Source organism: Macrosteles quadrilineatus, unplaced genomic scaffold (assembly GCF_028750875.1).
Source record: "Macrosteles quadrilineatus isolate MER2022 unplaced genomic scaffold, UCM_ALF_1.0 Scaffold_17__1_contigs__length_3442018, whole genome shotgun sequence".
NCBI classification, from domain to species: domain Eukaryota; kingdom Metazoa; phylum Arthropoda; class Insecta; order Hemiptera; family Cicadellidae; genus Macrosteles; species Macrosteles quadrilineatus.
Window position 1 is genome coordinate 2,390,132 of NW_026542610.1, and position 576,716 is coordinate 2,966,847.

The 576,716-nt window shown below is 31.1% G+C and overlaps 2 protein-coding genes across 3 annotated transcripts; both read left to right on the forward strand.

Moving 5' to 3' along the window:
* The first annotated feature begins 109,828 nt into the window (after positions 1-109,828).
* LOC129005182 (lachesin-like) lies at positions 109,829-411,946 on the forward strand. Of its 2 annotated transcripts, none has more exons than XM_054434010.1 (8): positions 109,829-109,987; positions 395,296-395,402; positions 398,565-398,772; positions 399,214-399,375; positions 399,962-400,102; positions 401,757-402,041; positions 403,780-403,842; positions 410,583-411,946. In XM_054434010.1, exons 1-8 carry the CDS (start codon positions 109,900-109,902, stop codon positions 410,663-410,665), a joined length of 1,137 nt encoding a protein of 378 aa, XP_054289985.1. In that variant the 5' UTR covers positions 109,829-109,899; the 3' UTR covers positions 410,666-411,946. The 2 variants fall into 2 exon arrangements, with proteins under 2 accessions (XP_054289985.1, XP_054289986.1); XM_054434011.1 differs by lacking the exon at positions 109,829-109,987 and adding an exon at positions 158,236-158,337.
* Positions 411,947-424,290: 12,344 nt separating this feature from the next.
* Positions 424,291-464,625, forward strand: LOC129005187 (regucalcin-like). The gene is made up of 7 exons (XM_054434018.1): positions 424,291-424,355; positions 425,937-425,972; positions 426,928-427,111; positions 429,354-429,572; positions 461,044-461,265; positions 462,086-462,225; positions 464,309-464,625. The coding sequence occupies exons 1-7, from the start codon at positions 424,326-424,328 to the stop codon at positions 464,600-464,602; spliced, it is 1,125 nt and encodes a 374-aa protein (XP_054289993.1). The 5' UTR covers positions 424,291-424,325; the 3' UTR covers positions 464,603-464,625.
* The last annotated feature ends 112,091 nt before the right edge of the window (positions 464,626-576,716 follow it).

Sequence of the window (576,716 nt, forward strand, 5' to 3'; positions counted from 1 at the left end):
AAACAAGTTTACAACTGTTTTATTCTTAAAAAAAGCAGTATGGGAAATTTCAATTAACTGTAAAATAATAAAAAATGTCATGCTTAAAGAGCTTAGGGAATGATGGAAACAGATCTACGACGTTGAGGAAGTGAAGGGAAGTTGCAAAGGCAAAGGGTCCGGAGTGTGGGAAATGTCAAGTGACAATGGAATAATATGGGAAAAACTTGTATTAAAGCAATTGAAAAACTTGTTTTAAAACTTGTATTAAAACAATTGAAAAACTTGTTTTTAAACTTGTATTAAAACAATTGAAAAACTCGTTTAAAAACAAGTTTTTTAACAGTTTTAAAACAAGTTTACAACTGTTTTGAAACAAGTTTACAAATGTTTTATTCTTAAAAAAAGGATTAGGGAATGATGGAAACAGGTCCACGACGTTGAGGAAGTGAAGGGAAGTTGCAAAGGTCTGGAGTGTGGGAAATGTCAAGTGACTATGGAATAATACAACGCCATGCTTGTAAACGATTAGGGAATGATGGAAAGAGGTCCACGACGTAGAGGAAGTGGAGGCAAGCTGCAAAGGCAAAGGGTCTGGAGTATGGGAAATGTCAATTTACTGTAGAATAATACAAAGTCATGCTTAAAGAGGCTTAGGGAATGATGGAAACAGGTCCACGACGTTGAGGAAGTGGAGGGAAGTTGCAAAGGCAAACGGTCTGGAGTATGGGAAATGTCAAGTAACTATAGAATAATACAAAGTTATGCTTAGAAAGGTTTAGGGATTGATGAAAACAGGTCCACGACACAGATTAAGTAGAGGGAAGATGCAAAGGTAAAGGGTCTGGAGTATGGGAAATGTCAAGTAACTATAGAATAATACAACGCAATGCTTAAAAAGGCTAGGGGAGTGATTGTAACAGGTCCGCGACGTAGAGGAAGTAAAGGGAAGTTGCAAAGGCAAACAGTCTGGAGCGTGGGAAATGTCAAGTAACTAGAGAATAATACATGGCCATGGTTAAAAAGGCTAAGGGACATTGTAAAAAATGCTTACAACTTCATTTATTATTTATTTAAATTTATAAGAAAACCATGAAAATTACAACAAAAACTAAGTTTTATTCAATGTTCACTAGAAATACCGGGATTTATCTTATATTTATATCTTCCGGACATTTTATAAAATGTCTAAGGGATATAGAGGAATGTCTAAGTGACATCACGACGTTGAGGAAGTGAAGGGAAGTTGGAAAGGTCTGGAGTGTGGGAAATGTCAAGTGACTATGGAATAATACAACGCCATGCTTGAAAACGATTAGGGAATGATGGAAAGAGGTCCACGACGTAGAGGAAGTGGAGGCAAGCTGCAAAGGCAAAGGGTCTGGAGTATGGGAAATGTCAATTAACTGTAGAATAATACAAAGTCATGCTTAAAGAGGCTTAGGGAATGATGGAAACAGGTCCACGACGTTGAGGAAGTGAAGGGAAGTTGCAAAGGCAAAGGGTCCGGAGTGTGGGAAATGTCAAGTGACAATGGAATAATATGGGAAAAACTTGTATTAAAACAATTGAAAAACTTGTTTTAAAACTTGTATTAAAACAATTGAAAAACTTGTTTTAAAACAAGTTTTTTTACAGTTTTAAAACAAGTTTACAACTGTTATGAAACAAGTTTACAAATGTTTTATTCTTAAAAAAACGATTAGGGAATGATGGAAACAGGTCCACGACGTAGAGGAAGTGGAGGCAAGCTGCAAAGGCAAAGGGTCTGGAGTATGGGAAATGTCAATTTACTGTAGAATAATACAAAGTCATGCTTAAAGAGGCTTAGGGAATAATGGAAACAGGTCCACGACGTAGAGGAAGTGGAGGGAAGTTGCAAAGGCAAACTGTCTGGAGTATGGGAAATTTCAAGTAACTATAGAATAATACAATGCAATGCTTAAAAAGGCTAGGGGAGTGATTGAAACAGGTCCGCGACGTAGAGGAATAAAGGGAAGTTGCAAATGGCAAACAGTCTTTAGCGTGGGAAATGTCAAGTAACTAGAGAATAATACATGGCCATGGTTAAAAAGGCTAAGGGACATTGTAAAAAATGCTTACAACTTCATTTATTATTTACTTAAATTTATAAGAAAACCATGAAAATTACAACAAAAACTAAGTTTTATTCAATGTTCACTAGAAATACCGGGATTTATCTTATATTTATATCTTTTGGACATTTTATAAAAACGCCCTAGCCTTCTCGGCTATCTGTGCTTGAAGACTGAGGAGTCAAAAACCGGTATTTAGGCTGAGGCCACCAATTGCGAACAGATAGCGCTGCAGATGGTTGTTCAATGCGTTACTAGGTAGCAGCACCATTTAGTCACGGACTATTTAGATAAAATCTTTTAGTTTAAACACAACAGTGATCATAAATGTGTTCCCGAGACTTTACTGAAAAACATTAGTTTCCCTAAAATTGCTATATTACGATAACCTCGTCTAACTAAATCAAGGTTAAATTCAATATTACATTGTAAACTATATGTCTATTGATTTTATGAGATTTCGGTTTCAAATAATGCTATCAGAACATAAAAATTTATAGGAAAACCAGACAAATTACAACAAAAACTAAGTTTCATTTAATGTTTACTACAAATACCGGGATTTATCTTTCTCTTATATTTTCTTATTGTGTTATTATTCAAAATAACCTAATTAATAAAGGGTTAAACCTGTTAAGGCAAAGCGTTGTATAATTCCATAGTCACTTGACATTTACCACACTCCACACCTTTTGCCTTTGCAACTTCCCTCCATTTCCTATACGTCGTAAACCTGTTTCCATCATTCCCTAAGCCTTATTAAGCATAAAACAGTTAAAAAACTTGTTTTAAAACAATTGAAAAACTTGTTTTAAAACTTGTATTAAAACAATTGAAAAACTTGTATTAAAACAATTTAAAAACTTGTTTTAAAACTTGTATTAAAACAATTGAAAAACTTGTTTTAAAACTTGTATTAAAACAATTGAAAAACTTGTTTTAAAACAAGTTTTATTAACCGTTTTAAAACAAGTTTACAACTGTTTTATTCTTAAAAAAAGCAGTATGGGAAATTTCAATTAACTGTAAAATAATAAAAAATGTCATGCTTAAAGAGCTTAGGGAATGATGGAAACAGATCTACGACGTTGAGGAAGTGAAGGGAAGTTGCAAAGGCAAAGGGTCCGGAGTGTGGGAAATGTCAAGTGACAATGGAATAATATGGGAAAAACTTGTATTAAAGCAATTGAAAAACTTGTTTTAAAACTTGTATTAAAACAATTGAAAAACTTGTTTTTAAACTTGTATTAAAACAATTGAAAAACTCGTTTAAAAACAAGTTTTTTAACAGTTTTAAAACAAGTTTACAACTGTTTTGAAACAAGTTTACAAATGTTTTATTCTTAAAAAAAGGATTAGGGAATGATGGAAACAGGTCCACGACGTTGAGGAAGTGAAGGGAAGTTGCAAAGGTCTGGAGTGTGGGAAATGTCAAGTGACTATGGAATAATACAACGCCATGCTTGTAAACGATTAGGGAATGATGGAAAGAGGTCCACGACGTAGAGGAAGTGGAGGCAAGCTGCAAAGGCAAAGGGTCTGGAGTATGGGAAATGTCAATTTACTGTAGAATAATACAAAGTCATGCTTAAAGAGGCTTAGGGAATGATGGAAACAGGTCCACGACGTTGAGGAAGTGGAGGGAAGTTGCAAAGGCAAACGGTCTGGAGTATGGGAAATGTCAAGTAACTATAGAATAATACAAAGTTATGCTTAGAAAGGTTTAGGGATTGATGAAAACAGGTCCACGACACAGATTAAGTAGAGGGAAGATGCAAAGGTAAAGGGTCTGGAGTATGGGAAATGTCAAGTAACTATAGAATAATACAACGCAATGCTTAAAAAGGCTAGGGGAGTGATTGTAACAGGTCCGCGACGTAGAGGAAGTAAAGGGAAGTTGCAAAGGCAAACAGTCTGGAGCGTGGCAAATGTCAAGTAACTAGAGAATAATACATGGCCATGGTTAAAAAGGCTAAGGGACATTGTAAAAAATGCTTACAACTTCATTTATTATTTATTTAAATTTATAAGAAAACCATGAAAATTACAACAAAAACTAAGTTTTATTCAATGTTCACTAGAAATACCGGGATTTATCTTATATTTATATCTTCCGGACATTTTATAAAATGTCTAAGGGATATAGAGGAATGTCTAAGTGACATCACGACGTTGAGGAAGTGAAGGGAAGTTGGAAAGGTCTGGAGTGTGGGAAATGTCAAGTGACTATGGAATAATACAACGCCATGCTTGAAAACGATTAGGGAATGATGGAAAGAGGTCCACGACGTAGAGGAAGTGGAGGCAAGCTGCAAAGGCAAAGGGTCTGGAGTATGGGAAATGTCAATTAACTGTAGAATAATACAAAGTCATGCTTAAAGAGGCTTAGGGAATGATGGAAACAGGTCCACGACGTTGAGGAAGTGAAGGGAAGTTGCAAAGGCAAAGGGTCCGGAGTGTGGGAAATGTCAAGTGACAATGGAATAATATGGGAAAAACTTGTATTAAAACAATTGAAAAACTTGTTTTAAAACTTGTATTAAAACAATTGAAAAACTTGTTTTAAAACAAGTTTTTTTACAGTTTTAAAACAAGTTTACAACTGTTATGAAACAAGTTTACAAATGTTTTATTCTTAAAAAAAGGATTAGAGAATGATTGAAACAGGTCCACGACGTTGAGGAAGTGAAGGGAAGTTGCAAAGGTCTGGAGTGTGGGAAATGTCAAGTGACTATGGAATAATACAACGCCATGCTTAAAAACGATTAGGGAATGATGGAAACAGGTCCACGACGTAGAGGAAGTGGAGGCAAGCTGCAAAGGCAAAGGGTCTGGAGTATGGGAAATGTCAATTTACTGTAGAATAATACAAAGTCATGCTTAAAGAGGCTTAGGGAATAATGGAAACAGGTCCACGACGTAGAGGAAGTGGAGGGAAGTTGCAAAGGCAAACTGTCTGGAGTATGGGAAATTTCAAGTAACTATAGAATAATACAATGCAATGCTTAAAAAGGCTAGGGGAGTGATTGAAACAGGTCCGCGACGTAGAGGAATAAAGGGAAGTTGCAAATGGCAAACAGTCTTTAGCGTGGGAAATGTCAAGTAACTAGAGAATAATACATGGCCATGGTTAAAAAGGCTAAGGGACATTGTAAAAAATGCTTACAACTTCATTTATTATTTACTTAAATTTATAAGAAAACCATGAAAATTACAACAAAAACTAAGTTTTATTCAATGTTCACTAGAAATACCGGGATTTATCTTATATTTATAACTTTTGGACATTTTATAAAAACGCCCTAGCCTTCTCGGCTATCTGTGCTTGAAGACTGAGGAGTCAAAAACCGGTATTTAGGCTGAGGCCACCAATTGCGAACAGATAGCGCTGCAGATGGTTGTTCAATGCGTTACTAGGTAGCAGCACCATTTAGTCACGGACTATTTAGATAAAATCTTTTAGTTTAAACACAACAGTGATCATAAATGTGTTCCCGAGACTTTACTGAAAAACATTAGTTTCCCTAAAATTGCTATATTACGATAACCTCGTCTAACTAAATCAAGGTTAAATTCAATATTACATTGTAAACTATATGTCTATTGATTTTATGAGATTTCGGTTTCAAATAATGCTATCAGAACATAAAAATTTATAGGAAAACCAGACAAATTACAACAAAAACTAAGTTTCATTTAATGTTTACTACAAATACCGGGATTTATCTTTCTCTTATATTTTCTTATTGTGTTATTATTCAAAATAACCTAATTAATAAAGGGTTAAACCTGTTAAGGCAAAGCGTTGTATAATTCCATAGTCACTTGACATTTACCACACTCCACACCTTTTGCCTTTGCAACTTCCCTCCATTTCCTATACGTCGTAAACCTGTTTCCATCATTCCCTAAGCCTTATTAAGCATAAAACAGTTAAAAAACTTGTTTTAAAACAATTGAAAAACTTGTTTTAAAACTTGTATTAAAACAATTGAAAAACTTGTATTAAAACAATTTAAAAACTTGTTTTAAAACTTGTATTAAAACAATTGAAAAACTTGTTTTAAAACTTGTATTAAAACAATTGAAAAACTTGTTTTAAAACAAGTTTTATTAACCGTTTTAAAACAAGTTTACAACTGTTTTATTCTTAAAAAAAGCAGTATGGGAAATTTCAATTAACTGTAAAATAATAAAAAATGTCATGCTTAAAGAGCTTAGGGAATGATGGAAATAGATCTACGACGTTGAGGAAGTGAAGGGAAGTTGCAAAGGCAAAGGGTCCGGAGTGTGGGAAATGTCAAGTGACAATGGAATAATATGGGAAAAACTTGTATTAAAGCAATTGAAAAACTTGTTTTAAAACTTGTATTAAAACAATTGAAAAACTTGTTTTAAAACTTGTATTAAAACAATTAAAAAACTTGTTTTAAAACAAGTTTACAACTGTTTTGAAACAAGTTTACATATGTTTTATTCTTAAAAAAAGGATTAGGGAATGATTGAAACAGGTCCACGACGTTGAGGAAGTGAAGGGAAGTTGCAAAGGTCTGGAGTGTGGGAAATGTCAAGTGACTATGGAATAATACAACGCCATGCTTAAAAACGATTAGGGAATGATGGAAACAGGTCCACGACGTAGAGGAAGTGGAGGCAAGCTGCAAAGGCAAAGGTTCTGGAGTATGGGAAATGTCAATTTACTGTAGAACAATACAAAGTCATGCTTAAAGAGGCTTAGGGAATGATGGAAACAGGTCCACGACGTAGAGGAAGTGGAGGGAAGTTGCAAAGGCAAACGGTCTGGAGTATGGGAAATTTCAAGTAACTATAGAATAATACAATGCAATGCTTAAAAAGGCTAGGGGAGTGATTGAAACAGGTCCGCGACGTAGAGGAATAAAGGGAAGTTGCAAATGGCAAACAGTCTTTAGCGTGGGAAATGTCAAGTAACTAGAGAATAATACATGGCCATGGTTAAAAAGGCTAAGGGACATTGTAAAAAATGCTTACAATTTCATTTATTATTTACTTAAATTTATAAGAAAACCATGAAAATTACAACAAAAACTAAGTTTTATTCAATGTTCACTAGAAATACCGGGACTTATCTTATATTTATATCTTTTGGACATTTTATAAAAACGCCCTAGCCTTCTCGGCTATCTGTGCTTGAAGACTGAGGAGTCAAAAACCAGTATTTAGGCTGAGGCCACCAATTGCGAACAGATAGCGCTGCAGATGGTTGTTCAATGCGTTACTAGGTAGCAGCACCAGTTAGTCACGGACTATTTAGATAAAATCTTTTAGTTTAAACACAACAGTGATCATAAATGTGTTCCCGAGACTTTACTGAAAAAAATTAGTTTCCCTAAAATTGCTATATTACGATAACCTCGTCTAACTAAATCAAGGTTAAATTCAATATTACATTGTAAACTATATGTCTATTGATTTTATGAGATTTCGGTTTCAAATAATGCTATCAGAACATAAAAATTTATAGGAAAACCAGACAAATTACAACAAAAACTAAGTTTCATTTAATGTTTACTACAAATACCGGGATTTATCTTTCTCTTATATTTTCTTATTGTGTTATTATTCAAAATAACCTAATTAATAAAGGGTTAAACCTGTTAAGGCAAAGCGTTGTATAATTCCATAGTCACTTGACATTTACCACACTCCACACCTTTTGCCTTTGCAACTTCCCTCCATTTCCTATACGTCGTAAACCTGTTTCCATCATTCCCTAAGCCTTATTAAGCATAAAACAGTTAAAAAACTTGTTTTAAAACAATTGAAAAACTTGTTTTAAAACTTGTATTAAAACAATTGAAAAACTTGTATTAAAACAATTGAAAAACTTGTATTAAAACAATTGAAAAACTTGTTTTAAAACTTGTATTAAAACAATTGAAAAACTTGTTTTAAAACTTGTATTAAAACAATTGAAAAACTTGTTTTAAAACAAGTTTTATTAACCGTTTTAAAACAAGTTTACAACTGTTTTATTCTTAAAAAAAGGAGTATGGGAAATTTCTATTAACTGTAGAATAATAAAAAATGTCATGCTTAAAGAGCTTAGGGAATGATGGAAACAGATCTACGACGTTGAGGAAGTGAAGGGAAGTTGCAAAGGCAAAGGGTCCGGAGTGTGGGAAATGTCAAGTGACAATGGAATAATATGGGAAAAACTTGTATTAAAGCAATTGAAAAACTTGTTTTAAAACTTGTATTAAAACAATTGAAAAACTTGTTTAAAACTTGTATTAAAACAATTAAAAAACTTGTTTTAAAACAAGTTTTTTTTAGTTTTAAAACAAGTTTACAACTGTTTTGAAACAAGTTTACAAATGTTTTATTCTTAAAAAAAGGATTAGGGAATGATTGAAACAGGTCCACGACGTTGAGGAAGTGAAGGGAAGTTGCAAAGGTCTGGAGTGTGGGAAATGTCAAGTGACTATGGAATAATACAACGCCAAGCTTATAAACGATTAGGGAATGATGGAAACAGGTCCACGACGTAGAGGAAGTGGAGGCAAGCTGCAAAGGCAAAGGATCTGGAGTATGGGAAATGTCAATTTACTGTAGAATAATACAAAGTCATGCTTAAAGAGGCTTAGGGAATGATGGAAACAGGTCCACGACGTAGAGGAAGTGGAGGGAAGTTGCAAAGGCAAACGGTCTGGAGTATAGGAAATGTCAAGTAACTATAGAATAATACAACGCAATGCTTAAAAAGGCTAGGGGAGTGATTGAAACAGGTCCTCGACGTAGAGGAAGTAAAGGGAAGTTGCAAAGGCAAACAGTCTGGAGCGTGGGAAATGTCAAGTAACTAGAGAATAATACATGGCCATGGTTAAAAAGGCTAAGGGACATTGTAAAAAATGCTTACAACTTCATTTATTATTTACTTAAATTTATAAGAAAACCATGAAAATTACAACAAAAACTAAGTTTTATTCAATGTTCACTAGAAATACCGGGATTTATCTTATATTTATATCTTTTGGACATTTTATAAAAACGCCCTAGCCTTCTCGGCTATCTGTGCTTGAAGACTGAGGAGTCAAAAACCGGTATTTAGGCTGAGGCCACCAATTGCGAAAAGATAGCGCTGCAGATGGTTGTTCAATGCATTACTAGGTAGCAGCACCAGTTAGTCACGGACTATTTAGATAAAATCTTTTAGTTTAAACACAACAGTGATCATAAATGTGTTCCCGAGACTTTACTGCAAAACATTAGTTTCCCTAAAATGGCTATATTACGATAACCTCGTCTAACTAAATCAAGGTTAAATTCAATATTACATTGTAAACTATATGTCTATTGATTTTATGAGATTTCGGTTTCAAATAATGCTATCAGAACATAAAAATTTATAGGAAAACCAGACAAATTACAACAAAAACTAAGTTTTATTTAATGTTTACTACAAATACCGGGATTTATCTTTCTCTTATATTTTCTTATTGTGTTATTATTCAAAATAAAATAATTAATAAAGGGTTAAACCTGTTAAGGCAAAACGTTGTATAATTCCATAGTCACTTGACATTTACCACACTCCACACCTTTTGCCTTTGCAACTTCCCTCCATTTCCTTTACGTCGTAGACCTGTTTCCATCAATCCCCAAGCCTTATTAAGCATAAAACAGTTAAAAAAACTTGTTTTAAAACAATTGAAAAACTTGTTTTAAAACTTGTATTAAAACAATTGAAAAACTTGTATTAAAACAATTGAAAAACTTGTTTTAAAACTTGTATTAAAACAATTGAAAAACTTGTTTTAAAACAAGTTTTTTTAACCGTTTTAAAACAAGTTTACAACTGTTTTATTTTTAAAAAAAAGGAGTACGGGAAATTTCAATTAACTGTAGAATAGTAAAAAATGTCATGCTTAAAGAGCTTAGGGAATGATGGAAACAGGTCCACGACGTTGAGGAAGTGAAGGGAAGTTGCAAAGGCAAAGGGTCCGGAGTGTGGGAAATGTCAAGTGACAATGGAATAATATGGGAAAAACTTGTATTAAAACAATTGAAAAACTTGTTTTAAAACTTGTATCAAAACAATTGAAAAACTTGTTTTAAAACTTGTATTAAAACAATTGAAAAACTTGTTTTAAAACAAGTTTTTTTTACAGTTTTAAAACAAGTTTACAACTGTTTTGAAACAAGTTTACAAATGTTTTATTCTTAAAAAAATGATTAGGGAATGATGGAAACAGGTCCACGACGTTGAGGAAGTGAAGTCAAGTTGCAAAGGTCTGGAGTGTGGGAAATTTCAAGTGACTATGGAATAATAGAACGCCATGCTTAAAAACGATTAGGGAATGATGGAAACAGGTCCACGACGTAGAGGAAGTGGAGGCAAGCTGCAAAGGCAAAGGATCTGGAGTATGGGAAATGTCAATTTACTGTAGAATAATACAAAGTCATGCTTAAAGAGGCTTAGGGAATGATGGAAACAGGTCCACGACGTTGAGGAAGTGGAGGGAAGTTGCAAAGGCAAACGGTCTGGAGTATGGGAAATGTCAAGTAACTATAGAATAATACAAAGTTATGCTTAGAAAGGTTTAGGGATTGATGAAAACAGGTCCACGACACAGATGAAGTAGAGGGAAGTTGCAAAGGCAAAGGGTCTGGAGTATGGGAAATGTCAAGTAACTATGGTATTATACAACGCAATGCTTAAAAAGGCTAGGGGAGTGATTGTAACAGGTCCGCGACGTAGAGGAAGTAAAGGGAAGTTGCAAAGGCAAACAGTCTGGAGCGTGGGAAATGTCAAGTAACTAGAGAATAATACATGGCCATGGTTAAAAAGGCTAAGGGACATTGTAAAAAATGCTTACAACTTCATTTATTATTTATTTAAATTTATAAGAAAACCATGAAAATTACAACAAAAACTAAGTTTTATTCAATGTTCACTAGAAATACCGGGATTTATCTTATATTTATATCTTTTGGACATTTTATAAAATGTCTAAGGGATATAGAGGAATGTCTAAGTTACATCACGACGTTGAGGAAGTGAAGGGAAGTTGCAAAGGTCTGGAGTGTGGGAAATGTCAAGTGACTATGGAATAATACAACGCCATGCTTGGAAACGATTAGGGAATGATGGAAAGAGGTAAACGACGTAGAGGAAGTGGAGGCAAGCTGCAAAGGCAAAGGGTCTGGAGTATGGGAAATGTCAATTAACTGTAGAATAATACAAAGTCATGCTTAAAGAGGCTTAGGGAATGATGGAAACAGGTCCACTACGTAAAGGAAATGGAGGGAAGTTGCAAAGGCAAAGGGTCTGGAGTTTGGGAAATGTCAAGTGACATAGGAATAATACAACGCCATGCTTAAAAACGATTAGGGAATGATGGAAACAGGTCCACGACGTAGAGGAAGTGGAGGTAAGTTGCAAAGGCAAAGGGTCTGCAGTATGGGAAATGTCAATTTACTGTAGAATAATACAAAGTCATGCTTAAAGAGGCTTAGGGAATGATGGAAACAGGTCCACGATGTTGAGGAAGTGGAGGGAAGTTGCAAAGGCAAACTGTCTGGAGTATGGGAAATGTCAAGTAACTATAGAATAATACAAAGTTATGCTTAGAAAGGTTTAGGGATTGATGAAAACAGGTCCACGACACAGATGAAGTGGAGGGAAGTTACAAAGGCAAAAGGTCTGGAGTGTTGGAAATGTGTAGTGACTATAAAATAAAACAACGCCATGCTTAAATAGGCTTAGGGACTGATGGAAACAGGTCCACGACACAGATGAAGTAGAGGGAAGTTGCAAAGGCAAAGGGTCTGGAGTGTGGGAAATGTCAAGTTACTATGGAATTATACTACGCCATGCTTAAAAAGTCTTAGGGAATGATGGAAACAGGTCCACGACGTAGAGGAAGTGGAATTAAGTTGCAAAGGCAAACGGTCTGGAGTATGGGAAATGTCAATAAACTATAGAATAATACAAAGTTATGCTTAGAAAGGTTTAGGGATTGATGAAAACAGATTCACGACACAGATGAAGTGGAGGGAAGTTACAAAGGCAAAAGGTCTGGAGCGTGGGAAATGTCAAGTAACTAGAGAATAATACATGGATAATACATGGCAATGGTTAAAAAGGCTAAGGGACATTGTAAAAAATGCTTACAACTTAATTTATTATTTATTTAAATTTATGAGAAAACCATGAAAATTACAACAAAAACTAAGTTTTATTCAATGTTCACTAGAAATACCGGGATTTATCTTATATTTATATCTTTTGGACATTTTATAAAAACGCCCTAGCCTTCTCGGCTATCTGTGCTTGAAGACTGAGGAGTCAAAAACCGGTATTTAGGCTGAGGCCACCAATTGCGAACAGATAGCGCTGCAGATGGTTGTTCAATGCGTTACTAGGTAGCAGCACTAGTTAGCCACGGACTATTTAGATAAAATCTTTTAGTTTAAACACAACAGTGATCATAAATGTGTTCCCGAGACTTTACTGCAAAACATTAGTTTCCCTAAAATGGCTATATTACGATAACCTCGTCTAACTAAATCAAGGTTAAATTCAATATTACATTGTAAACTATATGTCTATTGATTTTATGAGATTTCGGTTTCAAATAATGCTATCAGAACATAAAAATTTATAGGAAAACCAGACAAATTACAACAAAAACTAAGTTTTATTTAATGTTTACTACAAATACCGGGATTTATCTTTCTCTTATATTTTCTTATTGTGTTATTATTCAAAATAACCTAATTAATAAAGGGTTAAACCTGTTAAGGCAAAGCGTTGTATAATTCCATAGTCACTTGACATTTACCACACTCCACACCTTTTGCCTTTGCAACTTCCCTCCATTTCCTATACGTCGTAGACCTGTTTCCATAATTCCCTAAGCCTTATTGGGCATAAAAGAGCTGTAAACTTGTTTTAAAACGGTTAAAAAACTTGTTTTAAAACACTTAAAATACTTGTTTTAAAACAATTGGAAAACTTGTATTAAAACAATTGAAAAACTTGTTTTAAAACTTGTATTAAAACAATTGAAAAACTTGTTTTAAAACAAGTTTTTTTAACCAGTTTAAAACAAGTTTACAACTGTTTTATTCTTTAAAAAAAGTAGTATGGGAAAATTCAATTAACTGTAGAATAATAAAAAATGTCATGCTTAAAGAGCTTAGGGAATGATGGAAACAGGTCCACGACGTTGAGGAAGTGAAGGGAAGTTGCAAAGGCAAAGGGTCCGGAGTGTGGGAAATGTCAAGTGACAATGGAATAATATGGGAAAAACTTGTATTAAAGCAATTGAAAAACTTGTTTTAAAACTTGTATTAAAACAATTGAAAAACTTGTTTTGAAACAAGTTTTTTAACAGTTTTAAAACAAGTTTACAACTGTTTTGAAACAAGCTTACAAATGTTTTATTCTTAAAAAAAGGATTAGGGAATGATGGAAACAGGTCCTCGACGTTGAGGAAGTGAAGGGAAGTTGCAAAGGTCTGGAGTGTGGGAAATGTCAAGTGACTATGGAATAATACAACGCCATGCTTAAAAACGATTAGGGAATGATGGAAACAGGTCCACGACGTAGAGGAAGTGGAGGCAAGCTGCAAAGGCAAAGGGTCTGGAGTATGGGAAATGTCAATTTACTGTAGAATAATACAAAGTCATGCTTAAAGAGGCTTAGGGAATGATGGAAACAGGTCCACGACGTAGAGGAAGTGGAGGGAAGTTGCAAAGGCAAACGGTCTGGAGTATGGGAAATGTCAAGTAACTATAGAATAATACAACGCAATGCTAAAAAAGGCTAGGGGAGTTTTTGAAACAGGTCCATGACGTAGAGGAAGTAAAGGGAATTTGCAAAGGCAAACAGTCTGGAGCGTGGGAAATGTCAAGTAACTAGAGAATAATACATGGGCATGGTTAAAAAGGCTAAGGGACATTGTAAAAAATGCTTACAACTTCATTTTTTATTTATTTAAATTTATAAGAAAACCAGGAAAATTACAACAAAAACTAAGTTTATTCAATGTTTTATTCACTAGAAATACCGGGATTTATCTTTTATTTATATCCCTTGGACATTTTATAAAATGTCTAAGGGGTATAATAACACTCTAAGGGATATATCTAAGGGGGGGTTAGATATATATCCTAATATATCTAAGGGATATAGAGAGGAAGGTTATTTAAAAAAAATAGCAAAACGGCCATTGTCGACCTGTATGTTCATAGGATACACTATCAACTACTTAGCTAAAAGATTCGTCCAATCCGATGATTTCGAGGTGTATGTCTAAACCAAGGATTATGAACACCTCACTATGCCCCAGTGGTTGTAGTATATCGCTACAAACACACAGGTCACCAATTATTTGCCACACAGGACGGGATTCAAACCCGAGCAGACGAATGCCACTGGCCAAGTGACACACGCCCTAGCCTTCTCGGCTATCTGTGCTTGAAGACTGAGTAGTCAAAAACCGGTATTTAGGCTGAGGCCACCAATTTCGAACAGATAGCGCTGCAGATGGTTGTTCAATGCGTTACTAGGTAGCAGCACCAGTTAGTCACGGACTATTTAGATAAAATCTATTAGTTTAAACACAACAGTGATCATAAATGTGTTCCCGAGACTTTACTGCAAAACATTAGTTTCCCTAAAATGGCTATATTACGATAACCTCGTCTAACTAAATCAAGGTTAAATTCAATATTACATTGTAAACTATATGTCTATTGATTTTATGAGATTTCGGTTTCAAATAATGCTATCAGAACATAAAAATTTATAGGAAAACCAGACAAATTACAACAAAAACTAAGTTTTATTTAATGTTTACTACAAATACCGGGATTTATCTTTCTCATATATTTTCTTATTGTGTTATTATTCAAAATAACCTAATTAATAAAGGGTTAAACCTGTTAAGGCAAAGCGTTGTATAATTCCATAGTCACTTGACATTTACCACACTCCACACCTTTTGCCTTTGCAACTTCCCTCCATTTCCTATACGTCGTAGACCTGTTTCCATCATTCCCTAAGCCTTAATGAGCATAAAAGAGCTGTAAACTTGTTTTAAAACGGTTAAAAAACTTGTTTTAAAACTGTTAAAATACTCGTTTTAAAACAATTGGAAAACTTGTATTAAAACAATTGAAAAACTTGTTTTAAAACTTGTATTAAAACAATTGAAAAACTTGTTTTAAAACAAGTTTTTTAACAGTTTTAAAACAAGTTTACAACGTTTTTGAAACAAGCTTACAAATGTTTGATTCTTAAAAAAAGGATTAGGGAATGATGGAAACAGGTCCTCGACGTTGAGGAAGTGAAGGGAAGTTGCAAAGGTCTGGAGTGTGGGAAATGTCAAGTGACTATGGTATAATACAACGCCATGCTTAAAAACGATTAGGGAATGATGGAAACAGGTCCACGACGTAGAGGAAATGGAGGCAAGCTGCAAAGGCAAAGGGTCTGGAGTATGGGAAATGTCAATTTACTGTAGAATAATACAAAGTCATGCTTAAAGAGGCTTAGGGAATGATGGAAACAGGTCCACGACACAGATGAAGTAGCGGGAAGCTGCAAAGGCAAAGGGTCTGGAGTGTGGGAAATGTCAAGAAACTATAGAATAATACAACGCAATGCTTAAAAAAGCTAGGGGAGTGATTGAAACAGGTCCGTGACGTAGAGTAAGTAAAGGGAAGTTGCAAAGGCAAACAGTCTGGAGCGTGGGAAATGTCAAGTAACTAGAGAATAATACATGGCCATGGTTAAAAAGGCTAAGGGACATTGTAAACAATGCTTACAACTTCATTTATTATTTATTTAAATTTATAAGAAAACCATGAAAATTACAACAAAAACTAAGTTTTATTCAATGTTCACTAGAAATACCGGGAATTATCTTATATTTATATCTTTTGGACATTTGATAAAAACGCCCTAGCCTTCTCGGCTATCTGTGCTTAAAGACTGAGGAGTCAAAACCCGGTATTTAGGCTGAGGCCTACAATTGCGAACAGATAGCGCTGCAGATGGTTGTTCAATGCGTTACTAGGTAGCAGCACCAGTTAGTCACGGACTATTTAGATAAAATCTTTTAGTTTAAACACAACAGTGAACATAAATGTGTTCCCGAGACTTTACTGCAAAACATTAGTTACCCTAAAATGGCTATATTACGATAACCTCGTCTATCTAAATCAAGGTTAAATTCAATATTACATTGTAAACTATATGTCTATTGATTTTACGAGATTTCGGTTTCAAATAATGCTGTCAGAACATAAAAATTTATAGGAAAACCAGACAAATTACAACAAAAACTAAGTTTTATTTAATGTTTACTACAAATACCGGGATTTATCTTTCTCTTATATTTTCTTATTGTGTTATTATTCAAAATAACCTAATTAATAAAGGGTTAAACCTGTTAAGGCAAAGCGTTGTATAATTCCATAGTCACTTGACATTTACCACACTCCACACCTTTTGCCTTTGCAACTTCCCTCCATTTCCTATACGTCGTAGACCTGTTTCCATCATTCCCTAAGCCTTATTAAGCATAAAACAGTTAAAAAACTTGTTTTAAAACTTGTATTAAAACAATTGAAAAACTTGTTTTAAAACTTGTATTAAAACAATTGAAAAACTTGTTTTAAAACTTTTATTAAAACAATTGAAAAACTTGTTTTAAAACAATTTTTTTTACCGTTTTAAAACAAGTTTACAACTGTTTTATTCTAAAAAAAAAGGAGTATGGGAAATTTCAATTAACTATAGAATAATAAAAAATGTCATGCTTAAAGAGCTTAGGGAATGATGGAAACTGGTCCACAACGTTGAGGAAGTGAAGGGAAGTTGCAAAGACAAAGGGTCCGGAGTGTGGGAAATGTCAAGTGACAATGGAATAATATGCGAAAAACTTGTATTAAAACAATTGAAAAACTTGTTTTAAAACTTGTACTAAAACAATTGAAAAACTTGTTTTAAAACTTGTATTAAAACAATTGAAAAACTTGTTTTAAAACTTGTATTAAAACAATTGAAAAACTTGTTTTAAAACAAGTTTTTTTACAGTTTTAAAACAAGTTTACAACTGTTTTGAAACAAGTTTACAAATGTTTTATTCTTAAAAAAAGGATTAGGGAATGATGGAAACAGGTCCACGACGTTGAGGAAGTGAAGGGAAGTTGCAAAGGTCTGGAGTGTGGGAAATGTCAAGTGACTATGGAATAATACAACGCAATGCTTAAAAACGATTAGGGAATGATGGAAACAGGTCCACGACGTAGAGGAAGTGGAGGCAAGCTGCAAAGGCAAAGGGTCTGGAGTATGGGAAATGTCAATTTACTGTAGAATAATACAAAGTCATGCTTAAAGAGGCTTAGGGAATGATGGAAACAGGTCCACGACGTTGAGGAAGTGGAGGGAAGTTGCAAAGGCAAACGGTCTGGAGTATGGGAAATGTCAAGTAACTATAGAATAATACAAAGTTATGCTTAGAAAGGTTTAGAAATTTATGAAAACAGGTCCACGACACAGATGAAGTGGAGGGAAGTTACAAAGGCAAAAGGTCTGGAGTGTTGGAAATGTGTAGTGACTATAAAATAAAACAACGCCATGCTTAAATAGGCTTAGGGACTGATGGAAACAGGTCCACGACACAGATGAAGTAGAGGGAAGTTGCAAAGGCAAAGGGTCTGGAGTGTGGGAAATGTCAAGTGACTATGGTATTATACTACGCCATGCTTAAAAAGTCTTAGGGAATTATGGAAACAGGTCCACGACGTAGAGGAAGTGGAGGGAAGTTGCAAAGGCAAACGGTCTGGAGTATGGGAAATGTAAAAAAACTATAGAATAATACAACGCAATGCTTAAAACGGCTAGGGGAGTGATTGAAACAGGTCCGCGACGTAGAGGAAGTAAAGGGAAGTTGCAAAGGCAAACAGTCTGGAGCGTGGGAAATGTCAAGTAACTAGAGAATAATACATGGCCATGGTTAAAAAGGCTAAGGGACATTGTAAAAAATGCTTACAACTTAATTTATTATTTATTTAAATTTATAAGAAAACCATGAAAATTACAACAAAAACTAAGTTTTATTCAATTTTCACTAGAAATACCGGGATTTATCTTATATTTATATCTTTTGGACATTTTATAAAATGTCTAAGGGATATAGAGGAATGTCTAAGATACATCACGACGTTGAGGAAGTGAAGGGAAGTTGCAAAGGTCTGGAGTGTGGGAAATGTCAAGTGACTATGGAATAATACAACGCCATGCTTGAAAACGATTAGGGAATGATGGAAAGAGGTAAACGACGTAGAGGAAGTGGAGGCAAGCTGCAAAGGCAAAGGGTCTGGAGTATGGGAAATGTCAATTAACTGTAGAATAATACAAAGTCATGCTTGAAAACGATTAGGGAATGATGGAAACAGGTCCACGACGTAGAGGAAGTGGAATGAAGTTGCAAAGGCAAACGGTCTGGAGTATGGGAAATGTCAAGTAACTATAGAATTATAAAAAGTTATGCTTAGAAAGGTTTAGGGATTGATGGAAACAGGTCCACGACACAGATGAAGTGGAGGGAAGTTGCAAATGCAAAAGTTCTGGAGTGTTGGAAATGTCAAGTGACTATGAAATAATACAACGCCATGCTTAAATAGGTTTAGGGACTGATGGAAACAGGTCCACGACGTGGAGGAAGTAGATGGAAGTTGCAAAGGCAAACGGTCTGGAGTATGGGAAATGTCAAGTAACTATAGAATAATACAACGCAATGCTTAAAAATGCTAGGAGAGTTTTTGAAACAGGTCCACGACGTAGAGGAAGTAAAGGGAAGTTGCAAAGGCAAACAGTCTGGAGCGTGGGAAATGTCAAGTAACTAGAGAATAATACATGGCCATGGTTAAAAAGGCTAAGGGACATTGTAAAAAATGCTTACAACTTCATTTATTATTTATTTAAATTTATAGGAAAACCAGGAAAATTACAACAAAAACTAAGTTTTATTCAATGTTCACTAGAAATACCGGGATTTATCTTATATTTATATCCCTTGGACATTTTATAAAATGTCTAAGGGATATAATAACACTCTAAGGGATATAGAGAGGAAGGTTATTTAAAAAATAGCAAAACGGCCATTGGTGACCTGTATGTTCATAGGATACACTATCAACCACTTAGCTAAAAGATTCGCCCAATCCGATGATTTCGAGGTGTATGTCTAAACCAAGGATTATGAACACCTCACTATGCCCCAGTGGTTGTAGTATATCGCTACAAACAAACAGGTCACCAATTATTTGCCACACAGGACGGGATTCAAACCCGAGCAGACGAATGCCACTGGCCAATTGACACACGCCCTAGCCTTCTCGGCTATCTGTGCTTGAAGACTGAGGAGTCAAAAACCGGTATTTAGGCTGAGGCCACCAATTGCGAACAGATAGCGCTGCAGATGGTTGTCCAATGCGTTACTAGGTAACAGCACCAGTTAGTCACGGACTATTTAGATAAAATCTTTTAGTTTAAACACAACAGTGATCATAAATGTGTTCCCGAGACTTTACTGCAAAACATTAGTTTCCCTAAAATGGCTATATTACGATAACCTCGTCTAACTAAATCAAGGTTAAATTCAATATTACATTGTAAACTATATGTCTATTGATTTTACGAGATTTCGGTTTCAAATAATGCTATCAGAACATAAAAATTTATAGGAAAACCAGACAAATTACAACAAAAACTAAGTTTTATTTAATGTTTACTACAAATACCGGAATTTATCTTTCTCTTATATTTTCTTATTGTGTTATCATTCAAAATAACCTAATTAATAAAGGGTTAAACCTGTTAAGGCAAAGCGTTGTATAATTCCATAGTCACTTGACATTTACCACACTCCACACCTTTTGCCTTTGCAACTTCCCTCCATTTCCTATACGTCGTAGACCTGTTTCCATCATTCCCTAAGCCTTATTGAGCATAAAAGAGATGTAAACTTGTTTTAAAACGGTTAAAAAACTTGTTTTAAAACAGTTAAAATACTTGTTTTAAAACAATTGGAAAACTTGTATTAAAACAATTGAAAAACTTGTTTTAAAACTTGTATTAAAACAATTGAAAAACTTGTTTTAAAACAAGTTTTTTAACAGTTTTAAAACAAGTGTACAACTGTTTTGAAACAAGCTTACAAATGTTTTATTCTTAAAAAAAGGATAAGGGAATGTTGGAAACAGGTCCACGACGTTGAGGAAGTGAAGGGAAGTTGCAAAGGTCTGGAGTGTGGGAAATGTCAAGTGACTATGGAATAATACAACGCCGTGCTTAAAAACGATTAGGGAATGATGGAAACAGGTCCACGACGTAGAGGAAATGGAGGCAAGCTGCAAAGGCAAAGGGTCTGGAGTATGGAAAATGTCAATTAACTGTAGAATAATACAAATTCATGCTTAAAGAGGCTTAGGGAATGATGGAAACAGGTTCACGACGTTGAGGAAGTGAAGGGAAGTTGCAAAGGCAAAGGGTGCGGAGTGTGGGAAATGTCACGTGACTATGGAATAATACAACGCCATGCTTAAAAACGATTAGGGAATGATGGAAACAGGTCCACGACGTAGAGGAAGTGGAGGCAAGCTGCAAAGGCAAAGGGTCTGGAGTATGGGAAATGTCAATTAATTGTAGAATAATACAAATTCATGCTTAAAGAGGCTTAGGGAATGATGGAAACAGGTTCACGACGTTGAGGAAGTGAAGGGAAGTTGCAAAGGCAAAGGGTCCGGAGTGTGGGAAATGTCACGTGACTATGGAATAATACAACGTGATGCTTAAAAACGATTAGGGAATGATGGAAACAGGTCCACGACGTAGAGGAAGTGGAGGTAAGCTGCAAAGGCAAAGGGTTAAGGGTGTGGAAAATGTCAAGTTACTATGGAATTATACTACGCCATGCTTAAAAAGTCTTAGGGAATGATGGAAACAGATCCACGACGTAGAGGAAGTGGAGGGAAGTTGCAAAGGCAAACGGTCTGAATCATGGGAAATGTCAAGTTTAAAAATCGTTTGTGCTTTCAGGTAATTTAATTACACGTACGATGCTGATAACAAAGTTATTTCGTACATATATGACGGATATGATTTAGTAGTAGGCTAAACCACTTGAGTTCTCGAAGGTGTATTGCTGACCTGGTTTTCCTGAGGAAGATTTTCAATGCAGAATTTGACTCTCCTGAGCTGCTGAGCAGAATCAACTTTCGCTGCTCCTGGCCATCCTGATCTTAGGACCTATTTGAGAAGGGACACCATTCTACAGTGTAAGCCTACTACAACACATTACCAAGATTACATCGTTTGGGAAACAGTATTCCTCCAAATCTCGACTTTTTCCCTTCAAGTTTAATTACTTTTAAGAAAGAGCTGCTTGCTTGTTTTTTTAATAATCCTTGGTGCATTATACAGTTGTTCTATGATCTAGTTTGTAATCGCATTTCTTGTTTACTTTTATATTAATTAAAATGTTGTTGCATGTTTATTGTATTTTATTTTTATTTTCCACAGCAATGCCATTTACAATAATACCATTCAGTTAAGATTAATAAATAACATTATATAAACTTCAAGACTGGCTTAGGAAAATTCAGTACAACAAATAAACTTTTCATCAACAATTACATCAATACAATCAAGTCCAAGGCTGTTACAATTTGTTTTTTACTTATTCTGTATTCCTCGCCTAAGCCCATTTGTATTCATTGACTTTATCTTCTGTTTCTTAAGTAAGGTGTCACAGAGGGATGAGATTCAGAAGGGAAGTTTTCTGAACTTTCCAAGACAAAGATGGGAGAAACAGACTTTGTACTGTCAAGTAGGAAGGACTTTAGACTGCCTTTTGGTTTCAGTTTATTCAAATTAAGATTAGTTTGCATTACGAACTGAGAGATAAAGTCAAGATTGAAGTGATTAATTTCTTATCGGTGAAAAGTTGTTGATTGCTATTTGTAGGTCGTAGAATTCTTAGTTAAATTTTCACTCAACATCAACGTATAAACTATAGGATTTTTATTATAAATTATAAAGTCTATAGATTGTAGTTTACCTCTTAAAATAACGCTCAAAATATTAATAAACGCTGGCAAATTTAGTGTAAATAATAAAATGAACGTAAATAAAGTTCCTTGTTCGGAACTATTCATCACAGTGATGTTGTTATGGATTTTACCGAAAAGTTTTTCGGGTCGTAATTTAATCGTTGATGGGCATTATAATTTTAAAGAAAAAAACTGTACACCTGGCAGAATTCAGTTGATATATACCATACAGGTGAAACTGATATTATCGAATTATATTGAACAATTTAACAATATAGTTAAGAGTCCATTTAAAAAAGTTTTGTTATTCCAGCCATCACACACTTGTTTTGTCGGTGATTGTTAATACATTTTGGTACCAGCTATCTAACGTGAAGCATTGTAATAGGGTGGCGCTATTGCCTAATTCAATGTCTTTAAAAAAGTAATGTCTCTAGTCCAATGTCCAGGCATACATCTAATAAGCACACAACAGTCAATAAAAATGTTTCAAAAAACCAAAACAGGTATAGCTTTGCAATATGAAGAAACAACTAGTTATAAGAAAATTTTAGCTTTTACAAAATATGTAGATATATTGCATACATATTCATCAGTGCTTAAAAGGGGATTTAGCAATACGTCCAGCAGATTCAAATCAAGTATCATGGATAGTATTAGTTATCTTAGCACGTAAATATTTTACTATTTACTCATACCAACAAAGATAGGATTTCATGGACTGATTTGATGTTAAATTTGAGAATGTGTCTTAGAGCCCGAAACTAGTTATTCACAAACTACTATTTATTGGAGTGATGGCGGAAAATGATACGTAAAATTTACGAGATTCGTATAATTAGTCTATTGACAAAAATATTAGATGCGAATGCATCGAAATCTACTGTTTCAGGCGATCGTTCAAAATAACTGGTTTGTTTGCCTCTTCTGCAGCGATTTATGTCACCAGTGGGATAATAAGACCTAACTCATAAATTCACCCAGTGCCAATAATTTAATTCTTCAAAAAAGTCATGTATTTCAACAGTTAATTCATAAAATTATGTTCATATAACCTTAAATTATTAGTTACTTTCTTATCTACTCTTTCCAAACCAATGCGACAGAAGTGACTTGTTGAAAAGTTTTCCTAAGCTACACAAATGAAAAACGAAGACAATGTTGCATATCAAGCTTAAAAGAAGATAAACAATTTGGGTATTCAACTTCATCAAACTTATGGTATGACTTTACCAACCTTTTCACAATATTTTACTTTGCGATGTGGATTGTGTGTGTAAAATTCTGGATCGAGAATTCACATTTAAAATTACTTACATACTCTATCATACATAAGAATTTATATTAATAACGTAAGATTAATACGTTCTTCAATCATAGTTATTAATTTTAACTTACCTTTACACTATATATTTTATTAGTAACAACAAATAATAATTTTTCTTATCTAAATATATCTAAAATTCATTGAAATATCCCTATTATATTAACACTTGTTTCAATAGAATTTATTTACAATGAATGTGCACTTTATGTCTACTATTTACCAAAATTGCCTTCTTAATTTCTCATTTGTGTAAAAATTTTAAAAAGAGGCCTTATTCGTGTTTCTGGATCCTATCCGTTGAAGCAAAAATGTTAGCCAGACCTTTTGATAACTTTTTGCGGACAACAAAACACTATCCCATCACTGCACTGAGATAATTCGTAGTCCTTTGTGGTACTAAAGGAGCCAGATACTTACAAACACATGAATAATAATTATTGATCATACGTATAACTGTTTTTGATAATGTAATCTATTAATTTACAATCGACAAGTAATTTATAGTTGAACTACCAATGTCCAAATATTTTGATGTGCATCCAAATTATAACTAAAGAAGTATTTTGTTAAATCGTAATACAGTATAATGGAACCGGAGAATGGCTTGTCCGGTAAAAGGAATGAAAACGTTGGATTCTATTTAAATGCCAGCAAACCTCCAGACATCTCTTAAATTAAATGACACCAAGGAAATTCACTTTGCCTCTGTTACTTCTTTACTTAGAGTTTGATGAACAGTTTTCACTTCATTGGTTAACCGTTGCTTTTTTAACAGGTACAAATATTAATTTAGTATCAATTAAACATCCATTACTATAGATAGCCTATACACCACGTAAGTATGCACTTTGGATGCGATACTCCCTGGTGTGGATTAACGTCCGCACGGGTGAGTACTACGACTATCCTGTAGTACTATCCTGATAATTAGATCAATTCTTATATACCAAAGGCAAAAAGTGGTTCGGATTCCTTTATAAGCTGTAGGTCCCTTAGTTGCCATTAGCTGTATGGGCTATTAATTAACAGCAGTGTCTAAGGAATATGTCGGCCTTAGTCACTAACAAGACTACAGGATCGCGCCACTCATCCTACAATTATCTACATTCATACTTGGCTTAAACTATCTACTTTGTATGGTCACCATTTAATAAGAAAGTAATTAAGTAACGACGTGCATCGATATGAAATTACTTTGTAGTTTATTACGATTTACAAACGGCTAGTGAAATTTCATCGTAAGCCCCTAAAAAAGAGTTTGTTTGTCTATAAATTAGAGTATAAATTATTATGTTTATATTATTTATTTTTTTAAGACAACGCTTCATATTATCATATTATCTTAGTTTTCTACCAGCCATGTCAGCTGAGTGTTAAGACTGAAATGTCACCAAAGCCAGTAATGACATTGCAATTACATTGTAAAGCTTTCTCTAGATCTAAGTTCATTGGAGCTCAACCGTATTACAACGCGTGTAAATTACCATTCTACCGTACTTCTTATCTTAATAAACATGTATTTGTTTTGATATAATTAATTAATTTAATATGATATAATCTGCAGAAACGCGATCATAGGGTGTCCCGGAACTCTCTACCAATATTTAAGGGTAAGAAACATAACTAAATATTATATTTAAACTGTCCGGAGGTCCTTAGTTACTCACACAGCCACCATTTTGTTTTTTTCAGTTATTATTTTTTTTCTAAAGAATGGTTAAACATACGAAATGAAAAAATGGCGGCTATTTAAAATTTCTGTAAAATTAATGGTTTTTGAGTTATTTAAGAAAGAAAGTTTTAAATGGCTGCCATTTTGTTTTATGAGTTTGAAAAATCTTCATAATTTTGTTGTTGTTTTGTCTACTTGTCATAAATGTTTGTGCAAAGTTTCCATTTCGTATGTTTAACCATTCTTAAAAAGAAAATAACGGAAAAAAAACAAAATGGTGGCTGTGTGAGTAACTAAGGACTTCCGGACAATTTAAATATTATATTTAGGTACGTTTATTACCCAGGATCAATGCCCTAAAATATTGGTAGAGAGTTCCGGGACACCCTGTATATCTGAATTTGAAAAAAAAAACTGCCAGTCTTTTGCCCTCAGCAGACGTATGCAGGATTCAAACCTGCACTCTGGTCCATCGGGTATTAGTAAAAAAAGAACCAGCTTTACCTGATGGAAAGACTGGTCTCTCGCGATCGGGTGTCTCGGTGCAATACTCGACAGGACAAGCAGTTTCACTTCCCGAGAGTGAGGCTGGAAAATGGCAGGAGAGGGTTTTCATACTTTGGACCCAAGTTGTATACCGCTCTTCCCTGTCATCAAAAGTTGCTGGGTGTTCTAGCTTTTTGAAATAAACTAAAAGAAATGTATATACAGCTGTGGATGAAGGACCTAAAATACTCTCTGATTAGATTGTACTTTCTGTTATTAGTTTTATTTAGTATTAGAAATTGTCAAGAGTTATCCTGTAAAGCAGTATGCACTGAGGAACGCTTGCTAAATCAAAGCATTTTTATTTATTTATTTAATTATTTAACAATAAATAAATTAAAATATATGGTTTTGTATTTCGTATGTTTATTTTTCTAGAAAAATGGCATCTTAATAAATTAACTTGAACATTTATAAAGTTTAGCTTTTGCCTAAAATTTCGTTATGTGTAATCGGCTATCATACAAAATGTGTGTATTTTGACTAGTCTTATCAGGTATAGATTTGCAGCCTTGTTTCGAATTTTACGTTTAATTAATTTTTCTAAATGTTAATAAATAAAAAATTATTTAATGTACTGTATGTTATTATGTAATGTATGTTGTTTGAATTTAAAAGTACCCAGTATTTACAGTTTTTTTTTTATATTTTATTGAATTTCTTTATTAAATAGGGGCCTATCCCATTTTGGTTGAGGAAGAATATTTTGTTAATCCATTAAGCAATCCCTATGCTCTATCTACTATCCAAAAAATATTCGAATTGATATGATAATGTATTTTACGCACTGTAAGTATGATTATGTTGTTTTTATTTTTAAATATAATACAACATTAACAACCATAAGAATATAGATGTGATATAATATTTACTCAACATTGTATACCAATTTTATAAGATGAGGAAATGTAGCAAGGCAAAATGTATTATATATTTGTCGTTGAAAGTGATAGAACCACAACAACAATTACCCCTAGCTACAACTTAAAGCACCAGCAGGGGTGAAGTACGGTCAGGTAAAGAATTAACTAAAACATCAACAAAGTCACTTTTATCACTACACATTTAACGGATTGCTTCACCGGTATTGTCCAAAGAACAGTGTACGTTCAAAGGACAAACTAAATAGAACTACGCTTTACCTTAAAACTAAAATAAACTACATTCTAGTTAGATGGATTTCCATTTATGGCCCAAGAGTACCTGACCTTAAAGTGAACTTGAAAAAATTACTGCCCTATTTATTTGTTAACAACGTGTGTAGAAAAAGTAGGTTCAAATTGTAGATTTTTTAACTTTTTCCAGAAAAGGTTTATTCTGTACAAGAAATAGTGTGTTTACAACACAATAGACATGATGGATGACTGACTGTACCAAGGTTATGACGTCATCATTCATATATGACGGCGTTATCAACTCATGTATTGTGAGCCTATCTAATAAACATGAATCATGTGTTTGGCCTTTGGTTAGGAAAGGTAAAGAACTATAATATGGGATTTCAGTTCAAGAGTTTGAAACAAATACAGTTACGGCAAAATATGTATGATACGATAACGTACGTTTCAACGTTTAGATAATTATACAGACTGTCCCAAAAGTCCCGGACCGGTTTAATATTTTCTAAACGACTACAGATAAATCAATAAGATTTTGCACATCAACACTACACTTAAAAATCTACTTTTTTAAGGAACTATCAATTTTCTGTCATATCATGGGAACGTCCCACGAGGAGTCAGAAGGAAATCTTAAATAGGAGCATAGGTCAATATGCACATCTATTTAAAGGGCTTAGCTAGCAGAGTTCAATGCCGGAAACCGCGCCTCGAAAGGATCACCCGTTACAAAATGGCGGCCGTTCAAAGATTTCTTGAACCTGCTATTTTGAATCTTTGAACGACTGCCATTTTTTACTCAGGCGTTCTTTTGAGCTTGAATTTACGGCATTGTAATCTACTAGTGAAGACCTTTAATTTGATGTGCATATCGACCTATGCTTACGTTAAACATTTTTTTCCGATTCCTAGAGCTGTGCCCCCAAATGCAAATTAAATGAATCTTTGAACCACTGTCATTCTTGACTTGGTTGTCCGTTTGAGTTCAAATTTGCAGCATTATATTCTGCTAGTAAAGACCTTTAATTTGATGTACATGTCAACCTATGCTTCTATTTAAGATTTCCTTTTGACTCCTTGCGGGACGTCCCCATGATGTGACAGAAAATTTATATTTCCATAAAAAAGTAGATTTTTAGGTGTGGTGTTGATGTACCAAATCTTATTGATTTATCTGTTGTCGTTTAGAAAATATTAAGCCGGTCCGGGACTTTTGGGACAGTACAATAATTTTACCTACGGTAATTATTACCGCAACAATTGACTTACAAAAAGCTGAAAAACATTAATTGAGAATTAATGTGATGTATATTCTTCGTTAATTATTATTTTGTTTCTAAGCTAGGTTTTGAAAACTATTTTGTTTTAAATTGTGTGAATTATCTATAATACAATATGGTTTTAACCATTATATGTAATAATATACTTTAATATTAATATTTAAGATTGTAAACAATAAACATATCTTTGTAAAATTTAACATAGTCAATAGACACTATTAATTCCTAAATTTAAATTAATATAAAACTTTACTTAGTATGCCATTTAAGTATAAACATGTTCTTTTTGTTTTCTCATCCTTAAGCTTCGATAAAATTTGTTATATAACCGATACAATTATACATTTTCCATTTTACTGGTTCCGAAACCTAATTGAAAATTAACCAAATATTTCAAATAGACTAGACAAAATGTACATTAAGCTATATTGAAAGCAATGGATCTAATAATATCATATTGTTAAGATCTATTTGAAAAGAGTTACAGCACATGGTACACCAAGCAGGTTTACCTTCAGGTCAGGTAATCTCGGGGTCATAAATGCTAATCAGTGTTACCAGGGTATTGCTGTCGTTAGTCTCAGTGTATAGGAAACATATTGTTTTATATTTAGCATATACCATTTTTTGTCCTTTTAGATGACTGAAAACCCCAAAACCTTTATTTTGGTACTTTAAATAATATTGTGGCAGAATACAATTTTATATGATTTTCAATGGTTTCAATATGATGTTCTTTTGGTCAAACGAACTCACCTAAAAACGGTAAATGGTATTTGGGTAGTTTATTAAATTAAAGTTGACTGCGTAGGATTGCTAGCCAATATGATACACATTTAGATTTTAGTACACTTATAAACTTAACACATTTTGGGCCTCAAAATGTGAATTGTCAGTAATGCCTTCTTCACCTCAGATAATCTTCCTTGCATACCAAATATGATGCTCGTACATTATTCCAACCTAAAGTTTTGGATTAACGTGTTTGAGAAAATGCCAGTTTTACTAATACAAAAATTAGTTTCGATTCATAACTGTACTTCATGACTAAGATTTTCATTGATTTTATGCTAAAGTGCATAATATCACTTTTAATTTGTGATACAGTGTATTTTATTTTTTGTTTTATCTTTAAAGGATCAGCGCCACTATTGCAGTAACAAAGTATTTAACAAAATTTTAATTAGTTTTTGACGAGTAAAGTATATGATATTAATAAATATGCACAAATAAAATAATTAAAATAATTAAATAAATTCAATTTTGGTCCAAAATAGAGTACGTATTGTTTTTATTTGAAATTCAAGCAACAAATCATTCAGATAATTGTAATGCATTTCAATGCCAACAAACCAATTGACAGCTCTTAAGTTGAAACGTCACCATGAAAATTCACTTTGTCTCTGTTACTTCTGCATTCATAATCTTATAAAACTTTCTCTATTTTGACAACAGAAACGGTATATATTATACTGTTAATCTTCCGTTTACCTTAACAAATTAAAATTTAAACAACAGGTGTGAAAAAATGGCCCAGTGAATTGGTGCAATGTTTTATGATTTACCAAACCTGGTGTGACTTTCGAAGTCATACCAGGTATATATGTAAAAAATAAATAGCTGTTAATGGGAATCATATATTTATTTGCGGACCATTTTCATGAGATCAACTTTATCAATACCATTGTAATTTTCAATCCACAGACTAAACTCGTTGTTCAAACTATCTCATCTTTCAATGTATAAGTATATTTTATACCATGCAATATGAAAACTTTACATATTCTAAATATTGTATTTTAACTACTGATCAACAGAATCATTTATTTGATACACACAAAAAATGACGGGAAATCTTAGGAATTGAAATATCTGCTCTGTGTCCACGAAAAATACATAATATTATATGATTAAAGGACAAACTCTTAAGGGGAAAAAACGTTTAACCCGTAAAACTCAAAATATACGCTTAAGAATCTACACGCAATAAGTAAATCCATTGCACACTGCTTTAGAACTATTTTACATTTGGTAGTAATTATGTGGGGGTTCAGTTGATATCTTGACAGACTAACGATGTAAGGTTGTAAATTCCGGTAGGCAATGCCTTATAAGTAGTACAGTTAAACTAATTATTTAATGGCTCATCCCCTTGCTTTGCCATATAAGTTCCACGGATATGCCCTAGACACATGTGGACGAGCAAATCTTACGTTTAAGTATATCCCTATTTTCTAACAAATAAAACAAAACAAAAGAAGGGTTTTTTAACAATTGCCATTAAATATAATTAGTCCAAATGGTTTTGTAATTGCATAACTGTTTATACTCGATGAACTAATACTGCGAAAGTCTTCCCTTTTGCAACATTTTCTCTAAATTTTCATGTGGTTATAGTAATAGTTACATAACCTATGAATCCAACAATAATATGATAATTTTGATCAGTTATGTTTTTTACTTTTTTACTCTACAAAAAACATTGAGGACAGAATATGAGAAAAACTTCTAATGGTATTCATAACTGCTTAAACAGGTTTCTGATGCTTTGGGTCTTTTATAATAAAAATCTGGATTTAATTGGTGAATAAAATTTATCTTTCCATGCGTAACAGTGAATTGTTTTAAAGGTTTTTTGTGAGATAAGGTAAATGCACTGTGCTAGCCTGGGCGTTGAAAGGCCTAAAAGGTTTCGCTTGGTAAAGTGCAGAGCCAATTAAGGTTTCGGTCACTCTACAAGAGTATATTATAGTATGTACAGTTTACGAATTGTAAATTGTATATACGCTATGTACAATATTGGCCCAATTATAAACTTGGAATTACTAAAAATAATTACATCATGAACAAACACTGTAATATATCCAAATTTCAAAAGATTATTTTCTAATATTAATTTTGATATATTTTTCCAAATATTCTTTACAACATTTGTTTTAACTTTGTTTAAAATTAATTTATTTTTAAGTAAATATTTACTTTTTGTACCAGTGTACTAGTGCCTGAAGATGGAAACCTAGTTTCTGAAAGTGCTCGTGAATAAAATAAAATAATTATATATTGGCCTTGTTGAACTTGTAAATTTAATTATACATTTCATTATTGGTCACAATGTTTAATTTTCTCAAAAACATAGCAATAATTGTTTACAATAATATCGATTTTGACAAAGGAACTGCAGATAATAACTAGCAATTACAGTTAAATAAACACTTTTGAGATTTATAAAAGGTTTAAGATGTAATTTTTTAAGAATAAATATATATATTATGTCTAAATATTAATATGTTGTTATTTCCTCGGTTTCCAAATTAATCACTTTTAAAAAAAATTTTTGATCTTAAAATGATTTTATCTTTTTTATACGTAGTATAATTATGTTAAAGTGTTGTTTTCGTCAAAATTACGAGTTTATGTATTGATAGATGTATCCATTTAAGGTCCTTTTGAACCCAAAAAAATGGGTTTTGATTTGGTGCAAATACTTTTGTGGAGAGAGTACTGGTTGTGGAGAGAGCTACATAATAACACATATGGCCCGATATTTGATTAAATTTCGTATGTGGATAATCTATAGTATCTAAATTTTTATTTTTTTTTTATTTGGTATTTACTAGTAATTTATCCATAAAACCCACACAACTTAAAATTATATTTTTACAAAAATGGTCACCATTATTATGTTTTAAATTTAGTATTATAGTCTTTTTGACTCCAAAGGAAAATGGTACAGATCCCATCACTGTTAAAATTACGGCACTAAAATGATTGCAGCTTTGAGGATTTCCTCTATTTTACATCATGATAACTCCTACCGCTTATTTAAGGTTGTTTACAAGCTGGAAGTCCAAATTTACAAAAATTGTAAAATATTGGCTCGAAACGAATCCTTCTTAATCTGTTGAATTTTATGATGCTCTGAAGGCCGGTCATTGTTTTAATTTGTTGTTTGATTTATTTACCCAGGTATGTCACTATTTCATTTTCTTTTGTTTGTTTTTGCCATAACAGCAAGGTTTGCCGCTTTGTTTGCTGTGTGGTATTAACCAATTTTAGCATGGTTTGTAATGGTGAACATTTCATTTATTTATATAAATTGGTTTGACTTATTTTTTTCGTAGTTTTGACGTTACCTATTGTATTTATAACTGAATGGTACAATAAATCTCTTGACGCTAAATGGTAGTAAGTATGTGCCAGATTACTGATAAAGTTTATTTGTTTATCTATTTATTTTTACGTATAGACAGTTCTTTATTCAGTCATCAAGCTGACCTTCAACCCACTTTGCCTTTGGGTTATTATTTTATAATTTTTATTATATGGAATTTAAACTCACAATTTTAAGAAAGAAATCTGGCAAACTTACAATCGGACACAATTAAAACTAAGTTAAAACTAACTTTTTATTTTTATAAAAAAAATCTTCAATATCATATTCCCTACTAAGCCTAATATTTTCTGCTACAATAGACATGATGGATGACTGACTGTACCAAGGTTATGACGTCATCATTCATACATGACGGTGTTATCACCTCATGTATTGTGAGCATATCTAATAAACATGAATAATGTGTTTGACGTGTGGATTGGACAGGATCAACTTGAAATGACGAGAAATGTTGGAGTAATTTTAATTGTATAAAATATAAATAAAACTGTTTATGTAAATAGTAGACTAAACTCTCCTTTATGGAAGTGTCTAGAATTGACCCTGAAGTAGATTATAAAATTTAAAATGGGTAAATGAATTTTTGTAAAATAAATATATGTTGACGTTTTGATATAAATGCATGTTATGCTTGTTTTTATTTTGTAATTTAAATTAGGTCCTTTATATGGATGTAACGACGTATTTTAATTGGACTAACCTTTAAAATTACCCTTTTAGGAATTGTTCATAGGTTTATTTTAAAATTTTTTAATCCCAAGTTTTTTTTGTAGGTTATTTATTAAATGTGGAGTTGTATGGTTAAACTATTTTTTTTTTTTTTTGGAAATGTTGGACTAAACGCCATGATTAGAGCCAAAACATATTAACTATCATATATATAAACCTAGATTCTTCATGTATATGCCTTATCCACTACACAGAGTAAAATTGTAGATAGAAATAAATTACTTTTGTAATCAGCAAATATTATATTATTATTAAGGATTATAAATTAGCTTACTATGCCTTAGGGACAAGGATAACGTTGTTTATTAGAATGATAGTGTAACAATAGTGTTCACAATCAAGAGTTTGAAAGTGATCAATGGTGTTCCAAGCAGGTTTACCTTCAGGTCAGGTAATCTTAGGGTCATAAATAGAATAAGCGTTACCAGGCTATTGCCGTCGTTAGTCTCAATTTCTAGGTAGCGCGTGGAAGTTTTAAACAGCTTATCCTTTTTATAAAACAATAACTTATTAAATAAAACAGATAATATTCATTCCCAACCAACTGGATAATTAGGCTTACACTAAAAAAGTATATATTTTACAACAACAAAAAATCTATTTTGTTTACAATGATTTACAAAAAACTCTCTTTTAAGGGTTAATGTATGCAAAAATATGTTGTTAAAAAAGGATGATAAATTGATAATTTGAAAAGATTCAGAGAGGTACAGAAACACTGTTTAATTTCAACTTTATTTAGGCCTTTATTAAAAAAATACCATTGGACTTCTTAACAAATGCATTTAAAAAATGTCTCTTTAATTTTCAAAGTCTACTCTTTTTAGCAACAGGAATTTTGTATTTTTCATTGTTTGCCATTAATTTTTTGATTTGTTTTTAAGTTTTTTTACGGCGAATTGGCAAGTAAAACCTTTGAAATGTGTTCGGTATTCATATTTTTAGAGTATTTAGAAATTAATCATTATGTTAATTAAGTCACTGGTTAATTAATCATGCTAATGTGTATATAAATCACCACATTTATTGTAATATTATTTAGTCTCAGTAACAATTTATTGTAAATAGACTCCCGCTTTCAATATTCAAATGAGATTGCTAAGCCTGCTCGAATTTCCCGCCACAGTAAGGCCTATTTTCCTGTACTACATACCCATGAATCACCTGACGCCGTGTTTGCTTCAATCGCATTTCCTATTGGCCATCGAATTCCTAGACCCCCTCTAAACCGCAATTGCATTTTTCAAAGTGTGAAGCCGGCGATCGGCGTCTGTCTGTCCACGGTCGGCGTCCATAACTCACGGTGTATTCCGTTTCTCGTATCTCGGGACATTAATTGCCCATTTTACCTCTCTTAAACGTATTTTTAGGCTATAGATTAATTATATCTGGCCTCCCTCTCCTCTATAGTACATTTAACTATATATACATTTTAATTTCCCCCTTTTGTTTGTGATTAAATTACTTAAATTGTGATCTAGTGCTTTCAGACTCTTCAAACCTCAAGACAGTGTGTGCGCGTCCGTGTATTACTTCTAGACTTTCCGTACGTTTTCACCGCGACTTCCGCGTATTAGTGAGCTCTTTGTGATTATGAACTTGGGTGCGTTGCGTTCTCCAAAATTCTACAAAACAGAAGCACTCGGTCTAAGGACTCCGCCATCCGCCATCGCTCCACCATAGACGACGCCGCTGCCATACTCTCGACCTTTGGATAATTGGACTCAAGGTACAACCTTAAAGTTTTGTGTGTGTTTTAATTAGACTCTAAAACTAATCTCATTTGCCCCTCACAAGACATTTTATTCCATCTCGGGACCTCAGTGCCCTTCAAATTGCAGATTCGCCATTTTCTCTAATTTAATTATTTTTCTCTTGAACTATTAATTAGTTCTGGTCCTTCGAGTTATTAATTATTTTCATTTTCACCCATTACGCCCCCAACATTTGGTCCTTCGAGCCGGATTCATTGTCTAAAGTCCTGTGGTGATTAATTTCAGCCAATTTTCATCATCAGCCATATTTTTAGCGATCTGCAATTTTCAATTTTCGCCATATTGGTAAAATATCGGCTCGCGTTCGTTCCGTTCGTGGGCGTGGTTTAGCAATCTCTCTCCACTCGCGCGTCTGCGCAGGTCACAATCATGTACAATTTGCTGTTCTCTCTAGTAGTAGACAATTTTTCCCTACTTGGCTTTTTATCCCGAAAACGGGATTTAGTTTTAGTTGCGGGATTTAGTCGCGTGCAGACGGCCGACACTAGTATCAGACGCATATCTCAACTGTCACTCACTGTACAGCGTTTGTTGTTGTTTACATTTTCTCATTTAAGGTGTATTGTGTAATAAGGTTGATTGATATTATTAATAACCAACTATTAGGTTATTATTAGGTATTTACTATTATTCTTTGAATCAATATTGCTCTTTTGAATATCATACTAAATAAACAATAATTTGTCATTGTTATTTAACATTGTTTATGCTTTCTGAATTTTGATTTTAAATGAAGTAAAGTTAAATTAGTTCATCTCTGTAATTTTGGTTGACAAACGTGCGATATTATATTTAAGGTAATTTTATCTTGTCAATTAACATTTTAATAAATAGTTCAAAATAACCGTTTTTACTGGTTCTTATTACTAGTGTTGTACATATAAACAAAACTGTTAGCTAGCGTATTTGTATTGTGATTCATATTTCATTGATGGTTATAATTTTATGTTCCTTTCTCATTTATTAGGGTAATAACTTACTCTTTATGTTGCAATTCTTGTTTACTAAGGATTATTCTACACTGTTTCATTAATGAGGCCTACTCTCATTAAACTTATTTAGATCCATTTATTATTTTTGTAAATAACGGTGAACTTTCATGTGACTCATTCATTTGTTCTATCATATCTCTTGTTTTATTGTGCATTATTATTACCGTACTTGAATACTTTCAACTAAGCTCAATTGTTGATTTATAGTTTGAAAATCGAATTAAACCTGCCACACTCATTTAAAAATATTTTATTGCTATTTAACGTGTTGATAACTTAGTGTTTTTCACTATTTGCCTCAATTAAGCTACAAAGTAGGTGGATATATGTTTTAGATATTTATAATATTTTATCTCTATATTATTCAGCGGACAATTAATTACTACATTGTTAAGCTAATACCATTCATAGGCCTAGCTACAAGCCTTTTGTGTACCCACAACTTCCATTTTCGTGTGAATACTTTCAAGTGAACACTTCACAATGCCTCCTAAAGCATCTGATTTTAAGTCCGCAATCTACACCCGTTCTACGGCGCTGATTAAATCACGTTTTGAAAAACTTAAGGCTACAGTAGATGAATTATCAACTCAAATCGACCCTCTAACACCATTACAACTTAAGAAATTATCCGCTTACGCGTTGGAAATAAAAAAGAAACGCAGTGAATTTGAAAATAACCTTCAACGTGCCTTCGTTCTGGAAGATGAAGGGATCGATGATAAGACTCTTTCCAATGATCAAGATGCTATTGAAGACATGTTCTCTCACATTCAAGCTACGATTGAAACCCTGGTTCCCTCAGAACCACCAAAAACCCCTTCCGCGTTCAGTGAATCGTTTTCTGTTTCAGAAACTCATCCAAGCTCACAAGTACGATTACCTAAACTGGACTTACAAAAATTCTCTGGCGATCCATTAACGTGGACAAGTTTTATCAATCTTTTTGACACTGCAATCCACCGTAATGCTTCATTATCCTCTGTTATGAAATTCCAGTACTTACTCTCTGTCTTAAATGGAGAGCCTCTCAATTTAATAAGGAGTTTAAATCTCACCGCTCCTAATTATCTAGTCGCCTATGAATTGTTACGTGACAGATATCACAACAATCGAAGATTGCAATCATTGCATCTTAACCAATTGTTGGACCTGCCAAACATTACGGCAACTTCACTCAAAGGTTTGCGCCAATTTGTAAACCTGTTTACGGAACACACACAAGCTCTTAAGGCATTAAATTGTGACGTTAGTGACAACAACCCCCTATTGTCCGCACTCCTTCTGCGTAAAATGGACCAGGAACTACGTAAAAAACTTGAATCGTTCCGTTCCAGTCAAACCGAAGATCCAGTTACTCATTCATTACCAGAAATTGGTGAAATAATAAAATTTCTTAACCAAGAATGTTCGCAGACAGAAGATGCTAACATACATAACATGTCATCGGCCCACAGAAGCGTTCAACCTTCACCTCACAAAACCATACCAAAAAAGGTGCATTTCCGGTCTGACGTAGGCCTAGCCATGGTAGCTACTTCGAGATCTAATGCTCCCCCCTCTCATAGCTCTCAGACTAAAAATAGTCCTGTCTATAACAAATGTTTTGTTTGTAACAAAAATGATCACAAAGCTTACACTTGTGACGTATTTCAAAATAAATCTCCTCGAGAGCGACACGCCATTGTTAAAAAACATAATCGTTGTTTTTCTTGCTTGGGTGAACATAGCTCCAAAGAATGCCGCTCTCAGTTCACTTGTCGCACATGTAAACAGCGACACCACTCTCTCTTACACCTTGGTGATAATAATCAAACCTCTCAGATGTCTTTTCGACCTCAAGGTCAAAGAACTTCCCCGACCACTTCAGGTCCATCTCACACTCAGACTGGTGATGTTAATTCACAAGCCTCTATCTCCGCCACTGTCGCGGATGTAAGCAATTATTCTGCCCAAAATAACTCATGTACGACTTCGGGTAATTATACTGTATTACTCGGCACCGCCTTGGTCAAGTTGACTTCCCCTCAGGGTATCTCTCATGTGTTTCGTGCTCTACTAGATACTGGCAGTATGTGTGATCTGCTCTCAGAACGCGCTGCGAATCTCCTGAATATAAAACGCCAGTCTTCTCAACTCAAAATATCTGGTCTTTCTCAAATGGCTTCCTGTACTAAAGGGTCAACTTACTTGAATCTTGAAACTCTCTCAGGTCGAGTAATAGCCACTGACCATCAATTCCATATTCTTGATAAGATTTCCGTCGACTTACCTCGCTCCCCTATATCACCGGAAGTGCTAACAAAAATCAAGCCCTATGTTCTAGCTGATCCTACTTTTCACTTGCCTGGTGGCATTGACGTGCTTATAGGTAGTTCTCTGCTACCCCTCCTCTGGACTCATGAAAGTTACTCCCTCGGCACGCACATGCCTCATGTGATAGGTACTCATCTTGGCTTTATTCTGATGGGTAAAGCTCCCTGTGCAACTAACTCGGAACCCGTGTCAGGTTTTGCGATCTCTCTTCTCTCTGTTAGTGATAATTCACTACACTCTTCCCTTCAACGTTTCTGGCAACAGGAGGAACCCCCTCACTTCCAGGTTAAGTCACAGGAAGAGCTTCTTTGTGATGAATACTATAAAAAATCACACTCTCGTGATCAATCAGGTCGTTATGTTGTGCGACTTCCGTTCAAGACGGACCCCTCCATTCTAGGCCAATCTAGGCCCATTGCTGAAAAGCGCTTGTTGTCTATTGAGCAGAAATTTAAAGCTCAACCACATTTTTCACACTTGTATAAGACGTTCATGTCTGAATATCAAACTCTCGGCCATATGACAAAACTAGATTTTGTTGAAGATATACACCCACACTACTTCCTACCTCATCATGGGGTACTGAAGGACTCTAGCACGACCAATTTAAGGACAGTGTTTGACGCCAGTAGCAAAACCAGTTCCGGTCACTCCTTAAACGATATTCTTTTGACAGGACGTAAATTACAAACTGACATTTGTGACGTAATTTTGAACTTCCGCTCTCATAAAATTGTGTTTTCATGTGACATTCGGCAAATGTACCGCCAAATACAAGTGCACCCTGACGATCAAAAGTTTCAACTGATTCTGTGGCGTGACGACCCTTCAAAGGAAATCTCTACGTTTCAACTTACTACCGTCACCTACGGCATGAACAGCTCCCCCTACCTTGCTATTAAAACTTTAATGCAGTTAGCGGAAGACGAAGGTGATGCCTTCCCTCAGGCTTCTCACTCTCTACGTCATCACACCTACGTGGACGACATTATCACGGGTGCTGACTCCGTTGAGGCTGCTCTTGAACTACAGGACCAACTTATCCAACTGTTTGGTTTGATATATATTTATTATTATACAATATAAGTTGTCTATTTTTTGTTATTATTTTCGTTCAAATATTTCAGTAGTTTTTGTTTTAAGCATTAAGTAAAAAAAATCTTTATTAAATGGGACCGATAAAACAATGCAATATCAGTATTGATTTTCAACATGCTCATAGTATTCAATAAAAACTATACTACACTTTCTTTTGATGAATAGGTAGGATAGTGTACATAGTTCATCTATGTTTCGTACTGCGAAACGGAAAAGAACTATTGAAATTAAATTTCTGGATCCATATTGTTTCATATTTATTGGAATTTAATATATTCAAGGTTTGTCGTTGATTCATTAAAATTTTTTATGCAAATTCTTAAAATTTCTTCTGCTACTTTATTAGTATATGATACAAATTGTTTGAGATTTAGTTTACACGTTGTTTTTGGTTCTTACACCTAGGTGTTCAGTCTTCTCGGTAAAACTGTAAGCAAAGAAAGCCTGGTCAAGAGACAGACCGTTACATAAGGCAATTCGTCTTTAGAGCTCAGGTGTGCTCGTGAGAGTAGATTTAGTCTTTGTTACTTCCGCCTCTGCCTCACAGTACTTTTATTATCTACAGGTTTGTTAAAGTCCGAAGAAGATTTATTCTAAAATAAGCCAGAAGTAATTAAAACTGCATTTTTGTATAGCTGATAAATTACCAAAAACATTATAAGGCAGTTTTTAGAGTCAAATAGGGTTACATATTTGTAACAATTAATAATTTCCTTCTTTAATATAATTAGATTAAACTACGAACGATTTTAGACATTACTCCAGTGTATGAACAAAGGGCAATGGCACTACCACATAGCAAAATCTATGTCCCCAATGTACAATATATGTTTGCTTTAGTTTTTAATTAATCATGGCTTTTATTATTTATTACGAATTGTTTTATTTTATTATTATTATTATTTATTACGAAGCTAAGAAGCCATGAAAACTTGAAGACTGTTTGGTATTCATGAACTACAATTTAAAGTTTGATTGTACTGAATTTGCTTGCTTATCCATATCTGTATTTTTATTAAGTGTATAGTGTGTATAACTGTGTTTCTGTGTTAAGATTACTATTCTAATCTAAAAACTAGTCCATCATTCCTGGTGTTTGTAGTGATATTGAAGTTAATAATAAAGGAAGGACATTTCAGTCTAGCTAAACGAAAGATATTATAGAATCAACACGCATAGTGGTCGTGATCAGAAAGTATGGTTAATGTTGTTTTTACGTTCCAAGCTTAACGCTGAGCTGTGGGATCAGCAGTTTTATGTTTACTATTGATTAATAAAGCATAAAATACGTTTGGTATACCATGTATTTTTTGAAAGTCAGTTTTAATATATTAAATAAAATGCACTTGTGTTTTCACTAGGTTTGTAAGCAAAGATCCCGAGAGGCAAAGATCCTGAAAATTACAACAAATGTTTTAACGTTTACAAGAATGTTTACAACTACTAAGGTTGCAAAAATAAATTATATAGAAATTATTGAACTTACGCTATACAAAAGAGTCGTCATATAAAACGTGCTATAAGATTTAGATAAAACCATGTTTCAGAATACATAAAAAATAATACTCGTTTAGTAGTTTTGAATTCAGGCCCCAAACCTGTGTAATATTCAATGACTAAGCGAGAACATGTAATTTTTGGATGAATGTTCAATAACTTTCATACAAATTAACTAAATAACGTTCACCATAATTAACCATCAACAAGATTTTATAGACATTTCTTTTAGTAGTATTTTATATACTATTACGAATCACTTGAGTAAAAATAATTATTATGAGTTAAATGTTAGTTAAGATTCATCAAAAAGAGTTACTATTTGCAATCTCAAGGATTAAGTAAAAACATTCAGTGCAAGTAAAATAAAAACCCTTTCTACATTAATCTTGTTTTTTGTGATTTCAATTAAAGCCCAAGCATTCAAAAGTTTTCAGAGGCTATGCCTGGTTAAGAGTTAGTGTCATGTTTTATAATATAAGGTGTTTGGTTGTCTGTGTTCTTAGCCTGTTTCTATAACAAATCTTAAAATATTTTAGGGTTTCAAAAACTTATGTAGTAATTGATAAAACTATTACTCACAAAATAAATCATGTGAAATTGAATATAAATGCAAAATTTAATATTGGAAATGTTCTAATTTTATAGTTTCCTTTCATACACCATATACCATATTTGGATGTACTATTTTGTACTTCAGGATAATTTTAATTTAGTTTCAAATTATTTTAGGTCTCATATTTTAGGAAATTTATCGAAGATACAGCTTGGTAGTCAGTTATTCTAAATTAAGTAGTCATATTTAAGATCTGCAAGAATTATTTGTTTTGTTTATTAGGGGAGGCTTAGTGTAATAGTTTTTGCATCTATTGTAGATCATGATTAGGATTTAAATCCAAAATAATAGGTCCTATCGACTTTTTTATTCTTACTCAAAACGTCAAAACCATGAAAATTGTGTTTTCTTCATCAATTTTGATATTATAAAGGTATATGAACGTGGTGTTCGTAAAACACGCGTAATTTAGCCTATAGAACGTAGAAAATTGTGTTATTGTATATAGATTTATCGTAATATTAATTTACATCCACACACATAATACATTTAGTTTTCCTTCAGGATTTTAGTTACACCTGGTTGTTTCTTATTATGCCTAGGTCATATGTTAATTGTATTCAGCGAATGTCCAAGCAGAGAAAGTCTGGTCAATGACCACGGCCGTTCAAGGCAATTCGTCTTCAGAGCTCAGGTGTGTTTGTGATAGTCTTTGTTACCATCTCTACTTTATAGTACTTCAATTCTTGGCAGGACCCGTTAATTGATATAGAACTCAAGGGCTTAAACTGGGCTTTGTAAAACAAAATATTTTGATGAATTACAAGAATGGTCTTGTATTGAGGTCTTATATATTCATGGGAATAAATAAGTCCACTGAATAGAATTTTTCTTTAATTATTTGTCGTTTCCCTTTCATTATCATCGGGTTGAACTCTAATACTTGGCTAATACCATTAACGATACCCTTAATCGTTGCTCAGGACATTAGTAACAAAAATACCGCTTACCACTAAACTAGCTTTCCCTTTAAATCTCTACATCTTAAAAGAAGTTAAATGGAAGTCTATAAATTTAGAATTTCTATTCAGATAGCCTAAAGTTAAAATTGACAGGGCTAATACACCTAGCTATACATTCTCCTATTTTCTATTTATTGTATTGCATGTATAACTTGGCGAGATTTTTTTCACTATGCCACTGGATTCAAAATAAAAAATCATTGAGGAATGGATGGTAATGGAAACAAATTGCTGCTCTTGAGGCCCAAAGTAATGAAAATCTGCATCACAAGAATATTTTAGTGTCATTATTGATGATGCTTTGATGTTTTTTTCTGTAGTTAATCAAAATGGAACTATTGATTTTTTCAAGCATTACAAAAAGATCTTAGTTGTAAACTTCGTATAGGATAATTTGGGATATAATAAGATAATCCTGGTGGGGGTTGGCAACCAGAGAAAATAATAATTAAAAAACCGACACTTGTTTAAAACCTTGAATAATCTTCGATTTAATAATTTGTACTTTCACAATAGAGTCATTAAACACTAAAGCACAGACTATATAGTAAAGGACTAAAGTAATAACTATAATTCCATCAGTGGTTTGCTATACCTTTAAGATCAATACTAAATGAAAAAGTGGATCCTTGAAAATCTAGGAAAACTTACAAGTAGTTACATAAAAATGAAACAATTGCATTTTAAATTTAAACACTAGCGTAAAACTTAGTTATATATCTTAATTAATGAAGAACTAACTGTCCTTGTATCTAATTTTAAATTAATATGACGAGCATATCTGGAATATCAAGGTTTAAGCATTATTACATTAATTCACTACAAATGATATCTATATAGATATAAAAGTGTAACTATATTAGTTATTTATTAAGCTAACAATTCATATGTTTACAATCAGTAATATGTTATTACTTACATCTGTTAATAAACAATTACTCGATAACACTATCGTTAACGTGTTAATCTTTAATACTCTATATCTTAAAATTTGCTTTGCTGTGTTAGGTAAAAGGCAACAGTTATAATGTACAATATTGTGTGTGTTGTAAGTAAATGCAAATACTTTTGCGATTCTTAATATTGCTTTAATTATAGTGTATTTAAGTTTTGTAGAATTACGTTAATACTGCATTTTGCACCTAGTGAAGTTAACCAATGGGATAATGCAAAAGACATTTTAAACTGAAGTAATAATTATTTATCAGTCGTTTCAAATAAATAAACTTAATATGAAACTAATGTAAAGGAGGCACAATTGACATTTACAAGCACATCTGAGCTCTACTGACGAACTAACTTGTGCAATGGCGTTGTCCCTTAGCCAGAAAAAATGAAAAACCAAAATAAATCTCAAATAACATTTTATTTAACTAAATGAGACCTGGTTGGTGAATTATATATATAATTCATCCATTAAAATTTTAAAAAGTAAATAAATGCTTAAAAGGTAACATGGTTTCAAAATGCATTTTCTTTCGCATCACTGATTGTTATGAAGCATTAGTATAAATCAATCAAAATATTTATCGTATGTACAATAAATTTTTCAACTATACAAAACACATTATTTCTTTAGTTTTTCAATCTAAGTTTCAAATAGTAGTTTTTTTTTTTTTTTTTATCATAGCTTATATCGAAAGCATGATGTGTTTGCAGTAACAATCTGTCTATTTAATAAATTTATGAACTTGGGCTTTCAATGTTTTCTTAAGCTCTGTTTAAGCTGGATAACAAAATGTGTGCTGCACGTTCCTAAAATATGGCAGCTGGTCTTAGGTTACCACCAGAATAATACATGGCTTGGAATGAAGATAAATGTTTTATTTGAAAACGATGACATACATTTAACAGAGCAGATTTGTACTTTGTTTTCATGTAAATTGTGCATTTTAACATTAGCTACAGAATTATGCTCTTTTCAAATTCGTCCTTACCACTTTATAAAAATCATCGACCTAATTACTTAAGAATAAAAAAAAGGTCACTTAATCTCACACTATCACATTAAACAATTTAAATAATAAATTCAATTTTCTAGAGGTTTAATATTTAATTTTTAAGGTTTTTTGTACAAAGAGAGATTTGTTTGTGTATCATACGTAGGTCATCATCATACCAATTATTTAAAAGCTATACAAGAATTAAGTATGCCAAAATGAGTGCTTTAAATCAAGTACATCATATTTTGTTTATCTTTTGAAGCAAAATTGTTATAGTCAGGAATGGAAAAAAAATCTAATTGAATGGGATAATTATGGTTTTCGATGAAAACAGGTAATTAATATACTTAACTGTAATGATCGAATTATGAATGTCACATTCCAATTAAATAAATACCTACCAGCGTTATTATTACAATACAATAATTTCGTAGTCATATACTTAGAATGCAATCATACCTAAACGGAAATATTCATGGTGTTATTTGAAATTAATTGTAGGCCTAAATTGAACTTTGAAAACGCATTAATAGTTATTGGTTTGGAATATGTGAAATACTGTTTAGTTATTAATACAACTCAAATAAATTGAAGTAAATTAATATATTTGAATGAAATACATAAATTACTTTACATATGCACTGTGGTGTATGCTGATGCACTTAAAGGTGTGATTAATTGATAGTTTATAATCTTTTAATTTTGGATAACCAACTTTGGTTTTGTACCAAAAAGGCAAAATGGGTCATTAAATTAACCAAATGAACTTGCAAACGCAAGGTACTAGTGGTGTAATAGGACTAAAAATATAGCATAATGTTCGACTTAATGCTCTAACGTAAAGTGGTAAGATTAAATACCGTTCAACACTTGGCACCTTAGTTCTACACCGCAAAACCTACCAGCTCTACTTTATGTTGAGGTCTGTGTTAGATAGATTTAAGTCTAAAGCTTTGTGAAATAGGTAGTGTATTTCTAAATGAAAATAGTCCTAGATATATAGTTTGTTATATAGAAATCAAACTTGTTTAATTATATTAATGTGCATCTGGTTTTTAATTACGTGTGTTATATTCCTGGTGATCTTCTTGGTTAACTATACTTTTTACAAATTATAATGATGTACAGTTTTCTTGACTACCACATTTATAATATTTTATTTTGGATATTCTTTGGCCCTCAAAGAATTGCCTACTCACTGTGATGATGATTGGAGTGTCTAAGTAGAATTGACCACCACTGTGCTCAATATATATGCTCAATATGTCTTTATATGTATTTATTTACCATCTTGTGATAAACAGTATAAGTGTTAATATATTATTACAAGTGTTATTTTACGTATTATTGTACTTTCAGATAATTCAATAACACGTACGATGTTGATAAAAATGTTATTTCCTCAATGTATGTATCTATTTCAATATTGCTTTTATATTTCTCAGCCTGTAGAGCAATTAATTATGAACTTTTCATGTATAACATTAAGCTATTAAATATTATTAGCAAGGTAAATGTTTAAATTACGTAAGGTTAGGCTCGGCTTCAATAAAACTAATACAATTGTTTTCATGAAATATAACAAATCGATTCCTTATATGGTAGTAAAATAAGCCATGAGATAGCATATTACTTTTTAAAAGTAGACTCCAGATACGTCATTTATGCAAATTAATATCATAAAATTAAAATTGTCATAAATAAGAACCAGTTCTATTTGAAGCTATAAGAACTATTTAATTGTAAAGATTTTCTCCCAACCTTTTTAGCGAATTTCCCTATAGGGAAGTAGCTATTACCGTAGGTCTCATGGTAAGACTTAGGCCCGGGACCGATTTACTTTTTCATTTTAATGTCCCCAGAGGCCAAAAACACCATTCGTTCAAATTTTTATATATGTATATATATATATATAGGTATATATATATATATATATATAGATTTATATATATATATATGTGTCCGTGAACACGATAACTTGAGTAATTTTTATCCGATTTTGATGAAATTTGGTTTGAAGGTGTAAGGCGGAATAAACTTGAATGAGTTCGCGATCCAGCATGATCGGACCATGGGAACAGGGTTTTATGGGGGGTTTTATGGGATAAAAATTGGTTTTTCTCACTTTTTACCCTCAAAACACAAAATTTCCAAATTTTTCTCTAAACCTTCTTAAAGAGCTTAAAAAAACAAACAATTCAGTATATCAAAGTGTTTTTGTACGGTTATTGGTTACGGATAAAACTAAAAAAATTGTAAATTTAAAATTCCCATGTTATTCTTATGGAGAATATTGTAAAATGTTGTAGTTTGCTTGTTTATGGATATATTTTGATCAAACTTGGCAAATTTATTTATTTTATAGTAAGCTATCAATATTTTACTAAAAACACACTACTTTATTAGTTTCCTTGTAGCAGCAAACCTAGGTACTCGTTAAACCTAATGTTATTTAAATAGATCAATTGAAAATCAATTCGGCCAAATGGAAATTCGCTTAGACGGCAGGTTTGCTGCGGCGGGGGTATTTTATTATATACTTGCACATTTTTGTTGAGGTACTTTCTTGAGACAGTAGAAATTAAACTATTTATTAGTGAAGCTATATGCAAACCGACTGTTTTTTGACACACTAAGTACTGCACATTGATCTAACTTAAAATCTTACATAGCCTTAAAGCCGAATCTTTCATTAACTTCCGTTTAAAAAACGTAATCTTTGGACGGTTTTTATTACTTTAGAACTTATTCTTTAGATGGAATGAGTCCTTTTTGTGGAATTTTTGTAACTAAGATCATACGATTTTCTACCCAGCCCAGTCCAAGACTTGTTAATTGTTACTGAAACAATCTCATTTATAAGGAAGGCTTCAGTAATTTTTATAAAGGAATCTTTCCATGGAACATTAGAGTAGCCTAACTTTTCCAGGTCATTCAGTGATTAATATCTGATACTTAGTAATATAAAAAAAAAGTTATTTAACTACGCAAATCGGGATTTTAATTTATGTAACTTAGTAATCATCCCAGATTTATGACTGCATATAAGATACTTGCAACTCTTTAAGTTAAATCTCATCATTATTTGTATTCCTTTCTTCCCTATTTTAACCCGTTTGTTGGTTCACAATACTTGACATTAATCATTTTCATCGTTATTACAGTGACGTTAAGTAAAAAAAACAGAATTTATCAGTCTTAGATTTACTGTATTAATTACTATCTGTATCAGTAAATTATTTATGACAACGAAGAACAACATGCACACAAAAAATTAACGTAATTAAAGCATCTAGTGTCTGAACCAATGTGTCTCCATTATCTCCTTTAGCGTTGATAACTAAAGAGTAATTACATTGTAAGAGGTTTCTCTAGTTGGAAGCTAATTGGGATCCAAGCTTAAGATAATTCCAGTAAATTACAACGTAACTAAGTTCATCTAATGGTTCGTTCAACACTGCTTTTTGGATTGAACGTTTATACATTTATACGTTAAATAAATGTCTAAATATACATTGCATTTATATATTTTAGCTTACAATGTTTGCATTATGTCACAATAAAATTTAATTGCATTTGATCTAAAATGCGCGTTCCTATCTATCATGAAAAAGCACGCATCAGTAATACAAAGTTGAAACAAGAAATAACGATATTGACTTAATTGAGGCTAAGCCATTGATACTCTATGGAGAAAAAATACTTTGCATTTAAAGTAACGTAGAACATTAACCCAATCACTATTATAATTTTGTTTATTTTATAAAAAGTTTAACATGTCATAAACAATTCCCCTATTGATTATAAGTAATAAATAAAACAAAATAGCGTTTTGGTTATTATAAGAAAAATGAAACAGAAAGTATATTGTAAATTTATTGTGTTTTTGTAAATAAAAATTATGAAGTTACCAATGGCGTTTATAATGGATAGTTTTTTTTTATTTTTTTTATTAAATTAAAGTTACGAATAGTTTACTTTGATTATGAAACGCGAACCTGGGGAGTCATCAAAGCTAAAGTTAAAGGTTAACTGTTTAATATTCATGAAGAGTATACGCTGAAGTTTGATGGTATAACCTTACTTACTTTAGTCATATGTATAAGCCACATTTGGAGATATTGAAAAACTAGTTTTTCAGCCGTAAATAAGAATTGTTATAGATTATTTCTGTTTATTAGATACAATTTTATTTTTACTATAAGAAAATTCACATTTCTATAAAGTAATGAAATTGATTATTTTCTTTAGTTGCAATTTGTTTTTAATTTCTTCTGAATAATAAGATGAACATTACTCTACTACAAAAAATATTCAAAGAAAAGAGCATTTTCCCTTTCGATTATTATAATTTATCCATGTACTATTATTATTTCGTTTATGGAAAGATTATTATACAGTTAATAATTGAGAGGAATTGAGAGGAAGGTTATTAAAAAAAAATAGCAAAACGGCCATTTGTGACCTGTATGTTCATAGGATACACTATCAACCACTTAGCTAAAAGATTCGCCCAATCCGATGATTTCGAGGTGTATGTCTAAACCAAGGATTATGAACACCTCACTATGCCCCAGTGGTTGTAGTATATCGCTACAAACACACAGGTCACCAATTATTTGCCACACAGGACGGGATTCAAACCCGAGCAGACGAATGCCACTGGCCAAGTGACACACGCCCTAGCCTTCTCGGCTATCTGTGCTTGAATAGAAGACTGAGGAGTCAAAAACCGGTATTTAAGCTGACGCCACCGATTGCGAACAGATATCGCTACAGATGGTTGTTCAATGCGTTACTAGGTAGCAGTACCAGTTAGTCACGGACTATTTAGATAAAATCTTTTAGTTTAAACACAACAGTGATCATAAATGTGTTCCCGAGACTTTACTGCAAAACATTAGTTTCCCTAAAATGGCTATATTACGATAACCTCGTCTAACTAAATCAAGGTTAAATTCAATATTACATTGTAAACTATATGTCTATTGATTTTATGAGATTTCGGTTTCAAATAATGCTATCAGAACATAAAAATTTATAGGAAAACCAGACAAATTACAACAAAAACTAAGTTTTATTTAATGTTTACTACAAATACCTGGATTTATCTTTCTCTCATATTTTCTTATTGTGTTATTATTCAAAATAACCTAATTAATAAAGGATTAAACCTGTTAAGGCAAAGCGTTGTATAATTCCATAGTCACTTGACATTTACCACACTCCACACCTTTTGCCTTTGCAACTTCCCTCCATTTCCTATACGTCGTAGACCTGTTTCCATCATTTCCTAAGCCTTATTGAGCATAAAAGAGCTGTAAACTTGTTTTAAAACGGTTGAAAAACTTGTTTTAAAACAGTTAAAATACTTGTTTTAAAACAATTGGAAAACTTGTATTAAAACAATTGAAAAACTTGTTTTAAAACTTGTATTAAAACAATTGAAAAACTTGTTTTAAAACTTGTATTAAAACAATTGAAAAACTTGTTTTAAAACAAGTTTTTTAACATTTTTAAAACAAGTTTACAACTGTTTTGAAACAAGCGTACAAATGTTTTATTCTAAAAAAAAGGATTAGGGAATGATGGAAACAGGTCCACGACGTAGAGGAAGTGGAGGCAAGCTGCAAAGGCAAAGGGTCTGGAGTATGGAAAATGTCAATTAACTGTAGAATAATACAAATTCATGCTTAAAGAGGCTTAGGGAAAGATGGAAAAAGGTCCACGACGTAGAGGAAGTGGAGGCAAGCTGCGAAGGCAAAGTTTCTGGAGTATGGAAAATGTCAATTAACTGTAGAATAATACAAATTCATGCTTAAAGAGGCTTAGGGAATGATGGAAAAAGGTCCACGACGTAGAGGAAGTGGAGGGAAGTTGCAAAGGCAAAGGGTCTGGAGTGTGGGAAATGTCAAGTAACTATGGAATAATACAACGCCATGCTTAAAAACGATTAGGGAATGATGGAAACAGGTCCACGACGTAGAGGAAGTGGAGGTAAGTTGCAAAGGCAAAGGGTTAAGGGTGTGGAAAATGTCAATTTACTATGGAATTATACTACGCCATGCTTAAAAAGTCTTAAGGAATGATGGAAACAGGTCCACGACGTAGAGGAAGTGGAGGGAAGTTGCAAAGGCAAACGGTCTGGAGTATGGGAAATGTCAAGTTTAAAAATTGTTTGTGCTTTCAGGTAATTTAATTACACGTACGATGCTGATAACAAAGTTATTTAGTACATATATGACAGATATGATTTAGTAGTAGGCTAAACCACTTGAGTTCTCGAAGGTGTATTGCTGACCTGGTTTTACTCAGGAAGATTCTCAATGCAGAATTTGACTCTTCTGAGCTGCTGAGCAGAATCAACTTTCGCTGCTCCTGGCCATTCTGATCTTAGGACCTATTTGATAAGGGACACCATTCTACAGTGTAAGCCTACTACAACACAATACCAAGATTACATCGTTTGGGAAACAGTATTCCTCAAAATCTCGACTTTTTCCCTTCAAGTTTAATTACTTTTAAGAAAGAGCTGCTTGCTTGTTTTTTTTATAATCCTTGGTGCATTATACAGTTGTCCTATGATCTAGTTTGTAATTGCATTTCTTGTTTACTTTTATATTAATTAAAATGTTGTTGCATGTTTATTGTATTTTATTTTTATTTTCCACAGCAATGCCATTTACAATAATACCATTCAGTTAAGATTAATAAATAACATTATATAAACTTCAAGACTGGCTTAGGAAAATTCAGTACAACAAATAAACATTTCATTAACAATTACATCAATACAATCAAACAACAATTATAGCTATAATACAATAACACATCAATAACAATAACAATGCAGAGTGATTTTGAATAACAATAACAATGATAATAACATGTATATATGAATCGTTTAGTGTAGAATGTATGACTGTATTTATATGTTTAAATTGTATTTGAGTGTAAATTAATTAACCATGTAGGAATGGAAGCTAGAGTGTCACTGTAGAGGTTGAGAATTTGCTTTCCAGTCGTTGGAGTCGGATATTCGGACTATTACCCAGGTAGTTAGTCCTGTACTGCGTCCTGAAGAAAACTTCTGCAGGCCTGGTGCTGCCTGGAACTCGAAAAAACAGCTTTTCCAACAGCTGAGGAGAGTCAATCTTGCCATTGATCAATTTATACAAGAACATGTTGAAAGAACTTATAAGTGTTATCACTTTAAACCGATCAATTTATGGAATTCTAGATGTATTTAAATTTATTTATTTATTTGCATTTTTGCTCTAAACGTGCTCGTATAGCTCCATGATGCACATTGTACACCGCAAGTGATTTTTCCTTAGCTGTAACACGCTGTAACGCCTAAACGAGTAGCGTTAAAGAAAAATGTCTAGAATAACAACGTTTGTAAATTGAATTTTCTTTCTAAAACAATCATAAGATATAGGGTCTTCCATAAGGGAATTAAAGTTGGCGGCCATATTGGAAATATGGTCGCAAAAATATTTTTTTCAACTTGATTAAATTTTTTTTTAATAAGGAATCCAAGGCTGTTACAATTTGTTTTTTACTTTCTCTGTATTCCTCGCCTAAGCCCATTTGTATTCATTGACTTTATCTTCTGTTTCTTAAGTAAGGTGTCACAGAGGGATGAGATTCAGAAGGGAAGTTTTCTGAACTTTCCAAGACAAAGAGGGGAGAAACAGACTTTGTACTGTCAAGTAGGAAGGACTTTAGACTGCCTTTTGGTTTCAGTTTATTCAAATTAAGATTAGTTTGCATTACGAACTGAGAGATAAAGTCAAGATTAAAGTGATTAATTTCTTATCGGTAAAATTTGTCGATTTCTATTTGTAGGTCGTAGAATTCTTAATCGGATTTTCACTCAACATTAACGTATAAATTATAAGATTTTTATTATAAATTATAAAGTCTATAGATTGTAGTTTACCTCTTAAAAAAACGCTCAAAATATTAATAAACGCTGGTAAATTTAGTGCAAATAATAAAATGAACGTAAATAAAGTTCCTTGTTCAGAACTATTCATCGCAGTGATGTTGTTATGGATTTTGCCGAAAAGTTTTTCGGGTCAAAATTTAATCGTTGATGGGCATTATAATTTTAAAGAAAAAAAACTGTGCACCTGGCAGAATTCGGTTGATGTATACCATACAAGTGAAACTGATATTATCGAATTATATTGAAAAATTTTTTTAATATAGTTAAGAGTCCATTTAAACAAGTTTTGTTAGTCCAGCCATCACACACTTGTTTTGTCGGTGATTGTAAATACATTTTGATACCAGCTGTCCAACATGATGCATTATAATACGGTGGTGCTATCACCTAATTTAATGTCTTTAAAAAAGTTATGTCTCTAGTCCAATGTCAAGGCACACAATCTAATAAGCACACAACAGTCAATAAAAAAAAAAAAAAAAAAAAACAGGTATAGCTTTGCAATATGAATAAACCACTAGTTATAAGAAAATTTTATCTTTTACAAAATATGTAGATATATTGCATACATATTCATCAGTGCTTAAAAGGGGGATTTACCATTGCGTCCAGCAGATTTAATTCAAGTATCAAGGATAGTATTAGTTTTCTTAGCACGTAAATATTTTGCTATTTACTCATACCAACAAAGATAGGATTTCATGGACTGGTTTAATGTTAAATTTGAGAATGTGTCTTAGAGCCCAAAACTAGTTATTCCCAGACTACTATTTATTGGAGTGATGGCGGAAAAAGATACGTAAAATATACGAGATTCGTATAATTAGTCTTATTGGCAAAAATATTAGATACTAATGCATTGAAATCTACTGTTTCAGGCGATCGTCCGAAATGGTCGGTTCATTTGCCTTTTTGCAGCGATTTCCATCAATACATTTACCCAGTGCCAAGAATTGTATTATTCAATGTCATGTCTTTCAACAATTAATTCATAATATTACGTTCATATAACCTCAAATGATAAGTTACTTTCTTATCTACTCTTTCCAAACCAATGCGATAGAAGTGACTTGTTCAAAAGTTTTCCTAAGCTACCTACACAAATGAAAAACGAAGACAATTTTGCATGTCAAGCTTAAAAGAAGATAAACAATTTGGGTATTCAACTTCATCAAACACATGGTATGACTTCACCATCCTTTTCACAATATTTTACTTTGCAATGTGTGTTATGTGCGTAAAATTTTACTTACTTACTTTATCATACATAAGAGTGTAAATTGATTAATACGTTATTCAATCATAGTTAATAATTTTTTTTCACTTATATTTATCTTCAATTAAATTGCAACATAAATTTATAGAATTAACAATTAAAAACTCACCTTTACACTAATATTTTATTAGTAACAACAAATAATTATTTTTCTTATCTATATACATTCAAAATGCATTGAAATATCCGTATTATATTATGGTCACCCAACATCGACGTGTAAAGATTTTTTCTTTCCAAAGATATAGCTTAATCGTTGGTGCAGCACTAAACACTTGGTTTACCACTAGTTTCAACAGAATTTCCTTACAGTGAATGCTCACTTTATGTCTACTATTTACCAAAATTGCCTTCTTAATTTTTCATTTGTGTACAAATTTGAAAAGAGGCCTTATTCCTGTTTGTGGATCCTATCCGTTGAAGCAAATATGTGAGCCAGACTGATAACTTTTTGCGGATATAAGAACACTATCCCATCACTGCACTGACATAATTCGTAGTCCTTTGTGGTACTAACAGAGCCATATACTTACAAACACATGAATAATAATAATTGATCATTAGTATTACTGATTTTGATACGTCATTTATTAACTCATAATCGACAAGTAATTTATAGTTGAACTACCAATGTCCAAACATTTTGATGTGTACCCAAATTATAACTGAAGAAGTATTTTGTTAAATCGCAATACAGTATAATGGAACCGGAGAAAATTGGCTTGTCCAGTAAAAGGAATGAAAATGTTGGATTCTATTTAAATGCCAGCAAACCTTCAGACAGCTCTTAAATTAAATGACACCAAGGAAATTCACTTTGCCTCTGTTACTTCTTTACTTAGAGTTTGATGAACAGTTTTCACTTCATTGGTTAAGCGTTGCTTTTTTAGCAGGTACAAATATTAAGTTGGTATTAATTAAACAACCATTCCTATAGCTACCTATAAACCACATAAGTATGCACTTTGGATGTGACACTCCCTGGTGTGGATTAACGTCCGCACGGGTGAGTACTACGACTATCTGCAGTACTATCCTGATAATTAGACCAATTCTTATTTACCAAAGGCAAAACTGTGGTTCAGATTACACTAAAAACTGTAGGTCCCTTACTTGCCATTAGCTGTATGGGCTATTAATTAACAGCTGTGTCTAAGGAATATGTCGGCCTTAGTCACTAACAAGACTACAGGATCGCGCCACTCATCCTACAATCATCTACATTCATACTTGGCTTAAACTATCTACTTTGTATGGTCACCATTTAATAAGAAAGTAATAAAGTAAAGACGTTAATCGATGTTAAATTACCATGTAGTTTATTACGATTTACAAACGGCTAGTGTAACTTTCATCATAATCTAAACCCCTAAAAAAGAGTTTGTTTGTATATAAATTAGATTATAAATTATTATATTTATATTATTAATTTTTATGACAAGACTTTATATTATCATATTATCTTTGTTTTCTACCAGCCATTTGAGCTGAGTGTTAAGAATGAAATGTCACCAAAGCCAGTAATGACATTGTAATTACATTGTAAAGCTTTCTCTAGATCTAAGTTCATTAGAGCTCAACCGTATTATAACGCTTGTAAATTACCACCCTACCGTACTTCTTATCTTAATAAACATGTATCTCTTTTGATATAATTAATTAATTTAATATAATATAATCTGCAGAAACGCGATTATGTATCTGAATAAAAAAAATAAAAAAAAACTGCCAGTCTTTTGCCCTCTGCAGCCGTATGCAGGATTCAAACCTGCACTCTGGTCCATCGGGTATTAGTAAAAAAAGAACCAGCTTTACCTGATGGAAAGACTGGTCTCTCGCGATCGGGTGTCTCGGTGCAATACTCGACAGGACAAGCAGTTTCACTTCCCGAGAGTGAGGCTGGAAAATGGCAGGAGAGGGTTTTCATACTTTGGACCCAAGTTGTATACCGCTCTTCCCTGTCATCAAAAGTTGCTGGGTGTTCTAGCTTTTTGAAATAAACTAAAAGAAATGTATATACAGCTGTGGATGAAGGACCTAAAATACTCTCTGATTAGATTGTACTTTCTGTTATTAGTTTTATTTAGTATTAGAAATTGTCAAGAGTTATCCTGTAAAGCAGTATGCACTGAGGAACGCTTGCTAAATCAAAGCATTTTTATTTATTTATTTAATTATTTAACAATAAATAAATTAAAATATATGGTTTTGTATTTCGTATGTTTATTTTTCTAGAAAAATGGCATCTTAATAAATTAACTTGAACATTTATAAAGTTTAGCTTTTGCCTAAAATTTCGTTATGTGTAATCGGCTATCATACAAAATGTGTGTATTTTGACTAGTCTTATCAGGTATAGATTTGCAGCCTTGTTTCGAATTTTACGTTTAATTAATTTTTCTAAATTTTAATAAATAAAAAATTATTTAATGTACATTGTAATGTATGTTGTTTGAATTTAAAAGTACCCAGTATTTACAGTTTTTTTTTTATATTTGATTGAATTTCTTTATTAAATAGGGGCCTATCCAAAAAATATTCGAATTGATATGATAATGTACTTTACGCACTGTAAGTATGATTATGTTGTTTTTATTTTAAAATATAATACAACATTAACAACCATGAGAATATAGATGTGATATAATATTTACTCAACATTGTATACCAATTTTATAAGATGAGGAAATGTAGCAAGGAAAAATGTATTAAATATTTGTCGTTGAAAGTGATAGAACCACAACAACAATTACCCCTAGCTACAACTTAAAGCACCAGCAGGGGTGAAGTACGGTCAGGTAAAAAATTAACTAAAACATCAACAAAGTCACTTTTAGCACTACACATTTAACGGATTGCTTCACCGGTATTGTCCAAAGAACAGTGTACGTTCAAAGGACAAACTAAATAGAACTACGCTTTACCTTAAAACTAAAATAAACTACATTCTAGTTAGATGGATTTCCATTTATGGCCCAAGAGTACCTGACCTTAAAGTAAACTTGTAAAAAATGACTGCCCTATTTATTTGTTAAAAACGTGTGTAGAAAAAGTAGGTTCAAATTGTAGATTTTTTAACTTTTTCCAGAAAAGGTTTATTCTGTACAAGAAATAGTGTGTTTACAACACAATAGACATGATGGATGACTGACTGTACCAAGGTTATGACGTCATCATTCATATATGACGGCGTTATCAACTCATGTATTGTGAGCCTATCTAATAAACATGAATCATGTGTTTGGCCTTTGGTTAGGAAAGGTAAAGTACTATAATATGGGATTTCAGTTCAAGAGTTTGAAACAAATACAATTACGGCAAAATATGTATGATACGATAACGTACGTTTCAAAGTTTAGATAATTATACAGACTGTCCCAAAAGTCCCGGACCGGTTTAATATTTTCTAAACGACAACAGATAAATCAATAAGATTTTGCACATCAACACTACACTTAAAAATCTACTTTTTAAAGGAACTATCCATTTTCTGTCATATCATGGGGACGTCCCACGAGGAGTCAGAAGGAAATCTTAAATAGGAGCATAGGTCAATATGCACATCAGTTTAAAGGGCTTAGCTAGCAGAGTTCATTGCCGGAAACCGCGCCTCGAAAAGATCACCCGTTACAAAATGGCGGCCGTTCAAAGATTTCTTGAACCTGCCATTTTGAATCTTTGAACGACTGCCATTTTTTACTCAGGCGTTCTTTTGAGCTTGAATTTACGGCATTGTAATCTACTAGTGAAGACCTTTAATTTGATGTGCATATCGACCTATGCTTACGTTAAAAATTTTTTTTCCGATTCCTAGGGCTGTGCCCCCAAATGCAAATTAAATGAATCTTTGAACCACTGTCATTCTTGACTTGGTTGTCCGTTTGAGTTCAAATTTGCAGCATTATATTCTGCTAGTAAAGACATTTAATGTGATGTACATGTCAACCTATGCTTCTATTTAAGATTTCCTTCTGACTCCTTGCGGGACGTCCCCATGATGTGACAGAAAATTTATATTTCCATAAAAAAAGTAGATTTTTAGGTGTGGTGTTGATGTACCAAATCTTATTGATTTATCTGTTGTCGTTTAGAAAATATTAAGCCGGTCCGGGACTTTTGGGACAGTACAATAATTGTACCTACGGTAATTATTACCGCAACAATTGACTTACAAAAAGCTGAAAACATTAATTGAGAATTAATGTGATGTATATTCTTCATTAATTATTATTTTGTTTCTAAGCTAGGTTTTGAAAACTATTTTGTTTTAAATTGTGTGAATTATCTATAATACAATATGATTTTAACCATTATATGTAATAATATACTTTAATATTAATATTTAAGATTGTAAACAATAAACATATCTTTGTAAAATTTAACATAGTCAATAGACACTATTAATTCCAAAATTTAAATTAATATGAAACTTTACTTAGTATGCCATTTAAGTATAAACATGTTCTTTTTGTTTTCTCATCCTTAAGCTTCGATAAAATTTGTTATATAACCGATACAATTATACATTTTCCATTTTACTGGTTCCGAAACCTAATTGAAAATTAACCAAATATTTCAAATAGACTAGACAAAATGTACATTAAGCTATATTGAAAGCAATGGATCTAATAATATCATATTGTTAAGATCTATTTGAAAAGAGTTACAGCACATGGTACACCAAGCAGGTTTACCTTCAGGTCAGGTAATCTCGGGCCATAAATGCTAATCAGTGTTACCAGGGTATTGCTGTCGTTAGTCTCAGTGTATAGGAAACATATTGTTTTATATTTAGCGTATACAATTTTTTTGTCCTTTTAGATGACTGAAAACCCCAAAACCTTAATTTTGGTACTTTAAATAATATTGTGGCAGAATACAATTTTATATGATTTTCAATGGTTTCAATATGATGTTCTTTTGGTCAAACGAACTCACCTAAAAACGGTAAATGGTATTTGGGTAGGTTATTAAATTAAAGTTGACTGCGTAGGATTGCTAGCCAATATGATACACATTTAGATTTTAGTACACTGATATAAACTTAACACATTTTGGGCCTCAAAATGTGAATTGTGAGTAATGCCTTCTTCACCTCAGATAATCTTCCTTGCATACCAAATATGATGCTCGTACATTATTCCAACCTAAAGTTTTGGATTAACGTGTTTGAGAAAATGCCAGTTTTACTAATACAAAAATTAGTTTCGATTCATAACTGTACTTCATGACTAAGATTTTCATTGATTTTATGCTAAAGTACATAATATCACTTTTAATTTGTGATACAGTGTATTTTATTTTTTGTTTTTGTCTTTAAAGGATCAGCGCCACTATTGCAGTAACAAAGTATTTAACAAAATTTTAATTAGTTTTTGACGAGTAAAGTATATGATATTAATAAATATGCACAAATAAAATAAATAAAATAATTAAATAAATTCAATTTTGGTCCAAAATAGAGTACGTATTGTTTTTATTTGAAATTCAAGCAACAAATCATTCAGATAATTGTAATGCATTTCAATGCCAACAAACCTCTTGACAGCTCTTAAGTTGAAACGTCACCATGAAAATTCACTTTGTCTCTGTTACTTCTGCATTCATAATCTTATAAAACTTTCTCTATTTTGACAACAGAAACGGTATATATTATACTGTTAATCTTCCGTTTACCTTAACAAATTAAAATTTAAACAACAGGTGTGAAAAAATGGCCCAGTGAATTGGTGCAATGTTTTATGATTTACCAAACCTGGTGTGACTTTCGAAGTCAAACCAGGTATATATGTAAAAAATAAATAGCTGTTAATGGGAATCATATATTTATTTGCGGACCATTTTCATGAGATCAACTTTATCAATACCATTGTAATTTTCAATCCACAGACTAAACTCGTTGTTCAAACTATCTCATCTTTCAATGTATAAGTATATTTTATACCATGCAATATGAAAACTTTACATATTCTAAATATTGTATTTTAACTACTGATCAACAGAATCATTTATTTGATATACACAAAAAATGACGGGAAATCTTAAGAATTGAAATATCTGCTCTGTGTCCACGAAAAATACATAATATTATATGATTAAAGGACAAACTCTTAAGGGGAAAAAACGTTTAACCCGTAAAACTCAAAATATAGGCTTAAGAATCTACACGCAATAAGTAAATCCATTGCACACTGCTTTAGAACTATTTTACATTTGGTAGTAATTATGTGGGGGCTCAGTTGATATCTTGACAGACTAACGATGTAAGGTTGTAAATTCCGGTAGGCAATGCCTTATAAGTAGTACAGTTAAACTAATTATTTAATGGCTCATCCCCTTGCTTTGCCATATAAGTTCCACGGATATGCCCTAGACACATGTGGACGTGCAAATCTTACGTTTAAGTACATCCCTATTTTCTAACAAATAAAACAAAACAAAAGAAGGGTTTTTTAACAATTGCCATTAAATATAATTAGTCCAAATGGTTTTTGTAATTGCATAACTGTTTATACTCGATGAACTAATACTGCGAAAGTCTTCCCTTTTGCAACATTTTCTCCAAATTTTCATGTGGTTATAGTAATAGTTACATAACCTATGAATCCAACAATAATATGATAATTTTGATCAGTTATGTTTTTTACTTTTTTACTCTACAAAAAACCTTGAGGACAGAATATGAGAAAAACTTCTAATGGTATTCATAACTGCTTAAACAGGTTTCTGATACTTTGGGTCTTTTATAATAAAAATCTGGATTTAATTGGTGAATAAAATTTATCTTTCCATGCGTAACAGTGAATTGTTTTAAAGGTTTTTCGTGAGATAAGGTAAATGCACTGTGCTAGCCTGGGCGTTGAAAGGCCTAAAAGGTTTCGCTTGGTAAAGTGCAGAGCCAATTAAGGTTTCGGTCACTCTACAAGAGTATATTATAGTATGTACAGTTTACGAATTGTAAATTGTATATACGCTATGGACAATATTGGCCCAATTATAAACTTGGAATTACTAAAAATAATTACATCATGAACAAACACTGTAATATATCCAAATTTCAAAATATTATTTTCTAATATTAATTTTTATATATTTTTCCAAATATTCTTTACAACATTTGTTTTAACTTTGTTTAAAATTAATTTTTTTTAAGTAAATATTTACTTTTTGTACCAGTGTACTAGTGCCTGAAGATGGAAACCTAGTTTCTGAAAGTGCTCGTGAATAAAATAAAATAATTATATATTGGCCTTGTTGAACTTGTAAATTTAATTATACATTTCATTATTGGTCACAATGTTTAATTTTCTCAAAAACATAGCAATAATTGTTTACAATAATATCGATTTTGACAAAGGAACTGCAGATAATAACTAGCAATTACAGTTAAATAAACACTTTTAAGATTTATAAAAGGTGTAAGATGTAATTTTTTAAGAATAAATATATATATTATGTCTAAATATTAATATGTTGTTATTTCCTCGGTTTCCAAATTAATCACTTTTTTTTAAAAATTGTTGATCTTAAAATGATTTTATCTTTTTTATACGTAGTATAATTATGTTAAAGTGTTGTTTTCGTCAAAATTACGAGTTTATGTATTGATAGATGTATCCATTTAAGGTCCTTTTGAACCCAAAAAAATGGGTTTTGATTTGGTGCAAATACTTTTGTGGAGAGAGTACTGGTTGTGGAGAGAGCTACATAATAACACATATGGCCCGATATTTGATTAAATTTCGTATGTGGATAATCGATAGTATCTAAATTTTTATTTTTTTTATTTTATTTTGTATTTACTAGTAATTTATCCATAAAACCCACACAACTTAAAATTATATTTTTACAAAAATGGTCACCATTATTATGTTTTAAATTTAGTATTATATTCTTTTTGACTCCAAGGAAAATGGTACAGATCCCATCACTGTTAAAATTACGGCATTAAAATGATTGCAGCTTTGAGGATTTCCTCTATTTTACATCATGATAACTCCTACCGCTTATTTAAGGTTGTTTACAAGCTGGAAGTCCAAATTTACAAAAATTGTAAAATATTGGCTCGAAACGAATCCTCCTTAATCTGTTGAATTTTATGATGCTCTGAAGGCCGGTCATTGTTTTAATTTGTAGTTTGATTTATTTACCCAGGTATGTCACTATTTCATTTTCTTTTGTTTGTTTTTGCCATAACTGCAAGGTTTGCCGCTTTGTTTGCTGTGTGGTATTAACCAATTTTAGCATGGTTTGTAATGGTGAACATTTCTTTTATTTATATAAATTGGTTTGACTTATTTTTTTCATAGTTTTGACGTTACCTATTGTATTACTGAATCGTACAATAAATCTCTTGACGCTAAATGGTAGTAAGAATTTGCCAGATTACTGATAAAGTTTATTTGTTTATCTACATATTTATTTTTATGCATAGACAGTTCTTTATTCAGTGCTCAAGCTGACCTTCAACCCACTTTGCCTTTGGGTTATTATTTTATAATTTTAATTATATGGAATTTAAACTCACAATTTTAAGAAAGAAATCTGGCAAACTTACAATCAGACACAATTAAAACTAAGTTAAAACTAACTTTTTATTTTTATAAAAAAATCTTCAATATCATATTCCCCACTATGCCTAATATTTTCTGCTACAATAGACATGATGGATGACTGACTGTACCAATGTTATGACGTCATCATTCATACATGACGGTGTTATCACCTCATGTATTGTGAGCATATCTAATAAACATGAATAATGTGTTTGACGTGTGGATTGGACAGGATCAACTTGAAATGACGAGAAATGTTGGAGTAATTTTAATTGTATAAAATATAAATAAAACTGTTTATGTAAATAGTAGACTAAACTCTCCTTTATGGAAGTGTCTAGAATTGACCCTGAAGTAGATTATAAAATTTAAAATGGGTAAATGAATTTTTGTAAAATAAATATATGTTGACGTTTTGATATAAATGCATGTTATGCTTGTTTTAATTTTGTAATTTAAATTAGGTCCTTTATATGGATGTAACGACGTATTTTAATTGGACTAACCTTTAAAATTACCCTTTTAGGAATTGTTCATAGATTTATTTTAAAATTGTTTAATCCCAAGTTTTTTTGTAGGTTATTTATTAAATGTAGAGTTGTATGGTTAAAATTTTTTTTTAAGTGGAAATGTTGGACTGAACGCCATGATTAGAGCCAAAACATATTAACTATCATATATATAAACCTAGATTCTTCATGTATATGCCTTATCCACTACACAGAGTAAAATTGTAGATTGAAATAAATTACTTTTGTAATCAGCAAATATTATATTATTATTAAGGATTATAAATTAGCTTACTATGCCTTAGGTACAAGGATAACGTTGTTTATTAGAATGATAGTGTAACAATAGTGTTCACAATCAACAGTTTGAAAGTGATCAATGGTGTTCAAAGCAGGTTTACCTTCAGGTCAGGTAATCTTAGGGTCATAAATGTGAATAAGCGTTACCAGGCTATTGCTGTCGTTAGTCTCAATTTCTAGGTAGCGCGTGGAAGTTTTAAACAGCGTATCCTTTTCATGAAACAATTACTTAATTCAAAAATAGATAAGGTTCTGTCCCAACCAACTGGATAATTAGGCTTACATTCTTAAAGTATATATAAAAAAAAGAAATTTGATTTTGTTTAGGCTACTGTGATTTAAAAAAAATCTCTCTTTTAAGGGCGAATGTATGAAAAAAATACGTTGTTAAAATAAGGACGATAAAATGATAAATGATAAAGTTTCTGTATTTAAGAGACATACAGAATACTGTTTAATTTAAACTTTAATAAAGCCTTTAAAACATATCATTGGACTTCATAACAAATGCATTTCAACACTTTCTTTTTAATTTTAAAAGTCTACTCTTTTAGCAACAGGACTTGTTAATTATAAACAAAAACATTTAGACCTATCTCCTATGTTTGAATTGTTTGCCATTATTGTTTTGATTTGTTTTAAAGTGTTTTATGGCGAATTGGCAAAAAACCCTTTGAAATGTAAGGTTTGATATATATTTATTATTTTACTTAATAATGAAGTTAGTTGGGTACTTTTTGTTAGTGTTTTTATTCAAATATTATAGTAGTTTTTGTTTTAGGCATTAATATAAGAACAATTAAAATTAAAAAGGGACTGATAAACAAACCAATGCAATTTCAGTGTTATTGGTATTCAATAGAAACTATACAATACTTTCTTTTGATGGTTGGGTAGGATAGTGTACATAGTTCCTCCATGTTTTCTTACTGGGAAACGGAAAAGAACTATTGAAATAAAAGTTCAGGATCCATGTTGTTTCATATTTGTTGGAATTTAATATATTCAAGGTTTGTCGTTGATTCATTTAATTTTTTTATGCTAATGCTTAAAATTTCCTCTGCTACTTTATTAGTATATAATACAAACTATTTATGCTTTGTACGTTGCTTTGATCCATACGCCTAGGTAAAATGTTCTTTCTTTTTGGTAAACCTGTAAGCAAAGAAAGCCTGGTCAAGAGACAGACCGTTACATAAGGCAATTCGTCTTTAGAGCTCAGGTGTGCTCGTGAGGGTAGATTCAGTCTTTGTTACTTCTGCCTCTGCCTCCCTGTACTTTTATTATCTGCAGGGTTTGTTAAAGTCTGAAGAAGGTTTATTCTAAAATAAGCCAGAAGTGATTAAAACTGCATTTTTGTATAGCTGATAAATTACAAAAAACATTATAAGGCAGTTTTTAGAGTTAAATGGGATTAAATATTTGTATAAGTTAATAATTTCATTCTATAGTATCATTAGATTAAACTACGAACGATTTTATACATAACTACAGTATTAAAATGGTATATTATTACTTGTTTCTGTCTGTGAACCTATATTTGTTGTATAGAGCAACCGGTTTTAAGGTTATAACCTCATCTTCAGGCTCTTGTTGTCACTCTTGCGAGATCGTCGATTTTTATAAACACACAAAAACACTAACATTGAAATAAATAAACACGAGACATTGACAGACGAAGACGATTAACATAAATTCGGGAACTAGTTCCACACACGACGCGGCACGGGCAAACGTTTTGTCATGACTGTTTTTGTGTGTTTATAAAACTTGACGATCTCGCAAGAGTGACAACAAGAGCCTGAAGATGAGGTTATAACCTTGAAACCGGTTGCTCTATACAACAAATATAGAATCACAGACGGAAACAGGTAATATTATACCATTTTAATATTCAAGAAGTGATCCTGGACCAAATAACATCAATATAACTCCAGTGTATGAACAAAGGGCAATGGCATTACCACAATGAAAAAAACGATATCCTTAATGTACAATTTATGTTTATTTTAGTTTTTAATTAATCGTGGTAATTATGGTTTATAACGAATTATTTTATTTTATTATTGTTATATATTACGAAGCTAAACAGCAAAAAAACTTGAAGGCTGACTGCTTAGTATTCATGAACTATAATCTAAACTTTGATTGTACTGCTTTGATTGCATATCTGTATTTTTATTAAGTGTATAGTGTGTATAACTATGTTTCTGTGTTATGATTACTATTCTAATCTAAAAACTAGTCCATCATTCCCTGTGTTTGTAGTGATATTGAAGTTAATAATAAAGGAAAGAAATTTCAGTCTAGCTAAACGAAAGATATTATAGAATCAACACGCATAGTGGTCGTGATCAGAAAGTATGGTTAAGTTTGTTTTTACGTTCCAAGCTTAACGCTGAGCTGTGGGATCAGCAGTTTTATGTTTACTATTGATTAATAAAGCATAAAATACGTTTATTTTACAATGTAATTTTTGAATTCAGTTTTAATATGAAAAAAATGCACTTGTGTTTTCATTGGGTTTGAAGCAAAGATTCTGAAAGACAAAGGTCCTGAAAATTACAACGAGCCTACTTAGTTAAGCAGTTAAAGTGTAAATCTAGGAAACGCAATTATTTTAACTAGAAAATTTAACAATAATAATATTTAAAATAATTCGTATTCCCAATGTTTTGGCGGTACAGACATTTTACCTGGAATCCCTCAAGCTTTAATTTGATTTTTTTGTGATTTGTAAGGTTTGATAGCCTATAAGAAGCGATAAAGTACAGATATTTGATACTTGACATATACTGACATATACTGATATTTGGTATTTGATACTTGATATATTGATATTTGATATTTGAACGCCTAAACTTGAATTTGTAGCATATTTAAAGACATTGTATATTATTTTATTCGTAATTGTCTTGGTTTCTTGAGTAGCCTACATCATTATTTTCATTAAAATCAGAATGGCAAGCCTTTCGTGAAAAATCATTCTTTCTTACATTTACGTAAGTTTTACACTGTCGACTTTAAACAGCCCCACCCAATACAGGGTTTAAACGAAAACTATAATTTAATTTTCAAGAGTTGGTAGCCTCCGGATTACGTTTACTTTTTTATATAGGTTTAAATACCTGCATTCAGTAATCCAAAATATTGCTTGTGGCAACTATAGTTTCAATTCACAGGGAATCATCTTCAGGCCGTACAAGGCGTCGTTATTCATCTCCGTATATGAAGGTCGTGATTTAATAAATAAGTACATAGACGCACGTGAATTTTAATGTTAAATGTCCGTCTATCAGTGTGTGTTTTCGCGTGTGTTCGTATTCTATGTACTTATTTATTAAATGACGACCTCCATATACGGAGATGAATAACGACGCCTTGTACGGCCTGAAGATGATTCCCTGTGAATTGAAACTATAGATGCCGCAAGCAACGTTTAGGATTACTGAATGCAGGTATTTAAACCATTATAAATGTGAAAACTATAAGTTTCATTTGTTCCTCCGCCCCTTCATTTAGTCTGGATGTGACATAACTGTAAACTACGGTTACAAATTCTATATTTTTAATAGCTTCAGAATAACAAACCTCCAAAGAAAACCATTCGAGTTAAAATTAACGCAGTTTTGCAATGTAAACGTTTAAATTAACTTTATCAACAATGCTTGTCAAAACGTCATTTAACAGTTTAAATGGATGCGTCAACACTTTTACCGTAGGGTTTTGTTTTCTTTGAAATTTTCGTATCTTAATTTATTATTGAATGACAGTTTAATCTTATACCCTAAGACTATAAAGGACTTTCTTCCAAGATTACCTAAAACGGTTTATGCCAATTATATTGCTAAATATGGCTATGTATTTTTTAGGTCAAACTATTTATTTATGTTTTTTTTTTTTGTAAACTACTTTACCTACGACAGGGTTTTAAAATTTAAAAATCACTACTCATAACTTCTAAGAGAGGTTATGATTTCTTTGATACCCTCTCATCGCTAATGGCAGTGATTCGACGAAACATTGTACCAAAACACTAAAGACATACCTGAAACAAAACGACCCTGGGCCATTTCGTGCCGCGCAGGTTTAAAGGGTACGGCTGTTCTACTAAGTGATACACTGTTAATGTGTTACTAAAAATTATTCAGTCAAGTAAAACATTTGGCGGGTAAAAAGATGTCAAAAAGGTAAACTAGTTACAATAAATATTATTTTACATGTTATATAGATAAATATGTTAACTTGCAAGGTGCAAAAAGTGATAAAGCTGCTCAACTAGAATGTTTAAAGTGTGCTGCACGTTTCTAAAATATGGCGACTGGTCGTAATCTACCACCAGAATAATACATGGCAGTGGAGAAAAATGTTTAATTTAGGATGAGGTCTGACAGTGGTGCATTTCCAAAGAGCGCATTTTCACTTTGTTGCCACGTAAAACGTGCATTTTCACATTAGCTACGTCCTATTTCGTATTTATGTACTGATAAAATTATGGACAATTTTGTATTTAATTTGTTAACCAGATTTTGCTGTGCAACACAAAGCGTGTTCTTTACCTATCGTAAGTTAATTACTATCGATACTGGTCTGTAAAATATGAAAACAATATCAAATACGTTTAAATAGGTACGGTCAACTGGGGCTATTCTGATATTTAAAGTCACACTCTTATATTTCACTGATAAAGGGCACATATGAGTGTTTTATTTATTTATTTTATTTTATTTATCAATCAATAAATCCTGTAGGGGTACCTAAGAGAATAAAATATAAGAATTATGTCTTATGAAAATGACTAATATATTACAGGCATGGGACTTTTGTGATACAGAATGATATTTAATTTTCTGCTAGGTGGATGGACTCAAAGTTTTTACACTTATACAAAAATATAAGAAATACAGTATATAGGAAAATGTATGCTCATATTATTTGTGTTTCCATAATGTAACAATTGAAGATATGTATTATGTTTTTGAAGCCCGAGAGTAACAGCAAAGTATTGTTGTTATGTTAGTATTCCCAGGATATTTATACTTTTCTTACCTATTTTGACATCTGTAGAAGCTCTTGGTATTTAGCAATGATTATTTATATGTTATTTCAATTTGTTTTGATATCGTTTGATTTTAGATTGCATCATTATTTGGAAAACTTCTATCTTTAAACAATACATTTATCTTCCTGTTAAAGATTTTTAATTCATTTCTGTGATGAAGAACTTGTACTACAATATTAAATCATATTGTAGCATCGGGTTAAAAACTCTATTAGTGGACACAACGTATGAGTAATTGAATTGTAAGAGGTTTATCTAACAAAAATCGAGACAACGAGAATGTTAACGTGTGCTGCACGTTCCTAAAATATGGCGGCTGGCTGTAAGCTACCACCAGAATAACTGCAGCAGCAAACCTAAGTACTCTTTAAAATTAATGTTATTAAAATAGGAAATAAATGTGGCAATTTTAAGGGAATATTTTAGAGGAATTCCAGCCCGGTAAATAGCAATTCGCTTAGTCTGCAGGTTTTCTGCGACGGGGGTATTTAAATTACCCAGTTTATCTATATAACCCAATACTTTATCAGGTAATTATGTATCTAAGCGACTGATTTGTTTCACGACCCTTAAGTGTATCCGCATACGCAAAACAAGCATCTCATATCAATATCCCAGATTATATCATTTCATTTTATTAAATGGATATACACAGGTAGGTTGTAATAGTAGCTGTACATATTACTATTATATTTGTGATGATGAGCAATAGTACCTTAATTGCAATAGTATTGAAACAATTAAATACAATTTCCAATAACGTAACATTCACTATAATTATTCCAAAAATAGTTTTCAATTAAAGCACAATACCTGTATATCACACATATTACATATTACATGCATATTTAATGCAATATTTATAATCCCTGCTTATTGTAATTCCTGGTAAAATTGATTGCGTTAAAATGCATTATTTTATTTTAATGTGGACCTTTGTGTAATTCATTAAATTACTGGATAAAAGGTTGAAATACCAAAACGTTTGTCATTGCTAAAAATATATTTTTAGAATAAAAAAAAATATTTCAACAAAAAAAGTAGGACATTTGTAACGAGTTATTTTTCCTAGGGGGGTAAATATTTGCTATTTGGCCGCGCACCGATTGTTGAGGTAGGCAAGCGGCGGTGGCGAACCTGGCTAGCGCCCTTTGACCCGGCTTATCAGTGCCGATAAGCCTGGGATATCCTAGTTTGAGTAGTATTTGCGCCGAGTAGTATTTGCGCCGCGTAGCACCAGCGCCGCGCCAGCTAATTAAATGAGGGTTAGCAGTTTTGACAGGTTAACAAAGGCGGAACCAATCAACTGCACTAATATGATTATTGATGACGTAGTTCCTACCACATTTTACTTTCAGCGTAAAGTGGTTGCATGCAGTCACCTCGTGACCCGTGCTAATGGTTACACATACATAATTTTAAATCTAATAACTGCAAAATTTATGCCACCACAAATATCTGCAAATATTGTTCACTGGTTGACAACAATACACAGTATACTCCGCCGTTTCAGTATAAAGGCTACCTAAAACCAATTAATTACCAATAACTCAAAAGAGAGGAAATTACGAAAAAAATTAGTTTGTTTCTGTATCAGGTTTGGCAGTTCTGTATACATCGCGGTTCGTGAAGCCTGGGAGTTGAGACAGGCCTTATATCAATTTAAGTTTATCTTAAGTCTAGAAATACTGTACAAAATAACTCTCTAAAACGTGTAGTGGCAATATACCTCACTTTAGGCGTATTTCCCCATAAGAATAACATGGAGATAATTTTTTGCCACTAATTCCAAAAATCCTGATATTTGCCTACATATCCCTACATATAATCCTCATATACTATATTCGGAATCAAGCTAAAAAGCTAATTCTTTCATTTACTGACCCATTAAATATAAAGTACAGTAGGTATAATATAACCTCACTTTAGGCACTTTTTCTCCATAAGAATAACATGGGTGAGTTTTTTTAGCCATTTTCTAATGACCCTGCTTTCGGCCTATACAAGCCCATGCAAATGTTCAATACTATTATACAACTCAATAAACATTACAAATCCCCATCCATTTCCCACGAATATTTTAAAAATCATCATCTTGACAGTGCGAGGTTTGCACGTGAACTCGGGCGTGCTCCCGGCCTATGCTTATCGCTTCTCGTACGATTTTGATTAAATTTGGCATGAATGTGTAAGGTTGAATCACCTGGATTAAGTTTACGAACCACCGATATTGGAATGAAACCTGTTGCTATTTGCCTACACATATAGGTATAATATAAATAAATTAACGATACTAACGTCTTCTGTACCATAATGTTAAATTCGCAAAAAATTGATGTTATTACCGTAGGTGGCACCGTAAGACCTAGGCCTGTGACCAATTTACTTTTTCATTTTGTATAGATTTATATACGTCCGTGAACGCGATAACTTGAGTAATTTTAGTTTGCTTGTTTATGGATATATTTTGATCAAACTTTGCAAATTTATTTATTTTATACTAAGCTATTCATGTTTTACTAAAACTCCACTTTAATAGTTTCCTTGTAGCAGCTAACCTAGGTACTCGTTAAACCTAATTTTATTTACATACATTCAATTGAAAATCAATTCAGACAAATGGAAATTCACTTAGTCGACAGGTTTGCTGTGGCGGGGGTATTGTCTGTTTAGTTAAGTGTTATCACACAATGAAACTGTGAACCTGATACCATAAGGTTTTTTTTGTGAAATAACTTTTAACCCGTTTTGATTAACCAATGTTTTCGATGTAGGTGTCCTTGTACATCTTATGATATAGCAGAGGAACGAATGGTAGCTAAAAGTGTCAATTTGGGCTTGCCCCCCCCCCCTCAAAGTTATTGATTTATTTACATGGTTAACTTTTTTAGAACCTGTAATTATGACAAACCTTTTTATAATGGGGTTTTATGTATGAACCCGTGATCCTTCACTTCGATGTATAACCTTTAGATAGCAAACAAAAGACGAAACCATATGGGTCTAAACTATATAACGTTTTTAATCACCAGTTGTAAAAAGCCTTTTTAGTCCCTAGGGAGTACAAGTCAACTGTTGTGAACAGTTGTAAATGTCGATTGTAAGTAATTGCATGGTTCGACATTATTTATCGATTCATTTATTCGGTTAGAGGTTCCAGAAAGGTTTTATTGTAGCTTATTGTTGCATTCTTATCAATTGTGCGACATATCGATGATATAATGTAGGCTACAGAATTGTAGTAGACGAAATGATTGAAAACTGAGCCCTTCTTTGTGGATTCTACGATGTTCATTTTGCTAAATTCTACTCAAAACTGACAATGACAACACCATTGAGTGACCAAAGGTAACATTAGGGAGTGGGTTACTACGAAAGGTATGGGGATATATACCCCTAGCAAATCCCCCTAATACCAATATGACGAGCTGTTGGCATTCCACATAGTACCGCAGACTATCCTGGTGCAACTATTTTCTAAAAATTTCATAGGAAAACAAAAGTCCCCCTTTCTCCTAAATTAGTAATGTGATAAGTAGAAAATATCTACTGGTCATAATAATTATAGCTCAGGAAAAATATCTATACTAACTCAATACTGCATGTGGTGGTATACAAGTGTTTCATCATTTTTTTTGTGCAACAGTGCACTACTAGTACAAGTTAATTAGGAGTATGGAAAACGACACTATTTACAAGCAACTCAGTCAAGTAATGTGTAAGTAATTATGACCCTCGTCACTTCTGCATCATTGAACTAATCAAACTCCGCGGCGCTGGAAGCACGGTTTAATCCGCGGCGCAAATGCTACTCGGCGCAACTGCTACTACACGTCTCAGGATAGCCTAGGACAGACATTCTAGTGGTGGATCTCGGACAGTCAAGTAGTGAGTGTTGGTGTCCTGTGCCTGTGGAGACGGCTGGCGTACGTTGGTGGTACATGGGAGTGTGGTGATACCGGTGAACAGTGTTGGTGTTAAGTTGGGTGTTAAGACCCACTGCTGGTGAGTGGACGACGTTCTTTGATTTTGGTTAAAAGCTGATATTATTAGTTTGAATATATTAATATCTGATTTTATTGCGAGAGTTAGAGTGGTAACCGTGCTGGTCAAAGCCTGACGGTAGTTAGGATTTATATTAGTCAGGAATAATATTAAAGTGTATTCCTGACGGTTCTGGGCAGGTGCTAGAACGCAAATAATATAATTTATTGACTGTAGTAGTTATTATTTTGCGTTGTACCAAGAGTTAGTTATATTACTAATAACTCTGAGGCCCGACAAACCTAGGCTGCACGATTTAGCGTGCGTAGTTGGAAGCACGAGGCCAGTAGGCTAGTAGCTAATATTATTAGCCGATTAACAGAAGCCCAGCTAAGTAACATAAAGTTGGTAGTAGCAGTAGCAGTAGTAGGGTTGTTATTGTTTAATCATTTTTAATTATTTTAATTTAACCTGAACAGCTTGCTTAGTAGTCCAACACGTTAGCTTGGTAGCTTGGGTAGCGGAGTACCGGCTATCAGATAATATATTTATCTAGTGTTTGGAACGTATTTAATATTTATTTATCTGCTACTAAGTAGCTCAATATTTTAATAGTGCAATAGCCATTTAGTTTTGCTTGTTTGGCTTGGTATTTATTGAGACCAGCTACTAGTGGTGTAGTCACTCTACCTATAGTGTACTTGTATATTATTATGTGGTACGATTATTGAGTGAACTGTTTGATTCTTAGCTTGGGCATTAGAGTTGTGTATTGGATTATAGTGGCCTAGTAGACCCCGCCTGGTGATAACACGCGTTGTGGTTTTTATTGGCAAGTCGTCGTGTAACTCACCGTGTTTTAGGCACTCTGGGCTTAACTATTGGATAGTTAGGACGAAGCCCGAGTTGCGTAGTCAGCAACGACCCCCTAGGAGTGTGGAGAATCGGCGTAGGCCTGGTAGTGATTATTGCACGTTTGTTGTGGTGACTTGTTTTTGACTTGTTCACAGTGCCCGTGTATGAGCCAGTCCTATACCGGTTAGACCCGGCTTTTGGCCTAGTGGTTTCCCTGACCTTATCGCAGACCCTGGAATTTTACCCAGCCATTGTAGGCTGAGCTATCCCGGCAAACGGTGACGACTGCACTTTTAATATTTTTTTTCCCAGTGCAGAAAATCTCGTCGCACATTGTAATCAAAAATTGGAATAGCTTAAAAATAACTATTGAATTTTGCAATTATTGGTCCACTATTATATGGGTTTATTATCTCTGTACAACTGTGTACTTGCATAGACTAAGCAACACAAGTATCAAAAATCATACTACACAATCGACAGTTAAAGAGCCTTCTGGTGTTCCAAGCAGGTTTACCTTCAGGTCAGGTAATCTCGGGGTCGTAAATGCGAATAAGCGTTACCAAGGTATTGCTCGTTAGTCTCAATTTGTAGGAAGCGTGTAGACATTTTAAACAGCTTATCCTTTAAACAAACATCTAACCTACACTAAAAGATGGAAATTTCATAAATTACAAGAAACACATGTTCATTCACATGAGCGTAAAGAAAAGGTTTTTTTTAAATAAATTCCATAAGGTCCCACCCTTATGCACATAAAGACACGTGTGATTTGTGTGTCTGTGATTTTGTTTTTTATAGTTCATTTGTAATGAATAATTATTATTTATAATCATAATTAATTAGTAAGAAAAGAACAACAGTTTGAGCCGTGACTAATTCCACCGGCGAATGTCACGACTCATAATCAATGGTCAAGGTGTTTTTTTTATAGTAGGCTAGTTTAGTGTTTCGATTTGTTACTTCCCACGACCCTCAACAAGGCTGTGGGTCATGTTATTCTTGTTCCCACCGCCAAGTGTCAGAGGTTCCGAGACGTCGTAATAGTAAACTTCACTGAAGATTTTTATCCATTTCAATCTTCTATTTTTGGATAATTATGTGCCATTTAGTTCTTTATTTTTGGCTGTTTGTGTGAACTTTTCATCGATGGAGTAAATTAAACGCGCCCTGCGCGCCTTTTGGGTGAGTTTTGCACATTTTTTTCTGAAACTTAGGTAAAGCACATGTTGCACTAGGTTTGGAACCTAGTTTCGGGGTCGTGGGACCCTTTTTGGTAGTTAGTTCCCCTTTTCTCTGTTGTTTTTATAGAATTCAGGGCTTCCCCCGAGATGCTAGGCCTAGAATTTGACTAAGAAATGTTTGTTGGAAGGCGGCTATTTGGGAGAAACTGCCAAGTCGTTTTTTGTTCTTCTGACTGTTTGTGGTAGGCCTAGGCCTACAATTTTGCTCAGTAAATGTAAATGTCTTAGGCTACTACTTCTGGTAGTCTTTTGTTCTGTGTCCCGTAAAAAAATTTAGTGTTGTTTTGTCTTGTAAAATGTTCAGTTTGTGTTACCCAGATTGGTAACTAAATTATTTAAAGTCTATTTGAGAGTTTCATGTATTATTGTTGATGTTTTGTTGTTGTTGTTTATTTAAATAGTCAATTATAGCTCGTTACTCTCAAATGGCGTGTTGTTCTTGAACCTCCATCCATGGTTCTCATTTTGTTAAGTAAAGTTTTCTGAGCCGCTCCTCGGGCCTGCGCATGGATCACGCTTCCATTTCGTTAGTCTGGGTGCAGGCACGAGGGCATGGTTTACATAGGGCGGAGGGCATGGGCATAGTTTACTACTTATCTTATCCCACGTGACTAAAAGTTTTATGCTTAAGAGTACCATGATCCTGTGGGAGAAAAACTTAATGTATGGAAAAGCCAGGACATAAAATAATATAGACCCAATAAAATCCTAAAAAAAATTGACGTACATTTGTACATTTGACGTACATTTGTAGGCAGCAATGTCGTGGGTTTGGATCCTGGTCACTGCTACAAACTTTTATCAGTACAGTTCACCTTTGTACTTTACCTGCTCATCCCTTGCTTTGCTGGATACGTTCCACGCACAGATCTGTAATGTAGACGGGCAAATGCAAGGTTAAAGAGGCCACCAACCTCTTAAAAAAATGGTTATCTATATAAGTATAAGTATATATATATACAGTATAAGTATATAAGTGAATGTATATCTACTTTAAACAAATCAAAACAAAACCACAAAATAGGCCTACGCATGATGAATGAGGGGCTAAGGCTATGACGTCATTATTCACGCAGAACAGCCATATCGCCTAATCTATTGTGAGTGTATAGCTAATAATCATAAATTATGAATGCGGCGAATAGTTAGGACAGGGTGAATACACTTTGATTATACGCGTCATTTAAAATGTTTTAACGTGTACAAGAATGTTTACAACTAAGGTTGCAAAAATAAATTATATAAAAATTATTGAACTTACGCAAAATAAAAAAGTTGTCATATAAAACTTGTTATAAGATTTAGATAAAACCATGGATCAGAATACATAAAAAATAATACTCGTTTAGTATTTTTGTTGTTTGTTGTTTTTTTATTTAGTAGTTTTGAATTCAGGTCCCAAACCTGTGTTATATTCAATGACTAAGCTAGCATATGTAATTTTAGGATGAATGTTCAATAACTTTCATACAAAATAACTAAATAACGTTCACCATAATTAACCATCAACAAAATTTTCTAGACATTTCTTTTAGTAGTATTTTATATACTATTACGAATCATTTGAGTAAAAATCACTATTATGTGTTAAATGTTAGTTAAGATTCTTCAAAAAGAGTTACTATTTTCAATCTCAAGGATTAAGTTAAAAAAATTATGTTCAAGTAAAATAAAAACCCTCTCTACTTATCTTAGCTTAACACATTTTTTTGTAATTTCAATTATAGCCCAAGCATTCAAAAGTATTCAGAGGCTATGCCTGGTTAAGAGGTAGTGCCATGTTTTATAATATAAGGTGTTTGGTTGTCTGTGTTCTTTGCCTGTTTCTATAACAAATCTTAAAATATTTTAGGTTTTCAAAAACTTATGTAGTATTATATGATATAACTATTACCTCAAAAAATAAATCATGTGAAATTGAATATAAATGCAATATTTAATTTTAGAAATGTTCTAATTTTATAGTTTCCTTTCATACACCATATACCATATTTGGATGTACTATTTTGTACTTCAGGATAATTTTAATTTAGTTTCAAATTATTTTAGGTCTCGTCTTTTAGGAAATTTATCGAAGATACAGCTTGGTAGTCAGTTATATTCTAAATTAAGTAGTCATATTTAAGGTCTGCAAGAATTATTTGTTTTGTTTATTAGGGGAAGCTTAGTGTAATAGTTTTTGCATCTATTGTAGATCATGATTAGGATTTAAATCCAAAATAATAGGTCTTATCGACTTTTTTATTCTTACTCAAAAAGTGAAAACCATGAAAAAAGTGTTTTCTTCATCAATTTTGATATTAAAAAGTTATATAAATGTGGTGTTCGTAAAACACGCGTATTTAGCCTACAGAACGTAGAAAATTGTGTTACTGTATATAGATTTATCGTAATATTATTTTACATACACACACATAATACATTCAGTTTTCCTTCAGGATTTTAGTTACACCTGGTTGTTTCTTATTATGCCTAGGTCATATGTTAATTGTATTAACTCTACAAAGCAGAGAAAGTCTGGTCAGTGACCACGGCCGTTCAAGGCAATTCGTCTTCAGAGCTCAGGTGTGCTTGTGATAGTCTTTGTTACCATCTCTACTTTAAAGTACTTCAATTCTTGGCAGGACCCGTTAATTGATATAGAACTCAAGGGCTTAAACTGGGCTTTGTAAAACAAAACATTTTGATGAATTACAAGAATGGTCTTGTATTAAGGTCTTATATATTCATGGGAATAAATAAGTCCACTGAATAGAATTTTTCTTAAATTATTTGTCGTTTCCCTTTCATTATCATCGGTTGAACTCTACTACTTGGCTAATACCATTAACAATACCCTTAATCGTAGCTCAGGACATTAGTAACCAAAATACCGCTTACCACTAAAGTAGCTTTCCCTTTAAATCTCTACATCTTAAAAGAAGTTAAATGGAAGTCTATAAATTTAGCATTTCTATTCAGATAACCTAAAGTTAAAATTGACAGGGCTAATACACCTAGCTATACATTCTCCTATTTTCTATTTATTGTATTGCATGTATAACTTGGCGAAATTTTTCTCACTATGCCACTGGATTCAAAATAAAAAATCATTGAGGAATGGATGGTAATGGAAACAAATTGCTGCTCTTGAGGCCCAAAGTAATGAAAATCTGCATCACAAGAATAATTTAGTGTCATTATTGCTGATGCTTTGATGTTTTTTTATGTAGTTAATCAAAATGGAACTATTGATTTTTTCAAGCATTTCAAAAAGATCTTAGTTGTAAACTTCGTATAGGATAATCTTATAATTTGGGATATAATAAGATAATCTTGGTGGGGGTTGGCAACCAGAGAAAATAATAATTAATAAACCGACACTTGTTTAAAACCTTGAATAATCGTCGATTTAATAATTTGTACTTCCATAATAGAGTCATTAAACACTAAAGCACAGACTCTATAATATGTGACTAAAGTAATAACTATAATACCATCATTGGTTTGCTATACCTTTTAAGATCAATACTAAATGAAAAAGTGGATCATTGAAAATCTAGTAAAACTTACAAGTAGTTACATAAAAATAAAACAATTGCATTTTAAATTTAAACACTAGCGTAAAACTTGGTTATATTTCTTAATTAATGAACTAACTGTCCTTGTATCTAATTTTAAATTAATATGACGAGCATACCTGGAATATCAAGGTTTAAGCATTAATTACATTAATTCACTACATATGATATCTATATATATATAAAAGTGTAACTATAGTAGTTATTTATTAAGCTAACAATTCATATGTTTACAATCAGTAATATGATATGCTGCATTGACTTAGTCAAATTTAATAGCCTAAAACTGGTACTAAAATTGCTTTTAGTGAATAAGAACTCCAAATTTTGAAAATGATTAAATCTTTAATGGAAATATTAAAAATCATATGTATAATAACTATTTTAACTACATTAGCAGGTGTGAAATATAATTCAAATAAAAAAAGGAAGTTTTCTGAGCTTAAATATCAAAATGCTATTCTTGGGAAATAACTAAAGACTTGAGACGTAATGACAGTGACATTTACTTTGCTTTATTTTCCGATACGAACAAACCACTTAATTCAACTTGCATAACTAAGTTCCTTATCTATAACCTAACCACAATATTTACGGTGCGGCAAACAAAGTTTTTTAAATCGTATTATTACTTACATCTGTTAATAAACAATTACTCGATAACACTATCCTTAATGTATTAATCTTTAATACTCTATATCTAAAAATTTGCTTTGCTGTGTTAGGTAAAAGGCAACAGTTATAATGTACAATATTGTGTGTGTTGTAAGTAAATGCAAATACTTTGGCGATTCTTACTATTGCTTTTATTATAGTGTATATTATTTTAGTAGAATTATGTTAATACTACATTTTGCACCTAGAGAAGTTAACCAATGGGATATTAAATATTCAAAAGACATTTTAAACTGAAGTCATAATTATTTATCAGTCGTTTCAAATAAATAAACTTAATGTGAAACTGATGTAAAGGAGGCGCAATTGACATTTACAAGCACATCTGAGCTCTACAGAGAACTGCCTTGTGCAATGGTGTTGTCCCTTAGCCAGAAAAAATGAAAAACCAAAATAAATTTAAAATAACATTTCATTTAACTAAATGAGACCTGGTTGGTGAATTATATATATATAATTCATCTATTACAATTTTTAAAAGTAAATAAATGCTTAAAAGGTAACATGTTTTCAAAATGCGTTTTCTTTCGCATTACTGATTGTTATGAAGCATTAGTATAAATCGATAAAAATATTTATCGTTTGTACAATAAATAACCATACAAAACACATTATTTCTTTAGTATTTCAATCTAAGTTTCAAATAGAATTTTTTTTTATCATAACTTATATCGAAAGCATGATTTGTTCGCAGTAACAATCTGTCTATTTAATAAATTTATGAACTTGGGCTTTCAATGTTTTCTTAAGCTCTGTTTAAGCTGGATAACAAAATGTGTGCTGCACGTTCCTAAAATATGGCAGCTGGTCTTAGGTTACCACCTGAATAATACATGGCATGGAATAAAGATAAATGTTTTATTTGAAGACGATGACATACAGTAGAGCATTTAACAGAGCAGATTTGTACTTTGTTTTCATGTAAATTGTGCATTTTAACATTAGCTACAGAATTATGCTCTTTTGCAAATTCGTCCTTACCATTTTATAAAAATCATGGACCTAACAATAAAAAAGGTCACTTAATCTCACACTATCAAATTAAACAATTTAAATAATGAGTTCAATTTTCTAGAGGTTTAATATTTAATTTTTAAGGTTTTAGGTACAAAGAGAGATTTGTTTGTGTATCATACGTAGGTCATCATCATAACAATTATTTATAAGCTATACAAGAATTAAGTAGGCCAAAATGAGTGCTTTAAATCATTTACATCATATTTTGTTTATCTTTTGAAGGACAATTTTTATAGTCAGGAATGAAAAAAATCTAATTGAATGGGATAATTATGGTTTTCGATGAAAACAGGTAATTAATATACTTAACTGTAATGGTCAAATTATAAATGTCACATTCCAATTAAATAAATACCTACCAGCGTTATTATTACAATACAATAATTTCGTAGTCATATACTTAGAATGCAATCATACCTAAACGGAAATATGCATGGTGTTATTTGAAATTAATTTTAGGCCTAAATTGAACTTTGAAAATGCATTAATAGTTATTGGTTTGGAATATGAGAAATACTGTTTAGTTACTAATACAACTCAAATAAATTGAAGTAAATTAATATATTTGAATGAAATACATAAAATACTTTACATATGCACTGTGGTGTATGCTGATGCACTTAAAGGTGTGATTAATTGATAGTTTATAACCTTTTAATTTTGGATAACCAACTTTGGTTTTGTACCAAAAAGGCAAAATGGGTAATTAAATTAACCAAATATACTTGCAAACGCAAGGTACTAGTGGTGTAATAGGACTAAAAATATAGCATAATGTTCGACTTAGTGCTCTAACGTAAAGTGGTAAGATTAAATACCGTTCAACACTTGGCACCTTAGTTCTACACCGCAAAACCTACCAGCCCTACTTTATGTTGAGGTCTGTGTTAGATAGATTTAAGTCTAAAGCTTTGTGAAATAGTGTATTTCTAAATGAAAATTGTCCTAGATATATAGTTTGTTATATAGAAATCAAACTTGTTAAATTATATTAATGTGCATCTGGTTTTTAACTACGTGTGTTATATTCATGGTAATCTTCTTAGTTAACCCTACTTTTTACAAATTATAATGATGTACAGTTTTCTTGACTATCACATTTATAATATTTTATTTTGGATATTCTTTGGCCCTCAAAGAATCGCCTACTCACTGTGATGATGATTGGAGTGTCTAAGTAAAATTTACCACCACTTAACAGCCTTTATATGTATTTATTTACCATCTTGTGATAAACAGTATAAGTGTTAATATATTATTACAAGTGTTATTTTACGTATTATTGTACTTTCAGATAATTCAATAACACGCACGATGTTGATAAAAAAGTTATTTCCACAATGTACTCATCTATTTCGATAATACTTTTATATTTCTCGGCCTGTAGAGCAATTAATTATGAACTTTTCATGTATAACATTAAGCTATTAAATATTATTAACAAGGTAAATGTTTAAATTACGTTTATTTTAGGCTCGGCTTCAATAAAACTAATACAATTGTTTTTATGAAATATAACAAATCAATTTCCTATATAGTAGTAAAATAAGCCATGAGAAATCATATTACTTTTTAAAAGTACATCAATATTAGTACTCCAGATACGCCATTTATGCAAATTAATATCATAAAATTAAAATTTTCATAAATAAAAACCAGTTTTACTTGAAGCTATAAGAAATATTTAATTGTCAGAAATATTTGTTAATGTTTAATTTTCTCCCAACCTTTTTTATTATATACTTGCACATTTTTGTTGAGGTACTTTCTTGAGACAGTAGAAATTAAACTATTTATTAGTGAAGCTATATGCAAACCGATTGTTTTTTTACACACTAAGTACTGCACATTGATCTAACTTAAAATCTTACATAACCTTAAGGCCTAATATTTTATTAAATTCCGTTTATAAACGTAATCTTTGGACGGTTTTTATTACTTTAGAGTTTATTCTTTAGGTGGAATGAGTCCTTTTGTGGAATTTTTGTAACTAAGATCATACGATTTTCTACCCAGCCCAGACCAAGACTTGTTAATTGTTACTGAAACAATCTCATTTATAAGGAAGGCTTCAGTAATTTTTGTAAAGGAATCTTTCCATGGATCATTAGAGTAGCCTAACTTTTCCAGGTCATTCAGTGATTAATATCTGATACTTAGTAATATCCAAAATAATAAAGTTATTTAACCCAGCAAATCGGGATTTTAATTTATGTAACTTAGTAATCATCCATGATTGCTGATGGCTTATGAGATACTTGCGACTCTTTTTAGTTAAATTGTATCATTATTTGTATTCCTTTCTTCCCTATTTTAACCCGTTTGTTGGTTCACAATACTTGACGTTAATCATTTTCATCGTACTATGACAGTGAAGTTAATAAAAAAAAAAAAAAAAAACAGAATTTATCAGTCTTAGATTTACTGTATTAATTCCTATCTGTATCAGTAAATTATTTATGACAACGAAGAGCAACATGCACACACAAAAATTAACGTAATTTAAGCATCTAGTGTCTGAACCAATGTGTCTCCATTATCTCCTTTAGCGTTGATAACTAAAGAGTAATTACATTGTAAGAGGTTTCTCTAGTTGGAAGCTAATTGGGATTCAAGCTTAAGATAATTTCAGTCAATTACAACGTAACTCAGTTCATCTAATTGTTCGTTCAACACTGCTTTTTAGATTGAACGTTTATACATTTATACGTTAAATCAATGTCTAAATATACATTGCATTTATATATTTTAGCTTAAAATTTTTTTCTAGTTTGCATTATGTCACGTAAAATTTAATTGCATTTGATCTAAAATTCCCGTTCCTAACTATCATGAACAAAGCACGCATCAGTAATATAAAGTTGAAACAAGAAATAACGATATTGACTTAATTGAGGCTAAGCCATTGATACTCTATGGAGAAATAATACTTTAAATTTAAAGTAACGTAGAACATTAACCCAATCACTATTATAATTTTGTTTATTTTATAAAAAAATTACATGTCATAAACAATTCTCCTATTGATTATAAGTAATAAATAAAACAAAATAGCGTTTTAATTATTATAAGAAAAATGGAACAGAAAGTATATTGTAAATTGATTGTGTTTTTATAAATAAAAATTATCAAGGTACCAATGGCGTTTATAATGGATAGTTTATTTTTATTTTTTTTATTAAATTAAAGTTACGAATAGTTTACTTTGATTATGAAACGCGAACCTGGGGAGTCATCAAAGCTAAAGTTAAAGGTTAACTGTTTAATATTCATGAAGAGTATACACTGAAGTTTGATGCTTATAACCTTACTTGCTTTAGTCACATGTATAAGCCACATTTGTAGATATTGAAAAAATAATTTTTCAGTCGTAATCAAGAATTGTTATAGATTATTTCTGTTTATTAGATTAAATTTTATTTTTACTATAAGAAAATTAACTTTTCTATAAAATAATGACATTGGTTATTCGCTTTAGTTGATTTTTTTTTTCGTTCCTTCTGAATAATAAGATGAACTTTACTCTACTACAAAATATATTCAAAGAAAAGAGCATTTTCCCTTTTGTTTATTTAATTTATCCATGTATTATTACTATTTCGTTTACTATGGCAAGATTATTATACAGTTACCTTAATAGTACCACGGCTAAAAAGGGTCTTTATACTTATTATTAAAGATCTTTTTCCAATATAACACAACCTTAATAATACAAATTTAATTTGGTTATTGACGAGGAAATACAGAGTGTTTCGAAACTCTCTCTCTCGAAACTCCGTGGTCATTTTCCTTAAGTCAAAACAAACAAAAAATATCACATTAACATATGCCCTATATCGCTTCATTTTTCATCTGTCAGTGTGTATGTTTTTTTTTTTACATAACTTTGGAACCACCTGAAGTACCAAATTCAAACCAGGTCCGAGTATGACGACTAATATAAAATATTATTTTACAAAGCTTTACGTTTCCAGTTTGTATAATAGAAAAATGGCGGCCGTTTTAATTTTTCAAAGCTTAATAACTCAAAAACCATAGGATTTATAAAAAAGTTTAATGCAAAAACAAGGATGTAAATTTAATTCACTTTACAGAAATGTACAATTTGTAAAGGGCCATAACACAAGTAAGGGAGAAAAACTAAATTTTCTGATGTTAAAACCCATTTGGGCAAATTCAATAGATTAGCCGATATTACCTTTATACAAATTCATTTTTACCCGTTATTTGGCTTATGACCCTATACAAATTGTACATTTACCTAAAAGAAATTAAATTTCTATCCTTTTGGTCTTTTTGTAACTTTTTTTTTAAATCCTATTATGTTTTGAGTTATTAAGCTTTGAAAAATTGAAACGGCCACCATATTTAAATTATACAAAGTAGAAACTTGATGAATTGTGAAAGAATAGTTCCTATTAGTCATCATACACGTGCCAAATTTGAAGTTGGCACCTTAAGTCACTACTATTATTACTATTTCGTTTACTATGGCAAGATTATTATACAGTTACCTTAATAGTACCACGGCTAAAAAGGGTCTTTATACTTATTATTAAAGATCTTTTTCCAATATAACACAACCTTAATAATACAAATTTAATTTGGTTATTGACGAGGAAATACAGAGTGTTTCGAAACTCTCTCTCTCGAAACTCCGTGGTCATTTTCCTTAAGTCAAAACAAACAAAAAATATCACATTAACATATGCCCTATATCGCTTCATTTTTCATCTGTCAGTGTGTATGTTTTTTTTTTTTACATAACTTTGGAACCACCTGAAGTACCAAATTCAAACCAGGTCCGAGTATGACGACTAATATAAAATATTATTTTACAAAGCTTTACGTTTCCAGTTTGTATAATAGAAAAATGGCGGCCGTTTTAATTTTTCAAAGCTTAATAACTCAAAAACCATAGGATTTATAAAAAAGTTTAATGCAAAAACAAGGATGTAAATTTAATTCACTTTACAGAAATAATTTACCTAAAAGAAATTAAATTTCAATCCTTTTGGTCTTTTTGTAACTTTTTTTTTAAATCCTATTATGTTTTGAGTTATTAAGCTTTGAAAAATTGAAACGGCCACCATATTTAAATTATACAAAGTAGAAACTTGATGAATTGTGAAAGAATAGTTCCTATTAGTCATCATACACGTGCCAAATTTGAAGTTGGCACCTTAAGTCGTTTCAAAGTTATGGAAAGTAAAAAATACTTACACACTGACAGACAGGAAACGAAGCGAGATATGGCATATGTTTAAATATTTTTGTTGTTGTTTTGACCCAAGGAGTTTCGGGAGTGAGTTTTGAAACACCCTGTATACTGTAAAATAAACAAATCATAATAATTATAGGTCTCTTTGTAACATAGTAAATGATTATTGTATTATTGAACTATGAGAAATGTTCTTACTGAGTTTTTGTTAAAATTATTTAGTTATAAAAAGAGATACTGTACTGTGAATTATAATTATACCTCCATATAAATAGCCACTGATTCATTACAAACTCTAAGGAAACATTTTAAGTTCTATGAATTATTTGTAATTTTCACTGCCAACATTTAAATTAACAACCCAGCTTCTCACAACGTCATTTAACTATTAAAATGGATCTGTCAACACTTCCAGCGTTTCCATTTATTCTCGTTCAAATGTTTCTTAAACTGGCTTTAAAATTCATATGCTGCATTATTTTCAAATATATCTTCAAAATACCACATGGTATACAATGTTCTATGTATTAAATTGTTTATCTGGTTACTGAAAGTGAAATTAATTTTTTTTATTACAAATGTATTAATTTTTAATGTTTTTTTATGCATATAAACCCATATAAATGCATATGATGGTTCATTAAAAAAACATAGTAAAAACAAATTATTAAGAACTGTTTGTTTAGTTATTGTATTTTCGATGTATTAATAATTATTATATATAATAAATAAGATACTATTAATATACTGTTATTGTCATATTAGTTTGGTGAAAAATTTTAAATTTTCTTTACTAGCTTTTTGAAGTAATATAAATGAGGTAATGCATCATTTTAATTATTTAATTTCATAACACAAGCAGCTCCACGTGATTTTATTACAAAATATCCAACTATACTCCGTCCAATTCCAATACATTATGTCCATTCAAAATTGGCAATGTTCAATGACAATAAAACACTGGTTTCGGAATGAGAAAGCATTCAGGAGTTGATGGTAATGGAAACAAATTGCTGCTCTTAAGGCCCAAAGTAATGAAAATCTGCATCACAAGAATACTTTAGTGCTACTATTGCTTATGCTTTGATGTATTCTGTAGTGGATCTGAATAGAAGCACCACACATTTTCAAAATATATCAAATGGAATCTGTAAAGTAAACATAGTAAGTAATTATTCATACGAAAGAGATTAAATACCACATACTTAGCTATATTAATAAAAGCAAGGTCTGAAAAAAAACATCTGTTATTTTCAAAATAATATTTAATCCCAGTGGTATAATAGAGTTTGTTATTTTTATTCTTGCACGATTTGTTCATAAAGTAAAACAACCTGTAAAATTAGAAGATATTCCACCAAACTTTAGGTATGTAATTTAACATTTGTTTGGATTAAAGAAAAGTAGTTAAACGAATAATTAATAATTCTTGTGTTCTTGTGTATCGTCGAATGTGATTCATCCTGTGGGTCAGAGCCCTTTGAAAATTCGTGCGTATCAATACTTTTCGGCAAATCTACACACTCTTAGCTTCATTTTGATGTGCCATATGCCTATATTTTTATTTGGTAAATGACCTTAACCGTTTACATAAAATTTGATTGTATCACTTTAATAATATAATAATATCATATGTCTTTGTAAACGTCTATTTAAAAGTTGTGTTAATTATTACTCAAATTTTTGTCAGTTTTTTTACATAAATCCTCATGACTAAAATGACCGAAATTCAAAAACACACATAGTGAATCTTTTGATCAAAATTTTAGTTAAATAAACTATTCATTTGAATAACTAAATAGGTTGAATGTATTGACCTATAAAAACATTTTAATATATTTATTACATTTTTTACGTAACCCCCTACTTATAAAATTTCCTCTTTTTGTCATTACGAATGGGACAACAATGCATGGATGAGTTTAAATACATCTTAATTTTTTATGATTAAAGGATGGTACCAATTTCATAGTTTAATTGATATTTGAGATACGTAGTATTTAATTCTACCTTGGTAAAAGTTAGTCTTTGAAAATAATTAAACTCTTGTCAACGTTAAGACGGTGACAGTTTACTTCGTTTAACTTTTCCGATCCGAACAAACCACTTCATTAAACTTGCAAAACTAAGTTTCTCATTTATAACCTGACCACAGTTTTACAGTATATCACTGTGAAGATAAAAGAACCAAAAATGGCATTTAAAAGCAAAACTTTGCCGCTGTATGACTTCTAGTGATAACGAGTCTAAGTAGTAATGTGATTTTTTTAGTTAGTACCATGTCTAAGTATCTTTTCCTCTTAATAAGAGAGTATTTAACTAAAAACAAATACATAAATTACTACAAAACAATGTTGTACTTAAAACATGGATAACGGTCATACTTTTAAATTTAATATTATTATAGGTTTAATCTTTGAAAACCTAAAATGTTTAACCGACTTTTTAAAAATAATATGACACGTTTTAAACATATATATTGTGTTCTTATCAATATCCTGAAAAAAGAACTACCATTACATTTTATTTGATCATTTCTCATAACAAAAATTGCTTTAATATATGCAAATTGAACCAAGTTTTTCTTCGTTGTTTATTTCATCACGTAAATTTAAACCAAAAGTTTTAAACTAATCTTAAGCCAAAAACTAGTAGGCCTAAAATACACTTAGTAATAATCGTATTTCATCTTTAATTTCTTGAGGCAAAATAAAGTAGTGGGAAGTAGAAGTGGACGTAATGGAGACACAATTGACTCCTACAGCACACCTGAGCTCTGAAGACGAATTACCAAGTGTAATGGTCTTGTCCCTTGACCGGACTTTATCTGTAAAGGCTAAAAATAGGGCGAAAATGTAATACATGAGATTCAAATACGGCAATAACAGTAGTTTTAATACATGAGACGATATTATGATTCCGTTTCATAAAGTGTAAATGTACTCAAATCAATAAAGTCGATAGATTCATTAATTATAATTAACCATATTTTATTAAAATCCATACTAATGTATGTTTTGAAAAATAGTCAGACACTTTGACGAAAAAAAAATCAATTGTAATGAAACCCTTGATAATTCAAAATGGGTTCAATATTTAAAGGACCAAAAGTAATTCAATAATTTCCAAGTGTTAATATCATTATTAAGAAGAAACATCTAAAATCCTTCTCTTGGCTTTCCAAAAATCTCACTATTATTGAATACAAATACAAAATGGTTATAAGGTACTATAAGTGGTATGATGCTATATTTCTATTTTTAATTATTTTATCAGGGCAACAACGGCAACACGATAAATACAAAAGTAAAATCATTCAAGATTTAAAACCAAAGCTTAAAACAATGCAACACATTTTGGTCAATGGGTCGTTTTTACAATTAATTTAATTATTTAGTTGTAAACTGTATGATTTTGACATAAATAAATTGTAATATTTCTACTGTTCCATTGACCCAACAATGGAAGTGAGCAACTATTTAATTTTAAGGCATACGGCCTTATCAGAAACTTTCAAAGTTAACATTACTATAATAGCAGATATTTGTGTATCAAATGTATAAATAATGCTGTAAAATATTGTCAACGTCAATTTTTTACTTATTCTGTGCGTTTATTAAATCTTGTATTTAGTTGTAAGTTACCGTTGGAATCATAAACGAAACTAGGATGATATCATGATTAATTTGATGCCATGCGTCCAAGTATGTTCACCAAACAATATTGCAATACTTCGTTAAAATGATAGGGCACGTTTGCTATTTATCTTTAAGTATTAATAGTATATTACATCACTAGGGCCTGGAGTGACTCTTTTCGACCCGAGCTCAAGTTTTTTTTTTAGCTCAAGTCGAAAAATTGCGAGGTTTGAAAAGACACTTTTTTCCTTTGTGATTAACTATTTTTTGTCTTATAACACCATGATATTTGTACAAACTATTTTACAATGCTAAAATAGTTTTCATTTAAATATAAACTCTCAAAAATATTAACTTCTAACTAGTTTTCAAATTAGTTTGAAAATGGTAACAAGCAGCTGTTTAGTATTTTATTCAATAATTTCGCCTATAACGATTGTGTTGGTGTACATTATACTATCAAAATGTCAAACTATTTACGATAAGGCAACAATTAACAACAATTTATACATAGATTCGATATATGTAATTTTGTTTACAATAAGATTTTACAACTGAGTTGACAACAGCTGATTAATAATTTATTTTATAAATCGAATAATTATTACAACGGAATAAATAATAACAAGGGGGTGAAACATGATACCTTACTTTTAATACTTTTATGTAATTCTTGTTAATACGTACTTCGCACAGAGCTCTGATTGGTGCTTAAAACACTCTTAATGCACTCTTGAAGCATAGAAGTGGTTGTAAAAACGGTTTCATGCAGAAATCCTCCCCTTCCCTGTGCTTATTATTCAATTATCGCCGTTTTATGGAGCGGTCTTCCGCTGTGGTTTGACTAGCATGTAATGGCTTACGTCAAAGGTGTTTTTGATTCTTTTCCCATATGTCACTCCAAGATAACATTATGTAGTAGAGCCTGGAATTCGAAAATGAAATTTATCGATCCAAGCAAGATTAAGGATTATAATATTTGTGCTTAGCACTACAGCTGTATTCATGATCAGGTACCAAAATAATTAAAATCTAATCATGTTTCATTGTTTCAAATAACCAAATTCTTTCAGAAAATCCCATTTTCAACATAATTTTAAATCTATACTTTTAAAAGTCAAATACCAATTACTCACTGATCACTATATCTCAAAAACTACAAGATAGAACAACTCAGGAAGTGGCATGGAGGTTCCAATCAACCTCTAGGTGTGCAATATGAAGCGTTTTCAAGAAATTTACTCTGGGCTCTGTCCCAGTGGCTATTAAAGCTCCCATGTTATCCTTATGGAGAAAAAATTTGTTTACATTTAAACACATGAATACTTTTGAATCTGTACTATTTATTTAGGGACCAGCTGGCTATATCTTATTACATAAAATGAAAGCATTTACATTATTTTTGTAGCTTGAAAAAGTGTTTTACTGCATAACACATTTTTAATAGTTAAATGAATAAAAAATAAACCTTACAATACAACACAACTTTACTTTACAACAAGTATGGGCCCTACTCAGGTTGAAGATCTAATTTTTTTACATACCATATTACCGTATTACATAATTTATAGTAAACACATGTCTAAATCATGATCCATAATAAATAATGATTGTTAAAATCTAATTATTTATACATCAAACCAATGGTAAAATAGATATTCCGTATTTATTTTTAAATTTGATAATAAAGGAGGTTCCGCAACATGTAACTTCAAGAAAATATATTAAAATCAGGGGAAACAGTTTCTCTCAATCTATAAACTTAATTAAAACACATGTAGCATATTATTTTTTTGTGTATTGTCAGTTAGAACTAAGTCAGCCGGTTCAAAAAACTATCTAAACTGTTTTATTGTAAGTGATTTTTGAATAAACAGAGATCGACATGTATAAGTAAAATTTAAGTTCAGTAAATTATCACCAAAACCAGCCTAGTAGGTGCTGCTACACGCGGCCATTGTTGAAACTAACGGTTTGCAAAACGTCCGACTGAGTGCGCGAGTATCCGGAAACTGTAGGTTTTCGAAGCTCAATATGTTGTATATAAATTATTGTTAAAATTAATATATATACGTTATATTGGTAATTATGAATAGTTCTTTTGGAGGTTGGTTTCCATTTAAAATTACCAAATGGTCGATCCCTTAATAGCACTACATTACGAATGGAATACAAGCGTAAACTTAGTTTAATATTTCCCTCAAGGTTTTATCCATGAATAGTTTTCTTCTTTTATTAGATGAAGGAAGGCAAAAGTAAAAATAATTAAATTAGTTAAATAATTAACATAGAATTGAGTCATTGTTTTAACTAATTTTAAAATCTATGACGACAAGAGTCTTGGATGAATAAAATATCAGTAAGTGAATATTAAAACATTGTCTTTTAATGTTCTCTACAAAATTACTATTGCAAAACACTACTATGGTTAGAGAAATATTTGAACTGCAGTACTAATTACATAATTTTTAGAGATAAACCCATTTTTCTTAGTTTATATGAAAGTACTATGTGGTGTACAGTACATTTTAAACTTACAATAATAGTAAATACGTTATTTATTTAAGCATAAGCAATTTTATCAGCATAGCGATTTGGGAAAAAGAATACTAGGGACTATCTATACTGAACCAATACATGTTATTAATAGTTAAAATTCCAACAGTACATGACATAAACGATTAGTTTTGCTTTAATTTTTTACACGTAGTTTTGAAGTACCTTTATATAAATGAATTATAAAATGAAACTTTTTTAAACTAACCTAACCTAACCAAACTTGCTGTATTATTTCAAAATTCCGTTTTATTTTAAAGCTAATAATAATTAAACTTACATAGCAATCTAAAACACAACGGAGAACTGGATATCTCAGATTAATATAAGAAATTATTGAGGCATGTGGGGAAGGCAGGCCGAAGAGCAAACTTATTTCAAATGATCATTTCGTTTTAAGTCATGAATCGGCGTAAAGTCGGACCTGCCTTCCCCACACGCGTTTTCTGGCATAAAAACGGAATTTCGTAGTGTTACAGAAAGTTTGGTTAAGTTAGGTTAGTTTAGAGCAGTTTCATTTTATAATTAATTACTTATATCTTAGTTTTGCAAGAGGTATACAAGTAGCATGCTTAAAAGCTACATGGTGAAAACTAAAGCCAAACTAACCATGTATGGCATGGACTACTGGAACTGGATATCCACATTTATCATGGCCACCATTTAGTTGTTGTTAAGTCTTGGATACTTACTTGGATACTTGGATAATTCCCACTGGTATCGCATCAGCGACGTGGTCGTAAGGTTTTTATACATTTCTTGATATTAATTTATATAGATGGATTCATTTCCTCTTCAGGGATGTACATGGCCTAGACATATATTTCATCAACACTGTAGTAGGCCGCTTGACTTAAGAATGTTTTAGCAGGTTCTTGAATTTGTTGATAGAGGGCTCTTGCGTGATGCAATGAGGCAATTTATTGTAAATTTGTATACTATTGAAGTAAGGGCTCTTGCTTGCAAGGGTGGAATTTACTTGAGGTACATGTGGATTTGTTGCTCTTCTTGTATTGTAATTGTGGACCTTGCTGTTAGTTTCAAAAATATTGGGATTCTTCTTAACAAGCAATGCGGATTCCAATATAAAGAGGGATGGAAGTTTGAAAATGTTCAGTTCTTGGAACAAAGGTTTGTCTGTTTTCTTGTTTCTGGATCTATTAATAATTTAAGGCATAATTGATCTATAACATTTTAGTGTCAATTTAAATTTAATATTCTCTCCAAATAACTTAGGATTAACTGATATTGATAACTATTTTATGTTTTTAGTAAGGAAACATGGTATCAAATATTAAGTAGATTTACAAAAGTTAACAACACTTTGAATTGCCATAGTTCAGTAGGTGAGTAAGGAAAATGTTCGCCCTGTACGTTTTCAGCTAAAATCTATTTATTACTGATAAATCACTATAGTTTCCCATGGTCACGTTAATTGTAAATATCCAATTTTCAACCCTATAACCTATTTTTTCAACGGTTGGTAAGAAACAGTAGCCTATGGTAACAATAAAAATATTTACATGGGTAGAACATGGGTAGAATTAAGAGTTAAGTTATAAATGAAAAATGTGTCCTCAATTAATATTTCCCTAATTCCATTACAAGTGAAAAGAATGTGCCAGGAGTTATATTTGTATAATCATCAAGACGTGGTTCATGTTAAGTTGGGCTGAATTATTGGTATTTAGCTAAGATCGCACCATACCATGGGTTCAAAGCTCAGTTGTAACTTGTATTCTGGCATTGAAGACCAATAATTAATACCTTATTTTCACTTGTCCATATTTAATGTCATTTTGTTTACCTACAATTGTTAACCTAATCCATTGATTTAATCTCAAATTACATATGGATGAATTATGTATCGGTAGGGTATATTAAAATGCGTATCTACAAAGTTGAATCCGTATCAAAATGTTTAAAATGTATAAATAAAATTCGTTAACATTAATCCTAAATATAATATACTTACATTTCAATCAACTGGTAAAAGGGTTTCCAGGAACTCAGGAATATTAAAATTAGTTTAAGTTCCGCAAAATGAAATGTAACCTTTTAGAGGCAGATCCTTTTAGCAAGATTCAATAAAAGTGTAAAAAGTAAAGTGGTTTATCTAATCTTCTTGCTCTTAGCATGCTTTTATACCAAATAATAATAACGTAAATTTATTTTACCTACCGATATATAACAAAATTTTTACAATAATACCTGTACAATATTTTAAAAATATGTTTACAATAGTAATACGTTTGGTATTTTCAGTTCCTTATTCGATGTGCGGCATGTTCTTGATTTTTGTTATAAACAGTTTTACACACATGTCTTGAGTTGTTCTACATACATGTACAAGTGAATAAGTATAGGTAAACATTATTATTTTCAGAGCTTAATCCAAAAAATAAACATAGAAGTACCCCCGAAGCAGCAAATCTGCAGAATAGGTGCATTTCCTATTGCCTGTTTGGAATATTATTAAAACATTTTTATAAAAATGTTTCAGCCAATGTTTCAAATGACATTAGGTTGAATAAGTACTAAGGGTTCCTGCTACAAGAAAAGTAATCTAGATAGTTTTAATTTTTTTTTTTTATAGAAATATGCAATGATCAATTTTCCTAATAAAGAGCCATTTACGAACTACAACAGTTAAGTTATTATCTTGAAAATAACTTGGATGTCCTAAACTGACAGTTTTTTATATTACAATTACAGCTCATTCACTAAAATATATTTCTATAATAGAGGAGATGTGCATTATAATTACTCCGAAAACAATAATAAGATTGTTTCCACTTTGTTAATCATGCGTTAACATTTTACATCCTAAGATGTATAGGTTCTAAAAATATCAAACAAAAAATATCCAGACTTATCTTATCGAAAAGTTTGACATGAAATTGGATATTTTTTCTTTGGATTGCATGATGCTTATTTGCCTGATTATACGCCCAAAAAACAAAAATATTTTCTTAAAGAAAAGTAGAAAAAATGTTAGTTGAAAAGTTAAGTACCAATTTACCAAATTGTACTAACATTTTCAAAGCTGTCCATTTATATACTCAGATAAATTATTTCAAAGGTTTTGGTTGTCAGTTAAACAAGCGTTGTTGATTACATTAATTAAATCAAGAATGCATAAAAATCCGTTGTCAGAGAGAACAAAAGACCTCCGGCTTCAAGAGGCGTTGGAACGATGTTTCCTTTATGTAGTCATTCCATTTTGACACCTGCCTCGGCGTTAATATTGCAGAAATATAAGCGTCTCTTTAAAAAAGTATTCAAATTTAGTTTTCCTCATTATAATTTTTCTTGTATATTTGTTTGTACTTAAGAGTCATATTTGGACAATAATATATTTATATTGAATAATAATGACCTTTCACTGGACTTTTTAAAATCATGTAATAACATCATACTCATAATAGCGCTTAGCACCGAAAAAATACTATAGTGTAAAACGTACACTATTTATTCTCATAAATTATGACCAACTTGGGTAGCGTATAATAAATAATAACCAACGACAACTTATTAACGTTTTAGTGAAAATATTGAACGTGTTTTGTTATCTTAGTGCTGTATCAGCTCATTATTCACCAACGTTGATAATTGTTTTTAAGAAAAGGAAAAAGTTTTTTTTTTCTAGGACGCTAGGCACGAGACTGGGATTGTTTTTCACATTACTTAAGGCTAGACCTAGGGGTTGCAGCATTATCACTTCGATAAAATCCATTGGTGACTTGGCGGGGATTGAACCCGGGACCTCAAGGACTGAAGTCCCGCGCTTTAACCACTACGCCAGCTCGCTCTGCCAAAAAAGACGAACGAATTCGATGACTTAAAAGAAAAAGAGGGAGTAGGAATATGGATTGTAAAAATTCCAGGGTGTTGGAAAAAACGTTTTTACAACTACGTAATATTATTCATTATACAAAAAAGGAGTTTTTGTGAAGGTATGTCAGAAAATGCATGCTTACATAAATTTCACTATTTTCTTTATCATGCATAAACAGTATTTTATGTTTTCCATCCAATCTTAATGTAATTTGTATGTACTTTTAAGTTGAAGATAACTATGCCTAAAAATAAGTTTATCAAATTTGAAAGTTCTAAATTTTGGTCATTTGAAGCGTGATAACTTAAGGGTGCGCTCTACCTCAGCTTGGAAATCTCAGTTGTTGTTATGTTGCACCATTGGACAGTGCCACGAGAAGTGCTTGCAGAGGTTTCCAAGATTACTATTTCCGAATTAAAAAATTATGATAGCTACGCACTCTAAACGGCTTATAGTAGTGCAAATACCAATCTATAGTTCTGCGTTTTTCAAATGTTCAAATAACGTTTTATCAATAAGTTAGGGCTAGTTGAAAATACCTTCTTTCTTGTCCTACAAATAAAGTTTATAAGGTTTGTATTAAAAATAAATGAAATAATAAAACGCAGAAGTATAGAAAATTTCATCCTCTTTAATATGATACTATAACTTTGATTCTACCTTCTATGTAGCAAGTGAAATCAGTGATCCTGCAAACCCTTGCATTCGGTTGCGCGTCAGGGGTAGAGCACGCCCTTAAATCCCCTCCAACCAAAATGTAAAATTTTATGAAACAAATTTGAATTACAGTAACTTATACTTATTATCGAAAATTACTTACTGAAAAACACAGAATTCAAAATGATTTATTAACACATTCTATTAAAATATCACATTTTTAGCTGTAAATAAGGTACAATTGACGCATCCTGACTAAACTAGTTTTTTTGTGGGGAGGAACTAAAATGAGTTTACGTACCTTGAGAGCCTCAATGTCCTCTCAGTAGTGTCTAACTCCTGCGGGTTCAATGTCCCCTGAGTAGTCCCACTGGCCAAAAATATCTCTCATCTCCTTCGACCAATCCCTGAGCAGCCTTAGAAGTGATAGAGACCCAATGGTGAACTTCGATTGTGTCGGAAAGCCAGACACGGTTCAAGGGGTGTATTTAATCATTCAAAGGGGGTAAGGAGGAGCGCAGAGGGGGGGCAGTTTGCGCCCCAGCAGCATGTCGGCTTAGTTGAACGTCAAGATAGTGGTAAGGAGAACCAATGGGTGCGACCAGTGGTTGTGGTGCTCCGCAATCCACACTGCCTCAACTACCTCCTGAATTGCATCAATGTTCGAAACCGTGCTGATCGCCTCGGTCAGTCTGACATGAATTAGTTTCCCCATGACTTTGCCAGTTGAGTCGATCATACACATGGCGTGTTAGAAAGATGGTTCTCCGGTGCACTCTTTGCCTAGAGGTTCAAGACAAAGAGTTTAGGAAAACGTATATTAGTGGTCTAAGGAATGCGTTAAAATTCGTAGATATTTACCCAACGGAGGCAGAATCAGATGTTATTAACTTAATATAAATACGAATTATCGTAGTATATTTATATATTAATGATGTTATAATGATTAAAAAACTCATTTCTCCAAAAGTATTAAATAAGCATTTATTTCCTGTTATAGTGAGCAGGCCTACATATTTATTAAGGATTAACAAGCCTCAGGCTAAAGCATTTTTACTCAACAGCCCTCCTATTGTGTAAAATTAAATTAGCTCTTGAACAATAAACATGAACACAAAGAACTTTACTGCCACCAGCTTTTGTTGTTTCCACTTGGTAGAAAAACAACAACGTAATTATTCTTTTAATTAAAATGTACTTTATTCTAAAATGTTTTCGGGTGTAGCAGTTACACCACTCGACATTTTAATAAACACTTTCTTCAAATATTTATGACACATTTATACATGATAACTTAAATGATTTATAAATGATTATTTATAAATGATAAATCTTTAATATTTATAATTAAATTTTAATTTAATTTTATAACTGTAATTACATTTACAGTTTACAATGTTTGTATCGCAGAACCAATTTGGTGCCTACGGTCGTTTTTATTTCGGAATTTGAAAATCAAATTTTTACCATAATTTACATTTGTAAGATTCAAAGTCAGGAAAAAAATAACTTTGCATATTTTCAACTTACATTTCGTATAAGAGTTCATGATTATTTATGGTTATTGGTGCACAGTCCTGTGAACCAAGTGTCATGCCAGCGTTTATTTGTAGGGAAGAGGTGCAAGGTCTGGACTAACCTAAGATGGTTCAGTGCTGTCTAGTTTTTTCTTATTAAAAAAAAAAATTAACTGTAACCTTAAAACATGCCATATGTGTGTATTCTATATTTAATTTGTACAAACAGACGATATAATGTGGCACGTTGATGATCCTCTACACTGAAGATGCGTGCCATGCACTTGTAGTGTGTGGGCCGATATATCTCAGGTTTCTAATAACAAATTCTATAGTATAAATTGTTTAATTTAATATGAACATAAATAAAAAATATTAAATATGTATTTTCAACAGACGACAGAAAGGCTCCACTGTCCTTTTCATATGCTAATACCATTATGTTTTTACACAAAGGAACTACGACAATACGCCACTTCCAGATTGTAATGGTTTGTCAAGAATAGTATATCTAATTGTTTTTCCTCACGTATTTCTATTGTTTTTATTATACTAACTTATTTGCACATTCTAAATCATATGTGTCAAGCAAACTATGAGCTTCCACACGGATCATAACATGCTATATATATTTAACTTTGATATTTAATTTATGTGTATGAAACTCAAATTCATGTTCATCCTCAAGCTTGCATGCTGTTTTAGAATAAATGGGTGTTCGAAATTGAATCAAAGAATACATTTTAGTATCAATTATGTACCTTCGTTGATTCATGTAAATGGAAATCTATATGTGAAAGCTACAATTACTAACTGAATATGCATACTAATGTATATTCCTACAGTATAGCCATATATTGTCTTATGATACATTTTATGTCGCAACGTGCTTAGAACCACACTACAGTTTTTCTAATAAACACATATCCGACTTTCCCTACCATTTTCAATGAATCAACGTATATAATAAATCTCTTGTTTGCAAGTATGACGTAATAGCCCTCAATAGAGCTATTCCCTACAATTGCTGTGTGTGACTGGCAATAGTAGATGACTAAGCATGTACTATACCAAATGTACTCTTGGGAGTCTGATTAAAGACTAACCCTAAAAGTAAATTTCCTACGAAAATTCAGGACCTACATTTTTATTACTAAATACCTAATACTACTTAAAGTGGTGTTTGATAATGTCAAAACGAACTCGTAAGTCGACCCAATAGTTAGGATTATTACATTAACATTTCTACGTTATTTTATATTTCATAAAATATAGCTTGAGTTTAATATTTACGTAAAAAAAACACATGATATTAAATCATGACCATCAAATTACAAAATTAAACTTTAAATTCCAACGTCTGCGTATTTTAGGGTTAAAAGGTTTAAATTTCTGGTTAACCTGGCGCTTTTAGTGCCCACTTACAAATACGAAGGTCTTTGATTGGTTTCACAACTGATTGATTCGGAACCCGGGTGCAATTTTCATTGTGCTAAAAGTAATAATACTCTTTAGCATAAAGTAACCATAAAAACACCTTTTCTCACACTATTTCCTTACTAGAAACAATTTACAAAAGATAAATGTGGTTAAAACACAATTTAAAAACAAATATGTTTTTAATCCACAGTCATCAAAAAGTACCCTCTGAGGAAATAACAATTGCTCAAACTCTGACTTTTCCACTAACATTGTTTTAGGTTTAGATTGTGCCAGTGTTTTTAAAAGACATAAACCTAACAGTGCCCAATGGTACAGCAGATGTATAACACAGATTTGTTGTTCGTAGCTCTCTTTATTACCCCCCAAAGTGCGATAACAACAAGCGTTCTGAGCAGTCTTTCAATCACTGTTCTCTCCTTTGTATCATCAAACTTTCATCCTCGTTCTCGTAGTTTGGATGTATTTTACACGTGAACTATCCTAGAGGTCTCTAAGGATAATAAATGCTACGCATAATTGATGTGGAACAGTTGATAACTATTATTATTTTTAGGTTTTAAATTATGTTCTAGGAGGATAAAGCTATAAATTACACTTAATACGACATCATTAGATTTGTTAGAATAGTATATTTTGGACCTAGGGCCAAAAATGAGAATTTGCCAGCTCAAGATTGTTTTCGGTAGACTTCGTCTCATACACGATCGTGACCTGCAAAACAATTTTTTCCCATGGTACGAACGCTATTTTTCTCGACAGCATACCCTATTACCAAATATTCTGCAGAATAATAATGAACAAGAGTCAAAACAACTACAGCTTAAATATTATGCTAAAAAATATTTTTAGGAATCAGCTAAAATAAAAATAAAAAATTGCTAGGCTGCTGAGACAGTAAAACAAGAAAAATTGACTAAGTTAAGACTGAAGACGGAATAAGGTACGTAACCTATTATATTATAGTAAAACAAGTCTAATTAAGGATACTGATTGTGTATTTAATATTCATTAACGTTTAAAGAAAATAAGCGTAAAGCTGATTTTTGACCCTACGGATGTAAACACCTACTCGGCCGCCAAATTACGAACACAATTGGCATATACAGCAATACGTAGCTTTCAGCCTCCATTTAAGTTTTGTAAAATGACTAAAAGAATCGTAGTGTAGTAAATAGTTTTTTTTCTACCTTGGGCCTGTAAAACTATGAATCAAATCTATTAAAATTTTTATGTTAGTCAATGTATATCGTTCAGGATAGTAAAAGCTCTTAAGAAAAATGAAGTTGGCTAGAATTTCTTGCGGTTTTTATCACTAGCATGTTATTATTATAATTTATGTTTTTAACATATGTTTATATAAATAGTAAAACACGATTCCTCAATGAGAGTACTAGATAAAATTACCAAACGAAATTTATCTAAACATCGTATCAACTGATGAAAAATTGTATTAAGTAGCTCGTAAGTCCAAGATAAGTGAATGTATGGAAGTCTCATTGTATAAAACATATATTATAAGCCATATATGATATCATTAGTATAGTATAAGCCTAAAGGCATTAGCATATTTAAAAAAATCTTTTAAACGTTTTAAGTTCAAAACATCCTACTATTAAGTACAGTTTAAAAAATAATATCTATGTATCAAAACTTTTATATATCAATTAATATGGTAATGCCTATTTATATCCCTTCTAACTGTATGACTTACCCGTACTTAAATAACCACTTAAACAATGCACAATATGGGATTGAATATATATTGAATATATACTTTGAATTAATTGAAGAGGTCAATTAAGAAAATAAAGAAGAAAGCATAAATAATAATACGCATAACTTAAAAAAAAACTTATTAAATATTTAGGCAAAACATTTTATTTTTTATTTAAATGTTTAGAGTAAAACTTTGTAATTGAGGATTTAGAATTCGCTAATGTTTGAATCGATAATACAATATGGCAATATTTTCTTCAAACCCCACTTAGGCCTACCTCTCTGCTGCGTTGAAATTAATTAACTTTAACAATAAACACGCCTACACAATGTGATGAACGTCGAGTTTCTTTGTTATCCTCTCTCAACAAAACGTGATAATATTCTACCCAAACATATTTTTAATTATCTTTAAATTTTTGGGATGGTCCTTAATTAAAACTCGCAAAGCAAAAGTGTGTGTAACATATTTGTCCATAAGCAGTACCTTTGGCAACATATTTTATAAACATTTGTTAGTTGCTTTTAATTCTAAAAAAAAAAAAAACTGTAGAAGCCTTATAACACTATTTTCGCAAAAATAAAATAATAGCCCATGCTATAAAGGTCTTAAGGCTATAAAAAATATTTTAATAACTTAAAACTAGTAAATAGAAATAATTTACCCACAAGATAAATTTTATTAAAGAGGGAATAGTTGCATATTTCTATACATTATTTTGTAATACTTATTATCTGTTTTTAGAAGCTATTTTCATCCCTGAGAAATTACAATGGTACATTTTACGTTACTATTGTATAGTATAAAGATCATAAGGGTTTTATTGTATTTTATCTTTGTCACCTTTCTGCAACTTTTGGACGACTTACGATTATTGACTTTGAGATTAATAGGCCTATTGAACCGGCGATTAAATTGGAAGCAGTTACGTCTGAAAAAAATATATACAATATGGTCACATTGTTTTTCCTATTTTTATAAGCGGAACACTTTCGAACGATTATTTTGAATTAAAGGCTACAATATAATTTTACACTAAATTACAAACCCAAAGTTTACACTGTAGAAGTCACTAATTGGGATTAATTTGGCATTGATTCAGTTGCCGTAGGATGCGTGAACCTGATTGGTTAAGACATACTCCGATTAAGTAATGATTGGACACCTTCACTTGACACTCCCTGAGGTGTATATCTCTAAGTGGATTAACTTGTAGAATTGATGGACAAGGAACCATGTAACCATTTGGTCAGTCACACCATACAGTAATCCTGTCCACTCCTCTATACTCCTGGACCTTAGGCCTAGTGTCTAGTGGTTGGTTGTTCTATTTTTTGTTTGTCCTAGGACGCTAGGCACGAGCCTGGGATTGTTTTTTACATTAATTCAGGCTAGACCTAGGGGTTGCGGCATTATCACTTAGAATAAAATAATTCATTGGTGACTTGGCGGGGATCGAACCCGGGACCTCAGGGACTGCAGTCCTGAGCTCTAACGGCTACGCCAGCTCGCTCCCCCCTGGCTGTTCTACCTTGTGACTATTTAGTTAAATATCATAGACGGTATACTAGCTGACAAATTACGATAATTTTTCTGTATTATTCTTTAGGATGCTAAAAGTAGCTTATTGATTATTTAAAAAAAAATCAATTATATATGTTTTTGGATAGCGAAGATCATATAGTGATCCCCAGATCATGAAGACATCTGGTTAAATCCATATTACGGTCCGCTTTGAACTTCTTTGTTATTTTTAATTTCGACTGTCAAACAACGATCGATACCCAAAATTGACTATGGGTGAGTAAATTCATCTTGGTGTTATACCAATCATAGAATTAATTTGTGAAAATGTATTACTGAACACACAAAATATATGAACCAAAAAATATGTCCCCTACCAAATTATATATGGTACACACTTATATCTAATGTGGTATAGGTTATACACAACAAAAAGATGTTCAAAGACCATTAGTATTTAATTGTTTGGTAAAAAGGAATATATTCATCGCTAGTCCACGAAAGATTACACAGTAAAATGAAAACACAAACAGTACTATATTGTATTCATATACCGCATAACCTGCAACTACCCATATTGAAAACATAGAAATATTTTTATAAGCAATAGATTTGCTGTATTTATGATACAATTATAATTGTTTTGTTTCGTTTTACAGCAACACATCTTTACAACTAAAAATGTATTTATTTCCAAATATTTAAAGGTTTTTGATAACAAGATTGATAAGGCACATTATATACAGTATCTCTTTTTCCCTTCTTTTCTAGACGTCTGACGCCATTCGCACTCTTACACAATGAAAGAGCATGTGTTTTACATTTAAAAAGACTGAATAATACAGTAACAGTCTTGTTTGGAGCAAAAGCGTATACAATATTCAGAGTCAGATTGCCAAAATCACTACAATAAGCAATTTTTATAAAGACTTTTGGTTAAATAAAACACAGATGAATAAAAAATATTGTTAACGATACTTACAAAATAATTTCAATGCATACTTATTTTTATAAAATACTTTCATTTCCATAACTACATTTATTTATTTTTTTTAGGAATAAATTATGAATATTAGAGTTAACTTGAATGTGGATGACAATATATATTAGGGAGGAGTATTATGTTTTTATTTAACGTTTTGAAGCATGAGTTCAAGATCACATCTGAAACAGTTACACATACAGTCATATTACATGTTACAGTTACATATTAGTGATATCATAGTTATAAGTAATTAATTGTACCTCCTTGAAATGTATACCGTAATTATTTAGGTCTGTAATTATTTCGGCCTTTACAGTAATATAACACGTAAAACTTAAACAACATTTTTAGAATAACTAGTTTTTTTGTACAAAATGTTTTCCGCCTGTTTAAAAATGTAACTCTGTTTATTTTTTAGCCAATGAATATATATTCACATTTCAACTTCAAGTATAGATTATTTAACCTAGTTATTAACTAGTTTGAAAATTTTTACTTCGTTCTACTTGTTAAATAAATTACTAGTAATGAAGTGATGCAAGTGCTATAGACAATAATCGTAAGTAAAGGATTTACAATTAAAAGAAATCAATTGCTTTAATTCTCACTATACTTCATGCCGTTTTCAGACTTATATTATAAAACAGGAATGATTTCCCAATCTTAAAAATAAAAATTGGCAGTCAACACCTTTGCTCTGATTGATAATCAGTAACTAAGTGACTAATGCGCTAATCCAGTTTTGTATAGTATAAAATGAAGAAACGTTTGCACTGAATACAGATATACACACCATAGTACATTATTAATATTTTATTAGTTTTGAATTTAAAAAAATATAGTTTTAATTATAAATCCATTCATATCAACCCTAATGATTCGTTTTCCTTTGTATATCCTCGAAGGAATATCAAATGCTGATTGTCTCTCTCGCTCCTTATCTCCATATCCTAAACACCTGAAAGCGGCGCACATCAATGCCCAGTCTTTGTGTGCTCACATTGATGAGGTTAGAGAAATCTTTTATCCTGGAAACTTTGATTTGATTAGCATTTCTGAATCCTGGCTTAAGCCGAGTATTCATTCAAATGAGGTGTCTCTCCCTGGATATGTGCTGCAGCGAAATGATAGGATTGGTAAACAGGGCGGTGGCGTTGCGGTGTATATCAGGGAGGATTTAAAGTTTAAAACAGTCTTTTCTTCACCATCGGAGTACTCGGCTGGGCCAGAATTCCTATTTATTGAGATCAGTTTGCCTGGAGCAGATGCGCTGTTACTAGGAGTGTGCTACCGCCCACCAAGATCAGGGCATCTTCTTGATTTTGAAAATGCTTTGCTTAACGAGATGTTCAAATACAGTCATGTTTTGATCATGGGTGATTTTAACACTGACTTAATATCATTGACTCATAACTTTGAACACAGACAGCTGACTACCATGTTTGAATCGTGCAACTTAACTGTACTACCACTCGATCCCACACATCATGTTGCCAATTCTGACACCCTCTTAGATTTAATAGTTGTGTCCAATGACCACGATATCATTCATCATGGGCAGCTTCCAATCCCTGCAATATCTAAACATGACCTCATTTTCTGTGTGTACTCAATCAAATCTCCCAAGCCCAAAGCAAAGTTTATTAAATATCGGGATTTTAAAAATATGAATGTCGCTCAGTTCATGTTAGATGTTCAACAAACTCCGTGGCACTTCATTGAAAATTTAAATTCTGTCGATGAAATGGTTCATGAGCTAAATTCATCCATATTGAATCTCTTTGACAAGCATGCTCCCATCGTTTCAAAACGTGTGACAAAACGAAGACCTGTTCCGTGGATGACCCCTGAAATTAAAAGTCTGATGGCTCAACGTGATAGCTTATTTAGAAAGGCTAGACGCTCCAGCAATTTAGAACTAAAACAACAATATCGGAATCATCGTAATCGAGTTAAACAGCTTCTACGAAATTCAAAACTCAGATACATTCAGAAACTTTTTGAAAATCAAAAGCAACCATCAAATGTTTTATGGCGCAAGGTTAAAAGTCTTGGGCTAGGGAAACAATTTGATTCTCAACCGGTACACATTCCTCTAAATGAATTAAACGTTTACTTTTCTTCTTGCAGTCAAAATACCAACCAGCATCAAGTTGACAGTTACTTAAATGAACTAGTCAACTCTCCAACCCCACACCTGGGATATCCTGAGTTTAATTTTAAACCAGTTATTCAGTCCGATGTTTTGATGGCTATCCGCAGAATCCGAAGCAATGCTGTCGGTTCTGATGGTATCCCTATTCGTTTCATCAAAGACATCCTCTATGCCATCCTTCCAACTATCACGTTCATTTTTAATGCATCTTTAAGGCACCATTCTTTCCCTTCTTCTTGGAAGTCTGCCATTATCCGTCCCCTAAAAAAGATCTCAGCCCCAACCTTGGTTGGGGATTTCAGGCCGATAAGTATTTTGCCCGCTCTATCTAAAGGCCTAGAAAGAATCGTTCACTGTCAAATCACTGAATTCATCACAGAAAACAACATTTTATCTGACTATCAATCTGGTTTTAGGACAGCACACAGTACAGAGACAGCACTCCTTCGAGTGACTGAAGACATAAAACTTGCTATGGAGCGTCGACAAGGAACGATTCTAACTCTATTTGATTTTTCTAAAGCATTTGACTGTGTTAATCATGACCTGCTGGTTCAGAAATTACGGGCCATAGGGTTTTCCCAGAATTCTCTTAAATGGCTGAGATCTTATCTGTCAGATAGGCAGCAATGTGTGGAGATTGGTGACACGAGATCAGACTGGGTGACTGTTACATGCGGTGTGCCTCAAGGGTCAATCCTTGGGCCTCTGCTCTTCGTACTGTACGTCAATGACATAAACTTGACCTTGGTCAACTGTAAACACCACATGTACGCTGACGACTTACAAATCTATGACCATTTTACTGCAAACAACGAAAACGACTGTGTCAGAAGGATCAATGAAGATGTCAACCGAATTGTTACTTGGACTGAGAATCATGGACTGAGACTAAATCACGAAAAGACGAAACCGATTGTCATTAGCCATTCTCGACTTCGACCTTCAATTGACTTAGACTCCATAAACCCAATCACAGTTAATGGCAAAGCACTTCCATACTACGACAATGTCAAGAATCTTGGTATATCTTTCAACTCTTCACTTACTTGGGACATAGCAGTTACGGACACACGAAAAAAGGTTTTTGCCTCCATACATTCATTGAAAAGATTACAGAATTTTTTACCACAACACACTAAACTACATTTGATCAAATCACTTGTACTACCCCACTTCAGTTACTGCAACTCATTGATCAATGACTTGACTGCGACTCAGGCGGGTATGCTCCAGCGGTCACAGAATTATTGTTTGAGATTTGTCTATGGTCTGCGACGTATGGAGCATATCACGCCATACTACCTTGAGGCACACATCCTGAAATTAAATGATCAAAGATTCATTAAAATTTTGTCATTGGTTTTTTCAATTTTGAAAACAGGCTCCCCAAAATATTTCAAATCCGATTTTAAATTTGTGTCTCAGGGTAGTTCACGAATGTCTCGTTATTCTTCGATTACATTGCGTATACCTCATCATGTGACCACAGCTTATGGCAGGGCTTTTGTTGTTACCGCTTGTCGTCTGTGGAACGGCCTACCCCTACACATTAAGACCCTTGAAAAACGTACCCAGTTTGTGGCGGCACTGAAAAAGCTCTATTTTGAGAAGATGGTCTCGGCTGGCGTGTCCTAGGGCTACTGTTACCTTGCGCGTTTGCTGATGCGTGTATGCGAGAGTGTGTGAATGTGTTTTTCTATTTGTTAAATTTTTATGTTTTTTTTAGATATGTAGGTACTTGAATTGTTAAATATTTTATGTTTAATTAGATTAAGTTATCCCTATGTTACATTATTTATGTTATATTTTTAATGTCAGGTTAAGTGTAAGAAAGGGCCATGTGGCCCTAACTTTGCCTGAAAAAATAAAGGATTTTTCATTTCATTTCATTTCATTTCATTTCATTTCATTTCAAATGAGATTTCGTAATAATAAATATAAACATTGGTGTTAAACAAGTTTCAACAGCTCCCGTGAGTGTTGTTTACGAAATGTGTTTTCTGACAGAAGTTTTCGATCACTGTTTACTCCCAGTAAAGATTTTACAAGTACAGTTTACAAGTTATTTATTTCTCCCAGGATTATTTTATAACGAAGAAGAAGGAAATATCTTTGATCGTACTTAAATGACTAGGTGAATAAACTGTCAATTAAGTGCTACTCAACGCTTCTTTATATATATTTCCCTCTTCTTCGTCATAAGATAACTATGGGAGAAATAAATAACTTGTAAACTGTACTTGTAAAATCTGTACTTGTTAAAATAAATATAAATGTATTATTTCTAAGGTGAATTTCAACTAATTTCCTTTTGAGAGATCATCAAAATATACATTATTAAATTAAAACGCAGTAGTAGTTATATTATGTTTTATATACAAGGACAATCTTTGCCTGATTATTAGCAATTCAATTTGTCAAACTAATTAATTATTTGTGACAATTTCTAGTAAAAATTTGAATGTATCGCCACATATAAGAATATGTATTGCTAAACTTAACTGATTGTACATATCAGATTCAAACATAAGATTTCTCTACGTTTAATTGATCTTGACATCGATTATATAATTTTACAGTGCATAATGTTAAAATTAAAAATACTAGGTATATTAATTATTTGTATCGTACAAAAACAAGCTGCTATTCTACATTTCATAGTTTTGAACAATTTTTACGAAGATAACAGTTGTACAGTTGGCTTGTATTTTTTCTGGCAAATAAACAAAGACAAACTAAACATTTTTAGCACAACGTTCTTTACGAGAAGTAATTAAAATTTGATCTAATAAAAGTCGAAATCGATTATAATACACTTGCACTTTTCACACTCAAGGTCGGGAAATTGGCCTATAGATAAACGATGATAAGTGATGATTAATTTTGATTGGATAGCCCAATCCTCATCAGATGCGATAGGTGAACGTACATTTTTTCACTGATTTGTTACATGTCTAAACTAAATTCATCGTTGTAGCCCCAGAACTGTAATATATACCAATTGGTTTTACATGACCTTTTATCGGTTCTAAATAGTAACCTTCATCAAATTGAAACATGTTTCGGCGAGCTGCCATTGTCAAACACTTCAATCTAGGAATATGCATTATTTCCGCTTAAATTGCTTAGTTTTCAATGCAAGACAAAAACATTTAACGCACGGCACGCAAGACATATAAATAAATACTTTTAGTTTGGTGTCCTATCACTGGTAAGAAACATTGCGCTACAGAACGAGAACAGCACTAAAACTTCTTATAACTATAAATAGAACTAAACGTTTATCCATATGTCGTTCGTGTCGTGTATTAAATGTATATGACATGTATTGAAAACGAACCTATCCAATCGGAGTTCATGTATATTCATGTAAAGAAGTGTTTGGCAATGGCAACTTGCCAATATATGTAACACTTTGACCAAGGTTATTATTTGGAACTGATAAAAGGTGATGTAAAACCACTTAGTTTAAATTACGGGTTTTCAGGCTAATGACTAAATAAATCGTGTAATTGACAAAAGATGCAGTTTATGTAGACGTGTACCACACTTGTCTTCTTGGGTGAACAAATAGCCGTCTATTTATTTCCTGGCCAATTTTGGCTGTCGCGTTACAACGCCAAACTAGTATTAATGGTACAGAAGCTTAAGCAGGATCTACGTTAGGGCATTAACCAACGGCTATTGCACTGCCCAATTTGCTGTATTAGGACATAAAAAAGGGTTTAAACCAAGGCCTATAAACTAATAAAAAGACGTATTTGACCATCTACAGCATAGAGTTAATTTTTTTTTTTTTACCGCATACTTCAAGCAGTCTTGTAGTGCAAATATAGAACCCCTACAGCACTGCATATCATTTTATATTTTAAAACAATGTGTATAGAGATTATTTGTCCTACTATAAAATAAATATCACAATAATCGACTATATAATCAAATACTACTTTCGTATCAAAACCATTCTACTACCATTCTGAAATAGTGCAACCGTATAACTATTTAAAATTTTAGTAGAGTTAATGTATTTTTAGGGTTGTTTATCTATATTTATAAAAAGGAAGTTTGTATATTTGAACGTTATGGACTCTGAAACTACTCTACAGATTGTAATTAAACTTTCAGGCATTATTAAGCATTATTCAAGGATGGTTTGTGTGAGGTTTGGTGCAGATTCATCAAAAGGGCTCCGCCCCAGTGGCTCTGGAGTTTTCCATGTCAACCTAATGAGTACTCGTATTTAAATTGAATTAAATAATCTTAACAGCTGTTTCAACTAAACAATTTGATTCTGTGATGATCAATAGCATTAAAATGTTACAAAATGTACCAACAGTGCTTAGCACTATTAATTGTCTAAATTTATGACAACAGTTGCGAATTTCAACCAAGCAGCTGTGATACAAAATTAGAACTGTCAAAGTAGGATTGTTTACAGTTATGTTTATGTTTTTAATTTGATAAATAATTTTTGATAGTGTGTGAATAAGGAGTGAAATTTAGAATCCATCCAACCGTTATTTAGTAATTTGATTTTTAAAATTCCAAAAAAGTGGCTTTTCATTAGCTCACTCACTTCAACTTGGAGGCAAGTGAGCGTAGCGAAAGAGCTAAATCTAAAGGTAAGTGAGCAAAGTAAACGAGCTCCAACGAGAAGGTGAATGAGCGTAGCGAACGAACTTCATCCAGGACGTGATTGAGTGATACGAACGAGCTCATCTTGAATATGAACGAGCATTTGAAATAAATCCACATTAGGACAGGACTACGTCGGTCGGGCCGGCTAGTATAGATCTAAAAGCTTTCAACTGTTAATCAGGGAAGGTATTTACTAGCTTACTACACATAAAATGTTTTTTAGATAAAATTATGACTTAATAAACAATCCTCTGTTGTATCGATAAGTTATAAACAATATACTCTATCGTAATTTAATTTAATGTAGGTGTTCTCCAAATACAATGGTGAGTAAATTATATCCTTGGTATAAGAAAAGCTAGTAATTTTTTTTAATAAAAACGAAGTACAATTAGAATATGTTGAACTAGAAAAACCAAATAAATTGTGGGGGGGGGGGTATACAAAACGTTCGATTTGCAATATAATTAACATGGTTGTAATAGTCGAAACTATTTGCAGGGATTAAGATATTTTGTTGTAAATAATTAATTACACGTAGGACTCTAAAAAGTTTTTCACTCGGAGACCACAATCAAAGTGTATCATGATCCTGCGCTCAGGTGGGAATCTAGGGAAATTTGTTTTTTGGAATGATTTACGTTGGCAGCACTGACATGACAGTACAGGCTTGCTTTGGCCAGTATTGCGCCGTGCGCCGTAGTGTTGACATCGAACACAGTTAACTTTTTTCCGTTTTAAAACACGTGTTTTACTGTAGGTTTTATGTGAAAGTGAGTGTATCATGTCTTCTCTAATCTTCATAAATATGACTAGTTCTACAATCTACTTGCTACTAGCGTTGCTTCATATAGTCTCCGTAATGTGTCAAGGTATTTTATAAATTTGAAGCATATAAATTATATATTATTCTGCAGAAAAGCTAACAGAATATCATTAAATAAAATTTTTTATGATACGAATATAATAGATAAAGTGCTGAGTTCTTGTGTATGTTTTCATTTAAAGTTGTCCATAACTTCGAAGTTCTTCATACATTTTATTTGTATAGAAATTTAAATATTCTAATATTATTTTTTATTGCTATTCCGTTTATTCACTACTACAATTTTGTCATAATCAGCAAGTATGGTTAGTTAAGTTAGTTTAGAATAGATTATTTTTTTAATTGATATATTCACACACTAGGCTTACTATTAAAAATATCACAATTTCAATTAGAGAAATAATGGTAGTGAATTAACGGAACAAACTGAAAAACATAGTATTTTGCTTCGTTTGATACGTATTTGATCTATTTAGTTAAGACTTGCAAACTTTTTTTATAGGTATCGTACATTCATAAATAGAGTTTAATAAAATATTATAAATACATTTAAGACCGATCAATATCAAGTGTGATAATTAGACATCTTAAGTTTACGTTATTTGTTAATAGAGATGTCCATTTATTAAATAATTTGAAATAAATTATTTTACTAAATACTTTAAAATTATTGGTAACGAAAAAACTTTACAGCAGAAAAAACACAAATATAAAAATGTAAGTGTTGTTGATACAATAAAACTATATACATATAAATAATTATAAAATTGTTTGTGTTGCACTAACAAATTTTTGTAAAAATCGCTTGTTTTGATCATTTTATTTAACTACAATTATAACTAACTTATATTAAATATTTTCTTGCGTTTAACATTACGATTTAACATGTAAACAAATACACATTAACTAAATAAGTTAACTGCAAACTGTATTTTGTAATTACTTGATACTTTGTTTACAAATAAAAGTGAGGTTTTTAAAACAAACATATCTTTTAAACTCGAATGGTCTTATAATGAGTGCTCATCACCTATAAAATATGGACTCATGTATAAATATGTACATAACTATGTGTATAACTATAACTATGTATAATTAAACTACTATGTATAATGTCCAGTACATGAGCACGGTGTGTGTTCATAGTTAGCTAACGTCAAAGTCTTCACAATCGTTTTAGATCATCGGTTAATTCGCTTTAGCCATGAAAACCAAGCATTAGTTAAACATAGATCGTTTATAGATAGTCCAAACATGTCAATAAAATCCATAATGACCACCGTTCTTAACTCGTTCTCCACGTAAATCGATATTTATATGTTTAATAAAAATATAAAAAAAACAGCATTTTAAACAGTTTATGAAAGAACCAACTGTTATATGGATAGTAATCCTATAAGTTTCCTAATATTCCTGTGAAGAATTTCACAAGGATTCCAAAATCTAAATCGAAAAATCTAAGAAGGAGTTGGTTTTTGTATAAAATTTTAAGATTATTAATTGATTAAGTTTCAATACTATTTGACGCTCTCTATTCTCCAGAGTAGCATAGAAAAACTCCTATTAACTAAAAAAAACTAAATTAAAAAATCCTTCGTGCAAGTTAATGCTGTTTTCTCAAATCACAAATTCAAACTATTGTACAATCAGGGCTTATACAAATGTTTGATTTCAATTAGCCTACTTTGTACTATTATTATTGGACATAATAATAAAGTTAATTAATAAAGTTGATAATAATAAAGTTGATTAGAGGACTCTGAAAATGGCAATGGCGTTGAAATAAAAGCTAATTTCAGTGCACTTATGGTCCTTTTAACCAAGCAAATACTGAGAAGATCTTATTTTGTTTTTAACTGCCTACATGTGAGAGTATGGAAAATTGAATTGCTGCCATTTAGCCTAGAACACTTAATAGTTTAAACACATAAAAATGATTAACACTAACTTCGTTCCACCCTGTATATCTAGTTTGTTTGTCGAGAGAACTTTCCTTCGTCATGTACAGGCCTTAGCTTACAGTTTGCCTTAACTATAAACACAAGTAATTATTTTATCATATCGCTATCATTGTAAATAAACAGTGATAAAACTGTCATAAAGAGTTGTGCTTTTAAGTCCCATTTAACGAAGGTTTGTATGGTTTTATATGTGCCAAATATATACAAGCAAAACATCAAATTACTGTAGTAACTGAAGGGAGTGTTTAGTAATTCATGTTTTACCTTGTATTTTGTAATTTTTTTTGTAATTCATTTGCTAAATCTTCTACATTACGTTATTATTCCACCAATAATAAATTATACAACAAATTAGTTTTTATACTCACTCTACAGCCCAGATTCCTAGAACAAGAGATTGCTCGGGACTCAACCAATCGGATATCAATAATTAATACTTATGTGTATTTAATAAATATTGTAAATACATATTCAATTGATAAATGTAAGCCGCAAATCGGATATGTGTCTGTATTTTATTCACAATTAACGAGCTACGTTATTTAGGCCTATAGGACAATATAAAATCATAAATGGCGGTGGTAAAGCAGCTGACATTACTTTTTATGTCGATCGATCTGTGTTGTGAAAATTCGTTTCCAAAACATGATTGTAACAGAAAAAGTATTTATTTATTTATTTTTATTTATCAACGGTACCACACCAATTTATATGAAGATATTAGTTTGGCAGCTAACAGCAGTAATTAGTTATGTGTTTTATGGCTATTAGAAAATACTTTAATATTGTATACATAATGTTTACCTAAGGTAGATTTAGAATTGAATTATAGTTTAAAGTCAGACTATAGTTGAATAACAGTTAGAATATGCTTGCTTTTGGTATCACACAATCGACCTAAGCATTTTGACCGTCCACATAGACTAACCGCCCGTGCATGGAACGTTTACAGCAAAGCAAGGAGTGAGCCGGTACAGTACGAAGGTGAACTGTACTGATAAATTTTAGTGTCAGTGACCAGGATCCGAACCCACGACATCGCTGCCTTTGGGCCCGAAGTCCACGACGCTACCGACTCACTAAAAACTCAGTTAAAACTGTATTCAAAATTAAAAACATAGTTGAAATATTATGCAAGGGTTTTTCACAAAATATATATATCAAAAGTTTTTTTACCTGTTGTTTATTTGGAAGATTATTTACACACTGGTCATAAGTAGCCATTACCTTCAATTGCATACACTTGCCTTTTTTACCTATGTGGCACCTGAAACCTTAAGAGGGTTTAGCCTCACCAATAGTTCGCCTCCATTCTCTTCTATCACCTGCCTATTACATATTAAACCTCAGTCTGGAGATGCTTTCATGTTTTGATCTTTCCATCTTCTTAATATCTCGATCCCATGCAAATTATTTTGTCCAATTCACGGACTTTTATCCGGATCAGAACAAAAGTACAGCATATTCCACAATCACTCGTAAAATGATAGAAAAATCACAAAAACAGATTTTTTGAACGTTTCCTGTTTTATTTCCAAATTAGTTGGTCATTTTAATAGACGTCCTCACTAATCCAGTGGATACAAAAAAAAAGTTTAAATCTTGGTCAGTACTCTAGTTTTCTCTGCGTATACAGCGTTATCTTACATTTTGGTGACACAGACACAATTAAAGACATACATACGGACAGAAATTTGAGATAATTCTCGTTTTTGTATTTTTATTGTCATTTGATTTATATAAGTGGTGTAATGATCTAAACGCTAGGCCACTATTTGCAGCATTTTCATTAATTATATTTATTTATCATGATGAAGTATATTCTTGATTTCATCAGCTGATTGAATTACAATACTATTACTATTACTATTACAATACTATTTTACTAACTCAATAATATTATTTGTTTTAGAGTTTTATAAAGTTTTTTTTTAATACCAGTTTACTAAGAAAGGAATACACATTTTTCAAACAGACCATAGGGTATTAGTACTTAGATAATTTAAGCTCCACTTTTTAGAAACTTTTTTGAGAAAATATATCACATGATATTTTATTTGGTTGGACAAAATACGACCTAATGATATCACTTTTTGATGTAAAATAAAGGATAAAGAATAAATATAAGTTCTAAGCTTAGTGTTAAGCATAGGCCTAATTCATTTTGGGAGAACGGATGAATACGTACAAATTGATTGATTGATTAATGATTGGTTGATTGATACGATGATTAATTTAGTGTGGTAACACAATTACGTTTATTTGTTATATTTGTATGAAAAGAAACTGTTTGTCCTAGAAGCAAACAATAGCACTCATTACGTTAAAATAAGTTAACCAACCGTTAATTAAATGTAAATTTAATTTTGAAATCTTTGAAAAGGAATTAACCTATTTGCTGAAACTTTGCTTCGTCAACATTTTCACTGCCATTTCCTATGATTGGGTATTATAAGATTATAAGTGAATGCAATAAAAAACATAGCATGTTTTGATTCTTTATCCATCTAGAAAACATGCCAAATAAGTTTATATGAAAAAGCCCAACCTCAAATATAAAAGACTGCCTTTACGTGACAAACACTTGACATATTTCTAGGGAAAGAAACTCATATTTATGCACCACGAGCTGTATTGTTATTGCTCATGTTTACATAAAAGGCCGCAAAGGTCGCAGTCGTTTTTCAAACCACTTTGCCACCGAGCGTGATTTAAATATAAACTCAGCAAATATTTGAACCCCTCTCTTCACTGGCTGTAGTAAACTAAGCAACATTTTTATCATGAAAATTGTTCATTAGATTAAAGAAATTATACAATAAGATATGCCCTATAAAAATACAACAATAAATAAAAATTTTATTTCCCTTTCGTAATAAAAGACGTATAAAACATCTATTTTTTCTTGTACTGCGTCCATCAAATACAGTTTAATAGAACGTAATGGCTTATAAAAATTAAAATAAACTAATAACTCCACTACTAATGTAAGTGGTTTGGATGCATTTATTACATATTATTAGTTTATTTTGTCGAATTCTTATTTGTTTATATGTTTCAAACGTCTTTAACTTAAAATATTTGCATCAATTGAAATCATAGGAAATAGTACGCGTCTTTATTTTAAACACATCCACACAAGTCTATGGAAGCAAATTGAGTTAAAACATCAAGGATTGTCCATAAAATGTTGCTTTGTAAATCTAACGGTGGATCAACGCTTCTAAAAATTATCAAATTCTGATAATCATTGTACTTACATATTAATTTCAAACATTTTATTTAGGAATTAAAATATATATATATAGTTTCCATTTAACAGAACAATGCATTCAAATGTTTATGTGTAAATATTTATTTTACTAAGCCTAGCTGTGTGATGAAAGTAAAAAACATTCAAAAGATCTTTGACAATGTTTTCTCTAAAAACTCGTATTCATCAGATTATTATAAAACTTTTTAACAGTTTTCATATTTCACGTCAAAGTTGAAGCCTCTTATAAGAGTTTCATGGGCTTATTCTTACACCAATTTCACGGTCTTCCGCCCAAGCGGTGGTGCCTTGCATTTATAACTTTTCTCCTTTAAAATATACTTCAACTTTACTTCCAACTTTCTCCTACATTATGTGGAGGTATAAAACTAGAGTTTTATAGTCTCGTTAGCAAATGTTACGTTTATGGCACGTAAGTATGTACAAAAAAAAAATGATTTTGCAAATTTAATAATTAACTTTCAAAGGTGGGCAGCAAGGATGGTTTTTGTATTTTAAGATGTAGTTGTTTGATTTTAGTTCACATTAATAACTTTATTTGTGTATATTCTCTAGCTTACCTATTAAGTTTTCTAGTTTGAAAGGCAAGTTTTCTCTCGCCTTGATACTAAAGATACTTATTACTAAAGAACATTTGGGATAATAAGAAAAATATAGTCTGTTTTTCCAGTCTGTGTCAAAAACAAAATAAATTCCTTAAATTCTTTAAACGTAGTTATCTGTTGTTCAAAACATAATCTACAACAAGCTATACTGTAGTACAAGTTTATAAGAACAATTACGTGTTCCATTGGTTATCTATATTTTCACCCTAATATTTGTTATGTTATACTGCAGCAAAAGTTATGTTTTATACGTTGTAATTAAAGATATGTTTAGGCGAAGAAATCAACTGGAGTCAAGGACAAGAGCTTTATATTTTTCAGATCTTAAAAATCTTCTTCTGGTTTCGATGCAGATGATACTTCCAATATAAAAACTTCATAAAGTAAAATTCTCATTGTTATAATTATTAATCTAAGGTAAGATGATCAAGAAGATAATTACATATCATTTATCACACGGGCCATAGCAACCCAGCCTAGCACATTTCAACTCATTTAATAATAATTACAAGATTAGATTAGAATAAGATGATTTGAGTAGATTTATTAATATTAATCAACTGGTTCGTCCGCGGAAATCATTAATTGGAAATGTTCAATACAATTTAAGTCCGGTCTTGAAAATGATTTCATAGCTCGAAATCATTTAACATAGTTGTATTGCTGTAAAAGCATACACGTAAATCTAACATCAATCAAAACGCTATGCATTCAATGGTTGATCTTCACGAATTAAGGTAAATATTTCTGCTATCACTGCCAAATGAGATAGTTCAAATCCAAGACCTGCCTCGCATTCCTTGTCCATACTCTCTTAATTCATCCACATAAACAATTATTGTCGCCATAGAATTCAAAAATGCTGAGAATAGACTGTCTTGCAGGTAAAATGAGAGGTCCTTCAATCAATTTTATGTTGGATTTTATATCATTACAATTATAGATTTATTAAAGCAATTTATTGTACATCAAAAGTTTTATATAGTTTATTATTCTATACAAGGAATGGGTTGTGCCCTGACATTTTGTAATTATTACTAGGTTTTAATTAAACCAATCTACAGTCAACCCAAGGCAGCAATTAGACAACCAAAGGCCGCTTCTGCTGTTGAATTATTAAGTTAGTTATTGGTTCGTAAAAGGAATATTTAATATATCCTTTGTGTTTGAAAACATGTTTAGCCCCAGACCTCTTGCTCTATAAATACATTTAATGCATGGTATTAATGATATGAAATCTAATAGTCTATAGTAACTTAGTAATAAATTATTTAATTATATTCTTACTTTTAGACTCGCATGAAAGAACCTAATTTAGAATAATCTCAATGATGGGGTTTTGTGTCTGAGTTACCTTTAACGTTGTACCAACGTAACAGTTTGAATCCGTGGCTCAGTTTGTATCGCCACGGGAATCGGTCCCGAAGCAGTGATACGTTGGTTCGAATTCTGGTACCTGTCACTACTTTTATTGGTACTTTTATTAGTGCCATATTTTTTTCTTGTACTGTATCAGCTCAGCAAACCTGCAGAATAAGTGAATTCCTATTTACCTTATTGTATTTTCAATAAATTATTTATTTAGGCCTAAACACGTCAGGTTTAGTTAGGTGTGTTAGGAGATAGATTTTAAGATGTTGTAATATTTGCACTCATCGGGTAACCAACAATTAAAAGTGGCTTATTATTTTACCAACTTGCAGTAATATAAAATGACCAGAGTATGGCACACTGTATCTTAAAATTGATTTATCTCCCATTTGTATGAACCGATTTTCTTAAATTTGGTCAGCATTTTAAGAACATTGTCTAAATAATACATTACTATGGTAGTTTTGTTCTCAACGTAATGTTATTTTGTTTTTATTTGTATCTATACTAATTGAAAATTGTACAAAACAAATAAAAACAAGATTTTATGTACTGTGTACCAGTAATTTGGGAGTATTGGGAGTTACTCTGGTTAATGTGATATTTTAGTTTTTTGTTGTCAAAGTCTAAGAACGATAACTTAAAAGGTCGGTAGAACTTTTATAAAGTAATTCCACTGAAAGAAAAAACATACCAATTGCAAGCTAATTAACGCAACAATTACAGATAATCTTAGCCGATTAAATCGCTATTGACCCAATTATATATGACAAACAATTATTTAGGCATTTCTAAAACCGTTAATTATACAATCATAATTACAATTATTGGCTTATTACTACGAATCGTAATATCCAATTAAAACTTCAGGATTAATTAATTCATTATAATGTTAAGAGAGCTGTAACTGTAAATATTTTGTCTTAAATTTTGTTTAAAATGCGTAAAAGCCTATATAACACGAAAAAAGATTTTTTTATAAACGTAACGTCTGTAAAAAAATTAAAAATTTTAAAATGACAACCCTCAATTGTTAAGTAAAATACTTAGCACGGTTGGAAGGAGTTCGTAAGGATTAAACGTAAACCAAATAAGTCTAATTGGAAGGCCAATATTTCATTAAAAAATGTTCTATAGTAGTAGCAAGTATATATTTTTATTCTTGTTACGTATCGTTATTTTGGTTAAATTTACAAGGGGTAAATGATACTGGTTTAATATACGTACGTAACATTAGATAGGTACTTCAAGTTTTTTTTGTATTGCTAAAATTCATTTTTAGAAATATTGTAAGCATTTGAAGTTATTGATGTAAAATGAAATATATCATTGTGTATGCCAAATTCTTCCATCTTGAATTTTATGCAATAGTTTTTGTCATTTTTTTTAAAACGTTAAAGTAAATCTTAAATAATAAACTGGGCCCAAGCACAAAAACAGTTTTTTAAATAGTCTTATTATGTTGTGTTTTGTGAATGTTTCATAAAGCGATTAAAGACTATAACCTAGTATTTGTTTTTTTATATTAATGAAAAGGATCTCTTACAATTACACCACCCAACTAACCTGATATTGGAAATAAATAACTTTTAATATTTGAGATGAAAGGAAGCAGATACAAAAGTATTCGTATTACTAACACCGTGAGCAGTAAACATTTGTTGAAGTCGAGACATAAATGTGACAGTTTCTTACAGATATGCATTACCAAAGGCCGATAAGAAGTCTGTAAATGTAGGCAATATCGGAGAGAAGGTCTTTTAGATAACAGCAGTCGCTTCTTCACCCCTTTATTGTAGTCGTTTTGCTTCAAGCTGCAACTTAACGCAGCTACAAATATTACGTACACAAAGTGTCTTTGTGACTGTAGTATGATAAAAACTGCTATATACAGGTTGTTTCCAAATTGTCTGGACATTTGTCTGGAAATTGCATTGAGACTCACCTAATACTTTTATTTTTAAATTTTCTAATGAAATTTCAACTGTGTCTTCATGTAAACGATTCAAGACCTAAAATCATAAATAATGAAAAAACTTATGTGTCTTAAGACATACGGTAGATAGGTATAGTATTAACAGGGTGTTTCCAAATTGACTGGACATATTTTGTGGAATTGTTCCTTGGGCCAAGGCAAACATAAAATGCCTAGGTTTTTGTTTGTCGGCCTGTTTGTGATTTTTAAGAATTATTTTATACCTTAGACATTTTCCAAAATAGAATTGTTTTAATTGAAATCAAGCCGTTTAAATATGGCGTTCGTTTTATATCTTTAATGCCAAATTTAATAAAACCCGTAGATATAAAGAAAATTTTGTTTCGTATCAAAAAGATAGAAGACTTTACTCCAAATCAAATGGGACCTTGTTTGTTGAAATCGGATGGCAAACAACCGAGTTATCAGTTTTTTTCTACATTCGGTTATGCAATTTGATAGGTCTACCATACTACTCTGTAAAATAGCAATACTAAACCTAACATACGAGCAGTATGGTAGTCCTATTAAATTCCCAAAACTTATAACTAGGTTGTTTGTCATCCGGTTTTTTTTAAAACCAGGTCCCATTTAATTAGGAATTTAACTATACATCTTTTTGATCTTAAAACAATATTTACGGGTATTAAAGATGTTAAATGGCTGCCATATTGAAACGGCTTGAAATATTATAACGACATTTTTGGCTATTTTTATCTTATACACATGTAGACCAGTTTTGAACATTCTATATTTAAAAATGCCCACGATATAAAATCATCCTTAAAAATCACAAACAGACCGTCAAACAGAAATCCAGGCATTTTAGACCCTAACTAATATGGCATTTCTGTTTGTCTTAGGCCAAGGAACAAGTCCACAAAATATGTCCAGTCAATTTGGAAACACCCTGTTAATACGATACCTATCTACCGTATGTCTTAAGACACATAAGTTTTTTCATTATTTCTGATTTTAGGTCTTGAATCGTTTACATGAAGACACAGTTGAAATTTCATTAGAAAATTTAAAAATAAAAGTATTCGGTGAGTCTCAATGCAATTTCCAAATAATTTATTTTGGGTGCTAAACACATCTGAAGATTGCAATCGATATTTTGTTCCCAAAAATAAGTGACGGGATATAATATTCATTTTCATATAACCTTGGCACAATTTGTCTTAAAGTCAATTATATTACTTGTTTCTGCACTCCATATCATTTTTGTTTGAACTTGATGTAGTTACATAAGTATTTATACATGTATTTATACCAAAGATCGTGTGGTAGAGCTATGCAAATTGACATATTAAACTATAGACAAACGATAAATTACTCAAGGATAAGTTTAATTGAGGTTATACCAACTAATCTAAACTTCACAATACATTGTTGAACACTTCGATCTGGTGACTTCCTAATATCGATTGTATATTTAGCAGTTGATGATTTTTAGTCACAGGTCCGATTTCCAATGCTTTGGGAATTACGGTTCCAAAGTCATTGTAACTTATGTTGTTTTCCCATAAAAAATCCATATTATAACGGAAAATTGGATTTTTGAAAAAGCCTGTTTTGATTAAAATTAGTATGTTGTGGTTTTTATTACTCTAAACAATATTTAGCGACCCCGATTTCTGTAAAAATCCCAGTTCAAAAGTTATTGCAACACTTATTCCCTATAAAGTATCATATTTACTCCCACCTCATACTCATGATAGGCTAATAGTTGTTAACAAGCGAATGGGAGAAAGTATGTGTCAGATTGCTGTTCCATTTATTTATCAATGAAGATCCAACTAACTGTTTGTCTGGAATCAGTTGTGAAATCCTTACGAGAGTCACCCTGTATAGTATACAACATATATGTAACTATTTTAGTAACAAATTTCAACACAAGACAGAAAAATATTATTAACTAAAGTTATAATAATATGGGAATAGCTGTTACGATTATTTTTTTATTGTAAGGAACAATTTAATTTCACAAAAGTAAGGCATCAATCTGTTCAAAATATTAAAACGGTTACAGGTTAGACTATTATAAATAATTAATCTTTTTATAACAAATAGTGGCATAAGGTTTACTTTTTTCATTTCAATGTTTTCATTTTGTACATATGTGTTCTTTTCCTTAACCCTCAGTTTAAAAAATTGAAGAAAAAAGCCAAACCTCAAGCTCATTGTGAGTTTCATCATAAACACCTCCAATAACACTAATGGATGTCAGCTTAAGTTCTGAAGCGTAAGCTGGAAAAATACAACGAGAAAGGTAAAAGTCACAATGTAAGTAGCTCTCATTTGCAAGATTGCCTGAGTTTTTTCGAATTAATCTTTGCCTCCAAGTACATTTGTACTCCAGTCCTACACGTTTTCAATTGAATTGATGTCTACCGTTCTTTACATTTTTAAAGTTGGTATATATTTATTAAATGTTTTGAACTTCAATAAACATTACATTAACATACATTAATCGTACATATGGTCCTAATGATCTGATTAGAAATGCACTATTTAGTTCGATTTATGACTCTTAAACTCAGTTATTATCTTTCCAATTGTACTTAAAATAACTACCTTTGAAATTCCATTCCAAAATTGGTCACACTTGATTAAAGTGGGCTAAAGTTTAATTGGTATCCTGAGGTTCAGTATCGAATAAGGAAACTTCTTTGCGGAGTTTTACCTGACTTATATTTAAATTCAGTATTAACATATTTTTTTCATTTACTAATAAAAAAATTCATTATTTTAACAACTATCTTCCTATGAATATTGTAATCTGTTTTCTTTACAAAGTAGTTCAACAGTTTGGTTTCTTAACAGATAAAATTAAATTTATATCTATTGTCTAGATAATAGATAGATTACATTTATATCTATCTATTATCTATCTAAATATATTGGTAACATATTTGTTGGTAATATATTGGTTTTAATATATTATACATGCATGGCGTCATCGTTTAGGTACGCGAACCGATTTTTGAGCCCATATCCAGGGGTTCGTAATCGAAATTAATCAGGGAATAAAACAAATTTTTCGTCAAACGTGCTATTTATTATTTTATACTCTTTCAGATCCCTAAAATTATAATGAATAACACAAAACTTCTTGGATGATTATTTTACGTATTGGCTAACCACTTGCCAATAATGGTAATATAAATGATTCCCAGAAATAGATGTATTCTTTCTTAACATGTTGCAAAATGTACTAGCATAATACTAAACCAAACGAATCAATGCTACTAGAGATTAATGTATACTTTACAAACACACTAAATCTATAAAGCAATTAGGCCTAGATACAATTTTATGGAATCTAAAATGGGTGTGGGTTTTTGTTTAATCACATTTATAACCTTTACTTACTTTTAGACTACTATTATTTCAAAAATGACATTTATTTTAAGTTAAAACTGCATATATATGTATATATATTTTAATATCAATATTTTGCTGATAGAATAAATACGCTTTAAAGGATTTTAAAATATATATTTACACATATAAAGATTTCAGAAAACGGTTAACACGTATAAACAGATAGTGCAATTATTGAAACAATTTTTCTTAGTCGCTCAAACCACCACCAGACCCGATAGGCGATTAAGTAGGGAGATATTAGTATTTTGGAGACTTGTAAATGGCACGCAATTGACAGTTAATTTAAATGTCACATAGTATATTGATGGGGAAATGCATATTTTTAAACCTCCATCAGTTTAAGCATCACACCAGCTAAAGCCATAGTAATGGGTTTGATGTATACATTTTGCACTCTAGAGCAGTCATCATTTAAAAAATCTAAATTTTTATTTATTTATTTTTATTATAGTCTATTACTTAGACACCATTTTAAACATATGTTTTATTTCACAGCAGTTATTTTTTTATGTACGTCAAATACATAATAGTGATTACAATTCGTATTTTACTACTGAATATTGAGTAGCGAAGGCAAATTTGCACAGAACCAAATCAAATCGAGCATTTATCCATAGATTATTTGGTGACATATTTAAGTAAACGTAATATTGCGACAAAAGCCAATATTGCTCAGACGGTGATACCTGAGTTCTGTGAACTAATAATGAATTAAATGATCTGTTACTAGAATCATCCTTTGATTATTAATTAGTACCTGTAAGCACGCAGGAATACTGTATGCAAAGGTAGAAACATGATTGTTCACTTTAATAACTGATTTTACATTAGGAACATTCCAAAGCTGGTTATGCAGTTACGAGTAGTAAATACAATAAAATACTGTAAACTAAATCAGTAGATCAGTCTTTTATCGTAAGCCTATTACATAAGATTTTGAAAAGTTAGTTTTTGATACAAAAGTTAAACCAAGATCATATGAATAATGATATTAATGTGTTTTAGCAGGCAATCTTTCCAGCGACATATGTTAATTAAAAGTAGATGTCATATAACCAGAGGTACAATCCCCATATGTTTATAAGTTGCTTGGTTGGTTATTTATTAATTAAAAACAATTTCTAATAATTTAAGACCACCCAGTATAACTATTGATAAGGTAGCATGCTCTTTTCCATGGGTTTTTTGGACAGGAAAAGTACAACTAAAGAACACGAACATGAAGTATACATAGTTTTAAGATTAGTGCAATAATACGTAGGCTGTTGATTATTAGTGGAAGTATTATGAAAGAGCAGTCATTTTTGTAAAAGGTAGTAACAAATATATATAACTACAGATTAAAAAAATTTAAAATACTCTTGAGTATTAATTCAATGTCATCCACACTGAACAGTTGCATTGTTGTAGATTGAAATCATACTCACATGTCAAGTTGAATTGAGCTGTGAGTACGAATGGCAACTGAGAGTATCTGAGTATCTCTCTTTATTATATTTACTATATTTGATAAAATACAACAATTTACATTGGTCTATAAAGCGATCCAAAAACACTATCTACTATGAGATACATATTTTATAGTTTTTTTTTGTTTTATTATATATTGGATCCTTTTAGTTAAAAACAGTTTTTTTGCTTGGTAAAAATTTTGATGTTTTATATGTTAGTATTTTTATCCTTGTATTTTTGTAAAAAGAGATGAAACAAAATTAAAGTAAACTATATTAAAGGTTGAAAAAACGCAATTTTATTACTATTTTTTTACATAGGTTGGACATATTTCATTTACAAAACAGAAGTAATTCATGATTATGATTATAGAGTATAATTAACTAAATGGCCTTGTAAAAAGCACTAGTTAAACCTGTTTTTATCCTAATGGGCATGTGTTTATTGCATGGCTCATTGCGAAATAATGGGTTGTACGGTAGCTTATAACAAGGAAATATAAATACCGTTATTATGTGCAATCTTAATGGCATATATACTGTCACGATTGTGACAGAAATTATATTTAATTTCATAGGTAATAAGGAAATAGAATTGAATGCTAGTACAAATCCTGGAAAACTAGAAGAAACCGGTTTTCTTAGTTCAAGTCGATACCAGCATTGATAACTGCAAGCGCGCAGTCTGGTGGCAAGTGTTCGAGACTAGGCTTAGGGTAGCGATGATTCATAATTTGGAGGAGAATCACGTTGTTTCAATCTCATTTTGCGTAGTTGTGGCCGACAGTCAACTTGTTCCCTCGATTTGGAGGTATGTAGTGCAAATAATTAACCAATTTATGTTTTAAGGTTATTCCAGGAAAAATCAGTACAACTTCAATTTGTAAATATATAGCTAAGCCTTTTGTAAACCAATTAATAATTTTACTTAAATTTTGATTGACATGAAGATTGAACACCACGTGTTTTTGGCTCAGGTTTCAACGAGTGTTAAAAAATTGTTTTAGCTTTGTATCTTAAAAGGGATTAAATTTAAATAGCATTGTGTCAATCTAAATTAGTTTTGTAACTATCAATAACTGTTCAGAGAGAATATTTCGATTAAATTTGATTTCTTAAGGTAAAATTAGGTTGGTTTCAAAGTCATGTTCTAGTTGAACCGACAGGATTTTAATATTGTTTTAGTTTGGGGTAGTTATTAAGGATTTGTCTAAACAGTTATTTATTTCGATATGGAAGAAGGATATGTTTAATTTAGGCTATTTGTGTTTAATTAAAATGTCACAGTATACAAATTTAGTAATTCGTTAAAGAATAAAGATGTATAAACACATGTTTGAGACAGCTGATTTAAAATTACTTTGTGGTCAATTTTATTATTATGTAAATTCAGTAAGAGGTAATATGTTTAAATATTTTATACTTTGTACTTACAAATGATTTTATTTAGGGAGTTATTCCAAATGTTTATCAATGAGAACAGAATGAGAATTATTGGTATTCTGTGTTTAAATTTATTGTGGAGAAACTAGGCTTTAGGAACAATTTGGGGAAATTAACTTTGCTGGATAGATGTGTGACTAGACTAAAATAAAGATATTAAAGAAGGGATCCATAGTACGAATTTGGAACATGTCCTAGGGTTCAAGTCCCAGAGTTAAACATCGTCGGAGAGTACAGCATCGCCTATCTGTTGTCTGGAGGAGTCTGGACCAGTATCACCTTCTCGGAGGCCTAACAACCGTCTGTGGACAATCTGTTGGCAAACCATGGACGTCTTCTCACCTGTAGACTGTCTCCGGCTCAGATCATCTCACTGAAGCTCCACCAAGGATTGAATACAGCTTTCGTGAAGTGATGAGTACCCTTCACCATGTTACACATCAATATTTTCAAGTTTTATGATTAGGCCTATGTTTGAGTTGTAAAGTAGGAAAGTATGGACTTTGGAGAGGACAAGAAGTTTTAGGGGGATTTTTATATAAGTTTTGATCGATCAAAGAAAGGGGAGGGCAAAATAAAAGGGGGGGGGGTTATTAATGGTTGTAAAGTTTATTTTGGTTAAGTGGAGAAATAGTTTTTGTTAATTTTCTAAGGTGTTTTATCATGCTGAACAATTGTTAGTTTTAAGAGTTTATTTCATTATATTGGATTTTTACTGGAATAATAAGACTTCTTATTTCAGCATGCCCTTCTTGCCTCCTTTCACAGCACGTTACACTTGATTTTAAATTTAAGACACTTAGGTGTGTCAGATGCGCCACTCTGCTAATCAAGTTCGTGTTTGTGAGAGGTGGAGAGAGAGGAATGATGAAATAGAGATTTTAAAGGTTTTTGAGTCAAGTAAATAAATCATGGGTTTCAATGTTGATCTGCTCCACAAAGATGAGCTGTTGTACGAGTTGCAATGGCGGGGTTTCCCTGTTACTGTAAATAATACTGTAACTATCTTGAGAAAACAACTTAGGAAGGCTTTGAAGGATAATGTACCGACGAAATGGGAAAATTTAACTGTGTTAAGGGTAACAATAGAACTAGACAATTGTCGAGAGAAGGTTGAAGAATTTCGGGAATTACTCGCGAGTGTTGAAGAGATTAAGGAGGCGGTCGGTATTCATAGGTTGAAAGAGCGAGTCAGTCATTTGAGGCGACGTTTGGGTAATTTGCTCGAAAACGGGAATATTCGTTTGCCAGATCAATCGCGAAGCCAGGTTTCAGAATGGGTCAATGAGTCCAATCAGTGGGAAAAGGCACTGTGTAAAGGTTTAGATAGGTTAGACCAGACCGTAGTTGAAGCTAGTTTGAGAAAGTTAAGCGAAACACATGAAGTTGAGGAAAATGGTATCGAGTCGGATAGTATAGATTATAGTAAGGATGTTTTTGAGCCAGAAAATGCGCAAGCGATGGGTAATTTGGATAAGAACCAAACAGAAAACAATGTTTCTGGGTCTAATGTAGAGATAAGCAATTTGGGTATTGATAAGAGGTTGCATACATCTTCTACTTCTGAGTTGTTTACAAAACTAACAAATCCACTTGAAAAAATCATACGTGAAATCCCTTCTAATGTTAATGGCTTGGACCACAATAAGTTATTAGCTTTACTCAATGTAGTGAATAAGTTGAAAAAGTGTGGTAAACTTAATGATTCACAGGTGTTAGAGGTTGTAGCTAGTCATGTAAGCGAACCATTGTTGGGTAGAATAAATACGCACATCCAATGTAGGTCAAATGTAAGCTCTGTGCATAGTGCCTTACTAAGGTACTTCATTCCACAGGGTTTATATGAGAAGCTAAAACGTGACCTTGTACATAGACCCCAGGGTCCAGACGAACCTCTTGCCATGTATGTGTGTGAGGTAAGGAACAACGCGGAGTTGTTAAAATGTGATTACTCAGAACGTGAACTGATTGACGTAATTATCGTAGGAATAAATCCGAGGGACAGAAATAAATTAGTTTTCCAGGAATTTCCTAAAAGTTTACAAGATTTGGAAAAAATGTGTATGGTAATTAAGAATGTTGAGTATAATGACTGGGAAAGGGAACAGATAAGAGGGAGAAGGAATCAGTTTGGCGGTAATAATTCTGGTCGTGGTTATGTAAATAATGTAAATACAACTAATGGAAGAGAAGGCGGGAGTAATCAGATGGAACCACGATTATGTCACTACTGTTCTAAACCCGGTCATTTCATAAGGGATTGTTGGAAACGAGGTAGGGACATTAGGGGAGGTTACACTAGGGGAGGTCACACAAGTGGCGTGTCAAACAGGGAAGACGTTGGGAGTAGGCCTACAGGGACCAACAATCAGGGAAACTAGTGAGAGGGAAGAGTGCCTTCCATAAAACAGGGGACTTTAATAAAAAGAAATTTAAGAAAACATTCAATAACAGTTTATGTAATTTAGATGTTAAGAAACATGTTAAGAATGAGAAAAATCAGGTAAAGAAATTAGAGAGAAAGATTAAGAATAGGCGTTGGTTCAAAACTAAAAGAGGTATTCATAACTTGCCAGTAGTAAATGTACATTTTAGTAACAATATGGTACAGTGTGCATTGTTAGATTCGGGGAGCTCTATAAACATTATAAGTAAGAATGTTTATGATAAGCTGGAATCTAAAAGGCTAGTGATAAGCAGGTCAAACGATAAGGTTAACTGTGTCACCGCTACAAGTGAATCCGTAAACTTATTAGGTAAATGCATTGTGAAAGTAAAAATTCAAAATAAGTCATGGTCCGTGCAGTTTTTTATTGCCGAGAAAATCACCTGGGATGTAATATTAAGAGTTAGGTTCATGGAGAAAACGGGACTAGTATTAAATCTAAGAGAAAATAAAGGTTATTTTTCATTTGATATGGACAATATTTTCAATTTGAATGTAAACGAAAGTAACAAGGTGAAAGCTGTCAGTTGTGGTGGTTTAGAGTTAAAGATTGGGCGGTTAAATCTCAAGGACCGAATTGAAAGTTTAGTAGAACGCAACCCACAGGTTTTTACAAATGAAATAGGAAAGGCTTTAGATTTTGAATGTGAAATAAAGTTAAAGGACACTTCTCCTGTAAAGATAAGACCCTATCCTGTTTCCCCGCCAAACATGAAAATCATGCGAGACATAACAGATTCGTTATTAAAGCAAGGTATTATTGAACAAAGTTTGTCAAACTATTCATCACCTAGTTTCCTAGTTAGTAAAGGGGAGGGGAAAGGTCATAGGTTGGTGACAAATTATAAAGAACTGAATTCAAAGATTGAGCCTATCGTGCACCCTATAGGGGAATTACAAGGGTCATTTAACTATCTTAGCGGAGCTTCAATTTACACTGTGCTAGATTTAAACAATTCGTATTATCAGGTGCCCTTAGATCCTAAAAGTAGGCACCTAACTGCGTTCTCCACTCCTTACTCACTTTACCAATACCGCCGTTGTCCCTATGGACTACACCTGGGATCTGGGTTATTGTCAAGTTATCTAGATAGAGTCTTTGGAGACTTAAAATTCAAGTCTGTAATATCGTTTGTTGACGATATAGTGGTTTTCTCTAAAGATCCAGAGGAACATATGGAACATTTAACGGAAGTTGTAAATAGGTTATCAAGAGCTAATTTGACTGTTAATCCAAGTAAGGTGCTGTTTGCTGCGGAGGAAATAAGTTTCCTAGGACACCGGGTTTCCCACAACACATTGAAAGTTGACCCAGATAGGACAAACGCTATTAGAGAGTATAAGAGTCCAACATCTGTGAAAAACCTAAGCAGGTTTATTGGAATGATAAATTTTTACTCGAGGTTCATTGAAAATTATGCAATATTATGTGCTCCTCTAAATGAGTTACGAAAGAAAAACGCTAAGTTTATATGGACGGCTGAATGTGAAGCTAATTTTCAAAAGTTGAAAGAATTAATCAGTAACCCTCCCGTGTTAAGATTACCAAACTATGACATGCCCTTTATACTGCAAACAGATGCGAGCCAAGTAGGTTTGGCGTCAGTGTTATTGCAAGAGATCGATGGTGTTAGATTTCCTGTACATTATTACTCTAAGAAGTTTACAAAGCAGGAACTAAACCTTACTGTTTACGAAAAGGAAGCATTAGCAGTTGTACTGTCGATTCAAAGGAGTTACCTGGAAGTTATGCCATTCTATTTAGAGACGGACAATCAAAGTTTATCTTGGGTTTTATCACACCACAATAAGTTAGGTAAATTGGGGCGCTGGACAGAGTTAATATTGGGGTTACCTTTCAAAGTTAAACACATTAAAGGTAAGGATAATAAGATTGCGGATTGCTTGTCTAGGATGTTTGAGGGATATCCCAATATTGAAGTGGAAAGTGAGATGTCAGATGATAAGATAAACGAGTTGGTAAATAACTTGAGTTGTGTAATAAATAAGGAAGTCAGCCTTAGTAATGTAATAAATAACTTAACTGATTATCCAGCAGCCTTTACTGACATACGTGAGCACCAACGAAAAGATGAAAGCCTTTCAAAGATAATAGACCAGATACAGAATGGTGATAAGGTGTCACCATACACGATAAGTAAGGGAGTGTTATTATTCAAACCACCGAATAAAGTAAAAGGTCGGATTGTAGTTCCGGAAGCAATGAAAGACATGGTATTACATTATTTTCACAACAGCGTTAGCACAGGGTGTCATTTAGGTATTTCTAAAACAGCGAATAAGATAAAGCATATATTTTTCTGGGAAAGGATGTTGGATGACATAAGAAATTATGTAAGAAAGTGTGAGGAGTGCTCTAGGTCTAAACAATGTCAGCGTACGTATCATGGAGAAATAGTAGATTACCAAGCTTCGAAACCTATGAGTAAGCTGTATATTGACATTGCAGGTAGTTTTCCGAGGAGTAAGATAGGCAATAGTATGTTGTTAGTGGTAGTAGATGATTTCACTAAGTATGTCTGGTTAGTTCCATTAAGAGATGCAAAAACACGCAATATTGTTAAGGCATTGGAAACACAGGTTTTTAAACATGTAGGAACACCTGAGATGATTGTTTGTGATAATAATGCTGCTTACTTTAGAGGAAATGAGTTTAAGAATTTCTGTTTCAAATATGGTGTGAAATTACACAGGATTGTGGCGTATAATGCAAAGTCGAATAAGAGCGAGCGCTACATAAAAACTGTAAAAGGTAGCATGGTAGCTCTACATCACGATTGTCATGACAGCTGGGATAGTAATTTGCATTATGTACAGTTAGCAATTAATACTGCTGTAAATGATGTAACCAAACACACAGCATTTGAACTTATGTACAACTTTGAGCCAAATTGTAGTTTGTCAACATTGTGGAAGGTAAAGGAGTTACTCGGTGATGCAACCGATAAGGGAGGTATAAAGGCCAAGTTTAGTACTGCGATAAGAAATCTAAGGCTTGCTCACGCTAAAACCAAGGAACGGAGGTTAGTAAAAGAAGGAAGTAAACATCCATTTAAGTTGTTTGACGAAGTGTATGTAAGGCTTCACCATATTAGTAACAAGGCAGCCAAGTTCCAAGCAAAACTTGCATACAAATGGTCCGAAAAGTTTAGGATTATCCATTTCTTGACACCTGTAACCGTATTATTGCAAAAGGTATCAGATTTTAAAATCGTTCAAAGAGCGCACCTTGATCAATTAAAGATGGTATGATTAAAGTAGGGCAATGGTGATGACATGAGATAAGAAATGATTATATGTACAATGAACTTATTAGATTTCTGTGAATATTTGTTGTGAAGCCTGAATAATAACGTGGCATTGAACGCCTAAGTGGAAGGTTATCAGCGAAGCCTGAATTAATGACACAATTAATTAATTGATATGGAACGCGAAGCTTGACACTTTAGAGCGAAGCATGACGAGATTATTGTTAGGAACGCAGAATAGACTGAAATCCGATAGTAAACTTTAGCAATCGGTAAAAGTAAAAGAATAAATACATCTAAAATATAAAATGAATGAATTGAATTTTACTACAATACGATTGGAATTTGCTTATCGCTCGGACGCGAGTGAATGAAGCAACAAAGGTCTTATCTCTTCTTCACGCACAGTCTGTAAGAGGGAAGTTACATGGCCAGGTTTCTTTCTTCATAACAGTGTAAAGAAGACCAATATGTGTGTGTAGTATTTAATTATGTAAATTTGGAAAATTATTAGAAAAAGGTAGAATTAAGCGTATGTAATTAAAATTATAACATTTCTTATGCCATGTTGATGTTAGATATTAAACAATGTATATAAAATAGGCGCCTATTTAAAAAAGTTGTGTTTTCAGTGATGTGTTTTAAACAAATGTAATATTTCTTGTATTATATTGTAAATAGATATGTGTTAGTTTATAAGTAATTTTGAGACCTATGAGAAGGAAGTAATGAGTATATTGGTATTTCATCAATTCATGTTATGAGATAGTATGGTTAGCAATGTAATCCAGGCTACTAACATGAAATTTTAAATGAACTGAAATGAAGTTTGACAATTATATCAAATAATTGAGTAAAATGATGAGTAATGAAAGGGGAGGAGATGTAAGCAACCTGAAATAAGCGCGCGGCGGAGGACGCGGCCTTGATAGTGGGGTCAGATGTTTGATAAGAGATAATGCAAGCGGAAAGGTTTGTTTACTTTTCAATGTCTGTGGTTTGAGGTCGTCGAACCGTGTTGTTTAAGGAGCTTAGGGTGTGGATTATGACACCGAGAAAAAAAAAGCAAGAACAAAAAAATGCGTTTTATTTTGATTTGCAAAACAATATTTTTTGTTTGAAAGGGGAGATTTGTCACGATTGTGACAGAAATTATATTTAATTTCATAGGTAATAAGGAAATAGAATTGAATGTTAGTACAAATCCTGGAAAACTAGAAGAAACCGGTTTTCTTAGTTCAAGTCGATACCAGCATTAATAACTGCAAGCGCGCAGTCTGGTGGCAAGTGTTCGAGACTAGGCTTAGGGTAGCGATGATTCATAATTTGGAGGAGAATCACGTTGTTTCAATCTCATTTTGCGTAGTTGTGGCCGACAGTCAACTTGTTCCCTCGATTTGGAGGTATGTAGTGCAAATAATTAACCAATTTATGTTTTAAGGTTATTCCAGGAAAAATCAGTACAACTTCAATTTGTAAATATATAGCTAAGCCTTTTGTAAACCAATTAATAATTTTACTTAAATTTTGATTGACATGAAGATTGAACACCACGTGTTTTTGGCTCAGGTTTCAACGAGTGTTAAAAAATTGTTTTAGCTTTGTATCTTAAAAGGGATTAAATTTAAATAGCATTGTGTCAATCTAAATTAGTTTTGTAACTATCAATAACTGTTCAGAGAGAATATTTCGATTAAAGAATATTTCGAGCATTAGAACCAGAAGAAACCCTACCATTATGACTTTGGATACTGCAAATGGACATCTTATTTATGTGAACCAAATGGACCATTGTCTTAGATACTGCAAGTAGATTTCTCTTTTATGTTAAGCAGATGTACCGTTGATTTAGGATACTGCAAGTAGACAATTCATTTACGTGAACCAGGCCTATAATTGACTTTGAATACTGCAAATAGACATTAAATGAATGTGACATTACATTTATGTGAACCAAATATACCATTGATATTGGATACTAAGAGTATTTAATCTCATTTAAGAGGAATAGAATGAAGCATCGACTTTAGAAAAGTATTGGATTAATATGCTAGCTCCGCTCAATATTGCAAGCAGACAACTGCATTGTACACCTAGTTTTATCCTTATGAATCGTAGCGTAGTGCTAAACGATTTTAATTGTAGCAAATATTTTAACTGTATACGTTTTTTAATAACTGTTCATATTACAAACTATTTTATGAAAATCTTACGATTGTTTATTTGTTATAAATATTGTAAAATCGTGTATATATTGAATTACTGTTATTGTTAATTTTGGTATAGTTTAAACATATTTCTTATGAATGGACATTTTAAGCAGTACTGTATAATGAATCATAACTCTTAAATTCATCTGAAAAGAATTCTTATTTTTTAGAATTCTTCCCAGACCATTAAATAAGTAGGTATTACCATTTTTAAGATTGTAATTATAGTTTAATACTGTATGTGACGAAGCAGACATAGCTTTTAACGTATGAGCAAGGATAATCCTAGTAATTATCAAATCTTTGTTTAATCGTGTGTATGTTTTCATTGTAAATCAATTTATTTAAATAATTTTACGCTTGAAAATTTTAATTGCTAATTAACGCAAAACTGTTCACGCATCTTAAAAAAAAAAAAAAAATATTGTCCAAAAAATATTAGAGTTAATGTTTTTCTCATACTTTTACTGGTCAAAACAAACAACCCGTATTACTTTTTAGCTAGGTAAGTTTTGACGCTAATGCTACTGCGATTGAGCATCAGGGGACTCACATCTGAACATATATTAATGTAAGCAGCTTAGAGAAAGTATCTGACATTTCAGAAACTAAAAGGATGCATTGGGAGTATTATCATTGCTATAAGAGGCTTCACTATTGAAGCAACTGATTCCCTTTTTAAGTATTACTTACAAAGAATAAGTGATTAGTTCTTAATCAAAACAATTTATACGTTCTTAATATTTTATTTCGTCAAACCCCATTGTACATAAAAATTGTATCACAATGTTTCAAATTTTCTTTTACATTACCTTTCAAATTAAATCTAACGCAAGCGATACAGATATGGAGTTTTTATATGTATCTCGGTTATATATTCAGAATCACAGATACGTCGGATAGTAATTATACAATTTGTAAAAATATTAGAGTAAAACTACTAAATAATCGGTCTGCATATAGATAAATTAAATACATTGAACTTTAAAAGCAGTACAGCCTATTGGAGACTATTGAAGACTAGAACTCTAAAGTATCGCAGTACCATAAGCATGTAGTAAATGTATGCTCGTATACTAAACTAACCTACTACTAATATTAATAAGTAGGCCTAAGCTTTTACACAAAAAATTTTTAGAAAAGAACCCTATTGACACACCTAAGTGTCTTAAATTTAAAATCAAGTGTAACGTGCTGTGAAAGGAGGCAAGAAGGGCATGCTGAAATAAGAAGTCTTATTATTCCAGTAAAAATCCAATATAATGAAATAAACTCTTAAAACTAACAATTGTTCAGCATGATAAAACACCTTAGAAAATTAACAAAAACTATTTCTCCACTTAACCAAAATAAACTTTACAACCATTACTAACCCCCCCCCCTTTTTATTTTGCCCTCCCCTTTCTTTGATCGATCAAAACTTATATAAAAATCCCCCTAAAACTTCTTGTCCTCTCCAAAGTCCATACTTTCCTACTTTACAACTCAAACATAGGCCTAATCATAAAACTTGAAAATATTGATGTGTAACATGGTGAAGGGTACTCATCACTTCACGAAAGCTGTATTCAATCCTTGGTGGAGCTTCAGTGAGATGATCTGAGCCGGAGACAGTCTACAGGTGAGAAGACGTCCATGGTTTGCCAACAGATTGTCCACAGACGGTTGTTAGGCCTCCGAGAAGGTGATACTGGTCCAGACTCCTCCAGACAACAGATAGGCGATGCTGTACTCTCCGACGATGTTTAACTCTGGGACTTGAACCCTAGGACATGTTCCAAATTCGTACTATGGATCCCTTCTTTAATATCTTTATTTTAGTCTAGTCACACATCTATCCAGCAAAGTTAATTTCCCCAAATTGTTCCTAAAGCCTAGTTTCTCCACAATAAATTTAAACACAGAATACCAATAATTCTCATTCTGTTCTCATTGATAAACATTTGGAATAACCCCCTAAATAAAATCATTTGTAAGTACAAAGTATAAAATATTTAAACATATTACCTCTTACTGAATTTACATAATAATAAAATTGACCACAAAGTAATTTTAAATCAGCTGTCTCAAACATGCGTTTATACATCTTTATTCTTTAACGAATTACTAAATTTGTATACTGTGACATTTTAATTAAACACAAATAGCCTAAATTAAACATATCCTTCTTCCATATCGAAATAAATAACTGTTTAGACAAATCCTTAATAACTACCCCAAACTAAAACAATATTAAAATCCTGTCGGTTCAACTAGAACATGACTTTGAAACCAACCTAATTTTACCTTAAGAAATCAAATTTAATCGAAATATTCTCTCTGAACAGTTATTGATAGTTACAAAACTAATTTAGATTGACACAATGCTATTTAAATTTAATCCCTTTTAAGATACAAAGCTAAAACAATTTTTTAACACTCGTTGAAACCTGAGCCAAAAACACGTGGTGTTCAATCTTCATGTCAATCAAAATTTAAGTAAAATTATTAATTGGTTTACAAAAGGCTTAGCTATATATTTACAAATTGAAGTTGTACTGATTTTTCCTGGAATAACCTTAAAACATAAATTGGTTAATTATTTGCACTACATACCTCCAAATCGAGGGAACAAGTTGACTGTCGGCCACAACTACGCAAAATGAGATTGAAACAACGTGATTCTCCTCCAAATTATGAATCATCGCTACCCTAAGCCTAGTCTCGAACACTTGCCACCAGACTGCGCGCTTGCAGTTATCAATGCTGGTATCGACTTGAACTAAGAAAACCGGTTTCTTCTAGTTTTCCAGGATTTGTACTAACATTCAATTCTATTTCCTTATTACCTATGAAATTAAATATAATTTCTGTCACAATCGTGACAAATCTCCCCTTTCAAACAAAAAATATTGTTTTGCAAATCAAAATAAAACGCATTTTTTTGTTCTTGCTTTTTTTTTTCTCGGTGTCATAATCCACACCCTAAGCTCCTTAAACAACACGGTTCGACGACCTCAAACCACAGACATTGAAAAGTAAACAAACCTTTCCGCTTGCATTATCTCTTATCAAACATCTGACCCCACTATCAAGGCCGCGTCCTCCGCCGCGCGCTTATTTCAGGTTGCTTACATCTCCTCCCCTTTCATTACTCATCATTTTACTCAATTATTTGATATAATTGTCAAACTTCATTTCAGTTCATTTAAAATTTCATGTTAGTAGCCTGGATTACATTGCTAACCATACTATCTCATAACATGAATTGATGAAATACCAATATACTCATTACTTCCTTCTCATAGGTCTCAAAATTACTTATAAACTAACACATATCTATTTACAATATAATACAAGAAATATTACATTTGTTTAAAACACATCACTGAAAACACAACTTTTTTAAATAGGCGCCTATTTTATATACATTGTTTAATATCTAACATCAACATGGCATAAGAAATGTTATAATTTTAATTACATACGCTTAATTCTACCTTTTTCTAATAATTTTCCAAATTTACATAATTAAATACTACACACACATATTGGTCTTCTTTACACTGTTATGAAGAAAGAAACCTGGCCATGTAACTTCCCTCTTACAGACTGTGCGTGAAGAAGAGATAAGACCTTTGTTGCTTCATTCACTCGCGTCCGAGCGATAAGCAAATTCCAATCGTATTGTAGTAAAATTCAATTCATTCATTTTATATTTTAGATGTATTTATTCTTTTACTTTTACCGATTGCTAAAGTTTACTATCGGATTTCAGTCTATTCTGCGTTCCTAACAATAATCTCGTCATGCTTCGCTCTAAAGTGTCAAGCTTCGCGTTCCATATCAATTAATTAATTGTGTCATTAATTCAGGCTTCGCTGATAACCTTCCACTTAGGCGTTCAATGCCACGTTATTATTCAGGCTTCACAACAAATATTCACAGAAATCTAATAAGTTCATTGTACATATAATCATTTCTTATCTCATGTCATCACCATTGCCCTACTTTAATCATACCATCTTTAATTGATCAAGGTGCGCTCTTTGAACGATTTTAAAATCTGATACCTTTTGCAATAATACGGTTACAGGTGTCAAGAAATGGATAATCCTAAACTTTTCGGACCATTTGTATGCAAGTTTTGCTTGGAACTTGGCTGCCTTGTTACTAATATGGTGAAGCCTTACATACACTTCGTCAAACAACTTAAATGGATGTTTACTTCCTTCTTTTACTAACCTCCGTTCCTTGGTTTTAGCGTGAGCAAGCCTTAGATTTCTTATCGCAGTACTAAACTTGGCCTTTATACCTCCCTTATCGGTTGCATCACCGAGTAACTCCTTTACCTTCCACAATGTTGACAAACTACAATTTGGCTCAAAGTTGTACATAAGTTCAAATGCTGTGTGTTTGGTTACATCATTTACAGCAGTATTAATTGCTAACTGTACATAATGCAAATTACTATCCCAGCTGTCATGACAATCGTGATGTAGAGCTACCATGCTACCTTTTACAGTTTTTATGTAGCGCTCGCTCTTATTCGACTTTGCATTATACGCCACAATCCTGTGTAATTTCACACCATATTTGAAACAGAAATTCTTAAACTCATTTCCTCTAAAGTAAGCAGCATTATTATCACAAACAATCATCTCAGGTGTTCCTACATGTTTAAAAACCTGTGTTTCCAATGCCTTAACAATATTGCGTGTTTTTGCATCTCTTAATGGAACTAACCAGACATACTTAGTGAAATCATCTACTACCACTAACAACATACTATTGCCTATCTTACTCCTCGGAAAACTACCTGCAATGTCAATATACAGCTTACTCATAGGTTTCGAAGCTTGGTAATCTACTATTTCTCCATGATACGTACGCTGACATTGTTTAGACCTAGAGCACTCCTCACACTTTCTTACATAATTTCTTATGTCATCCAACATCCTTTCCCAGAAAAATATATGCTTTATCTTATTCGCTGTTTTAGAAATACCTAAATGACACCCTGTGCTAACGCTGTTGTGAAAATAATGTAATACCATGTCTTTCATTGCTTCCGGAACTACAATCCGACCTTTTACTTTATTCGGTGGTTTGAATAATAACACTCCCTTACTTATCGTGTATGGTGACACCTTATCACCATTCTGTATCTGGTCTATTATCTTTGAAAGGCTTTCATCTTTTCGTTGGTGCTCACGTATGTCAGTAAAGGCTGCTGGATAATCAGTTAAGTTATTTATTACATTACTAAGGCTGACTTCCTTATTTATTACACAACTCAAGTTATTTACCAACTCGTTTATCTTATCATCTGACATCTCACTTTCCACTTCAATATTGGGATATCCCTCAAACATCCTAGACAAGCAATCCGCAATCTTATTATCCTTACCTTTAATGTGTTTAACTTTGAAAGGTAACCCCAATATTAACTCTGTCCAGCGCCCCAATTTACCTAACTTATTGTGGTGTGATAAAACCCAAGATAAACTTTGATTGTCCGTCTCTAAATAGAATGGCATAACTTCCAGGTAACTCCTAAACTTTTGAATCGACAGTACAACTGCTAATGCTTCCTTTTCGTAAACAGTAAGGTTTAGTTCCTGCTTTGTAAACTTCTTAGAGTAATAATGTACAGGAAATCTAACACCATCGATCTCTTGCAATAACACTGACGCCAAACCTACTTGGCTCGCATCTGTTTGCAGTATAAAGGGCATGTCATAGTTTGGTAATCTTAACACGGGAGGGTTACTGATTAATTCTTTCAACTTTTGAAAATTAGCTTCACATTCAGCCGTCCATATAAACTTAGCGTTTTTCTTTCGTAACTCATTTAGAGGAGCACATAATATTGCATAATTTTCAATGAACCTCGAGTAAAAATTTATCATTCCAATAAACCTGCTTAGGTTTTTCACAGATGTTGGACTCTTATACTCTCTAATAGCGTTTGTCCTATCTGGGTCAACTTTCAATGTGTTGTGGGAAACCCGGTGTCCTAGGAAACCTATTTCCTCCGCAGCAAACAGCACCTTACTTGGATTAACAGTCAAATTAGCTCTTGATAACCTATTTACAACTTCCGTTAAATGTTCCATATGTTCCTCTGGATCTTTAGAGAAAACCACTATATCGTCAACAAACGATATTACAGACTTGAATTTTAAGTCTCCAAAGACTCTATCTAGATAACTTGACAATAACCCAGATCCCAGGTGTAGTCCATAGGGACAACGGCGGTATTGGTAAAGTGAGTAAGGAGTGGAGAACGCAGTTAGGTGCCTACTTTTAGGATCTAAGGGCACCTGATAATACGAATTGTTTAAATCTAGCACAGTGTAAATTGAAGCTCCGCTAAGATAGTTAAATGACCCTTGTAATTCCCCTATAGGGTGCACGATAGGCTCAATCTTTGAATTCAGTTCTTTATAATTTGTCACCGACCTATGACCTTTCCCCTCCCCTTTACTAACTAGGAAACTAGGTGATGAATAGTTTGACAAACTTTGTTCAATAATACCTTGCTTTAATAACGAATCTGTTATGTCTCGCATGATTTTCATGTTTGGCGGGGAAACAGGATAGGGTCTTATCTTTACAGGAGAAGTGTCCTTTAACTTTATTTCACATTCAAAATCTAAAGCCTTTCCTATTTCATTTGTAAAAACCTGTGGGTTGCGTTCTACTAAACTTTCAATTCGGTCCTTGAGATTTAACCGCCCAATCTTTAACTCTAAACCACCACAACTGACAGCTTTCACCTTGTTACTTTCGTTTACATTCAAATTGAAAATATTGTCCATATCAAATGAAAAATAACCTTTATTTTCTCTTAGATTTAATACTAGTCCCGTTTTCTCCATGAACCTAACTCTTAATATTACATCCCAGGTGATTTTCTCGGCAATAAAAAACTGCACGGACCATGACTTATTTTGAATTTTTACTTTCACAATGCATTTACCTAATAAGTTTACGGATTCACTTGTAGCGGTGACACAGTTAACCTTATCGTTTGACCTGCTTATCACTAGCCTTTTAGATTCCAGCTTATCATAAACATTCTTACTTATAATGTTTATAGAGCTCCCCGAATCTAACAATGCACACTGTACCATATTGTTACTAAAATGTACATTTACTACTGGCAAGTTATGAATACCTCTTTTAGTTTTGAACCAACGCCTATTCTTAATCTTTCTCTCTAATTTCTTTACCTGATTTTTCTCATTCTTAACATGTTTCTTAACATCTAAATTACATAACCTGTTATTGAATGTTTTCTTAAATTTCTTTTTATTAAAGTCCCCTGTTTTATGGAAGGCACTCTTCCCTCTCACTAGTTTCCCTGATTGTTGGTCCCTGTAGGCCTACTCCCGACGTCTTCCCTGTTTGACACGCCACTTGTGTGACCTCCCCTAGTGTAACCTCCCCTAATGTCCCTACCTCGTTTCCAACAATCCCTTATGAAATGACCGGGTTTAGAACAGTAGTGACATAATCGTGGTTCCATCTGATTACTCCCGCCTTCTCTTCCATTAGTTGTATTTACATTATTTACATAACCACGACCAGAATTATTACCGCCAAACTGATTCCTTCTCCCTCTTATCTGTTCCCTTTCCCAGTCATTATACTCAACATTCTTAATTACCATACACATTTTTTCCAAATCTTGTAAACTTTTAGGAAATTCCTGGAAAACTAATTTATTTCTGTCCCTCGGATTTATTCCTACGATAATTACGTCAATCAGTTCACGTTCTGAGTAATCACATTTTAACAACTCCGCGTTGTTCCTTACCTCACACACATACATGGCAAGAGGTTCGTCTGGACCCTGGGGTCTATGTACAAGGTCACGTTTTAGCTTCTCATATAAACCCTGTGGAATGAAGTACCTTAGTAAGGCACTATGCACAGAGCTTACATTTGACCTACATTGGATGTGCGTATTTATTCTACCCAACAATGGTTCGCTTACATGACTAGCTACAACCTCTAACACCTGTGAATCATTAAGTTTACCACACTTTTTCAACTTATTCACTACATTGAGTAAAGCTAATAACTTATTGTGGTCCAAGCCATTAACATTAGAAGGGATTTCACGTATGATTTTTTCAAGTGGATTTGTTAGTTTTGTAAACAACTCAGAAGTAGAAGATGTATGCAACCTCTTATCAATACCCAAATTGCTTATCTCTACATTAGACCCAGAAACATTGTTTTCTGTTTGGTTCTTATCCAAATTACCCATCGCTTGCGCATTTTCTGGCTCAAAAACATCCTTACTATAATCTATACTATCCGACTCGATACCATTTTCCTCAACTTCATGTGTTTCGCTTAACTTTCTCAAACTAGCTTCAACTACGGTCTGGTCTAACCTATCTAAACCTTTACACAGTGCCTTTTCCCACTGATTGGACTCATTGACCCATTCTGAAACCTGGCTTCGCGATTGATCTGGCAAACGAATATTCCCGTTTTCGAGCAAATTACCCAAACGTCGCCTCAAATGACTGACTCGCTCTTTCAACCTATGAATACCGACCGCCTCCTTAATCTCTTCAACACTCGCGAGTAATTCCCGAAATTCTTCAACCTTCTCTCGACAATTGTCTAGTTCTATTGTTACCCTTAACACAGTTAAATTTTCCCATTTCGTCGGTACATTATCCTTCAAAGCCTTCCTAAGTTGTTTTCTCAAGATAGTTACAGTATTATTTACAGTAACAGGGAAACCCCGCCATTGCAACTCGTACAACAGCTCATCTTTGTGGAGCAGATCAACATTGAAACCCATGATTTATTTACTTGACTCAAAAACCTTTAAAATCTCTATTTCATCATTCCTCTCTCTCCACCTCTCACAAACACGAACTTGATTAGCAGAGTGGCGCATCTGACACACCTAAGTGTCTTAAATTTAAAATCAAGTGTAACGTGCTGTGAAAGGAGGCAAGAAGGGCATGCTGAAATAAGAAGTCTTATTTGTCTCTTACTTATCTTACTATAATTGTGCTGAATTTGATGTGATCGCTTCAGCCGTTTAGGAAGAGTATTTGTAAAACAAAAGCAGGAGTGTAGTAAAGAGCTTCACTCGCTTCGCTTCGCTCCGCTCAATTATTATTACCTCTTGTATGTAGAATTTGCTTTGCTCTATTTTTCTTCAATGTCTTCTTTCTTCATTATTAAAAAAAGAATCATTTGTTGAGAAGACTTATTTGCATTGAACATTCATAAAACTCACCAATTCAATAACCTCAATAACTGTTTACCATCAGTATTATTGTTGTCAGGGGTTGGGGTCAGCTACTGTGATCGTAGAAATAGTTTTAACATACAATACGTTTAAAAGCATTGTTGGTTGCCGCGCAAGTTCCTGGGATTGCGGAACAGAAATATCGTTTTGAACAGCGTTGGTGGTGTAGTGGTTAGAGAGTACCCGCATTACGAACGTGAAGGCCCAGGTTCGAATCTCCTCAGCGGCCTATCTTTTTGCTGCTGATTTGGTTAGAATATGATTTTCTCTTAACTTCACTAAATAGTTTTTTTATTTATCTGAGCCATTTATAATTTTATTTTGGGATAAGAATGCATTTTTTATAAATACATTAACTTTTTGTTTGTAATCATTTCCAAACAGCGGATAATTGAGATATGCTAAGCTAATCGATTCTTAAAATGATCAATTCGTTTAAGTATTAGGCCTATAACTTAGGTCTAGTTTTATTTTACCGGTTAAAAGTAAGAACAATATTGTCGACCACTTTCAAAATTTCCCTTTTGTGCAATAAAATGTAGGCATATCAATACGACTATTAAGTAGACTAAAAAGAATTAGTGAAAACTTTAGGAATTGGTTTACGGTACTAAAAAATGTTTAATAAAACATCAAAATAAGCATTTTGCTTAGTCCTTAACCTTTATTTTTCCTAGTAGCTGGAAAATGTTAAAAAAACTATTTTGTAAGTTAGTATCGCAGAGTAAAGTGAGGCGGTAGAAAATAGACCGAAAATAGAAAGTATACCGGTAGGCCTATTTTGGTTAAACGACGTTGTTACATATCTTCTCATGAATTTGACAGAGGAGCATATAGGCCTAATTTAATTGGTGATTAATTTTTGCCGAAGTGTACACAGCAATATTAGTGTTAATCCTTTGGGATTTTATTGACTAAGTTACACGATTTAGTTTTAAACCTTACCTGTAAACCAAGTGGTTGTGATTTCATTTCGTAAAATGATTTTGTATTTTTAGCTATAGTCTACAGTACATTATTTACAAATTTACTTGCAAATCAAGTGCGGTATGAATTTTGTTGGTATAATTAATTATGTTGTAGTGTTTTTTAATGACCTCGGTTTATCTTCTTCTTCACGCAACATAGGCTTAGGCCTAAGTTGACTATTCATTGTTGTTAAAAAGAACAGAGCGATTATAAAATTAAATATAAACGGCATGAATTTATTCACTCAATATAGAACTGATTGTTAATCAATTCGTATTACATGCAAGAGACTAATATGCTCTTTAGTATTCATCCGATTTTTTTCTTTTGTACTGTATTTATAATGTGGTAGATTTGTTTACTAACATATGTCGAGGCTCTTGTTTACTTTTTAGTGTTGACTCGCAAATAATGTCATGGCGACCAATTAACCCATACGGCCCATGTTAAATTTCTAAAAGTTTGCATTCATGTAGGGATAAGTCGTATGATCCGATTTGTACCATTTCAGATTTATACCTTCCCATGGTTGGTTACTATGACTGTGTTAATTTTCGTGCAGATCGCTTCAGTCGTTTAGGAGGAGTATTTGTAAAACAAAAGCAGGAGTGTAGTATAAGAGCTTCGCTCGCAACGCTCGCTCCGCTCAATAATAAACAAATTTAATAGGCGTTTTTTTTTTTTTAGAAAACTTACATAATCAAAATTTTTAATTCATTTTTGGTTACGTTTTGTTAGCCAAAACACCACTTTCATGAATTCCCGAAAACTATATAGGTCTCAATTATTGTATTGCATTGGTGAAAGTGGACTATTTAAAAGCTCGAAAAAGTTCACTAAATTAAACTAATTGACAAAACCGAATATATTTTTTAATTTTATTTCGTAGCTCCTGAACTGCTTAGTACAGACCTATTACATACCTCGACTTGTGCAATCCTATTATTTCACTAGTTCAAATTCATACAGTGTTTTAAAAATCCACTTTACATGTTTCGCCAAATGTGGCATTTTTAAGGGCCACTACAGAAACATTATGTCCAAATTGGATTTGTCAAATTGTAGAATTTTAAGCTTTAATTTTTCATATGTAGTGGAATTTAAACACTATATTTATACTAAAAGACAAATGTTCTTTACTGACAAAAATTTTTGTAAATTTACTTTAATGAAAATCGGACTAAAACACCTGTAAAACACTAACTTTATGAATGGATTTATTGTATATAAATAATTTATTTAACGGTCCATCAAGAAATCTGTATGTGTTCATAGGTGTGACTCTGTTAAAAAAATTTTATTACAGTACTTTTACCATAAAAATGTTTAATATTTAAACACCAGAACTATTTTAGCTACATATAATTTATAAATTACTTTTTAGCTATTTATATTTATAGCTATATATTCAACGACCATGTATGTGTTTTAGTCACTAACAGACGAGCGCAATACACACTCAATTATCAAATTTTTCTAAGCTGGGGATTAAAATTTGACCAACCAGTCTGAACCGTGCAACCACTTTCAAGCAGTCTTTAAACAAGTATTTATTAATAAACTAAGTAAATTAAGTTATACAAAAGATATTTTTGGTTAAGACTTTATGGTATATTTTACAAAATTATTAGCACTAAAAGCAATTGCAATTATTTTGTTTGAAAAATTATGTAGCCTCACTCAGTAAGCAAATTATTGTAGTAAATCACAGAGCAATAAGTCCGAGCGAGAAGCAATTTAAGGACAATAGTCAGCGTAGAATTTCGTATTGGTTCCGGACACTTGTCAGGGTCTAAGCTCAATCAAGTCTAAGGGACCAAACCAATTATTATACATCTGTCAGACGAATAACTACTGTTGACAGTCAAGAGACAAAGGAAATGGTCAGGTTTGTCTTGAAACTTTGATCAATCCAGACTATTACAGATCGGTATTTATTTGGAGGTGTGTAAATTGTATTCAAAGTCAATTTGCAAGGCTAAGAGATTTTAATAAATTCTTTAAATGTATGTTTTTATACAACGTTTAATTTTTTTCTAAACATGATACGCAGATTTAGAATAAAATCACACGTTATACAGTATACAATAATGTATTAAATATAATTCAATGACAAATCGAGTTGTCTGACGTAATATCAATAATAATACAGTTTATATACAGGACATTATTCAGAGGTGTCACAAACTCCTGGGGCTGATAGTACCAATCAATATGATCAAATCAAAGCATATCAATTTTGTTTCCACAATATATACAAATTTAAAATTTTTCAAAAAATAAAATAAAAACGTCCAAATAAACATAGTTTGAACAAAATTTGTTTTGACCACTAACCACAATTTTGTATTTTTTACATAACAATTTATATCTAAAGAATTATTTAAGCTACAGAAACTAAACTTTGCACATACATTTATTGGGAAAGAGGGAATAAAAAAAGTATTTAATCAGTTTTCTTTTACAATAACAAAATAGCAACCATTTATAACTTTAATCTAAAATATGACTGATTTAAAAACAAAAATGGCAAGAACACATTTATTTAGCATTTTTAATTTACTAGTTTAGTTTCCGTAACTTGAATATTTAAATAATTCTTGAGATATAAATTGTTCTGTAAAAAATACAAAATGGTGGCTAGCGGCTGAACAAAATGTTTTAATATAAACTTTTTTGTTTGGATTGATTAGTAATATCAGCCCCTGAAGTTTGTGACACTTCTTTATGAACACCCTGTATATATTTTTAAATTGAAAACATTTTTACATTGAGAACAGCTGTAAGTAAAATATAATTATTTGAGTCACTGTTAAATATTAGAACACTATTTTATATCCGCTAGATGTACAAAAGTTTGATCTTGTAAGCAGGCTCATTACATATAAAGGTAAGGTGTTGTGCAAGGACTTTATATTACTTAAAGTTTGAGACTATATATTTAGAGCTACAAAAGGTTTTGGGCCAAAATCACTAAGTACGGAATTATCCTAGACAAAAGGAGTTGTAATTAGATCAATTTAAATCCAAGAGTATTGGTTAAAGAAGTAAAAGGCTGAGATAAATGCATTCTACATTCTGAAATAACCCTTCATATAAATGTATAAGTAAAATATTTTCATGACGTTTTGGTTGTATTGCATTAAGAAACATTAGTGATGTTGACGCAAGGTAATCCTCAAGTAAATAACCTTAAACTTTTAAATTGCTTTATTATTCACTATACAGGAACATAACTTAAATGGGCTCGGCTAAACTTGATTGAAGTCAATTTAAGTTCGATTAGGTCGTCAAGTTGCGGTTAGAAACCATCTTTGTTGAAACCCTCAAGTCGACTCAAGATTAAACCTTACCACAATTTCCTTAGTCGTAAATACCATTGGCCATTAAAATGAGTGTATTGCATGCTGTTGATATAAAATTAAATCAGTCGTAGAGTAATAAGAGTGACCTTGCAGTTTCAATTCACTTATGGACCATTTATCAATGTTTATTCTTTACAAAAATATATTGAATTTTCTAAACATTAAGCTGAAAGTACAAATTAATTCAAATAACACTATATATTGAAACTGTTTCCTTACAAGACGGTAATTGCATGTAAAGGTAAGTGGTGATAGATTTTGATTGGACACTAATCATTATCAGACCAAATAGGCGAATGGCAAGAATCTAAATCGCGTCCCTTATATACAAAAGTGAATTGGCTACCTGCCAAACATTAAGCTATTGTACAAGTCTTGTCATCTTTCTTGAAGGCTATCTTTAATTTTGGTTAATGCCCTACTTAACTGGTACTACAAATACTAACATTGGATATCCAAAAGATAAATTATATATATTGTAACATTCCCACGCAAATGTGTACACAAAAGATAAATTAGAATTATGCTAGAGGTGAAATAGTTGAATGACAAATCATTGACCTAATAAAAAGCTGGGAAAGAAAGATAATATTCGGTAAAATTTGTTAAAGTGTACGTTTTGAAAGCCATCATTACCATGTTCACAGTTTTAGGAGTATATGGACGTTCTTTTAAGGAAATATAAACCTAAAACATTTGTAGTGTGGCCTAGCATACACCAAAAAGAGTTTTAAATATTGTTAAAATATATTTCATTCATAGTTCACATCATTCGGTCGCAAAATTACTTTTAAAATTACATCTGTACAAAAGTATTGTATTGGAATATTCTGGCTAATTATGTTGGTGCATTAATAGTAATTTGTTCATAGCGTGGCGCAATGTACATCAGTGGATTGTACAATAGTTTTATTACAAGGGTGTAAATATTTCGTTAATTATGTTCTACCTGATTGGTTAATGTGATACATAAAAACTGTTCGTGTAAAAGCTAATTATATAACTATGGAAGTTATCATGTTGTTTTATAGCTATAGTTATTTTTTTATAATTTTGGACTATGGTCTCTGGTTCTAATAGTTTTTCAAATCTTTAGATAAATTTGATATTTTAAAACACAAATACTTATTTAATATTTTATATCTAATTTTCAAACCCCGACAATCTTTTTCTCTGCATAAAATTGATTTAGACAAATATGATACATCATAATTTTCCTTAATGAATTACGTGAGTTAGAGTAAGTAGATAAGTTATTTAGATTGGAAATAAAAATGCAATACATTTAATTATGCGGCGGTTTGAAACTTTAACTAATATCAATGTTATGTTAAGCTTTTTCAAATATTATTTTTCAAGAATAAATGGTTTAAATTCTTTACATAATAAACCTTATATTCACAAAACGCACATTATATACTATATAATATGTTCTATTAATAACTTTAAATCAATTATCTTTTGCAAAAATTTTAATTATGAAATAGAATTTAACACTGATTATTAGAAAACTCCTGAATATTCCTTAAACAGTGGCAGTATGTTTTTAACTAACTTTTTACCTATGAAACTGAACATAACCCAAAATCTATTTTTAATGTAATTTATAATAGTTTAAACTTATTTTTACTTAACTAGAATAAGAGGTATTTATTAAATACGTAAAATATTAATCGTTTACTTAGATATATATATATGACACACACACACACACTTTGTATTACGCACAATTACTTATCTAAGTTTAAATTAGTTCCTACAGTAGTGAAACCTCTTCAATGCTTATACCATTATTATGATCTTTCAGTTCCTGAAATGCTAGTGACTTTTGTTTAGGCTACTTACATTAATAAATGTTGAGTTGTAACTTCCATGATAGCTTCACAAACTACTCAACTACCAAGTTCTATTTCGCTTATTTCATACATTTAGCTGTTTTAGTCGATTGTTTTTAACCTTTTATGGGAAGGTTTTCCTAACATTAAGTAGCTAAAAGTTGTAAATCTTTTTTAACGAAACAGACACACAATTAATTGTTTTCCTAATGTTATTCAACAAAAACTAATGCATGTATTATAATATAATACAAATAATTTGATATGATGAAGCTAATGGCCTAATACTACTTCTTGTAAAATCTGTAAACTTCCTCAAGTTTGTTAGCAAAAGAGTAGGTTTAGATTAGGCATGAATCAAGTAAACTAATATTTAAAGCAGGCTATTTTTGATATTAACTAATTAATTTGATAGGCCTACTAGCAGTATTGGTTAGTTTTAGGCAAAGAAGAAAGAAGTGTCCACATATTTTTCTAAACCATTGTATATAATAAAGAGGTTATTACAGCTATAGACATATTAAAATAAGGTATAAATATGTCAATTAACATTGTAATAAGCTTACGTTTTCTCGATAGCAAAATATGCATTTCTTCAATTAGGCATTTATTTGAGAACAATATATGTTGATCCAAATCTTTTTAACTAACTTTGTAGTGATTTTCAGTAGTAAAATGTCGCCTTTTAAACATGATTTTGATTGAGTTTCTGCCAAATAATCATATTTAAAAGTAAAAAAAAAACAAAAAAAACATACACATTAATAAAAAAAGGTGAATCTCCTTGCTAAATAAGGGTTTTCAACATTTTTCTACAATTTGACTTAGCCTATGTATAGTTAAAATACTTTAGTAAATATATTCACTTTGTAGATTATAGAAGCTGGACCAGTAAACAACTTGTAAACAGATCAACAAAACACTATGCAAGAGTTTCAGAATAATCCCCTTGGATGTGGATGTCATATTTCGGCTATAAATATGTTAAATTGAAACGCTGGATTGTGTGAAACCGCTGGTCTTCAATTTTTCAAATTGAGTTGAAAAAATTTAAAGATAATGTTTTATATTATAATCTATAAGCTGAATCTCTGTTCCTAATAGTTTAATAAGCTAATTAAGATAAATGTCAATCCAAAATAGCATGAATGTAAGCACAGAGTCTAGACAGATAAAGGTACCCTAATAGGTAACCTTTTTTATAATCAAAGTATCCACACTTAGGTGGACTGGACGATCAGAAGAAGAAAATGAAATGTTTTTATAATGTCAGCATTTAATTTGGTATTTGCTTCAGCCACTTATAGGGACTCAAGCTCGTTAGACAGACAAATTATTATTCATCGATCAAACCAATAGGTTCAGTCGGTCAAGAGACAGAGTGAATTGTACGACTTGATTTGAAACAATGATTCATTAAAGGGAATCCAAGATTATTAGGATTGTTAAGTTTACAAATCATATCCAATATCTATTTGTAGCATTATTAAAAAGTTTTGAAAATTACTAATTTAGCGTTTTGTACATACTTGTATAAAAACCTGTGCACGTCGTATCAGTATACTAAATGTTATACTTCTTCCCTCGCATTGTTTAAAATATATTAATTTAATCAAGATTTAATTATTTTACCCTTCTTCTTTCTTAATAAAAAAACCCTGATTTTCATGCTTTAAGCAAAGAAAAGTTAAAATTTATTATATTAAACAGTTGTATTTAAAAAGTAATAAATGCGTTAATATTAATCATTTTAAAGATTTTTTTTTGCATCCTATCCATGAAATCATAACTTAAAGAGGTGTGTAAAATTTTATTTTTGTGTGTAACTTAATTAAATATGATTAGGCTCGATTATGCCTTCAAGTTGTGGTTAGGTTCAATCTTTGTCAGAACCTCCAAGCCGGCTCGAGATTAAGTTGTTCAGCAAAATAATGTAGATAATGATTGAAACGGTTTCTTCTTTATGGTACAATTTCGTGCAAAAAACCATAATTACAGGATGGCACAGGCTGAAAGCTGTAAATATGTAATTCAGTCCAATTCAAACTAACAAAGGCTATAAATATAAAAATGCTATTGTAAGTGACAACAGAAATCTTACAACAATAATAAACCTAATATTAAATATCTGATTAAGGTCTAAAAAACGTCATAAACACTACCAAAATAGCCTACCTAGTAGTATTTATTTATTTATTAATTTATTTCCTCTCAACGGTTACACCATTTTACAGCGAATATATGGTATGTTACATGTTGTATCTAATAAGCCACAAAATATTGAGCAACAGTAACTATTCTAGTAATAAATATACAATAAATAACAAATAATATAATAATAACAAAAGCATAAAGAGATTTAAACACATTAACAATAATAGTATCAACAATTTTGACTAGATCAAGTAAGTGTAAGTGATTGATGTTACAAACATGGCTGATATTGACAAATAAAACAATGACGAAATGAAAAGAATTAAATTGTAGGACACTTTATTATGTATGAAGCCTGACTACATTGAGAAACAAGAAACAGTTGATGACACAGAGATACAAAACAACAGCAAAACAACAACAACAACAGGTAGATAATAAAATTTGAAGTTATGTAACTAGTGACTAGATGGAATCTAGTATTATAATTCTAACAAAAGTGATGGAATTTAGCCCCGCCCGGAGGTTCAACAGTTAGTAGGACTGCTGTCAGTGGACACGGTGAGGACAAATGGACCTGTATGTCACATTACATCCAGGATATTCTCTGTCCAACAGAGTAGGGTTTTTTTGTGAGTAGTCTGTGATAGATTCAGGAGTCTTACACTACAGGCTGGCTACCTGTGTGCGTAAAAGCATTTCCCTCCTCTGCCTAAAAAAAAAAACAAGAGATGGAATTTGCAGGCACTTTCGTAGTATACTAAGGCCACCCTTTTACAGCGCGCTGTGGCGGATAGGTTCGGCTGGGTTATCGTATTTTTTTGTACAACTCATCTGGTATCGTTCAACGAAACGAGAAAAATCCTACAAACATATTTATGCTAACCCAACCTAACCTAACCGCAACAGAGTGCTGTAAAATAAAAGACCTCCGTATAATACGAAAGTGTACTTTACAGAAAGCAATAACAACAACATTAAATCATAAAATGCCAACGAAATAGACTCTGGTAATTATGATAATAAACCATGGACTTCGTAGAACAACATCAGGCATAAAATAATTTTAATTAATTTAGTAATTAATTGTCAAGTGTAACTACCGTATAAATTAAATTACACTACACTCGGTCTTAGGATTACTTTTAAAATGACCTTTGGAAAAAGATATTGTACCCGTAAACACAAACTACATAAATATACTTTTATATGATTGTATAATGTATTCAATTGCCTATTAAAATAGCCCTAGTTGAACATGTTGGTAGCCTAATGGGTATGTGTTTATTGCGTGGCTCATTGCACAATAATGGGTTGTACAGTCGTTTTTATTACAAGGGTGTAAAAATTGTCAATAGTTCTGTGCATTTATGTTGTTTTGTATGTTACATAAACCTCTTAGTAATGAAAATCTAATTATATTTTCTGTGAAGTATAATCATCACTAGTTATAGACAAGAGGTCATATTTACCTATATTATTCTATAGTTTCGTTGTTTTAAATGCTATATTTATTTGCAAATAGATTACACTGAAATTTGATAAATGTTATTATTATTTGCTGATAATTTATTTGTATGATTATTCTGATTTATTATTACTATTTTCAATAGCCATCTGTTGGTCAGTTAGATTCAACAAATAACAAACTATAAAAATCCCCAGTGATTTAGTTAGAAAATAATAAAAACATATTTTTAAATGTGTTAGCAACAAAAACAATAATATATTTATTGTTGTTAATTCTTTAATACCCTTTTAGCATTTAACGAAATACTTAATATTAAACAATAGAGTTAAATGTAGTTTTGTTTTGGAATTTTCACCCCTTTACAAACTCACCCCTTCAGTTCTAACAGCATTTATAATTTAGTTTTATTACATATTCTTGTGACGGTATTATACAGTTTTTCCCGTGCAAAATAAAGATGATTTTATTTGATTTGATTTGAACTCGTTTGTTATTACAGTGTACTCATAAAAAACCATATTAAGTATTCAACTATTCAAGGATAATCGTAGCAATTATATTTGAAAACAAGAAAGGTCAGAACAAGTTTCGCAATAGAATTCCAATGTTTTTCTCCAACAAAATAATGGTGAATGTTAACAAGAAATGTAAAAATTATTACTATTGGTTTCTTTACACATTATACCAAACAAAATGACAAAACAGTAGTTAAATTAAATAATACATTGAACTTTATAAATTCTATCAGTGTTTAACATGTAAATCGGTAATTCTCTATTTAATTTCAATTATAAGCTTAATATTAAACATAATCGCTCATAAAATATAAAATTAACTACTTTAGTTGTGTTATTCATGCCAGTTATAAATACCTCAAGATAGTATCACCGTTTGAAAGCTGCTTCAATAATTGAATGGCCAGTAGCAACGGTCTGATGTTAAAATAGCGATAAATAATTGAACTGCTTCGCAATCTACTTAGCCAATAAAGTCCTTTGGAGACTTTTTTTGCATTGTGTGTTTTTATTATTATGTTTAAGATGTTGGCAGCCATTTTTAACTGCATTTATCCGTCCACATGTGCTATTGGGCTATTGGCCTGTGCGTGGAACGTATCCAGCAAAGCGACGGGAAAGCTGGTTCAGTGCAAGGGTGAACTGTACTGATAAAAAGTATTTGCAGGTACCATGATTTGAACCCACGACATCTCTGACTTGGGCCCGAAGTCCGTGATGCCACCGACTCACCAAGAAGCTTGTTTCCCATAAGTGATTTTTGTTGTTGTTTTACCTTAATCTTTTTACGTAAATATTATGGTGCTTCTGGAGCTCAAACGGTGTCCCCGCGAACTTCGAATACAAGGCAGTAACGTCGTGGGTTAAAATCCTGGTCACTGCTACTACTTTTTTTTAAGTAAAGTTAACCCTTGTACTGTACCAGCTTACCCCTTGCTTTGCTGAATACGTTCCACGGACAGGCTCTAGTGGCCCATATGGAAGAGCAAATGCAAGGTAAAAAAGATACCAACGTGTTAAAGAACGAAATGCTCTAACAAATCTTGTAAAGAACGAAGTGATCACGTAATTTAGTTCAGCAAATTTATTCAATGATTAGTTTGTACCTTGCACAATCCCTTGGTCTTCTGAGACTTTTCTATATAATTGTACTAGTTTTACAATTCAGTAAACTTAACTGTTGGTACATTGCGTTTGTTGGTATAATAACATAATATACATAATAAAGAAATATGTTTGTAAAGATGAAACTTAACGTTTGCAAATTTGCTTAGTCTGTAAATTTGATATAACGGGGGTATTTTTCTTTTACAATTTTCACCCCGTATTAAATTGGAATACAGTTTAAATAGACAACATTAAACATAAGCGTACTTTTTCTATTACGATTCGACTTTGTAAAAAAAACTTTAGAAACCAAATAAAAATGACTATCTTTTGTATTATCCTTTATAAAATTATAGTTAATCTTTCAACTACAAAAGTGTACGATATTTATGAATCAATTTCAATAAAATTTTTATTATTTAAATATTATGAGTTAATGTTTATACTATTCATTAATATTTTAAGGATAAAAATCGATATAAAATGCATAAACAAAACTATACAATTTGACATTTTATTCTAAAAATTAAACATTTGGCAAATATGTCATTTTAGGTAAGTTTTGTCAGTTACGTCTCCTTCATTTTTATCGAAACAAAAAGATCACCTAAAAGGTACCTACAAGGTAAAAGAGCTTTTATTAATATACCGAAATCGTACAGGTCTTGATTACATTGCAGGGTAAGGACTGTACCAGGAAAAAGCTGGTCACTAGATTAACAAAACACTATTCCAGAGTTTCAGAGAGATTTAATTATACTGGTGTATTATTAACATCAGTTATAACATGATTTAAATAATACCCTAGATTGTATAGCTTTTAATGTTTGATGTTCTGACTATGCAACAATGCATATCTCTGGATCAGTAAGAATGTAAATAAAACAGCGATACTAATATATAAACTTGTAAGTATAAAGCTTGTTACAACTTTAGACAAGTCTTTAAATTGTCAAAAAGTTATACATTTTTAATATATTTTTTAATTTCAATACGTGCAAAAAGATTGTTATCCAAAACTTCACATGGTTACAACATGTATAGTATAACAATCTTTCGCATAAAAAAATGTTCAATCTAATTATATACGGTGTTCAAAGAAGACAAAATCTCATACACTGCTCAAACTGGTACTTTTCAATCTAGGGATTTTTAACTGAGTCATTCGTATTTTCCACCTTCCAAGTTTTAGCCTTATTCATAATTTTGTGGCAGGTTTATTTATCTGAATATATATTGCTACATACACTTTTTTATAAGCAGATGCAATGAACAATAGGTTCGCCAGCATAATGTGTTCCCAGTTTTACAGTTTTCGAACCTTATATTTTAGTTTCAAATGGTAATTAAAGGACAACGTAAAAAAATTATATCAGTTCACCGTTCTGAACTCAATCCAATCTGAAAATTGATAGTATTTTTTTAGGACAACAATTTCCATGCCATTTCTATTTCAATCCATGTGTTGGATTATTTTTTTTACTTTTCATTGTAATCCTAGATAAATTCTTATCTAGTTTTCTCTTAAAATTTAAGCTAGGTGTTTTTGTCTGGTAGGCTATTTTTTACTCACCCTTTAACATTAAACCGTTAGGGGTGATATCAGGAAAACGCGGAATCCAGTATGTTAGCCTTGTGTTCTGTATCTGGTGGTCAAGCATTTCCAAAAATAAGTCTAAATCTATGTATATGAACAAACTGGGTGAAAATAATAGGTTCAAACAAAATTTGAAAACGTGGCCAATACAAATAACAAAAATAGATAAGAATGGTTTTAGTATTACTGTAAATTGTACCAATTGTCTGTCGATACTCAGTATAATTATTGAAAGGGACCGTATTTATATAGCAATTAATTTCAATTCACCAGTTAAGCCTGGCCAAGAAGCAATTTAAGCACAATAGTCAGCGTCAAAATTGGTATTGGCTCCAGACACTTCTAAGGGCTTAAGCTCAATGAAGTCTGGGGACCAAATTAATACATCTGTCAAACTAATAACCTTAGGTGGTCAATAGACAGATTGAATGGCACGACTTGATTTGAAACTGTGATTACTTCCAGACAACCAGAGATCAGTTTGATCTGTTTGTAGGCGTACAAACAGTATTTATTAACAATTGAGGAAACGTCTTCAAAGTTTAAATATTTACTCCATAATTCAAATTTTTCTTGAAATATTCACAATTCTCTTTTGAATGATTTACCAGATTAAAAAACATCATATGTTTCCTGTAATCTTCAAATTTGTTTAAGTCATTAACTTAATAGAATCTCAACCCCCTTTTTCCATTTGTTTTATTGAGCTGCTAACATTATACAATTACGACTTTTGTATATAAATCTAGAATGTTTGACCTTAGATAATTTTACTCAGGATTTGATCATATTTGAAAGAGACAGTAAATTCACTTACTTCAAGTGGTGAAGGTGATCAATTCACCTTCACATGTTATAATTGTAAGTGACTTATAAGAAAGGATAACTGTTATTAAGCTTTAAAGGGTTCATCGTATTTTATTTTATTCTCTTCTGATTAAATCTCAAAGGAAAATACAAGGTGACAAAAAGGAACCGGACGTTTTTAAAACAACTGTTACATTGTTGTCAAACGTGGTAGGAAGATTGAGGTTATGTCATTACCTTCAGTGAGGCTTGCCATTTTTGTTGAAATGGCTCAGTGGACCGTAGACCATCGCGTTTTCGCATACGATACTTTTGTCCAAAATGGCGAATCCGTCGTCAAAACCCATCGGGAACGTCGTCAACATTTTAATATTGAAGGCAATGGAACAGTTAGAAGCCAAAGCACGCTATTAATATGGGTTTCAGGGTTCCGAAAAATTGGAATATAACAAGATAGAAAGCACTATTCCTTTTTATAACTCCACAAACATCGCCAGATTGAGAGCAGCATTGATAAGAAGTTTAAGCAAGTCTGTGCGAAAACATGCTCGAGAGCTGAACATGAACCGCAAATCGTTAAGGAGAATTTTTTGAAAAGATCTTAAGTTTCATCTTTATAAAATACAGGTAGTGCAGAAAATTAAAATTACTGACTATTATAAACGAGTAAACTTTGCATCGCGAATGCAAATATTGCTTAACGACGAGCCGAACATGATATTTTTAATGAATGATGAAGCCCACGTCCACCTTAATGGTTCGGAAAACATACAAAACTTCCGTTACTGGTCCAGTCAGAATCCCCATAACATTCATGAGAAACCTCTACACTCTCCTACGGTTACAGTTTGGTGTGCAGTATCTCATTCCTGTGTTATTGGGCCACATTTTTTCGCTGTGTTCACATGTTGAACATATTCCTCCGTCAAGAACTTTGTACACGTCAAATAAACCGAAGAAGGGTTTATTTTCAACAGGACGGTGCTAAGCCCACACTGCAGACCAATCAATGAGAGTCTTGAGGCAAATGTTTCCTAACAAGGTGATTTCTCGCTTTGGTGACATACCGTGGCCGACAAGGTCACCTGACTTGTCCAGCTGTGATTACTTCCTTTAGGGGTTTCTTAAGGAACGTGTTTATGCTCACAAACCACTTACTCTAGAGGATTTGAAGTTGGAAATCAAAGAAAAGATCAATGGCATTGAATAAGAACTCCTGATCATAGTTTCAGATGATTTTCAGACCAGAATGAACATTTGTAGAGAAGTAAATGGCCACCGTAGCGTGCAGTCATAAAAAATGACTGTTTGGTAACAAATGGCAAATGTTTACCTAACTATGTACAGTATTAAAACCATTCTATTTCTTTTAACTACTGTGAACAAGTTATTTAAAGAAGTCTGGTTTCTTTGCGTTACCCTGTATTAGGATTTTCAGGCATTTAAAATGAAGAATGTAAACCCTGAAGATATTTTTTATATTAATTCATGATATAATATAGCAATGTTGAACAGAAAAAAAGCTTATGAGTATAATTTTCACCAAATTTTGCGTTATTTATAGTTTTGCCTTAAATATGTAGTTTGAAATAATACATATATGCGGAGTTGGTTGATCAAATAGTTCAACTACACCTTATAAACTGGTAATTAATACTATAATACTTCAACCAGTGAATGAATGAAATAAAAATAGCAGTTGAATGAAGCGCCGCCAATGGTGACTTCTGCGCACCGTTCTGCGCAGTCCGCCCCCTCGTGACTTAGTCTACCGCCAGTCGTTGAGTGAGAAGGACGTGTGAACTCCCGCGTTGAGATTCGTCGTGGACATGGCTTGTTGATCAGGATGTCTTGCGTCACTGAATACCAACTTGTCCTTCTGATTCTTCAGATCGGCGTCGTCCTGTGTCAAGGTAATTTGGTATTTAACAAATAGTTAGATTAAAGTGTGCATTTAAGTCCTGGTTTTAAGTCTTAGAAATATGTTTACATGATCATTAAAAATAGTACGTTTAAGAAAAATAATAGATAATTTCACCCAGGTGTTTGTGCGTGGATAAAAAAACACAAACTTACATCATAATTTTTAGTTTCCTGTAAAAATCTAAGTTATAATTTATAAGTAACACGTATTTAGGTCTTTAGTATGTTGAATTATTATTTAAATTTAATCAAAACATCCTTTAAATAAAAATAAATACATTAATCTTCTATTATGGTTAACGGTAGTGTCCTTTTCAGTCAGTGTACTAATGTGTTTGTAGGTAAGCATTTGAATGTGCACTAGGTATAATTTACCAAATATGTGGATTAAACATGACTACCTACCATAGCATTAGTTCCTACCAAAACAACTATTTGTAGTACTAATATAGAAACTACATATTCAACAAAACCAATGTAAATAACAGCTGTATCCTACAAGGTAGTTAGAAAATGTTAAGATTTGATTGTTTACAATTTAAAATTAAATATATATGTTAAACTGAAATTTTTAACTAGTTATGGATGTTTTCTTTTAGTTAAACACCTTAAACATGTGTTTAAGAATATAAACTAGTTTTAATAATATATGAAAGTAGACTATATAGGTACGATTAAGTATGAAATATAAATTGAACATTGGAAAATTATGGTTTCTTAAAGGTCAGTTAAATGGTCATACAACGTTTTTACCAGAAGACATAAAGCCACTTATGAAACAGACTCGTTATTGCATTGCTCATTGCATTCGATTATTATAATAGTTTTACATACTTTCAAGAGCGACGGGTATTCTTCAGCATATTTTTTTTTAAACAGATTATAATGTTGTTGATCACTTTCCTGAAGGTCGAGTGTGAAATATTGTATAAAATTCCACTGACACAATGATGATTATTTCCAACAAAGTTTTGTAGAGACAGTTTTTACTCTCAAACAGTAAACATTTATTCCTACCTGTATTTGTTTATGACGATAGTTTTTATTACATATTTCATAAATACTTTTAAAAATATAATAATCTATTCAACATATTTCATTGTATGGTTCTAGCTGCTGACGGGCTTTCTTAAAAAAATATTAGTTAAGAGTGAATTTATTACGAATTCAATTGTAAATAAAAATATAAGAAAATAATGAATGAATTATTTGCAAGTGCAAATACTATTACTTAAATATTTCGAATTTTCCAAAATAAAAATATAAAATTCAATGCTGGCATATTTCTAGATTTTTCGTACGATGGGTAAGAACTATGATAAATATGTTAGTTTAACACTATCTTACTATTTCAATACTCCCATTGTTATTTTTACAATACTAGAAAATATTTGGTTATAAATATTAAAACGGGTAAAATGATTGTTTAGTATTCATTTTACCTGCAGAGCAATAGTATAAGGTTGAAACAGAAATTCAATTAAAATAAAATGTAAGTAGATAAACAATTCGACAAAATTAACTTACTGCATCGGAAAAATCTACGAATTCTGTAAAATGATTTTGTTTGTTTATTAATTTAATCCCTATCGCATGCGTGGAAAAAACGTTTTGTTAAAATAACAAAAACGAAATTTTTCACTTGCACCGCTTGGTTGGTTGTCAGTGTGGTGTAAAAACAACGGTGACAATTATTTGAGAGTTTGTCTGGAAAAATAAACCATTTGTTACAAAAAGAACATCGTAAAAATATTCAGCTCCACTGATCAAAGTTTATTTTGGTTTAATCAACAGACGAAACAACAGTATCTCGAGGCTGCAAAACTTGAATAAACAAGCCTTGAGTTTACTTTCGTTGCTTACTCGCCATATCAATCTCGTGTTGTTTTATTTGATGTAGTTTTACTTTTTTAACATACGAATATTTCTCTGTGGACTTGTCTTATGAATTATCTATATACAATTTAAATTTAAATTACATTATATTTTTACTTATTGAGACGGGAACGCCTCCCAGGTACACACTTAAACACAAATATGAGTGAAAGATTAGTGTAGAATGACGTTGTGGTGATCCGTTTAGCTTTCTTACAGACTAAGATCGGCTGTTTCATTAGCCAGTAATATTTAATTGAAACCATTTCATCAGGAACATCTTGGTCCCGTTTCGAATACAAAGCAACTGACTTTTCACAGGAACAAACCGACAACCTTTTGTTTGTTTGGCGAGCACTATAACCACTCAGCTACCCAGCCAGTTTCCAGTAATAATGATATAGTAATAATGTGTTTTTTTAAAGATATCGACTGTGTTAGCATTATGTTAACGTAATTTGAAAAGCTTTTTATTCCTTATTTTTGCACTGCAACTTATATATGTCCAAAGTTATAATAAACAACACATATTTAATATATACATATTAAACATATTTAATACAAATTTTGTAAGTTGATTGAGTACTTACATAAAAATTTATATGTTGAATAAATGGATAACCGAAGGAAAATATATTGAATAGTTTGTAACCGCATAGTACTATATTTTGTCTTCACAGCTCAAGAAATACTATGTCATCTTTTAGAAAACCTCTCCCTTCACAGAACTCGATACGCCCATACATTGTCTTTAGTTTATTTCCGTAAAGTATTATAAAATATCTTCTTTTACTCTTAACACCAAATCTTTTGTCATCATTAATATAATCTAAAAAGGTAATGTCAAACAATTTGAGGACGAACGTCTGATTTTTCTGACTACCGTATTTATTAAATAACCAATGCCAGAAAATGTTATCATTCTGTTTTTCCAACTGAAATATAATACTTAAATAAACACTCAACAGCAAATAAAACTAAAGATAAATTCGCATAGCCAGAGGTAGATAATTGGATAGTGTTCTAGGAAAGACCTTGTTTATCTTTAAAATAAAATCACATTCCAGTTAATAAAATATTTGGTTGACTGTAAAAACAAAGTAATGAGCTGAAAATTGAAAACAGTTCTTTTAATATTGAATAGCTTTAAAATAAATATAACATCCGAGAAATAATTAAACTAATGATTTTTTATTTAGTAATACAATATCTTGAGCTTAACTGATTCAATCGATTGATAGCTCAAATTAAAGCCTGTAATTTACTGATTATTTTTAGTCTATAGGACCCGTGCTGCTCTTCAGCGTTAAAACAAATATAATATCCGAGAAATTATCAAATTTATGAGACAAAAAACATACAGAAAACTTTACCAATACTGGGGCTATTAATTTTTAATGGTATAAACACTTTATGAAAAATAATTTTTTTGTTGGTTTTTCACTTTGCGTCTGATTGAAACTCGTGCGATTTGAATAACTAGTAGCTTAGATTAAAGCCAGTATTTCACTGAAGGTTCTTAGACTAAAATATATAGGATTATACAATTATAACTGGTAAAGGTACATCTTAAATTGAAGTAAGAATTAGAAATTAAATCAAATTATGTGTTTTGGTCGAGTAATACAGTAGGTATATGTGTGCCGATGCTTTATGAGAATAACTTGGCATGCATACCTTCAGTTTGAGACCTCAATCATGAAAATCGGTCGGGTAGAAAAGCCAAACGAACTCGGCAAAGAGAAAACAAATTTAACTCCCATAAGAAATACACGTGGATCAAAATCGTTTACGTATAAACCGAGTGATACTATAGATAATTATATGCCGATGCTTGATATCAAGTCTGTGCATATATACCTTCAGTTTGAGACCTCAATCATGAAAATCGGTCGCGTATAAGAGTTAAACGTAGTCGGAAAAGAAAAACAAAGGTTTTTTATATATATGATGAGTTTGGTTTAGGTAGTCCAAAATCCCTTTTCATAATATGGATTCCAATTATTTTTTCATGATAAATTCACTTTAAGTAAATATAAGTAAAAACTCTTTGCTGACGAGAAAGTGTAAAGTTAAAACTATGTCTTGCCCAATATCATAATGGCTAGTCTACAATCTACTGTGAGGTTGTATAATTTTGTTCAAACAAATGTGTTACACATTTGTTGTACCATGTCACATGTATGAATATACATACAGGACGGAAAAAATACAAAGACGGTTAACTATTTCAAAAAGGAATAAAGATAGAGCTTCATAATTTGGTATACAGATGTTACTGGGTATTAAACCCAGTTAAATACATTATTTAAGTAAGTGATACACTACTTCTTTAGTGGGACGGTGCGCTATGAGTCAGAATCTTTTTTTTATGTAACACACGAAATTTTTTATTGTTTATATGCACACAATTAAAATTTGAACTCAAACGAACAACCGAGTAAAAAATTGCAGCCGTTCAAATACTTCTTGAATCTGCCATTTTGAATCATTAAACGACTGCGATTTTTACCCAGCTGTTATTTTGAGCTCAAATTAGTGGCATTCTATTCTACTAATAAAGACATTTAAAGATGTGCATATCGATCTATGCTTACGTTTATGATTTTCTACCAACTTATAGCAGCCGCCCTTTAGTATAGTCTAATAAGCATCGCTAATTTAAAGCATCTTTGGACAATTGCCATTTTTGACTCCATAGTCCGTTTGAGTTCGGTTTTGTGGCATCGTGTTTTGATAACGAAGACCTTTAATGTGATACCAAGCTCAAAACATATAAAGTAATAACAGCTTAAAATAAAACACATATGTGGCTATAATTGATGTAACAAGTTTCATTCATATATCTATAATGGTATAAAATATATTTCAACATTCTGGGACTCAGATTAAATGTTTGAAAAGAACTAATACATGACCTAAGATATAGCACTGTTTTTCAACAGATTCTATATTTAGTATATAAAAAGAAAAAGGAAAGGAAAAAGGAAAGAAAACTTTAAAGAAACCCTACTTACCTTTGCAAAGTTATTCAAGTAATATAGCATCGCAATGCCCTTTTAGGAGCAATGTTAATTAATCTTATGGAATTTCTTCCCCATTGTTTAGCTTCATAATATCACACCGCGCTACAAAAACAATACCCTAAAAGGGATTTCGTGTAAGATAGAAGCTTGAAATGCCGGTCTTCAAAGTTGGAAGCTCTAAAACTCCAGCATAATAGGAGACGAGCCGAGCAGTCTGATTATCCCTTAAATCTTTCTTGTAAGCGCCTCGTTTGCAGATGGATATTTTGAAACTTTCCTTTGCCACCTGAAGGAGTAAAAAGCATTCTTAAACTTTGTTGTCTAGCTCAGCTACAATACCCTCTTAGTTTATGTGGTAAACTTTGGAAATGCCAAAGTGCATGGTAAGTTGAAATTTGTTATGTTGTTATGCTCCAAGTACAAACATAGCTTTTTCCCAATATTGAAAGCTTCTGTACTTCATTCTTTTGCAAACAAAATTGGCTCTTTGTTCATTGATAGGGTATCTAGGCTATAACCAATTACATAAAGTAGGATATAATTATATATAATAAGTAAGACATAATAATGGTTTTTGATAATTACGTGTTATCATGCTTACAATGTAATCATAAGAACTTCGTATCCTATGTTGATTAAGTTTAGTGGGACTGAGTATAGGCCTACATATAATATTTTGTGAGTTGTCTGACTATCAGAAATGAATAAAACACTTTTCTAAACATCTAATTACTTGTTGAATTTGTTTATATTTGTAAAATATCATGGAAATAGTATTTTTATCTTAATAACCTCAATCAACAAAAAGCACTTTTTCCATTGCCTCTCATTTCTTTGGTTTTTATTTATAATTTTACCTCTTAAAATTCCCGAAGGTGCACCCTAAATCATATTTACGCCTGAGTGGCTAATTACTAGTTACATAATACCAATCTATTTCTAGTCCTTTTTATATGTGGTTTCATCGACTTACGATAAAATAGCTTTGAAATCCATGGTTCCAAAATGTAATCAAAGTCCTTCCGCTGGATTTCGAGATATATATTACAGACAGACAGACATACAGACTTAAAAATAGACTTTGCTTGTATTAGAGTATAGTATAACTGTATAAAACTGTATGGTTAAAACTGCTACAAGCAAGTCTGCTGTGGAAAGCGTGCAAGGGCTGCCTTAGTTCGGACTATTAATTGTCATTGATTTCCTATGAGACCACGTTAAAAATAACCTCCTCTGAGTCTTTAGCAGTTCTCTTTAACAGTGATTGCTTTGTTGTGAATGTTAACATTTAAAAAAATTCCCTTTCGAATGTAGGTTTACGAATTTTATTTTAATTATTATAACCATAAATACGGGCTAATTTTTCATATATGGTCAATTAAAATGTGTTAATTTTTTAAATACAATATTATACTTGTACGTCTGTATTGCTAAGGTTCACGTTATAGTTACAAAATGAATATTGTTGTTGGAGATTAGTTTATACACGTAGTTTAGTCATTATAACAACACATTTTATTTTTTGAGGGTATAAATGAAGTGGTGAAAATATTGACGCTAAAAAATAAATAAATAAAAGCTAGGTTTAGTTTTAAGATGGTTTCACCATAAGGCCCTTGTCGCGTTTATAAAAAAAAAACACTTTCGATTAGTTATCAACAGATAACTACCCAAAAGAAACCTTAATACAAAAGATACAGTTACTGTAAAATTCAAAGAAATATGATCGTTTTAGCTACAATTTTACTTATGTTTATCAATTAGAATATGAATTTCCTCAAGAAATCAATGGAGGAAAGACCTTAAGATTCCATTAGTATTTGTTGACCACAGTAATAAAACATGATTGTGGTTTCGTATGCATTATTAGGAGATATTCTATGTGTTATTTAATAAGCGTCCGGTTTTTCTTACCTACTATAAATTTTAATTAGTTTTAAATACGAATTAAAATTAGAAATCCAATTTCTGAGTTTAAAAATATTTAATTGGCTATTTAAGCCGATACTTTTCTATGCAAACAAATTTATATTACCTTTCATATAAAAAAAACAATTGACTTGGCCTGAATCTTTTTCGTTTTCCCGATTTAGCATTATCTAACAAAGAAAACCCTGTACTCTGGTCAACTGCACTTAGATCATTCATATAAAAGTCTGTCCACATGGGCAACATACATGTCAGTCAGCTGACGTAATGTTGAAGTAGATAAATACAGAGTTTATATAAATGTATACAATGTATATCAAAGTTTGTTTTGATATAATCACTGACGCGGCGACAGTTGGCAAAGGGAGCTTTACGTTAAATCAAACATTTGACAACAAGCACTTAAATTTCTAAATGAATCGAATAGGAGTGCAGTATTTGTTAGTTTAACGTTTGTTCATTCAAAAAAATGCGAATTTAATCCGCCACACAACAACAAATAAACCAATAATAATTGTTTGATCATTTAACACATATTAACAACTAATTAAAATATGCATAATTAATTTGGTGTGGGTTTATAACTGACAAAAGACTAACATATTTTATTCGACTACAGTGTCAGCTTAAGATCTTTCGTAAGCATTTTGAGATCAGTGTGACACTGAATATTAAATAGCATCCATTTTTTTTAAGTAGCGTATCAAAGATTTTGTCTATAAATAAAAAATTTAATACGATACTGTAACGTTTCAGAAAAATTTAAAACTCTACTTTTAAGACAGCATTAAATTTAATTTTATAATCACTTTAAATAATGGGATGATAAAAAATATGCATGCATGAATTTGGTAGCATTAGCTAAGTTAAGAAATTATGTTACACTATTTTAAATGGATTTTAGTTTAAATGGATATTACTTAATATTATAACCTAGAGTATTTTCAACATGGAAGTTTTTTATCATTATTCAAAGTGAGTCTACCATGCCTTTTTTTACTCTTATTGACAAATGATTTTTATTTAAATCTTTTTATAAATATTATTATAATGTGTTTAAACGATTAAAAAATCTGCCTTACTTTACTTTCTACAATAAATTATTAAAACAGTTGTATATGTTGGCAGTAGAATAATTTGCAAATAATACACCAAAGAGCCTATAACAAAATGTACATTTTACAACAAAATGTCACCTATTTTATTCCATTCAATCAGGTAACTACTCTATTTCAGCTTGCAAACTCAAATTGAAATTACCTGTACCAATGCATCTTATTGGAAATGTATACTATCTAACAAAGTTTTAACTTGGCCTAATTCAAGTTACAAGTTTTAATAGGACGCGGATGTGAGTTGGCAAATCAGATCAAAGTTGGACGTCGGAACATGAATAATAGACAAGCCGATCAATGTTTCTTTGATAGTTGGACCATTCAATAGTTGGATACTCCATCATTTGACACACACGTCGCTTCATATTGGAATTTTATACTAAATTTTAGTTTTACTCGTATGTAATACATACATTAACGTATCACATTAAAAAGTAATTTACGTCATCATAAATTAATAGGTAATAAGGATGAGGAGAGAAAAACTATTTGCTATTACTGTTAATGCTGTATGACTGTTTAATGTGCTATGAATAATCTCTTACTCGGAGAACAAATGATGTAGTTAATACTGTATTTATATTTATTCAATTTTTTACATACATATTACGAAAATAGTTATATTACATTGTGATTGAAAAGTCCCGGAACGGTTTAATATTTTAAAATATAATGCAGATAGAGCTATAATACTTGGTACAAAGTTACAGGGCATAAAACTCTATTTTAACACATATTCAGTGATCCAATAACTCTTCAGGGGGACGGCCCACAAGGAGTCGGAAGAAAATCTTAAATAGAAGCATAGGTCAATATGCACATCAAATTAAAGGTCTTTTTTAGTAGAATACGATGCCGCAAACCGTACTTCAAAAGGTTGATCCTGCGCAAAATGGCAGATGTTCAAAGATTTCTTGAATCGGCCATTTTGAATCATTGAACGACTGTCATTTTTTACTCATGCATTCTTTTGAGCTTGAATTTACGGCATCGTAATCTACTAGTGAAGACCTTTAATTTGATGTGCATATCGACCTATGCTTACGTTAAAAATTTTCTTCCGATTCCTAGGGCTGTGCCCCCTGAGGAATAAGCGTATAATAGCAATGTAAATTAAATGAATCTTTGAACAACTGTCATTTTGCGCAGGATCAACCTTTTGAAGTGCGGTTTGTGGCATTGTATTCTACTAAAAGAGACCTTTAATTTGATGTGCATATTGACCTATGCTTCTTTTTAAGATTTTCTTCCGACTCCTTGTGGGCCATCCCCCTGAAGAGTTATTGGATCACTGAATATGTGTTAAAATAGAGTTTTATGCCCTGTAACTTTGTACCAAGTATTGTAGCTCTATCTGCATTATATTTTAAAATATTTAACCGTTCCGGGACTTTTCAATCACACTGTATGTGCCCCACAAAAATTTAACCTGTTTCGCTGTACTAAATTAAATTAATAGGAATTGATTTAAGAACAAACCAAACAAAAGTCAACCGCTAAGGGAACTGCAAGATAGCAGTGCTGAAGGTTACTTTAAGCGTGTTTTCATCGGAAATCAATGGCGATTAATAGTCTCCACAACCGTCTGTCAAAGCCCTTGCACGCTTTGTACGACAAACCTTCAATTTTACTAACTACTGGTTATTTCTCAAACACAAATGTTGCAACCCTTTTCTAACTTAATTAGATTTATGGACAACCTGTCAAACTATATAGACATTGTAAAAGTTCTGAACATTTTAGATTTATCGTAAAATATATATATTTTTTTACGATATGAAGATTTAAATAACATAGTATGTGGAATGAGTAGTTTAAAACATTGAACAATTAAACAGTTTTGATTACCAAGTGAGGTGTTCATAAACGTCATCTGAAGGATTTACAAGACGTTTGAGTTTTGAATACTACATGAATATCAATGGTGTGACTAAATGTATTACAACTAGTGTGTAAAAGAATAAAAACTTATGATATACACCTATATTAAACAAAACTTTTTGGAAATTAATAATAAACCAAGTAAAACCCATTAACATAATATTTTAACTAAACTTGATTAAATCTTATAATAATGTTTGAAAACTATGTTTATACGTACCTCATTTCACATGAGCATTATTTAGTAAACTACTTTCCTTGAGACTTGCAACCGTAACTGAACTGCAAAATACCAATATCCTTCTTGGAGATTTATACAGATCTAAAAAAGTTGTAACTTGGCCTAAATCAAGTTACAAGTTATAATGGGAAGAGGCTGTGAGTTGGCAAATCAGACAAAAGTTGGACGTCGAAGAATTAATATAGACAAGTATTCAATGTATCTGTGATGGAATTGAATAATTTAATATATGTAATCGTGCAACACACATATATATTTCTTGTGAAGGGAATTAGTTTAAGGTAGAACATATTCTTTATTTCTTTCTTTCTTTTTCTACGCCAGTGGCATTTCACGAGAGTCACGGGAGAATAAATGTTTAGTGGATGTGCCGGGGATTGAACCCGTCCCTCCCGCACCGAAGTCCGAGACGCTAACCACTATGCTAGCAACACAACCAAAATATTGACTTTAACATACAATGTTTATGTTACTTGTAATATAATATTGTATGTTAATTTTTTTATATTTATAGGTATTGTTTTACAATAATAACATATTTATTTTAATCAACTGTTCATGAATTTCATGAATAAAAAGCGTAAATAGATAGAGCTATTATCTTTGTCCGCTACAATCGTGCGAAAAATAAATTATGATTTTAGAACTAAAATACAGGAAATAGGAGTAACGGATAACTTGGGTTATCTAAGTAGTTAATGATTCACTAGGTAGTTTAGAGATCGACATTTTAAATTAATATACGTGTTTCGTATAAAGCTTTGAAGTTGACAGCTTTTTATACAATTACTTATGATGACAGTAAATTGATCAAATAAATTTACTGATTTCGACTTTAAATGATAATAGCACATTGCCACTAAAATAAATTGAAATTTTACATTTTTTCCCCTACAGTTACCTAACAATGTACATGTTCTCTCTCTGATTTGAGAAAGCAAAGTGGCCAATTCGCTCATCACTTGCTCTAATTACTTTGTCTCACTCCAGATTTGCAACGTGAAGGCACGAAGTAGTGAGCGCGTAACATGCAGGCAACGTCGTATGCGCGCGAAATACGTTGGCAGCACTGGCTGTAAATCAGCTGGTCAGTTGTTGTACTGTTGTTGATCGTGTTGATTATTAAATGTCATATTAAAAGTTCACTTCTGTGTTAATATGTCACGTTTCTTTACTAATTTATTTGTTTTATTGTAACTGTAGGAAAAATATAATGTGCAACTCGGGTGCAAAGTGCAATTGCCTGACTCGAGAAACCATTGATTCCTCGCCATTGCTCACTTTGCTCACTAGTTGCACAAATAACTGTTCATTCAATGAGCGTACCTTTAACCACCAGAAAATGCGATTTAAATAGATGCCGCAGCTAAAAAAACATAACTAATTTTTTATGCTTTTTAATAACTTATATGAGCATTACGTTAGTCTCGGGTTATGGAATCTGTTTCAAGAGACCGCCAAATTGAAGAGCTCTTTAAAGCAGTCGAGCCTTACACTTGAGACAAACTTGTATCTTGATTTTGTGTTTTCCTTTGATAAAAGTTACTAGTTTGAGACTGATGATTGATAACAATGATTTCTTAACTTGAGTTAGCGTTTGTGTAGTTAATTATTAAGCGATAAAATCTTTTATGTATTGTAAAAAACGTTTAGTTTGCAAGTTAACATATATAAACATGTCACAAGGATAAACATCATAATTTGGTATCTTACCAAATTAGTGTAAGAAATGATATTTACCAAAGGATATTTTAGAATTAATTACTTACTAATAAAAGATGGATTCTATCACCTGCTTCAAATAAAAAATGTTCTATAAGAAGTGAATATGAAAACATAGTGCCAACTGGCATGAGGTGTTCAAGGCAGTGTTTAACAGCAAGTGTTTAACTTACAGTGAAATCTATTACCTAGCAAACTGCACTCTAGTAGATTCATATTTAATTTTAATATTTTAAGAAATTGTCTAACTAAGCTGAATGCAAATTTTCAAAACTTAAACGCAGGAAAAACTTTGGGCAATAACATAACACATTTGAATTTTTATAGGAACGAATTTGTAAAATGTTCAAAATACCTACTATATCTCTATAAATGTTATAAAGCTAACTCCACGAACACAACGGCGTCATCAGACATCTTACTACGTCTTCGGTTGTCAATTAACACGTGCACTATTCACACCAAAGGCCTGGATACTTAGCCAACGAGCCGCTACCACTGTTCCCTTACTCATCCCCATTAACACCACATTTTAACTGCTCACACCAACACCATTCCTCCAAAACACCATCCAAAAGGATAAAACTATATAAAACCTGGAATGGTGTCCTATTCCAATGGTGTGATCTTGCACGTACTCCACGTTGGATAAAGGTTAGTAGTAGTAGACATACTCACGACAAATCTTAACTGTTAAACTCAGCATCCCAAATATCTAAATGGATCCATCTAATTAATCGCAGAATAAACTAATTAGGTGAATCCCGCCATCTAATGGATGACTTAATGAATTACGACGAAAGTTCAGTGGCCAGTGTGCAATCGCGTATTCAGGGACGTAAGTGACGTGTAACTAGCCGGTGTGTTGACAGCGACGTATCTTTTTTCGCTAACTTATAAATGCACCGTTGTGAATACCTACTCTCATTTGAATAACTTTAAGAGCTACGTCAGCGCCATCCTCCGAAAACGTGGTAAGACGGTTGCTGACGCCGGTTTGAATAGGCCTTAAAGTTTTCACAATTTATTTTTAAAACATTTTTTTCAGTCGTCTAAAGTTATATTTTAAATATGTCACTACATTAATTGGCAGGTTTTATAAAGTCAAATGTTTTATAATCCCTTCGTGTAACACCCAGGACAAAGATGAATGTTTTTGCAGGAATTATTGAATCCGATTTTTGATATATCAGTGCATTGAATAATGAATATAACATGAGAATTGATCGTGACCTGATTTCACACAACTTACCACTTAGTGGCATTTGGAAAGCCGTTTTCATTGTTTGGCAAAAAATACAGGCTGGACTGACAAGAAGTGATTTACAAAAGGCATTATATCTGTGTCATATATTTTAGAGTTAAATTGGAATAACTTGATTCTAAGGAAAATACGGTTATAGTTTAGAAAATACTATACCCCTTTTTTACCTAAGCAAATAGCATTGGTAAAATTTCGTTATACTTGTTAAGTTTTTATCAGGCCGTAAGTCTTCAATAAATCAAATGTTAAGTAAAATTTTCTGTAATATCCATCCCAAATTACAAACAGTATAGACCCTACTGCTGTGCACAGATAATAAAAACCAACAAAAGTGTTACTACCATTGATAATTATATTTAGTTAGCTACGCATACTTACTTTATACAGGGTGTCCCACGAGAGGTGTCTCAAATTGATTACGGGATAACGGCTTAACGTACAAGGATGAAATAAAATTATTTCCAACTAAATCGACCCCAAGGAATAACGTAAAAATATTTTTAACTTTTTTCAAATACAGGGTGTGCCAAAAACTGAGGGTCCCTAGTTCGAATCTCGGAATTTTCAAATGTAAACATACGTCATGTTATACATCATTTTAAAGGTATTTGATAGACAAACATTTTGGCGAAAACCAAAATTAGTTATCTTTTTCCGTTTCAAAATGGCGGCAGTTTTTTTGAAAGAAATCTATATTTTTTTAATACTCTGTATTTCCTATACCAATGCATTTAGCACTTCTCCGGTTGCATTTTCTTACTCGTAATGAAATTAGCTTTACTGTGATATGCAACAAGTAACGGTTTTTTGAAATAAAAAAAATTCCAAAAAAATTTATTTTTGAAAATTTGCAAATGCTCATTGTTCAAAATTTTCAAATAGCAACATATGTCAAGTGGCACATCATTTTATAGGTTTTTCAATTCCCAACAACTTTGTAATTTACACTTACTTCGTATCTCTTTTAGTTTTTGTGTAAATAACAAAAAACCTAATTTTCCTATATCAAATGCATGTTATTTGGGTTTGACACTAAAGGCTTCATTTCATTTAGTGTTGAACCATGTCAAACCCAAATAACATGCATTTGATATAGGAATTAGGTTTTTTGTTATTTACACAAAAACTAAAAGAGATACGAAGTAAGTGTAAATTACAAAGATGTTGGGAATTGAAAAACCTATAAAATGATGTGCCATTTGACATATGTTGCTATTTGAAAATTTTGAACAATGAGCATTTGTAAATTTTCAAAAATAAATTTTTTTGGAATTTTTATTATTTTAAAAAACCGTTACTTGTTGCACATCACAGTAAAGCTAATTTCATTACGAGTAAGAAAATGCAACCGGAGAAGTGCTAAATGCATTGGTATAGGAAATACAGAGTATTAAAAAAATATAGATTTCTTTCAAAAAAACTGCCACCATTTTGAAACGGAAAAAGATAACTAATTTTGGTTTTCGCCAAAATGTTTGTCTATCAAATACCTTTAAAATGATGTATAACATGACATATGTTTATATTTGAAAATTCCGAGATTCGAACTAGGGACCCTCAGTTTTTGGCACACCCTGTATTTGAAAAAAGTTAAAAATATTTTTACGTTATTCCTTGGGGTCGATTTAGTTGGAACTAATTTTATTTCATCCTTGTACGTTAAGCCGTTTTCCAGTAATCGATTTGAGACACCTCTCGAGGGACACCCTGTATAATATATTTAAACTATTTTCAATATATTATATTGATGCACTAAAAACTATGAACTACCACAGAAAATATTTCTTACAAATAAATATTGTAGGTTCCTTACAGTTTATAAATTAAAAATGTAGTACTAAGTACTAATAATAGTGCGAATCATAGCTGTATAAACTTGTATTTGTGTTGGTTTTAGTTATTGTTTCATATGCGTGAATTTCTGTAAACTAGTTTTTTACTAAAAATAGCTCAGTAGTTTTGATTTATTTATTTTAATAAACCTGCTTATGAAACAAATGTTTATAAAATAGTAGTGAGTAAAACTTAAAAAGCTCCTTACTTAAAATCTCTTTCACTCTTGCACCTCTTTTTGTAAATTTAAAAATGATTACCGATATAAGTTATAAATATATTGTCATTATTTTAACATTAAAATAGATAAGTTTAGTTATAGCTATTCATTTCCTTATTTACATTCCTTCTAAATAGAATAGTATCTAAAGAAAATATATTTGCTAAATGGAGGTAGAAGATAAACTTAAGTGTAGAGCTCAACTCGCTTAGAGTGTCTCTCAATTGGTGGTCTCTTGAAACAGTTACTTTATATTTATCGTACAGACATTTAATGTTTAAAACTGATTATTTGCACATCAATAAATTAGCTGTTGGAATTAAAAACATGTTAAAGCAAGGTAATAAATCTAATTCATTTTACAGTCACGAATAATGTTCTTTTGTTTACTAAGTGCATAACTAATAAGTAATATTTGGTAGTATGAATAAGGAAATCGATTGCTCTATTCCATTATGGAAAGTTTGAATGGTATTCAGAGGCACAATATACATATTATCATGTTGCATGTAATAATTTCAAATCTACAAAAGGACATAAAACCACCTTATTTGTTTCATAAAAGGCTATAGGTGTACAGAAAATAGAGTGTTTAATACAATGAATGTAGGTATTTACTTTTTACATATCGTACTTATGGGATAAAAATGGTCTTCCTGTTTTCCTTTCCAAAATGTCTTGTGCAGGTTGAGAACCAAATAATTTTGTTAATGTAATTTATGCTATACGCTTGTCGTGTTATACAGATAATAAAAAAAAAAAAAATAATAATAAAAAATACCATGATATCCTTGTGAAGGGTAAGTAAACTGTGTTGTCTGCTTGGTTATCAATATATTTAGAAGAAATTTGGAAAATCCGTCTATTTTAGGATAAACTAAAAACAATTCTTTAAATAAAGAAAGAGGAACTTACATTTAATTACCTTCTCTGTAGCAGCAGCCCTAAGTACTAATTAGACTTTTGGTGAAAGTTTAATAGGCTAGTGGAAAAGCACAAAGTCCATTGTTTTGTTGTGGTAGTTGTATTATTTATATTAGTTTATTGTGTGTTTATTTCAATTAATAAAATAATAATAAACAAAAACTAAATAATAACATAACGAAAATAATAAATAAACACTGTAAAGAGTAGGAAGCAGAGGTTGCAATAGAATATTGAGAATACAATAGAAGGTTTGTCGTACAAAGCGTGCAAGGGCTATGACAGACGGTTGTGGAGACTATTAATTGCTATTGATTTCCGATGAAAACACGCTTAAAATAACCTTAAGCGCTGCTCTCTTGCAGTAACATCAAACGGTAGTTTTCTTGTGTTAAACGTTTCTTTGTTATTTAATTCTACAATTTATATTTAACATAACTTTATTTCTTTAATATTTATGAAGTTAACGTAGCAGAGAACCTTTTTCGTAATATACAGTATAGGTATATATACTGCAGTACTACTGTGTATGTTCCTACTTGTGCACTGGAAATGTTTTGGGTCCAATATAATAATATCGTTTTACAAATGTCTACACCCATTTTTGTGTGATTCGTGTGATGTACGTAGTTCTACTTTTAAAAACCTCACACTTGCAAATGAATCTATTCACCATAAAATATATATTACCATAAAAACTTATCCATTCAGTTTTAATCTGGTACTCGTAATTTAAAGCCAGTTGAATGGTCTCAGTCTGTGTGAATGGCTAGTCAGTTTTCACTAAGTTACCATTTTCAAAAATTGTTGTTTGAACTTTTATGGAAATACTATTGTAGTATTGCAAATTACAGTAAATCCACTGAGATTCAATCAAAGTAAAGGTATTTTAATATTCAAAAGAAATTAAGAATATTAAAATTTTTTTCATGTATATTATTTTTCGTTTCATGGTATTTTAAATTAGCTATTTCATAATGTGGTATTGTTTTATACAGTATTAGCTTGTAATATTGCTGTCATTTGTAACTGGTTTACTATATTGTTATGTTGTAATATTATTATTTAGTTTGTCACATTATTTATTATCTGGAGCAAATGAATGTATATTATAAACTATTATAAGATGCTTATAACGTAAACAAAATAAATAAATAATTACAAAAAGGTTTTGCCTAAGAGCCATCATCTTGAAACAAACAAGTTCTGCTTACTCCAGAGTAATTGTATTGACAATTGATTTGAAATCTGAATAATATGACATGTTTGAATTCTATGTCACTTGTATCTAAGGACAATTTAAATATTTTTAATGGCAAGTTGTCTAAACCATTCTCATTTAAATACATCTGACACCCTGTAAAACCTCTGGTTCTCTGAACGATAAAGTAAATCAAGCCCGGGGCTCAGTATATATCATGAGGCATGCGGTAAATAGCTTAAACTCTAAAAGGTAAACTCATTTTTAAAGAGGTAACAAATTATAAAAATTATTTTTGTCATCTTTTCGACGGATACTTTGCGTTATTTATATATGCGTTATACCATACCCTTTTGTTAGGGGAAAAAAAAGAAAACGTGTAAAGTCTTGAATGTTATAAATTTTAGCTTTTGTGATAATTCTTAACTTAAATTAGTATTAATAGGAGGCATATTAATCAATAAAACATGATTTTATCCGTCTGAGGAGATTTTTGCGTAAGCACAAAAATAATTCTTTTCCTACAGTTACCTAACAATGTACATGTTCTCTCACTGGTTTGAGAAAGCAAAGTGGCCAATTCGCTCATCAGTGAGACAATGTTAACATTGTCTCACTCTAATTACTTTGTCTCACTCCAGATTTGCAACGTGAAGGCACGAAATAGTGAGCTCGTAACATGCAGGCAACGTCGTATGCGCGCGAAATACGTTGGCAGCACTGGATGTAAATCAGCTGATCAGCTGTTGTACTGTTGTATTTGTCACTTCACGTTAAATGTTATATTAAAAGTTCACTTCTGTGTAAAAATAGGTTATGTTTATTCACCAATTTATTTGTTTTATGGTAACTGTAGGAAAAGTATAATGTGCAACTCGAGTTCAAAGTACAATTGCCTCACTCGAGAAACCATTCCTCACTCGCCTACGGCTCATGAGTAAGGATTTCTCTCGAGTGAGTCAATTGCTCACTTTTCTCACTAGTTGCACAAATAACTATTCTCGACTAGCTTATCATTGTAAGTTTATTTTATATTGTATATATTTACTAATACTTAGCACTTTTCAACAGTCCATTTATTCCTATCCACGGCTTCCAAGTATTACCATTTGGTGAGTTTTATTCAATCACGTAGAATCGATTCTCATGTTATATTCAACGCGCTGATATCTCGAAAATCCAATTCAATAATCCCTGCAACAACATTCTTTTGGGTATATTCCCACTAGGAAAATAGAGAGCTATTATTTGCAGCCGTTTGAAATTATCTAAGATTGCTGCTAGCCACCAAGGGCTCTTATCTTAACTTTGCTATACTTAACTAATTTCTTATTGCAGGTAAGGACTTAAAGGCTGTTCTGAGTAAGTAAAATAAACATGTATGTTACACGTGTATTGTTAATTATCCGTAAACCATGGTCAATTGTGCATGTTCTTAACAAATAACAAGGCTACATGCATTATTTACTCAACTTAGTTTTTAATACTTATTTGATAACAGGCACATTATTTTTTATTGTTATAAACTTGATTTATTATCACACGTTTAAGGTGAGGGATGGAATTCTCATAAAGAAAAGGCCACTTTTTGTCGTGACGGTTGAAAAGTCTAATACCATTTCTTGAGAAAGAGTTTGTTATGAAACTAGTTTGGTTGTGACTTTAGCCCATAAACCATACACTAAAATCATATCAAATAAAGTTCAATTTAGTCAAAAAACCAAACATATTCTATCAAAACACATTCTAAACGCAAGCGCCATATGTGTGTTGTACTATTGGATATCAATTAATTGAATGATTCAACTCCATCAAAGAAACATTGATCTGCTTGTCTATTATTCATGTTCCGACGTCCAACTCTGATCGAATTTGCCAACTCACAGCCGCGTCCTATTAAAACTTGTAACTTGAATTAGGCCAAGTTAAAACTTTGTTAGCTCTGTATACATTTCCAATGAGATGCATTGGTCCAACGAAGTTCAGTTTGAGTTTCAATCCGGAACGGTTAATTTAATTAATTGAAGTTTTTTTTAGCATATTAATCAGATTGAGTAAAAATAATATGGCATTTCTATTATAAAAGCTAGTTTTGTAATTTTATTTGTTTACTCCAAAAGACTTATAATCGTAATAGAAAAGATTTAAAAAATTAAGGAACTAACCACTGTTACATAGCAAAGCATTTTTTTTAACCTATCTTTTTGCATATTATTTTATTAAGAATGTACACAGTGCAATATCAAATCTAGGCAGTTAAAGTATCTTCAGACATTCATTCTTACCATCCTTAGGCCCAGTTTCCCCAACTCATTTAAACTTAGTTTTAAGTTAAACGGCGATGGTTTAGGGATAGCTTTAACTTCAGTTTTATTCATATTTTAATTTATTGTTTTTATTAGGTTCTTTTTTTAGTACATTTGATTTTATTTCAAGTTAGGCTACTGTTACTTAATTGCAGTAACTTATTTACCCCCTCAAACGGAAGAGTTAATAGACACTTCCGAAGAAGTAGAAGATGAAGATTATGACACTTTAGTACCTAGAACAAGAGGGCCTACTAAAATAAGGGACAGAATTGACCATTTCAATAAATGGAATGATTCTGAATTTGACAACAACTTATAATATCTTGTTAACATAACCTTAAACAGTGATGTTATTCTAGCTGCATTCGCACTTTGCTGTCTGTTCTACTGAGTTTTAGCGTAGCGTTGTGGTGGTTGTAGGAAACACTAGCCCAAAGCCCACCGAAGATGCCTTACAAATACACATTCAGGATTGCCAACCGCTCGAATTGCCGTTTATCTTAAACGAAGCCAGTAAAATGTTGGAGAAACCAAACACACATTTTAAACTGAGATTAAAAATAAACTAGTTTATTATAAACGTAGTTTACACCATTTTGGGGAAACCGGGCCTTAATCACAAAAAGGTGCTATAACCATGGTTTGGCATACTGTAATAAAGATGTTTGGATTACGATAACTGTATATGGAATACACGGCCCCCCGTCACTGCACTTCCTCATTTTAAGGTTTACTTTATAAATTAGGATTTCCATAGCTGCAAAAATATCGCCCATCGTCGTATTGGTGAAGTACTTTGCTAAAGCTGTATACGTCTTTTATTATTTTATTTGCGTTTACAACAGATTTAAAGATTGTAATTGTACATCTATCTAACTGAAAACATCGTCTTGAACCACTTTTAAACGTATATAGTTCTCAAGATAATTTATTTCCACCCATGCCAAACAACTAGGTTTCCGTTGAAGTGCAGTAATAAATATGTTGTATATATTTATACAAATATAAAATAATGATAAAACATACAATGGTATTTTATAATCCAATCAAACGTATAAATACCCCCGCCGCAGCAAACCTGCCGTCTTAGCGAATTTCCATTTGGCTGAATTGATTTTCAATTGATCTATTTAAATAACATTAGGTTTAACGAGTACCTAGGTTTGCTGCTACAAGGAAACTAATAAAGTGTGTGTTTTAAGTAAAATAATTATTGCTTAGTATAAAATGAATATATTTGCCAAGTTTGATCAAAAGATATCCATAAACAAGCAAACTACAACATTTTACAGTATTCTCCATAAGAATAACATTGGAATTTTAAATTGACAATTTTTTTAGTTTTCTCCGTAACCAATAACCGTTCAAAAACACTTTGATATACTGAATTGTTTGTTTTTTTAAGCTCTTTAAGAAGGTTTAGAGGAAAATTGGGAAACTTTGTGTTTTGAGGGTCAAAAGTGAGAAAAACCAATTTTTACCCCATAAAACCCCCCATAAGACCCTGTTCCCATGGTCCGATCATGCTGGATCGCGAACTCATTCAAGTTTATCCCGCCTTACACCTTTAAACCAAATTTCATCAAAATCGGATAAAAATCACTCAATTTATCGTGTTCACGGACATATATATATATATATATATATATATATATATATATATATACATACATATATAAAAATTTGAACGAATGGTGTTTTTGGCCTCTGGGGACATCAAAATGAAAAAGTAAATCGGTCCCGGGCCTAAGTGTTACCATGAGACCTACGGTAATAGCTACTTCCCTATAGGGAAATTCGCTAAAATATCATAATATGTTATATATTATATAAACTGATAGATTAAAAAAAGTACGGCTTCATAACTGCAAACTGGCAAAACAGACAATAGTTATGCCAACAGAACGGAGAAAACTTGATATATGTGAGTTTGATTTGCAGCATTCCCGGTCGCTTGACTACAATATAGTGTTTATTTATGTCCCTTTGAGGGCCATGCAATGACATCCATTAAGAGTCCAATATTGTTATGTTGAAAATGACAAATATAACAATATGAAAGGACACTAGATGCAAATAAAGGGGCTTTAAATAACGTGACAAACAACCTAAAGATAAAGTATATATTCATATTCCCACAATTAACAGTTTCATTTTAAATAACTAATATCAAACCTAATGCAATTAGTAATTTTCAATGTACATAAATATACACCCCAATACTCTAAGTATTTATTTGGATGGTGTTTTAGTTAAATGTGATAAAATAAAAGCCGTCCAATATTTTCTTTTACCTGAGAAGCATCGGCTCCCTAAAGATAGGTTTCCTTTAAGCGGGACCCGGATCGTGGAGTGTAGACTCCTCTTGGCCAAGGTCCTTTAAAGGTTAAGTACAGTTTTCCTAGAAGCGGGGCGGAGCGTTATGTTAACACGTTATCCCACACTCCGCACTTCACTCTCCGCGTTCCGCACTTTACCCTCCGCGTTCCACGCTTCGCTTCAGAGCCTAGGAAAATCCGGCGTACGGTTGCTATGTTTATTTATGTAGCGTTTTATTTGTGGATAAATCTATATACTTATTTAATACGCAAGCAGGTTTTTTGTGACAATTACTCCTCCGAAACTACTGAACCGATTGACATGTTTTTGGTGTCATTGGAAAGAGCGTAACGTGAAGTTGTGCAGGAAACTTTGTTTTTAGGGAAATAATTAGAGAATGAGGCCCTGGAGCCCTTTAAAGTTTTGTATTTCTCTATAAGATTAACTTGGGATTAACAAATATTGTTATGAAACTCCAGCTGATGTCAGAAATTAAAAGTGAGAAGAAGAGCATATGTCAATATTGTAAACAGTCAATAAGTCTGCTAATTTCACAGTTTGCTACAAACATTTACTTACTTGGTTGAAATGAAATATTTAATACTGTATTTGAATTTAGGTTGGCGTAATTATTACAATATAAAAAAGCAAAAGAGCCTGGATAAATAGATATACTAAAAAGAAAACTGAATTGACACTGACTGTGCTGCATTTCTTAGTAATCATTGAAAGACCCGATTTGCAAACTATGGAAACATAGGAAAGTCATAGAAACCCACCAACGAGAGGAAATAGAAAAAATGTGTTTTTTTTTATATTTATAATCGTTATTATGGACAACCTAATGCGGCCATGAGATAGGCTATTTGTAGAAAACATTAAAAAACAAGACCAGATTTTGAAATATGATAAAATATTTACAAGAAATGTTGATTATATCGATCTGTTATGTATATCTTGAGTATTTCCATAATCTTTGAGTTGAATCTTTAAAAGTCATCAGAAATTATGAGTGTTATTCATTTTAAAATAACGCCCGTAATACTTAGCAATTGCTCGAATTCGAGCAACAGGTACACTAGTTTGATAAAAAATACCTCCACTGCAGAACATCTGACAAGCGAACTGTTTTTTTTCCAAATAGAATTTTGTACTTATTTTATTTAACTTGTCAAAAATATAATCTTATTTAATCTTATAAATTGGGAAATTTAAATAATATTAGGATTAACAAGTACAGTGAAAATAAAAATAGCATAGAAAATCCTGATAATAGTTTCTATCAAACTAAGTAAAAACTATTATAATAATAATAATAGTAATAATATTGTACAAATAAATAAAGTAAATATTATGACTTAAGAATAAAAATAAGTGCGTATAAAATAGGCATTAATGTAAGGAAGCACGAAAGGTATAAGTTTCTACAATTTACAATTCAATAAAAGAGTAATCCGAAGCGAGTGTGATATATCCAACATATTTAGAACCAACCAGTGGAAAATTCACTTTCAACAGTTCCACCGCCCACTTAGCACACGTATATGGTTGAATAGTTACTACCAGTAGTGCCAGTCCATGCCTTGCTTTATACTGATTCAATCACTGATATATTAGTGGCCCAATCTACATACTTAATGTACAAAACTTTTATACCTGTAAAACAGGAGAATCAAGCATTTTATATCCAATCAAATCAAATCAGTTTTATTTTCACAATATATAAAAAATTTACAATTTTTCAAAACAATAAAATACGAATATATATAGTCTTGAAGCATTATACAGTACATTGTTTACATAAAATAATTCTAGTAAAATTAAATTTATAAAGTTATAATAGTATAAACTTAAATACTAGTTGAATATGTTTGCTCCGGCTAGAATAATAACTAATGTAATAGGTAATGGAAATGAGTCTACATAGACCTCAGTGGTCTGTGCGTAGACTCGAGTTGTTAAAAATTATATATTTTTTTAGGTAATTTGCAATTGAAGAAAAAGTTTAAAATTAAATAAAAATTTACTATGTGCTATGGGAACGTGTAAAGATAAAGATAAGTTTAAAGATTATATAAAAAATTGGAGTAAATATTAATTTAAATGTTTATTAACAGAATTGTTTAACGGGGAAGCCAATAAAAAAATGCAAAAGAATGTTGTTAGTTGCAAGAGTTTGCAGAGGCCCTGTCCGTTCAGAGCTGTCAGACAGTGGCAGGTCTCCTGTTATAAGTAGTGATAAGAGCCTCGGCCTCTTCATCGCTGATATTTAATAACTATCTATTAACTCGATTTTTGAATACACCTAATGTAGGAGAATGAAATAACTGAGTTGCTTTATACATAGTGGAATAATTCCGGAAAAAATATGTGCTATGTAGAAACAATTTGTTTTTGAAAAGGATTTGTGCTGCTGAATAGTGGAAATTCCAATTCTATTTGCATATCTTGTATTATGAGTGTGGGTTATGGAAGTAAAAATTGAATTGAAGTTTTTAAATATAAAAATTAGAAGATCTTTGATAAACAATTTTGCAACGGGAAAAACCAGTTTCATGAAATAGTAAATCCGAGGGGTATCTTTTACACTTTTTGAAACCAGCTTTTATGATAGACTTTTGAACCAGAATCAGACCTGTGACATGTGAACTGTACGCCCCTCCCCAAGCTAATATTCCATAATACAAAACCGACTGTGCATATGCAAAATATGTTGATTTAATTTCTTTAAAACTGATATATTTCTTTCTGAAATGATATATTTCATTAAATGTTTTTCTTTGGCACATATTTCATTTTTATTCTTTAAACTTACTAAGAAAAATAAATAGACCTTTTTTTTTGCTGTTTTAAATAAACAAAGAATAATTGAGTAAAATATTGCAGAGAGGTAATTGAAAAAAGTCATATAAAAATCTCGTTTATTTTAAATTCATTTTTATATTAGGCCTACATATGCTCTGTACAAAAATAGCTACGTGAAGTAGGTAGAAAAATAAAGCAAGGAAGTAGCAAAAAAGGAAAGAGGAATTCAGTTAAAGTAGTCGTAAATCTTTAATGGGCGTCCAATGAGTAGAAAGAGCATTTATCTTCCCATCAGTTGATCGTATGTGTAAAATTGAAGTTACAAAGTAGTAAATAAGTTGTATACACCACTAACGTTTACGGATGACTCTTTTATAAAGAACTATCAGATTTTAAAAATAAATGGTGCTTTTGGGAGAAATAAGAGGGAGCGACATTAATAATATCCACGTGAAACGTATAGTATCACACTTATCTTATTGAGGGTAATAAAATAATATCTTAGGCAGTAAATGATGTCTTTGTTTTTGGTGGACGTTTGTAATATTAGGAATGCGTTTTCATAAGATTAGGAATCATTACAAAATACCTTTTACACATATACTTAGGTTGCTTTTTGATTTTAAGAAATATTTTTTTCAATGCACAGTGATGTAATTTATTACTGTAAAAACATTTTTTTTAACACAACGATGTTTTTAGCCGTTTTAAAACGTTTATTGGAGGCCGAAAGCTACGTATTGCTGTCCATGCCAGCTGTCATAGTCATTTGGGGCCCGAGTAGGCTTTTACATTCCGAGGGCTGAAAGTAATATGTTCGTTTTTTTAACATTAATGCAAATACACAATCAGAATCACTAGCATTGCAATGAACTTGTTTTTACCGCTGCCTAGTAACAATTTAGTATTATTTTTGTTTGTTCCATAAAATATTTCTCCACATAATCTTAAAGCTGCACTTGTGACTGGCTATTAGTTTTTATTATTATTCTGGTAGATAGTTGTAATAAGGGTATAGTCTAGTGAAAAACAGCGTTCGTAATTTGTCTGTTAGGTCTAAATTGATAAAAAAAAATTATCAAACAAAGTTTAAATTTTTCTTTTTCTAAAAAAATATGGTACTAATAATTTTATGGCGGTTTATGGCAGGTAACAACTGTCTATACAGAAAATTGGCAGCAGAATTACAAAATACTAAATATAGGTTGAAAGATTTCTGTATCATCCGTATGACTTATAATATATGCATTGTAAGTCATTTATCCATATATTTTTAAGTAAGGTTTTTCAAAAATTGTAGCCAAAGCTTTTAATTGGGATCGTTATCCGACTGTAGCCTCTGAAACCACATTCATTTGCATTAAAAACTTAAATATTTACCCATCACCTTTTCATGATGTTCATAATATTTTTTAAAAGTGTTATGGTTATATATGTCAATGTTTGAAATGTCAATGTTGGAACAGAATAGTATACGGCATTGAGGAACCTTTTCTCCATTATAACCAGAAAACTACCTGTAAAAAAAAATAATATTTAAAAGTAGATTAACGCACTAGCAAGCGTATTTTACATCTATAAAACCACTTTGGGTACCATAAAAACATCTCAGGCAAATCACCTTGTTCGAAGTAGATCACTTTTCCCAACACCTGTGAGAGTAAGAAGCACTCTTAAAGTTCTTTGCGTGACTTGAGTGTTACAAGATGTCCCAATATCGTCATAAAACATATTTTCCACCTGGGTTATTTAGTTTAATAAAAAAGCTGACTATAAAACTGAAACTAAATTTGATTTATGTTCAAGCCTTACATTCACATACATATGAGAAAGCAATTCTCGGATTACATTTTTATTCTCTGATTTAACTTTTAATTGGAGTTTAATGTAAATACATTTCGTTTGACTAATATTTTTGATAAATTTAATTTAATAATATTTTAAACAAAAAAATCTGCTAGTAAAAGTATTGTATTTAATCCATGTACATTTTCTTGAGATAAAAACAATCAGTACTGAGTAGCCATCAACATTTTTGTTACTTCTCGTAGCTACGCATTTTCCATCACAATATATCATGTTTTAACCCCACATAATCAACCTTATAATTTTAAAATATTGTTTTACAGCATTTTATAATTAATTTACAGTACTTTTAAAAGTAATAGTAATTTTACAATGGATACTGTTTAAATAATCTCTTAGAATGTTTGAACAGAACATCAGTTAAGAATTTTAAAAAAAAACTTAATGAATTGAATGCCTTATCTCTGTTTGTAAAATGTATAATATAGTAAATTGGTTATAGATTGACCTAACTATGAAAATAGCAAACACGTAGGCCTAATGTAACTTGAAACATGTTGATTTTACCATAGCATAGTTTTTTATTCTTATGAAAATATAAATGTATTTCGTAAAGGCATTTAATTGGTACCATTATTGAGACAAGTTAAAGTTCAGACATAAAAATAAATCAAAAGCCAGCTCCACTACTGTTTTAAGTTACGATTTCGAGTAAATACAAAAACATTTCATCATACGAGAAAAATTTTCAAAAAGGATGGCTGATGAATAAAAACAATCGAGGCAAAACTGGCGTAAATAAACGCAAGTGTTGATTTATCCTGTAGCCTCAGGCTTTGGCAGAGCTGCAAATCAAATTGGCATGTATCTTGTTACTGAGTTTGGTTTCATTGTTTTCTCGCGTTTCAATGAAACACTTTTTGAATACTATAAGAGTAAACATTTATATACGTGTAATATTGTTATTTATTTTGTGACTAGTAAAACTGCTAAAACAACCAATCGTGTAAAATATTAAAACGCAGAAAATTATTTTTTACGTCCTTTAACGGATTAAAGAGTTGCCTAATCTTAAAAATAAATTTATCTCGATTGCAATTGTAATATTTTATATTAATATGCAACTTATATTACCAAATATATAATGATCATAAAAGCATATTTACTTTTAAGTAAAGTATATTATAGTTACATGATTTGGAATATATAACTAAACTACAGTTAAAACGTTTAAGTATTTTTATATACTTTAACACACAACATGTAGGATTAAGAATAAAAAAAAAAAAACTAAGGGATGAAATGGAAGATATTCATAATTTTAACAGCGTAATTACTGCTTATATATTTACTACTACTCTCTAACCAGATATTTGTTAATAATAAAAAAATGTGTCTTACCTCTGGCTCTTAAACGTTAAATGTTTTCGTGAAAAAATTGTATGTAATCTTATTTTTTTATGATTTGTCTTTTAGTTATTCTACATTAATTACTAAACACACATTTTGTTAATGGACATATATATATATATATATATATAAGTAGATATATTCATGTCACTTCTGGGCCAAAAAAGGAGCCACTCAAAAATTAAATGAATTTTCCTATTTTTTTATACAATATGTTCTATTTTTTACCCTTTTAGGTCAATTTCTAACATTTTCATATTTTTCTAGAAAAAGTATATAATTTTGATGAAATTTTCATGAATATGTCTATATTTTCCATAAAATTGACTACAAAACAAAATGTTTTTAAAAACAAGTAAAATTTTAAAATTTAATTTTTATACAAATTTAACTAAAACAGTTTCTTTATCTTTGAATGTTTTAATTTCAGTAATAATTAAGTTTAAATCTTTTTTATTTAATTCTTTAATTGTTTTTTCATCAAATATATTAATAAATCTATGAGGCAAATGAACTTTACATTTTTCTAATTCAACAATAACTGTTGGTCCATATTTATCTTTAACTTTTTCAAATTTTTCTATTTTATATTTTGTATTCAATTCTAAACTTTTTATTGGTTTATATTCTTTGAATTTACATTCTCCAATATTATTAATCTCTTCTAATAGATCCATTTATTACAAAAAATAATTATAGAAATTTTAAACAGTTAATAATTGAAATATATGAAAAGAATTTTAAATATCACACAACAGTTTGTTAGAACTGTTGTGTGATATTTAAAATTATATTTTTTTTAATAATATCTGATGTATCACTTATGTTATCAGAAAAACCATTATGTTAATTTATTATGCATGGATCATTTAAAGTTGATAGATGTTTTAAGAATTTTAAAAAAATATTATCAAATTCTGGTTTTATATAAAAATTTAATTCTAAAAGTTTAAAAATCATTGGTAATAGTTTTTTAAATGATATATTTCTTTTTGTAAAACTGAAATATGCATTAAAAATTACTGTAATATTTCTTTTATCTTCAAAATTTAATTCAAAATCAATATTGAATATTTTGTTTAAGAATTGATAGTAAAATATCCAGTTTGTATAATTTCTTTGTTTTAAGAATAATTTTATATTTTTAGGTGTTATTTCAAAACTATTGTCTAAAATACATAACGTATAGATTTCATTGATTAATTGTTGTGTGCGATATGGTTGAAAATGATTAAATTCTCTTAAAATATTTATAAGATGTTTGTTTTTATTTTTTCGTTTATTAATCTTTTTTTCAAAAATAATTGTTTTACATATATTACATCCTATATAATTTTTAGTAATTGTAAAGTTATTAAAATTATGACATCTATAACATATATCCATTTATATATAAAATGTTTATATCTAAATGGAAGAACTTATTCAGTGTCATAAATGTAAGAAGAAAACTAAAAATATTAATCCAGAAATTGTTGAAATGAAGAATGGTTTGTTTAGAATTGCTACTAAATGTTCAATTTGTAAAACAAATAAAAGTAAAATAATTAAAAAGGAAATTAAACCAATAATAAAAAAAGAATTAAATAAAAAAGATCAAATAATTGAAGCTAAAGAAATTCATGCTCTAATAAGAAAAAAATTTCGAAAAAGAAAAATAGTTACATTAGGTATTGATGATTTATGGGCAGCTGATTTAATCATTATGAAAAATTATGAAAAAGAAAATGATGGTTATAAATACATGTTGAATGTTATTGATACATTTTCTAAATATGTTTGGTCAAAACCATTGAAGAAAAAAGATGGAAAACATGTATCTATAGCATTTGAACAAATAATTAAAGATTCAATAAAAATTGGCCATAAACCACCAAACTTATTACATACAGACAAAGGATTAGAATTTGTAAATAAAGAATTTAATGGAATTTTAAAGAAATATAATATTAAAATGTATCATACAGAAAATGAAGAAAAATCAAGTATTATTGAAAGATATAATAGGACTCAAAATGAAAAAATGAAAGTTTTATTTGAAATTAATAAAAATTTTAGATGGATTGATATTCTTAAAGAAATAGTTAAAGAATATAATAATTCATATCATTCAACAATTAAAATGAAACCAATTGAGGTAAATAAAGAAAATGAAAATGATTTATTAAATACAGCTTTTAAATATATCCCACCAAAAATAATTACAAAATCTAAATTTAAAATAAATGATAGAGTTAGAATAGGAAACAAAAAATCAACTTTTTCAAATAAATATAAAAACAATTGGTCAAGAGAAATATTTGTTGTTTCCAGAATTAATAATACAAATCCTGTTACATATAGTATTAAAGACTTGAATGATGAAGATATACTTGGTAGTTTTTATGATTACGAATTGAAGAAAACTAATTTGTAAAATTTTATACTATATAAATGGAGAAGGAATGTTCAAAGTGTAAACAATTAAAAAATATTAATAATTTTTATAAAAATAAAAAATATAAAGATGGATTACTTTCATATTGTAAAGAATGTGATTTAATTTATAGAAAAAAGTTATATGATAATATTATAGTAGAAGAAAAAAGTGAAAAAGTATGTTTGAATTGTAAGGAAACAAAAGATATGGAAAATTTTCATAAACATTATTATAGTAAAGATAAAAAATTTGCAATTTGTATTGAATGTGTTAGAAAAATGATGAGAGTCACAACCCATTGTGAATGTGGTAGAGATTTAAAATGGCTTAGTTATCTTCAAAAACATTTACAAACTAAAATTCATAATAAAAACATAAATAAATTAGAAAATTCATAAAAATAATATTAATTTTTGAAAGTATTATTTAAAAAAAATTACTGGTTTTAAAAAAGTTTAAGTTTTATTTAAAATACTTTTATAATTTTTAAATTAACACATAAATATTTATCTTAATATTTATATTTTACAACAATAATTTTTTCAAATAAAATTATTCTTAATAAATCGTGCACATTTTTCTTCTAATAAATGGAGCGTACAAATAAAAATATATTATGCCCTTATTGTAATAAGAATATATTATCTAAAAATTATAATAGACATTATAATTCAAAGAAACATTTTGAAAATAAAACTAAATATGAAACTGAAGTTAATAACTTAAAACTTTGGTGTAAACAAAATAAAATAGTTGATTATCAAAACGAAAATTTAGATCAATTAAAAGAATTAAAGAAGTCATATGATCCAACAAATTATTCACTATTTAACAGTGAAAAATTAAAAGAAATTGCTAACAAATTATCTGTTCGAAATGTTGACAATTTAAATAGAGATGAACTAATTAAAAGATTAAATAATATCAAACAAAATCCTAATAATCTAAAATATAGATCATTACAATTTATTCAAAATCTATCAATTAAAAATGGTATTAAAATAAAAGATAAAACTAGAAAAGAATTGATTGGATTATTAACTGATCATTTAAAAAATAAACCAATTCTAAAGGAAAATGTAATAAATATTCAGGAAGTGTCATCATTAAAAGGTTATTTTCAAGAGTATTATTTAACAAATTCAAATGATGATTTAGATATATCTGAATATTTAGAATCACAAAGAAATGAAATTAAAAAATTGATTGAAAAACAAGAATTTAAAAATAAAAGAGGTCAGTTATCATTATCTTGTGAATATGAAAGACAATTAGTAAATGGTGATAGTCAAAAAACCCAAATGTATTATCCTTTAAGAAGTTCAGATATATTAAACACTGATGAATTTATTGATGATCAATTTAAAAAATTAATATTAAGAGAAAATTTAAATCAACCATCAAAAGGATCTGGTTGGTCATTAAAAAGATGTTTAGATTTAAATTTAAAAATAAGTAAACATAATTCATTAAATGGTGGTTCATATGTTGAATTACCAATTGAAATAAAAAAATAAAAAGTGTTGTATAAATTTCAAAAATAAAGATGAATATTGTTTTATTTATGCAATTAGATGTGCTATTGATAAATATGAAGATAAAAAGTTTGATCATCCACATAGAGTAAAACAATATAAAAATTACTTGAATGATGAAATTTTTAAAGAATTTGATTATCCAATGAGTTTAAAAGATATAAAATTATTTGAAAAAAGATCATTTGATTCTAAATATAATTATCCATCCATGTCAATTAATGTATACAGATTTGATGAAGATAAAAAGATTGTTCCATTACAAATATCTGAAAATTACAATGCGAGATTAGATATTGATCTATTGTATATAAAAAATGATAATAATTCACATTATGTTTTGATAACAGATTTAAGTAAATTTATTTCTACTCAATTAACAAAAAGTAACAGACATAAGAAATTCATTTGTAGAAGATGTTTAACACATTTTTACAAAAACAAAGATTTAAGTGAACATTTAATAATTTGTAAATCTCTTGAACCTTGTCGACCAATTTTGCCATTTCCTGGTGAAACTGTTAAATTTGAAAATTATTGTAAAAAACTTGAACATCCTTTTGTAATTTATATGGATTTTGAAAGCATTCTGAAAAAGATTAATACTTGTGAAAATAATCCAAACAACTCATATACAAATAAAATTCAGAAACATATACCTTATGGATTCACAATTTATTTAGTTTCTAGAGTGACTAATAAAATATATAAACCAATTTGTTATAGAGCAAAAACAGATGAAGAAATGAAAAATGTACCAAATAAATTATTTGAATACTTAGATGAGATTTCAAAGTATATAGCTAAAAAATATAATTCGAAAAACAAAAAGCCTATGAGTTTAACTAAAAATGAAGAAATTGAATATCATAAAGCAAGTGTTTGTCATATTTGTGAAACTAGTGGTTTTGATAATGACACAAGACGAAAGGTAAGAGATCACTGTCATTTAACAGGAAAATTTAGAGGTGCAGCACATTCAAGTTGTAATTTAAATCTAAAATTTCCACAAAATATACCTGTGTTTTGTCATAATAGTTCAAACTATGATACACATTTGTTTATCAAAGAATTAGCTAAAAAATATGGTAAAATTGATTTAATAGCAAATACTGATGAAAAATATATAAATTATTCAGTAAATTCAGGATATGGTTATGAATTTGAAGATGATAAACCTAGAAAATTTGTAAAATTCTCATTTGTAGATACGTTTAGATTTATGGCCTCATCAATTGATAAGTTAGCTAAAAATCTGAAAGAATTTAAACACTTGACTAAATTTATAAAAAACATTGATATAATTGAAAAAGATGATGAAACATTTGAAATATTATCTTCTAAAGGTATATTTCCTTATGAGTTTATAGATGATATTGAAAAATTAAATTATGATAAAATATTAGATAAAGCACAGTTTTATAGTTCTTTAACTGATGAAAATATTAGTGATGATGATTATAAATACTATCTAAAAGTTTGGAATAAATTAAAAGTTAAAACATTAGGAAATTATTCTGATTTATACAATATTCAAGATGTGATGCTATTAGCTGATATATTTGAAAATTTTAGATCAGTTTGTTTAAAGAACTATCAATTAGATCCTGCACATTATTTAACATCACCATCATTAGCATGGGACTCTATGTTAAAATTAACAAAAATAGAATTAGAATTAATAAGTGATTATGATATGTATTTGATGATTGAAAAAGATATAAGAGGTGGAATTTCTCAATGTGTTACAAGGTATTGTAAAGCAAATAACAAATATACCAAAAATTATGATCCTAATAAACCTGAAAATTACATGTTATATGTAGATGCAAACAATTTATATGGATGGGCCTTAAGTCAAAAACTACCATATAAAGATATTAAATGGATGAATCCAAATGTATATACAACTGATGAATGGAAAGAAACTATATTAGAATTAGATGAAAATGCTGATTATGGTTATATTTTAGATGTTGATTTAGAATATCCAAAGGAATTACATGATAATCACAAGGATTTACCATTAGCTCCTGAACATTATAATAATAAGCTTTGTACTACATTATTTAATAAAAAAGACTATGTGGTTCATTCAAGAAACTTAAAATATTACTTAAAAAAAGGATTAAAATTAAAAAGAGTCAATAGAGTGATTGCATTTGATCAAGACAAATATATGAAAAAATATATTCAATTGAATACAAAATTAAGAGCTCAATCAAAGTCAGATTTTGAAAAAGACTTCTTCAAATTAATGAATAATTCCGTATTTGGTAAGACAATGGAAAATGTTAGAAATAGATGTGATATAAAATTAGGTAATGAAGGATATTCATTAAAACTAGCTAAAAAACCAAACTTTAAAACATTTAAGATATTTGATACCGATTGTATTGCTTCTCACATGATTAAAGAAAAAGTAAAATTTGATAAACCAATTTATATAGGATTTTCAGTTTTAGAATTATCAAAGCTATTGATGTATGAATTTTATTATGAAAAATTGAAGAAATTTGATCCAAATATAAAACTATTATATATGGACACTGATAGTTACTTTGTGGAATTAAAGAAAGATCCTTATAAAATTATTAAAGAAAATATAAATGATTTCGATACAAGTGATTATAAGAAAGATCATGAATGTTTTAATGAAAAGAATAAAAAAGTAATTGGAAAATTTAAAGATGAATTAAATGGTGAAATTTTAGAAGAATATTGTGGATTAAGATCAAAGCTATACAGTTATGAGTTTGATAAGAAAAATCCAGTTAAATGTAAAGGAATCAAGAAAAGTGTTGTAAATAAGTCAATTAATATGAATGATTTTAAGAAATGTTTGTTTGATGATGTGGAACAATATAGAGAGATGACATGTATCAGAAGTTTTAAACATGAATTATACACAGTGAGAATTAACAAATTAGCTTTAAGTAATAAAGATAATAAAAGATTTGTATGTGAAAATAGAGTAGATACATTACCTTGGGGACATAAAAATATTACTAAATGAGCGATCAACCACATGCATTAATTATACCAAAAGAAGTTTTAAATATAAATGATAACCAAATAATATATTTATATCCAAATATGACTTATGGTAAAATATTTTTATTTAGATATAAAAATCATAATATATATCAGAATAAAGAAGATAAAAATTTAAAACCATATAGAACTAAAATTAAAGAATTTATTAAAAAATATTTTTAATAAATGGAAATAATAATTATACCAAAAGAATTAATAAATAGTAAAAATGATCAAAAATTATATTTATATAAAACAAAAAATATCAAATAAACATTTAGTTTATCTTTTTAAGTACAACCAATATTATGTTTATCACTTAACATTTAATTTTTGTACTATGCCATTTTTACATATAGTTTTAAAATATGTTAAAGATAGTTTTAAAGAAAATGATCAAAATATAATTAATATGTAATATTTATAGTTGAATTATTACAATTTATAGGTATATTACTTTTTTCCAATTTATTAAATTCTTTCTCTTTTATTAAGTTGTTTTATATCATTTTTAATAGAACTATATAATTTACATTAATCATTTTTATAATTTATTTCTTCAAACTCTATATTATTTAGTTTTAAAACTTTTATAAACTTATATTTTTAATTATTTAAACAAGTCACAATATTAGTGACTTGATTATTTCTTAATAAATTCTATAAAATCTATTAGTTTATTTAATAATTAAACCTTAAATAAACCTTTACAAACTTGTTTTTTTAATCAATTAATCTACTTCAAGATTTTTATGATATAAAAAACTTTAATAATTTTGATAAATTTAATATTTTTTAATAGTTTATTTAATAATTAAACCTTTATAAACTCATTTTTAATCATTTAATAACGCGTCGCGATTTTTGCGACGCGTCAAATATTTAATAAATTCCATAAATTTAATAATTTATTTGATAATTAAACCTTAAATAAACATTTACAAACTTGTTTTTTTAATCAATTAATCTACTTCAAGATTTTTATGATATAAAAAACTTTAATAATTTTGATAAATTTCATATTTTTTAATAGTTTATTTAATAATTAAACCTTTATAAACTCATTTTTAATCATTTATTAACGCGTCGCGATTTTTGCGACGCGTCAAATATTTAATAAATTCCATAAATTTAATAATTTATTTGATAATTAAACCTAAAATAAACCTTTACAAACTTGTTTTTTTAATCAATTAATCTACTTCAAGATTTTTATGATATAAAAAACTTTAATAATTTTGATAAATTTCATATTTTTTAATAGTTTATTTAATAATTAAACCTTTATAAACTCATTTTTAATCATTTATTAACGCGTCGCGATTTTTGCGACGCGTCAAATATTTAATAAATTCCATAAATTTAATAATTTATTTGATAATTAAACCTTAAATAAACCTTTACAAACTTGTTTTTTTAATCAATTAAACTGGTTGCAATTTTAGTGACTTACATCTTAATAAATTCCATAAATTCAATAGTTTATTTGATAATTAAACCTTTATAAACTTATATTTTTAATCATTTAAATCTAATTTTATATAGAAGATTCTTTTTTTAATTTTAAATACACAATCGATCTTACATTTTCATTATTCAATAAATTTCCTTCATTATCTTGAATAGTAATTTTAATATTTTGAATTTTATTTATATTTTTTAAAGGAACATAATTAATTTCATTTGGCTTTTCACTAATCTTTAAACCATATTCAATATTTGGAAAGAAAGAATATAAAATTTCAGATTCTCTATGTAAATGTAAATGATCTTTATGATTTTCAATGCTAGGTTCAACTAAATTACAATGGATTTCAATAACATCAAAAGGTCTTAATTTTGGTAATTTTATTCCTTTTATTAATACATTTGGTTCAATCATTTCATCTTTTAACCCTAATAGATCAATTATGAAAGCTGTGACTATAATTTTAACAGGTGATTTTATTACAATAAAAGGACCATTGTTTTCTAATAAAAATTCATTTTCATTAAATTTATCATATTTATTTTTAAATTCTGTTAACCTTTTTGTAAATAATTTTTTTATGTCTTCTAAGGTGTAATATCCTTTCTTTATATTAAAATATTGATCAATTGTTTTGTTTTGATCAATAATACTAAAACCATATATATTTTTATAATCATTTGGTACATTTAATATAAAATTATCTGAATAAAATCCACAAAGACCAATACTATAATTTCCATCTAAATGAATTGGATGTTCTAATCTTAGTTCAATCTTTGAAGAATTGCCTATAATTTTAAATAATTTCATCTTATTTAAATGGAAAAATTTTTAAAGGAAAAAAATAAGATAAAATTTGATACATATGATGAAAAAATCAAGAATAATCAACCAATTAGATTGTTAATAATAGGATCAAGTGGTTCTGGTAAAACAACATTACTATTAAATTTTATCTATAAAAGATTGATACCATACACAAATTTATATATTTTTAGTAAATCATTAGAGCAGCCTGCATATATAAAACTACAACATAGATTTAAAAATATTGAAATGAACATTAACAAAAAAGTTGCAAATTTCTTTGGTTCATGTGAAGATATAATTTCATTAAATGATTGTAAACCAAATTCATTAATTGTTTTTGATGATTGTATTTTAGAAAATCAAGATAAAATAAAAGAGTATTTTGTAATGGGTAGACATAAAAACATATCATGTATTTATCTTTCACAATGTTATTCAAAAGTTGACATTAAATTAATAAGGAATAATTTAAATATGTTATGTATTTTTAAGCAAAATAATCATTATGTAAAACAAATTTTTGATCATTTTGTAGGTTCTGATATGTCATTTAATGAATTTAAGGATATTTGTAATGATTGTTGGAAAGAAAATTATGGATTTTTTACTATGAATTTGATATTAAAAACAAATGATGGAAAATATATGAATAAGTTTTCTAATATAAAATTTTCTTCTAAATAAATGTGGTGTATGCTTGATTTAATTGTTGATAAAATATTTGTTATAATAATATTTGCCTTAACTTTAGTGTTTATTTTTTTATTAAATTTACATAAAAAAAAAAATGATGTGTTTGTGTTTAATTTAACTTTACTTATTATTTTTGTTTTATTTATATTAATCATTAGTGTAGTGTTGATTGTGCTTAATCGACATAGTTTATGTTTATGTTAACATGGTTTATGTTTATGTTAACATCATTTATGTTTATGTTAACATATTTTTTTCTTTTAATAAATGGATAACATAACTGTCGACAAGGCTAAGAAGTTAGATGAAATTGAAAAAAATTAATAAAAGAATTTAAAAATCAAATTAAAATTGATGAAAATTATGAACAAATTAAACAAAAAGCATATGAACCAATAACATCTGCAATTGGTAAAGTAGAAAATAAAATTGGTGAAGTTTTAAATGAAAATAAAAATTTAATGGATTTAGTACCTATTGTTAATCAATTTGCAAACATGTCAATACCACAATCTGAAGAAGAATTTATGTTACCTTCAAGTACTCCATTTAGACCAATAAGAGAACAAATTATTGAAGAAGAATCAACATTTATAGATCCAAATATTGTTTCACCTCAAATATTAAATAAAATCATTGGTCCAATTGCACAAAAATATTTACCTAGAGCAAAAGATGATAAATTTGGTTTGTATTGGGATAAACATAAAAAATCATTTATGATTGGTGATAAAATAACAGTAATTGATAATGATGATTTACTTGTTAATGGTAAAACATATACTGGCACTCAAGGTTTATGGAGATTATTGACATATAAAGACAAACCAGATGATAATTTATATAGTCAAGATGATTTAAATAATTACTCAAAAATTTTATGGGAAACAGATTCAATTTATAAAAATAATGATCCAAGTACTAGAAAACCAAAATCAAGTAAAGGTAATAAATATATGAATTTGATTAAATTTATTTGGGATTCTAAAGGAAATATTGAAGGATCTGGTATAAGAAAATATTCAGAAAATAAAACTGAATACAGATATATTGATGATTTAAACAAATTAGAAAGTATAATCAATTATATATATGCTCAAGAAAAAGCTGGAAATAATAACTTTATCAATGAAAAAAGGGCTATTAAAGATTTTATTTCAAACAAATTAGATGAATTAATTGAAAAACCTGATGGTATAAAATATTTAAAAAGAATATTACCAACTATAACATCACCAATTATAGGTTCAGGATTATTAAATGATTTTATAAATAATTTACCATTTGAATTGCATGTACCTGGTTTTCAATATCTAGGACCTGGAACTAAGCTACAAAAAAGATTAAAAAGAGGTGATCCTGGAATAAATGATTTAGATAAAGCTGCTAAAGAACATGATATATTTTATAGAGATCATAAAGATACAGAATCTAGAAATGATACTGCTGATAAAATATTACAAGATAAAGCATGGGATATAGCAACATCTAGTGATCATGATATAGGTGAAAGATTAGTTGCTTTACCAACATCAGGTGCTATGTGGTTAAAAAGAAAATTTGGAATGGGATTAGAAATAGGATTAAAATTTTAACCTATATAAATGGAGAAAGTTAAGGTAAATTTAACTGATTATCAAAAATCTAAAATTAAATCTGCTTTTAAGAAAAATAAAAATTTGACTATACAATTTGAAATAGACCAATTTAAAAATGGTAATGATGTATTATTATTAACTAAAAGACAATTGAATAAATTAGAAAAACATAAAAAATTAAATACTGGATTAAGACTTGAATTTTCTTATAATCAACTTAAACAAATAAAAGATGGTGGTTTATTAAATGAAATATTAAATGTTGCTGATTATATTCCTGGCATAAATAGTTTAACACCAAAAGTTAGAAGAGGAGCTAAAGTAGTAAAAGACAATGTTATTCCAAAATTTAGAGAATTTATAAATTGGTTAGATCAAGAATTAGCTAATGTAAAAGGATCTGGATTAGATGAAAAAACATTAAAATATGTTAAGAAAAAAATTTCAACCCATTGACTTTAGCTGATTTAGAAAAATTATGTCAAAATATTAAGAATTTTAGAGGTGTTTTTATGAGAGATATGCTTCCAAAAACTGTTAATAAATTTGAATGTGGTGTAGTCAATTTAGATTCTTTTTCTGGTAATGGAACTCATTGGATATGTTATTATAAAAAAGATAAAATTAAATATTACTTTGATTCTTATGGAAAAATTGTTAATAAACCTTTTAAGGAAATTGTTAAATATTTAGGAAAAGACAATATATTTTTTAATGATTCACAAATTCAAAATTATAATGATCCACCTATATGTGGTCATTTGTGTGTTTTTGTATTAAATGAGTTGAATAAAAATATAAGATTTGATAACATAATCAATAAATTAATTCTTAATAAATATGGATTCATTAAATATATTTGATCTATTTGGTAGACAGAAAAAAGATTTAATTGAAGTAAAAAATGATTATATTAATTCAAAATTAAATTCCATTTTTAATGATATTAATAAGGATTTAAAAAACCATATTAAGAAAACTAATAATTTGGTTAATGCTATTAGTCTATCCAAAAATTATTTAAGTATTAATTCTAGAAGGATTGTTAATGTAAAACCAAGCATTAACGACTATGATGTTGTCATAAAATCTGAGTTAAATGAAGTTTTAAATTCTATTATTAAGGTTGGTAATGATCATTCAAAAACTAAACAGGATTTAAATGAATTGGTTAATTCATTATTTAATCTAAAAATGTATGTTGAAGATTTAGAAAAACAACTTGAAGATAAACTTGCTGAAAAAATAAGATTAGTAACTGCTGGATTAGCACAAATATTAGAAGATAAACTTAATACAGAAAACCAAGAAGATCAATAATTTTTACTATATAAATGGAGTTTATTTACTGTCTTAAATGTAAACAAAAAACCAATTCTAAAGACATTCAAACAATAAAATTAAAAAATAAAAATATGGTTAAAGCAAAATGCTGTATATGTAATTCAAAGAAAAGTAGTTTTACAAAAATTTCCTCCTAATAAATGGCTCTATATAATTCATTTGATTATTTCATTATCAGAAACCAATTTCTATTAACCAATGAAGATTGGGATATTATTTCAGAAAAATATGAATTGAATGATGAGATGATTAGATTGTTTCAAAATAAATTGAATTGGGAAAAAATTGCTAAATATCAAATTTTGAATGAAAAGATTATTACTGAATACATAAATTATCAGTTAAAAGATCATATTGATTTGATTTGTAAATACCAAACATTATCTCAAAACGTTATTGAAGAATACAAATATATGTTGGATTGGGAATTACTTATTGAAAACCAAAACTTATCTGCTAAATTTATTGTTGATAATGTTAAAGAAATTCAATATTTTAAAGATAAAAATGATTATGATACTGTTGATTAAACATTTTTCAGTTGATTAAATAGATTTCAGTTGATTAAAATTCAAAATTAATAAAGTTTTACTTGTTTTAAAAAACCTTTTTCTTTCCATATTTTTTCATAAATTTTTCCATAATAAATGGCTAATACTTATGAAATTGAAAGAGCTGAATACAAAAATTGTTATCCTTTATCTAAACTACATTTGAATGAACCAAACAAAAAAACTGAATTTAATATTGATTTTGGTGATGGATTTTGTTCATCTAAGTTTCAATTTTATATTTCAGGATCATTAAAAAAATCTGATGATAAAGACTATGGCGCTACAGATAATGTAAAGTTGATTAATAATTTTGTACCATTCTTATTTTCAAAAATTGAAATTAGAAAACATAATAAATTAATTGAGGAAATCGAATATCCTGGACAATTGAGTACAATAAAAGGTACTGTTACTTATTCAAAAACAGAAGCAGTATCCAACATTTGTAATGGATTTCAATCAGATTTCAAAAAAACATTTGAAGCTGTGGGTAATCTATCACATTTTGGATTAGGTTTCTTTGAAAATGTTAATGTTCCAATATACAAAGGAGGATTCAATATATGTTTTGTTAGATCTGAAGATAATGATGCTATTTTTAGATGGAAAACTAAAAAAGTTGATGGAACTTTTGATGATACTACATTACCAGGTGTTGGAAAAGTAATTATTGATGACTTTTTCATTAGAGTTCCAATAATTGAGTATAAAACTACAAGTAAAATTCAATATATTAATGAAATAACTAAAAAAGAACAAATACTATTTCACTTTAATCATTGGCAATGTATTGAACAAAAGACAATAACTGGAAAAACAGTTAGTTTTGATATAACAAATATTTATCGAAACATCTATAATCCAAAATTTATAATAATTGGTTTTCAAAAAGGTAGAACTAATGATCAATTATATGACACTTCAAAATTTGATAGTATGTATATTAAAAATATTAGAGTAAAATTAAATGGTCACTATTATCCTGATGAATTAATGAATCTAGATATAAATAATGGAAAATTTAGAATTTTATATCAAATGTATCAAGATTATAAAAAGGTTTATTATAACAATAGTGAAATGTATTATGATCCAACAGAATTCATTGAAAATAGACCATTGTATGTGATTGATACTACAAAAACTACTGTAAATATTTCAGGATCGAAAAATGATATAATAATAAATATGGATTTTGATTATGATATAACTGTTGCTAGTAAAACTAATTGCTATGTAGTTGTTGTATCTGAAAAACTATTAGAGTATAATGTGATTAAAAATGATATTACTGAAATAAAATAAGATTATTATAGAATTGTCATTTATCAACTACTAATAATTTTTTTCAAAGCATTATTATATTTTATGAATAATGAGACTACTATTGTTAATTTAAAATTTGTTTCATTAAAAAATATTAATAAATAAAAATTTTTGATTTTCAAGGTCACAGGATGTGAATATATTTGGTTTCATTATTTAATAAATTTGTACTTATCATATAGATATACCATACCAAATTTCATGTAAATATCTTAAAAAACAAAAAAGTTATTAAGGTTTTTAGTTTAAGGGTAGTTCACCCTAAATTGGAAAATTTTAGTAAAAACATTAATTTTTAACATAATTATTCATAATTTTTAAGTTTCAGAATTTTTTGATAATTTTTTCAGTAAAATAGTTTAATAAAAACATACATTAGTTCACTTTTCTTTGATTTAGTTCAGTAAAAGTGCACATTTTCCAACTAATCAGTAAAACACTTGAACAAAATATGATTCCGATAAAACCACTTTAGATAAAATAGTTCACTTTTAGAGAACATTTTCTTTAAAAGATAAAAAATAGTCCACTTTTAGTGAACTGTTTCTTTAAAAACATTTTGTTTTGTAGTCAATTTTATGGAAAATATAGACATATTCATGAAAATTTCATCAAAATTATATACTTTTTCTAGAAAAATATGAAAATGTTAGAAATTGACCTAAAAGGGTAAAAAATAGAACATATTGTATAAAAAAATAGGAAAATTCATTTAATTTTTGAGTGGCTCCTTTTTTGGCCCAGAAGTGACATGAATATATCTACTTATATATATATATATATATACACATATGAAAAATAGAAAAAAAGGGCTACTATATACTTTATATATATATACTATATATACTTTGAAAATGGCCTTAGAGACGAAACTATAGTCCGTCAATATTTTAATAAATAATTTTACTTGGGTACTAAGTTTATTAATGTTTAATCTTTATTTATATACACACACACATATATATATATATATATATATATATATATATATATATATATATATATATACTTTTGTGCCCACCCGGTTTGGCAGTCAGTGCGCTGGTAATTTACTCGGTGTGGCAGTCACCCGCCCGAAAGCCAGTCAGCTCTCCCATAAGCCAGTCAGGTATGGCTTCCCGTGCACTTTATACGTATGAAAACAGCAAACCGGTGCTGCTGCCTGTGTCGATAAGCGTAACTGCAATACCAATGCGGAGACTGTCTCATCGTGTGTTCTATCGTGGAGTAGTGTAGCCAAGTACGGCACCCTGCCCTACTTTGTAGCGGTAACACCCAGCGGTCTGTAACCTTCGTTTACTCCTTGTTACTATTTGTGTTCGGATAGTGATTAACTACGTGTTAATGGTTATCATGTTCATACTCCAAATAAATATGATGCACCTCTAATAAGGATCGTCGAATATTAATTAATTATAATTGGTTGAATCTTAATCCTACCCGTTCATCATCTCATATTTTAAGTTATTTTAATTTTTGTTTACCTTCAGTTAAAATTTTAGTCAACTACTCCTTCATACAATATTTTATATCCTAGTACAATATTTACAGTGTTTCCACGGACCGGGAACTATACGGATTTTCTTTATCTCTATAAATATACGTGAATCTTGTCCGAGATACGGGAACTGTTTTTTTACGCAATTGCATAACGCGAAGGAGTAATTATTACATATGACAACGATATTATTCTATCTGATAAGAACAACCATGAAACTACACTCGAAAGATAAAAGATTTTTATACTGTAATAATTTTAATTTTACAAACAAACTATTACAGGAATTCTATTTTGGGACGGATGAATGATAAGGAAGCAACAAAAAGTGGTCACGAGTGCAAATGCGGGGTGGGGGAGGGGGGTACAATATAACAAACGCCAGAAACGATTATTTGTTTACTTTTCAGATTCCTTATCAAATCTCTCTCTCTCTCTCTCCCTCTCTCTCTCTCTCTCTCTCTCTCTCTCTCTCTCTCTCTCTCTCTCTCTCTCCCTCTCACTCTCTCTCTCTCTCTCTCTCTCTCTCGCTCTCTAACGATGTACAGATTGTGGACTTAACGATTTAAGTTTTCCTGCAATTATTTCAGTTCAATCCCATACCTATCCTTATGGTTTCCTATCTATTATTTTTCAAAATAAATAGTAAAGCTGGTTAAACTATTTTTTATTTTATTTTCTTGAAACCAAACACTCTTTACCATCCGGTATTCTGCAGAGTCAAATGTTTAACACTGTGTTTATAAAAATTGAATGGCCACACAATTTCGTGTTTTATTTATTTTTAAGTAATAGTAACTGGGATATTTATATATACTAATAAGTGCTGAAAGCTGTAATAAATGCTTCTGATTAATATCAAAATAAGTTATAATTTATTTTGTATAATACATCGGTTATTGATTACAAACCATCATGGATTTTCTATTTGTAACTTTAACTTGCAAATACAGTAGAAAGATGGAAGCAAAACGGAGAAATATCGATCAGTAGCGTCAAGGTCAAGCTATACGCTATGACAATCTTGCACTGACACTTACATACTGACAATCGTCTGCTCCTGTCTGCTGTCACAACACTACAATATTTTGTGGTTGGGTCGTTGGGTGATTAGTAACCATGACAACTTGTGGATGGAGAGAAACCAAAGAAAGAATAGAACAAAGAGAAATAATAAGAGGTGTTTTACATCATTGTTATCTTTATCTTATTTTTATCATTGTTATTATTACCAGAAAGACTTAAGTACAGTACTGTACTATGATTTTATGGTGTTTTATGAGTTATTTAATATTTTTATCCCCATACTTCTGTTCTGAAACATCATGTAGTAGTAGCCTTGGATGACTACGGTATCAGTAGTCTTCTAGTCTACATTTTCTTTTGTTTTGTTCTTTACGTGATTTATTGCTGTACAGTAAGCAAGTTTTGTTTTGTTTGAGTAAGCATACGGTGTAGTTTTTATTAGTGAACCAAGGTTATTGACTTAACATATCACGGTTGCGCAATACCTATTGTATTTTGACTATGTAAAATGCAAATTTATAATCTCGTTAACGTCCATTTATACAGTGTCCCGGAACGGCATTGTTCCTGAGTAAGAAACATATAAATATCATATTTAAATTATCAAAGAAGTCCTTAGTTACTCACACAGGAAAAAAAAGTTTTAGGCCTAAATCATTTGAAACCTGTACATTACATATTTTTGGTCGAGTTTTTGACCACTGGACGACCACTAGTTAAAGTTAATTGTATTACAACAATCTTTATAGTAAGCAATATAAGCTTGAATCGGACTTATCTGCCTTCAGCTAATCCGTCATATGATAGTACGTTAGAGAGTATGCCCATGCTGAAGTTTTACTTATACTTGAAGAATGACTTAATTTAGTACCAAGAAATAAATCACACCCCTTACATACACTGTGCTGTTTTAATGCTGTGTAGTTGATTGCTACTGTATTAACCTGTGATTGCATATTAATTCCTTCATTAGGAATGTATTAAAAAAAATACTTTTATTTTTTAACATTTCTATGATTTTTTTACAATAACAGAAATGTTTAAGATTAAAATAAATTAATGAGTTGCATTGTCGTCCATTTAAAGTTACATCATAGTAAATTAAAGTTCCACTGAAACTTAAACAATAAAAGCCGAAATTAGTTATAAAGAAAACACGAGTTTCCTTTATATATCTTTTACAATCGAAATAAACATACTGAGCCACGGCTCGGTCCCCCGGTACTTTTCATTTTAAATATTCAAATAAAGTCGATTATTTTAAATGTTTTATGAAACGTGACATGGCAAATTTCCACGGAACTTTTTTTGTCGGCTACTACTTTATTTTATTTTTTGGTCAGGTAAGTTTAAAAACAGTGGATTCTGTATACAAAAAGTAAAATGTTCCAAATCATATTTTTTAATTTTTGGCTTATGTACGTAATTTAAATTGTACGAGAGGGGCTTCCCACCGTGCCGGGTTGCGCCGTGCGGGCATATTTTGATCCAGTGGCGGGTGTTTGGTGTTTTGAATAAGAATACTGAATTGCACGTTTCATTACAAATCCTCAGATTTGCTTACACTTACGAGAAATGCATTTTCCATTTGTAAATTTCTCAGGTACAAATTTTATGAAATAACGTACATTATTGCGTTGTTTGACAACAAGTAGCTGGGAACCGAGCTTTGTTCGGGAAACTTTATCACTACACTACACTTTGAGAGTATTCCTTGGTCAATGTAATTCAATCCCAAAAATAATAATTTGCGGTATTTTTTCTTGACACCTATTTAACTTCTACTCAAATAATAATATCATAGTTTACTGAAATGATGAGATAGAAGAGTTTTTAAAAAATTGTTTGGTTCCCCTAAATGGCCCAAACTATTGAAATTACCCAGTATTTTTCACGCTGAATTCAAAGAAGGCTATTAGCAGTAAGAAAATCTTCCCACCTTCCTTCCTTTGAAGGAATTAGAATTAGTATTAGTCACTGCAAGAACTTGGACTCGCTCCAAAACCAGAACCGAAACGTGTAATTTACCCTTATTTTTTAAAATGTAATAAGTTACAATTTTCTGGAAACTCAGGACACTTTCCGACTGAAAACAATTACGGTTGATCCTTGTTGGTGACTACCAAAAAGGAACCTTAGGTATAAACATGGTTGTATATCCAAGTTTGGTTGTCCTTGATATTGCACTATTTCATTGACACTGACAAATTAGGGCTAGGCTGCACTATAAGTTAATTGGGAGTTTATTTGAAATATAGTCCTAAGCTTATAGCCATCTTAAGACAAACATAACCAAAACCTAACCACAGAGATATAAATATAAGTGATATAAATATAAACACTCGTCCTCTGTAGGCCTAAAGCTACCTATTGTTGCGGGCTTAACAGGTTCTTTACAATAAAAACTTGGCGATTTTATTATAACTATTTATTTACACTAATTATTCTATATTTACAGATATTACAGTTACCTAACACCTAACTAACCCTATCTAACCTAGCTAAAGCCTATTCTAATTTACAAAGATTCTACTTACAGCTAACCTTTACAGGATTTATCACTACTCTGTCACTACACTGTCACTAGTGTCACTACACTGTTACTCTCACTGTCACTAGCACTGTCACTAGCACTGTCACTGCCACTAGCACTGGTCACTCACACCGGCGGGCCGTCGCTTCGATGATTCTCGGAAGACGTAACTCAACTCAACTCCGTGTGCCGGAAGACGGTCCCTTATATAACCTTGCCGTAGAACAATCTAGAGTGGAGAGTTCGAGCATCCGTTGTTTACAAACCGGCGTAGAAGTAGAAGGTTCTAGGGCCCCTATTGAGGTAGTCCGTTGACATAGGTCTATTGTCTATCAGTGGTGCGTTCTAAGAAACCCGTGTAAACAAACAACCCTTATGTGACGGCGCCTGGCTATTGTTGCGCAGGGCTCCTGACTTGTAACACTATCTATATTTTTTTGGGTTAGGATTAGTACTTTTTTGAGAGAGTGTCATTATGTACTGAGCACACTTAGATGATGTAGGGTATCAGTGATTTATGAAATTATTTATTTATAAAAAGCAACCTAACCGAGTTACCTTAATGATGCACCCAGTATTTAATGAAATGAAATGAAATGAAAAACGTCTTTATTTAGCCAGCGTTATTCAAAGTACAGTTCTTTGATTTTCAATACAACTGTTGTCAAACTAAACGTAATTGGTCAGCTTATACTAGACTTATTGCAACAATACATTTTAGATCAACTGGCTAATTATTATCGGTATAAAATAAATCTTTCAAACCCCTTTTAAACCTAGAGAGGTTTACTGATTTGAGGTCAGTTGGAAGGGCATTGTAGGCTTGGGGCCCAAAGTAAGAAAAGGCTTTCTTCCCTAATTCCGTTCTGACCCGTGGCAAGTGTAGCAAGCCTTCCTGCCGAGTGAGGCGAACGCTCACCTCAGACCTGAAAACCAGTTTCCTTCTGATGTATTGGGGACACTCCGTTAACAAAGTTGTATGAACAATTAGAACGGTTTGAAGATCACAGCATTGTTTAACCGTTACAAATTTAATACAAGCTTAATATAAGCTTTAATACAAAAATTAAAGCTTATGCCTATGTATATTAGTTTTAAAACGGAGTAGAATAAGGCACGTATAATCTAGATTAGGTATTGATTAGTGTTTATAAACTAAACATGGATGAACCACTAAGTCAAGCTACTAATCCAGTTGTTCAGGCTAGGCTAAACTGAGCTCTGAAAGCATCCATCTCAAAACGGCCACAACTTTAAGAACAGATCCTAGAATTTGATTTATTTTAAACTTTATTTTTCTGAAATAGATAGCTAAACTGTCCAGTGCAATCATCCCACACTGCAAATAGCAACACTCAAACTTAGTTAGGTAAGCTAGTGGTAGGTTACAACTAATTATTATCCCTGTGACCGATTCAGTGTAACATCTGACATCAGTCAGAATCAGACGACATTATTGACAACGACACGACTCGATAACTGACGAAAAGAGTAATTTAGTGATAATAAGTATTATAAAAAGCGTTGGTAGGTTACAACTAATTATTATCCCTGTGACCGATTCAGTGTAACATCTGACATCAGTCAGAATCAGACGACATTATTGACAACGACACGACTCGATAACTGACGAAAAGAGAAATTTAGTGATAATAATTATTATAAAAAGCGTTAAAAATAAAAAAATAAAATGTATCGCTCGTTTATATTGGCAAAAGTATTAAATAAACAGTAATACAGCTGAGGATAATGTAAGAATAGTCTTTTAATGGATTAGAAACTCATTACTCTGGAAAGTTGTATAATGTAATAGGCCTACAAATTCTTATACATCAAACTATTTAATGAAGTGGAGCAAAGTCGAGTCGTCCTCTTTCTCTCTGTCTCTAGTTGACAAAATTGTATGTCAGAAGCTAATACACATCAGAAGTACAACAGTTACCTCGGAAAGTGCTTCAAGAGCTGTCTACGCATGCTCAAGCTGAGGTGCCCGTGGGTACAGAACGCCGAGTTATGTCTTTAAATGTAAACAAATGACAATAATGGCGGAATGTTTTCTCATAATACCCATGTTAAATTTTCAAAAGTTTGTACTCATATTATGGCGAAAATAGATTTTTCCTGGCTATACCACTGGTCTAGAACTTATTTTTGACCCAGAACTTAGTTATTCCGTAAAAATAAACGTTTTTGTTACTGCGGACTTGCATTTGCTATTTTATATTCAGGTCGGATTTATTTAAAACTAAACATAACAAACTCATTCGTGGTCCAAAAATCCCCCTCTTCCAAGTAAGGCTATAACGGCACATTGCAAAACGAGAAAGTTGAAATTCTCAGAAGTCATCTGAATGTTCCTCTACCTCTGCGAGCATCCCTTGCAGTGATTCAATGGTGTCAGATTCAGACCAGCTTGTCGAGCAACTCTGTCGAGTGCTTGAAACTGTGCAAATGTAGTCTTCTTCTATAGAAATAAAATTACAGTTTTGTCTGTCCATTGCGTAGAATCATGCAGTTTTTGATTATTTTTACGTTTCTAGGCTATGAAGGCTCAAACGAGTCTCATCTCAATTTCTGTCTGTCTGTCTTTCTGTCATTCTGTCTGTACCGACAAAATGTAAATTTACGCTGCCTACTCCGAGAAAACTATATTACCGATTATGATTCAAATCTTTTTCCTGCATTCACTGGATTGGTTATAGTGAGTTTGGCTATTAAAATATGGCCTCGCTACTTTGGAAATAAAATAACGAACCATCAAGTTCTGCAGGTTTGCTTCGGCGGTGGTATTTCACTGTTAGTAGGGTAGTGATTAATATTAAAAAAGTATCACATTTTAAAACTTATCTTGCCTGCTATAGTTGGTAGATAATCAAAAATAGGATTTTTCAAGATATGTTTGGCCTACAGGATGTTTTAGCGAATTGTATCACTCAGTATACGTAAACTAAATTTACTCCCTGTGCCTATGGGAGTTTTGGTTTTTCTTTTCCGAGTTCGTTTGGCTCTTCCACCCGACCGATTTTCATGATTGAAGCCTCAAATTGAAGGAATGCACGCAGGGATTTCACATCAAGCATCGGCATATTGATATTTATTTATTCAATAATGGTATTTATTTCAATACTGCGGGGCAGCATAGGTCCTCTACTCTTATATATATGTATTTTAAAAAATTGGTTTTTATTTTCCGAGTTCGTTTGGCTCTTCTACCCGACCGATTTCCATGATTGAGGTCTTATATTTAAGGAATGCTCGCACAGATTTCACATAAAGTATCGGCAATATTTATCTAATGTATTACTCCGCCAAAAATATATATTTGATTTCTTTAAATTTCTACTTCGATTTAAGATGCAGTTCACCAGTTACAATTTTATCTAATCCTATATATTTTGGTCTAAGAACCTTCAGTGAAATACCGGCTTTAATTTAAGCTATTAGTTATTGAAATCGGACGAGTTTCAAGCAAACACAAGATGAATAACCAAAATAAAACTTATTTTTCATAAGGTTTTTCTATGGTTAAAAACAAATAGTTCCATTATTATTTATGTTTTTTATTTATGTTTTAGATTAAAAATAATCCGTGAATTATATTAATTTGAGCTATTAATCTTTGGCTTTAATTTTAACTATTAATCTTTTGAAACAGTTAAGTCCAAGATACTGTATTACTCGATAAAAAATCTTAAATTTGACATAAATCGAAAGCATATCTTTTAGTGGAGACCTTGGTTTCTACGTCAAAACGTTAACGTCAGTCCTGTTGTATCATAAATTTGATTATTTCTAGGATATGCTATGTTATTTTAAAGCTGCGTAGCAGCACGAGTCCTCTAGTTTTGTTTAAATTTCAAATCACACTTAATTTTATATAGTTAACCCTCTATCTAGTATTTGTCCAAAAAAGGACACGAAAAGTTGACGTGTGGGATAGCAATGTCATGTTTTTACATTTCGGACATTGGACAAAACAATTAAATATCGTAACCAGCAAACGGCCTCAAACCGTAAAAAAATCCAACGCTGGAGGACACGTAGGTATTGAGAACATTTGGTTTTTCTTTAATTTACGGTATAATATAGTATAAAACATCTACCATATCCATAATAATGTTCTACCACTGCACCTAAACAGCAGAAAAAAGCAAATCACCAAAGATTCGCACAATATGACAAATTATTTGTAAATCAAAAACAGTATATTTTCTGTGCCAGTAGTTAATGCGTGATTGAACTTCATACAAACAAACAAACACACAAACTTTCACATTTATAATATTAGTAAGATAAGATGTATTAATCATAATATTAATATTAATTACTAGCTGTGTGCCCGTTGTACGCACGGGGATCCTCTAGTGGTCAGTTGAAACCTTCCTAAATAAAGAAAAACTATTGGTTTGCATATTTTCAGATATGCTGGCTTAACTATTATATACAAACAAATACAGTATCTGACAGTTTCAAGTAAAAAAAATGCGTAATAGATCTATGAGGGGTACACTTCCATATCTGTTGGCACAAACAACTAAATGACTAATATTGATTATTCGATTGTTTAATTCGATATATCGTTTGGTTAGTTAGGTTAGGTTAACCTTACCTAACTAACCAAACGATATATTGTTGAAATACTATACCTCAACCTCGCGATTAAACATTCAGGTTGGAAATTTCACTATCAAAGGTGCTCTTGTCCTGCCCGTACGGAACACTGAGTGATATGCGCTACCAACTTATGAATAATTGTTTAAGCCTACGAACCCAAGAGATGGATAATTGGTCTGTTGGACGTATGGTCCAGCGAGCAGCACATAGCGGTGAGAAGACATATTCTAAATACGATTTGAGCATAATCCGTAAACCTCTGTTACAATCACCCACTGCAGTTGTCTCTAAACACTTTACACAACCACCATTGAAGTGCCGTCGACGAGTTGAAACCTTTTATGTAAGCTATTGGTAACACTTATGTAAAAAATGTAAGTTTCCCAGGCATATAGAACACTGAGTCAATGTCTTTTCCCCAGTTATCAACCCAAAACTCAATAGAAATTGTATCCACAAAGAAGCTCTATTTTCATTTACGGTTACCCTACACATTATTGCACTTGCGATTAATTAAATCCGTTATGTAAGGAAAATAGTCCAGGACCTGACTAGGGTTCTGTGTGCATGTCGTGTATAGAGAATTTTGCTTTTGCATTTCAATATAGGTGTCTTAGGAAGTGTTTTCCACTCGGGTGTCAAGTTCCCACCTGGTACGTTTTCAAGCTATGACGTCATCAAAATGGCGGCCATTGATTTTTTTAAATCGTATATTTCGTAAACTATTTGTCGGATCGGAATGAATTTTTTTTTTTTGAAAGATAATTTTAAATGCTACCTGTTTTACATTTACACATTTGTTGTATGTTTAGTACATCCTTCGTAATTATGCAAAAACCTGTATTTTTAAATATTTTTGAGTTATTTTTGTTTGTAACGTTTTATTGATACAATTTATCAAAAACTACCAATGAAAAAAGTTGTAGAACATTTAAAAATCTTTACAAAAATACCAAATTCGATATGTTTTACTCAAAAGATTACGTCAAGAAACTAGATAAATCTCATAAAAACACCAATTTTGGCGCAAAAACGCCTATTAGTCCGGCATCTAGGGCAGTTCGAAAGTCTTATAAAGACAGTTTCACCATTCAATGTTGATGTATATGTCTAAATAAGTGTTTTCAACTCGGGTGTCACGTCTGCACCCACTGCAGTTTCCGGTTATGACGTCATTAAAATGGCGGAAAGGGATATATTAAAAATAACTATATATTACATACCATGTATCGGATCGGAATGAACTTTTTTTTGTTTGAAAGATAAGTTTACATGCTATTTTTCTTACATTTGCACTTTTGTTTTATGTTTAGTACATTTTTCGTAATTTTGCAAAAACCTATATTTTTAAACATTTTTGTGTTATTTTTGTCGATAACGTTTTATTGATACAATATATCAGAAATAACTTAAAGACAAAGTTGTAGCACGTTAAAAGAGCTTTACAAAAATACCAAATTCGATATGCTTTACTCAAAAGATCACGTCAAGAAACTAGAAAATCGTACAAAACAACCTAATTTTGCGCAAAAACGCATATAAATCCGACATCAATGGCTGTGTACGAGTCATATATAGACAGTTTTACCATTCAATGTTGATGTATGTGTCTAAAGAAGTGTTTTTAACTCGGGTGTCACGTCTGGACCCACTGCAGTTTCCGGTTATGATGTCTTTAAAATTGCTACATGTTACGATTTCACCAGCTATTTTACTTAAAATTAGACCATTACCCTCTTTTATGCAAATAAAAGCACAACAAATCAATGTAATTAGTCCATAGGAATGTTTCCACCATATAAATACCCCCGGTGCAGCAATCCTGTCGACTAAGCGAATTTCCATTTGCCTGGATTGATTTTCAATTAATCTATTAAATTAACAACTTAAACAATGTTAATTTAATAGATTAATTGAAAATCAATCCAGGCAAATGGAAATTCGCTTAGTCGACACCCGAGTTAAAAACACTTCTTTAGACACATACATCAACATTGAATGGTAAAACTGTCTATATATGACTCGTACACAGCCATCTATGTCGGATTTATATGTGTTTTTGCACAAAATTAGGTTGTTTTGTAAGATTTTCTAGTTTCTTGACGTGATCTTTTGAGTAAAGCATATCGAATTTGGTATTTTTGTAAATCTCTTTTAACGTGCTACAACTTTGTCCTTAAGTTATTTCAGATATATTGTATCAATAAAACATTCTCGACAAAAATAACACAAACATGTTTAAAAATATAGGTTTTTGCAAAATTAAGAAAAATGTACTAAACATAAACCAAAAGTGTAAATGTAAGAAAAATAGCATGTAAACTTATCTTTCAAACAAAAAAAAGTTCATTCCGATCCGATACATGGTATGTAAAATATCGTTATTTTTAATATAGCCCTTTCCGCCATTTTAATGACGTCATAACCGGAAACTGCAGTGGGTGCAGACGTGACACCCGAGTTGAAAACACTTATTTAGACATATACATCAACATTGAATGGTGAAACTGTCTTTATAAGACTTTCGAACTGCCCTAGATGCCGGACTAATAGGCGTTTTTGCGCCAAAATTGGTGTTTTTATGAGATTTATTTAGTTTCTTGACGTAATCTTTTGAGTAAAACATATCGAATTTGGTATTTTTGTAAAGATTTTTAAATGTTCTACAACTTTTTTCATTGGTGGTTTTTGATAAATTGTATCAATAAAACGTTACAAACAAAAAAACTCAAAAATATTTAAAAATACAGGTTTTTGCAAAATTACGAAGGATGTACTAAACATACAACAAATGTGTAAATGTAAAACAGGTAGCATTTAAAATTATCTTTCAAAAAAAAAAAATTCATTCCGATCCGACAAATAGTTTACGAAATATACGATTTAAAAAAATCTATGGCCGCCATTTTGATGACGTCATAGCTCGAAAACGTACCAGGTGCGAACTTGACACCCGAGTGGAAAACACTTCCTAAGACACCTATATTGAAATGCAAAAGCAAAATTCTCTATACACGACATGCACCCAGAACCCTAGTCAGGTCCTGGACTAAAACCGGTTTTAATCCAACTTGGTTTGGATTTGCTTTTGAAACTTGATCTGAAATGATTGCGGTATTTGTAAACAATATTCAATGTAAACATATCAGTGACAGCTAGAGAAAAATAATATTGATCCGAACAGCTGTTCGCTATTTCATATGATGATTATGTGATAAACATTGTGAGAAAACTTGACAAAAATCGCACAAAATTGGGTTTTAAACGTACGTAAGTTTTTTTACAAAGAAGTGAGGCCATATTTTAATAGTTAAAGACACTTTCGCCAATCCAGTGAATACATTAAAATGATTCGAGGATCTTGATAGGTACTCTCGTTTTTCAGGAGAAGGCCGCGTAAAATGGCCTTTGGACCGTGACAGACGGAAGATAGACAACAACGGAATTGAGATAATAATTGATGATTGAGATAATAACGGAATAATTGAGATGAAACTTGTTTCGTATTCTTGAATGTTTAAAACGTAAAAATAATCTAAAAATTGATGATTCTGAGCAATGTACAGACAAATCTCTAATTTTATTTATATAGATTAGTACCTGTGGTGATTTTTATTAGAAATTTATTGAAGTAAATAAACAGCAAAGTTAAAAACCATCCGACCAGTGTTTTTATTTAAAAAGTACGTAGGCCTATTTGATTGGCTTTGTTTTCTGAACTAAAATATCTACAGTATTTCCTGATCTATTTTTAGTTCCTGGTTTCGAAACATAATTTGGCAAAACTATTATTTATTCATTAAACAACTTGATCGAAAAATAATTTCTAAACATTGGAGGACAATTAAAAAACTTTTGAATTCTAATAAACCTAGCTGCCGTACCTGTGTTTTACATCGGAGAGGATTTTGAAGAGAAAAAGTTTGATACACGTCACATATTTCAAATCCCACTCCAAACACGTCATGTTAATACGTTTACTTCCTTAAATTAAGAAAGTCACAATCTCCAATTAACAGGCCCGTAGCAAAAGTTAAAAGTTTCACAATTCTAATCGTTTCTACCTTTTGGACCGCAAAATCAAAGCACTGCATTGACAGCATTTACAGCTGACTTCGTTAAACATTCTGTTATCTACATTCTTCAAAAATGTAAACATTTGAAACTTTGGAATCCCATGGGGCGTAACTCAAAGAAAACACGTTAAATGTAATCGGTATATTTGTTAACCAGGTACAGGGCTACCTCTTGAATTGATATAGATAATAAATCGAAAAATAAAGAAATATAAGTTGATTGATTATTGGCTCTTACAAAAGGGTAAACAATCAAGGAACATGATTTAATTAAGTAACCACACATCACTGAGTCTATATTTTCAATCTTTCTTGTAAAAATCGCTTTGATTGTGGCTATATAAAATAGGGAAGTAAGATTTCAGGTACAACGAGCTCAAAAAGCTCGAGAACCAGCAATAAGATGGAAATAACCTTCAGAACCTTTAACCATCCACTGGCTCGCTAGTCGCTACCCCAGGTCGGTCGGTAGCCGGGTAGCCCATCAATGGAACCCGTTAGGCCCGCCCCGACCTCTCGCCGCAAGGAGACAAGAATTTTGCCTTGTTCCACGCGCCTTTGATTGTTTGAGGCGGGAAAACTATTTGTGTGCTACGGCCCGCGCAACACAGGATATTGTTTTCGTATTAGTTCGCCTTTTTCCAAGATGACCGTGACCGTTAACTTATTTTATGGACTCCCTTGGAGAATAATTCAAAACTACAAAGAACATTTCTAATCCCACAGTATACTAGCTATTTAAATTATAAACACTTTGGTGTTTGAACAATATTTTTGGACGATAAATTTTGCAGCTATTTGAAATCATCCAAGATGGCCGCTTGCCTCCAAGGACTCAACAATAGGCCTAATTGTGCGACTATAAAGCAATAACTTCCCACCCTGCGCTTGCGAATTAGTTCGGTACATATTTGTATCCACAGTTGCCAGGACGACTATTAAGACGACCAAAGATTACATTGACATTTAGGTATTTAATCTGTAGAATAGTAATTGTTAAGTAATCTGGAAGACAACTAATTAAAATGAAGTACGAAAGATGGGTTACGAGAGTGCTCAATGCCTGAAGCATAATCCGTTTGTTTGAGGTGCGAATTTTCAAGCTTGTAGAACAAATAAATATCACAAAGTAGAAGGGCAGGGGTGAAAGTGACTGAAGTGACAGGATACCCGGTGGATTTTCAGTGACCGGATTCCAGTGGTATGCGGTAAAATATATAGTGACTGGCTTAGCAGCACAAATTTTACGTGACTGGCTTTCCCGTGCAAATGCGGTGGTGACTGCATTAGCATAGCATTTTTTACGTAATTATATTTTAGTATTTTTAAGAAAAAAAGAGATATATACGTTCAGATATGTCTAGGCTTAAGATATTTACCAATATATATTATATATATATCATAGTCTTGAAATATATTGGGGGGTGCAACTGACTGACTTCCAGTGTATATTTTATGTGACTGGCTTCTCGGGCGCGGCCGTGTATATATATATATATATATAAATATTTGTGTATCACTTCAAAAGAATAAATTGTATGAATCCAGTTATTAAAAAAGGCTAATAATTTATGGTTTTTTAGTTTTACTTAGAACAAAACTATTTGAGCAACATTTATTCATTCATTTACTGTAATAGTAAAATGTAGTTTACTTTTGTACACATATCTTGAACTTTATAGCTAACAATAATTTAGATTGGCCATGATATGTTAAAAAAAAAAAAATTATTGACATACAGTATGAAACTCTTCAATCGTTCATAAAAAAGTGTTTGTTACTTGTGTGTAACGTTTTATTTTATTTTATTATTTTATTTATTTTAATATGTACGTAAGTAATGTGACTCGAGCCATGTTTGTTACAGTGTTTTACTGCAATACAAAATATTTCTTTGGATTGCTTTGGTTCCCAAACCTACGAACAATAGTCAAATCTCACTAAACAATTTTTTTACAATAAATGTTTTATAACTGTAAAAGATTTAAATATATCATAAAATCTATTGTATCACTCATTGAATATATAACATGACGTGGACTGGTGGTGACTAGCCAACCATATACATGTGTTAGGTGAGACGTAGAAATGTTGAAAGTGAATTATCCACTGGTTGGTTCTGAAGGTGTTGGACGTATTCCACTTTAATGTACGCTTTAAGAATATGTTTTTCAGTGGAGTGTTACCGTTACCAGTTATTATAATATTAGGTATTTCCTTAATAATTACGTAAATGACTTTTATTACAAAAGTAATAACTGGTAACGTAACACTTCACTGAAAACATAAGTCAATGTATGTTTAGATGTGGTACCAATATAATTATTACTCTGAAAACTGTTAAGACATAAAAAAACAAAAAAAACACAGAACTAGGTGCTTTTATCACAGTTTATTATGAGTATTAAATATAACTTGTACTGTGCACTTTACAAGTCTGCAGTTGAACGCATTTGTACCTTTAGGTGGATTATGCACTAGTTTTAACTTTTAAAATAAAAAAAAATATATAAACAAATTTGTAAGTGTTTGGGGTAAGGAGAAAATACTAAAAGTTTGTTTCTCAAAAATGGCACGTGATAGTCGATATGTACATGTTTACATACGAGAAACATCAGTTAGCACTTTGGTCCATACGTTACAAGCACTACTCAAACAAGCAGTTACGCTGCGATATTCAATTTGTCAAGCTAATCTACAATGACAGCTCATGACCTGGCGGCATTCATCGTTTCTTTTTGAAAAGTCCATTCACACAGAGTCCAAACGTAAATCATGATTTCTATGAATACATGTATCTATGTCCAAAAACAAAAAAAAACAAAAATTGTGAAGTAATGCTGAATAAAATGTTTTGTAGGATCTATATAAGTTTTGTTAGGAAATCTGATATTTTCTAAGCCAGCTGAAATTGTTGGATTCTATTTTCTTTGATTGTCATCAATCTGTTAGGTTTTGTATACTTAGTTTTTGTAATGGGTATGTTCAACTCTAGGCTAATTAGTATTACCCAGCAGCCTTGTATATTTTACCAAATTTTTCAGTGAAATTAAAATTTTTTTTTTCCAAAAATATAGTTACAAGCTAAAGTAAATATTTCATAACGCATAAATTGAGAGAGGTCTCTGTAAAACGTGTAATTTGGAACTTAATGTGTGAACTTAACTAGATTTTATATTGGATCGAATGTAGCCTAACTCTATTATTCATTTTAAAACCTGATTTTTGTTTTACTTTTCCTTTTTGAAATCTATCCTTCAAACATATTCGTATACTCATTGCCAAGATGCTGCACGTGCACGAATTGTAACGTTGAATAAAATAAACGGAGTGTATAAAATATAAACAAATGATAAAAGACCATAATAGTTTTAAGCCGTTATAACAATATTTAATTTATATTTACACACAAAAGTATTTTTATCATTACTTAAAATTGCAGGTCGAAATTGATTTTTCAATTCTTAAATCGATATTTCACTAATGTATTGCACAAAATTTAATGCGTAAAGAATGAATTTATTGCGAGATTTGTAGCGTCGTTTGAATCGTAATACATTGCCTTACTCGTGCATCGTCAGTGTTTATTCCCTATTATCATAAAATGGTCGTGCTGGCTATGTTGTTGTGGCCCTGCACGATGTCAGTGTTATGCAAATGATTACAAACCCATAATGAATTAGGGCTGTATATTGCAGCGAAAAACCAGATTAATATTTTGTTATTTCCCACCAAAAATATAAAAGCATTTAATGTTTAAATTTACTAATGCTTATTATTTTATCTCTACTAAATGCCTAGTATGCAAATAAATACACTAGAAGCTCGAGCTTACCAGTATAGATGATTATATTTAAGATTTTTTTGTTTAATGTATTTGTATCTTAACTTTTACCTTAATTGTAAGGAAAGACTTAGACAATGACATATTTACGATTGTTCAACACTATATTTTACTCTATATTTTGTCAAATATTTAATCAACACGTAAAGTTACATAGTTTTACACTTATTACGACTTAAATAAATATGTTGTCTACAACTTTTAGAATATTGGGTACAGTCTTCGTAAATAGTCTAGATATATATATTTCGTATATAAAAACTGTTCTACGCAAATTAGTACTAATAAAGCCAATTTAATTAAATTGTAAAATAACAAACGTAGTTAATTACACCGAAAATAAATATAAATGTTTTACCTGAGTGTACAAGGGACATTATCGTAGAGGTAAGTAAAGTAAACACCCCCTGAAACAAGGGTTGAACGGTTCTCTTGAGGGCAGTTTCACGATTTACCTTCACTGAAACTAGAACCCCAACGGCCCTTGTTGTTAGAGTATATAAAAACCTTCGCGAGTTACAATTGTAGCGTATTTGAATTGTTAAATAAGCTATTACTAAATTTGAGAACACAAAACTTTTATGTCAATTAATAATAAATATTTAAAATACTTGCTTATAATATTCAAGTCGGGAAAATAATCAAAAATAAACTACATAAAACTAGGAAAAACATCGATTGGTTTATCTGAAATATAAATAATATCCAATTACTTAAATATTTTTACGTTTCGCAGTTTATGGTAATTTATTTTTAAGTAAGTTTCATGTATTTTATGTTCTTTCAGTTATAAAGCTTATAATCACGTTGTTCTATTGCGATAACACAAATTAGTATAGTTCGCTTCAGTATAGTTCTAATAAATTTATTTAACAAAATTATGTTCGCACTTTACAAATGCTTCACATGTTTCACTGAAATTTAGATTTAGATTTAATACCCAAAATAGTCCCATGCGTTGACAGAATATGTTGCTAGAAACATGTTCACTTTAGTATTTACTTCTTCTTTTACTTATATATGTCCTTACTTGCATGGATTCCTATTAATTATTAATTACTCATTACATCGTAGGACTATTAGAGGTCTTGGATATAAGGTCACCAATCGTACCAACTCATCATAAGGGACGATGGCGAATACGACCCAAGCATTATACATCAACTACTACAATGGCCTGTGACTAGCTAAATCGCCCGTTATAGATGTATACAGGGTGAATTTTAATTGTCCCCCCCCCAACTTTTTTCTACATTTTTTCAAATATCAATCCCAGACCACTTCCAAACATTGTTGGGTAGTAAGTACTTCATTTTGACAAGGTGGTCATTTCCGGCCGCCATCTTGGATCCGCCATATTGGATGCAAAATATTTTTTTCAAATGTAAAGGTGGGGTTGTGACCCATTATTTCGAACTAAATTCTTACCCTAATTACAATGCCGCAAACCGTTTTTAAAAATCTTGATTCATTCTAATGTTATGAGGCCTTTTTAAAACTTTATTTTTAGCCCATTTTAACATTGTGCTTGTACAAACTAAGACCATAATCTCAAAATAGTGCTAGATAAAGATAAGTATACACTACCAGTCATTGCCAACCTATTTCCACTTGGTTATGAATGATGTATTTTTTTCGGCCGCCATCTTGGATCCGCCATTTTGAAATGTGATAAATTATTTTAAATATTAAAGGGGTGTTGTGACCCATCATTTCGGATTACTTTTTTAAGCTGAACTCAATTCCATGGTCCATTTTTGATTTTCATATTTTTATTTTGAAATATTAACATTTTTAACAAAAATATTGCAATGTTTCATAAATAAAACTTGATAACAAAAAATGGATTGCGGCATTGAGTTTAGCTTAAAAAAGTAGTTCAAAATGATGGGTCACACTACACCCTTCATATTTAAAATAATTAATCCCATTTCAAAATGGCGGATCCAAGATGGCGGCCGAAAAAAATACTTCAGTCATAAATAAGTGAAAATAGGTTTACAATAACTGGTAGTGTATACTTATCTTTATCTAGCACTATTTTGAGATTATGGTCTTAGTTTGTAAATGCACAATGTTAAAATGGGCTAAAAATACATTTTTAAAAAGGCCTCATAACTTTAGAATGAATCAAGATTTTTAAAAACGGTTTGCGGCATTGTAATCAGGGTAAAAATCTAGTTCGAAATAATGGGTCACAACCCCACCTTTACATTTGAAAAAAATATTTTGCATCCAATATGGCGGATCCAAGATGGCGGCCGGAAATGACCACCTTGTCAAAATGAAGGACTTACTACCCAACAATGTTTGGAAGTGGTCTGGGATTGATATTTGAAAAAATGTGGGAAAAAGTTGGGGGGGGGGACAATTAAAACTCACCCTGTATATGTATATGATGAAATTAAGGTATTAGTGTAAGTTCGAGTCACATCAAAATTTAAATTGAGGTTAGTAGAATCATAGAAGTGTTGAACATATTGAATTGCTTATTATTCATCGCTGTTCGCACCTTATTTGCCACAAAGTGTCTGGTCCCATTTAGAAAAATACATTTTTAAATATTGCTCGAATGAGTCTGCTTGAGTTTATTATTTTTACTGATAACATAATAAGTAAACTTTTTTTCCCAGTAAACACCCGATTCCCAAAAATTAGCACAAAATACTGTTTAACTATAAATTATTTAAATTGTTTTAAAAAGAATAATTGTATGGCAGCCTTTAGTAATTGAATTATATGAACTTAAGAATATTTTCAAATCCATAGATGCTTTTTACGAAAACAGTCAACTATGTTGAAAAACATATTTAACTAGTATTTGTATTTTATTGTGGATGATAAGAGGGTAAACAAACGCATTTGTAATATATTACTTTAATATAACTGATAATATATTAAAGAATATGATATTCTTATTATTTTTCAATTAACGCAATTTATTTTAATGTTTCTTAAGATTTATTTAAATATTTAAGGATAACCAAATTTACCATTAGATTTGCTTTTTTCAGGCCTAATAAAAACCCTAACTCCATAAAGCTAATCATTGTACGTCAATTGTGAATCATGCTAAAGCTTAATCACGGTTAATATGGGAAAACTGGTTATTTTGATGGTGGTCAAAGCAGATATTTTGATAAAGACAAACTATAAACAATGTTAACGATACGGTCGATTGAGGTTTATGGCTAATACTTTGGCATCTACATCAAAGGTCAACGGTTGCATGAAATTAATTTGTCAACATAACATTGCATGCATAACTGAATTTCGTTTAAAGTTTATTTATAGATACAACATGTTATCTACCAGAACGTATTAAGTGTAAAACCAGAATGTTTTTCTCTTGGCCATACAAAGAGTAAGCCTACTGTCAGACGAACCAAATATCAAAATGTGTTACCATTGTATCGTCAATCTCTGTTAATGAGAGATTTGTATTGATCCTAGGGTTTCATAATTTGTAAACAGCTAGCAAATACTACATGCCAAACAATTGATTCAAACCGTATTATTATTTATTTTTTGACAAACGTTGCTTTAAATTTTTTTATGTCCAAGCGAATCAAACCATGCAAAACCCCTGTTTCCCATTAATTCGGCTTATCAATTCATTATCACACTACTTAAATGGTCTATTGAATTGAGAATAAATCCTTTAAAACGTTACTTCCATACAAAACAGTTATATCCAAGGTGTTATTAGCAAATGAATTTACAAATATAAAACCAATTTTTGTTTATGTGTTTCCAAACTCATGAAGATCACAGTATAAACCAAGAAGACCGACATCATGCATATACTTTTGGTGTAACAAAGGAGTAATATCGAATGGAGATCAGTCTTGTGTCTCATACCGAGCCAATATGAGACGATCGATAAGGTAGGGTGACAATATTGGGCATCAATCACTGGAACTTCCTGTAGACTGACGTTATACAAACAATAGCAATTCACCCTCGTAAGAAGAACACCTCTCATATCTAAGGGACTAGGTACAAGAGTTTTACACTGTTGTACGATGTTTATGATAGTATATTTGATTAACTTACTTACATAGAAATAAAATAGCTTGTACAAACACCAATATCCACACAGGCATTGTGCTGACACGTTCTTTTTTTGTATTTGAATGAATGTATAATATTAGTTACATCAAACCTCCCTATTGAGGTTGCAAACGTATTTATTATGGAAGGATTTTAAAATTAAATTGTCCATTCAAACGTCCATATTAAACTTTGAAAGCAACTCAGCTCAACTCATCACAACGCATCCCTTGTCCTAGCAGCTGGAAAGTCACAAAAACAATATTGATCATCGCTGAGCGTGAATGTTTATCTTTCCGTCACAATGTAAAGTGCAGCATGGTTCATGAATACTAGCATTCAACGTTGGTGGCCTAATACTACCATTGTCATCAAAAGTTATTTAGTTTTCAGCGGACAAATCCAGCATATGTTTGAATATGTAACGAAACTTTCCACTTCTTAACGGGAACGAATGAATCATTTTAAACATGTCAAAACACTCCTGGGAGTATTTAAAAATTTTCAACAAAATATGTTATACAGTTAAATGAGGGAATAATGATTATAAAGTCAAAAACATAGTACTGTGAATCAACTGGCGGATTTTAACGGCTGATACCTAGTTTTTAACGGTTTAAAACGACTCACTCGTTACTGTTAAGAAGATAAAAGTATTTTAATAAATATGCAAAGTTTATCCACTAGAAGCAAAATAACTTTTGATGGCAAAGGTAAAACAGAAGTTTCCCGTCTGTACGGGAAACTTCTGTTTACCAATGCTTCAACCCTAAGAAAAAATTAGCAAATGTACATTCCGACTAGAGAATACCAAATCTGTAAAAAAAAATGTTTTTCCAAGAGATATATCCCTAATTCTTCTTTTTATTAAATACATGATTTCAGAATTTTAATTTATAGATAAAATAAAAACATAGGATATTAAAATATTACAATCCACAGAACAAATAGTTTTCAAGATATTATACAGGGTGATTTATATAAGTGTGCCAGCCTTTTTATCCGAAAACTATAAGAGATATCAAAAAAGTTAAATGGTAAGTGCCTTGGATTTTTTATTTAAAAAATTTTATTCAAGTAAAAAAAAATATTTTAGCCGCCATTTTTCCAATATGGCCGCCAACTTTGTTTTTTCTTATGGAGCACGCTGTATTTTATGATGTATTCTGGTAGAAAATGTAATTTTAAGACGATTTTATTCTTGTGATTTTTTCATAAACCTAACCGTTTCAAAGATAATAATGGTTAAAGTTTTGAAATTTCTGCATGAGAAAGAGTTTCGATAAAGGCCTAAGCAAGCATGTTTTATTCGAAACCATTCAAAATTTCACAGCTTAAACCATTATTATTTTTGAAACGGTTAGGTTTATGAAAAAACACACAAGAATAAAATTTTCTTAAAATTACATTTTCTACTAGAGTACATCATAAAATACAGGGTGTTCCATAAGAAAAATCAAAGTTGGCGGCCATATTGGAAAAATAGCGGCTGAAATAATTTTTTCGACTTTACTACAATTTTTTTTAAATGGCACTTACTATTTAACTTTTTTTTATATCTCTTATGGTTTTCGAATAAAACGGCTGGAAACACTTATATCAATCACCCTGTATGTAAAACAGGTAGTTTATAAACAGCCCAAGTTTATTCTCAATAATGTAGTGCTTAACCTTATTTATTTTTTTAATAGTGAGGTACTTTCAAACTATACTTTAGTTATATTTCACCTACCTTTAGACTCTAGTGAGTATATGATAAGTTTATAATAGAATTATGATAGCTAGAAGATCAATGCCAAAAATGTTAAATATTTTTTTATAATGATTTAGAATCGGTAATATCATAACCTTTGTTTTAGTAAATGTCACGGTTGTATATTTTTGTATTAATCAAGGTGTCAAAGGTTATTAGGGAAGAAACTAAGGAAAAAGACTTATTAGTAACTGAAAAGTGTTGCTATCGAAAATGGATGTTTTATGTTATAAGCTAAAATTATGGTATGGATACTCCAAGTGTTTTAAAAATTGCTTTTGTATTAGCCTTGGTAATATTCCAGTACTCTTAACTATTGTATGCCTTTGTATATTTGTACCGTACTTATTTAAATGATTTTTGCAGCGTGCCAAAGACATATGTTCTTCATAATTTCACTTGATACCAACATATAACATTAAAAAAACATTTACATTGAGAAATTTAACAAACAAAGTAATATTTTGACCATTCTTATAATTCAGTCCTTAAGTGTGTTGCACCATTTTTCCTGTTTTATCTCTGTCATCAAGCCAAGTACTGTGACGTGTAGTGTCCAGCCATCAACAACCTATTGTCCAATGTCCAAGACAACATGATGATCGACAAGGCCAATATTGGTCCATCCATCACGTCAAGTACGTCACAGTTACGCAAACTGGGTCCGAACAATGTCGCCTCTGTGGTCAGAGGACGACTTTTCAATATTGGTCATGCTGGACGTTTTAAGGTCACTTGTTTTACTAAAATTATGTTTTGAATCTACAGTGGGCGCAAAATATTAGTGATATGTTACTTTATATGTCTTACTAATTAATTGTCTACTTAAGCGTTATTGCTTAAAAGAGAAAGAAAAATATTTTTGTTGTCAATTACATTATACTTCGAATGTTTGCGATTTGTTCCTGAAGGATCTTAACCACCTGAAATACAAGTGCATAAAAAAGGACATGGTTCCGGCAGGGTGGTTGAACTATAATATCATGCCATGAGAAACTATTTTTGCCCAAATTACAATTTTAGTAAAATCAAGTGAATCAATAAAAAAGTGTAAGGAGCTGTCATAGGAATATACATAATTTAAAACGATACCTTCCTAACACTCTTGGTATTTTATTTTTTATATTTTTAATGGCAAAACAAAATTTTAATTGATAATAAACTTCTTTCTAGATCTGTTATAACGCTACAGATTTCTAGAATACATTTTCCTAACAGAAAGAGGAATCCTTTTGATATTTATCGGAAATCTGAAAAGGAAAACGAGACTCTTCAGATAAGAGATCCTTGGAAAATATCATCCGCTTTACACAAGAAAAATTGACTATCGAAAAGAACAAATTTAGAGTATTCCTTTTTGTGTTTTAATGTTTTAAATTTATTGTCTTTCTGTAATTTAACATAGAAGATTATTTTATAGTATATATTTAAATTACCATGATAAAGTAAGTAGTAATGAAACTTGAACAAGCATCGCTTACTCGTTCTTAAATTTTATATTTTAGTGTAGTGTGGCGTTAAATAATAATTGCTTTTGAATTCATAATATAATTTAAAATTTGTATAGTTCAATCGTGTGATTTTCGTATCATCTATTAAAAAATAATTACATTTTTAAGCATTAAATTAACTGATTAGATGTAAGTTATATTTGCAAGTCTTTTCTTCATCACGTTAAAGTAGGCTTCCTCTCAGACCCTAAATTAGGATAGTAATATGATGAATGCGGTTGAACAGGTAAGTTTTGTTGCAGTGGCGAATGGGTTTGTAAATTTGTAGTACGCTATAGAAGAGATAATTATGAATAATAATTATTCATTATGAATAGGATTAATGGCTAGGCGTAAAATACACTATCACAAATGTATTTTTGTTTAAACCACCAATTTTACCAAACAAGTGTAATATTTCAAACACCAATTACGGTTATTTTAAAATGTATTTAAACAACAATATTGCGAAATAGTTCGTTACTTTTAATTTACTCTAGAGACTATTCCTTTTTATTTTCAATTTGTGTTATGTTGCCTTGCAAAATTTTAATAATTACGGATTTATAATTATTATCAATGTCCTCCTTACTTATTATATTTGCAAACATAGTAGGCCTAATGCCTAATTTACTATGTACGCAATAAAATTACCATAATAATAAAACCATTCCAAAATAACTAACTTATGCTTTGCATCCACATTATCATAAGTTTTAAGTATTGTAATAATAAATTTATAAAATGTACATGCAGAACAGACCAACTTTATAAGAAATGGGTAATGCTACTTCTTTCACCCATAAGAAGTGTTAGCGATTTCTTTAACTTCAAGACTATAAAAGTCAAACAAATTGGTTATACCTTCAATTCCACGTAAATTAATTTTATTATAGGAATAGTCATTTTCTTGCTTGGCTGGCATTGCTACGTACTGTGGGACTTAATCATGAATGCCTTGTGTTTGTGACCCAGTGGAACACTATGTGGTTTTAATACAATGTTATGTAATATGTTGTACTATGTATGTTGTAATATGTATTTGTAGTACGCTATAGAAGAGATAATAATTAATTAACAGTATCATATGGCAGACAACAACTGCTTTTACAGTATCATATTGTTAGAATAATACTTATCATTAGAATTTTTTATGTCATCCAACAAGATGAAAAATACTCATAACAATGTATCTTGCAGATGAGTACATTGACACTAAAATGTGTAGACGGATTCTATTTTATGTTAGGCTTTCCCTGAATATTTAAAACGTAAAACCACTAACTGAAAATGAACAATGACGAACTATTTTTCATTATAAGCCTACATGACATATGACTGTCCCACCTCAGTTGTACGTTCAATCGGCTTCACAATCAATGCTCATGAGTTATTCAACACCTTCATATCTCAAGATTCGTATTCAATAATCCTAACAAAAACTTCCTTTTATCAGCATACATGGAGATAAACATGTTTTTCAATAACATTAAATCTCATTTGTTGTTATTGAATTTATATTTATTGCATAAAGATAGTTTGTGTAAACTAACTGTACCCAGTTGTCAGTAATACAAAATAACTATAAAACCTCTATATTTTTATTCAGATTTTGATTCACCGTTTTTATTACAAATATGCAGCATTATAAATCGTTAAAATTAATAATACCTTTTAATGAAAAGTAAATTTAAGCTGTTAGATATGATTCGAAATTGATTTAAAAGCAAAGGTAGAGTTTGAATCATCTTTGTCCCAGCTGTTAGACCTTTAAATCTTAAGAGGATAAGTCTGGCTGTTGAAGTAAGGAGTTTTCGATATAAATGACAACTGATAGCTACCCTACTTTATTAAAAAAAATATGATATGTCTTCCACTTACAAATAACGTATCCTACTACAAAATTACTCATGTGCGTAACCATCCATTGCAAACCAATTTAAAGTTTCATACCCTTTCCTTAACATTACAGAAAGTTTAACTTCATTTACGCAGTGTAAAGAAGATTCGTTAATACATTTATAGGACTTTAGTTTGAGTATACTATTGACTTAAAAACAAGTGTTGCAATAAATTATCTAAAACTTGATTACACTATCATTTTTTATAAAACAGCAATCAAAGTTTTACAATTCGCTATAAGCTTAATTTTACCAGGAGTAAGTTTTAACATTTAGAGTTTAAGCGTTATTGATATAAATAAAATTAAAACTGCCTTATTTAATGAAAGTTTGAAATATTTTGAATTCATAGCTCTGTTGTTGTCCAATAATATTAGTCAAATCCTCTCGTATGATTCAATTCTGTCACCGATAATGCTCATGTTATATTCAACACTCTGCTACACTATAAAACTGGATAGAACGATTATTAAAAATTTTAATCTGAAAAATCATAAAAAACATTTTTTTCTCTCATCTAATTCTTTGCAAAATTACGTTAATTGAGTTTAGTTTACTTTAAAGTTTTAATACTTTTTAAACTTATGTTAATAATCCTCTAAAGTATTAATTGCCTTATTTTTAGGTATTTTAAGTTTAAAATATCTTGTTTAAGTTGAAAATAAATTATTAGAATACAAATTATTTATTTTCCATAACCAAAAGTTTGTACAACATACATATAAAAATAATAATAAATAAATAAAATAATAAATCTATATAATTAATACTCTACATGAAACTTTGTCGGTTGAACTCCTCCGCCAATTCTTAACCAATTTTATCCATTGACGTCTCTTTGGAAAGAGCGTGTCGCGTAGATTTGCAAACTGGCCTTACATTTTTTGAAAAAGTCCCTTGGGCTCTGCCCAAGTGGTTTTGAAGTTCCCATGTTATCCTTATGGAGAACATAAATGTTTACATTTTGATCAGCTGTGTAATTTAATTGCTGTTATTTATTTTTCAATTTAACACGATTTGCATTTGGTACATTTACTGATTTACTATTTTACTTAACATTCGTACATCAAAGCCTGGGCAGTTTGATATATTTTACCAAATAAGATAAATTAATTGACAGGGTACTGTATTCCTTGAGCAATCATTAAAAGAACCGATTTGTTAACCACGAAAACATAGGAAATGCATAGAACGCCACCAAGTAGAAAAATTGAGATTTTTTAAACAGTCACTATCGTTATCATCCTTTATATCCTATATAATGAAGAATTAACACCAACAATATGAAGATTTCCACAAACAATGAACAAGGATGTTAGCCGAAGTGCTACTATTTTGTAGGAAACATGGACTTCACTTAATTATGATTGGCAAAGGAAATCCCTCTAAGGCTGAATTAAACTTGCACGGCAAGGACATTAAATAGTTTTCATAAAAGTCAAGTGATTTTAAAAGAATATGACTACATCCAAGAAACGATAATAAAACTTTCATTGAAGGATTCGCATTATTCACATTATTATTCTCATTTAAGGGAAACAAAAAACCATCTGAACAACATTAGGCCTTTCAATTCCACATTTTTCAGGTAAATATAACTTACGTTATAGCAATAACTTGCCAAATTAATGCCAATTGAAGAAAATAAAATTGTGACGGTGAGGTTATGCAGAAAATCAGGCAGTTTTTAAGTAATGTAAACAAAATGTCATCGCTATAAAAAATTACTGAAATTTGTAAACATACTGGCGACACTGGGTAGTTATATGCAGACTACATTATCATTGACGAAGATCAACATGGACAACCTAATGCGGCTATGAGTATGAAAGATTTGTAGAACACACAAAAAACTAGATCAGCTTTTAATAAATGAAAAAATATTTACAAGAAATGTTGATTATATGGAACTGTTAGGTAGGCTACGTAATCTACGAGTTGAGTCTTTTAAACTCATCGGAAATTATGACTTTTATTTGTTTTTTAATAACTACTTTACTTCTTTGCAGTTGCTCGATTTCGAGCAACATGTACACTAGTTAATGATTAAAACTATAAATCACACGCAAATTAATAAAACAGAAAAAAAGTTTGTAAGATGTGCTAGATAGGTAACCTCTCCACATGTTAATGATAAATGTATGTCATAAAAAAATATAGGATAATTTCATATGGAGCGTAAGTATTTAGGATACAATAGTATTTAGGATACTATTGTAATTATGCTAATTAATGTATTTTTCCGTAGTGTTTTTTTTTTTTTTTTTTTATACTTGCATATAGCTTTTGTGATGGGCATTATATTCCCCAATATATTTGCTCTGAAGGGAATTGTAATTAGTAAGTGGTTAGGTTTATGAAAAAATTAAATAAAGATTTTGATAATAATAATTTAAAACTGGCGATTGACTTATAAAATTTGTTGAGCGACATTGCAAACGTCACATTTAAACCCTCCCAACACATAACAAATATATCATATTATTACTTCATATATTTTGTTTTTAAGTATACGCCGACGGTAATGTTTAAGGTCTTAACCAATCTTAGAGATTATTCAATTTATAACCTTTTGTAAAACCTTTCTGTTAACATTAAGGCTTTTGAAAGTACGAAATAAGAATTTTAACCATTTTACTTTCGGATATTGTATTAAAGAAGTGTCAAAATGAAACGATACATGTCACTAGGACATGAGTTGTAGATAAGCTTGACAAATTGCATTTCACAGAATGATTGATTGCTTGTTTAACAACTGCTTCCAAAATATTGCCCGAACCACTTGCTGTTTGCTTAGCTGTCAACATGTACTTACTGACTATCACATGTAAATGTAAGAAAGCCCTTTTAAAATATTGCATAGATCCAACTAACGTTGCCATAATAAACGCTGTAATGACAAAAACATAAATATTGTTGAATTTAGTTTACTTCATCCATGAATATGACATAATGTGATATTAAAGGCTAGGCTGTAAGTTTAAAGAGTCGTTTCCAGCTCAAGTGATCTTTGCTTCGATATATCGTTGCATGGTTTTGAAATCAATTAAGATTTTTCACTACAACAATGTAATGTGTTGCAATTAAAACGGTCGAGAGCTGCAAAAGCATTTCGGTCCGTGATACGAACGCTATTTTTCACCACACTATAGCCTATTACCACTAATTCACCACAATAATAATGTACAATGATAGTCAATGCAACTACAACTTAAAAGTTATGGGAAGAAAATAGTTAGAGGAATCAGAAAAAATAATAATAAATAGTTGCTAGGCAGTGGTGACAATAAAACTACTCTATTGCAATGCTATGGATACTTACTGTGTATTTAATATGCATTCATGTTTTAAGAAAGTAAGCGGACAGCTGATTTTGCGGCCCTAGGGATGTAAAAACCTGCTCGGTCCCATATGACGATGGCAGCAGGCATGGCCAGAAAAACGTAACTTTCAGCCACCAATTAACGTATGTAAAAAAGCTAAAAACATCATATTGTGGTGAAAAATTTATTTCAGTACACACATATAATTTTACAGATAATTTTATATCTATCATTATATCTCAACATTAAAAGTATTGAGAGTCTCAACCAAAGTTTAACTTCAATTTATGCTGAAATTAAATTTTTCTCTTCTTTATATAAATGTTTTAATACTTTTTTATGGTCACTATGATTTGTGATATACAGAAAAAATCCTACAAAGTTATAGGTAATTTTCTGTAGTGCTAAATGTGACTCTGTGGAGTTTTAAGATTGATTTAAATCTTTTGATATATTGACTACCTATTTTACATGATTTAAAATTGAAATTTTATAGACAGCAATGCACATTTTGTTGCGTATTTGAATCTAAGCATTCAGTGTGGCTGTTAAATGAATTAATACAATTGTGTAGCTCTTTTACAGCCTAAGACGGATGTTTCTCAACAAGGACCATCTATTAGAAGCCCTAACGATATTTACGTAATTATCTTTTTTAGTTTTGTCTCGTTGTCATAAATGTTTATGCAAAGTTTCAATTTCGTATCTTTAACCACTAAAAAAATCAATATGTGAAAAAAAAAACACTAAATGATGGCCGTGTGATTCCCGGATAATTTAAATATGATATTTATACATGTTTCCTACTCAGGAACAATGCCCTATAATATTGATTGAGAATTCCGGGACAACCTGTATATAACAAATTCCAAAGTCGTACAAAAAGTGTAAAATATCCAACGCATTTAAACTAACCAGCGCATAATACACTTTTCTCAAATTCCACGTCTCACCTGACACATGTATATGGTTGAGTAACCTTGCCAGTCCGCATCGTGTTATATATTCAATCAGTGGCACAATCGATATTCATGTAATATTCAACACTTTTATAGCTGTGTGACAGGAAAATCATGCTTTTGCTCTATTGTGTCATTGAATCAGAACAGGACCAAGCTTGAACCATGTTTACTGTGTATATTAAAATGTAGCCTATAATAAAACATTTATAAGAGTTTTATTGGGTGATTGGATGGTAAAATATAGATACTTTTAGATGGGAATAATATAATGAAAAGTAAAATATCTAATTTTTAAATTTTGTGTTGCTATTATTATTTAGATTTTAACAGCAATGGATTTCATCCGAATTTGTTTTCTTCGATCTGTATTAAGGTCGTATATTGGCATGTATATGAAAATTATAATATGTTTTATTTTTTTAATTTACGTTTTTTTTAGTAATCGTCATGACAACCCATAAGCTAATTGTTAATATCGTGAAGGTTTAGGTTTAGGGTGGTAAACACAGGAATAATTACATTTAAGTTTGTTTCTTTAAAACATTCCTACTGTATCTATGGAACCTAGGTAAGCATGGTTAAAATATGGCAGCTGTTATTATGTTTTCAAAGTTTATATAAGGTCCGAAATCAACAGGGAAAGTAACCAGCGGTTTCAATAGGTGTATTCCATTATGTTGACACTATATGAAAACGAGGAGCTCTAAAGGTGTAAACACATTAAACGTGGACGTTTAGAAACGAACCATTGAAAAGAGCCGTTGAATATGAATGCTGATTTCAAAGGAAATAAATAGGGAGCGGCATTGAAAACATTTGTGAGGAAACTACAGTTATACACTTATCTTGAAAGGACCACCACTGTAAATATTGTGTCTTCAGATGTTTGAAGCTTGTAACGATGTATGTTGCTCAACCTAAAAACGTAATTACCTCTCCGATTTCAATGGCACTTCTATCAGGTATTCCTTTAGGAGGATAGAATGACTTTAATGATACAATGAATTAGCACAACCACCAACTACATTCCTAAATTTTCGTTCGTCTTAATTTTATTTTTACTTGGTGGCTGAAAGTTACGTTTTTCTGGCCATGCCTGCTGCCATCGTCATATGGGACCGAGCAGGTTTTTACATTCCTAGGGCCGCAAAATCAGCTGTCCGCTTACTTTCTTAAAACATGAATGCATATTAAATACACAGTAAAAACACAGTGATGCCACATTCAATGCAATTCATTTCACGATTTAAAAAAATTGTAAGCAAATCGAAACTGATGAGGTAAAACTGGTGTATAACTGGTGTGTAACTGGTGTACAGCAATGTTGATTTATTTTCAAGCCTCAGACTTTGGCAGTGCTGCAAATTAAAATGGCATATCTCTTGTTACTAGGTTGTTTTTTTAATGTCATCTTACATTTTGACGAAACTTTGTATTATTATAATAGTAACTATTTATTTACTACCTCATAGTTATCTTGCATAATTTTACCAGCTGTACAATGCATTCATTTAGCCAAGCTGTAGGTTACAAAAAAAAACAAACATATACAACTATTCAAAACTTAGATTTATAAAAATAAATTTATGAATAATTATTGATATCCTTCGAGGTGGAAAGAATGAGTGGTTACTTTACAGCATTCAAATATGAGTGTTAAAGTCAATGGCAGACCTCATAATAAAGCAGATGTGTGAAAAGTAGTTGAAAGTAAAAATGAAAGTGGAAGTTGTGTCGGTACCACGAGGGCGTGTACATCTAAATTATCAACTGGTTAATAGTTTAGCTTATGTTAAAATTTTTATATTTATGTTGACATGTTTAATTTTGAGGTTGATTTGTGGTTTTAAATGGATAAAGAATGTTTGATTTGTTGTTGTTGATATTTTCAAAGTATAAATTAAATTTAAGTTATAAAATAGCAATGAAAACTGTTATTTTTTACAGCAACAATTATATGTTTGAAGTTTACGAGAACAGAAGTAAAAAGTGGTGTCAAAACTGTATTGCGAGCTGTAAAGTTGACACAAAGTGAGAAAACTTTGAAAAATTGTGATGAAAACCCGTAAATACCAGCAACACCCACCTACACCATTTTATTTATTTAACTATATGTATATTTTTATTTTTCCGGGAGATTTATATGGTGCACAGCCACACTAAATTATCATCACTTTACGTCACTGCAAGAATCTCAACTGAAGAACACTCCAACAGAGATATTTTCCCAAACACTTGCGATAATATCGTTTCTGTTGCAATGGTTTAAGATTTTAAACATAAAACAAAAAACAAATGTAAATACAATTTAGGATGTAAAATAACAATTTAAAAAGTTGATGGCATTTGTAACGTGCCATCGTGATTTGCTATTCACCATAGTGTTGATTTAATTTTCGTTGTGCTGTATTAGAAACTGTTGGTAGAAAATCCTCGTATTTTCACCCCGAAAAATAGTTCTTTCTACCAGATGGAAAACCTTTTATCTTTTAATAGGTTGACAAGCTACAACCTTCAAGGTGGATTTAGGTGGGCTCCGATGCCCTGAATCCTGAAATACCACGCCTCTTTAACATAATTCTGAACGAATATATTAAATAATATTTTTATTTTAACCTAAGATTAAATGTAGATTTTTCTTTATGTATAAAGAAACTATCAAAAAGAATAAAAAATAGTAGTTTTTTTATAAAACAAACTACAAATAGCTTAGCTCACAAAGGCCTCATAAAACAAAAATCACTTACATATTACTAAAGTATTTATTTTAAAATTTATTGAAACCCATAATGCCATACCTCTATGAAGATGATCATACGATTAAATCATAATATTGCGGGGAGTTAAAAAGAGAATATGGCTGTTCCTTCTTTAAACATGTTAGTTTATGATATCATGATATAATACCAAACTAAATCGAGGTTTTACCACTAGGCGACCTCAAGTAACCTTGAAGACATAATTCAAGGTTACTTGAGGTCGCCCAGTGGTAAAACCTAGAACAAGAATATGAATTGTGCAAAATTCTCTATTTTCATCCCACGCTGTAAATAAAACACGTGATTGGAACTTCTTCAATTTGTTTTTATTTTCTGTTTATATTTTGTTGTTGTATCGTCGCTTATATTGAAACTTATAAGGTCAATGTATTTTTTTTTTATTTAAACTGGATTTGTGTGCTTATTTTTTAGCCTTATTTTTTATTTATAGAAGAATTTTGCACACATACAGGCTAATATCTTTTAACAGTATGCCTAGGTTTTCCCTGTGATTGACAACTGCTAAGAAAAGGGGTTTCCAAGAAACATGTGTGCCTATTAATATATGGGATTTCGAGACTTTTATGTAGTAAAAAATACTTTTAAGTATTTCTGGAATATTCTAAGCAAAACTATAAATAATATTTACCAAAATTATATGTACACTTATGCCTTCAAAGTTAAATATTTGGAAAATACGATGTTTATTTAAGCTTCCTATGAATATTTCAATTGTTACTGATCAAATTTACTAATGCGTTTACAAAGTTCTAGCATCTACGGTTGTATAAATAAGGTAACCTGAAATGTATGTGTTCATATGTAACCTAAAACCAAACAATATATTTAATTTGATCCTTTTTATTCTTTATAAAAATAATATTTTCATCAATCTAATAAATCAACAAATATTTATAAATAAATGGAAGCATAGATATCAAGAAAAATAAATTTTAGATTTACAAAATAATAACACAAGCCTGTATAAATAAATATTGTTTTCTCATATAAAACAAATAATCCAACCACATAAGTTGAAAGAAGAAATTCACAGTAATAGAGAGAGGAAGAAAAACAAGTTACTTACTTGGGAAGTAGTCATTTATTCCGACAACTCTCAACTTCAGGAGGTGGACTTATCCTTCTCTGATTTAAAAGTCTATTAACTAGCACTTAAACGCACCTACGTTTGCTACGAATATAAAAGTAAGATATAAAATAAAACACTTCATTCCTTCATTGTAAAAAAATAAATCCTAATAATTTGTCATAAGATTATTGCCGACATACACAAAATTAATGCCAAACAAACATCCCTGCACACGTACCAAAAAATATTTATTAGCGAATTTCCCATATAGGGAATAAGCTATTACCGTAGTACTCGTGGTAAATCCTGGATCCGGGACCAATTTACTTTTTTGTTTTGAGGTCTCTAGAGGCCGTGAACAATATTCGTCCAAATTTATATTTATATAATTATTTAAATATGTGTCCGTTAGCACGATAACTCGAGAAAAAAATATTATATTTTCATGAATTTTGGTATAAACGTGTAAACCAACATGTATTCAAACGAGTATGCGAACCAGCATTATCGGACTATGGGAACGGGGGTTTATGGGGGGTTTTATGGGCTGAAAGTTGGGTTTCCCCATTTTTGAAAAAAAAAATCAAATTTAGCAATTCATTACCAAACAATTTTGTAGAGCTTAAAAACTAACTATTTAGTATATGAAGCGTTATTATGTGCTTAATGGTTACGGACATAAAAACAATGTTAAATATAAAATTCCAATGTTATTCTTATGAAGAATAAATAATTCGTTGTAGTTTGATTCTTTATGAACATATTTTGATCAAATGTTGAAATTGCATTTATTCCAAGTAAACTATTAACATTTTACAAAAATAAATCGCTTTTACCCTCCCTGTTGCAGCAAACCTAAGCACTCGTTAAAATAATAACTCTAATAATAATAATTCTGTTTAAATAGGGAATAAATGTGATATTATTAAGCAAACATTATATTGTAAATCCATTCAGGCAAATAGTAATCCGCTTAGTCTGCAGCTGCGGTGGGGGTATCTTTTCTTTTGTAGTTTAATTTTCTTAATATGTCCATTCCCCAATCCAATATTTACATTAAAACATATTTTTTATTTCACTTATTGATCTGGATTATATAACAATATTAAAAATAAATAATTAATGGTAGAAAAGGATCGATTTTCCTTTGACAACTAGTACCTACAGTAGTTACAAGTGTTCTGATAACACTCAGTGCACGCTCAAAAATAATATTTTGGAATTGTTCCGTGAATTCACTATCACTAGTGGAATGTGGTTAGGTTATGTTTTTCTAAGTTTTCCATATTACCCTCATAACATATTCAAACATAAAACATTAACATTAACATATTCAACATATTAACATATTACATAACATATTAACATATTAACATATTAATTTAACATATTAACATATTCAAAGTTAAATTCAACTCCACTTATATTGCTGATAATCTATTTCTCTATAACTAGTGGTAGTGAATTAACGGCAAATGTCTAATATTTTATTTTGGCGAAACCTATTCAAACTGCTACGAGAATTGTAGTACAGTATTAGGCCGATCCTTCGCAATGAATGCTACTGGTGGTCGATGGTCGATGATGCACTTTACATTGTGATGGGGGGACAAACAATGGCCCTCAGCGATGATCAATATTGTTTCACTCACTTGTCAACTGCTACAACGAGACGGGTGGTTGCATGGTGGACTCTCTAGAAAATTCTATATTCACATTTCGTTATCACGCGTGTTACCAGTTAAGATATATAATGAAATACATCTGAGAAAAATCGCTAGCTTGAAATTGTTTAGGATTTAATCTGAAACATCATACGAATTGGTATTTTGTTATTGAGCTAAATGGTCTGTATTTCTTCCTTACTGTTTCTTATAGGTTTTTGAAGATAATTGTCATAGCTAGTAATGTTCAAAAAATGAAAATATATAACTAAAAGACTGAGTTTTAAGATCAAAGCTGTAGGACTGATTTGGGATCCGTCCCTGATTGGGCTGATTGTCTCTAAATTAAAAAAAAATTATTCAAAGTTAACTATGTTTTGAAAGAACAAAAATATAGTACATCATCACCATAAAAATCTTTTGTAACTAGTTAGCTCTACCCGTGTCCCACTACAGGACATGCGTATGTAAGATAGTTTATTTGTGCTTATGAGTTATCTTCGTCCATAAATAACGTAGCCTATGTTTTATATTACTCAGTCATATAAAATTTTCTTTCGTTCGTTCTAATTATCTGTATTTATAAAAAAATAAAGAAGATACATTTTATTGTTGTAATGCATGTTGCTGATTTTTCTGTTGATATGGTGGGTATTTACTAATGTTTTCTTCTCAAATGTACTTAAAGCCCCATATTGAAATAAATAATTTACTATAAATTAACAACGAGCCTCAGAATAATAATAATGTTAGTTGTTATGTAATATTTTAAGCAAATAACTAGCAACTCACACAAGCAAATTAAAAATAAATATCACAACCTAGTATCCCATCTGTAAGGTAAGTAAAGTATTCCTTTTTGAGGGTGTGTTGTCATTGTTTGTATAAAGTGATTCTACGGGAAGTTCTAGTGATAGATGCCCCAATATTTCTCCTTATTTAATCGATCATCATATGTTGCCTCAATATGAGACCTAAGGTAGATTTTATCATCTTTTAACGACAAATACATGGCAGCTGCTTCACTAGTTCATGCTACTATTCTTATTAGTGTTTGAAAAACACTTAATGATATTAAATCATTAGGTTTGGGTTGCATTTATGGATGGATTTAAGAAACATAATTTCAAGGTTAAAATCATACTTAGCCCTAAATTTTGATATTTTGCTTCATAGTTTACTAGTTTGTAGCTTAAACTATGCAATATACAAACAAAATTAAAAATTTTAAAATGTTTATAAAATAAGACTAGTGCTGATATCAAGAACAAACTAAAATCACAGAAGTAATCATTGCAAATATACATCGTATATAGGTTACTGTGAAGTAATGAAACCGTCTAATGTACTTGTAATAGAGCCTTAAAGTTTTATTTAGCTAAGATTGATCACCCTATTGGTTATACGTGGGTGCCTCGGTAGGTAAGCTAGTTATGTCGAAGGCTATTGTCGTAGCTGATGTCAAAGGCATTGTTTGGGCGGTATTTGTCGTTGTCCCTCAGGATAAGTTAGTGAGATTGATGACCTTCTATCATATACACCCGATCGTTCTCCAATCAATATAGAGTACAATATGATGCAATATGTGACTAGTATTTGAAGGAATTCCACGTAAAGAAATATATAAACACTGCATATAAAATAGCATATAGAACTGTGACGATAACATTGAGATCTCAATCAACCCAACATAACATTATATCCACAACATTTATTTATTTATACACTGTATTACCATTTATACAATAATGGTATAAATGGTGATACAATAAATGTTAATAGGGGTTTGTTTGATGGAACTGATGCTTCAGTGTGTATACATTGCTACAATCTTTATTGGAAACTGTTTGAAAAGAAATGTCAAAACGAAACGATGAATGCCACTGGGAGTTGTCATTATGGAGCTTTACAAATTGCATTTCCCAAAATGATTTATTGATTGTTTGACAACCGCCTTTAATACCATATTGACCGAACTACTCTTTGCTTGGTTGTGTACATGTATTCACTGTTAGGCATGTGTAATTTTGAGAAATCCCTTTCAAACTTGTGCTTAACCTTAGCAAACGTTGCCTTGATAAACCATATACGTTTGAGAACAGAGAATTATTGTTTTTTAACCTTATACATAAATATAAAAAAATTAGTTTTAAATTACTATTTTTTAAGGCAGTTTGCAAAAATTTTGAGCTTTGCAATTAGGTTTACTAGTATTATGATGATGAAGTATTAGCAGCATTGTTAACTTAAGCTTTAGTTTTTTTTTTACGGGTAACGGACCGATGTTCAAGGATTGAGAGAAAAGAAGTAAAATTGAAATGTTTCAAACTTCAACTAATCAGCTGTTCAGGCCAATTTAATTCTGGTTAATTGGTGCAATTAGTGTATGGTATAACGATTCATTGCATCACTATCAGTGGCAATGAGGGGTTATAAAACAAAAACAAAACCTCTAACAGTAGTTATGAGTAGTGATTGTTGGTAATTAAAACACTGTCATAGGTAAATTAGTGTACGCAATTTACCTAAATAGTTTTAACGAAACTCGTAGAAGTTTTTAGGCACTCACCAATGCTCGTACCTAAAAGTTCTACTCGTGTCGGTAACACTATCTTTTCGCGATAACTGCGTAAAATGCTAATACATGTTTTTGTTATTTTTTTTAATGCAGACCAAAATAAATATATTGAGACATTTTTACCTTTTATGACATTATTAAATCCTTGATTGCCGTAAACTAAACAAAAGGATGATAAACTAAACTGGTAAAGCAACTGCAATTAATCGTTAATTCTGAAAGTAAATATTGGCATGTACATATTTGTCTATGATATTAGTAACATATTAATTATATCTCTCATTCTAGTAATTTTAAATTTACAGAAAATCATTTTCTCTCGTTTTTCTTTGCGTATCATTTAAATACTTCTGTATTTTATGAATTATCCAAAATATATAGTTTAAAATTAATATTTTATATAACACTATTACTATTTTAATTATTTTACAAGATTTCATAGAGAAACATAACTCAACTTATAATATTAGCTTATTTAATGTGATCACTTTTAATTCAATACTAACATGTCTGTTTAATTTTAGGTAATGCCCTGATGAACTGAAAGTTGCTGTATTGAGTAAGTAAATTAAATTTTAAGTGCTTGAAAACACATGAATGTGTTATGCTTAGTTATATTTAAGGTTGAAACAATAAAAAAGTATACAAATCAGCTGTCTTATATTATATACCCAATTTTTTTTATAATTATACAGTTTTTTGTACTGTACCATTTTTTTTACTATGTACTACCTTTAAAACGCAAAGCGTTAAAATATCATCCGTATAATCAAAGACATAGTACAATTCTGTTTTAGGTGTAACTTTTCGACAATTTATCGATCATTTAATATATTTACTTTTATGTAATATACTGATCTCGAGAATGATTAAAATGCATCTGACTGAAAGATGTTTAAGTCAATATATCAGATTCATTGAAAATGTGATTGCATTATTAACTGTTTAAATGTTTATCAGTATACTTAATATTTATTGGTAGACCACAGACAAGGAATTTACTCAATGGGTAGACGTATAAATACCTCTCCACGCAAATCATCTCTTTGGAAGCAGATGTTGCTAAAGTTTTCCAACACCTGTGAAAGTAAGAAGCACTTTTAAGTAGTCTTTTGCTTTTATTGAATATTACAAGTTGTTTATCGTAACATAGTTATTCATAAATATTCATAATGAGAGACACTCATAAAACTAAATTACATTTAAAATATTTATTATAATAAAGCTAATAAAACTTCATTTACCTTACAATTGATAAAAAATAAAGAAAATACACTAGTTTAATAAAATAGAATATATGTTTTACTCAGCATCAAGGTGTTTTTAAAAATCTTTCCAACCGAAAAATAATTTTGATTTTTTGCTAGGACGCTGGACAGGAGAGTTTTTTACATTACTTCATGCTAGATCTAGGCGTTGCGGCATTATCCCTTATATAAAATCCATTAGTGATTTGGCGTGATTTGAACCCATCAGGACATGAGTGACCAATGTCCCGCGCTCTATCACTAGACCAGCGACTTCCCACAAATATTAAGAGTGGATACAAACAACTGTCACTTGAGAATTGAAAAAAAAAATAGTTGAAAAAATCAAATCAATCAAGGTAAATCTGGCAAAAATAATGACGAGGGTTGATTTATCCTGTAGTAGCAGTCATTGTTTGTGTAGTTTTTTTTTTTTTTTTACAATTCCACTAATCTTTATTACTATGCATTTTTACGCTTTGTTTTTTTTTTGGGGGGGGGGGATTTACTTTTCATCGCCGGATCAGTGAATTAATAATCACTATTAAAAATGTATTTACGAACTGATACATAGCCTATTATCCCAAAGAAAGGAAATCATAATATTTTTTACCTTATTTACATAATACTTACACAGGCTTCTCGAGAAATAAATTAATTATTTTCAGTACTATCATTCAAGGATATTCAAGAGCCAAATACTTAACTATCAACGAACGTTTACTGTAGAGAGATTGATAAGTAAACTATTTATCAAACCAGTATTGCTTTACGGTCTACGGTCCTGTTACAGGTAATACATTCTTCCTTAATATTTAGTGGTGCCAGTTTCTACCGCTAATTCAATAAAAATTCACACATAAAATCATGACTTAAATTATTTGACTACTAACACTATTGCTTTAATTAATTATTCCTTATTTGAGGTGTATCAGAGTTCTAAAACAAGTAGTATGGATTGAAGTAGTTGATATCATGTGTAACCACACTCAAGCATCATCTCACGCCACTTCAAGGATCTCAATTGAAGACCACTCGAACATACCTTACTTCACAAACACTTGCAACGGCAACGGTTTGTTAAGGGGTTATAAAAAAAACGCACCAGTAAATTTTTAGTATATTTGTAAATTGTCCGCAAGATAATGCTTTTTTAAAGAATTGTGTTATGTCCATAGTTGAGTTTTAGTTAAATCTTATAGTGGAATTTTACATGGCAATTAAATTGTCGTAGTTTTTATCATATGTTAGTTATAAAAAAGGAACAGTATTAAACACGTTTAGTAATTTTTGAATAATATTACATTATATTTGTCTGTAAATATAATTTACGACTCCTTAATAATGATTACTAGTCTCGTTCCCAAATAAGTTAAATAACTGTATCGGTATATTCTCCTCGAGGCCTCATTTTATAAATAGTTATTTAGATTTAGAATTTAAATGAGGTCGACACAGGCAGTCTGATCAATAAAAACCCCAAAAAAATATTTAATATATATTTTTTTTCTTGTTAAAATGTGTGTTTTTAATACGTCTTAGTTAAGCAATGTCTAGTAATTAAATCTCCCGAGAGCTGTTGTAAAACATAACATAATTAATTGCCCATCATAATTGTCAGTAATTTTATTTAGTTTTTTAAAAAAATTAATTGTTGACGTTATTTTGCAGATAATTCTGTGCACAAATAAAGACTTTTTATTTTACAGTGTGAACCGACTTTAGTGAAAAAATATAATGTTGTTGTAAGGATTATTGAATAAGATTTTCGAGTTATCGGAGCGTTGAATATAACATGAGCATTGGTAGTGACTGGATTGAAAATGTAATAAAATATACATCGCAATAAATACACTAGTTCTAGACCCCTACGCCCTGTACTAAAATAATAAAAGAAAACACACACCAGTATAACCTGGACTAAAAACCGATTTAAAAAAAAACATAGTAGTACAAAAATACCCCCGTCGCAGCAAACCTGCATACTAAGCGAATTTCCATTCACCAGGCTCGATTTCTACTAAAATATTCCCTATAAATTTTCAGATTTATTTCCTATTTAAATAACATTAATTTTAGTGAGTAGTTAGGTTTGCTGCTACGGGAAAGATGTTGAGGTGTGTTTTTTCAATTAAAATATTGATAGCTAAGTATGAAATAAGCCAAATTGCCAAATTTGATTAAAATATATCCATAAACAAGCAAACTAGAACAGTTTATTTATTCTCCATAAGAATAACATGGGAATTTTAAATTTACAATTTCTTTAATTTTCTCCGTAGTCAATGAACATTTAAAAAAAACTTCAATATACTAAATTATTTGTTTTTTTAAGCTCTTCAAAATGGTCTAGAGAGAAATTTAAAGTTTTTAGGGTCAAAAATGAGAAAAACCCATTTTTACCCCATAAAACCCCCCATAAACCCCTGATCCCATGGTCCGATTATGCTGGTTTGCGAACTCGTTCGAATAAATGTAGGTTTACACGTTTGTACCAAATTTCATCAAATTCGGATCAATTTTGCTCGAGTTATCGCGCTAACGGACACATATATAAATATATATATATATATATATATATATATATATATGAATTTGAACGGATGGTGTTTTTGGCCTCTGGGGACCTCAAAACTAAAAAGTAAATCGGTCCCGGGTCTAGGTCTTACCATGAGACCTACGGTAATAGCTTATTCCCTATATGGGAAATTCGCTAAAACGTCATAGGCTAATGTTAAAAATTTCTACTTAATTCCTTGATATAGGTACAACACTGTGTGTAAACCAATTAAAATATAAATTATGTCATACTCTTATGAGTATATTCGGTTATAAACATAACAACTATAAAAGTTTTTTAAGAAAAAAAACTAAGCAGTCTAAGCAATTGAAATAATTAAGGATAAAATCATTTCGTAAAACTACTTTGTATAAATGGTTATTTTGCACTTATTAAACCATTATATATGTTCTTTCGCAAACAAATTATTTGAAAACTGTATACAGGCAACAAATATGTTTTAATATGTCGTTATTTTATATCGCCTGCTCATATTCTCAGGCATAAGTTACCAGCAGATCGTTTCCTGTTCTGTAATAAGCCAATTGTTAACCAAGTTAAATGCTCATCAATTAGTTGCGGGACAATGAATACCATTTACCAATATTACCAACGCCGTTGATGGATTTTACTTTAGTTATGTTTAGTCTTTTTGTTTATATACGAGTGTTATTTTTGGCAGTAAAATTATTCTAGTTCTAACGTAACCGTTTTGGCAATAATAAGCATATTACGTTTATAGGCGTGTTGCTAGCCTAGCTTCTCGGACTTCGGGACAGATGGGACGGGTTCAATTACCGGCACATCCACCACATCTTAATGGGTTTGGACCAATTTCCCTTGAACGCATTCATATTTCAGCAATTTTTTGACGTCAATAATTCTGCTGGATAGAAAAAAGCCACAATAAACTATTTCTAGCTAAACGGTGTTACAAATGTGATAGTTCGGTTATGAAAGGATGTAATCATCTACTGTTATATTGATTATTGGAAAACCAGTTATGCGCAAGATGGTCAAAGAAGCTGTAATGTCAAAGTCAACCGATAAACAATGTTAGCCATGCTATGCGGTCAATTGAGGGTCATGTTTAAGTTTGGTGGTAATATAAAAGCAGTGGCTGTGTCAAGTAGACTTTATTAAATTTAAAACTGAAAGGTTATAATTAATGCATTGTACTTATTAAGTTATATTATTTAATACTTAGGTTTCTATTGCATATTAGAGTAGTTTATAAACTATTTTTAATATAGTAATTTGCGATTGAAGTTCCAAAATGTCTACTCTCTTAGTAGAAATCCATCTTGCTTACGTCTTAAAAACGTATACATTTACACACAGAGACAAAAAAACTAATTTAAACTTAAGTAAAATCTAATCTAAGTAATAAAACCTCCACCCAAAGTATGTATAGCAATAGAATTAAAACACAAGATCTTTATATAAATTTAAAATCCTACATTAAAATGTGCATTATTGTAACTGTGCTACTGGCATGAACAATGCTACTAGTATGGTCGATGCTGCAATGATAAACCGTCACCCTCGTTTATGAACGATATTGTTTTTTTTTCACTTGTCAGCAGCTACGATAAGGAATGGGTAGATGTGTGGCGAGTCGTTTCAAAGTTCTTAACTAACACAAATTAGTTAATCTTTTGTCACAGGAAGTAATTATTGTAATTCAGAGCAAAAGACATTACAAAAAAAAAGGATTTTACATTGATTTATCTCTGTAAGATTGAAAGTAACTATTAATATCGTGAATAAATCTTATTTGTTATGCATATTGGCTTTTCCGGTTAAGCCAATTCTATCAAAGGCCATTGTAACAGCTGAATTCACAGGCTTTGTTTGTTCGGTAATTGTAGTTTTCCCTAAGGATAAGTTAGTGAGATTGATGACCTAGTATCCAAGGCACCTGATCGTCCTACAACCAATTGAGATTTTTCTTTAAATAACTCAGTACATTAATTAACACGACAATATTTTGCTCCTATTTGAAAAAAAGAAACATGAGCATTCATTGAGTTTGTACAGAATGCAGAATCGTGGAAGGGTTAGAGTATAAAACTATGCAAAACAAACGGCTAATTTACTACCTGTATAGGTTCGGTAGCTACTAAAGGACTATAAAGTTAATTAAACATGAGTACAAATTATATCTGTCAGTATATTGTCAATTTTAACATATTTTACCTAGCATCAGATCAAATTAGTAATTATAGAATAATATTATTGAAACATAAACAAAATAATAATTAGATAAATTCATCGACTTTAACCTACACAACCATTCAACACCTGAAATTTACTGTAAAACAAACCTAACATAATATTCTAGTATTGTAGGATTTTAAATAAGCATGTAAAAAATGTTTAAACATAATAATTACTAGCCTACATTTAGTGTCATGAATAAATTATCAAATTATTAATACCCTATCTAACTTATATTTGCACAAAACAAATAATTAATACTAAGGAACAAATATTTAACTTATATTGATATACAGAACAGCATTACTATTTCAATTAAATTCTGAAGTTAATTAGCGAGTTAAAATTAGAAAGCATATGGTCGGCAATTTTCAAGTTTTTCCTCTAGACAAGTTTTACTTTGTACGATATTACAACATTGTAAACTCCAATCATAAATAATGACTATGAAAATGTCATATTTATGATTCTTTAAAAAAGGCTAAAATTATATAACTAACAAATTTACAATATATCTCACTTATACAAAAACATATAACTCTGAAATATTCCAAATTCTCAGTTTGCATGTCTGGCCATTAGTTATAAATCAAGAACGAGATAAAATATTAAATTGAAATGTACTTAAATCACAGAATTGATCATTGACTAATCTTACCTCTGCCAAATCAATCCAAAAGGAATGGACACAATGGCTGGTCTTCTATAACTGCAAACTTTTCAAAATGGCAAAAAAGCTATATGACTTAAAACATCCTCACTGCATGGAGTTGCCCTGTAGAAGAGGTCCGATTTGCTCATAGTTGTTGTAACTGTGACATGTCACGTTGCAAACTTCCTGCCTAGCAGGGGGTGGAGAGTAGGAGTGGACAAAGTCCAGCAAGGCACATGCTGTGGCTCATCATGTAAATATTTTAGCTACTGGGATTTATATAGTGCCTTCAAAACCTTCGAAATAAAGCCATGACAGCAAAGTTAATAATGTTGCATTCACATGGGAGGGATCTCATAAATTTACCATTTCATCTAATAATGAACAGGTATTTGTTATCAACAAAACTGGCACAATTGACTTTAGTAAAAAACTTATTGTATTTGTAGTAGCATCAATAAATTATTTTAAAGCATCAGAACTGAAATACAATACGAAATTTTACATTTTTAATGTAAATTTATTTTTCATGTCTTTTAATTACATTATGAATTCCACAAACTTGTATAAGAATGGTGATTTTAAGCCACCAACTGTGCTGAATGCCACATGGTCGATGCTACCCCTTACATTGTGATGGAAGGATAAACATTGGCCTCAGTGATGATCAATATTGTTTTTGACACTTTCCAGCTGCTATATTGAGGGATGGGTATATCTGTGGTGAGTACTTTGCAAAGTTCGGTATGATTTTTTTTTATTAAACATACCCATGCTTTAATAAACAAAACTAAAGAAAATACACCTTTGATTACGTTTATAGTTGGACGAAACATTTATATTTTAAATACAAAACTAATTCTAAAACAAGATTATTTGGAACTAAAGTTTAGATAAAAAACTTTAATATTTTTGGTTTAGCTTTTAGTTGTACGTTAGTTATGGACAAATTAAATGAAAACTTTTAAATTGGGTTATAACAGAATAATAAATTAAATTTGGATTATTACTTATAACCTCCATTTTATCCTTAAATATGTTAAGGAATTAAACTAGGAATAGGGCACTTGGCTAGCAGCGATAACAAAAATATAATGTTTAGTTTTATTGCAAATACTGTACATATAATTAAGTGTTTCATATTAAGTGTTGCGTTTCAGCATGATGGCTGATTGAAAATGGAAAACAAAAATTAATAATAGTAATAAATTATTTACCTTAAAAGGTTGAAGGAAATTTACTGTAGGCTAGTCATGCATTTATTTCAATATGAAAAGAAACCTTCCATAGTTAACGATGCATGTGCGATTTTACAAAAAAAACCTTCTACACATATTCAGCTGAACCATTGCATTGCATAAAGCTTGTCTTAAAAAAATAAACAAACGGGTTAGATGAAAGTGTTTTGGTAATATGAAATTATGATTACATTATTATAACTGTTCAGGTTATAAATTCATTTTAATCGTAGTAAAAACATAGCTATTGTTGTAAATGTCGTAAAACACTGTGAATCTCTTTCAACTAGTTCTATTTTCAATTTTTTTCAACAAACAGGTTGATGTTATCAAAAATTCACAACGTAATATTCAAACTGATATGTACAAGATAAATTTATCTGTAGCCTATTGAACTCATATTGTTTGTATATGAGTTCAAGGAAGTTCTATTGATATATGCCCAATATTTTCACCCTACCTTATCGATTGTCTCTTATTGCCTCGGTATGAGACACAAGACTGGTCTTCCTTCGACATTTCTCCTTTGGTATGCCGAATGATAAATAAACAATAAAAACGTGTTTGAGTTATACCAGTAGTCTCATAGATGTTTAAATCTAAACAAGTTTCTTTATTTGTATCAAAAGTTCTAATTTGTCTACTGATTTGAAATTATATTTTATTTTTTGAAAGGGGACAGTGACATCTTTGGACTTTCTACCATCCAACATCAAAATTGTGTTTATATTTTATCATAATTTATATTTTAGTTTCTTCAAAGTTGTTAGTTATGGTTTAACGAATATAACAAAAACAAAAAATTATACTTGTCATTTAATTTATGTGCAGCCACGAATCGCTTGAACAAAAATAATGTGTTAATTTGCCTTGATTTTATCTAGTGATTCTTATTACCTTTTTTAAGGGGGGATGGTTGTTAATACGCTCCTAAAAAATAAATGAGTGAGTCGGTGGCTCAGTCGGTAGCGTCATGGACTTCGGGCCCAAGGCAGCGATGTCGTGGGTTCGGATCCTGGTCCCTGCTTTTTAACTATGCTCTCGAATATACTAATATTGAAGGGTGAAACCTCTTCTTCCAACAACATGAGCGTTTCTCATATACTGTAAGTGATAGATGACAGCGTCACCTGAATACCCCATCACTCTCTCTGGTTATATTAAACTCAAGAAGCCCAACACTATCCGGCCCCCGTGCATGCAAGAACAAAATTATATTATTTCCTCAAAATACAAAGTACGTCAAATAACACTTGTAATAAATATATTTACACTTATGATGTTTACTCATAATATGGTAAATACATATAAAAGATGCTATGTGAGTCGGTGGCTCAGTCGGTAGCGTCACGGACTTCGGGCCCAATGCAGCAATGTCGTGGGTTCGGAACCTGGTCACTGACGAAAAAAATATATCAGTACAGTTCATCTTTGTACTGTACCGGCTCACCTTGCTTTGCTGGATACGTTCCACGCACGGGCAGTTTGTCTATGTGGACGGGCAAATGCAAGGTTAAAAGAGGCCGCAAAACTCTAAAAAAATTAGTATATAGCAATTAATTTTTAATTTTAATAAATCCAAAAATGGGTCAAATTAATTAATTTTAATATCATCCATCGCTTACGCTTTAATTTAAATGGTACAAAAGTAGCACAGAAATCGTTATTAAATTAAAAGTTGAAACTCTCCAAATTGATAGGTTTTGTGTCCAATAACAGTGGTCGTGCTGTCCTCCATCCACACTTCAATCCAGTCACTGTCAATCCTCATGTTTTATTCAACGCTCTGATATCCCGAAAATCAGATTCAATAATGCTTGTAGCATCATTCTTTTCCCTGCATTCAACGTTGTTGCAATGTAGGCGTATATAAAAAAATAGAATGCCTTTATTTAACTTAGTTATAAATTTATTTAACTTAATTTGTAATATAATTCAAATGTTCTACAAATTGTTTCTATTATTTCTAAGTTTAATGTACTATATTTCATTGAGGTAAGTATATTAAAATGATATTATACAAAAAGTTTTACAAGTTCTGCAAAAAAGCTACACTCTAGTTTTACTATACGTTAGTGATGACGTATTAGGTTTACATTTGGGCAAATATATTTCAAATAGGCCTACACTCTGGGTTTACTATTTTGTGCTTAGTGTATTGAATTTCCCAGTATAATTTTACTAGTTTATATTACTAATATAATCATACATGAAATGGTGCATTAATTTATTACTATTATTGTGGTATACAGAGTGACAGTAAAAGTCTTAGGACTATTGTAAGACAGAAGGAAAAAATTTAGATATCACAGCAAAATTTACCATATCATCACTGGTAATATCCCAGACAGCACACTTTATCCCAGGGACATCCCATAGTAGTCCCATATGTCCTGAGAATGTCTCGGGATGTGTACGCTAGCCTCAGGATACCCCGCAAAATCCCGGGACGAGTACGAAATCCAAAGGATATCCTAAAATATACCGTAATGTCCCGGGATTTGTAAGTTAACCTCAGGATATCCTGTAAAGTCCCGGGATATGTACGAATGCCATAGGATATCCCAGAATGTCCCATGACATCCCGGGACATGTACAAAATCCACTGGATATCCTGTAATGTCCTGTAATGTCCCGGTAACAAACTGAAGAAAAAAAATACTACCACTGATGAAATGTATATCTAAATTTAAATGTTCAACAAGGCCAATATATATAATAATTTGTTTTATTCACTAGCGCTTTCAGAAACTAGGTTTCCATCTTCAGAGTGTTTACACTAGTACAAAAAGTAAATATTTACTTAATAAATTAATTTTAAACAAAGTTAAAACAGATTATTTAAAGGATATAGGAAAAATAAAAAATAATATTGGAAAAATTTATCTTTTGAAATTTGGATATATATTACAGAGTGTTGTTCTTGATGTAATTATTTTCAGTAATTCCGAGTTTATAATTGGGCCGTCTTCATTATTTAACAAATAATTTTTTTTTTTTTTTATAAAGATTCCCACGCATTAAGATGTTGAGGTTTTATAATTTGTTTGAAAAGTTTAAGGTTTCCCAGATTGAAAATATGTCTTGTTAATACTGTGGCTAGCAAGGGCTGACTTTACTTTACTGACATATTACTACCACTGAGTTCAGGAAAACTAGAGTTCAATTATAGTTGTGTGAAATATGAATTTAATTCTAACTTTAAATAAAAAAAAAACAATCAAAAACTAATTTTAATCATATAACAATCAATTATAACAGTGCTAATCTAATGGTAATTAAATAATCTATATTAAAATACCAGTATCTTCTCCAACTACCAGAAAAACAATTCAACTACTTGAGGCATAAACAGATTAACAGAATAATATTATACTGTAGTATCAAAAATATTTTAAGTATTGCAACCATTGCAACTGTCGGCTACTCTTTCACCACTTGAAAACACTCATAATCATCAAGCGCATATAGCTCAGGAGGTAAGGTAAGAGGCTCATAAGGCGAAGGTACCAGGTCCGAGACCCGTCCGGGCCAAAAACTTTTTTCTCGTTTGTTTCTTCAAAATTTGTGTTTATTAACTATTTAATCAATTTACTCAACTGATAATTAAGCTTTTCATACTAAATCTATATTATTTTGTGTTTTTTATGTTCAGACCCAGACCACACTTTATCCCAGGGACATCCCATAGTAGTCCCATATGTCCGTAGGGCATCCCCTTGCGGGGACATTACGCATTCCTGCGGATATCCTGGGATATCCCAGGTTCACCATAGGACTACTATGGGATATCTTGCATATCCTGTCGCAATATCCGTGGGATGTTCTGAGGAGAAAGTGTGCTGTCTGGGATTAAGCTATTTTTTTGTGTACTTGGTGATCGGATGCCACTTATGGAGTAGTAGGCCTATAGGGAGTAATTCGAAAATATATAGGTGAGCATAGATTTATGAACATCAAATTAAAGGTTTTGTTGAACTAAAAAACAATGCCGCAAACTGGACCTCAAATGGAAAATAAATTACAAAATGACAGCTGTTCAAAGATTCTTTAATTTACGTTGCTTTTTACGCTATCCCCTCAGGGGGGTGCCCGCGAGAAGGCGGAAGAAAACCATAAGTGTGTGTATAGGTCGATATGCACATCAAATTAAAAGTTTTGATTATTAAGATACTGTGCTTAAAATTTGAGCTCAAAAGATCAACTGAGTTAAAAATTGCAGTTGTTTCAAGATTTAAAATGGCAGATTCAAGAAATCTTTTATTTCTTATGGGCCAATCACCAATCACCATATACAAAAAGTAGCTGTCCATCATATGGCAAATTTGGTTGTGATATGTCTTTTAGTTTTTGAGTTATAAAGTTGACTTAAACTTAATTGTCACTATGTATATTTCTATTTATTGGTAACTTATACTACATTGCAACCTTCTTTAATAAGCTCAACAGCTGTAACAGTTGTCACAGCCATTTTGTATTTTTCAGACACATTCGATTCTCGGCAGACAGTCACTTCACTTCACACACATCAGTCCAGTAACAGTTCCGTTACACTCCAGTAACAGTCCCGAACAGTCCAGTAACAGTCCCGTAACAGTCCAGTAACAGTCCCGTTATAGTCCAGTAACAGTCCCGTTACAGTCCAGTAACAGCCCCGTCACAGTCCAGTAACAGCCCCGTTACAGTCCAGTAACAGCCCCGTCACAGTCCAGTAACAGCCCCGTTACAGTCCAGTAACAGTCCCGTTACAGTCCAGTAACAGTTCTGTTACAGTCCAGTAACAGTTCCTTCACGGTTCAGTATCAGATGCATCTGTAATTCATCGGTCAACCTGCGTCACTTGGTTTCAATCAGTCTTCCGCCACTATTGTATAACTATTATTTAGATTAAAGTAACCGTCAAGAATGTTTTACAAAAAAATATAGCCTACCTGCTTCGTTAAAGTTATAGTGCCGATATCAGCTGAACTTTGTACTCTTAGATTTGGTTTTTCCGATTAAAACATTTTATTGAATATAGAGTGTCACTTTTGAACTGCAGGTTGTCATTTTAAGTTAAATTGTAAACATTTTTACGGTGTAACCTCTGTAAGTTGGATATTTTTTTGCCTGTCCCACCTATATTCTGCCTTATTGTTTTACACTGTTTGCTTGATAACTGATACGATACTTATGAAAGGAAACACAAAAAACAGGTAATCGAAATGCAACTGTTATGTATCGTTTGCTATTGACAAATGGGACAACTTAGGTCGTAAAACTAAATCATAATTGAAGTGAAGCATGCTAAGGAAGCTATAACTTATGAACGCACCGAACTGCGTATTCTCTCGTTGACTCTGTTACTGTCCATCTAAAAATTGTTCAGAAATAAGCCATTGACTTGAAATATGCATCATGATAACAACTGTTAAATATTGATGTACTTGTAATGTTTTTGTTGCATTTTATTGAAATCATTCAGTTAACAATGCTTGACTTTATACTACGGTTACTTAAAATACGTTAACACTTTTCCTTAACGAGACCAAATTTTTATCACGTAACATAACGTTTTGTTATGTTTAAAGATAACTAATTATTTAGAAATGTGAAAAAAATTTTGCAAATATTAAATAGCAAACGAGATTAAAATATATTTCAATTTCCTTTTATAACGGTAACAGTTCACATTTAACTATACAAAATATAATAACTATTGCTGCATTATTTATATTGTATACATCATAAACAATGTCCTACTAAAAATCAAATAAACCAATTTTCATCTGTCCTAATTTTAAATTTATGCTTGGATAAAAAAATAATGTAATGAATTCTTCTATGACTTTCAAACCTATTCAATACAAAATACCAAATTTCTATAACTTAATAATTGCGTAGGAATGAAAACAAATGATTTCATCCAAGCAAAAACTTACTATTTCGTTATATCTTTTATAATATAAACAAGAAGAACTAATCCACGTCTGTTGTCCTCCAATAGCAGAGGTTGACACATATTGAATACGTGACTTCCAAGGGCATTCCTCCGCTTAACAAAGTCCACAATTCACCCTTAAATATATTTACTATCCACTGCTACCATATCGAAATTAAAATTAGAGTTATACGGTATTGAACGGATAACAAGTTGATTTAATTTTTTAAAGTTTATAATTTTGTAGTTATTTCTGAACATAAAATTCAAAAAGGTTAATTTTTATAGAACATTGTTTACACACCGTGAACTCAAATGAGGCAGAAACAAGATTTTAATTCAACGAAAATTTAACTTGTTAGAGTTTTCTATAGAAATCTGAAACATTTGGGAGCTACGTCCATTCTTTATTGCTTGAATAGCTTTTATAAACTATAATATTCTTTTGACAGTAAACATTGATATAAGTATTATTTGTATAAGTAAAAACTAAATGTTCGAATAATATATAAATAATTTGTATGTTAAGGATGCTATATACTCATAACAACAGTTGAAGATTTAGAAAATACTTCAGATATTTCTTCTAATACTGACTTTTCTTCTTACTTTGCAAGATAACGCTAAAATTAGAACTTTTGGGGTTTTAGTGTTAAGCAAGGTAAGCCGATAAACTACCCTCTAGAGAGGTATTCAGCCCTTGTTTTAGGGGGCGTTTACTTAATTTACCTTAGAAATAATTTCCTTTCTATTTCCAGGTAAACCAGTATTTTTAATGGGCAATAATATTACCGAAACCGAATGCTAATAGTTCGTAATAATTAAGTTGCTAAAAATGTACAACTGGTATATGATATGTGTATTAGATAGCGTGTTTACTATTTTTCAAAAGAGCAAAATTTCCAGAACATCCATATTGGTAATAGGAAAGAATATAATATTACGACAAGAATAGAATTTTAATTTCAAATATACAATACATAATTATTGTTGTAATATTTACTATTGCCAGTAAACTATATTGGTGATTAAGGACTGATACATATTTGCCTTATCAAATGTGTTGTGATTTTTTATATGATACTACATCACATAAAAAAATGGACAAAAATAACCGTGAAGGAAAAATACTTTTAGCATTACACTTACTGCACGGTGATAATTTTTTTAAAATAACGTTTAGGCTCTTTAAAATTTAAAGTTTGTACTACGGTGGTAATAGGAATATGACTGAACTCTTGTATGGCATTATTAGTTATGATACAAATTTACCTATGTAAAATAATAATATTTTAAAGGAGTTGATTAAATATCAAAAGATGAGAGAGCGGATTAATAAGAGGTTAAGATATGTACATGTAAAAATGAAAGTAGGTTTTATGGGAATAATGTAGCTTGACAGTTGCTGATAATGATGAAATAAAATATTTAAACAAATTCAAATGCATTTATTCGTCATATTACATACAAATTGCCTCACCAAGTTTACAAAACTTTTCGGCTAGGATTAATAGATTCAAAAAAAGTTACAAAGTTTACAGATTTCTTTTTTCTTTAGTTGTTTTTTATAAAAACATATTATAACTAGTACTAAAGCGGTTTGTTGCAGAATTCTATTCATTTTATAACAGAGGATATTTGGTCAAGGATTATAGTTACGAAAAAAAAACTGTTCAGTTGATAATGATTAAAATGTTGCCTATTTCCACTTTGTAACCTATATTAGCCTCAAGAGTAACTTACTTTAGTCTTTATGACTGGAATACTTAACTAAGTAATTTTATGTCACAATTCCTTACAGTTTAAACTATAACATAGGTACGATCTTGCACAAATCAATAATACCGGTGGATATAGTGCCATAGTAATCAAGAATATGTAATCCCACAGTGGCCTGTTTAGGTTAATCTGTAAATAATTGATTCGGTAATTACAATTGCATAATAGCATCAGTTTCAAATCTGATTACATGATAATTATTTGTCAATGAACATGCATATGGAATTACATGTAAGCTTAATCATAAACATCACAAAAGCAGATTATGAGAATGTATTTTCTTAGATAAGTCTTATTATAAACAAACACGTAAAACTAGTGAATATATATAAATAAATAAATAAAATATACTGTTATATTAGGATGTATGGAAAACATGTTGCACACAATAAAAGAAATGAATGAAAAGTTACAACGGATAACATAGAAATAAACATGATTGTGAATGACAAGTTTAATACTTTGAAAACACTGAATTACTTATTTTATTGTATGTTATAAATAAAAATAGAGATCTAACGCCGTGTATTTACAACAAAAATTAAGAAAGTTAATTTTTGTACGAACCGTCAAGCTTTCATGCTTTACAATGGTACAGAAATTTACAGAAACGTTTTGAAAATTTTTTGTATATAATTATTTTAAGTTTATATGTTCTCAATGCAGGAAAAAATTTAAGGAAACGATTTTATGATCAAGCTCTACATATTGGGAGTGCAAGGTTTTTCTAATTGAGCCGAAGTAAAATAATTGCATTTACTACTTAATACTTTAGCACATACAGTTGGTTTAAGTGTAAAATGATTTATTAACTGTATAATATTAAATTATTGATAGTGATTTTTTTAAATATAAGCATAGGAATAAATTTAAATACAATCATCACGATATTTGTTTATCGGTTTAAGTAAATCTTCTACTATATTTTCAAAAAATGATAAAACAAATTAAAAAAGAACATATCCATTTCAATAAAAAGATTTTTAAATACGACATTGGTAATCGGGGTCTCTGAGGTAATGGATATATCAAGGAAAGCGTTCTAAAGTGGGGAAAGTCTTCACATAAATATTCCTTTTCCACAAACTGAATAAGAGTTACGTGCAATCCAATATATCTGGATTTACAGCTTTAAAAGTTATAGCGTTTTGTCTTTCTTTGCATCTACTGTGTTCAGCTGTATTATTCTCTACAATACTACAACACATATGGATATAAATTTTTAGAAAAAAAAAAGTATAATCATTTAACAGTTTTTACACTATACGCCTATGTTCATGTTTGTTCTAGGCTGTAAAAGTACTAATTTTAAATAATTCGAAAGTACTAATTTAAAAGAAAATCAATCATTTACTATCGATTTTATTGCAGTTTACATGGATTGGAACCACAGAATTTTTAAATCTTTTATTAAAAATTAATATTTCGAATAAAATATTATTTTGGTTATTTCCTTACTGCGATTGTTGCATTTATTAAAAACTCGTTTTTATTAGCTACTAAAAATACTACTTTTAAATAAGCTATAAAATAGTAATAATTTTGCCAATGGAAGAAAGTAGTAAGTGTGATTTTACGCATGAATAAATACTTCTTTAATACACAAAAAATATCCATATACATTTCGGTTATACAAATAGTATTCAAAAACCTTTCTAATTGTTTTTACAAACTATTCATACATATTTCAAAGAAACATCTATTTGATAGCATTACTAAGGTCATTTTTAAATCATTTACATTTTTGATGGTAACCCCATAATAGACTAATTATTACACAACCAGTGTTGTTTGTCAAATGCTTCTTTAGTAAATATCCTTTTAAGCTAACTCCCCTTACATATAAAACAATAATTGGTTGATACATAAACTGAGGACTGTTTAGTTTTAGCGAATTTCCCTTTAGGGAAGTAGCTATTACCGTAGGTGGCACGGTAAGACCTAGACCCGAGACCGATTTACTTTTTCATTTTGATGTCCCCAGAGGCCAAAAACACCATTCGTTCAAATTTTTATATATATATATATACGTCCGTGAACGTGATAACTTGAGTAATTTTTGTCCGATTTTGATGAAATTTGGTTAAAAGGTGTAAAGCGGGATAAACTTGAATGAGTTCGCGAACCAGCATGATCGGACCATGGGAACAGGGCTTTACGGGAGGTTTTATGGGGTAAAAATTGGTTTTACTCACTTTTGACCCTCAAAACACAAAATTTCCCAATTTCTCTTTAGACCCTTTTAAAGAGCTTAAAAAAAACAAATAATTTAGTATAAAAAAGTATTTTTGTTCAGTTATTAGTAACGGAGAAAATTAAAAAAACTGTAAATTTAAAATTCCCTTGTTATTCTTATGGAGAGTATTGTCAAATGTTGGAGTTTGCTTGTTTATGGATATATTTTGATAAAACTTGGCAAATTTATTTATTTTGTACTAAGCTATCAATATTTTACAAAAAAACACACTTTATTAGTTTCCTTGTAGCAGCAAACCTAGGTACTCGTTAAACCTAATGTTGTTAAAATATATTTAATTGAAAATCAATTCAGACAAATGGAAATTCGCTTAGTCGACAGGTTTGCTGCGGCGGGGGTATTTTTTTATTTCGCTGTCCCTAGATGCAAAAGTTGCAGTTTGTTCAAATTTCAATTACTCATTTGCAGTTAATGGAAAGCATACTGTTCAAAAATAGAAGTTATTAAATAATTACTATAGATTACTGGAACATGCATTAGCTATTTTAACTTTAAAACTACCTAATAAAAATATTTCCCATGTAAGATAAATCACCCTAAGAACAAGTATACAACATTGTTAGCTTATGTGTTCCTGATACAATGGTTGCCTTATCCAGGTGACGTGGACATAAATTGTGTTAGCATGAACAATAGCTTTAGACCCATGAGACTTCAAATTAACCTAAGGACTTAACAGCAGTTTACATGTTCTACCGACCATTATGAAGATAATATTTAAAGTCAATGTCTTTGGTATTCATTTTTGTTTGGATTCATATATGCTGCATTTTGAGTGGATGGACCAGTTGTTACATAACTCAAGTTGTGATGAATCTAATTTATTCAGTGAGCTAGTCATGTAAAACACACACGACACACTGTATACTACACTGTATGCATTATTAACTTAAATATTTTCAACACAGCCCAAAAAATGAATTACAGTTATTGAACAAAAAAATTTAAAAGCAATGCAGAGTAAATGCAATGTTGCTGTTTAACTGGCAGTAATAATTAGAAAAACATGCACTAAATTTAAACTTAATTTAATGCATTGGGTTGACTTGCAAGGAATAAACAGAGGAACATCCTAAGCTAAAATTATATTGGGTTCATAAACATAATGATATATTTTGAATATGTAATCTGGACCGTATTTCAAGAATCTAATGCGACTCCTTAAATTAAAGAACACAACCGCTATCAGTGATACAAGTCGAACGATCCCTTTACTTTTTTTCATACTGTTTACACTTTGTAAATTCAACTTTTTTAGATGAATTAGTATTCAAGTACACTAATATACATAAAACTTAATAAATAACTTACCCTAGTAGCCAATCATATATTTTCAATCAAATATGTTATTTCAAAAAGTGGGAGATAAATTATTGCAAAACTCCTTTTTTCAAAAGAAATCTTTATTGTCCCATGGCTATACAATAAACAGTTTGCTACATTACACAAGGGAGCTTAACATATGCTTGCTTATGTAGCAATGTTCTACTACATTACCATATTGCGGACCTATGTGCTAGGGCAATCTAGTAGATAACACGACTGCAACACACATGGTGTGACAAAGTTAAGATTATACAGAAGTTAGTTTCATAGTTACATTATAATACTTGAATAATTGATCATATTAAACTCCTTATATGGATACTTATTACAATTACACGTCATACATGAAAATTTAAATCAAAGTTAACCTTAGTTGTGTTTAGTTATTGGGTAAATTTGTTCAAGTCGTGTTTTAGTACAAGTGTTATACCATAAAACACTGTAAAACTTTAATTTAATAGAAATGTGCTGTTTTGTTGTATTCTAGCCTCATTTTAGGAAAAATTAAGTTGGTGCTATGCTAAACAGAAAAGTTAGTAGACATACAATACTTTTTATACGATCAAACTACTGTTATATCATAAAAACCAGTCCTTCATTTAAGAAGAACATAGTAATTAGGAAGAAAATAGTAAGCAATGTGACTACGGTGCTATATACTAAAATATGTATAATTTAACTCTCTAAGTATTACATTAATTAAATTTCATATTAGAATGCATGTTGATTTTATACGAAGTTTAATCATATCCATTTTTACAAACCGTATACAATGTGATATAATATGCGATATGATATGCACATATTATATCACATATAATATGTCCCATATTTCATAATATAATATGTAATATTTTGATGTCTATAAAATCTCAGCAAGAAAATATTTACTTTGTTTTTTTCTGGCAGAATTCACAAGACCTGAACTAAAATCATAAGTATATGTCACTGAGTCCTATGACGATACACATAAGTAGGTTAAAATCGAGAAACCTAATATTTTAGACCCAGACTACAAAAGTGAATAAAACGTGGCCAAGCATCTATCTATATATTAATAGGCAAGCATGTTTCTTTAAAACCTTTTTTCTCAGCTTGTGTGCATCGTGGGGTAAATCTGCGCATACCGTTAGAAAGCAATTTTCCTGTAGGTGTGCAGAATCCCTTTATAAATTTAAATAGGCTCAAAGATAAGCACAAAAATTGAGTTTGAAAATTTGAAAAAATTAACATGGATTTTATGCGTTGCCATGCTGGTGACGAAATAACAACGAAATATAAACAGAAAATCAAAACAAATGGAAGAAACACCAATCACATGTTTTATTTACAGTTTGGGGTGAAAATAGAGAAGTTAGTACATTACATATTTTTGGTCGAGTTTCGACCACTGGACGACCTCTCGTCTACTTTATTTTACAGACCCTATAGCTTTATAAAAGAGTTTTGTCTGAAAGCTGAAGACGAAACAATAAGTGTCCTTATCTACGGAATGAATAAAATACGTGATAAGACCGTAGGTGCTGCAGATTACCCTTAGTGGGAACTTCAAGTTCGTCGGCACGCCAAATTACCCTTAGTGGGAACTTCAAGTTCGTCGGCACGCCAAATTACCCTTAGTGGGAACTTCAAGTTCGTCGGCACGCCAAATTACCCTTAGTGGGAACTTCAAGTTCGTCGGCATTCCAGGATGCCCGTAGCGGAAACTTCGAGTTCGTCGGCACGCCAAATTGTCCGTAACGGGAAGGTACCTCGCCCACTGCGGCGAGTCCATGTCAGTTTTACAATACTTGTTCTCAGGAGGTGTTTGTGGTGTTTGTAATTAATTGTATTCAATGCTTTGTTTGTTCGGAGACTTTATTCTTGTTTGTTTCTTAGGTGGGCTAATGTGAAAATTTTTGATCTAGAGAACCAAGTCTTTTGGCTTGCTTAATACTTTTACTCACAACGGTATCTTTTTCAGAACCAACTCATTTGTTAAATCTAAGAGTTTTTCCAATGACCCCGTTGACATACGGTAGAACTAAAATAATAGCAAGGTCAAACCAAATAGCAGTAACATTGTGCGCGTACTATAGGCGACGTTGTATATGCTCTTGTAGTCAGGGTTTTAAATTTGTGTAATGATCGGTAAATGGTGAATATTTTTAATGAAGACTTGATTTTTCTCAAAACTAAGTTTTCAATATGTATCCCTAAAATGTATCAAAGTATATCGTTAAAAATTTTAACCTTGTTTTATTTATTTAACAAAGGTATACATCAAATCAAATATACATCAAGAACTCAAAGTTTAAATTTCCACAATCCGGACATAGTGAACCTAATATATTTTAAATGTAAGGTTTCATTAGTTATCAAACTAGCTACTGTAGCGTTTTGAACACAATAAAATACTAAATCAAATTTTGGATTTTATGGGTTTAACTTCCTCATTGAGGTTGTGTCGTATTTGCCGAAAGGTCCCTTAGTACAGCGTTTTATCAACTAATATTGTTTTTTATGGTTTAATTTTGAACTACGAATTTTTTATTTATTTTTAAGATGAATGATTAACGTGAAATTACATAAACTGAACTAGAAAATGCATTCGTCTTAGGCCGACATAACTTTAAATCTTATGAACTTATACCTAAATAGATCAAAATAAAGAAAACCATTACAGTTGTGTTGCATACACAATTCACAGATGTTTATATCATGAAACCGTTGTGTTCTCTGGAAGTAAATGTGGGATTGTAACCATGTAGTTCTCCCCAGGGTAACATTGGTTCTATAACTTGAACATGCAAATATACAATTTTCGAACTCTGTAACTTAGCCGCCTTATAGCTACTAAGTAAGAAAGTATATTGCAATGTATAATAGGTATATGTATAGATAATGTAAACTAAATCGGTTAATTTCAAATCGGTCAGAGCCAAATAATTTTAAAGAATTAATTTTTGCGCACGAATACACACATTGTAAGAATATCTGATCAATGTATTTTTGTTATTATTCCTCAAAATATAGTTTTAATAATATGTATACAAAGTATTATTACATTCGTTGCTATGGAATAGTGAAATAATAGGCTAATTCTGCTGGTGTCACATGTGCAAAATAATAACTCTAATCTACTTTACGTATACATACCAAACGTATGCATTCAAAATGTATAACTAAACTGTAGGTCCTATGCCAGTTTTTATTTCATTCGTCATCTGTAATACATTGTAAAACTATGTAGCTTAACAATACATGTATGACGCATTAGAGAACTCTTCCACGATACCATTGAGAATTTTTATATAGTTGAGTGATGCTAATGTTAGTGCTTGTGTGTTAGTGTTTGTGCTGTAATTATATTACTGAACAATTAATAAAAAGTGTGTTTCTTAGTTATGTTAAGTTAACGAACGGGTAAAACTTTACGAATATGTTGTTCGTTATTTTCCCTTGCAACAATACGTGTATTGTGTATGAGTCATATCGTTAAATTCCTTCAAATAATTGGTCGTGTAAACACCGTCGTCCATAATAAATGTAAAATTTCAATTCACAATGTAGTTTTACTCATTACTGTTGCACGCTATATCTTACTAATATTATAAATGTGAAAGTTTGTGTGTTTATTTGTTTGTTTGAAGTTTAATCACACATTAACTACTGGACGGATTGGGCTGAAATTTGGCGCGGTGATAGCTTACATTCCCGATTAACATATTATTGTTAACCTTATGAGTTATCATATTTTAAGGGAATTACAGAATTTTGTTAGCTGTTTCAAGTAAAAAAGATGGTTCAATGATATGCAAAAGCATTAAAAGTTATAAGATTTACCATCAGGGTGCAGCACTATTATTTTTTTTGCATTTATGAAAACAGCTAATTTGAACTAAGCAGCAACAAAAAGCTATGATACGCAATGTACTGAAATGAACTGCAATGTACTGTCAATGTAGGATTGTTTAAAGTTGCTTATGTTTTTAATTTAATGAATAATTTGTGATATTTTGCTAATTTTTTATATTTATTTTTTCTCTATTGTTTAGGTGGTTTAGGTGAAGTGGTAGAACATTATGGCTATGGTAGATTTGTAATACTTTGTATACCGTAAATTTAAAGAGCAAATTTTATCCAACTGTGTCCTCCCCCATTGAAAACGAAAAGCTGGAGTATAACTGCAATAAAGCATTTTATTCCTATATGCCAACCCTGTACGAAGGACGGGTACTCTGCTAGTGATTTATATTTTTTGTAGCTTATTTCTGGAATTTAACTGAAAATAGTTTTTTGTATTTGGAATTTGATTTATATTGAGATGCTACGCCTTATTTTAATTTCCTGTCATAACTAGACAATATGGTTTGATTGAACGGTGGTCTAGAGCTATCAATCTCACTAACTTACCCTTTAGGGGACCAGCACGACACAAACAATGCCTTTGAAACTACGGAATACAATTAATAGCCTACCTATAAACTAGGTCACCTTTGCAATCATAACTAATGTAGAAACGAAACGGATATGATTTGGTATAGCTTTGTTTTGTCTCTGACGAATAAATGCAGCCTAGATTTTTTTCAAATTTTGTCTCTCCTAGTTCACATACTGTAGTTTTCCTTTGATGCTTAATGCAACTTCAGCGTGCTTTGATACTATTATGTTTGCATTTACTCACAGTAAAATACGATTTCCCGTTGACGCTCAGGACTTTTGTTTTGAATTAATTATCAAAAATAGTTTTATAAAAATAAAATAATAATTGTAAATAAACTAAGTAACTTTTTTAACGCTTATACAGAAGAAGCTAATCTTATTGATCTCTTTGTTTGAATGCAGGTGAAGGTTTAATCGTGTTATCATCTTAGCAGCAAACCTGTGTAATTAATAATAAGTCGCAACGTATAATATTTTGTAGGTCTACCATCTAATAAGGATATTAGTCTGCAACCTATCTAAAATAGAGATTTTTGTGATTAGGTTTTACTTAAATTGCAGAAATTTGATTAAATTAAATAGTGTTTGATGGCAGTTAATGCATACGTCTTAGTTTAAGTACTTTAAGTTAAGTTATCAAAGTTAGCTCAGTATATTATACCAAATACTCGATCATATTTTACTGTTGGCAACGTGGTTGTCACAGAGTTAGTATAGTCATTGATTGAGTCTATAAAGAATAAATAAAATAATACTGTGTTTCATAGTTATCACTTTTAAAATTATTTTAAGTTTTAAAATGTCATTATCAGTTTAATTTTTAGTTAACGACATTGTTATAAAAAAAATATATCTAACCATTCATCAATAATACAACAAGAAGCTGTATCTAATAGCAACGCTTATTTTGCGTAAAATGGGCTTACAACACTTAACCAATTTCCCTAATTGTCTATAAGTACCATAACGACAGGGACTGTGTCGTGTTAATAGTCCAGATCGTGATCTAACATTCATTTGGTACATGTGCGTATACTAAACTTGACTGTTGGTGTTACGTTTTAATTTAATTTTGGCCACTATTTATAACATGGTAGCATATTTATTATGAAAAAGTTTTTGATAAAAATGAAGCAGTATATTAAGTAAGAAAAGAAAAATATAAAACAAAAATAAATTATTTTGAAAATATCACTAATTTCAATTTAACGGTACTTGACTCTGATTGTACAGTTCACACTAACATAAAAAATAAATATATTTGGTTGGGATATCTAACACGTTTACTTGAAATATTTTCATAGCAAAAGATAAAAATATTTATAAGTACTTTGATAACAATTGAAATAACGTTTATGAATAGAAGGCTATAATGCTGATAGTTAATAGACCATTGTTAAATTGATGTAGATTTAACAACGTATACCGCTGAGGGTAATCAAAAAATTAACCATGCCATCAAATATATTTACTATGTTAAGTCCATGCATAGATGAGTAAAAAGTCAATATCTGGCTAATTTTATGGCATCTGTTTTAGCAGTTCTCAAATTATTTCAATTACGGCTTTCCATGTGCTCCAAACGGAGCAATTTTCGCTAAAAGCAAATAACGAAAGCTTTTTACTACCCGTGCATATTTTATGTAGGGACACTCTCATCAATATCGACGAACGACAAACCCCATTCAAGTTGAAATGGCAGTTTGTACGTTTAAGTTCACCCCTAAATTGAAACATAGACAGATTTTACCTAAAACTGTTTGAATACATAAAATTGTCACTTTCATGTAACACCTTTTACTGTCAGTTTATAAACGTATGCTATCATAAGTAATGGTAAGATAGTTTAAGGCTATTTTGGATAGGAATTGCAAATAAGATAGTAATAACAGATTCATTACAAACCTGCTTCAGTTACAAAAGAAAAACTAAGAATTTCATGTGTTTCATGAGATTTATTATGCAGTAGTACACTAACACACCTATAAAGTAAAGAACATAACAATATAAATAATTAAACCATAACTTATTTAATCAAAAAAAGTTCACTTATATAATAACATAACTACCGTGCTGCAGAGTAAAATTAAACGCCATGATATAAATTGTAATGAAACTAAACTAAATGTTGGGTTTTGTTTCATTTTCTTACGTTTCCTACTTAATAATAAATTCATAGATATTATTTAAACAAGGGTTTACGTTTAAGCAAATGCACTATAGTTTAAATTTATCTATAATATTTCATACTTTTATCTAAGAAGCAAATATAAAATAAACTAATCGCAAACACTCAACCATAGCTTATGTTAGTTGGTAGTATATGCACGATTTGTGACGATTGCTATTAACTGTCATTCGATAATAGCCTACCTCACAGCGCAATGTTACTTTATAGGCTGAAAATTGGACAGAGAGACTGGGCTCCGTGTATGGTTGGTCTGGCTCAATGGTAACTTAAACCTACAGAGTTCTTGAGTTCTTTGACAGATAATAATTTTTGTTTGGATTTATAGAATCTTAAAAATGCATCTGCAAACCCAGTAGGGATTTTTTTTAGTTCTCTGTTCAGACTTGTCAAAGTAATAATGTTTTATTGTTATAAAAAAAATCTACTATAAGTGGAAATACTTCAGATATGATACGGTATTTTACAAAGAATGTCCCATTCTTTTTACTTAATGTTATTTTAAATCAAAGTGTTAACATAGTAAATTTAACAAGTAACGCTAGATAATACAAGTACAGAACATTGCAGGCTTCTGTGTTCTTGACACAATGCTTGCCTTATCCATGTGACGTATACATTGTGTTAGCATGAACAATAGCCTTCGACCCCTGAGACCTTAAATAGACTTGGCGACTTAATGCCAGTTTACCTGTGCAATACATAGCGTATGGTTATTGAATAGTTAAACTTAGGTGAACATCCCTTCATTCTTTAGAATTGGGGATAAAATCCCCTATCTACCTCAAACTTAGAAACACATAAGTACGTTGTATTTTGGCTATTGAATCAAATTCAGTTTGAGAAATAAATAAAGTTCACTTGACAACCAGTTAAATGTATAACTCACACGTTCCTTTTTTAAGTAAAAAATCTTAGTTGAGGAGCCTAACGAACTAATCTATTTGCTTAATGTATATTACCTAATCAAATCTAACTATCGCAGTAGCTTAAAAATCTTTCTAAAAATAAAATAACTCATGAATCTACTTTATAGAGTTTCATTAGGTATAGTATCACCTATAAATGTATGTTTATTTATTAATTTAAAAATATTGGATGCACAATAACATGTGATTTTACCATGAAGCCGTTGTGTTCCCTCTAAGTAACTGTGGCACTGTAGCCATGTAGCCTCTTGGGTAACATTGGCTTTACAACTTGGACATGCAAATATACAACTTCGTGAAGTAGCCTCGTAGCAGCTAAGTCAGCGGTCTTAGGATTCATTGGTAGAGTTTTTGATGGAATTTAATACTCTTCCATTTACATAAAAGTTTCATTTCAGTCTCAAAACAAGTGTCCTTTTTTGATTTATCAATTATATGTATATTTTTTTTATAGCAACCAATCATAACTCGAAGGAATGCAACAATGTAAAGATTTTTTGTGTATTAAATATAATGTGCGTCAGATATTTTTTACAAAAAAAAAAAATAAACACATAATACCCTTTTTGGCGTTACCAATCAATTGCTTGACTATCTTCTTTTGAGCTCAATCATAGATCCAACCAATGGTGTGTGAAAGTACGACGGCTGACATGAACGTCAGTTATTAACTTTTCTCCCTAGGGAAGTAGTCTTGACATGCAACTAGCTAACTACATGTGGCTATTGTAGGACTGCAACTCTCCCTAGGATTATGTTTTCAATTGGATAACAGTTCAATTTACATGAAAATTTAACTGAAGGATCTACGTGTATTTGACTATTCCCTTACAAAGAACGAATAAATTGTCAATGGTGATTTAACTAAAAAATATGATCCAATTACGATAGCACGTAATTCACTTATTTAATTATTTATACATGCCAACGGCTAAGCCAATACATAGATGTAAACATGCTGAACAATAATTCAATACTCAATAGAATACTAAATACATAGATGAAAAAAACAAAATCAAGCTGAACAATACAATACTTAATAGAATAAAATAATAAATAATCTGACAATGAATAAGTTAACAAAGACTAAAGATATAACAATAATAAATATAACAAAGAGCAAATACAACAATATAATTGTTTTACAAGAATATATATAACAATAGAGGCGTTGAGGCTAGTCCAACATCTCCACCAGGGTTGCTTCGGTTGTCCTCCTTATGGAGGTGTAGCTGTCAGCGAAGAAGTCGACATCACGAGCAACTCTGTTGCCCAGCCTGAGGATTCTTGCCAGAGGACTGTGAAAGTCATAAGTGGTGCCTCTGAAGCGACGGTCGAATAGGTCTCTAGATCTTGTTTTGGTAGGGACTCTGATTTTATTTTCTGATTTTTATTTCTTACTTAACTGAAAACTCAAAACCTGAGGACTGTAAACGTGAAAACCTTACAACCGCATGTATATTTATCCTTATTATGTTATATATTTCCTAATAAATGGGATGGAAAGCATTATAAATTGTCATTAGGTAATTTTATTAACCCGTGTCCCTAGAGCACTTAAAAGTAGATAAGATCGTGAATCTTACTGAGTCCTAAATTCATCAGGTAACTGCCTTGAGTTAGAAGGTTAACTGAAGATTAAACTGGGACTTTCTGGGACAAGACAACTGGGGTGATCAAGATGGCACCGCCAAGAAACAAGTCACTAAAATGTGGCTCATGTAACAAAATCATTAATTTAAAATCTGACAAAATCCAATGTAGTGGTGAATGTAAATATATGTTTCATTTAAATTGTACCAGTTTGTCAGAATCAAACTTTGTGGAAAATTGCTCTCAAATTGATTGGAAGTGTGATATATGCTCCGTCGTTGAAAGTAACGTGAGTAACAACACAGACAATTCGGTAGCTCACGACACCAACTCAATTGTCAACCATATCTGCCCGTGTTCAGAGAAAATTGAATATTTGATATCAAAAATTAATGAACTATCTCAAAACAACTTAGAAATTAAAGTAGAAATTTCAGAAATTAAAATAGAAAATGTAAGGTTAAAAACTGCTTTGTCTAATCAGGCAGAGGCTGTCAGTGATCTTATGTTAAAAGATACTAACACTTTTGCAAGTGTTTTGAAAAATAAATCTAAAATGATTGCTAATAGTGACAAATGTATAGACTCATCTAAATCTTCAAATGACAACTCTAAGAATACTGTTCACAATCATAAAGACAATTCTAATTCTAATCTTAGTAGTTGTCATCAGTCTGTCAAAAATTCGACTACTTTGCCCGTGTCGTCTGCCGCCAAAAGTTCTGCTAGTTTTCCTGCGACGTCTGCTCCTGTAGTAGATAAGCGAAACAGCGAAACTGTTATGCCTGCCAAACATACATCAGTGAAGAGGAATGGTGGAAAACGTCAAACTGAACTGTCAAAACAGTATAAACATAACCTTAACCTACCAACTACAACAAGTACAAGTGCAGTTAACACTAATGGGCTTAAGGTGTACAAACAAAAACAAAGCTCTGGAAAACATCATTTTAATAACGACAATTCTATCACAGGTTCTGCTAACACTAGCAATAAACTAAAAACTGTCAACAAATACAGGTATTTATTCATCTCAAGGCTGGCTACTGATGTTGACTGTGACACAGTTAATAAATATATAAGTGATGTAATTAGTGGTGATTACAAAGTCACACAAATGAGGAACAGATTCCCAGGCTATCGTACATTTAAGGTAGGGGTTCCTGCTCACTTGTGGGACAAAATATATTTGCCTGAATTCTGGCCTTCTGGGGCATATATAAATGCCTTCAGGTTTGCTAAAAAGCAACAAGCACTGCTAAGCGTCAGGAAATTTTTTTAGAAACTCCCCCCAACTCTGTAAATTTAACATAGAGTCTGAAGTGTCAGATAACTCTGATACGAGACTCTCTTCGCATAACAAAGCGATTGGGAACTCCTCTAACATTTCCTGGCCCCAGTCATCTAATAAAACACTATCTAGGTCAGCTAAAAAATTAAACATCCTCCTGTGGAATATTCAATCCATTACCAACAAACTAGATTACCTACGATTGCTTGGGTATGACAATAGTGTGGATGTGATTTGTTTGACTGAACACTGGGTCTCACAAAATGATATTAATAGCTTAAGCCTAAGAGGCTACTTAGCTGCAACCTCTTTTGCTAGATCAATGTCTAAACACGGTGGATCTGCAATACTTGTAAAAGAGAACCTAGACTTTATAATTTACGATAAGTTAAACTTGAGTATATTAGTGGAAGAACTCACGTTTGAAGCCTCAGCGGTGCATATCGTTAAGTACAAAACAGTGATTGTAAACTTCTACAGACCACCCTCAGGTAATGTTTCTTTATTTCTGGATAAACTGCATGATGTATTCTCAACTATGCATGGTGTGAAACTTGACTTCTTTTGCACAGGTGATTTTAACATAGACTTCCTGTCTGACAGCATTGAAGTCCGGGAACTTAAAAACCTAATATCTAGTTTTGGTCTTCACACTGCAATTAATGAAATCACTAGGCCTAATGTCGGAGCTGGAAGTGTAAACAAAGGTACCTGCTTGGACAATATTGTGACCTCAGTACACCCAGATAGATGGGAAGCCTCAGTGATACACACTCCTGTCTCAGATCATAATGCGGCCTTTCTGTCAATGAACATTGAGTCATATTCTAAATCTAATCCAATTTCTTTACCGAGAAAAGTTACTAGGAAATTAAATCCTCAGAATTCTTTAACATTTTTATCTAACCTTGGCCAGTTGAATTGGTTTGAATTATATGACCATAGCCTAGACTTAAATGCTAAATTCAAAGTGTTTTTTGACAAACTGTTGTGGGCCTTAAATGGTTCGATTCCCTTGAAAACTACTGTCGGTTTTAACAACAAACCTAACAAAAGGTGGTATCATCAAGGACTTGTAAAAATGAAAAATGAGCTGGACCGGCTATATTTTTTGTTTTGTAAAGCAGGGACTGCTGAAATTAAAACTAAGTACAACTCATTAAAGTTGCAGTACCGCAAAGAAATCAAGAAAGCCAAACTTGACCATAACAACAGTTTATTGCAAAACTCTAGTAATATTTCTAAAACATCCTGGTCAATCATTAATGAAATAAGCAACCGTAATAGTAAGCCTTTGTCTATTCCTGACTGTCTAACTGCTGATGGACTGAACTCTTACTTTGTCGACTGTGTTGAAAACCTGAGAAGTAATGTTCCCGCCTCTTCTAATGGTCCTGAGCAATATCTAAGTAATTTGACCTCTTGCAACGTTCTTCCGACTATTGAGGACAACGATGCTTTTAGGCTTGAACTATTTACTGTAGAAGAGGTGTATGCAGCCATCAACAGTCTTAACAATAGCTCTTGTTTAGATATTTACGGAATTAATGTCCCCATCTTGAAGTTAGCTTCTAGTTATATAAGTGAAGTTTTGACATACCTATTTAATCTCTGTATAACACAAGGTTGCTACCCAAACAAGTTCAAGATTTCTAAGGTTATACCAGTCCATAAAAAGGGGCCTAAAAATTTTATTGCTAACTATAGGCCTATATCTATTATCCCTGCAGTGTCGAAGGTCTTGGAACATCTCGTACATCGTAGATTTTCTCAGTATCTTGAGGATAGTAACCTTTTAACAAGTAGTCAGTTTGGCTTTAGGCCCAAACACAGCACTGTCCAAGCAACCCAGGCACTGATATCAAATTGCTTTCAAAGTTTAGAGGCCAAAAGTGGTATAGTGTTTAGATCGTACGACATGTCTAAGGCCTTTGACACAGTGGCTCATGATCTCCTAGTGGATAAGCTTTCTTGCTATAACCTTGATGCAGTTTTGGTTAAGTTTTTTCAATCTTATCTCAGTGACAGATGGCAAAAAGTCTATCTAAATGGCACTTATTCTAGCCCTGTTCGAGTGCCCCACGGAGTGCCCCAAGGCTCTATATTGGGCCCTACCCTGTTTATACTGTATATAAATGACTTACCTTGTAATATTAATGACTTATCTGTAAAAAGCTTTCTTTTTGCTGATGACTTGGCCTTGTGTGTAAGGGGTAACTCTTTGAATGACGTTACAGATACATTGGATACAAAATCTGCTGTTATTAATGACTGGTGTAATGCAAACAAGTTATGTCTTAATGCTGATAAGACTCAAGACCTGACTATTAGTCTTAGCAGTAATGGTAATGATGTAAACACTCTGAAGTTTTCGGGTTTTCACTTGCAGTCAAACTTGAAGTGGTTTTCACATGTAGATTTTGTAGCATCTAAAATGGTAAAAGGCATATTTATGATAAGAGCACTTAGGTCCACTGTTTCAGTTGATGTCCTTATTTGTATATATTATGGTCACATTCATAGCTATTTGTCCTATGGTACCTCACTGTGGGCCAACAGTTCTTATGCTAACAGGTTGCTTTTTACTTTACAAAAGAAGGCGGTGAGGTTAATTTGTAGTGTGAATAGAAGAACACATTGTAAGCCCCTTTTCGTGGGTCTTAACATTCTCACATTTCCATCCTTGTATGTTTTGACAAGTTTGTTGTTTGTAAAAGAAAACATTTCTCACTTTGAAAAGATATCTGATGTTCACAACTATTGTACTAGATCTAAAGACAATCTGTCTACACTAAGGCATAAGTATACAGCCACTCAAAATAGTTTTGAGTACCAAGGTGTTAAAATGTACAATTTTTTGCCTGCATCCATCAAAAACCTGTGTGTTTTAAAGTTCAAACATGTTTTAAAAACTACTCTAACCCAGGCTTGCCTGTATAAACATGAAGAGTATTTTGGTTTACAGTTTTAGATATTTTAGTTGCCAGAAGCCATCTTGATTGTTTTGTTTTTCTTTTGACGATTGTCATGAACTTTGTACATAGTTTTAACGACAATAAATCATTTCAATTCATTTCATTTCATTTCATTTCATTTCATTTCATTTCATTTCATTTCATTTCATTTCATTTCATTTCATTTCATTTCATTTCATTTCATTTCATTTCATTTCATTTCATTTCATTTCATTTCATTTCATTTCATTTCATTTCATTTCATTTCATTTCATTTCATTTCATTTCATTTCATTTCATTTCATTTCATTTCATTTCATTTCATTTCATTTCATTTCATTTCATTTCATTTCATTTCATTTCATTTCATTTCATTTCATTTCATTTCATTTCATTTCATTTCATTTCATTTCATTTCATTTCATTTCATTTCATTTCATTTCATTTCATTTCATTTCATTTCATTTCATTTCATTTCATTTCATTTCATTTCATTTCATTTCATTTCATTTCATTTCATTTCATTTCATTTCATTTCATTTCATTTCATTTCATTTCATTTCATTTCATTTCATTTCATTTCATTTCATTTCATTTCATTTCATTTCATTTCATTTCATTTCATTTCATTTCATTTCATTTCATTTCATTTCATTTCATTTCATTTCATTTCATTTCATTTCATTTCATTTCATTTCATTTCATTTCATTTCATTTCATTTCATTTCATTTCATTTCATTTCATTTCATTTCATTTCATTTCATTTCATTTCATTTCATTTCATTTCATTTCATTTCATTTCATTTCATTTCATTTCATTTCATTTCATTTCATTTCATTTCATTTCATTTCATTTCATTTCATTTCATTTCATTTCATTTCATTACATATAATTGGTAAAAGGTGTCTATGCCCAGATTGTCTATTAATAATTTGTTTTGATATATTTTTAGCGTATACCTGTTCACCTCACAATGGAAGGAGTTTGGGCTGCTCTACCCAAAAAGCATTAGAATTGTTTTATGAAAATGCCACTGGAATAGATAGAGGTATATAAAAAACCAAAACGAAATGATTTCTTTTTCTCTATCAATAATTTTTTTTACAACATTTAAAAAAAAATTAAATTTATTTACTTGAGAATGTTTGCAAAACAGCTTTATTTGAATTTGTATTTATATTTGAATATGTATGGATGATAAATTTGAATTTATCAAATAATTCTCATTCAAATTCTCATTAAAAAACAGTTCAGTTACTTTACTCACCCCGTTACTCAATCAAAGTTAATTAAAACTAATAAAAATCAGGTATACCAGAGGATGGGCAGTTATTGATGACTATAGCAAAGATATTTTAACGATAATCGTTCTTCTCAGAATAAGTAGGCCTAGTATAAAAAAAATAGTAAAAAAGTAAAAAATTTTCATCCTTTGCTTCGATAAAATTGTATTAAATTAAACATTTAAAAAAAGTTTTATATAAATGTTTGACTAATTAATTCAGATTTTTTCACCCGTAACAAATAGAGAGAAAATATAATGAGATTATCTTGTGCAGCATTTTTTTTTCTACTCTATAAAATATTAGTGAATTTTTAATTAATTATTCCTTTTCTCACCAAACATGGCATTTTCAGTAGTGGTGTACTATATGAGACCTATCGTTCCACGCAACACTATGATCAAAAAGGATAATTTTAGTCCAACCATCACGTCAAGTACGTGTCAAATATTCTTGAAAAGTGATAAAACATTGATCATAAAATTATTTTTACGATTTACTTACTAATTAATAACTCCAAGATATAATTGACAGGTAGTAATTGAAAGAAGTATTTTAAATATGTAAAAACATAAATAACTTGTTTTTTTTCGTTGCATTTGTATTGTAAGATTGCAGAATTGATTTTTTTACTACTAAGCATGGTGGCTATTTGATATAAATTATTGATTCTAATCCATGAGAAAGAAATTCGCAGTGAGTTTAATGAGATTTAATTATTGGTTTGAAATTAAGTATAATTTACCAAAATTTAACATGTTATAATTAATGAAATTAGGTTCTACGTGTTGAAACCATTGAATATTACAATGAAACACACATTCAACATGGTCCTCTAATCGTTGAATTTCCACTAACATTCCTCAGCAAGTGCTTTGGGCACGATGCCACAAGGGACAATCATGTAATACTTTTAGTGCTAATTCATTTATTGCATTACCTAATATATTAGTTCTCCATCGACTTATTTATCAATTACAAAATATATAATGGTCGTTTACAAGTAGCAAATTCCGTTCTATGTATAAATATTTTATTATGACTATTTACAAAATTAGTCTCATGTCAGTACATTAAATATTGTTTTAGTCTTTTTTTATATTTGTATTCAGTTTTAAGTTATATTATTATGATAAATAAATAAATAAGGTTCATAAATAATTCATGAGCGAATTTCAGTTACAAAACTGTTTTACAAAGTGACTTATGTCAGGACTTAAACTAAAGAAAACCTCTTATAGCTACGAAACAAAATAAGATTAGTTACAAACTCTTTAAGCGATTCTTAAAATATTTGAAAGACAGTGCTTTTAGCGTGTAAGGAAGTGCATTGTACCGAGCCGGCCCGAAGATATTGATTATATTTTGCTTATTTATACTTTTTTAACATAAATGTTTATTAGTTCAAAGTGAATGACATTTATATAAAAATCATGGTAAATAAACAACTCCTACAACCAATTTTCAATCGATTTATATCTTATTTTGAATTATGTTTTAACTACGAATGTTATTATGAATTACGAATTTATTATTTTATTAGAGTCGTTTACCATATAATATATCTGTCCAGTGTACTGTTCTAAAAAACACAAACTTCAACTCTGTGTGATTTAGTGTAGCAGATTTAGTTTTAGAAATTAATTTTATCAACATATAAACACTAGATTTACGCGAAAAAAATTAATAATCTGTTATTTTTTTAATTAAGTTCAGTGTTAGTACTTAAGTGTTAGTTTTTTAGTTAAGTGCAATGATGTGACTAATTCGTTAGGCAAATTTACCTCGTACCTAAATACAGTATAACGTAATCAAAGATTTTGTTCCAAGTGTACTGTTTTAATTTTATTTGATTTCATGGTTATTAACTAGTTTTACATTCGTAACTTTTTATCTGTACAGGCTTAACTTTGATAGTAAACATTTTTGGATTACTTTAAGGTAGTTTTTATTATTTAGGTCTCCAAAATCTAACACAAAATATTTAGTGGCATTTATTTTTATATTTCTTTAAAAGTAGAAAGAAATTTTTTAAACAAGATCTTTTAGTGTTGCAAATAAAAATAATCCTTATGAGTTCCAATAAAATCCCACAAAAATAGGCTTTGTCAACTATGTTCAATAGAGCAGAATTTTGCTGTGAAATTCCCAAGTGCATTATGGGAGCTCATTGCATCATGTCACACTTCAGTGCTCTGTTTGACTCGACCCAGAGGACTAGCAAGGCCGTACACTGACTGAATATTCTACCGTCCCTTGTGTAATGTATAGGTTGAACAGATGCACAACACCAAAATATATTTGACTTCAAACAGTTAAATTTATAAATAAAAATGGTCGCATTTAATTTTTTTTACATAGACGCTTGACACATACATAGTTGCCGTTCGATAATGATCTAACTAATTTCTGTTGGTTTAAGCAGATTTGAGGGTTATTTTAAACCTATATTACGCAGTACCTTTCCTTTACATCATACGACTACGCATAGAATCGCAGCGTTTTCGCAAAGCTTACAGCCTTACGCTAATCATTGTTAATAAGCGCACTTTTATCTTAAGAGTTCGGCGACTGAATAGATGTACTCAATTACCATGCTCTCAGTATTCGCACACTTTTACTATTGATTTGTAAACTCACCTAACAGAACGATTGTCGTCTTCAAATTTTATACATATATTACATATGTTTAAAACAATTTTTACAGTTTTTACACTTATTTCATTTTAATAATTATTACCGTATCGTAATGAAATAAGTGTTAAAACATACAATTCTATTATCGAGGTAAATGTTTATGACATATGAATTTGCCTTAGTTTTTTCAAATAATTAGTAAATCATTATGCATAGAAATTTATAAAACCAACATTTTATGATTTGTAGCCCATAAACCCTTTTCTAACTAATATTGTAGAGGGTACAATTAGTATAATTTAACGTAAAGGTAAAAAATTTCCTTTTTTTATAACTTAATTACTTTGAGTTTAAATTTCTTAAAAATGACGAAAGTAAAAGATGTTAACAATCTTCGGAACCTTGAAAAATAGCCTATATTAAATTAGAAACTGGATGGTAATGTTTTTTTTTTGTTGGCAATCATAATTGATATTAGAGTTTTCTGAACGTAATCTTCAACACTAATGATTTTATGAAGATATCAACATTAAAAAATTAATGCTGTATTAAAAACAAAATGTTGTTCTTATTAGGATAAGCAAATGTTAAATAAAACTTTAGACCCACTTACTTATGTTATTGCAATCTCCTAACCTAAACAAATAGAGCACTAACAAATTTAGTAAACCCATAAGCAATAATCAAATGAAATATAATAACTACGTGTTTGCATATGTCTGTTTATATTTATAGCACATAGTTTTTTTGTTCATAATAACGATATGCATATTATTCCTTGATTATATGCAAAAAAATACTTGTAATTTTAACACATATGCATGATTATATACCGCATTACTAACATTATAGCTATGCATTCTACAATTGCATACCACCTTTGCTAATATAAACATGAACAAATCTACAGGAGGGATAGATGTTGTATAGTTTAATACGTTTAATTTGCTTTGATAACACAAATACCTACATAGTGCTATTAGATACTCGAATTAGGACATAAGGATTTTGGTATGAAGCTCTAGCAGATTAATTGTTATTGCATACCCAGTGCCACTGCTGTAGTTGGATTCATAAGCACAAATTTGTAATCATATTGTTGCGTCTTGACATCATTGATGTATAATATTCTACAACGAGAAATATAGACCAAGAGTAATAAACAAGGTACAAATAAAGAAATTCAATGTTATATTTGTAATTATATTTGTATTCAACTCACTATTAACATTTGAGTTCAAAATTCAGAAGTATAATGATAGGTTCTAGTGGATGGATAAACAAAAGATATAATGAAAATATGTTTCATTCGAAATGGCAATACATTTTAAAAAGCATCAATATTGTGAAAATCAATTAAGCGTCCTTCAAAACTAAAAACCAGAGCGATCTCGTTTGTTAGTAATTATATTTTTATTAAGCTTGAAACATTATTAGTATTTTAGTAAAAAAAAATCAGATGTATATACGTTGTAGTGGATTGATAAACAAAACAATGAAACAATTTTATATTCGAAAATGGAAAATTGTGAGTAATACATTATTTGTCTATCGAAACAAAAAAAAAGATGCGAAAAATTCCGAAAATCCAGGAAATAGTTATACCCAACATATTGGCTAACTTATAAGATGTGGAGCAGAAAGAAGTGTCAATACTCGCAGCAAGAAGGCAATAACAGTCACCGATTTGGCGTTCCTTTACACAATAGAACTGTGAAGTTTGTCTTTACCATACGAACCGTATAAGAATACATATAATGTCTGATCACAAGCCTACGTACAAGTGTCTTAGCTAAATTAAACATTATTTTAAATAATTTATTATATTTCTTCAAAAAATAAAATGTATACAAAAATGTAAAGAATTTGTACAATGCATATAATAAATAACGTTTCATTTCTTACCAGTATTAGATATATATTACTTAGTCAAATTGAACCAGTTACTTTATATTAACTTTGTTAACTAGTTACGTTTTTGCTAAGCTTGTATTAAATTTAAATATTTCGCAAAAACCTGCTGTCTTTCAGAAGGTAGACTTTGAATCCTGGGTTGTTGATACGCCAAATGCTGGGGATTCACAAAAAAATATACTGTACCGGCTTTTAAAAGGCAATACAGAGGGGTAAAGTTTATAACGGAAACTTTAAGTAATAAATACATATTTTTAGAACGTGATAATGAAAAAAGGTGTAACACAGTGAATGGAGATTAAACAAAACATACATATTATCAATCTGTCAATATATATTATGTGGCGGCACTGGGAGCAAACCACATGCATCACAGTTGGACCAACTGCTGAGTAAAATTTTAATGCCTTCTGAGAAACTAAGGTCCCATTAATGTAGAATTCTAATTCGAATAAATAGATTCGAGTAAAAATCCTTTGCGTTAAATTCAGTAAAAATACATAAAATACCATAAAAACAATCTGTAATTGGTAAAATGTTGGAAGCAGATGTATGTCCGATAGTAAAATCTTTTAAATAATTGTTTTTCTAAATCACTAATATAGATTTGATTTATAATATATTGATAACCACAAGATATGTTTAGCGCTAGTAGTTAAATGATGTCTATCTAAACTTAACTAATTATTGTTTTATCATTCTGTTTCAGGTATGTTCGAAATTTTTCGTAAGTACATTTTCGCCCCTTTTCTATTATGTTCATTATAATATTATTGGTATTTATTATTAAAATTAATTTATCATAATACTATTTAACCAGTCTTTCATACTGATTAAAAATATTGTGGATAACAAGCAAAGGTATAACTAATGATTGAACTGTATTAAATTGATAAAATACTCATTCCGAATGGAATGTCAATCATTTTTAAACACAAATATTCCTGTGATTACATTACTCTATAGTTTGACCATACATCTTGTTCAATTGGATAAAAATATTTTTGTCCTCAAAACGAAACGTTTGGTAAAAAAAAATCCTACAGTAAACTTAACAGAGCGAGTTCTGAGGCTAAATGGTGTCACCAACTGTTGAGCTCTGGGCTTAATTAAACTTCTTACGTCTCACTTCAGATTATTGTCTAGATTATGTTCCCTTAGCCATTATGGCTTGTTTATTATGGGATTAGTTTTTTTTGTTAACTTTAATGCCTTAAAAACGAGTTTTATTTAATAGTCTCAAACTAAAGGTTCGTTAACAATCTGAATGCGATTTGCCAAGACCACTAAAATTATAATCATATTTTAAAAGTTGAAACAGTTTTATAAGAATATATAATAGATTGTTTTGCTAAAATATTTTGTTATTTCTATAACTAATATGACAACTTAATGGGCTAATGATGAGATTTTAAATGATACAAGACGAATAAGACGTTATCCTACATTGTGCACTCTGTGATACATCATATAAACTAATAATAATTTCAGATCATATCCTTGTATATAATACGTGAAGGTGATTTCTACAAAACACTACTCCTTTATTAATAATGGAAAGATTTTTACAAACTATGTGTTAAAATTAAGTAATCTTTTTGTGTAGACGACCCCCTTCACCAATTCCTGTAGTAAAAGTCCTTGGGCCTTGCCCCACAGGACATCCAAATCCAAAAATATTCCTTATGAAAAATATTTGTTTACTTAAAAAGACAAATAATTTGGTTTAAGTGCATTCTAAAACAGCTGTTCAAAGTAAACACACTATACAAACAAGAGCATTAGTTTCCAAAGTGAATTAGTTTTCAGTTTCGATAACTGGAGTAGAGAGTAGAGTGATTGATTACGAATTATCCTTGAGTTGTTCCTTTTAAGTCATCGGAAATTATTACTGTTATTTGTTTTGAAATAACGCCAGTAATACTTAGCGATTATTAGAATTCGAGCAAGAGGTGCACTAGGTAGAATATATTTTTATTATGGTAACAGAGAACACAATATCTCAAAGTAATTTTGCTGATTACGTTTATCCAATACTTAGTGTTATGGTTTGATAAAAAAAAAACTTTCCGTTATAAAACGGATAATTTTCATATAAAGCCGCATTATTATCTGAAAGCACTATTTATACGACCTCTCAACTAAATAAATCAATGACAAGCCTATTTTAATAATCTGAAAAAATATTGATTTTTTAGCATCTACTGCTTCATATCTCGTACGAATACACCTATAATACATTATAAATCGATAGGAAAATACATAAGCAATACTTTCTATCAGACCATACTAAATATTTACCTAATTACCCGCTCATATATTTACCCTTTGTGATTTACTTTACCGTCCAAACTAAATAACCTTCTTTCTAGAGTTTCTCAAACACAATTTGCCATTCTTGTACAAAATCGTATAATTGTTAAACATCGTCATTAAATAAAATTTGTATATAAACTTTATTATTTTGATAAAAAAATATGTTATAATACGGTATAAACCACAATATAAGTTTTTTATGGTATTATTATAGTTAAATATCCCCTGTTGAATTTAAAGAGTTTTTTCAATGTATATTTTAATGTAAAACTTCACAATAAATATAAATGTTTTAGCCTACAAGTGCAAGGTAAACTGTAATTACACTTTGGGTAAATAATTGGATAACATTGTTTAAAAGCAAAATAAACAATGGAATTTGATAATTTAATTACTCTTTGCTTTTGTAATTGAGTCAACACGAGGGTATTTAATCCAATTTCAATTGTTTGCTTTACAATATTTTTTTTAGTTTCGAGTATTTTGATTGCTAGTGTATAATAAACACTTTAATAAACATCTAAATAAATATATTTATATTTTATTATCATAGGGTATTGGAATACTAGACATATAATAAAAAATTATTAGTATAATAAAACACATTAGATCATATAACTATACACATTATTATTTTTATAACTTGGTATAGTAATTTAATGTATATATATATTTATATTTTATGTTAGTCATGTACACTGTATTTTTTAACCAATAAATCAATGTTTAGTAATAGCCCTTTTGGGTTAAACTTAATAAATTTACTAAATATTAAACACATTAATCAGGGATATAAAATAAAATAAAGAGCAAAAAAGTAATACCCCCACGACAGCAAACATGCAGATAGAAACATGGCATTGGCCTGGTTGAATTATACTAACTTATTTCCCTAATAATGCCAAATTTAATCCTTTAAAAAATATAAGGTTTAACAAACAAGTAAGTTTCCCGCTACAGAAAAGGTAATTAGGAGTGTTTTAGAGAAATGTCAATAGTGTAGTATTATATGAACACATTTGGTAAATTTGTTAAACATGTATTTTTAAACAAGCAAGCAAGCTATAACAGGTTACTTACCATAAATAAGAAGAGCATGGAAATTTTGTATTTACGATTTTCTGGAAGCTTGCCAATTTAAAATACCAAACGTAGAATTGTTGTTAAACTGAATTACCTTATTATAACTTGACCGTATAAAACGTTAATCTGATTTACTAAATTAGTCTCTTTAGCTTTTTTACATCCCTTTATCTTCGAAAACTCACACACAAAACTCACACCATTCATCTAGTGGTTGTAAAAAAGGAATTAAGCCTAAATTAAACATTTAGAGATTATAAATTATCAAAGAATGAGGAAATACATCTGACTGTACATTCCAACGCCAAAGGCTACAAGTTTACTCTCTAAGCATATAAGCATATAGCTCTAAGCATATTTTCTAAGCATATAAGTGGTTTAATTAATCTAAAACGTGTTTTACACATTTTGGGTTATGGAAAACACCTGAGGTATATTTATTTTTATTTTGAAACGAAGAAGGAAGTTAATAGCACATACTACTTAGTAAACATAAGTAAAGAGTCTCAAAAGAAAATAATTTTTCGAAGGAAATCAAGAATCTTTCAAATAAAAACCTATATGCTCAAGTTTAAAATACGTTCTTGTGTTTTGTTTTTTTTCTTTCAGAAAACCCTTAATTTAGGTAATTTACTTACTTAAATAGAACATTGCAAGTGTACAGCAGTGTGTACATTATGAGTTTCCTATAACAATAGCTACCTTATCCACTATCCAGGCGACAAGGACATATATTGTGTTAGTATAAACAATGGCTTCAGACTTTTGAGACTTTAAGTAATCCTAGGAATATAGCAGCAGTTTAGTACAATACAACGTAGATTGTAGAAGGGTTCAAGTTTTCTAAACCGGGATAATCTTCAAATTTACTAAATGTAAATCAAATTCGTCCTTCATTATATTAAAGTACAACATTGAAAACTTAGCTACAAGTATTGTTGTGTTCGTAACTACTTAGTCTGGTTAACAACATCTACAACCTACATCCTGTCTTCGAAATAATTATTCATAAAAATTCTTTGTTGTAGTAGTAATTTGTGTCATGTATTACCTTGTATGTGATAAAACATAAATGATTTTTTACCCAATACCCACGCAATATGATAGAGGGGTTGTGATCGTTTCAATGTTTATAACAGCCCAGCAGGGAAATACCATTTCGTGTTGTTGGCAGCACTCACGAGACCCATCGTATAATGCTACACATCGCAGGTGAACAAGAAGAAAATTGTAACAATAAACATTACTGTAGTATGAGTTGAATTTATTTTTAGATACTGTTCAAATAAAAAAAATAAAAAATATTTTTTTCACATTTTATTTGTTTTATGTTTTTGTCTTCAATATTTTATTAAAACAATTAATAAATGAAATATTGTGTCGATTAACGTCCGCACTGGTGAGTACTGCAAATATCAGCAGTACTATTCTGACAATTAGACCAACTCGTTAATTACAAGGAAAAAATGTGGTTCGGTTCTACTATAAAATGTAGTGTCCCATAGTTGCCATTGGCTGTATGGGCTATTAATTAACAGCTGTGTCTAAGGAATGTATCGGCCTTAGTCTCTAACAAGACTACAAAATCGCGACACTCATCCTATCCTCATACTCCACTCATATTTGGGTAAAAATACTCACATAGTGGCGTCTATGTCTTAAATAAATAATTTAATTGAATGAATTAGGAGGAGAGCGAAAGAGAGAATTTAAGGGAGGGAGAGTGCAGCCCTCTCTCTCTCTCGCGGAACAAGAGAGATGTCTGTGGAACAAAAGCGATGTTTCGGCCAGCTCCGAAGTCTACCTGCTGAACTCCGGAACATAAGTGATGTAATTACATTAGTCTTCAACTGCGGGAAAAAAGCTACACACACCGGCAAGTTAAGCTCAAAATAAACATAAAACATGCATCTAAATGCCGGAATTGATTAGCTGATTTAATCTATTCTCATTACACACAAACAAATAATATCCACTTAATATATCGAATGCGCATGTAGCATAAGTCAATCAAAAAGAAACATACTTGTTTTTAAGATGAAATCATGACCGATGTTACACATTACTATCCAGAAATCATAATTCATTATTTTATAACGCGGGACTGATTTACACATAGGCTACAGATACCACCAACACACCGAACCTACACCATACACCATGAAGCCGTTGTGTTATCTCCAAGTAACTGTGGCACTGTAGCCATGTAGCTTTCTCTTGGGTAACATTGGCTCTACAACTTGAACATGCTAATATACAACTTTGTAACATAGCCTAACAGCAGCTAACTTAGGGGGTTAAATGGAATATAATATCTGTTGGTTTTATACGTGTTAGTTAAAAAGATCCAAAATTAAATGTTAGGTTTGTGATATAGCATAAATCATAATAATAAACATAAAACACGAAGTTTATTACTTCACAATTGGGGTGAGTGAAGCAGTAGTAACAACTTTGACTAGCGAAAAAAGAGTGTAGAAATATTTGAGTAATTTAAAAATATATGTTGCATTATGTCCAGATATTTTGCATTTAATTATCATAAGGGATAAAAAATTAGATATCCAAAAGTTATATATGGAAATTAATTTTAAGCATCTAAACAAAGGTTTCAACACGACGTGGTCATGAATATGTACGAATTATCTCCTTTGCAAAAACGTTCCTACAAAACTTTTAAATTTATTTATACATTATTACTTAAAGTGGTACATACATTACATTTAAGTAATTCCATTCGTTGCTTATGCTGCAACCGGTTTCAACTCCGTGGAGTCATCTTCAGGTTTCCAAGGATATAAGTTTTTACTTCATTTTTACTTCATTTGAAGTATACATTATTTCAATTAAATAAGTGATATATTGAATGTCCTTATTCTAACTTGATATATGCCTATTAGTTGAATAATATTGGTGCCAAAATTATGTCTTTGCTGCTTGGATGTGATATTTTGATTTGTCCCTTACGATATCTCAGAAAGTATTTTATTACATACTCAAATATCTTATTACGATGCTATTTGACTGATGTATAGATGTATTTTATTTATTTTCCTGTCATATTGAGATCGGTCCAATAGCAACGTAGTGTTATGGGATTTTAAATAGTCAAAAATTAGTTTTTCAAACTTTTAACCTTAAAACTATGTTGAAAAAACATTCATGACATGTTAAAACATGTAATGAAAATGTTAAATTTTTATCCATCCTGTAGAGCTTAAAAAATTAAAGTTTTGTAAATTTAGGTGTTGTAGAAAATTGTAGTAAGTGTACAAAATGTCTAGTTTTCTTGTTAGAGACGTATGCTAATCAAACTTATTCCATCCTAAACTAAAAACATTTGGTAAGAAACACTTTATACCGTCCTCGTAGCAGCAAGCCGAAGTACTATTGTTTAATCAAATGTTATTTAAATGGGGAATAAATACCGCCGTTTATGGAAATTATTAAGTAAAATGACAACTAGACTAATTGAAATTCACTCTGCAGGTAGGGCTTTAGTTCTTTTAAAATTCCAAAATAGTGATCTTAGAGTAAATTATCATTAAATCTCGTGTAAAATACATATTCATAAAAATATTTTAATTCAAAATGGTTCATACAATTAATTGTAATGTTTTAGTTTTGAGCGCAATATGAGTTGCCAATATACAAGTACGTATTCTGAGGTTTAAAACAAGATACATTCCTATCCTTTACTGAAACGTTGACCGTTCCAATTTTGTACAATATAGCAGAAATAAGTTAGAGATCAGATTTTTCAAATGAAAGGAAGACCAATACAAAATTCGATGCGGCTCTTGTAGTTTAACATTTAAATCTATTGTGTGTTCCATTGGATTTGATTGTAATTTTTTTCTTTTTCAGCTAGTATTAATGATTGGTTTTAACAAATCGTTTGTTCCCAATCATCGTTAAATTTAATGCCATAAATTAACGTTTTTACGTTCGTAAAATTCCCAGATTTGCTTTTGTTGGATAAAGACATGGAATAATTTAATTCACTTATAAAAGACCAAGATAGAACAAATTACGTATCCAGACTTTTAAAAATATATTTGCCTCTTTTAGTTACCTTGATATATATACCAGAATCACCCATATTAACCAGTAATAATAATGGTAACCAGTGTTAACATATGGGTGAGTCGGTGGCTAAATGGGTAGTGTCACGGACTTCGGGCCCAAGGCAGCGATGTCGAGAGTTCGTATATTGGTCACTGTCACTACTTTTTATCAGTACAGTTCACTCTTGTACTGTACCGGCTCGCCGCTTACTTTGCTGAATACTTTCCACGAACAGGTCAATAGCCCAAAAGAGATTAAGGACGCCGCCAACCTCATAAAAAGATCTGAGTTCATTTCTAAATAATCGGTTATCATATACACAAATTACAGAAAAATGAGTAAATATTCCGTTTAATGTCTTTTTGTGCTTGGAACTAACTTCCCGTTTGTGAAACGTACGGCCTTTTTTACCCGGAAGGCAAATAAGTAAGTAGTTTTACTCATAACTATGCGCCTTGGTTTAATAGATCTAGAGACCCCATCTCTTAGAACTAAACAAAATCTAAATAGACTTTTAAATGTTTAAAATTACCATCGTTATTTAACATTATAATCGTGTAAAAAACATAATAGGCCTAGATATTATAACTGTGTAAACTAAGGGGATGCAAACCGTTGTAAATTATTGTCGTTAGGTACAAGGACGTTGGGTCGAGTCCCTAGAGCATTTTAAAGAAGATTGCATTTGATTGAAATTGTGATATAGCATAAATCATAATAATAAACATAAAACACGAAGTTTATTACTTCACAATTGGGTGAGTGAAGCAGTAGTAACAACTTTGACTAGCAACAAAAGAGTGTAGAAATTTTTGAGTAGTTTAAAAATATATGTTGCATTATGTCCAGATATTTTGCATTTAATTATAATAAGGGAAAAAAAATTAGATATCCCAAAGTTATATATGGAAATTAATTTTAAACATCTAAACAAGGGTTTCAACACGACGTGGTCATGAATATGTACGAATTATCTCCTTTGCAAAAACGTTCCTACAAAACTTTTAAATTAATGTATACATAATTACTTAAAGTTGTTAAGGAACATGCATTTAAGTAATTCCATTCGTTGCTTATGCTGCAACCGGTTTCAACTCCGTGGAGTCATCTTCAGGCTTCCAAGGATATAAGTTTTCACTTCATTTGAAGTATACATTATTTAAATTAAATAAGTAATATATTGAATGTCCTTATTCTAACTTGATATATGCCTATTAGTTGAATAATATTAGTGCCAAAATTATGTCTTTGCTGCTTGGATGTGATATTTTGAGTTATCCCTTACGATATCTCAGAAAATATTTTATTACATACTCAAATATCTTATTACGCTGCTATTTGACTGACATATGGATGTATTTTATTTGTTTTCATGTCATATTGAGATCGGTCCAATAGCAACGAAGTGTTATGGGATTTAAAATAGTCAAAAATTAGTTTTTCAAACTTTTAACCTTAAAACCATGTTGAAAAAACATTCATGACATGTTAAAACATGTAATGAAAATGTTAAATTTTATCCATCCTGTAGAGCTTAAAAAAATTAAAGTTTTGTACATTTAGGTGTTGTAGTAAATTGTAGTAAGTGTACAAAATTTGTAGTTTTCTTGTTTAGAGATGTATGCTAATCAAACTTATTTAACCCTATTCCATCCTAAACTAAAAACATTTGGTAAGAAACACTTTATACCGTCCTCGTAGCAGCAAGCCGAAGTACTTGTTTAATCAAATGTTATTTAAATGGGGAATAAATACCGCCGTTTATGGGAATTATTAAGTAAAATGACAACTAGACTAATTATTGAAATTCACTTTGCAGTAATGACTTTAGTTCTTTACAATTCCAAAATAGTGATCTTGGAGTAAATTATCATTAAATCTCGTGTAAAATACATATTCATATTTTAATTCAAAATTATTCATACAATTAATTGTAATGTTTTAGTTTTGAGCGCAATATGAGTTGCCAATATACGAGTACGTATTCTGAGGTTTAAAACAAGATACATTCCTATCCTTTACTGAAACGTTGACCGTTCCAATTTTGTACAATATAGCAGAAATAAGTTAGAGATCAGATTTTTCAAATGAAAGGAAGACCAATACAAAATTCGATGCGGCTCTTGTAATATAACATTTAAACCTATTGTGTGTTCCATTAGATTTGATTGTAATTTTTTTCTTTTTCAGCTAGTATTAATGATTGCTTTTAACAATTCGTTTGTTCCCAATCATCGTTAAATTTAATGCCATAAATTCACGTTTTTACGTTCGTAAAATTCCCAGATTTGCTTTTGTTGGATAAAGACATTGAATAATTTAATTCACTTATAAAAGACCAAGATAGAACAAATTACGTATCCAGACTTTTTACATATATTTGCCTCTTTTAGTTACCTTGATATTAATACCAGAATCGCCCGTATCAACCAGTAATAATAATGGTAACCAGTGTTAACATATGGGTGAGTCGGTGGCTAAGTAGGTAGTGTCACGGACTTCGGGCCCAAGGCAGCGATGTCGAGAGTTCGTATATTGGCCACTGTCACTACTTTTTATCAGTACAGTTTATCCTTGTACTGTACGGGCTCACCCCTTACCTTGCTGAATACTTTCCACAAACAGGCCGATAGCCTAAAGAGTTTTAAAAGTCCGCTAACCTCATAAAAGAGAAAAAAAGAATCGGAGTTAATTTATAGATAATCGGTTATCATAAATACAAATTATAGAAGAAGTATTAAATATTTAATTTAATTTCTTTTTGTACTTGACAGCCTCTTTTAACCATTGACTAACTGCCCGTGCGTGGAACTCCATCTCTTTGTTTGGCCCTAGATAAAATATGAAATCCGAATATACTTAAATGTTTAAAACCACCATCGTTATATAACATTATAAAAAAAGCATAATATATATTATAACTTTACTCTAAGGGGATGCATTGCAAACCGTTGTAAATTGTCATTAGGTACAAGGACAATGGGTCTAGTCCCTAGAGCATTTTAAAGAAGATTGTATCTTGTGCCAAAAATCATACAAGTGTCCCTTTTATTATGATTTTAAAGCAATGTCTACCTTTTTGCTGCATTTCCAAGATTTGATACTGGAAAATGTGTATCATTTCAGAACGACAATACCGATATTTTTATTTGTTCAAAGGAACGCCAAATCTGTGACTGTTATTGCTTTCTTCCTCTTCATGTATTGACACTTCGCTCCGTTTGACGTCTTATAAGTAGACCAATATGTGTTTCTATCTTCCGGGTCATCGAAATTTCTAGAGGTGTTGATTTATCAATGTAAATGTAAATTTAAACGTGTAGAAAATTAGTTCTTTATTCATCACAATTTGTTGTTGAGATCCCTGTCAAAAAATCTCAATCTTACATTTTACAAAATTTGTGTAGTTTGATAATTGTATATATGTCTATTAAATATATCCTTATCATTATAATTTTGAGCTATTGTTTTGGTTAATAGTCTCAAATACATGTCTTATCATGTGTACAGATCCATAGAATATATTATTTCTTACAATAGGATATTTTAAATCATTATGAATAGCATAGGAATGTAATTATTGATATACGTTTACTAAACCTATCCCAGAAGCGGTACTTGGTAAGCAATAACAATTAATTAATCTCCTCGAGCTTCATGCAAAATCCTTATGCTCTCATTGATACATAATGAGTCATTATCTCAATGTAATGAGTACATAATGGTTTTCAATTTAATTGGGTAACAATTCAAAATTAATTTTAGGTATATAGACGGATAAAATACATTAAATTTTATTTTATATTTCTAGAGTTTTCGTAAGTGTATGATTATTTGGTAAAAACTATTCTATCTCAGTTTTACCTTTTTTATCAAAATATACTTGGATGCAATATTAATGTTTGCACAGACCAACATATGAACTCATGTTAGGGGAGGCTATAAGGGGTAAATAGCAAAATACAATAATAACCCTATTTCCTTTCCTTAAGAAAAAATAAATAATTAAATATCCGAAGTAATCCTGTTTAATTCTGTGCATAAGTTATATGTAAATAGGCTTACTCATAGCTTACAGATTATCATAACGATGTTTTTGCCCTTTTTAAACCTTGGATTTGCCTGTCCTAATACACCTCAAGCTAGCAAATAACGAATTTAGCAAAGGTATACTGACAAGAAGGACGGGCAGGTACCAGACATCAAAAAAGGTCCACTGCCTTAGGTTCTAAGTATATGGTGCTACTAATTGAACAAATGATTTACCAAATTAGTAGGCCAAATATATTTTTCATAAAAAACCATTTCCTTTGAAATAGTAAAATGAAATACACATATTAAGTTGGAATGATATTTTAAAATCACATAAAAAATTATGAAAATTTGAACATAAATTTTAAACAATTAATTAGCACCATAATATGATCTTTAAATTTGGCACAAGAACATTATGTACAATGTTTAGTCAGAGTACAGAAATGTTAGTCCTTTGGGTGGAGTTAAACTGAGCAACCGTATGTGTTATGATGCAATTAATTCCAATAATGCTCTCTAGGATTTCAAACGTACCTTTAGTATTGTGTATGAAGTGGTGTATACTCAATCACAATTATAAGAATAAAGGCATTTAATGTCGTCTGTTATATGAATGTATCAGTTTAAATGGCATTCATAGCATAGCAAAGGAGTTTTCTTGTAAATTTTCCAAATATTCTGCCTTATAAAATTCTTTATTGTTTGAATCACTAACTAAAACCACACCACATACATTAACAACTTGTAATAAAACATTTTAACGACAGTTTAAAACCAGCTGTTACCATATTAAATTAAAACAAAGAATAAATTTAGTGTCTGCTGCCGGATGAAAAAATAACGTAACAAAAAAACTACGGTAACTAAAACTGAAAACTAAAATTATGACTTCGAAATTCCTTTCCTTTCAAAATTATCTTTTTTCAACACAAAAATCATGAAAATCCGTCAAGTCATTAAGTTCAGAATAAGTTCAGAATCTTGAAAAAAAATCTGCTACGTTTTAATATATTAGATTACATATTTGACACTTGAATAAGTTTTAAAATACATTAACTATGTTTTTACGATTTGTAAAACACTGTTACTTTCAATGGTAGCTATATATAAAGATAATAAGGACCACGAACCTTTGAAATAACCGTAAGCTACACACCTATCAATTATACATACTCTAACGAACGTTCTTGATGTTGAACGTCCTGGAAAAAATCAGGGTTTTTTCAATAAACCATACCCTAATGACACAAATAAAGGGTTGTATTATATCACAATTGAAACATTAAAGATGCACTAGCTGTCACAACCCTGACCCGGCTTGGTTTTTACAATACTTCGGACTATACCCAGGGGTTATGGCATTATCACTTAGATAAAATCCATTAGTGATTTTGGTGGGATTTGAACCCGGAACCCCAGGGCCCGATGTCCCGCACTCTATAACCACTACACTAGCTTCCACCCCCTTTATGTAACATATGAATCAAACATGAGTACAAAATGATTCTCTCATCTGGCTGGGTGCCAAAACCAGTTGCTGGGGAATGTTAGAGAAAACGTAACGAGCGGAGAACCTAGTTTAATGTATGTTTTAATCCTGAAGACATTCTGTTTAGGTTTTTGAATACTATATTTCAAATTTAAAAGATTTAGTAGAGACCATTTAAAAACTTTTCTTTCATCAACATATGAAATATTAAATCAGAATGTGTTATCAATGATTAAGATTTTTAACGAAATTTATATAAATATGGGCAGTAATATTAAGTAGTAACGTAACTAGTAAAACGAGCGTATGCCTAAATCGATTAATCAATATGAAATACAATGTACCATTTTACTTTAGTCCATTTTTTGCAATAAAATCGATGAAAAAAACTTAGTTAGTTGGTGGTATATATTTTGTGTTGAAAGATATACTCTTTTCTTTAGGAACCTTTATTATTTACATTTTGGTTTACGTTGTTCAATTCATTGGATAAACTACTAAACTCACACGTTACGTATCTCTCTCTATTTAAGGAAAATTAACACCGGATTTTTTATTAAAATAAAAACGAGTTCAATATACAGTGCCCTTTTTGAGATTCAGCCTTCAGCTCGAAAATTCTAATAGATTTGTTGGGGGAGCGAGCTGGTATAGTGGTTAGACTTCGGTGCCTGAGGTCCCGGGTTCAAATCCCGCCAAATCACCCCAATGGAAAAACCCCTAAAAATCCAGGTGATAATGCCGCAACCCCTAGGTATAGCCTGAAGTAATGTGAAAACAATCCCGCGCTCGTGCCTAGTTTCCTAGGGGAAAAAAATACTTTTGTTTTGATATAAATATCCTGCAATTCAGTGGCCTTCGACATATGTCAAGTGTTTCTCTTGCAATTAGCATCCTAAGACTTTTGCCAAGCCTCTATACATGTATTATCATCAAGTCTATACAAAAGTCCTTGTATATTGAACGCAGTGTAAACTTCTATAAGTGCCATCCTCCAAACAAACAAAGAGGTGACATTGTTCGGACCCAGTTTGTGTAACTGTGACGTACTTGACGTGATGGATGGACTAATATTGGCCTTATCGATCATCATGTTACATTGAACAATAGCTTATTGATGGCTCAACAGTGCACGCGAGAATGCTAGAGATTAGATAAATATTGAGTAGAAAACTGAATATTTGATGTTCGTAAAGCAAAAATGGAAAGCGGTAAAATATTTACAAGTCGTTTAGAGACCACCAGCTACGGAAATCACACATTATCATTGGGCAAACTCCTATTGAGAAATTGAAGTTAGAAAAAATAAAAAGAAAGAGCCGTTTTTATTCCTAAGAAAGGTTTGTTTCTAACAGATATATTATTTTGTTTGTTAATAAGAAAAATATTACATTAAATATAAAAATGCCAGAGAAAACTCAACTTTTTATAATTGAATTTGTTAGTTTATTATTTAATATATTTATTATACCATTTGTTCCAGGTTTGTTTGCTATGTTATCCATTGCTGTAAGTAAACTGGCAATTTAACTGTAAAAGTAATTATTTGTTTTTGTTGTAAAATCTTAAATATAATAAGCCCTAGATGATTAAAAACAATGCTAAGATCTTAAAATATTATTATATGTTAAATTAGTCGTTACCAATTGCAAATAGATCTGTTTAAAGTTAAAACTTTAGAGAAATGGCTCGCATTTAATTATATTATCTGCTTTATATCTAAGATTTTTCTAAACTGTTATTCAATAAGCAGGATGTTGTATAGTTATCTTAATTTTTTAATTACAAAAGTTATCTAACTAAGAGATCAACAAATTCGAGAAAAAAATGTTGGTGTTGTGGATAAAAATGATTTACATTATAAAGAATCTTATATTGAAATACCAATATACTTATTACAGTTTCTTATGTCTTAACGTCTTACAAACCATGGTTTCTAAGACAAAGGTTTGTCATGTCAAGCCTTTCTAAATTATTCACTTGGTTCATACAAAAAATTTGAACCATTGACGTTAAGTATCTCTATACAACGACTTAAATAGTCTTATACCAAAAGCGGTATTATTTACTTTAAACAAAAAAAAAATATTTACCCCTTTTTAAATGATGCTTTGGATTTTTTCGGAATAATTGTGTTTTCCACTTTTAAAATTCCGTCATAGTAGTTTTATACAATTCATTGCCATTGCAATGAATAATAAATCAAAATTTTTTTATCAGTATTGTACGTGTTATTAAATTACCTGAAAGTACCTAAATACGTCAAATAATATTAGGATACCTCTAGCTACAACATTACACATTATCATTAGGCCAACCCCTATTGAGAAATTGTAGTTGGAAAAATGCATTGAACCGGTTAGGTTGTGTTTTAACAGTTTTGTTTTCAACAGGTATATAATGTTTGTTAATGCGAAACATATATAATTTATGATATTGAAATGTGTATGAAAATATTTGATACTCACAAGACGGTAAGTACATATAAAAGATGGTAAGTAGTGATCTATTTCGATTGGGCACTCCTATCATAATTGAATCCAATAGGCAAATGTATTTATCTTATTCAAACCTATTGGATCTGATGATAGTTGGAGTGTCCAATCGAAATAGATCATTGCTCATTCGTTTATATGTATTTACCATCTTGTGAGTAAACATCATAAGTGTAAATATATTTATTACAAGTGTTATGTGAGGTATTTTGCACTTTTAGGAAATATATCATTTTGTTCTTGCATGCACGGGGGCCGGATAACGTTCTGCTTCTTGAGTTTAATATAACCAGAGAGAGTGATGGGGTATCCAGGTGACGCTGTCATCTATCACTTACAGTATATGAGACACGCTCATGTTGTTAGAAGAAGAGGTTTCACCCTTCAATATTAGTATATTCGAGAGCATAGTTAAAAAGCAACTAATATGATGCAACATTTTTGACCAACAGGTACGGTAATTTTAAATGAAGCAATTTTGAATGATATTTGATATAGGTCTATTGATAAACTCTCTTTCTACTAGTTAAGTTGCTATTTATTTGTAATTAAAGCTTTTATATGTAAGATTAAGAAATAAGAATAATTTGTTTAAAAATCAATATGTTTTAAGTTAAACTTATTTTGGCAGAGCGTGTACAAAAGGATTTGTGGTTGTAGGGTGGCTCAGTATGTAACCATAAACGTTGAAAATAGTTTAATAGGTTTTTAGCAACAACTAAGAGTTCAATGTTGTTTGAGTTGAAGATTAATTATTTGTAGATGAGAATCATTTAACTGAAGAAAAGAGATCATTGTAGCATGAATAGCCTTCAGTAGTATGAATAGCGCTATGTGTTTTATGAATGTATGTGTGTCAAAAACTTTGTTAATTCTGAGCAATTACTTGGTCAACCCCAAACTTTTTCATATTTTACTACGGTCATAAGGATGTTCTCAGAAAACAAGAAACGTATAATTCAAGCCCCGCAAGGTTAGGTTAGGTTAGGTTAGGCTAGGTTAGGTTAGGTTAGGTTAATTCATAATGATCCTGGAGGTATATGAATTATATTATATGATAGGTGAATAATCTAACCTAACCTAACATAACATAACGGTACTGTCAAAACTGGCCTTCCACGCGTCTCCCGCAAGCCACTGTTATCGCGTATACTTTGAACCTTCTTATCGCTCGGCAACCTGTACGATGGCCTTGCGGGGCTTGAATTATATGTTTCTTGTTTTCTGAAAACATCCTTATGACTGTAGTAAAATATGAAAAAGTTTGGGGTTGACCAAGTAATTGTTCAGAATTACCAAAACTTTAATCCTGACAACCTTAATATGAATTAAGCATCCTTGTACACACCTGATGATAACCTCCTAGGAGGTTGAAACTAGTTGCGGAATACAATAATTGGATTGCCAGAATCAGGTATTTAAACCCCTATTATTGGAGAAAATAGATATACACATTTATTAATATCACATGAAGTAGTCTTTGATGCGGGTATTTTCCCTAGTAAAATATGCATAAACAACAAGCTTTGCTGTGAACCAACCGTGAGAGATTACAACGTCCCGTTTTGTTTTACAATTGCATCGTGGATGACAATGACAACTAAATTATAACGTACCCCAGTAACTCCATTGAATATTGTTAAGCTATATAATTTTAATAAATATATATATATATATTTTCAACACTAATAATAGATATTGTCTTATAATTTATCTACTTATTTTCGTTTTTATTTTTTACTTATTTTCCTTTTTTTACCGTAATAAATTTTAAGGTTTTTTAATCCGTCTAACTCAATGAGTTACAAAGTAATAGCTGTATACATCATTTAAAAATGTCTTTTACCGGATGTAAAAATATATATTAATGTAAAAAAACTATACGCATTTTGCATTTGTACAGTACTAAATGTTCATAGTTGACAATGCTTGAGAAAGTAGGTGTTGACTTATATAAAACCAATCACTGTAGGCCCCTAATCAAATTTATGTGTATAGGCTAAAGTTTATACTTTATTCATAATAATAATGAATTTGTATAATAATGGTTTTTAGGAATAATCGATTAAATTAACATATTTGATTGTGTCATATTTTGCTATATATATATATATTACTATATAGTGAAAGTAAAAGCTTATTTTATTAGTCAGCATTTATACACTAAAAAAAGTACTGAAAGTTGTTATAACCCAAGTTCCTATTGTTATCTAACCTTATTATCATGTGTGGAAACAACACATAAAAGATCACAATTAAAGGATATAAATCAATTTAAATTTATGTTAGAGTATCCTAATAAGATAATTGTAGTAGTTTTCAAAAGTTCAGGTGGTCAATAACGGGTAAGTTTATTGTATTATAAGGTTAAGAGAGAATTCAATATTTTTATAGCTTATCAAGGTTATTATATAATACTATTTGTAATATTTCCTAACGTTTGCTGATTTTTTGAACAAAATATTATATTGTTTTATTGTATAAAAAAGGATATATATGATTTTTATAACAATCATTAAATCTGAGAACTGGGACTTTTTCCGCTCCACATCTTATAAGTCAGCCGTTAAAATGTTTGAATGTCCTCAATATAGAAATGTTGGGGGTTTTCTGTTTAATGTACTTGTAAAGAAAGTCCGAATTACTTTAAAGTTTTAATTTCTATTTACATTTTATTCATTAGATATACGTTTGGAATTGTGTTTTTACTTTTAGGTGATTATCTTGTGTTTTTATAGTCTTTATCTCCAAAAACAGTGGGGAGCGAGCTGGCGTGGTGGTTAGAGCGCGGGACTTCAGTCCGTGAGGTCCCGGGTTCAATCCCCGCCCAGTCCCTAATGGATTTTATCTAAGTGATAATGCCGCTACCCCTAGGTCTAGCCTGAAGTAATGTGAAAAACAATTCCAGGCTCGTGCCTAGCGTCAAAAAATATCTATATGCAAAAACAGAACATTCATGCTGGGTTGAAATATTGTACAAAAATGTATTTTAATTCTACAATCACTTAAGTGTAATTTTTTTTGTGAAGTTTATAAAATTGGAGATGTCCGCTGGTATATAAAATAAATAAATAAGTGTACTAGCACATAAATATTTTGCAATCAACAAGTGTTAATACTTATATTTTTCAAAGAAAGCTGTTCCTTATTTTTTTTAAGTTTTCTTAAGTTTAAAATTTTTAGTTATTATTTTCAAAATGTTATAAATCTATTTCTAGAATGAGCCGTGACATGTCCACCAAGCGTCCCACCAATGTCACGCCTCAGTTTTTTTTATAGTGCGAGTGCTGGCTTTGCGCCGGAACACAATCGGTTTGGGTCTGGCAGCAGACCTGCAGACTCCGGGCCATTTTCCGCTGTCAAGCACATTTGCGTCAGAAGGCGTGCGACTGTCATCGGTTCATGTCAAAATTTGTGTTGTTATGCCGAATTGGTATCTGTTAACATCCTGTCACATTTTTTACTGTGCTTCGTGTGAACCAAATTTTTTGTAACATGAATTAAGCGGATTGCTGAACGTTGGATGAGGTCCCGGATGGAAGCTTTTATTCTGCTGCTTCCGGAGAGGGTCACCCGGGAAGACACTTCAACTTCTTCCTCTTCGGGCTACCAGTCACCCTGCTCTTGGGGCCAGTAGGCCGCCCTCCGCCACGTGCCACCGCCGCATACCACCAACAAGGACTATAAGGACTATTGTGCCGTCAATATAACCGCAAGTTATTTTTGAAATTATGAACATTTCTCTTTGAAAAGGACTACTGATTAATGGGGGCCCCAAAAATGATTTATCACCTGTTAATTATCTTTATAGTATTTATTTATTGTTAATTCTTTCTAAAGTTTAATATTTACCGTTAACTTCTTTTATTTATTCTTAGTTAGGCCTAACTTTTACAGTTACCACTTTTCCAGTTTGTAATTCAGAAGGGTAAATTTTTGAGAAAGAGATGATTTAAAAGAAATTCTTTGGATGGGTAAATTAATTGTTGTTTGTTGTTATTTGTTGTATTTTGGAATTAATATAGGCTTTGTTCACTATTTGTTTTGTTTCTGATATTCACCCACGGCCTTTCACTTGTTAGGGATGTGGGGCGGCCACTCGCACTGTCACTATGGGGGGCATGCTTCCAATAGTTGTTCGTCTGGGGGCGGTGCGAGGGGTCGGCTCAAGAATTATACAGTTAAATCCGTTTTAATGCAACATTAATTGCAATCCTGAGATTAAGATGAACTAGTATACCAAGCTGGCATCTCAATTATAAACCTCAAATTATTATTTTATGCCTGACTAACCATCCAAAGGCAAGCTAAAAGTAGAAAACAGCAGCTATAACCCAACAATAGAAACAAACTTCTTAGAAACTAATAAAAAACTATGCTTTAAACCTTCTATTTCTTTCTTAGAGTTAAAATACATCTTTTGTTGTAATAAGGCCCATCCCTAAAGAACATGAACACTATAGGCTCTCTACTTAGAGTTTACAGATTTCAGTTTAGTATACAGATTTACATACGTACTGTACAGTTGACTGTAGAAGTAAATTTAGCCAGTGTACATCAATGTTAGTTCTCTGTGCCGAGTTAAACTGTGTGGCATAATGCAATGAGCGCCCATAACACACTAGTAGGCTTGAAATGCATATTTAGTGGCATTCATAACACTGGTAAATTTCTTTTATCATGTATTGCGAGTTATTTAGTAAAAGAACCAATGTAGATTCCGCGATCGTGTCAGAAATGATATCCCACTACCATTCACTGACACCTCGGCCTAAATTACTGTGTGGCGAATGAATAATTGGCTGGTATAATAAGAAGTTAAATGCTAGTTTTTTTTGGAGTGGAAATCTAAGGCCCATATAAGAGGGCCATAAGGCTACATGACAAGTGCCATCGTCAGGGTGACTTTAATTTCATGCAGTTGTGTCCTTAATTGTTGGGCAAGTCCTCACCATCCTATTCAGGAAAATCAGATTGAGTTCGAAATATTAAGAAATATCATAATTTTTATATTTGCCACAAAAACGTTTCATTTTTAATTCTTGGGATTAAACTGCAATAGCAACCTTAATCAATTAACTTAATCATACTTATTTATATTTAGATATTTCTAGCACAAAAAACAAATGTTTCCAATAAAAATGTTATTCCAAAAGAGTAATTATATTCAAAATTTCCATATAAAAAATAAATACAATTTAGCCATATACAGGGTTTCCCATGGATGAGAACAAACAATTCAGCAACTTTCAGTAGGTTTAAATAAAACGACAATCAGGAATAACTTTTCCCCAAAAATACCTGGTTAGCCAGCCTTTTTAGTGTATGATTTTGAAATCAACTTTAACCTAATTGTCCTAGTTATAAAGCTTGGTTTTACGTTCTCAACGTTTCGTGGAAGAAAGAACGTAGAAAATATTGGGCAAAAGCAAGGAAGATTGTCTTCTCCTAGAGGCACGTAGGCAATAAGTGACCGAATCTCCACCGGTTTGTTCAGGAAAAGTATTGCGGAACTTCTGATAATGCATTCTGATTCCTTTTATTCTTAGTTGCAATAAAACGCTGGAAAAACATTTTAAAACGTCTTCGTGATTCTGCATAATCTAATTATATTTAAGGAATAAATAAAAATTTATAAAAATTCTTTACAAAAAATTAATTATTTTATATATTTATTAGTGAATATTTTAGATAGCCTAAACAAAGGACCTTATTATAACAGCTAAAAATATAAAGTGCGGCAAACATCATTAACATTAACTTTTTTTATACATCTTATTGTTAATTTCTGTACAATGTACAACACAAAGATACAGAATACACAAGTATTTTCAAAGCAAAGCATTGAGTTTTCTTATTCAAATTATTTTCAATTTTCTGTTTTGGTTTGGTTAAATTATCAATTATCTATGTTCACTGATAGTTTAGCCGCCTTTAGGCAAAGTTATCTAGACTGCCTTTTGCCAAAATATAGATTATACATTTTTAACATCGTGTGTAAAAAAATACAAATGAATAAATACAAATAACGTTTTTCATGTGCTTCGGGTGTTTTATTTTTTCTTTCTTTCTAAATTAAGAGTTTATATCCCACTAACTTTTTCTGATTGGGAAATTTACTATGTAACGTGAAGAATTACAAACGAAATTCAGTAATAAAAAACATTGATGTAAGTTCTCTTGTAATGTTGCATATCTGAAAGCTTTGTATATGATGCTTTAAACAACATTACACAAGTTTAATAAGTTAACTCATTGATATGTATTTGGGTACTGGTTTTTATTTGTTTTTATGTTGTTCATATAACAAGTAAATATGATTGCTGTTTAATCTTTTAACAAAACCAGTTTTTTCAAGCCGATTGTAAAAATTTTACTAACATTTCATTTAGGCCCTCTCGTAAAGTATTTATTTGAAATTGCAAAGCTGGATTATTATGCTTCTGTAAGTAATAAGCCAGCTACCCTTCTTGTAAACTAGCCACACGTAAATAAGAGACCAAAACCAGGCTATGTAAGGTCTGAGGTCAAATGGTGCTACCAACTGTTGAGCTCTGGGCTTAATTAAACTTCTTACGTCTTACTTGATATTATTGTCTGGATTATGTTCCCTTAGCCACTTTGGCATTTTATTCACAATTTTGTTATTCATTAAAAGATTTTTAAAATAATATAAACTAACTAATGGAAATTTTTATACCACCTTAAAACAACCTAAACAAATTCAATTTCATAACTTAATAAGGTTAAAAGGTCAAGACAATTTGACTGTTAATTAATTCTTTTTATTTATAATTGAATCAATTCCTTCTGCTGCATCTGTTTAAGTCAGCCTAATCTTTTGTGTTAACATCTATACGGGTATTTCGGATATGACTAGATTGTGGTTAGTTTTTTCGTTGTCCATATTTTACAGGAAATATTAGTAGATGCGTAAACCTTTTTTCATAAAATGGCTGCTATAATATCCGAACTAAATGACACTAACGTTTCTTGCTTTACTCTAAATGCATATTTGATACATTACATGTCAAACTATTTCTACATTGTTCTAACAATTTTCTAGTCAAACTAATTTTTAGAAGCAGCTACAGCTTAAATAGATTATTTTAGTTAAAATATGAGTAATTAAGACTAAATAAAAAATATTCCAGAACAATAGGCCGTATTTTCTAAGTAGGAAAAGCTCTTTTTCTTGCAATATATTTTGAATTGTTCGTTTGTTTTAAATTTAATTTTCTGAATTGAACGAATTGTACGAAAACTGAAAACATTATGGATATACAATCATAACGTGATTAGAAGTCTTTGGGTTAGTTACTGCGGTACAAAAAATACAGGTCAAGATTAACAGTCTAATATTGCAATTAATTATTTGCAAATGGGAACATAAGTAAACCCGTCAATTTTCAACTCCCTCGCTTCGACCCAAACTCAAATATAAGCTGACTTTCAGAACGGCAACTCATTTCGGTGAAAAGGCTTATAGCACTTAACCAATTTCCCTAATTGTCTATAATTACCATAACGACAGGGCTTGTGTCGTGTTGATAGTCTAGATTGTGATCTAACATTCATGTGGCAAATGTGTGTATACTGAGCTTTACTGTTGGTAAACGGCTTAAACTGATTTGACCAGACCGTGTATGCTGCTAGGATTATATGTAAGGAAAACATTTTACCAAAAATGCTAAAAAGTGTATAATGCATTTTACGAAGTGAAGATTCTTTTATTGCAAAATAAAACTGCAATGTGAAATTTTTATAGAATACTTAACTATTTCTAAAAATTATAACTTTATTTTAATTAAAACTTACATAACTTAAATTAAAATCATAAATATATAAATCATTATATAAATCATATGCTCATTAAACGTGGTAAATGACATTAGTAAAATTAATTATAATGTACTTTAGTTGTAAGCTATGAACCTGCAATTAAATGTAATATACTTAAAATAACATACACTTTTTTGTTATTTTCTGAAATCGAGATAATAAAGTTTGTAACATTTTAACTACTCTATGTAGAGAAAATGGAAAACTGTATTGATTAGATGATGTAGATATTTGTAGGGTGATAGGCCCGAAAAATAGTAAGTAATAAAAATTTAACCTAGTTGTTAGGTTAACATTTAAATATTATTAAGTTTATGTACTTAAATTTAGGCCTATGCATTAAAGTACCCATTTTTAAATTCACTAAAAACTAAGTTAAATAGCATAAAAACTATTTGTGAGTGAAACTCTAAGATAAAAGCTTACGTGATTCGTGATATTTTTTACAGTCTTCAAATTGCTTAACTTACGCTTTTCTGTGTACTCCAATATTCACATAAAGTAAATTTAAAGCTCTTACTTCCTCTGCATATGCCATTACGACAAATCCCTGGATGTATAGAAATTACTTAACCAATTTGTGATTAAATTAATAAAATAAATGAATACTTTATTGTTTTGGCAATATAAATTGTATCGACAGTACAATTAGAATAGGCTTAAATAAAACTGTTTTAAATTTTGATGCATTTTTCATTGAAGCCTTCCATAGAGTAGATTGGATTTTTAGTAGGGATGTGTTTTAATTTTCTTTTGTATTCTTTTAATTTTAAGTTTTGAATATCAGTTGGTAGCTTGTTAAATAATTTTCTTCCGTTGTAATAAACATGTTTATCATAAAACTTTGGTGGAAAGTAGAAGAAAATATTTTCTTCATAATTTCATAATAAAGAAATTCATAATTTTATTAAATCATAATTGATTAAGTTACAATTTGCATGTTGGGAAACCCTTTGAGAATGTAAACAGAGCAAAGTTCTGGCATTTAATTAACCAAAAAAAGGGTCAACCCAACACAATCATCACTTTATGAATAGTATCTGGAGACCAATTTTCACTCAGAAGAAAATTGATAATACACACTGCAAGCAGTGTTTTGTCAACATAATTTAATTTTCTTTTGCTGTATATTTCGATTGAGTAAAGAGCTATATCGTAGATATTTTATTTATGTTAACAACAACTTTAGTGCCCACAAACTGTACACACTTTTTTAAAGATTTTCAAATGATTTCCTCCAAACAAGACTTAGTACCTAAAGAACTACCATGCAAAGCACGGAGAAAGTAAAGAACAATATATGGTAAAATTGGCATCAATTATAGAAATGAGGAAGTACTTTTATCTTGGCAATAACACAAATCCTGGTAGGAAACCTTTTCTATTAAAACTTGAACTATGTACAGGAAAAATCTAAGTTTCTCCCATTTGGGATTATTTTCCCTACTCAATAGCCTTATCACGCAGTTACTATTCCTACTTACATTTAGTGATTTAGTTTTACAACTTAAAATAAAAAAAAAAAACTTTTGACAATTGTTTTGTTCCTGTTGTGATATAAAGTAAACAAGTGTATTGCGCTACAGTGGTAATAATCTAGATTAAGCAGGCCCATCGGTCCGCAGTATGCTAATTCGGTATACACATTGCTACATGAGCACAAGTTAAGCATGCCTGAGTGATTAACTGTTACATTTATATCACATTTGCTTGACATAAAATTGCAGCTATTTTCATATTATATCTCATTTACGGTGTACTGACGTTCTTAATCATTATGAAAGCTTTACATAAAGTCATGGATTGAAAGATTCTATTATAAAATTACCAACAAATAACAATATCACCTTGACATTTTATGTGACTCTGTCAAATGCTTTTAATTGCAAACATAAAACGCTACAAAGATTAGGTTTCATAAAGTTAACTTTAAGTCCTTAAGAAATAAGAGAAACACATATAATGAGTTTAGAGACGATAATTATGACATCATTTTTTTCAAAAACGTGGGTTCCTCATATTATTGATCAATAATCATCATATATTTATATACCACACCAAACACATATACTTATGTTTACTTTTATATAAAAGTAAATATTCGGATTTGACGTATAGGTTAAGGTATACTGCCGTTAGGTAGCTAGATGTATTTAAGGTCCCAGGTAGAAATATGTCAGGTTAACAAACATTATTTACGTTAACACTATGCACGACTACGTCACCTAAAGAAGGCAGGTACTGTGTCATCAAAATATATTGTCTTAAGGTTTGACAGTTACCAAGATAGTATTTTTAGAATATTGCAACTGAGTAAAAACGAATAATCAAATTTTATTAATTATATATTTACTGTTTCATAACAATAAAAGAGTGAAATGTTGAATATTATGAGATAGATTTATTTTGTTCCAGCGTAACAGGCGTACTGAATTTACAAAACGTAAAATGCAAAACATAAATAAGATCAATTGCTCTTGGAGGATGTAAGCCAAGTATAACTAAGATAGTGAAAGTGTTCAAATCATGTGTCCCGTGGACTGTTTAGTTTTTCGAATGAAATGGTTGACGAAGTATAAAGTTTAGCAAACATACTAAAATATGTTTTGTTTATAATATTTTTATATATTTAAATTGGGAAATATTTTATGTAAGCTCACCCAGGATAATACTTTGTACAGATTACAAGACTGCAATTAATCTAAACTTGTTTTTAACTTAAACTTTCCTAGGTTATTATTAACAGATTACTTTTGAACATAACTATAATTATTTTTGAAAATTAGAAAGTTGACAAGGCCTTTTTAATTACATGTTTTGTAATAAACAACCTGTTATGAAAACTATTTTCTAGAGCACTACATCGTGTGTTCAGTCTATATTGTCATGCGTTGTGTCGTATTATCGGATGATGTTCGTCGTAAAAGTAATTTGAATGCGAATGGACCCTAATTGACCACCATTGAATGCCACTAACTATGTGTCTATGTTTTGTTTGTATTTGCAACGAAATCAATAATTTTCCTGCAAAGCATATTCTATAGTACTCTTTGGTTTGGCATTAAATAAAATCCATAATGTGAATTGTCGTTCTTTTTCAACGAAAACCTTAAATGTTTCAGTACAAAATAAGTTACTATCTTAATTGTTAAAAAAAGATTTTTTATATAATACGAGACAACTTCAGAATAAGTCATTTTAAAATAGTTGATAAAGCTTATCAACTATTTTCTAAGTAGAAGATTATTTAAGTGAATTTACTTTCGGAGATAAATATTTTTTTTAATACAATTACACTATAAAAACTGTTATTATTTATGCAAAATAAATCATGGTTTAGTCATCAGGTGAATAAGAGGTACCGTATCCCAGTGATCTCGTAGAGTGTATTTAAAAGTATCTTACAATTTTTTTTCGTTTTTATTTAAATAAGTAAGCAGAAAACGTATTTTACCCTCTTTTAATGGTAAAATATAAACAAAATCAATCAGGTAAAATACACTCAATATACCATGGGTATTGGTTGGGTAACCTAAAATAAATTCTATTAATAGTTTATGTTCAAAGAGGCTGTTAAGTTAAAATGACATCGTTTTACATACATTTTACAGTCATCTCAAGCTATGAATTGTAAGTTCAGCGCGATTTGGTTTTGTCGTTTGCCGATATTGACGGAAGCGTTTCTCCATAAAATATGCACAAGGAGTAAAACGCTTTCGTTATTTGCTTTTAGCACAAATTGTTTCCATTTGGAGCACATGGAAAGCCGTAAGTGAAGTAATTTGAGGACTGAAACAACACTCATAACCCAAGCTCGTCATTGGTACCCTCTCCACTAACATAATGTATGTATGCAGTGGAGGTGTTTTTATTTTTACTTGCTTCTTTATTCATGTAAAAACTGCAATATATAGAAATATGCAGTTTGCGGGAATCGTCTATTGACGTAGGGGCCACAAATGTTGTGAATTTAATGTGAAGTTACCATTCACCCCTTTCTCCTCCTACCCTAAACTTAAAATTGGCGTTTTCCGAAAATCGCACTCCTACACCTTCAAAAATAACCCTACTTCTAAAATTTGTTAAATTTCTCGGATTTTTTACGGGTTTTTTTATTGAAGAAGCATATTTCAAATGTGTGAATAGCTGGCACGTTTGTTTTACAAAAAAATTAAAAAAAAACACGAGATTTTACAAATCTTAGAAGTAGGGCGATTTTTAAGGGTGGAGAAGTGCGATATTCGGAAAACGCCTTGAGTGTTTTGTAGAAAATTTAACTCCTGACCATTAAAATTCTTTCAAATCTTTGCTAGCTCTTTCAGTTTTCGAGCTACAACTGTAAAAAACGTGTTTTTCTAAAAAAAAAGGGGCGAAAAATTAAAATTTTGATATATCGTAACTTGTTATAGGATTGACGTAGAAATCTCTTATTTGCACCATTCTTTTTCTTTTTTCCTGTATAACAAACAATTTAAGGAAACAAATTATTAAATTTCGTAGGAAATGCAGAATTACAGGAAAATATTTTTATTAAACAAATTGTTGTGTCCTAACACTATAGAATTCTATATAAAATAAGCTTAAAGAAGAGGGAAGCATGGGTCCCTCATGCTCTTAGGTTATATAAAATCATAATTGTTTATATTCTACTTTACACAGTCCATTTAGTAAGCAGAGGTTTTTATATCATTTTTTTAAATAATACTGTTATTTTCCTGTCACAATTTTTAATTAAACATTTTTAGATTGTTTAAAAAATACGTAGCTGTTCAAATACCCAGGATAGATAGACAATACATTATTATTTGAAAATATAATTTACTTTTCCTAGACAAAGCTCTTTAACTATAATAAAAAGTGAATCGTAGAATAAGAAAAAAGAAATCCAATAATCTCATCACAAGGAGTGGCTTGAGGGTTAGAGGATCCAAAATCAATCAAGACGTTTAGAGTTATCAAAACTTTCCTTCTGGCTTGATCATTACAACCATAAGATCCATGATATTTAGTTCAAAGATTGTATCAAGTGTAAGTAAATTATTACATTTAAATACTAAGGAAAAATTGTGTTTGAATTTATATGTGAATACTCTAAATTGTCTTTGAATTTTTTTGTAAGATTATATCTTTGAAAGAAACTACTGTATAATTTTTATAATTTTCTAGCTAAACACTACCTTAGCTATATATTTCGTTAAATATTTTCGTATATACTTCGGTTTTATAAGGGGAAATTGAAATAAGTGAATACATATCCCACGCCTAAAGGAGAGAAAATAGTATGTTTTAAAAGAAAATTTGAAAGCTAGTAAATTATTTAGAATATGCAGATGATGGCTTTAATTGTAAAAAAGAAATATTAATTGAATACACGTTAGAACTTAAAACAATATTTAACCTTTCACGGTTTACACTGATTTCGTTCTTGATTTAGGAGAATTAAGGAAAGAACAAGGGATTTGATACATGTAATGTTGGACAGTTCTCCCAACTTATAATAGCAAGTGACGTTTACCCTTATCCAATAAAGTGTCCGTTCTTGTTATCCTTAAAATGAATCTGTCTCTTTGAGTTAACTGTAAAAACACTTTTTTTTTGTTAAAATAATGTTAATAAGATGAAGAAGTCTATTTTTGTTTTGTATCTGAAACTAATATTACAATAAGAAAATACTAAAATTACAATACATATTCTATGAATTAAATTTTTTTGCCACAGCTTAACTGTTGTCAAAGGTTTTCAGACAACAGTTAAGCTGTTTTGTGAAATAAACAATAAACCTCATATAAAAAAACTCACTAGAACTGGCTTAGAAAACTAGATAAAAAAACAAATTTAAATAGAAATTAGATTAAACTTGTTTTTAATGTAGTTAACTGTAGCTAAATTATTTTTACTATGACAAGGCATGATAAAAGATCTTTAAAACATTAAGTCTCTTGCCGCGGACTTTTATTTACACCTAGGGTTTAACTAGATACAGTTCTTTGGGGCGAATATGTATAAAATACCAGCAGAGTACCCGTCCTTCGTACGGGGTTGGAATATAAGTATAAAATGTGTATTGCAGTTATACTCAAGCTTTGAGTTTGCAATAAGGGAAGACACGGTTTGATAAATTTGCTTTTTTAAATTTACAGTATTCTATAGTATTACAAATCTACCATAGCCATAATGTTCTACCACTTCACCTAAACAATAGGGAAAAATAAATTATCAATAATTCGCCAAATATCACAAATTATTCATGAAATGAAAAACATAAACATAACTGTAAACAATCCTACTTTGACAGTTCTCATTGCGAATCACAGTTTTTTGTTGCTGCTTAGTTCAAATTAGCTGTTTTCATAAATGCAAAAACATATATAGTGATTTACCCTGTTTGTAAATCTAATAACTTTTTAATGCTTTTCCATATCATAGAACCAACTTTTTTAGTTGAAACAGCTGACTAAATTCTTTAATTCCCTTTAAATATGAATACTCATAAGGTTAACATGGGGAATTACAGAGCCACTGGGGTGGAGCCCGAAAGGAATTTTGAGATAAGAATATGCCTATATGTTAATCGGGAATGTAAGCTATCATCATGCCAAATTTAAGCCCAATCCGTCCAGTGGTTTATGCGTGATTGAACTTCAAACACAAAAACACACAAACAAACAAACAAACACACCAAATTTTCACATTTATAATATTAGTAAGATAAAATTGTTGGATTTTGTATGCCTTAATTGATGGTGTAAGCAAATATAAAGGTGTTCTACAACGTCAAGCCTTATGTTTATCTGGTTGGGTAACTAAATTGCAAAGTGATAAATTAGGAAAAGTACTGTGTTATAAATGAAAAACTGATTATATTAAGAGTATGTACACAATAATATGCTCTTTGTTCTAAATAGTTATATATTTGTTAATTAAGTAACAATACTATAACTATTAAATATACTGCCAGATTTTTTATTGCAATAAAAATAAAGATATTTGTGTTTACAGGAAGAACGGATATTATGTAGAATAGTTTTTCACATTAAAAACCTCCTAATATTTTATGTTAAGCATGCGCGATCAATAGCAAACATTTTAAAAATTATAGAACAAATATTTTATAGCTAAGTGTTTAATATGTGAATGCAATCCTTGTAAAACCCTCCAGAGTATTTTTTGAATAATAATTTTACAAATATCTATACAATAATCGTACTTGCTATTTACATTAGTTAGAAAATGATACACATCTGTTTGTCTGTAATCTCATGAAACTTTAGGACTGCTAACGATTTTAGAACTCTGATGTAAACCGGTAGTGATGCTGACGAAGTGTTCCATATAATATATCATGATTAAAATTTGTAAACCTTACAAATTTGGCAATGACTTAGATTCCTTTATTTATATTTGATTTTTATATTTCTTACATAGCATTTTTTTAGATTCCTTTACTGTGTCTTAACTACGTATTAATCGCTACGGTAAAAGTTGGCTATTTTAAAATATCTATCACAACTAACGTCGCATCGTATCTTTTACGGTGGCTGCACCTCAAACTGTCTGTTGAATTCCCGTTTCAGACGAGGAGAAAGAATATTAAATATTCCATAATGAAAAAGTTATGGAAAATGTTTCCATAACATTTTCCTTACAATAGATAGAAGTTTTTACATTTTAAATTATTTGGAGGTGTATATAAATCATAAATTCTTTTGATTTGCAATCATCAATCGAGTTATACATTCCAAAAAGTTAATTTCTTGTTGTTTAATTTTCAAAAGTAACTATTTTTACAAAATGTTAGGTGTTAATTTTTGCTCTTTAGTTTTTAGACCATTCAATATTTACGAAATTTTAAAAGGAAGTTTGTTGATGATGAAACGAAAACAATATTAGTGGAAAACACTGTTTTGCGATGTTTGAATCCGATTTATAGGAGTTGATGTTTGAGAGTAAATTCAAATATTCTTACAACTGATATCAATAAATTTAAGTTTAACTAGAGATTGAAATACTTTTTGTGTGTAACTAAGTATGTCTAAATCAATACTGTTTTATAGATGTTGAAAGTGATTCTAATAAAAAAAACTGGCAAAGATATAGTACACTAAAATGTTTTAACATTATACACCTAAAATTAATGGCAATTTAATTTTAAATCTATGTTATCAAGATAGAATAAAAGTAATTTTTTTAGTTTAAAAGTATATATATGATATTTAATGTTGAATTATATGTAACATTAGGTCACGTATTCAACTTTTATGAATGATCAGCTAACATTAAATAGTTTTGTGTAGTTCTGACATTATTTGACACAAACGTATTATTTTAGTTGGGTGTTTTGTTACGTATAATATAGTAGAAAGGTGAGGATTTTACTATGTATGATTCGTTAATCGCAGCTAGAAAATGAAAGATAACAAATGGTTAATTTAGAAAAAATACATATCGAGAATTGTTAATAATAAGAAGTAATTTACAAGTATTAATGACTCCCTCTAAATTCTCTCGAGCAGATAAAAAAAAAAAACTAGTCCTCACGTTTTCTCACACTTTTCAACGATCGTAAAATACAATTGTGTGAGTTTCTACAAAAAACATTTATAGTAATGTTTTGAAAATATATTTAAAATTATTTAAGACAAATACTTTTCTTTACTACTTGATAAAGATTTACTATAGAAAACACATTTTAAATTACCTGATCAGTAAACACTAAATTAGACTTAGATAAGAGTAGTTCCTAATTGGTTACAAACATAACCTAGATTACAATCTTAGCCGTAGCACAAGAACTTTAATCTGGCTTTACAGTTGCCTTAGTAATTTGTGCAAGAGACTAACTAGTTTTTGTTTTGCTGGGAGGTGGAGATTTAGTTATGTAATTATTATTTTACAAAATAATGCTAAATGTCTTTAAAAATGTTAATGATGTCTATTAATGTAGTCTATAACATTAATTATACTAAATACATTAATATTATTTACGTAATTCTAAAAGTTATTTGAAAAAATAACATAAAATATAGTTTTTGCAATTATTATTATGATTGCAAAATTTCAGTACTGTTATTTGGAATTTTCTTAGGACTACAACGATAGTATTTAGACATTGGAGTATATATCAGACACAATACTTAACATCGGCAATGCATTTATAATTGAAATTAATATAATATGTGTAGGTAAAATCAGCTTGACTATACGCAATAACCAATCGCACATTACTTTTATTGTTGTCCAATTAGTTTAAGCGTCTTCAAAAATTTTATTTTCAATCATTCATTTTTCTTTTAATCAAGAATAAAGTAAATGTAACTTTTTCCTAAGCTATCGAAATAATCAAATTTTAGCAGATCAGGAAACATTTAATGTAAACATTTATTCTTAGGCAAAAACTAAAATAATTCCCACCTCGGAATAACCACAACATGTAACACGGGATGCAATATTCTACTAAGATTCATCAACATTCCTGCATGCGACAACATATCTCAGAGCAATATAACTGCATCTGTCAACCTACAAAGAGCTATATGAAGCAATTACGCCAAGTTTATTATTCATATTTCACTGTATAAATGTGTTCTGTGTGATGTCTTAATTTTGTAATTTGTATTTTATTAATTGTAGAATATATTTAGATATTGTCTTTATTGATTTCACAAGGTTGGTGTTCCAGAATATATTATGATTTTTTATTAATCAATTGAGAAACTATTTCAGTACAGTACTCCTTTAAATATTTTAATTAAAGCTTGATCAAAATAGTTTTATTCTGGTAACGTAAACGATGTAATTAAGCGGCAACCTTGAGTAGTAGATTAGTGATATAAGACTAATAAAACACACTTAGTGTAAATTTATATTTATAGACAAGACTAGAGCGCTAATAAAAAGGTTGAACGCCCAAAATATATAAACAAAATAAATGGCCTGAAATCACATAAATACTTCAAACAAAACGAGTAATCAATATATTTACACTTAGACTGCTTACCTACAAGTTATAAAATAGTTATTAAAGATTGTAAGTGGCGTTTGATTTCACCTGACACTTTAATCATGATCAGTAACCAATAGGAAAATGAGAAGAGTTTTTCGCCAAAAAAATCAATAAATATGGATTATCGGTAGCCTTCATGACTCAGAACACCTGGAGTAAAATATTGCATCTACGAATATAAGAATGAAACAAGTTTGACGTATCAGGGATCTACAAAATAAATTGTTACGATTGTGATAGTTGTTACATAGGAGAAACTAACTGTAAGCTTTATTAATTGCATCAAAAATTATGTCTCTGCATGGAAAAACAACAAATCACAAAGATTAAATGTCACACAACAATTATTACAAAATGACCATCTCATTAGGGGAAATGGAAGTAAATGTAAGAATATGAAATAATTTTAAGAAAGGAAATGTGATGAACGCTCTGGGAAGAATTGTAAATTTATGAGAAAAAAATAAGTATTATAAATAAGATAATTAAAGAACAAGTGAATTTTTACTCAAGTTGTACTTACAGAAACTTCCTAGCTGGTACTTCCGGTAGCCAATGGTGTATAAGGGACTCCAGTGAGATTCTTATCATTTGCCTATTGGGTAAGATGATGATTGGAGTATCCAATTGTAAGTGACCACCACTTACCATCTTTAATATGGATTTATTATCATGTGGGTAAAATTATAAGTGTAAATATATTTAAAACGAGTGTCATTTGACGTACTTTTGTACTTTCAGGTAATTTAAAACACATACGATGCTGATCAAGAAGTTATATAACGAATAGCAAACGTAAAAAATATGCATTTCATTGCAAGGAAATTAAGTAAAATGAGCATAAGTTTAAGAAGTAAGGCAAACAGGTTGAAAAATGAGTGAAGTTAGGAAAGATACTTCCTACCCTGTGCGATGAACAATATGTTTCTTTATTCTGCACCTTCTGACCGGTTTATACCTTCAACATAGCTCATAGAATTGAATATTGATATGCTTTTATTTACAATCAGCCGTTAGCATTTTTACTTCAGCATCATAGAATTAAAAAAAAAAAACTAATCTTAAAAATCTTTAATGAATCTGACCATATTAAATTTTTATTCATCGTAAAAACCACAAACAATGCAAAATTTTAAAAATCTACAATGTGACACACAGAAACTTAAAAAAACACCCTAGGGAGAACAATATGCAATCTTGATGCATGTTTTAAACGGAGAGGTTTTCTATATTGTTTGTTGAAAAGAAAAAAGTTTATTTTGACTTAATATATAATCTTAGTTTGGTACTGTACTCTTACAAATGGAATAAAGAATAACTATATAAATATAATACAATAACTGTATATTTTAAGGAATAATGGATGTGGAATGTAGTTTTTGTTGAAGCATTTACTGTCCATTCCTATAGAAACACTACGAACCAGTGACTGTTATTGCTTTCTTGCTATCTAAGTATTGACACTTCCTTCTGCTTCACATCCTATAAGCCTTTCAATATGGTGTTTAGCTTTTATTTTTGATATATTGAATTGTTAGCTAGTTATATTAATTCCTTCCATTTAAGAAAAGAACGAGTTGTAAAACACCTTAAGATAAAACTTACGCTCTTTTCAGTTTAAAAAATTGATGAAAATTAAATAGGTCTTGATTGGTTGTTCTCTCCTCAATAAAGTATGAACGTTACTTTTAATTTTCCTAGTAGTTGTTGGGTAGAATATTTTCTTTGGTTTACTGTAAAGTAATTCATAAGGTAGGTGTATATTTATATGCTAATATATTTGTTTAACAATAACTTGTATGAGTTTTTCAACTATACTATCATAATAACAGTATAATGGTATAAATAAAACAATCGACATTTTGAAGAAAAGTATCAAATTTATATTAGACGAGAGCGGTCCAAATGATTTAAGTTAATTATAGTAACGGTCAAGGCCTATTGATAAATTCAAAAGTTTCCTCTAAGTGTATGCAGGGACTTATACCACCAACATAGTAATATTAGGTAGTTCATATTAAATGCCCGGTACTCGAAAGGGGTATACAATTAAAAAGCAGTCTCATTTCGCTCAACACTATACATTCCTTGGCAATATTGGTTGAATACAAATAGCCCATAAATTAGGACTTAAGTAATGCAATTTATATGTAAGTTGTAAACATAGTTGATAATAATCTCATGGATAACTAACAATGTTAATTTAATCTTTCTTTTGCATACGGACAGATTTTTATTATTTTAATTGTTTGAAAACCTTTATTCTGTCAATAAAGTATCCACTAAATATGTACATTTAGGACATTTAGGAGATTGTTATAATCTATATCAACCACACTTAAGTCCCTAACATTTTCATGAGCACAAGTTAAACATGCCTTTGTGATAGACTTTAGGTTTTATATTATCAACAATACATTATGATTATTAATCCAGACTCGAATAATAAACCTTCTATTTAGTCCAAATGCGTTCGAAAGCTTAAAACTTCTAAAGAAACTAAAATTTACTATCAATCGTCTTTATTAATAACGTAACTGTTTTATTCGCTTAAAACTTCAACTAATATATTTGATCTCACATATTTATTTAAATAAAATCAGCTGTTGATCCATTACAATATAAACAAATAAGACCAGTAATGAATTTAAATTTTATATTTTTTGCAATATGGTTTGTAAAAAAATTGATTTGTATATGATTAACTAATTCGAATTAATAAACAAATGTCAATTAATATTCCGTTAGCTTAAAGATGTAGTTGGGTATCTTACATAGAGCTAACCTAAACTCCCTTAACATGTATGGCTTATTGTACAGGTCGATGCTATTATGTCCTAAGTTTATTTTAAGTCTCAGGGGTCTAAGGCTATTGTTCACGTTAATGTAACACAATGTATGTCCACGTCACCTGGATAATGCAGGCATTGTGTCATGAACACATAATGCTTAAACAGTTCTGTTGTGGGATTTTAGTCAGAGAGTTAAAACAAATGTTCAATATTTTGTAAAACAAAACAGACATTTAAAACTGTATTTAAAAATATTTTCTGAGCAACTATAGATCTTTTACATTTACTAATATATCTTATTAGAATATGTATTGGTTTACAAGCCTTTTAATACCATATAAAACTGAAAACTATAGCTTACTTCTTTACAAATGCTGCTATATTCTATTAGATATATCTTTATCTATAAAACTCTTAACGTAGTACCTTTATCTGATACCGAAAGCTGATTATCAAGATGAGTTATTTTCTAGTTCATAGGAATAAAATAAATACTGACAATAGAATTTAAATTAAATTTGTTGTACATAATTATTTTTGATAAAATCTAAAAACTATTGAGTAAATAAAATCTATAAATGTTTGCATATTTAAAAAAATGTATTTCTATGTATCAATATTATGCATCAACTTTGTACATACTTCAGATATTAGTACTGGTTTTGGTCATTTTGCTGACAAAACTATTGCTATTAACTTTATCGTATAATGTATATTAACGTAATTATTTCAATAAGTAATACAATGAGTGGAAGCCGTTGACAACAGCCGTTATAGTATCAAGTTAGTCATGTAGTGGATCATGTAATGTATATTTATCCTGTCTTTCATGTTTTTCTGTGTTGAATTATCTTATGACGATTTATGATATTTTTTATGTGAATGATCAGGAATCATCCCAGGCTTCTAGAGTATGCTATGAACTATAAACTAGCGCACTCAATAGTTACAATGGAATGTATATATTTATTGCATGATAAATGTATTATTTGTTATCAAATGTATTTTGGTAAGGTCTGGGGTATACACATTTTACGCTAAGAGTGACAGTTTAAATACGTAATTAAATTTAGAATATTTATATGAATGGAATTCATATTTTCACACTTTCCCAGTTTGTACTTAGATAAGTATGCAGCAAAAATTAAGATTAACACATATTTTAGGGTACTTTCCTGTTAAAGGGAACATTCATTATTATCGATGAATTTTTTTTCGATATATCGATATCAACAAATTGAAACATATCAGCTGACAACTACGATAAATATTGTTCAGTATCAACAAACAATAATGAAATGAATCTGATTAAAAAAATAACCTAAAATAACTAACCAAACTTGCTGTGTAACATTTAAAATTTCCGTGTTTAACTTGCCTTTTCTGTTATCAAAAGGATTTTTTAAATAGTACAGCAAGTTTGGTTGGTTATGTTAGGTTAGCTTAGAACAGTTTCATTTCATAATCCATATAATAGACAATTTTAGCCTAACAAGATCAGTTGTCAATTTGTAATGGATCGGGAAAAAAATATCGATACATCGAAAAAATCATCGATAATAATGAATGTTCCCTTTAACAGGAAAGTACCTATTTTAGTTATATGTAACTATTTCTTTGACGATATATTAGTACAAACTAAAAAAGTACAGGGTGGCGCAGATGGATTGGGTGGTTTTAAAATACTTGTCAAACTGTCAATTTCAAAGGTATTGGATTGAAATAAAGTGCAAAACGTGTAGTTACAATGGAAATTTATTGACATAAAATTTGTTAAGTTAGTTTATAAAATTACATCCATAAAATGCCTTCCTTCTAGAGCGACGCATTCTTGGAGTCGGTCCTTGAGGTTCCACATTGCTCGCTCAAGCATATCACCAGGAATTGATGTGATTTCGTTGTGAATTTCAGCCTTCAACTCCTGAATGGTCCAGGGTTTGTTCATGTAGACCCTTGCTTCAGGAGTTGAAGGCTGCAATTCACAACGAAATTACATCAATTCCTGGTGATGTGCTTGAGCGAGCAATGCGGAACCTCTAGGACCGACTTCAAGAATTCGTCGCTCGAGAAGGAAGGCATTTGATGGATGTAATTTTTAAAAACTAACTTAACTAATTTTTTGTCAATAAACTTCCATTGTAACTACACGTTTTGCACTTTATTTCAATCCAATACCTTTAAAATTGACAGTTTGACAAGTATTTTAAAACCACCCGATCCATCTGCGCCACCCTGTATTAACGCTAGTATTAAAAACTGTACTAAGATTAGAAGGTTTATTTATATAAAAATTACTGTTGGTAGGATAATTGGGGGTTGGGGTTCAGCTTGATGACGGTCCCCTTCCTCCTGGCTTTGATGGCTGGTTATGGCCTGTCAGGGATTAGATAGGTCCCGAGTGTCTCTTGCACTATGTTTCGTCCATGGACTCCATCATGGTCTGTCGGGGTTTTCGCCCCTGGGGGAACCCAGTTGGAGGGACGTAAGACCAAGTAGCCGGTATCCCTGGTTAGGATTGAGGGGCAACCCTCTTTCCGAAGGGTTACTTCGGCAGCCGGTGAGCCTGATGACCTTAGTCATCCACCCATGGTGTGACTAAGGTTGGGGCGTATGCTCCGGCCTACACCATGGGGCCCGGGTATGTTTAATTATAGGTACCAGGTTGCAGTTGAGGGACTTCGGCTCTTTCGACACAAACAAAAAGTATGGATGGAAATGGATGGATGTTGGTAGGATGTATAGTATGTTATTTTTTGTGGCATGGCCGTTTCTCTAACACTTGGCAAACTCTACAAACGTCTGGTTAGTCCGTTGCTAAAGTTACTCAGGCAAATGTCAGGCTATATTTAAGCTCTTGTACTGCATTTTAAACTGTTATTTATTGGCCATGCTCCCTGGAAATTAGGAACCTAATCATTAAATATATTTATTCCAACGAAAACCTTCTTACATTGCTTTCGAATAAATTTCAATAATGCAACGACAAGATGTACTAATTAAAGTAATAATTAATATTAACAAATTTCAAATAGGATTTAAATAATATGATACAAACGTCAATAATAATGTCCCATCAACCAAATAACAAAATATACTAACAATAAAATATGTAAATCATACTTCTACAGCAAAATATAGAACTGTATCATAAAGTCAAAGTATATACTAAACATAAATATACTAAACGTCGATAACGTTAGTAGGTATACAAGTGGCTCACTAATAAACCTACTTATGTAAAATTGGTATTGCTAAATGTTTATAAAAAAAATTATTAAAATCAAATAATCTCCAAATGTATTTTTATTTTACACTTACCCTTTTAATATGAAAATTAATGGGAGCCCAAAAATATTCTTTTGAGCGGGTGGTCGTTTATTAGTGGCTGTGGATTTTGTGGTTTCCTGGTATGAAAGATATTAAATTCGATATTACCGGGTTAAACAACTGAATTATGGAAATAAATTTTTGACAATATATTTACCAACCATCCCTACTATGTATATAAATAGTAATAAAAAACTATACTTTTATTTTAAACATTCTCAATTTTTTTATAGTTTTCTATGTACATTTTTTCTAGGCTTAACCACATAAGTAACATATCCCGGTAAAGTACACGTTTAAATTAGGGACAAAAATAATGATCAACAACTAATTATTTACAATACTTTAATATTAAAGATGAGATTAAATTCGCAGAATCTAGAAATATGAGTTTAGTGCAAGCTGAATGTTTTAAATTAAACATCTTTTTAAAGTTGTTTACTTAGTTTTGACATTTTACATCGTAATTTTATTACGTCCCTTATACGAAAAATTACAAAAACGTAATATTATACCACCAAACTAATTTTTAAAATAATTACAATAGATCACGTTCTAATGTTTCCATAAGCAATAAATTATGATTTACTATAGGTACTTTTTAGTAAACATGTCTACGTTTTGGACTGAAATTGGCTTTCACAATCGCGCTTAGTGAAATGTTGGCACTAATGTGAAAGATTACGTTTGTTTAGTTAAAAAAATACTTAGCACAAAATAGTTACAACTTTTAAGTAAATGACTGGAAATGGTGATAAAGAGTTTACCTTTGTACAATTGTAAAACACATTTAGCAATTGTTATCTCTCACGGTTGGTTCACAGCAAAGCGTGTTGTTAACGCACATTTGACAAGACAAAATACCCGTATTTATATTATTTTCTGTCGCATTGGTAAATAATTAACAGTTTCTTTTGTTAAATATCTCGAAGATATGAGCAATCTTGGTAATTAGACGATTATCTATTTAGATACTATACATACCATCAATGTTTCTCCAGAAAGAAATATAATTATATTGTCACAGATATTTTAAAATAGACATTTTGTTTATACAACTCATGGTATTCCTATGCAATATATCAAAAACTAGTTGAAAGTTTTATTAATTACAAATATTGTTATTATTAAGTTTTTTCTTATATATTTTCATGATATCCTTTTGTCGAAGTTTCTTAATCATGTATATTATTGATGTTTTATGACAATTTTAATTCCTACGAATATAATAAGACAGTCTTATTTTAATTAGTTGCGTAACTTTTGATCTATAATCAACAAAGAATGATTTATTTTGACGTTTTGTATTGTGTCAGTAGACACGTTTACGCTATATTAAAACGGTAAATGCAAATGTTAAAATGTTATAAACACCAGTTTCATTTTAATTTAACATAAAGATTTTGTTTAGGATCCCTCAAGGATCTCCTAATGATAACTTAACGAGAATTATTGTTTTGTGTAAATTAACAATCTTAAAATGATTGTTTTTCTTATTCCCCACTTGAAATTAAAACTCGTGCGTATTCTAATGTTAGAGTTTTTCATAAATTATTTAAAATTAACTTCAGTATATTCTTGTAGTGTAGAGAGGTCTTTGTACAGGAACAAAAGAAAAATAACCTAAAAAATATACACGTAAATAGATGGACATATTACACACTGTTAAAATGATTAACTACGTTAGGCCTGCTGTAACCGTTACTGTAAACTAATTATTATATGAGCCAGTTGATTTGTACTATATAATTCGTTAGAACCTTTTTAACCTATGATTTTAAATTATATGACAAAATTGTTTATTAAAAAATAACAATTATAAAAAAAATATTATGTATAACAAAGTGAATACGTTTTATGTAGTTGAGAAAGTATTAAGCCTACTTAAAAGCTATTTTACTGACTTTAATTTGTTATATATATAAGTTTTTATGTAAAAACTAATTTTTTTACTAATATTGGTCTAATTAAGCATGTTTGGATGACGAATAAACAGGCTGTTAGCATCTAAAAGGGCCATGTTAAAGACCATTATATGAAAAGAGACGTAAGAAGTTTAATTAAGCCAGAAGATAAACAGTTGGAAGTGTTATTTGACCTCAGAACTTACCACTCTTGGTTTCGGTTTCTTATGTACATATCGTGTGTACTTATGTGTCGGATCGTGTTTTCAGGGGTTATCTTACGGAAAATACTGAAATGGTCTACTTAAATATTTTGTTTTCACAAGGTCGTCTGAGTTTTTGGTTCGATGCATTTTTTTTAGTATATACAATAAATAAAGTACCCTATTACATATTACATTTTATTTCAGTATACTTGCACTTATCAATTATGCTTGTCAAAAACCAATTTTGTTTCAATTTTATTTCCCATAACATTGTGTATTTATCATATAAATAACTAATGCATTCTTAATATCTTGTAATTTTTAACTGAAACTGGCAATATCGTTTTTAGTAACTTTATATATCATTACTCCAAATAGCTTTATGAGCTTTACTTCATGAAGGTGAAACGTTTATTATGTCCCTTATGCTGTTAAAAGAACAACATAATACATTTGTGCCAGTTTTACATCTTATAAATGTTTGGTAATTTGGTTTTTATAATTTTGATAATGGTAATTTTGTTGTTATCTGTGTACCTTACCTCTTTTATTAAATAGGTTGGCGGCCTCTTTCATTTTTGCATTTGCCCGTCCACGCAGGCTATGGACCTGTTTGTGGAACATATCCAGCTAAGCAAGGGGTGAGCCAGTACAGTACAAGTGACACTACTGATATAAAGTAGTGGCAGTGACCAGGATCCAAACCCACGACATCGCTGCCTGGGGCCCGTAGTCCGTAACGATACCAACTGAGCCACCGACTCACCAATTATTACTTAATAAAACGCAATAGATGTATTACCGTACAATGAGTTTAATAAATATGTCTTGATAATAGATACTCTTCTAGTACGAATTATTTCATTTATATGAAAGTTTTTTAGTAAGGAACGTTTACTAATTTACCTAATTTGTTTCTAATTTATCTACATTAAGGCCTATCTACAAAATATTTATCTGTTGTCATTTGCTTTTTTTGAAAGTGAAATTGATTCTTGGTTTCGCTAACACTTTATGTACTTTTTTCCAGGTATGTAGCTGGAGTAAAAATTTACGAATGCTTATATGTGAGTATATATTCCTTGTGCTGTTTAATATAAATACTAATTTTATTACACGTAAATATTTGATTTTATAAAAAAATGAGTTGAATCAAATTATGTTGTTAGTGAAAAATAACTATAACTATACAATTGAGAAAACCATAAAATATTTCTCTTTGTTATAAAAAGAGACATGGGCCTACGGTAAGTTTTTGCATTAGGTGGCCCTAGAATTGGTAAAATATTCCATGTATGTCTCCTGAGTAAAACATCGGAAATAATTAATTTTGTTACTATTTGCAAGAATGGCGTTTTCCAGTGTGCACTCAATTTTCATGTGTGAGGTAAAGTAGAACACATGAACACTAAAATTCACTTCCGAGGTGAAACCGTGCATGTGGGAGAGTATTTTACTTACGAGACGAAGCCATCGACGGGGATAATCGGAGCAAAAGTATGAAAATTATTGCTTTTAGTATGAGATTAAACGATCACAGCGCAAAAATTATCACATACGTAATAAAAAACCTCAGTATTTTACACCTATTACATTACTTTTCTATATCAACTTACTTTCAGTATTAGTAGGGTACAGGAAACTTATCTGATAAATACAGAAATATATTACGTCTAATAACACTTGCAATAATATATTTACACTTATACTGTTGACTTACAAGACGGTAAATACATGTAAAAGTTTGTAAGTGGTGATCGATTTCGATTGGACACTCCAATCATCATCAGACCCAATAAGCGAAAACTTATATAACAACGTACAAAATATAGGTTAAGTTTGTCGGGCAATGCACGTGCCCAGCAATATTAAATAAAAACAAACATGCTTATTGTGCAAATGGAAAACTTATCATGACGAATAGAAAGTAGATGTATAGCAAGGAAAAAGCAACGGAAATTTTTCCCTTGCTTTAAATTATGGCTTTGGCGATATTTGCTTTGATATCACCTGTTATGAAACATAGCTTATTTTTGAGTGCCTGAAAAATAAGCATTATATATTTTAGTAAAATATAACAGTAGAATGTGCCTAATAGTGGAATAAATGGACAAAACAAAATTGATAGTATTATTTATTATTTGGTTTAGAGGATTTTGCCTCTTTTGTCATAGTAAAAAACAACATTGTTACCCAAACAGCATTTATTCGAATGAAAATGACATCCCTTATACAAAACCAGCCAAAGAATGAAACATCATTGTTCCAGATTATAACAGAACATGACAGATGTCTTTACTGGATAGCACCCTACACACATTTATTGGATAAGGGCAACTGTCATTTTCAATCTTAAGTTAAAAGGCGCATCACCCACAAAATATATCACATAATGGTCGCCCTTTATTTTGAATAGTGAGATGAATGAAATTGGTTACATAGTCCTCATGTTCAAAAACAGTAGTTAGCTTATAAAGCTTTTAATAACAGTTTTGTTTATAACTTAGAATTAAGCAATTGTTCTTACTAAAAAAATTTTCAGTATTTGCATAGCTTTTTTTACCCTCTATACTAGTATATGCATAGTTATCGTCAAAAGTTTCGGAAGTAATATATAAAAAAATGCGGCTCGTGCTATTTAATTTAGAATTGCATATATTATTGTCTCCTTTCAACAATAAACAAACAACTCACGCTGCTGTGAAAATTTTTGACCAAAAGATAACTGTTTCGATAAAACCCCATGAAATAACAGAAAATTACATCTTTTAAGCAGCTTTACTGATTTGTGAAATCAATTGTATGTTGTATTCCTTAACATAAAAAAACGACATAGATTGTTATACAAAATACGAGACCCTTTTGTGATTTTCCCCATAAAATACCAAGGTTACTCCCTCCGCTAACCGAAAAGTATTGTTGACAAGGTAGTATTGAAAGAATTAAGTGTCAGATTCCGTTTATTTTTATTAGATGTTGGTTACATATTTACGTCCTTGTACACGAAAACCTCCAAGTACGATTAGTAACATAAAGAGAATTAAACACAATATACAAACTGAATTAGTGTTGAGGGATACAAATATAAAATGTGATGTAGGGCCCAGAGTGATTATTACAACGGGGGTTTTCTGGTATTATTAAGACGTTCTATATACACATTTAAAAAACTCCAAACCAAAATTTGACGTTTAATTTTACCTTTTTAACTAAAAAAACAACATATAAATAATTATAACTGAGCTCGTAGTGGTGAGGATCATATCGGAGAAACAGAATCAATCGTGGGGATGATTCTAAATGTCCAGATGGATTTTGGATCCCTTAAGCCTCAAATCTCGTCAGCTTGTGATGAGTGTATTGGATTTCTTTTGTTCTTACTTTACAATTAAATACAACAAATAGCAAAAGACCTTGCCTAGTAAACGCAAATTTTATTTTTAAAGTGAGTTTTGGCTGGGTGGTAGATATATTTTTAGATTAACCAAATGATTAATAAAGTGCATTTTATTTTATTGCTAACGTATAAATACTGCACACATGATACTGCAGGTACCATCATTAGTATTGGTCTACCTAAAACAAGGAAATGCAACCTACATTTGCAAAAAATATACGGTGCTGCTTTTTTCTTTTTAATTTTATTACTAAAAATACATTTTAAATCTTGTGTAGGGTACTATCAAGTACCAACTAAATTAAGAGATGCTGCGGGAGTCAAGGTATAATACACCATATTTTCAAGGAATTCACTTTTCCTAGAAGAAAGAATTTGTTAGATAAGGATTTATTGCAGTACAAAATGTATTCCTTCCGAAGGGTAATCGTCTCTGTTAGGCCTATTAAACTGTTTGTTCCAACACATATTTCATTGGGGGGGGGGGGGTATGTCCTCGCAAACGTTGTTGAGATAGATCAGGCCACAATATGTGCAAGGTCTGCGATAGGGATAACCACTAGGCTGATACTGGGTCTAACCGGTATAAGGCTGGCTCATACACGGACACTGAGAACAAATCAAAACAAGTCACCAAACAATCGTACAATAATCATCACCAGATCTATACTGAATTTCTACTCCGCTAAGGAATTGTTGCTGACTTCACAATACGGGTTTCTTCCTCTGTATCTAATAACTAAACCCAGTTTCCCTAATACAATATGAGTGACACACAAACTTAATAACTTAAATAAACTCAAACCTCGTTATCGACCTGCGGGATGTACTAGGCTACTAAAATCCAATACACAACTCTAGTATGCCAAACCTAACAATATAATAATAGTTAACTCAAAACACAATATTCCATAATAACAATCAAATTATATATATAGTAAATAAACACCTAGTAGCTGGTCTCTTTAACTCACGCCAAGCTAAGTTTAAATTTCACTTTCACTATTTACAACCTGATGAACTATTTAGTGGCATTGTTATAAATAAAATACCTTCCAAGTACAAATAAAAATATAACAAAAAATAGCCAGTATAGGTTAAGCGAATTAGCCTAAAAAGAGCTGTAGCTCCTAAAAATTGGGGGAAAACTGCATATCGTTTTAATCTGCTATGGATATCCTAAAGAAGTTAAAAATGAGTTTGCGATGGATCCTGTATATAAATCAGTGCATACCACAAAAACAGTATTTATACTTGTCTAAATAGAACTGAATTCCGCGTCGAATGACGGTAAAATCATTAAAATCTGATCAGTTGTTCTGCTACAAAAGGTCATCAAAGTTCAGTAATATATAGCCAAACATATAGCATGGAAAAAACTATTGGTTTGTTCACATGGATGTCCATAAATATTTACGTATACATAATTAAGTTAAAGTATAGATTAAAGCATCATACAATAATTAATTTTAAACCTAAAATGATTAGACAATTGATCAACATCTGATACTTAAAATGTGTTTTGTACTGTTTTACTTTAGCGAAGTAATTAAATTAACTTATGTATCAATCTTTTACCAATAGAAAACTTGTTACAAGTAAAATTGTAAACAAATATTTTGTATAATGAAGGTGCAGGGTAAGTAAAAGGTAATGTGTTTTTAAATGCACATTTAATGGATAGATAAATGCTGGAGTCATACATTATGATTTAAGTAGAGTTGTAAGCTACGTCTGGCATGCTTTTAGAGTGTTGTTTCAGCAGTCCTCAAATTACTTCACTTACATGTACTCAGAACGGAGCAATTTTCGCTAAAAGCAAATAACGAAAGCGCTTTGAATATTCTACGAAGGAATCAACACATAAATATTGACAAACGACAAAGCACATCCTTGCTGAAATTGAAGTCCCGAAACAGTTCAAAATTCCCTAAATGTTCTACCCTGGTCAATTTACAAAGTACATCATTATTTGCATTTACCACAACATGTTTATTAGAATTTGATATATTCTAAAACCATTGTGAAATAATCTTTACTTCGTTACTTTCAAATCATATTAATATGGCACGGTTAATAAGAAGAATCATTAAAATGCAAATCCTTACATTTTGGTTTACAAGAACGTGGTGCGTAGGCCTACATAGAAATAACTTAAAAGACTTTTATACAATTTTGGTATTTGATTTTTAAGGAGTAGATAAGATAGCTCAAAAACTCCTATCAGGTTAAATATATAAATAGATTTAAGCATAAATAAAGCATTAACTTTACTTTATTCCCAAGTTTTTTTTCCTAGATAATAGTCTGCAAAATATATTCTGTCCCTTAAAACCCCCACGTAACAATTCTTATTTTTGTTTATCTAAAAAAAATTTAAGAAATCACTGCATTACCAAACCACAATACCACACGCAGCCAAGCGCCAAAAAGGAAATTTTTTTATCAAAGGTTTGCAGAATGACACGAAATGCTTTGAAGTTGGCTAATCTGGGTGAAAACCGGTGTGAAAAATATCGCATAATATATAATTGTCATACAAATATAAATGTTCTTAACCCTTTGGTTAAAACTATTGCAATTATTATTGATTCTTCACATTTATTAAATTCGTTTTATAACTTATTTGCAAAGAGGTGAAGATTTTATTGGATAGCCCATGTTTTTATACAAAGTCGTAGTCTTTTATTGATATGTGTACTTGAATAATATATCTTTACGAATAAGCTTATATTTTACTAACGTAAAATGCATGAAAAATTCAATATAATTATACAGTTTTATTCCTATGAAGTCAATTAAATTATTTAGGTTTTCTATTTGGTTCGTAGTAGGAGTTAAATGGATCATATAAATATGATTGGCACTATAGTGGTTTTTACTTAGTTCCTTATCAAGAATCCTGGTGTTCATTTCATTAGATAGGTTTACTATATATAATGAAATGGATACCAGGATACATTCTTATACTCATAAGGATACATTCTTTATACTTTACTTTACTATATTTTTAAATGACTACCATACGAATACGAATGTAGGTATTTCAAGACAAGTATGAATGAGTGTAAGATGAGTGGCACAATTCTGTTAGTGAATAAGGCCAACATGTTCCTTAGACACGGCTGTTAATTAATAGCCCATAAAGCCAATGGAAACTATGGACCTACAGTTTATAGTGGAATCCGAACCTCATGTTTGCCTTGTAATTAACGAATTGGTCTGATTATCAAGACCTTAATACCCCGTGTACTAAAGTTATAAGTACTATAAGTAGTAGGTTTTAGTCAAATGCCAAAGGTAAGTAACATGGATTTAGGTTTCGAATCAATTGTAGTAAATATAAGCACGGACGCGGTTGTGGTATACCTGCGTTTAAAATTTTTAGTGTCACAGTGAATTATTATGGTCCACCAATGAAACGGTTTCCAGTAAATCATATTTCAGAAAACTGAAGTACTTCAACTCGTTCAAAACTTAACATTATCTGTCTTATATATATATTATAGTCCCGAGACGTTTGTTTAATATAGTGGATATATATAGTATAGTCCCGAGACGTTTGTTTAATATAGTGGATATATATAGTATAGTCCCGAGACGTTTGTTTAATATAGTGGATATATATAGTATAGTCCCGAGACGTTTGTTTAATATAGTGGATATATATAGTATAGTCCCGAGACGTTTGTTTAATATAGTGGATATATATAGTATAGTCCCGAGACGTTTGTTTAATATAGTGGATATATATAGTATAGTCCCGAGACGTTTGTTTAATATAGTGGATATATATAGTATAGTCCCAAGACGTTTGTTTAATATAGTGGCTAGACATTCACACTACTACACACTTAATACTAGTGTGTAATCTTTAAAGTATATTTGCATACCATCATAGGTTTCAATAAAAATAATATGTAAATCTCTTATCAAAAATTGCAGGCTGCTTGTCCGTATATAGGTTATGCATGTATAAAAACATTATCTAAAACATTTCAATTCATAAACGTCTGATTTTAAGTACGGGTTTTTGTAGTTGTTAACATTAACGGCATAGTATATCATATGTAATTAACTGACTTACACAAGATATGACTTTATAAATTACGTGAGAAATGTGGTATTTAATATTATTAAGTTTGAGTGTGTTAAAATATACACTTTTATCCACTAGGTTGTAGATGTAAAATATAAGAGAAACAACACATTATTTGAATATCCAAATTCAAATCAACGAGAAGAAAAGTGAAATCATGTATAATGTGATTATCTTCAATACAGTATTGTAGTACATAAAAACAACTTTTTTATAGAATCCATCTTGTATGTTTTTACAGTAAGTGGCTTTAATATTACTGGCTGTGAAATTTCAGAATTTAACGATATAAAGGTTGTTCAAATCGATAATACCGTTTAAATCTAAATTACATTTTCGTTATGGGCCTAATTCAATATCCAAATTAATTACTTTTTAATCAATATTACTACTTATAGTGCAAACACATAATCATGATATCACTCTAAGGCATTTTGGGTTATTTGAGTTTTTTTATGTTTTTGCAAATTACTATATAATTCCAAACAAACAACAAACTTATAACAACACAATGCATTGTTTACTTACGAAATTAATTTCCTAAAGGTAAATTGGTCTATACGGTTGACTAATTTACCCAATTACGTATTAAAACTAAGTTTAATCAATGCAAAGATTTCAAAATAATGTTTTTTGTCTACCGTATTCCTTGACATTACTGAAATGGGTGATAAGCAGGTAACAGCAATTGTACAAATGTAAAACAAAACCAGACATTGTTATCTCTCACGGTTGGCTCACAGTAAAGCACGTTTATTACTCATATTCATCTAAACAAAATGCCTGCATCAAACGCTCTTTGCAGACGTACCAACTAATATTTTAAAATAATTATATTCTCACCAAAGCAAAAATGTTGAAATAAATATAGTAAGATATATTTTTTATAATGAAGCAATCTTAAAATAAATATTATCTTTTAGAAAAAATTATTTTAGCAGTCAAATAACAATATAAAATTCGCAATATACTTATTTAAAAATATTATGGAGTAGTACAATGAATTCAATAATAGGAAAACGTGATTATGACCATTAAATAAAACCCAGTTACGCCTAATATTATAGGCTTTACATTATATCTGTTTTAAAATACTGCGTTTTTATCTTAATACAACTGTTAAACTAAAAAAAAAAATTTCATTTTGCAAAATGAAAAATTAAAATGATCTCCAATTTTTATTTGTTTTCTCTTGGGTACTTGATGTATGTTTAAAAAATTAAGTAAATAAATAATCAAATAGTGTTTAAACTATTAAATACTCTTATTTAGTAGTATAAAGATTTCAATATTTGTCTTACATAGTTGTTCACCATAGTGAATATTAATTTTTTACTAATAAATGTTTAATAGATTTTAACTGTATATTATCCTCGCAAAAACAAATAAAAAAACGTTGAACGGCCATTAAGTGACGTGTCCGTTTGTGATAATTCGCATGAACATTAACATTGCGGCTACAGTCATCTGATAATACGACACAATACGACATGGCAATAGAGGCTGTACATACATTGCGAACCCGTATATTACCTTACTAACGTGGTACAGAATACAACTGTTGATTGAGGCTTAATATATCTTATTATTACCAAATAAGTACGGTATAGTTTCTTACTATGCAATTTTTAAAGGGAAGATTTATTTGTAAATATCTCCCAGAAACACTCCAATATGCGTAAAGTTTAATACAAAAGAGAATTTCACTATTAAATACAATTTTTGTTTCTAAAAGAGGCTATGACCATTTATATTTGTTATTTCGCATTAAAAATTACATTAATTACACCTCATACCTTATTAGTTAAGATTTTGGTTTTAATGTGACCAACACCCAGCTCATGAATAACCGAACGAAAAATGTTAATTTATTATTTTGAATAAAGTTGCAAATATCCTTAATCGTTCACGATGGGTAAAATTTTGCCAACTCGATTTCTATACAACAATGTCTAAAATATGCGTCCCATGACATAATTACTTCTTTACCCATGTAATGTGGATAATTAATTATATTAATACGAACAATAGCCCAACAACCTTTCGGCCAAATTAACTTAGATACACAACAGCAGTTTTGCCCAACCTACCATATTCAAGTCGATTAATTAATTTAGGTGTAATGTATTATTTTCAAATGTGATCCTCATTGTTGTCATTTTAATGTTAAACGAGTAGACTCATTAATATTTATTTTTTCTTTCTAGCTTAAGTGAGTCAATTAAATTCCTGATGTTGGTCCTAGGTAATTAAGTTAATTAAGGTGGGGAAGATAATAGGAAGGATAAGTAATGTTTAGTTAATCATACATACATTGAAAACGACGTTATTTGTTGACAAACGAAGTTGACATTTATGAAAAAGTAATTTTAAAGTATTAAAAATGTGTCTTTGTAAAATTGCATTCTTGTATTTGTAAAATAATCCTTCGACACATCAATCCTTTATTTATTAATTTGTAAAAGCTCTAACAGCTCATTTTTGATCAAAAAATCTAAAAAAAACCCAGAACTAATCCAACTTCAGCATTCCCAATGAAAGGACACCCAAAGAGTTTAACACCTAAGCGTGTAAAGAGTATCGACTCTAGGATTAAGATCCAAATTTGGTGTAGGTCTAAGATTATTTTAAACCCTAAACGTTAAACTCATTTTAATATCTAATCAACTCCAAAATACGCATTAAATATATTTACCAATTGAATTATTAGTAAACTACCAATGTGTATTCCCAATTATCATAATGTCGGGCTGTTTCAATGTTGTGCAATGTACACTCAATGTTATGCAAATGATTACAAACCTACATTTAAAGTAAAACGTTTCATTTAAACTGAAATTATTCTCGTTTCAGTTTTCATTTACATGATTAGTTTTTTCCCATCTGCTTTCGTTATTCATATATTATAAAGCTACTACTGTTTTTTTTTATATTTTAAAATAAAGATTGAATTGATTTGATTACATTGCTGGTCGGAACTAGTATACGAGTACAATTGAAAGTGAGTTCAGTTAGTCTGTATATTTATTTAATTCTTTACTAAACAAATCCACTTAAAATCAAATGTTTCCGATTATTTGTATTAATAAAAGTGAAATTAATATATGTATCTTATTTCCAAAATCAAATAACATAAATCTGTGTAGTCTTACAAAATTGATTGTTTAATGTATCTTATATTAAGTATTATTTTCTAACAAAAAACTGTAGCCTATACCTTAATTATGTTTTTCATGATAAGAACAAAAGTGGTTAGTCTCCTGCACAAATTACTAAGGCAACTGTTAAGCTGGATTAAAGTTCTTGTGCTGCAGTCAAGATTAGAATCTTGGCTGTATTCTCTGACCAATTAGAAACTGAATATTCAATGTTAGCCCTCAGTTTGTGTATAACCAATTTGTTTTTATAATATAATTTACATTATTAAATCCTTAGTTTTAAAGTTATGATTACGTAATTCTATGCAAAAGGACAAATGAGTAATTACATCAACATTACACCACCATTAGTGATAGTAATAGATTGTCGTGTTACATTAAATTATCTAGATGGAAATAAACACTATCTACACAAGCCAAAATAAATAAAAAGTATATTAAACCTTAAGAAATGTACTGAATTAAAAATAAGAACAATAGTAAAAGAATAACTGTAATGACCTTTGGTTACAGCTTAGTTACATTTAGGAAAGAGTTTTATACCATGTTTTTTGTAACAACTTATATAATTTTGTATGATTACTTATTTAAATTTCATCAAAATCAATGAGTTAAGGTTTTAAAACCCATACAATACAGTAAAAAAACACCATCACGAATCATCAATATCATCATCCATTTTCATTTTCATTAAGTTTAAATGTTGTGAGGATAACACGGTCTGATTTGATGCTTCAAAATTTAAATTGAAAGTCAATGTTAACGAGCCTATGGTGTAATATTCATTAAGTATAACATACGCGTTTTAAATCAATTTACACCTCCTCACTTTCTACCAGTTATATAGACGTATAAAATTAAATAGGGCCATATGATATTGATTGTATGGATATAACACTATATCGATTCCCAGAATTGTAGGCAAATACGGTGCATAACGGGTACCAAATTTCTCTGTATTAGTTGCTTTGTGTCACCTGGTTGAAATATATGTTTAATTCATAATTTTAACAAAATAAAATGCAAGTTTACGTCAGCACACATGTGTATATTTAAACAGATATCACAATAGATTTAAATAGATTATAATATATTTACAGATATGCATGTCTATAATTCATGTAAAAAAACTCATGATATTTATAATAAAGCTAGTAAAAACCCCTTAAAAATGTTTTTTTTCTGCCTTCTTCATCATTAAAACTTGCACATCGTTTAAATAAAGGTTACTTTTATATTAAAATTTATTAAATGTAAACTGGAGGTCTGATAGAATTAAAAAGGCGAATTTGAATATTTTTACCACAGTGATTAATAGTTATAAATTTAGGGTTTTGGTGAAGGACTTGGTAATATTCACTAATATTGAACAGGGCGAAATATACATAAGAAAGGGTTTCTGCTGTCGTATCAATAAATGCATAAAAGCACATTTCCTAAAACACTATTCCATTTAATCAATAAAAAATATTTCATACCTAAGATTATGATATTACCTTTTTATGTTAAATTAACCATCAAGGTTTGTTTTTTATATACATTCTAAGTGCATAATATGCATGAGAACTTATTCCCAGCAAAATATCGTATCATCTAAATTCGAACACAATGTATGGTATCCCGAATAATATGCTGGATAATCAGCAAGTACCGGTACTTCAATTATAGTCATTCTCTTACAATAAACGAATGAAGATTATTCTCTTACAGCTTCTTGGATAATTTTCAGTTGTTAAAGTGTATTAAAATCATAATAATTTGATTAAATCCAGCTTAGGCAGCATTCATCAAGTGTAATTAATTGTACATTTTTCTGTTTTCACACATTTATAAATTTTGAACTATAATAATAATTTTACAAAGTTTTATTATTTGAAGAATGAGCCTCAGCATGAATAAAATATTTAATAAGTTTATAAGTTATAATGCTTTACAATAGCTGTTATGGTATTCAAGAGATTATGATTTGTCTTTAGTTTGAATGACAGTTTGCGTGTGAAACTAAGGTGTTGTGTCAGGCTTACTCCAACATCACCTTACCTATGTTTGCAACTACTTTCTACGTAATATACACACTTCCATAACCTATGTGGAATTTTTGGTTGTATCTAATAAATTGTCCATTTTGTTATAAAACCCCTGTTGTTGTTTGTAGACAATCTCCTTTGTGTATCGTTTACCCTTGAAGTCTTTTCACTTCCAGTGATTAATTAATTAATTAACTATTAATTTCCACATTTAAAAGAAAAAGATATTTCAAAGTTTTTTTAAGAATCCACAGTGCCTTTTACCACCAGAAACGCATTTGCATTCAAGTTATTACAAACGAAACCATTTTACTTTCATGCTTGAAGGGCAAAAAAATAGGCCTCACAGTAAAATGAAAAACAAAGTGTATTGTATACTTGCATTGTTGTTCGCTAATCTTCTTAAATAATCGCACGGTGATATTTTGAGAGTTTAAAATTTATATTCCCTTATTATTTATCTCATAGATAAAGATTCTTTGAGGTTATAAATTAATTGTACGTCCTACAAGTCTCACACATCCTGTGTACACAATGGAGAACTTTCTTTTTATTTTAACATTTAAAAATTATTACACAGTTGTCTTGCTTATTGTTGTTTTATTCTATGTTTTATTCTCTTCCTGATTCTATGAAACCCATCTACACATATTATTATATTGTGTACATTTTCATAAATAAACACTGTCTCCACTAAAAGCTAAACAGATTAAAATGCAAACATAGGACTGAGCAGTAATTCATATCATAAATATTTACGTTAGGAAATGCAATTCTAAATAGCAACATATGTTAGGGATAGGTTGGTTATTATTATATCAACAAGTTAACATTTACTTACAAAGGAATATTATATATTTTTATACTCCTCATGACTTTTAAATGGAATGCTTGCTTGCTTAGAATGCACTTTTGGCAAACTTGATATACAATTTGTTCATGTACAATGGACCTTTTTCGGGTATTTAGCTGGTAATGAGGATCAATTCAATGAATGAGTGATCGCTAACATACAGCATAGTTAAGTAAACTGCATGGTGTTCTTTTACATAACATTATTTCACATTGGTAATGCCTCGGTGAAATTTATTATATTTCGGAGGAATATTATGTTTAAAAAGAACTTTTATCAAGGCAAAGAGAAAATGTTATAATACCTCTTTTATCTTAGAACCGAGGGACATCCGGCTTGTTATTGCATACGTGACTCTGGAAATGGTAGAATATTCTATGTATGTCTCCTGAGTTCCAAAAGTGCCGGACAAAGCTGGGTAAAGGATATGTTGGAAATAACGTTTATATTCCTTTAAGAATATTTAAATTTATGAAATGAACAAATGTACTAGATAAATTTATATTATATTTCATGAAGTTGATTAAAAAAAAGTTCGCTTATTAATTTGCAGAACAATCTCGAAGGTTTAGCTCGATCTAATCAATCTAATATACAATGGAATTTATCTTCTTTTAAGGACCGGTATATTATATGTATACTACTTTCATGATATTTCCATAATTATTATAATTATTAGCCACATGATAACTATACATATAACATCCCATATATAAATCAATTTAAAGAAATATACATTTAGTCCAGTCAATAAAGGTATTGTAGAGGACATGGAGAGGGGGAAATTTTTTTTCTGCGGGAATGTGTTCGGGGTAGTTAGAAGATAAAAATACCAAAAGTCCCCGCCCCTGGCCCTGCTGCTTCAGCGGGGGGAGGGGGGGAAAGACCCCATTTTTTAGTTTTTTACTTCTACACTGAAAACCGTGCGTCGTACGGAAAAATGTAAGTTTTAAAAAGAAAGATGATGAAATTCTTTACAAGAATGGTTATATTCATATCTTATGTATATGCATTAGTTTTAAAGATATTCTCAAAATAATATAAAAATTATTTTCTAAATTGATTTTTCAGACGTTTTTCTCCAAATAAATTCATATAATCGATTAGCCTGCTGTTGTTTTACATTAGTAAGGATAAAAAACAGGTTTTGGAGCACTAACCTATATAATATAATATATCCATCGTATATATTGTGTTAAAAATAGTTTATATAAATTTATTTAAGTTGTATTTTTGTCATGGAAACAAGTAATGATGGCATAATTATTACACTAAAAATGAAAAGGATTATGTTTGCAGCTACATTTGTCCAGGTTTATTTATAACAATTACCGAAACCAAGACTTTTAATACTCATGATCTGACTCACTTGGGACGAGGGGGTCCGACTTGTGTCCCAAAAACAGGTGCCATCTGGAACTGAGAACCACTATCTAGGACATTTCCATCATTCAATTCTTGTTGATTAGACTCAATATTGGCTATGGAAGTAATAATGCGGTGTAGGCCTATATATTCTTGATCTTCCTCATTCATCAGAATGGGCATTCCATGTAAAAAGTTCCCTTAGCAGTTCTGGCATAACGGCCAACGAGGAACAATTAATGGACATTTCATTGCATGTACATCTTTTATTGCTACAGTCTTTAGTATTTGCAAAAAAACAAGCCCAACATTTCTCGTGGGTTATTCAATTGTGTATTGTGTGTATTCATTGGTTAAAACAGAAAACAGATTACCTTTTTGCACTCCCAACCCCACATTTCTGAGGGTAGTTGGTAGTTGGTAGTGGGTAGTTGGTTTTTTTTGTAGTTGGTTTTCCAAACAGAGTTGTCCTTGATAAAATGATACAAATGATGACATTCTATATATTTTTAAACTGACAGCAATGTTTGAAAATCACCCACTCTTCCCTGAAACTCAAGACATCATGTCAATAGCATCTGGGGTTGTAAGAGATGAATCCGTTAACTGTTACAATGCTGTATTACGTGGTCAGTAAGTAATTAATCAAAAGGTAATAATTTTCGGACAACAAGTTGTCATGGGAAAATATGGCTCTCCCTTTGTCCTCTGTGGGTTCAACCATCGATATTGCAATGATTAAAACGTTGTAGCAAAATCTTTAATTCTGTTTCAAAGGATTTGTATAAGTTAAAAAAGCTATCAAGATTTAAAGGATTGTTAACGATTTGAACTTGCTCCATTTCCCTTTATTTAATGAGCGTGGTATGAAAAAGACCAAAAATGTTGCACTGTTCAATTCTATAGCAATACAGAAAACAGCACGAAGATGGCAGACAAAGAAAGACGCTACAGATTGGAAAAGTCAGTAGCAGTGGTGGTTCTAGCATTTAATTTCGGTGGGGGATAACCACCGGAGGGTCCAACACCCCCCCCCCCCCGAAAAAAATGTTGAAGTTAAAGCATAATTATTACATAGTTTTATATGTATTTGAGCTTTAAAATATCTTCAAGCTAATAGTATTCATGTTAGGTAATAAAATATTTCGGAGAGGATATATACCTCCCTGAACCCCCCCCCCCCCCACACCAGGGACCACCACTGGTCAGTAAGTATTCATTTGAACAGAGACACCGAAATTATAGTAACCAGGAACAGTTAATCCCTTACCCAAGTTTTTTTGCAAATGTACTAAAGATTATAACTGTGCCACATGTGCAATTTGTGCGAAAATGTCCAATTGTACCCCGTTATGCCAGAACTGCTAAGGGAACTTTTTACATGGAATGCCCATTCTGATGAATGAGGAAGATCAAGAATATATAGGCCTACACCGCATTATTACTTCCATAGCCAATATTGAGTCTAGGTGGGTCTCAGTTCCAGATGGCACCTGTTTTGGGACACAAGTCGGACCCTCTCGTCCCAAGTGAGTCAGATCATGAACAATAGTATTAAAAGTCTTGGTTTCGGTAATTGTTATAAATAAACCTGGACAAATGTAGCTGCAAACATAATCCTTTTCATTTTTAGTGTAATAATTATGCCAAAATTACTTGTTTCCATGACAAAAATACATAGCTTAAATAAATTTATATAAACTATTTTTTACACAATATATACGATGGATGTATTATATTATATAGGTTAGTGCTCCAAAACCTGTTTTCTACCCTTACTAATGTAAAACAACAGCAGGCCAATCGATTATATGAATTTATTTGGAGAAAAACGTCTGAAAAATCAATTTAGAAAATAATTTTTTATATTATTTTGAGAATATCTTTAAAACTAATTCATATACATAAGAAATGAATGTAACCATTCTTGTAGAGAATTTCATCATCTTTCTTTTTATAATTTACATTTTTGCCGTACGACGCACGGTTTTCAGTGTAGAAGTAAAAAACTAAAAAATGGGGTCTTTCCCCCCTCCCCCCGCTGAAGCAGCAGGGCCAGGGGCGGGGACTTTTGGTATTTTTATCTTCTAACTACCCCGAACACATTCCCGCAGTAAAAAAATTTCCCCCTCTCTATGTCCTCTACACCCCTCTTTTGAGCATTCATTGACTGGACTAATTATAATTCCAAATTTTCTTTAGCATAGAAATTAAGAAAATTAGATTTTTTTGCAAGAAATCAGCATTTAACACATTTATTGTTAAATGGCGAATAGTCATATCCTTATCATAAGTAAATATATTGAATGTGCAAAACAAATTCAGGGATATGTCAAATATGTCCTTTAAACAGATTTGTTAGTTATCTATAATTAGATGGTAAATTGTTAGAACAGATTTTTTTTAAAAACGTTTACTATTAATGATTTTATTCAATACTTAAATCACCAGTGTTATACTTAAAATATTAAGCATATTTCATTTTAAGAATTGATAATAATGGTTTATCCGTTGCTCAAATTACGAATATGTTCCCTAATCCCATGTATAGTAATCTTAACGAGATCAAATGCAATGTACAATAAGTAATAGTGTACTGGAATAGAAATGTTCATGTTTTATGGGGATCTTCATGTAAAATTGTTCAACAGAAGTTAGAGAATTGCGTATCATTCATATTAAAATCCCTAAAAAATATAACCAACTGAACTATCTTGGTAATCAACACAAAGAAAAAAAGAAAACACCTTGAGAATCCAATTTAAAATTTTAATATGTTTTATCCCTTCATTCCATAAATCTCAAGAGATGAGATAATTATGTTTCTGTTGTTCCTAAATATTGCTTCACGCCTTCTGAAAGAAGATTTTTTGTTCCAAGTACAGTATAATAAATAATGCATTAAATCGGTCTTTACAACGAGAAATATGGAAATAGACCATCCAATTAACAAACTATAAAATTTGACGAAATAAAATATTTGTAATACAAGAATTGCCATACTCAATGGTTATGTACTTTACAAAAAAACACACCGTGGGTTTTAAAGCTTTCTTTAATATAACCTTCTTCTACAAAGTAGGCCTGTATTCTTTTGTCAAGATACAAAGCCATTGTTCTCAATAAAGATGTATTGTGGTACAAACCGAAATTCTTTCAAAATTTAATGCTCTTTGATGTAAAATTACGATACAGGAATAAAATATTAGTACCAATTTTTTTTATATCCCTTGTGGACATAGTGTATAGTAATATTTCGTCTTACTTACAACGAATAACGCTGTTACATCTTTTGTCAAATGATTTCTACGGCTTATCCACTATCAGCTAAAAATACTTTTAGAGTGGCAACTGATGCTGGACTTGCAAACCAATTTCTCTAACTGACTATGATCACCATAACGACAGAAAATGTACCGTGTTGATAGTCTAGATTGTGATCTTATATTCATGTGGAAATTGTGTGTAAACTGAGTTTTACTGGGGCAACACGGGTTAAACTGATTTTGTGACATTATGTGTGTTCGTAAGGTCAACTACCTATCGCATTACTACAAAACACATGGACTAAAATGAGCACTATAATTGTTAAATAATTTTAAAAGTACAATACCTTAGTATTTATTTGGTTTAGTATACGCAAGAGCTTATTACATGTGGGATAAAAATAAGTCAATGTATAAGAATATTACTTAACATTTTCAAAGCTTTGTAGATTAGTTAAAATAATTACAAATTATTTTGAAACACCAATAAATTATTATATGTTTGGAAAAACATAACTCTTTTAAGTGTGTGTATTTTATATAAATTAAGTAATTAAATAAACTAAATAACATAAATGAAGTAATAAATAAGCACGCCTATAATAAGGTATGAAATAAAAAAAAGTTGTATACATTGCAATTGAAAATTAATTATTGGATATAACCACATACACTATATGAAGTAAATGGAGTAAAAAGCTAAAAAGTGGTTTTAACGAATGTTGTTTCAACAGTCCTCAAATAACGTAACTTTCGCATTTCTATGTGCTAGAAATGGTACAATTTGTCCAAAAAGCAAATAAGGAAAGCGTTTTACTGCCTGTGTATATTTTATGAAGAAACACTTCCGTCAATGTCCACTAACGACAAAATCAATTCAAGCTGCGATTCCGATTTTACAGTGTTTTACCTGTCATAAACATTTTTTAGACCGAAGAAAAAAATTCATTTTATACTTTTTCTTTTAAATAAAGGATGTATTTGTGTATTGACATAAATCATACCAGTTCATGAATAACGAGGGAGAAAGAACCACAGACAACGGTTTATCGTATTAGTTATAAACTTTTATTACACGTGTAAAAAAGGAAATACCAATAATAATTTTAACATGCTATGGTGTAGTTCTCAAAGCTATTTGACGGAATTTGCTGTCAACTAATTAGTTTTTAAAGGAAATCATATAAAAACCCCACACATGCTTTATGTTGTCTTAGATAAAATTAGTACACAACTTCTAACATTTGTAAGTTCAATAAATTAATTGATGTGATAAAACCATTCTTAATAGAAATACATTTTACGCATGTATTTTGAAATTATTGAATAAATAAAATAAAGCGACAAATAGGTCTGATGGTAAATACACTATATAAATAACACCATTAAAAAATATATTTTCTTTTTTTCAAAAGGCAATCAAAAACCGAACTGAACTGTAGCCTGTGTCATAAAGTGACGTGTTAGTTTGTGATTATTTGCATGAGCATTACCATTACGTCTACAGTCATCCGATAATACCACGCAACACGACATGACAATAGAGGCTGAACACACATTGCAGGGCCGTAGATTATCTGACTAACAGGATATACATTACAGCTGTCGTTAAAGGATTACTTGGATCTCATTATTGCACAATGAGTAAAGTAAAACCGTCCACTGTATACTGTTAAAAAGTAGGTAAAGTTAGTTTTATGATTTCTTTTATGGCATATGCAGAATTTGCCTTATAATACATTCATTTTTATATAATTGGATACTATGTTTGTTGCTGACAATGGATTGCTGAATGGTTGGGTTCCTGGATGGTTGAGTTAATGGATTTTTTTATTGAACCAATAACCCATATAACATTATTTTACCAAGCATTTTTGATTTCTGGTTGCAAATATATTTTCATTGCAAAGAGTTTTGAGTTTAATTCGTATTAAATTTTTAACTGGCCATACAACAATGTCTGAATATGAGTCCCTGACATTTGTGCCATTGGTACCGGGGACATATATTTAGGGCGTGCATTATCAAGGTAATGGACATACATTGTTTTAGTGTAAACAATAGCCTAAGACCCTTGAGACATAAAATGGACTTGGATACATAATTGCAGTTTACTAACCATATTTTAGTAGAATAACGCAATAAAATACAATACAAATTATAAAATATGATCACAAAAGCCTTCTTTACTAAACAATTTTACAAATATACTTCTAAAAGTATTTTTTTCATCTCTTAGGGACAGTAGATCATATCAGTAATTGCTCCTGCCCCTAAGTCATGGCTAAGTTAATATGATTATGTGATCAGATGATCCACTATAAATGGTCCGTCACTTTTGTTTAAAACTACAATAATGGACACGTTAAATATGTTGATTTCAAAATTAAAAATGATTCTTGGTAACATCTGGTTATCTTTCAAATGGTTCAAAATAATTGTGAATAACCTTTAGTATTCAATTAAAATCCACAGAAAATAAAAAAAACAAAAATGTGTAATAATCTTTAAGCATAACAAATTCGCAACAGTACTTATTTCTAATAATATACTTAAAGCCTGTTTTACACAGTTTATCCCTCGAAAAAGAAAATGAACTTATAAAATCAATGCGTGTTAAACTGTTTGTATTGAATACTTTTATCATAAAATAATATAAAAAAATCCAATCCTCCCCCTAACACTTATGGCATTGTTAGTCAATTGTAGCTGTTTCCCAATTACCATAAAGTAAAACATTGTAGCAATGTTGCTGCAGCCAAGCATACTGTCAGTGTTATACAAATTGTTCCAAACCCAAAGTTAGTGCAATACGTTTAAACTAAACTGAAATTATTTTAGTTTCTGTAGACTTAGTTGGCAATATTAGTTTGCTATTTAACTGTGTTCAGAAACGAATAAATATTCGCACGTTATAGAAAGTTTTTACGTCAACGTTGTGGAGAAATATTTTCAAATATTATTTATCGAGATCTTACTTAATAAACTAAATAGGCTAAAACCAGTATTGGATGGTGAAATGTAATTTGTTTTCATGTAAACAAAAACAATTGCTAAGCTTACTAAATAAATTTTTACGAGGTCTCTAACATTCATGTAAATTACAAAGTCTGTTTAGAGTTCACTTTATACAGTAGATATGTTAAATTTCTAAGAGGTAAATTATCAGAGTAAGCATTTAACATACGGGTTGTATGTTGAATCTACATACAATCATCAATCTACAAACATAATGTATCTATATAGTAGGCCTATAACGAAGATTTCTATTTCCTTATTAAAGTGATTAGTAATTGTTAAAACACAAAAGCACTATATTTGATTTAAAAACTGTTTTTACTCAGAACTTTTCAAAGTATACTGCACAGATTATATTAAGATTACTCCTAGGCAAATTCCAATCAATAAAATAATCAGCCATTGATTAGATGATACGGTTTTAACAGAAACAGTTATTTTCCATTTTATTTAACACAGAGTCCTCAATCCAAGAGATTTAATTTGAAGCGTGTGGTTTTGTTATTAGTCGTTGTGGTGTTTGAAGTTTTTCTGGTATGAGGGTTATCAAAATCAATAATATCAGTACAGATAATTTTGAAACTATAATAAGTATTAGGCAAAATTTTGCCTTGCCATTCCTACTACGTGCCCTATTAATAAAATGCATAGTATACGTTATACAATTTACTAGTATATAGCGTGTGATAGTTTTTATAGAATAAATAAATACAGCTTTCCGTTTTGGTGGGTTAAAAAAGCTTCAATCGTATATAAGTAAACTATATTTTGCTGGGGGAACATAATCTAGACAATAATCTGGAGTGAGACGTAAGAAGTTTAATTAAGCCCAGAGCTCAACAGTTGGTAGCACCATTTGGCCTCAGACCTCATCCCACTGGGTTTGAGGTTTTTATTTGCCGTTGGCTTCCGTTCAAGGGTTGCCTTGTAAGATCAAAGTGATAATATTTTTAAAGAAATAAAATCTTATATTCCAGGGTCAATCCCACGAACTTTGATAATATTCTAATGGCGTGGGGGGGGGGGGAATTCACTATTTTTACTCACTTTAAATTGTACTTCGGCGTAAACTTAGTTTATACCAAGTATAAATTGTATTGGTAAAGTTTTATTTCGACAGCAATACAGTTTGCACATAACTCATAACATAACATTAAAAGTATCCTTTATGTTGTCAAAATCAATTGTTATAGTACAATAATCGGCCTACCTAACCTGGCGGTGCAACAAAGATTTTATAATCTGTTGGTTCTTCAACAGTTTTTCTCGTTACCTATTATAATTAGTTTATAATTTTAAACATATACATATTTAATTGCACGTGGAATAATTATGTAGTTTTTAGTTGGCAAGCAATGTTTTTGACTACTAAATCTAATCAGAGAGAATGTTATCCAAATAATATTCTCGGATGAGCTGCAAGAACTTTAATTAAGGCCATTCTCTTTCATCTGGATGGGTAATTTGTAATTTTCACTTGTAATCACTAGCATTTATTATATAGATTAATACGGTAAAAAAAATTGGTTTTTTTTTACAAAAAATCACAAAACAAAACAACCACACACGTGACAACCTTTATTAAACTTAAAGTTTGTAATAATAGAAATAGGCTTAATTACCAAACACAGGTAATTTAGTGTTAATTGATCTAAAGCAAAGCAAAGTTCAAAGTGAATAACAGCCTACACGTTAACTTCAATTCAATTTCATATTTATTCTAAATAAAAAAGCTAACAAAAATGTGTAACAAGACCCAGAATCCTCTCTCCAACACGCATTGAATTGTTAGTCAATTGTAACTATTGATTTCCTATTACCATAAAGTAAAACTTTGTGGTAATGTTGCTGCAGCAAGCATACTGTTAGTGTTATGCAAATGTTGTAGCTAATTCAATGTGTTTCAATTAAAATTAAATTATTTTAGTTTTAGTTGTCTAACCTGTAACTTAGTATGATATTCAAACTGCATTAAGGAATCAATAAATATATTTACTTTACAGAAAGATTTTAATGTTACTAAAATCAATAATCAATTTTAATTTTTTTAACTAAATAGGTAACAAAAAACAATATATTATTGTTACTATCATTTTACAAAAACGTGTAAAAAATTTTAAACAAACCGCTCTAATAAATATTGAGTCCTGTTGATAGAAGACAAAACAAACTTCTTTTATTAGCAAAACGTTTTCAACAGATGTGTCATCAGATGTTCTGTATCTTCTAATAATGTTGATCATATTTCTCAGTATTTATTGTTATTTTGTAATAAAGTAATTTTAAACCTTAATTGCATATCTTAACACTAAAACTAGCAAGTCTCCCGCACAAATTACTAAGGCACTCCTAAGCTGGATTAGAGTTATTGTACTACAGTTGAGGTTATACATTTTAACTTACTCTTCGACCAATATTAGAAACTGGTGATTTAATTATAAATATCATTATCCATTAGTACATACTTATTTGGTGTTATAGTTACATTATACAACAAGCTCTGTTCCAAAGTCATTATTAGTAATTCAAAATAAAACCTTACCGTTACAATGAGTACTTATTTGAATAGTAATGAAACGTACAATAGACTATAATATATATTTATAATTATTATGAATTAATGATCAATTATTTTTAAAGCTTCAATGAAATGCAGAAATATTGCTGTTGCTTTGTTTTTTCATCTCGCAATTTGAATGATCAAAATACGATCTTAATTTTATACGTTTCTAAATATTCTGCTTATATTTTCTATAATGTTATTTAATTTGATTTTTTTATATTTTCTATTTATTATATTTTATTCATATACATCTCACAAATTAATATAATAAAGAATTCTACATATTCAAACCTTATCAATGTTCTCATTAGCCTCGTATAAATGAGTTGTTCTGAAGATAATAATATTTTTGAAAATAACTGGTATTTATCAGAATATACCCTTTAAAGTTCATAAAAAACAACCCTTTGTCCAAGGGGCGTTTGCATAAAAAAAATGTAACGTATAATGGGTTACATGTGTCCATTAGGCAAGTAATAGACAAATATACTGTTACTTTATTATAGTGTAAATAATTGCTGTGTAGATCATAAGAAAAACCTAAACCGGAAATATTTTTGTGCACATTAAATATAACAAATTCTGATGGAATTCAAGGAATATTTTTTCAAGCGTGTGGTTTTGTTATTAGTAGTTGTGGTGTTTGAGGTTTTCCTGGTATGAAGGTTATCAAAATGAATAATTTATATTCCAATAATATTAAAATTATAATTAGTCTCAGGCTAAATTCTGTTAAGAGTGCTACCAGTAATGTTAAAATACATGTATAATACGCACACCAATAATACAGCATGTTATACATAAAAAATTTAAATAAGATATAACGTGAGATAGTTTGTATAAAATAAATAATAGAAAATAGATACAGTCATTAATTTTTGTGGCTCTTCTAAAAAATCTTTGATTGTAAAAGAGCAAACTATATTTTGTTTAAGGATCATAATCAAGACTATAATAATTATGGAGTGGGATGTAAGAAGTTAAATTTAGCCCAGAGCTCAACAGTTGGTAGCACCATTTGACCTCAGACCTTATCCCCCTTGTTTTGAGGTTGTTATTTGCAGTTGGCTTCTGTTCTAAGGTTGGCTTGCAAGCACAAATTGAAAATATCCTTAAAGATAAACAATTAACAGTTAATTTGTTTTTGTTACACGTAAATTAGTAACACTTTTATGGGGAAACATTCACACAAAGACCGTTATTGGCCTGCTATAACATATTCTTAAATTATGTTTTTTTTTTTTTTTTAATACAGAGTGCGGCAAAAAACCGACCTATTTTATGTAGCGCACTGATCAGCAACAGGTCGTCTGAGAGTGGTGGGGTTAGGCTCGTTAGAAAGCCTACACCGATCCTACCCCCACCACCCTCAGATGACCTGACGATGAACAGTGCACTGCGAAAAATAGATCAGTACTTTTTTTTACCGCACCCTGTACATTTTACCTAAGCGTAACCCTAGTACATATCATGTACAGTATTCATATTTGTTGTGTTTTATTTATACTTATAATTTCGATTGACACAGTTCTTACGTAATTAATACATAGTATACTTCCTATCGTCAAAATCCATTGTTTTAGCACGAGGTACGACTCAAGTTAATCCTACAGTCCGTAACCTAACAGGACCTGTCCTTGATTCTAACCTAACACCTAATTTGGCAGTGTAATTTGTATAGAACATTTTATTGTAATGTTTAGCATGGTACCCTTTATCAATACGAAAAATCCATTGCTCCTCAAAAACCACTATTTCCTCATAACTAATGACAAATTGTTGTTAATATTAAAACGTATTTATAGTCAGGGTAATTATGAGTATTTGAAGGGTAGTTGCCATCTCGGGTTGGTTTCAAACAGCTTGTAGAGGGTTTTTAATCATCAAAAAATGTTTGTTTGAATACGAGAGTGTTTGTAATTTAAATTTCGGCACTGTAATATACAAAATTGTATTTGTAGTTTCATAATTGTTTCAAGGGATTCCATTGAGGATAATGGCCACCATGGATTTACCGGCTATAAGAGCAATGGTACTTTAAACAGTCACTGAAAATTTATTTACCATTTAAAAATATGCTTTCTAATACCAAATGGATTCGAATTTAAATATCTAGGGCACTGAGGGATTAGAAGTTTTCTCTGTAGTTTTGTAATTGTTTTATGAGTTTGCACAGCTAGTCTTCACAGTTTTTTTTTTTTTAACAATATAGAATAAAAAACTTTTTGTCGTGATAAATTATTTTGATAAGGTAACCAATGAAAGCAATTCGTAATTTAAAGTCATTCATCCCAAACCCATGTAATAACTGAATCCAAGCAGAGAGAATGTTATCCAAATAATATTCTCGGATGGGCTGCAAGAACTTTAATTAAGGCCATTCTCTTCCATCTGGATGGGTCATTCGTAATGTTTCTCTTGTAACATTATCACTAGCATGTAATTCAGTTGTATGGGTCCAGTTTATATTAATTGTAAGCATTAAATTACATGCTTGTCAAGCCGTGTCATATTAAATGTTTACAATAACAGTGAAAAATATTGCTTAACACTAGGAGCTTTGCAATTATAGTAAAAGTTAATTAAACTCATATGTATGCTAGTTAAATAGGTTTTAATGAATATAATTCAGTGCTCAATGGTCAAAAGTACGAGAAAAAGTCTACAAGTTAAGCGACAGGTTACGTCCGGACCTAAACTTGTATACGTTTTATGAATTATAAATCAATTAAAAACTTTGCGATTACGGTCAGATGGAGTAAATTACGTGTACCTAACCCGCCATGTTAACTTCCCTATTAGTACAGGTAAAATTATACTAAAATACCAGTAGAAAACATAAAAATTAGTCCATTCATGAAACTTGCAGGAAACGTAGTAATTACCATTAGGTTTTGAAATCTGAAGAGTCCCTAGTGATTGTGGGGGTGGAAGTACCATTTTATGGGGGTTAAAGTTTATGGGGGTAGTGATTTTGAGAAAATCTTTTTTTATGTTATCCAAGCAAGTGAGGTGTCGTTTTCTATGTTTCTTAGGATGAAGAATCGAAATATAACAAAATAAAAGCAATACAACCAACAGTTTATTAGAAAATGACTAATTTTTTAATGAAAAACTAAATATAACAAATTAATTAAGGTAAAATAATCCAGTTAATATCAATTACTGTATTACAAAATTGACTATGAGTCTGTGTCATATGTTAAAGTTGTGAGAAAAATTAACCAAGAAACTGGTAGTTTCGCCTCTTTAACCACCACGTGTCATATTGTTCATCAGCTACTTATGCATCTTCACCATCCATGGAATGGCGAGGTTCTCTAACTCGTTCTTCTCCATCGTCGTCTTGACTTGACACTGACAGCTAAGTATGTGAAGCAAAAATATTACAGTTCTACCGGTGATCCGGCAACTTAGGGTGAAGATAATATATAAGACCAAGAATGTAAAAACCACTCGGACCCAAATTTTAAGGACCTTGGTCGCCCGTAATGTCGTCAATATGTTGATCGTAAGAGGATGCTGGGTCGCTATGAATTAATAAATGCCTTAACCGATTTTAATGAATTTTGGCGTACAAGTGCTTGAATACGATATCTAATCCCAGTTTGTCAATGGTCGAGTTTGACAAGGCCATTTTAAAATGTCGGCCGTTAATCACTAAAATAATTAAAAATTTTTTAGTGTTTTGTTTTATCAACTCTCTCCAGAAATCTGCAGCAATCTTTCATTTTCCTTGCAATGAAAGGTTGTGATGCCGTTTCTGCATTTCATGGAATGGGCAAAATACTCCCACCGCAGCAAAGCTGCAGATTAAGTGAGTTTCCATTTGCCTGATTTGATTTTAAATTAAATCTATTTCAATAACTTTAAGTTTAATTAGTGTTGACTAGGTTTGCTGCTACGAGGAGGGTAATAAAGTGTGTTTTTAAATTAAAATATATATAGGTTAAAATAAATAAATTTTCCAAGTTTTATCAAAATATAACCAATAACTAGCAAAATATCCAATCATGGTATTCAAAATGGCTTAGAGAGAAATTCGAAAATTTTAGGTTTAGAGGGGCAAACATGATAAAACCCAATTTTTACCCCATAAATCCCCCAGAAAATCCTGTTCTCATGGTTCGATCATGCTGGTTCGCAAACTCGTTCGAGTAAACTTAGGTTTACACGTTTTTACCAAATTTCGTCAACATTGGGTCATTTTTGCTTGAGTTATCGTTCTAACGTTCTTAAAAAAGTACACGTCTACAGTCATTAACGCTGTTAAAGTTTGATGTTATATCATATAGAAAAGGACAAAAAATCTTTAGATTGATTTTAACGAGTTCACAATCCAGCATGGGAACGGGGTTTTTGGGGGGATTTATGGGGTCAAAATTGGGTTTTGTCATGATAAACCCTCTACACATAAAATTTTCCAATTTCTCTCTAAACTATTGTGGATACCATGATGATTTTGAATACCTTAAAAACCAATAATTTTGTTTATTGAAGTGTTTTTGTACGAATATTGGTTACCTACCGAGAAAATTCCAAAATTGTAAATTTATCATTCTCATTTTATTCTTATGGAGAATAAGTAAACTGTTGTAGTTTGCTCGTTTAAGGATATATTTTGATAAAACTTGGCAAATTTATTTATCTTGACCTTGGCTATTAATATTTCAATTTAAAAAAACACACTTTATTATCCTCTCCGTAGCAGCAAACCTAGGTACTAATTAAACTCAATTGAAATTTATTTAATTGAAAATAAAATCAGGCAAAAGGAAACTCACTTAATCTGCAGGTTTGCTGCAGTGGGGGTATTTTGCCTATTCCAGGAAATACAGAGACGGCATCACGACCTATGATTGCAAGGAAAATGAAAGATTGCTGCAGATTTCTGGAGAGAGTTGATAAAACAAAACACTAAACAATTTTAAATTATTTTAGTGATTAACGGCTGCCATTTTGAAATGACATAATCAAACTCGACCATTGACAAACTGGGATTATATATTTTACTAGCTGGCCCGACAGACGTCGTCCTGTCCTATTGTGGTTTTATCTCACATGCTCGTTCATTTTCAAGATGAGCTCGTTCGCATGGCTCAATCATGTCCTGGTTGAAGTTCGTTCGCTACGCTCACTCACCTTTAGGTTGGAGCTCGTTCGCTGCGCTCACTTGCCTTCAGGTTAGCTCGTTCGCTACGCTAACTCGCCTCCAGGTTGAAGTTCGTTCGCTACGCTCACTCACCTTTTGGTTGCAAATTAGCTGTTCTCATAAATAAAAAAAAAATATAGTGCTGCACCCTGTTGGTAAACCTATTAACTTTTTAATGCTATTGAACATCACAGAATCAAATTGTTTAGCTGCACCAGCTGTTAATTAAGATTCTTTAATTCCATTTAAATATGAGTACTCATAAGGTTAACATGGGAAACTCCAGAGCCACTGGGGCGGAGCCCTATTGACGGATCTGCACCAAACTTCACACAAACCATCCTTGAATAATGCTTAATAATGCCTAAAAGTTTCATTACAATCTGTCAAGCGGTTTCGGAGTCCATAAAGGACAAACATACAAATATACAAACATACGTTGGATTTTATATATATAGATTCAAGCACTTGTAAGCCAAATTTGATTAAAATCGGTTTAGGCGTTTTGGTATTACAGTATAACCAATTCATAGCGACCAAGCACCCTCTTACGAGCGCCATATTGATGACGTCATTACGGGCGACCAAGGTCCTTAAAAATTGGGGTCCGAGCGGTTTTACATTCTTGGTCTCATATATTATCTTCACCCTAAGTCGCAGGATCACCACCAGAACGGAAATATTTTTCTACTACCCATACTCACTTAGCTGTCAGTGTCAAGTCAAGACGACGATGGAGAAGAACGAGTTAGAGAACCTCGCCATTCCATGGATGGTGAAGATGCATAAGTAGCTGATGAACAATATGACACGTGGTGGTTAAAGAGGCGAAACTACCAGTTTCTTGGTTAATTTTTCTCACAACTTTAACATATGACACAGACTCATAGTCAATTTTGTAATACAGTAATTGATATTAACTGGATTATTTTACCTTAATTAATTTGTTATATTTAGTTTTTCATTAAAAAATTAGTCATTTTCTAATAAACTGTTGGTTGTATTGCTTTTATTTTGTTATATTTCGATTCTTCAAGTTTCATGAATGGACTAATTTTTATGTTTTCTTAGGTGAGTTTTACCTGTACTATATACCGAGCGTGATGTATACAACTTCTTTGCTTCACGAGTGATGTAAAGTTGAAAAAACTCACTCGGAGGGGAAATGAAACCCATTTAAATAAATAACATTAAGTGCTTAACTTTAAAAATATACCTCTATGGAGCCAATGACGTTACGCAAGAGCGTGTTTACCTCACTTAGGTGAATTATGCAACTCGCTTCCGCTCGTTGCACAACATTCACCTGCGTGATGTAAAAACGATCTTACTACACTTGTAAAGTAAATAGCTATTAAAATTTTTTTATCGCTCTTACATCCCTTAGTTTCCTTATATTTAGTAATTTGCTTGTATAAATTATTTTAACCACGAAACAAAATGTGTAGCTATGATGTATGATATCTTCCTGTCTGTTGTTGATTCTTTTGGTACCAATAATTAATAGGTAGTGAACGGGACCTCAGGCATCGGAAGTAATATTTTTCATAACAGACCTGCGTTATATATTACGTGATTTATCGTCGACTATTATTTTACTTTATAACATTATTAAAAATTAAAAAAAATATCACAACCTAATTTTTTATAGGGTTTTCTAGTCTTTACTATCAAATAACTTTATTCTACATCTAGTCATAGATATTTTAAGGTTTTTATTACTATTCAAATGTATGATATTCATAATCACATCATAACACATCAGAAATATGAATATGTTTATTATGTTATGCGTAAGTGAAAAATTAAAATTTTAAAAGCTCACATTGTAATATTATATAAAGATAGTTCAATGATCTTGAATGCAACTTTAGTCATAATAATTTCGTCGATTTATAAATTTGTTTAACCAATTTTGTATTTAAACTTGTTATACGCTTGGTTTTATAAACACGACTTCTATGTATGATTGATGTATAAGGGATCTCACAGTCATCTGTCATTCCCATCACTTACTGTGAAGATAATAAACACACGTGAGTAAACGTTAAATTGTAAATTAATTAATTATATATTTTTAATTTTTTTACATTGACTATGGCCAAATATATTTTGCTTTACAAATTTAAAGTATTTAGCTACACTCTTCAGCTGTGAAAACGTGTTTTATAACAAAAGGGTTTGTGTTTTAAGTAACAGTACACGGCTCTATTTATTTTGTTTTACTAAATGCTGTCTTTCAGCCCTAAAGTAAAATTTCACCCTTTTAACATACATGCTATTTGATGTTCAGTTTAATAGCAGTGGTGAAATCAAGTTTACAAAATAGTTATCGAAATAAATGGTTTAAGCTGGGCTATGAACTATATTCTGTTACATCGAACCTTGTTTACGCTATTTCCCCTGATGACAAAATTTCGTAACATACTCTTCCAAATATAATGGAACCACCGGTGCCGTTATTTAGATATAACAGGTTGTACTCCACAACAGATGTTTAAGCAAAATCTCAGGTTACTCAACATTTTTTTCATTAATCGTAGAAATTGGCGGTATTGAAATATAGAACGACACTCGAAAATGAGTCTATTAAATTAAATAACGACACGGTAGTACTTTTATAGTAAGGTTCAGCTAAACAAGCAAACGAAGCTTAAAATCTGAAAGATTAATCGTGAAGTTCTCTCCTACAACACTTACTCGGGGAACAAAAATTTTTTTTGCAGAAAAACATATTTTTACTTTGACACAGCTCTCGTCATTACTGAATTTTCCTATAAGTACGGATAAGAGTTTCTTCGGAAAATATAGTGTGTATTAGAACTCAGCCAATTGGTCAAAGATTCAATTTTAATTTTGTATCCACCTTTATATATCCAAGGCTTTAAGGTTTTGTACATAATTTTTTATATAGTAACATTTATTTGACAAAGGATTTACTGGTTTTCCTTATCTTTTTTAGGTATGTTACCTCGATGAAAAAAGAGTGTTACAACAAAACAATGAACGTAAGTTGAATGTTTTAATTATTTTTGTTTATACTACTATACAGTTTAAGAATATTTTCCTAATTTTACGCTGTATAGTACTTTATAGTTATTTGTTAACAATTATAAATATTCAATATAATGTGTGTTTTTAGAAACTTATATTTATTTAGTTTGGTAGCATAGAAAAGAAAACAATAAAATCATTCTGCTCTCCCCCACAAACGAAAGAATGTCGTAGGTTATTGCATACGTGACCGTGGCTTTGGTAAGTTATTTCATACATGTCCTCTTAGTTTTTAAAACATTACCTTTAATACATAAACGGTATATTGATTAAATACAAATAACCTTAAATATGTTATCCTAGCTTCTTTAGATTGACTTGAAAGATGTAATTACAGTAGTATTTAATTATTTCATTAACATTAGGCCTACGACAGCTATTATTATAAATCTCATTATATTTTGGTAACCATACAAAACCCTGATATAATTGTTTTTCATTTTAACACAAACGTAGGGTCTATCTAAACTTTGCGTGTTGCAGAGGAAAGACAAAAGAGAAAATTAAGTTAGTGGTTACGTGCACGAAACAGGACTGTCTTCCTTCCTCTTTACCTCTTCTTTTCCTCTTCTTTACTGAGAGTATGTTCTTAATTTTCACTAACGATTAAGAATTGTTAAATTAACCAAGTGACGTTAGTTATTTAATACAAATAGTCTGTATAAGGTAGTCTGTAATGATGTTAATATCAGAACAATCTAAAGAGCAAATACTTTCTAATTACTAAGTATTATTAATATTGCCGACCTAATGGAACTGAGATTTTGCTTACAATCTTACTGGAAGCGCTGGGTTATAGGGCTCACCTGCCAATCAAAAGGTCACCTCTTCGATCCCGGGAAAAGTTTGTAGCTTTTTGAGGGTTCCGAACTAGACCCAGTTGTACCAATTTGTTTTTCTTTAACATATATATCCTGGCTAATGAAACAGCTGACCTTAGTCAGTGATAAAGATAAACAGATCCTCTTACACCATTTTACATTCATCCTTCATTTTTGTTTGGGTAAAAATACGCAACTAGGTGGGGATGATCTCAATGATTGATAATTTTGTAAAGCACCCTATTTCGTAAATTTCATACTTTTATGGGAAATTACATTATTTTTATTAAGCAGAAAATAACGAATTTAGAACAAATATATAGTTATAGCCTCTGTAGAATTTTGTTCCTGTCACTAAATTCAATTACATGAAATATTTAATTTGATTTATGCTAATCAAAATATGTTAATGATTTTGGGTCTAATAGGCCTGCCATAAAATAACCATTTATACTGTGTTTTATAAGCTCTTTTATTGGTATAGATTATGAATACTGTAAAAATATCTAAATCAAAACTAGTAAGTTTGTAACGACCCAAAACCCGTCAAGGGGTAAAAACCCGATTTTTAAAAGTTTCATTTTAAATATTATAATTTTCTACGTTCGGGGTAAGCCGCGCCCGCGTTGTCAGCGGCATCGTAGGGGCAAGGGTCCTACGTCATCGTAGAGGGGATGACGCTAGTTACCTACCCCGCCGCCAGGGGCGATGGCGAAGAAGGACCAGAAGAGCGGACCTCATAGTCAGTCGTCCACCCGCTACCGAACCGTCAGTACGCTTGCTGTTTGGAGACAATCCAACAGTCTATAACCTCCTAAATTCTGGTCAATTAAAGATTTCCCCCGTTCCTGGTAGAATCATAAGTCATCAGGTTAGTGTGCTACCGAATTTATTTTGTTTAATCTCATTTTTAGAGAAGTTTTATTATTTTTATTTTACTGTGCCGCAGTCGCGCGCACCCCGCACGCTTTTTCACGTACGAGCACACTACCTTTTGTCTTAAACCAGCTTCGGAAATCAGTTAAGTTGCCGGAACGGTTTACGTACGACTTACCCCGTTACCCCGGACCGTCCTACGTAAATTTGGTTTAAAAACCCCGTATCGACTCTGGTGATCGACCGAGTCTAATTTTCCCGACAAGTTTACTTTGGTGATTACCAAGTATAACGACCGAATCACGTTTTAGTTTAGTTTTTAATTAACTAGGCTTATTCGCATTTCGATAGGTTATTCAAAATTCTAAATTTAACTTTACATATTTTTCGAGTGGCTATGATGAGCACTTGTTGAAGGTAAGCTTAACATTGTAAGCATTATTGTTGTAATTAATATTCTGAGCCAATAAACTCGAAACGATAATTAATTAACGAACACGTTAGAGTCCTGGACTATCTCATAGTAGGCTAAGCTATCTGGTCAAATATAGGGTGTGACCTAATTTCTGGTGAGACGACAATCACGTACTTAAAATCTCAATTTTGTCTCTCAACCCGAAATTTCGTCATATCAAATGGCGATCCGAACAGGGACTATTGAATGTTAACGATATTTTATGGCGCCCGAAGGCATAGTCGAGAATTAATTGTTTTGGCTCAGAATTTAATAAATATTACACATACGATCATTACCATAATCAGTTGTGTACGAGACAATTAATTTGTTACAGTGGAATATTGGTTGTCTACCGTAGAACTAAATACGATTTAACGTCAGTACTGTTGTTTAACGTACTACGTTTGTGTAATAAAATTATAGGATATTTATTGGAATTTAGTTGAATTCGAACATAACCGTTTATACATCGCACTTATTTATACCAGCGTTTATAGATTTCCTCTGATAATTTATTGTTATTCTTTTATAATTATCTAAGTAGGAAATAGTTAACACTGCCTTCCGATTTAATTCATAATATTCTGTAAGGATTGTTCTGCTTTAAGAAGGCTAGTCGACCTGTTAGTTCACTAGTGTTGCGCTTGCCTATTGTTCGCTGTATGAATGGGTAAGAGATAAGAGCGGCCCGATCAGCTGTTTGATAACGGTTTGTTATTGGAGTTTCCCCGTAGTTCTTTCAATTCTAGTGAGCTTATTTCTGCATAATATTTACATCCATTGCATTGCGTAATATTTATAACGAAACTAACGCGCTTTAAATATTTGGGATCAGAACTGTTTTATAATAATATTGTTGATTAACATATTGTTATACTTCTGGTTGTCCTAATATTTAACAGCAATTAGAATACCCCAGTTTTATTGTATTGTAATACAATATTGTTACACACAGGAAATAACATTGTTTAATATAATAATACAGGATTATTATATTTTGGATTGAGCCTAATTACGACGGTTTACGTATACGTTAGTGATATAATAATATTGTTGGTTAACATATTATTGTATTGCTCAGTAACAATTAGTTCACAACGATCATTAGGCTAACGTATTATCGGAACTTTGTTTACTTTTTGCGATTGTAAACATTGATTGTTGGGGTATTGTATCAGTGGTTTAAATATTATACTGAACATTTGCGATTAGCGACGAGCCTTACGACAGTTACACAGTCTTTTACGTATTTTTTCGACAACAACCATTATCGTCGACTGTTGTATTTCCTAATAATAATTTAAAAATGACACATTGGGAATTATTTTTGCGCCTTTGGACTTATCTTTTCCCAGTTATGTATATGCTGACTCCAGATGAATCAGTTAAAAGGCCCCCGCGCAAAAACAATGACCCACCGCCAACTGCTACCGCTCCCGCCGTCACAACCGCTCCCGCTGTTACTGCCACTGCCGTTACCACTCGTGGGTCTACGGAATCGATCGTGCCGCGCACACCGTTTGACGAACCGCGCGTCGGGTGGATTTATAGACTGAGCAAAGAGGAGCTGCAGAATGAGATGAGTAAATACGGCCTTTCTACGGCAGGTACGGCAGATGAACTTAGGAAGAGTTTTGTGGATTTTTGGCGATCGCCATTATCCGCAATTACCCGTACCGGACCCTACCGGACCGTTGACCCTCCACGCACTCTTAATATCCCGCCGGCGAATTACGGGTCGGAATACGCGTCTAAGGACAAGCTAGGCTTGCATCCCGCCCTAGACGAACGTGACAGTGTACGGGAGATACTTGGGTTGTCACCGAATGCGGACTCTACGCTTGTGAAACGGGTCCTCGCCTCAATGGTGAATACCTTGAGGTCCAACGACGCGACTCCCACGGGACACTACGCGACCGACACGGTTCCCGCTCACGCCGCACCCCCTACCACGAATTACGCCGATCTGTGCTACCGTGCGGTACCACGTCCTAACGCCTCGGGAACTCGCGAGTTGCGCGATGCCGATCCACCGAGCCACGCAGGCCCTTCAAGCCGCCAATCGCTAGACGGAGCCTCCATTTACAACGTCGTTCGTAAGTGGAACCTTCGTTTTGACGGTCGCAAAGACCCGGTATCGTTCCTGGAACGCTTGGAGGAGCTAATGGAGGCGTATTCCTTAACTCCAGACCAGGTCTTCAGGGCTCTGCCAGAACTGTTGACCAGCAACGCCCTATTATGGTATCGTAATAACCGGGAAACGTGGGCCGATTTCCGAGATTTTCGTAGCCATTTCGAAATCCAATATCTACCTCTCGGTTATCGCCATAACTTGGACGAAGAGATTCGTAAGCGGACACAGGGTGACCAAGAGCCGTTTAGAGATTTTGTAGTCGCGTTAAGCACGCTAATTCGAAGGAGAGGATCCATTTCGTCCCACGATAAGATTGACTTGATTTATACGAATATGCGACCCGAATACAAGCTTATGGTTCGACGCCAGGACTGCTTGACTCTGACCGAATTGATTAAGCGTGCCGAGGAGTACGAGTCCTACGTTAGGGATAAGAGCACGTTTCGTCCTCCACCCCCTCCGGCTATCTCTCTCATTCCTGAAACCGCGTATCACGGGCGAAGGCGTTCTGAACGTCCGGTCGATAACGCCGCAGTCACTGCTGAGCCACCACGCGAACCGGAGCCATCCCGGACCTACCCGCAGCACCAGAGGTACGACCGCGTGCGGCAAGGACTGAGTTCGCGACCCAAGGCACAAACACTATCCGTGCCCAACTCCCACTCGAATGTGAGAGGGGCGGCACTGGAGAAACCCTATCACGTCAGCGATGGATACGTTTGCTGGAATTGTGACCGTACGGGACACTTGTTCCGCGACTGCCCCGAACCAAGAACATGGAAGTGCTTTTATTGCAAAACCAAAGGCATCTCGACCGCAAAATGCAATTGTAAGGCGGGAAACGCACACAGGATTCAGCTAAGGAGGGGGCGGCTGAGTCCAAATCCCCGATCCGGAACAGAGCCACCCCATCGACCCGCGGTTGCCACGGTCGCGCTGGTGGAGGTATCCCCAGCCACCCGTCGCAATGCTCCCGCCGATACGCCTCACAACCCGATTGCCACCGCGTCCACTAGCCGGCCAGTGCCACAGGAGGTGCGCGACCTCCTGTCCAATTTGCCGTTGGAAGACACGAGGCGGCGAAGGAGAAATCAGAGGATGAAGGTGTTCAGGGGGGATGGAACGTTTTTCCGGATCCGTACGAAGAAGCTGCGGACGATGGAGGACATATATTGAGGCGACGTGCCCATTTTAAGGAGAGTTTCGATTTCGTTATTTTCTTGCTCAAGAGTTTCGCAGCAGACACCGAAAATACCCTAGGTTTGGGTATTTTTTTTTCTTTTTTCCCCGTTTTTCTTTTTTTCTCTGCGAAGTAAGAAGGGGGTGTAACGACCCAAAACCCGTCAAGGGGTAAAAACCCGATTTTTAAAAGTTTCATTTTAAATATTATAATTTTCTACGTTCGGGGTAAGCCGCGCCCGCGTTGTCAGCGGCATCGTAGGGGCAAGGGTCCTACGTCATCGTAGAGGGGATGACGCTAGTTACCTACCCCGCCGCCAGGGGCGATGGCGAAGAAGGACCAGAAGAGCGGACCTCATAGTCAGTCGTCCACCCGCTACCGAACCGTCAGTACGCTTGCTGTTTGGAGACAATCCAACAGTCTATAACCTCCTAAATTCTGGTCAATTAAAGATTTCCCCCGTTCCTGGTAGAATCATAAGTCATCAGGTTAGTGTGCTACCGAATTTATTTTGTTTAATCTCATTTTTAGAGAAGTTTTATTATTTTTATTTTACTGTGCCGCAGTCGCGCGCACCCCGCACGCTTTTTCACGTACGAGCACACTACCTTTTGTCTTAAACCAGCTTCGGAAATCAGTTAAGTTGCCGGAACGGTTTACGTACGACTTACCCCGTTACCCCGGACCGTCCTACGTAAATTTGGTTTAAAAACCCCGTATCGACTCTGGTGATCGACCGAGTCTAATTTTCCCGACAAGTTTACTTTGGTGATTACCAAGTATAACGACCGAATCACGTTTTAGTTTAGTTTCTAATTAACTAGGCTTATTCGCATTTCGATAGGTTATTCAAAATTCTAAATTTAACTTTACATATTTTTCGAGTGGCTATGATGAGCACTTGTTGAAGGTAAGCTTAACATTGTAAGCATTATTGTTGTAATTAATATTCTGAGCCAATAAACTCGAAACGATAATTAATTAACGAACACGTTAGAGTCCTGGACTATCTCATAGTAGGCTAAGCTATCTGGTCAAATATAGGGTGTGACCTAATTTCTCATAAGTTCATTAAACGGATCAGTTAAAAACTAGCGTAAACATTATACTTTATAAATAATACTATGTAAAGTTAAGGAAAGCCTACCGATACAATACCTACTTGTTAAAGAAGGCACAAATCCCTTTGAAAGATAACAGGACTAGACACATTTATTGGATAAGGGTGGATGTCACTTGCCATTATGAGTTTAAGGGACCGTCCACCACTGGATATATCAAATCGTTCTTTCTTTCTCAAAACCTTTACCAACCATTAAATCAAGTTTAGAAAGTATATTTTCGAAGTGAAAACCAGATATTTTGTAGGAAAAACGCAGTTATCATAACGACCTCAATTTAAAATTTGGTTAATTGCCATTACTATGGCAATATCATTACCATTTCTAAATATAGTCATGCCGTTATACTCACGCTTTTAACTGGAGTTTGGATAGGGTGGAGAAATTTTAGTTTCTTACAAAATGGGTTAATAGTCTATTTATATTGTTTTTTTTTTAAATTATCTATATTGTCTTGTTCAAAATGGTTTGTTATGTAGTTTTCGTTGTTAATATTTATAATTGTTTTTGTTGTTAAATTGTCTATTTATATTGTTTTTCGTGCAACATGCCTGTATAGCTGTTACGTCCTGTAAATCATGTATATTTATTCATGAAAACTGTGTTGTTATCATATTTAACATTATTATATTTCATATTACTTATTATTATTTAATATTTGTTATAATATTTAATTATTCATCACACTATAACTATTTTACTTTTAGTCACATTGAATTTTTTAACTCTCTTATAAAATGGCGTTTTCCGTTCATGTAATAAATAAATAAATAAATAAATAAATAATAAATACATGCTATGTGAAATTGTTTTACATCTACCAAAATATTCAGAAACAAAATTCAATCATATTGATTGGTTTGGTAAAAGTAATTTGTGTTATTCGTGTTAGGCTACATGGAATACAATAGAAGTGAATAAACTGTTGAGTCACTTAAAGTAAATTTTACAGTTAGCAAAAAAATACATTATTCTGAGTTTGACTACCTTTCGCCATAGATAAAACATACTCCCTTGTGTTGCTTAGTCTATGTTTTCGCTTATGTAGCTAGGGTACAAAAATGTTTTCAATCAAAATATTTATAAAAAAATTAAAATAAACAGCTGGTTTAATTGAAACATAATAATTCCTACTCTACTTGTTTCATAAATCAGTGCATTTACATTTATACTCCTACAACCGATTATATAAAAAATAGCGACACACATACTTTTTAAGGGAAAATCGTTATGAATAACATATGCTTAGTTCTACAGGAATATATTACCTTTGGTTTCATCCAAGCAGCTCTTTATCAAAACATAACCACTAATGATGTGTAAAAAATAGTACCAACTGTATGTTGTGTTACAAGATGAGTAAATATTTGGTTGACATAAAAAAAACAACAGATTATAAGGTCATCATTCATTTTTACATGTTTACCTTTTACAACAGCTTGTTCCATACTATTTCAAATCATGATAATTTTATAAGTTTCTACGTTGTAATTACGTTGTATTTAAAGTAACGTAAGTCGTATACATTATTGATTGTATCTGCCCTAAACAGCTGAAAGCCTACAATATTCCAATATCTTATTTAATATAAGGTGATCAAGCAAAATTACATTTTGTAAATCAATATTTTATACAGGGTGGTAATAAAGTCCGAAGACGGTTAAATATTTCAAAAAAATAATGTAGATAGAGCTTCAATACTTGGTAAAAAGTTACAGAGCATAAAACTTTTTTTGAACACATATTCAGTGATCCAATAATATCCAATAATCCCTTCAGGGGGGCGGCCCACAAGGAGTCGGAAGAAAATCTTAAGTAGAGGCATAGGTCAATATGCACATCGACTTAAAGGTCTTTTGTAGTAGAACACAATGCCGCAAACCACACTTCAAAAGGTTTTTAGGTGTTGTGTTGACGTACCAAATCTTTTTGATTTATCTGTTGTCATTTCGAAAATATTTAACTGTCTTCGGACTTTATTACCACCCTGTATATTTTAGTTTAATATCACTGAAGAAAACTACAACTCGTAATTCCGAAATGTTTCATTCAATTTCTTTGTTGTGCACTTGTTACGTGATGTAAAACTATGACTTGTACAAAGTCGTAATAAGCATAATAAGCACTCTGCTTAGGTGTGAAAAAAATATTTATTTTAGATTTTGAATAATGAATATGGTTGAATATTGTTTATGAAATTGTATACCAGTAAACATACATTCCCTACAAGTAGTAGTTAATACTACTAATAACCTACGTACAATAATATGTGATCTGGGCTTCTTCTCAAGAGTTAACAAAGAACATGATTATTAAATCAGTTTATGATCTTAACTCGGAACTGTGAGAAATAAATTTTTTTAACAAGAAAATAGAAAATACTATACAAGGTTTTTGATGTAAAACCATAAAGCAATTTCTTATTATAATAACAATCAAAATAAAGGGTTACATAACAAGATTATTACAATGTTTTGATTTTTAAAGACATGTTTAAAATTCATCCAAGAAAATAATTTTGCTCAAGGCCTGTAAGAGTTTAAATTAAAATTCTTCGTCTTTGTAACAATGCTTATTGAAACGAGAATATGCCTTTATATTCTGTCCAAAATAAAGTTTAATAACTATCTTGGCTTAAGAATATGAATATTCAAATTATTGTTTTACTATTTGTGTAGTATATACTATTTGTATATCTACAGTACGTTTGATATATGAAACCAAGATATTGTTTCACGTTGTTAAACAAGAAAACGTACCGAAAATAATTTTAAAATTTGCTCTAATTATTCCTATCTGTAATAAATAACATATTTATGTATTTTGGACATTATTTACGTTATTTGAGGTTATATAATTACTGTAGATTAGTGATTACATTAAAATAATTTTTGTATATGTCATAAAAGGTTTCTAGGTCTTACAAAGCATTATCTATAACATTACATTTAATTACAAGGTATTTCAAAATAACATTTAAAAAAATATCTGAACCACTGCAGTGTCCAAGATTTGTTCAATGTAACTGTCTTTTTACAAAGGATTCACCTCTTTTGTGAAGACACAAAGACTTAGTTCAATAAACATGAATTGCTATACAGAGAGCATTCCTTCCGTAAACAATTTAAATGTAAAGCTCTTTCTATTCAATCGTACGTTTTACGTAAATTGCTTCACTGATTCTTTTTAGTATTACTAACTAATTGTATAATTAAATATTTCGCACTATTTCAGAGAATAACATGTAAATAAAAACAGCCTCTCCTTGTATAAAATAAAGGAAAATCCACGAATTTATAAATCATTGTCATTGTAAGACTTGGTATCTACACATTTATTCCAAACTTTTATTATATCCATAAAGTTAATATACACCTCACGTTTAGTATGGTGCAAAATTCGCATAAATTTATATTTTAATCAATATCGTAATAGTCCTTATTGTTCTGATTTAATGTCAAATTTCATTGGCACCTGCTATCACTTACTATAGGTACTGTAAATATTTTACAATCGAACTCTATACTACTTATTTACTTCTCAGGCACTGATTCATGTTATTAATATAATTAATAAACATGTCAACATTGGATACGACTTAAAATTGTATTTAATTTTAATTTTATTATTTGCTTTCTTTATACAGGGTGTTTGGAAACGAAAGAGCAGATTTTACATGTTTATTCTTTGAAACCTGTTTATCATTATGAAACACCCTGTGTAGCTTTGAAGGTTGAGGCATCTAAGAAAGGATGGAAAAGGAAAGCATTCATGTGTGAGATGACGTGTAGCGTGCAGCGAAGTTGAGAAAATTCCCTTTAACCTAAGTCTTAAATTGGTATTATGAAGAAATTATTACATATACGCGATACGTTATTTTTAGTAAAAAAAAAACTTATTAAAATACTAATTACTTTATAAAACTCCCATGATTTTTTTACAAAATTAAGGTAATGATAATTTGTAAAATATATTAATTATTTGCACAGGTATGCGCAAATATTATGGGTTTTACTGTTCAAGTTTTATTCCAAACAAAACGCTATTAATGATTATTTGTTTCATATTCAATGTTATTATTTTATTCCATTTCAACTAGTTATAGGCCTATAGTAATCATCAAAATATCTCATACGAGTTTGGCTCAGTTACTAAAATGTACACTTCCGCAAAAAATCTACTTGTATTTTAGGTTTCATACAAGATTTTCAGTTTTACTCTTGACTTTACTTAATCGTATATATCACGGATCATAAGTTTTTAGAATCATTATTCTGTGAATTAATTGATAGAAGGACCAGCTATGTAACATACAAACATACTATACATACTATATCTCAACGTAAATATGGAACCTGGTCACAAAGATATTCCCTGTTATCTTAGGTTAGATAAGGAGGGTTGACGGTTTACACAAGGACAATTTATGATTCTACCACCTAATAAACCGGCATCTGCATGGCTAGGGCTGACTCAGGCCTTTATAGTGTTATCGCAAGTGTCAATACTCTGGCCATTGTCAAACGTGATAAAAACATATTAAACTTAATCGTGCCAATACCTGTTATGATCCTTTTCATATGTATTAACATTATGTTTCAAATGTTATGTAAGTAGCCTAAATTATGAAAAAATGTTTTTACTAGTTTAACTGTTCATTATGTAGTAAAAATACTACATTAAAATATTTTAAAGTGCTTACTTCCCATCCACCTTAATTTGTGCTTATCATTGCAAAGCATTGTAAATAAATTATGAATAAATAAACTACAACATTTATAATATTTAAATATCCTGTAAAATATGCTCCATTGATAACACTAGCATACAGTTAATTAAAAAGTAACCGGATACTTAAGAACGCTGGATGCTTTACAAATTCATCACAATAATACATTTAAAATTTGTTAAACAATTTGTTACCGGTTATGAGCTTTTAGATTTTTTGTTGTAAATTATAAAAATTCTTTGCTTTTGAAGTTTTTATGAGAAAGCAAGCAAGAGGTGGAATAATTTTATAAACCACTGTAAAAATGTTTTTTTTGTTCCAAAACAGTTATTTTGTGAAAAATAATCCTATAATATTTGTTCCACAATAACTACTAATGTTTAAATTTAAATATAAAATAATGGATGTAATAATAATTTTGGTTTCTATTAAATTGAGTTTACTAATGTTTTTTGTTGTATTCAAAAAATGATGTGCCTTACTAATAAGGCAACTATTAAGGTGGCAATTCATTGGTAATTTAATAGTTTTATCGATGAGCAAGCCAAGAAATGGTATTTTCTGCTTGTTTTACCTATACTTACTTGTTAACAAAATATAAAACTGTTTTTATTGTTCGTTGTTTACAAAATATAAACGAGTTCATAGCTTTTCCTTTTATGCAGGCATTTATTGTTATATTCCAAGCATGTTGACAACTTAAGTAGTTATAAAACCTAACTTTGGTTAACAGTCTGATCAGAATTTCTTTAGATGTTATTAAGAATATCAAAAATGTTGATAGTGTATAAAAACAGTGTTTTACGAACATTGACACGGAAATAACTACACCTTATCTAATATTGTACGTTGTAACGTCATGTTTCTATATCCTCCTTTCAGTGTTTGATCGGATCGCTGCCAAATGTACCGGAAGAATATTGCTCACGATTTATTGCCGGGAAGAAACATTCGAGACCCAAAACGTATAAAGGTCCCACGATTCAATTCCCCTACCTGATAGGAAAGTCAATACAACAGGTTCCCTGCAAACACTTTGTGTATTCAGTTTAAAGGGCTTAACATCAAAATTATTTTATGATGATTTATAGAGAAATCTGTATGGTAAAAAATCTATTACTTTAAAACAATAACAATTTACGTCGTGAAGTTTGAACCACCTTGTCTTTTCGTTGAATGCATTCAATTAAAAAGCAATTTTTTAAGACGTATTCATAAAACATTTATTTAGAAGTAAATATGTATTTATTTTCCCTACTGTAATACTAGGGAAAACGACACAACAAAAGTTGAATCGTTAAATATACTTACTTAAACAGAAATACTTACTTAAACGTATTTCTTCTACGGTAACAATAATTCTGTATAGGAAAACAACAACATTTTATTTGATCATGGAATTTTTACATTTGCAGACCATTTTCAATAGAATACAATCAGCTCACTCCACTTCAGTCGTTTTTTAGTAAAAACCCTCAATAAATTTGTTTCAATAGTAGTAATTTGTGTAGCTAGTTACGTTAGCTGTACAAAATTCCTAGATAACAACTGATGCCACATGAAGAGACATATGAAACTTAACCTAAATCTGTAAATACCTTAAAAAGATACCTAAAAATTGTTATCATTAGCTAGACAATAATCTCTTGTTTCTTACACTTATTTGTATGTAATATAACCAACATGTAAGTATTTAAAATTGTTTTTTATTATTATATAAACCATAAATACTTGGTTAATAATTGAGAAAACCTCTATTCGATAGTTTTAAAACTTTGAGTTCCTTAAAAATAATGATTTGGTGTAATTTATAACATAATGAATCAACGATTAAAAGCTTTAAATACGGCTGTGTTATGGAACCAAATAAAACAAATTCAAGTTTTTTATTATCAAACCATTAAATTGCGATGGCAACGAATAAATGAACAAAGATACTATGAAACTAAGATGTATTTATTAATATTACTTTTACTTCATTATAGTGATATCCATACATAATCCCAACTCTCAATAGCTCAGAACCTCATAAACCACTATAGGATACTAGATAACAGTTACCCCATTAGAGTTGTGATATATTACTTTACTATCTTAGTGGCTCCCTTGGAGCAGTTATTTAACTAACATGCGATATATTATGAACTCACAATTTAAACACATTAATCATCTTCATCACATTTACAGGTTGATTGTAAGAGAGGGCCATACTGCCCTGACTTTGCCTTTGTGAAAAAATAATATTTCTTTTCATCATTCACACTTATACTGTTACAATATAATACTGCACCGTACAGTACATTATTGTATTGATACATAAAAAAATTTAATGTATAGATTTTTTGAAAATCAAGCCTATTTACGTCACTATAATAATGGTACAATACCTCGTCAAGTAGTCCAAATGATGAATGAGGTTAGCAATTAACCTACATGTTTCGCCGTAAATACGGCATCGTCAGGGTTACAAAAACGAAGACATCTATGTCACACGCACACAATAAATACACGAATATAAACATTTAATTACGGAGAGTAAACATTTAATTAACATTGATAGGCCTATCACACGCACACGACACGGACGGTCCCGGCGCAGGTAGTAGACTGCAGCGTCAGACTCCTTCGTCGTTGTTGTCCATGTTATCAGTAGGACAAAGGTCAGGTGGCCGGTTATTTTGGTGAATTAGCACATTGAAAATAGAGTGTGATTGGAATTGTAGTTTTTCATTGAGGATATGTCCACTGGCGGTGTTGTCATGGTACAATTTGTAAATTTCAAATTCCTCGAACGTGTTTAGTTTACTACCTTTCCTGCATTTATGTAGCACCTCAAGACCGTCAGCAATCTCACTCATGTTATGATTTAGGTCGATTAAATGCTGGACAAACGCTGAATTCTGTTTGATTAAACGTGGTTTGGGCCTGTGTTCGTTGTAGCGAGTAGCGAACCCACGACCTGTTTGCCCAACATATTGGATCGGACAATCTTGGCATTTGATTTTATAAACACCTGTCATTTCCATTTTATTTATATATCCTATTTACGTATTTTGAATGCCAAGCCAAAACTGGCCAAAGCATTTAAAAATCCTTAAGATTTGATAAATTGATTATATTGGTTAGTCAATTGTTTGTACTAGAGCATGAACTGTTTTTCACTATCCCCACAGGGATACCACTGTATAGACATGCCAACGTTATGATTAAAACATCCTGTTAACCATTCCAAGCATTAAATATACACAAGGGAAATCTCTGGGTCTGTTGTTGGTTTCACTAAACCTCGGGTATACCTGATCATATTGTATTTATTATAGAATTGAAAGGCGTCTCAACTTGATGTTATAGTTATAATATTACTATTAATTGGTTGAATGGGGAAAAAACTTAAAATATAAATGGTTATATTTTGGTCAAAAGACTGTAGTTTTGGCAATTTATTTTAATTATTATATTTTAATCATTGTATTTTAATTTTAAAATGTAAGCTGAATATAAGAAAATAACGTGTTTCTAAACAGTTTAAAGAAGAATTTACTAAACAATATAAGTTACAAAAATAACATTTAAAACAATACCAATTTCAAGCTGTCTTACACGTACTAGCAAAACATTCATTATATTCAAAAAAAACTTTTCCCTAAGATATTATATGAATTAATTTACACATACTGATTACATTTAATTACTTTTATCAATTAATACACCTAAACAGAGGACTGATAAACGGTAGACAATATGGAGATACCACTAGTTCGGCAAGAAAGGTTGTAACACGTAGCCAACAAAAAAATTCTTTACTGAATAAAAAAAAAAAGCGTTAACATCTAAAGCGTTAATTATTTTTTACTAGAGCTCGTTCAGTGGTCGAGAACAAAAATAAGTAATATACAAATTTCTCTATTTTTACCCCACAATGTAAATAAAACATGTGATTTAAACGCGATTTAAAATTCATTTTTGTGCTGATTTTTGTGCCTATTTCAATGCATGAAGGGATTCTGCACATTTACAGTAAAATATCTTTCTAACAGTATGCGTAAAATTTCCCTGCAATACACACCAGCTGAGAAAAAATAAAAAAACATCCTTGCCTTTTACGTATTTATTTTATTAAATTTTATAATAGGCCTATTTTATTTACACAAACAACTTTTTATAGGCTGCATGGAGATATTTCTTTATCCTGTTTGATATGATAAACTGTAAAACTATTGTTCAACATATTATAGGTGTTTCATCGCAAAAAACTATTTTTCTGGATTGGTAGAACTTATGCCTTATTAGAATATGTCCGTTAAGAAACATATAATTTTATGTTGTAAGAGTTAGGTTTAGGTAATTCCCATATTTATGCATTTAATATTTTTAAGTTTTTTATTTAATGCAGTGAGATATATTATTCTTAATAAATAGATAGCGTTGTCGATGGTTGTATAAACAAACATATAAACAAAGTTTAGTTACAATAAAAAAAAACAATACTAATAACTAATGAATTTTAAATTTCATGAGACCTTTTAACAGCAATGACAGCAATAACCATCATCAGAGAGCATACTAACAGTCATCACAACTTTGAGCCTATATGACGAAATATTTCTTTAATTATACTCTCACTAATATTTTTTTTCAAAAGCTTAATCATTGAATACGAATATTCGAATACTATTCGCACAACGAATAAATTGCTTATACTCAGCGTAAAGTATTACACTTATATTCTTACAGTACAATATTATGTTATAGCTCACGTTTATTATGCCTGACAATTTTATACAAATATCAACACAAAACATTGAAAACCCCTCAATGTATAGAAAATGTTAAACTAAATTCTCAAGTATAACTAACCATACATAATTGTCGTCAGTTATAAATAAAATTAAAAAGAAATTCTTAATAAACAAGTATAATTATTATGTTTGGATATTAAACACACTTTAGAAAGACTTTATAGAAGATTATTTCGCTCGAGGCGTATGAGAGTTGAAATTAAAATTCCACGTCTTTGTAACAATGTTTATTAAAACGATGAAGATACTATTATATTCCGCCCGAGATATAATTTAATAAATCCCTTAAATCGGAATAAGTGTTTTGATATTAAATTTGTATGTGGTTATATTTTTTACATATTTATGCATATATTTTGCAGGCACAAACGCCTTAGTAATATTTACCCTATATTTTTGATAAGTACAAGAATACACATTAAAAATTAGTTTTAAAACCACATTACTATTCCTAGTTCATGTTAAATTACATGATTATTTTTTTATATAAATGTAATTTGTGACATACATAAACGAAAAGTGTTAATTGATAAAAAATAAAAACATTTTCCCAAATATATATTTTAGGCTTAATGTTTTAAGCGAATAGTATGATAGTAAAACAATATATTAATTGTAATACCTTTTCCTTGAGTTTTAACAAAAAAATATAATCTCAACATTAAATACGGTATAGAACAAATTTTTCAATCATTTCACAAAATGAAATAATCATGAAAACACAAACGCTGCAGGGTTCGATTAATATAATAATCGGGTTGTTTTTGTTAGTAAACTTCTTCTTCCAATAATGTTTTGTAACCACACAAACAGCTATCTTTCGTAAATCATCAAAAGTAAGTTTATTTTACATAATTATATTATTTTTTTTACAACAGACTTTGTTTAGCTGACTTTATTTATATTTTTAGTTTAATTCAAAGACCATTACATGGCTGGTAAATCAATATAAGACATTGTATTATTTGATTTGATTTAACTTACTAACATGGATGAATATATTTAGCTTGTTGATCATTTAAAAATTATAGTTAACTGAAATTGTTTAAATCATGATAATATGCGTAACTACGTATATTTATTTGTTTTTTAATAATACCAATTCACGGTGCAGTTATTAATCAGGCTATCAAAACAAAGTTATTCTTTACCAGTTTGGATAAACAAAGCATGCTTATCTTAATCGGGGTCCCCTTTTCAAGTGTTCGTTTAAGCTATGTAATATTTTCACAAAAATGTAAATGCAACAAAAGCAACAGATCCCTACATGATTTATAAAACTTTGACGGTATTGCACACATTTATTAGGTATAGCTGCAATTTAAAAATAAGATTATACAAATTGTTCATAAAATTTTTTAAGTAAATTTTATACCGGTAAATTAAGAACTATGCAATAGAATAAACAAAGGTAAACCGGTTTATATATGACTCTAAAATGACGATGTCAAATTAATAAAAAAATTATGTAAGTAATGATCAAATACTTTAAATTTTTACTATACTAAGTTTCAGCTCTTCCAGTGCTTTGCAACCAGACGCGTCATAAAAAGTAGATGCAATTTAATCCACATACACTAATAAGCCGAAGTAAGACGTAAGAATTTTAATTAAGCTCAACGCTCAACAGTTGGTAGCAATAAACCCTCCACATGAGGTTGAACAACATCTGTTTAACGTTTATACGATACTTGTTATTCTTGCATTACATATATTTGGCTATTCATTATAATTAGAAAATCACCAAGCGTTAGGGATAATTGTGGTTTGAACTATATGTCCCTACAATGGTATTGTAAATTGTTCTAATATTGAAGCAATAAATAGGTGTTTTCAAAATTATTTTATTAAATAAATAATAATAAGGCTCCTACAAAATTTATTTTATTTAAGTTTTTTTCATTGTCATCAAAAGGTTTTTATCATAAAAAAAAAAACTTACCACAAAAATTTGCTTTGTCTTTCTTTTTAACAGAAAACTTTTTTTGTATTTTATTTTGAACTGCAAAATAACTAATCGAGCGTTTTAAGGGAAGCATAAAAGGAAGCAGACGATTGTTAGATTAGTAAATCGCGTGCGTCTGTGCTAGTGGCTGCTTTTAAACTAGATCCCTATAAGCATTTTTTGATAAATAATTCCTTTATTAATTTCTATTTTATTTAAAGTACAATAACTTTTTCAACTAATATAAAATTGTTTCTTCTTGTGTTTAAAACTACTCATTATCAAAACTCGTCCTTATATTCTCGGGAATGGTTAAATAATATAGCTTCATTTGCCATCACTGATACAAATTACTGTACGTTATTCTGATTTTTTTTTAAACCTACTACTGAATAGGCCTTCTAATATTCCATCTACATTAAGGTTTCATTTGTATTTCATCAATATGGTAAATATATATTAGTATATATTAGACACAGAAACTTTAGTAAACAAAGGTAAATATAAAATATTCAAAAAAATTTACATTCTTTATAATCTACCATTTCTTTGTATTGCATTGGAACATCTGACTTTGAAGTTTAGGGAATCTAGGACATAGTAGCAATAGAAGAAGTCAAGTATTGGATGACGTGTCTCGTGCAGCTAAGCTAAAAGGTTCCTTTAAATTCTTACACCAAAATCATAATTTATATTATGCTGAACTTATTTTATGAACTTTTTTTTTAATACAGCTGTCTGTATTAATTGTATTATTCCAAGAAAGTTTAAAATTTCTACATGTCAATGATATAATATATTATGGAATGTGTAGAATTTTATTGATACGAAGTAAGAATACCAGTCTCTTAAGTGTGTGTGCAAATGCAATTTAAATCCTTAAAAATTTCTTTTACACCTAGAAGTTACAAGAGTACACGGTTAAATATGTTACAAAAGGGCTCCATATGATTATTTAAAAAATATTCTTACCTGGATACTGTGATTACGTATATATTGCAACAAACTTACAATTTAGTACCTAAAACTTTTGAAATGAGTCAGTCTAAAAAAAAAATGTATGTTTTCTTAAACTATTCATCTTTTTTATTTATTTATCATTAGTAATTTTTGTGGTTTAAAAGTAGTGATGAGTCATGGAGTATATTAAATGTAGTTGTGGTGACAAAACACTCCTTTCTCAATCTGGCTTTGCTTACATTGAAAATTCAGCTCTAAAATTAGAACGCATAGACTATATTGTTCATCAAATAAACACTCTAATGCAGTACTAATTAATTGTGATATTTATCTTTACCTAAAATGGATGCCAAATTATATTTAATGAAGATTCTGAATAATTAGCTGGACTCCAATTATCTTTAAAATTACTTTACAAAAAATGTTTTGTAATACTTAAAAACTAAATATAGGAACAAATAAACAAATGATAGGAAACGATACTTTCAGAGAGTAGGTTAAGAAGCAAAACAGCTACTGTACATGAGTAAGGCTACTGTTGTAATATGTGATTCAGATCCTATCTGTAACTAATATTAGTAATTGATGTAAGTTAATTGATGTAAAGTTGTAGAGGTTTCTTAGCACTGCGTGACTCTAAACACGAGATTAAATCCTAAATTGAGTTAGTGAGCTGTTAGGTGCACGAACAGCCTTACCTGGTAGGTAGCTTCTTCTCTCTAAAATCTGGATTCTCAATCAATTATATTTATTATATTTCGTAGCAAGATTGAAAATTTCCGCTAACTTCGAAAGGAAATAAGTAAAAAGTTAATTCTTTCCACACTAGCTTGGTCATTTCATATTTCATTAGTTTTTATTGAAAACTTATAGTAGGCCTATTTTACCTCACGTATTACATGTTTTACTTTTTTCTGTTTAGTTCCTCATGGAATACGATTTTTGCCTGACAAAGTTTACAAACCAGGATTTCTATTTTCCTATCTATGTTTACAATAATCATTATTAAAATTCTTACTTGTATATAAAGTAATGTCAGGAATCGATATAGTTTGATTTTCGTTTTTTTCTAATGAGAAATTAAATGTGTTACTCTAGATATGATGGAATCTTTCAATCTTAAATAATAAATCTAGCTCTTCCACTTCACTTACTAAATTAATCTATCCTAAGTACTAGATCAATCTATCCTGAACTGGATGAAATAAAATAAAGTCCTGTTAAATATGTTAAGTTACAGTCCGCTTACAGCCTGACACAAATCGAGGCAAAGGTATTGTATTTTTTTACATATTTAGAATGCAAAATTAGTGAAGGAATTTAATCGGCTACCTGAACAGTAGTTTGTACACAGTCAAATAAAAAAAATCTGGCTAATATCAGTTTTAAAAACTTTTGTCTTTGGCTAAAAACACACTAACAATATACATATCCAGTAGTGGAATTTGACTTTGGTCAGTATTCAAAATAATTCTACCAGTAAATATTAGGATCAGTTAAAATCAATATTTGAGCCTCTCCAAAAATTATAAATTCTATTAAGGGTTTGCTATGTTATCAGTTTAAACATGATGCTTGTATGTTTGCACTTCTCTTCTTATATTGTTTTTATTGTAAATACTATAATGCTTTTATTTATATAGTTGTGATATTATTAACTGTTTTTGGGAGTTTTTGCATCCGTTGTATATTGTTGTAATGTTTGTATAAATTGTTTTGTACTGTATAAAAATAATTTAAACCTATATGTCAATATCGTTTAAAAAGCTCTAATATTGTAAATTGCACGAAGAAAGTGACTAGAACGGATTTCACAACACCAAAATAGTAATCCAAGTGTGTGCTTTTTTATGTGGGTTTGTTTGTCACATAATGATTAACATCATAGAGTTTTGCTAACTGATTTTTTAGAGTCACACAATAAAATCGCTGAATTAGCTATGCATTGAATCAATTTCAACACAAAGTAATTTAAAACTGTAACTAATTGTGTGTGGAACAATATACTCAGTTAATATTACAAAGGGCCATTTAGCAAAAAGCCCACTTTGTAACAATAGTGTTATTGGCCAAAATATACAAAAACTTTCTTTACTTTTTCAAAATAGTAAGCAATAGTAGCAATCTTGACAGTCATTGATTGTCTTTTCGAAATAAGTTAATGGCTAAATACTTCCCTAGAAAATAGATAACATTTAAATAAATTAATTTGTCAAGGGCTGAGTAATTCTTTTAGTTTTTTATCATATTTTTCAGGGTTTTTCAGACTTATTTTGGAAAAAAACACAATCAATGACTGTCGAGATTGTAGATCTCATTTTGAAGAAGTAAAGAAAGTTCTTTTAACAAGTTGAGCAATAACACTATTGTGATAAAGATGACTTTATGCTAAATGGCCCTTTGTAATATTAACTGAGTATACACACAATTAGGTAAAGTTTTGAATTACTACACACAATATACTTCAATTGTAGAGTAATACAAAAAATAACATTAGATTGTTGCTAAGAATAATTAAATGAATGTGTACAGCATTACAGTTGAAAATCACAGCAATCAAATATCGCAACAGTTACAAGCGGTAGTAAATTTATGATGTTGCAAAAATATTCACCAGTTATGTAAACTTTCCTGAATCTGAATGCACATTACATGACAAACAAGTTGAAGTTTTAAAACAAGATTTTAAGAACACATACCAACTGTAAGGTCATGAATAAAATCGATCATGGCATTTGACTTTGTTTAGAGCATAGTCAAACGTACATTATCGAAAAATTATCCCAATATGATTAATGGATATGTAACCAAATCTTAAAACTAAAAACACAAAGACCAATTGACGATGTTTGATATTTATGTATTATATATTTTTTTTATGTATGTTTCTAACAACCTAAATGCATATAATTGTTTAGATTTCCCTGAAAGAAATATATTTAAAAAGGAACAGAGGTAATAATAATGTTACAAACAATTCTTTATTTTTAAAAAAATGAAAGGAACGGGTCCAAAAATATATTATCTATTATCATAGGAGAGAGATAGAGAGTTTACAGTTTACACAGACGAAATTTATGATTCAGGCGTATAATAAACTCGTGCCTGCATAGCTAGGGCTGACTCAGGTTATAGAGTGCTATACTTAAGTGTTAAATAGTGATGTCATTGTTAAATGTAGGAGCAATTAATTGAAATAATTTGGTTATTATTATCATATACTTAGAAAATATGCTTTTCATTATATTATACGTTGTAGACGATATTAAGCACTATATTCCGAGATTCTTCTAGAAAAAAATATATTATGCTTTGCTTTGTTATATAGAAAAAGTGCAAATTGAATTAAATATTTATCACTGTACACAAGCTTATCATACTACATCTCTAGAGTCCCATTTCAATTTGAATTGTATATTTTCTAGGAACTAGGAACACTAATTGAGCAGTAACTACACACTGAGTATAAAGGTGAATTTATTTGATTACGGTGTGAATTTACCAAAAGAACAGTCATTGACCTATTCCTGATCTTCTCTAGGTTTTTTTTTATCATACCTAACTCGGTATGTACTTTATGCCCTAGAATATATATTGACTATTTAGATTAAAACAACTAAACTTGCCTTATAATTTATTATTCAAGTAGCAACCATGACGGAGATTTAATACAAGAATTTCTCTATATACTTTCTCACACTAATACCTACAAATTAAGTCTATTACAACCGCCACCCTCATTTGTAAGGCTAAATATATTCATACGATCCTAGTTAATATGTGGCACAAAATTATTGTTATTTTCTAAATCAATTATTTTAAATAAACCAAAGACACGATTTAAATAGCAATCAGCTATGGACATAATGAAAGATTTTATAAGAAACGTTCCCAAAAGAAAAAAAAAAACTCTTCGATCCTAAAACTGTATGATACTAGATATAAGTAATACATGTTTTTTACGACATATCACATTACTATTTTAGTCGCAGATTTTTTTTATTCATTACGCCATTGATTCTGAAATTTTACTATCATTAAATTAGACTTTTCCATCATGTCTTGTGTTTATGACTTTGTGTAGCCTTAAACACAAGACACGTTGGATAAGTCCATTTAAATAATAGAAACACTGCCTTAGTGTTTCTTCGATTAAATGTAGTTGTATAGCTAATATGACATTTATACCACTGCGTTTAAACATATGATTGATGATTACCTTAGTCATACATTTTAGGTATAAGCAACTAACCATTTTAGGTTAATTACTACTTATCATGCCAATTTGAGTTCTACAAATGAAAGTTTGAGATTCATTCAAAGGTTTTAATACTTTTTAAATACATTGTTTGCATTATTCAATCACTTGCTGTAATGTATTAGTGTGGGAAGAGTTTATATATCACCATATGGTGAAGTACTGTATTCACGTGCCAATGTTACGATTACAACGCCCTGTTAACCATTGAGAACATAAAATACCCCCAAGGGAAATCACTTGGTATGTTGTTGGTTTTGCAAACTTCAGTTATGTCAGATCATATCACGTCTACTGTAGAATTCAGAAGTATTTTTTCTTTGTGTTTTAACGATGTATTTGTTAAACTTGGTTACCACTTAGAGCTTAAATGTTTTAAATCCATTTAATCAGTTTATTTCAATACAGTTTTTGTGCACTTTTTATAGGCCTGCTTAGCAATTTTAAATTATTAAAACCTCATTTAGTTTATTTCCATGAATATTGAAGTTCAACGAAAGCGAAGCACAGTGCGCTCAGTTAAAATATTCATATCTGGATTTTTTAGGAATGATTTTAGTTAAAGAAAAACTTTCTTTAAACTATCGTGTTTCATCTGGAGATGGTTAAGGAAATACTCATCGACTTTTAATTTGAACGAAGAGTTGTAGATTATAGTATACTTCGTCGGCGTTGGGCAACAATTTTTTTACTGGCGATGGGTGTTATCGATGATTCATAGTCAAATACGGGTACGCTTACAAAACAAGAACATTGCCCAAAAATTCTGATTATGTACTGTATGGTGAAAAAATTTATAATGGAAATATTTCTGTAACAGTTACCTCTTAAACTCATTAGCTTGGTATCAATAATTTTAATGAATTAAAACGAACATATCAGAACAGCTTTTAAATTCAGATTTTGCTCTTTGACTTTGTTTTTCACCTTATTTTTAATATAAACACCAAAGGTATTACTAAATTGTCACATTTTATTGCGAAGCATACTTGAACACATCCTAAACATTTGTAAACACTCTTAAATGGTTATAAGGGTACAAACGGAGATAAGTAAAACAGATATAATCCCCAACTGTGTGTGTGACATCTCTCTAGACAAAAGGTACGTTTTATTTTTAACGACCTTTTTATTCTACTACACAATTATTTTATTTTGCCTTATATAAATGTTTTTGTTCATTTTATTCCGTGCTTAAAATACACAGTGCGTTGCTGTTTTTATTAAACTTATTTGTGTAAAGATTTGTTTTAACCTTATTTATATTTTTCTTACATACAACATAAAATGTTAAATAAATAAAAAAATATAATAGCATTAAAAAATTAAAATATAAAAGCAATAGGATTTGTGAAAGGTAAAGTACAGAAAATGTTCTAATTCTTTCTCAATAAAGATTTAAAGGGATATGCATATCAAAATAATAATTGTACCGTTGACGACAACATATATCTGGCTTGATATTGTGTGAAAACTGTATCAAACTGACGAGTTAGTGAGATCAAAGAGTTGACATGAAAGAGTAAAAGTCATGAAACTTCGCCTCTTGTCACTAACCACAAACAATAATCTGTGTGTTCTCTCGTAACGTTGTATACACAGTTGCGTTGAGGTTTATTTTATTTAAAATATATGTTTCGATGTTTGACATCCTTTACTTCTATTCTATTTTATTTAGTGCTTTTTAATTTAATGTAACTAGCTGTTACCCACGGGCTCCATCACATTTTACTACATTAGTATTAATAACACTATTGATTGGTTAAGTTAAGATGAAATAAACAAAGCAGAATACAAACAAATAATAACAGCTGAGGTATTTTTAACATTAGGTAAATGGAAAGTTCCCTTTGGAAAGCAATTACGACCTTATAGGGCAACTTATGAAATAATGGATAATTTTGCGCAAGTTTTCTCGTCATGACGAACATTTTAAGTATATTTTATATGGGGGTGTGACTTGTAGTTTTATCAAAAGTTCATGGGTACTGTTGGCTTTATATATAGATTAGTTGAATTTATTTGGTATTTGTATTGTTTTTTTGAGTATTACATTGTGTAGTTGTTGTCAAGATGGAGATGAAAATTAACTGTGTGTCTCCCTAAGCATTTGCATTTATATTATGCTTTTTATGTATTTACATTACGTATTATATTATACAGAGTGCAGGACTTATTTATGTATTTAAGTAGTATAAAAATTCAAATATAAAATAAACTGAAATAAAAAAATCATATCTCTGCAAATTAATATTTACTCTTTGTTTCCCATAAAAAAACTACTTTTATTGATGTCAAATACTAAATATATTAGTAGGCAAAGGAAGACAAGTTGAACACTATTTTACCTGCAGACAAGTATTGTCTAAACATAATTTAACCTTAATTTTAAGAATAAACAGAATTAAAAACGCGTACAACAAAGGTTAGTTTAGTTGATACTGTTTAGTACAGCAATGATCATACAACAGTGATTAAAGTGTATAATGAAAATAATGTATATTTAGCTTCGTAAAACTATAAATGGCGTCATTATAACACATTATATGTGTTATAAAATTAAGAAACATTTTATCATTTAGTTAACTCAATTAGCACAATCTTATCACAAATCACAAATTATCTCATTGTTAGATTTGTTATAAAAAAAGTTGAAAAATATTTCACAATACTTACATCGTTTTTACATGTATAATAAACCCAAGATATGACAGTAGATAGGGTCTGTTTTGATCTTCCGGCTTAACTACCTTCCCAAAAATTAACATTTGACTAACTCTAATTTAAATTGTTAACTAAATTAACATTTACTAAAATAAAAACTGAATGTAGAAGAAAATACCAAAATAGAAGACTGCTTGTTGGAAATCATAATTGAAATTATTTTAATTTACATCATAGAATACTAACCATGGTTTTGTTAAGTACCGTATTATTAATTTTTTTTTTCTAACACGAACAAGGGTCTATACTAAACAAGGAACATTTAATGCAATAGTATTAGCCAACTTGAATTGCTTAGTTAAATAAAAATCTGTTTTCAGAGCTTATAACAACAGAGTTATTGAAAATAAATTCTACACATTTTCTTATGAAGTTTGTATTGGTGTTTAGTACGTTATAAAAAACAACTGTAATGTATTTTTGCCACAGTAATAAAAGCGCAAATAATTTACTTTTAGAATTAACAATACGCGTTTTTTAAATTCAAGCAAACAAAATAATACTATGTGATAGAATGTTATTATTGTATGTTAAACTTGTTATATTTGGGTGTTACAAAATGTAGAGGTTAATTTTTATGATACAAGTTTAAAGTTTCTTAGACTAATAATTTTTTGTAAAAATTGTTTACTTTTCACTATTACATATCAAACCAACGATAAATTATAAATAAAAAAAACAATGATCAATTTACTTTTAAATCGGGATTGGACAAATTAAAGTATCAAACAAGTCAATTAGTAGGAGTTTTACTTACAAAAATTCCAGAAAACAGTGAGAAAGTGTTTAATTAAATACTTCAACAAAAGTATATCTTTGTGCGGGAATCTAGACAAATATAAAGTCGGTAAAAGGAGCATGTTACTCGTAGGTGTGAGACAGCTGCTTGTGTTAATCGCACCTCAACAGACTGACGCCAAACGCGAGAAAACTTTCTTTGTGAACACCTCTCTAGCTGAAAGTTTAGAACCATCAACTTTACTTTATCGTACATATAGATGGCACAGATTCTTCCAATCAACACTTAGGTTTAAGAGTGCTGCCTTAGACATCCGTTTAACCAAGTAAGTGGTCTATATACAGGATGTTTCAAAATTGTCTGGACATTTCTTGTGAACTTGTTCTTTGGGCTAAGACTGATGTATAATTCCATATAAGTATGTGTCTAAAATGCCTAAGTTTCTGTCTGTCGGTTTGTTTGTTATCATTAAAATAATTTTATATCTTAAACATTTTTCAAGATTTAAAAAAAAAATTTAAATGGGAATAAATGTGTAGTTTAGAAGTTAAAAACAGCTTAAACAATTTCGTTCCACATCTCAAGCCATTTCAACAGGGCGGCCTTATAATTTCTTATAGGCCTTATAAGATCTTATAATCTTTAATGCAAAATTTCTTGAAAACCGTAAATACTAAAAAAAGTTGGTTTTATGATCAAAACGGTTATTTAAATCCAACCCAAATGAGACCTCTTTTGTTAAAATCGGATGACAAACAACTGAGTTATCATTTTGATCAGTATTCGTTTACGCTATTTAAAAGGACTATAATACGACTCGTAAGTTAGGTTCTATTATACTTTCATTAAAAAAAGGAAAAATAATTTTTCCTTATGAGAATTAACTTTAGTATTTGTTAGTTTTGACATTTATTTCTTAAACTTATTAACAACAAGCATACGTAAAATATATTTTTGATAAGTTTTATGAATATCCGTAAAATCTTTATATAAAGTAGTCATGAGACACTTTTTTTAACTAGCTGAATTTCGTTTTTCATAAGCACAATATATTAAAGAAAAACATTTAACTCATAATACAACATATTTTCGTAACAATATTTTAAAACTGCCATACAATGTACACTTTAGTAATCTTTTAGCTATTACAACGGAAATAAAAAAGGAGAGTATTTTATTTAAAGCGTCCAATTAAAACAATTGTGACAATATGGACCTGACACTAAATGTCCGCTCGTAGTTTTAACTGACATTATAGTTCCACAAATTCACTCAAGTGCAGCTGAGAACTTCTTTGTGTTGTAATTGAATTGTCTCACTCTTTGTTAATTTAACACGTGTCTGTACAAATAGTTAATACAACTTTGCCATGGTAACTCACACGTACAAATAAACAAATCTATTACTAACCTACTCGAGCTATGGAATGTGTGTGCTTTAGGTTAAAATTTAGGTTTTTCCAGGCATAACACATAGGTTTTACTTAAAGATGTATGAGTTTCTGTCTTCTTGTATAATATGTTTAGTAAGCTAATGAATGAATGAATGAAAATGAAATTATGAAATTATGATGGAATAAAAAGTTAAAATTCAAATTTTCTAAGACCTTTTACACACATTATAAAAGCTTAAATGTGAAGTGTCGCATATTTGTACCACCAAACTACAAACAGACCTGGTTTTTGTAACCTTATTATATTTTTTTTTTCACGGAAACATTATTTAAACTAGCCCAATCAGTCAAATATGTCATCGTTGAAAAGAAAAAAAATGACAATCGGGTGTACCAACTGTCAAACATTACACGTGTAAATATATGTACTAGTTACAAACTAACTTGTGCAAGGAATATAATTGAAATCACCGTACTTAATATTGTAAGATCAAAGACCAATGAATATATCAGCAATAAGCTGTTATCAAAAATAAGACATAAAAGGTTGATTGTATACACATGAAAAATGTTTGATTTCATCGCCTAATAACCTAGAGACTACAGGGGTGGGGGCTGTCAAAGTAATATCGTTAAGTTGAAGCCAATCTTGGTATTAAATTTACAGGACAACGAATGTATGAATCTTAATCACTGCTAATGTGTTTGCTTTTTGATTCCATAGTACGTAAGTATTGTTATAAGCCTGAAACAATTTTTTATGGTATTATTGTGTTAATATATCACTCTACTTAATAATACTATCATGAATCTTTTACTCGTAGTTAATAGAGAAGAATAAAGTCAAAGCTTTAATAACTTTAGACTATGGAACTTCATAAGAAACACTTGTAAACCCACTGTTTGTTAATTTCCTAACATAAATGGTCCGATCTTTGAAAAAAATAATGGAAAATAATACTGAGTAGGTGCAAAACATTTTTTTTATTGACTCTATATTTGCAGGGAAACACCCTTATGTTTATATCAGAATATAATTTATTATTATATTTTGCTTTAAATATTTGATCCGATTGGAGACCTGAAAATCGGATTTAGACCCAAAACATATAAGGTTTAAAGATTCAATTCACCTACTACATAGTTTCCTCCCCACACACTTTGCATGTGAAATCATAGCATACATATACTTTTCTGATGAAACCATGAATATTTAAATAAACAGTTGACTATGAAATAAAACTTTAACATGCCCATTTGGCATTAATGTGAATCAAATGTTTTACTAAGACTTAACGCTTACATTTGTAAAATAATATTAAAATAGCTCTAAGATGTGTTTTTCCACTACTAGATGACAACAGAGGTTAGACCATGAGTATATTATTAGTTTTACAGCAAATTATATTTTTTCAACGCATATTCACAATAATAAGAGCGAAATGCCAACAAATTCAGACTATTAGGTAAACAGTAAACTTCGTTCGTTTCTTGTCCATACGAGTGAAGCCTGGGGTACGTTTTAGATATACCTTTTTCACATGCGAGTGGTGTAACTCATTTCTAGTTTGGTTGCTGTTTAGTAAAACACCTCGTAATTTTAAAAAAACCTTGGGCACCTTAAAGCTAAATCTCTAGCTGAACCCCTTGAGGCTGAACTGTTAGTGTATAACATAAAAAAAAACTGTATAAAAAAAGTAACGTACTTCCATAAATTACAAATTTATTTTAAAACTCTATATCCGGTTTTTATACTTTAAGTTTCGCTACAAATCGCTCTTCAGATTGAAAACTGACCAAATAACCAAATGACTCCGATCTGGCCTATACAAACTAACAACTATCTTACGGCTATCTAAATTTCCTGCTAACCAATACTACTATTCACTGTATTCATAAAACAAAAGTTAATTGATTTCTTCTAAATGCTATAATCAAATACCAACACACAACAATAAAGGACTGATGCACAATAGACAATATCGTGTTTCCACTTGTTCAACAGGCAATTCTGTGAGATGAATTCAATCAATCCATTTATCACTGAATGCGAGATCAATTATTTACAAGGTTTTATAAATAAAATTATTTTTTGAATTCTAATGTTTACTTTAAGGTATTTTTGGTAACAAGGTAATTTAGATTTTTATGTACACAAATAATAAATTTTTTTTTATTTTCGAGCAAAGAGGTTAACTCGTTTGGTGTATTCATTATTATAATATTTTGGTTTTCAAATGACGTATGAGTAAGGTTGTAGATAAACCTATGTTTATACATTTAAAGCTATTTTTTTATGGATAAAACCAAGTAACAAATTACAGTTACTGTTATAACGCTTACATAAATTCAAAAGTACCTTATAATTTTTTTTTATGCCGGATTTCTTAAAAAGTCCTTAGATAAGAAAGTTAAGATAAGAAAGACTAGAAACAGGATAAATTAATAAATGATTCTGCTTTACGACTCTCAAAACTATAATTAAACATCTGTTGTAAATATACACAAACTCTATTACTATTGTGTTGTACTTTATTTCCAAACATATTGTAAAGAATTTTCTTAGCTCCTAAATGGTTGAAATGGTACTAAACTGAGGTGAATTAAAACAGCCATAGCCACCGACGTTGTCTATGTCATCTCTCCACACAAAAGGTACGTTTAATTTTGAACGTCCTTTTCATTCCGCTTAAACGTTCTGTTTTTTTTTTGTCCCGTAGGATTATGTTTTGTTAATTTGCTTCAAAGCTTAGAGGTAAATTATGTAGAAAATCGTTAAGTATTCCTTTCATACAATAGATGTGGTTGTTATTAATATTTCAAATACAAGAGGGATGATTATCATTAATAATTTGCCTTTAGAAACAATGATATACATTGGTACAAAAAGTATTGTAGACACGAGACAAAGATATTAAATAAGTGCACTCATTGTCATACAAAACAGCGTAGGGATTTTTATACAAACTGGTGAACAAATGCATGCAACAATATGTATCTAAATATTATTGCTATTAGAAAAAAACATTTAATTTTAACGCTCTAAAAACTATAATATGTGTTATTATGGTTAAAGTTATTTATCTTGTTTTATTATAACTAAAAAATAAAATGTTCATTGACAACTACCCAGTTAACAGTACGAAATAATAAATGTATATTTAAACATTCACATGAATAAAATTTTTTTATCATAACTTAAAGTACTATCATTTTATATATATATAATGATTATTCACGTTTTTTTCCTAACTTAAATGAGTCTACATTTTGACAACAAGAAAGAATTGCAAAAACAATTAGATGATTTAAAAAGATTAAAATTACAGTGAAAAAAAACTTTAATATAGGCCTACAGTTACTCAAAAATAATGCAGTTCCATAATGGATTTCGGTCGGTATTTGAACATGAAAACATGGATTCCAATTAACAAAAGGGTGTAAAAACCGCAACAATGGGTTATGATTTCCCTTGTGTTCATTTTATTCAGGGTACTCTTGGTGAATGAACGTCAACCTAAATGGGGTTTACAAACAATTTGACTAATATTATACTATTGTAAGTTGCTATCGTTTTAAAGAAAGTGTAAGTAAAATAAAGAAAATCATAGGTTAAAGGTAAGTGGAAAAAGTGTTGTGGTTTTTATTTTTTTAGCTATGTAACTTAATTCGCTTTTAACATAATGGTTCATAGCTTGCAATTGTTAATAAAGATTTATTCATCAACCTTCTAACCAAACTCATAAATATCTTAATGATGAGCTGTGTCTGTTATAAAAATAGATTCTGTGTAGAATCAAACTAGCATTCTATAGACATAAATACATTTATTCAATCAAATTCTGTGCTTCTAAAATATTGAGCTTATAAAAACCAACATATTCAAAATATTGTATTTAATATGCTTTATTTAGTGAAAATTCTTGTTCTTGTTAGTTTCAATGATGATAATGTGTTTTCTGCTATTTAAAATCCATATATGCCAGGACAAAACCGTTAAAAAAAATATATAGAGCATTGCACCTTTCCTTTGTTATAACATAAAATTGTGTATACAGCACCATTTTATTACTAGAGTTGAGGGGTGTAAGTATGACCGTCGTATAACCTATAAAAACTACAGTGCTGTTATCGTAAATCATATAATGTATAACTGAAAAAATTATGATGCACATTTCCTTTTATGCGAAATTCGGTTAGCTATTTTGTGGTATTTTTATTTGTGGTCGTATTTTGACTGTTAAAGAACTGAGATTACTTTAAATTAATTTCAAAACAATTTGGTAGTCAGATCGAGGTATTTGATAGTAATTGTATTAAACAAACTGGACCAAATCAGTAAACAGAACGAAAAAGTATTATAAGTAAAAGTCAAAAGTAATATTAAATGTAGGTAAAGGATCACATTTCTCGTAGGTGTGAGACAGCTGGTTGTCTTAATCGCACCTCAACAGACAGACGCCACACGCGAGAAAACTTTCCTGTGAACTCCTCTCCAACTAAAACGTTTAAAATCATTACCCTCTTTTAAACAATTTATGTTACTTTTCACATAATAATATATTATTCAAAGGAGAATAGACTTTTATCAACAGTTCATCAGAGCATTTTTTATTTTAGGCAAAAATATAATAAGTTAAGAATCCAAATGATTTTCGGTAAATAAAGCTCCACCTTACTCAATATTTACTTCGATTAATTGATTTCCACAACATAAATGACAAATAATACAAGCAGTCTTCATGGATAGTTAAGCACAAACAACTTCACTATCCAAACAATATTTATTTTGCAATATCGTTGTTTAAAGCTTCACATGTTATTTTATTGCTAAGTAAGTTTTAACTTGCAGATGCAGGTATGTTTCACATTTTAAAGATACAAAAAAGAGATGTCAAAGCCTATGTGAATGTTGGAGAGAGAAACAGTAAAATGTAGCTACAAATCCCACCACATGTGTCCGCTATCCCTCAACTGACCGCAAACAACAGCTGTATATAAACATCTACAATACGACGGGCTCTTGTTTCAGCAATATTGTATTTTGAGATACAAACATTTTTTCACAAAAATAGTGAAAGATTCAACAAACCTAGATATCTAATTACAAACGAATACAAAATATGACAGAATAATTCCATAATCATCACAGTTTTATGTTTTTACTAAAATGCTTATAAAATCAAACGATTTTGTTAACTAAACGTAACTTTAAATGAAAATAGATAATAAATAGAATACACATAAAGTAATGAAGATGTGCAGTCATCATTTTGTTCTTATTATAGTATTTACCTAATATAAGTATAATAAAATAAATTATGTCTTATTAAATATATGGATAATAAATAACCAATTATGTAATAGTTATTCGCAGTAGAACTGGTTTTAATATTAGTATATTCAAATTTATCTACATGTGCAGATAATGATTACTTTATAATGTCCTTGTGTGGTTGTGTTCTACTTTCCAATGTTTTGAAATAATGTTTTAAATTAACTTGACAATACTTATAGGTACTTTATAGGTTTTCGATGATCAATGAACCTTCAAATTATCTTATACTTCATAATTTGAAAAAGGAGTTCAACGATCCTTTGATTATAAAAAGATGGACTATCCTTGGAAAAAGATAATGCATATAAATATTTCTTTTACCTCACTTAACTGCATATTCTAACGTATTTATCTTAATATGCTGTATATGAAGATTAATATCTTTAATATTGGTCAAATGTATCATATAATTATGAGTCTAAGGTAAAGGCCAGCTGAAGCTTTCTGTTGAATTTTATAAAGCTACAACTTAACACAGTTTTTGGAAAGTGAGGGAACAAGACAGTTCTATGTAAAATGGCTCATATTTCACCCTGTAGACCTGTAATTGTTTATTTAAGAACCTGTAACATTATAAATTGAATAAATCAATTTTATTGTTCAATGCCTTCAAGCTTTTACATATATTTCATTTGTTTTCATTTGCATTATTGCTATTTCGTTTTCCTCGAACAATGGGACATTCGTTCCATAAAGAATCATTTACTTTTCAATACTGATATGTTGTTACTCAATTTAAGTATTCGCATTTAAGATATAATTAGAAGTCCCGTCGATCACCAATGCATTTTATCCATGTGATAATGCCTCAATCCTCTAGGACTAGGCTAATGTTATGTGATTAACGATTCCGGGCTAGAACTAGTGTCCTAGGGTGTGAAGGTGGGCCATAAAAAAGCTATAAATGTTAAATGGATGTTGAATTAATCATTTTGAAACTGCTAAATCAATATTTAGGTTATACAATTAAACCCTAATTTAATTAAAAACAACATAGGGAGGTACAAAGAAAGGTATTAAATTGAGGGCGTTCTTGTAAACCAATTCTGACAATGTGGACCTGCAACTAAATGTCCACTTGTTTTAACTGACATTATTGTTCAACATATTCACTCAGTACAGCTGAGAACTTCTTTGTGTTGTAATTGAATTGTCTCACTCTGTTTTAATTTAACACGTGTTCGTAGAAGTTAATACAACTTTGACATGGTATTTTGCACGTAAGTGCAAAATCTATTAACATATTACAAGTCTTCTTGTGTTTAATATTTATGTGGTTTGCTTGTCAACACCAGTTTAATCTTTAAAATATACGCATGTCTGTATGAATTTTTAGTAGAATTATTGTACTTAGTATTTGTCTAATGATTAGTTTAATTTATATATTGAAATGTGTTCCTGGTATTATTTGCGGTAAGATATACTGTTTCTGTATGAAAGTTTACATTGACATACCGTACTTTATTATTGTTATTTCATAAACACTTTTTCCCATCTGAAATATGCTTGCTGTCAAGTATCGCATAGTTGTACAACCTCAATAAACGTAATCATATTTTATGAGCTACTTTTTCTATAATGACGGAAAATCTTCATAACGAATCCCATCTGTCAAATATGTCCATGTTGCAAAATAAAATTCGTAACACTGGCTTGTATATAAATTGTAAGCCAAATTTCACATGTTTTCTAAATATACCAAACTACATACGTTGAAAATCATATCTTTATGATATATGTGTAACTTTTAAATATTATTCTTTTTGATCAGTTCGAAATTTTCCTTTTGAATTTTGTAGAATATATCCAAATTGAAACTGAATGTATCAACTACTACTACTATCCAAATAGATGGATATACAATTGTAAGATAAAAAAGAAAAGAAAAAACATTTACTTACTGATTAATGATTTGAGTGCACACAAGAGATTTTTTTGAATGTGATTCAAACTTTTTTGCTTGTGTAGTCTAATTATCATAATAAGATAATTTGTTTGTAAACTCAAGCAAAATGTTTACAACGTAATTTGTTCCAGTTTTTGTGGGGAAATAATTAATGGCAGCTGTTGTTCGTTGATCCTAAAGTAAATATATTGTGTAAAATAAATTTGTTGACTATTACATTAAATAAACGGGATTGGATATTTAAAACCTTACAGCAATATTATATTTATTGAGGCCTACGGCTAAGATAAAGGATATACATATAAGTCTTGTATGTTTTGAAATTTGCTCTAATGATTTTAACTGATAAATGGAGACGTGTGAATACTAGAACTTTCGAAAAATGAAGGTTTCGACACTGTTTACAATACATTACACACTCAAATACATTACATACATTGCATAATCCACAGTAAAATATGAAGAAATTCACGGAGGAAGGACATGGTGACAATCCAAGTGTGTGTGAATGTAAACATCAGTATAGATCGATTTAATATTCGATTTATAGTAAAAAAATCACATTTAACACTGCAAAATTAGTCAATAAAATTTGAAAAAGAGCTTCACCCTTTTGTAGCATCATAGTTGTGTTTGGCTATGCTTATAACGTTTGAAGAAATCTATTATGTCATAGTTGTACAAAAAAGACATACTTATTTTTGCTGTTTTTCAACGTTCAATCCTTTTAAAGGAGAGTTTACATTATGAATGAATATTATATTTTTATTTATTTGCAAAGTTTATTACTTTTCAGGTATTATCTTTCATTGGCATTTTATAAAAATTTTTTAAAGTGCAAAAAAACATATTTTACGTAAGACATACTTCTTGATGCAAATTCTCATTTTAAATACGAATAAAAAGTATTTTGTTTCCGTAAAGAACAGATGATTTTACGTGGAACAAGATTACATTTTGGAAGGAATGCAGTTTCTACGGCAATATATCTTTATTGGACGAAGTCTTTGTGTCTTAACAAAAGAGATGAATCCTTTGTAAAATACGGTTATATTGAACAAACCTGGAACCCTGCGGGGTGATCTTCAATCCAAACGGTATTTGTTGCAAAAGGGTTGATTAATTAATAACTACACTTACGGTTATCTTATAAACAATAATAGCTGTTAACAATAATAACAATAATAACAACTGTGGTCGGCGCACAAGCTCCCTGCCCATGTCGGCTTTTTCGTTATATATATGTACTCTTTGCTAAGCATAGATGTACCGGTAATGCAAAGGTTAATTTTATTTTATTATTTTATTAGCGAATTTAAAGCTTATGTCTTTTTTTTCTTTAAATATTTGTGTACAAATTCTGTAAGTACTTTGTTGGAATAAAAATATAATTCATTCATTTGTATAATTTAGTTATTAAGTTTAGACCAATGATGTAGTAAAATGCGATGGCCTTCTTAAATTTGTTTGGCAAACAAATAAAAAATAAAAAAACTACAGCCATATTAAAAATGTACTTCCAACATTTAAAATGAATCTTAACAGTACATAAACAAAATTAATTAAATGCGGAAATAGAAATGTCAAATTGAGTCCCTATTTAAAATATCAAAACTAATGTATTGCACTTATGCATTGGCAAACACACAAAAATCAAATCCTAACACTAACAAAAATCCGATAACAATTACTGTCAAAAGTTTTAAATAACTGATTATGAAAAAACCTCCTTTATACGGCTGTTCTAACATTGCTGTCACTAAAGAGAATGATCAAACTAAGATAAGACTTTTTCTATAAGTGGACAAAAAGATATAGTAGCTAATAAAAAACTGTGCTAATTCGCAATTCAGTCATGTATAAAGTATACGATATCGTTTTATAAATCTATTTATAAATGCACTCAATGAAATCTGACACTTTGAATGTGAGTGATGCATATTATGTTTGGTAAAGAAAAATCACTAAAATAATAAACTATCAAAATTCTTATTAGGGTTTTGGAAAGCCTAACGGCATATTCATCCAGACAATAAACAGTGTTCCAAAGATAAGGAATTTAATTAAAACTCCTGAATACCTAAAAGAAAATTATTTTCTCTGTAATTTCTTTATGAGCGTGTTTAAAAATAATAAAATAGTATTGTTCGGATTGTGCAATAACATATTACATTTAATTTTTTTTTTACTTGTCTTTTTTTGTAACCTGTTAAATATCTCCATATTTATTATTTTGAATTCTAAATCTTCTATAATCAACTATTTCTCAAAAACCTTTTATTCAGCCTACTTTATAATTTTTTCTATATACAATCAGATAAAATTTCAAATGAATCGCGATGAAGAGGATTGTTAAAAGTGATGTATTAAAAACAAATAGTAGTTCGGCTTAAGGTAAAAAGAATAAAAAAAAAACTAAAATATAATAAACACTATACAACAGAACAACCGAAATATGCATTCGATTGTTTCGAAAGACTAACTTTATAGACAGTAAGACAAAACTGGAATTATTATTGCTGAAAAATATGATTTACTTGGCAAATTACACAAATTCTAATACGACCTCTTCCACAAGTCTAAGATGTAAATCCGCTGGTGAACACCAATTAAGAAGATTACCTTGATCTTGTCAGCTTTGAGTTGGCTGAATTCGTTGTGATTAGGTGACAGTCCAGTTGTGTGTTACCATTTTTAAAAGTTTTATTCTTCGGTTGTTGTGCTTTGGGTGGAATTCTTTGAAGACACAGTTGTGGCAAAAGTTCCTACTACCACTTTTTTTATTTTTATATTCGTCATAAAACGGAAAGTGTTCATTTACAATTTGTGTGATAGCTGTACATATTTAATTTTCTATCCGCTTTTGAAGAACTTTAATTATATTAGATTACCTTTCTTGTTGTAGCCCGTAGTTGTTGATTTAACAAACATCTTACTTACTCATAAGCTACAAGCTACAACAAAAAAAGGTAATATAATACATACAAAATGTACCAATAAAGGTAACGAAAATGGTATATTAAAAAAAAACACTAATTTTAAAATGTATTTCATCAGTGATCTTCAATAATTTATGGCCGTCAGCTATAAATTGAACCTGTTGTAAACATAAGCTTCTCCATAAGCATACTCCATTACCTCTTCGTTCATTGTAATTTGAATTAAACGCAACACGTTTGCACATCACAAAGGTTAATAAATCTAAAAGGACTAATAATTCAATTCAAATCTAATTATGAATTAATTTTTATTATACTGTATCTACTCAAACACCCTCCTGACTTTACACGCTACCTTCAAAGATGTTCTTGTGAACTTCTCAATAGTTATTGAGCATATGTGAGTAGTAATTGAGCACTTGCTCACACCTTCATAAAAAACTAGAGTTTAACTAGTCGTATTAACTCCTCACTACTTACTTATCCTGCTCATATGCCCAATAGATATAAGAGTTTGAACTTTTTTTTATCTTAAAGCTAATCTTAATACAAAGTTGTATGAACCTTTTACTAATGCCCAACTTCCTCTATCTTCCAATGATATACTGATATAATACACTTCGCTCAAACTTCTGTTGTGTTGGTAAAATATTTCACAGTAAACTTCAAAAAGTCTTGTAATGTCATTAACAACTGTTTATATTTATTAAAACTCCAATGATAACAACATATAACTAAGTACACAATATTTAATTACATGACTATTAAATTTAAAAAATCTAATCATGAAATAACTATTATTTTTATATCCACTTACTGTGACCGATAAAACATAACGTAATATAGGTATTTACTGAGGGACATTCAACGGAAACATTATATTAATGCATAAACAAGCAAATCTATTTATACAAATACATATGAAAAGCTCGATTCACCAATAGTTTTAAATTAGTGGAGAAATTACAAATTGTCTATAAGTACAAAAAATGTGCTAGGTGTTAAATAAGGGTAATTAAGTAAGAAATATAACATTCAGCTAAAAACATAATCATTTAAGGTTAGGAGAACATTTTTGAAATAAACTAAAACACAATGTACAGTGTTAAATATCAAATTACACCACAGTATGTTTGCAGCCAGAGTTAACGGCGCGAGTTTATGTTGTGTTTTATGGAGCCACAACTCTACAAGACTACGAGGGAATTAGGAAGTCGGCGATACAAGAGGGCTAGAGCGAATTTTCTTGTATTTTGTAGCCTACGTTATGACGAAATGTTAACGTAATGTTCATATTGGCTAAAAAATACACAGTCATCTACCATTACAGATTAAACCATTTCTACACCTAAAATAATATGAGTTAGAATCTAATTCATTTAGATATATACATTATTAAGCATATGAAAGTCTTCTTTTAATTAAAATATAAAAATAAAGAAGAATTTCCGAAATACGTTGTAATAAAAAACAAATCGAAAATATCCTTATGATACCTTTTCTTAATGGTAGAATGACGCGTCAATATTAAAAGAAAGCCAAACAAGTATCTATGACAGTATAATTATTGTTCTCAATATATCTAAGTTCATAAATCCGATACGTTCCTTTTTATAAAATATACTTTGTATTGTAAAATTGTTTGTTGACATTAATATAATATAAAAGAAACATTCATACATGTATTACTCCCAATATATCGCGTGACTTAAAAGGAAGCCAAGCTTGCGTTTTAAAGATTTTTTTTCGTATTTTAATGTAATACAAGATGAGAGCCTTTGAAAGATAAAAGCAATTATATTGTTCCAAGGCAGTTAATTTCAGCGGCAACGAAAATATGATACCGTTATAATTTAATCTTGCACTTTGTAATTTACCTGTTGTGGGTTTAAATCGTTTTCAGCATATTTCAAATACAAAGTAAGGAAAGTATTTTTTTTATTTATTTAATAACAGTCTTTTATAAAACGCTTTATGAATTTGACTATAAATCATATTTTTAATTTATAAATTAGTAGAGGTCTAAATTAACATTGGATATTTAACATAAAAACTACTTGAATCATCTTTTTATAACGTGTATTCTCTCCCCATGTTTGGTATAAAAAACATTTGTTGATTGTTATGCATTGTCAAAATTTATTTTTACCATAATGAATGCGGTTTCGTCATTTTTCCATTCACTCAAAACTCATTTTTTTATACAATTACTTGCAAATAATACTCCGAAATACTGGAGAATATTTAAAAAAAAATTTTAAGAACTAATAATCCAGTGATATCTGAAATTATGCTACGTGCCTTGGATTTTGAGAAAAAAGTTGCATTTTAATTTTCCTAACCTATATGTGTTTGAGTCTATTTTTTAAAATTAATAACGATAGGTACTATTTATTTATTTAACAATCAATCAATCAAATTATCCGTTATTCATTTTGTACACATACACTAGGCTGCTAACATAGTTATAGTTTTTTTTTTTTGTACGAACCATTAGAGTCTCGTTTTGAGTTTTCCATATTTTTTATTATTATTTATTGACGTTTCCATCAAATAGTAGTAGTACACATAGTACATAGTAAGTACACAAACAATAACAATTTCAAGAGATAATTGCGTGCAAATACACAATGTCTCAAGTAGTTTCACTCATAAATCGGTAAATAAATAAAACCTGTGTACACTGCATGTTCTCCATACTCAAGGTAAACATAAATGAAGAGCAGGTCTTAAATAAAATTATAAACTGAACAGATTGAGAAGGCACGGCCAGCAGACAGCGTTTAATGTTTCCGGCGGAAGTTCGCAGCGCTATCTTGAGTCACCGGAACTGCTTAAACAGCTTCTTTAAACGTCATTAAAATTTAAATGACAATTTGCCAAGTAATTAAAAATTATATTTTTTCATGTCATCCTAATATTTTAACACATTTTCAACTCCATTAATGTAGACTTAGACAAATCAAGTATCATTTATAAACTACTCAACCCCGCTGGTATATAGGCTCACAGTATTTAATTATTTATTTTCTCCTATTCACTTGAAGAACCAAACTATTTACATTGCTATATGCTGAACAGAATCATCTCTCAATACGAGTTGTATATAACACTTCAACAATACGATAGTTTTTAAATTCTTGTATCAATTAATTGTAGTTGGCTTGTATTGCACAATTACTCAAGAGGCAATAATGAATCCTTTGGCACTGAATGATTATAGTATTTTGACATACAAGTTGTGCTATTTTAAGTTAAAACTTTTAATTTGTTTGTTGCATCAAAATACAAATGAAAAGTTTTACTTTGGTGAAAGGTTCCGCTTATATGATAAATTAAGTGTTTAAATACTTTAAATATTACACCTTGAATCGTCTAGTAAAACTAGGCTAGAGATAGTTTTATGTTAGGAATAAAAGATGGTATACTTTAATGTACAATTATCTTTTCAAAGTCTAAAGGTAAAAAATCAAAACAAATTGGAAAAAACTATTTTTTTCAGTCATTTAATAGGAATCAGGTGAATTGGTTTTAGTATAACAATTGAAGATACATACTTCAAACGTTGTGTTTAGTAGACTAAGGGGAACCTATCCATTTCATTTTGATAGACCTATTACAAAAATACTCTCGCAGTATTTTGTATTATGTCCGTAATTTAAGTGACATTGTTCCATTAATGGTAAATAAATTAATAAGATTACCCGTTCGTGCCTCCATCATACCAACATATTTATCGAGTTAAATCACAAACAACATTTTAGAAGCCTTAAAACTACTGTTAATATGGATTTTTTTCATTAAATTTTATACGATACTATTTGCCTTACCGTTGCATTGTCATATGGTGTAAAACATTAAGAAAATAGTGTTATCAACTGAAGGAGATAATGAACAGAAATTAATGTTTTAAAATGTTGCATAAACCACTAGAGTAATAATGTTACTTACATTTTACATATTTATTTTAAATTAGTTTACACTTTTAAAACCATTCTCGCAGCATAATTTCACGAACATAAATACGGTGAACGTAAAATACACGATATTAATCTGAAAAATAACATTTATCAGAGCAAAAACTAAAAAAAAACTCAAATTCATGCAACTTAGCTTTCAAACTCTTTTCATGGACCTAAGTCAATTAAAAAAACCTATCGAGATTTACTTCATAGACTTGAAAGGCCTGTGCTCTTAGAGGTTTGAAATAAGGATTAAAAACCGTTCCTGTATTACCTAGTCTATATCAATTCATTTAAATATTTATTGCTTTTCACAAAAACAAGAAAATAAATACAAGACAAAGATAAATGCAGTGAAGAGAAGCAAGGTGCGAAGTCACTAATGTTTCCGGCGGAAGTTCGTCTCAGCTATCTGACGTACGACAGCGCCGGAAGTGACGACACAACATATCTTCTATGTCTCAGCACATCCCTTAGTATTGCACAATATCACGATACAACAACAGTACGAATCACATTTTTGTCTTTTTATATGAATAATACACGTTTTAACGTATTCCAAAGTTTCTTCAATTATAAGGGATAGTATGTAAACTATCCCGGGAATAAATATGTGGAATAAATTGCCTGATACATTTAAAACTGAACTCACAATAAATGTTGTTTTCACTAAATGATTTAATCTTAACGATCATTATTTAACCAGGTACAACAGTGTGTATATTAGCATTGACTATAGTTAATTATATTAGTTAACAAAGTAACCTTAACCATTATTGCTAGTATTTTAACTAGGCTACTATAAGTTTGACTAGTTTACTAGTATCCATCCCCAATTGTGTCAGCCTGTTAATTTGATTGTGCTAACTTTGACTCAGAGTATTTTTTAATAAACTATTTTGTGTTTCAGTACTTTCCGATGAGCCAAAGTTTCTCGAGCCTATACCTAACGTGACAGTACCAGTGGGAAGAGATGCGTCACTTCCTTGTGTTGTGGAAAACCTCGGAACGTACAAGGTAAGGTGACATCTCAATTTAAATGTGATATTCATCATAGATATCAAAATAGTTTATATTGATATTATTCCACCTATTAGCCAGCAATAATTAATAAACCTTTACAGACTTACCTTTCGATTTAAAGATTTTGCTTCCTAGGATATATTTTACAGCTATGTTTAATTGTATATGTAGCTATTTTAAGATGCACGCCAACAAAATATTACGGATGAAAAAAAACTAAATAAAAGAAAAAAACATACACAACGTTTTTACTCCATGAGCAAGGATTAAAAATGGTATTAGTAAGTGTGTTTTAGTATTGTAACAAGAGCTCACCCCGTGGTCAAAAACTTGACCAAAAGTATGTATTGTGCAAACTTCTCTATTTATCCCCACGCTGTAAATAAAACATGCAATTAGAATTTCTTCCGTGACCTTCTTTTGGTACAAAGCGCGTGTAAATCGGTCCAGTAGTATGGTCAGGCTAGCTGTCGTAAGCTTTACAATTTTTCCCCATGTTAAATCTCCAGAAGAAAAGTCTCCATAATTATTTTTATATAATATGTTCCTAGAGGTCGCTCCGTGGTTGAAAACCCAACAAAAAATATGTAATGTACAGACTTCTCTATTTTCCCCACACACACTGTAAATAAAACATGTGATTGATCTTCCATCTGTTTTGATGTTCTGTTTATATTTTGTTGTTATTTCGTCATCACCATGGCAACCCATAAGACCCATGTAATTTTTTTAAAGATTTCAAATTAATTTTTCGTGTTTATTTGTGAGCCTAATTCAATTTATAATTGTATTCGTCACATCTACCGGTAAATATCTTTCATTTGGTACCAACTACGTGTAATTCGGTCCAGTACTATGATCAGGCTAGCTGTCATAAGTTTTTCAAACGTTTTTTAGTATATAAGATTACTCTTTTCACTTTTTATTTTGTTAGATAGTACAAAAACTAACTAATTAAGTAATCGCAAAATAAAAATAAATAAAAAAACAGTACCTTAACAGTTGTTGTACTGATGATTGATTTATTCATTCAAACATAAACTTTTTATTGGTATTTAGTTAGTTAAGAATATTTAACACTTCTAGAGAGCTATATATTTTATGTAAAATAATTATATTTGCGAGCACATATGACGAAGTATATAACACCTCCCAAACCTTAGGCAGTTATGTCTCACGCAGTCATAAATTTGCAGCTTCTTAGGCCTATTTGCTTTACATAACTTACGAACAAAGGTGAAACTTAAATTGTAATTCTTAAACGTTTACAAACAAAAGCGTCCTGACTGATACAAAATGTTTTGTTGAATATGCTATAGTAATTATGTTTCCTTTCAGACCTCAAAAGACACTAAGTCTCACCAATCTATATCATTTAGCACATAGATACTAACGCAATTTGTTTTGCTAGGATTAAATTATCACAGCTCAACCACTTCAATCAGTTCCCCTTTTATTATATAAATTTAAATTATTTTTGTTATTTAAATCCATCAGTATTTTGGATTTGCATTCTGATTTCACGATAAACCTTAAAAATGACAGGAATAACACTTTAGTATATCTTTTTTACACTATGGATTCCATTCGAAGTCTGTTTCCACACTATTTCACAGTATGTTTTTCTTTATGTGACAAAGAAACATTTTTTCATTTGTTGACCTTTCAAGAGGAGAACAATAATATATATATACATGTTATCCCAGTACTATTTACAAACGCAAGTTTAGCTTAATGGCTTTTACACTTTTAAGGTAATACAATTATTACACCCAAACTTCGTTATGTTTATGTTGTATGTTATAAGTTAATTTTATTATAAAGAATAAATAAGGTTAAATTTACACAACTTCCAAGTACATTACATATCAATTCCCGAAAGTACAATGTTCATAGAATACTACGCTTTGATACATAAAAGGATACACAGAGCAACCAATAAAAATGCAAATCAACGGAAAAGCATAAGGGTTCTTCTGTTGAACTTCTGCTTTGCGATTTATATAAAATATATTCCTACAGAGTCATGATTTCAAACGCCTACATATAAGTACAATTTAGAAATTATTTTTTCAGAGGTTTAGCTATAAAAACATATTTTAATGAGGTTATGGATATAGTTGTGACAATGGGCTTAACTAATAATTATGAAATGCAGTTACATTAAATTTTTTTTTATACAAACTTTTATACAAACCCATATATTTTTTAGTGTTGTATGGCTTCCTTTCTTTCTCAACGCTTTTATTAGATCTTATTCTTTGTATGTATTTCGCAAGAAGTTTTTACAAACATATCAATAGCATAAATACTTGAAATCAACTCAATTCTTAAAACTGAGATAGTTTCTCTATGGACTTTCAAATAACAAGAATATACATTAGATTAGTAAAAAAATTCAAAATGCCTTTCAATTACTTTACTAAAATACAGAAACTGTAGATTCACAACGTAATAGAAGCACAACAAATCATCCCAAGTAATATGCAGAATGTGCTCTCTCGCGTTAAAGTGCTCATACGTCTCATCACTTACTCATTTACATATATATTGGGTAATTTGGTAAGTGACTGACGTCCTTCCTAATCATCCACCTCACTTTGGTGTCTTAGAAAATAACTAGAATTGAACTACAGTATATCAATCTTTATAAATACATACCTGCAGAAACTAGCGAATTTTACGTCAACTCTGTCTATTAGATTGCAGTTATTGAAATTAAAATTAAAATGTTAGTTCATTTTATATAACCTACGTGTCTTTCTCATAAACCTATATGTACAAACGGTGATCAGAAAGAACTGTACGGTATACCTATCATTATCAGACCAATGTTGACTACATTAAGCTGATTTCGAACACGTGACGTCTGAATCATCACATCAACATCCCAAACGACTTATCCACCACTTTTCATACATTTCACTCATTCTTTCCCTAGAAATTATTTTTATGTAGACAGACTTTTGCACCAAACAGGCTATACTAATCATTTACCGAAGCTCTGCTCTCTACCTGCTTACTCCCTCAAAAGACTCAGTTTTACCTTATTCACCTAACATACAGCTCAAACTAGGACTAATGTTATTAAAATTATCATTATTCATACCTTATTCCACTTTTTTCGATGCATAATCAATATTCCCCATCTCACAGGTTGCCTGGATCCACATCGATCGTCAGATGATCCTCACCATCCACAGACACGTCATATCCAGGGTACCCAGGTTCAGTGTATCTCATGACAGTCAGAAGACTTGGCTGTTACATGTGACGGGGGTTCAGCAAGAAGACAGAGGCTTCTACATGTGTCAAGTCAACACAAACCCGATGATCAGCCAAGTAGGCTACCTTCAGGTGGTAGGTAAGTGTACCTATATGTAATTTAATTATCTCATAGTAGTAATAGTTTCACATGCTTTGAGAACTTTGGGATGGACTAGGTTAAATTGGTTTGGGTAATTTTAATCGATTCGTTGTGAAAAGATAAGAACTGTGTTTTGCATTTTGAATTGTCTTGAGATTCTACTAGAAAAGGTTTTGATTTGTTTATGTAAAATATAGTATATTTCGTACCTATTGCAAAACCATTTCGCTATTTTTCCTAGTATCAACGATATTTTCACCACACTATACCCTATTAACACTATTCTCCAAAATAATAATGCACACAATCAACACAACTACACCTTTAAGGTTATGTAAGGTGCTTGTGGACCATGTCTGTATCAAATTTGAACTCATTTTGAACTCGAGATTTAAAAGCATGTTCGTTTTGGATCAATAACCTTTTCAAACCTTTCAGTGCCTCCCAACATCATAGATGAGGACAGTTCAACGTCAGCTGTAGCTGTGAGGGAGAACCAGAATATCAGTTTGGTCTGCAAAGCAGAAGGTTTCCCCACCCCGAAGATAATGTGGAAAAGAGAAGATGGAAATCCCATCACACTTGATAGAAAGAAGAAAGGTACACTATGTAGTATAGGCTTTTAGTGTTCCGTCTTATTATATCTTATCTAAGTGATAAAATTTGGAAACACATGCGAATGGAAACCTTTGGCGTGGAATTTTTCTTAAGTAATAGCTAGCTAAAAAAACATCAAACATTGGTGATCTTTAAAGACTTCTCTGAAATATACTAAAACAAATTAATAGTCTCAACAATTTAGTTAACTGGGTAAAACTGGACATTTTGTAGCCAAAATTTAAAGGTACGATGAGTAAATTAGGGAGATTTCTTTGGTAGATAAGCTATCCCTTTAAAAAATTACCATTTATTTAAGGCCCAATGGTCTAAAACACTAAAGACTAAAAGTTTCTCAAGTTTGAACCATCACGTTGTGACTACCAGACAAGCATAAAAACCACCCACATAAGCTACACTTGATATTTAATCATTGTTAGAGTAAAATAAAGATACACACTTAAGTATTCGATCCGAACGATGTGTTACATTATTGGAAAAATAAACTATCACTTTCATCCATACTTGTTCCATTAACTCAAACATACAGTGCCAGTTGTGATACAAAGTTCTACAACTGTGTTCCCAGGAGTTGTAACAGTGACTGTGTACGACGGAGAGCAACTCAACCTAACTAGAATCACAAGGAACGAGATGGGAGCCTATCTGTGTATAGCAACTAACGGCGTGCCACCATCCGTCAGCAAGAGAATCATAGTGGATGTCGAATGTAAGTGATGTTGAACTAGTTTGGCTAGATAGGAAGGTCAAATGATTAAATATTTTGATTAAAAGCAGTTTTAAATGTTTAATTAATATGATGCTCTTAGTAATCGTCTTATTGAGACTGAAGCATGGATAGTAAAACTAGGTTAAATGTTAAATGTACGCATGCGATGTATGGAGGTGTTCAACTAATTCTACTAATTTTTTTTTAGGTATGTTATTTTATGACTTTTCGACCACGCATTGATGATATAAATTTATACATGATTGATTGAAGAGGGTTAATTTTGTGAACATAACTTCTCTTAAAGCTTTTAACCAACTTACACGATTTAGGTGTTGTTTTTAATAGCCCATGCATCTTTAAAAATGGTCTCAATGGCAAGGGATTTTACCAAGTGACCAACAAAGTTGATATTTTAATTTGATGAAAAATATTTGTGGTATTCAAATCAGCTTTTCTCATTTGTTTATTCTTAATTGTTTTGATGTATTTTAAATTGACCGGCTATCTATGGATACCTGGAGAGTCTGAGAGTTCAGTGTTTGGCTGAATTTGTGAATAAATTGATCTTTGGTAATCTCTTACAAATAGTTCCTGTTGATCCCATTTACGTCACACTATTTCAAATTAATACTCAATTTTATTGGAGTGAGTACTAACCTTGAATAGAAACGTATTAAAATTTGAATGGAATTTATATTACCACTTGGCCAAATGTTTTGCAATATAAAAAAGTAAGTAATTATAGCAACATGTTAGCAAAAACTACTATGCTACTACTTAAGGTCCTTAAAATTAAAGTTCTAATCAGTGATTAGGCAATATATTAAATACTTTTATAATCCCAAAACATACATCTTACATATAAGTTGCAGAATCAGGCCGTATATGCTGCTGTTCTAATAATAAACATTTCAATAAAACAAATAAGGAAGTCGAGGAATTTTCTTGAGCTTTCAGTAAACGCAAAACGTGCCCCATTTCTCTCTTGAGCAAACGCCGGCTGCTACTAAGTGCGGCTTGACTCTGTAACTGTTCCCCTCATACTTAAGGAACGAATCCCATTGTATAATTTATCTTAATATATAAAGTATATAGATTGTTTATAAATTAGTACACTACCAAAAGTAGTCAAATTACATAGATGGGAGAATGTATATTTTATTTGTGTGGATTGTGAATTATACCTATAACAAAAATATAAAGGAATTTTAAAATGCGATTTGAATAGTAATTATCAGATATTGAAGTTATTGTAACGTTATACAATCCTCGCATACAAATCATTTGCTTTGAAACCCCTTAGCGTTTTCAAATTTGGTGCAACCTCCACATATTACTATTAGGCATCACTTTTTTTTATATTGGTAAAACATTTAGTAAATAAACAGTTATGAAATGGTGTACTAAAAAGAAACTGACTTTCATTTGACTTCAATAATTGAGAATATAATAGTTAGGCAACAATAGTTCTTGTACCACACAGTCTGTCCGAATCCGGCTAATATTAGATGAATATTCAGCAGAAAAAAAAACGTTTCACTCATGGGGATAGCGTTAGTGTGTTAAAGACACAACATTATACTTATTATCTCAATTTCGTTAAGCCCAAATGTATTTGTCTCCATAATATTGGTGTATATTTATATTTCAGTCTCGCCGATGGTGTGGGTACCAAATCAGCTGGTAGGAGCTCCAGCTGATACAAACGTCACTATTGACTGCTACACAGAAGCCTACCCTCGAGCCATCAGCTACTGGGTCTACCAAAACGTCATGCTTCTCCCAACGTCCAAGTATACTACTGAGACTTCAGAGAATAGCTACAGGTCCACGATGAAACTGACCGTGCACAACCTTCAGCCGAGAGACTACGGCAACTATAGATGCATCTCAAAAAACTCCCTGGGGGAAACAGAGGGTTCCATACGACTATACGGTATGATTTATGTGTATGTGTGAACGTATAGTTATTCGTGCAACTAGTGAGAAAAGTGAGCAATTGCCTCACTCGAGAGAAATCCCTACTCAAGAGCCGTAGGCGAGTGAGGAATGGTTTCTCGAGTGAGGCAATTGTAGGCCTACGTTACGGCCTTTCCTACAGTTACCATAAAACAAATAAATTGGTGAAGAAACATAACCTATTTTTACACAGAAGTGAACTTTTAATATAACATTTAATGTGAAGTGACAAATAAACAGTACAACAGCTGACCAGCTGATTTACAGCCGGTGCTGCAAACGTTTTTCGCGCGCATACGACGTTGCCTGCATGTTACGCGCTCACTATTTCGTGCCTTCACGTTGCAAATCTGGAGTGAGACAAAGTAATTACAGAGAGACAATGTTAACATTGTCTCACTGATAAGCGAATTGGCCACTTTGCTTTCTCAAATCAGTGAGAGAACATGTACATTGTTAGGTAACTGTAGGAAAAAGTTATTTATACGTGTTATAGGCTAATGAAGACCATACAATTCTTATCTAAATTAATGCTGGTCTTATTTTGTGTATGGGTATGCTGTACGCCACTTACAACATAGAAGTTAGTTATAAGAACAAAGGCAATTTCTTATTAATTCAAGGGTTGAATATAAGTGGTTGCGTATAAATGGTTGCGGTAGCAAATAGTTTCGGTTCAACACTGGAACCATCAGGCTTTGGTTCACTTTTATTTTGTATCACTTTTCTCACTAGTTGCACAAAACCATCAGGCTTTACAAGGACATTGTCGCTTCTTGAGAAAGTCGTCACAGTTTACAGAAAAAGTTACAAAACATCGAAACATAAAACACGCCCTGCACGGCTACCGCAACTATTTAAATTGGTAATTTACTCAGGGGAGGTACAGAAGAGGCTACGATGACAGCTGTGGGCTTCTTATTAGCTGAGGGAACGCCATTACCGTAACAATACGAGTTGAAGCCATTGGCCTCGGTGGTCTAGTGGTTAGCGTGCCGGTCTGATATGCTGAAGGTCCCGGTTTCGAATCCTGCTAGTAACATTAACTTTTTGTCCAATAGTTTTTCATTATCAGCAAGTTTAGTTGGTTTGGTTCGATTATGACAGTTTAATTTTATTATTAAGTTATTATAAAATTTTTATTGAGCAATTTCTAGTTTTATTTAATAAACAGAATTATTTTTTCTATTACTAAACTTTTGTTATACTGTATTATTTCATTATCAGCAAGTTTGGTTAGTTCGGTTAGGTTATGATAGTTTAATTTTATAATTAAAAAATAATAAAATTAAATTTGAGGCATTTATAATTTTATTTTATGAACAGAACTATTTTTGCGATTAGTAACTTAAACCTTCATTGCCAAAGTGCTCTCTACTACAGCGCTGTTCACGGAGGAATTTTGAACTAATGCCTCAATCGTACCTCCCCTAAGTCAGACCCATTTAAATTACATAAAATACAGGTTTTAAACCACTTGTATTGTATATTGGTAACCCGTAGGCTATACATATTGATAAAGGTATAGGTGAGTTGTCTCTAAATTTGATGATAAATTTGTAAGACTTTACGGTAGATTGAAGTATCTACATTACTTAAGCAATATTTTCTCACTATGTGTCTACCTGAATGAAATTTCTAAAGGATACAATTAATTATCCGATGTATTGAATGTACTGAATCTGATATCTAACAGATTTTTTGCAAATTTTCAGAGATCCCGAGGCCCTCATCTCCACCAAAAGCCACAAAAGTCGTCAGCGGAGCGACGAAAGAAGGTAAAATACAGTGTTTATAAAAAAAACATCGACCAACAATTTATTATATTAGATATAAAATATTGTCATCAGTATCAATACAGGTATCTACTAAAGGTATTATTTACGTATTAATTAGCTTCATTTCATTTATTGTTTTACGTATAATTCATTCTATATCATAAAAGAGTTGATTCCAACGCGAGTGATAAATATTTTACTATAGGAATTGTTTTTTTATCTCCCTGGTTTCAATATAGAAATTGAAGCCTCAACTTTGATTACATCAAACAACAACTTTGAGAATCAAACAATGTTTATATTGTCAAAATAACTAATTTCATGATAAATACAAAAAAATATCAACGTATGTTCCAAAAATATACCTTCACTTAGATACAGTAAATTCAATTTCGTTTAACGAAAATGATGTAAGAAAAATTAAAATAAAATATTCTAAGCACATAAAATAATTTGTGCTTACATTATTCATAGTTGTTCCAGACAATTTTAGAATTGATCTGCATCAAGTTTTATTCGAAAGAACACGAATACTAAAGTATTCATAGCGATGCAATACAGTATATTGTGCGGGAGAGGTATTTCCTCTTCGTATATTTAAGAACCATACATGCCGGTGTTTGGGGTTCCTTAATATCCTTTCTGACTTTTATGGCCGTTCGGTCAGACTTAAATTCTTCCGTACTTCTCTCCTTACTTTTACAGCTACCTCGTGAAACTAGACTGTGTATTTTATAAGTAAATAAACTATCCTAGTAATATCCTCCAGTGTCTATCACATTATCATCTTGCGTTTCGTAACCATTAAATAAATACAAGGTAAATCAAGCATTTAATTATACATATTAAATACACACAGATTTTAAGAGTGTAAACATCTATAAACAATGGATTAATTCCTATTACAGCGTTCTACAATAATCGTATTGATTGTTTGCGATTATTTTCAGATTAGCTTATGACTTTCACGACTTTCTATCTACGCATCTAGCAATTTCTAGGATAATAGTTCAAGATATTTTTACTACCCAAAGTTCAGATATTGTTAGATAGCATCCTACGTTCATAGCCCAATGACAAACAAATGCCATCTAGGTCTGGTCACGTTCTTGCTTGGAATCAAACAAATGTTTGGGAACATCTTGAATTTTTATATTTAGGCAAATAGGTGTGAAATTTGCTAGGTGTATTTTCTGCCTTATTTACTAACAAGTGATTTTACCCAACAATTACTTTTTTTTTAACTTTCTGATTTTATCATTGAATTTTGTAATGTAAATCAACCCCATTAGAATAATTAAGTTTTGACTCGTGCATAACGTACGATAAGAGTCTAACCAAGATGGACAAAAATAACTAGACTAAGGAACGCGTATAAATAAGTTATTCCACCAGTGGCAGTCTTTTAGCCTTATTGTATTTGTATACAAAGGACCTAACCTAACCTTTAACTTGATAAATTCGTATTATTGTACACTCTTACCATATGAGCTCACAGTTAATGGTTGACTCAACATGCTAAAGTTTGTTATTTACACTTTTTTGATGTTATATTTTATTTATGTTTTATTTTTACCTTTGTAAAAGTATTCAGGCAAGCATTTGTAATGCATAGTGCGATTGCAAGGGAAGAGCAGTTTCTGTCATATATCACTCCCTCCCCATACAGTGACTTGCGGTGTAAGGGAGAGGGTAGTTGAGTTATAGTACCAGCAAAGTGCAGAAAAACTAATGGCATTATATTTTGCTACTTGTTGTCCAGAACAAACGTTATGCTTCAAAATAGATGATTATTCCTTAGAATTTAAAGTTTTACATGGGGTTAACATTTTTCTTTTGAGCGAGAAACCTCGTATTTAATGTATTCTTAGAAAATTCTATTTTCCTTTTTTTACTGTGATATAATTTTACGAACCTTGCCTTAAGAGTCCTTGTAGGCTAGCGGTCATCCTTGATAATTTTAAACAGCTGATGAAGAGTTATTTATCGTCCAACAATATTTTTTCAAACACCAAAGTGATAATAATTTAAATATCTAGTATACTGTGAGATTATAAATGTTTTTGTGGTTTTGAATTAATTACTCTCCAAGGGAGTCCATGGAAGCTAACGGCCATCTTGGATTTGCCCGCCATAAGAGCAATGTTAATTTTGTTAGTTTCAAACAGCCGCTAAAGAGCTATTTACCATCTCAAAATATGTTTCAAACACCATAGTAATTGTTATTTAAATATCTAGTATACTGTGAGATTATAAATTGTATTTGTAGTTGTTTAATTGTGTTACGAGTTCGAAGACAGTTCGAAGACAGTTCGAAGACAATTCGAAGACAATGCTCCAAGGAAGGTTAAAGTTAGACAATTTAATACGTTTTTTTGTATTCGCATTGACTTTTTACGTTCGCACCTTCGAAATTAATAAAAGTTGCTGTTGTAATAAACTTGTGTTAGCTTTGAATCGATAGGTCATAGAGTGAACATAGTATGGATATTAATGTTTAGATTTATTGTTACTTTTCGAGTAAATACTACCAACTTGTATAATAGTAAGCGACGTTAGATTCATTAACTACAGATTTCATTTGTAATGTTTATGATAACACCTACAATTTAACCACGAGCCTTTGAACAATTTTTGTTCTATCAAAAACTCAATAAAATATTAAACTTATAAAATAGGGCTGCTTAAATTTTAAAACTAAAGAAATAAAACTATTTTAAAGACAAAAGAACGACAAAAAAGCTGTTTTATTAGGCTATTCTAAGCTATTTCTTATATACTTTCAGTGTTTTGGATTGCCACCAACACGTTGTCGTAATTTCTTATATAATATGGAATAAATAATATACTTATGGCAACGTTGAAATTTCAAGTAAATTAACACGAAACTTTTCATGTAAAAAAACTGTTCTCCCTTCGTAACTGATAAATGTACCTATAACTCTTTTACATGTACCATTCATTACCTTATCAAACATATCTAAGTCTCCAGGAAAGCCACATTTTCAAACTGACATAAATACTAGACCGAAGCAACGCTACGTTTTGGATGTGTACAGCACTCAATTTCTGGAGGATGCAATAATTACTTAAACTTAATCTACAACTGAAGTTGAATTAGAACTTGGTAATAGGATCAATTGCTGAAAAAAAATCAAAAGGTAAACTTTTTTAAGTACCGCAAAGTATTTACCCCGATGACAAATATTACAGTATAATTAGGCTGTAAAATCCTACATTCTAGTTCAGCGTTTGAACTGCAGTATTCAACCATTTTATGGTTTACTCCTCTGCATTGAATATTATTTAACTTAATTTAGTTCCAAACTAAATGGACGAACCAAATTGACTGAAACTATCACTGGCATTTAAAAGGTGCACCTAGTTACTAACTAAATATCAAGTCCGTTTAAAAGTAGACTTAATGCAACAGTAACTCGAGAAAGCCACTTATGTGCAGGTAGTTACTAAAGTTATTAGTTACTAAAGTCGTAAGAAATATTCTCTAAAACTAGTTCTAAAAATTAAATTAGTAACACATTAGCTGATTGTAGAAAGCTTTGTCTACAGCCGAATAATTTAATTATTGAATCTCTATTTTTATCCTTTTGTCATAGACAAATAAAATTAAATATAGACTAACAGCAGTGTTGCGGTTAGCACAAGTTCTGGCGCCCATCGCTAGCAGTGCCGTGTAGTTACGTAGCGCGTGTGCCATAACTACGGCGCTCCCAGTGGTGGACACTAGAACTTTATGCTAACCGCAGCACTGCTGTCGGTTTATATTTTATTATATTTATCTATGCTAAACTATTCGTAAATAAGTAACTTTAAAAAGCAACGTATGTACAGGGAGACTCGGCAGTCGCAACAACAGCAACCTTCTGATGCAGTCCACTCCCATGAACCCTTCCCTCTCGGACCCCTCTTGTGCAGGTATTCGGTGTGGCATGTGCACTTAACACCCTGCACAATGCACAGTCCACTGCACTCTGCACAATAACTCCAAGAAATATTTTCTCAACCCAAACTTCAAAAATATTTTAAAGGTTTAAGTACCAGCAATAAAAGAATACTTGTTCACGTTTCTTAAAGTAATAAGGATTAATCGATTTGACCATGACGTTCAAGTAGGTGTAGAGCCTACTAAAGCTGTTGGAGGCCGTTGTTATCAGCCTGTTTATCGTTGCATTTCAGAGACTGTAAGACTGTTACACTGTATTTACATGTATTTTTATATTCCCTCTTATACGTCTAGTACGTTATTCAAACGAGTCCTTCGATTTTGAATTCATAATATTATTTATTACATAACTATAGAGAATCAATTGTTCACTTCGCGTGTATGAAGAAGAAAAATATCATGCAACACAGATCATAACGAATTAACCCTCTGGTTTTACTTATTTTGATAGGTTATATTTACTAGTAATGTTTCTCCTTTCAAATGGAGAAAAGCCATTAGGATACTATTATAATCACTTTGTAAACCTCAACAGTAATTTCGCAATTTTAAATTCATTTCAGCTTTAATACATTATCAAAATTAGGGTTGGGAGGATAATTTCTCAGAGCTATCTTCTGCACTTTGCATAGTTTGCACGGTGTATTCTGTGCACTGCCTCACCTTTTCTGCACTGCACTACTCATTACATTCTATATCTACTAGCTTCCTTTCGAATATTGCGTTCAAATGTTAGAACATTAATCGAGACAATATACTGTAGTTTGGACCCAAATTGTGTTTTTTGTGTGTTTATTTATGTTTATAAGTGTACAAACAAACAACTGACAATTTGAGCTTGGTCCAGTTTAATCTGAAGTAAATAACGACTTTAAGAATAACCTACTCAGAATAACATATTCTTTGCTATGTTAAGTTTGGTTATCTTAAGTACATACACATACAATTTTTGCTTGATTTGATTTTGCCTTACACATTGTTCCCCACAATAAAATACAAACAGTGAGAACAGCCTGAAATTGAATTCAGCTGAACAGTAACGACTAATATGTACAAATTAAATCGTTCAAATGTAGTATCACAGACTCGGGACCCTAGTCTGTGGTAGTAAGTATAAATCCAATGACAAAGTTATTGACCGACAAAACTGCTTGTATCCTGCTTTACACGGAATATAATCTATAAAAATCTGTTCAAACAGTTGTATAAGTAAAAAAGTAAAAAATAAGAAATAGCCCTAACATATTAAAGGTTTATAAAGAGACCGTACCAACCTAGCTATTGAGTTAAATGCGTTTTTATCATAGGACTTATTGATATCTTATATCAATCATTGGACTATTAAAAATATTTCATGAAATTTTTTTGTAGCCTAATTATTTAATTACATTGATCCCTGTTGCAAATTCTAAACTCACCTCATGCCTTTAAAGAATATTATAAACTTTATTCGAATGGAGGAATAGGCTTACCCAAAATGGAAATGGAATGGAAAATGGGCAAATACACATTAATGACATGGTAAAGTTGTTAAAAGTACAAATTTAATTTATAACTATTTGCAAAAATATTATTTTTATTATATACATATTTTAAGAATACACAGGTTTGCCTTTGCCAGACACTATAAAAGCGCACCACCTGCCGAGACTATTGGACTTGTCCTGAGAGACGAGTCTACCCTCACTGTTTATATCTGATAAAATATTTAAGAGTTCTCGCTGCAGCAATATAGTCCCTACCCAGATGGAATGGCGCCCCTTTATAAATATATAAGTGGTCTGACTTATTAATATCTCCGTAACGTCCAACTGCACTCTTTCTGATGATTTTGCGTTCTTTAGAGTATCTTTCCTTGTGTTTATTGTACACAAGTTTATTACAGTCAATATTCCTATGTGTTGTAGCTTAAACTTAACAAAAAGTACGTAAAAGGTATTTTTTTAACATTATTACAAAGTGTACAAGTAGAAGTCTAAACTAATGGTAATTTTGATTTAAAGTAGAAAATATTACTAGTAAGGGCATCCAAAAATTACTGTTTTATAATAAAACACAGTTAAGTACTTTTGCACCGAAAGTGGAGACATTTTCCTGTTGAAATAAGTATTTGTATGGGTTTGTTTTTTAGTTACTCAACAAAAAACGGTGACGGACTATGAATTGGTTTCACCCAAAATATAAAAACTGATTAACAATTGTTATTTGTGCAACTAGTGAGCAATTGAACTTTGCACTCGAGTTGCACATTATATTTTTCCTACAGTTACCATAAAACAAATAAATAGGTAAAGAAACGTGACATATTTTTACACAGAAGTGAACTTTTAATATTACATTTAATGATACAACAGTACAACAGCTGACCAGCTGATTTACAGACAGTGCTGCCAATGTATTTCGCGCGCATACGATCTTGTCTGCATGTTACGCGCTCACTATTTCGTGCTTTCACGTTGCAAATCCGGAGTGAGTGAGACAAAGTAATTAGAGTGAGACAATGTTAACATTGTCTCTCTGGCCACTTTGCTTTCTCAAATCAGTGAGAGAACATGTACATTGTTAAGTAACTGCAGGAAAAAATCTTTTCGCCACGCAAAAGGAAACCGTTTTTTTAATCACTAAACAATGCTCGTAGGAAATAAGTTGGGTGGCAATTTTAAACTATAGCAGTAAAATCGTTTAAGGAAAGGAATTTATAGGTAAATGTTTATTCTAGTTTGGTAAACTGTATCAATAAAATGAATCCTCTTCATGTGTTTTATTTTTCTTCCAGATATGCACAGAACTGTTGGATGGACGGACTCACCCCTGGTATTCATAGCTTTGCTCACGCTGTTCTTCGGATCCTTCTATTGAATATGATCAAGCAGTTTATTACTTCGAAGTAATTTGTTTCGTGAACTTTTATAACTTGTATATAATGTAGTTTTAAAATACAACTATCAATGTTCCTAAATTTTATAAAATTATGTTTGAAAACTTAACGCATACGCGAGGACCAAAATTGCACGTTTTATGACTTAAATTTTTCTATAGCTCAAAACTATCCTTTCTTGTGGCTAATAATTGTTTATGTTAACACAGGCCAAAAAAAAATAATTTATTATGCGTTTTGAAAAAAAAACCTATTTTATTCAACCCATTGTACCAATGTACAATTACATAATTTACAACGTGGGTACTTTATAACAGATTTACCTTAAACGCACTATGGTTGTTGTTTGTACCTTACTCTCTTTTAGCTGCATTGTATGCCGTTATTTAAAAAAAGTTTTTTTGTGGAAAATCAATTTCATCTTGCATAAACCACTTTTTAAAATCTTTTTAACAGAAATAAATTGTGTCATTCATGTAAAATATAAAAGTGTAAATTTTATTGTATGGTTAAGACAAACTCTCCTATTTGTGCCTTTGAGTTGACTATGTAGCATAGATAGACCGAAGAATCGTGTACATAACGCTGTTAGATTAAGTGTGCTTAGAAACAATGATTGTGGATACATTGGTGATAGATATCTTAAATGTCTGATTTTTTGTTACAGGCTAGGCTATATAATTCTTTTACATGGTTTTTGTTTCTGTAAGTGTGATCAAATATATCAATTTCAAAAAAAAAAATTGCATAAACGTCATTTCGGTACGGAATTTATCAGCAGCATCTGCGTTTACGATGTCTACTTCAGTTTCAATTGTTAATAATAGAATATAGGTGGTAAGTTTTGTACATAAATAAGACACTAAAGTACACAGCTAAGGGTAAAATATGGTTGTTAAAAGTTTGTTTTCTATAATAGAATTATGCTGTTTCAATATATGTTATATTGTCTATACATTTATTGATGAAATTTTATACATTTAGAAAATTATTTAATATACATTGACCAAAACACTTTTTTACAGATATACAGGGTGTCCACGCTAAACGTTTCAGGACTTTGGAATATGAATCCTCATGTTAAAAGAAAGAAAAATCTGTATGTGTAGGTATGTCAGAAAATGCATATTTACCTAGATATACACCATTTTGTTCTTTATAGATAACTATTTTTATCTTTGAAGTTTTTCAACCGATATTCATAAAACTTTGTAAGCATGTTAAAGTACACAATACCTATTATGAAAGAAAAGCTCAATTTGATGGGATTAAAAATTTCGAAATTGCGGCAGTTTTAATTTTTATAGTTTAAATCACTCGAAAACGTATATTCTTATTTAAAAAAATTCAAGAACACATTTTTAAATTTTCAATTACCTATCAAACAAAACCAAGATCAAATAGATCCAACAGCAAATAATTGAAATAGAATTTTTTTATGTAAAAATAAGCAATGTTAGTTCAGGGTGCGCTTTATTTAGCCTTACCTTACAACCAAAAATCGTTCCATTTCAGTTATTTGCTGTCCGATCTTTTTGATCTTGGTGTCGATTAATAGGGAATAAAAAAAAATGTATTCAGGAATTTCGAGTTATTTAAGTTATAAACATTAAAACTGCCACCATTTTATAAATTTCTCATCGGAACAACTTTATTTGTTATTCTATTATAGGTCTTGTGTACGTTAACATGCTTACCAAGTTTCATAATCATCAATTGAAAAACTTCAAAGATAAAATTAGTTTTGTATAAAAACAAAATGGCGGATATCTAGGTAAATATGGATTTTCGGACATACCTTCACGAAACGTTTTTTCTTCCTTTAACATGAGCATGCATATCCCTAAGTCTTGATACTTTTTAATGGACACCCTGTATATTAACAGACAATTGTGTTAAATTTTCATTTTGTGTATCGGTAACATTCTAAATATATCTGTTCCATTCCTTGTTATTTCGTTTCTATATTTTCAATAATTGTAAAACAGTGTATACGACCTATCTATTAGGTCTAATTTTTAATAACTTTTAATAGCTTTTACCTCATTGTACTCTAAGCTCCGTATTGATTATAACCAATATTTTGCAGTGTTCTATTGTTTTCATGTGGCGTTGTTAGGATTTTACATAATGATAATCATAACTTATAAATTATCGCATGCAATATTTATGATTTTACCAAGGTTTTAAATATTTTGCAGTTTGATAAATGTCTCAATACATTAATGAAGTATTTTGTTTATAGTAAATAAATATGTAAATATCCATTAACCTTATCATTCCGACTCCAAATCGTTCCTCTATTTGTATAAATGTAAAGTTATTAATTGAAAATGTAAATATATTTAAGAAAATGTTGTAATGATACTTTGTGAATAAAGCGACGTTCCTCTGATAAAATGTAATGGAAGTTTATCCACCACCTAACTCTTTTAGGTAAGCTAATTGAAAATTAGTAGAAAAACAAATAGCTTTATTAATCTCTTATAGTCCAATATTTCCATAAAAATAGAAGAATACACTATATATTTCTATTAAATAAACTAAGTGAGCAAACAATGTACGAAAAAAAATAAATACTCACCCAAATTTCTTAAAATAAATATTTAATAAACACTACTGAGTGGCTTATTTCATATTAAAAAAGCTAAATGTGTGACTTTAAATGTTTTACATTTGCAAAACAAAGACGAAGTAAGTTTCTTTGACACTAAAAAAACACCTTTACCTGCAGAGTCTATTGGACTTGTCCCAAAAAGACATTCTACCCTTACTGTTCATATGTAAACAAATATTTGCATTTTAACTGCAGCAATACAGTGTTAGTGGAAAAATAAAATTGCACCACTTCATAAATACTTAAGTGTTCTGTCTTATTTTGATATCCGCAACGACCGTCTGGACTGTTTTTTGTTACCAGTTCCGTTCCAAAAATTCTTCGCACTGTGCATTAGATAAAATAATATAATTCAAATTGAACTACTTGCTTAATTAGTTGTATTTTAATTTGTTTTAAAAACGTAGGTTTACCTTTAGTAAAACTTCAGAGTTGCTGTTAAAATATGAAAATCTCTCCGTAGTAATATGCATTGTATATCTTAATTTATATTATTGCCAGTAAACTATTCAAACTTAAAAAGAAAAAAAAACATTATTTGGGATGGTTTTATAAGCTATATGAAGGTATTTTCTTCTTTGTTCTTGTATAACTTTTTAATCAAAATAAAACATACAACACCATCCCATATGGGTCACACTATTTGAGATTTCATCACATTTTTGTGGCAAAAACGTTAACACGTGTTAATAATTTGCAGTTTAATACAAACTTTGTGAACCGAGAACTTCCAAGTAGGTAGGGCGAGTAAATGAGTAAACTTGGCAACTTGGTTAAGTCGGATCTGCAGGTGTGAACATCACAAGTTGATAATTGGTCCCGAGTTTACACCTATTCCCTTTTCTCATCTTATTTGAGGGGGAGGTCTTTGTTCCAAGATACTTGAAGATTCAAACGATGGGAAAGATATCACATATAAAATCATTATTGTTTGATCAAATTGCACACTTAATATTTTTCTTTTGTGATTAAGTAGAAGCCTGTTGAATTGCACTGCACTTTAGGTAAACATTTTTATTAATTTTCAGTTTGATTTATGATGGAACAGTTTCAATTTATCACTGTCCCATTAGAATATTTATTTCCTCAACCATTTGCACTCTGGCAGGATGTCATTTTGTATATCGACACAATATCTTAAGTCTGAGTTTTAATTAATAACACTGAATTTTTATAGTATATTTCGTACCTAGGGCCGAAAATGAGGTTTTGCCGGCTCGACATTGTTTTTTAAGTTCGACTTCGTCTCAAACTTAAAACGATCGAGAGCTGCAAAACCATTTCGGTCCGTGGTACGAACGCTATTTTTCACCACACTATACCCTATTACCACTATTCACCACAATAATAATGCACACTGATAGTCAACACAACTACAACTTGGTTATGTGAAGAAATAATTTGAGGTATCAGCAAAAATAATAACAAATAGTTGCTAGGCAACGGTGACATTAAAACAATTCTATTGCAATGCTATGGATACTGATTGTGTATTAAATATGCATTCATGTTGAAGTAAGTATGCGGGCAGCTGATTTTGCGGTCCTAAGGATGTAAAAACCTGCTCGGTCCCCAAATAACAATGACAGTTGGCATAGCCAGCAAAACGTAACTTTCATCCACCAATTAACGTATGTAAAACAGCTAAAACATCATAGTGTGGTGAAAATATGCTTACTTGTAAATATTAATATCAGAGAAAGAAAACGTTTCAGTTCGATAGTAAAACAGATTTATTAGAAAATGCTTGCAGCTTATGAAATATATGTTGATACTTTTACACCACCATCAGAATGTACAACAAACAAAAAAAGACTAGTGATATATCGTTTTATATAGTTTTGCTTTGCATGAAGAACCTAAAAGAAATTCTTCACCTTATTTTTTATCACTAGCTTTTAGTTTATAAATTTTCGGACTAACTTGTGATTATTGACTTTACGTGGTGTGTTATATAATAATCGAAACCTATAAACATACTTGTATGCGTATACAATGATTACTTGTTTAACCAACTGTATTTTCTGGAAACAGCTCAATGCGTATAAAATTATTTCTCTACTTAATTGATCCCAGCTTGAATAGTTTAAGAGTAAATAATTAATTAAAGGCATGATACTTAATCAGCAATATAATAATATTATGTAAAAAGAAATTCATTCCGTTGTAACGTAGATAAATTAATTAGGAGTAAGTATATTGATTAAAATATATAAATGTAGTAACTCTCAGTTGAAATGAATGTAAATGCGTTTCACAAAATACTCAATAAAGGCCTAAAGTGTATACACTTATTTTTTCATTTTGAGGTATTTTACATTAAGCCTACTATGTCCATAACCAATGTGTTAATTTACAATTGTGTTACGTCTCAGAAAAATATATAGAATAAATAATTTAACTAGTAAATTTTCTAAAATAGCCTCTTATATCAATTACATATTTATTGTGACTCTCGTATTTTATTTTAAAAGCATATCGTTTGTTAGATAATAGAGTTGTCAGTTAATTGGTGTTAGCACCCAATAAGACTGGCTTGAATAGGAGGGATGTGACGAAGGAAGCTAGCTTAGTCTAAAGATAATGTTCTTGTAGAGTATTCACTGCTGACTAAGGAATGATGGCTGTTCAAATAACCAAATTGTTGTACATCTTAGCAAATAAACTAACATATGAGCTATGTTTAAAATATTTCTATATGACTTAGTTTAAATATGAATTTACAAGTCTAAAGTTTATTAAGTTTGTTTAACATGTGTTTTAAATTATGATAAAGTTGCAATTGGAATTGGGAATGTTGAAAAAGTTTTTATTTTTTTATAAAACTATATATGAAGTACATAAACACATACTTTTTGTAACTACAGAATTGCGACCGTTTAACAAACTGTCTACCAATAATCGATTTGTCATAGTCATAATTTAAAACATCTGTGCACGTGTTTAGGTGAAAATGAAACAGTAAAAAATCATCGAATGTTACAGTAAAAATGAAAATCATCGAATGTTAAAGAAGTAGATTTCGTATATCTATCATACTAATATTATAATGTGAAAGTATGGATGTTTGTATGTAACTCTGAAGTCCCATAGCATGAAAACTACTGGACCGATTAAGGTGAGATTTTGCAGAGAGGTGCTTGATAGTCTTGAGAAACACAAAGGCATATTAAAGTTGTGAAAATCCTATAGAGCTTTGCCCCACGGGGGTTCAAAATTTTCATGTTATTCTTATGAGTATTCATATATATAATGAACTACAGAATTTAGCCGGATAACTTAACTAAACGAGTTGGTTCTAATTATTTTATAAAATTAAAAAGTTTACCAACAAGGTGCAGCACTATATTTCTTTTTTGTATTTATGACAACAGCTATTTTAATCTAAGCAGCAACGAAAAGCTGTGATACACAATAAGTACTGCCAAAGTAGGATTGTTTACAATTATGTGTGTGTATTCAATTTTAAATAGCTTGTGATATTGTGCGAATGTTTGATAATTTACTTTTTTTATTGTTTAGGTGCAATGGTAGATCTATGACTATGGTAGAAGTGTTATACAAAAGCATATAGTAATTATAAAGAAAATTTTTTTTTCAACAGTGTCCTCGCCTTTTGCAAACGCAGAGCACGAGTATAAATGTAATAAAGTAAGTATTATATACTTATACGCCAACCCCGTACGAAGAACGGGTACTCTGCTATTACTTTTATAAAAATGTTGTACTACCTATCTGTCTGGGTGGATGCAACAACTAAAACACTAAACCGATAAATCCAACTAAGCACTAAGATGGCAAATGTAGCTCGGAATCTCATAGACCTATTCACATCGCTGAGTTCCCCTCGGGCTACGCCCCTTGGACGTCCAAAGTTCTGAGGGGAGGTTTTCATTAGTAAATAATGATTGGTCTTCATGGTAAGATAAGAAAACTAACAATGTATACCATTGCGTTGAAATATCAACGTAAACAAGCATAGCTGTCGAATTCAGTTTTTATAATTTTAGGCAGCTGATGCAAAGAAGTTCCAAAACTATTTATAAACAAAATGTTATATATGTACATATTTATATACCATTTATATATACTAATGAAGATATTTATTATAAATATTTATATGTATTAGTGCATTTATATATTTATAGATACATAAATAAAAAATAAATAGACATTGTTACAGATCCAAAAGAACTATCTTGCACACTACTATGTATGATTTGTTACCGATACGTTTTAGTAATAACGATATAATAACATATCTTTTAATAAAATATCTTTCCTCGGCTATTAAAATGCTTTTCACCACCGTTTTACAAAAGTAAAATGGACGCTGACAGCTACGTATTTCTTTCCAGGGCCAAAATGCCTCTGTCGTCGTCATTTGGGGGCCGAGCAGGTTGAACGGCTCTAAGACCGAAAATCAGCTGTTCGTTTATTTACTTAAAACATTAATGAATACAGTATTAAACACACAAAGGGTATCTATTTGCATTCTAATAGACTTGTATTATTATCACCACTGCGTAGAAACTTATTTTTTTTTATCCTCCTAAATATTTCTTTACACAACCTTAAAGTCTTAGTTGTGTTGACTATGAGCGGTGTTAACACTGTCGTGGTGCCACGTCCATAGCCACACCTGTGTACAGCCGTACGCTGACGCTAGTGACGTGGCACCACGGTACCGCCCCACGACCACAATCAGCTGTGTACTGTAAACAGTTTTTAGGTAAAAGCGTATTTATTGGGTGTATTCATTTGAATCTTTAAGGGTGTGTTATGGATTGTGCCAACAGATTAATTATTGAAGGTTGTGCTGCAGTGAGTGTTATTGTAGCTGAAGAAATAGCACGGCATTTAAGCGTTATTAAAAGAAAGAAACCAAGAGTGAAAAGAAGATAGTGGGTAAGGAAGTGGATAGCATGCAGAGAGGCTTCAGGTCCAATGAACTCTATAGCAAACGAGTTAAGAAAAGATCACTTAGGTTTGCCTTTATCAGATTAATTAAGTTTTATATACAGTAAAGAATATTTTTTATTTTAACTAAATAGTTTGAGTACTGCTTAACAGATTTTCGTGAGAATTGTGAAATTTTAAAGTTTTGTATTTTAAAATACATTTGAGAACTAACAATTTAATGGATTGGCGCGTTTACTGTACCGAACACCTGTTGTAATTAGTATCCGTGCGCGTCAGAACACAGTCATTAAAAAGGCTAGACTTCATGATTGGCCTTAACACATTTTAGTGTCGAACATTCGAGATAAAATAAAATTTCTTTATGGATATACGATTTTAAAATAATTTTTTTTATTAATTATTCACAAATAGAATGGTTCAAATAAGATAAAAGATTCTTTGTTCAAATATATACAAGAGTTTACATGAATGGCGTTCAGAAATACATCATACATTATATAAAAACAAGATAAAAACTGATACATATTTTTAGATAAACCAATAACTATTAAAACTAACATAAAAACTGATAAATTCTTCAAAACTGGAAAGCGGTTACAAGAAATATTTAATTTCCTTTCAAAACGTTATTTTTTTAGAATTTTACTATTACGGCGAGGTAGTTATAATATGTTATCCCCTCTTGGGAGAATTCGATAACATGGCTATATTTATTTATAGCAAAATATAGGAATAACCAATGAAAATTTCAATAAAAATATATTTAAGAAATAACGGGTCGAGAATGCATAATGGAAACAGGTAAAAAAAGAAAAGTAAAAGTTTAATTTATACCTTTTGCAAGTTTTTATTCCTTACTGTGGTAAAGTAGAGAATATCACGTGTCCTCTTCAGCGGCAGCAACGAAACTAGCTTGAATGATAGCGTCAAGTTTAAACTGTTATACTTAAGTTAGTTTAGTGTTTATACAGGTTAGGTTTCATAGGGAATTGAGGGAAATTCCTAGAGAAGATTGCAACACAACTATACCTCCCCCAAACAATTATTTTATGGTCTATTTTCAGTATTTTGTAACTCAAACTTGTAAAATAAAAATTCTTTGTGGATACAAAATAAATCAACTTCTACGGAGTGTGCACATATTTTTCCACTCTTTAGGGAGAGTGCAGAGCTATGGGACTGACCTGTTAAAACCCCTATTTGAAGTTTTAATGTTTTAACACGGACAAGACTCTTCTTTGCCAGAGTGAGTTTCAGTAATTCTGGCAGTTAATCATGATGCAGGTGTTAAGTTTAGATCATTTAATAAAACCGATTCGCCAATCTTCAGGTTGGGATTTTGGACGAACCATTTTTGTCGTTGTTGTAGTTGGTGTAAGTATTCTTACTATAAACAAACCCATAAGTGCTATAAGGTTGTCGAATCGGTTGCCAACGTGACAGTCGATTTATGGGTGTGGAAATCTTGTTTGAGAAGAGCAACAACTAATGGTTGTCCAATATAAAACTTTCCAGGAGTCAGCGGTTCGAGCTCACTAGGGTCGGATGATAGGCTGCAGAAGGGTCGTTAGATGTTGATAGTCTCAATCTAAAGAAAAAAGTGGACAATTCGTCAACGTTTGACTGCCTAGAATTTGTTTGATTTGATGTTTTCTTTATTTAGTTCCAGATTCATATACCACTAAAGTGAAGTGAGGAGGGGCGGATGAAATAGTGTGTGATTTCTTGATTAAATAATCAGCAAGAATTGGATCTAACTGACGAGAGAAGAAGTGATGGAGCTCAACTCTCTATTCAATCTGACAACATTTATGCTTAGTCGGCGAAAATGCCACTACATAAACCTCACCAAGAAATGAATCGCTTGAAAGCAGTAAGAAATACTTAAGTTTAGTGTATACAACTTTTTCTACGCGTATGACTTTTATAATACACTTGATAACACCTTGAGGGTTGGTTGTTGATACGGACAAACAGACAAATGTAGCTTTAAGGAGTTTTGGCTTCATCGACTTATCACACTTGGTGGGATGAGGACCACAAAATCAACACTGACCTTAATTAAAGGTAGAGTGGAAAAATAATCTTCCTTTAGGTAAGTGATCCTTTAACAGGTGTAGATTGTTCCCATTTTTTCTTGTGCAAGCAATGCCTTTTCACAGCCCATTTCAAATGACACTTCGGTCAGATACTAGGTTCTATGGCCGACATATAAATAATTCAGATAATAATGATCAATAAGCAGATAAGTTATTTGTGACCCTTTGGGCAAAAACATTGGATAATTTGGTTTATAAGAAATCTGTTCTTTCTCTGGACGCCCACCTACGTATCTACGTGTTGTACAAGCTAAATTGATAACAGAGTTAAGGCGATGTTACGCAGTTGTACATTGTAAAAGTCTTTTGTTTTAAACTACAATTATTCAAGTCTTCTTGAAGGCTTTGTTGCTGAGTACGCATCAAGTACACAACAAATAATTCAGTTTAGCTGAGTAGTATAGGTATAGTTTTAAGTGAAGGTTCTACATTGCACCAATAAAAAATGAATCTCAAAATCTAACCAACACAATTCATAAGTTTATTAAGATTAAAAAGTCTTCCTAAATTAAGTACAGTGCCATTGGTGAGGAAAGGCGTCTGAACGACTCTCTTTGAGGTGGGACGAGATTCATATTTTGAAACTTTTCAGATGTACTAGTTTTTGCTACTTAAGAATGTGTGACCAATATTGTAGGTCTTCAATAAGGACCATTCCATCAAGTAAGCAGTCAAACAGTGCAGTCAAGCAGTGATGAGGGGCATCAAGAGGTTATATCAGCCAGATTGCTTAAAGTCTGAGTGTGGAGCAAGCGGGACGGGTCGTTGAGGTGTTGAAATTCAGCGATGCGGTTGGCAACAAAGGTTCTCAGAGATGTAACGAGGTATGGATAAAGTTTTAGATTACCATTGAATCTGTTTGAAATTAGATGGGAATATTTCATACATGCATTAAATAATATTTTTGCAAAATGACATTGTTTTACTTGGAAGAAGTACACCACAATTTTCAAATTTAAAATTCGAATTTTCTTGAAAGGGGCAAATTGACTTAGCCATTAGCATATTGGTCTTAACAAAGCCATCAGATGCCAGAACTTTGATATAAACGAAAAATCCATTAATTTTTGCACCTGTAGAATTCGGAGAAAATACGTTTCTTTAATTTTTTTTTAATTTACTAAGAAGAAGTGAATCTTGAAATAAGTTGTTTAATTAAATGAGTTAATCACCGGGAAGATAATAATTCCATTTCAAGAAACTATATCTGTTGCATTATATATATACTTGACCCAGAGTACGATAGGAACAACTAATCCCGATGAAAAAAAAACATAAATCATAGAAAAAAATTTTCGTTTGGTTGGTGAATGTTTCTGAATAGGAACATAAGCCAGTGTTTCGGTTCCACTTTTAATCAAGTGACTTAATGATCAGATAGTGATCCTTATATCCAGACAACCAAATATGTTGATACCTTTTTACAATGCCCTCTAGACGTAACGGAAACTACTGGCCCATTTACTATGTTCAAAATCAAGAGCACAATAAAGTCAAGGTTAAGTATGAAGAGCGTATCTAGGGATTCAGTATCAGTAAGAAAATCATGTATACACATGAATTTGAAGTTTACCTCTTCATCGGCTAGAAGTTAATTTAGGTTTCTAATGGCAAAAACAATAATTTATAAATAAAAAACTTTTTTTAAAACAAAACGTTTTTAAACGCAATAAAAAGTAGAAAATAATTTATAAATATGTGGAGAGCATAAATACTTTTAGGATTTTAAACGAAAAACGTTGGGTGCATGCAATTGATAATATTACAATAGTTCAATATATGAAGGTAATTAATTGTAAATTATCTATTACATGCACCCAACGTTTTTCGTTTTAAATCCTACAAGTATTTATACTCTCCACATATTAATAAATGATTTTCAACTTTTTACTGCGTTTAAAAACGTTTTGTTAAAAAAAGTTTTTTATTTATAAATTATTTTCTACTTTTTAGTTATTAATGTGTGTGGATGTTAAATCTATTTAAAGCATCTATATCAGATTAAGACAGAGGCATGTGGGAAATCTAAGCTTTATTTGAGTTTCTTTTCATATAATTATGTATTGGATTGAATGTATGGCCTACCTACTATAAACATAAACTAACCTGTACCTTTTAACCTTCTGCTCTTCGAACTGTCAAATTTCAGTATTTACAGCTGACTTATGGGGCGTAACCCAAGGGAAGTATGGTAATAAATGATATAATATTGCATCGTCATCCAATTTGTAAGCTATGTTTAAAATTTCAAGTCGCTAGCTCATCGGGAACTTCGTTTAAAATTGATATCAACATTTGTAGGAAAGCGAGCTAATAAAAACAAAAAACAGTCCCATGGGGCGTAACCCAAGGTAAATATGGAAATTAAATTACATAATATTGCATTGTCGTCCATTTGTGAGCTATGTTTAAAGTTTCAAGTCTCTAGCTCATCGGGAAGTATAAAAATTTGCAAGAAAGCGAGTTGATAAAAACAAGCCCATGGGGCGTAGCCCAAGGGAAATATGAAAATTAAATGATATAATATTGCATTGTCTTCTATTTGTGAGCTGTGTTTCAAGTTTCAAGTCTCTAGCTCATCGGAAAGTTTGTATAAAATTGATTGCAAAGTTTGTACCGGACAAGAAAGCAAACTAATAAAATCGTATTAAAATAGCGATTAACTACCAAATAGGTGACAGCTTTCAGTGCTTATGAATCATGTGGTGAGTTGGGGGTTTGTCCCCAAAGGATCATTTGGATATCAATCTTCAGGATGGATCACAATATGTGACAACAAATGTTGCATATGTCTGATAAGCGTAAGAAAATCAAGAATCTCAGATATTTGAGAAAAATATTTGGACCTGTTAGAGTTGGAGAAGAATGGAGAATTAGGCACAACCAAGAAATAAGGGACATGTACCATTTCCCAGACATTGTAGGAGAAGCAAAGAGCAGAAGACTCAGGTGGGCTGGCCAAAAGATGGCATACTAATTAAAGAAGTTGGAGACAAAAATCAGCAGGAAAAAGGCCCAGAGGAGGCAGAGGAGGACCTAAGAATCGATGGAAGAACCGGGTGGAGAAAGATTTGCAAAAATTGAGAGCAAGGAAATAAGACTCAGAGAACAAGGAGAGATGGAGGCAACTTGTTGGCGAGGCCAAATACCACCTCGGGTATCCATGGTCATGGGAGTAAGAGTAAGTATGTCTGATAAGATCCCAACTGGGTGAGGACGAGTTTTCGGACACATCATTTTGTAGGTTCTTACAAAATAATAACTTGTAATTTGATCAAATTTTTCGCGTGAATATAATACTCATATACTTCATATAACTAACATAATACAGCTAAAAAAAAAAAAATACTTATAAAGAACATTGTATACACTAGGGGATTAGGTAATGACAAGACCGAAATTTATTTGGTTGAACATTTAAAATATTGATCCAGATCATAAAAGAATTTACAGTAAACCAATGAAGATTTTGTAAGGTTTTTTTGGATAACATTTGGGGAGTTTATTTAGACATTTGAGTCCCAGGACTTATGAATATTCCAGGATTTGTTTAAACATTCTATAAATATATATATATATTTTTCTTTATGTTCATTATTTAGCGTCTTGTGACTTAACATTATAAGTGTAAATATATGTTTTAGGTGTTATAGACGTACTTTTATTTAGTTACTTTCCGTTAAAAGAACCGTAACATATAAATTATTTTTATTATCAATCGAGGCATTATTGTAAAAATCTGATTATTGTGACAGTACATAAAAAAATTACAATAATTATAAAATGCTGCTCCAAAGCGTATTTGGTTATTTTTCAGTTTGAAAATTTTGCTTAACATACTAGTAAAACTGAAATTCTAGGACAGCTGCTCTCAATTAATTGATGACGATAGTTGTGCAGCTGTTGGTTGACGTTTGTGAGGCGAATCGCTGCAATATATAAGCAAAAACCGTCAGTCGATGATAGAGGTCGGGAAGAACTACATCGACACTGGCTTCAAGAATGCACTTCTTACATATATCGCTGGCAATAGTGAGTACTTTTATGCCAAGTTAACCCATTCCTATTAGCTTATTGAGTCATTTCGTTTTAGACGTAGTTAGTTTATTTATCTGCACGGTATTGGATTTTTTACAACTTTATTTTTATTTATTTTTATTTATAATTCGGAATTCATAATTTTTGTTCCATAATTGATTATTATATTTTTACGGTTGAAAGTTTTTCATGTGACTTTGTTAATTTTGGTATTGTGTTGTATGCAAATAAATTATTTTCTTTGGTTCTCTGTTTCTGAAGTGATTCTTTATGTCCCAAATTTTATAAAATTTTCTTTTTTATCATTTTATTAATTATAAATAGATTGTATCCACTTTCCATTAACAAATAAACAATCGTATTATTTTCTTTATTACGATTTTCTGTAGACATAGGAATATTAACAAGTCTATGTTTTTATGAAAGAAATTTTGCTAATTATTTTGCCATGGATGATTAGAATTAGAAGGAATGATACTATCTGTTGTAGTAATTTTTCGGTAAATTTCAAATATATGCTTGTGTTTTTTCTTTTCGAAATCTAAAAAGTTAATGTGTGAATGTTGTATTTAATTTGTGTAGTGATCGAATTTATGTGTTGGTGTATTTGCTTGCTTCTGTTTGTGTGCATTATTGTCGTTGTTCAATAAAATGTATTTTAAATGGGTTTTCGTTTTTGATTATCTATTTACATATAAAAATAGTTGCTCTAATCACTATTATTTCCATATTCATTCATGTATACGGGTTGTTTTCAAATTGTATGTACATATTCTGTCGACTTGTTACTGGGCTGAGACTAACATAAAATGGTATAAGTATCTAAGCTATTTAAGCATCTAAAATGCTTAGATTTCTTCAAAACTGATAAATGTGTTGTTTGTCATCCGATTTCACCAGAAAATGTCTCATTTAATTTGGATTTAGGTTTTCTATCTATTAATAATTACGTGGGTATCCTAATATTTACTGTTTTCATAACATATAGATTTGAAAATTTTAAATGTCCGCTATGTTGAAGAGGTTTAAGTTATTAGAACAAAATACCTTAAGTTCGTTTTCCCTTCTAAACTACACATTTATACCAATTTAGAAATTTATGTCTTGAAAAAAATGTCTAAGATAAAATAAATTTAAAAATCACTAAAACAGACAGAAATATAGGGAATTTAGACCAATACTTGTAAGGTTTTTATGTTTGTTTGAACCAAGGAACAAGTCCACAAATTATGTCCAGAAAATTTGGAAATACCCGTTGTGGTTTTAAGTCCGTTAGGACGGGAATAAAAAAAAAAAAAAAAAACTCTACAATTGGTTTATCGCTAAACTAACTTAGAGTATTACGGTGAAAAACGTCACTTGTCCAAAATGTGTTAACCTGATAAAAATCGCGCACTTGACTTCTTCTCACGCAAAAACAAAACTCGTCAGGTAAACGCCTATTATCTGGACTAGTGAGGTAATATACTACTACAATCTAGATTGATTGTATGAACAATTATAGAACTACAGTATATTATGTTGTATTATTTATTGAGTGATAACGCAGGTATATATATTGTTTTATTGTTACAGGTTGCCAGTATTTATTATGTGCATGCTACAGACATTGTGAGTAATATTCTAATATATTAGTTATAGATCCTTATGATACAACTAATTGCATAATGGCCAATGACTAGACGATGTTATTTGTATGATAAGGTCAATGCATATATTAATAAACAATGCATTTACAAACAGCATAACAATGCATATATTGTTTATTAAGAATAACAAAGAAATTGTGTTTTATAACTTACAGTTATCACACAAGACACAGGCGAAACTTTGGATACCGTACTTCACAACTAGCCTATAGTTAGTTGAAAAATAATGCATTTTACATCGCCGATATTCTTTATTGTAACATACCTCACAACATAAATGCTGCTAAATCAATGTTGCTGTGTACAAACGCCAAATCTGTGCGTGGCTGATGACTATAGGACGACAGGCTTAAAGCCTATAATTAGCTTGCCTTACATATAAATTTCACTTTCACCTATAACCTATCACAATAACTCAATTTTACTTATAAAATAATAATTGATTTAGTTATATAAAGAATAATATACATATATATTTTGTTCTTACGGTTCTTTTTTTATAATATTCTAGTATGTATACCAGCTCCTGATTTGTAATATTATGTATTTCTTGTATATAATGTCATGTTGAATAAAATGTTTTGAATCTAAGTTTGATGTGATTTTAGTTTTAGGTTGTGATAGGAGTCTTTTTTTTACTGTTAGGGAAAATCTTTAAAATAAAAGTAACTTTTTATAACAACGGGTTGTGTGGGCTTCTAAGATATAAAGTTCTTTACTTTGAGACAAATTTAACTAGCAACTTAATGATAAAGTTTGTAAAAATATACCAAACCCAATTTTACTGGTCCAATACAGTATTATACAATTAAAATTATAAAAGTTCCTATACATGTAGTTATTATTGAATCAAAAAGTGCTTATCCATGCTTTCTATATAAATGCGTTCATTGTAATTTATCAAAATAATGTTTCAGAATATACAACAAATACAGTCTTTTGAAGGTACGATTTTGACCGGAGGGCTCCACTGGGATGCTGTACAAAAGCGTCTTTACTGGGTACAGTCGGGCTTTGGTACTGAACAGATGGCCATCGTCTGCTACGACCCAGTCGGCAAAGTCATCAAGACAGCTACAATAAGCGGGGATCAAGAATCAAGTAAATATACAAAAGAATCGAAAAGTTCGTTAAATACTCTGTTGGTGAAATATGATATGTTGGAGTAGTCTGACTAATCTAACTGTACAGTGAGCTATGCCTATGGCGAGCTATGGCGGTGTTTAATTTGGGGTTAAAAGAAAACTAAAATGCATGCACATGATGTTTGTTTTGTAATAAAAATGTATTAATTACCGCAACAATAATAACAGAGAACGCGTGCAGCTCATTGAGCCACATAGTATGAAACATAACGCCAAAGAAAACGTCATGCTTACATTCGAGTAATTCTAGTTACATCTTAGAGTTGTTTAAACACTTGTTAGAAATCTAATGAATGCTAAACAATCCGCTTCAATTCGAGCTAATATGTTGCAACAAAGGTGTTTTTTTGCATTGAGAATTGAAGAAAACTGTTGCCCTACTGATAACCTGTGTTAAGTTATTTAAGTTGGGTCATTTTATTTTTTTTATTTGAGACATCCCCCTAATCAAACGAATTTAACTACTCGTAACTACTCGATCGTTGAATACATAAACACTAATTCTTTCACTTATGTTTGGTCTAATATTGCCACTAAAACGTTCAATAGCAAATTATTTTTAGAAATTTCTTATTTTTGACTTGAAATGTCTGGGTTGTGTTGGTGAATTCAGTAAAAAAACGTTGTATAAGTTTGTCCGAGGAACTAGCAACATAACATAGAAGTAAACAATCTATTTGTGTTTTTTCTCAATTAAAGTAGAGCAAGTAATACAAAGGTTTACAATAAAAGCATAAGGTCCGCCAAGATTTGGTATAATCTTACTACTTGAACTTATCATAGTGAAGGCTTTATTATAGTTTCTCGATCTGTCAGTGTCAGAAGTAAACATTTCTTGCATGCATTCATTTGATCTGACATTAATCAAGTTTACTTTACCACCGTGACAACACTATGTGAGTGATCTTGCCCGTCAACTGGTGGCCCCCCAAGTTGCATCTTAAAATATTATTCATCTCATTAAATGAATGTATATCTGGGTAGGTATCTGTTAGACCAGGACTCTCCTTATACTCATAAGATATCTTATTACTAATTGTATCCTCCCTTTTTTTTATATTCTTCTTTGAACTTGAGGCATTTTCCGTTCTTCTTGCAAAACTGATTAACTGGTTAACTTGGTCTTGACCTACTAAATATTACAAACATTAATATTTACTTACAAAAAGCTAATGAGTTTCTTTTTATAAACAGCTGTTTTTGTTTTTAATTTGTTCTATGTATTTCTTATGGGGGAAACCCGACCTTTGAGAGGGTCTCACACCCTTATGAGTAAGAGTTTTAAAATTCTAAAACTTTATTGCAAAACTACATATTAAGACGAATCTTTTGACACCTTAAACGTTGAAATTGGTCTACAAATAAGGCAGGAGTTGCGTTAACAAAAAACGGCTTCACGTATTATTATAAATAGATGCTTTAACGTAAACATATAGAATGGTACAAAGGGTTATGACATTCAGTTGATTTAAGTTGAAAGCGCTTATACATTATTGTTTTGCAGTATTAAATTTCATCTGAAATTCATTAAAAACCATTGCAAATGATGCTAAACTAACACAGAAAACTAATAATAGAAAAAAAACAAACGATTTAACAAAAATACACCAGTAAAAAATCGTAATTTTTTTTAGCATGGCGCCTCAGCCCATCTGATTACCACTAACAAGTGAAATTTTTAGACGTATTTCCTAGATTTATATTAATAAATTAAAGTTTAAAATAACAACTTAGCTTTATTGACAGGAAAGGTTATTAAGTGTGGTTTTTTTATAATAGCCTAATATGAAATTTAAAATATTACCAAATTTTAGTTATTGAAATATTTCTAAATAAGGAAAATAACGACGTTTGATTTATAATTTGTTAGAATAAATCTCTAAGAAATTTTAAATTTCACACTTTTTTTTTATTTTTCTGTGACCATTTTACATACAACGACGCTTCAACCTACCAACTGCTCTACAGAAGTTGATATTTATAGTATTTGTAGAAGTATATTTGGGGACAAACTGCAACATTTTATGTTTTCAGACTCAACAATTTAAAAAAATGGTTTGCAACATGTTTTAATAAAAAATAAATTAAAACGTTTTCAGTGAAATTAGAGGGTTTCTTAAACACTGTTGATAAAGAATGGGGTGAAAGTCTGCACACACAATCGTTTACCAATGATTTATAAAAATACTACTTTACAGAAGAAAAGCTGAAACCTTTGTCCATGGTGATTCGAGTGGAAGGGACGACGGACAAGCTGCTTATAGGAGTGAAAGATAAACTAGCTGAGATACAGTGGGATTGTATAAATGACATGGATATCACAAATGAAAATATAGTTTTCTTGGACGCTCGTGCAAGAGATGAAGGCGAGCGTTTTAATGACGGAAGAGCGGACTATGAAGGACGTCTTTGGGCTGGTAAGTAAGCAATTCGTTAAACCAAATAAAGATCATACTTTTAAATATTCAAAATTGATAATTTGTTAAATACGATATATTTATATTTGCCAAATTAAATCAACTACAACTAATTGTATTGCATAAATGAATAAATGGATCATATCGGTCCTCATATACTGAAATATAAATTTTCTTCAAGAAGAACTGTTAATATTGGAATTGATACTAATTTGAAATAATAACTTCGCCAATATTTCTGAATTTTTAATTTTTATGAGGCCTTTCGCCAGCTATGCTGGCATCATCAGACACATCACAAAACTGAAGGTTATGTTTATGTTTACAATTATAAATTTTAAAGAATGTAACATATGGGTAGTTAAAAATAAAAACTTTTCTGTTAAGTACATTTAGCTAAAGTTACATAAATAAATCATATATGTATAAAAATGAAATATCAAGTAGAATTAACTTATAACTTTGTAAATTTAGAATTTAGTAATGTAACATTTTGAATTGGACCGTTTATACAGGGTTTGGTAGTCAGTGTCATAGATTTTAAGGCATTATTTTGCAAGCAAATTGCGATAAAAAGTCATTTGGCTTATTATATCGCTATCATACTTCCAGCAAAAGCTGTTTTAGATTTTTCAAAGTTTCCTGACATAGCTAAATGGTTTATGTTAGTGATCCTGCTGCAGTAGTGTACTACTATAGTTTCGTACTTAAAAGTCCATCTTCAGGTAAAAAAAAAAACATCAAGTCATCTAACCAATTTGGTTAGATTCGTAGTTAACGCTGAGAACATATATATATCGAACACGAAAAAAACATAGAAAACCGTGACGTCATTACGTCACGACTCATCTTACGGCGTCGCCACACGTGTCTCCCGTGATTAATTACACTGGCCAGTTTACAGTATTATATTCGTTTTCTGTGTTTTTTCGTGTTCGTTATATATGTTATATACATGCAACAAACCATTACGTTTTCTGATAGAATTGTAACGAACCCCCGGTTGAGGGGGTTTATTTCAGAAGGTATTGTAACCAGGTTAAAATACTAAAGAAGACCCCAGTTTACCTGTTGTTGGTATGAATGATTTTATTAGTTGATAAAAACAGACGATTACCACAGAACGGCCTTTAAAAGTTAAACAGCTAGTTGTTGGCTGTTTAGTGTTGACCCCTAGGCCTAGTCGCGGCACTAATCAGCACATGATAACCTCTCTGAAGTTTAAACCAAAGATGACGTCATTGCAGAAGCCAATTTGCGGACATGCTCCGGAAGAAGAAGGAGGACTGATTATACTTTATTCCCCTTTTCGTCCTGAATAAGCGTCTCGTGCTGGCCTTCAATGTCACGAGTCTTAACCTTTTCTTACTTTTCGTAACTCACTGAGGAATCAGCGGGTGACCTGGTCTTCTTCTCGACAATCGTGAAGTTGGCGAAGAGGCTGTTTATTAATTTTCGACCCGGCCATTTGTTTTGATGTTACTTGTGTCAAATTCGTCGTACTACGTCTTGATAAATTCGCGTTCGTAAGCTGAAGTTCTTAAAGTTGAATTTGAAACGTTTACCTTCACAGTTTTATAGTGGAACGTGTTCGGTTATTTATTTCGTCGTTTGGTGAGTCGTGTAACAACATTTTTGTTGAATTTTAATATTTCTCTACAAGTTTTAGTGAGCAAAGCTTTGTAGCAATATGAAGGCTGGGCCTGGCCCTCAGCCCAAGTCATGCGTTATTTAACCAAACAATTGAGTGGGAAATTGAAGTTGGTGTCTCCCGTTTTAAATTAACGTTTTAAAATTTGTTTTGGGACTTGTGTTAATTTTTTAATCTTTTAAATTTAGAGACGTCCACAAGTTTGTCCCAGCAGACAGGTTTCAGCTTGCCTAGTTTGACAAAAGTTTGCTTAAGTTGTCCAAGTAAAACACAATTTAGGCAAGGAATTTGGCCCTACACTATTTCGGATCATTCAATTATTTGGTTTGAACTATTATAAAATACCTCACAAAAATTTAAATTAGACGAAATTTCCTATAGAAACCTAAAACAGATGAATTTGTTTGCTAGCTCATTGGCTAACACTGAATGGGATGAATTGTATTGTTCTCATGATGTAAACCTGGCATTTGATTTATTTCTAGATAAACTCCTTTTATTGTATGATTTATATTGTACTAGAATAACGAAAAATGTCTACCAGGAGCTAAAAGGGTTTCAAAGCGGTGGTTTAATAGCAGTCTGAAAGAACAGAGAAACACTTTAATTTTACTAAATGACTTGCTAAAAATACCTAAGTACAGTAACGATAAGTTGAAAGAATTGTATCTTAAATTTAGGAAACAATACAGGTTAGCTATCACTGAGGCAAAAATTAAATACAACGACAGTTTAGTCACTAATGCACCAAATAAATGTTCTGCTGCTTGGCGCTTCATAAAATCGGAATCCGGCACTGGCACCTCACAGAAGCTCGAGTCCATAATTTCAGCACAAGAGTATAATGACCACTTCATTAATGTTGGTAGAATGGTGGCAAAAAACTTTGACTCTTCCAACTGCAATCGTGACTTTGTCAACTTCCTCAAAAAAGCAAAGCCAGTGAAAAAAGAGTTCCGCCTTCAACCAATAGATATCCGATCTTTGCTATCAATTGTTAAGTCATTAAAAACCTCCCGATCTGAGGATGTTTTTGGTCTTTCAAATAATGTAGTTAAAGAAATAATCCCTTTCATCTTAGAACCATTAGCCTATCTCATAAACTTGTCAATTTCTTCATGTATATTCCCACATTGCCTAAAATTTTCTAAAACACATCCAATTCATAAAAAGGGAGATAGAACCGTTATTGATAATTTTAGACCAATTTCTATAGTTCCAATTTTTTCAAAGATAATTGAAACGCATATTAAATTTCAGCTTTACAGCAATCTCGAAAAGAACGAAATTCTAAGTCCAGCTCAATTCGGTTTCAGACCTGGTTTGTCAACAATAAAGGCAGTTGACAAATTGATTTCCGAGGTTTTGAAGTCTTTCGAAGACAACAATTATCTTAACGTAGCCTTAATGGACCTTAGTAAAGCTTTCGATAGTACATCACACCAAATTATTTTGGAAAAACTGAAATACTATGGGATCCATAACAATGAGCTACACTTATTCAAATCGTATCTATGTGGCAGATTCCAACAAGTGGTTGTTGGGCGGGACTCTTCTGAATTTTTGGAAACTCTAGCTGGAGTCCCTCAAGGGTCAGTGTTGGGGCCTATTTTGTTTTTATTAATGATTAATGACTTACCTAGTAACATATCTTGCCAATCACTCTTATATGCCGATGACACAACTCTATTTTCCTCAAATAGTAGTTTTACTGAGTCTGAAGTAACTGTAAACAACGCAATCACAATCTCTTCTAATTGGTTTAATGCAAACTTTCTTAATTTAAATCATCAGAAAACTGAACGAATTTGCTTTTCGCTAAAACACTTAGAAGGTTCAAATATCCCGTCTTCAGTGAAACTCTTAGGCATACATTTGGATACAAAGCTTACCTGGCAACGCCACACTACGCATGTTGTGTCTAAGATCTCCCGAGTCTGCTTTTTGTTAAGACGACTTAAGAGTTGCGTATCGGATAGTATGCTCATTACATCTTATTACAGTTTCTTCCACTCCCATCTTCTATATGGAAACATTCTGTGGGGTAATAGTGCTGGAGCCAAGAAGGTTTTCAGGTGGCAGAAAAAAGCACTAAGAATAATGTTTGATATTCCTCGCAGAACGACCAGCAAACCTCTCTTTATCAAACACAGAATAATGACTCTGCCATGTATATTCATTTTTCAAAATTTGCTATATGTTAAAGAAAATCTTTCATCATTCCCAAAACGTAACGAATTTCACAGTTATAATACTAGAGCATGTAACCGGGAGCCTACCAGTAGACCGACAAGATACTTGGTCGTCTGGCCACTAGACCGTCTTTTTTAATTAAATAGATAAATACTGAAAACCAGTACGTCGACAAGTTATTTCATCGTCATTCCAGTTGACCGGCCTGTAAAACTAAATTATTATATACGAGAAACCAACTTGTCGTCAATCGACCCGACCGACTTACCACTTGCTCGTCTTTTATGTGGGGATAGGGGGCAGAGTGGGAGGAGCTAACCGGGGATTACCCAGGAGTTTGAGGCGCTTCTCGTGGTTGAACCACGTCGCTCGAGGCTAGAAGCCAGTCTTGCCAACTGAAAGTAGCCTAGCTCCGTCGAACACTACACACTCGGCGTGTTTATACAGTCTGGAGTTTAGTTGACGTTGGCGCGCAATTCTAATGGATAGTTTCGTCGTTTCTATAGCAACCGTGACGTGACTTCGTTCTCGCGCATTCCTCTGCCTTTGTATTATTTAATCTGCTTTGAAAGATAAGACTCGCTTATGTGCATTGACTATTGACAAAATAACAATAACAATATAACAAACAATATCATTAGGGGGTTTTGATCGTTTGTTTGGATAAAACTACGTACCGTATATTGTAGAATTACATTTGTAGTGTGGTAATATGGTGTATATATATATATATATATATATATATAATTAATACGCTACATGAAACTTTGTCGGTTGAACTCCTCCGCCATTTCTTAACCGATTTTATCCATTGACATCTCATTGGAAAGAGCGTGTCGCGTAGATTTGCCAACTGGCCTTACATTTTTTACAAAGTCCCTTGGGTTCTGCCCCAGTGGCTTTGAAAGTTCCCATGTTATCCTTATGAAGAACATAATTGTTTACATTTTGATCAGCTGTATAATTTAATTGCTGTTATTTATTTTTCGATTCAATGAAACGCATTGAGTAAATTTATTTACTATTTGAGTTTGTGTAAACATAACCCCCAAAACGAAAACGGACCGTGTTAGTATGGTTGTATCTTGAATTTATATATTTATCGTTGCTTTGTGTCGCTATGACGGATTGTGTTAGCATGATTGTAACTTAAATTTGTGCATTTATCGTTGTTTTGTGTAGCTATAATTTGTTTATTTGTTGTTTTTTTCTTTTAAATGCCTCCGACGCGACAACAACGAAACATAGAAAGGAGGCGTACACGTCAGCACCTGACCCTGGACAATCTCAACTATTAGGTTACGAATGCGAGCTAACACTACCCCTAAAAGACTTTTCGTTCTCAATTTGACCCTCTATCAATGACATGTGTTGCCTGTACAGCGAGGCATTTTGAGAAGGAGAAAACCAGCCGGCATGCTTTAGGTTTATCAATAACGAAGATCAGGGATTTAGGTAATCAGGGTCAGGATAATCAGAGTTACACAATGGTAATATTTGAGTTGACTCTTTTTAAACTCTTTTTAAACTTTGAGTTAAACTTTTTTAAATATGACTGTTATTGGTTTTGAAATAACCCCTGTAATACTTTGCAATTGCTTGAATTTGAGCAACATGTACACTAGTATATATATAGGACCTGTGTATAATTTTGGGTAAAATGGAGGTCAATTTACCTTGGGTAGGCCTATATCAAAAAAGTTTTATATCTTAAATTAATCCAAACGATTCATAGTAGCCAACAGGCACAAAGTATTGTAATTATGCAAGATGTTGTAAATTTCAAACATGTGTAACAGTTAAGTTTACTGCAACAGTAGTTCGTTAGGATTGCCTATTTAAGTAAGTTGTTATTAGGTGTATAAGTCGTTCATCAAGCGTCATGAGAAACGAAATCTGTTATAGAAGTGAAAAAATACAGTTAATCAAATGGTGCTGTATATAAAATATCTGCAAATAAAATTAGAGCTTTGTCTGTACACTGTTCAGAATGACATATTTTCTGTTATTTTTGCGTTTATACATTAAAAAACTTTTAATGTTTTTTCTCAATTTCTGTCTGTCTGTCCGTCACGGCCCAGAAGATATTTTACGTAGTGTTTGCATGTAAAGATGAACAAGAGGTCTTCTCCTGAAATACGAATACGAAATACGATAGGCATTTAAATAGTCTTTTTGTATTCACTGAATTGGCGAGAGTGTATTTAGCCAAATATGCATCGCTACATATGAAATAACTATAAATAATAAATATATGCACGCAAGCATACTGTTTGGGAAACGTGGTATGAGATACACGCAATTTAATGAATGACTTTAACGAGATAAATTTAACCAGATACCTCATTATTGGTAAAACTCTTTTTTCTTGTCAAAATGTTAACATGTTTGTTTCCTTACAGTTTTGTGTAATGTGTACAGTATTTATATATATAAAAAATGAACCTTAGAGTACGACTGTGTTACTAAAAGTTTTTCAGTCATAAAAAAGCATCGGTTGAGTTTACATCATAAACATTACAGTAAATAACTTATAAGGAAATATTGAAATATAAAAATATTATGTCTGTGGAGAGTGAGTAAGACTTGCAGTGAACATAATGTTTGGCAGTGTGTGAGCCAAGTTTTGGCATTTGTATAAAACATATAAGTTAATTTAAAAGTAATAAAGTAGTATACGATGTAGTAGTAAAATTAGAATATATAAATTTTAGTTTAAGATGTAGTGATATGTGTTAATAAAAGTAGTATTACGAAAGAGCAAAATTGATAAAAAACCTTTTTTAAAACTAAAATATCAAATTATCCAAAAATTAATTACAAATTCGATTTATTGGACTTACCTTAGCAGTCGTTGAAAGCAGCCAAAATAAACACACATAACTCAGGTGTCCTACTGGATGTCAAGAAGATAGTTTAAAGATGCACAATCAAAAAAACGTTGTCAAGTTAGAACGAATGTGACGGCGCACGCTTCTTAAATCTGCAAACCCCCACCCCCTCAGTTTCACACTTCAACCCCCACCATCTCCACATGGCGCTTCACCCCTTAGCAGGTGTGCATACCCGCTGATTGTTTTAAAACTATAGGCCCATATAGACTGATACCAAATATCCGTTCTTTCAAATTAAATGTAGCAATATGATAGAATTAATTATACACAATAATTGTAGGCAACAAATAAAATAATAAACTCTTAATGCGGCAAAATGCTTTTTTAGTAATACAAATGTACACATTTAAATCACACTTACATGGGTTATTTACTCAAAGAATATGGTGAATTATTATGAAAGGAATTAACCAGGAAATTAAATATACCAACCAGTTGGGCAATTAAAGCAAATATACGTAAACCCATGGACAAACCAACACGTTTGATTTTTGCCATAGTAAAAATAAATCTGCAGAGTAGGGCCTGCAATGTTTTTAATCACGTACTTATACAAGGATGCAATATAGAGTACCTATTCTGTTACTAGGATTGCGATCATAAGAGTGAAAGCCAATCAAGGTAGCAATACTTTAAAAGGCTAAAGAAATACATTAAAACAGCACTTTATATCTATATAATACAACTTGTCTCAGAACCATCAACACATACAAGAAGTTTCACAAATAAACATTTGTACATTACTTACATTCGGTATCCTTTGTATCGTTTTTTCTATGATTGCTTGGTAATGTCATTTGATGAACCTACAGTTCTGGTTTATATATAATCGCACAAACAGTCTTCACAAAACCTTATAAGGTCTATTATATTAAATTATGTACATACAACTTATAATAATCATTGTTTTTAAGCAATTGTTCTACATTGAACCATAGATAAAAGGACTTCTTTTAATCTACGATAGAACTATCTCAAAATATTGCCATACGTAGCTGTTCATGCATTTCGGCTATTTATTGCTCGTCTTCATTTCAGGTAGTTTTTGAGAATGCATTCCGAAATTGTCCTTAATATTACACTCTTATGTGACTTAGGTATTTTCTTGTTAAACGTCAAAAAACTACTTTAGGATTACTTACTTGGACAATCATATATACCCCAAGTTGCGATCAACACAACATGCCGATCTAATGTGTTCCCAATTTCAAACTTCACGATAGGTTAGGAAGTATAGAATGCGATGTTTAAGCTCAGTGGTGGATCGCATGTTTTGTTGATAGTAGCACACAAACATAAAACAAATATTAATTGTAACATAGGCTTGTAACAAATCATCTATTATTCTAATTCCTTAAGGAATTTCTTGTGCATAGCAAAACTCTTATATTTATCAACCTATTTTGATGATTGTTGTGTCAAATTAAAGGGAATTATCTGCAGAAGTCATGGAATAATTGATGTCACGCTCAGTTCAATGTGCTTTGACCCATCGGACTTTAAAGCTACCTTGTATTTTTAAATATAAGTGAAAATTTAATTAAGTTTATCAAACATATAATTCATTTCTAAAAAAAACATCTGTCTTTATAAAAATAACCTCTTTAAATATTTACTTTTCCTGTTTATTTATCAGTTGACTTTCAAATACAAGGATGACTGATGAAATGGGATAGTTTATTTTTGCAGTTTCATTCAGAGTGGTAGGGAGATTTATATCAGGAATTGTAAAGAAATACTATGGGATGAAGCTCATATGTCTATATTAGTAAGCTTTATCGTCTGTAAAAAGATTACTGCGATATATTGCCAGAAGAGAAGACCAAGAAAAGCCTTTTGGTGGAAAGGTGATTGTTTTGGCTTTGTGACGAAATAAATAATAAAATAGTTGAGCAACTAAATGATGACAGCCGATTTTACTACTCAGTGGACACTTTGATTCAAGAAGAGGGAGACCAGATACATGTGCCTGATGAATTTCTTCACACTTTAGCACCAAGTGGTTTACCTCCTCGCAAGTTATGTCAAAAAAGGTGTAATTGTAATTTTACTAAGAAAATTAAATCCAAAAAAAGGACTGGTTAATAGAACCAGATTAATGGCGAAAGTTATGAATGATGAAGTCTTGAAATTATTACTTGAAGTTCAGCTGGAAAACGAGTGTTCCTCTAAAATTCGTCCTCGGAAAGTTGGTCTTTATCTGCTAGAGCTGCATCCCCTGCTTACAAATGGGGAATTGTACGTAACAATTTCAAGATGCCGCGCTTTTGATGATCTAAAAATAATGGTTAAAGAACAACGAAACCAAGGTCATTTGGCTGAAGACGTTAGAGTGTTTACAAAAAGACATGGTATGTGAAGAGTTTCTTATTTAACATTTTAAAAGTAAGATGAACATTTTAACTGGTCTGTCAGTCAGTATTCTAAGCCTACTCTGTTAAAACCTTTATTAAAACAGTATTGAGCTTAAGATTTTTATTTACGGTTAGTTAAAAGTTAAGCGCTTAAAATTCTTCCTTTTTTTGTATTGAGAAGTTAAAAGGTAATTAAAATTTTTTAATGATTTTTAAATAGGTACTGTATAGTTAATATTAACTGGAAACAACTAGTCTATACTAGAGTAACGAATTACAAAATACAATACAAAGGAAAAGGGCATTCCTATGAATGCTATTGAGCATTGATTATTTAATTTATTTGGGTTTTATGATGTATTACTAACCAAAGGAATACTTACTAACCAACCGCGATACCATTGACTTAATAACGGTCAACAGATGTTGGGTATCATGAGCTTAAAAGATCGCTAGACAAAGTTGCCCGAATCGCATGGATGGTAAAATAACTTCTGGCAATGTCTAGAGAGATTGTTATTTAGAACACATGAAATCCTTTCTATAACATAAATGTCGGCTAATCGTGTGATTCCAAGTACTTTCGCCTGATTTGAAACATATTTCCAAGCCCGTGCCAATATTACTTGTTTTTTGTTCGAAAAGGCCATTGCTGTGAGAATATCAGGTAAAACTAACATAGAAACTTGAAAAATACAAATTAACAATAAATTGGCAACATAATAAATATGGAGCATTACTGATATCGCAAGTAAAACAAAAAAGACTTAACTATACACACACCCTGTATAAGTAATCGCAATGGGAATATGCTGTATATGCTGTGTATGCTAAGATCTGTATAGTCCTTGCCTTATATAATTGACTAATGCTTATATTTGCTCCAAACAAAAAAAAATACCAAACCCTTCAAATATTTAAGTTGACGGGAGCGGGACCTACCACTTCTAAAGAACGCCACCGTGTCTGTCATCCCTATTCTCTTACTTAAGAACACCCCTAAAAACCTTCACCGAATAGGTAAGGAACTATCGTAAATATAACGACGAACTTATATAAATCAGTTTTAATTTACAATTCTCTGGACGTACATCACTGTGAGAACCGAAGCCTCGGGGAAAGTCCACGGGTGCGGGACTTGCCACTAGGGCGGTCAATATCTTCAAAAGAACGCCACTGCGTCTGCTTTCCCTAACTTAACAACACCCTTATAAGCCCTAAATGAATAGAGACTATCATAAATATGACAAGCACCTTTTACAACTTCTTTCCATTTCCAATCAACCTGACCTGTCCTTCATCGGCGTGAGAACGAAAGTATTGGGGAAGTCCAGGGAGGCCTAGCACTGCGTAGATGAAAGAGAAGCCGCGTTGGATGACCTTGCCACCCCTTCGCATACCTTCATCAGCAATATCTCATAGTGACTTTTTACAACGCAATTTTTGTTGTCAATTTGTCTGATCTGAACAATTTAAATATTTCAAAATTAACTAAGCGAATAGCTGATTATAATTGATTATTTTTATTGGCATTTGTGTAGCCACAATATCCGGATTAAGCGTAGTAAACGAACATCAACCAGAACGTGTTTGATTGATGCGAGCGAGCTCATCTTGAAAATGAAAGAGCATTTGACATTAAACCACAATAGGACCACATGGTATATTGGATTAAAATTTGCACTGGTTATCAGTGTTCGTTGACTTTGGAAATAAGTCAAACGTCACAGTTGTGACGTAATTTTCCTGGCGGACGACAAGTGGGAAATTACGCCACCGGTAATAAAACGAAGATCCCAGGATTCGCCCTAGTCTGGTCGAGGGGAGTTTCCCAGGAGTCGATAGTGATTCGGATAGCCTAAATTTGATAGCCCTGGTTGTCAGAGCTCGAGACGAACGTTACGGGTTACTAAACACTCCACTAGGAATCACCACTCTAGCCTAGGGCTTGTGGGGAAATTAATAATTTTGACTTGACTCTGTGGGCAAATATCTAAATGACACACTACTAGCTAACTTAACGAATCAACAAGTAAGCTAGGTAGTCACTCCGCTTACCTACGGAGTTAAGTTGTCAACCTGAAACAAACAAGGTTAGAACAAGAATAGGCCTAACCTAGTCTAACTCCCACAGAGTCCGAATTTACTAAAATGATAAGAAAACAAGTTATCCTAAGTGGTCCAGGTGAGGAACGAAAAAAAAAACGAAACTAAAAAGGTGAAACTGCTCCTTGAGCCAAAAACGAAAAACTAAAACTTTAACTTCCTCACGTGTTCAACTTAGACCAACTTCGACAGAACTTGTCCAGCAGACACCTGTCTGCTGGAACAGACTTTGGTACGTTTGGGGAACTTTAAAAAAAGGGTTTTAAGAATTAAAAAAGAAAGTCCCAAGACGGATTATGAAACGTAATTGAAAATATATTTCACCAACTGCAGTACTTTACTCAAATTGTTGGTTAAGGCGTATGACGAGGTCTGCGAATCAGGCCTAGCCTATGAACTTCGACAAAGTTCTGCCGAAAGAAAAACCTAAGTTGTCTAAGTTTTACACAACTTACCAAACGAAGTAATACTACTGTAAAACACTTTTAGCGCACTCGATGCACCACGAACTTAATGTAGGCTAACTTTTAAGCTACGAACGAAAAAACAAAAACTCTTCAAATCGAAGCCGAAAAGACGAATTATTAGCGAATGCCTCAACAAAAGCCGGGAATACGAATGAACCAAACTTCACAAAACTTCTTCTTACTTCACCTTCGTCTCAGAATCGAGACGAAAGTTAAAACGATTCCTGATTGGTCAACGAGTTACCGAAACAAAAAAAAAACTGGCAGCGAAGGCAGGCGCATGGCAGCTTTAACAGGCTTACAGCCGCGCACCGCTCAAAGGTGACCCCGCTGCTCATCTTCTCTCCCGTAGCCCGGCCTCAGACGCAGTCGAACAGCCAAACAACCAAACTGACACCAACGTCGTCTGCGGTCTTGGTATTTAAGGTTAGGTACGATGTCAGTTTAGTGTCGCGACTAGGCTTACTCAACAGCTTATATTTAGCTGTTTAATGTTCGTGGTCTAGATCGTTATATTTTTACCCCCCTACCCGTTTGACTCGTTACACAGTGTCTCATGCTATTCAGCAAACATTCCACATAATTAGTTCCACTATTCGATCAACTTGAAATGCTTACATTTCTTAATAACGCTGCCATTGATTTTTATCGTATTAGCTTATCTAATGGCATAGTAAATACAACCCAAGGCTTCACCTGCGGTGAAGCTGCCATAAATATTTTACAGTACATAAGAAATAAACAGAGTATTACAATCATGACAATAATCATCCGTAGTGGCTTAGCCAAAAATGACAAAAGTAAGATATTATCATCATTGTGTCACGCACAGTTTAAATAGACACAGTTTAAATTTCGATCATAGTTAGTTGTAATAAACATTATGAATCGGCATATTTTGGGGTAGGAGTTAAGAATTTTATATTTGAATTTCAACACAAAAAATCTTTTAAAATCAATATTTGATTTTCTCCGTAATTTTCTCTCTACAGCTTAAACCATACATTTTCGAAAGTTTAAAAATACCATAATCGGATTCCTCACCTATTAAAACATACATTTTGACATACGGATCAATATATTTGTACAATCCGTTCCTTAATAAAAACCTATATATTTTCATATTCGTCGCGCGAAATATAAGAATTTGTATCGACCTTATGGCTACATTATCGATCATAGTTGTAATAAACATTATGAATCGGTATATTTTGGGGTAGGAGTTAAGAATTTTATTTTAGAATTTCAACACAAAAAATCGTTTAAATTATATATTTGATTTTCACCGTAATTTAATCTCTACAGCCTAAACCATACATTTTCGAAAGTTTAAAAATACCATAATCGGATTCCTCACCTATTAAAACATACATTTTGACATACGGATCATGGTATGTCCGATTCGTGGTTTAATTCGATTCGTTACAAATTATTCAATTAAAATGCAATCAAAAACTACTTTCGGCCAGATATTTGGTTGGAATGTGGAATATTAAAATTAAAATATAAATAATAAGACATCCCCCTAATCAAACGAATTTTCTCCGTGGCCAGAGAATCCTGAAAAGTGGAGTGATGGAGTGATGGAGTGATGATTGATAAACCTATCAACCATTAATGTTTACCCACAAACTCTGGGTTATAAACTGGAAAGCCATAATATGCTTTGAATAGGCTAAAGCAGCAACACCATGAAATAGGTTGGATAACTCTTGCAGCTATAAGATTTGGATAGCAATTTTCATTTTCTCTTTTTGAACAGCGTATATTATTTGCCTCTCCTGAATCATAAAAATAAACTTGACTTTAACTAATCGATTGTTAAATACATAAACACTAATTCCTTCACTTATGTCTAATATTGCGACTAAAATTCAGCAAAAAAACCTTTGTATACGTTTATCCGAGGAACTGGCAACATAACCTAGAAGTAAACAATCCATTTGTGTTTTGCCTAAATTAAAGTAGAGCGAGTAATTCAAAAGTTTACAATAAAAACATAAGGTCCGCCAAGATTTGGTATAATCTTACTACTTGAACTTATCATAGTCAAGGCATTATTATTGTTTGTACTAAGTTTTTTGAGATCGTCAGTGTCAGAAGTAAACATTTCTCGTATGCATTCATTTGATCTGACATTAGGCAAGTTTATTTTACCATCGTGACAACACTATGTGCTTCGTACATTTTTTCACTTCCAAAGTAAGTTGCATAGCAGAACTGGCAAATACTATTATTCATCTCACCAAGTGAATGTGTATCTCGATGGGTATCTGTTAGACCAGGCCTCTCTTTCTCTATTCTCCTTACACGCATAAGATACCTTATTATTAATTGTATCCTCCTCCCGTTTTCAATATTTCTTCTTTGAACTTCAGGCATTTTCCGTTCTTCCAACAAAACTGATTAACTTGGTCTTAACCTACTGAATATTAAAACATCCATATTTACTCCCAAAAGATAAAAGGTTTCTTTTTATAAACAGCTGTTTTTTGTTTTTAAATTTGTTCTGTGTATTTCTTATGGGGAAAACCCAACTTTTGAGAGGGTCTCGCGCCCTTAGGAGTATACATTTTAAAGTTCTAAAACCTTATTGCAAAACTACATATTGAGACGAATCTTTTGACACCTTAAACGTTGAAATTGGTCCACAAATAAGGGAGGAGTTGCGTTAACAAAATACGGCTTCACGTATTATATATATAGAAGATTCCTGACAACAGCTGGAGTTTCAAAACAATGTTTGTTACCCGTGTTAATCTTATGGAGAAATACGAAACTTTAAAGGGTCCCAGGGCCTCACTCTCTAATTATTTACCTAAAAAGAAAGTTTCCTGCACAACTTCAAGTTACGCTCTTTCCAATGACACCAAAAACATGTCAATCGGTTCAGTAGTTTCGGAGGAATAATTGTCACAAAAATCTTGCTTGCGTATTAAATAAGTACTAGTTAACCGCCCGTGCTCCGCTACGGGAATATTATCAACAATAAAAGACATAACAATTAACAAATACGTTTTACATTTGTATTTCATTTAGGGGCTGCTTAATTTTTTACATGAAATATATACCGTAACTGATAGTTGGTCTGTATAAACTGTTTTATGTTAACCAAACCGATATATTAGTTTAACCAAATTAATGTTTTACATTAATTCGAGTTTCATTTGAAAAATAAATAGTATACAACTGCGCAATGCTATAACCTAATAACCTACTCATGCTATGGAGATAATTTGTTCATGTATATTCCTATATTCGTTGTGTTTTGTTCATTTGTTTTACGGAATAAAGATAGACACTTACATGTAAATAGGCCTCTAACGCATCAGCAGTCGGTCGCATTTCACTTATCGTTGATCCCATTCTGTTTACGTCGTATATATAAAGTTGGGCATTCTTTGGTTCAATGTTAGAGGGTATTAACGGTCCAATCCGATGGTAAAAGGAGTCCCGCATCTTAAAATTATATAGACTACCAGAAAGGTGTTGATTCAAGTAAGACTTAGAACTCACCATTTCAAATGCAGAGTTGTATGATCTTATATTATTCAAATAGTTTTTTTTGTTTCTTTTGACCCTTAATACTTTATTAGGCTATTATAGTTGCTGTAGCCCCGACGATAAGATTTTCCGTGAATTCAAAATGTTAATAAAGGAGTTAATTTTACCTCCCCCTTGTGATAACATAAGGAGAATATATTTGTATCCCTGTTAGTCTGTCCTGACTCGAAGTTCATAGATTTGCAGTAGTAAAAATCCAATTTAATGACCCAATTCAAAAGAGTCGGTATTTTTTTGTAGGGACTTCCAGAGAACATTTAACACCATCACTGCTCTTTACTTTTTTTATGGTTCTCTACATGTTTTTCGTTCTGTATGTCTCTTTACGCACGGTTACCTTTTCTTTATCTTTTTGTACTATTCACACCCTGGGGTTAATGATAAAGTTTTATAAAGCTATAATGACCCCAGTCAACATTGCCATAAAACATCAAGTCACATACTTCTTCGCTAGAACCGAAATCGTAAGTCACAGTTTCTCAAGCACTAACTGTGACTTCCCTGTGTACTCGAAAAAAATAGTTAGGGTATAGTTAACTGATAAATTGTAGTTCCACGTATCCCAGCGTACTCGCCATCTCGATAAGGTATAATTTGGTACTGCTGAACGTCAAACACTGATCTTGAGTAAGATGCATTACCTACTACAAAATGTTTGCATGTTTCCCTCATTAGTAATTATCTGTACAACTTGCAAGTGGATTTCACTATGATTGTTCTGGTGGCTATGGAGAATAAATTATATTGATCCACACAATAAGTTTCCGTCCCCTACTATGGGTATTATTTCACATTTCATACTCAAACTTAAACTTAAACTCAATTACCATTTTCCTTTAGATCACACAGAAAAACTAAAACATTTCAAAAATAGAAAATTTTCACCAAAAACATACAAATAATGTTTGTTAAATATTTAGTAATTCAACTAAGGACATTTAATAAAATATTTATTTAATAACATATGAACTATATACAGTCAAATATAAACAATTAATCAAGTAGTATTAACATTCAAGTCAAGTTTTTAGTTCAGTTATTGAAAGGATACAACAGCTGATATGATGACATCACTGTCCAAAGTTCACTACAGCACTTCGTACTAGTCAGTTCAGTTTAGACTCACCTCTCTCACAGTACACAGTGCTTACCTTTTGGTTTAGTTCATATTAAATATTTTAATCTCTCTTTCTCTCTTACCGCTCCAAGTGCATTATTTCATCATTTCTCATTTAAATATGGATTCCAAATTTATAGTACCAAGTGTCAAGCTAGGATCCAAGAAGATATTTTGATTTAAAGTAGATGTGTTGTAAATTTTCGTGTACAGTCCAGAATATTCATGAGTAGTGAATTGCTTTCTTTTTATTAATGAAGAAGAGTTTTAATTTAAATCAGTGAAGAATTACATACTACACAACAATAGTCATTTCTCAACATCATCTTTCATCTGTGGTCCTTCGATTCTCGTCACTCTGGCCAGAGCCATCGCTTCTCTGCTCATCTTGTTCCTGTTCTACCAAAACCCTAATGGATCTTCAGTTTTAGGATCTAAAGGTATTTCTCACAATTTTACCTCTTAATACCATATTTAACATGGTCCTTCGAGCCGGATGTTTCCCAGCCTATGGAAAATAATCTACTGTGACTATTAAGTTTTGTATTTATTTGAACTGAATAAATTAATTGAATAAATCTGTCATCAACATTAAGTATCATTAACAAGAGGATTAAATATTTTTGATCACATTATTATCAATTTATTAAATTGTTGCAGTAATTTGTGAAATAACACATAAAGTTTTGTTGTCCCAGACAGAAAATTTTGTTCTCAGACTGTACTGTCTACAACTCCTGTATTTTCATGCATAGTTTGTCTATTCTCTATTGTGCATTATCGGGCTGCATCCTGTCTGCCCCCCTCTCTCCCCCCTGTAATGTGAAACAAGTTTCTCTCTTGTTGCTGAATATTCAGAAAATCATGGAAGTCATACCAACTTCACAGCTGATCAACACTAGCGCTGCTGATGGATAGAAATGAAAACTTAAATGTCATTATGCAAGACTTTGTTTATGTTTTCATAACCTCAATTGTTTGCTTACACTTTTAAATTAAAGTGACAGAAGAATGTTTATTAATACGGATTGAACATTTAATTACAGTTTGTGTTTGAAATAACATGTTTTATTGAATTTCAAATTTATTATCTGGAAATAATTGCAGGTAGATATTTTCTGGGACTTAAACTTTTTATAGGCCTATACTATGGCTGAATATTTCTCTCTGATTTCAAGTTGACTAATATTAATATTTAATACAATGAATCCTGGCTGTCTTTAAATAAGTTTTGCTCATTATAAACTTATTTTAATCTGCATTTATTTTTATTTTGGAATTTTATTGAATTTAAGACTTATTCAAAATGAGGTTCTCAACTTTTGTGAAGCAATCTGAGCTTGTGCTAGCCAGGCTTAAGTCAATTGAAGCAAAAGTGCTTGCTATCGAAAAGGAACCTATCACTCCTCAACTTATAACAAAGCTCACTCTTTTGGATTCCACCGCTACAGCCAAAAATAATGATTTTGACAAATTAGTGAATAAGTTGTTCGGCACTGTGCCTTTACCTGAGGAATTAGATGAAAGTGAAAATATCACTACAATTTCAACATTACAAGATGAAATAAGTGATCTCTATGTGTCTATTCACTCTTTGTGTGTGAACTTGATACCTTCCCCAAGCTCTAACCAGTCGAGCCAGCCAAACCTGGATGATTCCAATGCAGCTATCAGCCAAGTAGCTACAACTAAGGTTAGTGTACAGCTTCCTAAACTTCAACTTGGTACCTTCTCAGGTCAACATGAAAAGTGGATGGCGTTCAAAAATTTGTTTGAAAATACTATTCATAAAAATGATAGTATTCCTGGTGTTGAAAAAATGAGTTATTTGTTAAGCTGTCTTGAGGGAGAGGCACTTTCAGTTGTTAAAAACATCCCTATGACTAATGCTAATTATTTTATTGCATGGGAATCTCTACTTAAAAGGTATCAGAATACAAGATTACTAATCTCTCTTCATGTCAACAATGTGTTAGACTTACCAGTTCTTCACAATCCCTCAGTGAAGCAACTTAGAAGGTTTTTGTCTGTTTTAAATGAAAACATTGAAGCACTTAAAGCTCTAGATGAAGAAATTTCTCAGGAAAATTTAATTTTGACCTCTCACTTGTTAAGAAAATTTGATTCTGATTTTCGCCATCATTTTGAACAGAGTCGAAGTGATAACTCTGTAACTCCTAAGTTAGATGAGTTAACCAAATACATTGAGTCTCACTGTGTAAATCTTGAAGCAGCTAATCTTACTAATGTGGGATCATCTCTTAAGGGTACCTTAGGCCACCACACTCAAGTAAAACCCCCTCAGCGCTCAAATAAATCGGCGCTTATTGCAACTCCTCGCACTGTTTGTACATTTTGCGCAGGTGCAGATCACAAAATCTATCAATGCAAAGGTTTTCTTAAATTGACTTCACAAGAAATGTATAATTTTGTTAAAGGCAAAAATTTGTGCACCAACTGTCTTGGCGATAAGCATAAGGTAAAGGAATGCAATTCATGGCGTACATGTTCTACGTGTAAAAGAAAACATCACTCTCTTTTGCATTTTATGGATTCTGAAAATAATCCCTCTCCTAATGTGTCTAAAGGTAACACAGACAAACGAGCTCCAAGTTCTGACTCAAATAAAAATGAATCTGGTTTTGTTGGTTTGACAAATACAGAGAACACAGTTCTTCTTGCCACTGCTTTAATTGTGGTAAAATCAAGCGAAGGTAAGACCCTAGTTTGTAGGGGAGTTTTAGATTCTGCTGCTCAGTCTACCTTCATTACTCAAAGATGTGCTCAGTCTTTAGGGATTAAGCGCTCTCATGCTAATAAAACGCTTATTAATGGCATCTCGTCTGCTCAGGTGAAAACAAAAGGGTTAACTCATGTCACTCTCCAGTCCCTTAGTGGATATGTATTGGCAAGCTCTCACCCTGTCTTCATTTTGGATAATATCACTCCAGATTTACCTCGAGCTAAGATCACTCCTGAAGTTCGCTCACAGATGCAACATTTAATGTTAGCCGATCCTACTTTTGATAAACCCGCTCCTATTGATGTTCTAATTGGAGCTGACCTTTTTGCCTCCTCTGTGAAAGGCCAGTTTTTGTCACTTGGTGAGAATATGCCTGTAGCAATTGACACCATTTTTGGATATGCGCTCTTAGGATCGACCCCTGTCGCCTCAACTTGCAAAAATTCATTTCATGGATTAGTCACACTCTTAACCACCAATAGTTTGGATCTTCACACCTCTATCCAACAGTTTTGGGCTGTAGAGGAACCCCCTCTTACAAGCAAGCAATCCTTAGCCGAAGAAAAATGTGAAAAACATTTTGTATCTACGCACTCTCGCACTCCTGAAGGAAGATATATTGTCTCTTTGCCTTTCTCAGACGATCCGTCAACATTAGGCAACTCGAGCAAAATGGCAAAATCCCTATTCTGGTCTCTGGAGAATAAATTTCGTTCTAATCCTGATTTCAAGGAAACTTATGTTGATTTTATGAGAGATTACTTGTCTTCGGGACATATGACACTCTGTCAGTCACCACGTCTTAAAAATAATCCTCATTACTACCTTCCACATCATGGAATTTTTAAAGATGGAAAATTAAGGGTAGTATTCAACGCATCAGCACCTACATCAACATCTCTGTCTCTCAACAGTATTCTTCATCAAGGACCAAAACTCCACAACAACATATGTGACATCATTCTCAACTTTCGCCGACATGCGGTTGTTTTTTCATGCGACATCAAGCAGATGTTTCGACAAGTCCTTGTAAAGGAATCTGATCAGATATTTCAACTTATTTTCTGGAGAGAGAATGATAAAATGCCTCTTCAAATCTATTAACTAGCGACTGTCACTTATGGGCTCACATCATCGCCCTACTTGGCAAATCGTGTCATTCAACAACTCATTATTGATGAAGGAAAAAATCATCCTCTAGCCGCAACTGCTCTAAAGGATCAGATTTATGTCGATGACGCCCTATTGGGTAGTAATTGCGTAGAAAACGCTCTTTTGTTGAAAAATGATGTGGTTCAGTTACTCAAAAAAGGAGGTTTCGAGTTAAGAAAATGGTCTTCGAATAATCCATTACTCTTACAGTCGATCCCTGAAGATCACAAAGAAAAACCTATTGGTTTTCGAGCTCCCGAACAACCAGTTCATAGTGTTTTAGGACTTAAATGGATTCCTAATGAAGATGTTTTTTCTTATTCTGTAGGAACTCAAAATATTAAGGAAACTCCTACAAAAAGAATTGTTTTAAGTGTGATATCACAGATCTATGACCCGTCAGGATGGTTAACTCCTGTAACCTTCTGGTCCAAATCCTTCATGCAATACTTATGGACACTTGGTCTCGATTGGGATGAACCCCTAGACGACAGCGTTATATCAGTTTGGAACAAGTTCGCCAATGAACTTCCATATATTGAAATGCTCAAGATACCTCGCTACGTGGGACTTTCTTCAGCTAAAGATATTCAGCTACATGCTTTTTCTGATGCAAGTGAAGCAGGATATTGTAGTTGTGTTTACCTGAGAGTTGTAAATTCACAAGGAATTATATCGACTTATCTTCTGATAGCGAAGTCAAGAGTCGCACCTCTGAAGCGTATTTCCATACCTCGCTTGGAGCTCTGCGGAGCACACCTGATGTCTAAGCTCCTAAATTACTGTATACAACTTCTCTCACCTCACTGCAAGATTAGTTCATACACAGCTTGGTGCGATTCCACAATCGTGCTTTCATGGATTGGCATGCCCTCTTATCGACTCAAGGTTTATGTGTCAAATCGAGTTGCAGAAATACAGGAAAACATCCCACCTTCATTTTGGCAACATATTTCATCACTAGAAAATCCAGCGGATGTTGGGTCAAGGGGTACCGCCCCACAAGATTTGATTAACCACACACTTTGGTGGAATGGACCTGTCTGGTTGTGTAACTCTGAAGAAAATTGGCCAAAGTCTGTCTGTAAATCTTTACCTGAAGAGTCTATCCCTGCAACTAAGATTCTCACAGTTAACACTCTCTCTGCTGTTCCGGATGAACCATTTTCTCTCCTCACTCGCTTCTCATCTTGGACAACACTACTTCATGTTTCCGCATACCTGCTGCGCTTCATTCATAACACCAGAAATAAAGTTAAACAAATTGGGAATTTAACTTCTCAGGAGATAAAAGAGGCTCATAACCTGATTTGTAAATTGGTTCAACGAGAATATTTTTCTGAAGAAATCTCATGTTTGAAATCCAATAAACCTTGCTCTGTACGCATTAGACGCCTAGCTCCTTATCTGGATAAAGATGGCCTCATTCGAGTAGGGGGAAGAATAAACAAGGCTGATATCTCTGAAGATCACAAACACCCCGTCTTGCTACCTAAAGGTCATAGGTTAGTTGATATTTTGATTGACCACCATCATGTCTTATATTTGCACTCTGGTCCAACTCTAACTCAGTCTATGCTGGCAAACAAGTACTGGATTCTCAGTGCTAGAAGCTTAATAAGATCTAGGATCTTTAAATGCATAAAATGTTTCAGATGTAAACCTCCTCATTCTCCTCCACTCATGGGGGAATTACCTATGAATCGAGTTACACCTTCAAGGCCATTTTCCATATCTGGTGTAGATTATGCAGGACACTTCTTTGTGAAGCAACATCTACTAAGACGAGTTCAACCTATCAAGGTTTATATTTGTATATTTATTTGCTTCTCTACTAAGGCGGTACACATAGAAGTAGTAACCGACCTAACAGCGGATGCCTATTTAGCCGCTCTTACCAGATTTGTCTCCAGACGAGGAATCGTTTCAGATATTCACTGTGACAATGCTACAAATTTCACAGGTGCATCCAAAAAACTCAGACGCAACTTTGAAAATTTAATCAAGGATTCCACAGTACAATGCTACGCTGAGAATTTCAATATTAAATTTCACTTCTTACCTCCACATGCACCTCATCAGGGAGGCCTTTGGGAGAGGGCCGTCAAAAGTGTGAAATTTCACCTAATAAGAGTCATTGGACAACAGACCCTGTCACTGGAAGAGTTTTCGACTTTAATCACCCGTATTGAAGGAATGATGAACTCTAGGCCTATAACTCCTCTTTCTTCTGATCCCTCGGACCTAGAAGCTTTGACGCCAGGTCATTTTTTAGTAGGTGGTCCTCTTATGACACCTCTTGAACCTGACTTGCGTAGCATTCCTATCAACCGATTAAAACGCTGGCAGTTAGTCCAACAGTTCAGTCAACATATCTGGGCTCGCTGGCAGAAAGAGTATCTGTACACTCTTCAAGAGAGAAATAAATGGGTCAACCCCAGGAAGAATATTGAAGTCAATGACTTGGTTGTCATTCATGAAGACAACTTGCCTCCACTCTCCTGGAAGCTTGGACGAGTTCTCTCCGTTTCACCTGGTACTGATGGAATAGTACGGGTCGTGCACCTGAAGACCGCAAGTGGACACCTCTCTCGTCCTGTGACAAAGGTGTCTGTCCTTCCTATGGAATAGTGAAGAGGAGTTACCACCCCCCTTTTTTATTGATTTTCTCATTTTTTGTGTTGTTTTCAGAACCCAGTGGTTCAGGGGGGGCCGGTATGTTAAATATTTAGTAATTCAACTAAGGACATTTAATAAAATATTTATTTAATAACATATGAACTATATACAGTCAAATATAAACAATTAATCAAGTAGTATTAACATTCAAGTCAAGTTTTTAGTTCAGTTATTGAAAGGATACAACAGCTGATATGATGACATCACTGTCCAAAGTTCACTACAGCACTTCGTACTAGTCAGTTCAGTTTAGACTCACCTCTCTCACAGTACACAGTGCTTACCTTTTGGTTTAGTTCATATTAAATATTTTAATCTCTCTTTCTCTCTTACCGCTCCAAGTGCATTATTTCATCATTTCTCATTTAAATATGGATTCCAAATTTATAGTACCAAGTGTCAAGCTAGGATCCAAGAAGATATTTTGATTTAAAGTAGATGTGTTGTAAATTTTCGTGTACAGTCCAGAATATTCATGAGTAGTGAATTGCTTTCTTTTTATTAATGAAGAAGAGTTTTAATTTAAATCAGTGAAGAATTACATACTACACAACAATAGTCATTTCTCAACATCATCTTTCATCTGTGGTCCTTCGATTCTCGTCACTCTGGCCAGAGCCATCGCTTCTCTGCTCATCTTGTTCCTGTTCTACCAAAACCCTAATGGATCTTCAGTTTTAGGATCTAAAGGTATTTCTCACAATTTTACCTCTTAATACCATATTTAACAATGTTCAAATACATTTATCTATACTATTATATAAAAATCTAATGGTGTCTGTCTGTATGTGTATTACTAATAGGTGCAAAAACTACTGAACCAACTGGGCTTAAGGTGTACAAAAATATAGCTACCATACCAAGGACCATTATAGAACTGTTCACATTTCGACACTGACCGTAGGCTTTGCCCCTTTGGCTTTAAACGTTCTGAGGTGAACATTTTAAAAGTAAATATTGATTGGTCTCCATGGCTGTGATGAGAACACTAACAATGTTTGTTTACATTTGCTTTGACATATAAATCTAAACAAAAAGAACTGCTAAACTGCATATTTCACAATTTCAGACAGCTGATACAAAGAAATTATTAAATATAATATTTTCCATAACTATGAGGTAGGTTTATTTTAATCTAACCGTTTATCATGGATTATTTAATCTAAAACTATGTCAATGATTATAGAAAAAAAATCTATAATCGTTGCTGTATCAACTCTGGCTCTGCTATGGATTTGTTAAAGTGTCTAAGTTATGAAAATAATGTTATTGATATGTTTTAATGGAAACAGTATGAAAATAACAATGTAGAGATGTTTTGAATGAATTTGGAGGCTACTTTAAATCAATTCTAACTGCTTAACATGTGTTAGATTATCTTAACATAACTTGCACATTACATTGTTTTTATATATATATATATATTTAGGTAAATTAAGTTATCGTGTTTTACCAAACCTATGCATAAATTAAACTAAAGAATATCATCAATAACTAAATTGTACGTCAATTTTAGTTTTCTAAAATCTGTTGTATATGTATAACTATATTTTATTTTATTTTAATTATCAAAATGGTAATACAACATACTCTTATTTTTTATCTTAGCATGGCTTTAAGTTCACATTTACTTTATTTGATACATTTATTATTAGTGTTTTGCCACAACACTGATTAAATTAAACCAAGGAAAATATCATAAAACTAAGCAGTACACAGTGTTCTTTTGTTTCTAAAATCAATGAAATATCTGTCACCATGCTTACTTAACGGTAAGTGTGAAAATGTAAAGGCAATGGACGATGGGACAGATTAAAAGAACTGGTTTGTATATTAAGTTGGTTTTTGATATTTTGTAGAGTAGAATCAGAGATGCAATGAAACATATACTGTATTTGCTATTAATTTTTTTTGTTCTTTGAAGCTTTGATAATCATATTAATCTGTCTGCTGTCTTTAACGCTAAATTATTTGTTTAAAACTTTTTATAGTACCCATAAATATAGTTTCTTTAATATTTAAAAAGACTGTATTGATAAGGCACAGCAATATTTCTAAAGTTTATAACAGCTGACTTAGTTTTGCTAATGATTTATTGTGAGTGAAGAAATATTGAAGATGGAAGGATTTTTGATTGAAAAAGAAGAGTGAAATTAAAACAAATGTTCATTTAAATTTAATAATTAGTATTTTTGCAACTTAAAAATTGAAATTTAAAATATCAATAATAATTTAAAAGATATGTAATTATATGAAGGGAGATGAAGGTAAATCATGTATGTCAAAGTTTTATTGAAGATTTGGTCAGTTTTTCTCAAATCAGCCTACACAAGGTTTAAAATTAATCAAAACCAAAATGGTGGTATCCACTACGTACCAGATTTAAAAGTCATAACTTAAATGTTTCTATTAAGGCCATAAAAGTTGAATTTTGTTTCTAAAAGGGTTGGTGGATGTGTAACTATTATATGCAACAGATTTAAAGATTAAAATGTTTCTATTCTGTGCCCTCTTCCCGTTGAAAAGCACGGGTACAACAGCTAGTAAATAATACATTGTGGCATAAAACACTTTTCCTTGATCAAAATCGTGTGTTTATAACTCCTAGATTAATAATTACATACTGAAAGTGAGGTTATAAAAATAATAACAAATGTCTGACAAACATCAAACAGCTGACGAATAATTTATAAACTGTGTTTATATTCTTCAATAAGAATTGTATTGACTCGACCTTTGAAGGGCTGTAGGTCGTAGCCCTTAGAAAAAACGTAAATTCTAAGGAAGTTCGGCAAATCTACACAATATCCCCTTTAATTTGAGACATAAATCTTGAAGATCGGTCCAGTAATTACTGAGAAAACAGTGTTACAACTGTGTATTAAATATATAGATAGATGTGACTGTGAACCCAATTTTGTACTAAACACACGCTGTTGTTTGATCTCGAGTAGCCGACCCAGTGTTAGCATCAAGAGGCCAAAAACTAGGAACGTAGCGCCAGCCACGTCCCTTTCACTTTCAGCAATTTTACAACCCTCGCCAACCCTACACATCCAAAGACAGAGAGAGAGAGGGAGAGAGACAGTAAAACAGCTGTCGAAGTCGATCGGGTCGACCTAGTCTCGGTCGTCAACTCGCTTTCTTTTTCTTCGCCTACAAGCGTTTGAATAGGGGCGCGGGAAAACTACTTGTGTGATGCGGCACGCGTAATACCGGAAAAGGCCTTCGGGTAGTTCTAGAGCGCCGCCAGAATTGGGTCGCTGGAGTCGCGTTTTAGTTGCCACTTTACTATTGAAGACTCTTAAGTGGCAAAAGAGTTTATGACGAAATATACCCCCACCGCAACAAACCTGCAGACTAAGCAAATTTCTATTTGCCTGATTGGATTTACACTAAAATGACTTTTTGAAAATATCACAGTTATTCCATATTTAAATAGAATAAGTTTAACAAGTACTTAGGTTTGCTGCAACAGGGAGGGTAAAAGTGTGTTTTTTTTTGTAAAACATAACATTTTATAAATAAATAAATGATTTTTTTCTAATTTAATGCAAATATTTTCATAAACAAGAAAACTACTACAGTTTACTTATTCCTTGGTGTGAGTGAGGGTATACATTCAACTCTAGAAAATACGCTGGTCAACGAACGACAAAGAGCCGCCGATGTCTAGAGTTTCCTTGGATGGGTGGCCGACCGACCGGTGGTCATAGGGTGACGACACAAAGGGTGGTAGGCGGTAATCCGTGTCTGCCAGTGAGTCAGTGTTACCGGTGTTACTTCAAAGATGAATTATTGCCCTCGGAGAATCCCGAGGTAGGCGCGGCGCCGCCAGCTCGACACTTGTTTCGGTCACTGGTCTTGGTTGATTGTTTCGTTTTCGTTTTACTATCTTTTGATACTTTTACATAAACGATATAGTCATGATATATTACTAATGAAAATTCAATAAGTACATTGCACACTATAAAAAAAAAACTTACATATAGGATAGTTCATGTAAACAGTTGTTACTTAAATCGTTTGGAACTCTGGCCACGTCTATATTCTTCATTAGAGTGAACTTAACTGCAGGCTATTCAATAGACTGTGAAAAAAAACTGTGAATGATTTTATGTACTTGGTTTTTTTTATAATTATAGCAAAAGCTACCAATATTTGTCATCCGCGTCATAATTCTTGAGCTAACTACTTCTGCAGTGATATACCTTACACGTCACAAAACTGTATTAACCCTAGATCCAGTACCTCTGCTCCAACTAGTATTATAACATTGCCGTCCAGGAATCTTTGAACATATAGTTTGACAATAATTGCATGGATAGTACAGCCGTTTCAACAAGGATTTATTTACTACTAGCTGTAACCCGCGGGCTTTGCCCCGTTTAACTTCTTAATTTTCAAGATTATCTCGTTCGCATGGCTCAATCACGTCCTGGTTGAAGTTTGTTCGCTACGCTCACTCACCTTTAGGTTGGAGCTCGTTCGCTGCGCTCACTTGCCTTCAGGTTAGCTCGTTCGCTACGCTAACTCGCCTCCAGGTTGAAGTTCGTTCGCTACGCTCACTCACCTTTTGGTTGCAAATTAGCTGTTGTCATAAATGTAAAAGAAATAATAGTGCTGCACCCTGTTGGTAATCCTTGTAACTTTAATGCTATTGAACATCATAGAACAGAACCAACTTGTTTAATTGAAACAGCTGTTGAGATTCAATAATTCCATTTCTCATAAGGTTAACATGGGAAACTCCAGAGCCACTGGGGCGGAGCCCGAAAGAATTTTTGAAATAAGAATATGCCTATATGTTAATCGGGAATGTGAGCTATCATCATGCCAAATTTTAGCCCAATCCGACCAGTATTTTTCGAGTTTACTTTTCCCATACACACATACAGCAACCACCTCTTTTTTATAATAGTATAGATAGATATGTTCTTAAAACTGAAATTAATTAGAAATACTATTAAAATAAATTAAATTAATTAATTTGATGTGAATTTAGCTTTAGTTAACAACACTCATACAAGTTCATAAACATAAACCAAATAAAATATTTTTACTAGAAACGATTTGCAGGGTCGTCCAGATGAACTTGGAAATAGTACCATAGATAAAAGGAGTAGACATACTCTGTCATACATACATGTCTATACTCCTTTTATCTATGATAGTTCATTAGAAAATCTGAATATACAGTAGTGCCGTGCATTTGAAGTACTTACTCAGAACACAGACTTACTTGAGGACAGTTACACAATAAAACGCAAAGATCCACGGAAGTAAAGACTACATTATTTAGTAAAAAAAAAACAAGGATGCGTCAGTTAGGGCCAGTTAGAAAATTGAAGTACACAGAATTGAATCACCATAGTATTGTCCACGCAACAACGTGAGAGGATAAAACATGTACTTCTTCAATTATAATTACATGTTTCTGTGTAAAACCGAAGACGTCTACAGACTTTACTAAGAAAAACTTCTCCCCGGTAACACAGGCAATGGGAATTCCTTCTAGACAAGGTTTTCAATAGGCCTACAACAAAATCATAAAACAAAAGATGTTTCTCAGGCTAAGTAGCACACTGTGCACTTCAGCAAATAAATAGTTTACCGAGATAACTATTGATAACCGAGACAGCAGTGTCATTTAAGGAGAAATAGTACAAACTAATGTCACCAAAAGTCTAAATTCATTCTTTATTTTATTTTTTTAAGAGAGGGAAAAATAGACAACAAAGCTTTAAATAACCGGTATTATCAATTTTTTATTTATCTCTCAATTGAATAAATGTAACGGTAGTTACCTCACAACTGTTAACAATAATTGACCCTCCTATTACATAAATATGTTAGTTAATTTAATATTCAAACTCGTGTACATGTTGCTCGAATTCGAGCAATTTCAAAGTATTACAGAATTTATTCCAAAACGAAAAAAAGTAATAATCAATGAGTTTAAAAGAGTCAACTCAAAGATCACCAGTGTGTAACTGCTGGAGATACTCACGATGTATATACAGTAATCAACATTTCCTGTAAATATCTTATCATATTTCATAAATTGGTATTGCTTTTTAATGTTTCTACAAATGTTTCCTGACTTATAGCTGCATAAGGTTGTCCATGTTTATCTCATTTATTGATAAACCTATGTATGGCACCACCCTTGTCGCCAGCAGTAGGTTTACAAATTTCAGTAATTTTTTGATCATATTAAGGACTTCCTGTTGTCTGTAACAATTTTATTTGTTCAATCGGCATCGGCGTATTTTTATTTATTTAGCTAAATAAAACATTTATTTCATTGAAGTAAACTAATATAGGCCTATTTATATTCACTGTACTGTGTATAACAAAATATCGATTGAGAAACAAACAATTACACGTAATAAGAACCTCGCTGGTCCGCTGCATTGTGATAGCTGAAAATCGTCGGAATGAAAACTGCCGCTACAAGATACAGAAGTTGGTACGCCTGCAGTGCCCTCCACAGCTGCGCGCGCCGCTGGCACTGCCGCTCAACACATCCCCACCTAAAAGACGAGCAAGTGGTAAGTCGGTCGGGAGGATTGACGACAAGTTGGTTTCTCGTATATAATAATTTAGATTTACAGGCCGGTCAACTGGACTGACGATGAAATAACTTGTCGACGTACTGGTTTTCAGTATTTATCTATTTAATTAAAAAAGACGGTCTAGTGGCAAGACGACCAAGTATCTTGTCGGTCAACTGGTGGCCCCCCCATGTAACCAGCTAGATATTCCGACAGTAAGATTATCAAAATCAACCAATAGCCACAAATTCCTCCAAATACTGCTCTTTAATAAGCTACCTGTATTGTTTCAAGAGCTTGGTTTTAATAAATTTAAAGACAGATTGGCTGATTGGCTTCTTGACAGAAGCTTTCATTCACTGGAAGATTTTTTTGGATGCCAAATGTCTAATATATAGTTTCAGTTTTTTAAAATCCTGTTTTAACTTATTTTTTTATCACTACAATATACCTAATTCATAGAACAATTTTATATATTTTGACGTTGTCTATTGTACTTTTGTATTTAACGACAATAAAGATATTCTTCTATTCTTCTTAAGTGAGGAAGTGCAATATTTAGTTTTAATTTTACGTTGAAGCAGCAGTTTTATTTTTCCTTTTTTTTCTTTCAATGGCAACTTAAGCCAACTTTCTTGTTGTAAACTCAGACCATGAGGGATCTAGGCTAGGCCTTTTTAGCCCTTGTTTGTTTTAGGCTCTCACGTGTAAACCTGTAGGTAAGCAGGGTGAACCTACTTAGTTTATTGCTCGTATGGATGTAGTTTAAGAGGTTATTACCTACAGAGTCACGTCAAAATTATCGGTCCCCCACAAACTTATCTGACTAGAGCGGTGACTATAAGTGTGGTGTCTAGGGACACTAGTTGTTCGGAGCTCTGATTAATCGAGACTATTAACTGAGGCTATTGTAATCACTATCGACTCCTGGAAAAACCCAGCAACCCGACTCGTGCGATTCCTGGGACTTCGTTGATTTGTTAAGGTGGCGGAATTTTCTGTGTTACCATACGAGTTTTTGCCGGCAGGAAATTTGCCTTACAGAATATTTGATCCAGATTCTTAAAAAACCATTATTAATTTCATTGTCTCAGGTGGGCGTGTTGAAAAGTTGGATTATATTCGGCAATGTCTAAACATGTAAACAAATTTAACAGCGGCTTTTGCCAGAAGTAGTAAAGAGATATCACTGTCCAAATTGCGTATTTTTTAGCGCGAGTTGTGTGCATAATAACGTCTTAAAATTGTTAACACTGACTTCCAAACACCCTGTATATTACAAAAATTATACCTACATAATAATATTTTATAGATTTTATACACACTAATTATAATTATACCTTGAATAAAATGTAATATCCTGCAAAATAAAACCGAGCTGATTAGAAATAACATTTTTAATAATATGTCTCATTATTCTCGAATGGGTAGTCAGTAAATTAATGTTTGCACCCCCTACAGTTTAAATCTCTTTACATAAGATTGATCATGACTTATTAAAGTTATAGGTCCTATACTAATTTTTAAACACACGCAATATATAAGAACGACCTAAAGCGTATCTGAAACAAAAAAGGCAACATTTAGCAGGTGATGAACTAAACGCTCATTTATAAGAATAATTTGCATTCTGGCAAATTATGCTAATGTTGGTTTAACTAGTGGGCAAAGGCAGTTTGCACTCGTGTTACATGTATATATTGTTCCTGCAGTTACTATGAATCATATAACGCTGATCGTGGTCGTAATATCTTTAAGTGTTGCCAACTTATTTTCAAGCGTACATGGATTACGTGCATAATAAAAGCACGCAGATTCTGTTGTTTTGTAAAAATACTGGTGTGCGCCAAAGTAAAAAACTGTGCGCCAAAGTAAAAACTGTGAGCCAAAGTAAAAACTGTGCACCAAAGTAAGGCTTTATGTACTATAATTTGTGCAAGGGAGCTTAATCTGTCGGGTGACTGTAGGAAAACTAATTTTAAACTTTCTTTTAGGTACAATCACACAAGATCCTAAAACAGAGCTGTTTCAATATAAAGCTGATTCTGGTGACATCTACAGTATTGACGTAGGTAAAGATTCCAAAATAAAGGTCATAAGAAAGCAGATAATTAACGGCTTTGAATGGAGTTTGGACAAGAAAAAGTTATACTATATAGATTCACACTATTCTGACAAGTATATTGTGTACCAGAGGGACTTCACAACGGACCCAGGTATGTAAAATATGTCTACTTGGCGTGGAAAACATAGTTTGTTAGCTGCATGGAAGTTAAAACACATTGAAACACTAACTTTCTCTCACAGCAAGGTTAAATAGATTGTATTTGACTTTGTTTAACAAAATAAAAAAACATTAACTTATTTATTGTTAGTGGCTTAGTAGCATGTTCACAGTATATGTATATCTGTCCATACTTTACTTTGAAACGTCCATTAAAGTTCATTAATGTCAATATTCAAGGTGTTATAGGATCTAGTTTTTTATTTAAAATTTTTACAATACGCTGAAAAAGTTTAATGTTTTTCCTAAGACAGTTTTTATTTACAAGCTGAATTTTTCTCATTTTGTAAGGGTAAATGGTACATACTAAGTTCTGAATTTACTGGTTAAGATCGGCGAACAAAAATATCTGCACCACCTTAAGTACAAACCTAGAGAAATCGCTACAACCGGTACCTGCTACTTCAACTTTAACTCATTTAATCCTCATCTTTGTAGGAATTATTTCGGTTGACTGGCATTTTCATACGCTTCATTGCTTTTTACAATATCTAGAGATACATTGTTGAAGCCGTAAACGATCAACTAACCTACCAGTTTACCCACCCTAAAGGACCCAGTTCAGTGCTGGTAGCAAAAGCGCAATTAACCTACCCCGTCTGTCACATTAATTGTAGATTACTAAGAAATACCTAATTACCCACATTAAACTGTCGCCCACCAGTGTTAAAAAAACAAAACAACCTTAAATTTCCATTTATTGGTTAATAATTGTTCAAACGGAATATTTAATAAGTTTCAATGTGTTTCAGCAAAAGAAACCGTTCTTTACAACATCTGGGCTAATGAGATAGGAGATGCCAGTTATAATACGCCTATAAAGATGCATGGCAATGGAATGGCAATCGACAATGAGGGACAACTGTGGGTCACAGTGTATGCACATCAAAAGGTAGCTTCTGGATGAATAATAAAGGTGTAAAGACGTGTTAACCTTGCTGATATTGTGATGGTTTCTTGGTTACATTCTGATTATTTTGTTTTAAATCTATTTCAAACTTAATTTTTAGAAAATTTCTCATAAAGGGAATATATATATATATATAATATATATATATATTTTATATATATTATATATATTATATATATATATTATATATATATATGTGTGTGTGTCTGTGTGTTTATTAGCACGATAACTCGAGCGAAAATGATCAAATTTTGGTATACACGTGTAAACCTACATTTTGTTCGAATGAGTTCGTGAACCAGCATGATCGGACCATTGGAAAATTGGTTTTTCTCATTTTTGACCCTAAAAACATAAATTTAGCGATTTCTTTCCAAACCATTTTTTTTTTAGCTTAAAAAACAAATAATTTAGTATATTGAAGTAATATTATGCGCATAATGGTTACGGAGAAAATTCCAAAAATCTGTAATTTAAAATTCCCATGTTATTATTATAGAGAATAAGTCAACTGTTGTACTTTGCTTGTTTATGAACATATTTTGACCAAATTATGAAAATGCATTCATTTCATACTAAACTATTAACATTTTATAATAAAACACCTTCTTACCCTCCCTGTTGCAGCAAACCTAAGTACTCCTTAAACTAATGCTATTTAAATAGGGAACAAATGTGATATTTTAAAGGAAAAATTTTAGTGTAAATCCAATTAGTCAAAATAATGGATATTCGTTTAGTCACAATTTTTTAGATTTGTTGCAGCGGGGGTATTTATTATTTTTGCAACGGGTTAACAACAAAGAAATATTAAAACTGTATATTTCATTCTCTGTACTCTAAAATCAATAATTAATTACCACAATCAAAGCATTCTTACTACTTTAAATAATATATATATATATATTTTTTTTATAATAAATATACTGCGTTAAACAAATTCTTAAATGGATTATAAGGCTAGGACATTATACAATAATACCCCCGCCGCAGCAAACCTGCCGACTAAGCGAATTTCCATTTGTCTGAATTGATTTTCAGTTAAATATATTTTAATAACATTAGGTTTAACGAGTACCTAGGTTTGCTGTTACAAGGAAACTAATAAAGTGTGTTTTTGAGTAAAATATTGATAGCTTAGTACAAAATAAATAAATTTGCCAAGTTTGATCAAAATATATCCATAAACAAGCGAACTACAACATTTGACAATATTCTCCATAAGAATAACATGGGAATTTTAAATTTACAATTTTTTTAATTTTCTCCGTTACTAATAATTGAACAAAAATACTTTTATATACCTAATTATTTGTTTTTTTAAGCTCTTTAAAAAGGTCTAAAGAGAAATCGGGAAATATTTTGTTTTGAGGGTCAAAAGTGAGAAAAACCAATTTTTACCCCATAAAACCCCCCGTAAAGCCCTGTTCCCATGGTCCGATTGTGCTGGTTCGCGAACTCATTCAAGTTTATCCCGCTTTACACCTTTAAACCAAATTTCATCAAGATCGGCCAAAAATTACTCAAGTTATCGCGTTCACGGACGTATATATATATATATAAGTCTATATATATATACATATATAAAAATTTGAACGAATGGTGTTTTTGGCCTCTGGGAACATCAAAATGAAAAAGTAAATCAGTCCCGGGTCTAGGTCTTACCGTGCCACCTACGGTAATAGCTACTTCCCTATAGGGAAATTCGCTAAAACATATCCAAACCCAAGACCTTGGTTTTGTTGGTGTATTGATGAATTACTAATAACAAGTAAAAAGTTAAAACACTAATGGATTTCAAATCATAACTAACTGTGGTCTCTTCCTTACACTCTATTCATATATTTTATAATATGTGTGAAGAGCACTGTAGTCCACTTAACAAAATACAATTAAAACTCTTTTATTTATTCGTGTATTAAGAAGTATTTTGTGATTTTGTAAATTCCACAGGTTATAATGCCACAACATGGTCTTTTGAAACTCATATGCAATTGTAAAACCTTATTATTCATAAACCTTGATTATTGATGTTGGATACTTTAATTATTTAATCATATTTCAGATTATTCGAATTGATCCATCTACTGGCACAAGAACGGCATCAATTCCTTTATACAATTCTAAGTGGCCAACATCTTTGTGTTTTGGTGGCGAAAATCTCGACATTCTTTTTGTATCAACTTCTCGTATTGATAATAACAGCAATGACAGGAGAACGTACCCAGAATCTGGATCTACTTACATGATTACTGGGCTCGGGGTGAAAGGAGCGGGACCCAGCAGACCCGTAAAAGTTACAAGACCTGATGATGCTGAGACTTCTAATCCCAACAAAAGAAGGCGTTTACATGGCTAACTCATTTGTAAATATTTCAAAAATGAAATAAATTACAATACGAAGACACTAATATTATATATGCTCCTTACAATTTTCCTACTCAATCTCTGATGAACATATGAATGTCACTATTAGTGTACACATGTGCTGGTAAGCACTACTGGCATTATGTTCAGTGAAAATACAGATGGGAAAAATTTTTGATTTTTAATTGGGTTGTAATAATTTACATGTTTTGTGTTAAATGAAGGGGACATTCTGGTCATATAACGTATGACCAAAATATATAAATAAATAACATACATATTATGTATGCTGTTTATGTATTGAAAAATATCAAATGACTTAGGGTCACTCAAAAACTTCTGGTTCCTTGGTTTTGGCAAAATTTTATCAACTCTACATGGTCTCTGTACTTTACGTGACTGACAATGCTTTCTATAAGTAAAGTGTATCTGATGGGTTTACAAACATTTTGATGCATTTAAAGTTATATTTGGCACGGAATGAAACTAATGCTTATCTTAAAACGTCTTGTTTTTCGTTAATCCTGGACAATTTTCTGTTGTGCTTCTATAAATTCAAGAAATTATTGTTACGTTTAACTTAGTTGGAATGAAATAAATATTTCTAAGTGTTTACAAAGTGAAGTGAAGTAAACTGGTCGTAAGGGACTGCCGACCGAGAAAGACTGTTAGCTATAAAACATTACCAAAGGCAGGATACTTGCGTGTAACGTCTGTTGAGGTGTGATCAAGACAAGCAGCTGTCTGAACAACCGACACCTGCGAGAAATTTACTTCTTATACCAACCTTTTACATTCCATTGGATTATATTAACAAACAGATCTTTCTTCCAAAGGTTGTAAGGCAGTTTGTCTTTTCTTCTAATTATTAAAGAGAATAACATAAAATACCCTTTACCAAAGCAAGCCTGCAGACGAAACAAATTTTCATTTGTATGATTTACTGATAAACAAGAATGATTTGCTGTATCAGTGAGAAAAATAATAATACCGTATTAAATTACATTTTCTAGATTTAATCCATGCCTATGTGGCGGCTCCAAAAAATTCCAGACCCAATACATATCAGCTGGGGAGTTTTTTTTAGATGCACCCTACAGGAAAACATGTCAATACCGCCACAAAAGCTTTTCTTTATTTCAAATATAAAAGGAGGGTCTATAATATTGAACTGTTCAACCTCCCAACGTCTGCACCAACCAGTTGCCTTACCATGGAATATTCTGTCAGCCATGACTCGACGCCAGGCCAGGCCAATGTTCCCAGAAATATAACGGGCATGGCTGAAATTTACTGAGCTCATCTCAGCAAATCCCTTGCTGAACTTAGTAACAGCGCAACTACAGATTGTCTAACGCCCCGAGTAATCGTTAGGCAGCAGCACTATCCAGCGTTGAACTGACGCCACGTGGCATAGCCGCAATGTTGATTGGCTGGTGCCCCTCCACGGCCAACTTGGCTACGAACGGAGAACACTCAGTTGAAGTTGAAGTTATTCTAAATTCAAAATTCGTATCAGTTAGTCACTAAGTCACCTAAATTTCCACGTCGCCCTTCCCCCTTTTTTCTAAAATGGAATTAATCGTGACAATCTTCATCTTAGAATGTAAATCCATAACCTAACTTAATTCGGGACTGTATTTTCTCTTTCTCACCAGCTCGAACTTTCTGTTTATAAATTGATTATAAATTAATTCAGCATGTCGAAAGCTACATTATTTTTATTATAATAAATTATTTATTCGTTCGAGTTTTGTAGGTTCATTCGGCAACCTGTCACACCTAAGCAAAAATAACTACTATCTACATTAGAATAACTTAAGAATAAAATACTAAATAATAGGTATAACATAATAGATTTGGATTAGCATGTATTGCTTGGGAATAAACAATAAAGTAAAAAAAATACTGTAAAGCTATTTGAGGCCTGAGTAAAGAGTAATGCATAAGGGTATTGGAACCATTGACATTGATTACTGGGAGTAGACTTGTTATATTGTTGTAAAATATGGAGTATGTTTCGATTTATTTTGTGTTGTGATGTATCAATGCACTGAGTTAAGTTAAGCATTTTTTTTTTTATTTTAGGATGGATTGTGAACATGTTTTGTAGAAAAAAACAATTATTAGTCTCTAGAAATATGTTTCTGTTTTATATTATCCAAGTTCAAGCTACGTAATTGCATTGACACTTTCGGGACAAGACTGGCTTAGTAGTTGAGCGTGGATAATCGGTCCCTAAATATTACGTTCAAATACATCCAATGACCAACAGATTGTATCTAAATTATAATGCCAGGAAGCCTCTCTAGGTCTAGCCTGAAGAAATGACCAACAATTTTCAAAGGTTTTGACACACTCCCTGTAAACCAGAATATATCAAGAGTAAGGATAAAGGTACAGTTAGCTAATACAATGAGAGCATGTTACATATTTTTATACACTCAGCTCAACTAACAATATTATCTGACAAGTAGCGAAAAGAGAAACACACGGATTATTGTTTTATAATCCCACAAGAGACGCGGGTTTTTTCAATTCATTCTTTCATGCCAACTGTTTTACCTCACTAACTCGTCTGTTTTATGAAGTGTTCACAGTTATAAAGCTTTGTCTATCAAACCATTTGCTATAAAATATTTTATTACTTGTTTATTTTATTTAAGTTTATATTAAGATACTGAAATGTTGATATTTTTCACATTGGCCTTATGATTTGCCAAGTTGATATGACAGTTAACGAGTATAATGTAAATAAAATGCTCGTAACCTGCATAAAGACAAATTCTTACAGTTTTAATGTTGAAAATCACTTGTAAACAAATATTGCGTGACCACCTAATTTTAATCGTATTATTTATGGTGTGTATTTTAAATCCAGTGTTTTTACAGTCACTTAATTAACAATCTGTTATTTTAAATATTTAAACGGCTGCCATTTTTTACTTAGTTGTTTTTTAGCTATATGTTGCATTGTATTCTACTTATTAAGACCTTTAATTTTAATTTTCTTCCGAATATTTGTGGGCCGTCCCCTAATTTAAGGTGGTAGCGGCTCATTGAAGCTGTAGTAAAATAGTGTTTTATGCCAAGTAATTGTGTACCAACTTGTGTATAGCTCCATCTGTAACGGTTAAAAAAAGATTAAGCCGTCCCGGGACTTTTCACCACCTCTGTATACTTATATGTATTTAATTAATAATTTATTTATTAAATTGAATAAATAAAATCCATACGAAGAACTTAGTAAGTTAGTTAACTGCAAGCTGAGTACACAGAGTGCGTCATAGAACAAATCATGAGTGGTTGTCACTGGTTTGGTTCATCAATTTGATCCTGATTTTTTAAACTGAAGATCACATACTTAAATTGCACAAACAATCAGAACTTAAAAAATATATAAAATTTACCATGAACTTATAAGCATTAATTTGAGTGTTTCATGTTGTTACTAGCATGTACTAAATTACAAGCTTTGTTCCTACTAAATTCACTTTATACTTTTTGGACTTAGATTATTTATAATTCTGCGATTCTAATAATGCATTACAGCTTAGACAGTTATACTTACAAGTGATAAAATATGAAATTTTAAAGCTTAACCTAACTGCATTTTTGCAAACAGATTGCAGGATATTAGTAGAGTGTCTGTTTTACATTACCACGGACAGGTACTTGCGTGTAACGTCTGAGTTGAGGTGTGATCAAGACAAGCAGCTGTCTGAACTACGGACACCTACGAGAAAAGTTGTACTTATACTGGCTCTATATTTTCTATGATTTTACATTGAAAAATTACTCTTTATCTCACACTTTATATTTACAAATACCCCCGCCACAGCAAACCTGCAGCCTAAGCTAATTTGCATTTTCCTGATTTGGTTTACAATTAAATATATTCAAATAACATTAGGTTTAATGAGTACCTAGGTTTGCTGCCTACAGGGAGGGTAATAAAGTGTGTTTTTTAGTAAAATATTAATAGCTTAGTATAAAATAAATAGATTTGCCAGGTTTAATCCAAATATATCCATAAACAAGCAAACTACAACGGTTTACTTATTCACCATAAAAATTAGTCTGTCACCAAGTTATAGTGGATGCAGTCAAAATGGAACTGACAAGAACAAGAAAATCCTCTCAGTGCGGTTAACCATCGCATTTACATCTTAGACTTGAGAAGACGTCTAATTTGAATTCACATATCTAACTACGACTATCCGCAGTACTATCCTAATAATTAGACCAATTCGTATATACAAAGGCAAATGTAGTTCGTGTTCCACTATAAACTGTAGGTCCCTTAGTTGCCACTAGCTGCATGGGCTATTAATTAACAGCTGTGTCGGCCTTAGTCACTACCAAGACTACGAGATCGCACCACTCATCCTGCTCTCATCTCCATACTTGGCTTGAAATACCTACCTTTGTATGTTTGCCATTTCAAAGAAAAAGTATTAAATTAAAGTATTAATATTTAAAAAGAATCAAATAATACTATTGACAGCTGCTTCAAATATACCAGCAAGTTGAGTTTTATAATTTTCTATAGCATTAAAATTGTACAAGGTTTACCAACGGAATGAGGTTTACCAGCACTATTATTTTTTGTTTTTCCTGTTGGAAAGCACGGGTACAGCAGCTAGACCAAATAAAACCTGTAACTTCATTAACACTTTGCAAATTTCTTATTCTAAACCTCGTTTTAGTTTTTGCTGTTGCCAAAAGCCAACCTAAGGTAAAATAGTAAGTTTTGTTAAAAAGTAATAAATGCTGGAATTAAAGCAGACATACATACTCACCCGATTCCCGATTAGTTCAAAGCTTTTGGTAGAAAGACAGTTAATTTTTCAAATGAAGAACCTCTCCCTTAGTTTGACATCAGAAGTCCCTTATGTTTAATTAGCTTAGGTGATTAGGCAATATAAGAATGGGTTCAATCCTTAATTACTGTTAATATACTGAAACAATTATTCAAAAGGTCATGTTAGCCCGTAGTGAAGTCACACTTCAGACGATTCATAATAAAACTCAAAAGCATGTCGGGTGAAATCGACGGAAAACAGCTAGTATTTTTAAAACATTTGCTAACAAATAAACAACCAGTTGTAGTTTAAACCAATCTACTCTGAAAAAAACTTAAAAGAATAGTGTCGGCTGGTCGATTTAAGAAATTAAAACCTTATAAAAACTCAAAAAATTAAAAAAAAATGTGACCCTAAATTAAAATTCTAGCTTCGGCATTTACTTCTTTCAAAATTATCGTTCTTTCAACAGAATAATCATAAAAATCTGTCAAGTGGTTGATTAAGAATCTTGGAATAGAACAACCTTCCATGTTTTAATAAGATAACCTTAATGACAAAAATATTAGCTTTGCTGGTTCCTTTTAAATCAAATAATCGGAAGTGTTGTGTCGAATTATTAGCATGAACCTGGTTGTAATGTATGGCATTCTAGTAAAGTAAACCACCAGAGAGGAAACACTGAGATAGTCAAGTAATATATCACAACCAAAACATGGCCAGTGTTATCTAGGATCCTACGCTGGCCTGTCAGGTGCTAATATATTGATAGGAACAATACGCTACTTAATCTTAATGGTTTAATAGAAAGAAATTGTATTGGTGTCCTAAAAGAAAAAGGTGAAAATATAACACACTTGGTGAGTAGGTGGCTCAGAACGTCACGGACTTCGGGATATAGATCTATAATAACAGTTGTTGTTATTATAGATCTATGCTTCGGGCCCAAGGTTGCGATGTCGTGGGTTCGGATCCTGGTCACTGTCACAAACATTTTATCGGTACATTTAGTTCACCTTCGTACTGTACCCATTGCTTTGCAGGATACGTGCCACGCACGGGAAGTTAGTCTATGTGGACGGGCAAATGCAAGGCTAAAATAGGCCGCCAATGTCTGAAAAGAATTATTGAAAGCAAGTTTATTAAAGGTGTCAATCGAACAGTAAACATAAGAATTGTTATATTTTTTTTGCCGATAAAAGGTCCTTGAATCTTTTGTATGGGACATGTGATTTTAAGCTTCCAATGATGGGGAGCGAGCTGGCATAGTGGTTAGAGCGCGGGACTTCAGTCTTTGAGGTCCCGGGTTCGATCCCCGCCAAGTCACCAATGGTTTTTATGGTGATAATGCCGCAACCCCTAGGTCTAGCCTGAAGTAATGTGAAAAACAATCCCAGGCTCGTGCCTAGCGTCCTAGGACAAAAAAGGCTTTCAATGATACCGACTATTACCGTCACAACATGCACTATACGGTACTCAAAAATAAGAGGAGAAGAAGTTAATGTTCCATCAGAATAGTATTTAATAGGTGAGTTACTTGGTAAAATAATTTAAAAAATAAAAATGGAATAATGTATACATTTAAAAACGTTTTGTATTATGTATATGAGAAAGAAAATCCACCAAACTTCAACTCGTAATTAAGAGTAAAAGAATGTTATAATTATCAGTTTTTGATATTAAAAAAAAATTTTTGTCCCACCTTCACATCCTAGGACGCTAGTTCTAGCCTTGAACTGTTTAACACATTAGTTCAGGCTAGTAGTAGTGGGTTGCGTCATTATCACATGGATAAAATACATTGGTGATTGGTGGGAATTGAACATGGGACCTCGGGCACCGAATAACCGTACTCTACCACTAGACCAGCTCGCTCCCCGATATTAAAAACCTTTTCCTTCTTGAGAAATTATATTTAATAAAACAGGTAATGAATAACTACATTCTTAACTTCAAGGCCATATAAAATGATAGCACATTTTATATGTTAAACTACATGGCCTATTTTTGATACAACGATAACACTATAAACAAAGCCAGACCTGAGTCAGCCCTAGACGTGCAGTACACAGTAGTGTTGGGATATCGAAAGAAAATATCGATATTTATATCGACGATAATATCGGAGCCTCAATATCGATATTCCGATAATATCGGACCAAAAATATCGATATATTGGAAAAATATCGTTAAAAATTAATGGAATTGGAATGCTAACGCAATGCTTCCCTTTAACAGGAAATTACCTTAACAAACAATTTTTAAAAAATGCGTTTGAAGATATTAAAACAAAGGAATATATACAGACGGTTTGGTAAAAAAAATATCGATTTGTCATCAAAAGAAATCATTGATATAAAAATGTCCCTTTAGAAGGAAAGTACCTTTGTTAATACTGAACAATATTAGCCTATCCTTATCGAAGTTGTCAGCTGATATGTTTTAATTTGTTATAATCAATATATCGGATAGAAAAATAAAATATCGATATTCAAAAAGAAATAATCGATAATAATGAATGTTCCCTTTAACAGGAAAGTACCACCATGAACAGCAGTTAGCTGCACACATATGACGTTAAATTGTTTACAATTTATAATTTTTTAGGCTTGTGTACAAAAAAATATACAACAAATGAGAATTTAATGGTTTTGTTTGGTTTTCACTGCCGTCACCTCATTTTGGCACTCCACTTCTGCCAACCGTGCCAACTCACTATTCAAATGCAGGCAGAGGCAACCAGATTAAAAATATATTTTTAACTAGATAGGTACATGAAATAGTTTGTGTGTAGGCCTACAAATAAATTTGTTATTAATAATATTTAATAACTGCTAAACAAGTTCAGAAAAGATTAAACTGTATTTTATTCTTGCATTATTCTTTGAAAAATTTCTAAAATTAATTCTAACGATAATATCGAAGTAAAATATCGATATCCCGATAATATCGGAAGTCTAATATCGATATAAAAATATCGATATATCGGAACCAAAATATCGATATTTCCGATATATCGGATATCGATACCAAACACTAGTACACAGATTATTAGGCAGTAGAATCATAAATTGAGCCTGTGTAAACTATTAAGCTTCCTTATCGAACCTCTGGGACAACCAATGTGTTCAGCTGGTTTTATTAATGTTTGTATTAAAACCATAATATAATTTTTATCTCTAAATGAATAAATAAACCCTCCTATTTTATAGATATGATAATAAAGTAAATGGCATTTTACGAATAAAATATCAGAAAGTAACGCAAACTTAACTTAAACTTTAACTTAAGCTGGAAGTTATATAAATATATAAATAATAAAAAAAAAATTCTACTATAAAATAAGAAAATCATAAAAGAAAGCTAATTTTTGTGTTTCTCAAGAAACTGTAGGATATACCCAACATAATGCTATGAAAAAATTAGTTTTAGACTTTCATCCCTGAGACTTGTATTACATATATTAATTATTTGAGTTTAATAAAACAAGGAAACATTATTTTGGTATGCTATTCCATGTTGTCAATGTGTCACAAATCATTGTATTGTATGTTTTACTTTTGTCGTAGAGTACAAAATTATTTAAAGCTATAAAAATATGGTAACTTTCACTTTTGTCCATTACCATCATGAATTTGTTAGTCGATAACTGAAGTGAAACACTTAATTTGTTAACTCAAATAATATCGTTGATTGAGCTTAAATACCCTGTATACTGCATAATTTTAGATTTCAAAATCCAAAAACTTGTAAGCATATTTAGGGAAATTTTTATGGTTGTAGTAAGGGTTTGAAATGGTAGTGGAACATGTTTTGCTTGTTATTTGATTCATTAAAATCAACCATATCAACTAAATTTAACTGATCATATAATCGTAAAAAATATAAGTTTTACTCTGCCACATTGACTATTGTGACAAATGTATTATTAGGTAACATACTAAAATTATAATATTTCATGTAATATCATTTGATTTATATTATAACAAATATCATATATTGTGTTGTTTATTGTCTATCTGGACTTGTATTGCCAAAAGTCAACCCTAGCGCATTTTATATTTTAATCGTAGTAATGTGAAGAGAAATCTTTGACGACTAACAATATTACTATGGAAAACTAAAAGTTATGTTTATCCTTTTTGTTCTAATATAAAAGGGAGTTTTTGTTTGGGTCTATATAAACCTAAACCACCTGCCGAGTATATTGGACCTGAGAGACAGTCTACCCTCACTGTTTATATCTGATAAAATATTTAAGAGTTCTTGCTGCAGCAGTATAGTCCCTACCTAGATGCTGCTCCTTTATAAATATACAATTAAGAGGACGTTCTAAAGATGTTACTGAAGTCTGAATTATTTAGAGGTCAGTAGTGTCCGACTGCACCTCTAATTATACAATAGTCATCAATGCTTTCTTGCCTTTGTTTAAATTTGTTTTAATTTCATTGTTACTCCAACTGATACCCATACCAATTTTATTTTTTTATAGTAAAATTAAGTATAAACTATTTCAGAATCTGCGATACAAATCATTAGATATATGACAATAATTATTCATCATAAATGACCATTTTTCACCTTTAATAATGGTCCCAAACAGACACAATCTTCGATAAGTAAGAGACATTATTCGTTTTGCCTCGGAAAGAAATAACTAAAGCTATTGAAATGCGCAAATCACGGGTCTCCGTACGTACTAAGTCCTAATTAGATTTTGTTCTTAACATTTAAATACAACAACAGTTAAGTGGTGTAGTAAGTAAATAATTAGACGTAGATTACTGTTTACGTTGTTATTTTATTTAACACACCCTATAGTATCGTAACGCTTTCACTAGATAATATAACAATACATAAGATGTAGAGAAATATGAGTGTAGGAGTTTTGCCTACGGGTATCAGGTAGAAAGGGTCCCCATCCGTTAATTCCTCATACTGCGGAGTTTTGCCATCGGTTGTGGGTTGCGCGAGAGAGGGAGGGGGAGAGAGAGATTACACGTGACCGTGAGGGTGGCTTCCGCTAGGGGTGGACAAACCAGGCAGGATGCTGACTGTGTTCAAAGTAATGCAGTTATGCACCTCTGACTGTAAAAGGAAATGTATTGAATTTTTAACCTAACCTAACCTAACCTAACCTAACCTAACCTAACCCACTGCGACAAGCGCATAACTGCCAAGCGTAGACAACCCTGACAATTGCTCTCCCTCCCTCCCTCACACTCTTTCTCCCACCACCACCGTTGGCAAATCTCCGCACCAAGAGGTGGCCGAAAGCATCCCCCCCATCTACCTGACACTCGTTGGCAAAACTCCGTTTCCCGAGAAATATGACTGACTACTAGTAGTGAAATGATCTAGTAGTGATAATCACTACTGACACATACAATATGCGTTAAGAGACTTATGTATTAGAAGGTTGTGTATTAGAGTGTTAAGCTGTATAAATAATTTCAAGAGAATCTTTTTTATAAGACTATTATTGTATATCCGAAATTGCTTTAGACAGATTTCTTGCGTGTAATGTCTGTCTACTTATGTGGCGAAAACAAGCAGTTGTTTGAACTACGAGAACCTATGAGAAACGTGCTTCTTTTACTGACTTTGCATATCCAATGTTTATATCAAAGTAATATGTTTGTATGTTGTTTCTTTTTTAGTTTATTGTATTTTAATCAAAGACTTTTTGGCCTTTTTTAAGCTGGATTGGCTTTTTAATGATTCATCAACGTACCATTCAAACAAAAAGAAGTAATGAACATATGGTAATGGTCCTTAACTTTTTTCATAATTATAACAATAAAATATCAGAAAGCTTTCTAATTTAAGACAAAAAGGAACAAACGAGGTTATAACATTTTTAAATGGCAACATATACAATCCACAATCTAAAAATTATACCAATAAAAATGTTTGTGTTTTTGATTTGTAGGGGAAATACATTAATAATAAAATTACGAATAAAAACTAAATCTTTTATTACCTAAATTATATTTTTTAAAGGAAAATAAACTAAAAATACTTATAAATAAACATATTTCGTAGCTTATGTAAAAAAATTTTATTGTATTAGTTGATTTATTTTTACTTAGATTATAAAAGGATTTTCAAAAAACGCTGAAATAATAGGTATAAATAATTATGTAAACAGTGTTTATATGTGTATTATTGCAGAAGACAACATAAAATTATTTATAAGAATATAAGACAGCTGTCAATATTCAGACTAGATTCAGACAACCAGGAAGTGACAGAACAAGGAAATCCTCTTAGTGCGGTTGACAAACGAATTTACATCTTTAACTAAAGAAAGGGGTCCAATTATAATCACATGATTTGTACCTAATCTACATGTCTTAAATTTGATCTTGGTTTAAATTTAGTAACCATATTGTTCACTGTTATTTATAAAACTTAGCCTATACGGACTAAAAATTAAAAGTTAGCTTGGAATCAAACATATTATTGAAGATAACAATTATTATTACTTTAATAAAACTAATTCTTTAGCTTTTAGGTTAATTATTTTTGTTTTAACCACAGATGCTTTAGTCTGAGATATTATTTTTCTTATTTACTTAATAGCAAATGAAAATCTTCGAAAAAGCCATTTGCATTTAGTATTTTATGCAGCATGATCGATTACCATGCATGCTTCAAATAGGATATTTGATTTAACACAACATGTCCCCTTGATATATATGGTAGTAACAATAATTACATACACAACTTCATAACCGATAAATTCAAATAAGACGCGGTAGGCATGCAGGCCATATTCGTGTTGCTGTTTTAATATCAGAATTATTTTAAGGAAACAAACATCGATGTACAATTTTTACATTTGCTTACCTTAACTGTTTCAAATATAAAACAATTTACCCATTAGCTATAACATATTTTTTAAAACATAAAAGTGTCATTTTCAAACGGAAACCACTAACTGTAGTAAATAGTTTGATTCGTGTACAATCACTCATGTTGTAACGGTTTTATTTAAAATTTCTCTAAATCAATAACTGTTCCTAAATGTATGCATTCTACAAGAAGATACAAAATAGCTATTTAGAGTAGCTTTCAAAATAACTTGAGGAGAATCAAAAGCTAGTACCTTTAGGAAAACGACTAGTTGGTTGAATAATGAAACAAAAGAAGAAATCTAAAAGAAAAAGGTTCTATGAAAAAATACTTGAAGAATTAATTACGAAGAATACAAGGAACAAAAGAAAAGGACAAAGAATCTCATAAAGCTGCTAAGGATGAATTGCAGAAAGACTTTGCCAGGGAGTTAGAAGAAAAAAATATTAGGAATCAAAAGCTATTTTACATTATCCTAAAAAAAAACACGAGGAACGAGAAACTGTGCCCTCTAGAACAGGTAAAGAACAAGCAAGGAACTATCATGAATAGTGATGAAAAAATAATGAAGAGATGGAAAAACCATTTTGAAGATTTGTTGTATTATTAACAGGAAGATATAGAGGGACCAGAGGAGTACAGCAGTGGGTGACAGATCACAATAGGAAGAAGTCCCACAATTACATCACCTACAAAACTCTAGTAGGAAAAGGAAATCTATGCTTTATTGATTTAAGCTAGCGTTTGAAATAGGGCCAAGGAATTAAATTTGGAAATTCTTGGAATAGCTGCAGGTTAGAAATGAATTTATACATCCGACCAAGAACTTATTTAACAACCGTAAAAACTATTATAACATGCAAAAAAGTAAACAATTTTATCACAAAGCAAGGAGATAACTTAAACCCTATTCTTTTTATTTGACTGCTGGACAAAATCATGAACAACTTCAATAAAGCTAAAAATCTCGTGGGAAACCACCAATTGAGAGCTGTTGAAATATGTAGCCTACCTTAGCCTAGGATGGTTAAGACTAGTGGTTTTGGTGATAACTGAAGACAGTTTGCAGAATAATATAGGCAGATGAACCGCTGATAAAGAGTATGAGAATAAATGCAAACAAAACCTAGACAATGGTCATCAGTGGGAAGAAAGTCAGCCATAAATTAATTCTCAGTAGGAAATAGCCCGTTGACGCAGGTAGCAAAATTAAAAGATTTAGGCTTAGTTTTTAGAGAAAATGGTAAAACAGATGAATAAATAAATTTAAGGGTTACAGCAGCAAGTCACTTCTTTTGGTGCATAAGAAAAAAAGTTCTGGCCAAGAGATAAATATTAAAGAAAACTAAACTAGCAGTCTATAAATCTACCTTAAAGCCTACCATGGTTAACTGTAAGAAAGGACATGTGGTCCTCAAATCACCTCAATAAAGAAGCATTTTCATTTCATTTCATTTCATTTTACCATGACCTTTGGATGTGGATCCTGGACTTAAGAAAATAAAATAAACAAGGACTCAAAAGCAAGCGTCAAGCAATGAAGCTAATATGCAGTTGATAATGAATATGTCTGGTAAGCTTTTAGCGATATAATAAAGGACGTTATACGTATTATTAGGTCTTAAAAATGCTTCATGGTAATTTTCTCTTAATTAAACTTTTATTTAATTACAAGGACAAGTTTAACATTTACATGTCATATACAATTAATTTAACACAAGTTAAAAACAAATCATTTCTTAATTTTACATTTTATTAAATTGCATGCAAAACACTATGTAATTCATATTTTCATTGTATTAAATGCAAGTGGTTTTATATAGGGATAAAGTAGCAATAGTCGCCAACTGTGTGTGAGCGATCTTTCTTGCACAAACGGCAGTTTAATTTTGAATGTCCTTTTCATTCCACTTCACGTTCTGTTTCCTTTATTCCGTATTGTGTTTCATGGTGTAGTAGCATCGTGTTTGCTTCAAAGTATTTTATGATTTACCAACATAAAAAAGTAAAATAATTGCAGTTGTGGTTGGATCTGTTACTAACTAGACATTGTTTTTTTTTTACTTTCTACTTAATTTATTTATTACAATAATTGATAGTAAGAACAAGTTGATAAGTAAAGATTGACTTGCTGCAACTTTCAAACAATACAGTGTTCTTACTATCAATGGGATTTAAGGAATTTGTCAGTCAATAGACAGACACATCGTATACTTTTTGTCAATATAAATTCAAAAGAAAAATCCAATAATATGTCATAGCTGTTTACCTATGTCTTTATGCCTAGCCTGGTATGATCGTGTAAATTTCTTACAGTTGAGGTATATCTGGAATCTTATATTAGGTATCCTTGTTATAGTAAAAACAACAACAGATAATGACTAGAATGGGATAATAAATTAAAAGCCAGCGTTACCCACTACACTGCCAATGATTTCTTCATCCATGTATTCTGTTGACTTATGTACAAATTTCCTTCCTTCAGACTTTTTTAATACAGAATTTTAGGCCATTTAATTAAATGACTAAGTTGTGTCATTCAAAACTATTCCTAGGTTTTTTTACATCCTTTTTTCGTATAATATCAATAAAAACAAAGGTATAAATATATTAGAAAGATACCCAATAACCAATAATTACCAATGCTTATAATTATAACACATTAAAGAAGGATTTATATACCACAGATAGGGTAGAGCTTCCACTTATTCAACAAGTATATTATTCATGAAGCCGATCAATCAGTTTTGCAATTAAAATTTAGGATCAGGCTCGTTATTTTTTATAGGCTGCATTGATCGGTAAATCTGCATCATTGTAGGTTATTCATTTGTCGTAGATATCAGGAAATATCTGTTACCTCATAATTGTAAAAGAGAGTGTTAATTATTTTTATACCTTTACAAAATAATAACTGGATCATTATAATTCCTTGCTACTTTGTTATTTGCTAATAAATGTTTTTTTATACTTCCATAAATAGTTTTTCAACATTGTGAGGAGTGTAAACGTTATTTTAAATGTAAAGTTAAGTATTTTAAATCTAAAGAAGGACAAATGAAATAAATATTTAATTTTTCAGTTAAGTTTGCAGAGTCCCTATGGATGTACTCAATAGCTTATAAGATTTTCCCTAAAGAGAGTTTGTAATGGCAAAAAACCTACCAACCGCAAAAGATTAAGGCCATCTGCTGCACTTCTCGTATTATTCCTTTTCTTATAGACCTTTACCAAATGATCGTATTTTTAGTTTCGCCTCCACATTGGTCTTTCAATTTTTCCTTTTTTCGTGGCTCCTAGAAATTATTTCATTCATGGCCCTATAATACTTATTTCATACCATATAATTTGTTAAAATTTTGGATAAATCCATTAAGTTTTTTTTTTTTTTTTTTTTTTTTTTTTTTAGAGCCTTTGTATAATTGTAATTTGTAATTTGTATGACATTTGAAAATCATTTGTAAAACTAGATTATATTTTTAGATTATCTCTACTGTAAAAAATTATCTGACTTGTTACAAAGATATAACACACAGACTATTGTTCAAAATAAGCAACCAGATGGCTTTTACGCTTTCACCTCCCTAATTAATCTGTTTAATACAGTTTACACAGTAATTCTGATGCATCGGCATTTTTTTTACTGAAAGAATTTTTATACAATAAAAAAAAAAAAAAACTATATACATTACAGTTTTTCTCTATAGTTTTTCTCTTTTAGGAGCCACTGCGTGTCACATTTGGAAAAATACAGCTTGCTGCGTACATACTACATCCTGTATCTCCAAAATAAGTTTTTTTTTTAGGAAGTTCAAAGAATAAATAAGTCTTAAAGTGCATAACAAAATAAAAATATAGAGAGTTTTATAAAAAATCTCAAAACTAGTGACTGTTTTTGTGGCTATTTTTAAAAGTGAAACTCATATTTTATTTGTATTTTATGATATTTTTAGAATGAAGATGCAGTTTTAAGACTTATTTAGCCCTCGCATTTCCTCTCCGAAATTACTCGGTTGGAAGATACAAGATGTAGAATGTACAGACCTAAACAATTTTCCAATACAACCCCGCTTTTCCAAATTGGTAATATGCGTTAGCTCATAAATTACTAACTGAAGAGAAAAAAAAATTAAAAATAAATACTTTTTCAATTGCATTTTCATTCCACAACTATCATAAAATAAAAGGTTTTCCATGAACAAATTTAAAGTTAGCCGGAATATTGGAAAATAGCGGCAATTTTCGATAAGTGGTATCTATTTTTTATTTAGAAAATCGATGAAGTTTCTCGTTTACCTTGGTCTCTAAATTTATAGCTTTTGAGATACCAATTGTGGCACATTTAGGTTGTCAAACGTAGAAAACAGTTTAGACGGTATACATTAAAAATGAAATGGTTACTACAGGATCCTACAATGGTTTATATAGTGCTATATGTTGATTAGGGAGAGTAGGTTCGTATAACACTATGCACTTAATAATGTACTTCAAAGCTCAAGGAATGTTTTATTATTATTTTTCAAGAAGCTTAAAATTGTTTTACTATTTTTGTTATTCTAATAAATTCTAAATAGTGATAATCGCAAATGTTGAACACGTCTAGTCAAAGTAATTAGATAGTATCCTTTTTTATGTGAACACTGTATAAGCCTATAGCTTACCAATCCATTGGATAGTAGGAAAAAGGATATCGAATCAAATTTAGCCGACTTCCTCTTGTAGGAGAAAAGAAAACGGTATGTTTGTAAGCTATTCCTTGTCCCAAGCTAATGTATCTGAACTAAGTCAATACATTTTACACAACAATACATTTTACTCTAGTATTAAGTACCAGACTTAGTCAAAAATACAATTTGAGTCTTAAAGGCATGGCCAAATACTAAATTTAAATTTCGCAATTAAGAACAATGCAATTTGCCAGTTACAAAGTTATTTATTTAAAAAGGTTCAAATTAAATTAATAATAAGCACAGGTAATATTAAACTGGATTAATTTGTCAGTACATTTCTATATTTGAATGTACGACTGGCTTTACTTGCATCATCATGAGGACTCTAGACAAATGTGGTTGTTGTCCACCTAATGATGGCAATTTGTAGGTCTCTTGGACGTTAAAACATGTTATGTCAAGAATTGTAAATCTCTTAGATTTCCTCTAAGATATCTTCTACTAGTGTTATATAGTAAACATTAAAAATGCAATAAACATTAACTACTCAACTTAAAAGCCCACCTTTGTTAAAAATTTAATTAAGTCATAATTTTGAGTCATAATTTTAATTGAAAGCGCAATAAATATGTGTTACTCTGTTAAGAAATTAACTGTCGATAGCATAATAATTACTATTTGTTTTTTCATTAATTTATAGGCCTGTAATTATTTAGACTTACAGTGGGACCCAGTCATAGTTTTATATTTGCTTTATCAATAAATAGCTTTTAAAGCATGTTATAAAATTGTTTGAAACTAATTTTGAATTTAAAAAATACTTATTTATTTTGGTAAAATTGCCAGGACATGTTTTCCGATAAATATGTTTCCACTTTAACACGATATTATTTCAGGTTTTTATAGAAACGTAATTTTAAAGGAAGATTATCTAAAAAATCTTTTTTGACATCCATTTGGGTGTAAAATCAAAGTGGAGAAAATACGAATATAAGGAAAAATACTTACACGATCATTAATTGTTGAAATGGTAACTGCTAAAAGGAAGGAGGCATAAATTAGAGAAAAAGCTGTTTAAAGTACAACATAAAATTTACTCATAAACCAGGTTATTTTAATAACACGAACTGTAAATTTTTCGTATATAAAAAATAAATGTTCTTCAGCAAATGATTTGTTTAAATGGTTTTTTTATTAATTTTTATAATTGGTTGTTTTTTCCTCCTAAATACGTAATAAAAAGAAAAACATGAATTGTTTATTCTGTAAAATCTAAGTCTTTTGTATTATCAATATCACTTAATAATATATAAAACTAGATTTTCAAACTATTTCATAGTTCTTATGATTTTTTTTATTAAGTAGCAGTTAATTTTTTTTACTGAAGTGTGTATTTAAAGTCAGTTAACATGTGATTTTTTTTGGTTTTTTTTTTGTTTTTGGTATTTAAGCGCTATTGAACTTATAATGCAAAATAAATAGATGAATCCTGCTATATAACATATTCTATCCTTACGAGTATTGTTTTGTTATTTTTCTCATAAGAAGATGAAAATGTCATAGGGAGAATTTAAGCAGATTGAAAAGTCGCCGGAGACAGCAAGTTATGTTTCCGGCGGGAGTTAGCGGCGCTATCTGGAGACACCGGAAATGCTTAAATAGCTTCTTCCAAATGTTTTTTAACTGAAATGGCTAATTTAGCCGTTGAAAGTTTTTACAATGTCTAACCTTTCATATCAAACTGTATAATACCCTCCAGTTTTGTGTTTATACGTATATAATTTTTACGTGATAATATCACGTAAATCATATTATCATATTATGATCATATTATGATCACATGGTTCGTTTGATCTTTTTTATCCCTCCTGTAACAATTGGGGTTTATTCAATATCGTTAACAATATTTTGCTAAGAAATAATTATGTTATTATGAGTATTACGTAGCTTCCTGGTTTCTGCTTTCACGTGTTTGTCAACCAATATAAGTAAACTCACGAATAATAGAAAAATACCGGTATGGATCATAAACATGAACAAATGACGTTGTTGGCCCAAATCCTATTCTAATAGCAGTGAACATATGTTCTAACAGTTCCATTTAAGCAACGTTAAATCGTGTTTATTTCCGGGCCAAAAACGTCATTTGTTTACGTTTATGATCCATACCGGTATTATTCTAATATTCGTGAGTAAACTATAATGTAAATCATCTCCAATCTTTATTTCAACGCTATGAACACAATTCAAGATTGAAGATGTTGTGAAGAGAAGCTAGGCGTGAAGTCACTAATGTTTCCGGCGGAAGTTCGTCTCAGCTATCTGACTTACGACAGCACCGGAAGTGACGACACAATATATCGTCAATGTCTCACTTCAACCCTTAGTGATTGCAGAATATTACTGTAAAAATAACTCTTCATAAGTAGTGACAATAGGGCAAAGAGACGGCACTTGGGGCGTTTTTCCCCATAAGAATAACATGGTAAGCTTTTTTTGACCACTTTTTTAAAAATCCAGCTCTCGGCCTATACAAGCCTATATAAATGTTCAATACCATTGTACAACTCCATTACTATTTCAAATCCACATGCATTCACATGTATATTCTCAAAATCATCAACTTGACAGTGCGAGGTTTGTACGCGAACTCGTGCGCGCTCCCCCCATATAAAATGCATGCTACCCATATAAAATAATGTTAAATTTTTTTCTTACTTTTTGATTTTTTAATGTTGTAATATTGTTTATAATCAAAAGTTGACACCCACTATGTGTGCCAGAATTTCAACCGTTTTGCAGTATCTCAAGCCGTTTTCGAGATATAAGCGTTTTAGATAGTTTTACGGACTTAGACGATTTTGCATGGTAAATTTTATTTGTACCCATATAAAATAATGTTAAATTTTTTTCTTACTTTTTGATTTTTTTATGTTGTAATATTGTTTATAATCAAAAGTTGACACCCACTATGTGTGCCAGAATTTCAACCGTTTTGCCGTATCTCAAGCCGTTTTCGAGATATAAGCGTTTTTAGACAGTTTTACGAACACTGCCGCAAGAGCCAAGTTCGCGGTCATGAGACTGGGGAATCCCCAGGTGGTGACGTCACCGGGGACGAGCCTATATATAGAAGTGGCATCCGGGTGATATTTCATTCTCGTGCGCAATGCCGACCTGTCAACACTGCGCTGCCTCGCTCTCCAAGAAGAGCAATTTGGTCCGTCACTACAAGCTAGTACATCAAATGAAGGTGAAACTGTGCAAGGTATGTGATTTAATCTGTGATGATAATGTGGTTCTAAAATCACATATATTACAAAGTCATAAGAATTGTAATTTTTGTAAGAAAAATGTGGTTGGTCATTTTAAAAGACATGTCAATTCTTGCAATAATTGTCCATATACAATGATTGAATTTGTTGGTGAATCGATTAGAAATGAACTTAAAAATAATCTTCAGTCTTGTCCTCTTCCGATAAAATGGACTTTAGTAAGGAGTGTCAAATATATATACTGTTTTGTTCTAAGTATTCTTATATTAATTTTTAATTTTAATGCACTCTAATAATATGTAACTGATTTCACCACAATCTCCATTTAAATACCATTTCAAATAGTTAAATGTTTTCCTCATAGAGTGCATCAGTATCTTCAAACCCCAATGGTTTCAAGACTAGCTCTCTGATTGGTCACTGATATGTATCACATGACCAACTCCTTCCTTCAGTAGAGTAGTGGCACACTCTTGGGCAAGTCCTGTTGCTATGAGGACTTAACATGCCTTTTCTCCTACATTTTCAAATACCATAAACCTCTTTACCAACATAAATATTTACCGCTGGCTTATAACTTATTATAAAGACAATTGAAGTGTTTTTTAACATCATATAGGCTAGTGTGAAAAAGTGAACTTATCAACATTATAGCATTTCAGGATTCATCAAAGGGGGACCCCAGTCTACGCATCAGTTTAATAAGAAAAGGTTAGTGTAACCAATTCAAAATAACTATAATACAGTCCACATTGCTTTCTAATTAACATAAATTCCCCACATTTTTGGTACTTCGAGCCGGACGGATAAACTCAGTGCGTTGGAAATATTTAAAGAATTGTTAAGATTTAATTTCATTGTGAAATACATTTTTTATTTCATTACAAACACATTTTTATAATTTGTGATCATTTATTAAATAAGCCAGTGTTGTTTTGTTGATTTTTTTAAATCATAGGACATTGTACTATATATTTTCAAAATCAAACATATTTAAGTTTGATGATTTTTCATATTTCATTTCCAAACATGCACAAAAGTGAAAGTCTAGTTTCATGTCCAATTTTAAATATTCATGATTATATCTCAGCCATTTCATGAGCCTTATCTCTAGCAGACATACCCCCCTTCCCCTCTCAGTATTCTGTTTGCATTCCAGGATATTCATTGTGTAGCCAGAAATAATTATCCTTCCTTTCCTTGTTCTGATTATCTACAAATGTTATTGATTCTCATCTATCACGAAAACAGCTGATTGCTTTGTACAGTAATATTGTCGATTGATCATTATTGTATTAAATGATACTTCTGGAACTTCTGGAAAGAAAATTAAAATGTAAATAATTTAGTGTGATTTTATATTGCAAATACTTTGCAAAATAAGTTATTGAAATTTCTAGTGAAGAAATAACTTTAATTTATAAATTCCAAGGTGGAGTTTATACAGACTTTTTGAGTTTTGTTTGACTATTCTATTCCAAAATGAGATTTTTATCTTTTGTCAAGCAAAGTCAACTTATTGAACAAAGACTTAGTAGTATTGACAAGCAAGTTACAACATTAAGTACTGTTCAAGCCCTTGAATCTTTAAATGATCAACAAATAAATAGAATAAAGTTACTTTCAACTGCAGCTTCTCAAAAACATGCAGAATTTGAAAAAATTGTTAATAAGTTGTTCTCTACAACTCCCCTACCTGAAGACATCGTAGATGAAAAGGTAACCGAACTTCAAGATAAAATATCTGACCTGTACATAAATATTAGTAGCTTATGTAGCACATTAATACCTACACCTGCAGTATCTGAGCAATTGAATCAGTCCACCGCTAGTTCAACAGCACAAGCTGTGGCTGTACCTCCGACAATAAAATTGCCTTCATTGGATTTAGGTAAATTCTCTGGTCAACCAGACCAGTGGATGTCGTTTCATAGCATATTTGAAAATGCAGTTCATACTAATGAGTCACTCAGTAACATAGAAAAATTTACATATTTGCTATCCTGTCTCTCAGATGAGCCATTGAGTTTGGTGAAATCTTTGCCTCTTAACGCTGCGAACTATGCTATAGCATGGCAATCTCTGATAGATAGATACCACAATACAAGGTTGCTAATCACTCTTCATACTAACAATATCTTAGATTTACCTCAACTTACTAGGCCTACTGTCAAACAATTGCGGAAATTTCTCTCAGTTTACAATGAAAACTACCAGGCCTTAAAAACTCTTGGTCATGATATTGCTAATGAAAGTTTGCTTTTGACAACGCATATTTTGCGTAAATTTGATTCTGCTCTCCGCACTAAGTTTGAGCACTCACGTAATGACTCAAAAAAGGTCCCTACTATCAATGAATTAATTCTTTTCTTGGAAAATAAATGTACACAAGAGGAGGCTGCGGAGTTAGCTTCTGTTTCGAACAAAACATTTTCACCAAATGAAAATAAGAGCAACCACCCAATCAAATCTAATTTTGCGAATAAGGCTAAAACTAATAGGGCTAATGTTGTATTGTTGTCGTCTAACGACAAAGATCGAATGCTTAAATGTATTTATTGCTCCGCTACTACTCACATAGTATTCAAATGTCCTAAATTTGGGGGCATTAATACTAAAGACAGGTTTGACTTCATTAAGAGTAAAGACTTATGTGTAAACTGTTTTGGTATGCACAAACCTAAAATGTGTAAATCTAAACAGACTTGTTTTACTTGCTCAAAACGACATCATACTCTCCTGCATTTTGACCAGGCTCAAACAAGATTGAATGAAGCAAACACTGATCCCTGTACAAGTAATGTTAAGTCCCCTGATCATGTCAATCAATCGAATACTCTTATGGGTTTGGCTCGTACTCAGAATAATACTGTATTGCTTGCAACCGCTTTAGTGAAAGTTTCTACTCACAAAGGAAACGGTCTCGTTTTGCGTGCTGTTTTGGATAGCGCCTCACAAACCACACTTATTTCAGAAAGTTGTGCAAATATATTAAATGTAAAACGCTCTGCTGTTGGCGTCCCTGATATCAAAGGAATTTCTGTGGCTAACATAAAGCCTAAAGGTTTCACACATCTGAATATCTCTTCCCTCAGTGGGTCAAATTTGGCCTCTTCTCATCCTGTTCTTATTCTTGATCAGATTACAAGTAACCTGCCTCGAGTTCAACTCTCACCCTTCATCAAAGCTCAACTGAAAAAATACATGCTAGCCGATCCAACCTTTGACTTGCCAGGTCCCATTGATTTATTGATAGGAGCGGATCTATTCCCTCAAACTTTACTTGAGCCGCCTGTAAGTATGGGAGAAAATTTACCCTTCATTATGAGAACAATTTTTGGCTTTGTTGTGCTTGGTGCCGCACCTATTGCTCCCTCCAATCAACCGCTTCAATTTAGTGGAATATCCACTCTTCTCTCAACTAACGACTTAGATCTTCATGCTACTCTTCAACGATTCTGGTCAATTGAAGAACCGCCTCAAACTTTGAAAATTTCGCCAACTGATGCAGAGTGTGAAAAACATTTCCTAAACTCACACTCACGTGACAATACCGGTAGATATATCTGTCGTTTACCGTTTAAGGAATCCCCTCAGAAATTGGGTCTTTCAGCACCTGTAGCTAAACGTATGTTTAACTCACTTGAAAATAAATTTGCTGCTCAACCAGACTTCAAGATGAAATATGTTGAATTCATGCAAGATTATGAGACTTCTGGTCATATGGAAATTTGTGAATCCATTCCGCCCTCAGACGAACCTCACTTCTTCCTGCCTCATCATGGTGTTTTTAAAGGAGACAAGCTAAGAGTGGTTTTTAACAGTTCGGTCCCAACTTCTACTGGAATCTCGCTTAACAGCTTACAACACCAAGGCCCAAAACTGCATAACGATCCCACTGATATAATTTTTCGCTTTCGACAACATAAATATGTCTTCACATGTGACATAAAACAAATGTTTAGGCAGATATTAATTCATGAAGATGATAGAAAATTTCAATTGATTTACTGGAGAAAAGAGCCCTCTCATCCGATCAAAGTGTATCAGTTAACCACGGTTACATACGGCATGAGTTCAAGTCCATATTTAGCCAATCGTGTTATCCAACAGCTAATGGCCGATGAAGGTGATAACCATCCGCTAGCAGCCAAAGCTCTGCAAGATCAAATCTATGTTGATGACGCTTTGTTAGGTTGTGACACTTTAAATGAAGCCCTTGACTTACAGCAAGATGTTATCGATTTACTACTCAAAGGAGGATTTCAGCTACGAAAATAGTCTTCTAATAATGAAAAACTTCTTGAAAATGTTCCGCTGGATCATCGTGAAACTCCCCTCATGCTTCGAAGCACTGATCAACCTTGTCACAGTGTCCTTGGCTTAAAATGGATACCACAAACAGACAAATTGTCTTATGCTATACCCAAACCCTTAGGAGTACATACAAAGAGAGCACTTATTTCTTTTATTGCTCAGATTTATGACCCCATGGGGCTAATTTGTCCACTGGTTTTTTGGGCAAAGGCATTAATGCAGCACATTTGGTGTTGAGGGTTAGAATGGGATACTCAGCTTCCTGAGACACTTTCTGAGAAATGGTCTCAATTTATCAGTGAGCTCTCAGAAATTGACAATCTAAAAATACCTCGCTACCTTCCCATGGTAAACGCCAGTAACATACAATTACACGGCTTTTCAGACGCTAGTGAATCAGGCTATGCTTCATGTGTCTTTTTAAGGTTAGAAGATTCTGATCACAATGTTTCAACTCATTTGTTGATTGCAAAATCAAAGGTAGCTCCGCTTAAACGCACTACGATACCTAGGCTTGAACTATGCGGCGCTCATTTACTTGCCAAGTTGCTTCACTATTGCATCAATAAGTTTGATAAACAGTACCATATTACAGCTATCAATGCGTGGTCAGATTCTATGATTGCTCTGTCATGGATCCACACCCCATCTTACAAGCTAAAACTATTTGTAGCAAATAGAGTAGCTCAGATACAAGAGCTTACTCCTTCATGCATATGGAGACACGTTTCCTCAGCAGAGAACCCTGCTGATTGCGCCTCTCGTGGCCTAACACCATCCGCTTTAATGAATCATGAGCTCTGGTGGTCAGGACCTAAGTGGCTTAAATGGGACTCAATTACATGGCCACAAACTAAACTTTCCCCAGATCCTGAAGAATCTCTTAATGAACTGAAATCAGAGACATTCAACCTCATAACATCAACCGATGACTCTAAACTACATTTTTAAGTAAATATTCCTCATGGTCTAAACTTGTAAACGTTATGGCTTATGTTCTTCGTTTTATTAAATGTCTAAAGCTAAAGGCAAAAATAACCACTCATTTAACCAAACAGGAATTTGAAAGTGCAACAAATCGCATATGTTGGTGTGTGCAAAAGGAATGCTTTGCAAATGAGATCAAATCGCTTCAAGCTAAGAAAACATGTTCTACCCAAATACAACGGCTTGCACCTTTCTTAGATGAAGAAGGAATCATACGAGTTGGTGGAAGACTGAAAAATTCACCACTTAAGTACAGTGCAAAACATCCCATTTTGCTTCCCAAGAACCATTTTGTAGTCCACCTGCTGATTGATTTCTTTCATAAAATATATCTACATGCAGGACCACAACTCCTTCAAGCAATGTTAATGCAAAACTACTGGATATTGTCTCAGAGAAGTGTTATACGCTCCAGAATATTTAAATGTATTCGATGTTTCAAAGCTAAGCCTAAAATGACAGCACCTTTAATGGGCGACTTACCTGCTGGACGTGTTACGGCTACTCGTTGTTTCAATGTTTCCGCTATGGATTATGCTGGACCTTTTACAGTAAAGGTTCACATCTTACGTCGACTGCAGCCAATTAAAGTCTATCTCTGTTTATTTATATGCTTTGCCACAAAGGCTGTACATTTGGAGATGGTCACAGATCTTTCAGCAGATGCATTCATTGCTTCCTTAACTAGGTTTACTGCCAGACGAGGCACTATATCAGATTTATATTCAGATTGTGCCACCAATTTCATTGGAACAGCCTCAACGCTTAAAAAATGCTTCCAAGACCTGATGATAAAACCTGAAACACAACGGTTTGCCCAGAACAACAAAATAAATTTCCATTTCATACCACCTCGAGCTCCACACCAAGGAGGCTTGGGGGAGCGGGCAATAAAAAGTGCCAAATACCACTTGAAGAGAGTCATAGGTACACAAATCCTTACCTATGAAGAGTTTCTAACACTGATTGCTCGTGTTGAGTCAATGTTAAATTCAAGGCCTATTACACCACTCTCTGCAGACCCATCTGACCTTGAAGCATTAACTCCAGGACACTTCCTGACAGGAGGACCTCTGACGTCTCTAATAGAACCTCATCTCACGGATATCTCTGTAAATCGCCTGAAACGGTGGAAACTTGTGCACGCATTTGCTCAACACATATGGAATAGATGGCATAGAGAGTATCTGCAGACCCTCCAAGAACGATCTAAGTGGACTACTCCAGAAGAAAACCTCAAGATTGGAGACTTAGTAATCATTCATAAAGACAATACTCCACCTCTTGCTTGGATGCTTGGTCGAATCATCTCAACCTCTCCTGGTCAAGATGGCACTGTAAGAGTCGTTCAAATCAAGACGTCTACAAAAACCTTAACACGACCTGCAGTTAAGGTTTCCCGCCTTCCTATAAACTAACCTAACATAACTCTGGCTACCAACCCCCTTCCTTATTTTTATTCCTCATATTTCAATCATGCATGGTTCTTGTTTTTCTGTTGAACCGGATCGGTTCAAGGGGGCCGGTATGTCAAATATATATGTTACACTCAATCTCCGAATTCGGACAATGTCCGAAATTTCTACCCACTCCGCGATGTGGATAGTTTGAAATACCCACGTCGCGAAGTGAGCATTTTATTTCGGACATTGACCGAAACGAAATGCCCAGACCGCGTTGTGGGTAAACTGATTTACTCAAACGCCGAAGTCTAAACCTATATTAATTTTTAATTTTAATGCACTCTAATAATATGTAACTGATTTCACCACAATCTCCATTTAAATACCATTTCAAATAGTTAAATGTTTTCCTCATAGAGTGCATCAGTATCTTCAAACCCCAATGGTTTCAAGACTAGCTCTCTGATTGGTCACTGATATGTATCACATGACCAACTCCTTCCTTCAGTAGAGTAGTGGCACACTCTTGGGCAAGTCCTGTTGCTATGAGGACTTAACATGCCTTTTCTCCTACATTTTCAAATACCATAAACCTCTTTACCAACATAAATATTTACCGCTGGCTTATAACTTATTATAAAGACAATTGAAGTGTTTTTTAACATCATATAGGCTAGTGTGAAAAAGTGAACTTATCAACATTATAGCATTTCAGGATTCATCAAAGGGGGACCCCAGTCTACGCATCAGTTTAATAAGAAAAGGTTAGTGTAACCAATTCAAAATAACTATAATACAGTCCACATTGCTTTCTAATTAACATAAATTCCCCACATTAAATTAAATTTATAAAATATTCAATGGATCAAAATGGGCAATTAGTTAATGAAAAAGAATGTATTGCAGATTTTAGAAGCCTTACCACCTTAACTATTGAGAAAAGAGATTTAATACACCAAATTGAAAATGCACTTTTAAAGATTGACGCTTCCATGCACAAATACCAAGCCCAAGGTAGCGGATGGATATATGACCATACTAAGTATTGGCAGTTGCATGTTTACAAGTATAAGCCCTTAACTCCAAAGTCATATATCCCCACACCAAAAACTATTCAATCGAAACATGCAGTTTTAAATATAAAAAATGCTGATAATAAATGCTTCCTTTGGTCGATATTAGCAGCTTTATATCCAAGGAATGCTAAAAATGAAAGTGCTAATAGAGTCTCCAATTACGTACCACATGAAAGTCAGCTGAATATGACAAACATAAAGTATCCTGTGAAAATATCCGATATAGATAAATTTGAAAGACAAAATAATATAAGTGTTAATGTATTTGGGGTTGAAGATGATAAATTTATATATCCATTAAGAACAACCAAATTAAATAGTAATACTCACGTAGATTTATTATTATTACAAGAAGGTCGTAAATCACATTATTGTTTAATTCGTGATTTTAATAGGTTAATGCTGCGGTCTACAAAACACGACCATAAGAAGCATTTTTGTAAGCTGTGTTTACAACATTTTTACACTAATGATAAATTGGAGCGTCATATAACATATTGTAAAAACTTTGATGCTCAACGAGTGGAAATGTCTAAACAAGATACATTACAATTTAAAAATTATAAATATCAACTTAAAGCCCCATTTGTGATTTATGCAGATTTTGAATGCTTTATAAACTCTAACAGCCATACTCCATCTGGATTTGCATTTGTCTTAGTGAGAGATTCTAAGATTATTTCTGAAGAGTTATATAGTGGTGCAAATGTTATGGATGTGTTTTTCAAAAGGTTATTTGAGACTTATGACTTCATTAAACGTCAAATGGCGATATATATTCCCCTAGTAATGACTCCTGAGCAAGAGGTATCTTTCCAAAACTCAATGCATTGTCACATTTGTGAAAAGCCCTTATATTTTGATAGGGTGAGAGATCATTGTCATTCATCTGGTCGATACCGTGGAGCTGCCCTCAATGATTGTAATTTAAACTATAAAGTAACAAAGAAAATCCCAGTATTCTTCCATAACTTAAAAAATTATGATGGTCATTTAATAATGCAACACTTGGGAAAATATGCAAAGTTAGATCGTAAATTAAATTGCATAGCCAAGGATATGGAAAAGTACATTTCATTCTCAGTTGATGATTTAGTATTTTAAGATTCCTATAACTTTCTGTCCCTTCCATTATACAAATTAGCTTCCAATTTAAATACATTTAGATTCATAGACAATCCACTACTACAACGTAAAGGCGTATTTCCCTATGAATACATGACGGGACCAGATAAGTTTGCAGAGTCTCTACCGCCAATTGAATCATTCTATAGCACTCTAACTAAAGAACATATCTCCCCCATCGAATATGAACATGCAAAACATGTCTGGACCCATTTTAATATAAACAATTTACAAGAATATCATGATTTATATCTTAAAACAGATGTATTGCTGTTGGCTGATGTGTTTGAGACATTTAGAGACCTGTGTTTAAAGGATTATAAACTTGACCCCGTACACATGTATTCACTTCCAGGACTAACATGGGAGGCCTGTCTTAGAATGACTGGTATAAAATTACAATTATTTCAAGATATTGACATGCATTTGTTCATAGAAAGTGCAATCAGAGGAGGAGTCAGTATGATTTCTACACGTTACGCTAAAGCCAATAATAGATATATGGGCGAACATTATGATCCCAATCAAGAGAGTGTTTATTTAATATATTTAGATTGTAACTCGCTATACTCCACAGCTATGTGCGAGCCACTGCTTGTGGATGAATTCCGTTGGACTAATGAGATAGACTACAAATATAATCAAAATGATGAGTTTGGATACATTTTAGAAGTTGATTTAAAATATGATAAAAGCTTACATGATTTACATAATGACTATCCATTGGCACCAGAGAAAATGAATGGCAAATTAATACCTAATTTAAATGACAAAACTAAATATATTTTACATTATAAAGCTTTACAAAAATATGAGGAATTGGGTTTGACTGTTACAAAGTACCATAGAATTTTAAAATTTAGACAATCTAAATGGCTTGCACCCTATATTAATTTTAATATTGAAAAACGAAAAAGTGCTAAAAATGATTTCGAAAAAGACTTTTACAAATTGTTAAATAATAGTCTCTTTGGTCGAACAATTATGAATCAACGCAAGTTTCGCGATATATATCTCAAGGATGAGTCACTATTAACAAAATATGTCACTAATCCAAGGTTTGACTGTAGCAAAAAGTTCGATAACAATTTACATGCTATACATTTAAATAAATTAGTTGTAAAGTTTAATAAACCAATATATTTAGGAATGACAATTTTGGATATTAGTAAAGTAATAATGTATGATTTCCACTATAATTATATGTCAAAATTTAAGAACAAAAAATTTCTTATGACAGATACAGATTCTTTAATGTATTCTATAGTTACAGAGGACTTTTACAAGGAAATAGAATGTGACTTGCACTATTTTGATACCTCTGGGTATAGTAAAGACCATTTCTTATACTCTGATAAAAATAAAAAAGTTACTGGCAAGTTTAAAGACGAATTAGATGGTCATATTATGTATGAATATTGTGGTTTAAGACCAAAGTTATATTCTTACATTCCTCTAAAATGGTTATACGAAGAAGACAAGCAAGCTTTAGAGGTGAAGAAAGCTAAAGGAGCTGATGGTGCCACAGTTAAACATCTCCTTAGACATCAACATTATTTGAACTGTCTTACAACTGGGCAAGATTACTATGAGAATGTGACAAGAATTAAATCTACAAATCATCATCTTCAAACCTTGACCATGAATAAGAAAGTACTATCCTTTGACGATGACAAGAGGTTTATTCTGGAAGATGGCATCAATACTCTTGCGCTTGGTCATTATAAAATTGATCAAACATAAATTATATGTGTAGATATATAATAAATGCAAATGTTAAAAAACTCCAGTCTTTTATTTATTTACCCTTACCACCCTCTTGATAGAATTGATCAAACATAAACCTATATTTGCCATTATTCTTTGATCTTTCTTTGTCTATTACAATAAAACTATATTTAGTTTTATCCCAACATTGATGACAGAGATTTTTAAATTGGTCAAATGAAAAGTCATTACCAACATGATTGTGATATACATGTTTTAAATTTAAATCATCTTGTTTGAATAATATTAGGAAATTTACATTATCACGTAAATGTTTGTGTACTTTGCTGTAAGATTGACACAAGTAAAAACAGTTAATATTTTTATGTCGACCCATTGAGAAAAATTGTGTAATATTTGGACTATTTATGTCATCAAATACAACAACTGACTGTGATTTTACATCATTTGGTGTGATTTCACAGTCAGTAAACGTGTGTAATTTCACTTCATCACACAAACTAAATATTTCAATTATTTTTTTATATTTTTCTTGTTCTAAAGATTTAGATATTAAATATAAGTTTGTAAATTTTAATCCTTCCTTTCTTACAATTAAATTGTAAATTACAACCGTCTTCCCACTTCTACTTGGACCACAAATAACACATCGAATATTGGTAGGAAATAGACCCAACTTCTTTGGTATATTTTCCTTAGTATGTACTATTTTAAATTTATGTTTTTGTTGAATAAAAGACATTTTTTATATAATAAAAATGGTAAAAAATGATAATAAGAAAACATGTAAAAAATGATAATAAGAAAACATGTAAAAAGGGCAAAGGTTTATTCCTAAAGCCTTACAGGGGTCGAGGGTTATTGAATACTCTTATAAATAACCTTCCATTTCCACTTCACATACCATCTTATCAATACTGTGGACCTGGAACGAATGTACGTGAGAATTTAGCTAAAAATGTACCTCCAAAAAATAAACTAGACTCTTATTGTAAAGAGCATGACATATTCTACATGAATAATCCCGATACCGCTGCTCGGAACAAAGCAGACATGAGATTAGCAGACTTAGCTTGGACTAGAGTAACGGCCAAGGACGCAAGTCTTGCTGAAAGAGCAGCTGCTTATGCCGTGACAAATTTGATGAAGGCAAAAGCAAAAATGGGAATGGGATTAAAATTTAATAAAAAAGATGGACAACTACCAGCTGTTAGAGGCCGCAAAAGACGTGCCTCACTTCAGGGGAGTGTACCTAAAAAGCGAGCTAAAAAATCTAACACCAAGAGTAAAAGAGTGCGGAATAGTTAATTTAGATAGCTCATCTGGCACACATTGGACAGCATATCGTAAAAATAAAGATATTGTAATTTATTTTGACCCATTTGGAATCCAACCTCCAAAAGAAGTAATTAAATATTTTGAGGGATATAAAATATTCTATACAACCGATCAAATACAAGATTTAAATAGTTCTATTTGTGGAATTTTATGTTTATCATTCATAAAAAATATTTCTTTATAAAAATGGATTCATTTACTATAACATTTTCAGGTACAGAGCCAGAGCTAAAGTCAGTCTTCTTTCCTCCCATAGAATTAAATGATGATTATGTAATTGGATTAGTAGATTTTCAAAGTTATAATTCTATATTTAATGTTAAAAAACCTCTAAATACTTTAACATATTACAAAGTAGAGAAAATAACATTACCAAAAGGAGAGATCTCAGTTGATGATTTAAACCAGTTATTAAATGGTAAACTTAAAGTTATAATAGATAAAAATGGAGAAGCATTAATTAATACTAAAACCAAACTTTTATTCAAAGGGCTTATTCCAAAATTAAATCAACTTAAAGGCAACAAATTAACCATTAGAGAAGGTGATGATGTTTTCTATTATGACCATAATGCTCCAGTTACAATAGAAATTTCTGAAGGAACATATGAGGTGGTTGAGCTTGCAAAGGAAATTCAAAAGCAAATCCCAGACTTTTTCCTTACAGCTAATAATAAAACTATGAAAGCGACACTACTTTCTAGCAATGTGTTTGATTTTACAAAACCATGTTTAGGGTTTGTTTTATTGGGATTTAAAGGTGTTTCTACTCCTGGTGTTCAGTTTGAATCTACAAATAAAATACATATTAATAATGTAAATGTGATTAGAGTAAAATGTAATATTGCAAACGGGTCCTATTTAAATTGCAACAAATCACACACCGTACATAGCTTTTATCCAGAAGCTCCTCCTGGCTACAAAATTATTGAAGTTCCAAGAAATATTATATATTTTCCTGTAAATAAGAGAAGTTTAGATGTTGTCAGTATTACATTTGCCGATCAGCATGACAAGGCAATTGACTTTAACGGAGAAAAAACTACAATTACTTGTCATATAAAAAAGATATGAGAATTTATAAGAATTTATCTATAAGTGTACAAAATGCTAGGTTCCTAAAATCAATAGGACTAAAGTTAAAATTTTCTATTAATAAAAATGGAAGATTTTCTAGACGTTACAGGGAAATCCCAATTCGACGATAGTGTGGTTAAAATTACAAATCACTCCTATGTTCCACATAACACTTTGGCAATAAATAATTCTGATGAAATTCGAATATGTATAAATAATCAAGATTTGCTAACTCTGCCATGTAGGAGTTATCTCTATATTAAGGGAGAAATTGAAAATCATGATAAAGGTCATTTTATAAATAATGCATTTGCGTTCTTATTTGATGAAATTAGATATGAAGTCGCAGGTAAAGAAATAAACATTGTAAGAAACCCAGGAATATCTAGTCTTATGAAAATATTGAGCTCTTACAATAAAACAACTAAATTGTCAAATGTAGCATTTGATTCTGACACGAATTTAAAAGAGTTCCATAAAGGTGGCAAGTTTAGTACTTGTTTGCCATTAGAGCTGTTAATGGGTGTATTTGAGGATTTTAATAAGGTATTAGTAAATGTCAAACAAGAATTGGTGTTGAAAAGATCCAAAAATGATTTGAATTGTATATTAACAACCACTAGTGCTCCAGCCAGTGGCACTGCTGATACGATTCCCAAAATTACACTTAACTCAATTCAATGGGTAATGCCACACGTGATACCATCAGATGGAGAAAAGTTACAATTACAAAAGATGTTATTGCAAAATAAAAATTTGCAAATTGCATTTAGAAGTTTAGAGTTACATGAACTTCCATCATATCCCAATACCACAAGACATACATGGTCAGTTAAGACGTCTTCAAGTTTAGAGAAGCCTAGGTATATTATATTTGGTTTCCAAACAGCTAGGGATAATAGTGCACGAAAAAGAACTGATGAATTTGATCACTGTAAATTAAAAAATCTCAAATTATTTTTAAACTCTGAATATTATCCTTATAGTGATTTAAATCTCGACTTTGAAAATGGAGATGTCTCTAAAGCTTATGAGATGTTTATGAGGTTTAGAGAGACTTACTATAATACTATCCCAGATCCTATGATTAGTAGGGCTGAGTTTATGAAGAAATATCCACTAATTGTAATAGACTGTTCTAGACAGAACGAAACTGTGAAGGAAGGAATTGTTGATATTAAATTAGAGATTGAAACTGCAGAAAATGTACCAGCAAATACATCTGCATATTGTTTGATAATACATGATAAAGTGTTTGAGTACAATCCTTTGTCAAATGAGATAAATAAAATGTAAATAAAAGATGAAAAACATTCAACAAGAATTGGTTGACTCTGCAAATCAAATACGAGAGAAATATAGAGCTTTAAAACGTGGCAAGTTTCTAGAGGCTGAAGAGAGGTTCCAAACATTCCAACCTTTAATAGAGCCATTACAAGAATTAAAGAAAATCACATCTATTGGTAAAACAGAGAGTCCTCAAATGGAGATACTCCCAATGACTCCATCTAGAATATCAATGATACCAAGATTACAACCATTACAACCATTACAGCAATCCACCCCACAGAAATTAGATTTTGGTCTTTTAGCATCAGACTATTTAGGAAATTACCTCAGTAAAAGTAGTATGACAGACACTACATATGGTATTAGACGAGAAGCAAATAAATTTTTTATTGGAAATAAGGAAGTTGATATTGCCAATGATGATGTTACAGTAGCAAATAAAACCTACAAGGGGACAAAAGGTTTGTGGCAGTTGTTAACTTTAAAAGAACCTGAGGATTATACTCAGGCTGATTTGCAAAATTATAAAGAGATTTTGGAAGCTACAAATGGACATTTAAAGAGTTACAAAGATGGTGCACCAATTTCAAGTAATAGACATACTAAATATCTTAATATAATTAAACCTCTTTTTAAATCTGTTGGTGAAGGTTTGAGACAAGTGACTGGTAATAAAATAGACTATATTTATTGGGATGATCCTAATGAGCTAGTAGATAGGTTAAGACTTCTTTGGCTAAGTCGCCAAGCCGGTAACTCAGGAGTGGATAATGAAATAGATTCCATTATTGAGGAATTGAGAGAAAGTGGAATTATTTATTAAATAAAAATATGTTTATAGATAAATTTTATCGTTTATATAATCCATATAATAAGCCTGCAGAACCCAGGGCTAGTAATGAACCTACTTTAAATTTACAAGACGATAGTTGGAATTGTTTAAACCGTAAAATTGGTAATGTTAAAGATGGGGAGTTTGTAGATGATGTATCAACTTTGGGTCAGACATAAACTAGAAAAGGTAATGTTTTTTTACAAGGTAAAACTAAATATGAGTTTTTAGAATCTAAGAATAAAAATTGGAATGCTAAAAAACAAAAAATTACTAATGTGGAAAAGGGTGAAAGTTTAGATGATGTGCCCACTTTACAACAGACTTTAATACGTAAAGATGGCAAATTTGTACAAGACAATAATAATTTTGAATTTTTAGAATCAGAAAATGGTGTTTGGAATGCTAAGAAACGGAAAATTACTAATGTGGAAAAGGGTGAAAGTTTAGATGATGTGCCCACTTTACAACAGACTTTAATACGAAAAGAAAATGGTAAATTTGTACAAGACGATAATAATTATGAATTTTTAGAATCAGAGAATGGTGTTTGGAATGCTAAGAAACAGAAACTTAGCAATTTGATAGAAGGTACAGATAGTAAGGATGCTGTGAATGTTTCACAAGTTCCAAAAATGGAAGCAGGCTATTGGGATTTTAATAATAAAAGGTTAGTACGTGTTAAACCTGCCGTTGATGACACTGATTGTGTTACAAAAGAACAGACTATAACTTTTGATAAAAAAGAAAAATGTTGGGATGCCAAAAAACAATCTATAAGAAATCTGCCAATGGGGGAATATTTAGATGATATTTGTTTAATGTCACAAGCTATGTATTATGATGGATCAAAATTTGTATATGGAGGAAGAAAATTTAATTTGATGGAATACAATCCTGATTTATTAGTTGCCGACCCCACATCTTTGAGTGGATTTAAGTATATAGATAATAGACCATATATACCAGAAAACTATGTATTTAAAAGAATGGAAGATAATCTATTGATTGGGGCTAATGGTAATATATTTACAGTACAAGGAAAGAGTGATGTTATAAAAAATGAATGAAATTGCATACGAACTTCATAAGCCTGCAAGAAAGAATTTCATTAGAAGGTCTTTTAAAGTATTAGGTATAAACGAAACTGTACAAATAGATTTAATTGATATGCAAAACTATGCTAGAGAGAATTCTGGCAATAAATATATTTTAACTTTAATAGATACATTTTCTAAAAAAGCTTATGCTGCTCCACTAAAGAATAAGACAGGGCTGGTGGTTACAGAAGCCATTAAAACCATTCTACCAAAGGGGGTTAAAAATATTCAATCTGACAATAGAAAAGAATTTTTTAATCAATATTTTAGCAAACTAATGAAACAATTAAATATTAATCACTATCACACATTTTCTACAACTAAGGCTGCAATTGTGGAGAGGTTTCAGAGAACTTTAAAGAATTGGTTATATAGGGAATTTAGTGCTCAGGGGAGTTATAAATGGTTGGATTTACTTCCAAAGTTAATTCGAAAATATAATAATAAGGTGCATAGATCTATAGGAATGAAGCCTAACCAAGTGAATATTAAGAACAGTAAATATGTGCATGAGAGGTTGACTTCTAAAGTAGTGCAAGTTAAAAAGCCAAGATATAAGGTAGGTGATAGTGTGAGAATTTCCAAGTATAAACATGTTTTTAGTAAAGGATATACCCCGAATTGGACAGGGGAGCTATTTACAATAGCAGAAGTAAAGAATACAAAGCCTGTGACTTATATCTTGAAAGATGAAAATGGTAATATAATCAGGGGAGGCTTCTATACAGAGGAATTGTTAAAGACCAAATATAAAGACATGTATTTGATAGAAAAGGTTATTAGGAGAAAAGGTGATTTATTATATGTCAAATGGCTTGGGTTCCCAAGTAGCCAGAATTCATGGATTTCCACTAAGGATGTCCAAGGGAGCGCGCCATGAGCTGGGAGCACGCACGAGTTCGCGTACAAACCTCGCACTGTCAAGTTGATGATTTTGAGAATATACATGTGAATGCATGTGGATTTGAAATAGTAATGGAGTTGTACAATGGTATTGAACATTTATATAGGCTTGTATAGGCCGAGAGCTGGATTTTTAAAAAAGTGGTCAAAAAAAGCTCACCATGTTATTCTTATGGGGAAAAACGCCCCAAGTGCCGTCTCTTTGCCCTATTGTCACTACTTTCATATATATCGCATATCAAAAATTATTTAAATCTATATTTACTTTAAGCTTGAGAATAAAAAGTGGATCTTTGTTTTAGATTTCTTTGTTATATAATTAACTGAAATAAGTAATGAACGAAATCTTATGTGCTACTTTCAGTCTATTATAGCCTTATTTTCCCACATCTTACCTATGCCTTGCCCTTATGTGGGTATGAGAATAAGTGGACCTTATTTCTATTCCGTTTGCAGAAGCGGGCGATTGGAGCAACATTTTTTTTAAAAAGACGACAAAATTGCAAACCATGTTTTTAAACTGCAAAAATGTTATTGTCTCCATCCCTTTACATCTACAAAACCTTGTCATTCCTAAAACAAAACATCGACAAATTCACTAATTCCCATAACCATGCTAACAATTTAAGAGCTTAAGAATCTTCCAGTCCCTGTCCACTGTACAAACTTTTTTTTAAATCCCCATTACAATTCAGTAAATATATTTAACAACCTTCCAACTTATCTAAAGGCGGAGTCAGACCATCCAAAATTCAAAAAGAAGTTGAAATAATTTCTATTTTAATAAATGCTACTACAGCGTCCCTGACTTCCTGACTGACGGCTAGAGTCTTAATTGTCCTTTAATCAAATGATTTGTAAATATTATGTTTAAGTTAATTTTATTATTCTAAGTTCAATTCCATTGTATATTATATTACTTTGACTTAACCGATACATGCAATGGTGTCTACTTGGTACAATAAACGAGTTATTGAGTAATTAAAGGAATGATTTAGTGAAATTGCAGCCAGGTAGATGGAAATTCGCTTAGTTTGCAGGTTTCTGCGGCGGGGGGTATTTTTCCTTTTTTACTGTATTTTGTATTTTGCTAGTATACTGTGGGTGGATGGATTATTATGAACACATGTTACAACTTACAAGTCTTTTCTTTACTTTTTCCTTTTTATATTGGTCAACCAACATGGTTAGCAACCCGTAAGGTAAATGTTAAAACGTTTTGACTCACAATTTCATTTTTATACGTAATTAGATTTTTGTTGGCAGTTTTAATTGCATTAAACACGTTTTCGGCCAGAAATTAAATTTTTACAACATTTGAAGGAAATCGGCAAGGCGGTTTTCGAGATCCTTGTACAAGCAGGCATACAAACAAGCAAACATTGCTCATATAAAAGTATAGAATATTGCTTGCATTCCTAAATAGGTGCCCATAGTTGGATTTGAACAATTATTTTACTGCATCGTTTTACAGGTCAAATCCTTTGGTGATTAAGCAATATTATTGACTAGCAGAGTACCCGTACTTCGTACGGGGTTGGCATATTAGCATAAATTGCTTATTGCAGTTATACTTAAGCTTTTTGTTTGCAATGGGGGACACAGTTTGATAAAATTTGCTTATTGAAATTTACGGTGTAAAATAGTATTACACATCTACCATAGCCATAATGTTATACCACTTTACCTAAACAACAGAGAAAAAATTTATTATAAATTTGAAATATCACAAATTATTTATTAAATTAAAACATAAACTTAACTGTAAACAATCCTACTTTGATAGTTGTGATCTATCATCATGCAAAATTTCAGCCCAATCCGTCCAGTCGTTAATGTGTAATTGAACTTCAAACAAACAGACAAACAAACAAACACACAAACTTTTACATTTATAATATTAGTTAGATTACATTACATATTTTTAAATCCATTACTTTCAAAATTCCCCATTATATTTATCTATTTTATATATTTTGAAATTACATTATCAATACAATTTACCAGGGCTCATAAAAATAGGAAGTTTACCTATTTAAAAGAAAAATTAAATTTAATATATTGTATTTTTTACACATATAAAATAGTAGAATGATACTCTTTGATTCGTATAGATCCTTCTTGGACGAATACTAAATAAAAATGCCAAACAGCCTAAATAGTTTCTTTATTTCACTAGGCCAATAGAATGCAGTTTAATCATTTGAAATATACAATAATAATTATAATAGACTAAACCATTATTTTTTGTAAACGTTGCACATTTTAAATCTTGATAAAATTATGTTTCTTGTGTAGTATAATTGCTTTAGGGAGCAGGGAAGGCGCAGTATATTCCACCTCCAGCCTTAGGTACTTAGACCCCGTGCAGTAAATTAGCAGCCACTTACCAGCCTTACATGAATTATATTGCTCGAGATGGCTGCAATATGTATTTTAGCTCAATAATAAATATATACATAGGTCTATATTGTACACATGGCCATTGTGCGATATGCCAATAAATTCTAGTGTTAAATTTGAGGCATTTAAAATGCTAAGAAATTTAAATTCAACCAACTAATTGATGACCATGCATTTAAAAACAGGTTATTTTCTAAGTAACTAACATAAACTATAATGTCATATATTATTATTCATTCTACTTGTACGGGTAAAATAAAACCATCCTTTCTGTTAAAAAAATTATATTAAAACACTTGATAACTTTGTAGCTGTTTTTTATATCTCAGTTTAAGTCTTATAAGTCAAAACTAAATTAGACCTTTAATCATATTCGATTAGTAGAATGTATTTGTTTGACATTTCATTATTTGGCCTATTTTTTTTCCTTAAAATATACTCAACTATCTCTTTCTTAGTGTGGAAATTACAATCCCATTTAAATTTCAGGGATATTCAGTTAGTTTCATACGAATTACAGGTCCCTAAATATATATTTTGATAAAAACGTGCGAAGGTCACCTTTCGCATATACTGCGGACATTCTCCATTATGATGTAAAAAATAGTTGCACAATGTTTTGTTATCTGAAAGTTGACAATATCCTCAGATGAGACTGTATTAGAAACATTACTGACCCAGACGACAGGTACAGATTCTTTTTGCGGAAATGTCACAATAACATGTTTACGTAACATGTCTTAGGCCTACACAATGTCAAGTAACGTTATACAAATAATAAACGTAAACAAAAGGAGTAACGTTATTTTAAAATAAATGGACAATGTTGTTTATGATACGTTTACAATAATTAACAATTAGGTACGTAGATGTAGCGTTTGGGTTGCTTCAGGTCGTAACATAACACATTCGTATGACTATCACGTCTTAGTGTTAACCCTACCTCTAACGATGGGTACACATGAACATTGGCTTAACCTAACAATATGTGGTAGCATGTCTGAACAAAATTATCCACGTAATTGATATATTTGATGTAAAACCTGGCATATTATTTTACATAACAACTAATTTAGTTTGTATGATATACAATTTAGAATTAAGTATGAATTTTTGTAGACAAGGTAATTTTTATTTATCATTTATTTAGAGAAATAATTGATCCCTCGCTGTTATAGTTGCCTCATGGCTAAACTGAGGTGGCCACTATTTTCTTTTTCTCTAAATAAAATATGAAACTGTATTTATAACAATATACCACAATTTAAATCTTTTGGTAAGCTATTAAATTTTTTTATAAATACCTAAAAGTATATCAAAATAACTTAAATATCTCAATCTTATTTAATATATAAATAGCCCCACCGCAGCAAACCTGCAGACTAAACCAATTTCCATTTATTCGGCTGGATTTCTACGAAAATATTCCCTAAAAGTTGTCAGATTTATTTCCTATATAAATAACATTGATTTAAGTAAGCACTTAGATTTGGTAATACAGGTTGGATATTGAAGTGTGTTTTTATTAAAATTTTGATAGCTTAGTATGAAATGAACAAAATTTCCAAATTTAGTTGAAATATATACGTAACCAATCAAACTACAACACTTTATTTATTCTCCATAAGAACCTACACCTATAAATTAACGTGGGAATTTTAAATTTACATTTTTTTACTATCTCCGTAACCGTTGACATACATTAACGCTTCAATATACAAAATTATTTATTTTTTTAAGCTCTACAAAATAGTTTGGAAAACAATTGTGAAACGTTTGTGTTTTTAGTGTCAAAAATGAGAAAAACCAATTTTTACACCATAAAACCCCCGTAAACCCCGTTCCCATAGTCCGATCATGCTGGTTCGCAATCTCGTTTGAATAAACGCAGGTTTACACGATTCTACCAAATTTTTATCAAAATCGGATCATTTTTGCGCTAATATATTATACAAATTTAAAAGGATGTTATTTTGCCTCTGGGGGCATAAAAAAACGAAAAAGTAAATCGGTCCCGGGTGTGGGTCTTACCATGAGTCCTACGGTAATAGCTTATTCTCTATATGGGAAATTCCCTAAAATAAATAAATATTTACCGATAAAAATGCAATGGACTAGATCAGTATAGGTTCTTTTGTCATTATTTTGCTTTTCGATCTTTTATTGCACATTATAGATAGCCTATTTTTGTAGAAACGCTTATAAATTAGCACCATTCAAAAATCATGAGCTGTCCAATATAAGCTAACGTAGGGAGATTTTTTTAAGCTAATGCTTAATATTTTTAATTATGTATTGATCTTTTTTGTTTTTTTTTTTTATCCAAACATTATAACATTATTCATCTTACTTTAAATTAGTAGAAATGGCTACATGTTCTATAATTTTCATATAAACAATGTATACGTATACTTCTATCAGTAAATTTATATTAATCAGTGTGTTGTTGTATACAATGTGTATAAGGTATTTATTTCTGGACAAAACTGATTTTATTTTAAAGTGTTGATACATAACTTGATTTTAATTTTAATTTTAGTCACACAAAATTTAAACAACGGTGGAACAGCATTGGTTTACAATAGATACTAAAGATATTAAAACATTTTTTCCATTACAAAAAATAAAGTTTGTCTTTAGGGCTATAAAAGGGAACCACCTGCCGAGTCTATTGGACTTGTCCTGAGACACAGTCTAAACCTTACTGTTTATATCTGATAAAATATTTAAGAGTTCTTGATGCAGCAATATACTCCCTACCCAGATGGAATGGCGTCCCTTTATAAATATATAAGTGGTCTGACTTTTTAATACCTCCGTAATGTCCGATTGCACTCTTTCTGATGATACCACAGTCATCTCAGTTTCATTACTTGAAGAAGATCTTAAAAGTCCCTTTAGTTTAACTTTTAGCAATAACATGTTGCTCATCCACATTTCAGTTGATCTAATATGGCAACGGAAATGATAACTACTATGTTTACGGTTTAATATTAAGGCACCTTTAGCAATTGCTTGTAGATTGAATTTATGGCTCATCTATTCTATATATAATTCAGTTTTAAAAATCTTTGTACAACTAAATCTAGAGTTCTATTAGACCGATTTGATTGATCAATGGGTCGTTGGAAATCTTAATTCGTGTAGATTTGCAAATAATTATGACAGTTAGTGTTTGTTATCATTTATGGTGAAAAAAAAAACATGTTGTCCATAAGAAATACATTTAAAACGGTGTTTTTCACACTTTTTATTTGGTTGAGACTTTTGGCAGCCTTCTTTGAATACTTCCAAGAAGTGTATGGTATCAATTTGTAGGAAATTTTATTTTCTTTCAGAAAGAATGTAACCTGTATTAAGATGGGAATCTCAATAATCAATAGCTCAAATGAAAGCTGGTATTTCACTAAAGGTTTTTAGACCAAAACATATAGGGGAATGTAATTATAACTGCTGGAATAGGCCTGCATCTTTAATTGAAGAAAAAAATAAAAAAATCCAATCAATATTTTTTCGTTGAGTAATACATGATATAAATTAACAACCCTAGTAGCACAAATATGTATTTTATAAATATTTTATATATTTAAAGTTGTATTTGATAGAACCTCGAATAAAATATATAAATAATATATCTTTAATAATAGTTTGATATATTCAAATATATATTTAAAATATTACCAAAAAGCAATGCAAAATATAAATTAAATATAAGTTTTCAATATATAAAATAGATTCAAAATATATATTGATCAAATAAGTATAGAATCTATAATATACATATTTTATATGTATATTTTTCCTATTAAATATTTAAAAAAATTATGTGTTGAGAATATTTTAAATATATATATAACATTTTTTTGAAACTATATTATATATTTAAAGTATTTATAAATATATTTTGAAACACGTCAGATATTTTTAATAATAAAATAATAATATATTTGTAGGATATATAGCCTATAATCTTTTATAATTAGCAAAAAAATAATTTGCATCTTTTTGTTTTTTATAGTGTCTATCAATTTATACATGCATTTTTTGTATGATAATTGCTATTGTGAAAGCGTTAAAATTAAGTTAATAATAATACGTACTCTGAATGGTGTCACTCTATCATGCAGGTAAAGAAAAAATACGCATATAGTTAAGAGGCAGTATACATGCTCGACAGCCTACATTTGGGTCAAACGAAAAAAAAAGTGTTGATGGGTTTTATTTTTTAAATTGCAATATGTGACAATGAATGTGATCATAGAAATCTCGAATGATTGGCTAGAAAAGGGTGCTAGTGACTGGCGACCTTTTAAGAAACGAATTACGGAAAAACAGAATCATATTATACTGTAGTATCAAAAATTTTTCAAGTATTGAAACCATTGCAACTGACGGCCACTCTTTCACCATTTGAAAACTAATGCTAACAACATTAACAAGTAGCTCAGAGGTAATGTAAGAGGCTCATAAGTCGAAGGTCCCAGGTTCGAGACCCACCCAGGCTAAAAAATTTTATCCAGTAATTTTTTCAAAATTTGTTTTTATGAACTGTTTAATCAATTTACTCAACTGATAATTGTGCTTTTCATACTAAATCTTCATTATTTTATGTTTTTATGTTTAGGCCCCATGGGATGTTTGGAAGAGATATTAAATACATTTTTTATTTAAATATTATTCACTAAAATATATTATTGGAACATATTTTTTTTATATTTAATAGATTCAAAAACATATTTTTTTAAATATTTAATAGATTCAAAAACATATTTTTTATATATTTAATATATTTTAAATATTATATAAAATTGACATTAATACACACTTGAGATATATAAAATAGATTTTAAATATATTTATTCATATGTATTTAATATATATTTGTGCTACTAGGGAATGATGCTTGATGACAAATATCAGCTTGCATATTAGTTTAGCCAAAATTATGAAAATAGGTCGGGTAGAAGGCCTTTAACCAGACTTGGAAAAGAAAAAACCAATAATTTTTATAGATGGCAATAATTGGTTTACGGTTTACCAGTATGCATAATGTAATCATACGAAACATGTGAATAATTAATTGAACGGCTTATTGTTGTATTGTTATTAAATTGATTTTTTCGTTGATTAAAAGTTCTTATTCATAATTTGCATTTGTGTTTAAAGTGAGTTCCTTATGTTAAGTATGCGATTCTAAAGTTATGTGCTTAATCTGTACCATTAATATTAGTGAGTAAAGTGGTGTATGGATTTCACAACCCTTATTTTACTAGAGACCGTTGTATTTAACCACATCGGGCTCTATTGCTAGTTCGGTAATAATCGTATGCCTTACTTTTTTTAATTCTTTTAAAATCTAAAAACAAACAAAATAGTTTTTTAAGAGAACGTTTAAAAAACTACATATTGTGTGTATTGCGTTTTTACAATGTGTACTTACTTTAAAGATTAAAAAGTTGTTTAAGTAGCCTATATATGAAGTACCTTTTAGTTGTTCTATGGGGAAGGTAACTACTAATTTTACATTTACAATATATTTTTTTAAGAGGTTGGCCTTTTCTTTCAACTTTATATTTTCCAGTCCACATAGGCTGACCCGTGCGTGTAATGTATCCAGCAAAGCAAGGGGGTACAAGTACAGTACAAAGGTGAACTGTACTGATGAAGGTAGTGGCAGTGACCAAGATTCGAACCCACGACATTGCTGCCTTGGGCTTAAAGTCCGTGACGCTACCCACTGAGCCACCAAATCACATAAAGACATATTTTACGTACATTTGATAAGCCATAAAATGATCAAGAATTCTTGATGTAGCAATACAACACTTACCTATGAGTTTGGCGCTCTTCGTGGATATACAGTATAAGTAATCTGACTAATTTTGACTTCCGTAATGCTCGACTGCACCAGTTCAAAGGATAATACGATCATCATAGTTTTTTATTTTCATTTTGTGCTGTTGTTCTTTAATATGAAATGGAATAAAAATGTGATTCATGTAACTAAATAAATGGTTTACAACTCATATAACAAAAGAAAATGCTCCGTTATCATTCAGAGAAGATCAGAAGTTTGTAGTGTTAGTAGAGTCTTGTCGCACTAATGTTTCTTGTATATTTAATGCCTAAAATTTATAAAATAAAATAATTTATGAAATAAAATCTTATTTCGTTCATATGTGCCGATTTTTTTACTATAATTTAAAGGAATTTTCATGTTTGAATCAAATTATTTTTAGGTACTACAAAACATGAAAAGATACGTATAACATTTGTATTTCAGCAAATCAGATTTTATTTTATAAAAAGAAATAGTTCGCAGATTTCAGTTCCTTGCGGATCTTTTGTTTAAAATAAATGTTACAAATCTGAATTGTATTTTAAGTTTACTACAACATAACAATCACATATTTATTTTGTAAACAAGTAAACAGGTAAAACTAATAAAACTGATTTTTAATGTTAGGAAAAATATAATTAATAACTTTACAGAAAAAATCGTGTCAAAATAACATACATTAGCGACATAACAACGTAGTTTATTACTATCTTATGTAACATCAAGGGTGTTGGATTTGCACATGCCTCACACATCACTGATTTACATACATATTGGATAATATTCTGTACGACAATAACGGCAATACCACGCGCCGTACACCCCTAGTTAAAACCTAACCCTCCCCCTGTAGTGTAAATACAGTATTGTAAGATATCAATTTTTTTACTTCAGTATTTAGAAGATGTAAAAATTTGATTTAACAAACTTTATAGTAAAACATAAGATCAGATACATCAAAAGCAATAACTGTAAAGTGAAGGGGTTTCCAGTTTCTTGTAGTACAATTTTTAGGCGTAGTCTTACAACTAACTAACCGAAATATGCCGACTTAACCGTATATTATTTAGCTGGAATCTAGAGTTAATAAAGTCTTATTTTATATATATATATATATATATATATATATATATATATATATATATATAGGATCCGTCATATAGACATCTTGGTCTCATTTTCATCACATATGGATTAAGTGACAGCAGGTAGTTAAGCTTAATGCAACATTTGTTAGAAAGGTTTAAATTTAATAGACGTATTGTGTACTTAGATGTGTGACGAATTTGAGTATAGCCCATATATGTGCTGTGCATCTAAAGAAGGTCGTATTGAGCACTGTAAATGGTATGTAAAAAGACTTCGTTTATCCTTTAGTATAAAATATTTAGTATAAGTATTTATCCTTTATCCTTTAGTATAAAATTAACCTTATGTGAGTATTGCCTATACAGGGTGTCACAAAAAAGTGTGATGGGCTATACAGGACCTAATTCTACATGCATAAATAAGTCAAAAATGAAGAATAATTTTTTTTTGGATTTCGGCTTAGTTTAGCCGTAATCCGCCATTTTGTTTTTTGGGGAAAATATTTATTATTTCAAAATCCCTTTGAGATATTTTTACCAAAATTTGGCAAAATTGTTTACAGTATAGTAAGTAACATTTATAAAAAAAAAATTGTTATTTTAACTTTCCAAATTAAAAAATGGCGGCCGTTTGAATTTTTTAATGCCTAATTTCATAAAAACCGGTACCTAAATCAAAATTTTGTAAGACACAAAAGTTTTTGTATTTATTATGACAAATCCAACAAAACAAAAATGAATAAAATCGGTTCATAAATAAAGAAGCTGTGTTTATTTTAGTAATTTAGACTGAAATTATTAATATTAAAATGTATTAAATGTAATGTAATAATTTATGTAACGTATTAAGTAATTTCAGTCTAAATTACTAAAATAAACATAGCTTGTTTATTTATGAACCGATTTTATTCATTTTTTTTTTTTATTTGTCATAATAAATACTAAAACTTTTGTGTCTTACAAAATTTTGATTTAGGTACCGGTTTTTATGAAATTTGGCATTACAAAATTCAAACGGCCGCCATTTTTTAATTTCGAAAGTTAAAATAATAATTTTTTTTATAAATGTTACTTATTATAGTGTAAACAATTTTGCCAAGTTTCGTAAAAATATCCCAAAGGGATTTTGAAATAATAAATATTTTCCCCAAAAAACAAAATGGCGGGTTACGGCTAAACTAAGCCGAAATCCAAAAAAATTTATTCTTCATTTTTGACTTATCTTTGCATGTAGAATTAGGTCCTGTATAGCCCATCACACTTTTTTGTGACACCCTGTATATGCTGAACATCTAAAGGGGGTCATATTGAGCATGAGTTTGTAACAAAATTATTTTAGCTATCATAAAATATGTAATTAATCTCATGACCACATAAATGTTCATAATATTCATTGGTTTTGAAATTATAAACCTATAAAATCGGATGATTTTTTTTAAAACACCCTGTATATTGAAGCAGTTAAGTTTAAAGCTTTGGCATACAAATGTGAAGGATGTGCTTTCAACAACCTGCAGTTGCTTTTTTAGGTACTTTCCTGTTAAAGGGAACATTCATTATTATCGAAGATTTTTTCGATGTATCGATATTTTTTTTCCGATCCATTACGAATTCACAACAACTAACTGATCTTGTTTAGGCTAAAATAGTCTATTATATGGATTAAGAAATGAAACTGTTCTAAGCTAACCTAACATAACCAACCATACTTGCTGTACAATTTAAAAATTACGTTTGGGTTTGATAATAGAAAATGCAAGTTAAACACGGAATTTTTAAATGTTTGCAAGTTTGGTTAGTTATGTTAGGGTATTTTTTTTACAGTTTCATTTCATTATTGTTGTTAATACTGAACAATATTTATCGTAGTTGTCAGCTGATATGTTTCAATTTGTTGATATCGATAAATCGAGAAAAAAATTCATCGATAGTAATGAACGTTCCCTTCAACAGGAAAGTACCCTTTTTTTATATAATATACAACTGCAGTCTACGATTTTGAACGTAATGTGTTTTTAAGATGGCCACGTAGATAGGATTGATGTACTCTCGTATGAAAACAAGGCACATTAGCCATTGTCTCGATTTTGTTTTTATACTCCAAGACTATTACTGCAGACGGATGAAGTCATGTTTAAGTACAAGAATCACGTAGCTCAGTTTGATGCTGCCTGATATTAACACGTTGTGGACGTGTTTTGGTTAATCATCAACACACGGCATTGCGGAAAAAAAACCTACCTTACTTAAGTATCAAACAGCCTCCCAATTAATGAGAATCCTTTTAAAATGTTAAAGCCTAATTTTCCAAACTGTGACTATATATTTTGCTATTTGCTATTTATTTCTTGCAATCCAAATAACTTTGGTAACAAATAAACTAAATGTAAAATTGTATTTATAAATTTTCTAGATTGAAAATGTTCTAGATTTCTTGGTTGAATTTGTAATTACAGTGTAAGTAATTAAGTAAGTTCCGTAAGTCACTCACGCGGTAGTTCGTTACATTGTATAACCAAGGCAGATAATTTTTGGTTTTTAACTTTAGTACCACTACTAATTTGATAGCTTAAGTAATTTATGTACTATACCAGTTTACCTTTGCTTTAATGTATAATTACCTCTCAAAGACCTCTGAGGTTCATAACGACGTGAACAGGCGATGTTAAAATAAGCTACTCAACCTTAAAAAAAGTGTTGTCCTCTATACAGCCAAGGACAAGTTTTAACCAATATATTAAGCAAAAAATAGAAAAATTAAACAATAATTTAGAGAGATGTGTCCATCACCATAATCCAATGTTAAAAACGTTTATACAAATTTTACAGTAGTAAAATATTGTTAGAGCTGTTTGAAGCCAATCACACCATGGATTGAAAAACCATGTTAAATTATAATTATTTACACTACACTTATTTAAGGATAGTATATAATAGGACATGTGTATGTGTGTGACTTGTTGGCACCAAATAACTGTTTCATATATTCAAGGCCAAAATATGTTCACAAACGGAAACCTTATTCTAAAAACGTTATTTAGGAAATCCTACAAAGGAAACGTACTGGGTACCGTAAAAAATTATGCTGGGGGAAAGCAGCTTAAATATAGAATATTTTTAAATGTCACCAACGTTTTTGAAATGGCTTTCAATATGACATTACATCAATCATAATTAAGAGGAGGGTAATTTGTAAAGGGGGTATAGTGGATTCTCAATGAACCTGTTGATAGTTTAGTATAGACTAGATATATAAAATAGGTTTACAGCATCACTGTAAACACAAAATATATATAGAAAAGCAGAAGTTCAACAAAAGAACCTTAACGCGACCTCTTCGATTTACATTTATATTGGAAGATCTTTATTTCCGTTTACGTATATAAGGAAATATTCTTGGTTAGCTGAATCAAGTTAGGATCTATTGTGAATAAATTCTTTGGTATAATAAACAATTATAACTATGGTTTGATATAAGAAAGATATCACTATTTTGTCATAGATATCTCATTACTCAAAGCAAATCAGTTAGATCCGTTAAACTAAACGTTATAAGTGTATCATAATACCAACTATATTTCCGTAGTAAAAAAAACAAAAAACAATCAAGAGCATATAAGCTACAATAGTTAGTTTTTCAATCACTTTCTTATCATAGTTTTTAAATTTAAAGATAATTGAACCACACATCAAACAATATGTATAGTTTAAGGAAAAAAAAACATAATGCTTAATTTATCGTAAAATAAACTTACAGGGAACAAAGAACATATTAAATGGGATAATAACCTCGGAATAAAAATGTGTGCAATAATGAGAAGATACATTATGATACTTTTTTCCAACTGTAACGTAACTGTAGATTTTTATATATTTCGTTCGAAAAAGATCTGTCAATAAGAGATAACTGGAACATATTGTATAATGTTCATGTTGTGGACCCATGGTCAAAGGTAGGGTGAATAAGAAGACGTGATAGTCATGCGAATGTGTATTATTATACCCTATGGCAATGTAAGTGATGCATCCCAGCGGCTTGATGCTTTCTAATTGTTTATATTAGGATATTTGTTTATATACAGACTTCTTTTCAAATTTTAAATGACGAAAAGTACGTATTTGTTAACATAAAAATAAAAGTAACTAAAAATATATTTAAAATAAGTTGTCTACCTGTAACGTAAAAGATATTTTTTATTCAATCTGATTTACAGCTTAGGCAACACAAGTTCGTTGAAAATACTTTAAGTAGATCTTATATTATTACCTGTAAATATGATGATTTTACACTAAATCGCCCTTTTATCCACAATATTTTTCGTATGCCAATTCATTGTGTTGTGCCATTTGCCAATCGAAAGCTACATGCATATGAATTCTATCCATTGATATACAATTTAACAATTAATATCTCATGATCAGAACGTACTACATGTTCCAAAATATTATTGTATTTGGTTTAGTAGCAATAGGTTCTACGTGTTGCTTAGTCTATGGTTCTACATAATATTATAAACGGTGACACACACTCTACTTAAACCTTAGAGAAAGACACTTTATATATTTTGTATTTATTTTTACAAATCTCTAAAATATGACTTTGCACAACCCATGTTTTTACTATTCTGAGTGGTTACGGTATTGATTTTAGCTATCACACCTATTTTACTTTTAACACTTTGCTTAACTTACTTAACTTTACTTAACTTCATCAGCCTTTTGTTTAGTGTTTTGAACTTATTCGAATTTCTTAATGTCGTAAAACAGTAATCGTATGCTAAACTTGCCAACATGTATATAGTCTATAGGTTCCCTCAAGCTAAGAAACCAGGGTTTTTATATTTTCATAGACAATTCTACACTTATATTGTGTATACAATATAATATACAATATAATATACAAGTCTTAATATATTTTAAGCATCCCCTGTAATGTAGTTTAAGTATGTCAGGTGGCTGCTTACTTTATGATTAGACGAGGCTAAAGTGCTAAGGGGTGGAATATAGGCTACTGCGTATTCTGCGTTCCCTAATACAACCATGCTTTATAAACTGTAGGTTACTTGTGAGTTTGCATATCCTACACCGAGAAAGAAAACGGTTGGTTAAAAAAAACTTATTGTGATTTTTTTATGTATGACTACACTAATAAACTATTGGTATATAAAATAAATTACTTAAATCAACCGATCGTATATAAAACAAATATTGACTAAGTAGGCCTACTTTTAAATATATAAGCTGGTTATTGGTGGTATCCATACAATTGAAGTTAGTAGATAAATAAACATTATTGAGATTATAAATTATATTTTTTCATTCGTTCGGTCTGTTTAATTTCAAAATTAAATTATATTTTCATTTATAGTTATGTTCCTTAAATTTACATTTCAACTAAGTAAAACTCCAAAATTAGGTATAAACATTTAAATAAACGAATTTACTATTTTGCACGCAGAAAAAAATTATGTTAAAATAACTCCAACTACATATCACCGTCCGTTTACGTAACAAGAATTGTTAAACAACATAAGACGATCTGAAAAAGTCTAATACAGTATGAAGGAGCTTATAGTAAATTAGTTATCGATAGTAATAAATCGTTTGTGGGATCGTGATATTGTGCAATACTAAGGGATGTGGTGAGACATAGAAGATATATTGTGTCGTCACTTCCGGCGCTGTCGTACGTCAGATAGCTGAGACGAACTTCCGCCGGAAACATTAGTGACTTCACACCTTGCTTCTCTTCACTCCTAGCTTTATCTTGTATCTCGTCCGTTAGATTTGAAGTGTATCAAAGAAATGCATCAAATCAAAGTTTAGTATTATTATATTTAAATAGTTTGTAGTTTTAAGAGCAGCAAAGTAAAATAATTAATTGAAAGGTATAAACAATGAAGATGTTTCATGCAGTTATTTAAAGTTATACAACATTCTGATAGTTTATTGTCGACTATTTATAAGAAGTTATATGTTTTTATAGTTAATACTTGAGTTACTTATTTAAATTAAGTGTTCTCTTTCTTTGTTTGTTGTTTGTTCTCAACCTTGTTTGTTGGTCGTTACCATACGAACAAGTTTTCGTTCTCCAAATACTGGTATCACATTATTTCATAATGTTTAAAACAATTTAAGATTAAACTTGTAAAGGCATATCCAGGGTATTATTTTATGACTAAAATTATTAAAACACTAATAAGTTGGATCTAGTTTTGAAAGGCGAGTGCATTTCCTCAAGATTAAACCTTAAACCAGCTGATCAGTAGGCGAGCACTATATCTACGAAGCTACCGGGGAAATGTATGCAATAGTATAATGTAAAATTGGATTTACAATGTTTGCAAACATTAAATAACGTAACACAGGACAGATAATATCAGTTAAATTAGAAAAATGCCGTATATTGTAAAAACGCATCTACTGAATTATATAATGCTGTAAAATTTCGATTTTAAAAGTGACCCATTTTTTAAACATTCAGTTGACAAATTAGTATTTTTCAGTTGGGAAAACATTCAAAAGGAGCTGTTTAAGCAGTTCCGGTGTTTCCAGATAGCACTGCGAACTTCCGCCGGAAACATTAACTGATGCTGTCTCAACCTGCTTATGTTTTCAGTTTTATAATTTTAGAATTGACATAACGCATCAAAACAATAATATACTATAAGAATGTAAGCAAATCAAAAGTTTGTAAAGTAAAATATTTCTTTTACTCACATAGATATACACAACTAACACTGAATAGTAAGTAAATAATCTAAAATTAAACATAGCTCTGTAATCCATCCTGTATTTAAATTGATACATAGAATTCTTTTCATGATAAGTGTTTTTTGTTTTGTTTTAAGTACCAACCACACATATTATACATTAAAACACGCGCCTGGGTGTGCATATCTGCAATCTGACTGTATGGTTGCGGTTAAAGCAATAAAATTCGAAAGAAAAACACTTTATTTACCTATTTTTATTTTTTTACTTTTCTAATTTTATTTTCAAAAGTCCAGCTGTTTTAGTTGCAATCCCACTAAAACCAAATCTTGCTTTTAAAATATATAAACTGATTTTAACTTAATTCAAGTTAAAGTCGAAATTGATTGGTTTTGAAAGATGCGAATCGGTATACATAGGCCTCTTACGTTTCCTTATATTAAGAAATTTACAAATTATTGAATAGTAAAGTGAACTAAGCATATCATACTAACCGTACCAATAAAATAAAACTCCTTTACTAACTTAATGTAGAGATTATATTACAGTGTTTTAAAAATTAGAGGAGGTAAAGCGCAAAGTGGGAGATTAAATTATAACGCTATCATATTCTCGTTGGCGATGAAATTAAGTGTCTGGTAACACTTTAATTGCTTTATCTTCCAAAGACTGTTATTGCTCATTAAGGTTTTGTGAAAACACTTGAACATCGTATTCTCGAGTATTTTATTCCAATTAATATAAATATAATATATAAAGCTATAGAACATTTGAATTTGAATTATTTAAATACTGATCGTAAATAAGTTAACTAAATTTTATAAACAATATTATATTCAAAAGTATTAAATAAAACAATTCTACTATGATTAAATAGTATTTATTATTGTGAACATTTAAATTTCAAGGGTCATATTTTTTTGTTTATTTTTGTTTTATTTTATGGATCCATTTTTAAAATAGCTAATTTATAAACATATATTATAATGGCAAAATAAATAGCCTAAGTATTACAAATGTTACTTTTACTTTTATTTTTAATTGTGACAATGGTTCACACTTTGAAGTAAGGATCCTACTTAATACGTTTATTTTAGACTTTTTTATGAATTTTGGTTTATTATTTATGACAATGAATCGTGTCATAAGATTGGCTGACTGCATTTGACGTTGAATATCCTAATAATCTTTTATACTATCATTGTTAACATAAACATAATGTAATGTTATCTCTTTGATAGCTTTATGTAAAAAATAAAATTTTATGTACGCCCTTTAAGGTTTATATGCATACTGTTAATACATCAAATTAGGGTTTTGAAAATTATTTTCCATATCTTATATTTTATTAATTGTATTTCGTGGAGACGATTATATTTAATTATTTATTAGATTGTTTCATAAATCTATTGCACTACACAAACAATAGAGAATATTTTTCAAATAATATTTTCATTTTCATATATCATTGAAGTGTTTGCTTTTATCCATAAGAAGGAAATTGAATGTTCACCTTATTTTAGTAAAACCCCAGTTAATAAACTGTGACAACTGCTATGGATTCCATTTCATTTATAATCTTAATTTTGATCACAGTTAATCCTGTTAAAAATGTAATTGCTCTTCTTTACTCTTTGTTAGATTATTACCTATACCGGTACACCGATACGTGATCATAAACACAATAAAATGCAACGAATTGATACCTTTAGTTGGTTGTTAGCGAATTTCCAATACAAGAAAGAAGCTATTACAGTAGGTCTCATGGTAAGACCTAGACCCGTGACTGATTTACTTTTTCGTTTTGGGGTACCCAGAGGCCAAAAACACCATTCAAATTCATATCGGACTATGAGCACGGGGGATTTTATGGGGTAAAAATAAGTTTTCCCCATTTTTGACTCTAAAGACATAAAATTCACAATATCTTTCCAGACCGTTTTGTAGAGCTTAAAAATTATATATTGAAGCGCTGTATTGTTGTTGTATGCCTAACGGTAACGGAGACAATAAAAAAACATAAAATTTAAATTTTACATGTTATTTTTATGGAGAATAAATAAACAGTTGTAGTTTGCTTGTTTTTTTAACAAATTCATAATTTTGATTATTTCATACATTTAAAATAAAAAAAAACACACCTCAATACCTTTCCTGTAGTGGAAAACCTAGGTACTCATTAAAATTAATGTTATTTAAATAGGAAATACATCCGACAATTTTCAGGGAATATTTTAGTAAAAATCTAGCCAGGTAAATGGAAATGCGCTTAGTCTGCAGATTTGCTGTGGCGAGGGATTTTTTTTTTTTATTAAATACCAACCTATACGGCTGCACACTATTGAAACCTTTTCACAATGTGCAGGAGGGGAATGATTTGATTGTAGCCAAAACCTTTTTTATTGTTTATTCGTTTAACCCTGTAGGCCTAAGAATGTGTTGCATTCGTTGCATTGAAGTAAGAGAATATACCTCATCCGTAATATTTGCACCTCATTCATACAATGTTTCATAGCATTGGAGACAAATGTACTGGAAGAATATTTCGCAACGTTTATTGAGGGGAAAAATTTCGATCTAAAAAATACTGAAGTTCCAATATTCAATTAATTAACCTGAAAGATAAGTTTACATTGTAACCTTTAAACATCATTTCAGAGTAGTTAATTTCTTAATTTCTAAATCCCGACAATACAGATGTATTGTAAATAATCTATTAAATACGAACATAACTTGTGTTTAAAATCCTAAATAGTGCGATGAAAAAACTTATAAATCAATCGTGCACGTTCATTACGTGTTTATAAAAACTATTAACAAATTTTACGAATTATATTTGTATTTTTAGACTTTTTAAAGGCAAGTTTTAATTTTATATTTTGATCGATACCGAATGCTGTTTTACTAGATGTTACGCAAGGAGAGGATCCCATAATTTAGGTAATACGACTGTTATTTGAAAAAAAAAGAAAAAAAAGATTTTCGATGTATTGGTCAAATAACGTCTTTATAGGCCAAAACGTAATAAATATGAATTGCGTTTCTATTAAACTTGTTTATGAGTGTAATTTAGTTTAGGCTATACTTTAAACAGCTGTTCTGTATTTTACGCTTCTCTCTTATCTCAGCGGTTTTCATATCAAACATTTATGACTGCGTAAGTATTCTTGTTATCTTTATTTTCTTCTCTGTGATTTTACATCAACGTTTTACACTTTAAGATACCAAATCACTTGATACACGTACCAGAAAATGAAATTTTATATTTTTTAAGAACAGTGTATGGTTATTGTCACTCAATTCCATTGGTAACCAGATGTATCTTATAAGCATAGTTACTTAAACAGATGTATGGTAAATGATATAAAACAAATTATATAATAGTTTACTTAAGTTATCTTGAAAAATGTTTTGTCCAAGCTCTGGGAATTTATATTTATCTTATTATATTTCTTTTTTTTATTTCTGGCTAGTTTAATAATATACTATTTATTGGCTGTCGTATTTGTGACATTTTATCCCAGAGAGAGTTCTTACCAATTGTTTAAGAAATTTAGAGCAAACGATAATTATTAAATAATAAACCAAAAATAGCATTATTAAAAGTTGTAATAGTTTAATTGAAGATCAAATAACATTACCAACATTTTACTAACTATGGAGAAAGCATTTCAATGACTACAATATAGTGTTATGCTTTCTGTACTTTTTTCATATGATATAAAGTATACTAGCTTTCAAATAACGGTGTAAACACTTCTTAGGTTGAACCCTACAATTAGGTTTGTAGCTAAATGCCGCTGGACCAAGTGACATACGAGACTTGACCTAACATATGTTTCAACGTCCTACAGCTAAATACCTACAAATTGAGATCATTAGCTAGATAACAACCCCATTTGTCTCAGGTCCTTATGTTCATGCAAGAGAAGCCAGTTATACATATAAAAAGAGAGAAACAGATTTCGCAGGAATAGTATTGTATTTTGATTTAAATTTATTGTTTAGTATGATATTGATATATATGGAAATTGAATCTAATGAATGATATGAAACACAATAATGGCTTTGGATGATGCAAGTAGACTTTTTTCAATTGAATATCTAAACCTTGTTTTGAACAAACTGTAATTCTGTTAACGATTAAATGTGTGCATCGCTCACACAAATATGTCGATGTATTACAAAATGTGTACTCATATTTTTAATAACACTATTTGGTGAGTTCCTTTCTCCTTACCAGACGATATATTACCAGGGGATAAGCTGTATATTACAAATGTGTCTTTACATTAAACGAGAAACAATTAACAATATGGCAAAACTGATACACATAAAAACACACTAAACAATAATGGAAACAAATCTAGATGACGATTGTAGTCAGCGAGAGAAACAGATTTAGCAGGATAGTATTGTCTTTTGATTTAAATTTATTGTTTAGTGTGATGTTATAATATATGTATATAAATATATATATATATGGATATTGAAGCCATTAAAACATTTTATTGGCTTTGAATGATGCAAGTTGACTTCTTTCAATACAATATCTAAACCTTGTTTTGAACAAACTGTAATTCTGTTATCGATTAAATGTGTGCATCACTCACACAAATATGTAGATGTATTACAAAATGTGAACTTATAACACTATTTAGTGAGTTCCTTTCTCCTTACCAGACGATATATTACCAGAAGATAAGCTGTAAATTACAAATATGCCTTTACATTAAACGATAACAATTAACAATATCGTAAAACTGATACACATAGAAACGTACTAAACAATAATGGAAACAAATCTAGATAACGATTGTAGTCAGCTGATAAACAAATAAAATCATGTTCCAGGAGTTGAGTAAGTAAAGTGCACATTTTATAACAAATATAATAGATACGGACGATTTACTGAAGTGAAATAGTTTACTTGAAACAGTTAAATTTACCAGACCACGACCAATGTCACTTACCACAAACAGTAATATGTGTTCTCTTTTTGTATCAAATCAGATTATAATTTTTAGTTGAAGTTGTCTTCTAAATTCACTGATATCTGCTGATTGTATATCAAACTGATTACTTTGCCCGATCCATTCAATGGGGTTTGACTTTTAAATATATGCATTGTTGTACTCGATAAATTTATAACAATTTTAAAGTTATAAATATTGTATAAATATAAAATATTTTAAGACGCCGTAAAGTAAGGGGAAAATCAAACGACCATAGATGATGCAGAAGATTAAAAACAATTTCTTAGAAAATTTCTGTGCGAAGACGATTGGAATAAGTGTAGCAGATGGCCTAATTCGGTGTGTTGCAGTGCATATTTTTGCCGCCTTAATCCCTTTTTCGGAACAAAGGGAATAATTCAAGTAAGCTACAAAGGTATAAACGATAAAACTAGCTTTATAAAATATTTATCATTTTATATAAATCTTTTTAGTTTAAAAATATTTCACAGCAATGTTTAACTAAAATCCACAACTTTCATCATGAAAAACTACTAACACATTGATTTTCGTATATCTTTGACACATTAATATTAATATATTCTTATTTATTTTCCCCCTTTCTCTTCCATTTAAACGATAATCAGCAGATTTTTTCATTTTTTCGAAATCAACTGTTAAGTAACATTTGAGATATAACTGTTTAAAACTTTATCAGATATTATGCACCACCCAGTACATCGGGTTTTTATTGATGAGTGCTATTTGTTGATAACTGCCCTTTATATATAACGTTGTGCATTAAACAATAAAATAAAATCGATATACTTTCTTTGTATTGTATTTTGTTGCGTAAAAATAAACTTAGTGATGCTACAGCTTAATAGTTTTAAATTAACAATATTCGCACTTCAGTTTTAATTCAATGGGTACTATTTTGCTTCTTACTAAATTACCATCGTATACAAAAGTCAATGTATTTATAAGAGGTAATAGGTTAGTATAAAGCAGCAACATCCACCGTATGTGGCTGTGTCATTCCTTTTAGCGTTTAAACGGTGCATGCAAAACAGAGCTTTTAATTTAAAACGTCCTTTTCAGCCCTTCTAAGGTTTATTTCGTTTGTCACTTTATTGCAAAAAGGAATGTGCTTCATATATTAATTTTATAGTGTAGTTAAATGGTGAACATATACCGGGTGTCCAAAACCACCCGTACACCTCTTTCAAAACGTTGGAAACATTTTCTTACAAACAAAAAATAATACAGAACTAGCTAAATTGGGTACGGTCTACCAAATGGTGATGATTTCAAATCCAAAACCACACCGGAAGTGGCTTTTTCAGACCGGAAGTTGACTTTTTTAAATATAAACAACGAATTTTTATTACTGAATCCGATTCTACGTTGAAGAATACATAACCTTTGTATAAAACATTTTTTGAAAAAAAAAACTAGTTTTCTACCTCTAATCCCCTTTTAAAGTCAATAATTTTGGGTTATTCATCTGCCAAAGTTAATTGAAACAATAATAGAGAAAAACAAATAATAAAGATTACATAAAGACATGTGATGAATAGAATCAGCTGTTCATTGTTAACACTATAGTAATTGAGCAAAAGCTGGTCTACACATTGCTTAATATAATTTTTTTTTAATCATTTGTTTTTACACTAAAATGGTCAAATGTAAAAACAAATGATTTAAACAAAAATTAAATTAAGCAATGTGTTGACCAGCTGTTACCCAATTACTGAGGTGTTTACAATAAGCAGCTGATTCTATTCATCATATGTTTTATGTAATCTTTGTTATTTGTTTTTCTCTATTATTGTTTCGAGTAACTTTGACACGTGAATGACTCAAAATTATTGTCTTTATTGGGGGATTAGAGGTAGAAAACAAGTTTTTTTCAAAAAATGTTTTAGTCAAAAGTTATGTATTTTTTAACGTAGAATCCGATTCTGTACTGAAAATTGGTAGTTTATATTTAAAAAAGTCAACTTCCGGTCTGAAAAAGCCACTTCCGGTGTGATTTTGGATTTGAAAATATCACCATTAGGTAGACCGTGACCAGTTTATCTAGTTCTGCATTATTTGTTGTTTGTAAGAAAAGGTTCCCCTCGTTTTTAAAGGGCTGTACGGGTGGTTTTGGACACCCGGTATTTATTGCTAAAGGCTTCAATAATTGTTCGTCATAAACCTTTTAAATTACCGAATACGTGTTATGCCGTATTTTCTCTCATTGTGATGTTAAAGTTATGTTTTTTATGTTAAAGTATCGATATTTCAGTAATACATGTAGATACCACACGGGTCCTTAAGAATTTAACTCTCAACGTTATTTTTCAAGCTACAAGTTACATTTCAAGTTACATTTCATTACAGCAATACAGTTTTACACATATTTCAATTATTTTCACTTTAAAGAAATATTCCTACATTATATTACAAAATAAGAAAAGTTTACAGATAGCACTATGGGTAGTAAGTTTGTATAAAAGTATATGTCAAAGATCTTAATTTGGTACTGTTAATTGTGTGAATTCAAATTAGACGTCTTCTCAAGTCTAAGATGTAAATGCCATGGTTAACCGCACTGAGAGGATTTTCTTGTTCTTGTCAGTTCCATGTTGACTGCATCTACTATGACTTGGTGACAGACTACTTAGCTATCGAACGTCTTTGTAAATGCCTCGCCCTTAAAATATGTTTGAGAATATGTATACACCCACTTTCACTCTTGTTTTTATGTATTATTTTTAGTAGGTTGTTTAAAAAAAAAACCAAACGGTGGATTTAAATCCGCATTGAAATTTCCTAAGGCATTGCAAGTGCTAAAAGTTTAATATTTTATAAAAAGAATTAGGTTTTTACAAAAAATTTACTTTCTAAAAAGATAGAAAGAAAATTTTATTCGTTTACTTAATTTATTGTAAATATATTATTGACAAAACAAACATACAATAACTTTATGTAGGCTTAATTTTTAGGATGTTATAAAATTCCTAACTTCTTTATTATTTTTTATTATTTCTTCTTTTTATTTCTTCTAGAGTAGAGTAAAAAAATCACTGTAACCAAAGTTTTTATTGAAGTTACTCTAACATATTTTCAACCAAACAATTTTAATTTAGCTTAACTATACCAATCTAGGTATTATGATAAACTTTAATAATCCTTTTCTCCCTAATTAGTAAATTTTTTTACATTAAAAAAAATTATTAAGCTTAAGATATGTTGATAAAAAAAAACATATCAAAATAATACAGGATAAAAGTGTAAATTGTACTTGGCTACTTCTGCTAGACCAGATTTGTGTTATTTTGATAAATCGATACTAATAAAAACAACTAAACCCTACAAACCGATTGTCAGTGAGTAAAAACATACAAACTAAATAAATAAAATTCAATTAATAATCTGATATAAAGAGTATTTCTTCAATATAAAGTCATAGAAAATATAGAGCCAGTATAAGTACAACTTTTCTCGTAGGTGTCCGTAGTTCAGACAGCTGCTTGTCTTGATCGCACCTAAACCCAGACGTTACACGCGAGTACCTGTCCGTGGTAATGTAGAACAGACATTCTACTAATATCCTGCAATCCGTTTGCAAAAAAAGCAGTTAGGCAAAACTTTAAACAATCATATTTTGTCACCTATAAGAACAACTCTGTAACACTTAATGAATAGTTAGTATCACAGAAAAAAAATAATTTACGTCCGGAGAAAGTAAAAAAAAAAAAAACCACTCAAATGAATGCTAGTAAATGCACAGTCAATTATATATTTTGTTAAAGTTCTGATTGTTTGTACATTTTAAGTGGGTGATCTGCAGCTTTAGGTGTAAAAATTCAGAATCAAATTGATGAACCAGGCTAGTGATAACCATTTATGATTTCTTTTATTTTGAATATTCAGTATGTAGTTAAGTAGCTTACATAGTTAAGTAGTTTTCTTCGTATAGCTTTTGTAATAATATGTACGTAAAAAATTGTATAGCACTTTCAGCTGACTGATACTACAACTTTAAGGATACGTTTAGCTACAATCTGATAAATAATCATTGATGACGCTTGTAAATCAAAGTAAAACTACATTTTGGATAATATAGGAATACTAAGGAATAACTCTATGATTACATACATTAAAATATTGTTTCATTATAAAAATGTCTAGTTTAATAAAGAGTGGAATAATTGTCCACAACGACATGTCTATACAAACCAGTTTTAAAGTATTTATTTAATTTTGTCTTTTCTTTGGATTGGCAAATAAATATAAAATTACACTGTAAAATAAAATCGTTTCTTTCGTAAATTAGCCCTCCTAGGGCATTGAATACAACAAATTAGTATATCCAATCATTTAAGTTTTTTTGTTTAAAAATAAGCAATCTATCTTAAGAAGGTTCATGAAATAACTCCCATCTACTTTGTCATTTAAAAATCTGTATGTAAAATCCTGTTTGACTAATTTTCATAGGTTTTTTTTATATGAAACAAATCATTTCTATAGAACGACGAACCAAATAGAAACCTGGCCACGTTGTATGACACAACTGTAGAAATACTGTATTGGTCAAGCGTTTTTTTGTTGTTTTATAATAATTTCGGCAATATATCAACCTCTAACTGAAGTCATATTTGTACTTCATGGAATATAAAATCCTATGTGAATGTTGGAGAGAGAAACAGTAAAATGTAGCTACAAATCCCACCACATGTGTCCGCTATCCCTCAACTGACCGCAACAACAACTGCTGTATATGAACATCTACAACATACAAACCACACCGTGTAGCTACAAATAATTGTCTTTAAAAAATTTCAATTCAAAAACTTTTATTAACTCCTCAAATATATATTATTTCAAACAAGAAGTAACTATGAGCCTTCTTTAAAGACAAATTTCATTACTGCTACAAATTGGTGGTTGACATTTTGAACGTAACATCCATGCACTTTCTCATATAATGCACAGAAATGTGCGTATGGACTTCTAGTGTGCCATTCAAACAATTGCAACATAGAAGACCTTTAAATACAGGTCTGTTTGTATTTTTAATTAACAATATGTTACAACATGTTATGAGACTTTTGTGTTTCGCTATTGAATTTTTGTCCATCCCACTCACTTTTTATTTAAATCACCGATTGCAAGTGCAAATAGTTTTGCAACTCCCTAAAGAGGTTATAAACGTTAAAAGTTATAAAATAACATTTTTCAGATGTGAAACTTATTAAATTTCAAGTCTGTAAGTAGTTTTAGAGAAAATACATATGCTTAAACTTTTTATTGTAAGTATTGCATAAAAAAAAACTTTGGGTAAAAGGTTTATAGGAGGAATTTTGGGCTGCACTTTACCCGTATTTATTAACATTTAACCTTTTAACATTTAACACTTTACCCGTATTAAGTATTTATTAACATAATGTCAAGGGTATTATCCTTGATATTAAGTTAAATAATACTATAAACTAGATCCCTGGTAAAAATGTCTGTTAGATTTTTTAAGTAATATTATTATTTGAATTTTTTCATGAGGTTTGCAAAAGTACCTGAGAAGTAGCTTTTCGGGCTGGTTTAGTATGAGTTCGCAGCTAAATAATTTAACTATGAATTACGTTAATGATACACTTAATACAAAGGAATACATACTGTATTATTTATTGTTTACGAAAATTATAAATGTGATGATTTCGTCTAGTAGAATTGCAATACAATAGATGAGTTTGGTTGTATGTTTTCTGATACCAAAAAGAAATGAAATTAGTGATTTATTGTTTAAATTGTCAGTCCATTTCTACAAAAATGAGGAGTAATTACGTGTTCGTATGAGAGTCAGGTAGATCAGTTTGATTTTGTCTGATGTCAACTCGGGACGGACGTGCTTTGGTTCATCATCCAACACATAAAAGTTAAATTAAATAATGCATTATGGGCTACTGATAGCCGTCATCTTAGCATTTACGTTTAGCTTAATTATGCCATATTATATTATGAGTGGGCAAAGTCTAAAGAGTAAGTGTTTTGCAATACTTTTCGAATCGTATGAAAGTCGTGATAAACAATAACTTTTTGCTAACCTGTAGAAGGCTCTTAATTTACTCAGTTCCGTATACTTGATCCAGGTGTCGGTCTGTGAGCTTTTAGACCTTAGGTATTAGGGGCAAATGATATAATATAAACTTTGGATCTAGATACGTTTTTCACAATGGTATTTGTCATTTAAATTTAGTTATTTATTAATAGAGGTTTGTTTTTGACATGGGTGCTTTGTCCACCAAATTAACAGAGGTAACCCTGAGTTAAATAAGTAACGAAACCACAGGTTACGTGTGTAAGAAGTACGTGCTGAGGTGCACGTTCAATAGTATAAATTATAGGCCTAGCCTACTAAAACTTTAAATAGACGTTTACTGGTTCTGATTGTTGTTGAAAACACTTCTAGACCTAAACGAGTCTTTATAACACTTTCTTATGGTGACAAACCCTATTAAATACTATAAATTGTATTTTAGTGTTTACTATAGGCTACAATTTGTACCGTTAACATACACGCGAAAAGATTCTATGATGACCGCGATATGATCAGAAGAAGTGCAGTTGGACGTTAAATAAGTCCGAAGGTCTAAATAAGTCAGACCACTTATATATTTATAAAGGGACGCCATTCCATCTGGGTAGGGACTATATTGCTGCAGCGAGAACTCTTAAATATTTCATCAGATATAAACAGTGAGGGTAGACTCGTCTCTCAGGACAAGTCCAATAGACTCGGCAGGTGGTGCGCTTTTATAGCCTTAGACACAAACTTACTTTCTTCTATATTAGAAACAAAATAATGTGTATGTATAAATAGCCTATATACGGAATTAAATAATTTTTCTATATATTTAATGTTCAAATTGTTGAATTAACGTACAATTTAAAAAAAAATTTATTTTTCAGATTACTCTTTAAAATAAAGGTGAACAAATGTTACATTGTTAAAATTTTAATAAAAGGAAAAATGTTCTTTCATAATGAAAATCTTATTATTATACGTGATAATTTATTCATTGGATTATTCCAAATTATAGCTAAATCAGAAAAAAATCACTTAGTTTAGCTAAATACACGAATAACAATTGTTTTGTAAGTAAATAATATATTTTGTATACAAATGTATAACTAATAATGTTCCTTCTCATTTAGGAGAGCAATTAGAACTTTTGAAGAACTCTTTTATTGTATCAGATTAATAAAGGATTATTAATTAAACCACATTAATTTAAGTTTACTCTACGTTCTAGCTCCCCTCCTGAACACCTGTTGTCAAAAGTGAGAAATATGGCTATTATAAATAGGTTATTTTTTGACAAACATCAGTCATCTGGCCCATATGTAAACGATTCTAAAAAAACCCTGCAAAATAACATTGATTGCTTAATTAAATTATCTTAAAAAGGGGTCATTGCCTCGGTTTATTATCGGTTCAATTGTTAGTGCTATGATTATGAGTGGAGTTATTATGATTACTATTTATAGCTTGTATTTGTAAAGAAGTTGATTAAATTACATTACATTTTTATACAAACAAATTTTTTCCATGTAGCCCAACATACACCAAATTATAAAAATACGCAAAGGTTCCGAACCTTCACGTTATCTCAGGGATTTTAATTTATATTTGTGGACCTTTTCTCTGGTACATATCAGAGGGAAGATTTCTAGTAAATTGTACTTTAAGAGTTTTATTTAAGAGAATCAATTAATTATTATTATAATTGGCCAGCTAACTGTTGTGTGATTTATATTTAAAAAGTACTATACTTAAATACTTTTTAAGAAAAGAATGAATGGAAGTGTAGGATGAGTGGTGCGATCTTGTAGTATTGTTAGTGACTGAGGCCGACATGTCTGTTAGACATGACTGTTATTTTACTTCTTACAACATATACAACCAATGACAACTTAAGGGACCTACAGTTTTTAAAGGAATCTGAACCACATTTTTGGCTTGTAATATACGAATTATTGATCTAATCACCAGGATAATACTATAATTTAAGTGTATGATACAAACATTAACTATAGTCTGATTACCTTGGCATCATCAGAAGGAATGCAGTTTGACGTTACTTGTTTAAATAAGTCAGACCACTTAAACCTTTATAAAGAGACGCCATTCCATATTCCATCTCGGTAGTGACAATATTACTGCAGCGAGAGCAAAAATCTAATGAAGACTGTATTTCAGGTATTTTACAGTGATGCCCCATTATAGTATTCATACTTAATTAAAATTATAATTTCAAGGTAGTAGCTTACCTAATATAGCTTGTAAAATATTTCTCTGAATTTAAAACTGTCAACATTCAAGGTGTAACATATATTGATGGGATTTCATTATCAATAACTTTTGTCTAGAAAATACATCGATTCCTTAAACGAAGTGTTTGACAGTAGCATCCCACTGAATCATGCTAAACATTGATTTGGCAATGCTGCCTGGAACTATAGAACCTCTATAAGTCAAAGTTCATTTAGTAGTTTCGTTTGAACCTATATAAGTCAAAGTTGCATTTCAAGGACTGTTAAAATGAACTTTGAGGATTTTTTAATCTAATTTTTAAGACTTATTACACGTGGTAAGTTTCTTCGTTTTAAATAATGAGTTTATTTATGAATATAACAGGGAATTTTTTTATTATTGTAACAATTGTGTTATAAACCATGCATTGTTAAGTTACTTTATGGAAAAAAATTCTTGCTTTTCCTAATTAAAACAGAGTAACCAAAACCTCAAAATAAGGTAAATAATGAGGTAACTTTTTTAGCAGGTTGTAGTTTAAAAGTCTACTTAATGTTGTTTTACAATAATGAAATACGGCGAATTGCAATGAATTGGCTTGTAAGGTAAATATTTTCAAACTTGATTTTAATACTATCTGCCTGGATAACTCCTTGTAGAAATATTCATAGATATTTCATCATGTATAATTTAGTTTTAATGCAAATTTAAATTCTTCGTTATCACAAAACATTAAATATTATATCTTGAGGTTTTGACTAAGATTATGTAACAATAAAAATAAAAGTAACTAAATTATATCGTTGCAACTTAAATGAGGATATGGTTCTGCTAGACGAAATGACATACATCCAGAACGCTAATGGTTTACAGAATGAATATGAAAAGGGACTGGCAATTTGGAACAGTTCCATCATACATCAAACTGTACATTAATACGATTTATCAACTAAAGCTCAATGCACTTTGGGAGGCTTTAATTTGACTCTCTTAATGCTTTAAAATATTTTAATTTAACGTCAACAAAATTCCGTTTTAGTCATAATCCTAGTGCCACAATGAAGCAAATTACTCGGATCTAGTTTGGGTTTAACTAGGAATTTCCTCCCAGTTGAAATTTATTTAGAGTTTTGAAGTAAAATATTATATTTTTCAGGAAGAATTGTAAGTTTTTTTTTAAACACCTATAGTATCACAATATGTGCATGCAATCATTTAAAACTGTAACAAATTGCTATGGAGATGTGATTAATTGTGTAGTAAAATTGTTTACAGTGTTTAAAACGCCCTTGAATAAATAATTTAGCCCTGCATGTCACTAACGTAAAAATAAGTTACACTACACTGGCTTACTTTCATAAAATTTATATGGATACTTTTCCCTGACAGGTAAAATCGTAATGCCTTGATGTAAATTTTGTAATGTCTTAAGAATAACAAATTTCTTCATAATAATTTACGTTTAGGAATCTAAGTTTTCATGTAAATTTGGGAGGAGGGAATGGTGGTAAACTTGCAACAGATTACCAACTTTTTACGTTCTCACCTGCAGATGGAACTTAACCAACTTGCGAAGTTTACTTATTTACTAACTCACCCTAATAGAAAAGTTTCTGTATACAAAATATCTATCGGTCAAAGCTATCACTTAGTAGTCAAATAATTGCCGCCTCGATAATCAGAAAAGTTAGTTTTTTTTTACAATCCAAAAATGGACTTACTTGGCGTGTATCATTAACATATTTTTATCTTAAATACGTACCTAGTCAAGGTCCTCATCTCATTTGGTATTAATTAAAACTTAAATATTAATAATAATCAATAAATTATAATAACCATAAACTTTACTTGATATGAATTGATAAAATATTGAAAATGTTCAAACAAAATACATTTCTCAATCGATTCACTATTTATGAGTTGGGGAGCGACCCGGCGTAGTGGTTAGAGCGCTACGAGATGTGTATATATCAATCCCCGCCAAGTCACCAATGGATTTTTATCTAAGTGATAATGCCACAACCCCTAGGTCTAGCTTGAAGTAATGTGAAAACCAATCCCATGCTCGTGCCTGGCGTCCTAAGACAAAATAAAACTATGAGTAAAATATACATGCATAAAATATACATATAACCTTAGTTAATAAAATGAGTTTTTCATGATCCACGGTACAAATTCTGTCAATCAACCCCGATAGTGTGCTACGTATTAATTTTTTTATCATTTGGCTTAAGCATCCAAGCGATCTTAAGTATACATTTGATACATACATATACATACATTTGATGCAGACCCTCAATAAAGTGCAGTGATTTAACTTGTAAGACCACTATATAGATACCAGGCAACTTTTCTTTTTTTATTAGGAGATACAAAGGGCAATTAGGTTGTATTGAATTCTCAGGCAATTTAGAATGTATTAAGTTAAGACTACCTCGTTAATGCGGTCAATATGACGTTACCTTGTAGGTTGTAATGACTTGGCAAGTTCTACCTTAAGGTTACACAGTTTGGCCTGAGCCCATGATACTGACTGTTAGTTTACGAGTTGTATAATAGGACAAACAATTGTGATACCAAAGACATATTTCATTTAACTGATGTAAATATCAAACCTATGCAATAATTAACAATTACACTCGATTAATATAATGTCTTTTAAAATTGGTTAAACTATTGTTGTTCATTTAATTGTGTTGTACTCATAGCGCGATGAAATGCTAAGAAAAACAACCAACATCTTTATGTCTTTATGTGGGTGCTGGTTTGTACTTCAGTAAACTTAGATTGATTAGTGTTAAGTAGACAATTGTATTTGTATATTGAACATATCTTATTATACGTGAAATATTTATATACGTATAGCATTATACAATCATTTGTTGTTTGCTATTCAAATTAGAAACACTCACATAAATACATCAACATTTATTTAACAACTTTTCAACATTTAAATCTATGGGAAACTTATTTATATTTTATAAGTCCAACCTCGAGAGTACACATCATTAAATACAATTAAAAAATTAATCACAAAATTAAATATTTTCAGAGCAGAGCATACGGTATGTAAAATACAAAATATGTACGGTATTGTATTTTATTTTGTTGTTGTTGTTGTTGTTGTTGTTGGTGTAAATGTGTTAAGGTAGATTTAAAACAAAAAGAGCATAATTTACCAATAAATAAAACCTTGTTTTATATTTTCAAAGGACAGTGAACGTTTTACGGACAAATACTGTTTATGCCTGCGAGCTTTGCAGCCTACATACATTTTTAGCAATGCAATAACCAAATGATTGCTCAAGCATTTGCTTTACCTCACAATAAGGTCAGTGGAGGCATCATTAATTAAGGAATAACGTAGCTCTGGGCTTCCCATTACTCCTTCGTTACAGCATACAATAAACAACTCTTCCTTGGTAACGGACTTTACCAGGACAAACATAAAGTTGGATCATAATTTTGTGTATGATGAGAGGTTGGTTATTAGACAGCAGGTTTAAAAAAGTTTACAACTTGCTATGTATATGGAATATCAATTGCATAAACAAAGAAGCATCCTCTTTGCGACTCAAGTAGTTGAGAAAAATAGACATACCTGTTACCAGACTTACAATAAATTGTGTTTTTCTTATTTCTAGGCTCAGTTACTCAAATTGTGTTTTGTTATGTTTAACTGTCTATACATGAATACGGTACCCTTAAAAGGGGCAGTTAGAATATAAGAAGATTCCAATTTTTTTATAATTAACACTAAAAAAGCAGTGTAATTAAATGTTTGTCATCAATAAACATTATTTTACCAAATAGCCAAAACATTTTTTAACGCTTGGGAAAGTTAAGTTTTGTGTTTTAAAACTATTTTTTTAAGTTTTGGCCGATATTCTCTGTTTCTTCTTCCTATGTATTTTGCCATGCATTTATAGGCCTTATTACTTAGTTATATTTGAGAAAGTTTACAGGAAAATTAATGTTTAATTATTTGGAATTTCGGTCAGCTTATTAAACTGACCGAAATATGTTACAAACATATTATTTTGAAACATGTTACAAAACAATAATAATACATTTTATAAACCTACTCCTGGAAACGTTAAAAATATATATAAATGTAATTTAAATTATTCTAACGTATCTATTGATCAATTGTGTTGCGATTTCCAATTATTGTAAAATCTTTTGTACAGCTATCTTCCCATGAATTTCTCCTCGCAGCATGGACGTAAAAAAAAGAAAAAAAAAGAAAAATTTCATAAGTATATTATGGCAAACATAGATTTTCCTCACTAAAACTAGTCTAGAACCTATTTTTGAAGAAGAATCTAGCTATAAAAATAAAATGGTTTCTTGGTGTGGATTCCAAGACCTAACTACCAAGCATGAAAACTTTTCTCATAGAGAATCTCATTTGTGTTTTTGGTTCATTCTAAAAAACAATAAACTTAATAATTTAGTTTGCCTTAAAGGTATACTATGCTTACATAAAAGTGCTTTTTACTAAAAGGTAGAGAGAATTCCCATGGTTAACTGACGTATTTGTAATTATTAAAATTGGTTTTTAAAATAAAATATGTGTTTAAGTTGTAATAAACAAATACTTTCAATAACAACAACTTTAAAAGCGAAATATTTATTAGCGAAATACGCTAGTATAGTTCAATCTCTGACATAACAGCTGGGTGTCACTGTGAGTCTTTTAGATTTATGTAATAGTGCGATATATAGGCCTACGAGTATAGTAGGTTATTTCATTGCTTTGATTCATCCTGTAGTAAAAACATATTTTATACGGTTAAACTTACGCAGTGGAACACTACCTTGTGTAAACTTTAAATATCATTAAAACTTTTCCTCGCTTGGACTTTTATATGCTGTGCCTTGAGTTTAATAACAAAGTTACCCTTAATACATGGGTTAAATTTACTGAAGTTTATAGAATAAACATACAAATATTTAACATCACATAAGTGTATAAACATTTCCATCAATGCAATTGCATGTATCAACTTGCTAAAAAAAAAATCACTTCAACTGCAGGATCAGGCAGTGAAACTGATTAAAAGAAAAATTAAAACTAAACCCATACAGTATTATTTTACTTGACACAACGCGAAAACATTTTGTATGTGATTTTTTTTTTATTATTAACCATGGTTACAGGTCACAAAGATAAATTTTTCTATCAATAATGCCTAAATCTTCAATAGTATTTTTATAATATTCTGTAGTGGTCTGTAGTATTCTAATATTCTCACCCTTTAACAATATTTCGCTTTAGATGTTTGGCCACTAGAGGAATATGTGGCATGGAGGAACATGCGATAAAGGAACAATTACGTATATATTGTACATTATACGTAACTGTTCCCTTATCGCATACTCTTATTACGGAGTTTTTGAAACGGGAACTTCTAAATAGGCAAGTAGGTAGTATATGATTAAACTTGGAAAGTTGGTTAGGGGTGAACATCTGCAGGTGTGACCATCAAAAGTTGATAATTGGTCCCCAAGCTTCCACTCACTCTGCTGATCGTCAATGGCAGAAAGTTTTTTTGGTTATAAACAGTTTCGAAGAGGGTAAAAACATCACAATCAACAAAGACAAAAATACTCCAAAGTAGTTATCGGGATTACAAAGATTTTTTAAGATTATTTTAAACTATCAATATAATATGAAACTATTCTTATGAGTTTCATATATCTCCTCTTATCGTATAGTCTTACTAATGTTATTTTTAAAAGGAAGTAGTTTTTCTGTTTAAAAACAAGTATTTTTGATTACAGATTAAAGTTTTTTTTTTCTTTTTGCTATCACTAAAAAGATCACAGATTTTATTAGACCCAGTTATTTAAGGCTTAGGGGTGAGATATTCAAACTTACTTTTTACACTCAAGAACCCCCTAATGCAAATAATACTCCTTAATAATAATAATAATAATAATAATACTCCTTGTAGTATCATACTAGTATTTTTTTACAAGTTATTATGTATGTTAAGAATGTTAATTTCTTTTATTTGCTGAATATTTGACGTAAAATGACAACAGCAAAAAACAATTTTTATTCAATGTCATAATTATAATAAAATTTCGAATATCTAAAAATTTTCCTGTAAAGAGATTAATTAAAGTTCAATTGAACATAACATTTTTTACCTTGATTCAACACAAGACGTGGTAGTAGACGATATGTTACCTATCAGAGTCTAATTAAGCGTATACGAAGGTATCCATTTCCTCCGCTATCTCCTTAGTTGACATCTTATTAATTTCATCTCCCTGTTCACAGCTACTAGACTCTAATTAGAAGACATGAATTTATAAGGATTTATGTTTGGATGGTGTAGAGGATTTAATTATGTGACGCCCTTCCTGAAAGCTGGGTAAAAATGATAAAAGGTGTCCATTTTTGGATGGAGATAACTCCATACACTAAACTGAGCCACTATTTACATACATTTACATTTTCTACATGGGTTCTTTATTTCCATTGGGTCAAAGTTTAGTAAATAAAACATACAGCACAAGACACGGACACGATACGAGAACATTGAATCACTTTTTAAACTATTTTAAGTATATTAAACAAATATTCAAATGCTAAACTGCACCCAATTGCTGCTTTACTATCCATGAAAATATGAAATTGTTTTGTTGGGATTATTTTCTAAAACTCTAATCCCATAAAGTTTACGTAATTTCTAGATACATCTGTGAGTAATACTTTGTATCTGAGAGTTAGGTAGAAGTCGCATTGTTAATTACCTCGTGGATTTTCTTAATTACATTAAAAAATCATATCGAAATCACCAAAGGATTTAGTTGATTGACACATTAATACTACAGATTACCGTCTTCTATCTTTTATATCATTATGTTAGTGGAATGTTTAGATTTTGAAATTAAATTTTTTATATTTATTTGATATTAGAAGATCTACTCTGCATAATTACTTGAGAAATGTTATGTTCGAAGTGAGAAACTCAAGGTAATGTTACTAATTACATGTAAGTTAGGTGCTGACGGGGCAAATATATTAGTGGAAGATTCGCACATTAGTGAAGTTTAATTTATCTAGTTAACTCCAGATAAATCTTGCTGGATAAGTGAAAATTGTTGTTTACGATTGCCAATATAAACTAAGTAGTTACTTATGGAGTTATCAGTTGATGAACAAATAAATAAATATTCTGAAATATTCTATATGTTTTTACTGTGGCATTATGTTACACATAGTAATACAAAAATTATTAATGTTTGTAAAGAAAGTTAAAAAGAAATTACACACATTGATGCAAATAAAGATCTATTTACATAGCTTTTTCTTGAAAAAATAAAAAAAATTGGATTTTGTAATTAACTTTAACTAGTTAAATTAGAAGTTGTAATTACACATTAAAAAAAGGAACATAAATTAAAATACGATACAAATTATTTAAGTTTTGGGAGGAAAATGTACTGTTCATTAATTTTACAATGTTTTAATTAGATAATAATATTTATCGTTAAATTACTAAACTAAGTTTAATACGGTTATTTTGATAATAATTTCATAATAAAAAGATTGTTAACTTTTTATCCTTCAAAGATCATCACAAAATGAAAATAATAAAAATGTAATAGAGGAATTTTTTAATATTTTTTTATCAGAAAGATACTAGTGAATAATATAACAATATTCAGAATTTACGAATGGAATATCTATGAAAAACAGTTTTATGTTAAATTACTTATTCCAAATATGATAACTGTAGTATACAGCTTGTTACATAATCATTCTTTAGCGTTTCAAAACCAGCATAAGTATAATATAAACATAATTAAAGTTAGTCTTAATATTTTTACAAATTAGAAATAAAGATTCGTTTTTGGACAAAAGAGTGGTATGCCATAAAAGAAGATTATTTCTTATATATTTACCAATGTTTATTTACTTTAGAATAGGTTTTCAGATGATAAATTATGCAATTTATTTCGCCACACTACTGTGAAATCACCCGTTTTCGTAAAAGTATACTACCTGTCAAAATGCATCATTACATTTTTTACTACACAAAAAGAATGTAGCCTTTATCATGCAAAAGCAATGTTAATTATTTTTATGGGTGTTTCCGATAAAAAAAAACAATTGTTATTGTTTTATGAACTGTTTCAATTCACAACAACTAAATGCAATAAATGCACATTTGAGCTAGAATGCTTAGCTAAAAAAATTCCATTCGTTTGAAATAGTCCAATGTTTTTTGTTATTAAAAAATTATTAGTCTTTGTAGTGTAGCAAAAAGTAACGTGCAAAACAAGGGTAAAGATTTGGTCATTACTTATTCTCGACCATTTTGAAACCTTAAACATACGGTCATTGTGTAATGACTCATTTTCTACTCTTGTTATGAAATGTACAATTAATTATTTGTAATCAGTTTCTCCTAACTGCACTGGGAACCGTGAACAGGGAGATAATCAAAATTAATTCACTGTCGAGTAAGGAGATAGCTGAGGAAATGGCTACCTTCATATAAGCCTAATTAGACATGTTCCGTATCTAACATGAGGTAATTTCATATCAATTCCCTGTCAAAGCAAATAAACTTTCAATGAATTTCATTTACAATAATTTACCTAACTGCCTTGAACTGATGCATTGAATTGATACATGTTGGTTTGCTAGTTATTACTGCTTTAAATACATGCATACTCTAATACTCACTTTACTGTTATTGTTCACATATTTCGACCGAAATACAATTTCTTTTCACTATGCTAAATATAATGTGTAAACAAATAATACGAACTGCTTTCAAAAAAAAAAATATTTAAAATGTACATTTTGTACGTATGTCATTACAACAGTTCTAAACTAAATGTATTTATTTATACAAAACCAGCTATATCTATAGTAAATATTATATTTATAATAAATATTATGTTTTTTTATTGCTGTTTATTATTTAAACCACTAAGAATGCTTTTATACTACTCGCTATAAAATGAGATATCAAATGATTTTTTTATGAAATGTCTTCAGTTAAAGCGTGCATAAGAATGTTTCACATTAGGTTAGGGCCGTTGTAGTCATCGTAATTAATGGATAATGTAGGTCTGGGATGTCCATCTTTCCTTTGTAACAACATAGCGTACATTTAACAGCCCTTCCTTGACTACGTACTTTACAGTTCATTATAAATTGATAACAAACGCAATTTATTTTATTTTTTGAATCAATTTGCTTTATTTTATGGAATCGGTTGGTTAAAAACATATAAACCTCTATGAGTTTGTAAACAATTATTATGAAGATATATAAATTATATTCATAATTATATATATAACATTATATAATCATACCGTACTAGCAGAGTACCCGTTCTTATAATAATAAAATGCCTTTATTTAAAGCGGTCTTCAGCCAAAACTGGTTTTCAAGACAACACAAGTCACAAACAGTTCACAAGTACACAATAATAATTACAAACAGTAAGGGAAACTAAACTAGCTGTAAATTGGCCTTAAATTAATTACATGACATGATTTTCATATGTCTTGGGAGGGTATTGTATGCCTGAGGTCCAAAGTATGAGAACCCCTTTTTACCTGTCTCACGCCGCACTCTCGGCATTTCAAGCAAGCCGTCCTGCATAGTACAGCGTAGTACTTACCTTCGTACTGGATTGGCATATGAGTATAAAATGCCTATTGCAGTTATACTCATGCTTTGCGTTTGCAATGGGGGAGGGTACGATTTGATAAATTTTCTTCTTTAAATTTACGATATACTATAGAATTTATTACACATCTACCAAAGCCATAATATTCTACTACTTTACCAGATTCGCAAAACATCACAAATTATTCATGAAATTAAAAACATCAAAGTAATTATAAACAATCCTACTTTGACAGTTCTCATTGTCTAATCATAGTTTTTTTTTTTTTTTTTTTTTTTTTTAGTTCAAATTAGCTGTTTTCATAAATGCAAAAAAAGTAATAGTGCTGCACCCTGTTAGTAAATCTTATAATTTTTAACTTGCATACCATAGAACCAACTTTTTAAGTTAATACAGCTGAATAAATTCGTTTAGTCCCTTTTAATATGAATACTCATAAGGTCAACATGGAGAACCACAGAGCCACTGGGGTGGAGCTCGAAAGTATTTTTGAGATAAGATATGCCTATATATTAATCGGGAATGTTAGCTATAATCATGCCAAATTTCAGCCCAATCCGTCCAGTAGTTAATGCGTGATTGAACTTCAAACAAACAAACAAACACACAAACTTTCACATTTAAAATATTAGTAAGATAAGATAAGACAATTCTATATATATTTTTTAAATTATACTTTACTATAGCTAAGTACTTTTATAAACGTACCTATGCTAATAAACTAAAAATAATCAGTAAACTCAATAGGGGTTCACCTAATCCACGTATTTTAGCATAAGCATTTTATTTATAAATTATTGGTTTTATACAAAATCTATTAACTATAGTCATATTACTATTAAAAAGTACGAAGTGGCGTTTTTACTTATTTTATAACACACTTTATTTTTGCTTACTGCACAAATACGAAATGTTTCGTTATGAAGTGAAAATTACGCAGCAAAACCTTGTGTAAACTTTAAATATCATTAAAACTTTTCCTCGCTTGGACTCGTATACGCTGCACCATGAGTTTAATAACAAGTTTACCGTTAATGTATAAAATTCGCTGCTATGTACAAAATATGAGTTGATATTTTACAAAATATCCTTGTATTAAAAATGTACAAGATTCAAGTAAGATATATATTAAATAAATTTTGTAATGTAATATTTATACGAGTACTATATTAAGGTATTACACAGATCTAAAGCTACTTAACAGGTCTAGCTCTGCGCTATTAAACAGATTCCATAAATTTTTATTATTGAGCATTAATATAAGTTCTATACCGTAAGAATACATCGTCAGAAGTGAACTCACTGTGTTGAAGATGTAAATTTATCTATGTTTAAGAGCAATATTGTTGCGTTAAAAAAAACCTTTAATGTTGCCGGAAGGAATTGATGTATATAGAAATGTAAAGTTAAACAGTTTTGGAGCAGAAGATAGAAGTTTTTTTCAAAGATAAACTAGGAAAATGTTTGAGAATTTATGTTTTTCCAACTTTTTTGTAAGAAATTACACAGGAATAACAAAATTGTTTTCATTCAACATTGGGCGATTTTCATGGTTTTTTGTGTGTTTATATTTTGAAAAATTAACGCAATCCTGAGGCTATGAAAATGAATTTTAATTCAACATGTATTCCAATAAAACAAAAATAAGATTTATTGTCTACTTGAAATTACAACTTATAGGTACAAAGGTATACGAGATAGATTTTACCACGACGACTTACTTTTATAAAATAAACACGACGGGAAAATGTGTCACGTTTTTAAGAAGCGTGGATTATACGTTCAGTACAATTATTTTTCAGTTCCTTTAATGAGACACTAGTAACCAAGTATAGGGAGGTTTTTAGGGATAATTAATTCGGCGTCAGGTGAAGAGGTACAGCGAAGGGCATGGAAAGCTGTAAATGCTTTTTAAAAGACTGTCATGACTAAATGGTATGGTTACACAAAAGTAGTTAAACAGGAAAAATATAACTCTAAAATAATTTCATCTGTTCTTCTTACACTTAAATGAGGTGTTTACATCAGAATTTGGCTATTATACATGTACTAATACTTACTTATTTCTACAAAATTACGTAGGAAAATTAGGTTGGTAATAATTGTATTGAAATATAAAATAATTAAGAATAGTTTAAATTATACGAATAATATTATAATAAATCTTTACCGGTACGAATGCTGTATTTTAGGGTTTAGGCCAGTGTAGCCATCATTAATTAAGGAATAACGTAGCTCTGGGCTTCCCATTACTCCTTCGTTACAGCATACAATAAACAACCCTTCCTTGGTAACGTACTTTACAGACAGACATATATTTAAAATAGCATGTAAATTATATGAAACATATAGTAGCCTACATTGTGACTTGTAAAATATTTAGTACGAAAAAACAGAGTCTGTAAAGATACAAAAAAACGTGTTTTTTACAATAATTGACAATTCATAAAAATCATGCAATTAATTGATTAAATTTTCTATATATAACAATTTAAATTTTGATAACACGAGCATTTTATGTAAACGGAAGATTAGCTTGCAAATTGTATGGTTTTTTATGCAAAAACTAATTGATTATTCTTTCATAATTAATATTTGTATTTGATCATTTTTTCATTCTTTATGTTCTTGTAAAGAAAAATATTCTTTTTAAGTTATTCTAACGATATTACAAATTATTATTACTTGTTGTTAACTCTAACACACAATGCGTTAACTTATGGGTTTTAAAAACTATTACAATACATAAGTGTAATTAATCTTTGGAACATGGATCAAAGGGTCATGCAAACCCATCTTTATTAATAAAGAAATATACTAATGTTGATAACATTAAATTAATTACAATGATACCATGAGAATGAATAATCAACTTTTCTGTTTCTTTTCCTAGCTTTATGTTTATCTAAACTCGTTATCCTTGGTTAAATATCAAAGATTATTCTAGAAATAAAATACTTACTAAATGTTTGGTAAACAATAAGCTCACGGTGATTTAATATAAGTTGGAAGCAAACGAGGATGATTTATTTATCTATTACAAGGAAGATTCGAACATTAGATAAGTAATTGACAAACTTACATTTCTGACGGATTAATAATGCTCATCTACCATAATATTAAATTTCTGTACTGAAATAATATTAGCCTACATCTTTGGGTGTAATAATTTTTACTTATACGTTATACTTTTTCTTACCTTATTTAAGATTGATCTCGGATACTGGAAACTGTTTAAGACATCGTGTTTAAGAAATAAATAATTATGGATCTATTTTCCGATATTTATACATGCTACTTTACAGGTATTTTAAGCGTACCTAGGTCATTTGTTTAAAGTATGGAGCAAATATAATCATTTTGTAAAATAGGTTTGCTCAATTAAGTTCGATATTGGTGTAGGTTTGCTCTCCAAGCATAAATTTACATATAAATTGCATTATTAGGATGGAGACGCTTAACTAATGACGGATCACACATCTCTCTTCGTGTGCCTTTTAAGTATAATTAAGAAATATATTCCACCAAAGGTTTTTAACTTAGATTACCTTAGCGGGCTCATCGTTATCAATCCCCCATTACTTACTTTTGTACAATTGTTTAAACACGATACCTAGAGTGTTTTATCAGTGTTAAAAAAAATATAAGGAAATCATTAGTTTTCCCTTGTACCCTAGGACACAGTTCCAAACTTATACATTAAGTTTACAATAAGAAAGTTTTCAGCAATAATTTTTCTATCTTTCGTTCAAAGGAATTTGAATTAAATCTGATTTATTAGATAGTGCTTTTTTTATTTTTATTTAAATTGTTAAATTCCTACGTGAAGCAATATGCTTTTTTGAGGTTGTGACAGTTTTGGCATAGAATAGGTGATAAGTTTTTTTTAATTACTTTCTAAATAGTATGATGTTTTTACGATAGCAGTAGCATTAATTTATTGAAACTATACATTTATAATGGTATTTAAAATTAAAACTCAATCATTAAAAACCACATACATAAATTTCCATAACACAGTCAACTTATGTTTCTACAATTTATTGCAATTTCTGGGATATATCTAGCGAGGAATAATGTCATAAGGTATTCTGCACTTCGCAGGTACAATAACTCAAATCCCTCCCTTATACCACACAAGTGGGGGGTTGATATATGACAGAAGCTACTCTTCCTGTGGCACCGCTCTATGCATTACTTAGCTCATACGTATACAATTTCAGGTAAAAAATACTTAAAGTGGGACGTTTAATAAGAAGAGTATCAACGCAATATGAATATAATAAACATTATAAACTTTGGACTACAGGAATCATACTGTTTTTATGTAAAAAAAATTAAATGTTCATGTTGAAACATGTATAAGATAAGCTAACTGCATCCCTCATTAGGATTAACCATCTCTTAGTACTAGAATCACGTGCAGAAGGTAAATGTGAAGGTTGTAGAGGTATGTATACGAAACATACGTGCTTCGGTTACGTTGGAATAAGATACGTTAAGCTAAATATTGCTGTGACTACGTGTAATCAGATTTTCAGTCTCAAAAATTCCCACGAATTCACAAGTTCTCACAAATTAGGTTTCACAATAGAGAATTTATTAAAACTAAAAAAAGTGTTTTTGTCAGAACTGTGATAGTGTGCCATAAGATAAATTGCACAGTGATTGCATACAATAAAGTAATTCCTGGGGAGTGTTTTGGGCTTGTTCAGTAACATTGGTCACTGTACATATTTTGTATCTATTGTTTAAGGGGTTCTCTGTTTTTTGTTTGTTGGCGAACACTGGAACAAATCAAATCATGTATACACGTTGTTTAAAAATCAAGCTTTGTTTTCTTAGACACATGATGTTTACAAATAAAAATAATTAATAACCCATTAACAAAAAAAATATATTAAAAAGACACAAGTGATTTTGATTTTGATAGCCTAATAGAATGATTGCAAGACATTGTGGATACATGTATTGTAATGACGATGTCAATATTATTTTAATTTTCTACTGTTTTTGAAGTATTCACATTTATTTAAAGGAAGCACGCAGAGGAGGATATTAATGGCAACGCCTTTTAAGAGAAAATGAATGTCTAAGCTTTTGCAATATAAATTCTTGCCTTTCAGGAACAATGTTCATTTAACAATTAATTTCGTAATAATTGTTTCACGAATAAGAAACTTCAGTGTTTGTCAATAAGTTTACAAAATCATATGAACTAATTATAAAAAATGGAAAACGTGTTTAGTTTGAAGTTAAATTGTTTATACAAATAGTAAATGCTGCTGTTTGTAATTAAGTTGTTACCATTGATTATAATGTCAGTCTTTAAATATAATAATCCCATAGTATCGTGAAAGCTATTAGAGATCTAAATATTTCAATGATCTAGTTTATATACAACCATGTAAGTCTTAGCCTGTGTTAACTATATTTTAGTAGTGCTTAGCTAGTATGGCATTAAATTGTGCTACTCTGTTTAGTTTAATTTTAGGCTTACATGTTTTTATAAACACTACTAATGATGTTTAGTTTGTATATTTTTTGCATAAATTTCGTAATATATATAAACCTACTCACTACTGTACTATATAAATTTCTCTCACTACCGAACAGAAACTCTGAAACTTCTGGTGAAATTCTGAAACATATTTAAACCAAGTGATGTTTTTAGACGAATCAAAAATGTTATTAAAATATAAGGGTCTTCATACCTTACAGCATACAAGTTGTTTGTTCTGTGGTTGGTAAAATTTAGCACATGAATCGTCATTCCATTACGTGTATAATGTGTAGGAGTTTTAAAACTAAGCCTGATTTATTTTTTCACCAGGTTGGTATGGATTTAAAAGTATTTTTATACGTATAATTTTTCTTAATAAAAGTTATCAAACAAAAATTTTAACCCCCAACAATTGGTTGTTTGAGGTATATTTATTATATGTTTTTCACTCTATAAACTTAATATTACAATCAGATTTCTCATTACTTTTTATAAAATTTACTAACAATCCATGGTATATTAAAAAAAAATAGTAGGCCTGCACTAAACACAATTTAAAGTTAGTTTGAGATTAAATTCACAATAAATTAGGTAAAACTTGTTTACTCTTTCCAGGCTTATTTTTTTAAAATCAAACCTTAATAAAAACCGGTAACAAAGCAATTTCCTTGAATAAATTTGAACCATAACCCGCCATTAACACTAAATATCTACTTAACCCTAGACCATTTTATTTTATTAACTTTATTTAACTAATTTGATTTTTTCATCTAAATATAACTTCTTAGTAAAAAAGTGTTATTACTCTTATTAAAATATACAATATGGCTGTAATAACTTCTCATAAAAACACTTGTTATGTATGGTAAGTATAATTAATTATGTAGCATCTGGAATTAGTTAGGCTGGCTTAAATAATTACCTCTTGGTGTGGTGCTGCTTTTTGAAATGATGTTGGCTGTTTAATTAAATTCAAGAGGCCGCCAGCTTTTGTAGTTTTAAAAATATAAGCTACCACTGATAAATCATGGTGTTATAAATTAAACGTAATAATTAATTGTTCTTAAGTATTAAATATATGCTTTCGGTTACTTATCACAACATTTCATTGATCTTTATACAGTACCTCATTGGAGCTTAAATAAGGGTTCTAATGAGGTTCTGCATTTGCTTAGCCGTGTGATTGTCTTGTAATCAAAATGTCGCCGGTTCTATTATAAGAAAGTGTGTAGCTTTTTGATGGTTTAAAACTTAATCAAGCAGTCTTTTATCCTTAGGCTTTTAATAAATTGTTTTTGCTAACATATCTGATTTTAGTCAGTATTACATCCAAACAGATTATCTCACCCTACACTCCTCCATCACTCAAATTGGGTTTAAATACGATTCTAGGTTGTGTAACAGTTAAAATTGAGCAAAATGTTGTAGGTTGACGTTGTTTAACTAAGAATAACACAATTAAAAAGTGTTGACTGGTGCGAACCGGCTTTTAAAGGGAAACTCTTTCAAAAACAAAATGAAAACCCCCTTTTCTGTGATTGGTTAAGTTTTGTAATAATTATACAGGGTGTCGCGGAACTCTCTACCAATAATTTAGGGCATTGATCCTGGGTAGGAAACGTACCTAAATATCATATTTAAATTGTCCGGAAGTCCTTAGTTACCCACACAGCCACCATTTTGTTTTTTTTCAGTTATTATTTTTTTCTAAAGAATGGTTAAACATACGAAATGGAAACTTTGCACAAACATTTATGACAACTAGACAAAGCTACAAAAAATTATGACTATTTTTCAAGTTCATAAATCAATATGGCAGCCATTTAAAATTTTCTTTCTTAAGTAACTCAAAAACCATTGATTTAAAAATAAAATTAAATGGCCGTCATTTTGTTTTATGAATTGGAATAATCGTGATAATTTTTTGGTAGCTTTGTCAAGCTGTCATAAATGTTTGTGCAAAGTTTCCTTTTCGTATGTTTAACCATTCTTTAGAAAAAAAATAATGGCTGAAAAAAAAACAAAATGGTGGCTGTGTGAGTAACTATGGACTTCCGGACAGTTTAAATATAATATTTAGTTATGTTTCTTACCCAAGAGCAATGCCCTAAAATATTGGTAGAGAGTTCCGGGACACCCTGTATAATTAAATAAACTACTGGAGCAGATAATTTTTATAATTATTTGATTTTTAGTAAAAAAGTATGTTTTGTGTGATAAAATTAATATTACTTTAACAAAACATTAATGTTTCCATTCTACAACTGTACTACTTACATAAAAGGGCACAGATTCAGGTACCAAACTTGCCCAAGTATTGTAATGGAAAGCCCTTCCATCACGTGCTGTTTACGTAGACTTTGATCCGCTTAGCGGAATCCGTTTTGGATATAAATGGGTTCTTTTGAAACTACATTTGAAATTTTCTTTGTGAAAACTGTATTTTAACTTATATTTTATATTTATATGTATTTTATGGTTTTATATTAGTGTAGGTTACTTTTTGATGTATGCAAACCCCTCTTCAGTAAAAGGATCATTAGGTTTATATTAAGTATGCCATAATGTAATAAGAGTAAAGAAAGCACTTTCGTATTAAAGGATATATAATTGAAATAAAAAATTAAGTGTGATATTATTTGTTATTGACTCCGGTTTACGTGATATTTTGAGTCCACACAGTATACGGTGAAAAAGTGCTAAGAGTAAAAAATTAACTAAGTGAAGAGTATTTTCAAATCGTATTTCGTAAAAATTAGCCTTGTATATAGATACTACGATATAATTAAAAAAAAGACTCTCCTGCTTATTTGGCTAATGTCCACTTATCCTAAGATGAAAGCCCAAATTATAGAGTGAGACATTGTTGCAACAGATAATATGTCCATAAATAAAAACTTTTATCAATTACATTAGGCTCAATCTCTGTTGCAAAAGAAAACAAATACCTTTCTGTAATGCTCAACACCCATTCGATCCAATAACCTTTGCATAGACTATGTAGCGCAATGCTTGTTGTTAATATATTGCATCTTCCAGTGCCTAGTAGCAATTGAAGACAATGAGAATTTAACACACAGTGATACCCATTTGTATAAAAAAATGGATTTACACGTGAATATCTTTGATCTTGGTTTTGAATTGCTCTCCTGTTTTAGGTATGCATTTTGCAATTGCCTCCAAACAGCTGTAAAAAATGTGTTGGACAAAATTCAGGAAAACTATAAACCTATAGCTTGTATCAAACCCTCTATGAGATCTATGAAGCGGATCCCTCTAGCATGATTGATGATAACAAGTAATGAGTAGCTTGGTAAGCTGCTGTTTTCCTGTTTGGTTTTGTTTGTTTGCCTTGCATGGTTTGCTGCCTTGCAGATGCTGTTTGCTTTGAGCTTTTTTGTGCTATCATGTTTGCTTTATTATTATTACCTAGTTTAATTTGTGCACGTTTAATGCGTTGTAAACTATTGCACAACTTTTGTATTTAATGGCCAAATTTGTAATTTTATTTTATGAAAGGACATTTAATTGTTATTCTTTCTCTACTAATCCGCTAATTTTTAATTTATTAATAGATTTAGAATTTATAGTTTATAATTACAACGGGACCTAGAACTATTATTTTTGTACTATATTATTTATTATATTTATATCATTTTTTATTAAAGTTCATTGTTTCAAATAGCGAAAAAAATAGAACCATAAAAAATTGAAAAATAAACACTTTTTAAAATTTATGTTACTATATTACATATATTCTAATATCAATTTTAAAACTGAAAGTGCACCGAGATTATTATTTCTTCAACGCATTCGATTAAATAAAAAAAATTCTTAAGTATTATGAAAATTATAAAATCTGATGTTTGTGTTAGGACGTAAAATTATAGATGTAATAAATTGAATTTAAATGAACAACCTAAATAATTTGAAACAATTTATATTTAGTAATTATAACAATTTGAAAACCTGAAAGACATATACTGATAAAAAGAGAAAAAAAAGCATCACTTAGATAAGGTAAGAATAGTGGCAATTACAAATATTGAATTATTGTACGTCCCATTCTGCTCATTAAGGGCTGATAAGCTGTTAAAATCAGTGCCAATGCTTTTTAAATTATATTTATATTATTTATATAAAACCAGATATATTTGTATTCTATATAAATAAAATATATTTTATACGATATTTACTTAAGGCTTGATTCATATCAATAAACCACCTAAATAGTGGCGTGATTACTTCTAAGTTATCATCTAAAGATTACATTGAACATTGTTTATTTATTTTGTATTAATAAATAGAACATTTGTACAGATATCATTAAAAGCTACCGTACGGTTAAAACTCAAAGATGCACTTCATAAAAACAGTACTACCCTAACAGTAATGAGGTGCTTAATGATGATGTTTTCACCAAACTACCTCATCAAGACCACTTCCCTTTGGTGCTACAGCTGGGTTTTACCATTTAAAAATAATTTTGCATTTTTAGAAAATCGTCGCATGTCAACTTGTTATAAAAAAGTAATGAAAGATATTCCGTACATTATTCAAACTGCATTAGTGTTTATTTAGAATAATATTAGGGTTCTGGTATGATTTCAGATTGTACGTGGTGTAACCTTTTGTTGGTACTTTATACAAATAAAAATAAATTACGTAACAAATTAATTTTTTTTGTATTTTTACTTGTTTTAACTATGGTTTCCGCAAAAACCCATGATCTATTGATACATGAAAAGTATATATTCAAGTATATTTTCCTAACAATTTTTAAAACTATGTTGAATGTGCCTGTATAGAGGAATTGTATAGAGTTATTAAGGTTGTACCCGATTATGTCGAAAGAACATTAATCAATATAAAAAATTGGCAGATAATTATAAAATGAACATTTCCTTGTTGAGATCAGCCACAGCTTCACGGACTGATGAACCTTTTCATAAATTCTCCTCATCAAGCGCTTTGGCCATTAGAAGTTTGATATTTGATATTTGAAACCATCCGCCTAAACTTAAGGGAAAAGAATTCTTTTAGATCATGATGGCCTTACTTCAAATATATGTGGGGTAGTATTATTAAGCTTTTTAAATTGGAATTTAAAGAAGTCAATTGGTAAGTACCTTAGAAATCATTATTTCAACTAGTAATGTATATTCTCGTAATGATGAAAATTTAGGTATTTATAAAACACTTTTCCGAAAAATAACTGTAAAAAAAGGTGTTGAGTTAAAATCCTAATTAGAAGTATCAACCATATAATTTAAGAGAGTTTATGTTCAGGGTAAAAGTTATTACAGAAATCGAGGAAAGAGTATAAAAGAAATGGTAGCATTTAATTATGTTAGTATCACCTTTTTCATTGCTTCATTGCTATTCATCTGATATGCATTGTTGCATATAAATATGTGTTTTAGTACCATCGGGAATTTATTGTAGGCCTAAATAAGACCCAACGTATCTGGTTTCCTTAAATTTGTATATGTCAATCAATGTTGCTTTATTAGATACTGGAATTACACTAGAAATTTTTTTTTTACCATTCTTGGCATATAACTAACGATTTACTTTTAACGTACTCATTTATGTCTTCGGGCTTAAGAAAACGCCATGTTGTGTATTATTTACTATATCTTCCCAATAACACTAAGCCTCATTGATAACTATGAAGAAAGAAGAAGAAAGTAGAAAGAAAGAACATGCTTTTTTCACAAAAACATTGACAAGATTAAATAAAAGCATATATCAACAATGGTTATAAAACCGTCTGTTGTGGTTGGCACAAAACAATATTCTTTTAGTAAAAATAATAACAATATCTAAAGTATAAAAATAAAAAAGCTACTTAAAAAACACATCCAAATTTATGTTACAGGATATGCTGTACACCGTGACTACCCATTGGAGATACGGACGAAGCGATCTTACCTGGCAGCTGTTAGAACAGAAATCGAGAGAGTGGCTATCAACTTCAGGATGCCTCTGTCTTTTGACCATCTAGTTATGAAGGACTGTCGACTAACATGAGAGGCAGGGAAGCTGATGGCAGGACAGCACGATGGAGCAGAGAAGCTGGAGGAGTTGTTTCGACATAACTTCACCGACTTTCTGCCTAAACTAAAGGAGAAGGGGCCTAGACAATTTAATCAACCTCGGGAGACAGGACGACCATCCAGGCATGAGAGGGATACACCCGCCAGAGACGAGACCACGGCAGAGATCACCCAAGCGACTACAGAGAACAACCAAGACAACTAGATGTAGGAGTGAGAAGACTCCGCCAACCCTCAGCTAGAACTGCAGCCGGACATACAGGACTGTGAAGACGGACTAACGAACTCTAAATGTAAAGTTTTGATTCATAACTGTTGTGGATTAAAGGCCAAGGTTAGTGACTTTTATTTTTTAGATCTACTAAAACAGTATGATTTGATAACTATGTAACAATGCATATCAGATGAACAGCAATAAAGTGAAGAAAACAGGGATACCAACTTAAGCTTATTTTGTCATTAAAATGTCTCAGAGTACTTTTATTTAGTTTGCGTAAAAAACACCCTGAATTTTAAACTATGTATTCACAAGTATGTAATAAAATGCTGTAAAGGCATGTTTAAGGTTAGCAGGTGTTTTACATGTCACTTGTCAGTTTAATGATTTAAGTTTGTAAATATTTTAGTCACAATTAATTATAAGTTACTGTAAAAAATATATTTCTGTGTTTTGTTTGTTAGGGGCATGCATTGATTCGTCCAAAACAAGTTAACTTGAAGGCAGGCGAGACTAACGGTAAACATCGCACTTTCTACGCACCTCACGCGCTGCCTTGGTCTATAAATCTCTCTAACTCCCTTACTTTCCAACAAAATACGTTCTTTTCCTATACTAACAATCTGTTTTTATTTTATGGTAAAATGGAAGAAAGTATTCGTATTTTCAGATATTTGGAAAATAAAAAAAATATAGCTAATACGTGTACATTTTCCAAAACATTGTAAATAAAAGGAAAATTGTAGTATCGGGTGGCTTTTAGTGCAATAGTTTCACTAGTTATCGATTTAACATAGAATCTTAACTAAAACACGATAAAATAAATTAATAATATTTCGATTCACTTCCCTTGTATTGCCGATTTCAGAATGGTTGCCTAACAGAAAAGATCCATTACTCAGCTGGTATCCATTTTTGCATTGGTGTCTGTAATTTTTTGTGTTATTAAGAATCTCTTATAAATAAGACTCAAAATTATGTTTTCGAAACACTAGGTACAGGAGAAGAACACACTAAACGTAGACCGTTTGTTTTAAGTCGAGAAGAGTTGTAATAATTAAGTTTCCAGGAAACATTAAATTACCTAATAAATCTACTTAGGGCTACAAAATAATACATAAATCATGTGACAGTTTCCAAAAAATAACATTAATTAATAACGTTATTGGCATTTTAGTAAGAATACGATGACCCTTTTTACATTTAGTTTATAATAACACAAAACCATAACAATAAAAATAGTACATCAGCTAAACAGTAATGAAGTAGAAGACACACAATTTATGAGTTTTTTTGTCCCTTAATAGGGTACACTATAGGCTACTAAATGAATTTATTTGTTTATTCACTCCAATTGTCAGTGCCATGTAACCTTACTATTCTACTTGCGTTTGTATAAAACACTACGTATATAATAACCCTATTTACAATCACTGTTAGCTTAGAAAATGAAAGGGGGATGTGTATGATTTATTTTACAGTATATAAAATGAACACCATATGACACATCCATGATAAAAGCTCAGTTCTTTAATATCTATTTTATTAGGTTATGCATACCAATTATGGATATACTATGTTTAATAATGTACTTATTTCAAGTTCATAATCTTGTTTTACATTATTTTCTTATCGTTGGATTTTATTTGAAACCAACAACCCGAAACTTATCCATGTAACATATTATTGCTGTTGATGTAAGAATATGTTCGTGCTGCAAAACTACAACATTGCAGCTTTGCATAGTTACACATTGTAACATTAGCACTAACAATTCAATGTAATGACTATTGCAAGGGGGTTTCCAAATGAATATACGTCGTTTACTGATTAAGCTCAATAGTTAAGGTTTGATAACAAGGAAGTAATGTTTGATTCGACACATGCTTCCAGCTACAACCTCGTTTGCTCAACAATTTGTTAAAATACCTTTTTAACCTATTACTTGTTTTTAAAGAAAAACTTTAACCTCCTTGGATGCCTGAAGATGACTTTGTAAAATTGAAACTATTTGCGACATAAGCGAGAATTTGCATTACTACGAAGCAGGTATTAACACCAATTAATTTATAAATTCAACGTAATCATGAGGCTAACATCACAAATGGATTTTTTACCCATTCATCACATGTCATGAAATGTATGATTACACTATATGCCTTGCTACAGGCTATACTTTGTTTGATCATCAGAGGTCGAACGCAGTATTATAATAAATAAATAACATAATACATTTTTCGTTACGTTTAAATTCGTGATAAAATCATATTGTTAACCGACGTCATTTTAAAATAACACCGAACCAAATTCCTTTATAAACTTTTTTGGGCACTTTAAACTACGCCTATGTTACCTATACAGGGTGGGGCAGGGAAGTATCCCTAATTTTAAAGGTAAATTAAAAGACAACCAAAAATGTTAGAGCCAAACTTTTTATTGAGATTAAAAGGTTACATCTGGGAGTTTATTTTAATATAACTTTACTTGGTTTTAAACAGCATATCCTGCAAGTTGTGTCCCTAATCTTAAATGCATTACTGTATTCTGGTTCTGGAGTTCATAATGACTTTCTGAAGCATTTGTTGTGGAAAGAGGCAACATTCAAGGTGAATTGGATCCTTTAAGGCATCTAGGGTCTTCCCTTGAACTACCCTAGGCTTAGCATCACTCCAATCGAGCACATTCTGTTTATTTACCCGCTCCAGAAATATGGAAGTGTGCCTCGTCACTAAACAAAACCCGAGCAGCATGAGGTAGTCCCGCAATTAAGATTTCACATGCCTGCATTCGTTGTTGCCAGTCCCTTTGTGTGAGTTCATGAGCAACCACCCTCTTGTATAGATGGAGGTGTAAGTTCTCATGGAGAATACGAGGCACAGTACGATTAGACAACGCCAGCGCGGATGCATGCTTACAAGGAGAACTTTGAGGAGACTGCAAAATCGATCTTCTGACAAGGTCAATGTTATCAGGACTCCGGACCGTTCTTTGAGCTCCAAATATCCTTTGCAATACACCACCACATACACGAAAGTAATTCACCCACACCAAATTGTAACAGCTTTGCTACAGGCCACCCGATAATCCAACAGCCAATGGTAGCTGAACAGCAACAAGAGACAGATTTTTGAAAAAAATACATCTACAGTGCAAAAGCACATTGGTCATTCGAACAAGCCATATCTACTACCTTTGATAGTGATAGTGGTTTGATAGTGATATTTTTAGAAATTCCCAAAACAAAAGCTTCATTTGAGCCTTACCCCATTCCTCCAGCACACCCCCACTACTCACAGTACCATCTTAAAAGTAGGGATATTTCCCTGCCCCACCCTGTATTATTTCCTCAAGTAATAAAGCAATTATGTATCGCTTAATTCATCATAAGTTTTAATTGTTATTTTACTAAAGAACTATAATTGGCAGAAATATGAAAAAAACAATAAACAGTGAGTTACGATTCAGATAGTAACCTCCCTCATAAATTAAATCAAACAAGAAAATTTAAATACGAAAACAGAACATTTCTTCACATCAAATTTTTCACGTACAAAAATATACTTTAAATTAGAACATAAACACATAATGTATTAAGCTAAATATCATTGATAAAATAGTATTACAGTAAACAAATGCATTTTCTACATCAAGTCGTTTTACTTTACAAATACAAAACAGCCCTAATACAAACCAGAACTTAATGTTACCCATGATTCATCCTTCGATTATATAACAAGAATGATAGAAGCTAATGGTGAAGAAACTTCACTCACTACGCAACACACGATATATGCCGGGCAATAAATGTCAAAGTAATTGCCAAGCTGTAGGATACACAATCGGACGTGCAAAAATTACAAGCAACCTAATGTTATCAACTACATTATCTCGAAATTGCTCTTTATACGAAGGTAAAGATGTGTTTACTAATTTAGAAGCCACTCGAATCAACTGTGTGTGTGTGTGTGTGAGTGTGTGCGTGTGTCTGGATGTGTACAGAGCTAGGGACTACACCTGTGGTTCGATTTCGATAAAATTTGGTATGTAGGTTATAATCCATGGTATCTCCAGGCGATTTTTTTATTTTTTTTTTTTTAGATTTTTAGTGGGGATTTTCCCATAAAACCCATAAAAACCCGGGGAAATCGGATTTTTTTTTAAAATGGCCCAAATGATTTTGATAAGAGTTTATTATGTTGTAGCCCTTTAAATTCTGAACAAAACGGTACAAATCTCATTTCTATCAAAATTAAGTTTCAATAGCTATTGTAAATTATGTTATTTTCTTATAAAAACCCTATAAAAAACTAAAAATATGATTTAAGAAAAACATCCGGTCTTGATTTAACATAGTAGGCCTATGTTATGGTCCATACAGTTTTGATGGTTTTTTTTTTTAGAAATTTTGATTTTTAATGGGGATTTTCCCATAAAACCCCATAAAATAACTGAAATATAAGATTTTCCCAAAAATGGCAGGAATTATTTTGATAAAAATTTAGTATGTTATAGTCCTTTATATTCTGAACAAAATGGTACAAATCCGATTTCTGCAAAAAATATGGTTCAAAAGTTATTGTAAATTATGTCATTTTCCCATAAAAACCCCATAAAAAACGGATAAATTGGATTTTCCCAGAAAATGGCCCGAACAATTTTGATAAAAATTTAGTATGTTATAGTTCTTTAAATTCTGAACAAAATTGTACAAATACCATTTCCGTATATTTACTCTCACCGCTTACACATGATAAAGGTTTTTGGCAAACTTATGGGAGAAAGTATGTGTCAGAATGCTGATACCGTTTATTATTGTTCCTTTTATTACGTTATAGGCCATATTTATAATTTTTTTAAAATATAAAATCTGAAATTGTATCAGAAACCAGTATAATTAGCCGATGTGAGATCCACTCAACTAAGCTAATGTCATCACCAGATCGTGCTCGGTGACCACAGCCTCGCAGCATGCATCATTACACATGTATCATTAACACTAACAATGTTAGCAATATCAATTGTGATTAGAGTATACTATAGCATGAGCACCGTTTCGTGAATTAAATTTAGTATTGCTAACATTGTAAGTATTTAGCATTGTTACTGTATATTACAAGAAAAAGGTGTCCAAAAAATAATGTCAGAAGTATGTCAGGTATCAAAAACTGTACAATGACCCTATAGTAATTAAAAATATTCTAGACTGTGTGAATGTTATGATTCGAATTTACTATTGAGGGTGGTTAAACTGCATGTGATGTCAAATATCCTCACATTAAAATAGTGCTTTAAGGTTGAGAAAACTTGTAATATTAAAAGGGCACTACTATTTGTATTTTTTTTGTGGGAGAAGTTTGTTGGAGGGATTCATGATTAATAAAAATACGTAAATTTCCATGTAATTACGTTGAATATCCTACATTAATTTAGAAATGTATAAAATTCCTGTTATAACTAACTGTATTTCCAAAATAACGTGGTAATATATGCTGAAGAAAAAAAGCTGTTCTAAAGTAACATTTCATTATAGGTTGTCTCCTCACTAAACCCTCAAATATATTTTAAACAAAAGCTTCCTTGCTGTTTACCATCCACACGAATCAATGTATTTAGTTTGATTGAATGATTATATTATTAATCTGATTTGATGGGACAATTGTTTAAATTTTTGTATGAAATACTAGTTTGTAGTATTCATAATCTATATATTAATAGGCAAGTATGTTTCTTTAAAACCTTAATTCTCAGCTCGTAATAAACATCTACACACATTGTTAGTGGATATTTTCCTGGAGATGTGGAGAATCCCTTTATAAATTTAAATAGGCTCAAAAATAAGCACAAAATGAATTTTGTATTTAAAAAGAATTAACATGGGCTTTATGGGTTGTCATGCTGGTGACGTAATAACAACGAAATATAGTCAGAAAATATAAATTATAATCACATGTTTTATTTACGGAGTGGGTTGAAAATAGAGAAGTCTGTACCTTACTTGTCTTTTAGTCGAGTTTTTGCCCACTATACGACCTCTAGTAATTATAAATATGTGATTGATATCATATTAGTTCACTAATAAGATATTTTCTTTTTAGATTTTTTAATAGGTAATGAACAGTTTTTGTATTATTTAAATAATTTGTAACCACAGAAATTTATACAAAGAAATCGTCAAAAAACGTTTAATTAACATCTTTTTTAAATTATTTCATCACCACATATGATTCAAACACAAAAATCCTGCAGGCTGCTGCAAAGAACTCTTCACCTCTCACTCAAGTCACGTTCCATCTTGACCAATAAATCTTCTAATAACTCTCGTTCTTGCAGAACTCACTTCCTAACTTGTCTTGGCGATATTGTTTTTATTTTTATCATGTTTTGCGAAAAACAAAAAGCATTGTAGTTTTTTTTCTTGTAAAAGCTATTTATTTAAACTTTTTTAATTTCTGCCACCAATTCTTAATGCTATGTATAACATGTATTTTACAATGTTATATGATATATTTGTCTGGTTTATCAAAAAAAATGTGAAAGTGAGAACATAAACCCAACAACCCATTATTTGTGAAATATTTTTTGTGCATTTTTAAATTTTTAATATTGTCATTATCAGAAAAAGCTACACTATGAGTGCAGGTTTTACCTTATGTTTGCAACAAATACAAATATCAATATAAAAGTTAATTTACGCTGACCATTTATTAATAGTCATTTTACTCTGATGGGATGATGTAATGGTACATACTAGTAACAGTAGAGGTTGACAAATATTATTCTAAGCACTAAATGCCAGTTTAATTTCTAAGCTCAAATAGGCTTGAAGACTATTCGTACATGTTACCAATAATTAATCATAAAAAAAACATACTCCTTTTCCATTTATTTAAAAAACCCAAGCCTCTTCATAGAACATATGAGTTTTTTTTTAATATACACAAATTGTTGAATTAGCCACCTTTTTAATTAGGCACCATCTGAATTAGCCACCCTTTAATCAGCTATCTTTTAATTAACCACCATCTGAATTAGCCACTTATAAATTCGCCACCTTTTTAATAAACCACCATTAAAATTAGCCACCATCTGAATAAGCCACCTTTTTAATTAAACACCTTTTAATAAGCCACTATTTAATTAACCATCATCAGAATTAGCCACCATCTGAATTAACTACCATCTGAATTTTACACCTTTTATATTAGCCACCATTTTAATTAGCCACCTTCTTATTCGCAACCATCTATGTTAGTCACCATCTGAATCAGCCACCTTTTATTTACCCAATTTTAAATTAGTCACCATCTGAATTAGCCACCTTTTAATTGGCCAACATCTGAATTAGCCACCTTTTAATTAGCCACCATCTGAATTAGCCACTTTATATTTTAGTCACCTTTTAAATAGCCGCCATTTGAATAAGCCACTTTTAATTTAGTCACCATCTAAATTAGCCACCATCTGAATTAGCCAACTTTTAATTAGCCACCATTCAAATTAGCCACTTTTAAATCAGTCACCTTTTTAACTAGTTACCATATGAATTAGCCGCTTTTAAATTTGTCACCACCTGAATTAGCCATCATCTGAAAAAGCCACTTTTTAATTAGCTACCATTAAAATTAGCCACTTCTAAATTAGACACCTTTTTAATTACTCACCATCTGAATTAGCCACTTTAAAATTAGTCACAATCTGAATTAGCCACCATTTGAATTAGCCACCTTTTAATTAGCGACCATCTGAATTAGCCACTTTTTAATTAGTCACCTTTTAATTAGCTACCATATCAATTAGCAACTCTTTAATTAGCCACCATTAAAAAAGCCACTTTTAAATTATTCACCATCTGAATTAGCCACCATCTGAATTAGCTACTTTTAAATTAGCCATCATTAAAATTAGCCACTTTTTAAATAGCCACCATTTAAAATTAGCCACTTTTAAATTTATCACCTTTTTTAATTAGTCACCATCTGAATAACCCAATTTTTAATTAGTCACCTTTTAATTAGCCACCATCTGAATTAGCCACATTTTATTTAGCCACCATCTGAATAAGCCACTTTTTAATTAATCACCTTTTAAATTGCCACCATCTGAATTAGTCAAATTTAAATTAGTAACCATCTGAATTAGCCACTTTTTAATTAGCTACAATTAAAATTAGCCACTTTTAAATTAGTCAACTTTTGAATTAAGCACCATCTGAATTAGCCACTTTAAAAAAAATCACCATTTGAATTAGCCACTTTTTAATTAGCTACCATTAAAATTAGCCACTTTTAAATTGGTCACCATCTGAATCAGCTACCATCCTGAATTAGTCACCTTTTAATTAACCACCATCTGAATTAGCCACTATTTAATTAGCCACCTTTTAATTAGCCACCATCTGAATTAGCCACTTTTTAATTAGTCACCTTTTTTATTAGCCCCCATCTGAACTAGTGGCTTTTTAATTAGCCACCATTAAAATTTGCCACTTTTAAATTAGTAACCTTTTTAATTAGCCACCATCTAAATTAGCCCCCTTTTAATAGCCACCATCTGAATTAGCCACTTTTCAATTAGCCACCAATAAAATTAGCCACTTTTAAATTAGTCACAATCTGAATTAGCCATTTTTTAATTAGCCACCATTTAAAATTAGCCACTTTTAATTTAGTCACCTTTTTAATTAGTCATCATCTGAATTAACCAATTTTTAATTCGTCACCTTTTAATTAGCCACCATCTGAATTAGCCACTTTTTACTTAGTCACCATCTGAATTAGCCACTTTAATATTAGTCACCATCTCAATTAGCGGCTTTTTAATCAGTCACCATTACAATTGGCCACTTTTAAATTAGTCACCTTTTTAATTAGACACCATTTGAATAATGATTCAGATTATACATTTATTAATTAGTCACCTTTTAAATTAGCCACCATTTGAATTATCCACCTTTAAATTAGCCACCCTTTTAATGAGTCACCTTTTCAATTAGCCGCCTTTAATTTAGTCACCATCTGAAATAGCCTTTTTTAAATTAGCCGCCTTTTAATTAGCCACCATATTAATCGGCCACTTTTAATGAAGTCACCTTTTAATTAGCCACTTTTTTAATTAGCCACCTTTTAATTAGTCACCTTCCTAATTAGTTATATTTTAAATTAGCCGCTTTTTTAATAAACCACCTTTTTAATTAGCTACCATCTAAATTAGCCACCACCTGAATAAGCCACCTCTTTATTTGGTCATTTTTTAATAAGCCACCTTTTTAATAAGCTACATTTAAATTAGCCACCTTTTAATTAGCCTCCATTCCAAATAGAGACCATTTAGCTACCTCTCAATTAGCCACAAATTAAATTAGTCGTCATCTGAATTAGTCATTTTTTAATTAACCACCATCTATATTCGCCACCTTTTCAATTAGCCACCTTTTATTAAGCCACCATCTAAATCAGTCACTATCTGAATTAGCCACCATCTGAATCAGCCAACATCTAAATTAGCCACCTTTTAACTAGTCACCTTTTAATAAGCCACCAATTTCAATTAGTCACCATCTAGATTTGTCACCGTTTACTTAGCCACCAACTGAATTGGCCACCATATGAATCAGCCACCATATGAATCAGCCATTTTTATTAGCCACCATCTGATCTGGTTACCTTTTAATTTGCCACCATCTGAATTATTCACCTTTTAATTAGCCACCATCTTAATTAGCCACCTCTTTCATTAGCCACCATCTGAATTAGTCATCTGATTTGGTCACCTTTTAATTTGCCGCTATCTGAATTAGCCACCTTATTTATTAGCCACCGTTTAATTAGTCACCATCTGGATTAGCCACCTTTTTAATTAGCCACCTTTTTAATCAGGCACCTTTTAATTGGCCACCATCTGAATCAGCCACCTTTTAAATTAGCCACCTTTTAATTAGTTACAATCGGAATTTGTTACCTTTTAAATTAGACAACTTTTAGTTAAGTATGTTTGTTTGTCTTTTTGAAAACTCAATATATTATATAAATGCGTTATGATGTTACTTTCGTTATCAATACTAGTACACAATAACAATAACAATAATGGCGTTTCAATTGTAGAGATATGGGTTTTACGCTAGGTAGCTAGAAATGGAGCTAGAAGAAATGCTGTAAAGTAGTAGGTAGTGCTGAATTATTTGGTAATAATGTTTGAGGGGATACAAAGTGATAAACAGCTGCTAATTATTGAACACAGCCACGGCCCACTGAATAATCCATCGACACAAACTCAATTGGCAGATAAACATATCACCAGCCACGACCAACCAGAGTGGTTAGTATACACGTTGTATTCCTGTGTTAGCTGCATCACAACCAATTTACCAATGCTCTATACTTTATGAGTGAATTTTCTGTGAAAAAAACTAACTTTGGTATGACCCTTACGTTGTACAAAACAGTTAATTTTATAATGTCTGACCTAATTTTTAATTGGACTTTATTTTTATGGGATTTTAAATTTACGGTTTGTGAAAAAAAAAAAAAACTGTGAAACTCTATATTACGATAAGAGGTATTATTTACTCAATGGTGTTAGATTTTGATTTGGAAATAGGTTGAACACACTAAACACCTAAATTTGATTCATGTTTCTAAAAAAAACTGTTATCGACGTCATTTAGTTTGTTTAAAAATGAAAATGGTGTTGTTTTGAGTAATTTGTAGTTAAGCTCGTAATATTGGTTTTGCTTTTGTAAGATTTTCCGTGTTTCTATCTTGAAGTGACCAGCCGAACAATGTTGTCATTGGATTACATATATTTTTCCCATGTTTTGTTCAAATGATCGAGGGATCAGCTTTATAACGTTATGTTGTAATCAGATTGGGAACATATTCCTTAGTAGGCAAAAGTGTAAGGATTTTTTTATTGGAGTAAACATTTATACTAAAAATGAGTTGTTTATTTTATAGGGATAATTTCCAACTAATTAAAGTTTAAGAAATTATAAATTTGGTTTACATAATGTTGGAGATTGTATTAAATATAATATTTGATTCATAATTATTTCTGGGATTTTATTGAGTCCCACCTTCACATTCCCGATTGATTGATTAAATATATTAACTATCCAGTGGAATTTAAAATATAAATACCCCCGCCGCAGCAAACCTGCCGACTAAGCGAATTTCCATTTGTCTGAATTGATTTTCAGTTAAATATATTTTAATAACATTAGGTTTAACGAGTACCTAGGTTTGCTGCTACAAGGAAACTAATAAAGTGTGTTTTTGAGGAAAATATTGATAGCTTAGTACAAAGTAAATAAATTTGCCAAGTTTGATCAAAATATATCCATAAACAAGCAAACTACAACATTTGACAATATTCTCCATAAGAATAACATGGGAATTTTAAATTTACAATTTTATTAATTTTCTCCGTTACTAATAATCGAACAAAAATACTGTTATATACTAAATTATTTGTTTTTTTAAGCTCTTTAAAAAGGTCTTAAGAGAAATCGGGAAATTTTGTATTTTGAGGGTCAAAAGTGAGAAAAACCAATTTTTACCCCATAAAACCCCCCGTAAAGCCCCGTTTCCATGGTCCGATCGTGCTAGTTCGCGAACTCATTCAAGTTTATCCCGCTTTACACCTTTAAACCAAATTTCATCAAAATCGGACAAAAATTACTCAAGTTATCGCGTTCACGGACGTATATATATATATATATATATATATATATATATATATATATATATATATATAAGTCTATATATATAATATACATATATACAAATTTGAACGAATGGTGTTTTTGGCCTCTGGGGACATCAAAATTAAAAAGTAAATCGGTCCCGGGTCTAGGTCTTACCGTGCCACCTACGGTAATAGCTACTTCCCTATAGGGAAATTCGCTAAAATGTAGTTGTAGTTCAAAGAAATAGTCCTTAAAATATTTCTAGCTACGACAGCAGTGTTGAACAATGTTATTAATTAATCCACCCCAAATTGTGTTTACCGCACCATTAAAACACCTATGTAAGTAAATTAAATATATTGGATTCACAGAATAATTGGCTGACAGCGGTTCTCAGTTGTTAAACGAACAATTAAACCAATCAGTGGAGAATTGATCAAACATTATACGGTAGTTGCCTCGTTATCTTCTTCAAACTTGTGACTCAAATGTTTCCCTTTCTCCTGCATTTAAAATCAAATCTAAAACCTGTATCCTACAATTTCTGTACAATACGAAATAATTCTGCTCTTGTAATATGTCTAGTGTTCCTAACAAGTTTCTACTAGTGGTTGCAATTTGAATTTCTTTTATGATATTTCTATTTTTATACCCACAAACTAGTGATTTTAAATCTTGGTTCCCATCTTGAAATTACTGTACTAATCATTTTTTCTAATTTTCCTTTTCTTTCCTTTGTCTTCTTTATGTTTAGCTAACAATGAGCACTTATATACTTCGTTTTGTTTTTATCAGTTCCATTGTCTTACTTTTCAATCTACTCTTGCAAAATGGTCTTCCGTATGGTGTTCTTTGGTGTGAACCACACATAGTCTGGGGGACAGCTGCAGATGTCTTTGGAAGCCAGTAGTGCTAGTAAGGTACCAAAGTACGTTCCTCTCGGTGACGCCAATCTTGAGGCCGGTGATTGTATCCTAGAGCTCCACGTGCACCAATGGCCACGGGGATAACTTCTCTCACTGGGGTGCCGAACTGTAACTAGGTTGTGGGGTTAATAGTGGCTTGTACTTTACTTAATAAAGGCTATAGCTACAAGGGAATAACCTTTCTCGTAGGAGTAAGTGACACCCAAAACGATTGTATGGTTTCGTATTATGATGATTTTTTTTCAGATGCTCATAGTCAAACTGAACTTATGTAATATATAAAAAAAATGTAAGAATTATATGTTAGGAACTATTATACCCACTCCAAGGCAATTTTAGGATTTGAGGTTTCATCAAATAAATTGTTTGTTGCTAAATTATGTTTCTTAGCTAGACAAGAGGTAAACACAATATTCTATCAAAAACCATAAAAGACTAACAATATGTTTAGTATCATTTAACACCATTAGAGCTTAAGCAGCCATCTAAAAAGAACTTAAAAATAAGGGTAACCATTCATGTTTTAAATAGCAAACGCAAGGTATAACGAATATTAGTTACGAACGTTTTAAGTTCAACTTGTTATACATGCTAGGTTTTATTAGCAGTTTTCCCAACTTCGTACGCAATATGGTTGAAAATATAGTTAATCGTATTTTAATCACAAGTCGCGATAGGACAGGAAGGTCTGAGAAGCAAGCAGGATGTCTTTGACAACGTCAAATAACGGATATAAGATCTCAGGGACGTGACGTGGTTGATAATTATCACTTCTTCAATGTAACATTTTTAATGTATTATTTTTTACGTAATAGCTTATTTTTTACCATCAATCAATTATTATCAAAACATTGTACATCATTTTAAAGTCAAATGTCATCAAGTCATAGTATTATTTCCAAACTTATAAACCTATTTAATCCTAGATCATTATTCATTAGATACAAATATAACGTCATTAATTACCCATTATAAAAAAAAAATACTTCAAAGAGTGTACAAAAACTAATGAACTAAATCGGTTAGAAATAAATAGAGTGAAATAAATGAATTGTATACATATCATGTGTGTAAAGTAAAAAGCAACCAACATGTCTATGCCTTGAAAGTATATTATTGTATAGAACACCTATAAACATACCGTAAGCTTTATTGGAACAGTAAAATGAGATTATTTGAATGACTGAAGCAACTACAATATCTAGAGACTATACAAACATCAAGGATGCATTGTAGCTCCATTACAGTTAGATGTAGGTAGAATAACAAGTGACATCTGACGAAGTGTCAACATTTGATACTTTGAATGTGTAACATCAATGTTTATTTGTAGTTGGTGTAAGCTTAACTCATGTTGTTTTATCTTTATTTCGATGGCAATCAAAGCTATGGTAACTTATTATTAGTAAACAAAATTGACTTTGTATATTGGCTTATGAGTTTCTATGTGTAAAAAACAGCGTGAAATGATCTGTTTATGCATTTGAATATCGCACATTGTTGCTACATAAGTATCTCAAATTTTAATTTGATTTTCGAATCAAATTTCACTACAGTTTAAATAATAGAATTATGGCTTGCAGTTCCTCAAATTTCTTGTTTATCAGTTTTTTATTACGACAGAAGAATGCTTTATCTTTGGTATTTTACTTCATATAAAACCGATCATTATTTTGTTTCATTTATCCCTTATGATTTATTCCATTTTATAAAACTCGTTATAGAAATTTGAATGTGCTTACTTCTGGAAATGTGAGTATTAAATTTTAAATGGTTGTTTTGGATTTATTCCTAACTTTATATGAATGACTTTTACAAAACTAGTTCTAACGTACATTCAAACATAAATACAAGTTGTTTGCTTGGCTTTTTTAACTACTTTTACTTGTATTGTTTTTTTTTTTTTTACTTTACTCGGCTGTCCTTGAACAAAAGGATCTTAATAATGTTATTTGCCGAAGAAATGACAAATTTTAGTAAGTACAAAAGCTAAATAGATCTCCCTTTTATATTCTACACTATTATTTTAGTCGTATAAAGGCCGGCAAATAAGCAGCCTGGCGTTATTTTCCACACATCTTGATTATTACCAGCTCGTACAAGAGAATACTTTTAATATTTTGAAGACCGGTGAATGAGTGCGATATTTTCATACTCGTAGGCGCTTATTTTTCTCTATCCTGGTTAAATAAGTAAGAGGCCAAACGAAAAAAAGTTGTATATCGACGATGTAATATTTTAGGTCTTATCGACTCTCACCATCATTAATGTCTCAAAACTACTAAAATAGTCATAAGCATTTTACACCTCGTGGCGAAGTACCACCACAATCAAATATCAAAATATTCAGTTTTGTATAGATTGAATCTAGAATGAAAATTAGAATTCTCCGGCTCGACTATTTGATCACGTATTCGTGAAAAGAACGAAATATTTTGTTACGAGATAGCTAATAGGAAAAAACAATGACTTTGAACTCTATAAAATAAGAAGAAGAAAATCATTAGGCACTTGTTCATTCTTGGTGGAAAAAAAATTTTATATGAAAAATTCATACATTTATAATTAATATTGCATAATCTCTCAAAATAGAAAATGGTTTTACTATGCAAAACCTTTGCAAACGGACGATTTTGTAGGTTTCTAACTATGCTAAAAAGTAATACTTACCTTAAAATCGTTAAATGTGTATTACGAATGCAAGCAGGTCCAACATTTGAAAAACACACCTATATTAGTTAGCTGAGAACTAAAGCCATACAACACAGCCGATATCTCTGACCAAAACTGTTTATTGAGGCGAGAAAGATTAATGTGAAACTAAGTGTTTCCTGATAGCAGACTTTACTTGAAACTGTGGCAATTCGTTCAGGTACAAATTTCCACTAGGCTTACTCCCTGTTACATTGTGTACAAACCGTAAGTTAAAAGCCTACCCAATCGTATAAATAATTACTTTGGTTCACTGTATTTGTATAGTTCATACCTTACTACTGCAAAATGAGAATTATTCTCAATTACAGTAAATATAGTATGTACACAATTAGTTGTAATTTCATGTATTATATTTTACAAGGCATCTTGTTTTATTGTATACATGTGGATAGAGTGCTATGTTCTGTATACTAGTGGTCTTGGTGATATTGACGTGTTTATTAACACCACAAGTAGGCGAGGGGATGCAAATGGTGGGACAATTTCCTCTAAGTTGTTGTCACCACAAAACCTTTTAGGATTACTGCGTTAAACTATTTCTACTTCGTATCTTCACACCATCGTGTTGTCTAAAGTAAACTGTTGAAGAACATACTCAGCTGGTTCTAAATACTTTGTAAATAATGGACCAACAACAAATATTAGCTAAAAATATCATTGCCAATCTTAATCAAGCTTATTTTCATTCAAAACTGAATAGTAGATCGTCAAAAATCCTGTTAACTCTAGGACCGAATAATAAATATGTAATACAAAAAGAAACTGGAATATAACATAAAATTATTATATAATTTAGTTTTATTATATTATTTTATAATAGACTTATTCATCAATACTTTCCTAGTCTTGATAATGCATTATAACATTTGGTAAATTTGTATAGTTCACCGTAACGTGTATACATAATATATCATTTTGGAACTTCTCGAACCTACACAAAATAAAGTGTTATTCGGTTGGTAAAAATAATATCCCAAAATATAGATTACAAAAATGTGGGTTATATAAGATCTGAAAAAGACAAACAATTTTCGTTTATTAAAAGCGCATTTTGTAGATAGTTCCAGAGTTGGTAGCCTGAAGCCCCTGAAGGAAAGTTATTGTTAGCAATAAACATGTTCTCCAATCGTAAAGTTTTAGTAGTCACATATGTCTAACTAACTTCAGTGATTATAAATGACTATGTTTAATAACAATACATTTTATCTTCATACCATATCCATAATATGTTTAAATAATTTTTATAAGATAAAAATCTACTTTTTTGTATTCAATTTTCGTGCACAAAGACCCGATGGGTTGTGCTAGTTTCATATAATCCTTTGGTTGATTGAAATTTAATAACTAATTCTATCAATCCGCAAATATAAGGGTCCCAACTTGTCATAATACAAATGCTGAAAATATCCCACACAAGTCACGTCTCCTGAGAGACATCTCTGTGTTCTCAACCGATAAAGTGGATACTGATATTGGAGATCGGTTGACTTTACTTGATACTGTCTCTTCCATTACGTATAAAATATGTCTTACGGAAGAATAATAGTTCCATAACTGTAAAACTATTACTTAAAATTATATAAAGGAGTTTTATAACAAGTAATTGTGGTGTGCAGTACTTCAACTTGGAAGGGGGGCTATTTTGTTTGATTTTCAATCCTAAATAACTATTTGGTTTAAATATTATATAGTAATATTAGTATAATAAAATTGTATTGTGTGTTGACAAAATTTCAAACCTACTACCAAAATAAATTGTGTTTATTTTTTCGGGATTATAAAATTATCTACAACTTATTTAAGGATGACAAAATTACATGCTAGCAAGTAATATTTTTATCTATATTATTTAATTGTATACATAAAAATAAATATAATATTGAATAAAATATTTTATCCAAAAAATAAAATTTTCCTCGTAACAAAATCTATTCCAGCAGCCTCACAGGGTTCATCAGCTTAGTTAAATCCAATGTGGACGTTATCCATATACAATCTTATATCACTATTGAAGATCTAAATATGTAAAAACTAAAAGAATAATTGGTGTTATTATATCTTAAAGTCTATCCAGTGACAAAACATTGACTTAATAACACCAATATTTTGACTTATTTGCTCATTTTTTCAGTAATATTTCTTAGGGGGTATTATTTAATTCTAAAATCTAAACTGAAGTGGTGTTTACAGAACAATCTTCAGTTTTTAAAAGAAATACACAAAAACTTGAATTCACACCTATTGTGTAAAGCAGACTCACGTAGTTAGTGAGAAGTGCTGTTGCATGTAAGTTGGTATACGAAGAACTCTATTAACATGTAAATTACACACAGTTGCTGAGACGGGAACTGACTCTTGTGACAGGAAGTGGTATTACCTACTGTCACTCATTGTAAGAACATGACGTCATACATCCACAGAGTTACATTACGTTCTAAATTACACACAGTTGCTGAGACGAGAACTGACTCTGAAGACAGAAATTGGTATTACCTACTGTCACTTATTGTAAGAACATGACGTCATACATTCACAGAGTTACATTACGTTGTAAATTACACACAGTTGCTGAGACGGGAACTGACTCTGGTGACAGAAAGTGGTATTACCTACTGTCACTCATTGTAAGAACATGACGTCATACATTCACAGAGTTACATTACGTTGTAAATTACACACAGTTGCTGAGACGAGAACTGACTCTGGTGACAGAAAGTGGTATTACCTACTGTCACTTATTGTAAGAACATGACGTCATACATTCACAGAGTTACATTACGTTGTAAATTACACACAGTTGCTGAGACGGGAACTGACTCTGGTGACAGAAAGTGGTATTACCTACTGTCACTCATTGTAAGAACATGACGTCACACATTCACAGAGTTACATTACGTTGTAAATTACACACAGTTGCTGAGACGGGAACTGACTCTGGTGACAGAAAGTGGTATTACCTACTGTCACTCATTGTAAGAACATGACGTCATACATTCACAGAGTTACATTACGTTGTAAATTACACACAGTTGCTGAGACGGGAACTGACTCTGGTGACAGAAAGTGGTATTACCTACTGTCATTCATTGTAAGAACATGACGTCATACATTCACAGAGTTACATTACGTTGTAAATTACACACAGTTTCTGGGACGAGATCTGACTCTGGTGACAGAAAGTGGTATTACCTACTGTCACTCATTGTAAGAACATGACGTCATACATTCACAGAGTTACATTACGTTGTAAATTACACACAGTTGCTGAGACGGGAACTGACTCTGGTGACAGAAAGTGGTATTACCTACTGTCACTCATTGTAAGAACATGACGTCATACATTCACAGAGTTACATTACGTTGTAAACTACACACAGTTTCTGAGACGAGATCTGACTCTGGTGACAGAAAGTGGTATTACCTACTGTCACTTATTGTAAGAACATGACGTCATACATTCACAGAGTTACATTACGTTGTAAATTAAACACAATTGCTGGGACGAGAACTGACTCTGGTGACAGGAAGTGGTATTACCTACTGTCACTCATTGTAAGAACATGACGTCATACATTCACAGAGTTACATTACGTTGTAAATTAAACACAATTGCTGGGACGAGAACTGACTCTGGTGACAGGAAGTGGTATTGCCTACTGTCACTTATTGTAAGAACATGACGTCATACATTCACAGAGTTACATTACGTTGTAAATTACACACAGTTGCTGAGACAATAACTGACTCTGGTGACAGAAAGTGGTATTAACTTTTGTCACTCAATGTAATAACATGACGTAATACATTCACCCGATATAGAGTATTGAAAATTCACTGCATTATTGTAGGAGAATATTGTAGCATTCATGATAAACAAAAGACACATTTGTTGGTAAACAGGATTTTAATACTCTTAATAATAGGACCAACGAAGTGTCGGGTAAATTATGTAGACCGAAGTAGCTACGAAAAGCTAATGGGTAGAATGTTGGAACCAATCATCATTTGATAATCCTACTCGAAGATCCGACTTTACAAACTTTCCAAGTTTACTCATGTACTAGCGCTACCTACTTGCTTAACGTATAGTTCGTGTTTTTATTATGTAAACACAACTTTATTCAGGGTTTGAAACTACAGTTATCATTTGAATACAAAGATAACCCACAGCTTTGACTATTATTACAACAAAGCTAATTAGAAATTGATCTTAGCAGGCAACATTAGGCAAAATAAATTGGGCTTGTCGTCAATATGGCTTAATTGTCTGTTATATTACACAAGGTTTAAAAACCGGTTACCCCGTGAAATTGGCTACCCTTCTTGAAATCGTTACTTAGTTATTATATATGTAATAATATAAACAAGTATCCCTTAATATAACTTATTTCCTTTTTTATTTATCTTCAAGCCATGCTTAAATTAATTACAAACACGTCATTTTACAGGAGTTTCTTCTTTTCCCAAAGTAGATTAAATGTAATTAAACATTACCGTCGACAAACATTTGATGACTAATTTTGATTCAAAGTTTTTTCACATCTGATGTGACTTTAATCCGAATCAGATTTGCTGAATGTTTAGCAAAGAGGCACAGCTTCAACAATAATGTGTCGTCACTGTTTGTTCTGGCTGTTTGAACACGACAAATGTTTGTTAATCAAACATTACTCTGCGATCAACAATAAGCGAAAAAAATGTTTAACTAGTTTCTAGTTTAACTAAATAATTCAAGATTTTTCAACATACTTAAGCTATTTTTTGATCGTCCATTAAAATCTACATTTCTTGGTGACATAAAATGATTTCTAATTTATAAAACCTTACTTTTTCAATATAAATACAACACTTGTCAATCTTGCTCATTATGTTGAAAATTTAAGAAGTTTTCGTTGTAATCTTAATTTGTTGTGCAATAATAAATAAGCCAAGATGTCGTCAAACTAAACTCATGTTAATTTCAACCCTGATACCGTTATAATACATATCTGATTTTTCAACGAACGTATAATAAAACAATTGAAAATAACTATACAGGGTGATTGATATAAGTGTGCCAGCCGTTTTATTCTAAAACTATAAGAGATATAAAAAAGTTCATTGGTAAGTGCCTTGGATTTTTTATTTAAAAAACTGTTGTCAAGTCGAAAACATTATTTCAGCCGCCATTTTTCCATTGGAAAAATGGTGGCTAAAATAATTTTTTCGACCTGACTACGATTTTTTAAATAAATAATCCAAGGCACTTACCATTTAACCTTTTTCGATATCTCTTATAGTTTTCGAATAAAATGGCTGGCACACTTATATCAATCACCCTGTAAATATATATAAATACCAGTAGTTGCTAAAACCTATTGATTCCTATGTTTTTCAATCAAATGTGTTCTTACCTGTTTCCAGAAATATTTTTAGGCTACTTATATTTTCTATTGCAATATTTACCCCATAAGATTCACCGTGCAATCCCAAAAACAAATTGTTTATTGAATGCGGCGTTTACTCTCTGATTTGCGTATAAGAAAACCTAAATACATTTTTAAAGAAACATATTTAAAGGCTTCCTAGATTTTTCTGATCTGTATACCATCACAACAAGTTAGTTAAATGTTTAAAATAATTCAATAAATACGTTAAAGATACGTCAGTTTCTTGTTGGGAGTTTTTGAAGAGTAAAGTAACAAATGGTCTTGACCCAATGAGTTATTTGTTTTACATGGTTTGTTTCGTCAATGCAATAATCTAGCATATTCATCAACATAAGAAGAACACTTTTGGCTTTATATCTTTGAAGATGAGTAAAGAAATTTGAAATCGAATTGACCTAAATGAGCTATTAATTTTGTGATTGGTTGGTTTCGTCAATGCAACTATCTAAGATTTTCATCAACATAAGAAAACACTTTTGGCTTTATATCTTTGAAGATAGGTAATGAAATTTGAATTCGAATTGCTGAATCCAGGTACTAGGTAAGTTGATCGCAAACTTCTGGCAATTACCAACTTGCGGGTGTTCTCAACATATAAATCCTACTTAATCAGCTCTAGCCTTTTAGTTCGTCGCCCTCCTCTTTTTATAAATGTAACCTTTAATACCAGGCAGAAGGAAAGTAGCAAAAATAAAGATTTGATTTGGTTTTCACAGATTTATAGAGTAATATAACTTAATTTACCGTTACCGAAAAGTATTTGAAGTAAACATATGCAACATTTAAGCAACATAACAGTCATTTTGAAAACACTGATCCAACCAATTATTTTTCATATATACAATCATTATATATGCACATACATAATGCAATCATAAAATGTACATAATATATGATACATTCATTCAACCGTTACCTATACATACATTATTTATTACAACCTATACATATATTTAAGGCGGTTACGTTTTTTCCTCTTACATTAAGAGCCGGTATATTTTTGGTATATTTTTGGATGTAGGTTATTGTTCCAGTGTGATTTTTTGATTTGAATTCCACTTCTCCGCTCGATGATTTATACATTTTCAAACAATTAGTCATCCGAATTGAAGACACGTCCTTTGAAAATAACAAATGGTTTCCATTTCACGTCATCGTTCATAAATCGTTCTAAGCTGACTTTAATTAAATATTCATTCAAATATAAAAAGCTTTATTCAGAAATAACAAAAAAAAATCATATAATTTTCCTCAATTTAACCTTGTTCTAAAAATCTAAATAAAATAAATATTATTAAAATTAATGGTGGAAATATGAGACTTTTTCAACGAGACTCAGAACGCTATATTAGAGGGATGTCTTGTTATTTAGAGGGATATCTTGTTATTTGGAGGGATGTCTTGTTATTTGGAGGGATGTCTTGTTATTTAGAGGGATGTCTTGTAATTTGGAGGGATGTCTTGTTATTTGGAGGGATGTCTTGTTTTAAAAGCATTTACTAAAATCTGAATTGTATAATTTTATTGATAATCAGAATATTTATGAATTTTGATTATGTAATGAAATCAGACGTTCTCTCTGAAGATTTCTTTTCATAATTGTAATGTTAGTATTAAGCTCTATGAGTTCGTTGTTATCTTTACAGATATACTTCTAAGAACTCTCAGTCTTTTATTTATTTATTTATTTATCTATAATTGTATTTATTTATTCATTCATTTATTTATGTATTTACTTATTTATGTTTATTCAAACTATTTAATTATCGATTCATTTATTTATTTTAACGACCAGCAGCCAAATATGTCTTGTCGTACTAACCATGTTTCCTTCAACTACTCACATCACAGGATAGCTCTGAGATGTTAATTGAATTTAAAAAACTTTAAACGTCTATCAAAATAAGCTATACATAACTATATGGAAATTGTTATCCAGCTTATTACCTTCTGTGATATGTATCGTTTCGCTAGTTTAATGAGATTCAGATTGTGCTAGTTTGTGTTTCATAAAAATACATTCATGTTCTTAATAACCTACGGAAAGTAAATAAAAGAAACGTCTTACAACACTTAAAACATATATTTACGCTTATACTGTTACTCACAAGACGGTAAATATGCAAAAAAGATGGTAAGTGGTGATCGATTTTGATTGGACACTCCAATCATCATAAGACCCAATAGGCGAATGACCTATTCATATGATATATAACGTATATAACGTATATAACGTATATACGTAATATTCAACGTATATACGTTGAATATTACGTCATTCACCTATTGGGTCTGATGATGAATGGAGTGTCCAATCGAAATCCATCACCACTTACCATCTTTTTTGCATATTTAACGTCTTGTGAGTAACAGTATAAGCGTAAATATATGTTTTAAGTGTTATAAGACGTTTCTTTTATTTACTTTCCGTTAAATTAATAACACGTACAATGCTGATCTAGAAGTTACTTAATAACCTTTATATAAAAAAATCTTATTATACCCATTATGTGGCTGAAGGTTAATTGCTTCTTTCAGTTAAACGCATATGCAAATTAGTTTGGCTCTAATTTAATTACCGTCATAGAAAAAGCATTGGTCTGATACATGTAAAAGGCGCGACTGATAAGTGGTGCGATCTTGTAGTCTTGTTAGTAACTAAGGCCGACATGTTCCTTAGACACCTGTTAATTAATAGCCCATATAGACAATGGAAGCTAAGGGACCTACAGTTTTTTAGAGGAAGCCGAACCACATTCTTCCTTGGTAATTACGAATTGGTCTAATTATCAGGATAGTACTGCGGATAGTCGTAGTACTAACTATTGCGGACGTTAATCTACACCAGGGAGTATCACATCCACAGTGCATGCCTATAAATATCCTCAGTTCCTCAGTTTGTGACCTCCTAGTAGCAGGATTACAGGACGACACCACCGTCCCAGTCTCTTGCATTAAGTATATTCTGCAATATTAATATAACGATTGAGAAAAAAGGAACGCAAATTACTGTACATGCTGTTTACTAAATCCTGGAGGCAATTTTAATCATGGGGAATAAGATGACATACATTTGAAGTGGCCTTGGGTGAAGAAATTAAAATATAAATATGCTGCTGAAAGAATCTATTTTTATTGAGATTAGTGCTCTGTGGATGCATAACATTGGGTTTACTTAACATATATATTTACACAAACAATAAAACGATTTATTTTATCTATCGAATATCAATTTAGTGTACGAGTGACTTGCATTGGAAAGTCTATTAAGAATAAAGTTAGATAATAATGTCTACTAACTAAACCATTTACTAGACAGCTTGTAAATCTACCTAGTTGCTTTATTAAAACACAGCATCCTGACCAGTGTTGCCATCAAGGATAACACATGCATTGAAGGCCGAAAAAGAATATATTTTGTGTTGCAAGTGAATATTTCAAGTTAATGTCCATGTCCAATAAACAATGTTTAAGGTAAAATTCTTTCCTATTCGTGAGTAGAAAGTAGAAAGTTCAGGTATGAGTATGCAGCTTGAAGAATCTGAAAAAAAGTAACATGTCAAACCTAGGTAGATAACCATTAGAGGGTGTTTTGTAATTAACATTTTTTCCAAAAACACCTCGTTGTAGAGATATCCGCCATTTTGTCTTTAATTATGTACGGAAAGTAAATAAAACATACATCTAATAACACTTAAAACATATATTTACGGTTATACTGTTAACTCACAAAACGGTAAATATACAGGGCGAGGCAGTAAAACGGCACAATTTTGAAAAATTACAAATAATTCATTTAGAAAAAAGATATTTGTTTTAAC

What these genes read in the sequence shown, in the direction of transcription:
- LOC129005182 (XM_054434010.1), top strand. Translation starts at nt 109,900, where the DNA reads ATGTCTTCTCTAATCTTCATAAATATGACTAGTTCTACAATCTACTTG. An exon ending in AAAACCTCGGAACGTACAAG is followed by an intron (nt 395,403 to 398,564) that starts GTAAGGTGACAT and finishes CCCATCTCACAG; the next exon opens with GTTGCCTGGATCCACATCGA. An exon ending in GGGTTCCATACGACTATACG is followed by an intron (nt 402,042 to 403,779) that starts GTATGATTTATG and finishes GCAAATTTTCAG; the next exon opens with AGATCCCGAGGCCCTCATCT.
- LOC129005187 (XM_054434018.1), top strand. Translation starts at nt 424,326, where the DNA reads ATGCACTTCTTACATATATCGCTGGCAATA. An exon ending in GGACTTCACAACGGACCCAG is followed by an intron (nt 461,266 to 462,085) that starts GTATGTAAAATA and finishes AATGTGTTTCAG; the next exon opens with CAAAAGAAACCGTTCTTTAC. An exon ending in CAGTGTATGCACATCAAAAG is followed by an intron (nt 462,226 to 464,308) that starts GTAGCTTCTGGA and finishes ATCATATTTCAG; the next exon opens with ATTATTCGAATTGATCCATC.